At 38.3% G+C, this 576,716-nt stretch overlaps 10 protein-coding genes and 1 long non-coding RNA gene across 24 annotated transcripts; 4 read left to right on the forward strand and 7 right to left on the reverse strand.

Annotated features, from left to right (window-relative positions):
- Positions 1 to 20,904: 20,904 nt before the first annotated feature.
- Positions 20,905 to 31,350, forward strand: shox (shox homeobox). Of its 2 annotated transcripts, none has more exons than XM_030124027.1 (6): positions 20,905 to 21,327; positions 22,916 to 23,124; positions 26,303 to 26,360; positions 26,510 to 26,619; positions 28,786 to 28,998; positions 29,350 to 31,350. In XM_030124027.1, exons 1-6 carry the CDS (start codon positions 21,081 to 21,083, stop codon positions 29,437 to 29,439), a joined length of 927 nt encoding a protein of 308 aa, XP_029979887.1. In that variant the 5' UTR covers positions 20,905 to 21,080; the 3' UTR covers positions 29,440 to 31,350. The 2 variants fall into 2 exon arrangements, with proteins under 2 accessions (XP_029979887.1, XP_029979888.1); XM_030124028.1 differs by having other exon boundaries at positions 26,531 to 26,619.
- Positions 31,351 to 138,314: 106,964 nt separating this feature from the next.
- asmtl (acetylserotonin O-methyltransferase-like) lies at positions 138,315 to 145,923 on the reverse strand. Of its 4 annotated transcripts, XR_003934388.1 has the most exons (16): positions 145,877 to 145,923; positions 145,060 to 145,175; positions 144,500 to 144,631; positions 144,363 to 144,410; positions 144,200 to 144,264; positions 144,036 to 144,100; positions 143,776 to 143,884; positions 143,138 to 143,492; positions 142,822 to 143,055; positions 141,780 to 141,942; positions 141,458 to 141,657; positions 141,218 to 141,350; positions 140,819 to 140,959; positions 140,560 to 140,682; positions 139,804 to 140,166; positions 139,651 to 139,690 (listed from the first exon to the last, which is right to left on the reverse strand). XR_003934388.1 is itself a non-coding variant. In XM_030125462.1 (15 exons), exons 2-15 carry the CDS (start codon positions 145,150 to 145,152, stop codon positions 139,345 to 139,347), a joined length of 2,067 nt encoding a protein of 688 aa, XP_029981322.1. In that variant the 5' UTR covers positions 145,153 to 145,175; positions 145,877 to 145,923; the 3' UTR covers positions 138,315 to 139,344. The 4 variants fall into 4 exon arrangements, 3 of the variants coding, with proteins under 3 accessions (XP_029981322.1, XP_029981323.1, XP_029981321.1); XM_030125462.1 differs by lacking the exons at positions 139,651 to 139,690; positions 139,804 to 140,166 and adding an exon at positions 138,315 to 139,550; XM_030125463.1 differs by having other exon boundaries at positions 139,661 to 140,166; positions 143,156 to 143,492.
- A 262-nt stretch (positions 145,924 to 146,185) lies between these two features.
- Positions 146,186 to 148,927, reverse strand: p2ry8 (P2Y receptor family member 8). The gene is made up of 3 exons (XM_030125006.1): positions 148,701 to 148,927; positions 147,315 to 147,637; positions 146,186 to 147,126 (listed from the first exon to the last, which is right to left on the reverse strand). The coding sequence occupies exons 2-3, from the start codon at positions 147,632 to 147,634 to the stop codon at positions 146,337 to 146,339; spliced, it is 1,110 nt and encodes a 369-aa protein (XP_029980866.1). The 5' UTR covers positions 147,635 to 147,637; positions 148,701 to 148,927; the 3' UTR covers positions 146,186 to 146,336.
- Positions 148,928 to 149,815: 888 nt separating this feature from the next.
- Positions 149,816 to 155,802, reverse strand: upf3a (UPF3A regulator of nonsense mediated mRNA decay). 2 transcript variants are annotated; one of them, XM_030125284.1, is made up of 10 exons: positions 155,630 to 155,802; positions 154,111 to 154,217; positions 153,914 to 154,020; positions 153,581 to 153,679; positions 153,320 to 153,430; positions 153,157 to 153,212; positions 152,492 to 152,650; positions 152,266 to 152,399; positions 151,505 to 151,793; positions 149,816 to 151,173 (listed from the first exon to the last, which is right to left on the reverse strand). In XM_030125284.1, the coding sequence occupies exons 1-10, from the start codon at positions 155,768 to 155,770 to the stop codon at positions 150,997 to 150,999; spliced, it is 1,380 nt and encodes a 459-aa protein (XP_029981144.1). In that variant the 5' UTR covers positions 155,771 to 155,802; the 3' UTR covers positions 149,816 to 150,996. The 2 variants fall into 2 exon arrangements, with proteins under 2 accessions (XP_029981144.1, XP_029981143.1); XM_030125283.1 differs by having other exon boundaries at positions 151,493 to 151,793.
- Positions 155,803 to 157,674: 1,872 nt separating this feature from the next.
- On the reverse strand, positions 157,675 to 165,969 carry cdc16 (cell division cycle 16 homolog (S. cerevisiae)). Its single transcript, XM_030125455.1, has 18 exons — positions 165,772 to 165,969; positions 165,533 to 165,587; positions 165,173 to 165,270; positions 165,019 to 165,057; positions 164,772 to 164,912; positions 163,985 to 164,144; positions 163,779 to 163,873; positions 163,298 to 163,431; positions 163,082 to 163,161; positions 162,903 to 162,952; positions 162,750 to 162,823; positions 162,517 to 162,642; positions 162,110 to 162,262; positions 161,406 to 161,469; positions 161,251 to 161,312; positions 159,561 to 159,696; positions 159,253 to 159,343; positions 157,675 to 158,473 (listed from the first exon to the last, which is right to left on the reverse strand). The coding sequence occupies exons 1-18, from the start codon at positions 165,817 to 165,819 to the stop codon at positions 158,220 to 158,222; spliced, it is 1,860 nt and encodes a 619-aa protein (XP_029981315.1). The 5' UTR covers positions 165,820 to 165,969; the 3' UTR covers positions 157,675 to 158,219.
- A 17,911-nt stretch (positions 165,970 to 183,880) lies between these two features.
- On the forward strand, positions 183,881 to 291,243 carry fgf14 (fibroblast growth factor 14). Of its 2 annotated transcripts, none has more exons than XM_030124682.1 (5): positions 183,881 to 184,759; positions 256,914 to 257,024; positions 258,103 to 258,206; positions 286,389 to 286,587; positions 287,638 to 291,243. In XM_030124682.1, exons 1-5 carry the CDS (start codon positions 184,552 to 184,554, stop codon positions 287,778 to 287,780), a joined length of 765 nt encoding a protein of 254 aa, XP_029980542.1. In that variant the 5' UTR covers positions 183,881 to 184,551; the 3' UTR covers positions 287,781 to 291,243. The 2 variants fall into 2 exon arrangements, with proteins under 2 accessions (XP_029980542.1, XP_029980543.1); XM_030124683.1 differs by lacking the exon at positions 183,881 to 184,759 and adding an exon at positions 248,955 to 250,455.
- On the reverse strand, positions 215,264 to 227,472 carry LOC115412271 (uncharacterized). The gene is made up of 3 exons (XR_003934317.1): positions 227,363 to 227,472; positions 219,666 to 219,670; positions 215,264 to 215,296 (listed from the first exon to the last, which is right to left on the reverse strand). It is a non-coding gene; the product is annotated as an uncharacterized LOC115412271 (long non-coding RNA).
- On the reverse strand, positions 291,052 to 330,646 carry itgbl1 (integrin, beta-like 1). Its single transcript, XM_030124681.1, has 11 exons — positions 330,371 to 330,646; positions 328,159 to 328,361; positions 319,691 to 319,837; positions 318,481 to 318,603; positions 317,268 to 317,408; positions 314,461 to 314,601; positions 313,291 to 313,437; positions 302,973 to 303,089; positions 295,977 to 296,123; positions 293,202 to 293,315; positions 291,052 to 291,853 (listed from the first exon to the last, which is right to left on the reverse strand). The coding sequence occupies exons 1-11, from the start codon at positions 330,460 to 330,462 to the stop codon at positions 291,765 to 291,767; spliced, it is 1,461 nt and encodes a 486-aa protein (XP_029980541.1). The 5' UTR covers positions 330,463 to 330,646; the 3' UTR covers positions 291,052 to 291,764.
- Positions 330,647 to 331,381: 735 nt separating this feature from the next.
- Positions 331,382 to 408,324, forward strand: nalcn (sodium leak channel, non-selective). 8 transcript variants are annotated; one of them, XM_030124652.1, is made up of 46 exons: positions 331,382 to 331,491; positions 335,532 to 335,641; positions 335,845 to 335,906; positions 336,648 to 336,788; positions 336,999 to 337,181; positions 340,607 to 340,690; positions 340,797 to 340,936; positions 341,054 to 341,182; positions 344,649 to 344,800; positions 346,538 to 346,680; positions 346,998 to 347,102; positions 350,185 to 350,271; positions 364,587 to 364,718; positions 365,508 to 365,675; positions 370,283 to 370,474; positions 372,371 to 372,508; positions 373,112 to 373,186; positions 387,255 to 387,391; positions 387,943 to 388,084; positions 388,239 to 388,312; positions 390,116 to 390,217; positions 390,331 to 390,400; positions 390,876 to 390,967; positions 391,108 to 391,230; positions 391,363 to 391,419; positions 391,812 to 391,932; positions 392,025 to 392,156; positions 394,912 to 395,079; positions 397,149 to 397,253; positions 397,523 to 397,629; positions 397,722 to 397,842; positions 397,951 to 398,049; positions 398,206 to 398,299; positions 400,144 to 400,250; positions 400,427 to 400,504; positions 400,598 to 400,717; positions 403,281 to 403,349; positions 403,445 to 403,593; positions 403,724 to 403,817; positions 404,290 to 404,422; positions 405,443 to 405,558; positions 406,086 to 406,243; positions 406,537 to 406,687; positions 406,805 to 406,951; positions 407,083 to 407,200; positions 407,445 to 408,324. In XM_030124652.1, the coding sequence occupies exons 3-46, from the start codon at positions 335,865 to 335,867 to the stop codon at positions 407,585 to 407,587; spliced, it is 5,238 nt and encodes a 1,745-aa protein (XP_029980512.1). In that variant the 5' UTR covers positions 331,382 to 331,491; positions 335,532 to 335,641; positions 335,845 to 335,864; the 3' UTR covers positions 407,588 to 408,324. The 8 variants fall into 8 exon arrangements, with proteins under 8 accessions (XP_029980512.1, XP_029980514.1, XP_029980509.1 ...); XM_030124654.1 differs by having other exon boundaries at positions 335,845 to 336,131; positions 406,802 to 406,951; positions 407,445 to 407,587; XM_030124649.1 differs by having other exon boundaries at positions 406,802 to 406,951; positions 407,445 to 407,587.
- A 28,414-nt stretch (positions 408,325 to 436,738) lies between these two features.
- Positions 436,739 to 446,930, forward strand: tmtc4 (transmembrane O-mannosyltransferase targeting cadherins 4). The gene is made up of 19 exons (XM_030125274.1): positions 436,739 to 436,976; positions 437,076 to 437,189; positions 437,313 to 437,520; positions 437,695 to 437,810; positions 438,346 to 438,562; positions 439,648 to 439,735; positions 439,916 to 440,016; positions 440,298 to 440,390; positions 440,597 to 440,758; positions 441,032 to 441,234; positions 441,554 to 441,728; positions 443,212 to 443,343; positions 444,169 to 444,248; positions 444,354 to 444,461; positions 444,588 to 444,729; positions 444,822 to 444,936; positions 446,152 to 446,264; positions 446,374 to 446,443; positions 446,659 to 446,930. The coding sequence occupies exons 3-19, from the start codon at positions 437,359 to 437,361 to the stop codon at positions 446,805 to 446,807; spliced, it is 2,226 nt and encodes a 741-aa protein (XP_029981134.1). The 5' UTR covers positions 436,739 to 436,976; positions 437,076 to 437,189; positions 437,313 to 437,358; the 3' UTR covers positions 446,808 to 446,930.
- A 122,157-nt stretch (positions 446,931 to 569,087) lies between these two features.
- zic2a (zic family member 2 (odd-paired homolog, Drosophila), a) lies at positions 569,088 to 573,226 on the reverse strand. Its single transcript, XM_030125503.1, has 3 exons — positions 571,593 to 573,226; positions 570,286 to 570,449; positions 569,088 to 570,100 (listed from the first exon to the last, which is right to left on the reverse strand). Exons 1-3 carry the CDS (start codon positions 572,563 to 572,565, stop codon positions 569,906 to 569,908), a joined length of 1,332 nt encoding a protein of 443 aa, XP_029981363.1. The 5' UTR covers positions 572,566 to 573,226; the 3' UTR covers positions 569,088 to 569,905.
- Positions 573,227 to 576,716: the final 3,490 nt, after the last annotated feature.

Here is a 576,716-nt window from a genome sequence, read left to right on the forward strand (position 1 = left end):
CCTGCTGTTATCTGTAAAAACTTATAGAAAAGATAAACCACCAGAAAATGTATTACAGGCACTAGATCAAAATAAATGAGGCTATAAAAACTACTAAAAAAAAAAGAAAGAAAAGAAATTCAAGACAAGTCTATGGTGCCTTTTTTACAGAAAGCACCTAGTGGATATTGGTGGTATTGCATTTTAAGATACTTAAATTAGTGTCACTTCTGTGGCCCTTACCCCTCAGTAGAATATAGTGTTAATTCTTTTCCTTTGCATCTTTTCATCATGCAGGAATACTTTTTTTTTTTTTCAGATTTCTGGATAACACAAGTCAGTAAAGAGCAAAGCTGCTGGGACAAATTGAGCACAACATCATTAAGGATAAGAGGAATTACAGATGATTTAACTCTATGCATATACAGTGAAATAATCAGCATTGTTTTTAATTGGTTCTCTTATTAGATTAGTAACCCCAACCCTTATTTTTTTTCTACTGATAAAAGTGTGAAGCATATTCAATTTTGATTTAACAAAAAAAAACAAAAAACTTATTCTTAATCTTTAAGTTAAATTAATTTTTCATGTTGTAAGAAATCTTGCAAAAATATATGTATATATCTGTTGTGTCAACTGTGATATTCTCTGTTGCCAAAACAGTGACCCCTTTGACAGTTTTTAGGTCAGTTGGTTTATTCATCACGTCTCATATTGTCATCACCATATTGGACAATATTAATATGCATCACACAGATTTTCCTCATATTGTTCAAGTCTAGTATGTACAGTATGTATATGCAGATAGATGCAGATTAGCGACTGCATGCTTTTTCCTCCCACTCGCATCTTTTTGATGGTGGCTGAAGGGTGACATGCTCTCCTCCCCCTCATCTATGTGCATGGAGGACGGAAGTATTCTCCTCCCTTCATCCTAAATATAAAAGAGTAGTACGGCCGAGCACAGGGAAGGTGATAACCCTTTTGTTTAGTCTGAGCTCCATCACAGGCTCTGTCAAGCCCAACAGACAAGCAGACACTACCGTGACAGGCCCACTAATCTGACAGCTCCTCCACATCACAAAGCAAAGAGCAGCCATCACATCAAAGTGGCGAGAGAGAGGCACCAGCGGTGAGAGATTGACGCCACTTCTTTGCTCTGCCATTTTTGCTGGTATCTTCATAGAGCCTCTGACATGCAGCACACCAGGAACCTTCAGAGGAAGTATCCAGGTGGCAAAGGGGGAAGCCTGAGTTGAGGGACTCCCCTCTGACTGAGTGGTGAGTGTAGGTAACCTTCCTACAGGATGAGCCTGTGATACAATGAGAGTACATGACAGGCTGTTTAAACAGATTTGTTTTCATGTGTTTGTCTGCTTTCTGGGGGGCTGTTTTGAAAACAGGCTGGGGGTCATGCTACAACTGACTCATATAAGGCTGATGGGTAATGTCAGCGTCCAGGAGGAGGGACACTTTGAGGATACCATGGTCATTGTCACTGATGAACGCATTTATCTAAGATCAGTCCACTGATGGTCACTTCACTTTAGGACCAGGCCTCAACAGATTCAGGGACCATATCTGTTTGTCAGAATCTTTGATGGCATACATCAGATTTACACTGAATTTCCAAAATATTTTTCTAATATGTCATATGTGCAAACCAAAGACTTGCTAACACTTGTCATATTTGTTAAACCTTATTGCACATTTGAGTTTTTGGGCCTTACCTTTTGGCTGAAATGGTTGCATGTGGCAAATCTATGAGGTGTTTCTGAAAAACTGAATTGAACTGCACATGTGAAATAAAAAGGTTTGAAGTTGCAGCTCATACAAGTGCCTTAATCTTTGGCTTTGGCCTAATTTCAACAAATGTGATAACTGACCACACATCTTAAAATGACTTGATTCATAGAGGGTAGGTTCCACCAGTGGGCGTATTGCAGAACAACTGGCTCTTGAAACAATTTGAGGTGCAATATGTGTCAAAAGGCCTCTAAGGTTTAAGCATTTATATTTTAGGCTTTCAGGCTTACAAAAAAAAAGTTTTAATATAAAGACTTACAATATTGCATGGATGATGATGCAGAGGTACTTTCATTCGGAATTTTGACCCAGTTCTAGCCCAAAATGCTCTTAAGTATTGGGTTACTTTTCTGGTGGTTAAATATTTTGTGCTCAACTTAATTCTGCTAAAAGTAGACTTAAGTGAAACAGTAAACCCAGGCACATTTTATCACAAATGCAAACATAGACTAGAAGAACATAAAGAAAGCTTATACTTCCACCAAGGTGCAATTCTGTTTAGATGTCAGGTATAAACCTATCAATGTTAAATGGAAAAATCTGGCCCTTTTGCGAGACGTGTCCCTTAAGCTATAGTTAATTCTTTCTTGTTCGATGTCCACCAGTTTTCAAGGCAGTAGGTTTTATGTGTCCTGGTGACTGACTGACAGACAGACCGATCATGGAGGAGGTAATAACTGAATGAACATAACTCCCAAATCTTGTTTTTTAACTGACCTGTTTTAAATACACTGCATTTTAAAAACTTTGTTCCTTCATGAATATGTCGATGTCAGAAAAATTGTGACACCCAGTCTTTTACCTCAGTTTAGCAGTAAGAGTTCAGCAGACGTCAGACTACTTCTGGAAGGCGAAGGTCTGATGGATTCAGAAAGTGCTGTAACTCGAGCTTTGCATTCCGCTTCCCAAACCCATCCTCACAATCATCCGCTGCTTCTTATAAGTTTTGATGCAGTTCATGTAGGACTCAGACGTGTCAGCGAGTGGGGTCACACACCAGTTATGTGGGTCACATGTGATCATCCTCATCCAGATGGTTTACCAGATGCGGAGCTGCCAGTCGTCTGACGGAGTCCACACCCAACCTGCATACAAAATCCAGCATTAAAACTGAAGAAGGCATTCATCAAAAAGTACAACTCTCTCTTTTATTAAAACTCTCATTTAGTAAAAGACAGCTTACGTAAACCAAGGAAGCTTCTAAACACCTTGCATGCAGTTTGGCAAAGGCTTCCTGCTAATGTTAAGTAATGCATATGTGGGTTTTGGGGCTGCGATGAGGTAATGGTCTTGTATCACTCTGAAGTGCCCTGAGTCCATCTAATAATGTAAAACAACACTAATTTGAGAGAGCCGCTTCATCTCTGCATGTTAATCAATAAACTCATTACCTCCAGTGCTTAGTGAAGGATTCCCTGATGCCTGCTCACTGATGTAGACAGAAAAAAGAAAGAGAGAGGGAAGGGAGATGGAGATGAGGGGGAGCGGTAGAGGTGGAGAGAGAGGTTGATTATAATTACAGATTTTAGCAGCCTGTGCCTTAGCATAACCTGCTCATTACAGTGAGTGAGTGAGAGTATGTTCATGCATGTGTGTGTGTGTGTGTGTGTATGTGTGTGTGGGCCTCCCAGTTTCAACACAGCCCTATAGCCACAGAGCTCCCCAGCTTCGCCTCTCTGCAGAAACCCAAGAACAGCCGACACAAGTGGCCCATTTAGAATATAAACACACAAAAACCTGTTATTTCAATTGACCTTCGTCACATCAAGCTGTCAATGATCTCAGCTCTGTACTCGTCGTCGTTTTCTCCTTCTTTTTCTCCGAGGCAGGCTGCATGGTAATGAACATTTGGTCCAGAATAGGTGAGAGAGAGAGAAGGAAATGATATGCCAGGGCATTTAGCCTAGCAGTGTTTCTGGTGTAGGTGAGACAGCCAGCAGCATTTATGGAAATGGACAGAGCTGAGGGAGGCACTGTGGCTGCTGCTGTGTTTCCCCCCAAAGTCTCAACAGCAGGGAATTGGAGAGTACTTTGACAGATTTGGTATTCCTTTGTTAAAGGGATCAGCAAACTTTCATTTTTGCACCTGATTTGGGGTTTCTTTTGTCATTAAATGCAGACGATCTCCTCTAGTTGCTTACCTCTAAAATAAAGTCTAAAACTGCAGCAACGATGACAGATTTCAGAGTTTTAATCTTCTGTCACGTTTGTGTCACCGAAAGCGTGTGCCGGCATGTGTGGAGCTGGTGTTTGTTGTATATCGTCAGTGATTGTTGATCATTATGTTTGTCAGTGTATCTAGCAGGCATCCCTGGCCTGCTTCTGGCTTGTGATTATGAGATAAGAGGTGTTTATGATTGACTGAGCCATCCGCTGTCAGTGTACACATCCATTAGCATAACTCTCTAAGCCGTCACTGTGCATCCTCTTACTGTAGAGGGATGTTTTGTGGAGGATTGAAACAAATAATTATGAATAAGAACTCTTTCTGCATTCCATCACAACTCGTGTCATTTCTACCACACGCAGCTGACTTGAGCTCCAGTGTCCAGCTTCATTTTGTGACGGCGTATTTGACATTCAGTCAGTCGGACGTGTGCCTTCACTCTAAATGTTTTCCTCAGGACAGGTAGTGTCATTGAAGTGTAGTTGGCAAAGGCAGTCTGCTGTGAGATTAGGTGATTAGAAAATGTAACGTCACAATCAGTTTTACCTGTAATAGTCAATGTTTTGGAAAAGAGAGGCGTTCATTTCACGCTCTTTGCTTTTTGTTTACTCCTGTCAAAGAGTGAATAAAAGGTAAGGTAAATGGAGGTAATGGAATTTATATCTGCATATCGACTCACTTTGAGGTTTTAATGGTACGCGGTAGTCTCATTCCAAATCCATTAATATTCTGTTTAATATGGCTAAATGCTGCTAACTGTTTTTAACACTAGGAGACAGTCTCTGGGCTGACTCTGTTTGTGCTGCCAGCACATCCATAACATCAGGTCGATGGATACGGAGGCCGTAAATGACTGTGACAGCCAGTTTACAGTCAGTTTAGATGCTTCTGCTTTCCATGAAGCTACATTACGTCTGCGAGCAGCAGGATCCAAATTCACTCAACTGCATAGTCCTGCTCCCTTCTATCTTTTCCAGGGAAATATTGTTTCACTTTATATGTCATCTGGACTTTTACTTTGTACATTATGAGTTTACAAAAATATAATTGTTCATAAAATACAATGCATTGGGCTAGATTTACTGCCTGTCAGTACACTGCAGATGGATTTGCAACATCTGGACCAGTGACAACATTTATACACTTAAACCACAATGAAAGAGAAACTGATGACTGGCTTGGATGGAATTGATGCAGCTGTAAAATGTATCCAAATTATAATTTTATTGACATTTTTATGGTAGGATACACAGTAAATCTACCACACTAGAACAAACAACACAGAATTCAAAACAGTAAGACAATATGCACATTAAAAATACATTTGTTTCACATATTATTATCAGATATTTATTCACAATATTTAGATTTCTATTTCAGCAAATGTGTTAGTGTACGCAAATATCAAATTAAAAAGCATTAAAAGTCATTAAATAGATTTTGTGAAAATTAAAGGCCTTAAATGGCATTAAAAAGCATTAAATTTGATGTCCAGAGGCATTAAAAAATTAATTACACTTGATGGAAAAAAGCATTGTTATTCACGATTTATTTTGATTATATAAACATTTAATAATTTTGATCGGAAGTATAATGTGATGATTGACAGGCAGAAAGCTTTAATTGGCTATTGTTTATGGCCAATGCACAAAGTCACAACACCAGATGCTTGGAATGCAATGTGCTGTGAGCGTGTTCATTCCGTGGCGAAAGAACGGAGGGAATATTAGCAAATGTCGGAACAAGTGTTAAAATCCAAGTTTCAGCAGAAGTGACTGGAGGAGGAACTATTCAGAACCTGGTTAAAGCCTGCTGAAACATTAAACTATATGTAAAACTGTATCTGCAGTTGGACATGGACATTAAATTTGTTCAAAATGGCATTAAAAAGGGCATTAAAAAGCATTAAATTAGATTTGCTGGTACCTGCAGAAACCCTGTTTATGGAGAGGTATTTATACAGCCTATTTTTGGAAAGGCCACGCTACATCTGCAGGAAGCTGGTTCCATGATTTACAGCACAAAGTTTAATGTATTATTTTATCTGTTTTCAGAATTATGCTTGAGTGGGAATAACTAGGAGTTTCCATGTAAATAATATTTACTATTAACCTACCATATTATATAATAAATTTGTTGTAAGTTGACTAAGGTGTAGTTCTCACAGAGCTACATGGCTGTGTTCCTTCTTGGTCTGCTCTTACTTCTTTAAAAACATTAAACTCATCTTGGGCAGCGCTAAATGCACGATGCAGTGACAGCGTTTTTGGAAAATAGAGAACTTGTTTTGGTGGAGCATTTGCATGTGAGGAAGCAAGCCATGATATTAAAATAACTACATTCCCGCAAAAAAAAAAAAAGACATGTGCCTTTGTCAAAACTGTCCATTTTCAGGCTGTAGCTGCAGCTTGGAGGTGGTTGTTCTTTCATATAGTCAGAATGATAACATGATAGTGGATGGGAGGAGGATACCGACTGATATAGACATGCAGTGACAGAGTTACTCCATCAGAAGACTTCCTTTAAAGCCATGCTGGCCCATCAGAAGTCTACAAACAATGTCATAATGAAGAATGGGAATCATATGTGCAGGGATTGTTTCAGTCTATTTCATCTCTGTTCCTTATTGTACAAATCAATTTATGTACAAAGTCATAGTGGGTCAAAAATTCTCTCTCCTCTGTCCACATGTTAACAGTTTCAGTTAGCTAAAACTACATTTACATGTGGACAAAAGGCCGTAAAACAAAAATGAATAGAAAAACTATGTTCCAGCAAAGTTCCCACCGGTAATAGCCCCAGTGTCTTTCAGCGCACAGTCTTAACGTCAGATGAGTTAAGTTCTCACTTCCTGTTTTGCAGAACATTATCACCACAAGACTACCACATTTCATCTGTCACAAACAGAAACCATATGGCAGAATTCAACAAGTAAGGAAAGTGTAACAGGGTGTTTTGTAACAATCATTTACAAAGACCAACTTTTGTTCAAGTGGCACGGAAAATTCTCTGTCCTTGTCCAGGAGTTTTGTTTTTTTGTTTTTTGTTTTTTTTTTGCATCCAAGCCTGGGCCCAGTTCAGTGGTTTCTGGGCAGAGGAAGCTGGCACTGTGGGGACATCTGGACACAAGAGGGGAGCATCCATACAGGCGAACTACAGGGACAGCAGTGCCAGAGAGACAGGCCCCCAGATCTGACGCCAGTGTTATGTTAATTTGATTTGTTAATTCAGTGGCCCTGTTTGAGGGAAATCTGCCACCAACACCTGCCACCGTTTCCAAAGGCAAGGACGCAGATCCGCTGTGACACTGGCTTCATTAAATAAACAAACCAGGTCCCCCATAACAGCATTTGGTGGAAGGCACCATCAATTCTTATACATTTAGATCACAGCAATTAGAAATGACATTGAGGAGCTACATCCCACTGTTTTACAGACGCACAGGGTGAAGGAGGAAGATGCAAGTAAATGTGCGTCTCTGTGTGTTTTGTCTATGACTCTGTCTTTTTTTGCCTTTGCATGTGCCATGTTGTTTGCAAATGTAAGTGTGAGAGGGAGTGTGAATGCACCAAGTGTATTTTCATTCTGTCTCTCAGCTTCTCCACTAGAAAAGATGGTGACTGATGTATTTTTCAGGCATAGTTCCACAATCAAAGAGGCTCTTGTGGCCTTTCTGATGCGTCATGTAAATTTTATAAAGTGTGGAACCGAGGCGAGTCAGAAAGAGCAACTGCAGCTCTGGAAAGCCTAATGTCTGTTTGCCTTTAACTCTGACGGGCTGTCTTTGCTCCTGTCTATCTTACTTCCCCTCCACTTACTCTCTCCTCTGTGGATCAAGGCCGGTCAAGGAGCATCTCACCACAGGGCCCGATGTGAGACAGAATGTGTGAACGTGTGCGGATGTCAGAGCTCAACTGACTCTCTGGCAGAGGGAGTAAGGTGCAAGAGGATATCAGGGCAAAGACCTGGCTACAACCACATAACCTAAAGTGGGATTTGCATAATGGAAGAATGTCCTACTGCATGTGAAATGTGTGTTCTAGTGTGTGTCTGTCTTCGTGTGTTTACATGTTTCATCACAGTTAACAGGCTTGGACAGGGAATGCAGGCCCTCACATATTTTCCTCAGCTGCAGTTCTGGCAGGTCCTCGGCCTACTGTGTGCTTTTCTAATGATTCAATTGGCTCAATGAGCATATGCTCGCCTCTGCATCATAAACTTCAATTAGATGTGTTGTAATGTGATTTGAGTGTGTGAATGGGTGCATGCCCATGTGTGTATGTTTAGACTCAAAAGAGAAAGCTGCAAAACAGTGTTTAGTCATAGAAATATAGACAGTTTGGATGTACTGTAGACTGTTGCCCATAAAGTTGGAGTAATTTTGTTGTCAGACACATTTTTTTTATTCCTATTTGTACACATCAGAAATCACCTTTGACCCGGTGCAATGATTACATGCTGAGTCCAAGTTACACTTTATTTATGAAATAAATCACACTGTCACAATCATTTCCAACTTTATGAGCAGCAGTGTATTTATTTTGATAGTTTAATACAGCAAATGTTACATGTAGCGTTGAGGAGTGACAATTACATATACCACTATTAAATTAGAAAATGTATACGGTTGTAATTAGTTACAGTTACAGAGAAAAAAAATATGCTGAACGTACATTTAGCAATTGGTGATTACATTGAGGTTACATCAGATTATTTTTATAAGTGTAATGTATGTTATGAATACTGACCAAAGTGATCATTTTTGCAAAAACAAACCCTTAAGGAACAACAATCTGTAAAAGAGAAATCAACCTGAATTACATATTTAACAAAAGTATAAGTGGACATATTGTTAGACAAGAACATCTGGAATACTAGAATGATGGAAATATATCAATATTTTCCTCTGAAATCATAAAGGGGCCCTAATATTAGTGTAAAGTGTACTCTAGTGTACTCTGCAATAAGTTTTTGGACTTTTCAGCTTTATTGCACAACAATTTTTGGGAAAAAATAATTCCATATCATAACTGTTTCAGCTCTAATAAACCACCAAAAATAGAAATGCTGGTCAGCCCTGCTTCTTTGAGTACTGTTCTATAACTTTGTGTTAAGGTTATCTGCCCAGTAGTTGATATTTAAGCTGTTTAACAACATCTGTACATTATGTTCAGGTCATATTTTATTAACCGTTTAAGCACCATTATAAATCCTTTAAGCTTTCTGAAATCTTGAAATCAAAATTGAATATAAAAAAAAAAAAAAAAAACTCAGGCGCCTAAAGGGTTGATATGCAGCTTTCAATATGTTCAAACATTTTTTTTTCATACATATCCATGAGCTTGATATGTTGTCTCTTATTTACAAATTGTAAACATCACTTACATTTCATATCTTCTACATTTCTCTTGGTATATGTCTTCGTGCTTTTTGTTGATAGTCATTTACCATTCCCCTGTTTAGAAAATGGTTTTAGTTACAATAAACTGATTAATAGACACAATTTTTGCTCCCATGGGAAAAAACAAAACAAAACTCTAAATAATGAGCTATTCTTGAAAAAGCAAAAAACAACAAAATACGAGCAAAGTACGATATCTGCCAAATATTTGTTCATTTTAAGACATGTTATCCTGCTCCAACTGCGTTAGACAGTGAGGTTTAGAAACCATACCTGGCCCTGTTGGCTTCAGAGAGCCTTTACCTTCCTGTTGAACCAGTTAAACATTTCATGGCTGCACCACCTCATCTTCTCAGGTGCCGTGTCGCCCGCCTGTCTGGGATGTTTACTGCTAAATATTGATAGACATCTGGAGCGCCATGCATCCACCATCAAACTTGAGTGTGTTCGTGGATAGACCCAGCCTCTTGTCTTGGCATGTGTCACACACACATGCAAGCATACATGCAGACAGACACACATGTGCACAAAGACACCTGGTGTGAGACGCTTCACTTTTCTTGCAAATCAGAGACTGTGGCTCCAAAATTATTCTCCTGGAGTTTAGAGAGACTTGCTGCCAAGAAACTGTACTGTGATTAAACTGATAACTGTATCATTGAACAGTCTAGATATTATATTATCTTTATCAGAGCAGGTGGATTAAACCATTGTGTGGCTCCTTTTAAATTTAATTGAGTTGCACATATTATGACTGAGAATTAAACGCACAGACTTTGTTTTGGGAATAGAATTGATTTTGGATCATTTTTCTCTTTTCTTGTAGCAGCTAAACAAAACAGCGTTTCAGTCATGTGCCACTGAAGCTGTATTGTTTGTATTTGTCATTGAAAACAATGGTAGAGAAAAGATCTGATGTTTGAGGAAAAGGCAAATAAACTGTCGAAATGCATCAGCAGGATTGACAGAGTTTCAGCAGTTGTGTTTTCACCACAAGCCTCTTCACGTTAGAGAGAGATACTTGTACAGGGTCAGATTGGAAACATGTGTTGTGTGAGCACCATGGAGAGAATGATCCTCCATCTTATTAGTGAGGAACTCAGAGTACACTACACTGGGGTTTACTAGACACACAAAAGAAGGAGATACAGGAAGAAGAAAAAACAACGCTCTTTTGTCTTTTCTTAATTATTCATGCCCAGGAGGGATGCTCTCTCTCCTTTGTTTTTGTCAGCTGACACATGTACAGGTACGGTGGTGCAGGCGCTGTGTGTGTGTGTGTTTATATATTTGTGTTTGTCTTGTTTTGTAATTGCACAGAATTACCAGTTAAACAGTCTCTCTTTGTCTGTGTGTGTTGCTAGCAGACATAATGCGTCCGTCAGTGTCTGTGCACACGGGCAACACAGAGCCAGTTCAGCCACGTTGGAAGCAGCAGCTTTTCTGCTCAGCCCAAATCAAAGTGAGGAAGGAAGCGCAACAATGAGCCCAGCAGTTTGAGCTGATGGGCTCTTTAAATCCACCACAGACAACAGCAGCTCTGCGACGACCCTGCCCCACGCTCTAATCGCTTCAAATGAAGTCATGAAGGCAACATAGCACAGCCAGCCTGAGTTCTCCTGTTCCGCAAGGTGCAGCAGCACTTGTTTGTGCAGAATGTGTGGCAATTAAAAATAATTGGGAAGCAGGTTTGCCTGCGAATCTTCCAAGAGTGCCAGTTATGATCTAATGAAGCTTCATTAGGCATGCTGAAAGCTGAGAGCGCCGTATGACAACGGCAATTAGCCAGGATCATAGGCAAAAAATAATCATTAAAAAATACCTCGGCCAAGATTAGCTTTTCAGTTAATGACCAATTCATTAGCTAATTGATTTCTTATTAGTTACAGGCAGAGACGACTGTTTGGGGTACTGGTGCTGGTAATTAACGGCATTTACGCCATTAGTCAATCGCCTAATTTTCCAGGAAAACAACTTTGGAGGGGAGCATAGCTGGAGGCTTAGGGCCATTTGCTTTTTGCTCCTCTGCTGTGTTATCTCTTTAATATCGCAAGGGGAATCTTCTTTCAGCTTAGGGGTTGTTAACACGCACTAATACCTACTGATTACCCATCCATGTCATGTGACCATGTGTTTGGTGCCCGAATCCATCTGAGCTGAGATGTACGGATGAGGTGAAAGAAGGGAGGCAAGCAGGGATGAGAAGGGTGATGTAATTAACAGAAAAAATCACTGCAAATTTGTTACATTCCATATTTAATATGACACTTTTTTCAGCATCACATCTGTGGTGCCTGCACCTATAGATTAGATATGTCAATTAAATTGATTGGTAATTTGATTAATTATTGCTCTCAGCCAGAGAGGCTTCTGAGGGTCTTCTTCCTTCCATCAGTCCTGTGTTAAGGCAGACGAGGATGGATGGATGAATAGTGACAGGTGCTCTCTGCCTACAGCAGCTCACTGAGCTATCAACTGGCAGGCTGTAATGACTGTCTAGAGAGGCTGTGAACCACTGTCCACTTTACTAACACATGAAACAACATCGACAAAACATACAATCAAAAATAACAAAAAGGGTTGAATATCAGTTATGGTTATAAAATTTATTGCCCATGACATTCTAGTTGAAGTTTTGTCTTTATTCACTGGTCAGCTGGTCAATCCTGGAAACAGGGATTATATTCACGAAACATATGCCTCGAAAACTCATTTGGAAATCAAATATACGGCATATATATATGACCCTATATCATGAGTTATTTTGCCATATATATGTTAACTATAAGATGACACAATATTACAGCGTACATACATCTTCTGGACATATTTATTACATGTGTAAGCAGATACATTAAACTATTTTATGTGTGATTTCGGTTTCATACAGTTTGCACATATATGTTTTCACTTCATATCTTCATGTGTCTCATACAAGGGAATTGCGTACATGTACATATATTGCATTTGTGCATGGGAATAACATCTGGTTTACTTTATCTCAGCTTCCCTTATATGTGCATCTGGCCTCTCTTAGACCACTCATCTACATCCAGGCCTATAAAGTTGTCTTTCTACACATTTCTCTGTCCCACAGATGTCACGGGAAAACACATACTGACAAGTCCAAAATTTAGCATGCCATTCTTACCTGTGCTTCGTGTCTAAATAATCCATTCATAACTATCTAATCGGGTTTGAGTTCTGTGAAAAGTGGACCCTGGTTGACTCAGTCAGGTTTTTGGCCTCTGTCTCTTTGGAGGGAAAAATGAGAAATTCAAAGGGATGAGATGATAGACATGTCTGATCGAAAAGAGGCTGTGATTTTGCCCATCAAAGCCTGCCTTCAGCCAACAGACACAGCCTGCGGCACATGTCAGATCAGTCTTGCACTGAACATACTTGTGACACAGCAACACACCCACATATAATATATACACTCTCTTTATAGGCCACTGAACTTAATGTAGCAGGTCAACTGCTTTTAGTAGGACCTGGTTTCACTGTTGGGTTCTGCTTGGGGATCAGATTTAGATGTAAACCTGCTGTGGGAAGGCTAAAACTCTGTGCATAGGCTTAAAGTATCAGTCTTATCACGTAACTATAGTATGTTTGTGTTGTTGTACATGAAGCTATACTCTACAACAGTATGCTGCATGGGTTTCTATTAGTGCTGTCAAACGATTACATTTTTTAATCAGATTAATCACAGGGTTGGTGTGCATTAATTTTGGATTAATCACGATTAAATATCATTCATTTTTAATCTATATTAACAAGGGATGCACCGATACCACTTTTTTCCAGACCAAGTGCAAGTATGAATACGAGTACTTACATTTCAGTACTTGCCGATACCGAGTACCCATACGAGTAGTTAATAATCCCATTCCAGTTATTAGTTCCTTTTGTAAATGTGCTTTATTGTCGTTGTCATTAGTCTGACTGGAAAAAAGTACTGCTACTGACATTTAATGTGTTGGAATGAGCGTTTGTCAATTGATCCACCAGGGGGCGCCGCTCTTAATAACCATACTGGACAAATACCACAAAGAAAAGTGAAGTTTTTTGAGAAGAAGAAGAAAGTCAGTAATAACAAACATGGAGACGACAGAGGCAACACAAATGTGATACTAATATTGCAGCGTTTTCACTAGTAAGGTTTAACAGCTTAGTTTCAGCAGGTAGAGAAAAGATAAATGAGCGATAAGTTTCGTTTTCATTTCTGCTGGCAGTGGTCCGCACCGCTCCATACTCCCAGTGGCATTCTCATTCTGGGTACGCATCCGCCAGCACCTGGAAAACGGATGGAATGTACGCAGAGGACGGACAGAATGCTGCGTCCGTATCTGTCTGTGTCTTTAACGTTACTTGCAGTCAGCGTTACTTTTATCACCGTCATTTAGTTTGAAAAATCTCCACACTCTTCACACTCCCCACACATTATTCCACCACCGCGTACCTGCTGCACTGAACTGTGAATGTCAAACGGCCGTAAGTGGTATCGGTGCATTTGTATCGGATTACTTTTACGAGTACGAATACAAGTACACACACTGAGTATCGGAGCCGATGCCCGATACTCATATCGGTATCGGGGCATCCCTAATATTAACACATAAAGACCAAGTGTTACTTTTCCAGGAGTTCCAAAATGAAGTTTTGTCTCTATTTAACTATTCTTAAGCAAATTATCACCACTTATTATAATGTATTATAATATATTTTGCGTTTCTTCAATAAAAATCTGGTATTTTCCCATTTTTAATTCACTGATCTTGTAGATGTTCATAAAAACTCAGACTGAAGTTAATTGTCATAATATCAGTAACAGAGAAAAATGTAGAAAATCTGACTTTTTCAATAAAATGTATCTTTAACTGAACATAAACCAAGTGTTTCTATCCACTGTCATTTGTCATTCTCCATGGGTTTTACTGGTGAATCAATGTTGTAGAAGATGACGGTGTTTCCACGTTCACTACGGAGTCTCTGAATGTCCGAATGGGTCATATCTGATGACCATGAAAAGATGACAAACTGTATTTTACACCAATTACTTACACGGATTGATAGGATTAGTAGATTAGAAATTATTAAGCATTTTATATTGGTAGATTATTTTGGTCAACAGTGGTTTTTTGGGTCTTTATGGGTTAATCACATTTCATTATGTATGAGCAAACCAACCTCCAGAAAGAAGGGAACATATATGCACGTTCCATGTTTATTAAACACCTTCAACAGTTTCAACAAAACAACTGGAAACAACTGGTCCGACTTGGGTTTTTTTGTCCTCATATTTCCATCCAGAGGACCAATGTGCTATTTATGGTCTTCCATCTTTTTGGGTTGGTTCTGCTGCCTGTCACTACCGGATCAACTGCCCATTTGTGCATGTGTGACGGTAACTCTACTTGGACAAACTGGCTGAAATGTGTTGGCAGAGACGTTCAGGGTCATTCTGTGCTGCAAATGGGTTAATTGCTTTAAAACTTTTAATCAGATTAATCATGATGATGGATTAATCTGCGTTAATGCGTAAATTTTGACAGCTCTAGTTTCTATGTGTGTGTGTGTGTGTGTGTGTGTGTGTGTGTGTGTGTGTGTGTGAGTGTGCAGCTGAAAGTCCAGATTTGCCTTGCTGGATGAATTCAGGAACACACACTGACCTCACAGGATACTGAAACCACCCTTTTCTTCATGCATCTTGATTCTCATCTTAATCTTTGGCATCTGGTCTCCATTTACCCTTTCTCCTACCCTACCTTTGTCTTTTCTCCTTCTTCTACGTTTTGCTCACCTTTTTTTATCCCTCAATCTCCTCACATATCCACTCTCTCCCCTTTCTGTCTCGCCTCTCTTTGCCACTTTTCCTCAGTCTGCATCGCTCTTTCACTCCGTTAATTAATTGTAATGAAGTCATCTATCAAGGACTCTTCTTTTCTCAACGCCACAACATAAATCACTCTCTGTAAAAGATGCTATCCCTCTTTCTCCCTCTCTCTTGCTCTCTGCACTACGAACAGAAGACAGTCTCTCTCTAGCTCCAGACTAAGCTTTAATTGTGTGATTGAGAAAGTGTAACATCACTCCATAAAAGCCGGTCTGCCTCAAATGGCCGCTCTCCGGCTGACACCAGAGGGACCCCTTATAGCCTGCTGTGGTGAGACACACACATACACACACAAAGCAAGCGACTTAAAACAGACACTTATTGTAAATGGGCCTCATTGGTCTCTGAAGACGTTGTTAACATGTCTGTGGGATGGTTCCCCTGCCAAGAGGGAACTTGATCCATCTCCACATTTACAAAATTAATTTCCATTACAAGCTGTGACTGACTAACACTGTCCAAATTAGGATTTATTTGCTCCCACAATGCATGCAGCACAATAATAACTTCAAATGGACATCACAGAAGAACTGAAATCACCATCAAACTGATTGTTATTCTGCTTGTGTATTTTTTTTCGTCTTTTCTGCTGGTGGATGAGCAAAGAAAATTAGAAACTTATATAAGTATCATTTTCTCCCTCATCATTTCAAGTCTACTTGTAGTGTCCCCTCCAAAGCTGATGATGCAAACCTGATGTAACAAAACGGCCCAGACACATCTAAATAATGTATAAATGATGCATCTTGTTAGCCTTTACTCACAGGTTCAGTTGTCTTCTCGTGCACCAAATGATCAATGTCCTCCTATTATCCTCATGCGCTCTTTCCAGTTCCATTCCCAATTCTCCCCGCCTCCTCCCAGGTCTTTCATGTTGCCCACTGGGAGCCAAACAAAACATGGTTTTCTACTGCAAGTAAGAAGCTAAAATACCATGTGATCAGTCATGAATTATTTGAACAGTATTGATTTGTATAAATTGTTGCATTTCCCCAGAGATTTTGGCCATAAGTATAACATAATACTCATAAGGATTTGATAAAATACCTTGGTTTCCTTTGCATAAAATAAAAATAAGTAATTTCACGCTAGTAATTAATGACAAGGTTCAACTCACAGAGAAAGAGAGAGAAAAGTGTGTGTTTGATTTTCAAGCATTGTCAGTGGATTACTGTGTTTTCCCTGCAAATCTGCACTGAATTTAAGAGTATAATGTCAATTTCATGCCTTTTTTTCAACTTGAGGCCCCGATGCCCTGTGGGAAGACAGCAGTTAGAGAATACACAGGGAAAAATAACAATCCAAAAAAGAGAACCAACATATTCCCAAAACATTCCAGTTGAGTGCAAGATAATGCTCAGCACATTGTGGTATTTTCATGTTGAATTTTTTTCTTTTCTTTTTTTTTTTTTTTGCCCCGAAAGCCTCATTTAGATGGCAGACAAGGCTTTTGAACACAGAACAGCCTGTAGTCTCCATGGACCGCTGCAGTACTGGAAAAGGACCTAAATGAAGGCACCAGACAATGTAACAACCACTAGATCCCTGCACCCTGCAGACAAGCCAGGGGACTCTGATAAACAAACACACAATCACTGTCATTAACATGACTAGGAGTTAAAATCGTCTTCTTCCTCATAGGACAGGCTCAAACTCTTTTTTTCCAGGGGAAGAATCCAATTTTCTGTTTCTGTACGGGACCACATCTGTACAGTATCTCTGCATTGCTGAATCAAATTCAAGTATACCACTTTATTGCATTTTTGTGCTGCTCTCTGTCCCTATAGTATGAGATGATGATATTTGAAGATAAGCGCTACTGTAAAAGAAGCTTTATGGTCATGGAAATTATATTACAAGCTGGAGCTGCAGTACTTGTTTTATTTTTTTATTTTTTTATTTTTTAAGTCAAATTTTACAACCTTTTTCTGCACTCTTGGGGCCAAGTATAACATTTAGACAATCACATCTGTCATATATTGTGATTTTAAAGAAGCATCTTGCAGAAACATGACCATGGGTGCATGTAGAAACACATTCTCTATATTTATTCCACTATGATTGATGCAGACATGCACTTATAATTAATTTGTTGTTATGCGGTATTTTAAAAAGTTTTAATTTATTGCATATTATTATGTATTTGTATGTCATGCTCTTCGCTGCTCCAACACTTATACTCTTATCTTATCTTATCTTATCTTATCTTATCTTATCTTATCTTATCTTATCTTATCTTATCTTTAGCTCTTCTCACTTACATTCTTAGTTACTTGCAAATGAAACTTGTTGTAATTGAGCAAAAAATCTTGGAAAGCTTCCATAAATTAGGATCTGTGTTTAGGATCATCCATCCCTTTGGACATGAGGGATTAGTCTGGCAGAGAAAACAGGCTGAATCAGTGTCTATTCTGCTATGCTTATACCCTTAAAATCTGGTTTGTAGCAGGACCCAGCTGCAAAACCAGAGGAACTCAGACCTTTAGCTTCAGTGCACTGATGCAGTTCAATACTAATATTTAACACACAGCACATAACTAGTCTGATGTGTGATCAGTGTGGGCAACAGAGTCTTAATTCAGTCAGTTCTTTCCATTGCTGCAGAATGTCTTCCACTTTCTCTCGCTCTCCTCCACACTGTTTCTATCCCCTCCCTCACCCTTTTCACTCACCCCCCTCCTCTTCCTCGCTCTCTGTGCCTCTGCTCTTATTCAACCAGCACAGACTCATTTAAGTCTGCTGATGTCTTGATAATGTTCCAAAGCCTTCACAAGCAGGTAGAAAAGGGATTCCTCAGCACCTAATTAGCAGTAAATGGATGATCAGGGCATAGCTGAGCAGATATGGACAGTAAGTGACTCATTTAGGCTGGAATTTTACTGTACATATATGTTGGGAACCAATTTTGCTTGAAGGAATTATCATGAAATTCTCAAATATCATTTGAGTCAAAAATAAGAATGCATTACTGTTTTTCACAATAGGTCAGCTGAGGTATGGTGGTTATTTATTTTTCATTTTAGTGATTAATAATATTAAATTTTCATTGTTGCAGCTGTAGCTTTTATATTTCTCACATAATTATGGATATAGTGATATTATCTGTGTGGCAAAAATGTAGAACAACACAGCTTTTTGCATCAACACTGATGAATAGGCTACATTTGGAAATTAAAATGAGAAATTAGTCAACATACTATTTTTTTAAAATTAAAAGTGCAGAACGATTTGGAGCTGAAGTGTATCTTATATTAAAAACCAAACAAAAAATAATAAAGTGCAGTGAATATTACCACCACACTAATAATAATAATAATAATAATAATAATAATAATAATAATAATAATAATAATACCTTAAATACTGACATTTAATTCTCATTTAACGGGTTACAGATCTGCATGTGTGGGTGTAATTACTGCACACTGTGTTTCTTGTCAGTCCTGTGGTCAAACACATTGGCGTAAAAAAACAAGAAAAACAAAACAAAACAAAAAACAATACTGACAATAAATAAACAACTAAATAATTAAAGACAACATGCCAGGATTATTTTCCGGGAGCCCCCGTGCAGCAGGGGAGGCGGGGTGTCGTTGTGGTGGGTAATGAACGACAAGTGAAAAAAAAAAAAAAAATATGATTGAGGCCCCTTTAAGAGTTTTTGGCCACTAAACTGTAGCGACACCCGCGTCGGTGCGTTAAGCATCCCTCCTGGATTTCTTCTGATATTCCTCCAAACTGCTGATGATTGGACACCACATGTTTCAAGTCCATGAGATTACAGCAGGCATTGATGAACCTTGAGGAAGAAGGCGCTGAAACATCTACAGTTACGCACCAAATCCCCCCCAAAAATGAATAAAATAGAATATGGTAAAAGCAAAAAAAAAAAAAAAAAAAAAAGTAAAAATGGGATGCCGTGAAGGCTTTCAGTGGTGTGCATATTTAAGATGCGCTCCCTGTGGTGGTGTGTTTTCTTTTATTATTACAAATGAGCATATTTTTTGACACAAGAAATAGTAAATAAGCTTAAAACAAGAGCTGTTAAAGCCAACTTAAAGATATAGTTTCACGTTTATTGTTAAAGTTTAAATTCATTCACATTTTTTGGCTGAAAAGTGAGATTTTTTTTCCCAACACTGTGAATGTGCTTTTATATGCAACACTAATAGGAATTTGTGACTATAAGAAATAGAAAAAAACAGTATCTTTTAAGGATTAAAACTGAATATGTCCTGTTGGAGCTGTGCGTAATTCTTTGAGTTTTTATTTTAGGAGCCCCTGTTGGTGGATTTTTTTTTTTTTTTTTTTTTTTTTTTGTAACACACACGTGCGCTTCTTGTAAACGCCGGTTTATTGTTGAATTATATCGAGGCACACGACTGGGAGCGCAGATTTGCGTCTTAAAGAGGATTTAGGTCTATTAACAACAAAAGGCGCAGTTCATGGCACAAGGGAGAGACCTCGACTTGTGCGTCAGCCGCAGTGATGTGAAGCGGGCTCACTGATAAATGGAGAGACATCAAACCGAGTCATTAGAGAGCTGAGATATGAGACTTTCACAGTGGCGGGCCGCTCAGGGCGCCGCACCCAGGGGATCCCACTCCTCTCCCGGCCTTTTGTGTTTGTGTGCTGGACTGATGAACGACTAAGATAACGTTAAGCCATTATGGGCTCACTTATTCCCATGAAAACCCTGTAAATAGAGGGAACATTTTTTCACAGCTGATATCTAGGCTATTGATTTGTATCTTTTTTTTTTTTTTTTTTTTTTGTAAGCCCAAACCACAAAGGATTCCAAGAATACTCAAAGGGGACCCGAATTTACAGCATCCTAATATTAATTCCAATATTATCCCATAATTAGGCTGTGTATTTGTTGCTGTTAAGTGCTGGCTACTTTCCCTGGTGATTTCCAGTGTGCATTTAGATGCAAAACGTTTACACAGACCAAAAGGAGCAGAAATTAGACTCCAGCGGAAAAGAAACAAGAAATTTAACTGCATTAAAAATGGAAACAAGTGGGAAATTAAAAGGTATGACGCGTCATAATAATAATAATAATAATTTTAAAAATGCAGATATTAACTGAACAAAAATGTGTGATTTGTGGTGTTGCAGTAATAGTAAAAAAACCCCCACATATTTAGATTTGAATTTTCACTTTTAGACTAAAATTTGGAAGCTTCTCCTTTAGTCTAAGTCTAATCAGCTGATCTGTAAACAGTTCTATGTGGCTTATGGTCGGAGTCGTGCGCAGATTAGCTTTCAGATTCATTTGTCTAGTCAACAAACAGCAGAAACAGAAGGGCCAATTCCACAAAGCCAGTATCTCCTAATCGCGTTAATTACATTTTCTCCGAATTAATTAGACATAACAGCCATACAGGCTTCTCGCAGGAGTGAGCCACCGTAGGCATTTTAATGACCCCGTAATTCAATTAACCGCCTCCATCAGCTCCATCATTGATTTGTGAAAGAAGGAGGAAAAAAAAAAAAAAAAGCTGCTGAAAGTTGAATTCTGCAAAGTCGAGCCGGCCTGTAATTGCTCAAGACACAGAGATCGGAGGGAAGAGGGGGTGGGGGGGCTGGGCTGAGGTGGCCGTGTATAAATAGTGTGCTCTCAAATACACAGTCACAACAGCAGGAGTGATCTCACCTCCTCTCCACCCCTTCCATCTTTCGCTGCTGCCAGCTCCAAAAAAGAAGCGTATCCGTGAGCAGACTGGTATAGAGAAGAGAAGAGAGAGAGAGAGAGAGAGAGAGGTATATACTGACAATTCACGGTGGATTTCCCAGACCAGGACCACTACTGAGAGACAGACCCGACCATGGAAGAACTTACGGCATTCGTGTCGAAATCTTTCGATCAGAAAACCAAGGAGAGCAGCAAAGAGAGTATCACGTACAGGGAAGTTTTGGAGAGCGGCTTGACAAGGGCGAGGGAGCTGGGCAGCCCGGAGACAAACCTGCAGGACATAACGGAGAGCAACCACTGCCCGGTGCATCTGTTCAAGGACCATGTCGAGCTGGAAAAAGACAAACTCAAGGACTTTAATGTTTCCAGGGCTACAGAGGGTAAGCTTTTAGATTTATTTATTTGATTATTATAGGTTATAATTAAAAAAAAAAAATAAAAAAATGTCTCGTATTGTGTCGGGGAAAACCTCATAAGTTCCGCTCTCACGCGTCAACAGCGACAGTTTGACCAAAAAAAAATGCGCACAAATCCGCCGATGTGAAGAAAAACATTTACGCACACACGCGTTCGTTTTTATTTTTTTATTTATTACTTTTTTTTTGCAGGTTTGCCAAGTTAATACATTATTCTGTTAATAGAACGATTATTTTGCATACCAGGAGGCGGGCCTGTCGTTTTTAACTATTTGATGAATGTTTCTCGGAAAAAAAAAAAAGAAAAGAAAAAATACTGTTGCATTTCCCCTAAAATTTATATAATACTTTCACTGTGCTTGCATCAGCCTGATCTGATTTAATATTTTCCACAAAACTAAGTCTAATATTTGAAAATGACAGTAGTTTTAGAAGTGTTGATGCTCAGCTGTTGTAAAGTCCACTCAGGAGTTAAAAAAAACAAAACAAAAACGTGTAATGTTAGTTATTACATTTATCCAAATTAAAAATGTGTTTATATTCTTAAAAGCGTCTCATCTATTAACTTTTATGAAAGTACAATAACACACCATGCAGGACAGCCCCCCCCCCCCCCCCCCCCCCCCCCCCTCAGTGCAGTATTTATCCCTCAGTGACAATAAACTAAATTAATCATAGAAATAAAATAATATAATTCAAATATTCTTGTTATATATCACATAACAGGTGGAAAGGTGGACACTGTGTACACTGTCTTTTAGTTTAATTTAATATTGAGAGTGCACTGCTATTTTTCTTAAGGATTTGTTTGTTATCACCTTTATTAAATGCTGGTCACACACATTTTCACGTCAGAAAACTACAAACAGAAAAAATGCGACTGAACAGCCCAGTAATTGTATCAGCTGTCAAGTGTGTTACTAAGAATAATAAAGCAATGACAACACATAATAGCAGAGTATGGGCACATAAAAATAGATGAACCTATAGACTGGCAGCTCTGCAGCCGATCCAACACTGTGGATTGTTAGTAGACTTATTATGGGTGTTTGATGAAAAAGGCACTTTTCTGAAGGAGAATTATTAACCCTCGGCAGTTTTTCTTTACATCCTGAAATAACTTGGACTTATTTTACGGAGGCGAGTAATTACAGGCCTAAATCTTCTCCTTTTAGCCGAGGCTTAATTCTCTGCTCCTTAAATCGCTTAAATGCTCTTATTAGTCGTCCATGCCATGCACTGACTGATTTCCTTTGGTAATGGCGCTGACATTACGCACTGACTTATGGAGGCTGGAAACGCGGCCACAGGCCTCTCTCTGGAAGGAATAGACTCTGTAATATGTGTTGCCAAATTGCCAGGCCCTATAGGCCCCTATCAGGGCCCAGTGTAGACCATAGAGGTCCCGGGAATGCGCATGGGGGTTAGATGTGTGTGTTTGTGTTTGTGTTTGTGTTTGTGTTTGCAGGAAAGACGCGGACATGTGTGTGGGTTTAAGGGACGTGTTTTAAACGTGTCTTGTGTTTTCTTCCAACCGTGGGACGTTTAACAGGGATATACGAGTGTAAGGAGAAAAAGGAGGACGTAAAGTCGGAGGATGAGGACGCACAGGGCAAACTGAAGCAGCGGAGGAGTCGCACGAACTTCACGTTGGAGCAGCTGAACGAACTGGAGCGGCTGTTCGACGAGACGCACTATCCGGACGCGTTCATGAGAGAGGAGCTGAGCCAGAGACTGGGACTGTCCGAGGCCAGGGTGCAGGTGAGTGGGTCCCTGTGTGAACCCGGTGTGTACCCACCTGTCCCACGGGTCGGTGGGCTGCTGCTGCTGCTGCTGCTGCTGTGCGTGGTTTTCTTAGAACTTTCTACTTCAGAGACTACAAGTGGATTTTTTTGTCATTTAGAGACAATATTTTAGATGTTAGGATCCTCAGATGTAGGATGTGCCATTTTCATATGTTTTGTGCGTTTTTGTGGCAACATTACAAATGAAAACATGATTTCATTATTTATAGATAAAATGTCATCAGACTTTCTTCAGTTGTAATTAAATAATTTAACTATTTATACATTTTAAGAACAGTAATAAAAATCGCAAACACACACATACATACATACACTGACATATATATGTTTTTTTTTTCTAAATCATCCATGTTTAATACTTCATCAATTCATCGTGTTTTTTATCTCGCACGTGACAAACTGAAATGCGTAAAACACGTGTCGGACCAAACATGTCAACAACGACTTGCTTTCTCGTTTATTCAATGATAAAGACATCACTTAAAACAGAAAAAACGCTTTTTTTTCCCTCAACATAAACCCTTGTGTGCATTCGAGAAATCCTTATAAACCCCACAGATAAAACATTTATTCTCTGTTGGGAAACTGTGGTATTTTTGTAATGAGCTTGTGGAAATTAAATGCGTGTCTGTGGTGTTTAACATGTGATTTATTATGGCTCCATCTTAATATGCATTTATAAAATCCGTATACTTATTCTATTACGCTTGCTTTTTCTACATATTTGTAATTCTGCAAAAAAAATTACAATTAGTATAATAAAGCTAATAAAATAATGATGATATTTAGAGTGAATATTTACCCAGTTTGCTTAACACGTGCCACTTTTTACGCAACTTCCAAGGAGTTGAATGTAAAATAATGGGGGAAAAAATCCAACATGTTTTATGTGCTTTATGTTTTTTTCTGTCAGTAGTTACAGAAGTGAGCAGTGCTAGTCTTCCGGGGATATAAGAGCCTACAGAACCTGCAGCATTAGGCCTACAGCCTACAATCGGAGCAGCCTTGGGGGGTGAAAAATCCCAACCAATGATTAAAATGAATGAAGAGCCTGAAAGGCTGCTGCAGGGGACGCGCTCTTATGTCAACTCGTATCCCTCCTCATTTTCTTTGTAATATCTGCCATTGGCTTGATGTAGTGTCCCCATAAAAACAGATTAGAAATAACTCAATTCTGTCCCAACTCTGCTGCTGTTCAGCCATCTAATCGGATGAATAAGACCCATCATAGGGGTTTATAAGCCCACCGACTACCATTTTGAGCACAGCACCGTCGGAGCGGGTTGACAGTATAATACAGGATAACACTGCAATTATCGCTAATAAACTTTATAGCGTGTACATTAAAATAATTCATGGCGTAAATAGAGCTGATAAAGGCTTTTCCAGACTGGATGCGTGTGTTTGCTGTGATCCAAAGGGGCTGTCAGCGCACACAGCCTTTGCATTAACTCCTCTTGCATCTAAAAATAAATAAATAAATAAATAAATAAAACCCAGGCTTTTTAGGCACTTTTGGAGGAAAGGGGACATGTTTTCTGCAGATTTACTGAGAGTGAATTGCAGCAGGGGTTTGATGCAGGGCTCTAAAACCTGCGCTCCGAGCAGCTGTCAATGAATCTAATTGAAAGTTATGAGAGCTTGGTGAGGAGCAGGCAGTAATTCAGTTAGGACTAATATCTTTGGGTTTCTGGCGCACTGCTAAATTAAATGTCATTATTCACTGTCTCTAATAAAAAATCAAAAAGGAAATGAGATTAGGGTATTTGTGAAGCGCATCATTGAGTGGCCCTTAATGAAGAAATAACTGTCTGAACCAGTGTAGTTCACTTTGCTTAACATACTGGCACATAATTGGAATTGATCTCGGACTGTCTAATATTAGGCCTGATTTATCTGAAGGATTCCTGTCCATGCAAAAATCACCTGGGATTTTCATAAACAACTTTTTTACGGTCATTTATCGCTGTAGAGCCGATAACTTATCACCTATAGGCCTGCAGTAACGACAATAATAATAATAATAATAATAATAATAATAATAATAATAATAATAATAATAATGTGTTATTGGTATGGAGTAAAGAATTTTAATACTTTACATTATTTTATATTATATTAATGTGCCGGACATATTCTTTTTTTTTTTTTTTTTTTTTTCTTAAATGCATAATATAGGATCGGTGTGTAGGATTTATTCGTGTGTGTCTCAGTAATGGACTGTTTATCGACTGGGTTGTTATTGCAGCCCCATCGACACAATGTTCAACGTCGCTCCCGCAGCTTAAAATGGCTTCACGGCACCTTGAGTCATCATCATCACCATCATCATCATCACCATCATCATCCTCATCATCAATCTGCGCCCTTTGTGGTCCGACCAGTCGCTAATTTCGCATCTGTAAATGATAGTCATTGCGGGGGTCGAAGGGGAGGGGAGATAATGTTATTCAGCGACGCAAATTAGGTTGATGATGATTAACAATAGGCCGTAGCCTGCAGCCTGAAGCTTCAAACACAGACAGCAAATTAGAAGGTGGTTAAGGAGGGTTTTTTTTCCCTTTCAAAAAATTATCTTAACGAAATATCATCACAGTATTTCTATAAGATACCTTTACATGGTCTGTACCAGGTATAGTTAATGCTGAGTTTGTAGTAATTTTGTCACACTTTTTATAATCTCTAAAAACAAGAAATTACTACTTGAGGGTGTTTATTAAATTTGTGGCACCCTGCTGCTATTGTTCCATCTCATTTAGGATGATTTATTACGTGTTTATTTGACCACAAATTAAATTTAATATATTTTTAAAATTTGGTTTTATTATTTTATTTACACCCAATGAAAGTTTCATGTTTTTTTTGCATAATTTATAGTACATTTTTGCCAAAATTGCCTGAGATTTGTTTGTCTGTGGTATTTGTGGATTTTTTTTTAATTGGTTATATCAGAATTGTGTCTATCTATCTATCTATCTATCTATCTATCTATCTATCTATCTATCTATCTATCTATCTATCTATCTATCTATCTATCTATCTACCTACCTATGTGTCTGTCTGTCTGTCTGTAATGTGGGAATTCATTATTTTTAGTATGCCTAGGTCTAAATTACTGTCTTTTCCAATTGTAGGTTTGGTTTCAGAACAGAAGAGCGAAATGTCGAAAACAAGAAAACCAGATGCACAAAGGTAAATGTCCCTTCTCCTGACATTTTCAGTAACCGTATTATATATGTGTTTTTTGGGGTTATTTTAAAATTTGACACTATTTTTAATTGCATGTTGAAAATTGTGACCTCCTCATCTCACATAACAACAACTGTCTGGCTGTCTGACAGACATCTTTCCCTTCTCTCCAGGTGTTATTTTGGGCAGCGGCAGCCACCTCGATGCATGCAGGGTAGCACCCTATGTCAATATGGGTGCCCTCCGGATGCCCTTCCAACAGGTAGGCTGTGTTCTTATATATATATAATTTAAATATATATAATCTGACTAAACTGGAGGAATTTAGAAATGTGCAATCAGTGAGCCTGGTTTGAGTGTGACTCAATATAACAGGGCAGAATTAAATGGAGAAATGTGCTAAATGCAGGCAGTTGCAGAAAAAAGATGATAAGTCAGCATCTGGAGGTAAAGACTAAGGGATGTGTAAAAAAAAAAAAAAAAAAAAAAAAACAGGTCATGTGATGTGTGTGTACAGGTATGTGTCTGGTGTGGTGGAATCACAGTCAAAGTAGGGCTTCTATATTTGTCACATAAATGTATACGCCATGTGCAGCTATTAAATACAAGTGATGAGAGACTATATGTGATGTGTGTTGGTGTGTGAGGGAGCTCAGACCTCAGTGCACCTTTCACCTCCTGGCTTTGTGGAGAGGGTCGGCCAGTACAGGGAGAGGAGAGGTGGACAGACATTTGATCCGCTGCTATCTGCTTTTACGTCCTGGATGCTGTGTTGTCTGCTTGACCCTCGTGGAAAGCAGTGGCCTAATTAAGCCAACAGTGCGGCAGGCGTGAGCACATAAAAGAGATGATGAAAGCGGGGAATGGAGTGGGCTCTGATGAATATTGGCACTGAGCTGCACTGGCAGGGGTGGAGGCTTGAGGCCTGCATACAGAGAGAGAGAGAGACTTGCTGTATGAGGTGGAAACAGGGGCGCTGCCCACAGACACTGCACGAGTGTTATAATGAATATAGCAGCTGGGTGTATAAGGTGCATGACTTGCATCTGATGAGTATGAAAGTTGAAATTGTCTTCGAGCTGTCAAGTTCTCTTATCTTTTTGACCTCTTTAAAACAATGACAACAGAAGGGAACAGATACAAAAAAAAGTCTTTTACTTCTATTGATCAAACCATGAATATGCATGTGTGTGTGTGTGGGTGTGTGTGTGTGTGTGACAAACCTATATGCAACGGGACATAACAGCACACACACCCAAATCCACAGACACACCAATGTCCACCACCTGTTTGGTCAGGGGTAGATCAGTTTCTGTCATGTCCCACTGAACAAAATTACCCCACAAATCAAGTTTCAAGAACTTAATTTAGTTTTCCAGTGGTGCCTTTGCATTTTAATCACATGTAATTGCACTGTACATTTGGAAATGATCAACCCAGCTGCAGTTAGTTACCTGATGGTTTGTAAATTGTATATGTGGCATGGCTCGACGTTTGCAGGAGGTTCTTATTTGGATGCAACTGCAGTGCTCAACAACAGTGATTTGTGGTTCATTGTAATTTTCTCTGTCATTAGGAAACTTAAATATTTTTTAGGGCAATAAAAAAGGAACAAAGTGAATAAATAAATTATATTTAGTCATTGTAAATCATTGACTATATATTGTTCCACTTTGGTTTGAAAAGAGAGTATGAAATACTTTGGTTTTTCCTACTTTTTCTGGTCATGTTTGAAATACATGAGAAATGGCAACAGGCTCAGCTCCTTCTCTCTGAAGTAAGCGGATGCTTAATTTTCACCTACTTCTTATAAAATAATTGCCAAGAATGTGAAAACTGATATTCTATGCTTCTTATGGTTTCTTTTTTCCCTTGACTCAGGAATATGTCTGGATAAATATTTATAACTCCAAATATGTGAATATCTTTTTAGTGCAAAATTGTTTATTTATGCAATTGAATACATAATCAGGATAACAAGACTGCATATTTCCATGGGTATAACGGAGTCCTCAGTCTGAATTAAACAAATCTGTTCTGGGTCTTAGAAGGACTTTGATTCTAGACGATTAAATTGGATGTGGTGTCTGAGAGCAATGTATGATTCATTAAGTTTTAGAATAGCTGACATGAAAAAAGGGCTAAAGCACCAAGTGCAGCCCTTAACTATTTTCTTAGAAAACACACTGTAAGCAACAGCTTTGAGGGGGTAAAATCTGAGAGGGAATTTAATAGTGTCAGACTGTGAAACCTAAATCCTTAACCCTCTTCACAGACACACAGACACACAGACACACACACACACACACACACACACACAGACACACAGACACACACACACACACACACACACACACACACACACACACACACACACACTGATCCGAGGGGCCGCCGATCACTAACTGTGTGCTTGGCTGTTCTGCAGGTTCAAGCTCAACTTCAGTTGGATGGAGTCACCCACTCCCACCCCCACCTGCACCCTCACCTGGCTGCTCATGCTCCTTACCTGATGTTCCCGCCCCCTCCTTTTGGACTACCAATCGCATCACTCGCCGACTCGGCCTCTGCGGCAGCGGCTGTGGCGGCGGCTGCCAAAAGCAACAGCAAGAACTCGAGCATCGCCGACCTGCGACTCAAGGCAAGAAAACACACCGAGGCTCTGGGACTCTGACCCCACCGGGCTGCCCCTCCGCTCGCCTGATGCCCATAATCGCCTCTCACACAAGACTGAGCCTGTGAAAGGGCCGTGACACTCACAGCTAAAACTAAACTAAACAAAAACACTGAGTGAGAATGAAAGAGAGGAACACATACAGAGAGGGGGGAGAGAGAGTGTGTGTGAGAGTGAAAGGGGGAGAACAGTGGAGGAAGAAAATAAAAAGAAGGAGGGAGCGAGAAAATTGTCACAAAACCAGCTGCCAAAACAAACCACTTGTAGAGAACGGTAATTAAATACCAATGAAATCACCTTTTACTTTTTGCCCAACAGGCAGGACTTCTGCGGGGCCAATGGCTCAGTCCACTCCAGGCACAGATCACATCCCAAGGACCGTACAAACACATGTGGATGTCTGTCTGAGGGCCAGGCCGAGCCCGTCAGACCAGAAGACGTTATAACAAAGCAAACTGGCAAACAGGCAGCAGCAGGGCCAAAAGCAGAGGCTCGCTGCCGCCATATTGACAATGCAGAGGGTTGAGCATGGGGAAACAGACCCACACACCACCTCTCCGAGACATTGGAGCAACTCTCACCTTTACACCCCCCGTTCCTCCCCCCCTCCACCCCCCGCCCCGCCCTCACTAGAAAAATGAAGAAAAAAGAAAAGATTAAAAAAGGCCATATTTGTCTCCAACCACTGTGTTCCCTGCTGCTGCCAAGTGCATGAGCTCTAATGGAGGACCGTTCTGGGACTGGCCTCCGTCCACTCCTGACATAACGCTCGACAACTGTTTTTAACACTGCCATTGCTCACAACTCTCCCAAACCAACAAAGTGAAAGGTCTCCATTACGGTTTGATATCGTTCTTCTGTGGACTTGTGCTATAACAAAAGCAACAACTCCTTTTTTTCTTTGCTGCAGAGGGAAAAGACGTTTATTCTGTGTTGCTGGGCATGTGTCAGCGAGACTTCGTTTGCATTTCTCCTCACAGCGTGCTCTCTCTCTGTCTTTTAAACCTTTCTGTTTATTGTGTTGTATCCTGGGTAAAGAAGTGAAGATAGCCTTTGCACTTCAGGTCTTGTATGTGGGTGTTTACAAATGGCACTACAAGCAGATACTACTTTACTAATTAAAAGGGGGTGGGGTTTGATATTGTCATGTGATCAGCAAAAAGGACATTATCTTGGATAAAGGGTATAATTGATTTTTTTTTTTTTTCTAATTCTGAAAATATGAAGAAAGCATCAGTCAAACTGAAATGCAATGGTGTGCAGTTTAAGTGCAATACTGTAAATAGCAAAAAGTAAAACAGCTAGCAGTTAATCCTCAATGATAAAGAGACCCAATGATTATTCTGTTGTTTTTCATGCACTGTTGGAGTGTTGAATTTCTTTGCCAAACACACCGGTTTTTCTACGGCAGTGTATTTTTTTTTGTTGAGTTTAAGAAACAGCTCACAACCAGGTGCCATATTACACATAACCCTCTTATGTATTCAATCAGTTTTGTATGCATCAGGTATACATTTGTCGCTTGTTGAGGAAGACATGAGCACACTTTTGGATGCTGCAAAAATTAGGGATGTGTACTCTTACCGATATTTGTGGAAATCCATTTACAGTTTTGGAAAGTGTTCATAATAAAATCAACAAATCAGCACTGTAATCCAAGCCAAACAGTTGTTTACAATATGAGCTTAATTCTGCATGTTATATGTAACATTTCACTATTAATTTCCAAATAATTCAGAGTGTATCTTACAAATTGCTCCGGGTAGGATGAAACAATTTGGAATTACAAGGTTATTTTTGAGAAACTTTTAACTCTACTGTCAGAGCTGCGCTTAACACGTCGATCTTTTTAAGGTCTACATACCGCTAACAGTGTCCAAACATTTTCTCTGTTAACAGACCTCCATTTAGAATTGTTTATCTATGTCTCCATTTTAAATTAAACATATGGGTGTTTTATTTATTATTTTGTCTGAAAGTTTATGAAAGATGAAATAGTTGAACTACAAGTGTACATTTTTACATGGCTTTGCATTTATTTTTGTATGTTTTTTTAAGTGTTAAATTTAAATTAGGAGGTGTGGCTGTAGTGCATTGTTTGCCTAAAATGTAGCGTGTCCGAGTTTACAAACATTTCAGGGATGGTTGAATTTAACAATACTCCATGGAATTTGTTGTACCCATTAAATTGATTATCATTTCATATGCAAGCATGCCTAAACATGAATCATCGTACAGTTTGTTTTCCCCTTTTGATTCACAAAATATGAATGTACATCTTGTACAAGTAAACTATCAATAAAGTTATAAATATTTGTACTTGAGTTTTAAAATACTTGTACGCTGCACATGAAACTGTTTTTATGGATGAAGCTAGGCTGCTGTGGAAATGCAATCATCTTGCAAAATGCCTCTTCGTGATTTAGCGCAGAACAATGCAGGACAAAAATCCTTGTAAATTACTTGAAAAGGCATCAGTGGTCACATTTTTCAGAAAGTAACAGCAGTCCAGAGCACTTTCCTTAGTGTCTGGGTTATTTATGTCCTCGTGAACATGCACCCCCTCCCCTCTGTCTCACACTGTGTTGTGGCTGCGGCTCTGCAAGTGTCTCAACCTGTGGATCAATATCAATATCAGTCTAGAGTTGACATTCATGCAGACTCCATGTTAGCCAGGCCAGCTCATCACATCAAATCTGAGCCGCACACCAGCAGAGAAAATTGAGCGGCTATAAAATCCAGATGCAGCAGCTCTGCACCATTCCCGAATCTGGAGCCCCTGCATGGTACATCTCTCTGAGTGTTTGTCAAAATGACACAGATAGTATTGGTATGGAAAGTGGGGCTGTAATGTCGTCAAATAGAAGCAAGATGGCTGTAACCGGAGTGGGAAGCCTATAAGTGTGAAGAAAAAAAGACGGCAAGAGAGATATTTGGGGGATGCTGCATATATGACATGTAATCTTCTTTGAGCGTGGAGCTCAAAGACGATCCTCTTTCCATGTTTCAGTGGCAATGATTAACTTTGAGCAGATGACATGAAAAGGTCAATAGTTGCCGTCTAGTCATCAGTCTGCATTTGAAGTGAACCCGCTACTTCCATACACACTTGCGTACATGCACACACACACACACATACATGATCCTTCCACTTGTTCTACCCACACATACTAAATTTTGCACATCTAAAATGGTTGACCTCTTTTTTTTTTAAGTGTATTAGCTTCCTCTGGGAGCTTAAATCCAGATGTGTGTACACAAAGTAATTACACCATGTGGTATAGTGGCCTATTGTCTGAACCCCGTGCAGGAATTAGCCCAAATGGCGTCCTGTTGAGTGCAGTACCCCCTAGAAGGTCGCTGCACGTTTAATTTGTACCTCTTTGCTCATACATCAAGATTGAGTGATATAGTCGCAGACTGATGGCTCCGTATTTACCTAGTGACCCCTCCGGCTGGGGCCTGCTGGGCCAGGTCTGGAAATAACAGCATCCTTTTATGTGTACTAATAATTAGCAAGGCACACACAGCCATCCATCAACAACCAATGAGCCATGACCGCTTTGTCAACATGCTCAAGCACATAAAGCTATTTATGTTGGCCATGAGGAACAAATACACAATAATTTATTAATAGTTAAAGGGAGTGTGTGTTTGTAAGGGCGTATTAAGTGGACGACTGCGGTCAGTGTTAAAGTTACATCTGGGTTTATTGTGTCGTACGTCTGTGTGTTTTGTTTATACAAGAGAATTGGGACATTTCTCCAAGAATTTTTTACGATTGACTTGCACGTTCATTTTACAGTGACATCTTAAGTTTATTTTCTGTTCTTTTTCGGACCGTTGTGTCCATCTGCTTCTAAATCTCAACCTGTCCGGTCCGTACGAGTATGGACTGTACGATATGCGTGTCCCAGGAGTCTGATCCTCGGTGCTACGCTCCACTGGCCTATCAAAGGTCAAGTGCTAAGGGGTCACGTGAAAATAGTTTTTATCACATTTCATTCTCATAATCCTCTTTGAAATGTCACACACAACTATGATCAGACGGAATGTGAGCTGTCGGATTCTCAACATAAAGCTCTGCAGAGGACTGGTAGTGGTGTGAAATGACAGAGCTTATAGGTCTGAGAAGACGGTGAATGTTCAGCGTCTAGTGTCTACAAGGACGCCGAGTCAGAGCTTTTGTCATTACACATCACAGTAACTCGAGTGGCTACTTCCAGCGAAAATAGCCGTCTATTTGGTTTAGATGAGAGTTTTTTTTATTTTTTTTTTGTGAACTAACGTTGTGGTTCTTATATCCCGGGTAAATCCTGTTCCGGCAGTTTCAGTTTTAGCTTGAAGTGAAGCCACCCAGAGAAACCTCAGCTGAAAACAATTGAGCTGAAGTGCTGAAGTCACTACAGTCGGCCGCGGATCAAAGGGCGTCTTCATCCCAGTTTGTTTGGGCTAGACTTTGGTTTGCTTTGTTGGCTAATGCTCATAAATGTATCTGGAGTCATCAACAGTGCAAAACTATATTAAAACTAACATGTTAAGTCTGGGTCAACACTTTGCCGTTTTTTGCAGTGGAGGCGGAAAGCGTCAAGAATTTAAAGTTAGAAAACTGAGTAAAGGAAAAAAAAAAACTGAAGCATTAAGTTCACATTCCACTCAGACGTTTATGTTTCATTCATTAGCTGTTTATTTTCAGTTCAAGCATTTAGCCTGTGTTATTGTAATCCAAGTAAAATATCTAATAAAAACACAATATTTGCTGTGCTGTTGCCATGTAATGTCCCATCACATCAGTTTTTGAGTCATTACTATATATATATCAACCCCATCTGCAAATACTTCAATTAAGTGTAATCATCTTAGTTTAATTCTGACATTATGTCACATTCTTTTGCTCTCTTTTATCACCTCCATCAAACTAATTCATTGCACACACGCATTATTTATTTTAGTGTCTACAGTGACGACAGTAAGTTTAATGACAAATGTAACAAGAAATATGGAGCATGTTCTTTATGTAGTGGCTGTGTTTGATTGGTTTAGAGCAAAGTATTTTGGTTTGAGGCTTTAATCTTCTGGTTAACTCTGGGTTAAAGTGGGGTTTCTCTTGTTGTGGAGTGTCGGTGCAGCTCCATCCAGTGGGCTCAAAGTATTTCTGACCGAAGCATTTCCTTCTCCTCCTTTGCGCCTTTTTCCACCGGAAGGATCCGAGCAGGAGTCGGTGCTGTCACATGGTAGTAAAAGCAAAGATTACGGCCAGTTTAATCGCTGGAAAAATAACCGAGACAAGATCGTGCAACTGATCCAAGTCAGTGACAGATTTGTTCAAGCAGTTTTTGTGCTCCAACAGCACCACATATTTTTAAGACAGAACAAGAAGAAGTAGGGCATTAGCTGACTTTAGATAAATCTATTAAGAACCTGTTTTAGATTCATAATTTTACTTTAATAAAAAAAAAAAAGTTCACAACAATTAAACAGGCATTCCAATAGGAATGGATATTACATGCAAATATAAACAAGTGGAGTTCAGTCATAATATGAATTTTCTTATTTTATTGTGAAGATCCGAGATTCTAAATTTTATTTGCCATTTGTGCATACATATACACATAGGAACTCTTGTGCGGTCATTCAGGGAGTCAGATAAAAGATACCAGAAAAAACACATAATTCTGTAAAAAAAAAAAAAAAGTCTATATCATCAAACATCTACATCTATAAATATATATATATATGTGCATAAAAACCAATAAGCTAGTGCAAATTCACAGTAAATGAGATTAAACTCTAATGCTGCAAACACATCAATGTAGTGAATAAAACAGAATAATCAATAGGCATTAAGGAGAAATCAATAACACAGCTACTGTAAGTATTTCTGTATATATGTAGAACTTTTCATCATACAGAGAATATTATGGCCAAAATTGCAATGTAAGACAAATCTAGTGTGTAGTATATGTTTTTATACGGAGTTATGAAGAGTTTATGTGGATAGATAACGTAAAAAAAGTTGAAGGAATAAATTGGCATTGTAGTTAAAATTATGAAGCTAATCAATATATAAAACTATATTTTAACTAAAGAAATGGACATTTCACTGTGTAAGTCAGGACGGACTAGATTCTCAAAGTGACATCAGAGACATCAGTGTCTTTTTTCCAGACATTTGTTTATGTTCGTTAACATTTCTTTCACCTGCCCACAATTATAGAGAATGTATTAACTCCATCGTCACTTTTCTTTAAAAATAAAAATTCCTCATTTAAAGAAAAACAAAAAATACCCCTGATAAAAATTCATCTTTGTTTGTCTTTTTTCTTCTGTTTTTTTTTTTTTTTTTAAATAGTGTAACATGGTGGGTATGGTACAAATAAACATTCATCAGCAGTTTAATATCATAATTCATCTTGAAATGTCCTCCATTGAAGTGCAGAGTAACAAACACATCACATGGAGCTGTTTTCAAAAATATGTTTCTTAAAATGTCAAATCTCTTTGCTGGAGTCGTCTTCAAAGCTTTTTTTAATTACACAACTTCAAACCACTATTTAGACAACAAATTCACCCTGAGAAAATAATCATTGCATATTAATGTGATCAATAATCTCAACCAAACAGCAGTTTTACTTCCAGCCGGGCTGCCTGTTTATCTGAGCTGTGGTTCACTGTGGAAAACACACTCTTCTCTGCCACACAGAGAACTAGTCGATAGCATTTGGCTTGTGAGCACAAACAGTTTAGGTTATGTTCATATTTACAAAAAAATTAATCTAAATGGGAAAGCAAATATGATTAAGCTAAGAAATTGAAACAGATGTCAACAGTAAATGTTTGTGAGCCATCCCAACAGACCATCAGAGTAAATTCCAAGACTATTAGCTTTAGTTAGCTCAGATTGCCAGCGGTCTCAAATTCACATTCCACATGTTAACGCATGTTCATCCAAATGCACAATGAAGAAGCAGGTGTTCTGCAGTGGTATTTTAATTAATCACAGATAATGCTAAAGATATTAAACAATACCAAACATATTAGAAAAACAATAAAAAATTTACTTCAAATTAACTTTAGACATTTTTATTTGTGGCTTCCTATTACACCCAGTCATTCAGAGTGGTTTACAGGTTTATAATAATCTGGATATGGTTTGGTAAAGGTGACCAAAAATGATTGCTTCTTTTCACCACAATGTATGGAGAAGCTTTTTGTTCTGATGTGGTGCAGCAAAACATCTGTTTGCCAGACAATTAGCTGTGAGATGTCTCCAAAGTCAGGGGAAGAGACTTTGCACCTTGTTAAAATATTTCACTACTGACAGACGGATTCACAGGCTGAAAGCAACTGGCTATTGTTTGACCAAACCAAAACAAGCAATTGAAATGCCTGTCTCATTTATGGGTCATTTTACTTGTAGGCATTTTAACCTGAAAAGACCCAGTACTGCTTTTGTGGTGTCCCATATAAATTTCTCTCCAGATTCCATCTTTTTTAAGTGAATCATCACCATTTATCATAATATTATCCTCTGTATTTGCATTTTTTCAATGAAAATCACATATTTTCCGATAATTAATTTACTGATCATGTAGATGTTCATAAAAGCTTTGATTAAAGTTGAGGGTTATTATATCAGAAAAAGAGAAAACTAAAGAAAAAGTGAGTTTCTCAGCAAATATATCATTGACTGAACATAAAACAAGTGTCTCCATCCACTGTCACTGATCCAACTCCGTGGGTTTTTACTGGTGAATCAATGTTGTAGAAGATGACTGTGTTTCCATGATCACTACAGAGCCTCTGAACGTCCAAATGGGTCATATCTGATGACCATGAAAAGATGACCAACTGTATTTTACACCAATTATTTACATGTATTGATAGGATTAGTGGGTCAGCAGTTATTAAACATTTTATATTAGTAGATGATTTTGGTTGCCGCTGGATATTTGAGTCTTAATGGGTTAATAATGTGTTAACAAATAATGATATAAAAAATGTGGTTTCAGGATGTAGTCATCTCATCTCACTGGCTTCATAGCACATTTAATTTCTTCAAAATGCAGAATCAGATCAGCACTGTCCTCTGCAGCATTGGCTGGAAGGAGATTTTAGAAGAAGGAGCCGTACAGATTTAGGGCAATCAGACAGAGGGTGAATGTTAATGAAAAAGCAAACAGCTCACTGCTGCAATTTGTGCTGGAAACCATGTTTGAGCAATTGCTGCAGCTCTGTACTCTGCTCTGTTCCTCCCACAGACAAGGAACACTTCAGGGAAAATTATCTGTCATTTGTACTCTGAGGGTCAAATGCATTTAGATGCAAATGAAAACCACTTCCGGTTTTGGAGTCTTACTAATGAAATGGAAAAATGCAAATACAGTGTAAAAACCATTTGCACAGTGATCACAACTACCTGATCATGCTGTTTTAGATAAACTCACTTATATATTTGGCTCTAGTTTTTGAAACGGTAACGATTTTTTATTGCCTTCCTGGTGACAAACAATGTGCAGGGTGAGTCTGAAAGATGAAACAATAAAGACCTAAAACAAACAAAAAAAACCTTTGTTTTTTACTGTCATCAGAGGACTTTCAGCAACACTAATCTCAATGTCAAATACACCTATGTATGGGTGAACAGACTATATTTTTGAGTATCAGGTCTAAACCCATGTTTTTCAAGGCCAATAGGTCAGACAAGACTGAGTGAATTCAGCTTTTTTCCTCAAGGAACATTTTGGCTGTAGGAAATGTGATTTACATAAAATATGGTCAGCCTCTGTGTGTGTGCAATGCTGAAAATTGAGTGAAACTTTCAAGACTCATGATTTGAACTGGTATTAAAAGCCTTGTAAATAGGATGTAACCACAGAAATGGGATATAATATTTGAAAATATGTTTTATTAGGGTGTTCTGACATGAAAACGGGAATTGTATTTGGTTTTATGGCTTAGAATTCCTATTTTTAGCTAAAAGAAGGAGCTCTTCATTTTTTTCTGTTTTACAGTGTATGGTATTATGATGTTTTACTCTCAACTACTATGTTTAAGTGTGGATCAGAGTTAATAACCCCTTAACTAATGAACAAACAGACACAGGCTCCAATGAAAGCCTTCTGTATTTGTCCAGGATACCATAAGTTAGTTAGTTTAGTTTAGTTTAGTTTTATTTCAAGCACCTAGAATCATCAGATAACAAAGACCCATTCAACATGGTCAAACAAAATTTTTTCAGCACTTGAAAAGGAGTGGGTAGAAGTATAACTTATAAACTCCCACCCCCTTTTTTTTTTTTTTTTTTTTTTTTTTTTACAAACTAATAATTAAATCAATTCCTTTGCTTTGTTAGCACACTTTTTTTTCCTGTATATTTTTCCAATAACACAAAACATCCATACAAACCATTCACATGCATTTTTTTAGTCGCCTCACACACAATCAGATTTGCATAGTCAACCATTTTTAATATAAACTATAATATTTATATGCACTTCAAATATTTACTACAAATACAATGATTATTAAATGTGATAATATCTCCTAATCATGATACTCTGTTTTAATTCATTACAATAATATCTTATTTGATGCATTCTTCTATATTATAAGTAGATATTCACTTATTCAGATCATGTTCTATATTTTGTTATTATAGTGGATTTATACATCCTTTTGAATGCACAAACTGAAGAAGACATTTTAAAGTTCTGGTCCAGATTATTCCACAGATGTATCCCTCTAACAGAGATTTTTATGTTTGTTCTACACTTAATTTTCTTGAAGATTTCAGTTCCTCTTAAATTATAATTACTTTTCCTGGGCTCAGATATCTCTTGTAAACTATAGGGGAGCATATAGTCGTGGGCTTTATATATTATGATAAGAGCTTTAAGGTTGACAAGATCGTGTAGTTTTAGAGCATTTAATTTTTATAAATAGGGGATTTTTTGGAGCTAAGTACCAAGTGAGGATATAGGGGTGTTCATTTTGGTTATTATCTGCAACTTCACAGCTAGATATCACTAAATGTCACACACTAAACCTTTAAAACTGTGAGTAAGGCCAGAACAAGACTCAGTTGGCAATGTTTTTTACCTTTCTGGCCAATATGCATATATATGACAGAAACTAAATAATATAGTTAGGTCAGTTCCCTGGCAATTATACTGTCAAATGAGGTGAATTCTGTTTCTACAGAGGGTCTGACTGACAGGATCTGATGTATCCCGTCTCAAAATGTTACCACACGATTGACTTTGTTCAGAAAAGTGCTGAAATGGTTAAAATATATTTGTTATTCCTGATAAATTTGGAAAAAAATTAGTTAGTTGGAAAAACCTCCCTGCTTTTGTCACCTCAGTAGATTCATCATGATCAGCAACAAAGTGAGGGCAAGTAATGCAACTGGTACAATAAGCCAACACAATGTGTAGGAAATTAATCAGGCTTGGCCCAGGGCACGCTTTGGATAAATGATCTCATTTGACCAGACGGGTCGGGCTCCTCTCTAATCATATCATAGTACAACGCCATGAATCCTCGTCTTTGTTGTGGTCATTAAGAAATTAAAAAGTGCTATTTCACTGTCAAATCTGAAACAAGGAAAAGCAGCGCTGAATTCTTCATTTAAGACTCGATATCTGCTTCACCATTTGTTCGGGATGCAATTCATATTTTAATGACTATGAATTTTGCATATTTTCCCTTATAATGGAAAACAGATGGAAAGAAAAATGAAGAGAGTCCAAAATGAAGCATTTTATACTGTTAATGATTTTATGGAAATCTCAACACAGAGAAGATAAACTGAGACGTACATTTTGAAAACTGAGAACAGAAAACTTAACATGAAATTTACATAACAAACTAGAAAATCTGTGAAATTGATGATTTTTTTTTGGTTTCACGCAGTGTTGATCTTATACAATTAAGAGTTAAATACTAATGCGCAGTTTCAAAATGTAAAATCAATAAATATTCATGTGGATTTGACAGCGCTTTATGCATATACTGTACAAATCAAATGTTTCAACATGACCTGGCGACCTCATGGATGATGAATGACAGTTTGTACCAAAACCTTTAAGTCTTATCTACTGAGTGTAGGGCATATGGCAATATGAGATAAATATGAATATAAATGGGACAAAATGCATTCAAGAAAACTAAACAAATCCCTCAACGGTCCACTGAGGTCATCTCCAGTCATGTAAAAAAACAAAATGTCATATACACATCTCTGACCTCTGACCCTGCAATGATTTAACTGGTGGAGAGGAATGCCTTTAGGGGACACCCAGACTTTCAGTGTATACTCTCTGCACAATGGGTTACTTATTGTTCCCCCTTAAGGTGAAGAATGGGAGAATATTTCATATGATAAAGGCAAATGGGTCTATAAATTGCCGGAGGGAAAGCTAGATTTCCTGATTGCTACTCATCTCACTGTTTCCCAAATGTTTTATGCTCTTCTGACTGGTAATCAATAGCTACACATGCAGCCTCTCAGCTAGCACTGGTCTTTTATAGTATGCCTAAGGAGTAGTTGTCAGTCAATGGCAGCCTTATAAATAGACTGAGGGTGCATGTGGACAGATAGATGCTTTCCCTGTCAATTGTGCAATGCCACAGTCCAACCAGTCAGCTTTTGTTTTTTGACAGAACGTTACTGTATGGTGCATAGTGTAATATTTTGCTTTCTAAGGCTGAATTAAACGTCTCTGCGAAAAATTCGGACAAACACAGCAACTCGGTAACCACAAAAATGTTGAAATTGCATGCTTCTGCTAAGCCACAAACATGTAATACCATTATATTTTGTTTTTAGATATGTATAATCTCAAACCATGTTCAAGGATCTGCACAGCCATGGCAGATACACAAAACCCACCACAGAGTTCACATCCTACTGTTGTATGTTTTTTTGGTTTTAGCAATACATGATTTGACTTGTTTTAGTATTCTATCATTTACATCATGTGACTGAACCATGATCGGCATGCAAGGCAAAATTAATCACCATGCAATCCTAAAATAACAAACAAAAATCATCCAGTTTATACAATTCACACAACTCATGGATGTTTTCAAAGCATTTTTCTACATCACAGGTGTCAAACATGTGGCCCGGGAGCCAAATCCGGCCTGCCAAAGGGTCCAGGGATGAGGGTGGGATGAATTTGTGAAATGCAAAAATTACACTGAAGATATGAACAATCAGTGGTGTCAAAATCATTTTAATTCAGGTTCCACATGCAGGTGCTTACAGACCAATTAGTTCTCAAGTGAATCAGAGCAGTAAAATATTATCGTAATATCCTGTAAATAATGACAACTGCAAATTTTCTCTTTGTTTTGGTGTAAAAAAGTAAAATTACATGAAAATGTTTACATTAACAAACTATACTTCTACAAAAAAATTTGAATAACTTGAACAAATATGAACAACATGACATGTCTTAAGAGAAGTAAATGCAATTTTACCAACACTCTGTTATTAAATTTTACGTGTATTTGTAGATCCACCATGATCTGTAAGTAATAATGTACACGTGTAAATGATAAACAACTTATTTTTCTTTAGACATTTCAAGTTGTTCCTATTATTCAGATTTTTAAGGAAACTTTGTAGATGTAAACACTATCATCATTTAATTTAACTTTTTTCACTGTTATTATTTTACTGGTCCGGCCCACTTGAGATCATTTTGGGCAGAATGTGGCCCCTGAACAAAAATGAGTTTGACACCCCTGTTCTACATTGATACAAATGCTTTGGGTAGGGTTAGGAAAACAGTATAGCTTGGTGTCAGTAATTTGCTGATGTTTCTGTATTAAACCAATCTCTAGTAAACAATACCATAACCAAGTACTCCCTGTGCCTAAACCTATTCATACAATTTTTTATAATTTTTTTTTAAACTTTATTTTTCTCATTTTACTACAAACATGGTCAAACATACATAAAACAAACAGCAGGATCAGGGAGTCACAACTTATATTGGAAAAATCATAATTGAATACATAAATAAATATGCATTCTCACACAGTGTAAATGTGTGTAAGTTACACCTGCTTAACCCTATAATGCCAAACGTATCTTATTTGATACATGAGTTTTTGAAGCCCTCTACATGATCAGTGTCATATTTTTTTTCTTGAAAAACCTGGTGTACACAATTAGATACATGCAATACACAGATAATCCACCAGGGGGGAGGAATTCGTTCACCAAAGGCCTTTCCAGTGACACTACAAGATTGTCATTAATGAGGAAGGAGGCAGAACTTTGCCAATTTTGAAAAGGAATTACCATTTTGTTAGACATGTTTGTGTTATATTATGCTTTTGTTTGTTCAAAAATAATAATATTTGAGCATTGAGACCTGATGTATCAAATGTGATACAAAATTTAAACTCATACATGGAAATTGATATTTGAAAAACATCTTTTTGGTTGTTCAGAAGGACCAATAAAGGCTCCACTTTCAAAGAACTGGAATTTTCTGTCAACGATTTAATGGTTCAGGCTTTACAGGGTTAAACAGGTTTAAGCAGGTAGCGTTTTTGAAGTTACTGAGCTAAGAAGAGGGTCCACTTTTCCCAATGTCCTTCTCCTCCATCCTTTTGTATCCTCAGATTATAGGTGATCTGCTTCATATGATGTAACTAATCCACAACATTTATAAAGGTGTTCACAGAAGGGATGTGTTTTTGAAGCCAGCATCTTGTGATAGCATTCTTGCCGGCAGCCATAAAAATCTTTAGTAAATAAGAATCATTCTTGTTTAAATCCCCTGGGGGAAGTCCAAGGTATAGTGTGGGGAAGGACATATTAACCTCAAAGCCTAGTGCTTTAGAGATTGTTTTGGACACTTCCTCCTAAAACAGTCTGATAAAGGGACAAGACCAAAATATATGAGCGTGGTCCACCATTATTCTACCGCACCTCCAGCATGGCAGTGGGGTCCCCATTTGTCTAGATTTTTGTTTAGGTGTAATGAAATAACGAGAAATGTTTATCCAGCAAAAGCCTCTCCAAGTTAGTGAGCTTGTGGAGGAGATTTGCATTTCCCATTTTGTGTTCCACATTTCCTCTGTTATATTGATACAATTTTTGGTAAATTAAATAACGCTATAAAAATGAAACAAACTGAAAACCAATAATTCACATTTATATTCCTCCAAAAAGTACCATGATAACTTAAAAACAACATCATTTCATGTAGACATATATAGAAAAGTTGTCATGAAATGTATTTTTGATTCAGAAATATTCCTATTATACTTGGTGGTTTGAAGGAATGCACAACAGCAAGTTTATTCATGGTACGTAAGTTGCATATACAGTAGAAGCTGACTCTGTTAAAAGGAAAATTAATTGTTGTAATACCATAGAACCGCTGCAAAGTGAACATAAACCTATACTTGTCAGCTTTGAAGCTCAATACTCTCTTAGGTGTTCACAGGCGTGTGTGGGCACCCTCCGTTTCACTGCAGAGATGATTACCTACCAGTGAAAGATACATCAGTAAATCCAGCAAGGCTGCTGTTTGCTTTGAAGAGAACAGAGTACCTAATTACCCTTATTTACAGGATGCTTCTGAGTATCTTGCTGTGACAGATTCACTTGCCTAATAAATAAGATGGTTATGATTTTCACTTCTCCAACTACGCCTCATGGATATTGTTCCTACGCTGATTGGACACATGAGAAAATAGATCTTTGAAGTAAAGGGCAGAGCACCCCATCGTAAATTATTATGGATGTTTTAGAGGAATTTATAGAGTGTTATTGACGCCTGCAAACCCACAGGGAAGACACACACTCACGCACATTAACACAATAGTAAAATGAGCACACTATAATCGCCTTGAGAAGAGATGCTAAGTGTTTTGTTTTAGCTCAGCTGAGGTTGGTAGCTGTTTCTATCTCCACACCAAATAAACGTCGCAGGTACATAATGCGGGACAAGCTGATGAAAAAGGATCAGCCCTGTTAAGTTACTGTACTGTCTGTCCCTACAGGCATGCTTATGCTATATTGATGAGCAAATCAACAGGGTTGGATTTGACTAGAGGAGTTTATATTAGATGAAACTGTGAAAGATGAATTCAATTGTGATTTGAATAGCACGTCCCACACTAGGGCAGGAAATTGGCTTGGGCTAAATTGAGTTGCGCTTGTTATGATGAATGCTCAGCAACATATCAGTTTGGATTTATCATCGCAGCTCACGCTTATATAGAAACTCGAAGGAAATACTGTACACAGCAAAGGCTTAGCTGATGTCTAAATTCAGTGTTTGTCCTTGATGTTGCACTGAATTCTTTGACTGAACCTGTGCAGATTGGATGCTAAACTTGATGAACTCTTCCTCCTCTCTGCTGTTATTCTGAGACCCAATTAGACGTACATATCCCACACAATGCTGCGGTTTGAGGCCAGAGTGCGTATGTTTGTCCAAAGGGAAGAGGCGTGGGAGAAACACATAGTGGTTTTACCCGCCAACACGCTGCACTGGGCATGGTGCATATCAATACAAGCAGTAACTAATAACCCTGGCTGCAGGTATGTCTCTAAACATCAGAGGGAGATAAGAGCAAAGGTTGTTTCATCTTTTATAGATCCTGTTTGAAACCAGCAATTGCCTCAAAGAAAGACTGAGCGAAGAAGAGTAAGATGAGGAACCAAAGCCAACATATGTGTGCATTTGCTGCTGTGTTTATGTGTGTTTAAATCATGTATGTGTACATTTTGTGCATATGCTGTGCCCTGGCAGTGTAACTGGGCTGTTTGCAACAATCTTCCCTTGTCTTTGAAATTGTTTATATGGGCCCACATCCCTATGGTCCGATAAGCACGGGCCTATAGAGTTCCCTGCGGAGGTCAGCCTTTCTGAAGCCCCCCTGCCTCATTTGTGATTGCCCTATGCGATAGCACCCAGCAGGCCTGAGAACACAGACCTAATGTTCTGGATGGATGGTGTCATGAAAGAAGACAATTATCAAGCAGCGAGCAAGGTCTCCCAGGGTTATGGTTTTAGTCAGATTATTTATTTTATGTAGTTTTTGAAGCAGGAGCTTTAAAGTTTAACAGCCGTAGGGTTCCTCTGGCATTTTTTTTTGTCTTGGCTGTGTGTATTTCTGCGAGGGAGTATTGCAGGGAATAGTACTTTTGATGATCTAATTGGCTATTATTGGATGTTTTCAGGCAATATCACTGCGCTTTTTTTGTTGTGTTTTAAGGTGTAGCATGAGTGATATTGAATCGACTTCACAAAAGCCCTCTCTACACCCTTCAGCATGTTGGCCAGAGCAGCTGCTGCATACGTACACTAGAGAAATACAGATAGAGTGTTAGAGATAAAAAGAGGGGGGATATGTGGCATAAGCTACTATTTTAATTTCATGATGTGATTTATTTTTCCTAAAATGAATTCTATAGATTTCCACTCACCAGTAAAATCTACAAGTCATTAGAAATAGAAGATAGAATATAGATACTTAGAAAGATGCATTTGTTCTATACGGAGACACAGTAGAAAGACGTAGGTGGGATAATCAGCAAATATGCATAATAGGCTTTGTGTAATTATAGATCAGTTATGGGTAGAAGCACTTTGCTTGTTTTCTTTGGCTTACCAAAATGAGAAGATCAATACGACCCTGTTGTTGTTATGTAAAATATGGATTTAATGTGAAGCAAACAATTTAGCCCGAGATGACTTAGTGAAGAAGTCAATGTTTTTGTCCCCTAATGTTTTTATTCACTAATTTCATCCTTAAGCTCGGGTAAACTTATTGCCTCCTGGCTTTCATTTCATAGTAAAGAAAAATGGTATTGGTCTTCTCATTTAACTCTCCATAAAAAGTAAAATACTATATTTAATATTTTTTCCATGATGATACACTAAATAAGTTTAGTTTATTAGGCAGATGAGTTAAATATCTTGTAATGAATTTTCTTGGGTGAGAGAACTTCAAGTAAGTTTTATAAAAAAAAAAAAAGAAACCAAACCTCTGTTCATGTTAAGACAACCTGCTGTGATAACATGTTGAACATAAGTCTATCTTATAATACACTTTTGTTTGAAATGTCCTTTTTTCTGATAACGAAAAAAGGCTTTAAAACAAAATCTCATCTCTGCAGGGTATCTGCGCCTTGTGTGTTTTTCTCACAGAGAGAAAAAGCCAGTTTCAAGTGTGTTTTTTGTATACGCCTTGTGGCATGCTTCAGGCCATGAGCTAAACTGCTGGGTGCCATAGAGTAGCACAAGCAGAAGGGTGAAGATGCACTAATAGCGGCTGTGTAGCGATCATAATTACACATGCTCAATGCAAAATTCATTGATCATTGAAAATCTGTGAATAAAGATCATTATTAATGTTTCAGAGCGTTGTTTTAATAGTGATTCATACAGTGAGTGCTGCAGAGAATCCAGTTGTGCCACATTACAGCAGCTCCTTATGCATGGCCAATAATGCTACTTCCTGTGCAATCAGACTCACTGCTTTCCCAGCAAGCGGCCCCATGTCTCCTGCAATTATATCTTCCCTCTGTAATCTGTACTTCCACCCAAATGAGACCGGCCTGAGTAATTTGTGTGAAGATTCGCCAAATTAAGAAATATAATGGGCGAGAATCCGGTCTGTTCTCCTGGTTATTGAATACAGCAGTGCCAAAAGCAATGCTCTCTTTGTACCCTATTGTTTCTCATGGATAATCACATTCACCAGCTCCCAATCCTGTGAGCTCAAGCTTTGCCCCAAATGGAAAACAAAGGCGGTCATGACAATCTGTAATATTAATCTGATTGGGTTAACAGTGTCTCAGGGGCTCTTCCAGCCTGACTTCTCGACTACCTGTGGCTGTGTTTTAATCTGATTGTGCTAATAGCATACACAAAATCGAGACCTTGCCACCTTCCCCCACTGTTTCACATAACTTCTAATAGAACATCCTGTATTTCACATGAACACTCACAAATTTGTAAATAATTACTATCACATGGGGGGAAAATAATAGGCGGCCCAAATTCAAATTCACTAGCTCGAGGCGGTGTGGTAATCATGGAGGAGAGCAGGATAGGGAGAATAGGGGATACGGGGGGTAAGGAGAGAGAGGAAGGTCATCACATTGTATAACAACCACACAGGCTGACAGTCTGATAAGAAAAAGAGTTCAGAGTGAATAATGAGCAACTTTGTACATAGTACTTATGACTTTATGCGCGACATCATTTGTCAGTAACAACTGTGTTTTCTTGCTTTAAAACGCCTGTTACCCATAGTTAAAACAAACTTGCTACAATATAATAGATTCATTGTTCATTTATAGACGGCTCCTTACAGATAGCCGGGTATATTTCAGTGTCTACAGGCCTATATTTGTCACTTAAAAGCAAACAACACACACATTCTGGGAAGTTAGTGATGGATTGGATGTGTTATCTGCCTATTAGCACAACAGCCCATTATCAGTGTGCCCAGGTTACTGCGCTAGCTGTAAAGCAATAAAGACAGGCTGATTCTAGCCACCGCTGAGTAGGAGTTCAGTGACTGCATGCGTCCTATCACTTTCAAATGAGCACCACAAATCACTTCAGCAGGATGCCTGCACCAGTAATGTGGCCATCAGCATATGAAAATATGTATGGGAGACCATCCAATTTACTGCTAGCAGATAGAAGGAAGAAACCCACAGTGAGCTGAGTGATTGTTAGATGGTTGGTTGCTGTGCATACATACAGCATGTGTATGTATGACTCTGTATGTGCATGTCTTGTTCTGCAGTTGTTAACAACAGAACATAACATCAGATTGTTTGTCCAGGTAAACAATGTTTTGCAAAATCTCCGGTCAACAGACGACATTTGTTGCATTAATAAGCAAATCAAATTTTCTCTATATATAAGACCACAAGACAACCGAGAAACAGTTCTTTGGTGCCTGTGTTCATCTGTGATTATAGATTTGTTTTTGTGTGCGCATGTGTCTGTGGAAACATGGCTGTCCTCTTGTGATCATCCATGTGTCTGTGTGTGTGTGTGTAGCTCGTATTTTGTACTAACCAGTCCAATCGTCACAAGGGTGTTTTGTGTGCACTTTGTTCTCCACACTGATCCTATCCCTGGCAGAAAATAATTACAGCCTGTTTGTGAGCCGCGGCGACGAAGGAAGGACAGCACAGAAAGCAGCCTCATTTTACTGCTTCAGAGAACGTCACATCGCCCAGGAAGAAAAAGAGAAGAGGGGGTGATGAAGAGAAAGACAATAGCAGGAGAAAGAAGAGACCATTAGATGAGAATGCTAATTACCCCACCTTGTTTTGGATGTCTGTCAAACCACCCTGTTCTCATAATAAACCTAATTCTGTGTGCTTAACACTCACTACACATGTGGCTAGTTTTTTGTTCCAAACAGCTGGAATAATACAGTTTGTCCAAACTAATGAAAACACACACACACAAAAAACCAGGGGCTCATTTTTTGGTAGACAAAACAGCAGAGAAATAGTGATAATAGCTAGCAAAGCATTCACTGATTTCAAGATAAATCAGACAACACAGTGGTGGAGACAATGCTGCCTCTTTTATAAAGATTTATGACACACATGCTCACATACCCACACCCATAGACAGTGTCGACCCCCCTCTCGATCACTCAACACAAGGATTTACATATTGTACACTCAGACATGCATACACACTCATTAGGAGAGGGGGCTTGTGCATGCTATATGCTAGATGATGGTAGACGATACCCACCTTTTTGACAAGAGATCTAAGAGAGATCCCTGTGTAAGAAAAAGCAGCGTTGAAGGCTCCTAATATCTTTGATAGCATCGTTATGGTAATGATCAGGCATAATGTAAAATTCATGAAGTGTACCTAGCATTTGAGGATTGCCAATACTTGTTCTGCCAGCAAGAAGGAGGATGCAGAAAGCATGTTACAGGAGTCGTGCATGCAGATGTTGTTATGCTTTGCCCTAATTGTTTTTCGACAGTTAAGTGCAGCTAAATGACTTTCATGTGTTGGCATGTATACACAGCCAGGGAATTGCTTCTTACCTTTTCTTTCAGCTGTTTGGCAGAGAGCTTGTTGGAACAAAACATTGCTTTCCTAATTATTCCAACCATTAGACCTATTAATTTGCCCAGTCAAACAATCCAGACAGACATTGTATAAAAATACCAACAATAGAAATATTGTGATTTCCCAGTGAACATCTAAGCTCAGCCAAAACAGAAGAAAATGCAAAACAATCACAAGGGGTCTGCAGCGGAAACCTGGTCCATTCTGTCACTTCAAAAAGCCTCTGCATCAACCTGTCCATCATTGACAGTTATGAGTTTGGACTCACTGTGTCTGATAGTTTGTGTGTATGCATGTGTGTGTTTGTGTAAGTGTGTGCCTAAGATCTCTAAGGAGTGTCTTTCAAACAAATTTCCATTGAGCACTCATCAGTAGGAGGTCCAGGTCCATTGGAGATGGCGTAGTCACTCTGAAATCACACAGCTAACCAGGACTGTCAGCCAATCAGGATGTTTTTGATTTTTCTTGAAATCCACGCTCAGTTCAGATTAACCTGGACTCCGGCACAGACATCAGAATGGAGTGTGATTAGATGGCTGTGGATGTTCACATCTGGGGAACAATTAGCCTGAATGCACGGCCAAGCTGGAGTGAACAAAAGTGACAGTATTGTCAAATTTGACAAGGGACTTGAGCTGTTCCAAATTTAGAGCTATTGAAGTTACACTGGGGTGAAATCAGGTCAAAGACATGCATGGGGAGAAAGGGTCATTTTGTCTTGTGAGCCATTATCACCTCACAAGAACATTTAGAAGAAACAGAACAAATGTAAATGTGAAATCTGTAGTCATTTGGATACCAATACACTAAATCCTGAGGGTTAGAATACTACAGAGGAGATTATTCTTTAACCCATAAAGACCAAAATATACACTGTAGACCAAAAGCATCTACTGATATAAATGTTTAGTATTGGCTGATCCACTCATCCAATCAATACATGTAAATAATTGGTGTAAAATGCAGTTTGTCATCTTTTCATGGTCATCACATATGACCCATTTGGCCGTTCAGAGGCGTCGTAGGGAGCGTGGAAACACCGTCATCTTCTACAATATTGATTCAACAGGAAAAACCTATGGAGTTTAATAATGACAGTGGGTGGACACAATGGGTTTATGCTCAGTTAATGATAGATTTTACTAGAAAAACTCACTTTTTCTTCAGTTTTCTCTCTTTTTGTTATGATAACCCTCAAATGTAATCTCAGCATGAGAAAAAAAAATATTTGGGAACTGACAAATATTAGCACTGGGTCTTTATGGGTTAAAATCAAATCCTATCACATCTACACACCTATTTCTTAGCTCTGTAAATCCTTAAACCACTGCACATCAGAAAGGAAGCAACAGACAGTCAATCAGACCAACTTTGCTGTACACAAACTGATGGTTTAAGTACTGTACACTGTCCTAATGAAAGTTGAGCACATGTTTTTATCTACGTCAATGAGAAATGGTTTAACTGTGCCCCTTTTAATAATGAACATTGACCTTGCTTTAACACTACCAGGTGTGTATAGACCAAACACAATGTGAACTTTGTGTAGGTTTCTCCGTGTATATTTTCAGCGCTATGTTTTTACAGTCTGGGTTTATGGATAGCATGTAGCCGGTGTTGGGTGTACTGAAATGTAATAGGCTACAGATTACTAGTTATCCTATTAAAAACATAAGAAGTAACTATTCTAATTACTTCCTCAAATGATTGCAAATTTATTTATTTTTTTTACATTTTATTTTTGATTTTTGTGTACATGTTTTACACTGGGCAGTAAAGCTGAAACATCTTAAGAACATTAATTTAAACCAGGCAGTATAAACTATTTTGTTGTTGCATTAAGTTACTGAATAGATATTGTATGTATAATAATAATGTATATTTTCATTATTGTTAGCAGTGGCAGCTGGTGAAATTATTTTTCAATGGGGTGCAGTATCCAAATCAGTTTTCAGCTGCACTATAACCATATATCACCACTTGGATACATGTCCATGACTCACTGTTTTAAAATATAAATAAAAATAAAAATACACAGTATGTGTTTTCAGTCATGTATTTTTTATTTCTAAATTTCTCTCATCTATCCTTTAAACATGCAGTGACTCTACTGTTAAAGTCAGGCATGTTTCTGACAAGTGCCTTTTCCACTGAGAGCATGGACAATGCATTTGGACCAGCGGTGAAGGTAGTACGGGTGGATCACATGGCATTAAAAAAAATAGAAAATCAACGAAAGGGCTAAAATGTGTCAAAGATAACATTGGTGCCGGGAATCCACCCCCCCACCATATGCATCTGAGCCAGTATGTTAACCACTGAGCTATCAAACTGCTTAGGCACTGCTCAGTAGTATTACTTACTTACCTATTTGCTGATTCCATTTGTGATGAAGGTCTTGATTCTTTTTGGGATGTGACGTTTATTCCTGTGGGTGGGGCTTGGGCACAATTTTCTGTGCCCCGAGTCTCTCCTATCTCTTGTATTACTGCGCACACATAAATTATAACATGGTTAATGGAGAGCCTTGGGCGCAGACTTTTTCATCCCAAATGGGAAACACGTCACTTGACTGTTCACTAAACGGCCTAAAACATTTTTAAATTACACCTGAATGCAGATTATACACAGTACTCATGGGCTGTATCATGTAGCCTATAGCTCGTTTATTTAAATGCTAATGTTTTTGTAAAGTTATTTTAGGTGAGTCTTATCGTCTTCTTCTTCATGTGAGCTAGTGCCCTCTATTGACGAGCTGCCACTGATTGTTACGTGTAATTACTCTCCAACTCTGCATAGAGACACAATACTAGCTGTACTAATGCTAGGATGCAGTAACTCAGACTTCAGTTAAACTCACCTTTAGGGACCAAAAAACACCAGTTTCATATTATGACTATTGGTGTCATGAGTACTAGTGCATAGCAGGTAAAATATCCCACAGAAATCATTTTGTTCCTGGTATATACATCGTTTCAGACAGGTTACTTTTATTTTTTTAATCAAAGCTCTTGAAAGAGATGTTTTTGCAGCAGAAAGTGAGTGAGTGATGCTCGTGAGTTGCCAATAATGATATGACAAGTATGTCTGTCAATTGAATGTTTGATGCAGGCTCAAACTGAATGAGAGGCCACAAGCAGGATAAAGCAAAGACCGTTTGAAGTGTGTTATTTCACGACACGCTGTATTCATTGTTGGGTGTAAGTAAGTAGTGAATTAATGAGAGATGAAAAAGGCAGTATTTTCCTTTAAGCACATCCAAAAATTCCTCAGATTTTGTCAGCAGATCTTTCTCTTAGAGGAAAGCAAACATCACATTTTTATCATACCTAAAGAGCAAAAACCGTTCACTTTACTGCTTGGTACAGATATTAACTCTAATCCAGTAAACCAAGTAAATCATCCCCTCAGTGATATTAATGTTTTCTCATAATAAGAAGCTTAGTGAACTTTTTGTCTTGCTCTGAGATAAAATAGAGAAAGCTCATTAGGACATAACACTGCCCTTGGGGTAGTAATGGAATTACTGCTTGCTCACCAGCCCTGGGCAAACGATTCAGGAGAAGAAATTTGCCAGTGCAAAACAGTCAGTAGTGACCTGAATTTCAATACGAGTTGAATGTAGTGTTTGAACCTAAAACAAACCAGGTTTGTGCAGTGTGTTGTAATACTATCTGGGTTTAAATTCAGATGTCTTAAAGCATTATTGTACCCCGCTCTACATGGTTCGTTCTCACCGTTGCCAGCACCTTGCTCCATGCGCCCCCCCACCCTCCCTCCTCAATATCAGCTTGACCTGGTGGGTCTAACTGTGCCTACTCCCACACCTGTACACCATTTCATCCTCATGGCTGCTACTTTGGAAACATATTGACTGACAGCTGCACTTCAAAGATCTGCTCCCTCTCTCGCTTTCATGGTTATCATCTGTTATGAGAGTTAGACAGAGAAAGGGGGAGAATGACTCTCAGGCAGCCGCTTGTTTTGTGGGGCCAATTTGGATGATTGGCCTTGAAATGCAAGCTGAAACGGGCTTCCCTGTGTTCCTTTAAAGTGACCCATGCCCAGCAGTGTAATGTAAAATTATCCTCGCCGTGTTTGTGTTGTGTCAGATGTGGTGACTGGCAGAAACTGTTAGTAATTGTCTAAGTGCTCCGGTGTGTCAAAGCTGTCCGTCACTCATCCCCACCCCCTCCTCCTTAGTTCTGCTTCTTCAGCTTCTCATAATATTTTCACTGAACTGCAGAGGACAAACTACTTTCAGTGATGGAGTTGTCACTTTGGTGCTTTTGCAAGGAAAAATATTTTACCTTGGGAAGAACACACAACCAACTGACATGTGTTCCTGCTTTTGGGGAGAGAAAAAATGAGAGAGGCATACTTGTTCTTTCTTTTGTTCTTTGATACTTTTACAAATTCAAGACTATGAGCTTTTCTTGTCATAACTCATTGAAGTCGAAGCTAACCTGAATGTGACATTATGAAAATACATTTCTGACTAAATCAGCTTTAAAAGAATGGACATGCGTACATACTCTCTTATGTATGTACTTAAAATGGAAAGTATTGACTGAATGTTGGGATAAGTACAGCATCATGAAAAAGAGTGTGCTATTGAATTTGGGTTATTCACAAGGAAACTGTTTGAAACAGTTTAACATGGCATCAGTTAACACACTCCACAGAGGCTCCAACACATATACACAACACGCAAAAGCTTCGCAGTGTAAAAACATGAAATTCAGGTGTGTATAATTAAAACCATGAAGTGTAAATTGCTGTGGTCATTAAGATTCCTGTTAATCAAAGGTTCATTTAGAAAGACAGGCTGAGTTTATTTAAAGTTGTTATGGAACATGGTGCAGAGGGATATTTTTTTTCTTTTTACACTGCAGCGCCCCCTTCACTGTGCAATCTGGGCCTGGCAACAATTAGCCTGCATTCACACCATCCATGTTGGCAGTGCAGCTAAAACATAAAATATCTCACTGTTACACCTTGAAACATCCAGAATTAGGCTAAAATGACAGAATGCAAACAACATAGCAGTGGAGGTTATGTTTTTTTTAATGTATATTTAAATGTGTTCAAGCAACTTGTGGATACTATGTTTTTTTGTGCTAGTAATCCTCTATGTTCTCAATTTAATGTGATAGATAGCCAATGAAGGAAATATATAAGGTCATGAATTTGACACTGAAAGTAAGGAAGGGGCGGGACTAGATAAGCCTTTGCTTCTTTCTAACCCCTCTCAAACTGTGTTTATGAGTTGATTCATATGTATACTTATGTTAAATTTATTGTATTTTATTACCTTTTCTGTAATTAATGACCATTGATGGGTGCATATGTAAATGACTTCCTGATTTTATTGTTTTGTTTAGTTCTTTTATCTTTTTTCTTTCAAAGTTTGAGACAAATAAAACAAATAAATAAAAATAAAATGGTGAATTGGGATTGAAATATGCAGGTTATTGTTAATCTTATTGTAATTCTATCATCATATCTGTCCCAAAAGTTTCACAAAACTCAGGGCTTTGTGAAAAATACACTCAACTCCTGACTTTAGCTTTGTTGGAACATGTTTATATTTGCGTGCAATTCCCACGTTTTAATCAAACCATCTTGAATGCAATGTGAAACTTTAATTTCTGTTTTTTTTTTAGTTAGTACACAAGTCGATAAAATGGCTAAGAAACAGTACTAAATTCTAAGGAAGGTCATTATAGTCTTTCACAAGGTCAAAAATAGTTAAAAATACAGCCATGAAACTGTAAAAAGACACAAAATCAACAAAATACAGATGACAGCAGACCTTAAATCAGTCAAGATTACTATAATAGCAGGAGGTGAGACAAATCACAAAGGCAACACCTCTAATTCATTTTATTCATTACATGTAAACCTGCAAGAAAAAGCATGTCCTGAATTTTATCATTTAATGTTAAATTATGTGCAACATGATGAATAATTAGTTTTATATTGTCCAGTTTATTGCCTCCAAATGATCTCAGTATTTTTTTTTTTTCATGCTTGTGATTTAATGGGCAGTTTGCTCTGTGTTTTTTAACCAGAACTACCGTGAAGTTACAGCATGTTAGCCTCCCCCCTTTCCTGTCCAAACACACCTTCTCCACCTTCCTCAGGGGAAGAGAAAAATCATTCGTTATTCTAATGGGTGTCAAATATGTTTTCCAAATCTACTAAAAGGTTATCGTTGTTACACGTGGACAAGTGCTTATATCTGAATCAATGTTAACTTTGTTACTAGGGAAATTTACTGCCTTCCCAGTCGACCACGGTGCACAAACTTAATCGGCATGTTTTCACAAAGTGCAGCTCGAGGGTGATTTATATGGCCCAGATGACTGACTGCTCTTTGATAGAGTCGGAGAAAAACACATATCCGAGAGTTGCGATGAAGGCATAAATAACACTCTGTATTTTCATTTGAATGTCTGACACATGAAGATTATGTATTGTTAGTGTTAGAACAGCAGGGGGTGGGGGACTTGAGGGGTAGTGGTGGCAAATGTGGTAATATGAATGAATGACATATGACTCTGCAGACAACCTCTGGTGGTTTACACAGCCAGAAACTTATTTAGCCCACCTCAGACCACATCCTACCCTCTGGTCTTTCCTCACCTGACACTGTGGAGGTCTTGCCCTTTTTACAATGATCGCTGCACGATGAAATAAATTCGCTCCTGGGTAAAAGAAAAAATATTTACAAAGTGGTGAGAGAAGGAAAAAGAGACAGAGAGAGGCAGAGAAAGAACGACAGAGCTACTTCAGTACTGAGGCGTCACTATTTGTCTTGGGCAAGTTAGCTTTATCTAATAAAGTGTCTTTGTATTAAGATGGATACTTCAAACGCTCTTTTGTCTCTATAATCACAGAGGAGGGAGGCAGAACTCACACATTCCTCGCTCAATTTATTATTAATAAGTACATCAGTGGGAGAAAGATATCCTGGGGACCAAAACACCCGCCGAGTGCAACATTCATCAAACGTAAACGAATATCACAATACACAGGATACAGAGGCTCCAATAACAGATAATTGATGAGAAAGGTCTTTGGGTGCACTGGATCATTGTTGATGGTTATCATTATCTAACATCATTTCATAGTTTACACCGAATGATGAACTGTTTGTTGAAGGGAAACATTTTTGCTGCCTTCTGTGTGCAATTAAGTGGTCTGTTTGCGGCAGCGGGGTCATTCTGTGTTCTCATGATTAAACTGTGGTTAGCTGCATAACTACGTCCACTCAGTGCTTGTGTTTTATGAAAAAGACCTTAATCTGTTGCAACCACGGCAATTACCCTTTTGACAGGATAACAAAACACAAACAACATCATCTCACTCAGGGCTTTTTGTTTTATATGTTCCGTGGGATGAGGCTTTACATTTTCCCTGGCAGATGCTGAATAAATGTTGATATTTAATACTTAAAATAAAATGTAAACACTTAAGATTGAAATGATTTATTGAGATGTATGGGTAATGTCCCCACTGTTAAATGTAAGTGATAATTAGGCTCCATTCTGGTGGACTCAGGAACAGGAAAGCACTATTTTGGATGACAGATGGGGCTGCCTCATAAAAGGCCACTCCTCACTCTGCTGCACAACCTGTGCTCCGGTGTTGGGTTTCCATCAGTCGGTATCAGCAGTGACACATGTAGCTATAGGACCCGTGTCTGAGGGCAGGAATTCAATCAATAAAACTCGCCCCTCGACAAGATATACCATGTTACAGCAGAGTCAGTGAGTGAGAGGCAGAGCCATCTGTTCCTTTCTTTACCACGCTCCCATGTCACATGTCAATCTGTGCTACTAATGTCCAATATATTGGGTTATCATTCATACAGTTTAAACCACCTTTGCTGGTTTTATGTAATGAATCTGTAACTCAATTGCCTTTAGTCTGCCATCCCCAGTGTCTGCTCCCGAACCATCTTGCATCTGTCTTCCTCCCCAAAGGGACGAGTATATCGCTGTGGAGCCATTGTCAGTCACTTTGCAGGTGATACAACATTACAACAGCACTTCATTAACAAGCTGCGTATATGGATCATCAAACCAAGTGCAGGATTAATTCACTCCCTTTTATTTCGTTACTTGACATCTCAAAGTCACCTTTTATTTATAATGCCCCCCCTCCTCCTCCTCCCATTTGGGTTTAAGTTCTTTCTGTCAAGTAGGTGCATTAGCAAATTGGTGGCAGGTGGAGGATTAAAGAAAGAAAAGAAGAAAACAAAATCACTTCATATTTGGTGATTTGACCTGTAGGGCCGCTGAGAACACTTGTTCTTGAGGAGCCTCTACATAATCAGCGCTGCTTTTGAGGTGAATACAGTAATCATTTGGTAGACGACGTTCGAGTACCTTAAAATGAACCACCCACATAATGAGAACACTATCCTACATGATTTGTTGAAGTCTAACAAATGAAAAGGTGTTGGGAATGTTGTTGTTTTTTTTGTCCTATTTTTGACAAAAATGACATATATTACATAGTTTGAGTTTACAAGGGAATGTCATTCCTTTTTTATAGGATGTAAGTAGTTTCTTTTTTTCATTTCTAAAGCTGTAACATTCAGAATTAAATGCAAAAAATGAGGAGCACGAGTTCTAATATAAAAGCAGAGAGGCAGATTCTATAATAACACTGCATTTGAGGGATGCTTTCTAATCCATATTTGTCATTAAGCGTGTAGCTGAAAATGAATTTGGGTGGATTTTTATCTGATTTAGTCCAAATAACCTCAATGTGTTAGTTCACTGGGACAATTTATCATGCAGGATCTGATAAGGTTCTCTATTGTTTTAGTGGTCGGCATCATTTTGCTCTCATAAGAATATGAATACTTCCCCATCTGTTTGGTGTTAGCTTTCAAACCACACTTAACTGCAAACCCACAGCCATGTGAGACATCTACTGTTTAATTAAAAAAGAAAGGAAAAAGTCAGAATAAAATTATACCGCTATAAAAGAACGTTGCCAACAATAACATTATCGTTTGACACGCAGCATGTCAAAAAAACCCAGCTTCATATCACAGTAAAGAGAGCCGACCTTTGAAGAATGTCTGTGTATGTGTATGTGTGTGTGCGTGTGTGTGTGTGTGTGTGTGAACTGCTGATTTTAAAGCTTCAAAGATCGCTTTTAGGATACCACAAAAGAATAACCTCTGACACCCAAACAAACAAACATAAGCCACATTTAAATAGCACAAGTTGGAGAAGTCTAAAAGCTCAGTTCTTTGGTGCCTGTGTGTGTGTTCATGTATTGTACGTGTGTGTCATAAAGAGCAGGGACATGTCTATTATGTGCAGTTTGATTAAAGCATGATGGCTGGTGTCCAATCTGCTTTCCAGGGGAGTGCTGTGACAGCCAGCAGCGCGTCTACCTGCTGTCTCCTCTGCGTGTTAGGTGATTTACGGCTGACTCCCTGCGTTTATGTACTACCTTATTTTCATTTCTACCCTGCTGAGTGCCAGGTTCAGAACTCCTGAAGAAATATTATGCTTTGCTGACAAAATACAGTGACAGCCATCTCCCAGCCTTAAAAGAGTGCCAGAGTGTTTAACAGTACGAGAGCCTGGGAGACAAGGCGAGGTTGAAGGCATCTGTAAGCACGCGGCCCATTGAAACAACCATTTGATCTAAACCAGCTCTGATTGGGTGGAATGATGTTTATAGCCAAGTTAGAATCTACTTTCAATTAAAAAAATGACACGAGGGGAAAGGGGAGGTCTGTAAAACAGACGGTAAAATTTATTGAACAACTTTTACTAGGGTCTTGTCTGAGAAACATGTGGCGCACAAATGAAATGTTTGTTACAACAGACGGGTTCGCCTGCAGACGAGCAGGTAACTTGACGCCAGGGACTTTTTCATTAACCCTGAGTTCAAACCCCGCTGCTGTTTCAGGCTTTTGTGGGGAAGCAACAATTTGATGTAAACGTATGAATATAAATACCGGTGTTGTTCAAGCGTCGCCATGTTTCCTATTCATTTCAGCCTGTTTTCTCCTTTATAAGAACTACTCAGAGCTGTAATGAGGTGTTGTAGCGTCCCGAGGCGTTATCATTTGCCACATTATTATTTCAAAAGCTTCAACAACAGCGCTGTCTCTGATGTAATTCTCATGCATATGGAAGGTGTTCCAGTGACTTCATATCTTGGGTTTGAGGAGAAGGCGACCCCTCTCTAAATAAAACGAGTGATCACAAACCTAATGAGGGAAACGAGTGTTTGGAGCAGTCGGGGCCAGGCATCAGATGGACATGCTGTTGTCTGTAATTAGCCTCTAGCTACATAAGCATTGCTTGTTTTTATTTAGATTCCAACTATGAAAACAGCATTAGTTAATATGAATCTTACAAAAAAAAAACTCACCTCCCTCTCTGCATCTGAGACTGACTATAAATAAAGATTGTCATCGTAACCTAATCAAATTATGAGACGTATTTTGGTTAGGCTGTCAGTTGTCTAATGCTCTGTTTCTTTCTCTCTCTCTCTCTCTCTCTCCTTCTCTTTCCCAGCAGACGAGGCGAAGCAAAGTGAATCCCCTGAGGTCCTCTCATCTCTCTTCAGGAGCTGCCGACTCTCTTCTCTTTATGGCACACCCAGAAGGATTAAGCACAAATGGCATTCACATGATTTCAATAAGCTCAGGGAGACAAGAACCAGCCTTTCAGCACATTAGCTTTTTGCTGCGGAGGACACAAAGCAGACACCGAGCAACTGCGGGGGGAAGAAATAAAGAAAAGAACACACGGTTAATAATGATCATAATAATAGACCAGTCTGGCACTGCTCTAATGGAATTCCACCGGCCCAAAATACGGCCCCCTAAGTGCTGATGTCATCAATAACAGCCCTGATTGGTTTAGACGTGAACCTGAGGTGACACTGTCGTAAAAGGTGACCCCCTGTGGCAGAGCCAGAGACGTGGCCTTTCCAAGACTAATGAAAAAAGTAACCTGGACAAAGTCAGCGTGTGTGACAGGTCACTGGGAAGGCTGGAAATAGCCATGTTGTGTATGAAAATATAAACAGCAAAACACTTGAGTTTACAACTACATGCTTATTTAAACCAGGAATAATTGTCAATTTTGTATTCATGATATTCAAATAACTTTATGCGTATAAAAGATATGATAGAGTCAGTTGCAGAGACAAACTTCTAATTCTGCAGCTTTTTGCAATCTGGCAACCTTGCACCTTTTTCAGTTTACAATGACCACAATACCACAATACTATTACTGATGGTCTGTAAAGGAACTATTTCACTATATATTTAGGGATGAACTTGTGAACATGGGGGAGAATTTAGAAGCTAATGATCCAAATATTCTTTTCATGAGTTGGTATAGATCAAAACAAAGCTAAAAGAAGACTAAATGTATCTGTGTAGGTTCTCATTTGCCCAGGTCATCATTCTTCTTGGTAGTTCTTCTTGGTTCAACTGGACTGGTTTAGCTCTTTTGAAAAAAGTTTTGTCTCAAATCGAAGAGACAGAACTGAAGAAGTTTCTTGGATGAGAGACAAAACGTTTTCAAAAGAGCTAAACTAGTCCAGTTGAACTGAGAAGAACTACCAAGAAAAAGATTAAATGTATGGCTTTTATGCGGGCAACTTGTCAAGTGTTGTGTACAAGACTTCATCCAACTACATAAAAAAAAATTTACTTAATGCAAAATAAAATTGCTTTTGTAACCAAAAGCACCTATTGAAATGTTCAATAACTTTGGAACCACTAATACTCTCAACATTTGGAAATTATTCAGGTAAAATGCAGTTTCTCAGCTTCTCAGTGGCATCAGATATGACTAATTTGGTCACTCAGAGGCCCAAATGTGTTCATAGAAACATTATTTTCTCTAACAGTTATTCACCAGTTTGAAAAAATAAGAGTGGTTTGTAGAGGCTTGTTTTTATGTTCAGTTAATGATATATTCTGCCAAAAAAAAATCCCTTTTTCTCCAGTTTTCCCTGTTTTCCCATAGTAACCTTTGAATTTATTCTGAGCTTTCATGAACATCTGCATGGTCAGTAAATTAAATACAGGGAAAAAGTGCAAAATGCAGGGATACATTATAACAAATGCTGATAAAGCATGTAGGAATTGCTAAATGTAGAGAAAAATTAACATGGAAGTTGCAACACAAATAGTTTGAGGTCTTTAAAGATTAATGGCAAAAAAAAATATGATTTTAGATTTGGCTCAGAGATGGACTTCTACCTGTTACATAAATGAACCAAATCACCATTGTCACCTCATTAAAACAATTTTAACTCCTTTTTTTTTGGCCAATACTTGACTTTATTTCTGTCTTTGCTTTTCTACCGCTCTCCTCTTTTCATTTGCATCATTACTTGATGCCCTTTCTTGCTGTGGTGCTCTCCTTGTCTACCTCTTTCCTCTGTTGTGAATGTGACTAATCGTCTAGCTTGGTGAAGGTAGAATGGCATTGGGTCGCCTCCCCCTCTCCCTCCTTCCCTCCCTCCTTCCATCCACACACTCCCTTTTTCTACCCCTCCACACACTCCACTCCTGCACTGTCAGTGATTTTTCATCGCCCTTGTTGGGGCCGTTTTATGCATTGTTTCCCTGATGCAGTGATTGATGTCAGGGGCTGGTAATCTGGGGGAATGAGAGGCTGGATGGTGGCCGCCGAGTCCCCTCTGTCTCTGACACGTGTCGGCTGAGCAGTGGTGCGCCGAGTCGCGCTGGGGCCCCCGTTTGGCCGTGGCCACTGTTGAGGCTGCTCACTTCGCTCACTCAGCCAGCCCTCATTTCCATTTCAATCTCAACCTCATGAATGCAAAAACTCTGGCCGAAAATTAATAACACCACGCAGGGGAAAAGTGGGCGCAAGGGAAAAGGATGGAAAGACAGAGAGAGATGGAGAGGAGAGCAAGAAAGAGAATGCAGAGCTTGGGTCTTTTTCACCCCTTTTGTTCGTCCAAAAGTGCCCCTTATTTTATTCCCCGTTCTTTCACCAGGATCCTCCAATGAATGGCATTACAGACAATGCCATATCCAGAGTGACACAAATTTATTTCGGTTGCAGCACCATAGTGTATTTCCACAGAACCAGGGGCGATTTGTCTGGGGACAATTTGGTTTCCATAAAGGATTTAAATGGTTTCTGTGGAGATAGTGGGGTGAAATTTAATTTGTTTCTCATTTACTACAGCAGGTATGAAAAGGAGAAAAATTGGACGGCTGATGGGCTAAAAATTGGTGCTGTCCCTCTGCTGTATCCCCAAAGGACCAAGGCCCTGCATCATATAGATTGAGTTCGACCCCCCCAGCCCTCCCAACCACAAGCCAAGCCAATGTGCACACACGCACACACACACATCCACGCACACACACCCAGCCTGCCTCCAGCCTAGAGAGAGCTGTAACCTTAAACCAACTTAAACAGTAACCTTTGGGGAGGCTGCCAATCACTCCTAAAACAACGTTTCCATCGATCGGCCTGTCTGCGTGATTTATGGCCTCATTTTACACTAATTGAGAATTAGAGGGCGGATTAGTGGGCCTCAACACTTCGGCCTGATATGCACTCTGAGCAGTGTAATCTGTCACGCCGGGATGTCCGACACTCTCTTACTCACAAAGGAGGAGAGGAGGGAGGGAGCAGAGGAGGAGAGCGAGGGGGGGTCCTTTCTAATTGAATTTCCAGATAACACGGAAATTAATTTGACACCAGTGAAATTTGACTACAGCTCTGGTGCTGTGCTCTCTTGCTCCCCTATTGTTAAATGTGTGCGTTTCTTCTCTTTCCTTCTTTCTCTCACTCCCTCCTTTGCTGCTTTCTGTGTTTCTGCTCTGCCTAGCAAACACTATTGATCCAAATCACTTTGAGTTGAGGGCCGTCTGAAGCATGGAATCCCTAAATCATATTTGTGCTCATATTAGGGCAGTTCATCTGCTGCTATCTTCGGCCAGATAAAGAATATTACCTTTCATTTTGTTTGACTGTGTTTAGATGATCTTTTTTTTTTTCTCCGTTCTTTTTTTTTTTTGTGGGAGGGAATCTCCTTTCCCGAGGCCGGTGAATGCATGCAGGCGAATGCCCAGAGTCAACAGTTGGAATTGAATTAGGGCTCCAGCTCGCCAGGTCCATTGTCTGGGTAATTTGTCGTATAAGTGGCAAAATGAAAGCACTCTCCACGGTTCTCTGAGCACCTGCTGTTGTGTCACTCATCACTGCAGATACAGTGAGAACAGGGCAGAGAGAGCAAGTGTCTCGAATGCTATCAAAGATCACCTGTTAAATTGCTTTACCATAATGAACTCAGATGCCATCGCAGTGCTTTTTGTCACGAATGTATAATGACATCAAAATAATCAACAGCTGTAAAAAGGGATTATGCAAGTTTGATAGAGCCACAGTAATGCATGTGTAGTGTGATTATACACATTTCATCCTTGCAGTTGCTCCACATCATGAATATTATTAACCTGTAATCATGAGATCCAAACATGCAAAGGATTTCTAGCTGGGAACAAAGTGTAGTTAAATCAACAGCATATTTCTCTCAAAAATATAACAATAACTTTATATTGTTCAAGTCAGTTTATTTTGAATGTGCATTCAAAATAAACAAAATAATCATACGTTAGTGCCAAGAAATAAAAACAGATTTCAAGAAAACATGAAAACTTACAACAACTTATAATTATTTGATCCGCATATTCAAAACGGAGTGGGAGGAAGTATAAACTTATTCAATTCCACCCCTTATTCACATATTTGTATATTGTATCCTTATTATTTCTATTGCCGGTGGTCTGGGTGTACACATAAGTGCAAATAAATAAAATTAGCTAACCTTTTTAACTCCTCTGCATGATAGAAACGTTTTCTTTGTTGTTTTCATATTGTGAGGTAGTTAAGTTAGCACCAGGGCTCTTTAGCAGGCTAAAAGATGCATTTATCTGTGTAATGAACTTTGGACGCAAGCTAACTTAATCCCAGTAATGCCTGCGAGAGTCAATTAGTGCAACTAGATTTAGTGTGGTATTTATCTGATAGAGCAGACCCGGCAACTACACACACCAGAATACGCACTCTGTATTGACCATCTTCATCTTATCTTTCGGCTAATGGGACCACAGGGCCCATCATCAGCTTCACCCTAAAAAAAAAAAAAAAAAGGAAAAAAAAAGAAAAAAACTGCGTCAGTTTTTTTTTTTTTTTTTTTTGAAAAGCCTGTGGGGAGTTTTGAAATTGAGTATCTGTTGATTTGCAGCACTAACAAGTCTTTTTAAGAGTTGATTTTCCTCCCTTGATCATTTCAGTTGGAGATCTTATGAGCGTGTTAACCTGTTTTCCCCTCAATCAATGCTTGTAGGATATCATCAGCGTAGCGCACAGGTGACAGCATATTACAAGACCTGTAACAGATACCTCTGGGATCTTCATCTCCCCTATGACAGGGTCTACTATCTAGAGCAGGAGCCTGTATAGAGAATAATAAATGACAGGATGTGATAACTCTAGGTTGTTAGCAGGCACGGTCATGGTCTACATTGCCCTTCTTGTCTCTCCAGGGACGTGTGTGTCTTTGTGCATGACTGAATGTGTGTGTGCTCTCCAGCTGTGCTCTCACACAGACCTGCTTAACTTTTGCAACAGCATCAGTGGTGGCCATTGTCTTGTAGACCCCCTCACACACGGTCGGTTACAAAGGTCTCTATCTGCCGGCTTCCTCATTTCTTATTCAGACCCACAGGGACGGAGGGCGAGGAGGGTGGGGGGAAGAGAGGGGAGAGGAGTGGGAGAGGAGGAGGAACGGGGGGATAACTGAGAGGCTGATGGAGACTAGGTGACAGGTTGGAATGGGCCATCAATAGATCCATCAGGCGGGTAATTTGGAGCTCGCTTAACATACATCAGTGGAGTCGTAGGAGCTGGTATCTGTCTTGTCGTGGAATCACAGTAAATAACAGTTAAAGATGGTGTCAGGTCTGACCTGGCTGACCCCCCACCCCTCACCCCCCTACACAGACACACACACACACACACACACACCAACACTAACACCAACCCACACCACTGCAGTAGTGCCGTGGTGGAGCAAGGCACAGATGGAAAGGGATTAACTACATTTAAATTCACACATGGTTGCATTCATTTTATAGACACATTCAGACATAAAACCCACAGAAATAGCAGTCTGAGCATACTATTTAGCCTGGTACTTAGCATAGCATTTAGGAAAAATTTAAGACAACAGACATCTTAATCACAATCCATCTTTAAAATAAAGTTTTAATATGTACAGTCAGGTCCATAACTATTTGGACAGTGACACAAAATTGTCATTTTGCCTCTGTAGAGCTACCACAGTAGATGTGAAAACGAAGAAAACAAGCAACTATGATGTGATTGAAGTGTCAACTTTCAGCTTTAATCCAAGGAATTTAACAAAAATACTGCATGAACTGCAACCATTAAACAGACAGTTGTCTAATTACTTTTGAGCCTCTGAAAATAAAGAGACTACATCTTAAATGGTTTTAATTTCTGCATGGTTAATACAACATTTTTGTTAAACCTCTTGAATTAAAGCTGAAAGTCTACATCTTTACTACATTATTTCTTGGGGGTGATGTACAGAGGCAAAGTTAAAATTTGTGTCTGTCCAAATTTGTGTTGCAAGTTATGTAAATTGCTATGCTTTGCAAACCTGGACAAAAGGTTGTTAAAGGTTCACTGATGATATTTATTGACATGTGAAGCTGCAGATTGCAACTAACTTAAGTGTAACTGAAAAACACAGCTCTCCCTTGTTTAGAGTGAGTGTGTATTTCATCTGTTCATTCTATTTGAGGAGATATTAACTGTGCACCACACTCAGACAGCAGTGACCCATAATGCTGAATACCACCAACTAAAAACTTGTTTTAAAAAGAAGGGGACGTCCATCCACACCAACTCTAGAAACATGACAGCACATCATGGTGGACTTTATAAACAGCTGCATCTGCACATATAAACAGCTCATTCTAAGGTATTGAAACACATATCTACCTTAAAGGTGCGGGAGACTTTCATGACCAATTTTTCATCAAATCTGTAAAACCTCACTCATAGCCTAAGTATGAATCTGTAAGTCTTTCTGTGATTACTCACCTGAATCTCTTGCATTACGATGAACAATTTCGAAGTGTCATCCACCATAAACAAACCATGTGTTTATAAACAGAGGCAGGAGGTAACTCGGGCATCTTCGAAATTTTGTCGTGACGTGCATTGTGGGAAAGGGAGGTTCGCGCAGTGGCAGCCGCCGCACAACCATATGATATTATATGGATGAAACAAACACAACGCGGAAACGGCTGAAATGCGGAAACACCTGGACAAAATACGCATAGAGGGAAGGGAGCACCTGCCGTTTCCACGTCGTGTCTGTAGCAGCTGCCGCTGCACGATCCTCCTTTTCCCACAGTGCATGTCGCAATGAAATTCCAAAGATACCCGAGTTACCTCCTGGCTCTGTTCGTAAACACATGGTTTGTTTATGGTGGATGACACTTCAAAATTGTTCACTGTAATGCAAGAGATTCAAGTGAGTAATCACAGAAAGACTTACAGATTCGTGATACTCAGGCTATGACTGATGTTTTACAGATTTGATGAAAAATTGGTCATGAAAGTCTCCAGCACCTTTAACCCATAAAGACCCAAACAACCACTGGCAACCAAAATCATCTACTAATGTAAAATGTTTGATAACTTCTGAACCACTAAATCTATTGAAATGTTGAAATAATTGGTGTAAAATGCAGTTTATCATCTTTTCATGGTCATCAGATAGCACCTATTTGGACATTCAGGCTCCGTAGTTACCGTGGAAACACTGTCATCTTCTACAACACTGATTCACCAGTATAGCCCATGAAGTTGGATCAGTGACAGTGGATAGAGACCAGAGGCGATTTCCCATAGACTGCAAGGGAAGCCCGGCTTCCCCTAAAATTACGAAAATTAAATGGTTAAATATGTACGGTTGTGTTGACATTTCATTGACTACAAATGTGTAAGAACATGTTCATCTCACAGACGAGTTTGTTCAGAATCAGCTTTATCACAAATCAACAAACTCGATGTTGTTCACTTCTCATACATTCCCGTTGCGCTGTTTTCTCATTCGATCTCTGCTCAGTGCATTTGCCTGTAGATGCTCAGCATCCATGCACTTCTATGGGACTGAGTGGAACAGTTTTTTTCATTGCCTCAAAACTGGACGGTAATTGGATAAATGCCACAATGTTGTCCCGCCCCGGACGCCCAGCATCTCTGCGGGTGAATGGAGCTGTGGGTGGACCTTGGCCAGGCTGGACACTGGGCTTCTACATGCTGATTGGAGGATCAGTCGAAAGGCTGAATCCCATTTGACTGACAGCTATTTTGAGATCTACTCCTTCACTGACAGAGTTCAGTTTAATACCATCGTGCATTCTGCTGTGAAATTGAGAGAGAAACCACTACGAATTTACTTGTTCATTTCTTGCACTGTAAATACAACACACTCATTGTACTTCCTTGTTTCAATTTAACATAATTTCAACATTTTCTTGTTTATTTGGTACGATAAGGTCACTGACCATTTTGTTAAAAAGGAATGGAGGGCCGAATTTATGTTGAAATAACTTGACTTTTTTTTTTTTAATGCAAACCGACAATGAGCTTCCCCTCTCTGAAAGATGAGCAGCTGCCACTGATAGAGACACTTATTTTTATGCTGAGTTATTGATAGTCACTTTTTCCTTCAGTTTTCTCCATTTCTGATTTAATAAACCTCAAATTTAACCTGAGTTTTTATGACAATCTAGATGATCAGTGAATTAATTATTGGAAAATACCTGATTTTCACTGAAAAAACACAAAATACAGAGGATAATATTGTAATAAATGGTAAAAATCACCTAAGAATGATTAAATAGACAGAAAAATTCATTTGGAAACTGCCTCAGATGTAGCAGTGGGACTTTATGGGGTAATCCAGGTAGACCTTTGACCTTCTATTTTAATAAAGTTTGCATTATAATAACTGGCCATACACAGTCTTTTAAAGGCAACAGTACCGAGACAGAGTCAGTCCTTTTCACTTCAGGAGCTTATATGACAGAAGAGATGTTAAATGTAAGAACAAACCTGCTCATAGGTAAGTTGACAAATAGACTGAAGCATCTTTCATTGACAGACACTCCAAGAAAACAAATGCTGCAGGTGCTTTGAAAACTGTGTAGCTATAGCACCAGAGGGCAGGCAGATGAGCCTCATCCCTGTGGAACATGTGTGTCTCTTCTGTGTCTTTGTGTAACAGTGAGAGTGTGTGTGTGTTCCTTCAGCTGAGCATGTGACTATAAAAGTGAAGCACCTTAGGCTAACTGCTGTTCCTGCCACTCACACACCCAAGTAACCTTTCAAACACACACCGTGGAGTCTTAGGGTGTCATTTCACATTTTGGGGTGATTCTGTGGGATAATACAGTGAACTTCTTTAGAATTTATCTGCACATAGTATCAACGCTATTAAGAATGTTTTAATTGTCAAGTTTAAGGAAAATAATTTTACATGGAATATTACTCTAAAACTCTTCCACAATTTGCAAATGCAGTTTTTCACAGTTTGGTGAATCCCTTCCAGTCTTTATCTCTGAGTGACTCTGCCTCTCTGAGATGCTCTTTTTAGACACAGTGATTGACCTGCTGCCATTTATTATTATTAGCTGCGAAAAGTTGCATGAGTTGTTTCTCTTTAATATAACCAAGTTTTTCCGCCATGTCTTGCCCATTCCCAACATCAAATTATAGTTGCCCTGGCCCCCCCAGAGGGGAGGCAGGGGGTATTGTTTTTGGTTTGGATTGTTTGTTGGTTTGTTAACACTCTGCAGCAAAAGTATTGGTTGAATTCATACCAAATTGGGTTTATAGATTGCCAGTGACCCAGAATAGATCTTCATATATTTTGGGAACATTAGGTCAAAGTTCAATTTTTTTTTTTTTTTTTTTTTTTTTTTAATGAATTTTTAAAATCTTTTTTTTTTTTTTTTTTTTTTTCCCATTTCCTTATAATGGGCAAAATTTCAAATGTCTGTAGCAGCAAAACAGTTTGTTTAATTCATACCAAGTTGTGGTTAATAGATTGCCAGTGACCCAGAACAGATGTCATGACATGTTAGGAAAAGCAAGTCAAAGTTTCCACTTTTTATGAATTTTTAAAATCTTTTTTTTCCCCATTTACTTATAGTGGGCAAAATTTCAAATGTCTGTAGCAGCCAAAGTATTGGCTGAATTCACACCAAATTGAGTTAATAGAATGCCAGTGAGCCAGAATAGAAGTGGTTACATTTTGTGAAAAGTAGGTCAAAGTTCCAATTTTTTATGATTTTTTAAAAATCATCTTATAATGGACGAAATTTCAAATGTATATAAAAACATAAATTTTGTTTCAATTTACTTTAAACTTGGCACATATATAGGGGTAATGGGCTCTATGCACGGCCTCACTACTTCCTGAACTTCAGGTGGGTCCTTTATTTCCTGTCTTTCATTATTGGACACACTGATTAATCCAGGTGTGTCTGCTCCTTCTTGTTGTGACTACTGATTAATTAGACACACCTGGATTAATCAGTGTGTCCAATAATGAAAGACAGGAAATAAAGGACCCACCTGAAGTTCAGGAAGTAGTGAGGCTGTGCATAGAGTCCATTGATATGCTGACATCAGCACACACATAGACATGATGACATCAGCTGGATCAATGCCAAAATAAGCTACACTATGTGTGAGGGGCAGGGTTTGTTGTACCTGGCACCACTTGTTATTTATTTTTTCTTAATGGAGTATAGCACGTTTCATTTATTAACAGTTTCAGCACAATGTAGCATATTGGAATTTACAACGTAACACAAGTCTGTGACATTCACAGTGTCACAGGGTAAGACAAAGGCTAGCAGGTTTTGACCGCTAACAGTTTTAGCAAAAGTCAATGGGATTCACAATGTAGTAATTTTAGCATAAGTTAGCAAGATTTAAAATGTACTAATGCCACTTAGCAGCTATTAAGTTTTGACAGCTATTACTTTTAGCACAAGTCAGTGACATTTACAATTTAGCAGAGCCATGTAGCAGCTAATATTTTTTGATCAGTAACAGTTTATCAGAAGTCAGTGGGACCCACAATGCAGGGTACCTATTTTAGCACAAGTCAGTGAGATTTACAGTGTAGCGGTGTAGTACAGTGGCTAGCATGTTTTCATTGCTAACAGTTATAGCATGAATCAGTTTGATTTACAATATAGTAAAGCAGCAGGTAACATTTTTGACTGTAAACAGTTTATGAGAAATCAATAGAATTCACAATGTAGCTGTTTTAGCACAAGTCATGTTCTGTTGTTTGTTTCTATGTCCACTTTTCAGTGCACTTTATAAATACATACAAACACATTCAAAGCATAGAGTCCATATTCTAATATGTGATGTAGCAAAGATAAAGTATGGTTCAACTAAAATCTTACATAACTCAAAAATATAACTGTGGGAGTCAATGAGACACTTGTAGTTAACATTTTAGTTTTAGTTTCCAGTTTATTTACCAGTCACGCTCAGACTATTTAAAAAAAAAAAAACAAACTGAAAATGAAAGTGAAGTAGAGCAGGTTTTGTGTCTTATGTCACAGTTTGAATCAATGATCAAGGCATATATGATTTTATGTATTTACTTTATTTGTGTGTCACAATTTGAGATGAAAAATACACATTGTACGGCATCACTCCAATCTGAAGTAACTCCAGTCCAAGATTTACCTGAACAGCACATCCTCCTTCACTGTGAAAAATATTATTATTATTATTACTTGCATGAAATACCAAATACCTAATTCTTTCTTTCTTTCTTTCTTTCTTTCTTTTCTTTCTTTCTTTCTTTCTTTCTTTCTTTCTTTTCTTCTTTCTTTCTTTCTTTCTTTCTTTCTTTCTTTCTTTTCTCTCTTTCTTTGACTTGTACTAATATAGGCACAGATGATAACAACATAATTTGTAGACCCAACAGAAATCCAGTGATGTCAACAGACCATGGTGATAGACAAGTCAACTGGATATATTTAACTGTGGCATAATGTCACAAATTTGCCTCAAGGGACGTTACAGTCTGTACAATATTCTGTCCTTCTGCCTTCAGTTTGAGCAGAGAAATGTCCTTCGAAGAAACCAATGCAAAAGGGAAAAATGTAATAAACTTCAAGGGCCACAGAGGACGGATCTTTCTTCCAAGATGGACAGACAGATGATAGATGTTGTTGAAATGTACACATATATTACCTGAACAACACACCTTTGTCATGGTGACCTTGACAAAAAAAGACAATCAAATAAAAACAGAATACATTAATTAATATACCACAGCATTGGGCACATTTTTTTGATCACACAACAAACTATCCCTTTTTAATTCAAAGAAAATGCAACATCTGTAGCAACATGAACTAAAATGTGATCAAATGTACAACTAGGTTAAAAAATAAAATGACTTCAGGTAATTACCATAGACTACAACAATGTATTGAAATCATGATGGAAGTTATTACACGATGGTAGTTATCATTTAATGGCCACACAGGGATTAAAAGAAAGGATAACAAGAGGAGACCAGGAATCCATGTGCAAAGGCTACTAAGATGTGGTGTGTGCTTTGTTCAAGAACATGAAAAAACACACTCGGTAACACAAACCAAAATGGAGCCATGAGCCTGTTTCTCTGTGTTATTGAACTTGTTACAGTCCTCTTGGCCCGGCTTTAATTAAACCCAATTAGTTAGCCGAGGTCGCACGTACACTAATGCTGTTACTCTGATACCATTTGGCCTTTGCTTTTAGCTTTAGGTATATGTAACCACCTTAATCAAGATTGTCAGTTAAAATGAAACTACAGCTTGAGTAATTAAATTTAATTGGATCTTGTCACTTCTTATGCTGACAGTGTTTTGATCCTTGTTGAGTGTTTGCTGCCTGCGTCTGCCTCACACTCAGCTTTATGGCAATGTGTGCCCTCGACCTTGTCAGGGCCAAATGCGCTCAGACCTGGTCAAAGCTGAAAATGCTTTGAACCCTGATCATCAGACATGTGTGAAGAAACAGCCTAATCTTTCAATTAGATCGTCTATATTTCCAGTTAATATTTCCTGGAAATTTTTTTTTCCTTTGTTTTGCAACGGGAAAGTAAATTCATTGTACAAAACACAAAGAAAGCACAAAGAAAACTATTTCATATATTTCTAAGCAGGAATCTTCATCTTCTGTTGGCTGATTCTCTGTGTGATGCACTTTGCATATTGTGTGGTTCAACTAGAAATTTGTAGCTTTTAACAAATCTGTTAGACCATCTTCATAGATCATTGTTACTTTCTTATGTTAATGCTTATACTAATGGAGAAATTTGTCTTTTCATACTCCAAAGCATTGTGTGAAGAATTGCCTTTTTTTTTTTTTTTTTTTTAGCATAGTTGCAGAGATACACTTCTATCTGTATATTTTCTCACATTGATCAAGATCTGATTGTCCACGAAAGGGATAACAATGACTGCTGATGTCTCCATACATTCTGTTTATTGCAGAGATACAGGATGCCAAAGGTGGAATAGCTTTTCTGGAGCGCTGGTTTCATGGCCAGGTATTTGTGTTGTCAGAGGAATGAAAAATCTAAATGGAGTGGTCAGGATGGGCTTGGCAGCATTGGAGTGACCTCTCAACCTCCAGACTTGGGAGAATATGGAGGAATTGAACATGCAGCCATGCTACCTAAGGCGAGAGCGGCAAATCTTTATTCACTGAGAGCTGCTTGCTGCTAAAGCACATTCCCTTTCAATCCATTAGAGCTCACCGTCCCCTTCCCCTTCATCACACAGTGCACCCCTTAATTTGACAATGACAAAGAGCCACTTGCAGATTTTAAATTTCATAATTTTAATCTGTCAAGTCTGACATTTAATTAGTGGCTTCCTAACCTGTGTCTGCCTCGCTCTGTGAAGGGCACCGTTTGTTCTGAGAGCGCTGCGCAATCTCTCAGCGGAGGAGAAGAGAGAGTGGATTAATATATATGTACATTACCAGCTGCTGCAAAGACAATACACAGAGAGCGAGGCCATTAGGGCCTAATACAGACAGATGAGGTTAATAATATTTGGGAAGTGTTGCTCTATTAAGCAGAGCACTGATTAAGCCCTGACTGGGATCCCCCTTCATGAGGGGCTGATTGGGACCCGAGCTGTCTTTTGTTCTCTCGCTCTCAGAAAAAGGAGAGCGCGAAGAGAAGCAGAGGAAGAAAGGACCGGAACAATGTTGGCCGATTTTGTGTTCTGGCTGACAATAAGGGTAGGCTTAATGAGAATCTTTACAGATCTGGATGGGGTTTTATAGGAGTCCAACGCCCACTGATAACTTCATTACAACCACCGAGCAAACAGATGGAGCCATCTTTGTGAATCTTTCAGGTCTCCCTCTGATTGGTTTTAGTTCACACTAGATTTCTTTTCTTAGTCACTACAGATAATGTTGCCAAACTGACCTCATTAATTTATTTCAATCATTATCCATCTTTAAATGTGAAGATTCAATCTCGGGTGAAGTTTGAAATTCTTTCCTCCAAAAAGTAGGTCCTCTGTAACACTGCTTCACACAGACATCACAGGTGGAGCTGCTATTGATTTTAGAATCAATAGAAAGTGAGGGAAGATGGTGTGGAAATGATTTGGAATTGGACTAGCTGGTAAAGTGTCAGGTGCTGCAGATATATCTGTGTTTGTGAAGTGTGTGTTTTAGGGTGCACTCATGTTAATATCTTGTGATCATAATTTTTTTTATTTTAACAACCAAATGTGATTTTTATTGTTTTTTATTCAAGCTCAACTACCATCACAGCTTTTTTTTTTTTTTTCTCAGACCTATGGATCATGTAATTTATATTCTTTCCTAAGCTGCACTTTTCCAACAAATGTGAATCAATAAATACGGCTCAATCCAGGTCCATTGTAGTGTTTTCAAAGACTTTCTAATTACTAGCTATCATCGCTGACTTTTTTATGAATTGTGTCTGGCAACAGGCCCTTCTGTACCTCGCACCACAGAGAGAATACATTGAGACACATGGGAAGGGGGAGTCAGGGGGATGGGGCGGTGAGATGTTCGGATGAGTGAGGACATCTTCCTGGGGCCCACTAGTGGTTGCTTCAGACTCTTCAGTTGCTTCAGCTGAGGGGGAGAAGTAGATGACACGCACGAGGAGAGAAGAAAGATTAAAGACTGACTGGGAAACAGAGACAGAAAGACTAAAGAATAGATCCACATGTTCGCTGTACTTTCCTCAAAGAGCATGTGGACATCATTCCCACCAAAAGAAAGAGGAACAATGGAAAAGACAGACCCACCAGTTTAAAGATAGAGTAAGTGATTCTAATCCAATACATTTTTTTTTTGTCAAATTGAGTGAATATCTCCTCATGGTCCGCCGGTGGGCTGTTCTGTACATCTAGACTCAGCTTTGGCCCTGGAAATAAAATAAAAAGAAACTCAACTGCAAGAATAAAAACATTAGCAATGAAGGGGTTTTTTTTGGTTAAAAGTGGTTTAGTTAAATAAAGGAAAACATTGTTTTTTTTCTTTTATAATAAATCTTTGCAGACTTTGTCTCTAAGCCCCATAATTCTCTAAACCTTACCACACCACTGGCAAAATCTAATCATTAAAACTTTAATAATCAGACTGTTTTTTATTGTAAACCGAGCAGCTGTTTTGATGCAAAACAAAGAAAATTAATGTGTATGAACGTCATATTGCATATGTTTCCTGCTCAATTATTTGGCTAATTAATATTTAATTATTTCATAGAAATGAAACATGAATGTGTGCAACATTGTGTTTATAATAAAATCTACTTGTATTTATAACTTAATTACCCATGAATGTAATTTCTTAGATATACACTGACAACTACAACATAATTCATTCCTTTAAAATATAATAAGTGACATAAGTAATTATAATACGATGACACAGAGCATGTATCTAGAAATGTTGACATGAGACATAGTTTTGGTTCAGAATTATAGCAATCATTATACTTGCTGATGGTTTCATTTATGTGCAGTGCCAAAATTTTATTTTGTAGAAGTAGTTCGAACTGATCCACACAGCAGTATTTAAACCAGACAGTACCAGGGATGCTTGTACTCACTAACAGGAGGATTTTAGGATGTGGAGGTGGAGCTTCTGAAGGGAGGGACGTGTTTGTTCACTCTTTCTCAGGAATTGCTTACTCCACCTTTTACACCTACAAACAGGTGACAAATTTAAGTTAAAAACTAAAATAAAGTGTTTTGTTAAGGTGATGGGCCACTATATGCATCCAGAGCAACTTCAGTATTTGTCAGCCTTGATTCCAGATGTCTATGATCTTTTCTAGAGGGACTGAACATCATTCTTCAAAAAGATTTACCTTTGTTTGGTGTTTTGATGATGACATTAAAGAGCACTGTCCAAAACTTCTTCGATATGGTCACCTAGGTTGACTTGAAGGCCACAACACGTGATTCACAACCTTTTTACTCTCATCAGTGCCGTCATTCTGGCAGAAACCACTCACTCAATCAGGGTTTTCCGTTAATTTGTCACCCATCTGTATGCGGATGCGCATCTGCATGTATTTGTGTGGACTTGTGCACACAGGCCTGCATGCAAATCACCTCCTTGGTCTAATTGGGGGCTGATAATGCTCTCATTTCCTGTGGAGGGGGTCTATAAGTCATCAGGGGCCTGCTGGTTCCCTCTGGGGCTTACAGCACTTGACCAAACCGCAGCCTGTGTGAGTTTGTCTGTTTCCACTGTGACTTTTCAATGGGAAGATTCTAAATTTGGTTTGGTATGCCTTAAGTTGCGCTTTTCATGTGCAATTTCGCATGTGTGTGAAAGTAAGTGCGTCTGTGTGTCTGTTTGTGCTCAACTCAGTCGCCAGCGTCCCTTGACAGTCCTCATAGACAGAATTAGAGAGCGGGTGAGATAATCACATGAATAAAATGCAGCCGGTAGCTCATTTACTAACCCTATTATTCATTAATTAACATTATTAAAACGTCTAATAGACCCCGGCACTCCTCCCAAGCCCCCCTGCCTCTTTTCAACTAGGTCCCTGCTCCTCGGTCCCTCCCGTTTCTCAACATGAAAAGAATAGCACATCAAACGAGGCCTGGTTTCAATGTGTTGGGGATTTGCAGGTGTAGAATCACACTGCGCTGGGGATCTGCTTGTCGGTCGCTCTACTCTTCCACTTCGGCCTCACTGTGACACATGCCGCTAACCCGCGCCATAACAAACCCCTCATTAGGAGTGGGGAAAGAACTGGGCTGTGTGCTCCCTAATTAGGTCCCCATCTGAAACTTTCTGTCTTCCCCTCATCCCTCGTCTCCCGACATCCCTTCATCGTAGAAAAAAAGAATGCTGACATTTATGGAAGCGAGTTTAATCAGTTGTATGTGAAACTGATATAAGGGAAAGTTTTGGTAAAGCTTTGTGTCTTTGATATGTGTATGCAAAGGAAATACATTCCCTTAGCATCTTTTAAGGAAACTGAAAAATGGAGACTTGCACGCTGCTTTGAAAGATTTTGTTATTTTTGATTTTTTTTCCTATGTTATAAAGGCTTATCTACATCCCATCTGCAGCATATTGTTTGTTTTTCATCTTACTTTGCAGCCATTTGCTTTTTTTATGTAGTAAAATACAAAAATTCAACCACGAGATGCACAAATATAGCAGATTAATTCAATTACACTGTGGTGACTAATATTCAACTGAGAGAATAATATCTATCAAAAGTTTTTCATTGTGTTCTGTGAGAAGCAGATATATTAAACATGCATAATATATGTGTAGCAAGATGTGGAAATTTCTGTCCTCGAAATCTAATGATTACCATGCATATTCAAATGTCCAAACAACACACCTTAGTTAACATTAATACCATAATTTAGATACAATCAGTTTAATGTGTCCAGGAAAAGAAGTATTATTCCTCATTTTGTTCTCATTATTTTCATATAAACAGGACACTATTTGTGGAGAAAAGGGGCCGAGCAGACAAATGATAAATATGTAGAAACTCTCCGAGATATTAGTGCAGTTTAAACTACATCCTCTGATTACTTTTCGAGTTTTAAATACTTGATGTTCCAGTTGTACTATGACCTTAAACAAGATTTTATTGGAACACAATATCCATAACATTAAGCGGGTCTTTTATCATTCTGAGAGGGACATTGGCTCCTTGTATCCTTTAGTGGAGTCTTTGCACATTATATTGCATTAATATTTCTATTTGTGGCACCACATTCATATGTAACACAATACACCACATGCATATTGTATAACGTTAAAAACAAATATTTTCTCTTGGGATATTTGATATTATAATACAATTTTTAACTGAATTAATTTCTGAAACCCAGTCACGGGCACACACATATATAAAGTCTATAGAAAGACAAAGAGAGAGGATGGGAATTTGGGTGTTTATCGTAAAATAATCTTTAATAAAGCAGTCTTAAAATTATTGGTCACGTATTGGTATGGAGACAGCTCTCCCTTTCTTAATCTCTCATGCTTTCTTCTCACTCTCTCCCTTTCACACAAGCTGAGTGATGGTTCCTGACAAGTAAATCACAAAAGAGGTGGCGTTCCCCCATGTGGCTGAAGAACCAGCATTCTTCATTCAGTCCTCTTCTCTATCCCGCTCTCTTTCTTCCTTTTTCCCCTCTTCCTTCTCTCCGCTCCTGATTAAATCTGCTGCTCCCTGTAGGATTATTAGGATTGTAATTCAATCTGAATTTCAGGAACTTGTTTGCTTGGTTACCTGTCACAGCATATCAGCTTGTCATATTAGTGGTGATCGTTTTCTCTACCTAATCTGCTTTAAACAATTTCATTGGGTGCTGGTCTATAAATCATTCCGTAATGGGATTGACACGCGCAGGCTTAGCTAGGTAAACAAATCAGCTTTGTTTTATGTTAGGCAGCAATGAACTTGGCTTTATCAACTTCCCATCGATTCACACACACCACAAGGTCAAAATCTCTCTGGCTGCTCATCAGTGGGAGTAGGGGTCAGCACTCAGCAATTAGAATATGTATCAGATAGAAGCAGAGGATCCCATCACATCTTGCTACCGCTGTGTCTTTTTCCAAAGCGTTAATTCATTTCTTATCAAAGTGAAGGCATTTCAAAGTAAAGCTTTGCATTGGAGGGGAAGAAGTCTTTATAGGAATTTGAAAGAGAAAAAAAAATGAGTGTTCAGTTTATTGACGGGGAGTCCCAGAGGCAGCTTAAAAACTCATTAACTTTCACAACTAATTCAAATGTGTTGATTAACATCTGAGGGTTTGAGTTTTTCCATAGATGCCTGAAATTCTTCTGGGCCAGTGTTTGTGGACTTTTCAAACCGACTCTTCATTTCGACCTGCTCAGAAAGTTGATTTCTATATGATTATTCTGGCCACATTACAGGCTCTGATGGTTTGTTTGGCAAACTGATTCAATTATAAGCTGTTCAATATGAAGGAATAGTCTGGCACAGTGATCTATAAAGCTCCCAGTGTCTAACAATATGAGGCTGGGTATTCATGTAGAACAAAAAATAATTAAAATACTAAAATTTCAGTCACCATATTGAATCATACATGCTAAATGGTCCATATCTGTATTTATCACACGTAGTGATTATGAGCCTGTTGGATCAACCCTGGACAAATGGTGGTGTAGGCCTTTCAGTGTTGAGTTCCTTCCAGATACCACTAAAAATACCATTAAAACAGGTACATTTACGGTAGGTTCAATGGAAGCTCACTGCTACAATTGTGTGCTATGTGCTAATGCTAACCTTCTGGACAGAATGATGCATGATTTAGTTGAAATCCAAAGCCACATGCAAACAGCAGTCACTCTAGTCCAGACCTGTTACATACATACATACATTGTGGACTGTGCATTTTAAATGGATTTAATACTCTCAAGAATATAACGTCATTGTCACAGCAACTCAAATGAAAGCCTCTGGTGTTTCTTGTTTTTATTCTGAGTTGTATAAAAGGACTATTTAGGGGATCCGACACAGGCATCACTTAAGTGGATTTATATCTTCTTGCTTTAAGCTCAAAAGTATGCTATTATTTATTATAATAATGGTTATTTTACAAAAAAAAAAGGGAAATATGTTTTATGCGTACTGGTGCAGACGTTTAGGACATTTAAGTGTAAAAAAAAAAAAAGAAAAAGAAAAGAAAATTGTACTCATAGAAATCTTTTGCTAAATATTAAATGAAAGATTTTTCCTATTTCTGTGATCACAAATATGGAACAATAAAATGACAGATTAGAGACCCTCACTGCCTTAGATCCTATCCACCATGCTCACCGATTATACTATGTTGTTAATGCACTAAAAGTAATAGCACTACACAGTGTGTAATATGTTATAAATCAATATACTCCAGGATTTAGATTCATGTCTCTGTCACCAGTTGTTTTAAAGTTACTTGTGATGGAGAGGGTACAATGCTGTCAGTACTATCATTAAACTGTAGAAAAAAAAAGATTCAGAAATGAAAATTAGCTCTCAGTTCTGGACAACTTGATTGTCTTGTGGATCAGCTAAAACTGAACAAACTAATAGATCTTGTCATGTAACGTGTGTGAGACAATGACAGTGATCTAAAAATTCCTTGTGTCTCCCAGTGGTGAAGAATCCTTTAATAAACTCTACAATCTGGATCCAGTTTCTGATCCAGACCTTTCTTTGAGGGGGACTGAGATATGCTTGTTATCTACCTTATTTAAAATGTGTGACCAACTTTGAGTTAGAGAGAGGTACAGCTTTTTCAATAACCCTGGTGGAGGTGAGGGTAAACTGCAAAACTACTGACATCGTTGTGCATCTGCTGTGTTCTGCATTGCATCATGGAGGCTGGATCATGTGTGTTGCTTGATAGATAGATAAATGTACTTTATTTATCCCAAACTGGGAAATTATAGTGTAGCAGCAGCATGACACACATTCTGTAATAATATAATACCACAGCAAACATGAGTAAGAGAAATATAACATAAGAGCAAACACTATACACTATAAATTAGAAGTATAAAAAAATCTGGGTAGAATCTGGAACATGACTGTAATGTGCTGAAAAATAACTGTAATGTGCTGATGATGACATAAACTCAGACTTCATTATATTATAAAACTGTTAAGACTCTTGAAATAACATTTGCAACATTTATATATATATATATTATATGTATATATATATATATATATATATATATATATATATATATATATATATATATTATATATATATATATACACATACTGAATAGGGAGTGGTGAAAATTAACAGAGAATTAAGGAACAATGAAGAAAATGGATGCTAAGTGACATCATGTAAGACTGAATAACAGATGGGCATGAGCACACACAACAACTCCATTGCATATTGACTTATACAACAGTATGTTAAGTAACAAAACTTGTTAAAGCTTAAATGCCGCAGCTTCACACTGCATTGTTGATTTTCCCTCTTGTAAGAACAAGCAGATGAAGCTACAGCAGGAAGATTAAAACAATGGCCAACAGTCAAGACAGAGAATTAAATAATCCCCGATGCACTGATGTCATAGCGCTGCTGTAAACAACGTACATGCAATGATTAACAGAGGTTGCATCAGTAGGACACACTGGTGGTGGTCAACCAAAGGAGCTCCATGAGTTTCACAGAGGGAAAATGAAACAGGGAAAAAAAACCAAACCCCAGCAGGATCAGGATTTCACTATGAAATAACCTCTAAACTTGACTGGGATTTTCAACAATGAATACATACACTTACTAATCTGAGACTGTCCATTAATGAATACTGCCGTGCATAATGTGTCATATACAGAAAGGTTAGATTCATGTGCTAACAGGACATTGTTAATATGAGACTTTGTAAAGCAGACAGACAAAGAGGCTGAGGAAACGCAGCGAGGAACAAATAGCACAGAGCTGACCCGTTCGGCAGCATGTCATGGATCTTTTCACACCAATACATCTCCCTAATGCAGGCAATTTCTGAAGCTTTTCACCCTAAGAGGGGATTTGACCTCTGTGGGCAACACTTTAAGTGAATTCTAATGTTGCCAATAAGGAGGATAAAGTCAGAGAGAAGCTATAAGACACAATATGAATGAATTAATAAAAGCACATGTACAGAGGCACAAATGAGTATGTTAAAAAACAACAAAACAAAGGCAGATTATCAGACACATAGGTGAGTGAATAAAGGGTGTGTAATGCTGTGTGTTCACTGTTTGCTTGTTTTGTTCTTTGCAAAATGGAGCCAGAGGATCCGCAGCAAAGCCCTGGAATATGGGGCATGTTCTAAAAGTACATAAAATAACTACATAGTTTGTCAGTTTGGCTGCTTATGGAAAACTACGTGAGCCTAAATGAATTTCTATCTGCCAAATGCTTGACAAGACATCTGGAAATAAACATGTCAAAATCTTCTCAGTGGTTTTTTGGAAAGCCTTTTGTATTTCGATATTTGCGTGCAGTATTTTGGGGAAAAACTTCCACCACTTGAAAACCCTTTAAATCATAGCTGGCATTTTCAGGATAATCTTTTCAATTACCCACATCTCTGTTTCTGTGTGTGATAGGCTCTTAGCCTTCTGATTTCTCTGCACCTAAAACTGTGTGCTGCTGTTGATAAAAAGAGGTAAACAAGAAGGGGGAGAGACCTCACCAAATCCTCCAGAGGCCTAGAGGGGAAGCCACACAGCCCAAACTCTTTTCACTCTTCAGCTGTGAAACAGCAGCTGCCTTTAAGGTTGTGCTCAGGAGAGACTGACAGCAATTACAGCTTTCTCTTTCTCTCTTTCTTTCTCTCTCTCTCTCTCTCTCTGCGAGGAGAGAGCCACTCGATGGGAAACCACGAGAAAGGAATGAAACCCACCCCTCCTCCTCCTTGTTGCTTTCTGAGAGAGACATTTACCTCCAGCTCTTTGTGAGGCGATGATTGTTTACTTTGAGTGATGTGCTATTATGACAGTTCAACAAATCAATGTTACACAGGTTTGTGGCAAATGGTGGAATTTTAGAGTAATCCCATGTAAATTATTAATCCTTTCAGGGGGAAGTTGCAACACAGAGCCATGCAGCACATCTTTTACACACCCCAACCTGACAGTTGTACTGCTGTGCCAAAACGTTTGACAGCCTGCTCTACTTTAGATTTGTTAAGAAGACATTGGGGCTGAATGTAAGTCAGATTCAAAAGCTGATCTGAGATCATTCCTGTGTCTCTTGCCCATCAACTGTAATGGTTGCTTGGCCGGACTGTGTGGCAATAAAGCACAGAGAAGCACTTTTAGCTGTTAGATGTTTAATTTACACAGTGTGCATCTTGGTGTGCTTCGTGTGGCTTATAGACGCTAAGCCAGATCATTTCCAACTGCATCATATATTATGTGTCTTTACAATCTCACCGAAGATTCCTTTGGCACTTTTATTGGTCGACAAACATTGAGAGGCCATGAAAGCTGATATGAGAAACGTGGTAAGTGAAAAATATAAGAATGACTCACTGACAGCTCATAACCATTTTCAAACTAGAAAATAGATCCACAGTAAACTGCTGAGGTGTATTTGCCTCTATTTTCTCTTCTTTCTCCCTCCTGCCCACCTCATCCTCCTCCTCTCCCCTAGGTGGTCAGTGCAAGGATCACGAGGTGAAGCAGAATCAGAGTGGTACACATATTACTCTCTGTCTGCCTCCATTCTTTTCTCCTGGTGGTTGACAGGACCTGTCTGGCCTAACCAGGGTGGAAAGTGACTCTAATTGTCATCTCCACAGACAAGGTTCTGCAGCCATCCTGGAGACACAGGCAAAATATACTTAGCTACTTTATCATATAGACAGAACCCAACCACCACCAAGAAACCTTATTGACACAGACTTTTATGCAAAGATAGACTTTTTGAATTGGCAGGTCACGGCAGCCATTGCTTAGCATGCATACATAATGAGAATAAAGCTTTTTAGGTCCTGGCTGAGAAACAAGCGCCTGACAGGTAGGGTTTGGAAGTTCAAGAAAATGTATATATTCCCTGCCTCATCTCCTGGCATGGTTATATCTGATTGTGTTAGCTAGGAGAAGAACATTTTACCAAATGTTTAATGCTCGATAGCATTAGTTTGAAGCTAATGCTTAGTCACCTCAGCTGTGGTGTATACAGTCCTTTCCCAGTGGAAGCTTTCACAGCCAAATGTTTGGGTTTATGTAATATAGGAAGACGTTTTGCATGAGGTTTCAAGTTGATTTATTTAGGTTTATTTATTTTTATGGACAATGCAGTTATAGTTCAAGCTGAAGGATAATGTACAGTGAGGCTGTAGTTATTGTTAATTGACCCCTATTGAGGTTTTACATATACAGTTTCATACTTGATCAATACATACACTTGTCATTCATTAAAATACAGTACCCTACAGACATACAATACAATAAAATACACAGAATGAAATAAACAATGCAATTAGCTCAAATGACTACAGCTCTATTTGGCTTTAAGCCAGCGCTTAACCTCTTGTAAAATATTTTATATCAGAAGTTAATTTGATTCCAGTTGGTAATGACTTCCAGAGTTCACAGCCCTCTGTGGAGTAGACTGATCGTCTGAATTTAGATGTACATCGCGCTGTTATACGGTTGCTGCTCACCATGTGCCCAGTTACTCTATTACTGTCTTGTCTTTTGAGGCTCTGGTGCTAAACTGTTGATACAATGAGTGAAGCTCCTAAGATTGAATCCTTTAGGAGTGTGACATAGATGGCATTGGCTGTATAAGGATGCAAGGGTTTCTGATTGTAGATGATGATGCATGATCCCATACTGTCACACAATATGAAAAATGAAGGACATAAAGCACATAAATAACTGTATTGCCTGTGTGGGAATGTAGTGCATGATTAATCTGAAACCATCATGATTGCTCTTTAGCTTCCTTATTAAATTTGAGTTGTGGATGTAAGACTATTCAGAGAAACATGAAATCTTTTATTTTTTATTTTATTCTTTTATTATGGTGAAATTTTCATGTGAACCATCTTTTTCTGATTGTGATGTAAAGACTAAAATATTTGTGCATAAATTAAAAAGACTCTTCTGATTTTAAAATTAACCAAAATATCTTTGTAACCTTTGCTTCAGTTAGCACCAAAATACCTTTAGATTTGTTTTAGTTCCTTTGTTTTGTTTCTCCTGCTACAGATTTCAGCTGTTGCCCCCAAAAGGTGAAACTCTCCTGCTTTTGTACGAGGCACAGGCAACCTTTGAATGCAGCCTGTGAATGCCTGTGGGCCCATAAATGTGCTGTGAGAGGGAAAGGGAAAGTTAAGCTGTCCTATTGAATTGATTGAACATTCATGAAACTAAAGTGTGCCCTCCCTCCCTCCTCCTCATATGTGGAAATGACTTCCAGACATCTCCAACGTCCCGTATGGAACACAGCCGTGAGGATCCCTACCTTACAGTCAGGTGCTGAGCTGTTGCCCTGCAGGCACAATTCAATTGTTAAGTCTCTTATGAGTAGAGCAGGAGGTTTCGTTTTACCCGCTTACAACCTTACACGTGCATGTTTTTTTTTGTTATTGAAATAATTGTACAATTATTTTACAAAGCATCTCATTTTGTAATCATCTTCTTCTCTTAGTTGCATAAATAAGGAATAAATGAGTAAATGCATTCTAAAGTAATGATGAAAAAAGTATTTCACCCCAGAAGGGGTAATAAACAGGTTAATTTATTTGTTTCTCTACTTCAAATCCTCATTATCTGCTAAGCGTTCACTCTCTGTATTGACTGATATGACTTTCATGTGGCCTTCAGGTATCTAATCAAAATGCTTAAAATTACTTTAACTTAACACACAAAAGTGAATTCAAGAAGAGTTTCTCATTTTATGTCAATAACTGTAGACTGTCAGCCTCAATGATGGCAATATTGAATGCAATTTTCCAAGTATTAAGGGACAGTCAAACAATTTCTATAAGAAGAACTAATCAGAAATATGGGAGATATAATCAATAGTGGGCGAAGTTGAGTGATAAGACCAGAATGGTAAGTTATACCGATTCTTCTTTTCCCCATTATGTGGGTATATTTAAGTGTGTGTTTCTACATTCCAGCATGCAGCACATGTGTGCTGTTAAATTAGTGTATGCAGCATGTCATCATCGCACATTATATCAGCAGAGAGCTGCGCGCACAGCATGCAGTCCGCCAACAAACTACATCGTGTCCCTCCATTAAACCATGAGACATGTTCCACCCAAGGTTACAGTCACAACCACAAAACAACAACAGCTCAGACAGCCATGAGACCTAATCATTATTTGGCAGTAGTAGCGCAACCGTGTCAGGGTGAAGCCCCCAACATCCTGCTTCCTAGTCACATTTTAATCATCTGCAATTAGTTTTGTTTTAATAACACTCACAATTAAAGGTCCTCCTGTTTGCATAATTCATGACACAGCAGCGCTGATGTCAGAAATCAAATGCAACAAATTAGAAATAACAAGTTTGAGACAGTGTGATTCAATTAAGATCCGGGGAAACATTGGGCCATGCATAATTGAGGGGCCGGCAAGGCAAGACTCATGTCAGGCCTGTCAGCCCTGCTGCAGCTATTGGATTTGGCCTGTCACACACACTCAAATCAGCTCTGTAAAAATTACAGGTTACATTGATTTCTTGTTTTTATTTGTGAGTGCTTGTGAGTGTGTATGCGTGTGCTAATGTCAGGGTGTGGGAGTGTGGGTACTGTGTGTATTTGTGCCATCCCTGCATATATAAAAATATACACAGTGAGTGTATATACACAGAGAAATATGGACATATTTGATTGTCAGTGTATGAAGTTTGTACGGGTGTGTTGTCAGAACTGGATGAAAATCAGGTGTGTGAACCCACACAGGGCTGAAACTTGCAATCGTATCTGGAGTCCATATTTACAACATGGGTCCTTAAAATGTGGATGGAACTGAGGTTCGGAGAAGACTTGCAAAGCACACAAACACTCATTAGTATGACTGGTATGGTTTTGGTAAGATTGAGAACAACACTTACAAACACTAGCTTATGGACCCATCTGTGTTTAGATACAGTAATAACTATAATATTAAACAAATCCACTAGTTCAGTGATGGTACAGATGACATGTTCTACTGTTTTATTTAAGTGGCACAATGAATGAAGGTTTTAACTCAGACTCAAACAATATATACGAGGACTACTGAGAATATGGCCTTTTGTGTATTTAGTTTTATATCAGCCTGCTGTTACTAAAGTAACGTCATACCACATGGCCCATCAGAACACACAGAGAGCACAAAGTAAAATCTCAGCAGATGTGTATGGATTTTATTTTGGCCAGATTGTCCCCCTCCAGAAACTGAATGTGTTTGTGCAAGAAGAGAGCAAGTGTAGGGTGTGAAATATGCTCTGTGTTATGAAACACTTACTGCGTTTTAATTATCGCACAGTTTTCAGGGATTGTTGAAAGCAGAGGAAATGGAATAACTTCTTTATGAGTTTGAAAACACCCCCTAATGCTTATTTAATTAAACAATCGTAACCACATCTCATAAAGTGCTCAGAGTTAATAAGATTTCCAAAGCAAACCCACATTAACGCTTTTGAAAATCGGCATTCTCAAGATGGTATTTGGCAAGCCGAGGTAGACCTTGGGTAAATTATGCTTATGAGTAAAATTTTATATGTGTACTCGGCAATTTATAAAAGTGCCGTTGATGTCACAGTTTATTTTAGCTTATCAATGTTGCCATCTGAAACGCGAGAAAATCAAAACCACATAAACATGTCTACCAAAAGACTTCCTGTACGAATTTGTTTGTAGATCTGATGATCTTGCTGAATGGCTGTTGATACAAGAAGGAAACATGTGTTAGTAAACTACCACACGTTGCCTTCAGAGTCAGTAATTCTTGACTGAGTAATCACTAATGACTGAGGACCAATAGCTCCCCGAAGCATCATCTAAATCTCTCCAATGACTGGTTAATTGTAGCCAGACATGCTCACCTCCCTGTGGCCTGTGTCCTGGCTGTAACCCTTGCATTTTTCTTTTTCAAATCCAGCCTCTCACTTTTCTTTTTCCTCGCTGTTTTATCAGCCTTTTCTAAATTCAGCCATTCCTGTATCTCTCCCTCTTGCATTCGTTTCCCCTCCACCCAAAACTCTTCTCAGTGCAGCTACAGCGACATATGGGAAACTTTTTCAGGCTGATTGCTCCAATCTGATTAAGGAAAGTTATGTAGCTGCCATTTATCGCTGTTACTGCAAAGTGGTAGGCAGCTATGACGTTAAAGCCCTCAGTGGAGCACCCTTTTCTTTTGCTGCCTGTTCGCAGTACCAACTTATCCATTAGACCCTGTTCAGACTCCTCACATTGTTGTAACCGCCAAGGCTGCGCCATGAATGAAACCCCTGGCAGACAAGCAAATCTCTCCATAATTACATGATTCAAAACAATGCCATGCTCACTTAAAGCTAGAATGGCCTGTGCACAGTTAATTTAGAATACAACAGAAGAAGAAAAGGAGAAGAGTGTAAGAAAAAAGGGGGAAAAACTTTCCTGCGAGAGGCAATTTTACATTACATTAATGCAGTTGGTTTGGGTTCAACAAAAGGGGTTACTTGGCCTGAGGAGTTGAGGAGAGAGGGGAATTAGAGCATTTAGCCATCTCCAGACGCAGGAGAGAAATGAGCCTTGTGGCCTTTGTGTTATCTAATCTCGTTTGCATTTCCTTTCAGCATCATGAAAGAGAAATGTAATAGGGGGCTGATTGTGTTTGTTTGGTGAAATTCTCATTTAGGCTGCTGTGGTTATGTGCCTTAAAGAATAACTCTCTCCCGGTTGTGTTTTTGTGTATGCGCACTCGGCTCGGTTGTGTGCGTACTTTGTGGACTGCTTTGAGATGATGAAAAACGGCAGGCTGAAAAGCAAAGACTACAAGTAAGGCAAAAATAAAGATGAATTTATGCAACATCACCACTTCTTTCTGTGCCGTGTAAACAGATCAGCTCACAGCTTTGAGTGATTGACTAGCAGAAGGAAAGCACAGGCCCGATGACAAAAGAGATAAGAAATGGACATGGAGTGGATTTGACATGATGAGTGCCAATGCCCCCATTGATCAGTAGCACTGACACCCCTCTCGCAACCCCGGAAGCTGGGGTTGGAGTAGGTAGGCAGCTGAAGGTCACAGCTCGCTGTCACAGCACTGTCCAATCACATTACACATCATGCTGTCTGAGAAGCTGCTCGCCGTCCTCACATGATGGACAGATGACAATCATCCCTGCTCTTTTGTTTCACTTAGTCTCCTCATCTCTGGGATACATGTGTGTCTGAGATTCTGTTCCCATTTATATCTTAAAAAAGTGTCAAACTATATTGTTGGCAGAAGTGTCAAGCTATAATATCTTTGGTATCAAAACTTTCACTGACTTAATGATGATGAATGGTTGTATTTTGTTTTCCACCGATGCCAGTTTTTCAGTTTTTGGCCCTGTGCTGGATTCTGATTTATAGCTAGGGGTCAGGCAGAGAAGGTGTTTGTGCTGGTAGCCAATGGGCTCTTTGTGTTTATGATGAGGGGAGAGGATGGAAAGGTGATTTAGGTAGACAGCAGGTCTGCTTCTTTTCAGTGCAAACCTCCAGTAGACAGGCCATTAACAGAGGTGACAGAGAAAAGCAGTGGCAATGGCTTTGATTCTGATTTACACCCATGCTGAAAAACCCAAACAAATTAGAGGAACAAAATAATACACAGCGAGAAATAAATCACATTAATGATTAGGCTTTGAACGACAGTCAGACTTGAAAGCGAGTGGTGGCGGGGGCATCTGGAGGAGAGGATGGCAGATTATGAAATGATATTAGGAGCTGTCTTCAGAAAAAGGCTGAGAACAATCAGGCACCAGCAGTAATGAGGAGAAGGTCTTTGTTCTTTTCTCCACTCAGTAACTAACATGTTGTTATTCAAGTCAACAGCCACTAGAACCTCATTAGCAGGCCAAGCAGCTTACTGCTCATTAGCCGACAAAAGGCTCAAATTCATTGACAAGAAATGCTGTAAATATAGCACAATAAGCTTCTTTTTTTAAAAAAAAAAAATACAAAATAGAAAAAACTAAATTAAAAACAGCCTGGATCATAACAAAAGCACTTCTCTTAACAAGTGTTTTTAATGTCACAAATAAAGAGACTAGAATTCCCCATTTACAGCAAATATTGTGTAAATAAATAATAATATAAAATAATGTTAAAATGACTGTGAGATGATGGAAATGCATTCGACTGACTGACACAGTGGACTGCAGGGCCTTGGTGTAAATATTCATCTTTTAGTTTAATGATATTATGGTTCATATCCAGATGTGTTGTGAAATTATTTATTAACTGAATTATTGCCTGAATTGTTTCACTGTAGTCGATGTGTGTCGGTGTCATTAAACCTAAAATGCTAATCAATAGTGACTGGTGCTAGACAAGACTGAGGACACACAAGAGAACATGAACACGACTGTTGTGAATTTATATGCTGTGGCAAATTTTGGGTCAGGTGATAATGCTTGTCATAAACCTCTGATTTTACTGTTTAACCAAAGTCTCCCCTGCATTTTAAGAAGAAAAACACAGCAATAATAATTTACTGGCAGGATTCAAGCTCTTGCATCCCACATTAAACATAAACTTTTGTCAGTCAGCTTCTTCAGTGTTTTCCTATGTTCCCTCTGTAGCAGAATAGCCAAGTGGAGTTTGGCCTCGCATTCCATTAAACTAATGTCCCTATAAAACACAAATGCAGAGGAGACTAAACATAGGTATAACATAAAGAATAGGACAACATTTAGATATATGTAACATTTGGAGCAGGTTAATCACCTTTATGTTCATCCTAGAGGCCTGGAAAGGGTTTGTATCTCATTCAATGCTATTTCGCAACCCAATGAAAATCATCCAATCACATGAGGACAAGAAAGTGTTATAAATTCCTATTGGCCACAAAGTGCAAAAACTCACTGAGGTGAATTTCTAAACCGCCAATGAGAGCACAGCCTCATGTCATCTGTTCTCCAAAAGATTATAGAACTACATATGAATTTCAATGGCACCTCAAAACCAAAAAACCTACCCACACAGAAATTCACTAAATACAGTTAAAACAACTAAAACAAGTGGTGCCAGGCACAACAAACCCCACCCCTCACATGTATTGTAGTTTATTTTGGCATCGATCCTGCTGATGTCATCATGTCTATGTGTGAGATGATGTCAGCATATCAACTGACTCTATATATGTGTCAAGTTTGAAGTAAACTGAAACAAAATTTATGCTTTTATAGACATTTGAAATTTTAGCCCATTATAAGTAAATGGGAGAAAAAAAAAGATTTAAAAATTTCATAATAAAATTGACCTACTTATGCCAAAATGTAACCACATCTATTCTGTGTCACTGGCAATCTATAAACCCAGTTTGGTATGAATTCAACCAATAGTTTTGCTGCTGCAGACATTTGAAATTTTGCCTATTACAAGGAAATGACGGAAAAAAATATTTTAAAAATTCATACAAAATTTGAATTTTGAACTACTTTTCCCAAAATGTAACCACATTTATTCTGGGTCACTGGCAATCTATAAACCCAATTTGGTGTGAATTCAACCAATAGTTTTGCTGCTACATACATGTGAAATTTACCCCACTATAAGTAAATGGGGGGGAAAAAATTCTAAAAATTCATACAAAATTTGAATTTTGACCTACTTTTCCAAAAAGGTAATCAGATCTAGTCTGGGTCACTGGCAATCCATAAACCCTATTTGATATGAAATCAATAAATAGTTTTGCTGCTAGAATGTTGACAAATAACAAACAAACCAAACCAAAAACAGGAACTCTTGCCTCCCCTTCGGGTAATAAATGTTGATATGAACTATGGCGTGCGGATGAGTTTTATAGATGAGTGTTATATCATAATAATTTTGCTATATCTTTAATGTTGGAGACATTTTTGCTTAAATTAATATGTTAGAACTGCTAGCTTTTTCCAAGCAGTTTGAATTGCCCGTGGGCTCCCTATGGACCAGTCACCACTGAAGCATATGTAGTAAGGTTTTTCACCCAATACAATTATGTTCAATTATTGCATTACTTTAACCCAATGAAATTCATCCAAGTGTAAGAAAGATAACTTTTTCTTACAATGGCTTATACGACTTGCATGTGTAGTCACTAAGCATCTTCTCAGTAGATGCACCAAAATGCCACCAGTCAATGGATTTTTCTCCTTTCAAGAACGCTTATGCATCTATTCATGAGCCATTCCAGTCACACACATGCAAGTTGAGTTTCCATATGTTCTTACTGCCTATTTAATTGCATTTAATTAATTTCCTGGAGACTTACCCGAACACTGAAACCTCAAATTTAATGAATAATGTTAATTTTATTGGACTCTGGAAACAACTTCACATCTCCATAATAAATGGCATTAATACTTAGCTTCTCCTGGCTTTGCCCAAACGTAATTAATTAACATATGCATTATAGATAAAACACTTTATTGTCATTGGCGGTACATGGTCAGGGTTATGGAAAGACATGATGTGCAGAAACTTGAAAACTGAGACACAGTGGATTTATTAATATTTTAGGACAATTACAATGTTTTTCTAACCTTGGCCACTGTTTCTGTTGCTTAAACATAACCATAGTAACTACAAATGGGTCTAGGGATATAAACTCCATCCTGTGGTGTTCAAGTCGTTGTCTTTTGGGCTTTGTACGTGTGCCATCATCCACCCCCAGCCTACCCCCGTTGAAATGGGAAGCAATAAAACAGAAGCACCTCATTCACTTCCCAAAGAACACCCTGGAATATTATCAAACTGTTGACTGAAGTGGTCAGGTCTGTGGAATTACTGTATCAATATTATTTCAAGAGGATTTATTGTTTACAGTCAGTAGATCATGGATATAAAATGTGTTGGTTATTTTAAGTCTTGCTATTTAACTGTACATTTGACCTGCTGATAGATTCTGGTCTGGTCCAAACTCCGTGTGCTGCTACAGTCAATGAACTGGTCCCAGCTGCCCGGCACTGTGGTCCCACCGTGAATTCCAGATGACAGCACTAATAGATGATCCTGTGATGCAATCATCTTTATCCCCGCCGCTGTGTTCAGCAGATGGGCTGTATTTCCCATTCAGACCACTGAGATTGAGAGCTCCTTAATACAGACATGCAAAAGTCATTACACTTCTTACTTATATACTCCTGCTGGAGATCCTCAGTGATTACATAATTCCATTTGATTTAAGGAAAATACCCCCCAAATACTTTCCTACAATCATATTTGACAGTTAGTCTAGAAGGTGAAGCCTTAGATTACAGTTGTCTCCATCACTGGAGCCGCAGTATGAGCATGCTAACTTACAACTTTCTGAAGGAGGGCTGAGGTCAGGGTTCTTTGTCAGTCTGCACTCTAACGACTGTGTTAACAGAATTAACCACAACATCACAGAACAACCCAATAACACAAACCACTAATGAGGCTCTGAAATGTGCCACATACATCATTGTTGTTTGTGATTCTAATCCTTAAAGCTTGTTTTATATCATATTACAAAAGCAGACATGCTGGGTGGGTGTATTTTTAGGGTTTCTGGTCTGAGTTATTTCTAAAATATGGCAATTCTCAATTTCCAGTGTTTGTATAAAAATGTTTGTTATGATGATTCTTATGAGGAGGTGGATATTTTTTTGTTTCCAATATAGATGTACAGGTCAGCACTTTACAGAATATTTGTGGAGAAAACACATCCATTTTTTTTTTTTTAAATTTAGAATTCTGATGTGTATCGTATAGTTATCTTTGTATTTTATTATGTAGTTAAGGAGCTAGAAATTACAAAATTATTCTTTATTCTCCTTGGTTCAAGTCAAATCTAAAGCCTTTTTAGCCCTTTATTGGGCAAGTGACTATTTTTGGTAATTTCCGAACACATTCCAAGACAGTGACAGCAACGGTTACAGTGAGAACAGTGAGTCAACAATCTCAGGTCCAATGTGGTCTACAGCGTCTGTAAGGTCCACCTCTGCATGAACAGTGAGTGTACCTGCTTTGTTAGGTACCATGAAGTAATGGTACTAATGTAAGGAATGATGTTCAAAGGGATAATGTGGATGTGGACAGGGGTCTGGATCAGCACACATGTTGGTCTAATGATACAAAAGGTATGTTCTAATGGGATCAAATACAGGTTCCTGTCATCTTACATGGGCTTTTCTTGTTTTTTTTTTTTTTTTTTTTTTTTTTTTTTTTTTTTTTTTCTTTATATATACTTCTTGTTTTGTTTTATTTTTTTTCACTTACTGGTAAGGAACCAAATATGGTAGCTTCATTGACCTTGATTTTCTGCATAACAAAAAATGTGAAACATTTACTAATGTAAGGAATGATGTTCAAAGGGATAATGTGGATGTTGACAGGTGTCTGGATCAGCACTTACAGTGATGTTCTAATGTTCTAAAGTACATGTTCCTTTAACATTACATGTGGTTTTCTTGGATTTTTATATATGCTTCTTTCTTTCTTTATTGTCCACATATGGACAAGGGACCAAATACGGTAACTTCAGTGATCTTGATTTTCTACATGACAATAAAAATGTTTGAGAAATTTCACAAAAGTAATAAAGTTTTGTTATGTCCTTCAATAACACACTAAGGTTGAAATGTTGAATTTCAGAGTATTTGTATGAGTGCCTTGTAAAGGGTTAAGAAAAGTTTAACAACTGAGTAACAGTGGGCACTAGAAAAGCTAAAAAGACCTCTTTAAATTGAGGGATTGCGTCAGTAATTCACCTTAATACTGATGCCCCCTGTTATAAAATGGAAATAGAAGGAGGAAGTCTACTCTAAACTGCTGTGGAAACATAGCAACAAAGTGAACCCACTGAGACCCACTTCTTCTATAGGGACAGTATAAATGGTTAATTTGTGGTTCTTCAGGTAATTACACATTAATGAAAGCCTAACAATGAACATTATGTCCAATCTCTGCAAGTTAAAGTCCGTGAATCTTTGTAAATAGGATGTTTTAATGGTAAAAGAATGACAAAATTTTCAACAGATATAACTAATTTAAGTATCTAGGATAAAATTCCATACTGGAGTCTATATCCAGGTAGATATTACCTGATGCTCTCCCTTCTGTCTAGTGACTACAGTAGCTCGTGCCTCATCCTGTTCAAGTATCCAGTCTACCCATAGCTTGGCTCCAGTGGAGTCTGCCCTCTCTGGGGAACGAGGTAACAGAATCCGTGGCTTATACAGACATCTTACACAAAGGACAGGCCTGTGCTGGCAGGTGGCCCCGGCAATAGATAAGTGTGTTTTCTGTTTGGAGGGGGAAAAGGCGGGGGTGTGAATATAAGGCTGTTCACTTACAGCGCCTGTTCTTCTTCTGAGGGATGATGTCTCCCGTGGGCGTGACACACAAGGAGGTGGGTCTCAGAGTGAGGCAGTGTACTGTAGACATGCTGATCTGTTTATATCTGTGTTAATGCATAAGCAACTATCAAGACCCCAATGCCCCTCTCCCTTATTCTCTCAAGCTAAAAACAACCCACATCAAAAATAAAAGAACATTTGGACTGTTTGCTAAGTCCCACCCCATTTTTTTAGTATGTGGAATATATGCAAATCACAGGCAGCTTATATTGTGAATGCAGTCCAAGTATAATATATTTATATTTGGACTGTTTTTAAATTGCAAGTATAACATACCAGTTTTAGAAGACTAAATTAACACATGGTAAATTAAAACTAGCCAGAAAGAATGACAAAACCTTTGACCTATGTGAGGCTGTTGAAACATGTTCATAGGTGATTTGAGCAACATGCTTATTATGACCTGTGGTTACATTGGTCCTGTTGTGTATTGACCTTTGAGAAGTTTGTTGTAAGATATTGTCAAGTTTAAGTGACAAGATGGAAAAACACTGGTCTGGTGCCTTTGTTATAAAGGAAATAAACTATTTAAACTCTTTGGTGGGAGGGACTCATGGTAGATTTGAAGGAATGACAAATATTTTTAACGTAAGACTCTAATATACCATTATAACATTAGCGATCATTATTTGTTTCTTGTTTCAAAAAGCAGTTCTTAATAATTGTACTGTGTTTTTGTGTTTTATGATAACAATGACTAACTATAACTTAACTACAACTATAACAACAACTAATTTACATGTATTTAAACTAACACTAAAATCTGGGGTGTACCATATGTAAAAGGTGTACTTATTTGATGTGTTAACTGTTATTTATTGCTACGTCATTGTCACTGTATTTACTGTGAATGATGTATCAATTTTTGATGTCGTTTTAACTGGGACCCCAGAAAGACTAGCAGCCACTATGATGACAGTTAATGGAGATCCCCAATAAACAATAAACAATGATTGTATTATATTATCCCTAGCCACCACTTTTTCCTAACCCTATCCAACTATTTTGATGGCTTAAAGCTTGCACAGACAATGAAATTTAAGAAGTCTTGTGAGATTATTGTGGCCATGCTGTGCAAAATGGATGGAAAAATCAGATATGGCCTATATCCAGAATGTGTGATAAGTCTTAATGAATTTTAAGGTACAGCACCAACCAAAGTACAAAACCAAAATGTCATTGTATTTTATCTGCAACACTCTGGTTGTAAACAATAACGCATTATTATTGATTGCTTAGTTGCTGGTTGTAGCAGTAGTTACACTGGAAGAGGGTCCTCCTAAATTCAGTAACTGCCAGAATTTTGTCCCAGGCAAAACTGGCAGCACAATCCCTCTCACTGCATTTTTTTTTTTTTAGGTATGACTAAAGGTACATTTTGTCATCTTTCATGGGATGACATTTTAACAGCTCTAAATCACACAGTGTATTCCATCTTAAACCGCACTAAACCTTAACCATGGTACAAAACGTAACATTGGTATATTTTCATGTTATCTGTGATATTTTATGTCATTTGCACAACACCCTGAACCCATCATGTTGTGGAGACACCAGCGGGGGAGCTGGCCCATCATCCTGCAAACCTGAAAACACTCTATGTTATTTTAGGAGTCTTTGGTAATTTTACCATTCTGTCTTCTGAGTATTGTCTCCCATGTCTCATTGGCTGAGACAAAAGGTGTGTGTCATATGATCAGTACTATAGCTAACCACCAGGGGGCAATTCAGATGTTTTGGCTTACATTTTTGGGAGATATCATGTCATCCATGTTTATAGAACATATATTTATGTACAGGAAATACTTCAGTCACCTGTTGCATTGTGTCCCGATTCTGATATTTCTTCATTTTTTTTGGCGGAGAGCTTATATTTCTTCTCTAAAACCAAGGGTCGAAGGACAGATGGTGTCATATGTTACACAGATTGCAAAACCATTTGAGGCACATTTGTGATTTGTGAAAAAAACTGACTGAACTTGTCTTATATCTACATTCCCTCAGAGGGGGGTGCAATACTTGACAGCAACCAAGGCATTACTGAACAATCAGCAAGGGGTCAATAAATCACCAGGTTAATTGTAGGTCCCTTCGGTTTCCTCTTTTCCCTTTTTTTTGTCTATTTTCCACTGCCTCCTCCATCTTGCTATTTAAACTCACCCATGTCCCTGTCCAGCCTGGCCCTGACAGCAGAATTTGCTTTTTTGCAAGACACACAAATAACACAGAGGTGCATTTATGGTATTTGTATAATCCGTGAAGTGAAAATTACACACTATTTAGATGAAAGGCAATTAGACAATTACAGCTAATGAGGCCAATCCTTTTCTTTCACCCCAAAGAGCCCACTGACTAATTATCAAATTAAAGAATGCTTCTTTTCTCCCTCTGACCCCTCACTGCTGTAAAGGGAGGGGGGGTTTTGGGAAAGGCAAACATTGGTCGACTCTATGGAGGCCTGAGCTGGAGAACAGGCAGGCAGCATTTAGAAAGTGATGGGTGTATTAATCACTCCTTAAGTTAAGACAGCTTTATGGTCTGCAGGGCAGGCGCACACACACACACATCAGCGTCTGAGCACATACAGACACTCTGCTGCTCGGTACATTCTACATCAGACGGGACTGTACCGAAGGGGCCACCAGTCAAACAGGAAATGTGGTCGTACCCACAGGAAGTGGACCTGTTCAGACGACTAGCAGACCCTGCTGGTGAAACTTCCTACTCTGGGGAGGTCAAAGGTCCCAACAAAATCCACCTGACCCATATGCATACAAAAACGGCACCATACATTCATCAAGTGATCATTAGAAAGCATTAATACCTTATTCTACACAAACATATTCTACTATTGCTGCTACTACAACTATCACTTTTCCTTCAATAAACTCCTACTTACAGATTATTAATGTCATGGAAATTTTAGATGAATCATGATCTTTATATGTCCAGTTTAGCAGTCTATTGTTACATAAGAAAATATAAAACACAATAATAGTAATTTGTACTTTGTTCCCTTTTCTGAAAAGAGGTGTATTGTTCATTTTTAAAAGACTGAAGTTCTTTATTTTGTTATTCATTTTCACTAAGTGAGATTGGCTGTTCCTCTGGTTCTACAATTTCCCTTACTCTGAATCTATAAGCAGTAATTAGGATTTTACTGAGAGAAACTGTTTGTATATGGGGTAGGAGTTGCAGAAAATAGCCACAGAATTGACTATCATTACTGTTAACACATACTTTATGACATATAAACAGTTAATGTGTTGTTATGCAAATAACCAACAAGTTTGTCTGCCTTAATATAAAGTCTTGGGGAAAATCATGTTATTTTTAAGTAAATCCAAAAGTAACAGTTCATAGTGCTGATGACAAACAATTGTGAGTTCCTATGAAATCAGGGTTGATTTTAACTTTTTTCAGACTGCAAGAAACACTCAAACTGATGCTCCCTATGTCTAATCAAATAGCGTCTGTTTTCTCTCTTAGTATTCAGAAAGCTGATAAGGCTCACTGGGAGAAATTATTTCCCAGTGTCCCACTTAACATGTCTGTTGCCAAGTTGTCCAGCTCCTCATGGTACAGAGGGTTTAGCTCCAGAGCCGCTCTCCAAAAATTTTCATGGTCTGTTAATATCATCCCGCAATTAAACCTAACTTAACTCAGACCATGCAGCACCCCTCGGCCCAATCGTTTTCACTCCTTTTCTGGCTTGAACTACAGCTGCACCTACTGGCAACAGAGAGACACATTCATTGCAGCACCAGTTCCCTACTACATACCTGCTGAATTATATCCAAACCCATAAAGACTATTCAACTAAAGAAGGAGCCTGAATGTGGGCTACAGTTAGCATAAATGCATACTGTTATTATCCTTTGTGCATATTAAAACAGGTCTATAAATGCAAATAAAATGGCACCTTTCTGACATGGAAAGTGTCACACAGCTATCAGATTTCTCCCAGTGCAGCTAACAAGCATCAATTTAACTGCAGCTTTTCCTTCATTTCCCACTCTCTTGTGCTTTCTTCATCAAATGTAGCCATGTTTTCCTCTGCCACCCATTTTACACTTTGAAACGGTGTGAAGGTCAGAGTTCAAAGGTTAAAGAGAAGTCCTTTTCACACTCCCACGCCTGCTCTTGCTTCACAGAGCAGCACTACAGGTGCAGGGTGTCTCTGAAACAACTTAACAGCCTCCTGTCTCCACAGAGAGACCTCTGCAAGAAAAAATACACTCCTAATTGTTCCCTGCTCTGTGCCAATGACTGGCCAAAACACTCCTTATTATTGCATCTTTGCACAGTATTTTTCCAGTCATATCGGCTGACAGAGGGGTTGGTGCAAGTTCACAGTCCCTCCTTTATGACAGTAACTCCTCCTGTCACCTGCTTTCATATGGCAGGGGTGTTGGTGTATGGTGAGAGACTCCAGCTGACACCCCTGACATGGCTGGACTTAATGAGGAATGATGGGAGCCTGTCAGTGAAGTGACACATTAAGTAGCTTTGTCATAGATCAGCCGTCGAGTTTTATGCAAAACCAGGCCTTGCGTTTACTTGGAGATGACCTTCCGAAGTTCACTGGAAGTCTTACAGATGCAGAGCTGGGGCGAGTGTAATTTTTCAACTTTGGATGCAGAGATTATTGAGTTTAGCACACACCGAAATGCATTTGTGCATGAAAAGTTGCAAACACACACTCCCTGCCACATACACTCACACCTCCTCTAAAATTCACCCCAGAAAGTTCAACTTCAGGATAAAGCATATGATTTTATGTACTGAGTATTCATTAAAGTTTAGACTGAGAAAGCCAGTACTGCTTTGCACATCCCTCTTGTGAATTAAAATGCGAAGTGAGTTTGTTAAGGTAAACAGAAATGTGATTTGGTTTGCATGAGCAAATGCTTTGGGTAAATGCTCTACGGCCTTGCTGGGGCTGTGTGATTTGGGATAGTAAAAAAAACCTACCACAAAGAGAAAAAAAATAAAAGTGATGAATTTTTCCTCAGTGGATTTTGTATAGATTGTGTATTTACATACAAAAAATAAGCACAATCAAAAACAGCATGAAAAAAGGTAGGCCAGACATATGATAATTTGATACATGGATGTTAAAAAACCCACAATTTCAGATGAAATTCTGTGTTACCAGTGGCTTGAACCACATCTAATAAATCTGCAAATAAATGTGGGAATCAAATGTTGATTTGTCAAATATTAAAGTAACTATTTACTTCTCGCTATGACATATTTATTGCATATTTGTACAGATTAATCAAGTGCAGATGTTAGCCTTTTAAACACAGGTCTCCTCAGTCTCACAGAGTCCCTCAACGTCATAATTCTTAAGAATCACTCCATTTAAACTGGAAATGAGGGGGCTTTATGCTATAACTCTCCAAAAGAGTCATATATCCCCATCAAGACTAACATGAAGTTATTTGCTCATTTGTCTGAATTGCTAGAATAATTTGTGAGAATGTGCTTTTATACTTCCCTTGTGGTCTATAAATCACAAACAACTCTTTGTGGCCCACCAGCACAAGTTGTTCCCTTTTGTTTATCCCACTCCAAGCTTGATTCATAGTGAGACAAATCTTACTTGCAGTATTTGTCATGTAGTCAGTTCGAGTGTATTTTGTGCAGTAAATTTATTTTAGCCTCATTACTCAAAGCTGCTACCCTTTGATTTAGAAATTTGGTGACTTCCATTGTACCTTTTGTCGCGTGATAGTATTTCACATCAGCTGGTCCATGAACTGGTTGAAACCTTTATCCAAGGATGCAAACTGATCTTCAGCACTAAGAGAAGAAATATAAACTATGCAAAGAAAGACACTTTATATGCTATTGGAGTTCCTCTATGCAAAACTGTACTCTACAGAAATATTTATGCACAAGGTAAATTCCAGTCTTCATCTGATATGTGCACATAGCCGCTGCAGAGTGAGGAAGGAATAATTTACAGTGTGATCATGTTATGCTGGTGAGTTATATGCCAACATACCTAGCAAAGAGACAAATGAAAACCCAACAGTATTATGATATAATAGTATCCTATATTACTCGCTTGTGAATGATATATTAAGTAAAAAATACAACACGTCTGCTTTATATTTAAACATGAGAATGAACACACTACGTCTTCATTTATTTTAAGCTTTATAATGCTGTAATGTAAAAATTGGTGCTCTTAAAGTGGATAGTGAAACTGTGAATTTGGCAGCAGTTGTCTGACTTGGTTTAAGTGTAACATCCTAAAATATTTTGTCAGGTGTAGAGATCTAGCATGAGAAAGAGGTTCAAATTCTGCTTGATTTCCAATTCCCAAATAGCATGTGAAGTTAATAATAGTCTGTCCTAGTGTCATTGTGACTCAAGCCTGTATTTGGTTTAAGAAAAATATTCAGAATTTTTCTCTCCCTGAAGCAGACAAGTTTGGATCTATCATCTTTGTGTGTGCAAGACATAGAGAGAGAGAAAACTATTCCAGTTTAGCAACAGGAGTGGGAAAACAATTGTTCCTGACTGATTTTCCCCTAACCCCGTAATGAAGCCCATGTGTCCGACTGGCCTTTCAACAAGCTGCAAATCTGTGCGCGGCCCACTCTCCACTTGATTAAAGCAACAGCCACTCACCTGCTCCTCATTAGCCTGGACCAGGAACAGACCCAGCCAGATAAGTTAGCACCTGTATGTTCCAATTCCACATGCCTTCTACATGTATGTAATATTTGTGTGTATTAAGCTGACAGCCTCATAAATGATGGCATGGATTTAGCTAGGGTGATGCTGCTGCTGTGTGCTGTGAAAGAGATGAAAAGAGATGGATGCATGGAAGCAAAAAAGCCACGGGTGGAGAAATAGCAGGGACATTTCTGTGTTTTGGGTTTGCGGAGATAGATGAGGGACTGGACTTGGAAACACTCATTAGCCATAATCAGGGTCCCTAAAGGAGAGCAGATGGTGGCAGGGAGCAAAAGAAAATAAGGATTGGACCGTAGATATAAATGTATGTGTATAGATGTAAAACATACAAATGGCCCAAAGTGTTATGTTGTAGCCACAGACAATAGTTTGAGGACTATTCAGGTGTGTATGGGTAAACAAAGCATGGTTCATTGTGGATATATGTGGTGGTAAATGTGCTCAGACATTCTGGTCATTACAGAACAACCCTAAAGGGCATTGTGTGGGATGGGATCATCAGAGCAGTGTTGTTTCTGTCTGGTGCCTGCAAACCAGTGACTCCCCTGACCTCTGCCTGCTCTGAATGGAAGCATATTAACACTCCAGGCTCTCAGCAACATTTAACCAATTTGGTAAATTATCTGTGAGGCCACTTTTATAGGGCTTTCTTATTATTCAGAAGGAGGGGAAGTGGAGTGAGAACGATAGAGAGACTTGATGAAGGGATATGGGCATGAAGAGCCTGCTCCCATTTACATACATTACCAGGGCTTCGCCTTTTCCCAGAGTCCGATAGAGGAAGCACCTGTTAGCCTCTCATGGTCTCCCCCCTCCATGCTTTCCCTGTTCTTTCATCCCTCCATCACTGTAGCTTTTTTGCCCCGACCCCCTAGAATAACCCTTCAAGCAGGTGTTCTCCGTCAAACGGCTGATTCCCAATACAGTCAGAGCTGAGCGTGAAACCCAAAGAGAAGGAACTGACCAGGAGGCCAAACCGGGCCCTTGCATGGGAAGGAAGGACTTAAAGACCTGCTGGTGCTTTGAGCCCCTCCAGCAGGGCAACACTGATCCCTGCCTGGTCCAGGTGTTTGATACTATCACTTCTTATTTACCACATGTGGACATATAGTTGTTCCTCGGGCCTCGACTCAAAACAAATTGCCAGAGTGGAGGGTTTGTAAAAGAGATGTCTGTTCTGTCGGCGGAGGGGTTAAAGTTAATTTGATCAGGCATGTGTACTCTGGGCGAGGAGAGGAGAACATCTGCATTCAGTGGCATGGCCCCATTTGTTGCAATTTTGGGTCTCATTTCCATTTGCAAGAGAGATAACTGCTCACATATGGAAGCAATAGATAGAAGAGGTCAATGCAATTTCTTTCACCGGGGGGACGAGGCAGGGAGAAAAACCCTTATGCAGTAATCTCAGTTGGCATAGGAAGAAACAAAAATCTTGTGTTTGGGAAAAAGAATTCCTTTCAGTACAGTGATTCCTTGATTCCTTTACCAGCCAATAACAATCCCACAGCCCTTCCAAACCCACTCCAGTCAGTCCTATTATCACTGATTGGATCTGGTGACATGATAGAGGCCATCCGCATTCAAGCTCTCCCTGGGAGTAGCATCTGAAGTGGCATGATAATATATTGGGAAAAAAGCACATAAATCAGACTTTAATGTGGCAAGAATCAGAAAGTGTAAAACAACCAAATTGCTCCAGTACTGTATTACATCGCCCTAATTAGATGAGTACAGGGATGGCCTGAAGCATAAGTAAAAGCGCCTGCTTAGGGCCCCCAGAGCCACCAGAGACCACGTCATTGGTAATTATACAATCATACACTTTACTGCGGGAGGTACTGTTTATCTACTTTATTTGATTTTAACTGCAGTTGATTTTTGTTCTGCACTTTTACAAGCTGAAAAAAGCAATTGCATACAGTTTTCCATGCACTGTATTCAATATACCACTGAGCTTAGATAGTAAAATGCCAATAAAGACCAGACCACTCTTGTGTTTGCTATCATGACAGATGAGATTAGTATGACCAGCACAGCTATGATTAATAAAGCTGAAAATAGATTTGATAGGTGATTAGTTGTTGTGAAAATGATCAAGTATTGGAAAATTCAGTAATAGAGGACGCTCCTAAATTCAATTCTGGTTGAGTAAACTAAATGTAAAAGATAGTGGTCTTGCTCTCAGTGTGACAATACATTTGATCACATTGCGCCCCTTCTTATTACACTGAACAAAAATATAAACGCACCACTTTTGTTTTTGCTCCCATTTTTCATCAGCTGAACTCAAAGATCTAAAACTTTTTCTATGTACACAAAAGGTCTATTTCTCTCAAATATTGTTCATAAATTTGTCTAAATCTGTGTTAGTGAGCACTTCTCCTTTGTCCTTTGCTGAGATAATCCATCCACCTCACAGGTGTGGCATATCAAGATGCTGATTAGACAGCAGGATTATTGCACAGGTGTGACTTAGGCTGGCCACAATAAAAGGCCACTCTAAAATGTGCAGTTTTACTGTATTGGGTGGTCCAGGGGGGTCAGAAAACCAGTCAGTATTTGGTGTGACCACCATTTTCCTCGCACAGTCTTCTTCATGAATTCTCTGAAACAGCTTTGGAGATGGCTTATGGTAGAGAAATGAACATTCAATTCACAGGCAAAAGCTCTGGTGGAGATTCCTGAAGTCAGCATGCCAGTTGCATATTCCCTCAAAACTTGTGACATCTGTGGTATTGTGCTGTGTGATAAAACTGCACATTTTGGAGTGGCCTTTTATTGTGGCCAGCCTAAGGCACACCTGTGCAAAAATCATGCTGTCTAATCAGCATCTTGATATGCCACACCTGTGAGGTGGATGGATTATCTCAGCAAAGAAGAAGTGTGCACTAACACAAATTTAGACAGATTTGTGAACAATATTTGACAGAAAAAAACCTTGTGTGTACACAGAAAAAGTTTTAGATCTTTGAGTTCAGCTCATGAAAAATGGGAGCAAAAACAAAAGTGGTGCGTTTATATTTTTGTTCAGTGTATATGTGATGATACTTTAGGAGACAGGAGAATTCTATTAATATCATGTTGTGAAAAAATTAAATGTAACCTCTGTCATGTGGATAAAAAAAAAAAAAAGTTGAAGAGCAGTACGTAATGTAACCACAACATAATGATGTGTCTCTTTGCATCAGAAGTCGTGCAGTATTACTCACTCCTAAAACCCCAACATACTCATTCTAGGCATGAACTCCAGACATCATTAAGTTATGAACAATAACTTCAAAAAAATGTTGCAAAATAATCAAAACACGGGGCAATCTAATCTCCATATACTATCTATGGGTGATTCTAATCTTCCCTTTCATACAAGTCAGTCTCAACTCAATACACTCAATCCACGCTGCCCTGAAAATCCCCTAATAAGGCAAGTTAAACCCCGAGCTTACAACTGGTATGAAGTCACCAGAGAGCAATTACGCTTTAGCTTGATAGTTAGGAAAGGACCAGAGGAATGTCTTTTCCCCCATAAAACCAGGACTTCGGAGACTAATCTAATTGAATGCCCTTTTTTCCTGTGTGATTATTTATGATTAGAAAGTGTTAGTGGAATATCTAGAGGAGATATCTGGAAATGAGAAATGTTTGATGCGAATCAGTGTCGTGCCGCTCTCCCTGATTAATTATGTCCGGAACGTCTAATGGCTGCGTCTGCTTGGGAGGGGGCGCCTCGCACAAAGACAAAAGCCCCCAAACTTTATTAGACATCTTTGAAGTCAAATGGTTTTGGAGAACTGAATAATTCTTTGGTGTAAATTTGGAGCCTCGTATTGGGTTCAGACAAACTGATTTATGTCAAAGGACAAAAAAGATAGAAAGAAAGACAAAGAAAACGCTTTACTCGGTAAGGGCTCTGTTTTCTATCAGTAATGCATTGAATATTGTTGGAATCTTTCTTCAAACATCTGCTTTGGGTGTGCAGTGTGTTTGTACCCCTTCATGTGACCGAGCCTCCCGTCTCCTTACCGCTGCCCCCTGAAGCCCTCATTTCCTGTCGGGGCTGGTGGAATTGGATAAAGGACACGGCCAGGGGCCTCCTGGGGTTTGGAGTAGGGCCTGCAAGAGCACAGAGACCCAGTCTGGACACATCTTCATCCATCAAAAATCAAACTGACTAAAAGGCTCATTCAATCCTGCCAGAAGAGAGGAGTAATATCCCTGCAGGTGCTTTTTATTTTTCCTCAATGATGGCTGCAATTGGTACATGGTGTCACTTGAATGGACATTTTTGATATAAAGAGTGGAACAATGGTACTCTTCCACCATGTTCCAGTGGTGTGGGTTAGGTCGGACCTCAGGGTAGGAGTGTGCCCAAGAGCTGACACAGAGACGACTGTGTGTTAGGAGAGAGCTCATTAAGAGGACCCATGTGTGTTTAACAGATACCAAGGGCTCTCTTTCTTCCAATAACAACTCATTAATGAAGGTTTGTGTGTGTAAGGGAATTAGAGCGGCTGTAGTCATGAATCATGAGACACATCAGTCTTGTGTTATTGATCAGATCCCAAACACAACACTGACAGAGATAAACACAGCAGCAATCCAAGCAGCAGGAGGAACAATGGGTGTTTATGTATCTCAATTTATCGGAACGCTTAGATGGCTGATAACCAAATTACCCTGATCGTCAAAGCCATTTAGTAATACCTTTTCAATGAGCTTACCGCTGCCAATGTGTTGATGTGATTGTACATAGTTTCATTCATTCCAAGTACTTTATGTTATCGCCAAGACAACCATTTCAAAACCACAAGTAATAAGATTTGCTGCTTTCTAGACAGTGACTAAATTCTAAGGGGTGAAGACCTCAGCTCTAAAATGAGGCCAGTGTGGAAGTGTCTTAAAGTTATAAAACCATCAACTGCTAGGATTGGCTCCAAAATACTCTCACCTGGATACACACTGAATTTCTCTCTGAAAATACTGTCAATAATTTCTTTAACCCATACAGACCCAAACATCCACCGGTGTCCAAAGTCTTCTAATGATCTAAACTGTTTAATACCTGTTGATCCGCTAATCCTATCAATACATGTAAATAATTGGTGTAAAATGCAGTTTGTCATCTTTTCATGGTCATCATATATGATCCATTTGGACATTCAGAGGCTCCATATGAATGTGGAAACATTGTCATTTTCTACAACATTGATTCACCAGTAAAACCCATGTACTCTGATAAGTGACAGTGGGTGGAGATACTTGTTTTCTGTTCAGTTAATGATATATTTTGTTGAAAGTCACTTTTTCTTCAGTTTCCTCTGTTTCTGACATAATAACCCTCAAATTTAATCTGAGTTTTTATTAACATCTACATGATCTGTACATTTAATATTTCCTTCATTCATTTATTTGTTTCAAGCAGAAGAAAAAAATTAACTTTTATGTGTACAAGGAACTAATAGCAGAGCAAATACATTAATAAATAGAGGTGATCAAAACAATATAGCAATTGCCATGTACACTAGTAATAACACAATAAATTCAATAAGTATTGCTCAAAAAGGAGTGGGTAGAAGAAAACTTATTAAATCCCACCCCCACCTCTCATTTATATTTAACATAACACATTACTTTTTCTTCCTTAATAGTAAAGTTACATCTATAAATATGACAAAATATATGATTTTCACTGAAACAATGCAAAACACTGAAGATAATATCATAATGAATGGTGATATATCACTTCAGAAAGGATACATTTAGACGAAAAAATTATATGGGAACTGCCATAAAAGCAGCATTGGGTCTTTATGGGTTAAGGACCATTGCATTCTCGTGTGTCTTAATTGGAAGCTTTATAAGTGATGTGATGGTCCATCTTTAAATTTTACGTCCATTAAGTCTTTTACCTCTTAGGGCAAATAGAGGGAATTGATATTTACATTTTTTCCTCTAGTTTTCAAGAGACATAGGTTGTGTGTGATAGCTTTGTGTTGTTAGGCAGCTAGAAACTCTACATTTTTTCAAATTTTGGTCCCAAATTAACACATAAAGACACCTCCACATTTCGCTGCATTATTCCCATTAAGTAACCAGGTTAAATAACTATTTTATATATATATATACACACACACATATATATATATATATATATATATATATATATATATATATATATATATATGTGTGTGTGTGTGTGTGTGTGTGTATATATATATATATATATATATGTATATATATATATATATATATATATATATATATATATATATATATATATATATATATATATATATATATATATATAGTCCTTTTCAGTGGACATCTTTTTTAAGTAAAGCTATGAAACTCTTGACAAAAAGGCATTGCTTGGTCTCAGGAGGATATGCTAACTAACCTAGTGACATTAATGCTACAGATCCATAAGACACTTTGCCATAGTGTCATAATGACTCTGATAAACAGGCCATTAAAAAAACAAAAAGTATTAGTTGAGTAAGAACGTTTTGACAGTGTTATGTAGTGTTTTCATGTCATGATCTGTACCATTCCTCTGAAAATAAGATCATATGGAAAATTAAGATCAATTACGATTTAAGATTGTGAGACTGTTCTGCTCTACTGCACTGTCTTCATATTACAAAGGAAAATCAGTTAATTGGGTCTAAATGGAAGTTTTCATTGTGTGCCTTTTGATGATGCATTACAATAGCCATCGTTAAATGAGTGATGACAATGCATGTTTGAATTCCTTAGATAGCAAAGCTGTGTTCTAAGGCTGAATTGCATGCAGCAGATGATAGAGAATTACATCATTACAGCTATAAGAGACTTAACTTGCACTTGTGAGCATGAACCAGTGTCCTGCAGACCACAACCACAACCTTGATGACATAATTGGTTCACTGTTTGATGCTATGATCAGGCTTTTGTTCTTGGATCTCATGTCATATTTAAACAGGGTACAAAAATGCTTCCACTGTCACAGCTTAACAAACAATAAACTGACTTAAAATTGTTAGGTGAAGATGTTGAGTATCAGACGGACAAATTCAACAATGGAACCCAGGAGAAGAGAAAGAGAAGGAGTGGGGAGTAATCACTTATTACTGGTGTGATTTATGGCTTGTTTTCAGGTTAAACATGTTATGTGTACAATGACAACACCCCTGTTTATTGCAAAATACCTGCCTGCTTACAATAAAGAAGTGTTCCATTTTCCCTCTTCAAAGGATGTGGTCCGCTGCAGGGAAGGAAATGCAATTATAGAACAATAATAACATTCAAAATGTAAAAAAGGAGGACAAATGTGGGTTGTGAGGTGGGGTGGGGTGGGGAGTGTTTAATGGGCATTCTGCTTGGTATTCCTGTATGTGAGACTTACATTTCATGCCCAGTCGATTCCAGAGCCTTCCAACTCATCTTGGCATAGCTTCCTCTGTGTTATTACCTATCAAAAGGTTCATAGTTTTTATGAAGTTCTTTACAGAGCATTGGACAAAGGGAAAAACTAGTTTAACAGCTTGCTAAGTCGAAGCACGGCCCCACAAGATTCCACTACTTTTCAGAGAATGTCGGGAAATGGGAAACATATGTGCTTTGATGGCATCGATCCTTTTTATTATTAGTTTGTTTTGAATTAGGCTTGTGATTGCAGGATTCTGGGAGGCTTTCACTCCCCATTAATATGCTGATTTGACATAAGACATTACATTTGGGAAAGCAGGTTTTGCACACCTTGAACAACAAGCAAATAATTATTAATGAATATACCGAAGTAGGTTGATATTATATAGATCCAGAGGAAATGTTCCATTTCTGTAGTACTTTTACAGGTCTGTAGTGATCTACAGCAGAGTGTTCCATCTCAGACACATAAATAAAAATGTCCTACAGTAGCACCTTTGTTCATGAAAAATCAACCAGAGTCTGAGATGTAATTAAAAATTTAAGAGAGTAACTGATAACCTCAGTGTTGGGATGATAACTTTTGATATTTAATAGTGTGAAAACTACCCTGTTTGAATTAACAAACATCCCAAATGAATAGAAGAATAGAAGATACTTTATTCAATTAAGTATGTATTGCGTCTTGTTGATTACTTTATTACTTTCAAAACACGTTTTAAAGTGAGCAATCAACACTAAAAAACAATTGTTAAAAGCTGAGTACATACTATCAAATGAATGGATTCTATTTCGACATTTGGCCAGCTTCTTGTAAATCATATTTCCTTTATAGGTAGCACTCACATTTTAGTGACCTGTGTTGTCTAGGTCACTAAAATGTTACTTAATATACAAAAACACAGGTATAGTGAAATGATGCAAATCAGCAGAATAAATGTTATAGTCTAAATGTAAATGTTTTGTAGAAAAATAATTTGGATGTAACCCTTCTGCAACCACCAACATGTTGATTGGTAACTGTTTAAATACACAAAAATATACATACATACACATTTAATTGCATAACACAGCTACATAAAAGTTATTCCCCAACATGAATAAATTGATAGAACTTATTGAGTGTTTGCAAAAAAAGGTCAACACTTGAAAATTTTAAGTGTCAGGGAGTCACATGAAGAGTCCATTCCCATTTCAAGTGTAGATACTTGATGAAACACTATTCCTTGCTCAATAGCAGGTAGCGATTCAAAGTGGCAGCATGGTCACAAGCAATAAGCCAATTGTGATTGGGCCTCCTCAAGTTGGATTTATTTTAATACACTAATCCTGTAATGGTGAAGCTCTGTCTCCCAGGCTGTGGGGCTCCTTACTCCGAGACTGACAGCAGCGAAGCATGGCCAGCCCTCTGCTTCACCAGAAAACTCACAGAGTCACTAAGCGGTATTTGACTCCCTAAGCTCCTACAGGACTAAGGTTAGGGGCTGATGGGGGTGCAGGGATAGAGGCTGTTGCTGGTAGAAGTGTGTTGATGCCAGAGGAGGGGAACGCTGGTGTGGTAGGAATCTAACAGACGAAACATTCACCCAAAAAGTGCATCGCCTGGACTAATGGGGAAATTATTTATGAACTATTTGCAGTGCACCTGAAAATACCTCCAGTGAAATTATGTTTGGCAACCTGAACTGCTTTGAAGTCAATGGAGTGGCAATAAAAATTAGGCCTTCATTAGAGAGCTGGGCCTTTCAAACTGAATTGGCCCAGTCTCGGCGGGTCAGGGGCATTTAGGCAGCACTCTGCTTCCTTTAGCTCTGGCAGCCACAGACACATGGAAGCAATTTGCCTGATTCTCTGCTGTTTTTATGATTTTCCCCTTTAATTTTTTTTTTCTCACCGCACTGTGCTCCTTTTATGTTGCATTTAGGAAATTAACACTAACCGACAAATTACTTTGTAAATAAAAAAGTAGAGCTTTAGAATGTTGAAACCAGGAGTAGCCCAAGGGCCAGTGTTCTCCCAGCAACAAAGAAATCCTTGATAACTGTTTAGATATGTCATCCCACAGCCTGACTTTATTTTATCAAGTGTATATAATTTTTCAATTGAAATAAGTGTAAGGCATTCATCTCTCTTGTGTGCACTGCTTGTTCTGTGTGTCCACTCAAAAAATGGCACACTTATGAAAAAAAAAAAAAAAAAACACGGGATACAGGGGTCATTTGCAAACTACTTTCTGCTTTGGTAAAGCACAAATCTCATTCACAAAAAAATGAAGGCAGACGACTAAAGTGAAACTGTGTAATCTTCAGAAAACCAGATGCACCAAAGTCCAGGGGATTGTAATCTTCAGAGATGTAAGCTAATTACTTAATCACTTACATTTGTAAATCTTATTATTGTAAAAGAAATTGCTGTAGTGATTAAATTACTGATATTTATCTGCTAATGGCGCTGATTACGAGGTGATGCTAATCTGTCATTCTGAAAGGCTGATATTAACAGCATCAATCTAACAAAACAATAAACACTTAATATGAAAGAGATGTTTTGTGCACTTAGGGACCAGATGGCCTGCTTTACTCAGGAATGTGCAATATTCGGGCCTGGTTGGCTACACCGCTAATGATGGGAACCGCAAACTGTTGACTTATTTAATTGAGTTGTTTTGCCCCATTAACCTGTTGTCTGACACAGCAGACGTGAGTTGGAAAGGAGAGTGTTTTAGCTTTACAGTAAAATGCAAAAAAGTCTTGAATTTTTCCTCCATGTGTACTTATATTGTAATAAAATGATAGGAATCCAAGTACAGTTACAGCATATTAATACTTAACAAGAACATATGAATATAAAGTCTGTAACAGTTGTTTTAAAAAGATCATTTGAGTGTGTCAGAACATATGTATTTAATGTGCTGTGAATACATTACCTCATAACTTACTTTAAGTTGTGTTGTACTGACCGGAGCAATGCTTTTCTCAAACATATTTTTATGCTCGTCCTGAATTTGACATACTTTGTGCACCGTTTGTAGTCACTTTGAAAAATCCCAAACTGTAGTAGTGTGTGACGCTATCCTCCAGTGCTTGTTCTAATGCTACAGAAGCATCCATAAATTATGCATCAGGAGTATGTATATTGACTTTAATAACAGCTATTTCCTACATGCCAGCTTTTGTACCTGCTGAAGAATCACTAGGGTGCTTCCTAACACAAAACACACACACTTGTTCTCTTACTCACATGCTCCTTTTCCTGACTTTCAGCTGGGAGAAATGAAACAAAAAGAGCATAATTAAAATAATAATAGAGTCTCTACTTGTTTGGGGGTTTTGGATATTTTTTCCACATTTGTATTTGCCAGTAGCGGAGGAATTTGGAGGAACTGTCGAAGAGCGTTAGTGTAAATAAGTAAACTGTGCTTTGTTAGATTGTGATACCTAAACGAGTCAGTGTTGACAGGACTTCTCTTGCTACGTCTTTTTCTCTGTTTCCGTCTCTTGTTTACTTCTTAGCGGCATCTCTGACGTGACATTCCATTGAGTGTTCACGCTGAATACTTGATGACATAGACAAAAAAATGTAATGCCACTCATTTATCGGCGAAACAACAAGCTCTAAGCCAGCAACACATACTGAGACAAATTCACTAGCAAATGCTGCTCTGCTCGACTCATCCATATTACCCAGACTTCCACTCTCTTGTCCCTCTGCCCTGACCCCGAATGAGGTTTACTGTGCTGTGCATGTCATTTGTCCATTTCTCCTTCCTGTTTTCAGCTAGTTGGCCTCTAGTGCTTTGTGTCTATGAATGCTAACGTGTCTTACCTTGCCCTGGGCAAGAAAGAAAGAGAGTATACCTGGTGTTTGGCCATTCTGTTCTGGTAGTCTCTCTGGAAACCTCAGACAATAACGTTCATAGACTCTCAAACACAAACTTACAAACACACACACTGACAGTCAGGCTGAGGTCTTGCTGGCACTGGTTGTCAAAACTGAATAACTGTTTGTCCTTTGCTTGTGTGTACTGGCCATGTGGTGCCCTTCTCAGTGAGGAGGAGGCTAAAATGGCTGTTGACATAAGAAGACAGCAAACTCACTGCCCCAACATGGACTCTAGGTCTCTCATGCCATCGAAGCACAATGCACTGCTCAAACAACAATCCACGTAATAGTGTTAGTAGATAGGAGGAGGGGGTCAATCAGCGGCCTGAACTGTGAAAACCACAAAGAAGATGTCATCAAACAAAAATGCTTAGGTGCACATGTTGAAAGATGGATGCTAAACAGAGGGGGCAGGGCACTATTAAAATGACATCAGGGACAACCTCTCAACAGCTGCATGGGAGTGCCGTCTGTTATGGAGGACGGAAAATGGGGGGCAATACAAGGGAACACTGATAGACTAACAGCAACAAGGGGAGGGGAGTCATCACCAGTCTAAGCATGTGCTGATTGAGCCTGGCTCTTTTTAAACGGGAGGCCTTTGGAGACCTGGTAGTTGGCAGAAGGGTCACAAGAGTACCGACAGAAACACAGGGCTTCAAAAAGCTCTCCATGCTTTATCGAGCAACTGCGTGTTATGTGGAATGCGATGCACTGAGACTCACTTAGTCGTGGTGGGACCTGCTCTGATTGAGGTAACAGCTGGGATATGACATCAGCCAGGGTATTGGCCATGTTTTCACTCACTGGAGCAAGTCTGCTCTTAAAAGGTTCCATCAGTACCACTCCGGCAAGTTGCAGAGAGTTGCTTTTCATCTCTTTGGCTGTGCAATCCACCAGCTGGTCAGAGTGCCCCTTGGTAAGAGGGACAGAGACGCCAGAGTGCTGTACTCATAAGTGGTTCATTGTCTTTATATGCACAGAAGTGCACAAGTGAGATGTGAGCACATGCATATATTAAAAAACACATGCACCAACACTCAAAGACATTACTAAAACAAGGAGATACATTTTTCCATGTATGTCTGCTCTTAAGTATGTAACTGAAACCAAATGGCACTTCTCTCTCTTACCTATGACAAAAATGGCTTTCATGTGTGGGAGATGTTCTGGCAACATTTTCCAAACTTTGGTTTGACCTCTGCACAGGTACTTGTGAATGAATTTTCATGAGTGGTGCTGAGCTATGCTGCGCATTGGATTCAGCCTCCAGTCACAGTTTCCAGCAGGGGCCTCTTAAAAATACTAAACTAAACCTCCTCAGAGTGCAAACTGTGATTTAGCACTTGAATGTTTGTAACATAAAAATCCCTTTTCACCCTGTCTTCTGTCCAAGTATCTTTCCACTGTGACACCGAGGGACCAATTGAGACAAAAATCTATTTGCACTTCTCTGTTGTGTGTCTATGTCTTTACAGAGCAGAAAACACACATCGCCGGGAGTGAGTAAATCACCAGGGTGGAAGAAAAGAATGGTGAAAAAATATAACAGGCAAAATACAAGCTACAAAGCAGCTTATCACATTTAGCATGTGCTTATTAGGCCTCGTGCCTCTGTGTCGGCTCTGAGAGATTGAGTTGAGCTATTTGAACTGGTTCAGACTGATGGTGAGTCTGGGGTATTCTGATGAAATGCAGTGACATAGTCAAACTCACAATGAGGCCTACTATTTGAGCTGCACTGTAAAAAACACCTCAGAATGATTCCAGTTGAGATATTTTTGTAGAAGCACCGTGAACATCTGATTGTTATTACAGGAGCTGTTAAACACACTGGATTAATACTCAGATTGAATTACAATTCAAAATCAGTTCTGCTATGATTAACTTATGCGCATTTGTGCTGTTGAGGCTCCATGACAAATTACTGTTAAAAGAGAGGTGTTGATGTACATTGTAGCTCACGTTAGTCCTTTTTTATAAGCCTGTGTTAATTTCAACATATTACAGATAGTTTCTCCTCTCATGCAAAAGGTGAAAGCAATGACATAGCAGCAGCTACAGTGAAGGACCTGGTCCATATCAACTGGCATATTTTCCTCTACATCTGGACTTCTCATTCACATGCAAACCGCATCCAAAGTTAAGATTTTTAGAGAATTTAGGAGACAATGACATCACACCCTGAATCACACATGCATATCCTTGGTTTGTACAATGCATGAAAAACACCCAACAACAATGGCAAATAAAATGGCTATTGGTTTCTTTACATCAGATTAGCCCTAGAATTGTACATTTATATCTTTTTGTTCGTTCGTTTTGTTTTTATATGTACAAAGATATGATGCAAATTAACGATTATATGGACTGACTTTTTTTTTTTTTAATTATTTCAACAGAAGGGAAAAATATGCACCCTACACTAGTGTGGATTAAGCCAACCAAAGACTAGTTTGCTGTCTAAACTCAGAAGCATCAATTGAATCAATGTAAAGTTACAGGCAGCTTGTTGAACACTTAAGCCAATCTGAGAACAGACAGTCATAGCTAGTTATAATTAGGCCTAAAAAATAAAACTAGGCAGCTGTCCATTATCCTTATCAAGTCAAATGTGATACAAATGACGAAAAATGTTTTACCTCTAAGAATTCATTTGGTTTCACACTTGAGAATCATGGTATTAGATGCTGCATCTTTTAAGTGAAACTCTGCAATTTTTTGACTTACCTTTCTATGAGTTGATGCTGTAGGTACTGAGTAGTAATTCTGCCCCATCGGTTTTAAAAAGCTGTGGCATGTTCTCACAACATGCATCCCGTCTTCTGAAACTGAAAGGGAATCAACAGCATTGTGACTGTCTAGGCTAGCTTAAGCTCCCCTTTGTTTCTTTGCCAAAATCAGGCTCATGAAGTAGTCGCATGTTACTCCAGCCTATTCTCACGTCACGGCCCTGTCATTTAGAATAAAGTACTTTGGTCAGAGTTATGTTGAAGACTCATTAAGATATGAGAAAAAAGGAAAGAAAGGCAAAACTAACCTTTACATTAGACTTTCAGTATGCCTATGAAAAGAAAAGTCAGGAATGTTTTAATGTTGGTCCTCCTAAGGTCAGTCATGAGTGTCTGTCTCTTCAGTAACTGATATTAACCAGATGAATGGTTTTATGACACAATATACATTCATAAATAATAGCTCTTTTCTGAAGTCAGTATAGAGAAGGCGGAGTACAGACGTATGAACTCTCACATTTACTCCTTTCGTCTCATCTTTTTCAAACGTTGAAGCTACATTCAATCTGGATTGGAAAAATCCCTAAAATGCCCTGCTTCTTCCCCACTTTGATCTCTGGAAGGTTTGGCAAATTCTGTTTGTGGAAAGCAGCCTTCAGCTCACCCCCCCGCCCCCCACACACACACACACCCCATCCTGTCACCCTCACACCAACAGCCTCAGTCAGCCCCCTGGTTCATTAGTCGACCTTTAGCCACCGAACAACAATTAGGCCTGTCGTTTGCTTGCTAACTTGACTCTGCCAGGCCAACTGTGTAGCGAGGCATTGACCCTAACTAATGATTGGCTAAAGAGAACTGACAGCATGTTACAGCCACAGTTGTAATTGAATACAAGCTCTAACAAGCCTTTGAACAGGAGGAAGAAATATTTCATAAGCTTGATGCAATTTGGTGTGTGTGTGTAATGAAAATAATGAATGTGATTCCCTCACATTTTTAACATGTAATTGATGTTTTTTTTCTTTTTCTTTTTTTGTGTGTCAGATCAGGACAGACATACAGTGAATAATCTGAGGATTTTTGATCCATCTTCCTTTTCAATGTGACAAAATTATTTCCCCGCCATTTTGTAGATGTTTACATTCCAATTTGTTCTGTTTTCAGAATTTATAACAAGACTGATGTTTTTCTCTTTAGACAGCCAATGATTCATTGAGCATCATGTGTCCTTGACAACCAGCTTATTATTTCATGGATAGTTTCCATCACCGGCATACTCCTCCAGAAAACATTAATTGTTTTGATACTTGTTCATCTGGCACCACTGTCCTTTCTTATGCCACTGGGCAATTGCTTATCAACCAAGTGAAAAAATATATGCACTTTTAATGATTTTCCGGCCTGCATTCCCATGTATTCCAGCTCTTTCTAAAATAGATACTAATCAGTACACTCTTAAAGCCAATATTTAGGTTAGCTATACCCTTAATCATTACTCTGTGAATAATTTGTGAATAATTTAGCTATGTCATTTGCAGGGCACAACAAATATTCTTTCTTAAAAAGTTGGAATGGAGTGAGGGGAAAGTTTTCTGGACTTGCTGTGGCCAAAATTGGGACAAGAAGAAAAAATTGAACTTCAAAGGCTAGTACAATATCAGAGTCCAGTAATCAGGACATCGACATTACACAAATGTCACAAAGCGAGCAAATGAAAGGCTAAAATGATGAATTGGAACAAATTACACAGGAAAAACAATCAAATATTAAAAGAGGGCACACCACTTTTCTCCTCTGACATCAAGGGTACACAGCAAGTAATCACACAACTGAAATGTTCATCATTGCCTCCATTTAGTGTAAGAGTAATAAAAGACATGTCAGCGCTGTGAGAGGAATCCCAGCCTGGCCTCTCATTACCCACTGGGGACAGAGAGACTTTTGGGCCTAATAAGGACATGATTTAGGCAAATCAGGTCGTTATGATAATGGGACTGCTGATAATAAGGCACTTTTGCTCATGTTTGTTTTCTTATTTTTGTGGCATATTTAGCCTACATTGGCAAAGAAAAAAAAAAAAGAGCTGCATCTGATTGAGGTTTTTTTCTTTTCTTTTAATTCTCTGAGCTGAGGACCCTTGATGTGAGCTTTGAATTTACCAAGATGGGGTCTGAATTTTTAAACAAGGTCCTCTTTGCAGCTTATTTTATAGGATTATCACAGCTTTTATATGTGGGGGTTAGTCTCTGGCAGTAATAACCTGTAAGAATTAAAGCATTAAAGTAGTTTCATTCATGAAACTTGGAGTTACTCTCTGGAAATGCAATTAGGTTAATACAACATGAGGTGTATTTGTGTATTTCTTCCATAAAGGATATTATAAACAAAGACTAAAGGAGATTGCTCTCCAGTGTGGGTACTACACAAGCTCAACTTCCACTCTCAAGCCCTTTGTTCAATTCTAAATTAGTAACGGGATTACAGTAGATGTATTTAAACATAAGCTTAGTTAGCTGACTCACGTGGAACAGATTTACTGTGCAGTTAAAGGTATGCAGAGTTGATATTTGACATATATTTGGATCTACACTATTTTGCCAAAAGTATTCGCTCACCCATCCAAATAATCAGAATCAGGTGTTTCAATCACTTCCATGGCCACAGGTGTATAAAATCAAGTACCTAAGCATGCAGACTGCTTTTACAAACATTTGTGAAAGAATGGGTCGCTCTCAGGAGCTCAGTGAATTCCAGCGTGGAACTGTGATAGGATGCCACCTGTGCAACAAATCCAGTCGTGAAATTTCCTCGCTCCTAAATATTCCACAGTCAACTGTCAACTGTATTATAAGAAAGTGGAAGTGTTTGGGAATGACAGCAACTCAGCCCCGAAGTGGTAGGCCACGTAAACTGATGGAGCGGGGTCAGCGGATGCTGAGGCACATAGTGCGAAAAGGTCGCCAATTTTCTGCAGAGTCAATCACTACAGACCTCCAGACTTCATGTGGCCTTCAGATTAGCTCAAGAACAGTGCGCAGAGAGCTTCATGGAATGGGTTTCCATGGCCGAGCAGCTGCATCCAAGCCATACATCACCAAGTGCAATGCAAAGCGCCGGATGCAGTGGTGTAAAGCTCGCTGCCACTGGACTCTAGAGCAGTGGAGGTGCGTTCTCTGGAGTGACGAATCGCGCTTCTCCATCTGGCAATCTGATGGACGGGTCTGGGTTTGGTGGTTGCCAGGAGAACAATACTTGTCGGACCGCATTGTGCCAAGTGTAAAGTTTGGTGGAGGGGGGATTATGGTGTGGGGTTGTTTTTCAGGAGTTGGGCTTGGCCCCTTAGTTCCAGTGAAAGGAACTGTGAATGCTTCAGCATACCAAGACATTTTGGACAATTCCATGCTCCCAACTTTGTGGGAACAGTTTGGAGCTGGCCCCTTCCTCTTCCAACATGACTGTGCACCAGTGCACAAAGCAAGGTCCATAAAGACATGGATGACAGAGTCTGGTGTGGATGAACTGGACTGGCCTGCACAGAGTCCTGACCTCAACCCGGTAGAACACCTTTGGGATGAATTAGAGCGGAGACTGAGAGCCAGGCCTTCCGTCCAACATCAGTGTGTGACCTCACAAATGCGCTTCTGGAAGAATGGTCTAAAATTCCCATGAACACACTCCTAAACCTTGTGTACAGACTTCCCAGAAGAGTTGAAGCTGTTGTAGCTGCAAAGGGTGGACCGACATCATATTGAACCCCATAGACTGGGAATGGGATGTCACTTAAATTCATATGCAAGTCAAGACAGGTGAGCAAATACTTTTGGCAATATAGTGTATCTAGAGAGCTGGCAGGCAGATGAAGATGTGGAAATGAGGATTTCTGAATTTTTGCAGGAACCCAACTTGAGAAGAAGCACCATTTGCAACAGAATTTGTAGATAATGATTGAAATTATCACTTTTCCAAAGGCTCCAATAGTGTTCACCTCTTTATCTCTTAATGTTAGCATTAACCCAAAAGTACATGATCAGTTCTATTATACAACTTGTTTTGCCAAATGCTGTGTGTTGGCAGCATGACATGATTAACAGTAAAGTATTCAAAGTATTTAAATTCATATATATACAAGTATATAGGCTATGTAAAGTTGTTCAGCTTTGTATGTGCAAAGTGAATGAATGTTTCGTCGTATTAATATAATGCAAAGATAAACAATTCTAATGTAAATAATGAATGCAATGTGCGAATTAGTTTTCAATATCAGTGGCGGAACATGAAATACTGCCTTTTCTCTGTGGCCCAATCTTTACTTCATTTGTGTTTGGCTGTCCTTTGCCTTTTACATAATTTTCTTCTTGTTACACTTGTTAAGTGTGATATTCACCACCGGACAGAGCAAGAGATTGTCTTTTCCGTGTTGTCATACGTTCAGTAACAATAAATAATTAACAAATGACCTCAAATATGTTTAAAAAAATAAAATAAAATAAAGAGCCTGTTTTGAAAATGTAAAGAGTAAAAGATAAAATGTTGTCTGAGGAATAAATAATGAAAGCACAGATAGTGTACTTACTTCTGCTGAAGTCAAATAGTGGAGATCCTACAAAGATCCTGAAAAGAAAAAGTGGTACATGTGATTTGTATGGGCCTTGCAGTTACTTAACTACAGCAGGTATCTCTATCCTGTTCTTAAGTCTGACATCAAAGTGCCTTCAATCTCATTTTGGAAAATGTATTTATGTAACTCACAGTTATCTATGCAGTTTTACATGGTCAGTTTTCACCTACAGTGGTGCTATTTTAAGTATTTCCAATACTGTTTGAGCTCCTGGTCTATTTACAGCAGTCCAGTACTTCATTTCATGCTAAACTGTGCGTGTTGACATAAATTGTTGCTTTATTTAGCTTCCACTGAACTGGACAGCACAGATGAAGGTCTAACAAAATAAATATGAAGTGTTAAGTTATGAAACACTTCAAAAGCATTATTCTTTATTAAGAAAATGAACAATAATAATCTGGTTTGGCAGATGCACTGGGAGCTAATGTCTGTTTGCTAACATGGTATTGTCATCCATCCATCCATCCATCCATGGGGGTGCTTTTCCCAACTTTTCCTAGCTACCTATGGGCAGAGACAGGGTACCCCATGGACATGTTACCAGTTCATTGCAGGGCTACCCCAAACTTCTTTTTTTCCCCCTTCATTTAAGACTTGTAACTTTACAAATCAGCATTACCTACCCACTCTTTTATTATCACATGTAAAGTAACTGGATGACAAAAAGTTATGTTTAAAGGACTCAAGGACACAGCACTGCAGTAAATTGAACACAGAGGAATGAACAGAATTGGACCCGGAAACAGAAAATGTCATGGTTTAGCAACTGTATAAAAATTGCATTACAGCCAATGGCAAGAGACAAGTTGAGTGAGTGGTGCTAACTTTACAAGTTCATTCATTCTTCAGTTGTACTGTACTCGTAAGGAGACAGACAATTTACCTTTTTTTTTTTTTTTTTTTTTTAACTTGTCTTGTCCAGCATCATAACAGCAGAAAGGTGGTCAGGGCCGCCTTGTTGCACTGAACAAATTTGCTTTGAAAAGGGGAACTTCATTAAACAAAAAAAAAAAAAAAAAAAAAAGAAAAATTTTTTTTTTTTTAAGTTTTACTATTATAGGACTGAGGTACAAGCAGGAAACAGTGATTACCTGTGAACAATGTGCACCTGCCATGCTCTGCTCTGCTGATAACACACACAATAATGGCCCTAACCAGTGGATAGCATAGCAGCTAACTTAGTATGCTAGCGTTAGCATGGACGCTAAACTCCTTAAAAATTCAACATAGCAAACGCAAAACTTAACAGAATTCTTATCGGATGAGTCAGATCTTACAAACGCCAAGTGACAGAAGTTTCGCCTCCTTTAACTCATGAATAATAACTTTCTACAGCAACTGTCCTCCTAATTACCATATTACAGCTGACAAACAACCAAACACCACTAGGTTCAGCAAAACATCTAAAATAAAACCCACTGACACAACATTTGTACTAATATTACCTTATCTTAAAAACTCTATAATTTCTGGTTATAGTATTTAAATCTGAACAGCTGGCCAAGTCAAGCTACCTAACTATATGGCTACACCTAAAAATCCAACATAACAGTTGTTTAACCTGTTTAACCCTGACCATATTTTCAGGGGAAAAATGCCTAAAAAGACATACCCTAAATACATACATACATACTCCTAAAAAGACATACCCAAAGTAAATGAAGAATTACTCCACAATAATAAGGTTCATATGGATGTTCTTGGTGTCTATGGACATTTAGAGACCTCACAGAATCTATTCCCATTGTCTAAAATATTGTATCTATTACTATGCCTGAGTAAACTGTAACAAACTAAAAGAGAAATTAGAATTTTTTTATCCTCGCCTGTTTTTTTCTGGCTGGATTGACGATGATATGCATAAATTAATTGTTCATGTCGGAGATTTTTAATAGTATATATTTCACCCCACAAAGATTAAAAATCATGTTTGAACATTAAAGTTTGCACTAAAATACACTTTTGATGTACTTTTATTAACATTAGGGTCTAAACTTTAAACAAAAGTTGAAAAAACATCCATTGTCCTGATTTATTATGTTTTTATAGTAGATGAATATTAATATAATTTTTTTGGCCCGTGGGCGGGCTGATTAGGCTAAAGAGGATTTATTAAGATACACATTTATACAAACGCTTACACATACCAAAGAAAACAGAATTTACAACATAAATGTCGGCTAATACTGGACATACACTTGATAATTTCAAAGATTACAATATCTTATTAACTTAGCGCTGGAGTTGCTACATCAGCTGTAATAGAAATAAATGTGTTCCGACGCCATTACATTTAATGTTTGAACTATCGGCCCCTCCATAACCCAGACGTAGGTCCATATTTCGTCCATCATGAAGTCTTGCAACTCTGTTACATCAAAGGCTCTGCCTGGTTCTATAAATGGGAAAAAAGTGGGAAAAATGGTCCGGCCTGATCCACAAAATGGCGTGTGAATTTTGGAATGAATTTTAAGTTGTGTTCATTTGGGTTCACTCATCTTTCTTACTGGCTACCTCCGTCTTTAATGTTTGACATGACTCTTAACACAAGTAATAAAACTTACCTCAGTGACATGAAATAGTACATCTTTGACAGTTGCTCTTCCCTCTAATGTACTTTTTCTAAAATAGCTTTACATTGAGGATGTTCCTAAGATAACTTTCCAAAGAACATTTAATTTTAATGATACTCTTCATTCAATTTCCAAACTACTCCTTGTGGGGGTCACAGGGGTGCCAGCGCCCATCCTGGCTACTGATGGGTGATATGGATGTGTCACAGGTTCATTGTTGGATTGATATTCACAGATGAATGTAATTATACTATTTTTCCACAAAATTGGTCAGTAATTCTTACATTACATTCAGTAGTTTTCTGCTGAGCACTGCCTTTATGGGGCATTATCTGGGATGTAGACTCTCTGGTGTTTGCAGAGCATCAGCTCAGACATGAAGAGAGGCACAGAGGGAGACAAAGACAAAATAACAGGGAGACACCGCCGCCACTTTGCCATAGACAAAGGCAGAAGGGAGAGGAGACAGAATTAATTTGACAGTGAATAAGTGACAGTCTTTTTCGTCCTTTGGTGCTTTGCTTTCTTCTCTCCCACCTCATCCCAAGTCACTCTCTAATTGCACGGTGGACATCTCTGAGCACATTGGGGAATTTCACCCACGATCTGGCACAGATTAACAGTCCCACTATGCTTTGTTGCTGCTTTATTTGCATGATAATTAGTTTGTGGCAGTGTGTATTCTAATTTATTTATTATTTCACAAATATAGGTACACAGGGAGAGGGAAAGACTGAGCCAGGGAAAGAGAGGAAAATAGAACAATGTGCATTAATTAAAGTGATTAAAGGATTGACTGAACTTTGCCTTGATGTGTTTATTCAGTTAATAAGCAAAGTGGCAGATGACTGTTTGACTTTTATAAGGATTAATTGTACCGTTTTCGTTAATTTAAGCTCATTCATCTTACACTCATCCTCCTAAGCTTTCATATCAATCTAAACCCATTCCTAAAGAGTCTGCAGTTTTTGACTTAAATTTTAACTCTTAACAAAAAAGTATATATTTGTAGAAATGAACTGATTTACTGACTGTAATACACTACTATGACTGATTAGTATGTTTCCTTCATGTAGCTGTACAGAGTTAGCCAATGATTTTTCACTTCTTTTAATTAAATTCACTTTTTAAATGTTACACTTGAAATATTTAACTAGAAGTGACACTTCAAGTTCCCTAACTGAGTTGAAGACATTACTCTGTTAGGACAATCAGTGTGTTTTCTGAAAAAAGGGACCAAATATATTTTCAAATATAGTGAATTGTGGAGTGAAACATTTATTAAAAAAAAAAAAAAAAAAAAAAATCAATCTAACACAAGACTCATCACTCCCACACTCTGGACTTTCTCCTTTCTTTTAATTCCCCATTTCTCTGTCAGTTGAAACGAGCACTGCAACACTCCCCTCTATCTCTTCTTCATAAGTCTTGCAAAGGGCAATAGATGAGTTTAAGGTGAGTGCTTGAAAAATCAAAACACCTCTTTATTGTCCGCCTCTGTATCTACCTTATTCCCTCTGCATTGTCCAGGGGAACAAAGGGAACCATCTATTTCTCTGATGGAAGCCAATGGTTGGTAAGAGGTTTGATTTGAGTGTTGAGGATGCTATTTGCCTAGAGAAAGCCTGAGGATGAGGGCTGATCGCACTGGCAATAGAATTGGGCTGTCAGCTGGCATCTAGCGATAATTGCTTCCCATGGCAGGACCCCGTCGGCCGGGAGAAGGGGAGCGCAGTGTGGAGAGTCAACGCGGGAATCCATTTTCACCACAGCCCAGTCATAATTGTTTCGCTAGCACGAGAGTACTTGTTGCCAATCTGCGTGAGGGCCAAGCTCTGATTGACACCCATTGACCAGAGAGACCGGGGAAAAGGGAGAGGAAGAGAGGGGGTGGTGGGGGTTTGGAAGGCCTTGAGTATCACCAAGACTGTCACTCAAAGATGAGGATTCAAGAAGGGAAGGAATGATGTGCAAAAGAAGAGAAAGCAGAAGAAATGAGAGACAAAACAAAAAAAAAAAAAAACGATAATCACGATTGCTACAACTAAGTGTAATTATCCTGTTTTCTTATCTGATTGTTTCCTCTTTCATTATTTATCCTTTAAAATCCAACCCTCTCCCTTGTGGATGATCATTTACACAAGTCAATAAAGCAGTAACCCTGAAAACAGGCAGCACAGCCAAATGTAATGATTTTCTCACCACTATACTCTACAGGGGCAAATGTATATTTTATCTCCTTTAAGCTCCAGGAGAACTATTGATTAGTAATTGATAAGATCATCCTTTTAAATAGACATGGATGCCTGTCTGCTTTATCAAAGAGAACACTGATTGTGATTACCATGTGCTCTATATGGCTCAATTTTCTCTTGTAAGTACAACTTAATATCTGAAACTGCTGGGCTCCACGGCTCTTTAAGACAGCTTAGATCCATTTGGTGAAAGCACCCAGGGAACTTATCACTCACCCGTCCAAAGCTAATTCTGCTCGGTGTCAAGCATGGAATTGGATTTAAGGACAGAGAAGTTGCGCAGGTCCGTCGGCTGTCAGCGGGTCCCTGTGCCCCTCTCATGTGTCACTTCACCACTGAGTGAACATGCTAAATACCTAACAGGGTAAAGCGCCATCACAGGCTATGAGAGGCCATGGGCAAATCTCTGATGACACTCTCTATTCCCCATATAGCTCAGCACTTTGGACCAGAATCGCCAAGTATCTCAAAGCAGACGCATTACATTGTATAGGGTATAGGAAGTCATTGAAGATGCTGACCTTGTGACAGTGATGTCCTATTATCTGTCAGGGAGGCAAATAAGAGTAGTGCTCAGTTGTGAATAGCCACCACCTCAACAATCCAATGACCATTGCATTAAAGAACATTTCTGAACTCATGTTTGCTGATGTTTTTTTTATACTCATAAACCAAGCATACCATACAAGTGATTGTTAAAAAAAAATAGACAAGTGTATTCTCAGTTGTGTCAGGTTACTTTGTTTTATTATTCAGAAAACAATGTTTACATCTACTGTATATGGCGACTCGGTAATTGCTGTGGTAACTGTGTTGTTTAGAGACTGGTCAGGGTCAAGGGTGAGAGATTACCCTGATTTTTTTTTTTTTTTTCTGGGAAGAAATGGTTGCCTCAGTTGTCAACCACGGCCTGCTCACTGCTTAGCCTTGAGGCATTCAAATTGACAGGTCTCATTATGTGTGAACTCCCAATATTCCCCTTCGTATTCCTTGGCCTGTCAGTCTACACCTGCCTGTCCATCTCGCTGCTGCATCACCTTAGCACCCACTCACTGACAACCACCTTCTCCTCCTTACTCGCTTTTAGGTTGGGAGCAAGTGGGTAGAGAGGGAGATTGTGTGTGTTTGTAGGTGGGGAGGTGTATGTGTGGGTGTGGGCAGGCTTTACAATAAGGGCCCAGCTATGTGCCGACAATCTGACAGGGGTCCTCTTGTAAACAAACTGAAACAACCAGTGTGATCTAACCTATACCATTGTACTGCAAATTAGATGAAGGCGCGCACAGATGCATGTATACAAGCGCACACACACACCTACATATAAATATACGCAGGTGCATGCACATACAAGCTCACACACACAAGCACAATAATACCTTAGCAGAATCTTAAGTACCTTATGCAAACTGTATGTTTGTTGGGGAGGCACAGGCAGAGCACTGATGAGTGGCTCATTATGGCAACACCAGCACTACACACTGGGTATCGCATAATCAAAGCCTGGGGGTACGTATTAATTATCCTTTTGAATAGTGATGAAATTTTAAAAAGCTTCTCCTTAAGGCTCACATCACGGATAGATGAAACAAAGCGCAGCACAGCTTGCGCGCCCAGGCTCACATGTGTTTTTACATCTGTTCAGGATATTTCAATTTGATGCTCAACAAGCTGAGACCGAGATTAAAGGATAATAATGTGTCATCTTCCACACAAGCATCTCTTCCAGAGCGAGTAATAGCACATCAGCAGGCAAGCAGGCAGGCAGGCAGCTCGGCTTCTGGAGGAAAAGCTAGCTAACAGCCATCATAGGCAAAGTCGATCCAGTCACGCATGTGTCTTCTGCTTGTCTCCAGTCAAGGTTGCTGAGGAACTGTCTCTCTCTTTCCCCTTAGACGTACGAGTTGACTGGGAAAAGGGAATACAGGCATAAAGCAGAGAGGGGAGGGGCGAGAGGGTACATTATATTGAGATTTGCTTGAAAGAAATATTTATGAGCTGATTTTCTTCAAGAAGCATTGTCTTTAATGAACATGTTTAAAGATTGTTTCACCATCTATAATTTATATGGCAGCGCTTTGTCAAGGAAAAGGGGCTAGTTTCATTTTGTACATGTGAATCCCTGATAAGAGCATCCTGAACATCTGCTTTGGCGAAAAGGTGTGAGTGTTTGACACCACTATGTGTGACAGAGGGACTCATGAGTCAACGCACGAATCCATTTTCATCACAGACCAGTCTTGGTTGGTTCATAAGCATGAGAGGACTTGTTGCCAATCTGCGTTGAGGGGCGAGCTCTGATTGACACCCATTGACCAGAGGGAGAGAAAGAGGGGTTTAGAAGGCCTTGAGAATCACCAGGACTGTCATTTCAATGATGAGAACTCAAGAAGAGAGGGAATGATGTGAGAATTGTCAGGGGAAAATGGACCGGCTTCATTTCGTACATGAGAATGCCTGATCATGACGAAAGAGAGCGTCCCGAACACCTGCTCTGCTGGGAAGGTGTGAGTGGCTGACATCGGTATGTATGACAGAGGGACTCATGGGATATGGGATCACTGTGAGCGTGAAGGTATGAGGTTTTTTGCATACTGTGCAAGGAAATGTACATTGGCACTCATTGACCTAATAAATCAGGTGATGGAGGGACACGTTTGTAAGGCCTTGAACAAGAACATGACTGACATAGAGAAGACATGAGGGAAGAAAGGGAAGGATGTCTGGGATAAGATATGATAACTAGTACAAATTGTGACTCAGTTTAAAGTGATACAATAGATGATAGAACTGATCTTTCTGATTCTCTTATTGTTTGTAATCCAGTAAATAAAACAGCAACAAGAAGGAGCATAGGGAAGCCCAATGACTTTTCATTTGACTATGAAGTGTAGTGGTCGAACTCCTGATAAGTCATTTTATTCTTTTCTCTTTGTGCTTTAGAAGGGAAAAAATGTAAAATAATTTTCCTTTTATGTTGAAAAAGACTGATGAAAATTTGCTTTGCTCGTGTTTAAAGGAGCTAGCTAGTAAATGTAATACTGTACAACTGTCAAGAGACAAATTAACAAAATGAAAATTTTGCCTTAAGATATGTAGAATTTTAAGATGATCTGCGATGAAATTAATTGCTTTACAACCTGAGTTGACTTTTCCTGCAAAGTAAACTGGATCTTGTGAGTAGATTGGCCTGTTAGAAGGACAGTTATACCTGTTTACCTGTATGATGTTTGTGATATGCTGATTCATTTATATTGGCAGTCATTTGTTATAGTTACATGATCTTTTATTGTCTGGAGGAGGACTTATCAGAAACACCTTTTAATAAGCAGTGATCTTAAAGAACTGCTTATGATCACTGGAAACATTGTGAGGATGATCATAAAGTGTGCACACACCTGTATGAGCAGGCAGCTAGCTTTGTGAGCCTTTGCGAAACTGAGATTTTCACAGTGAAAAAGAAAATATGAAACTGTTTTTGCAGATGAACAATATCAAAAGTCAAGGAGCCAGACTCAATGACAATGTGCATCAGACCTTCCTTGGTTCAGCACAGCAACGTTTGTCTGGATGTCTCCTTCCATGACCAGAGTGGATGATCTAATCGCCTGCTGCTGCTGCTGTAGATACACCCTCAGTGATGACAGCATGGGTGAGCAGGTGAGGTCACAGCCAATTGTCACTAATACGAGTAAGATCAGGTACAGCAGTAGTAACTGTGTAGAAACTCTAACCTTATTATTTACAAAGCTGCACCTCGAAACTTATCAGTCTCAAACGGAGGTTTGCCTTCAGCATGTGCAGCTGAGCGGAGATTATCACAGTCAAAAAAAAGAAGAGAGGGGAAAACAAGCTATATTGTAGCTGTCAAAATTTCACCCTGTCTGAATTTCTCTTATAAGTGCCTCACTATATGTAAACACAAGCACACGCCTACGCAAAGTTACACATACAAATACACAACCACAAAAAAGTACACGCCTACATGCACACACACACAGCAAATTTTCCAGTCAAGGATGTTGGAAAACCTGTCAGACTCTCACAAAGAAAAGCAAATTTATTTATTTATTTGAGTTCAGAGTAATTATAGGCATTACTGCGGTGCTTGGCTGTGACATCTCTTTATAAAATCAGGTGTCAGAGTGCGCGAAGTAGAGACATGCCAGGGAGGAAATGTGACTCTTTTCCTTCTCTAATCTCTAATCAAATTAAATAGGTGAGCACTTTTCCTGCTCTTGCTCCCGCTCTCTCGTTTCCCCCTCCCATCACATGATAGGATAAGCTTTGCCTGAAACTGCCAAGTGTACATCTAGATACCATGAAAAATTCTGCTTGTCAGCACTTCCATAATTTTTGGTCCTGAGGAATTTTTCAATATGACTGCATGAGTACACATAGCAGCAGCTCAAGGAAAACACCAGAGCCAAGAATCCAATTGAAGGTATTTGTTTCCATTTCCGGCTATTTGGCAAAGATGAGACTAGATAAATATGTTATTCATTCCTGCAGAACACAGTGGCTTCTGAGGAAATATGTTACTCTTGCCTCTTTTCTTTGACTCTAAATAATTGAACAGAGAGAGGAAGGCCTCTGCAGGGTTCATATTGAGTTTTTACTGACTTTCCCCACATCTGTTCTTACTGCCTGTCTTCCTTTACACATGCACACATCCACAAATTCGCACTCTCACAGATCAGATGACAACACAGCTGTCTGAAATTCAAGGCTTTGAGCTTTTGACAAAATAACCGAGATAAAGACGAGCACAGGTACAATATGGTCAGACTCCGCTGGGTTTGCAGATGCTTACACTCCTCCTCCCCCTGTACGAGCACCACCAGGCGCCCCAGGGCCCTGACAGAAAAGATATGACATATTTTTTAAAAAAAACTAGAAGGGGGAATGAAAACAACTTCCCCCATGAAGACAAAAAAAAAGCCTGTGTTTTACATCTCTTTTTACAACGACAGCTTCAGGGACAGTTTATGTGCGAGAGACAAAGATACTTTGACATTGTCAGCTTCTGTCACTGAAGTTACCAATGGTTGCTGGCGAGGAGTCGCTACAGCAAAGCGGCCTTCTTCTCTTGTGTATGTGTTGATCTGTGTCTATGAGAGAGAGTGTGCGATGGCTGGGTCTTTTGTGTGTGACTTGATGTCTAGAGGCCTTTATGATAATGAATGCTAGGTCTTCCCCCACTAAAACATATCAATAAATAAAACATAGGAACCCTTCCATTGTGGTTGATTCACACATGGAGGAGGCACAGGCCTTTTTAGCTCACTGCCACTTTAAGGGAGTGTAGCTTAGCTGTGTTACAAATACACCATCATAAACACTTAAGATGAACAATCCACCTGAGACTGAGAAAGCAGCCCTTTTATCCATGGTGAAGGGAAACTATACATAATTAAGAAAGGAAAGTGTAAAGATGTAATTGGTACGTTGTTGATAATGTTGATTACCATTATTAAGTAGTTTTTAAAGATACATGACTCTGAGCCATATTTAGAGGACCTAACTTATTAATCAGGCAGCTGTTTGCTGAAGCTCTTCAGAGAAATACAGAAGAAGAGGTACAGTAATAACTCAGTGTGGGTGTAGCGAGAGAAAATATTACACTGTTATTTTATGCTAATTTAGTGAGAACTTTTTTGGACCTGGGAAAAAAAAAAAAGTTATTTGCAATGATTAGAAAAAACAATTATGAGGATATAAAAATCACTGCACAGAGACGAATGAAGCTGACAGCAAGAATTAACACAATCAAAACCCATTTTAAATCACTGACTACATGAAACAATATTAAGAAATTACTCCATAAAAATGGTGCACGCAGAAGGCCACACAAGTTCCTCTTTGTCTCCCGCTAATCATAACGAAAGTATCTGTTTCTTTGTGGTTTAGTTCTGACGATGGGGGTCATGTTTTAGGTCTTACACCCAGGTTTTTAAGGTTTGCTTTCAGGTACTTTGTCCCGTCCATGTTTAGCTCACATCTAACCATTATAGGCTGTACTGCTGGTTGAAACAAAGAGTAATAGAACTGAAACACAAGAAAGAATAGATTTTGATAAGCAAGAAAAAAAATGACATTATTTTAGCCATTTTTTACTGGTGAAATATTAGAAAAGGTGAGACAAAATGACCAAAATAGTCACTGAATGATGGACAAATTATTATACATTCAATATGCGTCAGTTTATGAACTTAAACCCTAATCAGATTAATCAGTATCATAAATTTAATAAATGTAAAAACTGAGGATGGCAGCAGTGATACAGTAAGAATATACATATTACCAAACCTGACTACACCTACACAAGTGTTAAAGTATTGACCATATAATGCCTTTTTTTATTGAGTTAAAAATCCTTATTTTTCTGTTGTAATCTCGGGGACTTGATCTTGTTTGCATTTTGCATGTGACTGACACTAAATCCACTGCGTAGAGTATATTTTGTCATCATATCCACACACAGCAGCATTTAGGGGTGTTGAACACTGCTTATTTTGCCTCTTGTCTTTGTGATCATGCCTGTTATCATCATAATACTGCCCCCCATTGGCTAAAACACATATTACAACAACTATGCAAAGGGAAAGTCAGTATTGGCATCTCAATTTGACTAAGAACAGTTTAGACTTGTTAAAGTCAGGTGTGATAAATGCACTGGTGGTGGTGAGAGACTTCATTATGAACGCTATGCAATGGTGTGATAGTTTTCCAAACATTTGTGTCACAAAATCCAATTTGTATCACTCTAATGCGAATTCACAATTACAAGATTTCTACAACATAATTCTGTGGTTTTTGTTAAGCCTAATCTCTCAGTGCATGTTTGCATTTTTGTGACATATTGGCTGAAATTAATGAAGGAAAGAGGTTTATTTTTCTTATATTTTTCTTAAATTTTAAAACTGAAAAACAACAAAATTAAAGCAATACCTCTTTGCTGATTATAAATTTAGTAGTTAACATTTAATAATGAGTATTTTAGTGTGACTTATGTGTTCCTTCTAGCAGTTTATCACCATTATGACCATCAGCTTGGCTAAGCTACTTATAATATATGTATGTATAGTTAGAAAAGAACAGAGTTTGGGGTAATATTTGATCTATTTTATCTTAGGTATAGTCATATTATCTCAAAAGCTGCACTATAGGCACTTACTACAAATCAAATACTAAATATATTTATATTATTTTAATGCACTAGGGTCTATAGAGTCTAAGGAGAGCACTATTTTTCCAATAAGTCCCCATCAGTGTCACAACCCCCCCCTTGGATTTATGTAGCACTCATAGCAGAAGAACTACTGCACTGTGTCATGAGGGTGCTTTGGCAGAACACTAACACAGCAATCGCATTCACAAAGTGATTCACTGGTTCTCTTGAATGAATAGTTCGAATTTGCTTTGAAGCGCACATCTCTGACTTCAGTATTATAACGAAAGAACACAGTTATGTTTTGCACCTATTTGGAAAGGAAAATCACCTGTTTATCATTTATATTGGCATGTGCAGTTCGATAATGTCACATAAATATGCAAACAGCTCCGCCTCCAGTTAGTAGGCATTAGTGGAAACACCTGTGCAGAAGTTCAGAGCCTTAAAAAAAGGCAGTGTTCAATTCCTCAGGAGAAAAAAAGCCTCTTGCAGGAGTCATAGTGAAATGCATAAAATCCTCAAACCTGAACAATTCATTCATGGTGACCCCAACACCAGAGTTTTAACGACCACACATGTACTAAAATATTTGGGTTATGTTCAAGGACAGGTGACATTAGCCTCTTTGCAGCAGTTAATAGTAATATTCATGGAAAATATGGTGCTGATTTAACGGCACATCTTGCATTTAGGCAGAAAAACACTTAAATCATCAATTTCTTCACTCTTTTTATGCCAAGACTTCCTAAAATTCTACATTACTTTTTAAAATGCTCTAAATGCAGCGCAAATGAAAGTCCTTAATGATCTTAATTAGACTTCTCCCTATTTAGCTTTTGTTCTTTTTTATAGCTGCTAATATTTTTCTGCCTTGCGATTCATATTTTAAATTTAATGTCTTGGTTCTGCAAAATCAACAGTGAGATTAAAAGAAATGTGATTACTGGTATACCTTATTGGTCAAAATAGCAAAACTACAAAGGGGGTATTTCATCTTTCAGGGACTATTTACAATATTAAACATAATATAGTCATTTGAAGGATTGTATGGGTGTTGAAACTTTCACACTTCAACAGAACATTATAACTCCCTGTTGCTCACACACTCAAGAAATATTCATACAGTATATGCCAGAAACTAGGTTGCACATTAAGAATGAAATCAGTAAGTCAGTGAGTAAAAATATTCGATTTGAATGAAGTGGGATAAGCAGCAAAACCAGTCATTTGTGATCGTGAAAATAATTACCTGACAGTGTTGATCAGTAACTATAAAGACTCACTGCAGTTCTTTTAATGACTAAGCCAGATCACATGACCTATTAGAAAAATGTGTCTGTCATGAACGACATCATGACAATAAAAATAGATACTGTGAATTGATGATGAAGCGAGAGAGAGTATTGTTGAGTTCCACGTAGCTTTTATAGACTGTGTGTAGCTGTCAGAGAGGCCTGAGTGGAATAATGAGTGGCCTTAAACTCTGAAGGTAGCTGATTCAAGAAACTGGCCGTGTTTAGGATATTGCCTTGATTGAAACCAGATGGTGCAGGGAAAATACACACTTTTCATTTTTCATTACACTCTCATTTGGTAAAAAGGCTTTACATTTAATGCCCCTCTCTTTACAAGACTTAGTGTTAACAGAAAACCAATTTCAGACTACCTTCAATGAACTTCTCAATAGAATCAATATTGCGGTCAGGATTGCAGGTCTAATCTCCACTTTTGTCAACAAAGTTAGACATAAGTGCTGATGAAAAAGGTCCAATAATGCAGGTCAAAGTTCATTCTGATCTTTTACTGAATCAAAATTCTGGACTTTCACAAGGCTCGACCATGGAACTTGCCTTGAATGAAAACCCCAAACCTTCTCTGCACTCTGCAGCCACAGCTCCCCAGGGCCAGGAAGATGGTTTGGCAGGATCACAAGGAACAGGTCAACATGATGAACCAGGAAAGGCAAGGCAGAAGGAAGAGTCAAAGAAACCCGGAGAAGTCTTTGAATCCAGTGGAATTCCTCTCCTCCTCCGCGGCTCCTCTGGGAGGCGTCAGGAGCCTGTGGAGAGAGCGAGGTAAGACGGGGCCTGTCAGGAACAAAGCTCCAAATTCACATGATATGTTTAGCTAAAAGGGTGAAAGAGAAATGAATCAAAGCTTGGCGGGATCAAAGAAACGCAACAATAAAGTCAAGGCGGTTGCCATGGGACCAGCAGGAGATGCATATCATTTATAAGTTGTTCTTGGGCTCTGTCAGATGTGCAGGGAATTGATTGTTATTGTTTGGAGGATGAACTGCTGCTGGAGGGGGTTAAGAGCAAGGGTCATCATCGCACAGTGAGAGGAATATATCTGCTCACTTGTTTTAAACAGCAGCTGCCTGTGATCTGAGTCAGAGGCCACTGCAGAAGCACCTTCAGCTCGCGATAACAGACAACATGACAGACACAAAGATAACTTTGTCAACCCCATAAATATCTTATCGGCACAAACCATTGATAGGCTAAACATTTGTTTTGCATCTTACACTGTCATAGGTTATGATCGTTGTTACTGTTTGAATGTGAAATCAAATAGACTTAAGCTGTTAACTGGAGACTTTCATTTTCATTCATGTGGTGTAATTTTCAAAAGAGGACTGCTGAAGCACAACTGTAGGAGGGACAATGCAATTTTCTGTTTTATATTTTGTAAAAGGTGAAGAAAATAGTCACATATTGATTGTTTTTTGTTTCCAAAATATTCCTCCAATTGTTCAATATCTGTTGGCACCTGCAATGACTGACTGAAATTTCAACTCTTAAATCCTTATTGTGACTGGAAATTAAATTAATTTTCTACTAGTATTAATGGGAACTACACAGAGAATTATTCTCATCACATTTAGCTGATAAAGAAACCTTAAAACCAAATGAAAAAGGTTAAATGTGGCATGTTATTTCAGTAAATTAAAACTTTTAACTGCTATTTATTAACTTAAGAAGCCCAAAACATCTGCAAAATACAAGGGAACACTTAAAAAAAAAAATCATATACACTGTTGTATATAAAGTTGGGATATAACATTTTTTACTTTTTCTCTTGAAATGATTGTGACGATGTAATTTACTCTTGATAAATAAAATACAACTGGGACTCAGTATATATTCAGTACATCTTGTCAAAGGTGATTACTGATGAGTATGAATAGGAATAAAAAGAGTAATGTGACTGAAAACAAAATTATTCCAACTTTATGGGCAACAGTTTGAAGCTTAAATTTCAAACTTTGCCGCAAAGGATAAAATCTGTGACATCAAATACTTTTACTACACTGTCGAGACTTGAGACATATTAAACAACATGTGAAACAAATGATTCCTCTGTTCTGAAATAATTTACTTACGGTTAAATGATTTTATTTATTTATTTTTTAATTCCATATGCATGTGCACCTCTCGGCAAACCAGCCAATTTGATTGACACGACAGCGAGAATGTCATTAAATTTTTGGCATATGCAGGTGCCTGTTAGTATGTGCACACGGGTGTAGTTCATGTATGTGTGTGTGCTGGTGCAGAGATGAGACCCAGTCTGTCTGCTGCTCTCTCAGACTGCACCCATGAGACATCCCAAAATAACAACAAAGAGCCCTCAGTGGGTCGGATGAAAGCCCTGTCACCAACCATTTCAGCACAGAGAGTCTCCTCCCCTACTGTATCTCTGAGTGACACCTCACACATTACATGGAGACAGGATGGGGAGACAGTCTCTCATATCTGACCACAACAAATAATTCCATATGTTAATGAGATTGTTGTAAGCTTTTAAGAAGGCCAAATAGGTTCTGATTCAGAGCTGAACGGTAGCATGTTTTCTATCTCACCACTCATGTTCGCATACCATGTGGGCTGATACAAGAAAAATCTGGGGCATGTATTCATAACATTTAGTCCATTTTGGTTTTCTCTGTCACGCAAATCACGAAAACTTTAAATCCTATCAACCAATATGGAAAGCAGACCTCAGTGTAAAAATCTCAGCTAAATGTTAAACTATAATTTACTGATTTGCTACCACACAAAAAATAAAGCCCCTTCTTTAAACAAAGTCCCCACTAGCAGTTAAATCCACAGTAAAAATCCCTCCATGTTCTATTACTGATGTCAGGCCAAAAAAACTACAAAAAGCAGAGAAGGACTCCATTGTTATTTCTAACTGGTAGAAGCCCTGAGGTTATTTTTCCTCTGCCTTGAAACAAATCAATGAAGCACAACTCACTTTGAACAATTGCACATTTGCTGAAATCAGATGTGGGTTGAGGAGCCAGCCATCATCACGCTTATTCTGTTTGTTGACAGAGGAGGACTTTGATAAACAAGCCTGTTCTTTGAAACAGGTGCCCAACCATGAGTTCAGTTTTGAGAGGCAATTCAGAAACAGACTGATTAGAGAGTGTTTGTTATTCTGCATGCAACTATTTGGATTCTGTGTATCCTTCCCAAAGTCATAGGGAGGCTTTGGTATAAACATTGATATTATTTATTTTTCAACTAAGATAACATAAAAGTATGACATGAATATCTGCAAAATCTCAAGCAGTGAAATTGTCTATCCTCTCCTGTCACTTTGATGGAAACAAACACTGCTTGATAAAATCAGCTTCTCGATGGTGGGTTTCTTTAGCCTATGTTGCCACCATGTGGTTACATAAGAACTTTGCATGAAATTTTACAGAGAACAAGCTGACATCACACTGCGGTCAACATGCTTAAAATCCTCTTAAGGATTCATTAATATTTAACAGGCTGTGATTAAAACATTCCTGTTAAATGTCTTTTCCGCTGTCTCAGCTGAAAACTAGAGAACTGAAGCCATGACCTAACCATGGTGTGTTTTCACTGGCTGTTCTGCAACAGTAAATACAACATACAGACATTGGCTGTCCTACAACACTAAACACAACATGCAGTCAGCTCAGTTCACAAACTCAGCTTATCCTCACTATCAACATATGGAAGTGTTTTTAAATCGCTATCTACTAGCAGCAAATGGTCTTAAATCAGTCATTTTAATATCAAAGCACTTAACACTAGAATGATGATTACTTGCAGGTGGATATCCATGCTGCTTGTCTTGCATTTGAAGAAAATGACTGAGCTCTTATCCGACACGTACAGTACAGCCAGTGTTCAATAGGCAAGATCACATTACAGAAGATTACTTTGGAGTTTGAGCAATTTTCCTAAATTACACTGGCCTTTGGTCTCTGGTAAACTTGATTGACTTGAATGGTTTTCATTAGAAAGCTTTGCAGAGTCTTTTTACTCTTGATGCTCGTACACAAAAGTTGAGGCATTCAAGGGTGAGCGAGTGCAGCTGGGACATTAGAAGTGAACGGATATGCAAATCCTTTCATGGAAATGCTTCACCATGTTTTAAGGGAACACAGACCCTGCTATTTCATTTGTGATGCTCATTTGTGTTTCAAAAGTCTGACATGCTCCTACAGCACAACCATTTGGTGTCACTTAGTTGTCTTTAAAAAGAATGTGATCATTAGTACAATGTGTATGAAGTATTACATTTATTGGATTAGAGAAGACTTTCACAATCACTGTGGTGAGAAAATGTTATATGTATTTTGATACACTCGGTGTATGTTCACAATAACCCAAACCTTTTGTGCTTCATGCTAAGAGTCACATCTGAACTTTAGTGCACCCGCCCTCTGTCTTTCCTCATTCAAAGAACAAAATCTGAGTCATGGAAATCAGTTAGATGTCACAAAGAGCCTGAGATGAGACTGACAAGAAAATAGCCATAAATAACATGACCACCCTCATTACCCTTCAAGAAAAATACTTAGAGAGGGATCCAAAATGGAGAATAATCCGGATACACTTTCAGTGTCACAAAGAATAAGAGCTATTTATTCTGGCTACAGATATTCCCACATTCACATCAGCTGTTTGGCTGCTTTACCCGCTGCCTCAGAGTTGGAATCCATTCAGTATATCTGCAAGGAATTAAAGAGTGGTGTCATGTGAGCATCAAGACACTATCTGTCCAAACTACATGCACAAAGTACCAAACAATCCCTGAGCTGAAACATGTAAACTCTTGTTGTCACAAATGATTACAACAATTCACATCCACTTGTCACTGGAAATAATTAGTCCATTGAACAATAAAGGAAACTATGCGCAACCATTTCTGAAGAGATCTACAGGTTTCTGGTGCCATCTTGAGGAGCTTTAGTAACATAGCAAGAAAATAGAGCACTGCAGCAACAACTGTAAAAAAACAATCAAGAGGTTACATTCCCAGAATATCAAATATCACATCAGTGAAGTAATACAGTAACAAAAAAAAGCGTTCTTTGCTGCTTCACATGGAGCTAGATTTTAAGAAACCATTGTTTGGCTCTTCTTTCCTAAAAAAACCCCCCAAAAAACTATGTATTGAGGTCTAACAGGCAGTTGTTAACCCAGTCATATGTCCCTTGGTTCTTGTCTGTTTTCTCATGTGACTGTCTGTTCATTTTACAGTTCCTCTTATGAAAGGCCTTGCCCTTAGCACTGCTGGCAATATTCTTTCAGTGGTCTAAAGTTCAAGTCATGTCAACCTGAAAAATTACATCTGACAGGAAAATTATGTGATCACTGATATTTGTCTATGTATCAGCAGGATTATGCAAAAACTAAAGCACCAACTGGTATGAAACTAAATGGTATGATGAAGAATGGACCAATTGTTTTTCCCTTTGACGTTGGAGAGTGGTTTATTAATTTATAATTACAAATGAATTAGTAGTAATTACTTTAGAACATGTACATTAAAGTTGTATTACCATCCTGGCAGGCAGTTAAGCCCCTCAGTGGCATCAACAGACAAAAAGGCAGAAAACACAGGTTATAACAGTGTCGATGGTTGGTCTGTGTTCTCTGAGATCCGTTGTGGTCATTACAAAGATCATACTTAACAGTACATAAACTCAAAGGCGCCTAAAGAAAGTCAACCCAGGTCAACATGTGACAGCAGATCTCCATTCCTATACTTCACAATGTATACAGTATTTAGGCTCTTTTGGGTCAAAACAGTAACACAGGACACATGAATAATTTACTTGCTACATTTTAACGGCAAGGAAAGCATCAAGGAAGTTCATGGTGCGAACCACACGAGTGTCCCCAAAGCCATGTTTACTCAGTAAGTCTGCGTACTGGCTCTCTGTCCTCTCCATCCCTTCAGTCTGGGCCAACATGTTAAGACCCTGCAGGGCAGAGTAGGCTGTCTGTCCATCCAACATGGTCTCAGCTAGAAGCACTGCACATCCTACAGCCCAACACAAGAGATTGTCCTGGAGATTAGTGTATACAGTAGGAAACCTATAAAATGATTAATATTTCATCATAAAAAAAAAAAAAAAACTTAAACTTTTTTTGTCAAATTCCTCAAACATATACAGAGGATAACTGCTCTGTTTAATCTGGTGTATTTACTTGTGAAACAGAGCTGTTTTGTTTATTATGTTGGGGAAAAAAATTCTGAAAAATAGTTTAAAAAACAAACAAAAAAAAACATATACACAGGATAAATGTGTGGTTGGTGTTTGAATGAGATTATATTACATTTGGTTTCAAATGATTGCATTATAATGACATCTTTCATCAGAAAATCAGCCCTGATCATGGCCCACTGTATATGACAAGATCTTCATAGAGTTCTTTACAGAGAGCTATGAGTCACTCTTTGACACATAGCATTGCATCCAGGAGGTTGTCTGTGTGTCTGATTTCTGCTGTGATGAAACCATGACTCTTCAAAAGCGTGCTGTATTCTGCTGCACTCCTCTGTTTCCCATCGCTCATGCTGAGGGCCTGGAGCAACCCACGACTGGGGCCACTTCTGTCTTCATTCAGGAGGATCTCACTGAGCAGGACTCCACAGCCTGGCAGCATGGTGTAAGTGTATTACGAGTATGCAGATGGTCATTAAAACAAGAGTGGTGGTAACACTATCCCCTCCATGCATTTTTTTTTTTTTAAATTTAGGTGTAAATCCTTGGCTTGGCTTTGACCTTCAAATATTTTTGTAGTGTGTTAATATTTTACAGAAAAAAACATTTAATTGTCTAAAAAAGATGAGGATTGCATTCTGATAGCAGAACAGTGAAGCTCCACAACAGGCTACAGGTTTCTACTAAAGCCGGTAATTTTATATTAAGTGGTCAAGTTGAACATCATTTACAATATAATACTAAGCCTATATGAATGTATACATTGAAATTATTTTGGCATTTATTGATTATATTCAAAATATCAAGTGAAGAGTAACTTTTTACCTGGTGTGCATGCATCTCCAATTTTCTTCAGCAAGATATGAACTTTCTCATCAGGCCAGTCATGGAGGATTCGTGCCAGTATGTATAGGTCTGCTTTGGGTAATTCATCCTTAAAAAAATCCCCTGTACATGAAGTGAAGTCAAAGCTATAAGTTATTGTCTCAGAACATGTATCACACCATAGACTGCATATAATTAAATTACACTTAAAGCATTTTGTCATCACACATTAGGAGTTAAAACAGATATGTAAACTGACCTGCTACAAATGATACCCTGTTGTCAGTGTGTGATGGATGGAAATGTTCACTCATTTCAACCACCTCTGGCAAGTCAAACACCGTTACAGACATTTCAGGATGGGCTTTGGTTAATTCATAGGCAATGGCACCAGTGCATCCTAAAAACAACAACAACAAAAAAACAATATGAAATGTAAAACATCTTATTGTGTAATGACAGAATCAGACTTGTATATCTGAACTGAACCAAACTGAACTAATATCCCCGATTAAATGTTAAAAAAATGCTTTTAAAAAAGTCTTTCAGAGGCAGTTCACAACATATTTTTATTTCCTTTGTTTTGCTCCCAAGAAGACACCAAATTTCTCTTTTGGGTTTGAACTTTGGGAACCACTGTTCTTTATAATTCTCTTACCTCCTAGGTCACAGGCTGTTTTATAACTGGAAAGGTCAAAGGCCGTTGCTACAGCTTTTCCTGTAACTTTAGCAATGCTGTGCATGGCATTCATGAACCTCAGCTTGACACTTTGATTATTATAGTAGGTATCCTATGAACAGACAAATGACAGAGAGACACAAAAACATTAACAAAACATTTTCATTCATTTTCAACCCAGATACAAAACAAAACTGAGGTTAAAGTGAAGATGATCACCTGAAATAAATCATTTGCTTTTTTGCCAAAAGCCCGCTCATGCTGGTTGGTTCCCTCACGCACAGCACTCTCAAGGTGGGAGAAAAGAGGCCACAATGTTTCATTACAGTGCTGAATGTAGCCGTGCAGGGAGAAAGGAGAATCTGACCAAAGATAACGAGTAGCAAGATCTGTGTTTTTGTAAACTGGCCTCTGGGACGCTGCAGTAAAGACAATAATGAAGTGCAAGGTTTAATTTAAGCTAAGTGTGAAATGCTCTCTTTTTGCAGGATGATGAAGTGATTATCAAGTAAATCATTAACACATCTCAGCAGTAACTAACATTTCTCCTTGCTCTGTAACAATCCCAGAGACACACAGGCTCCGAGCAGACCCTCGGTCCCCTTCACTGCAGCTTTGATCTCCTGAGCCACCTGTGCTGCATCTAGCCCTGGCTTTCTCTGCAGCAGGTCAAACACACCCATCTTGGATGCAGTAAACAGCGCCTGGAGAAGTGTAGGAAAGGTGATGAATACAAAAACAAAGTGAGATATATAGCCTAAAGTTTTTACAGTGGAGTACCCCCTGAAATATTTTTTTAGCCAAGATCGAAGTACCCCAAACTCTTGCTTCAGCATTTCTGATGCTTAAAAAATTAGGCAAAACTTGTTCCTGTGCCAAAGGTGTCTGTTTATATTTTCAAAACTTTGTAAACAAACAACACATATTTAACTGTAATATATATATAAAAAACAACAATTTAAAAAAAAAAAAAAATTTTGTTTGCAAAATATAAACTGCAAAGTGCCCTCTTTCATTGATAAGAAAAATAAATAAATTGGTCATTAATTAATAAATGAACCTTTAATCAACAAAAAATAATTATTTAGCTACTCAAATAAACTTATTTTGAATAATATTAAATAGAAATGTTCTTAAAATCTCACCAAAGCTTAAACAAAATGATTGACAATAAAACTATTTTATGAATGTATTTTTAGTGTTTTACATTTCAGCATTAATTCTCATTATTAATTTTGTATTCAGTACATGATGACTTATTTAATGTATTTTTCCCAAAAAATGTCAAGTACCCCCTGGGCTTCTTCCAAGTACCCCTGGGGGTATGTGGACCCCACTTTTGAACCCCTGACCTAAACCAAATGTAAGCTTAAAAACCTATTAAATATAAGTGCTCTCTGGCACCTTAAGACTAGAGTAGACTATAACACAAATAAATATCACTACAAACATGTTAGTACACTGTCCAAAAAAATAACAAATTGCAGAGATCAATATGCTTCATTGTACCCTACTACATGTTAAGAAAAAGCAATTATGTGGGGCTGTAAAAACGTAGACAAGCAAGGTTTATCAGTAAATACCTTTGATGCTTTGAATCCATCCATCAGTTGAATGATTTGCTGTAAGTCCTCCTTTTTAGGTTCGCTATCCTCATGCTCGGTTACATTGAATTCAATCAACTGCCCTCTGCTGGTCATCGTAGGTAGTGTATGATTTGAGCCCTGTATCTCTCTCTTGTCTGTATGTTTGGACAAGCTGTTGACCAGTGTCCGGGAACTCTCACCCACTTCACTTTCACTGCCTTTCCTTTTCACCTAGGAACAGAGGTTGTTTCATATACATATATATAATGTTAGAAATGTGAAAAACTGTACTTGAAGAGTGATTACAACCAACCTTATGAGCAGGACTGACCGAAGGGCTTTTCTGGTGTGTTTGACTGCCAGGAGGACTGTTAGATCTGGGGCTGGATGAAAGATTGTCTTTTGTAAAGATGATGGGACTGTGGGTGGACTGAGGAGGCAGTTTCGATGAATGCTGACTTTCTATCAAGGTAGTGTGAGAGCTGTTGTGGTGCAGCTCAACAGAAGCACTTTCTTCGTCAGAGGAGAAAGGACAGCGGTTGTAAATAAGGTCCAACTGTTTGCAGAAGTGGTTGAGGGGAAAACCCACAACATTGAGGAAGTCTCCATGGACGAACTCCACCAGCATTCCGCCAAGAGCCTGAATGCCATAGCCACCAGCTTTGTCCCTAAGACACAAAGACAAACACAACCCCATGTACAGATATATTAATAAAAAGCAAGGTTTTATGTGTAATGCTTCCTTTAAAAAATATATACATTAAGAAACAATACATTATTCCTCGCAGCAGAGACATCTATGTCAGTCACAAAGGGGAAGACAAACACAGCTGAATGAAAACTCTTGCATCAAAGTCCAAAAGGCAGTGAGTTCATGAACTTGAAATGTGATAAACTGTTCTCCATTGATCAAATGCATGGTATGACTCCACCAAAAGCATTTATACTCACATGGGTTCACCACTATTGATATACTCCCAGAGCATATCTTCTGAGAGATCAGCAAATTTCACCTTTGTTTCTTCATAGAAGTCAATTAACTGGTAATCAATCTCTTCATCTGAGGGACAGAGATCAGAAATTAAAATTATCCAGTCATTAACGTATACTATTTGACCAGTAGATTTGCGTTTATGTCCATATTATCTGCTTAACTATAACTATATATTTAAGAAAATGCTATGACAGACCTTTGATGTTTGCTTACTTACTTTCTTTCTCATGACAGAGGACAATAGCTACGCCAGTGAAGACACTGTGCTCCTTACCACTCAGCCTAAAAGACAAAATTAAAGATGACAAAAACAAACTATGAGAGAGAATCCATCCTTGTCATTTCATCACTACACAGAAAGAAACAGTTAAAGAGCCTGACCTGGACAACATTCTGTAAGCATCATCCTTGTCCACTGGCTTCTCCAGTATCAAACCGTCTACAGTCTATGGAAAAAAAAACAAAAACAAAAAAACTTTTGAGCTTGACTAAAATAAAAACAGAGCCAATAAGGCAAAATACTGTTATGCCTTCTGTCTCTTACCACAATAGTATCTGCCCCGATTACTATGTCTGGAGTCTTCAGGTGTTTCTAAATCAAAATAAGATGCAATATGTGAATCAATGTCATTCTACAGGAAAACCTTTCTGTTCACTGATATATGAAAATGCTCAGCTCACAAAAGGCATCCGCCTGGCCACCTCCAGTGCCTTCTGTTTGGCTGTCTCAACTGCATACTCCTGAGGGGATTTGAAGAGTCTCTTGTCGAGGGTTTCTTTGAACCATGACGGCACCACCTCAAAGCGTAAGCCCTGATATACAGGAGGGCACAAAGCAACAAATATTTATTTACAGTATATTGGCATAACGCTCTCAATCACCAAATCATTCTTCGGTCATTGCAGGTTTTTTAACTCTACTTATCTAGTGTTATCTCATTTGTCCCAGGCTGAGGGGTCAACTCCCCAAGGTCAGGTGCACATTCAACACATATCTTTTACAATGCTCAATAAAAAAAAACAAAAAAAAAACCCACTTAATTTGTACTCTTATTACTTTTCTGATATGAGTACCTTTAATACCAGAAAATATTACTATACCAAACTCCAAGCTTGATAATGGTCAAAATACTTGTGGGACCTAAAAGCACAATCATGCACAGAAAACACCACCCAATTCCATATTTAGTCAGAGCAAACAATTTGTGATATTGTCTGTTTGTCAACCAGGGAACACATACCGCATTGCGAAGAATCTCCAGTCGTCTAGGAGAAGCACTTGCAAGTACAACCAGTTTACCAGAAAGCTTGGAAATGACAGGGTTTAGCACCATGGTGGCCTCGTTCTTCAACTACCCTGAAAGTCATTCACAATCAATTTTTAACAATGACAAGCAGCTCCCATTAAAAACTATCCAATAACAATTCAGATGATTAGAGCTGCTCAGTGTGTACTTTGGGGTTTGGTCCACATTATGATCATAGAGTTCACACAGATCCATATGTAGGATTACATGCATTGCTTGGTTATTCAATAGACATAACTTTTAAGTATCTATTTATATTAAAAAACTGAAAAAATAATCCTTAGCTGCAGATCTGCATTATCCTCATATCATTATGGGATACAATAATGCATTGACACAGTAACTGTAATACACAGAATACATAAGTGACATTAAGTGTTGGTGTCTTTGAGCAAAAAGCAGCTAACTCAAAGGACGGGGCCTCAGTGGCTGTGTCAATTATAAATAGCTGTTTTAATCACAGTTAATCGCCTAAATGTTTAGCATGTATTTTTAACATTAACATAAAGATGCATAGCTAATAAAATGCTATAGTTTTGTGACTAAGTTTTAGTGTTGGGTGTTTTACCAGTTGTTTAAACGGTCTAAGAGGGTTAGCGGGTTAATAGAATTAAAAACTATGCAGTTTAGGAGTTTGTTTGTATAGTTGTCCATGATTAGGAATAGGTACTTGGTTCTATTTTTCTTAAAACGATTGTCTCAGTATTATTTTCTTTAAGGCACTGGTAGACAGTGCACATTTGTCACTTACCTGCATGGCCCGGAAGAGTGATCGGTTGCACAACCAGAGACTACGACGGTCAGCGTGAGTACGCATACGTGATGACGTCATGTCAAGTATGGCTGAGGATCCACCAATCAGAAGAGGAGTGGGCAAAGGATACGTTTTACATGCATCATCGTCATAATAATAATAATAATAATAATAATAATAATAATAATAATAATAACAACAACAAGAACAATACGAATAAGAATAGTGCTATAAAATCATAAAATCTATTTAGATGATTTATTTACATTATGAATATTTCATTGTTTTGAATACTATACAGCTGATTGAAATATACAAATCCAAATATACAAAAAGACTTTATTAAGTATAATAATTAACCAAAAGCATACAATAAATGTTTTTGCAATATAAATGATGATTTACAAGTTGTCAAACATCCATCTTTACAGTCTCTTCACACCTTCCATGTTGTTTCTCACTCTGTCATTTCATTCACTAAGCTGTGAGCGGTGGTGGGATGTGGCATCAAAGCCACCTTGCTGTGTTGTCTGTCCTGACCTTCGATGGCACAGCGGGTTGAGTACAGACTCTCTCTATGCTCCAGCTTTGAGTCTGCACTACTCAGGCTGCGCAAATTCATTATCTCTCTCAGTTTTTGTCTGAAATCCTTGGAAGCAAAGTAGTAAATGAACGGATCAAGGCAACTGTTCAGACAGCTGAAACAGAGAGACAGTTTGTAGGCCATGTAGAGAGACTTGTCATAGTAGAGTCTCAGCACTGAGTGAGCTAAGAGAAGGATGTTGTTGGGTGCAAAGCAGAGTGTGAAGACCAGGAGAACAATGAAGGCCAGACGTATTGCTCTGTGTTTCTGAGCTGTCTTGGAATCCTTGGCCAGTTTTTTTATGACTCTGACGTAGCAGAATGTTGTGACACAGAAAGGGAAGAAGAAGAGGAAAAACACATTGCTAAAGAGGAAGGCCGCCCAGGCTGCTTGGGATGGAAGCATATTCTTCTTCAGCACGTCAAAGCATGTGGTAATACCAAGTTCAGGAACGTGAAAGGTTAGATCTGTGGTCATCATTGGGTGCAGGACACTCAAGACCAAACCCCACATGAGGAGGCAGCTGATAACGGCAACGAACTTCCTCTCTCTGGTTTCCCTGAACAGCATGGGCCGGACAATGCCCAGGTATCGGTCAATACCAATGGCCATCATGGTCAGGACGGAGCAGTACATATTGGTGTAGAAGACCAGGGTCAGGAAACTGTAAGTGGACACATGGAAGAATGGTGTTTTACTTAGTTACTGTAGAATAAAAGGATGAAGCAGCAATGAAGATAATTAGCCTGACAAATGTCATGACAAAGTAAAATCAATAGGGATCTCAGGGGATTTCTATTGAGAACACCACATACCAAATCTTAAACAGCTCCCTACAATCATAAAAAATACCTGCATGTTCTAGGTCCCAGGGTCCAGTTGTATCCTTGGAGCTGGTAGGCAATCTGGAAGGGCAGCGCAGTGCCGAGAGCCAAGTCGGTGAGGGTGAGGTTGATCATGAAGATGATGGAGGGTGATTTTGGAGAAGTACGGAACAGGAGAAGCCACATAGAAAGGCCATTTCCTATCAGGTTAATGGCAGTGACAACCATGTAGATGACAGAAATGATCATACTTGTATTTACATTCTTAAACAGGGACAGGGTGGCGTCGTCTAGGCCAGTCACATTGTTGCTAGAATTCAACATATCTGGATGGGAACTGCCTCTCATCACCTGTGTGTGGGTTAAAAATATTTATCAGTGAAACTAGTAGTAAAGTATATTAGAAAAAAATAAAGCAGCATGTGTGTGTGGTCACATTTCTTGGAATATTTGTGAATAAGCATTAAAAAAAAAACAAAAAAAAAACATAAACACTAATCAAAAAAAGTACCCAAAAACTGTTTGGCAGGAGACTCTTGCCATTGCGTGCAATCTTTTTGCATTTTGCTCATGCAGAAGTGATTGATCTAAAGGTGTGAAAAAGATACTGTAGCGTGCATTTCAGGCCTCATTGCTCATGTTGTGTTTCCTAGGAGCACATGTTAGGGGTGGAGTTTTTCACACTACAACTGTGGTGAACGGTGCCAACTGTCACTATAAAAAAACACAACTGTGAAATAGCTCTTTGACAAGACTAATCAGTAATTATCAATGATAATATTACACAAGTATTCATTGTAAATCTGAGACAAAACATAACCAAATTTTAATCTTTTAACATTGTAGGTAAAATAAGATATACAAACACTTTCTCTAACATGTGGTGTACATGGTATAAGAGGGGTTTTGACCACAAACCCGACAGAGGGGAAATCATACGCACCACTGAGCCCAACAAAGTTTCACCCAGAGTTTTGCAATGGAAAGTACATTATATTGCATCAGTATTCATGACCATTAAAAAAACAAACAAACAAAAAAACAACAAGCCAATAAACTGGGATTTTTGTGTTATATGAATTTTTTGTTTTATACAATTTTAATAAGTGGTATTGAGATCATTACTGTTATCTCTCTAAGTATGTTACATGCAATTCAAATTATACTAAAACATACTTTAGTAAGTGCTTAATTGTGCTTAATTTATAAGGTATTTGTGAGGCTGTTTCTTTTTTTTTTTTTTTTTTTTTTTTTTTTTACATTCATACATATATATCTAACAAATAAAACTAAATAAAAGGACAAATATAGAAAATAAAATGTAATCTAAAACACTGAAACTGATGTAAGGTCTATGTTTCTGGATCTTGCTGATCATTAGAGAATAATGAATAAAAATAATTTGTTCACTTACGAATATGAACACGGAGGAGGTCAAGACTGAAGTCAGGTAAACATGTGTATCAGTTGCCTGTGGCAGTATTGTACTATCAGTCGTGACGCTGTTGAGGAAATGGGGTTTGAAGATCTTACAATGCCCCAGAAAGAGAGGAAATGGCTCATGTGACAGTTTTCATCCAATGTTTGTGCAGTGGCAACCAGCCGTGGGGTTCACTTCTGAGATGACTCCCAATACTTACACGTGTATGCCTCAGAGTTTCTGCTTATTAATAGTACAGAGAAAGCACATGGGTGTTTTCTAGATGTATTTCTCGCCCACCATGTAGTTTAGGTTTAGGTTAGGTTTGGTTAGGTTCTTTAGGTTTGTAGTTTAGGATTTATTTCCACAGTTTGTAATATTGAAACTGTACCTTTACGTAAGCCAAAAAGATCTTGTACAGAAAACTTTTACAGGAAAGTGATTTGGTGTAACTCTGAAATAGAAGTGATGAGGAATGTATGATACATCAAAGGTAATTACTTCCACTTTTGCTAATTTTCACTCGTGTTTCTGTAGACATGGACCCTGACATGAAGCAGTATCAGGAACTCGTAGGAGAGAGATGTTTAATATATCAGCATGTAAGTCTTATACAGACCATAGGGGTTGTTTTTAAGTGACGTGAAAAAATCAGATTTCAACTCACGGTTCAAAAGATTCACAAGATTGGCTCTGCTTGTGGTGGCTTCCTGTCGATTGTCACAGTTCTGCTTTATCTGTGTGACGGTGTTACACATATTCTGCTTGTGACATTATTCTGATTTGTTGAGGACAGTGAAATTGAAACATTTACATCACCCAGAATAAGTTAAAAAAAATCTGAATCTAAAAAAATTCTAATATAACTCACAGGCTCACCTAGTGTTAGATATCAGTTTGATCTAAGAAATGATCTATGTAACTGCCTGTACTTGAGTAATATGAAGCGTTCAGTATTACTCAAATGAAGCGCATCATGTCTACACCCTTTTGACCTATATACATTTGCCTTCATATATTTGTAACTGTAATTGACTCATATCTTGTCATAAGCTGCCCCACCCCAATAAACATCAAAGAATTATCCAAAGGACTGAAAATGTAATTTCTTATAAGATCAGAAATGCTTTACTTCTTTACAGTGAACAGAACCAAACCAAAATAATACAAGAGGAATGATTGACAAATGTTAGGTCATGTGCAAAAATAATATAAAGCTTGTTAAACAGACTATGTTTGTATATTAATACAACTTTCTTATTATGTTTATTTGACAGAATGACTAGAAAACTATGCAAATGACATAGAAAATTAAGTGTTTTCATTTATAAGCATCAGACTTTGCATTATCACATTTCTGTCCCCAGAAATTCTTCATAAAAATGTTAACAATGTGTTCTTCCTGGCCTGTGGGTGTTATGCTGTATATAATACATAACCAGCTTTTCACACAAAAAAATCTTCTTTGTACAACACCTTAAAATTAGATTACAGATCATATGTCACAAGACACACAATTAGGAAGAAGCAGTAAAGCATGTAATTACACTATTGTCCTCTTAACCAAAAATAACTTTTTCTTATTTGCTCCTTCGAACACACAAAAATACACATGGTTTTTCTCTTTTAGTCCATTCTAAGTCCTATTTACAGAACATTATACATCTTTTTGATAAACACTAGGATTTTTTTTTTTGTTTAAACTTCAGTGGACTAAAAAGGCTTAGGAACAAGGTTGGTTGTAAAGTATAGGATTATTGATTTACACCAGCACACTACTGATGTCACCACTAGCAAGCTGGCACTAATAGGTACACAGTTCTACAACATGTCAAAAAGAAATTACATGGAACTGACTACCAAGAATTCAGAAACAAAATACTGGCATGAAAAATTAAACTTCTGTGCAGCGTATGAAGTACACTGTAAATCTGTGACAAACATATTGGCTAACTAATTGTTTGTGCTGTCATTGCATGATTTTTTCCTGTTGTCAGTATGCTATAAACTTTATTTCAAAGTTTCAATCTAGTTTAACAGTTTGAATAATAAACAGTAACACAAATTTGTATGTGATAACTATGTTCATGCTGTAGCAAAATAAAAGCATTGTGCAACATTCCAGGCTCTGAATTGTATCACTCCTAAAAGTGATGAAACCATTAAAAACTATGCTTTTGAAGTTCCCTCTTCTCTGCTTGGATTTATTACTTTAAAAAAGTAATAACTCAAATAAGTCAACGGAACAGACGAAAAGGAAAACTGCATTTCCTACAAACACCCAAACTGCTCACTGTTCGTCTTTGCTCTTCTCTAACCCTGTTGCCATAGAGACAACCTCATAACAGTGCTCTGTTCCGGGTTCAGGCGAGTGGCCCACAGGGATGCAGTCGTAGCCTTTGCCTGCTGAGTTCATGCGCTTACGGTTTCGTGCCCCTGGCTGGTAGAGCTGCATGGCTGGACGGTCCTGTAGGGAGAGAAGAGAGCAGGGACATGGGAGAGAAAAGTAATACACGCTTTGAAAATACAGTACATGAGCACTGGGCGGGCAGGTAGAGAAACACCATTTCCTGACATCAAAGGTGGTTAATTCACCACACCCAGCTCTCTGTCATGATACTAAGCCTGTCCCAGGAAACCACAAAAACCCCACCCTTTTTCTGATGAATCTGAAAAAACGTTGCATGTTATTAAATCCGTATCTGGTGATGATAACGCCTAACAATACAGATAGTTATAAGTCATGAAAAATCAAACAGCATCTCCCCCTCCCGTCTCATGCTCACCTTCTCGCTCACCTTGTTTCGGAGGCGTTCCTTCCTACTACCCAGGTCTTCCCTGTCCTCTTTTCCCACTTTGTCTCCACTGTCAGGGCAGTAGGAATAGCCATGATGGTGCCCCTCTTTCTTGGCCCGGTCTTGGCAGTAGCCTTTCCCCCATTTTGTCTCATCTTTGCGACGCATAAATTTGTCAAACTCATAATGGTGTCGCTGGCGTTTCCTCTCTTCATCTTTCCCGCGGTGATCCTTATCTCTCTGTCTGCGGCCATGCTGCTCTCTCTGCTCCTTGTCGCTCTCTGGCTGACCTCTAGTGGCCACAATAGAGAGTGCAAGGGATCACAATAATTATTATTAGAAAAACACATCTTTTATTCTGATAATTTCTGTTATGGTTTTACTGTTGAGAGAATGTCGTACATATAACAGATAACATATTCTTGACCTACAGGATGTTAATAGTTAACTCAATACACTAGAGCTTCAACCAATTAATCGACTCAAAGTAATCCAAAAAAATCATTCAATCACAATTCTACTGAATCAAAGCTTTGTTTCCTTCATTTCTCTACTGTTGAACATTGGTTCCACTGTTGTGTTTCACACGGACGCTTATTGTGATGCACAAAGAAGCTTCAATTCAGGAAAACTGCAATAGAATATCTCCCTTCAATCAATTCGAGTCAATTAATTGAATCGGGAATTTTTGCTTTGGCTTCAAGCACCTAGTCGATTAATCGGTTTGAGCTCTACAATACACAGAAGAAATGTATTATCCTTACTTCTCCCTTAGGTCCTTTGACTTCATTTGTCCACCACCTTTCTCCCATTTGCATCTTTCTGTCTCTCCTATGTCACCTTTATCCTTCATTCGATCTGAATCCACATCATCATCTCTGTCACTCTTCTTCAGGAGCTGTTTATAACAAAAGAAGCAACATGTTTCATACCTGCATACTGCACAGTCCAACGAACATAATAAAATTACTTGTAGTTATTAAAGATTACCTTAATTTTGATCTCTTTATCAGATAATTTCTTTTGCTTCTCTGCCTCTTTTCGTTTACGTCTTTCCTCCTCTCGTCGCTTTCTCTTCTCCTCCTCCCTTTGTCGTTTCTTTTCAAGCTCTCTTCTTCTTCTCTCCTCTCTCTTCTCCTCTCTTATTCTCTGTAGGGAAGGATGAGAACCATTACCAAGGGTTTACATATTTTTTTTCTCAATTTCTCAAAGTTAGAACTGAACTGGGGTAACGGGTTTTCAGCTTTGCCGCCCCCTCTGCCTAGAACACACTTCAAGTGGAGCTGAAAATGCCAGAACTCATGTCATTTCAAGCGTTTCACTCTGTCTTACGGACAAGACAGCGAGAGTCAATCGGACAGTGCCTGTGTTTTTGAATTGCTGTGACCTGAACTAAATTTTTGCACTTTATTTACTGCACTTTAAAAAACAGTCTAACGTTTCTGTTATTACAATATTACTGTTTGTTTTAATTTACTGTTATTACCTGTCTGTAAAACCTGTTTTCTTTCATGGCATGCGCTACAGACCTCTTGGCCAGGTTGCCCTTGTAAAAGAGATCTTGATCTCAACGGGACTGTATCTGGTTAAATAAAGGTCTAATAAAAAAAATGTAAAAATTTAAATTTTCTTTTGACCATATTTATCTAGCTTACCTGTTTTTCAATTTTCTTATTTTTGATGTACTCCAACAGTGGGGTTGTCCGTTTGGCTGTAACAAAACACAGGAGTTCACTTATGAAGATCTGACTGTTGTATCATATTTGGCAAATGGAATGTCACAGAGGTAAATAATCTCTAGAATATATGTTGCTTTACCTATGAGCTCTCTGGTCTTGGCCTCTATTTCTCCAAGCAGAGTCTCAGGGTTGGCCATAGACTTCTCCTCATCACAGGAGTAATTCTCCAAGAACCGCTTATATTCTGGGTCTGAAGTACATAGGTAAGAAAAATGTACATGAAATCAACAGTCCCATATCTATAGGTTCAACAGAGGTTTTTGGCAATCTAATAATGCCTTTAATATAAATACAGACTTATTACAATGACTGCAATGTATTGGACTTTATATGTCAGTACCTTCTTCAATGCTCCCAGCTTTGGCATCTTTCTTTTTTAGTTTCTTCTTAGAGATTTTCTGGAAGGGTGCAAACTCTACCACTGCAGGATATTCCTGGCCTGTGTAAATATTGAAATAAAAGGCAGCTCATCAGTCAACGGACTAGCTTTCAAATGGTAACAATGGCAACAAAAGCTGTAATGCCACCTCAGTCCATAAAATTCAGTTTGCAGTTGTAAAACAAACATGCGGTGTTTGCATTTAATCTCAGACAATTGGATACACTTTATATCCACCTTTGTGGCACCACAGTGGGAAGAAAATCACAGTGAACCAACAGAATAAAAAAATACCTTTGTTGTCAATGAAGACATAGCCATCAAATCTGTCCCTAAACAGCAGGATATCTTCAGGGTTCTTAAAGTTAATGTAGGCTCTAGAGAACAGGTGGGGATAAAGACTGTGGAAAGAGAAAACACAGTGGGGGAAGACATTATTTTAATAAAAATAATGTCTCCATGAGGAAATATTAAGATGTTATTATGTTTACCTTTGATCAGCTGGGAAAAACTCAAAATAGTCATAGGATGGAAGTGGACTGAGCTGTTCTTCAAGTTGGTCCTTTGACAGATTAGGTGGAAGCCTTCGAATCACAACCTGTAATTAAATGTATTTTCATTAGTTATTCCTTAGAATCTTTCTCACACATAGCAGTTGGTGCGTATCATAACGTTAAGGTTAGGTCCTAAGTGAAATTAAAAAGGAGTAAATTACCATCACTGGAGAAACAAATTTACCAGACTGCTAATATGTGGCAGAATTTGCACTAGATGTCACAGTGATACAGAGAGAGACGAATTGGTAGACTGATAGCTCACAAATAATTAAGACTTCACTCCAAATTTCCAGACCAAACCTGATGGAAAACTCTGGAATGCGATCAAGAGGAATTTGGCTGGTCATAACCCATCAAACAAAGCTGCGTGTGTGTTTGTATCTGGAGTAGCGTAAAGCAGCTAACAATGATGTGAACAACTGGTGGAGGTTATGTTAAGATGCTAAATCAATTCATCCTAAGTTAAAACATGAGTGTGAGGCTGTTTGTGTTCTTTGTCTTATTTGAGATTAACACTGCATTTTAGTTATTTGACTACATATTTACTATCAATGTTCTATGTCATTTGTCTTTATACCTTTTTGTTGTTTAAACTAATTTGTACAGTTTTTCTTATTATATGCTTTCTTACTTTGATTCTATATAATTTTTTTCTATAGTATGTGACAGCTGAGTATAAACCAGAGAAAAATTATTTGTTTGTGCAGAAAATTGACCAATAAAGCTGATTCTGATGGAATTTAGAGGAGTTGGTGTCGATACTTGGTGAAAAAATGTGTTTTGCTCACACCACACATAAGTATTAATAGTAAAACCATAAGTCTCTTAATATTTTGAGTTGTATGTATCCTACTACACTGAAACTGTGGTAAGTTGGCACAGAATTGCTAGGTTTTACATGGTTGTGAAGATGCAATTGAAGAGTGGCTTCAATACTGGCCGTTTTTGTTAAAATCTGAGTTTTATACAACTCAAGTAAGTATTAAATCAAACATGCAAAGTGACAAATAAGCCATATACATGTTATTTCTTGGGCTCTGTATGCTGTGGATAGACATCCACCAAAGGTAGTAAACAAATTAAAATCATCACGAGCTGCAAACATCATGACACCTTCGCAGCCTTCTAACCTTTTGTTGAAATTACTATTATGGGAGACAGACACGTCGTTTGATACCTTAACACAAGTATATTGAGTGGATTTAGAGAATCTTTCACATCAGCCAGACCTTTATGCACTGGCTCCAAATGACATGTGGGCTAAATGTGTAATGCATGATGACAGGCTGTAGGTGAAGTTTACAGGTTGGAGAAGATGTTTGGATGATGTCGAGTCCAGTGATTCCTCCGCCTGTCGCTGTCCGCAGTGCTGAAACGATCCCACCTCCTCCATGTCTGCTGTCTGCTGCACAGCGTAAACAATGCGCCACTTCGTCAACGCTTGGATACATACCTTTGTAAAAACCTCTTTTTTCTCTTCTTTCTGCTTGATGTTGCCGGATGTGTTTTCCTGCTCTCTCGGGATGTCTCTGAATTGTATCTCGACGACGCTTTTGTCCTTGCCCACGGTCATTTGGTCCTTTTCAGACCTCATTTCTATCCATCTCAGTCCCGTTGGTGTTGTCACCGTGTACTCGCGAGAATACGGTAATATCGCGAGGACAGACAGCAACACTGGGTCTTCACTTTATCCGCGAAATCATATGATTGAACACCACGCAGTTATAGACAAATGTGAATGTGTAACCAAGATTATTAAATAAAAAAAAGACTTTTTTTTTGTTTTCGAGATATTCCTGTAGCCTATAAATTATCATCTCATGTAAATTAAATTACTTGTATGTGTAAAACTAGTAAAAAAAAAAAAAAACCCAAAACCATTAACCCATAACGACCAAAACATTTTTGTGTGGGGTTTCATTCTACATTTAACCATTACCATGTGATTTATCATCATTTTACATTACCCTTTACCTTTTGTCAGTGAAAATCACATATTTTCCCATATTTATTTTACTGACCATGCATGTGTTAATAAAAGCTCAGAGTAAATTCAAAGGTTATTATATCAGAACTGAGTACATTGAAAGAAATATTACTTTTTCAGCAAAATATGTCATTAATTCTACATAAAAACAACGACTGTTATTTGTCAGACTACATTGGTGAACCATTGGTGATGCAGAGGATGTTGGTGTTTCCATAATCACTGACAATGCATCCAGAAAAGACATCACACGCTGCTGAAAAGCTGACAAACTGCATTTTACCTGAATTATTTCACTGTATTAGGGTTAATGGTTCAAAAAGTGATTAAACATTTTAGATCAGTAGGTCTAGATGCATTGAAGTCTTTGAAGGTTAAAAAATGAACACAAAAACCAGCAATCTGTAATTATTTTTAACCAATGACAGGATTTATCTCAACTTTACCAATTCACAACATCATCATATAAAAGCAACATAAAAGACACACCAGAGTATAAATAAAAACGCACGGATCCTCAGTGTTGCGGGTTAATTTGTGTCCAGATCCTCTTTAGTCTGGATTCATTTGAGTATCCCTTCAGTGTCACTGTGCAGATCCGGAGTCGAGTTGCGGGGCTTCATGTCCTGTTGATGTGCCCAGGATGAGCTGCTTGGAGAGCCACAGGATTCAGACTGGGAGGACTGGCTCACGGACCGACCGTGGACGTCTCTGCAGGGAACTGTGGACCAGACAGAACTATCACAAAATGGTCCAAATACTGCATAATAACTGTTATTCAAGCCACACTGCAAACGCACTTGTATTGTTTGTATATTTTAGTGTCAACTCACCACTGAGGAAAGTTGGTCTGCCACTGTTGTTCTCCACACTCAGCCGAGGTGAGGGTCTCTCGGGCGTCGAAACGGAGCTCTTCAGACTGGGCACAAAAGTGGAGCACGTATCCAGATCTCGACACACCTTATCTTGGGTGTAAATCCCAGCTGATTTAGATGGAGTACAGCCCATTTCTCTCCATTTGACACAGTCATCGGAGTTAAAGGGACGATAAGTGCATGTGGTCAGTGATACTAAGATAAAGGATGGAGTGGAGCTGGATGTTTTCATCTGAGGCACGGACACCTCACTCCTCCCCTATACCGGGCTGACATTTGAGTGGATGTTTTGTACCTGTCTCCTATGTTACACATATTGTACATACAGAGATCTGTACATGGCATTATGGATCAGATGGGTGTGATGTTAAGAAACACATCCCTGTGTTTCTATGAATATTAAATTAAAAAAGAGAAATGTTCTGACTCCACACAGGTTGGGCACTGTATTTTGTAAAATCCTCGTTTAATAACACAGCAACATTAAACTAAAATGCATCTTGTGTACCTTGGGCCTACATATATTTTTGACCCTTCATGTGGATACCTACCATTCCTAAAATCAAGAAAATACATTGCTGTTGCCATGTCATGTTGGTTTTACATATGACCCAATTAAACACAAAACACAAGTTGAAGTCTTTAAAGATAAATGCATTATTTATTATAAGAATTACCAAGAACAATTTTCAACAAAACTGCTTGTACTTAGCTGGCTCTTTATTCAAGGTGAAAATCCACAGGGAAAGCAACACAAACGGTTCTGCCACAGGCAGTAATAAGTGACTATAGTCTTTTCGTTGTGATGTGAGGTGTATGGCTGTTGGCTCTGTTCAATCTACTGTCAGAAGACCACATCTTCTTTGAGTCTTCAGGCTCAACCCAGTGTCCAAGTACTCAACCCCTTAACCAAGGCACATGTTAATTCCCCTTTTAAAGTGCATTTTTGCTAATTTATCTGAAGTACAGCAGATACTGTATACAAATTCACGTTTATTGTATTCATAATGTTAACAATGAGAAGTTTTACATCTTTTTACTTTTTGCACGAGAGGGGAATCAAGAATCCTTTGGTGAAGGACAGGTGCCAGAGTTTTGGTTTGAAAGTAGTCCTTGAGCTTGGATATGTGTGCCTATGACAATCTGTTGCTACAACAGTTCCACCTCCTGACATCGTGAGATCACGTGCTGGTGTCTGACAACGTGTCTAACATCACATCGCTTTCATACATATCACACTCAAGAGTTAAAGAGAGTCGCAGAGGCGTCTCCAACATCATCTTGTCTTGACCTGACAGTGGGGTGTCCAGGGATGATATGCTGGTGTCTTCCAGTCTTGGTGTGGCTAGGAGGTCACCAGGTTCTGATGTGTTCAACATCTTCATCAGCGCTGGGGTGTTCAAGTTTCCCCTGACTTTGTCATTAATGTCTGTGCCTTAGTAAAAGCAAATCACATAGAGTTATTCTTAATGTTAGACAACACTAAGCAGAACTGAATATTGTTGAAAAATTGGTGGTTTCTGTAAAGTTGCTACAAAATGTCAATATTAACCCATAAAGACTCAAACTGCCATCAACGACCAAAACCATCTACTGATCTAAACTGTTTAATGCCTGTTGATCCACTAATCGTATAAATATATGTAAATAATTGGTGTAAAACAGTTTGTCATCTTTTCATGGTCATCAGATATGACCCATTTGGATGTTCAGAGGTTCCGTAGAGAACGTGGAAATACCATCATCTTCCACTGCATTGATTCACCAGTAAAACCCATGGATTTGATAAATAACAGCGGATGGAGATACTCGGTTTATATTCAGTTCATGATATATTTTGCTGAAAAAGTCACTATTTCTTCAGTTTTCTCTGTTTTTGATATAATAACCCTCAATTTTAATCTGAGCTTTTATGAACATCTACATGATCAGTACATTAAATATAGGAAAATACCTGATTTATACTGAAAAAAAAAAAAAAAAGCAAAATACAGAGGATAATATTCTAATGAATGGTGATAAGTTAGTTGCTAAAAGTTAAATATAGAGGAAAATATATTTTGAAACTGCCACAAAAGTGCTGGGTCTTTATGGGTTAATATCTCTTTCTAGAAACACTGCCTGCATTGCACTAGGTAAGTAAAATGCTAACAACTGAACTTAAAACACCAATGTAACCAAAATAAGTAAATAAATAGAAATGCTGGAACATACCAACATACGCATCTGTGTCACCAATGTACATTTCAATACAGTGGCCAAGCATTGTCACAGAAAACGTGTCATCCCTTTTTAGTCCAAGTGCCTGCCATAGGGGGAAAAAAAATTAGAAAAACTTACTTAAAAGAGAGCAGTGTTTGCCTAAATGTGAATATAATAGTTTTATTCTTGACATTTTAGTTGAAGTAAACTTTTCTATGATTTCAACATTTCTTACATATAATAACAGGCAATAACCAGTCCTTCAAACCCGATATAATGAAACAAAAGCCTTTCACACTGAGACGGAAAAAGGATCTTACTGTATGGAAATAGTCAATGGCACTCTCAAAGTCACCCATAAGGCTGTGCACATATCCTATGGCAGCGTAGGTGGAGGCATGCTGAGGGATTAACACCAGTGCCTGACGGTGGTACTCCAGGGCCTGGTCATACTTTCTACATAAAACCAGAAACCAGAACATTACAAGTGAAAACGTAAGCAGAGCTGACTAATACCCCTGCCTGAGTGCAAAACACTTTGCCCCTCCTGCTCACTGATACCCTGCCTACCCAGGGATTAACGTTGAGTCTTAACATGAAATCTCTTAAAAGCTTTAACAAAATTTATAAAAAATAAATAAATTGAGAGAAAGGCACATGTAAAAAACGTGTGTGAAATTTGAAAAGACTTGGGTGAACAGGGTCAGAGAAATTGCATGGACAAATTTTATAAATTCAAATCTTCAAATATTTGCAAAAAGAAAAAAAATAATAAATTCAGCCATCAAGCTGTCCACTGCACCTCTCCAAGTGGTAGAGAACATGTGTGTGAGATGTGAAAAGAGTCAGGTGAATACTGCCCAAGAAATTAGATGGAAAAAAATCTCGGAGGGATGGAATTCCTGGTATATCTATATACCATAGATAAAAGTTAGTTGATATCTGTAATTCAATTTAATGACATTAGTGATGTGATTACAAACATGAACCATCAGATGACAGCAATTACCCCTGGACATCACAAAATGAAAAAAGTGATACTTAGGAGTACCAGAGGACTCAAGGGGCCTCGAGTAGTTTGCAAGTTGTTTAATGGAAAAACACTGACCAGTTTAAAAGCTATTGTCTGGAAAATGTGTTTATTTAAGCATCCCCTTGTGGTTCAAGTGTTAGTAAATCGCAAGAAGAGCCACTACCCCACTAAAAGCTAAACTGTAGCAAGTTTGATGAAAAAAATTGTCTGGTTCTTGAGTTATGTTCTGGAAACAAAATGATGACTGACAGACAGATATCACCACCTTCCTACAATAATTACCCAAGTCATTTTTTCACAAAAAGGACTTTTTTGCTTAAATCATCAAACATTACATTTCTGGTTATGCCTTTTGTGTTTCCTGAAAAATCTGAAAAACTCAGTTATTTTAGTAAGGTTGATTATGTTGATTGCTCTACTACACCCCCCCCCCCCCCCCCAAGTATATGCTTGGAGATAAAAATGGCTTGGACTGGAACCTTAAAAGACCAAAACATAGGTATGACGCCACAATAAATGAGGTGATTCATTTTGTATGCATGATGCCCCATATAAAACAAAAATTATACAAACCTTACACAAACCCCTAACCCTAACCTTTCAAAATAGCCACTCTTGCGCCTATTGAGTAGCCAGAATGTAATTAATTCAAGGGTTTTGCATAAATTCACATTTAACACCGACTTTTGTATAGCAACAACAGACTAAAGTGCTTACATCTCTGAAAATAGTTAGCAGCAGGCAGTTAAAGACAGAAGATAAGGAAAATAAACAAATGAGAGGTAAATAAACTCCATGTAATCTTCATTAATCAGCCACCCAAAATAGAACCATGAGCTAAAATTTGCATCTTGCGAAGAAAGCAACATTAAATCAGTATCATTAAAAAGGCACTGTATAATGGCAATAGTCTCTTACGAGATTTAATTATCAAAGTAATAAACTACATATTCAAATCAGTGCTATACAGTACTTACTTCAGTTTTCGACAGACATGACCCAAGTTGTTCAGTAAAGGTTCCCATTTATCCACCGTTACCTTAAGAATAACATAGAAAAGCACAATAAGAAACCATCAGAGGTTCAGAGTTCACACATTAGTACTGTAACAATTAAAGTCATTATCACTTACCTCGTTCCCTATGGCTTTGATTTTTTCCATTGCATCGAGAAACAACCTCTCTGCCGTCTTCCAACTGAAACCATACACAAGGAAAGTCAGATTCTTCTTCATAACAAAAAACAGTTTAAAAAAACAGATTCCCTTACATAAAACAAACATTAAAAAAAAAAAAAAAAAAAAAAAAAAAGATTCCCTGGTCTTAAAATACGGGTGCATTCAAAAAAAAAAAATTTCTGAAGATGGATTTGGCCAAACTTCAAGTCATCTGTCTGAGATATGGGCACATTTCAATTTGCTCTTCAAATGTTGCTGCTGTTGATTTCTTAACCATAAACTAATTTCAGTGACGATTTTTCAGCTTTAGGCCAGTTCATTATCAAAAAGTGCTAAAACTAACACTATTCAACATAAAATGCACCACACGAGACGGAGTGGATCAAAGAGTAACAATTTAACCAAATATATACTTTAGCTAAAAGCAGGAAATTATATTTCTGCCAAACAGATTGTTGTTAATTCAGTCATTTCAGTTCAGTCTACACTTTGGTCATTTATTTAGCTGATAAACAGACAATACTTACACTTCATTAAGTCAGGCTTGTACAAATACTGCAGTAATACGTGCCAGAATAAGTTGCCAATTTAACTGATGCTGTCTTTGTGTAGCTAGAGACCTAATTATGAATGTGTGTGTTTGTTGCTGTATGACTCACTCTCCATTTTGAAAAGCCACCACTGCCACCTCATGTATGACAAATGGGTCCTCTGGAGCAATACTAAGAGCCTGGCTGAAAAAACGCTCTGCTAATTTGGAGTTGTTTGTCAGGCCATACTCGAGGCCTATGTAGAGCATGGGTAAGTGGCACCTGTATGACAGGGAGGGACACAGAGTTAGTGACATGATAATTAAACAAAATACAAGCTGTTTTTCTATGCAAGATATCCAACAAAGTGTCTCATATACTCATATAACTGCGATGGTCGACTGTAACATTCCAGATATCACTTAATTGACAATTCTGAGTTAAAAATGCATGCTTGTGTATTTTTCCTCACAATGATGATGCTTATGGAGGGAGATAGGATTTTAAGTCTCAAACATTTCCAATTATGTACCAACCCTTTCATCAGCTGGGCAGCAGTAAAATAGGCAGCCATAGCTTGGTCATGCTCACTTTCCACTGCAAATGAGTGACCATAGGCAATCCATGCAGGACCATATGTACGCTCCAGGGTAGTGGCTTTGCTATAAGAGACATATACAACAGACCCAAAATGTGAGTCTTATAACTGTCACCAAATATGAACTACCTCTAATGCATAAACAGGATGTACATAATTTTACCTACTTACCTAAGGTATCGCCGGGCATGTTCGTTTTTATGACCAACCATGAGATAATAACATCCAACAGCAAACCACGATACCTGGTGAAGGAGTTTTGTGTGATTACTAAATAGGTGAGCTCATGGACACAGAGAAAAGTAATATACTGTTAATACTTACGGGATTGTTTGGGTATAAGTCGACAAGTTTGTGTGAAAGATAAAACAACTCTGACGGAAAAAAACAAATACACGGCAGCATAAACAAAGTGAACCAACAAATTAATAAAACACATTTACTTAAAGCTTCAGTAAACGACAACAAGCAATCAAACATGATGAGGTCAGTATATATTTTACCATTTGCTTTTCCGAGCTCCACCAGAGTCCCTATGTGGACGGGTAAACAATTGGCATGGAAGGGATCTTTAACCATCACCCTGAAATACAAAAAGTACAACAAAACATTATACGCAATGAGATTCATATTCATGTTCATTTTTGTCTATATGTTAAGAATGTGCATAATGGTTTGACTGTTCAAATAAATGAAAAAAAAAAAAAAAAGACACCTACATCGATGTGAGTTTGTAGCACATCTTGAAATCACAGTTATAGTAATGCCTCTCAGCAAGAGACACCACAACATCCAAATTGTCCTGAAGACCATTGACCATCTCTGGTACCACCAAGTCACTGGGCTTGTTGTACTGCAGTCGAAAGAAGGAAACATTACAGCAATGTCATGAAAATTAAAAATAAATAAATACACACATTTAAAAAAAAAAGAAGAAGGAAGAACAGACAGGGCATTCGTGGACCTGAATTAACTACATATAGATAAACTCTGAAACTGTAAAACTAGCGAGCAGGATATGGTTTTTAGCCCCTTTTCATCTCTAATTTAATAAACTTTGAACAATGCATGAAAAAATAAACTATCTTTGGCTTTGACTATAAATGTAATAACCACTACAAATTTTAATAAGCTAATTCTCTCAACAACTACATAATGAGCAAAAGAAAAATCAAGTAATTCTGTAAACTAAATGCCCACCTTCTTTAATTTATGCTCAAAAAGGAAGTGTAACAGCTCCTCCTCTTCCTCAGTACATTGTTGGCTCAGAGGAAGTGAGTCAAGGAAGTCTTTCTCTGTTGAAAAAAACAAAAATATACTTTTACATTTAAAATATTGCTTTCATGATAACAAACAGCACTTATTTGCAGCATATTAAAAGATCAGTGTGCACAAATCAGCCCTACCTTCCTGTGCAGTCAACATGTGGTGGGCTGTTAAAAGGTCAAAGGCTTCAAAGCAGTACACATCGAGTTTCAAGGCCTCTTTGTAACTGGAGGTGGCCAATGGCCGGTTGTCCATGGCATCATAGATCTTACCCCTCAGGAGGCAGATGGAACTGTTGATCTGAAACATTTCAATGGCAAAAACAAGGGGTAAGTAGTTTAAGTGTCTTATGAATCTCCATATTACTCATATTGTTTAACTCCATAGTATTAAGATAGTTAACATACCACTAACCTATATAAACATTTCAAGCAACTGTGATCATATATGCACATTAAAAAAAAAGACATATGGTATATGATGATAGGCAGCATCTTATCATTTAATGCTATTTTTGGTTGTTTCATTGCGTCACAGACCACACGCTTTCTGCTCTTGATCATTTTGAGGAAGCTTTGCATGCTTTGACACAAAATGGACACAGGATGGAAAATTGCATGAAGGCAATACAAGCACCATTAAAAAGAGTGAATGTGACATGACAGATGTCACAGAGTTTTGGGGCATATAGCATCTAGAGATGTTAATATTTTCTATGTTATTAGACACTTACTTGAAAATTAGCACAAAAAGTCTAAATAAAAGGCGAATCAATAAGGGCAAGTATATTTCACTTGTAAAGAATATGATTAAGATGTATGATATTTCTGTGTGGTCAGTTGATATAAACTACTTATTCACTAAATTTTCTGAAAATGTGCCATGTCATGTTATTTAGTTTCTATTTTAATGACAACCCATGCTTACAGAGGCAGGGGACATGTCCCAGTCCTTGGTTGTCTCCGGTGTCCCGCTGTCCTCCTTTCCACCCTTGTCCAGCAACTTCTTACTTGCTGGCTCCTCTGAATCCAGAATATCCAAGGCCTGCTGGAACTCTTTGGCAGCATACTAAGGAACATTCAGAAAGAAGTACATCTAAGGCATAAGAAAAACATCTGATACATTTTCAATAGGACTTATAAATACTAGTACAGTTTGTTTTCTTTTCACTTACATGGCACCTAGCAGCAAGATACTGACATGCTCCATATAGCTGTGTGAGAAAAGGAAAGAAGAGCTTCAGACTGGAATACATCACAAATGAGCTATTGTTGTTACGATTATTACATAGGATAGAGATGAAGAAATCACAAATAGTCTTGTGTAACCTTGTCAAGTTTTCGTGAACGGAGGGCATGGGAGGCTCTGTGGTACTGTGAGGTCAAGTAAAGGCACTGAGCAAGCCAGTAGATATCCTGGGGATCTTCTGTTAAATGAAAAGAGGTGCTGAGTTACCAAATTTTCCCTGCAGAGGTTTCACTACTGAAAAGATAACGTTATACGTAAAAACTGCTACGACACGTAGCGTTGTGGTTTGTAACAACGACAAGCTGAGCTGCAAAACCGAAAAAGCATTCAAAGAATTTCTTATCACATATCAGTCATTCTCACGTACGTTTGATATGATTTACACCTATATACGCAGGCTATCACAATGGTTAGCCACACAAAACATTAACGTCACTCACCGTGTGAGAGGGATGCGATCTTATCGGCCCAAAACAGGGCGCTTTGATATTGTTGCTGTAAAAACGCACAAAGAACAAACACAAGACACTGTCAGTTTCATAATTGGGCAGTCTGGCTGTCGGCGTCATAGCCTTTAGTTAGCATGGGATTCAAACTACGGCTTATTACCACTTACTGACTGCTCCAAAGATAGCGCTAGCTAGCTACACAGAAATTCAGAAAGAAATCATGTTTTTACCTGATCAATATATTGCCGTACTCGTTTTCGAAGTCTCTCGAGATTCATTTTGAGTTTGTAGAATTGCCACTTTGATTTTCACAAGTGTGTCATTCTTTACAAGAAGTAAAAACAATGTAGATAACTGCACTACAGAGTACGTGCTAGCTTACTAGCTGCGTAAAATCAAATCCGCGGCTTCTTTCTGCATCGGGTGCTGTGTCAAATGGTTCCGGCGGCAAACCAGAGTTTGATGAATAGTTCCGGCTTAATGCGTTTTTTTTTTTTTTTCAGTTACATACAATTATAAAAATGACAACAACTTTACAAATTAAATATTTAAATTATTTATTATATTCATTTTTTGTGAACTCAGAAACATGTATGATATTCATTTGTATTTTTTGTGAATATTACGTCATACACAAATGTATCTTTACCAACATATTACAGTAAAAGGACCTCTGCTATCAGTTATGTATTAAGTGTTACCAGATGTTTTAGTCACCGTTTGGATGCAGTTTGTCTTACAGCTTACATTGTCTTATAACATAGTTCTGCACTGTATAGAAAAACACATGTTTTCTGGACATTAACAATACCTCATCTGTTTAACTTCACTGCTGCACTTTTATTGTCTATTTATTGTCTCCTCAACCCCCTGCTGTTTATTGTTATATTCCATGTTTATAATTATATTCTTTAGTGTTCAGTGTTTATAGGTTATAGCTATATTCTATTCAATTTAAAAAAAAAAAATTTTTTCTACTATGTTCATTTTGCACCGTGGAGCCTTAGAGTCTTGTAACTTCAGTTTTCTGTGTGTGATGCACATATGGCAAAAACTGACAATAAAGCAAACTCTGACTTTTGACATTCAACTTTTTTTCAGTAACTGAGGTCTTCTACTTGTGTTTTAAATAGCTGAGATCCAACAGGAGAGGAAGAAGTTTCCACTGCATCACTTGGTGTGATATTATCTGTGTCAGAAACGCTGGGTTCTGCAGGAGCATCTGATAGGATAGATTCCTCAGGTACATTTGGTTTAGGGTCAGAGTCTGTAGGTATGACTTTGTCTGTGTCTTTTCCTATATCCTTGTTGTTGCTGGTTTCCTTCTTCCTTTCAGTATCCTCACACTCTGCTTTGCATCCTGTTTCATTATGGGTTGTTTTCTTGGTTGTTTTTTCCTGTTTCTGTAAGTGACATATAAAATCAATGTTACTGTGGTACACAATAGACTATATTTTAATAATGTTCACAGTGGTAAACTCATTGTATTCTGATATACTGATATGAAGAAAAGGCACTTCAATAAATAAGGAAAAAAAACCTTTTGCTGATTTGATCTTCCTCGTGGGTAGCGGGAAATACTGTCCATCACCTTTAGAGTTTTTATCCAGTCCTCATGCCAGCTCTTCACATTATAGTGAGGCTTGCACTGGTTCAGACGGTGCAGGATCATTTCATTCTCCTTGGTGATACGAAGCAACTCCAGCTGTCGTTGCTCCTTGCCAAGGCTACCATGTAGAGGATACAATAGGATGCACAAACAGGCAATAGTTTAAAGTGCAGCTCAATTTCTTGGCAGCACAACTGGCACCTTTAGCTTAATATATACTTTCTAACACTGGTAGCAACATTGTGATCCAAAGAAACCTCAGCTGACCTCTTCCTAACATAGAAATTCCTGTTGTCAGTGCCTCCTGTTGTCCTCATGATGTAAATTATTTTCTCCGAAAGTAAAGTATTTTCCCTCTGAATCTTCATTGTCCGTTCTTCCTCAAGCTTAAAGGAATATGGTTAGAAACAGAAACACAGTTTTTACATTTGTGACATATCTAACACTTTATACAAAGAACTCAAAAACATTGTCAAGGCTTTTTACAAGCTCTAAAAATGTAGTTAATAAATGGTGGCCTATTCATTTCATTATATTTAAAAAAGTACAAATTTCTAACAATACACTTTGATCTTGGCACTCAGTGGATAGTGTCTTGTGTTCTAAATAAACCCCAACCTTTTGTTTCTTCAGCTTCAGACTCAAATGTCCATAGGTCTTTGGTGCAGTTGTGTCTATTGTTGATGTGGCTGACTTCACCTTGGAAGAAAAATAAATAGAGCTGCATATTAATCACTGAATATAAATGCTAACCTAAAAAAAAGAGAGAAAAAAACTTGAATTTATTGGTTTAGATGTACATATGTTTATAATATAAGGTAACAGGACAAAGTGGGCATATAATAAATGCTGTAATTCAATATCAAGTCACTGAGATATTTCTTAATTTAATCCAATTTGTGGATTTCCTAAATTTTCTTCAAACCTTTCTTCTGTGCATTTCATATGAAGCTTTGTCCCATTTCTGTTGAAGATATGTGTTTTTTGCAGGAAGTGGGGATTGATATGCGAGGTGGTTCATCCTTGTCTATAGAGAAACAACGAAACAAAACAAAAACATTTGATCCAACCCATTAGAACAGAGACACACACTCATCATTTATAAAATCTAATGATATAACATTTGGCTGAAATGTTGGGGTCCAGTAATAAATGTAGCACTGATAGCCACAAAGTTTTTACACATCAAAAATTTATGTCAGCACCTAGTGCATTAGCAATGTGCTTTAAATAACCAAGTGATATTTTTGATAACAATTGCATGCCTATTTAATGACCTGTCTTTTTCTTCAGGTGTTGGGATTCAACGATAATAATACAAATAAAACGCTGTGCAAACTCACCCAGTCCCCTAGGTTTCTCTGACTCCCCTCACAATCTGTGGCCTAAAGGGTGATCGTTTCCACCACTTTTCGTCTGCCCAGGAGTGTGTCTAAACCGTCCAGGTTGACTGGAGACCGTAGTCTGTTTTCTGCCACCAATACATTGTTGCCATGACAGCAGTTGCAGAGATGAATGAATGGTTTCAAACGATGTGCTTGTTTAGCACGTTCCACACAGAGAAAAGCATACAGGCATAGAGATAGGATAATTAGTGCAGAGACTGGGGAGAGAGCAGCTGTAAAATTAGCTGCTGTGTGAAGAGACCATTTCACACAGTTCAAAGATGAAAATGATGGGGATTACAAACAGATTTCTGAAAGCAAGTTTGAATTAAATCTGGAAGGAAAATTAAGAAAAATCACATCTAATTATGAACACTGACCACTTTACTTAATCTGGCGACCAGGTTTATCATAAATCAATATACTTTAATTGTAGTACCTGAAGGAAAAACAAAAACTTTATAGGGTTTGATTCTTTTTTTTTCTCCACAGTTATTTTTTTTTGCGTTTTTTTACAGCAGTAGTGGAAAAAAAAAAATCTAAACTATAGGAATTGTTGTTTTTATGCATAGGGTTTAACTCTGTTGTCCAAGAGTATCCACTGTTGGCTACTTTATCTGTTTCCCTGCTGCAGACACTCATGACCTTGGTAACAGTTACTTGGTAACTCACAGAAAAGGAAACTTAAGTAACACAATTTCTGTACAAACACAGAGGACACACAAAGAAAATCCGATATCTCAAACAGTATAAGTGATACCTGATGATGAAAAATATATGTTTTGTTTTCATTCATTCATTTATTCGTGGTGGTGGTCGGGGGGCTGGAGCCTATCCCAGCTACCTAAGATGGGGTTCACCCTGGACGAGTCACCAGTTTATCACAGGGTTGGCATATAGAGATGAAGAACCAATTACTCTCACATTCACACCTATGGGTAATTTAGATTAATCAGTTAACCTATCAGTGCATGTCTTTGGATGGTGGGAGGATGCAAACTCCACACAGAAAGGTCCCTGATTGGAAAATGTTTTGTGTTGAAATATAAATTAATTCCCTTAAGTTAAATTAATCACTGGCACCACATAGCATTGCAGGCTTTACTGTTATACTATGTTAAACGGCATTATCTTTTAATGTATTTATTCCTCACACATTTGTTCAATGAATTCTGTTGAGGAGATATGACTTCATGAATGAACATCTATATTACAACACTTCCCCCTGCTGACCAGAGTGGAATATGACGACGTACAACTGGGACCGCCTTCGTTAATAATTCAAGTCTCATGCCAGAATGAATAACCAAAGTGCTCATGAAACTGTAATAGATTGAAGTGTAATAGCTGATTATATCACTATTTTCTTACCATGATAATCTGTAACGTAATGCAGACAGCCATGAGAGTTTTTGTACATATTAAAAAAGGCTGATAAAATAAAACTGATATTACTGTTTAACGCAATACCTGCAAAATGTACTTTAAATACTGAGCTATTATTCTGGAAAATAATTGCATCTGTATATACTTGATGTGCAACTTACAAAATAATACATGGAAGAGATATTTGAAAAATTCTGAGGTTGTAAAGCTGTCTGTTCATGTTGGAGATCTCTGTACATGTGCACTTACAAGCCAATTTATTAACAAAAGGAAGAGTCCTAGAATTATAGGCAATAAAACATTTCCTTTCACATTTATTACTTTGTTGTATAAGATGGGAGAGAACAGACAGATGGAAGATATCAGGGTTAGGAAAAGTGGACTGAAAGTAAGGTTTCTTTTTACATTTACTTATCTTATGCATTAAAGCATGTAAAGTTGCCAAGCAGCAGTTGGACAGTTGAGTATATACTTTTTTTTACCCTGAGTCTCCACAAGCATCAAGGTTCTTGATCACAAATGAATAATTTTACAGATATGCAGTGATTAGTTTGGACCAAGGTCTGTTCAAAACATAAAACCATCCTCTACTGTCATATTCATGCATGAATTTTGCTCAAATCTCCATTCATTATCTGATTATGCAACACTGGAGTCCAGTTTTAGTGTTTTAAGACTAACTTTACTGAATAATGTTAGTGTGAAAGGGGAATTCCTTTTATTCTACACAATGTTGATACCTTTGAGTTAATATTGTTTTCTGAGACTCAAATTAAAATCACTGCAATGATTCACATTTAAATTTTAAAAGCATTAGATTAAATAATCATCCATTTTGCCAGCTTTATAAACTAGTATCACCTTGATTATACACAAGTGATATCTACTCTGCACTAGGGAATATGAGTAAATGTAGCTGATTATGTACAATAGATGCAATTCATAATTTTGTGTTTCATATCTGTTATTAATTTGGAGCAATTTGTAGAGGTTAATTTTCTGTCTATATTTTGATAACGCTGAAATAGCTAAAATTAGCCCCATGATCCAATGTGGTAAAATGAATGAGCCCTGCAAAAGTGAGGGAAATATCTTTGGATTTTAGAAAAGAAGATAAATATTGATGCATTACTGATGATGAAACTTGTTTTCATGACACCGTCTGAATGGCAGGAGATCCCGTCAGTTCTTAGAAGGTCCCATTGGTGCATCTTTGCAGTGGCGCATCTTACAGTGTGCTGTTGTGGGAATATGTGCTATTAAAAGACAGTCTCTCTGGGAGAGAGGAAGTACAGTTAGGTCTGGTATGATGACATCAAATTAAGACAAAGAGTGTGTGTATACGTGTGTGTCTTTGTATCTTTGTATGTACTAGTAATGACTATGAAATGTCTTGTAATAGGTTTGTGCTGTAAGGCTAAAGTGAAATTGATCAATAGGTACAATAAAATCAATAGGTTTTACAGGTTTCTTGTTTTGTTTATTACACTGAACCAGTTAATTCTAACACTATTAGCCACTCTGACAAATGCAGGATTTCCTTCACAGGTCCTATCAGGTTTTAATCTGCACCTGTGACCTGATTCACAGGGAGATCAGAGGGAGGGGTCGGTGCATTTCCCCAAGGTCAGGGTCATAACTTTTATTCTGTGTGGTGGAAAGTGACTAAGGCAACGGGTCCTTTGAGAAGCTTCTCCTCAGTGGTGGCTACAGCACAGGATATCATTATTTGTCTGGTATGGTCCTTCTAATTTTAAGGAGAATAAGAAAAAAATCTGCACACCAGTGTAGCTCCTGTGCAGAGATTAATTCTACATCTAAAATTTCAAGCAGGATAGCTTTTCTTTAGACTCATAGAGAAAACAAATACAGAGAAGCCATTGTAAATACACAAAAAAATCCCTTGGTGTTAACATTATTGATCAAATATCTTATACAAATCTACATAATATACAGAGGACATGGTTTTAGGAAAAAAAAAAAATTCAAAATATGTGTGAGACAAGTCTGGTAAAAATACAGCTTTTATTTTTGTGCTACAAATACATACAAAAGTATAGAAGTATATATAAAGACTGGATTAATATTTAAAAAAGAGGGAAGGAGAAATGACCTAATATTTAGTGGAAAATCGGGTTACAAAGTCATTTTTAATACTAACTGTATGGGGCATTGCTGTTTAAATTAGGTGTTATGAGGGATTCCAGAAAAATAACTCTATTTTAGGTTTATACCAAGTCTTTTAGAGGTAGATTGTATAGTTTGATTGTCTCAAAACATCTTGGACAACCAGTGTAGTGGTACTTTTTGGCCAAAGAACAACAAACTCTCTTCAACATTAAAACAAATTTCCTGAAGTAAAGCAGAAATAAAGCAGAATAAAGTTTTTATTTCAATGAAACATTCATTTCCTTTGCTATTTTGTTTATTTTATTACATGTATTTTGGATATTTTGTGTTGTCATTTGATGATTTATATTAGAGAGGAGTCAAGAGAAAAGGACAGTGAAATAGGGGAATAAAATAGACCCAATAGGAACTGAATAGACCTCTTGTGCTTCTTCTTAGTGTATTTAACCTCTCTATTATGAGCTATAGTTAATTCAGCTAATATCAACACAGTTAATAGACTTAAAAATACCACTCTGTTGTTTATATTTTTCACATCACAGACCTTCACAAATGATGCATGGTGAATGAACCAGTAAGCTTTTGCCAGCAGTTGTCTTCCACCCGTGAAAGCTTTTTCTCCACACTCAGTGATCATTTATCAGATTGATGTTGATGAGTTATTTCAAACACTTTCTTGACCTTTTGAAAATAGAAACAGACATTAGACACATCTTTAGGCACTCTACTCATTTCTTTTAGAGACCTTGAACCTTCTCATGTCTCCCAGAAGTGGCTTTTAAAGTTAGATGATCTCTAAGCACTCGCCTTATGTCCTTTAGATGTTCTGCTGTTATTTTGATAGAGCAGGATGCACATGATCCTTCATGTCAGAAAATGAGGACAAAACACACTTTTTTTTGGTCAATGTTTTATATTTGATAATGATGTAAAAGTGTTATAACCCCTTTATGTTCTTATGTGTGTATAAACTAAACAAATTCCTATACATTTTCCTTGTTAGCCATAGAAAAATGTTGACTCTAACAAAATCTGAAAAGTCCTCTTGCTTGTATATAGAAAGTAGTTTTAAAGTCAACATGATTTTCAGTAAATGGATGGTCGAATAGGTAACGACTCTAAGGCTCTATACTCAGCCTTGCTGTTCCATTAATGCTGCTGAGCTACAGAGGAATGGATGCTTTGAATCGGAAATAGGCTTTATTCCTCTAAAAGTGGCTCTTTTGATGACAGTTTTGCGCACACATGCTGCACTTCCTCTTGAATGCAGGAAGTTTGTCCCATTTTAATACTCAACCCATACAGGCCTATATCCCAGATAGATCTGCGCTATGAAAGGATATGAATAATGAAAGATGCAGTCTTTACAAGTTAAAAAAGACTCACAGTACTGTTACATAACAGTGGAATGAGTTATGAGGTTAAGAAATTAGCCAGAGTGAGGCCTAGTACGGTAACATGCTAGTCTAATTGACTGCAGAAAGCAAACACAAATGCAGATAAATGCTAAGATTTGTCGTCTTACATCTAACCTCAGTTCTGCTCATGACTATAAATGTTCTCCAGTTTCCCTTGGCAACTTCACCTTTTTTGAACATCTCAGCTTCTTGGTTACTGGCAAGGTCCCTCTGCTTGTATCTTGGTTAAAAAAGGCAAACAAACAAACAAAACCAAACAGAAATCCTCCCAATTATCATTAAGCATCTGAACGCTGGTGTATCAAAGTGGTCTGAAAGTCTGTCAGATCTTATTGTTTTAATATGTGCATTTTTTACCCACTCACTTTTTGGGTCTAAGACATCTAGATCAGTAAAATGATGGGATACACCAGAGTCCTGCTTGGGTCCACTTTTCCGAACCCGCCTGTACCCACAAAGCTGAGTACTCCAACCTGACCCACTACCTGCTTTTTTTTCATGTCCAATCCGCACCCACTCGTACCCGCAATCTGACCTGACCCAACACGTGATTAAACACATTGTCTGCACAGTAACTCACATTTAAGGACTTTATTTTTGGCTAAACCACACGCCATTAGCAAATCTCTAATATGTGCTGCTCAATGACGTCTGCGATCGGATGTAAACACAGATGAGGTTCCCTTCACATTAAAAAAACGGCTGTGGATCAACCACGGTGAAATTAGATGATCATCATCATTATGTCCTGCAAATTATTTTCATCCATGAATCTTCTTTTAATTTTTCACTTCCTTGCCCACTACCTACCTGCATTTTGTTTCATTTTAATTTGCTTATTTTTAATTTTACCTCTGCCTGTACCCGCAAAAATTCTTCTTCTTTTTTTTTTACCCATCCCCGCATGTTATCGCGGCTACCCGACCCAGTGCAGGACTCTGGTATACACCTACAGTCAGTAAAATATATATTCATTACCACTTTATTTAAGTTTCTCACTCAAATATTTGATGATGATAATAAATATGCAGAGGCTACCTGGTATATTGTTTTGCCACCAACTTGAAACATTGTAAGCAGTTAATAGTTTGGACTAATTTGACCCCTTGACCCCAAAAGATATGCAAAATGACAACATAGCCAAGCTGAAAATGAGCCAGCTATAGGTGCCAGTGCAGCTACAATTATCTAACCCAATGTTATTATATGTATCGTCTACCTACTTGTGGTATTTTCTCTTTGCGTAAGATTCTGTTCTATCCTTTCTGTAGCACAGACTTCTACTATCTCTACAGGGTTCACAGGATAAATATAGTGTATAGAGCTGAACAGAACTACATGGCTGATCAGTGGCTAAAAAGGGGGTGAAATAGCTGAAATATTGATTATCTTGTTGGCACTGCAGGAAACAATCAATTGCATGACCGCACATGGCTGTACGTTCGGGTAAACTCCAACCTCATGAGCATGACTACGTAACTGTATTGTTAAAGCCATATAGAATAGGGTTATACATCTCATTGCCAACAGACACACACAGGAAAGAAAGAAAGAGCAATGATCCCAAAAAACCAAACAATTGAGATCACAAAAGGCTCAAAATGAGATGTATAGCATGAGAAGTCAATCGCTACAAATAGAAAGAGTTTTCTAAAGAAGCAAAATGCTGATAAGGAAAATCTTTAGCGAACAAGGTACTCCCCAAGAGGTGACTATAAAAGGGCATGATTTGAGGAAGGACCTTTATTTTAGGCTGTATGCATCATTCAGCTATGTGCCCTAATGTGTGAGTACATGCAACTTCCGACTAAACTTTATGTGAGTGTGTGTGTATGGGGGGGCAGACCGTGCCACAGCCAAAAGATGCTTGGCATGTGTGTGACCACTGTAGCATTCATTACTAATGTCTGCTCACTTATTCACTGCAGGCCCCTGCTCATGCTTTGGGTGACTACTCAAAGCAGGCACTTCCTGCCTCACCCAAAGCAAACTGAGAGCATTTATATTTTAACCATGTGCCTTTACGACAGATCCCTCCAAACACAGACAACAAGAGCGTATCAAAGTTACAGATGGTCTTGGATCTCTTGTGGTTTGATAAAGGAAAAATATGACTCATGGAAGTTGCTGGACACAAATTTGACACAAACACTAAAAGAGTCATTAAATCAAAACATGCAATGACACATTAACAGATGGAGTTCAAACATATGCTATAACTTTAATAACGCATAAAAGACACAAACAGCCACTGGCAACCAAGACCATCTACTGAAGTAAACTGTTTAGTACCCGATGATCCACTAATCCTATCAATACATGTAAATAATTGGTGTAAAATGCAGTTTGCCATCTTTCCATGGTCATCAGATATGACCCATTTGGACATTCAGAGGATCTGTAGCGAAATGTGCAAAACACTGTCATCTTCCACAACACTGATTCACCAGTAAAACCCATGAAGTTTGATAAATGACAGTGGATGGAAACACTTGTTTTTATGTTCAGATAATGATAGATTTTCCTGAAAAAGTCATTTTTCTTCAGTTTTCTCTGTTCTGATATGATAACCTTTGAATTTACTTTGAGCGTTTATGAACATCTACATCAGGGGTGTCAAATTCATGTTAGTTCAGGGGCCATATTCATCCTAATATGATCTAAAGTGGGCCAGACCAGTAAAATAATATAAATAATAGGGTAAGAACTTATGAATAAAGTCGGCTCCAAAGTTTTCTCTATGTTTTTGAGTGAAGAAAGTAAGATTCTGTAATGAAAATGTTAACATCTACAAACTGTACTTGAACATAACATGAATGAATATAAACACCCTGAAAATTCTTACGAAAAACAAGGGCAATTTTTACAATTTTGCACCGCAGTTTATCATTTCTACATGTGCATCACAGCTTCCAGATCACAGTGGATCGACAAATAAACAAAACATTTAATAACAGGCAGAATATTATTAAAACTCCACATACTTCTATTAAGACATTTAAGGTTGTTCATGTTTGTTCAGGTTATTTAGTTTTTTTGTAAAAGGCTACTCTGTAAATGTAAACATTTTGGTATAATTTAACTGTTTGTTTGTTTTTACAGTAAAACAAAGAGAAAAATTTGCAGTTTTCATTATTTGTAGGTTATTATGATAGTATTTTACTGGTCTGACCCACTTCAGATTGAATTGACCTAAAATCATTGTAACATCCTTGATTGTTAATATCTGTAATTTTTGCATTTCACAAATTCATCCCACGGGCTGGATTGGACCCTTTGCCGGGCCAGTTTTGGCCCCCGGGCTGCATGCTTGACACCTATGATCTACATGATCAGTAAATTAAATATAGGAAAATACATGATATACACTGAAAAACTCAAAATAAAGAGGATGATATTACAATAAATGGTGATAAAACCCTTAAGAAAGGTTAAATATTAAGAAAAAATCCTTTGGGAACTGCCACAAAAGTAATACTGGGCCTTCATGGGTTAATTAGACTATTTTAAAATTTTCTGTCATGCACAAGTACAAGTATTTGACAGTAAAATATTGTTTGGCATCCAAACTGAAGTTCAAATAGTAAAGTCATACCAAAGTACAGCAAATAATGGAAAGTGAAGAGTATTATAGTTTTAAAAAGTGCTATAAATAAATATACATTTACATAAATATATGTGAAACTTAAGTGTACATACTAGAGGCAAAAAATCATATTTCTGACAAGAGAGATAACAATGAAATGATATCACAAAAAAGTTTAGGCAAGACAGATTTATTTGTTTAGCACAATTCATACACAGGGCAATTCAAACAAAAATGGAAAAGAGACAGGTTAAAAACACACAATTACAATTAAAACATAATCAATAAAACATAAATAATAATCAATTAAAACAACGTAAAAGGGAAGAGTGCAGATAGAACCCTTTCAATTGTTATATGCACAGTTGAAAAGAGCCGTTTCCAGCCTGGACTTAAACATTGTCACAGTAGAGGCCTGTCTCACATCATCAGGGAGACTGTTCCAGAGTTTAGCTGCATAGAACTGGAACACAGCTTCACCGTGTTTAGTCCTGACTCTGGGCACCAGCAGAAGACCAGTCCCTGAGGTTCTCAGGGTCCGAGATGGTTCATATGGGACCAACATGTCACAGATGTACTTTGGTGCTAGACCATGGAGAGACTTATGAACGAGCAGAGCTTTTTTAAAGTCTATTCTCTGAGCCACAGGAAGCCAGTGCAGAGATCTGAGCACAGGACTGATGTGGTTGTACTTACTAGCCACCTGTTCAGCATCTTACATACAGTAAAGTATCCCTGGACAGTGATTGTGTAACAATACTTATACATATACTTACAAAATGTGGGCTGCTTACAGGTCCAGTGTCAGTGCCCTATTTCTTTCCAGTAATGAATATTGGTAGTCACAAAGGATTTTAAACAGGAATTGGTTAATATGTGTGTGGGATTGCTCAATTTGTTCTATTGGTTCTTTGCCCTATTAGTCACAATGTGGGGGCACTGGAGAGGTTTTTGAATTGACGTCTAAACATCACATACTGTGTTGTGCTTTAGCCAAGTATCACTGAGCAGTACCTGATAATAATCAAAGCAGGATGCTAATATGTGCTAAATATATTCACTCTCTGATAAGACTCCTATCTACCTATCAGTGCAAATAAGAAGAAGCAGTTTGAGCCTGCTATGGACAACTTAAAGGAAGGCATGTGCCGGGCAGTGAACCAAGGGAAAGTGGACAGAGGCTGAATGCAGTTTGTTTATAGGCAGGGTTATGTTTGTGTATATGTGAGAGTGTGTTTGTCTAATGAAGTCTTTGGTCATGACTTGGTTTACAGCAGCTGTTCATTTTACTGCGACCATTTGCTCTAAGTGGTGCCAAATACTGCTCCTTCTCTTTCTCTGATTGGTTGACATCTTGGCTGTGGGCATTTTGGATGAAGGGACGCAGATGCTTTTAACACTGGTACTGAACAGGGACACACACACACACACACACACACACACACACACACACACACACACACACACACACACACACACACACACACACACACACACACACACACACAGTCCCAGTCTAGCATTCCCTAAAAGCAAGAGCTAAGACATGGACAAATGCAGTCAACAGGTTTGTAAAATTACACTATAATAAGTTCTGAGGAATCTTAATGCATTTTACATGAATGATACAATGGAACATCTAAACTTTGAGGATCAAGTGTTGGAAGAATTATTATATGAACAGAAGTGAATTGTTTGGAGAAACTTTGTTACACACATTTTAAAGACTTGGTGAATGATATTTAACACCAGGCCCCACACTGCAAAAAATCCAACTTGTATTTTTTTGGCCTAAAACAGTAATTAAAGTTGGTAAAACTTGAAAATATAAATTCTTGACATTTAACGCAATAATGTGAGTTAGCAGAACAAAGCAAGCCAGTTGTGTGCTTCAGAACAATTTGGTGAGTTGTTAATACTTATATCTTTAAGTTGGGGTACAATACAAGGGACAACAAGGGACAGTTCTGCTAACTCTTATTTCTTTGTTTTAAAATGTAGGAAAGCCAACTTTCCGAGTTGGCACTTTTCACTTGAAGTCCCATTGTGACTGTGCTGCCTCGAGCTGGAGTCCACACAGGTAAGTTTTAACCAACCTTTAATTAAATTAAGTTGAAATTATATGGGAATTTTATTCTGAGGCCTGCAATAGCCCCAGTACATGAGGCAGGGTGCGGGGATGTTGCCACATTGCTCTGTGGGTGTTTGACATACTATGTCCTATTCTATGTTCTGTTCTATGTTTTGTGTTATGTGCAGGCTTTCATGAGATTATTGTGTTTATGGGAATTTAGGTGAGTGTGTGGGCATGGCAATAGCTTATCTGACATTTAACTTTCATGTTTGTTTTCTGAAGTGACGCCATGACTGTATGTCGTAGGCAGAACAGTGCCTCTACATGCTCCAACCACTTTCTGTGGTTTGGTGGGCTGTGACTTGTCAAAATAAAAGAGGAATTTGTAAGAGTGTAGACATTACAAGTAACTTCCTGGTCTTAACGCTACAATGCTATTAATTAATGTGGGCCCCCTAGTAACCATGGGGTCCCGTGTAGACCGCTGGGCCCTAAGCAACTGCTTAATTCACTTATAGGACGGGCCTACTCTGAGCAGAAGTAAAAATTAAAAGTTATTACAATGTAAAACAAGTGTTCAGAGAATGCAAACCTCCCCCGAATGGTGTGCATGTGTGGATCAACTATTTCTTTTTAAATTAAACAGTTTCAAGGTTGTTCCATACAGCAGAAAAAGTTGAAGCTTGGTACCAGCCATGTGTTTGTCAAATTATATTAAATTCCAATCAATATTTGTTGAGTTATAATGAAAAATGTGTCATAAATGGGATTTTCAATGTTAAATTGAAATGTCCACAGAGTCCACGTTCCACAGTGGATGTGGACAATTTTGTGCCAGATACAAGATATTGTTATAAGCTACGGGTGTATCAAATTGGAGGCTAATCGGAGTCGTTTGGAAGTTTTTATGAATTTTTGAAAATTGCTCAATGATGAGAAATAGGAAGATTTGAGAATTTGTGACCTTGTTGTGACCTTGAACTTTGGTCTACTTGGCCCAAAATTTAATGGGTTCATCCCAGGGTCTAGGCTTATCTGTGGGTAAAATTTGGTAAAGATGGTTGTAATAGTTTTCCTGTAAAGTTGCTGACAATCAAACAAACAAACAAACACACAAAGCAAAGTGATCACAATACCTCCTGGCGGAAGTAATTATGAGTTAGTACAGTTTACAGGAGAGTTAGCAGAAGTCAGGATTAAATGTTATTACGATGTAAAACTATAACTTAGTACAATTTACAGTTGAGTTGACAAAAATCAGCATTCAGAGTTGAGCAAACTCCAAAGCAAAACTTAAAATAGGTAGTTTAATTGCCCAACTTAAAATTTTATCAAAGTTTGTTGCCTTGAAAGTTTGAGTTCACCCAACTTTTCTTTTTTTTTTTTTGCAGTGCATAGCACAGGTACCATCCACTATGGTGATGGCAAGAAAATACGCCTGGCTTTTTAGTTTATTGGATATTAGCTATCACACTCAAACATAGTAATTAGTAATACACCTTATGCTGGATTAGACTTGCAATGAAACAGATATGACATTAAAAGAAATCCTGTAAACCTGTGCACCCTGACAGGCACTGACATACAGTACACACAATATTGCACAATTCCACTGTGTATTGAGTACACTAAAGAATCTACATGTCTGAAATATGCTTCAAATATCACAGATTTACAAATTAAAATAGGCCCTCAGTTCTGGATGGTCTTCTACATGTGCAATAAATAAATGATCTATTGTTGTGCAGCATCACTTTGATTCTTCAAGAGCAATGGATGCCTTGATTTCCAACAAAGTACAAAAATGTCAAAACATGTTTCTCCCTGGGGTGAAGAGTCCATTAAAAATGTATAATCTACAAAAATAGCAAGTTGCAATATGTTGTGGATTTTGAGTTTCAAGAGCAGATACATGTACGGTAAATATATTCTGTGGTTTGATCCTCCTGAAACCTCACATACTAGATTTTTAATTCAAGGTGCTAGAAACTGACCAATATAAAAGTAAAACATTTACAAATTTGTCTACAGTATTCAATTTAGATATTTAGAATTATCTGTAATCTGCATATTAAAACAAATGTACTCATGGTAACTTTAATTATTATTTTTTAATGTGAATGAATGAAAAAATGTAATACAAATTCACCGTAGGAAAGGAAATATCACTAATTAGGTGCATGTGTTGGTTTCATTTAACCTTATCTAACAGATATGAAGGCCTCATTTTCAACATAATTGTAGGTAATTATTTGAAGATACCAAATCAAAGCTGTCACCCTATCACCATTTTCCACTCATTTCAGCTCATCATGGGTATCTTTCATGTAATCCAAAAAACACAGCAAATGTATGATGATTTAAAAAAAAAAAAACATTTTCAGATATTTTTTTAGTTTGAATTTTTTGACAGATAATTTCAATTAAAAAATACCTGGGTAGATGCCTTTCTCCAAATGTTAACACTCATTTGTGTGATCATCACACTCCCCCATGTGTGAGCCTTTCAAATGTGTACAGTAACCACTGAGCCCATGAGTAAAATTGGAACCAGTCCATTTATCTCTGTGTATCTTAAATCAAGTTATTTTTCCTATCAGGAGAAAACAGGCTGTAAAAAACTCACAAGGGAACCACTTCTTGCCAGCCGCAGCCTAGGCAATCAAAAAGAAGTATTCTAATGATCCCTGACAAAATTGTCAGACGATATCCTCCAGGGTGCAATGATACTTTACATTACAGTAGACGGATCGATAGGCAGGATGACATGAGAGGCCTCTGCAGGGGGAGAAAGTGGAAAGGCTGCGATGCACTGCTCAGAGCACTGCTGATGAGTCCATTTGACCTCACAGGCCACATGTGGAAGCAAGTATATATTGTCCATAATATGCAAATTGCTTCAACTTTATACAGCAACAGTCTGTAGTGATATACTGGATTTACTTTCCTTCAGGTGTTTGTGTATGTGGCTTATAAAGGCAAAAACACAATGAAAGCAAAAATTTAGCAGCAAATGAAATCAAACAAGCACCTTTTTAAGTCAGATAGAAAATAACAGTAACACAGCAACATTGTAATGTCATGTTAAAAAAAAAAAAAAAAGTCAATCAGGAAACATTTAATTTCAAAGTGGCCCACATCCCTGAGGAACCAGTTATCACAGCCAACTGACAAGACCTGGGCGCCACAAAACTAGGTCATTAAAGTGGATTAATGCTGTAATTCAGAGATGAACACACAACACAACCCCACTAATGAACCCCTCCAGTCTCTCATCAAGCTTCCTGTGTTGTGGTTAATATTGTTTACACAAACCTCAGCTTTTTCTCTGTTCTGCTTAGTTGACGTTACATCGGTAAAAGTAGGTTTTAATAAGAACCTAATGCAGAGTTAAACTCGTCAACAGACATAATTATAAAAATGTGGTTATCCCAAGAGGTCCTGTGATGCAAAGTACATATAATATATATATAACAATTAAAACATACTTGCTTGTTTTGGAGATAAGGAGGATTAAATGAGACTGAGACTTTACCTTAAACTCATATCCATCACTTCGCATACGAATTTGACACTCACCCCTGATAAATAAACTCACTAATGTTCTAAATGGTTCATTTATTTCTGCCTAAGCTAAATGGTTGTTTATTTGTATTTCTTTGAACTGCAGCCGAACGAGGACGATTTACTGGCACACAGTATCTCACACCTGTGGGTTGAGTCAACTTCCTGGGGAACTAGTGGGTCCACTTTCAAACACTGGCAGACAAACTGACTTCTGCCACTTGTGCTGGGAGGAATTTGTGCTGACAGATCTCAGATGGTTCAATCCTAGATGTGGACTACGCACAACATGTTCATTAGAGAAACATGCAACAGCAATAACATTACATTTAACTCATACCTACAACACACACACATACACACACACAGTCCTCACTACCCATGCCCTTGTGAGAACAGGCATAATCAGGGGAAAACATGATCTTCTTCTCAGTAAGTCTGTGATGGAAAACTAAAATCCTTAGGGGAAAGTAGACATACAGTGGAAACTGTAGTCATGAGCAACACTAACTAGCCCTTTATCCTTAGGGAGGAAGGAACAAAACAGAGCCACAAAAGGTAAAAATACAGTTGCAAGGTTTTGTCTATAAAATCACATGACTTTGCTGTGATGTGTGACCAACTATCTGTTTTGTGGAATGCTTTGTTTGAGTTATTCAGGTGTCAGAAGCACATTGTTTTGCAGCTGATGTCACATTTAACTAGTTCTGTCTGCTGAAGTAATAGTGATTTGTTGCAGTACCTTATAGGCTACCGAGTACTCTGCAGCCCTGCTTCAGCAGTGCTTAGATGACTTGACAGAAGCAAACGCAAGCATCGTCACCAACCTATAGCAGGTGGTTCTGAGCACCTGTGACTGAACAAGGCTTTAATGCACAATTTCTCGCCTGACATACAAGATGCAAAAGGCGCCACAACTTAATACTTGCGAGAAAAGAATCCGAACCCCGAACAAGTCGAGATTATAAAAAATTAAAAAACGACAGTACTAATAGTGAGGTGCAGAGATATTGAGCTAAAGATGGACTTAACAGAAACTGTCATCTGTGAGAAATAAAGCCAAAACGGCTCGGGACAATAGTCACAGTCGGATCATAAAAAAAATTTCCGAGAGCATCACTGATATGACGGCGCAGAAACCAACCACGTGTTTACGTAATGGAAAGCCAATCTTTCAATGTTAACCCCTCCTCCCCTCCTATTTCTAACTAAGGTCCGACGCTAAAGGAAATTCATGCAAATGTTTTTATACAGGCGCACCGTACTTTTGGAGATGCAAGTGGCGTGGCGCTGAAAAGGCTTGAGGAAAATACCCCACAAAGGGAAGAAACGCACACTCCAGGAATCACGGACACACACCAAGAACCCAAGCCTGGCTTTAACAGAAACGTTGCAGTGTGGGACTATTAGACATGAAAGCTGAGGTTGGTGTTATCTGACCTCGCCAAACAAGCTGGTTTATAGGAGAAAGGAATTGGACTTGATCCGGCAATGTGGTGTTTTGCTGGGGCTATCATTGCAGCAGTCTGTGCATAGGATGCATCCTCCCCTGGCTTTTGATGCTGTGCAGATCCACCCTCCTCTCCTCAGAGTGATGAACTAATAGGCAATGATTTTCTCCTCGGAAATCCACCGTGTTTTACTGTTTTACTGTTAGTTGTGTTTGTTTACTGGCGGCCCGTCTCCTCCCGGTGCGACACATGCAATTTAAAGAGTATATTTTCTATTATCGACTAGTTGAGGAGGCATCCTTTAAACACCAGAAGGAGAAACACACCATAATTACGAAGTGTGACAGGTACTGAAAATTTTGCCACGTGAATGCAAACGCATAGGACTTGGATATACCTATTTTTCTATGATACAATTGGTAGCCTTGTCCTGGAGAACTGATCCAATTGTGTTATTATGCAACCGCAAGGATCTCATCTATATCTGGGTGTTTAAGCCACTGGATTGCTCTTCGCCCAAATCAATGTGGTTTCTTTGGAACATTTTCAGCAAAGGAACGCATATGCTGCAGTGTCTTTGTGGCAAGAGTCTTAAGAAAAACAAGAATCCAAGTGGTAAGCTCATCACTATTATGCCTACTCCTCCGTTTTGCTGTGAACCGGCGTTGTGCGTGCGTGCGCGCGCGTGTATGTGTATGAGCGAGAGAGTGTGTGTGTTCATGTGTATGTGTGTGTTTCTGCGTTATTCATTTGTTTTGTTGTAATGGTGATAGATCTGCAATCATATTTATGCAGCGAGTGGATCATGCAGAGGCGCCGGGAGGGGGGGACAACTTATTCTGTGCTGCTACTATCGGCGAGCCCAGGTTTGGGGACGCGCAGCGCACCAACACACAAAAGCCCCCCCTGCATCACCACGGCGCCATGATCTCCTAACTTTTTAAATAGCACTCACACACACACGGGCTAGATGTTATTTCAGTGGATAAAAAAATCCGTGCACAGTTATGTTGCCCAACGTGATTGCCCTTAACCAGATTATTCCATCCTGGGGGTTACTGCAGCAACATTCCCCCTCTGCAACACCACTTCTCGATTAAATGGGCTACCCGCTATATTTTCTGCAAGCCAGCCGGAGGAGACAGACTATTTTTTCATGTCTATCTCTCGGCTGTTGCGGCTCCATATTCCTCATGCGGTCCTGGGAAAAAAAAATACGGTTTTACAAAAGCATTTTGAGTTAAGGCATCAGAAAGTGAATAGGACATGTATATGAACTGAAGGGCTCCACTGGAAAAGCAACTCTGCCTTCCTCACCACATCGGGCTATTATTCCCAGTAATATTTACACCTCATGTCATAAATGCAACGTTCTGTTAAGCACCACTGAGCACACAATGCTCATTTCAACAGGCTGTTGTAGGTATGAAGGAAAAGCCCCAGGTGGACAGCATGTAGTACGGGCTACTTGTTACCTCATGTTGTGGGTTTGAAGATGATGTGCTCAGCAGCAGTACAGTTCCTCGACACTGCAACTGCAGCATAGTAGATCATCATCATACTGTAGTGGGACTATTTGCCTTGCTGACACTGCAGGAGCAACAACAAAGACATTGTCTACTATCACCTCAGCAAGACAATACATGTTTTTATCGGTATAGTTAGGTTATGTAGGTTAGTGTCTCCTGTTATAAACCTTTTGTGAATAAATCATCTCCAGCTGTATGTCATACTTTTATGTCATGATGAGCTACAGTCAGGACAAAGAGTTTAAACTTACACAAACCGCCTTGAGATTTTAAGATTTCTTTCAGATGTGCTCAATAACAAAAATGACTGCACAATAGACACAAGTTTTTGCAAAGTTGTTAGCAGTCTCAGCAGAATCATCTCTTTTAAGATAAAACTGAATCTTATAGGCCTACTATTTATACCTCATTGCATAACTTCATCACCAATCTTAATTTCGTATTGGTTACTTTTTATAAAATACATAATTGCTGTTCAGTACCGTATCATTTGAAGTTGAGTAATGAATCAGTGTGTAATTTGAAGCCATGCGCATTGATATGTGATTGTAACATTTGCATTGTTAAGCCCTATTGCTCAGTTGTTATAAATTGATTGTGTGGGCACAGAATTGTCAGGAATTGTACTGAAGCAGCATCTAGAGATTTGACTCTACTGAGAAATGGAGTATGCCAAAACAGACTGTGTCAGTGGGGTGCAGTGCTGTTTTAAGTATACGAACCAAAAGTCATCCACCAACACTCCGCACTGTCAAAAATCATGCAGCAGATTGGATTTCAGCAACAGAGGCACCTTAAACAACTTCAGTGGATTGTCGTAGTGGGACAGAAAATCTCTTTGTGGCTCTCGGTCAGCTGAGGCAGGTGTTTCCAGTGTTGTTCTCACCAGGCCTGAGCTCCACAGGCCTAATATACTGTAGTGCTCCAGCTCTTTCACTGTATTTATAGTAACACAACATAACAGGGAGAACACAGAGGGATGCCAACCAGGCTGCATCAATAGGAAGAATCAGTTTTTATTGAAACCTGTCTGCATCCACTTCAACCTAGTATTTAACATTGTTTTTTTTGGTGCAAGCTGCTGACAAGTCATTGTTTAAAGCATCTTGTCATTTTTGCGTCATCCATAACTGTCACTTTGCTTGATAAGGCAGTATTTAACACAAACCACTGAGAGATGTTGTATCCTAATGGAAGTAGAAAATATTGGGTGAAAGTTAGAACGCATATATCCTCGTCATTTTAAAAACAGTACCCATCCACTTTCGGAGTTCCTTAGTAAAGTCTCACTTAGCAGTTGTAGTTGCTGAGCTGTCATCATTTCAGCTGTGTCACTTATTCAAGCGACATTCTTTTTTCATCTAGGGTAGATGATGCTAACGGATGATTGTCTGGTGTAGCTGGCCTTAATGTTCACTCTCGTGTCCCAGCATGTCTTTGAGTGAACATACTTCATTAATTAAATTAGATAATGAAGGAGCTGAGTGGAAGAGATGCAGTACATTTCACCCTGAAGCCTGTGCGGCAGTGATGACTGTGCACGTGACGGCAAAGTTGTAAGCCTTAAACTTTGAGAATGTCATTGAATGATGTAAGCATCTATGATAGTAAACTAATGAGGACATGTGGGTAAATGACACTCGGGAAAGTTATGTCATGACTTGCCATAAGTACTGAAGGCAGACATTTGATGGATACTCCCTGAAGTATATTGGTCTGTGTAGTTTTGAGCTGAATGCTTTAATTGGAGACCGTTAGCGTCCAGTCTAAACTGACTCGTGAAGCTGTGTCTACGTGTGTAAATCCAGCAGCTATTGAAAGCTTTGGTTTATCTTTCCTGAGCCAAAACTTCCAGTGCATAATCCGAAATTAAATGTGCATTTTAATCTCCTGCAAATGTCCTTTTCCTGTGACATTCTCACCTCTGAGGAAGAAGAAGGGATCATATATTCAGTTCTTAGTGAATCCTACGTGATTTCCAAGGGGCAATTTTTTTTTTTTACACAGTTTGATTCATTTGTGCAACATACTCACGCTAGTTTAATTTGTGACAATAAAGAAATGGCTGTATAATTAAAGGGGATGGGTAAGATTCAAACAAGAACTCCTACAATTAGAATAACAGCAGGGTTTGCTAAAAATATCTTTCTCCAACCGCCATGGCATGTTGCTAGGTTTCATACAAAAACATTGCAGTAAGTTTGGAACCGAGCAGAGCTTTTTGCTGGCCCTGGTATACTACAGCTAAGATTAAAAAGCAGGAATTAATGTTAACTTATTTATCCTACAGTGCAGTTTCATCTTCACTATGTAACACAACAGTGACAGCATCCATTTGAGGCTTTTTCCTATGGATGTGTACGTTTTTTGTGGTTATATAGAAAAGGGGATCATGTTGCATGTTGCTTCTGTGCCACAGGTGAGTGAGATATGTCTTTTTTCCTTGTGTGTGAAAGTGACAGATCAGTTTTCACACTGCATTAATGCTTCTTACTCTTGAGAAATACGACCCACAAGATCCTGCGGAGGTTCATAATCGTACATGCTATCGAACATAATCGTGACAATAAGAGTGTATGTTTCCATTCTTAAAAGCCAACATGAACTGATCCGTTTTCCGTCAGCGCATGGGTCAGTATTATCTTGTTTATCAGTTAAAACCGAAGTAAAGCACTGAAAGTAGATGCTTCATATAATATATGCTTTTAACTAATGGTGCAAAGAAGCTACCTTTACTGGAACTGGCATTCAGTAGATTAAGGCATTACAGATATCATGCGCTTTCTGAATAAACTAGTAACCACTTTAAAAGGTCATATCTTTCTTTGAGTCCATCTAATGCATCTTTCATTTCCTGGATAATTTATACAAACAATTTGATCTTAGAAGATTTGCTCACACATTGAGCACAAGATAGCTGACAGTTTTATGTAAATAGATATTTTACAGCACACGAAACGTCTGATATATTCGTTGCAACCTTGTTAAAGGCCAAGAAAATATCCTGCCAGAGAACTGCAGAGTAAATCGAAGATTAGTTGATTGCTTTGTGATTTGAGCCATGGGTACAGTTTGCTACCTGTGGTGCGAAAGGTAACTGTGAGGAACATCATGCGGCAGAATGAGAATGACAATGTGATTACTGTAAATGATGCTGATTTATCAGAAGAGGAATGCTGTGTGAGGCAGAGTTTTTATTTTATCTGACTTTCTATTCACAATATACATAATAATCAGAGTATCCTTGATGCCAAACCTTCAGTAACAAATGATCAAAAGCTTTTTATTCTTTTCCTTTTCACAGTATCTGTCAGCAGCTTTATTTTTGTGGTTGTGGTGAGTTATGTTTGACACAGAGGGCTGAAATTGGCCATTTGTTGAAAAAGTATTGACACGGTGTTATCAGATTTGAAGGAATAATTTAAGGACTTCTGGTTGCAGGACCACATACCGTTTCAGATTGGGTAATAAATTGTGTCTATTGTCAGTTTTATTATCTCTCCTGACTTCAATCATTTGGAGTCATTTAAGGTGAAATTCTTAGTCAGGCTATGATCTGTTGACCAAACTAAGTAAAGCTGAAAAGTGCTTGATAGTATTTCAGCATCACAGGGTAAAAAAATCCATAATTACCTTTCAATATATTGTAATTTTAGGCTGTAGAAGATATATCCCATGGTTTAATATCTCATAAATGTTTTTCAAATAGGTAGGAGGTTCAACATATAGTTGGTGTCTGTAAGTAACAGATCGCTGTTTAGATTCAGTGAGATGCAACTCTTTGGTTCTAGTCTGTGGTTCAACACCGATGCCTGCAAAAGTGCCCTCTCTTTTTCAAAGTGGTGTGAAAACGAATCAGGTCATCTATATTTCTGTATATTTATTGTTTCTGGACAGAGAGGAGAGAGCTGCAGAATTAAGGTGGCTTTGATTTTACTCCTGCAGCTTTAAATGTGACACAGATATAACTCAGATCTGTAACTCAGGTTGATTTATTTCATATGATGGTAAATAAGTTTAGAATGGTGTTAAGGACTGGTTTTTCCAATTCCTCACCTTATTTTATATAATGAACAAAAGGTTACAGTTTTTTGATGAATTCTAAACCATATGTTAACTCTGGGCTAGTGTCTTTTGGAAAAAATGAACAACATTGACTGTATTTTGTCAGGTATAAAAAAAGATGCGAGTTTAAGCTTCTTTTTAGACCCAATGGTATATAAATTCCTTCCAAGGACTTCCTGAATTTCACTGACCTCACTAGTTTATAACTGACGATGTGCGCAATTCTGATAGCTCTATTTTTTCTAGGAACACTGGGAAATTGAGGTGCATCTAAAATAGTCATCACATCAGGATAATATATCCTCAGCATTTCCCCACTTGGTTTCCTGCCCTGTGTCTTATGGAAGCTCCATAAATCATCCTGTAATTTGGCTCAATCCTTGCCTTTAATAGTGGGAGCTGTGTGACACATTCCCCACGTCTCTGAGTGGAGATGTGGCTTTATAGAGAGAAGCAATGGCGTAACACTACCCTAAGCAGGTTCTTTCTAACACATGGCACATCTTACTGCTAACTATTTCAAAGATCCCCGGATCCCTGGAGATGCTGAGCTCCTGTGCTGGGCTGATGCACTGCACTCTGATTCACAATGAAGTGACAAAGTGATGAGCATGATAGAGCAAGAGCAACGAATGCAATGCAAGCAGAGTATAAGATATGTTTTGTTTTTTTGTTTTTTTTGCAATAAACACGTACTTTAAACAGATATGCCGATGGGTTGCCACAAATACAGACCTTATTGTTATCGTCACTGCCAAAAATGTACAGTGAGGTGTCATAAATGACTCTGTGCAACACTGATGTTAACATTGTACAAATGGATGAGCAATTTTAGTAGGTGTATGGAGTGCTTTAGTCTTCAGAGATAGCTTTTATCTCTGAATTTAGGGTATGAACTGATTGCCTTGACAGTCTTGTGTAATGAAATCAACATTGTCAGATAGAGGTATTTAATGGCTCTATGCGCAATGTGCCATCTGTTACTGCAATAATATCAAGACGACAGGTACTATACTTCATTTGTGGTGAAATGGAATCAATAGTTCCATGCATTTTTTTTTTACTATTCTGTCAATGTGAAAGTGATATTAGTATTGACAGTAGCAAAGCATCGATGAAATATCATTCCCAGTTGTCCCCCGTGACCTCTTTTTTTGTGCTCTTACTGCAGTTCTTCTGCATTATAGAGGGAAGCGGTAACAATTTGACTTAAATACTTCCCCTCACCCACAGACATATCCTCTTCAGATTGAAAGCTGACATAATTACAGTGGAGATGTTCTTAAGGAGAGTAGTTAGCTTCCGCTGAAAGAAACCCATGGAGAGGTATAATTTCAGCGTTTTATGTACAGCAGGTATCATTGTATATGAGGGTCTATAAGTGGTCACCAGAGGCACAGCCCGAGCTGTCCTGACAAAGTTCATTGATTGAATATAAATAGATATTTTTGAAAGGAGCTGGAGTTTTCATTCTCATTTCATATCATCGTGCAATTGTTATTTTTTGTTACTTTTTTTTTGTTAAGGATCCCTATTCACTGTCTTGATTTCAGTCCTTACGCTTCACCAACACTAGATCTTCTAATACCCTTATCACTTCATTTACTCTCCTCTTCATTTCTAGATACTGTGTCTAACTTACAGATCCACACTTATGTTTTTTTTATCCTTGTGATAAGCTGTAGTTAAGAGGTTATAAATCTCTGTGTAAGTCACAATAAGTTGCTTTTTATTTTATCGTATCATTTAAAGAACAATACATTTTCCAACTATACATTTTTTTTTATATTTCTGATCTATTATACCAGTAAAAATACATTACAAATGGGATATTTATGAGATAACAATGCCTTACAAGGTCAATAATTCGTTCATTATGGACATTTTTCTGCAGTCATACTTAGATTTATATGTTAATTGTTATGCTCAAATTATGTTTTCCCAATAGTACACACTTTTCATTGAATAATAAGGCAATGCATTGTTGTGGTGTATGTACTTATGGAATAGTTCTTTGTAGCTAAAGCTAATAGTGTGACTTTGAACAGAACAATTTTGGAAGATATCGTCCAATGTCAGTATGAGTGCAACATATATGCTCTATGACCTTAAATTGATTTAATCTTTTCACTTAGTAGTATTATCAACATTTTGTCCAGTTCTCTGGCTAATCACCACAGCCCTTCAATATTATGACAAAGGGGATTTCTTATCTTTTGAGAAAACCTGAACCATAAACACAATCAATGCTTATATCATGCAGTTCTCTCAATTACCAGTAGGTATAGCCAAATGTGTTCTGTAAAGTCACAACAATTCTGACCTTTGGCCCAAATCAAATCATCTTTAAAGGAGTGATATTTTGCTTTTTTTTTTTTTTTTTAAATGGAATTGTGCATTTTAAAACATTTCCCTGTAAATACTATGCTTGGGTCTGAATTCTTTATTAATTCAACTCCACAGGTCCATCTTGAACCCTATTTCTGAGTAATGACATGCGAATGGTCGTTTTGAGCGCTGGCCCTTTAAATACAAATGACCCCAACCCCTCCAGGTTGTTGAAAGTGCTGCTCTGTCCCATTCAGCCACTTGAGTTTGTTAATACAATCAACAACTGAACATTTTAGGTAATCGGCGCAGTTTGGGCATATTTTCAGTATGGACTACAACCACTGCTGCTGACAAACAAATATGGCGTACTTGGAGAAATGTTTGTCGGAAGCCTTGACCTTATATGTGCAAATGTCTTGATGTAACTAGTTGTAAACGTAACAAATTAAGAAGGAATTGAAACGGGTTGTAGAAATCCACTCGATTTTTGCTGGAATGAATATAAAGATAGCTTTGCAGCACCTGGAGGGTTCAAATTCAAACTTTTTAAACTATTATTGTCCCCAAATACACAAATACATGTATCAAAGACTAATAAAAGTTGGTTTAGCAAAATATGACCCCTTTAAGTCCATGCAAATATTTGTGCCAAATTTAACTTTTCACTGTCATATTATATTCATAGAAGTGGATATGAGGTCAATATGATTTTAAATTTAGATCTTTGGATAACAATAACATTTCAGTTCATGCTTGCACCTGAAATTATTTGTGGCAAAAATTTGTGACTCTATCAATCTGTTCCTGACAAATGACACTTTAAACATAATGGAAACCCAACGGAAGAGGACTGAGAAAAAGATGCAGGTTTTCCATTAATGAGGATTAAAAAAGGACACTTATTTACTCGAATGACAAGTATTTAAATACATGTTTAATTTAATCAGAGTTTAAAATCCTTTCACTCTCAGTCTTGTTCTGAATGAATGCCAGTGGATGAAATCATAAACTACTCAGTTCTAAAGACATGATTCACAGCAGACACGCCAAATGAGGACCGTCTGAGAAAATGTTTTGCTTGACAAGGCCTGATGGAAATACAAAATAAAAGATTAGGAAAAAATATTGATGTAAATGAGACTATGAAATGAAATAAGTCCCAGGCAGAACAAACAAGTACTGCCAAAAATGAAGCTGACAAGCACTGAAGTAGTTTATGGACATCAAATAATCACAAAATACAACAAGGTGGCCAGTGGCATATGAGATCAGCACTGATGGGAAGCATCAGTTTCAAATGAAGACAAAATGATTTGTTTTTTGTTTTATTTCATTTGTATTCTAATAGTTCCTGTTGATATTTTTGCTCTCTCTAAATTGTAAAATCCTCTTTCTGAACTGAAGGGTTAGAAGACTGACAGGATGTTGAGTCACTTTGTTTATTATGTCATTAATATTGTCTTAAGGTTGTCTTCTACTAGCTGGAAATGATAAAATGGTATTAGTGCGTTGCTGGTGTTGTACAGTAAGAATGGGCCGTGTTCTCCATGGCATCGGTGACAAGGATATAACGTCTTTAACCTTTAAGCACATTACATCGAACATGCATTGTGTGTGTTTACGTTGAGCCACATAATGTGCTGCTGTAAATTACACAGCCGAAGGTGCACTGTTTAAGAGATGCCGTGTGCTGTTATAGAACAATGAGGAGTCCTGGAGGGAAGCACACGGCGAGGTCAGCTGAATCCACTTCTTTCCCTCGCTGAAAGTACATTTAAATGATTTGATTATGATTGATTGCAGATATGATTTCATGACTCACTGTTGGCCTGTAGCTCATTTATTACAGTTGTCCATCATCTGACTGTGCTCCCTATTGTCTCAGTAAACTGATCAGGATGCTCTCTCTTTCTTTCACTCACTAACTAAGTCTTTTTCAAATGTATATACAGATTTATTTTATTGGCATGACCATAATGAGGTATGATAATAATATATACATAATGAAAGCAAAACAAATAATCTTTCAATTTGACTGAACACAGTGTAAACCATATGTACAGTTGCCAAGTCTGCATAAATCAAAGCTCAATAACCAGGTTCTGTTTATGGTTTCTGTGTTTCTTCAGTTATTCTCATATTCATTACTAGATGTTGAATTGGGTTGTAGATGTCTAGTGCTGTGTAGTACTTCTCCACTCTTTTGGCTGTAATTTGGTTTGTCATGATTGGAGGGCTTTGTAAGGATCAGGGTAGAGGGGACCTTTCAGCACCTTTTGGCTATGCAGAATTTTGAGAAAGCAGAAGCTATAGGGTGACTGACTTTTAATTTGGTCTTTTCCCAAATAAAAGAGGAAATTGGCTTAAGAAAACGCTCTCTAGCATTTGTTGCATTTCTGTGGAAGTTCATAGAAATGCTGCTGTCCGGTTTCAGATGGGTTTCAGTTTCTTTCTGTCTGTGTCATTCTCCTTCAGTCTTGTTCTGCTTTATATTTGTATATTTTCATCATACTCCCCTGTTTTTTTTTAATGATGTGATTCACTTAATGAATATGTAAAATGTCACTTATTTTTTTAGATTTCTCTACGTTCTTCAGTCATCATGGGTGTCTTATTTGCCCATATGTACAGTGTCTTCCTCAGTCTGGCTCTGTCATTCCGTCTGCTCCATTCAGCATTCAGGGGTCTGTTCTGTGCAGTGCTGGAGGTTGTGTGGTGGCTACGGTATACTGTGTAGATTTTTGCTGCAGTGCAGCAGGCAGTATTGTGCTGCCGCTGCCTCTGTCTTTCCACTGCCTCTCTCCCTCTCTCTCTCTCCTTCTGTATGGATTCATTTTTGTGTACATTGTTTGTGAGCAGTGGAACACTTCCAGACAGTTTTGCTGTAAAAAGAAAAAAAAAAAGCACTAGCCCCAGAGCTTCCATCTCATTCATCACTCCTAGCCCAGCACTTTGTTGCCTTCCACTCTTTTTTTCCTCGGTAGTTGCATAGCTTTGTCAACCTTTTTATGATGACCTTTCGCAAGTTCTTATTTTCAAGACTTGTTTTCACCTCGTGCACCTCCCTGTCTTGAAGTACAGTTTTAGGCTCGTTCCCCCTGGGGCTGTTGTCCTTTATTCCGACAACGACTGAGAAGGGGTGAGTGAGGTGATGTGGTGAGCAGTGACTAAGTAACCTGTTTGTTTTGGTGAGTGCTTGGGTCCCTGCGCAGAAACACCAGTTGTTTTCAGTTACAGACACCGGGCTGGAGACAGTGTGTCAGTGACCAGACACATTCAACACCAGACGACAGACTGGAAGCTGAAACACTTCTAACAGAGGACACGCAGTCAATCTCAACATCCTTATTTTGTCTGGGGACTCAGCACACATGGGCCTCATGCACCCACTTTGTCTTAAAATTCTCTTATACAGGATTTTTTCCCTTAATTTCACTTTTCTTTTTGTAACTGGAGAAGAAACAAATTCAGATGCACCAAATATTTTAACCCATAAAGACCCAACACTACTTTTGTGGCAATTCCCAAATATATTTTTCTCTCTATTTAACCTATCTTAAGTGATTTATCACCATTTATTATAATATCATCTTCTGTATTTAGTGTTTTTTGAGTGTAATTTAGGTATTTTCTTTTATTTAATCCACTGATCATGTTGATGTTCATTAAAGCTCAGAGTAAATCCAAAGGTTATTAAATCAGAAACAGAGAAAACTGAATAAAAAGTGACATTTTCAACAAATATATCAATAACTGAGCATAAAACGTGTGTCTATCCATTAGCATTGATCAAACTCTATGGGTTTTACTGGTGAATCAATGTTGTAGAAGATGACTGTATTTTGCACATTCACTACAGAGCCTCTGAACATCCAAATGGGTCATATCTGACCATGAAATGACGACAAACTGTATTTTACACCAATTATTTACATGGATTTTAATTGTCAGTGGCTGTTTGGATCTTTATGGGTTAAACAATTTAAATCCATTGTCATGCAGGTGTACTGAATGATGAATTCCACTTCCATCATAAACTAGAGGCATGTGGGCAATTGTTTGTTATTAGCATAAAAAACACTTCTGAAACACTACAAGTATAAGAGCAGAGCTGTGTTCCGGTTGTTGTTTCAGTTCCCCTCATTGACTTCCCCTCGGTCCTTGGTAATATGTATGACATAAATCATGCAGAATAAACAGAATGGATCTACCCTCATTCACTCTCTGCCCAAGTAATCACAGATCCATCACTCGGTGTAGGTTTAGTGCTATGCTGCTGTCTACAGATAATCACAAATAGCGACCCTTGTAACTGTAAAACAAGCCACACAACATCAACATAGGCAGTAAATGAGTTGATACACATGTTGTAACTTCAGTTTGAGATGCAACATAGACTGGGAAATATGACAAATGAAGCGCACATAGGAAAATGTGCTCCTTTGTAATTACACCTGTGTATTCTCCTTTGTTTCATAGTAATTTGAATAAGTACTGGAACGTTTCTCAGATATGGAGTGCAAATATTGTGACTCATGCCAAATTTGTATCATCATCAGTAGTAGGGAAATAATTGTACTGGAATATATTTGATGGAATGTCTGTACAGGTGTTGCAGGAAACTCACTTAATAGAAAACTGATAATTGGCAAAACATTTGTGATCCAGTAAGTGCCATGTGAGCAGTGGGATTCACAGTAACTGTAATTAAAAGAAAATGATTTGAGATGAAAAGCAAAAAAAAACAAAAAAACTGCACCGCTCAAGCCAAAAGCTCCATGATGGTGACTGGAGGAGGACAGGAGGAGGTGGCGGTTTCACAAGTAGAGTTCAAGAAATAATTGGAGAGGTATCAGTGACAGGTGTCCAGTCAAACGCTCCACTTGACAGCAGAAACACTCCACGGGACACAGGAAGCAGTTTATGCAGCCAGAGATACACGCATGCACCATCAGCTTTAATGGAGATCAGTGGACTGATTCTTTGTCTTTTGCTCACAAACTTTATTATCCAGTCCATATAATTACTTCAAAATATGTACTTAAAATATGTAATGTAATAATTTAAGTATGTATGTAATGTTTTTTGCAATTTTTGTATTCCTTAACCCTATAACACCAAACGTATCATATTTGATCCATGAGTTTTGAAGCCCTCTACATGATCAGTGTGATATTATTTTTCTTGAAAAACCTGATGTGTACAATTAGATACATGCAATACACAGATAATCCACCGGGGGAGAGGAATTTGTTCACCAGACGCCTTTCCAGTGACACTACAAGATTGTCATTAATGAGGAAGGAAGCAGAACTTTGCCAGTTTTGAAAGGGAATTACCAATTTGTTAGACATGTTTGTGTTATATAATGTTTTTGTTTGTCCAAAAATTATAATATTTGAGCATTGAGACCCAATGTACCAAATATGATACAAAGTTGAAACTCATACATGGAAATTGCTATTTGTTAAAAAAACAAAAAAAAAAGTTTTTGGGTTGTTCAGAAGGACCAATAAAAGCTCCAGTTTCAAAGAACTATAATTTTCTGTCAATGATTTAATGGTTTAGGCTTTACAGGGTTAAATGTAAAATGTGTTTTCTTATGATGGACAATCAAGTGGAATGTTTTTTCTTATCTTCTGAAAATGCACTCACTGATTTTTGGGCTACAAAAATTTATGAGAAATTGTGGCTACGAACCAAAAAAAAGAAAAGTGTTGCTATTGCTTCCCACATGAGGCCCATTCTCTGTAGCGTGCCATGCAGTTGTCATTTTACCAACACCATTTAGCCATGACATGACAGCACTTGACATTTTGGGTGGGTTACCTCTAGCCCTCTGAGAAGGTGTCTGTGCAATCAGTGGGATATGGTTATCTGTATGTTGGACGGTTCTGGCGCAGAGATGGTGGCAGGGTCTCTACAAGTGGGTGACAGCTGAGATATAGCATGTATGAGAAAATATGATATGCACGTGCTCTTGTGAATGAGTTAAAAGGTTGTTCTGTGGGGCGTAGAAACCTGTTCAGCTTCACAAAAGAAACTTAGCGTCATTGCATTGATTGTAGTGTTGAAGGTGTTGAGAAATAATGCACAAGATTTTTCAGCTTGACACGGAAACAACAACTTTTGCTAAGGTTGTGGAGAAGCGCGTACGCAAGGCGCTAAATACTCAAGGACAGGATGGTGAGTCCTGGTAGAGAGACTGGCATGTTGATGAATAGGAATCTGGAAATGCATAGAGGTCCACTTGTTTCTGCAAATCTCATGATGGTTCATAATGCTGTATGATTGTTACCTGAATAATCTGTAGCATGTAAAAGAAGCACTAGGAGGTGATGTGAACCTGATGAGCAGGGGGAAAGTCTTATCGATGTAGTCTGCTCCCACACTAATAAAACTAATCACTGCATTGCAGATGATCAAACCTGAAGGTCATACTTTGTAGTTTGTGTGTGCATGTGAACATGTTAACACGTCTGCGAGCGTGTGGTCGACTCGCCAATTATTTTATGTAGCTGCATGGCAAATAGGAGGAGGTGATTTCATTATGTATGCAATGCTTCTAGAGTTTATTTTGTGTTATTTGTCATGCATAAGCTATAAACCTTTATCAAGGCCATGTACATTGATGCACAGTGGATCTACAGTGACATCTTCTCTCTTCTCTTCTCTTCTCTTCTCTTCTCTTCTCTTCTCTTCTCTTCTCTTCTCTTCTCTTCTCTTCTCTTCTCTTCTCTTCTCTTCTCTTCTCTTCTCTTCTCTTCTCTTCTTTTAAAACAGTCATAACAGTAAAAGGGGATAAAGTTACATCTCGGTTTATGTCAGATGTCTTTCAGCTCTGTTCTTCTCATGTTCATACAGAAAACAGATAGATCATATTAAGTATGGTCGCACCTTGACACATTACCTAACATGTGATATAAGAAGTTGTTCTTTGATAACAGCCAATATAACACTCACTTTGACAGCCCTGCTCATGTAGCTGCAGAGTCACGATCCACTGGTTCCAAGGCCACACATCCTGGCTGTTTTTCATGAGCTCTCAATAGAATCATCTCAAAACACATTACACAACCATTTTAACCAATAAAACTCCACAGTATCTTAGAGACAGACAAATAAACGGATGCCACTGGTGACTGTAGAAACTCAACAATGTAGTTTGGCATGTTACAAACACTGGTGCAGCATTGGGGCAAGTTTATTGAACACTTTCTTCGTTAAAAAAAAAGATGATATTGACTTGTTTTTATGACATTTGAGAGATGCAATAGTGTCCCCTGGTTTGGAACAAATGGAAGGGGCCCACTGGGAGTAAGATGGGGACTCTATGACATTATTCAACCGTCTGTTTTTGGTGCATGTGCACAAAGGGTGTTGAAGACATAATCAAATTTATTAGCCGTTTAACACTTCAGTATCGGATGTCTCTTGTTATGAGCTCCAGTTCTTTACACCTACACACCTGTTCCACCGCAATACATGTTTAAGAGCAATGGAGGCGTTAGGGAGGTTATTTACTATATGGAATAATTAAGGTCATATGATTTGGTAATCAGTCCGCTTGGGAGTCACTTGAGTGCTGTGTAAAAGAAACAAACATTTTTTTTTTTTTCCATTGCACAGTTGCAGCAATCAAAAAAACAAATGCTTTATCTGTACAAGTTGACTTAAACAACCTGTGTAAAATATGTTGCTAAAAATAGTTCTGAGATAGAATTATGTGTTCACAATTTTACTTAAATGCAATAAATTCGGCTTGGCGAAGAAGTGGTTTTACGGTTTATTTGTTGATATGAGTTCAAACTATTATATGAGAAATCAGTGTCCTTCTCTGTTCCATCATTATGGGTCTAAAAGGAGCTTTAATGATGATCTCAGAGCCTGTTCTAGCCTCCATACGCTAGACCGGTTTTGCAGTGTGAATGTGGGAGTGATTTTTAACACATTACATAGAGGACAATCAGAGAGAGAAGCCTTAGTCAAGTAGCAAGTGAGGTGAATAGATCAAGATTTGTGAAAGTCTGCGTGCTGAGGATTTCTACCGTCTGACAGTCTTTCAGAGCAGTATATAGCAATATGTTGCACACATTGTCTCTCACTCCTTTTACTCTGTGGCTGTTTTAAAGGGTCATATTAGATATTATTTTTCTGTGTCTCAAGGCTAATGCATGATTCATAACGACTGCGATCAATATGTGACTGATCACCTTTATTGACTTTTATTTTCACTTTCAAGCAATGCTGCAGTAAGGCAGAAAAACATACTGTATTTATCAAAGTTGTATAATTCCGTTTTAAACACTTCCAAAGGAAATTCACACTGTATCATACAAAAGGTAGTATATTAATTACATTACCATTGATTATTTATTTATTTATTTATTTTGCCCTAAGGCCCCCAGTCCGCAATGCCATTGATCTCCACCAATCCAATGCTTAAATTTAAGTGAAACATTATGGTTTGAATGAAGATTTCAATGTATGTGCAGCTGGACGGGAAACTCTAATTCCTTGCTATAGTGTAGTCAGATTTTGTTCTGTTTTTTTTATATAGATATCATTTTTTGCTATTCAAAAAAAAGAAAAATACCAAAAATCTTCAACACAGTATTCTACAGTATCAGTTTAGTGGTAGTTCATAAGAAAAAGAGTCAAAATCTTCCATCCATCTTGATATTTCTCCTCATTCTCACAGTAATTGATGACCGTTTTGCAGTGTGGTTCATTGTCTCCCTAGCACTGAGGAAGAATATAGCATTACTGTGCTGACCTAATTGTCTGACCTCCATATGCTATTCATCTTTGTGAAATAACCCTAAACTCTTTCAAAGGAGATCAATAGGGAAGCAACCCTTCAAGAACTCACAGAAATGAGTACTAAACTATTCAAGATGTACTGATTTGTAAGATATGTTGACATTATATTAAATATTTATTTCATAGATTAATGTCTAATCCTTTGGAATGAGATAAAAACGAACAATGACATCTAAGGGCAAAAAGCAGTCAGTAACTTGTCTCCAATAAGTGTCTATTCGGACAGTTAAATTTAGAAAGCAGAGTGGAAGGGAAGAGATAGGTGGGTAGTTTTCCCAGTGGAGGAAGAGCTTTTTTTGGAGGTAAATGAGTGAAAGAGTGAAGGTGAAGTGTGGCTTTCTCCTCCTGCTGCTGCTACTACTGCTGCTTCTGCTGCTACGAATCACATGACAGATTGACAGGGAGAGGAACGATCAATGAGGAAAAGAGTCAAATTTTATCTTCGCAGCTCAAAGAGGTCACAACCCCTGCTATCGATACAGTTGTGGGCAAACGTCACCCACGTGCTTTTCAAAAACCCTTCATAACAGAGTAGAGAGTCCTTCTAATTCACTAGTAAAAAACAATGATGGATAGACTGAGGAGAGAGGCAGTCGCTTGTGAAAATGTCATAGCATATAAATCATTCTGCAGGTAAATTAAAGTTATCAGAGGATGGTTTCTTTAAGCTGTGAGAAATGACAAATTCTCAAGGTAGTAATTGTTTTGACTGTGGCTTTAATCGTTCATTCAGTTTAATCAATGTCACTCACATCAACTTTGGAAATTTCCTAATCTGGTATGAGTGCAGGTTAGCTATTGGGTTGAATTATAAAATACACTTTCTTTTTTCTAAGAATGCAATGAAAAGACCATGAAGCTGAAGTCTGTGAAAGTGTTTTGCAGATCAGGATGTATTTTCTCTATAAATAATGAAATAACACAGCCATTGAAGTTCTCTTGTCCTGTGGTTGAGACTCACATCAAAGCAAGCAAGTGCCCACAGAGGTTTCACTTTAACCATGTCCTGAAATGAGTTATTAAGTTAATAGTTAATGCTAAGAGAGAGTTAACACTACACTACCATTATGCATGCATAACACAAGCATATACAAGCAAGGACAACTGGGACAACCTAACCTGCATTGGCAATTATATATGAATGGTTGAAATCAAGGAATGAATAAATGAATGCGAATGTGTGTAAAAAGGATGCAATTCTTACAACCATATGATAACATAGTTGTGAAATATGCTTCATTGTCATGATTTCCCTCCCTTTCACTCCCTTCTTTGTATTTAATGCGCTTTATTCTCATTTGTGCTAGTGTGTTTTATTGGCATCCTGTTTTTTTTTTGCCAACCAACTTGCGTGATTGATTGATCTGACGGCTTCATCTATCTCCCCAGGGTATTCACGTTCACTTTTCACTTGTCTTTCAGTTGCTATAAAACTTGGCTGGTTGGCCATAAACACATTTGTTTTATGACCATTTATGTGTAATGTCAGCAACCGCAGGCTCGCTGCAGATGAAGTCAAGTCAACAGACGTTCTGTTGGTTTCATGCATGTGGAAGCTCATTTGAGCGCTACCTTGACATGTTTTCCTATCATTTTAAGCCAACTGTCTAATCCTCTGCAGCGTCCACGGTGGGTTCCTTATCTCACGCTTATCTGTTTGTGGTGCACTTCATTTCCTTTTCCCCCTTCTCTGCTGTATCACTTTTCCCTGCAAGGGCAACACTGGCTCCCCTAGACCTGCTCCAAAACGACCTGTCAGTAAAATCTGATCCTTTTAGACTGAGCAGGTCTGGTCTTTTGCATGCCAAAGTCTAGCTGATGGGGGGCCAAATGTCCTCCTATTGCCCTCTAACTCACCACGGCAGCAAGAAAAGGTCTTCTTCTATCTCCACAGTAACTTTAGATTCTGTTGACATAGACAAAGAAGGTTGCGACAGTAGAAGGATGCATGCTTTTCTTTCTAACCAAATCAGCAGTCTTTTGGGCAGTGTGTGAATATTAGAATTGGGTTATTCTACGATTAAGCAAAACCGAAGTATGTAAAATCAGAGACTTTATAATAAAATGAGCATTGACAGGGAAAGCTGAGCCCCAGGTGCTGATCAAACGTCTTGATCAAAAAATGAGAAGTCATCATGTTAGACCTTGGACAGACTCTTTAAGTCTGAGAAAAATGCTGCACAAGACAAGTATCCTTTGGGTTATTTTACTCCGTCTTTGCTGTATTGCAAGAAAAAATAGATGAAGAATCAGACTTTCTGGTAACGTGAGTAGTGCAAGATGTTGAAATGACCGTGTGCAAGTTTTTTAAGTTTGTGTTGGACAAGAGGCTGCAGTCAGATGCACAACAGTGTCTTTGGTGTCAGTGAACTGCTCCATCATCATGAATATACACTTTACTCTCATTTCTTAGGTTGCTGCAGTGACACTTTCTCCATTGTGGATTTTCCTACATAGAATAATGCATGAAGAATCTTTTTTTCTGGCACATTTCTGTTTGATAAGAGCTGAGCAGTGCCTTTTTCACATGGTATGAGTGGTTTACATTTTATTCAGCGTAATGCACAGTATGGAATTTCTGCCGCTAGGGGTTACTCACACAAAACACTAAGATAAAAAGACGTTTGAAGACATCAGGATGATGATGATAATGATTATTATGCAAAAGTACATTTACATTTACGGACATATTTCATTTATTATCAGAATTGATAAATCCTTCCTGTTTTAAGGTATTTTTTAACCTATATATATTTGTATTCCTTTTTTTTGTTTTATTTTTTGTCTTCTGTTTTTGTTGCGATTTATTTTCTGATGGTTCCTGTGTTTTCCTTATCATGTTTGGCTTGGTTTGTCACATCAAAATTGGTGTCTGCCACATGTAAATATTGTCAGCTTTTCCCTTCTTTATAATAAAAAATTAAAAAAGAAGATCACAGGAGATGTTTCTATCCCTGATGAAAATCCATCTGGCTTGACTTGGGCAGAAGTTATTAGGATTAGGTAGGTGTTACATGTTTATTCAAAATGTTTTATAGCTTTTCATTCTAATTAAATAAATGCAAATAGCATTAGTAACGATATGATGCCATTGACATGCAACCAAATGAAGTGGGTTGTTGCATTGACTATGAATGTTGTAAATTTTTAATGTAATTTAAGTACACATGCCAGCAAAACATATAACATATATTTTTCCCTTTTTCACTTTTAGATATGTTAATGCAGAAATGCTATATGTAATCCATTTAAATAACTGAATCAAATTAAAACAGATAAATGTCCGGTTAATCTCATTATGCTAAAAAAATATCAGTTTTGTTGTGTATATTTTGATTTTCACACACCTGCACATGTTTCGTGCCTTAATCCAGTCAAATTTACTGATTCGCGCTGGTCCTAATTTGATTATCGCATTGATGTGTGATGTTGGCAGCAACATTGATGGTGAGGAAAGGTAAGAGTAACTGACAAGGACACTCAGCGTAGCAGCAAGGTCCTGGTGTCATCTACACCCTGCACCATGCCACTCCTTGCTGCTGAGCTCTTCAGAAAACTGCCTCCTCAGACTCTCTTTATTAATGTGTGTTTTGAGATGATCTTATTAGAGGTACTGGGATATAAATAGACTGAGGAACATTATTTGTTTGGAACTGGAAGTAAAGGAGAAAATGGGTGACAGGGCACTTGAGGGTTAATGGTATTGTGACAAAAACAACAACATAAGCAAAAAAATCCATCAGTGCTGAGCGATGCTGCCAAGTAGAGTCTCTGTAGTATTTTTAATGAGTATGCCAGAAAATGTAATGCGAGCCTAAGACCATATAAAATGTCCTTTTCAGGGTTTTATCATGGATTTACCCTTTAGCGTGAATATGCCAGCAGCTGTCACAGGTATTCTTTACCCAGCTAGTATAAACTGACTGGTACATCGTGTATGTGATGTGACGTCTGAGGCCTGTCTGTTTATCTTCATTATTTCATGTTGTCAGAGGGATCATTACACTTTTATGATTCAGTATATCACAAAGATGGGGGGGGGGGGGGGGTGCATGTGTCCAGGCCTGTTCTTATTGCCCTCTATTACAACATGATATATGGTTCAAGACCACATAATGCTTGAGATATATGTGCTACACATGGTCATAGCTCTGGGTTACATAATAAATGTTCCAGTCTTGGTCAAGGTGTGGCATTAAAGAAGTGCTATGTTTCCAAGCTGTCATCTTCCTGTCATGACTGGCATAGTGTTTAATAGTTTAGTTTGGTCTCAGTGTCAGTGGTGAAATGTTTTTTCATTCAAAGACATGTTGCATTTGTCAGGGAATATGTGTGGTGGCTTGGGTAACATCATGTTGCACTAAAAAAGAAATGTTTCTGCACTACAGTTTTGACTTTTGTTACATGACAAACTCACCAAAATAATGACAAAACATTAATTTGATGTTGTCTTTCCACCCTCAAACATGATTTTTTTCCCCTTAGAAATTCCCTAGTTACTTGATGTCAATAGTGTTGCTAAAGGTAGTGTCTGTTTTTGGAACATGTAACTGATTGTATTATTTTATGCTTATTTTTTTGTGCTACAGACTGTATTTCTCTGTAATACAGTTAATCTTCTCATTGAAGTGTAGTGTTTAGTGTACAGTTAAAGTCAGGGTTCTATTTATTTTACTATTCCTAAGTACATAAGAGTGACAATTAGTTCACACACCAATTCATACAATGAAACAAAGTATTCAAACATTTCATTATTGATTTTAACTTGTAATGAATAAAGCATAAGAGAGAGAAGTATATACAATTTAGTATCACATCAAAACAAGTCTAACAAGTGGTACCGGGCACAACAAACTCCGCCTCTGACACATATTTTGCCTGTTATGAGTAAATGGGAAGATTTTAAAAATTCATAAAAAATTTGAACTTTGACCTACTGTTCCCAAAATGTAATGAGATGTATTCTGGGTCAATCTATAAAGTCAATTTGATATGAATACAACCAATAGTTTTGCCGCTACAGACATGTAAAATTTCACCCACTATAGGTAAATGGGAAAAAAAAGATCTAAATAATTCATAAAAACATTTAACTTTGACCAACTTTTCCTAAAATGTAATGACATCTATTCTGGGTCACTTGCAATCTATTAACCAAATTTGGTATGAATTTACCCAATAGTTTTACTGCTAGAGTGTTAACAAAAAAAACAAAGAAACAAACAAACTGAACCAAAAACAATGCCCCTTGCTTCCCCTTCGGGGGGTGGGGTAATAACTTCATTAAAATACATAATTGTTACTTGGTACAATGGTATAGTTTAAAATGCTTGCCCAATAAAATCACTTTTCCATTATGATCATAGGTAGCCTAAAATAATTTCTTTCTGACAGCTGCTACTGTTAGGATTTTAGCTCTCTGTGTGGTGCAAAAGAGCAGCTGATTTTTGTTGCCGCTGGAACCAAGACTGCTGGACTCATTTATGGCCATTTTAATTTATTACTCATTCACTGAAACAGGAATATACTTTACAAACAGAAAAAAAGAAAGAGCAACGGTAATGTAGATTATACATTATAAGGGAAAGTGACTGTAAAAGTCACATTATATCTGCCTTAAAAGTAGGCTGATAGGGACATCAATTTTCATTTCTTATATGGTTGTAAAATGTTTTTAATCTCTTGGTCCCTTCACAAAATAGGGCTGTAGGTCCCAGGGGCAATAAAAGGCACAGTGGTTGCATTAAGTTTATAGAAGCACCATATGCTCCGCTCAAACATATGTTAAGGGGCAAGTGATGACTTGCCACTTGAATCTGTGCTCTAGATGTTATTTAGAGTTAAATGGCTTTTTGTGCAAAGGCTTTGGTTAAGGCTGGAGAGGCATTAACTATTCAACAGTGTGTAATGTTAAAAAACAATACAGTGAAATATTCATAATGGAATTGTCATGGTTCAGAAATGTGTTATTTATTGATGGAATGCATGTGATGGAAATTTGGAAGTGGTTCTGTGTGGACAAAGGGTCTTATGAAACAGGTGACTTCTGCAGAGAGCTGCTGTGCAACCTATGGAATGTTTTAGCCGGCCTGACCTTTGTTCTTATTCACTCTGTTTGTTCCATGTTCTCCTTACAGCAGCCAGGTCTGACCTACGGTATAAAGGCAGTTCTAGCTTGCAGCCATTTGTTATCAGTGATGGTGCAGTTGTTAGACGATGTTTGTACTATAATCAGCCTGTGGAGACATGACCTCTGTTTATATCTCAGCCCAGACCGAGAGGTTCCGCTTGTTCTCAGATATAGACATGAACAGTGTGGTTGTGTTTGTATGCTATATGGCAGGTATTTTTCCTGTGAGTGTGTGTGTTTTTCATGTTTCGCACCAGCAGTGGCATAGTGCTGTCACAGAAAAGGTTAGCTACAAGTATCTCTGGTGTCATGCTTGTGCACATATGCATCACAGCTACAAAAGAAATGCTGACAAGGAGAAAGTCTCAAACTGTTGGCATTGTCTCAGTGAAACCTGTGAAATAAGTGTGCTGTGTTCTTACAGTATGGTTGTTGTGCCTGCATAGACACCCAGCAGCCAGAATAAAATGGTACATCATATGTTTCTGCAAAACACAGATACATGTAATGTGTTTTTTTTAACGTTTCATATGAGCATTTCCAGATACATGTATTGAATGCATGAATTATAATACATTTAACTCTTGATGACGCAGTTTCATCTGTGTCCCTATGAAACAGTTTATATTTAAAGCTTCAGTGCTTAAAGATTCATCAGTAACCTTTAAGTTTATTTTAATTCAAATGGTCAGACAAGGAAGTAGACTTCTGCACCTCTTGACTCTGAGGCTGTAGAAAGTCTAATCCATGACACAAAATTGTGGCAGAGGGCCAGGTGTCTGTAGGTAAATACAACCACTACACAAGGACAGAGGTCAGCAAGGATGAGGTTGACAGCAATTATTATTTTAATTCAATATTGAGTCAAAATAGTGTTTTTTATGGAAAATTGTGCATGCTTTTCCTGTAGTGTGTGAATTTTTGGTGTCAGTGGGCAAAAATTCCATCTTCCATCTTATAAATACAGGAGTATATCAGGGAACACAAATTCTATCCTTTTATTTGGACACTGTTTTGGGACTGCAGAAAACTTATCCTGTAATGCAGACTTCAGCTGCTCATGGGTATGTTCAGACAGGAAGGGGTTAAATAGTTGATGACAGCTGTAATTATGATAGCTGTTTCTTTTCCATAGAGAGGTGGAATGGTCTCAGTTCATCTGTGTTTATATTTTGTCTGTTCATTTGGCTGACAGTGACGGTAATGCATATATTTTTAAATTCTGGTGTTTTGTCCTCGGATTTCTGGCTCCATTAAATTTCATTATTTCACAACTTCCATGATCAGGCTTTAGCACTGGCAGGAATTGGTTAGGGTTGATGCAGAAAAGGGAGAAATGTGATAAACACTGACTCACAATTTATTTACTAATATTTGAAGCAAACCATTATATTTTTGTAACCCTAACCAAAGCACTGTTTTTTCCGAAACCTAAGACATTTACAGAAGTCCTGACACAAAGCCTCTGGTGCCAAAGCTCTGAATATCACCAATTAAAAACACTGGTTGTTTCAATGACAAATTAAGTTGATGTCATAAGTATCTGGAGTTTGCAGAAACACACAATGGCAAACATTTTTTTTTTTTTTAACAAGTGATTGAGTTGTGTAAACCTGTATGCATGCGTGGAGCTGTGTATTATTTCCCTGTGATGATATTGCTGGGTACAGGACACAGGGTAACCTGAACTCAGCATGTCTTCCCCCTCCTCCCTATCCACACTTGTACACACATTTAGCACATGTTTGTGCATGCATGCAAGCCCATTGCTCTGCTTTTCACCTCTAATTGGAGTGTCAGCATTTCCCACCTGGAGTCAAGTCTAGACTTGTAGGTACTTGAAAAATAATAGAAAGTATAATTGAGTCTGGGTCAGTAATTGTGTGTTCGTGTCTTGGTCAAAACAAAATCTGAACATATGACTTGTTTCTGCATATTTGTTTCACCTTTACTTTCCACATCTACTGTCTGAATGGAACTCTGTTATGTTTCTGGAGGCCATAAGGAACTGCTTTCCACAGCAAGCACTTAAAATAATATTTTTACTACATTCAAAATACATAGGTAACTTTCTTTGTAATACAGCACTCACGGCAGGTCTGTCAGAGAGTGAATGCCTGTGTTTGTGTGTATGTGTGTGTGTGTGTGTGTGTGAGTGTGTGGGTTACAGTTTAATACAGTACAGCAGCTGTTTCTTGCACTCTGTCCTGTTAAATTTATAATGGTTTTAGCCCCCCTCTTCAGAACATCGAACAGGAAACACTTTGCTGCCTTTTGTGGGTCTAAAGGCACAGTAGAGCCTGCTCTTAAGTAACAGTGATGGGCCTATTTTAACTGGAAGCCATATACATGATGCGTTTTGTGGTGTACAAATCATTCCATTATTATAAATGATAACTTCATTGTAAAGAAGTGAGCCACGTGTTCTTTGTTTGTGTGTCAGACACGTGTTTATACTGCTATAATCTCCTGTGCAAAGAAGCTCATCAACCCTCTTTCACATTTTGCAGAGTTGCAGCTTGCAGTGGAAAGCGGCATGCTTGATGTATGGCAAGCCATGTGCTAATTTGTGCAGTTATTGTTGTCTCTGCTAATTCATTCGCATGTCAACCCATTCTATGAAAGTGGCAAATGTTTTGAAAGCTTTAAAACACCAACTGGGAGTCATGCACAGTGTCAACTCACTCAAAACATTTTATTGACAATTTTACTTGTGTGGAAAAATAGCTCAAAACCGCATCCGCATTTTAACTCAAACCAATGAAGTCTGATTAGTTTTCCTGATAGACATATGAAGGGCACACACGTCTGTAATTATATTAATTCCAGAGTGGCACCGATGGGATAATTGTATTTGAATTAATTTAGAGGGTTTTTTTTTTTGTTAAAGAATGGGTTTAACTACTATTTCTACTGAGCTCTCAAGAATAGTTGAACCTTTGAAATATGAATGAGGTATGCAGACTTAGTAATACAGTACTAGAGTTACTGTATATAGAGTTTTTAAGATGTGGTCCTGCTGGGTTTCTCTCCACCTAACTGACTGCATTCACTTTCTATAGGTGGAGCTCAAAATAAAAGCCTGTACAGGTTTAGCACTGTATTTTCCATCAGCATTCTGTCTGTAACATGGACAAAATGATACGTTCGGCCTGCTGAAGTGTGAGCATGTCTCAGAGTCAGACACTCCTGCTTCTTAGTCAGACAAAGAAAGGAGTCATTCTGCCTTTTTCCTCGAGCGAGAGCATCATGCATATAAATTTGATTACTATTACTAATATACCCTTTTATTGCCTTGATAGAGCTAGTGAACACTGTATTTACTCAGTCAATGGTTACAGTGATCAGAGCAGCATAAAATGAGATGTACTGAGCAGGAGTGCTGAAAGGCAGCAGTTGTGACTTTTATCAGTGCACATGCACCTGTTTACATGTGTAAACAGATAACGCTGTCAGAGTTCACAGAGGAGGACTCACATGCTAAGTGAAAAAGCTTTTTAACACTGAGAAAGGAGAGAAGCAAAAGAAAATAGGGGGAGTGATGGGGGTTAGTCTTAATGCTGATTCAGGTCAATGAGGAGGGAAATATTTAACAGCGTAAGGGTCGACAGAGGAATTTTCAGCCTGGCTTATCAATAGAACATATGAAAAAAATGTTCTGGTGAGAAAAGGAAGAAATGCAGGATTTTCAGGTAAATGATGAAGGGGGAGATCAGTGGTGTAGTCCAGGGTATATGCTGGAATATGGAGTATACCTACTTAGGTATTGTTGTCATGTGGTGTCCGGCATCGTCTGTCGTCGTCTGTCGTCGTCTGTCGTCGTCTGTCGTCGTCTGTCGTCGTCTGTTGTCGTCTGTCGTCCGTTACAAAACTTTCAATCGTCTTGTTCTCCGAAACCACAGTTCCGATTGACTTCAAACTTGGTATACAGCTTCTTTATGATGATGTCAATAAAAGTTAGAGAAATGATTTGGATCCAGATCTGATTCTGGATTTGGTGCGACTTTGAAAAATTTCCCCTTTGTAAGAGATAGGAAGTGGATCGATGCAATAACTCAGTAAATAGAAATGATATCAAGTGGAAATTTCTACAGTACAGCCCTGATGGAGAGATGACCAAAACACAATGGCCACATGCTGATCAGGATCTTCTTCTGGATCCGGGAACTTATGGAAAATTTAACATGGGCTCTTATACGGAAAAAAATTTCAATCGTCTTCTTCTCCAAAACTACAGTTCTGATTGACTTCAAACTTGGTATACAGCTTCTGTATGATGATGTCAACACAACGTATTGAAATTATTCGATCTGATTCTGGATTTGGTGTGACTTTGAAAAATGTTCCCATTATAACAGATAGGAAGTGGATTGATACAATAAATCAGTAAGTATCAATGATATCAAGTTGGAATTTGAATTTTTTACAGATCTGATTGGAATATGACCAAAACATGAGCTGTTTCTGTAATATAATAAATACACATAACTGGGTGGTAATAAATACATCTGGATACATTTCCCAAAGCTTTTCATTTGGCCGGTAAGCTACAGGCCATTGGTCCTATTTTTTTTAGTCAGCATTACGTATACCCACTTCTAAATCCCCCTAATGCGCACCATTCAGTAGTATCTGAGCCAAATAGCCCATGTTTCCCCTAGGATGGTGAAGCCATGCCCTGCCCTACTCTGCCTCTAATTGGCTAGTACTTGGTACCTTCACTGATTAGATTGGTTAACTTTAGGCATGAGGACTGATGAGCCAATCAGAGGCAGAGTAAGGTGGGTCATGCCGAGGAAAATATTGTTAATTTAGCCCTGTTCCTGATCAAGTCATGATAATTTTATAACAGTGAGCAAATACTACTGATGGATTTTTGGGTAAACTAAATAGAGTAATCTTATATGTCACTGCTTCTAAAACGGCATTTTTCTGGACTACTTGAAAAAAAAAAAATTAAAAAAGGGCAAAAATTCAGAGTATACCCACTTCTCCAGGGACCACTACACCACTGGGGAAGCTGGAGAGGGAACTTCAGGCAGGGCATTAAGAAAAGGTGAAATATTCAAGCTGACAGAGAACCATAATGAAGTGTGTCAAAATATGTGGAAGGAGAAGATGTATCACTTAAAACACAAAAGACAAATTAATGGACACAAAAAAGGAAAACTAATCATGAAATTAAATACCTACCTACCTACCTACCTACCTACCTACCTACCTACCTACCTATCTATCTATCTATCTATCTATCTATCTATCTATCTATCTATCTATCTATCTATCTATCTATCTATCTATCTATCTATCTATCTATCTATCTATCTATCTATCTATCTATCTATCTATCTATCTATCTATCTATCTAATCAGTAACATCAGAAGATGACTGGGCAGAGTATAAAGTAATGATGAGTGGTACATGCACTGGGACTTGTTGCAGAATGAATAACAGGTGAGTGTGGGCAGTGACCAGGAGGAGGTAGGTGGAGAGAAACTGCAGGTGAGTGGTTTGGTGGTGGAAAATTGATGAGGAAAAACATAAAAACTGGAGCAGAGTGAAAAACAAGGCAGGAAGAAAAACTGAAACCTGGCATTGATGAAAAAACAAAAAATAATGTCAGCCAAATGCATAAGTATCCTTATCTCATACTTGTGTTCGTGCAATTATATCAGTTACTAAAAGTTATGGGCAAAAATGTGTATTATGAGGTTGTAACAACCTTGTCCTTTGACCTTTGACCCCTGAAATATCCTTTTTCATCTGTGGGTCCAGGAGAATATTGGTGCTTAATTTTACTGTATCTCTTTAAGACATTTCCGAGACATTGTGTTTTAAAGGTAATGGGGATCAACCAATGGATAGACCTTATAGAGATGTACTATGGATGCATCTAAAAAAGGGTGGAGGAGGATTCTTGACACAGACATGTAATAAACATCTAATTGTATTATGCGTGTCCGGGCTGAAATTCAGTTTCTTATGTCGTTAACAAATAATTTTAGCTGTTATTCAGGATGTACATGTAATGAAAGCCAAGGCTTAAGGTGTGAGCGGATGTGGCAAGGGTTGGATCTGCAGGTTTTTTTGGCTTCAGAACTAAGAGAAATTATTATGCAATTATTTAAAGATCAGTGTATTTTCTTTGGCATGCCTTTGAAAGCAGCAGTAAACTATTCCAACACATTTCCCTGAACCCGTCATGTTATTTGCAACCTCTTTCATTTTTGTCAATTTATGATTTTGTTTAAGGCGACAAAAAAATATTGTTAATGTTTTTTTGTTTTTTTTTATGGCTCATTTGTCTTAAACTCAAATCAGCTTCCATTCCGTGCCACCCGTCTCAGCAAAACAAGGGGGAGTTTGGCTCAGATGTCTGATTTATGACCACTGACTGTTGGCAACTCGAAAAATGTACTGAGGCTCCCATTAGTCCAAGTTAAATGCATTGGCCAAGATTTCTCCTCATTGCTCTCTCATCTACTACTAACAGAGTTTCCCAAATGCTCCAGAGAAGCAGGGATGGATAAAGAAATTACATGAGAAAGGTTCATGAAGAAGAAATGGAATGTAAAGGATAGAAAGAGACAAGAGTGAGTGAAGGGGAGGGTTCACAATAGGGCTGTACGATATTGGAAAAAACTGACATTGCAATTTTTTTTAACCCTGTGATATATATTGCGATATGAAAAAATACTCGGAAGGATGTAATAGCTGTATGGCGCCAACGCAAATGGTCAAACAAATTAGTTGTGTTACCTCTCGTTGTGGAAGGCTCTGTCGACACAGAACATGTGTTTTAATATCATCCTTCTTGTAGCCAAAATAATTCCAGATAACTGACGTTGCTTTTGTTTTTGGCACCAAGTCTTCATTTTTGGTGATTTTCTCTTGTTCATTGCTCCTTTTTCTATGTTGTTACCAGCAACTCACTCCATGTGCAGGGGCGTGGTCTGCTTCGGCAAACTGATTAAGAAGGATTGTGATTGGTGGATTGCTGTGCACAGTGTGTGTCAGGTACCCAGGCTGAAATTAGATGAGAACACATTGAGTTCATTTGCCTCCTACATTGCAGGACCTGCAATGTGACTACTGCGCACAAGTGCATCGCGATGACAATGCTCAAGCGATATATTGTGCAGCTTTAGTTCATAATACACTCACTGTGGGCTGTAGAGGTTTACATATCCTAAAAACTAATGCTGGTAAATAATAAAAGCCTAACAGTAGGTAGTGCTGCTGTATGTGCACTGCCTCTCTCAAATGTGTGCATATACTTATGTACATTATGTAATTCGTCAATACAATAGAGCAGCATTTTTCTTTCTCTAGTGTACTCCACTGTTATAACATACAAGTACAACAGTGGAGGTGAACACTCACTAGACTAGCTTTTTACCTGTGGATGTATCAGGGCAACAGATACATGAAAAAAGTGCTTATTTTTCCATTATGTGCATGGTTTACGTGTCCTGAGTGTGTGTGTGTGTGTGTGTGTGTGTGTGTGTGTGTGTATACGGCGGTGCAAAGCTGCAAACTTGTTTGTGAGCGTTCGACACTGAAGTTCAGCAGCCATACAGCTTGTCCAAGAGAGCATGTTTCATTTCAGTATTTATGTGAGAGCATGCTCTCTGAGTTATAGTGGCGGGGATATTCTGCCTTCAGATACAAATGGCATCCATCCAGACTGAAGCACTGTAGCTCTGATGAATCTGTTTCAGTGCAGATTCTCCCCACAGCAAAGCCACTACAACACTGTCTACTGGAGCATATTGCATTAATCTCCTCTCTTCTTTCTCTTCTGTGTATATGTGTGCTCTTTTATCCATTGTGCTTGTGCTTGTGTATATTTATACATGGATGGCATGTGAAAATGTAGGCAAGGGGATATTTGTACATGTGTCATGCATGCAGTGTATATAATAATCCACTGCTGAACTTCCATTATATACCAATATGACATGTTAGAAGTATGAAATTTACAACATATATATGCAACATAATATTTCTGCATTAACCCATAAGGACCCAGTGTGACATTTGTTGCAGTCCCACATGAATTTTTCTCTATATTTAGCCATCCTTAAGTGGTTTATCCCCATTTATTTTAATATTATCTTCTGTATTTTGTGATTTTTTTTTCTGTGAAAATCAGTTATTTTCCTGCATACTCATCATGTAGATGTTCATAAAACCCCAAAGTAAAGTTGAGGGTTATTATATCAAGAGCAGAAAAAACGGAAGAAAAAGTGACTTTTTCAGCAAATCTATCACTAACTGAACATAAATAAAACATCTACAACCACTGTTATTGATCCAACTCCATGGGTTTTACTGGTGAATCAATATTGTAAGAGATGACGGTGTTTCTACGGTAACTACGGAACCTCTGAACGTCCAAATGGGTCATGTCTGATGACCATGAAAAGATAACAAACTGTGTTTTACACCAATTTTTTACATGTATTGATAGGATTAATGGATCAACAGGGATTAAACATTTTATATCAGTAGATGATTTTGGTCAATGGTAGATGTTTGGGTTTTTATGGGTTAATATATCTTAAAAACAACATGATGAACATGTTATGAATTTGTTTAACTTTAATTTGTTTATTTAATTAAGTGTCTCCAACAATGTTCAAATTCAGTAAAATCTGTAATTTGTATTTATGGCATCATATCTTCTTTACATGAAACACATATAGCCAAAGAGCTAGAGGTATTCTGACTAAGCCATAGCTGTAATACATCAGTATTTAGGCTGACCGCAATTCCATATTTTTAATTACTTTAATTAGTTGCATGCTATTAACAGCACAGTAATGTGGCTAATTTATTGATATATTTCAATATCGATTTAGCTTGGAGAGTGCCAACAAATGATTTATTCAAACCACCAAGCTAATGTGTATGGCAAGGTTAAAAGCTAACCATTAGATAATTTGACTCATTTAATGTTAAGTTGGCACTGAAAATGATGCTATGAATGTCTCGTCATAATGTGAATATATTTCTATAAATGTATGTGAACTTTGGATACATTTAATTTTCTTTTAAACATTATTTCTGCCTGAATCACATAGGGTATTTTTCATTGTGGCGAAAATAACACCCATAAACCGACAATGATATATGTTTTGTTGTGGTTTTGAATGAGACACCCCTAGCAGGAGCAGTGACAAACACTGAGTTTGGGTTCAACATGAAGATGTGAGCAGTCATGGAGAATGACATGTTTTAGAACACAGGTGTCAAACATGCGGCCCGGGGGCCAAATCTGGCCCGCCAAAGGGTCCAGTCCGGCCCTTGGGATGAATTTCTGAAATGCAAAAATTACACTAAGAAATTAACAATCCTTTTAGTTCAGGTTCCACATTCAGACCAATTCAATGTCAAGTGGGCAGGACCAGTAAAATATGATCATAATAACATATAAATAATGACAACTCCAAATTTTTCTCTTTGTAAATGTAAATATTTTCATGTATTCACACTCAAAGTATAATTTCGCAAAAAAAGTGAATAAACTGAACAAATATGAACAACCTGAAATATGAAAGTAAGTACAATTTTAACAAGATTCTTCTTGTTACTAAATGTTTTTTGTATTTGTAGATCCACAGTGATCTGTAAGTTATAATGTACATGTGGAAATGATAAACTGAGGTAGAATATTGTTAAAATTACACTTATTTTTTCAATTTGTTCATGTTATTCACATCTTTTGAAAGGATAGTTTGTAGATGTAAACCTTTTCATAATGTAAATTTACTCTTTTCGCTCTAAAACATAGAGAAAAGTTTGGAGTTGACATTATTTCTATATTATTATGTTATTATTTTACTAGTTCAGCCCACTTCAGATCAAATTTAGCTAAATGTGGCCCCTGAACTAAAATGAGTTTGACAACCCTGTTTTAGAACAACTTTTAAAGCTGTTCAGCATGGATGGTTGTCCTTCACATTCATGTCAGTATGGGCAGGAGGACTAATTGCAGTGGAAAACATCTTTAATGTATGCTGCGGATGCTTTTAGTTTACCATGAATTACCATAACAATCGTGCTTTTCTCCTTCATCCCACAGCTCCTCAGTCACTTTCACCAACTGTCTTTTCCACACAAACACACTCATACCGCGGCCGTTCCCCTCTCCAGCCCCTCTCTATCTCTCCCCTCTTTGGTGCATATGGAAACTCTAAGAATAGCTCTGTCACCTGATGAGTCTGATAATACCATATTGATGCCAGCCCTACACTGTCCTGCGCTACCCTGTGCTGCAAAGTGAGCGAGTGGCTGACTAGCCGAGTGCCGGTGCATCTGTGTGTGTTTCCCACCAGGAAGCAGGGATCAGTGGGTTGTTGACATCCAGAGTCCTGTTCTGCAGAAGCTTAAGTCACCCAGGGGGACACTGTGTTGCTGATTAGTGCAGCTAGACGCAAGGGGAACAAGGGACACACAACTGTAACCTCCACTTTTCTTCTCTGTCTCTACCTTTAACCCTGTTTTGTCTCAACCTCTACCTCTTTCTGCCGTTTTCCTACTTTCCAATTTTTTCCTACCCGTCTCTGTTTAGTTATGCCTCACTATTCGACAGCTTTCCACTCCTCTTTCTTCTCTCTTAGTCACACGTCAATATCTTTGTGTACACTTAACCTTTCCACGTTTTTCCTGTGCCTCTCACCTCCCTCCACTGATCACACACTGGATCTTCTGTGATGACACATGTGGTTTATTCAGTGGAAAACACTGTGTACTCTGTTTGCATGCTATTTTGCGGGAAAGAAAAAGGGAGGATGGAGAAGCAGAGAGAGAGATGTCATTCTTTGTGGTGATAAGCCCAAAATTTTCAAAAGCGGGTATTTGAGTCATGGTTAATCTTAAGCTTTCCTGGAAGGAAGCGTCTCAGTCCTGGGCTAATATAATAATTCCTTAGGCTGAGTTTTCAGAGAGGAAGAAGCACGATCATACTTTAGTGTGTCACTTACACTGGAAGTGGAGCTTTACACCAAAATAAGAAATACTGTACATCACTGGTGGTGACGCATGTGATGGTGACTTGACAAAAAGTTAGCAATGTAGATGGCATACTTTGGTGTTCGTACATTAAGTATCTCCAGAGCTGTCACGACAAAATCCCACTCCCTGTCTCAGACTACATCCACACAGCAAGACTTACTGCTCCAATTGGATTTACACCCCAGAACTGATTTTATGTTTGACTTTTTACATTATTTTTTAAAGCAGCGTATGACGTTTGTCACCAAATTTTCACCAAATCTGTAAAACCCGAGTGATAGCCTAAGTGTCACGAATCTGTTAGTCTTTCTGTGATTTCGCACCTGAATCACTTCCCTCATGGTGAACAACTTCGAAGTGTACTCCATCACACGCTGTCTGTTTACAAACCAAAACCAAAACCAAACCGTCACTTGGGCCTTTTCAGAATTAAATGCAGCTGCAGCAATAGCAGCAGCAGCAAGAAGTAATGAAGCCATTTCCATATTTGTTGGTGCGGCCATACTACGACTGCGAAGAATTCCCATTCCCACAATGCACTTCGGAACAAAGTTTCCGAAAAGGCTCTAGTGACATATCGGTTTGGTATGTAAACAAATGGACTGCTTGTGAGGGAGTACACTTCGAAGTTGTTCACTGTGAGTTAAGTGATTCAGGTGCGTAATCATGGAAAGACTAGTGGATCTGTGATACTTAGGCTATCACTCGGGTTTTACAGATATGATAAAAAATTGGTGACGAACGTCATATGCTGCTTTAAAGTGCTTTTCGAACTGCATTATAATTGCTGCAGTGTTTGATGAATATTGACAAAATTGCTCTGATTGACTTTAAGCATGTTGTATGTCCAGTGGTCTGAGGGGAAATAAATTATTCTTCCTACTTTTGTGGCTAATCTCAGGTGTTTTCAGACAGGTAGGGAGGTTAAATATGTGATTGACAGCTGTAATTATTGATCACCAATCAGATTAATTAAAATGTGACATGACTACTACATGGCTCGCCCCGCAAGAGCAACATGGAAAGTTCTGCAACTTGAACATTTGTGCCTGACAATTCCACAAGGGCAGTTAAAGGCATCATATCATGTATGGCTATATTTAGTCTTTTGATTTGGACAGAGAGGAGAAAGTTGTAGAATGAAGATGTGTACTTCTTTAACAGTCTGAACATTAACATACCCTGGGATGTATCAAAATACACACCCAATTTCTGTCTCTTGCAGCTTTAATTCACGAACAGAAAACCATTATTAAGACCTTTGCTGACAATAAAAATGGCTTCTGTAGCTCTTGATTTCAAAGCTAGATTTTGGTGATATGACATTGTTTATTGTGTTTTCTCACTAGTCAACATCCTGTGCTGAGGTAACCTGTTAGTGAGCTTGTAAAACACCCTCTAATGGATGAACCATTGAAAATAAACTATGAAACAGCTGTGTGTTGTTTTTAGAAAACATCACTGCTGTTAAAAGTCCTCTTACTTTTGCAGTGGCAGAGCAGTGCAGCAGTCATTGCTTGTGTTTTACCCTGCGGTAGGAACTTGTCATTTGTGTTGTTCCTCTAGATTCCAAATGAAGTGAGTGTTGTCTAATTATGACATAGTGCAGTTAGTGTGTGTCACTCTCCCTAATGGTAAGTGACTGGACATAGAGCACAGACTTTGTCGTACACCCCACATGCTTTATTCATGTCGACTGTACAAGGAAACTGCATTGGGGAAGACAAGCATGTTTTTGTCTAGATCTCATTTTGGGTAAAGGTAGAAAGTGAAATGGAATGGATGTCAGCTGCTTTTTCCTCATCCTTAATAATGCAGCATCTGCTGTTTTTTAAACATTAAAAGAAGAGATGTTCCAAGCTCATTTTTGGTTGGCTTACAGTTGAGGTTAAAAGTTTCCATGCATTTTTTTGAAATGTATTGAAGCTCAACTTTGTGAACATTTCATTTTATTCCCATTGTTAGTTGAGTTAGCTCAGTTTTCACTTTTTAAAATCACATTCTCACAGGGTTAAAAGTTCACAAATGACATAGTTGACTTTAAGTAATCCTCCATGAATAACATTAATTATTATGGCTATATAGGTCTGTTTTTGTGATGAAATACATAAAAGCCAAAATAACATAGGTGGGATAACCAAACACTAAAAATACATAATACCAAAATAAATCCTAAAGTGAGACTTCATCCATTTCTACATCTATATGTACATCTAAACACTTAAGTTGGCAGATAAAAGTGTTTGTTGATAGAAAATGTTTCTATATAACAAAGAGAAAGCTGGTGAAGATTTGACATTTCTCAATCTATTGTTATTTTCGTTGTAGTTTTTTGTTAGCTGAGATTTACAATGTTATGAAACAGCTCCAGCCTTATTAACGGTCTAGTTAAAGTGAGAAATGGAAAGTCCATGAATGGTTTAGTGAATAGTATTCAGCAACATCTCCTGGTGAGTTGCAGATTACATCCGTCTGCCCTCATCCCACCCTCCTCTGCAGTGGCCACCAAATGCATGATATCCCCTTTTTAGAGTCAGTGTTTGTTTTGCTTCCTCTGGCCTTACTATTTACAGTGTAATAACTCTTGATGATGACAATGATGCAGCTTATTGACACTTGCAATAACGTGCAAGTATAAGAAACATGCAACAAGGTGGGACCTGCTCCCTCTGTAGATACAAATCACTCATTATAAAGAAATAGAAACACAATTATTCTTATTTTGAAATGCTTGGACTGTTCTTCATTTCTGTAATAAAATTCTCCTGAATCTTACACACATGACCTTTCATATTAGTGATCATTTCAGGGCTGCAGCAGGGCTACTCTAATGTTATATATTGGATATTGCATGTTTTGTTGACATTTGAGGCTGACCTTTCATCTGAAGTAGTTGCTCCATTTCCATACAGTGATTGCTGTCCCTTAGGGTTTTTTTTAAACGTTTGAAAACTGAACTTTGCACTGAAACACAATTTGCCCCTTTTGTACATGACAGGAGCAGTAGGCTCCACTTCCACAGAAGGAGCACCAGTTCCCATTAAAATGTCTCCCTACAGACGACTGACTCTTACATCCAGCGTTTTTGTCTTGTGTTAGCGTTGTTGCTGACATGTTCACCATTTGTTAACTGTCTCCAATTTTTTTGGCTTCTTTAAGCATCTACTTCAGTTAGCTAACTCATGTGGAATAGATGGCTATATAAATGTATAATATAACAAAATTTGGCTTTTACTTCACCTCGGCAGCAAGCTAACTTCCTCCCATGGGCAGGTAAGATTCAGAGTTTACAGGGAGCTGCTGGGTGATGGTGGGGCTTTAGTTTAGTTTATTTCAGACACAAACATAATACAAAACATAGGGGGAAAAACAATAATAAAGCACAACAAAAATAAAAAAAAATAGAATAATAGAAAAAAAAGAACAACTGTTTTGCCTGAAAGGGAGTAGGAAGAAGGCACTGCTTATCCAGTCCTACCCCCCGATTCCAGTCCTCAGACTGTTAGTGCTTAATCACTTGATATACAACATAAGATTAGGATTATCCTCAAAGATAAAAGAGCACAAATGGGTGTGTTTGCATTAACTGTCTTTTATATTTCCATCTCTGCACAGAAAATATAACATATACAGTATGTACAAATAATGATAACAGACAATGCCGGGCCCGGTTTGGGGGGGGGGGCGGACAGTGAAAATCAAACTAAAGACACTTTACTAATATTGCTGCATTTCCACTACATGGAACGGTTCAACTCGGCTCGGCCCATCTCCCGTTGTTGAGCACCTCATTTCCTTTCCCCTGCCTTCGGAAACTTGTATTTGAGGGGGTACGATGTTTGTTGCCCGCACCGGAACCGGAACCGAGCCAGATGATGGCCTGGTGTTCACTCTGCCGCTAGATTCCCAAGCGCTGCTAAGTAGCGAATCTAATGAATCACATGCTGTGGACAAATGTTTGAGCATATTGGAGGGATTCCACCCTTCTGAAGAAATGGAAGCTTTGACGGTGTTCCAGTGGACCTGGTGTCTTCTGTTTAGACCGTTTCTGCCGCAACACCATGTTGGCTACGTTCTGACCAAAACAATGCAGCGTACATGTGATGTCATCGCGCATGAGCAACAAGGGCGGAATCGATGAACAGAATCTTTAAGTAGACAGGCAAACGATTCCAAGGAATCAAGCTACCGGGATCCGGTTCTCAAAAAGAACCGGTTCTTGATTCCCATCCCTATACACCAGTTTATATCTACATCTGTACGCCAACCCATGTCCACGCCCCCATGTATATATACACACACACACACACCATACAATATAACAACCTGACAATCCAAATAATGTTCGCACCCTTCCTTGAGCCAGACATTGTGGAAAAAAAACATTTCTTTGTATATTTTTTTGTATTTTTTAATGTTTGGACACTGCCTGAGGTCTACCCCCAACCCATTCCAAAGCTTGACCCCACACACCGATACACAAATGTTTTTATATATCATCCACAGTACATGAACGGCAGCAGCGAGCCACAGCGATCAAGTGAGTAGCATGGCAGCAGACATGTAGGCAAGCAACATGGACTGAACAGGGCACTGGCGTCTTAAGTACGATGCTGTAGTTAAATAGGTGTATTAGATTTATGCTGCACTGAGAGGAGTGTGCCACATGAACGTTGCACCAGACTCAAGTGTGGCGGCCTGAACTAGCTCGCCGGCCTTGCTTCATTTATCTAGATCTTTCAAACCTCCCTGCCTTTTACTCCTCTTTACCCCTCACACCTTAGCCTCACTTCTGATGTGTTTTTTGCCTTTACACCTCTGAGCTGGTAAATGTCAGATGCACTAGATTGCTTCCTTCCTTGCTCTGTTAACTCATTAGGCCACTGTACACACTCCTGGATGTGAATCGCTGCAAACAGAGGCTCCTTTTTAAATGACTTAATGCTCTAAATTGTCTTGTTTGTAAGTGATAAATTCACAGATGACTATTAGGTGCAATTTTCTCACCCCGTGAGTCAGTTTTCATCATGTTCCAGGAGGTGAGAAGCTTTTCCAGGGTTATAGACACAACAGTTGCAATCACCTCCCCTAAATACCTCATTCACTGACTGAAAGTGGTGCCCCTGAATATCTCTGACAGACTGAGACTCCACTGTCGATGATTCACTCATGCTGGATTACAAGTGGCTAGGTTCACTGTGTGTTCAGGAAGGCTCTGTCTATCATGCAAAAGCAGTAAATTAACCATTAACCTGTTTTGCCATCATCATGGCCAGCAGAGAACAGATGGTGTTGTCAGAAGATCTTGTAGCAGTGATATATTTTTAATGTACTGTAAGTGCTGCGGCTGAGTAGGGTAAGGAAATGTTGAAGCTGCCACTTATTTGACAGGTAGTCTTCTGATCCTCATGGTACTCGGTTACTTTTTTCATACCCACAGGAAGCAACAGTGGCACAATAGAATGGAAACTTATCTGGACTATAATTGATGCCATTGTTCACTTGACAGTTCCTCTTGTAAATTGTGTTACTCACTCCTCCTCATGTTGTTCATTCTTTCAGTAGCTGGTCAAGCTGGAAGGACTCTACCACACAGTCAAACACAGAGTGTCAATTTGACTCAGAGAGTTGAATTTAACTCTTTCAGATAACATTTGGTCCCACTCAAAATTAGAGTAAAATTTACTTTATGGCCAGTGTCAAGTTTTCAGAGTTAATTCCACTCAATTCAGTGTCAAAATTAACAATGAAATGTGGAAAAATATTAAACACTGGGGTATTTTCACACTGTTAAGAGTGATATGATTATACTTTATAGAGCTATTTTTACTCCAGATTTCGTTATATAATGACACTGTACTGTTTTAATATTTATTTCTCTGCAGTGTTATTTTCTTCATCAGTTTGCACCCTATGCTAATATTGAAACATTGTAGAATTGCAGTAATCCCTATGGTGGGGATCAAGAAGTGCACAAGCTTGCCTTATGGGTTTCAACCACTTTAGGACATGCTCTTCCTTTGTAAGACCAAAGTCTTACAAAGTCTTGCTTGGAACGTAATTGTAGTATCATGGCGACAAGGCATTGTTCTGCCTACAGATTTGACTAATGGTGTCACATTAATGAAAAAATAAACATAAACATAAAATGTTGTAAAACAGACATATTAACCTAAATAAACAGTAACACAAACCCCCCCCTTGAACCCTTGCACATAAAATAGAACACAATGAGTAAAATGTCCAGTACCCACAATGCAATGCGACAGGCTGGCACTAATCATCACTCTGTAGAGTTGAATTTTACACTGCATCTGTGCAGAACTTTACACTGACTTTTAACTCTACTGTTGGAGCTGGTTTACTCTCCATAGAGTTATAAATACTCTATCTAGGTTAAAACAGTTTGACTCTGAAATATTGACACTGCATTTTTTACTGTGTAGATTTTTATTTACTGTCCACACTAGGATTTTATCAAAGCTTCAGAGATATTCTCCAAACATTCAAACATGCCTGAAGTCCATAACAAGGGCCCTGTTCAGACAAAGCATAACATCTATTCTGACATAACAGAGCACAAGTGGCCAGATGTAAGTGTGTCTGTTCCCACCTGGCATGAGAGGGCAATGCCAGATGTGTCTGTGCTGATTGGATGTGACTTCCTGAGTTTATATGCACATAAAGAAGCTCATTTACAGCCTAAAACACCGAGTATATATTCATTTAAACTTGAAAAGGCTGACCTTTACTTGCACATTTCATCAACTGTGCTGCTCAAAGGCTACTGTAGCTTTTAAGATGTAGAATTGCCTGGTACTCTTTGCATGACATGATATGATGTACTGTATCGACATATGATTTAGTGATGATTGAATCTTCAAGTGCTTAACCCATAAAGAGCCAGCACTACTATTATGTCAGTTCCCAAATGAAATTTTCTCTACAGCTAACCTTTCTCAAGAGATTTATACCATTATTTATAATATTATCCTCTGTATTTTGTATTTTATTAGTATAAATCAGGTATTTTCCTATATTTAATGTACTGATCATGAAGATGTTTATTAAAGCTCAGATTAACCATAAAGACCCAAACATCACTGTTGACCAAAATCATCTACTGGTATAAATGTTTAACACCACTAATCCTATCAATTCATGTAAATAATTGGTGTAAAATACAGTTTGTCATCTTTTCATGGTCATCAGATATGACCCATGTGGACATTCAGTGGCTCTGTAGTGAATGTGGAAACAGTCATCTTCTACAACATTGAGTCACCAGTAAAACACATGGAGTTGGATCAGTGACAGTGGATGGACACACTGGATTTATGTTTAGTTAATGATATATTTTACTGAAAAAGTCACTTTTTCTTAAATTTACTCTGTTTTTGGTTAAAAAAAAACAATAAAACCCTCAAATGTAAGCTCAGCATGATGATTAAAGTACATGATCAACAGATTAAATTTTGGAAAATAACCAATTTTCACTGAAAAAATGCGAAATGGAGAGGATAATAGTATGATAAATGGAAATAAATCACATAAGAAAGGTTAACTCAAGAGGAAAAATTAATTTGGGAACTGTCACAAAAGCAACACTGGGTCTTTATGGGTTTAAGTTGAGGGTTATTATATCAAAAGCAGAGAAAACTGAGGAGAAAGTGACTTTTCCAATAAAATATATCATTAACTGAATATAAACCAAGCATTTCCTTCCACTATCATTGGATCAAACTCTATGGGTTTTACTGGTGAATCAATGTTGTAGACGATAACAGTGTTTCCATGGTAACTTTGGAGTCTCTGAACGTCCAAATGGGTCATATCTGATGACCATGAAAAGATGACCAACTGCATTTTACACCAATTATTTACATGCATTGATAGAATTAATGGATCAACAGGTATTAAACAGTTAACATCAGTAGATGCTTTTGGTCGGTGATGGATATTTGGGTTTTATGGGTTAAACATGTTCATCAATTTCTACTGGATCCCAGAAGCTAAGTGTCATATGGGAAGTGTTGTTCTGGTGAGCTCCATGATTGTATCTTATCGCCACAAAGCTGCAGTGATTGATAGTTTTTGGTGTAACTGGGCAAAAATGCCATCATCAGTGATCTTAGAGGACAAAAGAACTCAACCAACTTCTGTGGCCTCTGTGTTTTAGAAATCTGCTACTTTCTACTCCACTCTACAGTAGAAAATCTACACTATGATGCAGACTTTAGCTGATCACAGGTATTTTCATGCAGGTAGTAGGGGTTACATTCATGAGTGACAGCTGTAATTACTGTTGTTAAGTAAGCTGTTAAGTTTCAGTCAGATGTGACTTTACTCTTTGGCTCAACATGGAAATATGGGAGTGACTTGTCACAACATAACAACACAATGTACACAACAGCATCAGGTCGACTGTATTACTATATTTATATTTAACCCACAAAGACCCAGTGCTACTTTTGTGGCACTTCCCAAATTAATTTTTTTCTAAATTTAATCTTAGCCTTGCGATGAACTGGCGAAATGTCCAGGATGTACCCCGCCTTCGCCTGTAAGTAGCTGGGATAGGCTCCAAGCAACCCCTGTGGCCCTAGTGAGGATAAAGCGGGTTCAGATAATGAATGAATGAATGAATGAATGAATGAATGAATTTAATCTTTCTTAACCCTGTAAAGCCTGAACCATTAAATCATTGACATAAAATTCCAGTACTGGAGCCTTTATTGGTCATTCTTAACAACCTAAACATTTTTTTTTCAAATATCAATTTCCATGTATGAGTTTCAATTTTGTATTATATTTGATACATTGGGTCTCAAGGCTCAAATATTATTTTTGAATAAACAAAAATATAATATAACACAAACATGTCTAACAATTTGGTAATTCCTTTTCAAAATTGGCAAACTTCTACCTCCTTCCTCATTAATGACAGTCTTGTAGTATCATTGGAAAAGCCTCTGGTGAATGAACTCCTCCCCCCGGTGGATTATCCTTGTATTGCATGTATCTAATTGTTTACATCAGGTTTTTCAAGAAAAAAATTATCACACTGATCATGTAGAGGGCATCAAAGCTCATGTATCAAATATGATACATTTGGTGTTATAGGGTTAAGGGATTTATCGCCATTTATTATAATATAATCCTTTGTATTTTGTGGGGTTTTTTCCCAGTGAAAATCATGTGTTTTGCTGTATTTACTGATCATGTAGATGTTCATAAAAGCTCAGATTTAAGCTCAGGGTTATTATATCTGAAACAGAGAAAACTGAAGAAGTGAATTTTTCAGCAAAGATATCAAAAACCGAACATAAAACAAACGTCTCCATCCAGTGTTATTGATCCAACTCCATGGGTTTTACTGGTGAATGAATGTTGTAGAAGATGATGGTATTTCCATGTTCACAACAGAGCCTCTGAATAATAATAATAATAATAATGATAATAATGATAATAATAATAATAATAATCTTTATTTTTATAGCACTTTTCATACATTAAGACTGTAGCACAAAGTGCTTTACATATCAGTTTAAAAATCAGTGTCGCCCCCCACCCACACACCCACCCACTCACCCGCAAACACACATACACACACACACACACACACACACACACACACACACACACACACACATGCAAACCCACAAGCTCACACATACTTAAAAAGACTGACTGAGCATGGGTAGACCAGAACAAAAATGTAAAAGTAAAAGAGGAGGCGCTGCCTCAGGGAGCCATCCACACCAGGGGGCAGCCAAATGTCCACATGGGTCATATCTGATGACCATGAAAAGATGACAAACTGCATTTTACACCAATTATTTACATGTATTGATAGAATCAGTGGTTCAGAAATTATTAAGCATTTTATATCTGTAAATGATCATGGTTGCTTGTGGCTGTCTGGGTCTTTATGGGTTAATCTTTTGATTTGGACCAAGAGGAGAGAGCTGCAAAAGAAAGGTGTTTGTTTTTGGATTTCGGTTTTACCCCATGATTTTGGCTCCTGCAGCTTTAAGCATTTGTGATCTATCTTTGTGGTCTTTTGAAAATTTCAGACATTATTAAATCGCTTTAATACGATGCCAGTGGTGCACTACACAGAGCACGTTGGCTGTCCTTTGATACATCCCAGGACACATTAATGTTCAGACCGTGAGAGAAATGTGGACAAATGCATCCCAAACACACCCTTGAATGTGTCCTGAATGATCAGATATGAATGCATCCTGAAATATATGTTCTGAGTGTGTTCAGATGTTGCCTGCAGAGTTGAACACAACAGCTGTTAGCAGATACAACAAGGACAGAGACACCTGTAATTCTGTATCCGTGTTGAAATAACAGCTGGTAATCAAGGCTGACGTCTTTCTTTCATCTGGAAAGGGTCACATGAAAGGAGTGCAACGAATCAGGGAAGGATACGTAATTACTGATAGGCATAATGACTTTTTCCTCCACCTTTTTGTTTGTCCATATTACAACACAGCTACCAAACTGAAACAGGATCAGCAGTGTTTCTTATATATGATGCTTAAATTAGCAGTCACATAGTAAAGGAAAGCCTTATGGGATATAACAAAGCAACAATAGGAGGAGGAATTTTACTTTCAGTGAGCTACTGTATGTCTTAGTCTAGGATGCAGCAGTGAGTCTTTGTCTACCTGTGTGTGGGTGTGCACTTGTACACACATGTGGTGTTACAGTAGCACATCATTGAGTATTTAAAACCCACTTGACATATTCATACCCATCTGTTGTTTAGAGTCAACACAAGGCGGTGCTTTAGAAAGATGGGAGGAGGTGTCAGACCACATCGGGTTTGTACTACACCAAAGGTCCAGACAAAGTCATTTCTGTTTATTTGGGTTTAGACATTTCATCCTGCTTTTAATCTTTAATGCCAACAAGGTGACAGAAACTTTGGAGATGCGTCACAGAACACATCTGAAGTGGATCTAAAGTAGTGTAGATATCCATCAAACTTAACTAAGCTTTGTGCCTGAGTTTAGAAAATTAGATCTTGTTATTTGCTGTTTTCATATCACTCTTAGATATAATAAACATATATGTAAAGAGCACTTTTAAATGTGAAATTAACAAAATTACAGCCCTTATGTAAGTAAAAAACAGGTTTGGGAAAAATACCATGACTCATCCATATTTTGTCCTGGTTTATCTTTTTCCTCTTCTGTTTCTCTGTGTTTCCTCTTTACACACATTGTGCTCTGTATTCTGTGAAGCTGAGTGTGTATGAATGATCGCTGTGTCAGTTTGGAGTGTGTGAATTATGATTTGTGCATATTAGGGTTGAGTATGTGTGATTGTTGAGCAGCACTGAGTGGCATTTGTGTGTGCAGTTGTAAGACCCACTTACAGTATAATAGGACAGTTGGATGAAACTAAACAGGTTGTCCTGGATAGTATGGTCAAAATATGGGTCATGACCGGATCCTTTACAGCTCCCTGCTTCACTTTAACCCTTACAGCTATTTCACTTTTCCTCTGACTCAAGTTTGTGTGCACCATGTGGATTTACAGGTTTGTGGGTAGTGTAAGTGCAGGTCTCCCATGTGTATCTTTTTTGTAATTCAACCTAAAAAAAAACAAAACAACAAGTGGTGCCAGGCACAAAGAACCCTGCCCCTCACACGTATTTCTCCCATTATAAGTAAATGGGAAGATTTTAACCCTTTCATGCACTGTCCACTCCAGTGGACAGTTCTTCTCCAGCTGTTCTCTTGTATATTAATGGGTTTTGTTGTTTTAGTTCCATATCAGCCAACACAATGGACGCTTATGCACCATCCCATACACTGTAATTCAGATCATTACTGTAACTTTACTGTTCTTGATAAACCTGATCTGCAGTAACATGTTTAAGTGTAAATCAATTGTTATTTGTTAGACAAGAAGTTTTTTTTTTTGCATATTATCTCCATGAAGTGAGTAATTACTAGCATTGGAATATGTTAAAATGTGAGAAGACATCAGATTAGCAGCATTAAATTGTTTTTATTTCATTGTTTTCTTATCACTTTCTGATATTGGGTTTTAAACACATGTTTCTTTACTACAAAAATTAAATGCATGGATATTTTTGTAACTCCATAGAAAAAAAAAAAACTCGATCGCATTGTTTTTTTCATGGCTAAACACTGAAGAAAAAAATCTTGACTAAGGTTCTCATAATTTGTGCATGAAAGGGTTAAAAAATCCTAAAAAATGTGAACTTGGACTTACTATTCCCAAAATATAATGACATCTATTCTGGGTCACTGGCAATCTATAAACCCAATTTGGTATGAATTGAACTAATAGTTTTGCTGCTAAAGTGTTAACAAAAAAACAAAAAAACAAAAAAACAAAGAAACAAATAAGTGGTGCCAGGTGCAACAAACCCCACCCCTCACACATATTGTAGGTTATTTTGGCATCGATCCAGCTGATGTCATCATGTCTATGCATGTGGTGATGTCAGCATATCAATAGCCTTTATATGTGTGCTGAGTTTGAAGTGAATAGTGAAAAAGTTTATATACATTTGAAATTTCTCCCATTATAAGTAAATGGAGAAAAAAAAAAGATTTAAAAATTTCATAAAAAATTGAACTTTGACCTACCTTTCCCAATATATAACCACATCTATTCTTGGTCACTGGCAGTCTATAAACCCAATTTGGTATGAATTAAACCAATATTTTTTTCTGCTAGAGAACAAAAACAAACAAACAAACAAACAAACAAACAAACTAACTAACTAAATTAACCGAAAACAATACCGCTTGCCTCCCCTTTGGGGTGGGGTGGGGGGGTGGGAGTGTAACAATAAAAGCTGTTAGGTTGTTCAGTTTGGTCGTTCCTCAGTGGTTTGAAAACATGATATCACAATGTTAGTAGTTATACAATGAAGTGTCTTTAGTTCTCAGATTAATTTGTTCCACTCCAGTGTCACTGAAGTATCCACCGCACCCTCTGAGTGTCCTGTGGGTGTCATAGCTTAATCAGTCCCCATGGCAAACGTATACTGTAGTCAGAATGACTGATGAAGGGCACTGCCGCCATGGCTGACTTTTCCTCTGAACCTATCGATCAGTACAAAGTCACTCTGCCCAATCAGATATCTGGCAAAAGGCTTCTCTACATACTTAAGTGTTTTTTTTCCCCTCAAATAAAGTCCAACTCTGCGTGCCTGATTCCCAAAAATCTTAATTTCTTTTTGCTCTGTCGATCCTAACATCACCTAACATCAGGTGACCAGTAACTCACCTGGCACCTGTTACCTCAGCTGTGTGAGTGTGTATATGCATGAATGAATGAGAAACATTATAAAGCTTTATTTCAGAGGTTTGGTCCATTTATCATTAATATTTGCAGGATCTGCTACCTACCATGATAATGGTGCTGTCCAAGGTGCTGAACTTCACTATCTGGTCCACACCATTTTTTTAGATTAAATAGGTTTTCAGTGTTTATTGTTATTCTTCATTGCTTCTATTACAGAAGTTCACTTGAACTGTATACCATGTGTGAAGAATGTCAACTCGCTAAAAATACTTGCTGGTGCATTATTTATACATTTCTGAGTTTGAGAGTTTAGGTCTACGCTTTTGTCATGTTTTATTTTCATCAAAGATAAGTGAGTTTATTCATTTCGTAGATAGCAGTTAGCTAATAGCATTCATGTATAGAGAAAGAGACCTTCCCTTAAGTCTAGATGTTCACTCAGCATCTCCTGGACCACCATAATCATCATCATCATCATCATCATCAGAATCAGCAGCTCATTTCATTAGAAAATTCTGAAGAGACAGTTAGATAGACAGTTTTCATTGCTGTCATTTCCATATGCACTTTGTTAACTCGCTTTGTTTGGAATATTTTTCTTTCATCCTACAGAATGAAGAGGATGACAAGAGGTTGACAACTGCCAACTTAATTATTACCAGGCATTGTTGAATGCCCGATTCTAATTGGTCAAAGTTGGCATCCTATTGTTTGTTATTCTGTATAGCAAACTGTTGCTATGAAAAAACACACTGTTGCTATGTGTAGTTAAATTTAGCATGTGTTCTCATTCATTTATTCATTCATTCAATGAAATATAATATTTTTTAAACTAGAAGGATGCTTAGAGAACTAAAGCCAATCCTCCGGCTCTTACTGATCCACATTTTTTAAGCAACCCCCCCCAATTATGACCTATGCTTTCCTCCTTTAGCTATTTTGAATTTAACTGACTGTTAGAGTTTTACATTGTAAATAAGCTCTCAAATATTAAAGGCAGTGAAAACATTACCAGCAACTATCTCTTTTTATAGATCTGTTCCAAAATTTGGGGCGTTTGTCCTTGGCTCATGCCCTATCCCTCTACCAACTTTGATATTAATTGGTGCGGTAGTTTTTGTACAATCCTACTGACACATGGAGATAGACAAACAGGGTAATCATTTAGCCTCTTCTGCCTTTTCTCTACAATGTAGCTGGTCTTCACTGCAAAATAAAAGGCATCCTGCATCACACTGTTACAATAATGATTGGCTCGCTTATGCCTTACTTATACTAGATACATAGCAGAGGTGATTGCTTTGAGACAGCAAGTGAAGCTGAACTTCCCCTAACATTTCAGGAAATGAATGGGCAGAATTGCATTGTTGAATTTACAATAAAGATCCAAATTACATTTACATTAAAATTGTGCAAACATGCACTTAATTTTATGGATATGTTGTTCTGGTCAGCTGTTTATCGTTTACTTTCCGATGCAAATTCCCTGATACATTCTTGTGTCAGTAGCCTACTCTGTTGAATTCCCCATTGACGCTGAGCATCAATGAAGTAGTGCCGAGCTGTTTTTTCGCTGCAGGGAAGCATGGTGGTCATTGGCTAAATGCATAAAATCATCCCACCCAAAACCCTCCCATGGACTTTCAGTGTCTCTGGGGGTGAATGGGTCAGTATGCAGGCCAGGACCCTGGACTTTGGACATTGGATTGGATGAACTGTTTCAAAAGAGTAGGTATTGGTCCAAAAGGCTAAACCCCTTTTGACTGACAATGATGTTGAAACGTATCGGCATCGGAGCACGTTGGAGCTCAGTCCCATGCGGATATCAGTGAAACAGAGGTCGTTTGCCAAAGTGCAGTGACAGGATCACGTCATACACCTGTAAGTGCGTGTTGCTGTGGTTTTATAGATGAAGCATAACAGCCTCACTTAAACATTCCTTTTTATTTTTTTTGCTATATTTTATTTTAATTGCTTTGCTATAATGCGACAAGTTTTATGATGGAGCCATAAGATGAGCTTCCCCTGTTTTAAAGACCAGCAGCCACCACAGACAGACAGACAGACAGACAGACAGATAGATAGATAGATAGATAGATAGATAGATAGATAGATAGATAGATAGATAGATAGAACAGAGAGCATCTTCAGATAGTACATCATGAGTAGGAGGAATATAAGCCTCTTGGGAGCTTGCCTACAGGTTAAGTGAGGCTCTTGGAGAAGCTGGAGAGCCTCTTTAGTCATTTAATTACAGGTTAGTACAACGCCTTTGATTAAAGACTCTCCTATTGAATTCAAGGTGGCCTTAAAATGAATAAGCGTCTAAAGTAACAGTATAGTACATCACAAATTAACAGCATGACTTAGTATCTATAGGTATCTACACTACCACTCATATTTTGCTGTTGATGGCACTCTACACCGTTTTGTCAGTACATTTGTTCTCATGGGGAGAACATATGGTATTGGATATAGGATGCTCATAGATCAGAGGACCACTCTTGGCTAAGTGCCTCCTATCAGCCTCTCTTCTCTGTCAAACACGCACATACTCCTTTTCATACATTCACTCTTACTAAGGTTTATTGTGTTTTTTATCCCAAGGTTTCACAGTTAATATTAATTAATAGGTCAAGAATTGAATGGCTCTACAGTCTGTTAGTGTATTTACAAACAACTTCAGTAATATGAGAAGCTATACCTGCTCTGTAACCTGTATCTGTATGCATTGATTTTGAATCATCTTTAACCTTGAGCGAAAGGAATAACAGACATGAATGATGGACAGAAAATACATCATTGCTCCTTTTCATAAGTACTTTTACCGGTGATTTTTTGTTTTGTTTTGTTTTGTTTTGTTTTTGTAGTTATTGAAATTGTTGTCTAACGATTTAAATTTCCAAGTCATTTTTTGCATCTTAATAGTGTCTGTCTTCCTTTTAATTATTTATATGCTCTCAGATTACATCTCAGCTGAGCCAGAAGGGAAACTGTGTCGGACGAATTGATTTTAGTTGAGTTTAAAGGTGAACTTTGCTGTAGCTTAGTTGGGATTATGCCTGAGACAGAAGCACACATAACTACACATGTTACTACACGTATGCTAATCTAAACTATATAGGGAAATCCTACATGTCTACAAGATGTTCAAAGATCTCTTTTGTTCTACTTCTTGAACTTTTCCAACTTTTCCAAGTAAATTCAAGGATACTGGCAGTCCCTTTAAGGCACCGATCTCCATTGTCCACAAACCAGAGTTCAGTATGAAGTACTGTGCTGGACTATTTAGCTATGTGCCTCTCAAAGTAGGCTGTTTGTAATTGAGGGGGGTTTATTATAGAAGGCCAGAGGATATTTTAAAACAGATAGGAGTGTTCTGAAAGCCAAGGCTAGCTGTAACAGCCCTGATTCTGTCTTGGTGATTTACGCCACTGTGTAGTGTAGGTCTTCTAGAGGCTTTTAACACAAAGGACTGGGCCTCTATTGGGGCTGTATACATGATGAATTACCTGGTGGTTATGAGATAACACACGTCAAAGTGTTGCTGTCAAACCTTCACAATCCCTGCACACACAGAAAACAATGCCTCACGCTTTCTTCACCCTAAACAAAGCATAAGTGATGACAGGGAGGGGTGGCGGTATTGAAACACCTAGCTGAATTAAAGGCATCACTGGTGTTTCGATTAAATATACAGAACCGCAGATGCGAGAAATGCTAATTATTCAAGAGTTTTGTTCTGCTTAAACAGGGAACATGCATCAATATTTATCATCGTTATTATGCTTTTATATGTTTGAACTGTTGTCATTTGTTTTTAGCATCAGTTTGATGTTAGCACTTCTCACATGTTTCTCATCTAAGCTTCAGCCTCATGTAAAAGTGTATTTTCAATGTGCATCAGTGACCTTACTTAGCCCAACATATTGGAATGCTGTTTGCCTTGCAGTGCTTTTTTAGATGGAGAGGCATAGGGATGCTGGTGTGTGAGCAGAGAGGGATTCAAGATTCACACTCTTCTCTTATGCCCTAGTCCACTCTCAATGACAGGCTTTTCCCCCTGTCCACCTCCAGACTCATCACCTTGGAGTATGGAGGACCATGAATATTCAACAAAGTGTCCGCTGTTTATACTATGCAGCAAAGATCAATGTGAACACACACCTCTCTCTCTCTGTTACTGTACCAAGAAGTATGTTATACAGCAACGGGCCAGAGCACTTAACTAGTGCTGAAAGTGAAAACTGGTAGTTTACTGAACATTTATATGAAGACTGAAACCTGGAGAATGAGAAAATATCAGCTCAGACTGATTATAGAGCTGTCTCAGAAAAACCTTTCCATCTCTGCTGCAAATGCTAAGGTTCCTCGAACTCAGTGTTTGGCTGTGCTCCCCTTGTACATTACGCTTGTGCTAAAATGCTCACTATGAATAAGCTGAAAATTAAACATTTGGACAGCCCCCGAATGAAACAACTCTCTCTCTCTGGCATGCCAAATAAATATTGAGTTTATGAGTTTGTACTCATTCTCTAATTGGCAGCAAACTTTGACTGTGACACTGTAGAACAAATAATTTAATTTCAATTTGGTATCTGTCCAATCATTTACTTTCAACTCTGGAAATAATAGAGCATTACATATAGGCTGTATATATACAGTATATATATACAGTATATATATACAGTATATATATATATATATATATATATATATATATATATATATATATATATATATATATATATATATGTATATATATATATATATATATATATATATATATATATATATATATATATATATATATATATGTATATATATATATATATATATATATATATATATATATATATATATATATAGGTAAGACTTAGTAATTGCTAAAGAATGGGCTATGCAGCAACATTCAAACCCCTACAAATAAAAATTTTGCATAACAATAATAGATCAAATATACTTTGTGTTCAAAATCTAATTTATTTAACTGATGCTTGATATTTAACTGAACTGATGCTCAATTGTCTCCTCATCCCATTTAACACTGGTGAGATTGCAGTGTATTTAATCAGCTAATGCTGCACTAAAAACGTATCCAGATGAAGTCATGCTAACGCTTGTATTGAGTGTCTGTCTTGCTAAACGGCTGAACTCAGCCACTTGTTCAATCTAGCCCAAAGGGAGAGGGCTCATAATAAAATAGTTTATTGGGAATTCTCTAGCTAGCACATCAAGTGCAGTGGGAGGAAGGAGTGGGCTGTGTGCTGCAGGGGAGGGAGTGGGCAGGCAAACTTAAAGCTGACACTGTATTTGCTGGGGGTCTGTGTGTCCTTTATGGGCAGCATTGTGGTTCCAAACAGTAAAAATGCTGATAAACAACAGTTTCAGATAGAAATCTTTAATGTGAGGCAGGACTATGTGTGAGTGTGTGAATGGGTGACGGTGTGGGTGGGTGAGTGTGTGTGTCCCTGCAACTGTGCATGTTTGCTTGTGTACACATATGCATGTATGTGGGAGTAAGAGGAGGACCAGTGAGTGTGCACGCCAAGTGATTCAGCACTTCGTGGACTAGATTCATGTTTTATGAGTATGGGCTTCCATAAATTACATGTGCCTGGCTTTTCTGCTGCAGCAGCACCGTTCCATTCTCTCCCTTTTCAGTCTCAACATTTTCCTTACTTTGGCCGGTCTGTTTTTTGTTGCATACTAAATGCCATCAAATGCATTCTATCAGGATGGTGTAACATTGTCAAAAAACTCTTACTTTTAATGCTATAGATGTTAGATCCTCTCATGTGTATAAAGTACACTGTGGCCAAGAAATGTGCGAAGTTGACTCAGTATGTTTACCTGTGCACTGTGTGTAGGCTTGTGACAAGTCACTGAACTTACTGGAGTGTACTTCAGGGAGCTTCCTGTGTGTTACTTAGCAACAGTGTGCTTGCACTGCAGAGTCTGTTTTAGTTTTCTTAAGGAACACCATCTCTCCCCATGTCCCTGTGTAAATGTGTGTTTGACTGTGCATGCAAACAGAAAAGGAGACCAAAAGACAGTGTGTGAAAGAGAAGTAGGCTTCTTCTTCCTGTTATGAATCAACAGATGTTTCAAGACAGCTGGTCTCAGAGTTCGACTCAGGGGAGAGGGACCTTACACGTGAATATTGGAAATGCATGAATTACATACAAAATGTGGACAACTTTGAGTTTAGCTTCTTCATGGATGTAGATGTGCATCCTACAGAGGACTTTGGTCATTAGTGAGTCACTCAGTCCATCATAGCTTTCTCATGTTATTCTAACAACTACTGGCTGTAAAGTCTGTCATATGTTCACAGTGCATCCATGTTTTTGTGGCTTTTTCTAATAATTCAACTAAGTAATTCAAAATCTAATGTAAGGGTTTCTCTAAATGTACTGAATACATCCACAGTTCAGAGAATGAAGCATGCTGTTTCATTTTGGACATTCTTTGGTCTTTCTGTGGTGCCACCTTCAGCCTAACATCTCAGCTGCATCTTACACATAGAATGATCCTGTTATCTGTAAACATATGCATTTAAGAACACCACAAGCAGCATTGTTCTTTCACAATAACCAGTGTGTTTGCTTTTAGCCTGTATAGAGACAAGGCTGCAGCCTCTGTTTAAGACAGATGAGTTAAACCAATCTAATTCAGGCCCATCGATAGGAAAGGAGTGCTTTTCCCTGAACAGAAATTGACCAGGTGTCAGGGGGCTGATGGAGAGAGCAACGTTGTGTGTGTGTGTGTGTGTGTGTGTGTGTGTGTGTGTGTGCGTGTGTGTGTGTGTGTGTGTGTGTGTGTGTGTGTGCGTGTGTGTGTGTGTGTGTGTGTGTGTTAGAGAGCTAATGTGCAGCATGTGTGTAACAGCTTTTGTAAGTGGAGTCCTGTAGTTCACAAGCATCTTACTTATCTGGGGAGCTCTCCTTTATTTGAGTATGTGGCTATTTTTAGTGCTGTGTCCAAAGGTCATCTCCTCTGTTGGCTGGAAAAACACTGAAACGATGGTTTAACAGAAAAACATGCGTCCTCTGGGAAAGAGACGCCGCTTTGTCACAGTCACCTACTACATGTGTGACAATGATCTAAAGCGCTGCTGTGATCTTCAAAGATTCCGTGTGTAGCATCATTTCCAGCCGTAACCTGAAGTTAGAATTTTGTCAGTCAGAAACAACATCATCAACATCATTTGCAGTTGTTTCTTCTTTCAAAATCCTGAACATAAACTTCATATCCTGAGGCTCAGGATAAAAACACGTCTCTCCTCTTCGTCCTCCTCCACCTCCTCTGCAAGTAGGCGTGATGGAGGAGGTGAGTGAGCTTCAGTAGTACAGCGAAGGCCAACATCGATGTCCACATTGTAGGATTTGTCCTGCCAATTTTTTAAATCAAGTCCCGCCCCAACATTCTGCTTCATGTGAAGGATTATCAAACCATGAATTACATTTGTGATGTCAAAACTTTAATTTTGCACAATCTTTTAAGTTTTGCAGCCATTTTCTTCTTGTATTTAGCATAGTTTAACACAACCTCCCCCGTGTGGAGCCCAGTCATAAAGACCTGGGTTCTGGCGTCTCACTTACACACCAGCTAATTATAGTCCACTGTAATTACAAATGTGTCATTTCTCATTAGGCCCTAACAGCAGACATGCAAATGAAACACACTATTTGACAGAGGGCTTTTTTATCTTTTCCCTCACTCTTTTATATCTTTCAATTTGACACTGAGTAAAAAACAGCTTAAAGGTACTCATCCCTCAGTTTTAATAAAGCCTACATATCTGTCATTATTATTTCATTATCCTGATTTGCATATATGTTAATAAGGCCCTCAGGGCATAAACAGAAGCTGTAGTGTTCAGGCTTTGCTTCTGAGATTCCTCCATTGTCTTCATTTTCTACTACTTTGGGATTCTGAATCATCGCCCTCATGCATCCGACTACTTTTGTTTCCAACCTGCTTACACATATGACCAATTCTTTTATTTTGGCTTGCAGCATTAATAAATAAAGAAGAAGAAGTAAAGCCTGTGATGGATGTAAATCTCAGATGGTTTTATATGTAATAGAATCATCCACATTTGTGTAATTCTGCTAAACTATGTCACGTTTGGATGTTTTTTGCATGTTTATTTGGTTATTGACTGCAGAGAGTACACAGGAAATAAGTGTAGACATAAACCAAGCTGGGTAATGACAGTGGACATGGGTTAGTTCACGGTCTGTGCTCTTAACCGCTCTAACCGCCTTCTTCCTCTGCTGTTAATAATCAGTGATCTGGTTTGACATAATGTTTTGGAGTGTCAGTGATCGATTGGTAAAGGTTAATGTCTGCTTTTAAATTAAATCAAGACCCATACACCAAAAACACAATGGCATCTGTGGTCAGCCTGCTGTGCTCCCCTGTTCACATTAAAAATGACCAGCTCAGTGAGTGAATGCAAGTGTGTGTGGTGTGATCCTACGGCACTGCACCACTGACTGCTATTGGAAATTGTATGTCCTAAGGCTCTGATCTATATATCATACAGCCCTCTGTGCCCCTATTGCATAACATACGGAAATAAAGTGAAACAAATGCTTTGTTTTTCTGCTGTTTGTTTTTGTTTCCATTAGTCTTTATTTCTGTTTCTTACAAATGCACAGGAAGTGTGAATGCATATATAGCAAAAACAAGCTGGCAGCATAGGATTAATGTGTGTTTACAGCTCACAGAAACCCAAAATCACATTATGGCGAACACTACTGACTCTAATATTAGTTGCTGCCACACACAACCTCATAACCTCGACTTTCTGTAGGTCACAACTCTACACAGGTTGTCACTGCTTTAGTTCTGTGGATACAACCTTTGTGGATTAATTAAATGATACATTCAGTGATAGACTCAGTAAAGTGATTGATAGTTGGACTGTTCACTGTCATTATCAGGCACTTTTGCAGCTGTGATTGAACCTTTTTTGCCTTGTGTGACCACTTGAGGGCATCTTTGTTGTCCTAAGAAAGTTTATTTTTTTCTTTCAAAGGTTTTCAACATAGTACTATGAACTCCCTCAAAGCAGTGGAAGATACAAAAGCGAAATATGGCAGCTCAGTCAGGACAAAGAACCAACATGACAAATACTTTTGTGTCTGGAAATCCACCCAATGTTTAATTCAAAGGATTAATTTCACACTATGCAAACTAAAGTTGATGAGACTCATTTAGTTTAAACTCTACCTTTTGCTAAACTCATCACATAACTTGTACCCTCTTCCTTATAAAAAGAACAGAAAAAAGAATAAGCATAACGCAGAAGCACTGAGGAAAATTGTCTGTGCAAAGCAGTTTGCCACATTGTGATCCTGCAGTAGGTCCTGCTGAGCTCTGCACTGCCCTCTAGTGGAAAAAAGTAAGTAAAGCAGTTTGAGCTTGACCTGGCCAAAATTCTGTCATTCACTTTTCCATTACCATTTAAAGAAAGATGAATTTAAGTGCGGTTTATCCTCTATTGGTGCAGATTGTGTGAAACATTTGTATAATCTGCCTATTAGTAGTACATTACATTAAGTTGTAGTATGTGATGAGTTGAGCTTTGTTATTTAGGTTTTAGTTTAGAGGTATATTATTGTGTTCATTGCATGCTGCAATATTCCTACTATAATTAAATCAATATAAGATTCAAGGTATCTTAGTGAAGCATAATTCTTTTTCTTCTTTTTGTGTTATTTATCTCATGTAATTTATTTATTTATTTAGTGTTGTCACATACACTGCACATATTTCAGGATACATTCATCAACCTCCTTGAAAACAGATGATGTGGTTCATCTGACTCACTGTGACTTTGTATAGGTTGTGTAACTATAACTCCTGACTTTTCAGTGGAAATACAATGTGCTTGTGTGTTTGTAAACCAGATGTGATGGTGCAATCTAAACTAAAACACAGTGTAAATATCAGCAGTTTGTGAAAGGATGATACATAGTGGAAAGAATGACACAACCTTCAGTGCCCACATGCTGTGTTAAATCTTATGTGTATGGTTTTAAACCATGTATCACAGGCAAATGTCAATGACACAACCCAGTTTGCTGTACCTCTGATTAGACTAAGTGGATCCTGTACTTGAAGAGTTTGATGTATTCAGAGCTGTGGTAACATTTGATCTGCGACAGTGTTAATGGGTGTCTGAGTGTGTGGTAATGTCTGCCGGTTAATGACTACTGTCATACTAGAGTATTAACCCTGTCACTTCAAACTAATCACTGCACACATTGTCCCCCTGTCACCTCCATTAACTCACACTCCAACTTAGGCACACATGCACGCACGCACGCACACACACACACACACACAGACACACATACACACACACGCACACACACACACACACACACACACACACACACTATTTCACACACTATTTTCTTCCCCTGAAGTGGCAGAGTGTCATCTGTTTTTCTCACTTTATTTTCAGGACCAAAGGGGTCACAAGGGCCAAAGTGCATCCAAGTTAATGACGATTAGCGTCATAACTTTGGCCATTAAACACATCATTAGTCTTTCATTGTCTCTTGGGGAAAACTTTATTGCTGTTTTCAATCAGTACTTGCTAAGGTCCCTTTCATGCAATGTCTCATTGGAGATCTGTGGTGCATATCATATGAGCACACCTTAATAGACCTCCATGAGGGAAACATTAAAGCCGAAGTGATATGAGGCCGACTTCTCAATCATAATATTTCAAACAACTATAATTATTATGGAATTGAGATTCTTTTATTCAAGACATTTATCATGTAGAATGTTTAGAATTCATTTGTAGCATGATTATATGGTCCTCCTTTCCCAGTACAGTAATTGATGCAAGTGAAGCACCATTAAGCAATACTCTCATATTAGCATAGGCCAGTTTTCATGTGGAAGATGAATTGCTTATGTAAAAAAAAAACCAAAAAACATTAGATTTTACAGTTCCTTGCATCTAGTAGTTGTCATTAAGTCATTTTTTTAAATTCTCTCTGTCCTTTTAATGTATTAGCAATACATTATCATCTTCAAAACTACACTCACATCATTAACTTGCATCAAGAAATCATCTATATGAAAGGAAATGTCAAATAAGGATAAATGAAATACAAAACAATCCAGTAAGAATGAGAAAAAAGAGGTTTATAGGTATACATGAATCTGCAGTTATAGTGTGTATATAATATCTTCTCTTTCCTGAGAGGTTCGCCTAAATCATCCAATTTGTTTAAGGTCTGTTTTGATCATTTAAATGTATTTGTGGGTTTAGTGTAAGTGTGTGTGTGTGTGTGTGTGTGTGTGTGTGTGTGTGTGTTTGTGTGAAAATGTGACAGATTTGCGTGGGAGCTGTCAGATGCATATTTAAAGATGCAGATATTCTCTGCTTTATTACACCTGCATTCATATCAGGTATCATCTTCTGAGTGCATCTTGACAAGAAACCAGACTTAAAAATAGTCTGACCACATAGTGTCCGTGGCTCCTTCATCTACATATATGAAGGGCATTACTTCAAATAGAACCTGGACTGGATTATGCAAAGTTGTGATGCAAGCATATTAAAACCTGGCAAACAAACTAATACCTTTAACATTCATGGTCGCATTTACTGACTTGATATTCTCCGTAACACATCTTTGAATTCACAAAGGCTTGTCTCGATTCGCCTGACCTGATATCACCTTCATTCTGTTAAGCTATTCAGCACTGAACTCCACTCAGATCCTTCATCTGCACCAGAAAATTATGAATATTAATCTACTTAAGCATTCAATGCATTTACAAGCGGAGGTGTACACATTCCTGTCTTTACCCACACATGCATGAATACATTTGCTCTCTTAGAAACAACAATGAAGCATGCACACACAAACACACTCTCACTTGGTGACCGCCTTCACCTCCGGAAGCAGGCTTTGCCAGGAGGGGGTTCAACTAATTGGTATTCTCCCACACTGCCCAGGGCTTCTCCAAGGAACCTCACTCTGCAGTGCTGCTGACAAGGCACATTCCATCACTGCTGCAGACTCAAAATAGGATCAAACGACAGAACAGTGTATGAGTGTGTATGAGACAGAAAGAAAGAGACAAGACAACATGGAAGATGTGTGTAACCAGTATGTTGACTTCTCAGTAAACTGGGATGTTTTGATTGCCTCTGCATGTCTTGTCTTTTGTCTTTTCTTTGTGATCATTTGTCCTCACGTGCCCTAATTTTGCTTCCAAATAATGCACCACCTAACAGTTTCTTGTAATTCAGGCCATAATGTGGTAATTAGCCGAGTAACAGATTACATTTAGAATATAAATTTTGCTGTATTCTGTTACATTTACAGTTTAGATAGGTGGTAATCAGATCTCAGTCATGTTCTTAAAATGACTAGATTACCCGCAGGGAATACTTATACAAATCAACATAATTCACTCTTAAAGGCATCTCTAATTTGCCATAAGCTGCTAATTTAAGAAAAAGCATAAAATCATATCTGCACTGTGGTGGGATATACACATAATGTAGTCCAAATGACACACACAAAAGAAAGGATGGATTCACAACTGGCAATCAAGCTGCATGTTCAGAACAGTACATTTACGCTGATGTTATGTTCTATTGTTGTCATTTCATGCTGTGTGAAAACAAACAACATGAAAACAGTTTTTTTTCTCATTTTACGAAAATTAGTTGCAAAGAAACCCATTGCACTTATGAAATGTGGAATTATAACTGACATATTACTTATTGGTTGTCACTGTAATTTGATGATAGGGAAAATAAGGTCAAGGAACTGTTGAGATATCCTTTTGTTTGACAAAACATTACTTGCATCTCTCCATCAAGTGTTAATATGCATTCAGAGTGACTCCTGAGATCAGTCTACTGTTGGTGGCAGTGTTGTGTAAATGCCACATTCATTCACACTGTTACAAGCATTAATTATGTAAGATAATAGCAAGCATGATGCAACACATCCACTGATCAAAAATGTTAGTTTTAAACCACTAATCCTATTGATAGGTTAAATAACTCAGCTAAAATGCAATTTGTTACCTTTTCAGGAGCATCAGCCATTCAGAGACTCTGTAGTGATTTCCTGCAACCTTGTTTCACCAATAAAACCCATGTAGTTTGACACTTATTTTTACATTCAGTCAAAAAAAGCTTATTTTTCTTCAGTTTTCTTCGCTTTGATATAACAACCTCTGAGTTTACTCTGAATTTGTGTTAACATCTGCATGGTTAAACATAATAAAAGAAAATACCTCATTATCACTGAAAAATGCAAAATGCAGAGGATAATATTATACACAATAGTGATAAATGCAGAGAAATAAGTGCATGATTTGGTCCAGAGGTTCTAATATAATTGAATACAGCAAAAGCATGTATTCTGTAATGTCTAATGAAAACACTCTTACAGTAATTGTGTCAGCACTGGTTAAATATGTCTTTGCTAAAAATAACTCATCTAACTTAGATTGCACCATGCTAACTTAGATTGCATCACAATCACAGTTCAGTCAAGATGTAGTTAAAAACACATGTAATAGCCAGTCATTTTTCACATTCTCTCATATATATTTTGAAGGGTTGGTGGATGTTTTTGTTTTATATATCATTCAGCAACGTAAGTGTTAACTATTTTTAACTGGACTAAGCTATTTGTGTGTTGAGCTCACAATTGGCAGCCACTGTGTTTCATTAATGTCTCTGTTGGAGGGCTCCTCACCTAAGGCTCCATAATCTCATCCTTTGGGAAGGGGCAACACTCCATGACACTCACAACAGAGAGACATATTGCAATGTGGCTGTACATATTCTCTAGTGTGGAATATTTAGCACACCTTGCAGCGATTTTTATGATCCTCCATACATTGAATTATATTATGGCACACTGCATGGCATGATGGACTAACCTTGCAACATGTGTGGAAGTAAATCTCTTAAGGGTTGTTTTCTGACCTTTTCAAATATGTCATTCATAGACAGTGTGACATCTGTGGCAAAATGTTTTCAGATTGCTGCAGGGAAGAGCCAGAGGAGGCCTATACATTAGTATGAGAGAAAAGGAAGAGAAAAATGTCAGCTTTTACTATTTTTGATTTATACATTACACAGGCAACATTTAGCCAAGAAACATTTTAAGAATTCATTTTATAAAGCTTTTGAATTTATTGTGACTTCTGGGTGTTGTTGAATATTTTTGCGTGTGTTTATAAAATAAACAATGTTCAAATTGGAAAAAAAAAAAAGTTCTTTTTCACTCATCCACCATTATGGTTCAATGTTGCCTACAGGCAACGAACCCTAAAAACTTACAAAAAATAAAAATACAGTTTCTTCAGATTATGTTTATTTTGTCTATTTTGAGACATAGAAACACTCCAGACATTTTTTCCCTCACTGGCATCATAATGCATACCATAGAGGGTTAAGAAATAACAGAAAGACATATAAAAATGAATATCAATATATAAGGGAATTTCTACAAATATAAAATATATTTCCAAGTATTTGGTGAGACATTAAATGCTCTCGGTTTATAGAAAATGTTCTTGATTTCATGACCACTGATTGATCGACTTGCTTTTTTTAGTCATTTTAGTCAAAATATATGCTTTAGAATAATACTACTTATAGTAGTATTATTGCTAAGCACTTTCTAACATTAGAAAAAGGTCAACATTCTGCTGTTGTGAACTATAATTACAAGGACATATCTACTGTCAGCCAAACATGTCCAACCTTCTATGTGCTAAAATTTCATAAATCTTCACAGCCACCAGAACCCAGTTGTTTGTGTGCATTGTGTCATAGTTAAATTAACAAAACCCCTCTAGGTTTTTTACTGTTGATAAGACCTTGATTTTCAAACATGTAGACAAGCACACTAATGCAAACCATGTGTACAGTGTAAAATACTCTCAAAAGTTTTTGTCCTAAAGCATAAAGTTGAAAGAATATAAGTGTAGAAAATGATATAAACCCTGGTGCAGATAAATTATTACTCATCTAAAAGTTAGGTTAACTCTGCACTTGATCATCCAGTATAATCTAATATACAAGTTGAGCTGCTGTTATTACAGTAGTCTCAAGTAGGACTGAGTTGCACATCCTGTTTTTCATTTCAGAACAGGTGAAAAAAGAGCAAGACCCTGAAGCAAGGTAATAGAAATAATCAAATGGGTTGTTTGTCCAGGTTCCACGGGGTGACATTTTCTCTGCCTCGGCAGCAGGACATCTAACTAGCAGTAATGCAATTTCCTTCAAGGAGATTGGATTAGAAAGGCTTGACCTGATGAGGCTGTGGCTTTACAAGTCTACATCAGATGCTACTTCACTGAATATTAGCCATCCAGTGCATTTTGGTCACAGTGATATCCTTATAGGTTAGGTGTGCACTGTGTCATGGTTTCTTGTATTTTATGTCACCAGCGTTAATAGTAAATACAGATACGTTTAGAGTGTTTTCTTAGGAGTGATAAGTGGCTAATTTATTTTCAGTGACCTCCTAAGGCAGCATTTAGTGCCCTTTCATTTGTTGCCAGTCTCAGGCAAAATGTCCATATTGGTTAATCTCAATAAATTTCTCTGTGACCCAACTTAAAGAATGCTTAAGTGTTAGAAGTGATTTTAAACAAATTAATGTGTACAGCTCTGGGGCATGTTGTCAGTTCACCGTAACTATGTTAGGTTCTGGAAGAGGCTGTATAAATGGGGCATTTAGTCACAGGAACCGCTCTTGGCATAGAGGGCTTTGGAATGGGACTGCCATGGAAAGTCATACATTCACATGTAGGAGGAAGAAAAATCTAGGTACGTGCTCTGTTGTTTTGCTTCGTAACTTGATTTGTGCATATTACAGGGTTCACATTTTAACACCATACAGCGAATTCAGGTTGTTAGGAAGTGTCTCTCGCTATATTTTTGCTGCTCCTGTATGTGCTCTGCTGAGGCTTGTGGGTAGATAAGTCAATGATCTGTGCTATGTATAGGAAACTGTATCTCTGTCCATGCATTCAGCTCCATACTATGCAACTGATAAAGTAAAAGCATCTGCTCTCCCCACTCAACCTCTATGAAACTCAGAGTGCCTGCTTTTGTTTTTATTTGGCCTTTTAGAAACTTTTATCTTGATTTTAACTCATAATTTCATTCTTTAGTCTTCTTCAATTGATTGTTTAATTTGGATTGCATGTTCTTCAGTGGCAGAATGTAAAAACTAAAGCACAAACTGTGTTTTTCAAGCAACAGCAGATCTTTAGATTAGAAAGGAATGGCATCAGTTCTCTCTGTGAGCAGGTTCTGTCCTCTGAACCGAGATATATACCTTGTGTGTTGCTCTTAAAGTTGTTGTAGATGAGCGGCCATTGTTGGGCTGACAGTGTCCGCTGCTGGTTGGAGCGTTAACTGCAGTGTCTCACACCGGGGAGCAGGAGGCTTGTGAACAGCCACGGGACACTCACTATGGCTCCACATCCACAGCCTTGAATCAGTGGATGGAGACAGAGAAAGGCGCAGAAACACGGCTATACCAAGCGTGATTTCATAAAAACAAGATCTTGAATACATATATGGAATAAATTTATAGTTGATATAATATCCAGTTGCTACAGGCAGTATTTAATCATCCACTGTATAAGGACAACTCTATTATTGACCCTCTTCCTCTGTTATAAGACATTAATATGATTAGACTTTGTGCTGAAATGGAAATCGATAAATGAGAGTGATACTGTATTCATCCGTGCAAGATATCAACAGGTGCATCTGCTTGCGATTCGGAACGCACATAAGCGCCATGCAACGCAACCTCAGCTCCCAAATGTTTAATTACAGCCATAAACAGCAGATGGCTCTCTTGAGTTTTAATTTCCATGCTTGGGATTGAGACTTGGATGATATTCACCCTAAAACAAGAAAATGATTTAACATTTTACGTTGCACCGTCTTATCCTGTGTCACCGACACGAGTAATTAAGCATCTTAACTGAGGAGAAATGTATTTAGGGTGTCGGGGTGTTGAAGTGGATCTCCGGTTTCGCGTGCTGTTAAGTGGTGGGCGTACAAGTAAAGGTGATGATGTTCCTGTTCTGGGATCGGTGTAGGATGTGCTGCTTGTGCGGAAATTAGTAGCGCTGTCCGTGGTCCTGAACCCACAGAGCGCAAATGGAGCGCGCAGCCTGAAGCGCTCTCAGCTGAAATAATGTAAATGTGCTCCTCTATCACACAGCATGAGCAGCTCTGTCCCTTTTTCCCTTATGAGCTGGAGCACAAAGTTACTGTAATCTGTTGGGATATATGTTAAAACTACAGATTTGAGGGAAACAATGAGGTTTAATATGCGGGATTCTTAACCTTCTATAATCTAGTGAATTGTCGTGAGAAAAAAAACAAAACTAAAAAGGACGTGTGGAGTAGATGCTGCCTAGTCTTATTAAACTGAAGCATTGTAGACCACCACATGGAAACACCCAGACCCGGCTGCTCTCTCCGCTGAAAGCAGGGGCTTGGTGGTCGAAAAGGGAGGGAGTGGGGGGAGGGCAGCCTCTCCACTCAGGCGTGTACTAACGACGGGCTAGGACTTGTTGATGGGGAAGGATTTGTTTAAGAGGTACACAGACAGACAGAGGAGACTGACCATTACTGACTATCGCTTTTTTTTCCCTTTTTTTTTTTTTAATTTGAGCGTGGGAAAATAAATTGTGCAGTACTCCAGTAGCAGTTTCGTTCCTTATTCCCATTACGCACAGACCGCCATCTCCCACGCCGTGGGCTCTTCAAGTAAATCCACGGGGTCGATCGCAGGGGGGTCAAGTTTATATATTTGTATGCAGCCTGTCACACAATGCAAACGTCATCTTTACAGGACTCAGATCAGTTTTTTTTTCTTCTCCTGAGCTCCGATCGCGCCAGCCGCATGTTGTGATTGTGATTCTCTCTCTTCTTCTTCATCTTTTTTTTTAACCAGTTGGCGTTTGAATCACAGCGAAGACGTTATATTTTGAGAAGATTATCCGACAGGACGTCAGGTAGTTGTGGTGTCACACAAAAGTGGAATATAAGTTTGCATTAATTGAGTCTACTGCATGAAATTTCAGTTACAATCTACTACAGTTGCGTATTATTATTATTATTATTTTTAATTATTTATATATTTTTTTGTATTTCTAAATGTTTGACTATGAATCGGTGATCGCAGGGTCCGTGTCGCGGATTGTTTTTTGCAAAGTTCGTTTCGCCCGGGCTGCTGTGCCTTCTTCACTGGGGTGGTGATCTTCCCACACCGCATCTGTATTTGCTTGGTTGCTGGCGGCGCACATGCACAAGCGTCCCCACCGCCACCCAAACAACGGCTGCTGACAGAGAATCCTCGTCTGGCAGAAAGAGGAGAAAACGGAGGGTGAAAAGAGAAAAGAGTGGGTGAATGTGCTGTGAGGACACTGCAGCCGGTACTGGACATTTAAGGAAACGGTGCTCCTGAACATGTCAGAGACTATGAACAAAAACATCACTGGACAGGTATGAATAATCCACTACAATTCCGGTCCGCGTGAGTTTGGCATAGATTTTCATCAAGACTGTGGTTACTGATGCATGTATGGAATAAGGCATGAACTGATTTTTATTTTTTCATCATGTCCAAGAATTTTTCGAGTGATGACAGCTGATTTAACACCGCAAATACCATGTAGTGCTCGGACAAAAAACAAAACCAGCCTCTAAAATATATATATTCTTTGACATTTGACATCACTGAACGGACCACTTAGCCGCCACCATGGGACTGTGACCCGGGCTGCGAGCTCCGAGAGGCGGCTGTTTGTGTAGTCTGTGCTCCGTGTGCAGACTGGACCTGAGCAGTTGTGACATTTTGAGCCATGGCTGCTGCTATCGCAAGTGGGCTGATCAGACAGAAGAGACAGGCACGGGAGCAACATTTAGACCGACCCTCGACCAACCGACGGAGAAAGAGCCCCAACAAGAACAAGGGGCTCTGCAATGGGAACCTGGTCGACATCTTCTCCAAAGTGCGCATCTTCGGCCTCAGGAAGCGGCGACTACGGAGACAAGGTCTGGGAACTTTAGTGTCAAGGTGCCTGCTTTGTTGGTGCAGCGATTTCAGTGCAAACATTCAGCCACTGGTTGACAGCTTTAATTATTAGCCCTGTAACAATCCTAATTTAATTGTGTCTTATAATGTTTAAACGAGAGGTAATTGAACGACAGTAACTTCCCACTTATTACATATGCGCGCCATGTTCCATATCCATGCGTAAAAAGTTCAGTTGAGGGGGACAAAGTGTTTGTTTATTACATTGACCTTGTTAGACCTAAGTCTATCTGGTGCAGTTTAAAACAGTCCAGTTCTTCCTCTGGTTTGCACGTAGTCTCAGGTCCCTGACAGGCTCTTGAGTTGTGCATATTGGTTTGGACAGGCTTACCAAACTGTCACCTCAGAGATGGTTGAAAGGGCCCAATCTGTATGAAGCACATGGGTTTTTTCATTTATATAAATGCAAAAAAAAAGGGTCAATATCTCTCGAGGACTGGAGGTTATGCCTTTCAAACACAATCATTTCTCTTATCCTTTCACACACGGGCCAATAGCTTCTTATTGCTTCAGCTATTGCTCCTTCCACTTATGAAAATGTCATGATCCCTTTTGCTGTTATGTTGCAACCTGACATTGTTAAAGAGCTCTGATAGCAATTATATCACTGCTGGAGTCAAATCCAGCTGTGCAGATAATTTTTCTTCAAATACTGAATTAGGATAATTCACTTAGGAAGTAAATAACTCCAATTATTTAACCTTGTTAGTGAATGATGAAATGTGGCTTTGTGCATCAGACCTGTTGCTCTAAAAATGCTCTGACTCCAGGCGATGAAACATCCTTGAACATTTCTATTTATACAAATTTAGCTCCTATTTCTAGCCATATACTGACAAACCACTTTGCTAATATAGCAGTGGGAGTCTTTCATCTTGTTTGTTTCTCAAGAGCCATTTTGATAACTCATAATTTTGATGTCTTCTAACTCCTCTCTGTGCTCATTTTAGAATTAAACAATATGAACAGAAATATCCTTTTTACTAGTGATTACATAGATTAAAATGGCTTTGGTATAACACAACCCATAAAATAATAAATAGAGGACACATCTGGACATGGGTCAGGGGGCATGAGAATAGTAGGGTATAATCGGCTATCCTCCAGGCCTCAATCTGTGTGTCTGCTAAGTTCGTGTGTTACGATTTGTGTCTGTGTTTGTCTGATTGTCTACTCTCTCACCTGTAACTGTTGACTTGTGGCGTACCTATCTTTTAATGGAAATCCTCAGAAGCACCACAGGTGAAAGACGTAGACTTATACGATGCTGTCATTTTATCAGGGACTTATTGTCATGCGGCTCCGATAGGTGACTCTGTGACAGAGAAAACCATGCAAGGGTCTGTAAAAAAACAAGTTTGGTTTTTTTTTTTTCCTCAAGTGTTATATTGCTCAAATAAATCCCAGTCAAAAATGTGGATGTCAAGCCAATTTGTCCTGACAGCTCTTGAAAATAGCCCTAAGATGACTTTACGGCGTCACACCTGCGACGGCCATTTTATTGAGCAATTTAGCGCCTCCTTGAGCATTACAATAATGATTATAATCCACAGTAACAGTGCAGGCAGATGTGCTGGTGACCCCAGTGTCTGGAAGAAAAGAAACACTCCCAGTGAAATGAAAACAGAATGGGGGCAAAAGCTGTTTGGAAATGGTTTTGTCCTAATTTCCAAGGATCCAATCACAAGAAAGGGCAACCAGTCTATTTTCCTTTGCTTTGATATTGTGTTATTTGTGATTAAAAGTCTAATGGGAATACCCTTCATTAAATTTTACCTCACATGAGAATTAGGAAAATCTCCCATCATGTGATTTCAGACTTTACTGTGTTGGTACAAAAAGGATCCGCTTAGAAAGCACTGCACATACTGCTGTTCAGGCTTTTTTGGTCCCTCACTTCACGACCACACCTCCTTTAAACACTTTTATTTCCCCTCTTCATCCATCCCTCTGACTGTTTCACAAGACCACACAGTTTAGTAAGACTAATGGCTTGTTTGGTGTCCTTAATTCAATATGTGACCCCGGAAGGACGCTGTTTTGTGAGGAAATAAATTCAGAAGAACCATGGATATATGTGTTAAATTACACAGGCAGACACCACAGTTGTCTTCATTTCCCTTGTGATAAAGACATTGGGCTTCCTTCCGATAGCTGAGCCTGCAATGAACAGAAAAGCTTCGAAGCGACCAGACTATGTTTATATATTAAAGTCACACTCATATTCCCACCAGGATCTGTCAGGATGAGAAGTGTAGGTGTCTGAAATGTACTTTAACATCAGTATTCCCTTTGGCCTCAAGTATTGATCCTTTGAGGAAGACACTAGATTAGCTATTCTTATGAGTTATATTGACTGGAAGAGACATAAACTTGCTTTTTGCTTTTGAACCTGGGGATTTTGGTCAAATCTGATGTTAAAGATGCAGTAACAATCAAAAATTTATACAGTACTTATTACCCTGGTATTTTGCACTTTCTTTTTGAAATGTTATTATTAAAGGCTATTCATCAAACGAGAGTGACTGTAGATCTTGGTAATTAAAGCAAATTTTCTGAAAATGATGTGCAGTCTGCCATTTTAATTAGAATGCACAGGTGTGGATTGCTGCACGCCTGTGATACTTCAGGGAATATGCAGGGAACATTTTGTGTTTTCACTGTTGCATCAGCTTTAATTTCAAATCATTGACATATTTTGATAGCAGATGCAAAGCCAGTGATCAGACTGATTTTAAGGGATTAGATCTGAGTTGTAAATCCTATTACACTCAACCCAGTAAGTGAGCTAGAGGCACAGCCAGCTGTGGTTTGTCCATAATCTCTGTGCTCTGTCTCTAATTATCTCACTAGATTAGATTCATAGATCATTAGATCATGTTACATAGATCATATCGTCACATTAGCTCACATGACCCATTTGATAGAACAGCCTTTCTGTATCATTACTGTGTATAAAGGAGTACGGTGACAGGACACAGCAGTGCATCATCAGACTTCAGAGTCATGTGCATCAGATGAGTTATTGTTGGTATAGGAGACATTGTATAGGATGTCTATACTGCAGTTTTCCTTGCTTCAGCTTCTTTTCCATGAAAACATAGAGGGGTTTTCCTCCGCAGCCTGGAAAAGCCCTACTCCTATTCCAGAAGCATCCAAAGTGGGTCAGGCAGGGAAGGGCTGACAGAAGTCTGCAACTGCTGCTGCAGCTGTGTCCTTGTGTCTGTGTGTGTCCTACACTTGCTGCTCTGTTTGCTTTCCACAGAAGTGAACATGTGTCTTTGCACACACAAGGATGACATGACACAAAATGAGAAATGGAGGGAATGGGGGGAGCAGCAGGGGAGGAGAAAAAAAATCACAACCTTTCTGTGACAGTTTAATTTATATGCAGAGAGGACTTCTGCTGCAGAATGACACAATTTGAGATCTTATATTTCTGATGGTTGTTATTTTCCAAGGAAATCTCCTGCTGCTGCCAAACCACCACTCTGTTTCCCTAGAAACAAAGAAGTGGCATGTAGAAACATACAGCTCTTCCGTTGTTAATTACTAATAGCAGTGTGATGGGGAATGTCCAACAGCCTTAGAGGTTTGGTACTCTGTTGGTGATATACTCAACAATTGAGACACCATTTGGGTCTGTTTTACAGCCAGACTATTAGACAAAGAAGGGGTAAAAACAAAAAGACAAAGTTAAAGACTTTGTTCATGAGTGCTATACCGCTGAGATGTCCTCAAAGCCGATCTGGATGTTAAAGAGTGGATCCTTTGTTTCAGATAATTCATCATTTGTCTAAGAAGAACGTTGTGTGATTGTAAAACCGCCAGAACTTTCCTTCCTGTGTTGTTCCATTCATTTGTCATTCTCATATCCCATATTTAAGTGGTTTATTAGAACAAAATAAATAGATTTCTCCTGATGTAAACAAATAGTGATGTTACATAATTGTTGTTTTATAAGAAAATATAATGTTACAGATTCTGCTTGACCAGGCTGCAGTTCAGTAATACTGAAGCACAAAAGTAAAGGGGAAATCTGTGCATGTGTGAGATACCTTATACTTGCTGGTTCGCCTCAGGGAACACAGCCAACATCCCATGATTTATAGCATGATGAAGGAGCCAAGTTCACCTACAAACACACACACACACACACACACACACACATACACACACACACACACACACACACACGCACAGGCACATCTCTACAGAAGGGCAGTACTCACAAAGCCAGAAGCCAGTTATGCAGTTTTAATTATTACAGATTGCCCCCCACAGATCTGTCTTTAAAATCAATCTCACTCCTACGCATTGTTTAAATGCTGCTTATCAAAGTCATTAATCGATCACAGGTTAGCCATCTTGCTGTAGTGTATTTGCTCAAGGGAGTTAAGCAGTCCTAAAAAATCCATGTTTGCTCTTTAAGGTTTGTGCTTGAATGTTTCTTTCTGTTCTCACCACGTTATGAAGCGGTATCTTGTAGTTTTCCGGGTAATATCATATGGGTGTGGTCTTGTGGTGAATGTGATGTGTGTGCTTTGTGCTTTTGTGCTTCAAAGCACAAAGACAGATTTTGACAATTTTGGTTTTTAGAGTTTGGCAATTTTTGCATTTCTTGTTCACTGAAAAAATATTTTTAAAAATGTGATTTTTTTTGCAGACCAAACAAGTAAGTTCCCTTAACCTCCTTTTCGTATCTTCAGCCACATTCATGATATTCTGCCATCCTTTGTTGCTGGTAAATAGAAAAAGAATAAATAGTGAAAGATGGAAGGGATAATTTATTTATATATTTATTAATTAGTGATCAATAGGAAGTACATCTTCATTTAATTAATTCATTCATTGTATTAACATTTAATTTCTTCTTTTTTTCTAAGCTGAATATCATTGGGTTTTGTTGAGTGTAGGCATATTTGGTAATATGGAAGACAAAATGATTAATCTTGTGATTCACAAAGTGATCTGCAGATAATAAAAACACTTGCTTGTTGCAGCTGTGATGTGAAGTGAAAGATGTTCTGGTCGGCAAGAGAGCCGGTCAGTAAATGGATGTCGGATGTAGCCTTTACGCATGAGAAAGGTTCCATTTGTTTGCCACTGAGGGAAGTAACCTTTACAGGTTCATCAGATATTAAACATAGCACACAAGAAAGGCTGATGTCTGCCCAGTGACATCTATGTCTTGCTGAATTGTTGCACCAGTTTGGACCAGGCTTATTGTTAACCAAAGAGATCCTGTCACTGTCCTGTCAGGCTGCTCAGTGCTCAGCTGAGGGACTCTGACACTCAAATTCTGCTTTAACCGTCTTTTCGTTGTTCTGGTGTGGTGACAAAGTAGCACTGCTCCCTGCTGTTATAAAGGTATAGCTCAGATAAGCAGGTATTTTCTCCTTTTTTTTCAGGCAGCAGTAAAATGTCTCACAGCTATGTAATGCCATCACCAGACAGAGCCTTTTCAGAAGAGACTGCCTTGAGCTGTACACAGACAGAAAAAAGGCCTGTCCCTGCCCTCAGCAAGACCCTTTGAGTTCTCCTCTGTGGCCATGCTCCCTCACTTTTTTTTCCTCCTTCTCTTTTTCTGTCTCTTTCACTTTCACACATGCATACACACACACAGTCACAAGGAGCATGGTTTAGACTCAGGTGAAGTTGATTGTTCACCTCCCTGGGGCTTTCTTAGAATGAAATCTGGTGTGATGGCTGTCTCTGCGATAAGACAAATGTTGATGGTATACGACCCCAGCGGTTCCACATGCACACACACGTACGCACACCTAGATGTTGTTGCTTTTAGCAGAAGCAATATTTTTCCAGAGACATCTCAGTATATAGCTTTATTAAAATACATCCCTTTCAATTTTAGAGTTCTTACTTTGTACATTTTCACTTTGACTTTTTTCTTCATCGTATTGCACATTTACAAAATGCCGACCAAAATTGAGACGTGACTGGGTGAAGTGCAGCGGTGCTTGCCAATTTAACCGCTGCAGTGATTTATTTGCACAGGATATGTAGCTAATCCCCCTAGAACCGACAGAATACAGAAGCTCTCACATCCCACATGCCAAGGACCCAGAGAGGGTGCTGTCGGGTTCATTATGGGAGTCATGCAACCACAAATTAATTCTGCTGCCTATCATTGGATGGCCTGTCTCTGAGCAGGGCAGGGCTTTTGTGTCCAGAAAGTTGGGATTTGCCTGTAAAATTACAAAGCAGTCACAAGGTCTTGAAAAACAGTTTCATAGCAGCAATAAAACAACATATGACAACATGCATGTTATATTAAAACAGCTGCTGATGAAAGTTTTATCTGCACTTGCCTGCCGCTATTTGTTTACTTCCTTTGGCCAAGTTTGACTAATCCCTGTCCCCGTCTGTTCTTTTTTTTTTCTCTCTTTCTGTTCTGCAGATCCCCAGCTCAAGGGTATAGTAACCAGGTTATATTGCAGGCAGGGATACTACTTGCAAATGAACCCCGATGGCTCTCTTGATGGGACCAAGGATGACAGCAGTAATTCCTGTGAGTACCTTGACAGTGTCTGATTACCTTCTGGACCAAACATTTGATCATTTGATGCTTAGAGAAACATTTTACTGAACTAGTAGAGGGTAGACTGAAGTATAACTCTGATAAGTTCCTTCAAGCTCTAGGCCACAACCTCGCATTATTTTTCAGCCTTTGGAGCCAAAATGTCTTCTTAAAATGACAGTTACCAAATCACACAGACTTCTCTTCCTCTCCGTGAGGGAAAGTGGACCAAAAAACAGTAGGCTTAACAGGGAAGAAAAGGTATTATTAGCCTGTTCTGGCACTGCTCCTCTAGTGCTTCAGGCTAGGTGGTTAATTTGATTCCAGTTCTTGGTGCTAACGCTATCCTGACACTCTACATTGTGTCACATACTCTTGTCAGCATGAAGAGATGTGGCACATGTCAAATCTGATAGGCTGAAAGGTTTCATTCAGACACTGGACAGTACATTTTACGGGATATATCAGATAATTAAAATCTCTGATTCTTCACGTATAATCAGCGGTCACTCTAAATGTTTCTTAATTAAAAATTCTGAGATTGAAGTTACCGAACAGCATTGTCACTGTACTTCTTTCAGCTTTGCTCCAGGCTCCAAACTTGCCAATACCAATTACTTACAGGGTCAATATAGGTCATTATGAAGTGCCTTTAATTCTCAACATACACTCACTTAATGTCATAGCCTGGCAAGTCCTGTTGTTTCTCACCAGTATAAACAGTAGCCATTACCTACCAGGCGCAAGGAGTCATCTACAACAACAGAGGGGCTATTAAATTTGCCACGCACCAGTGGTAGCTCTCGGTGGAGAAGGCTATGCAAGACTAGTCACGTTCACCAGTGATGCTGTGATTCATCTTCAGAGATTACCTAAATGCAGCAGATCGCAATTGTATTATCTGTGCTTGGTGAAGCATTAATGATAGGCAGCTTGCATTTGGATGATGAATTACACCCTCATGCTTTTTTGTCACTGTATTTGATGTGCACCTAATGGTAAGGTTTATTTATGGTGACAAGTTTGATGGTATTTTGTGTGTTTGCATGTTCAAATGTATGTTTTCCAGCTTTGTTCAACCTTATTCCTGTGGGCCTCAGAGTCGTCGCCATTCAGTCCGTGAAGACAGGGTTATACATCGCCATGAACGGGGAGGGCCATCTGTACACATCAGTAAGATGTCTATTCAATTCTATTCTATTCTATTCTATTCTATTCTATTCTATTCTATTTGATCATCTATGTTCAAAACTATTCTCTTCTACTGTGCAAAAACTACACAACACAACATTACACAACACTATAAAACCTGATAGCCCATATACTGTACTTATATTTTTACTGCATATGGGTATTGCACATATACATACACATAGCTCAATGTGTCTACATGTGCCCCACATGCAAAAATTGCAGTTCAGATTTAGATGTAGATATGGATAAATTCATCACAAGAAAGTCACGGTTTCCAATAAGGGGCACTGAACATGTCTCAGATATTTACCACATTTGCGACAGGATAATTGCATTTCAGTGAAGGTTAGTGATTCCATTAAGCAGAAATTCATGCATACACATTTCTGTTCATCAGTTTAAATGCCCCCAGAGTTTTCCATCTCATATGAAAAAAATAATTTATTTCAGGTGACAATATTCAGGAAAACACAGTTTCCTGTGTCATCCAGAGATCTGCTGTCTTGCTATTACAGAGAATATTAGAAAATATCAATCTTTTGGTCTGTTGCCCTGTAAAAGTGAAATAGATCTTACCTTTAGGTGCAGAATGCTATGATGTTTTGGCAGGTGTTTTGCATAATACAGTATGGCCACACCTCATATTCATCTGATGAGTAAAGATTTTTTCAGTATGTTTTCACACATTATTATTTACTGCCTTGCTTCAAACAAAACTAGGCTTCCGCAGGCTAGACAGCTAAGTGGGGGTGATAAGACCTCACCCAGCACAGATAGTGCTTTTCATCTCACTCCTGTGTTGTGTCCCCTCCCAGTCATTCAAATCAATCAGCAAGAAGAACACTGGAAGTAGAGCTCCTCTCCTGGACAGGAGTATCCATCACGATCACTGTCTCTTCTCCCCTCTGCTGTCCTTCTGTTCCTAATCCTCAGGGCACAGAGCTGTACAATGCACCAGTATTCCTGCAGAATTCTGTAATACTTAATCACTGCTTGACTTAAGCCAGAAAATGAAATTCATTTGAGGAGGATTGACCTAGAATCCTGTGGATTTTGTTAAGGAATTGCACAATAGGGATTATGAATTAATATACACTAAGAGTACACTATAATGTCTAACACATAGCAGAACAATTGCAAAATCTGCTGATTGTACACATTTGCAAGAGCATACCTAAAAATTTAAAATGTAGATACATTTGGACTTTCATATCATAACCTTTTAGAAATGTGGACTCTGAAATCATCCTCCTCTGCAAGTGTGTTAGTTTTTTACTGTTTTGTACTAATTTTCTTTTTTATTTTACAGTAAATATAAACCAGGGCTTTTGATCTAGTCCACTACTTACAGAATTTTTTTTACAGATAATTGAGTCACAAATTTTTATTTTAACCCATGTCCAATATAGTATTAACACCTCCAGATTTATTCAGTAGCGGATCTCAACTGACCCCTGGCTTTATTAGTCCAATATTACCCTGCTTTAACCTTTACTTATGTTATAATGTATGATTGGTGCAGAAATAACACACAGTATGGACATAAACTCTAAATCACTAAAAGATATGGAAGTAACTGTTCTCAGTAACTACACTGGATCAAATAATATCACCTATCATTATTGCTCCTTGTTCAATAGCGATCCATCTTGTCTATAGGTTTAGGATATAGCCCTGTGTTTTCCACAGTACAGACTCATGTTATATTACATGATAGTGAAGTGTTGGTGACACCTGTAAGTTGTTCATTAATGCCTGGCATCATAATGTAGGTGTTGACTGCTAGGGCAGTTTGATGGTTGAGAAAGGCTACTAATTGGTATTCTAGGTAATCAATGGTCTGTTTTTGCAGTAGTTCATGTAACTGTGATGACACTAGTCCAGCAGAGTTTATGTTAGATCAGCCTCTAGCCACTGGATGTGTTTTGTACAGGCATAAGTACTCTGAAGTAGGTCTCATTACCGACACTGGAGTGACGTGTTCCTTCAGCACAGTTTGGCCTTCTCCTCTCTTCACTCTGTACCCCTGCTTCTGTGCTAATGGACTTTTTGATCAGACTATACTATTCTAACTATCTAGTCACCCACTCAAAGGTCTCTTTTTGCTTCTTAGTGTGTGAATTACTCTGGTAATGACAGCCTTGTAAGATGTTTCTCATCCACCTCCATCTCCTCCCCCTGCACTTTCTGTCTTCTATCATTCTCTCTAAACAAGGTGCAACCATTCTTCCCATTTGCACAATGTTCCTTTGCAAATTAGGATGTGATGGTTGACCTTTTCTATCCATTAGATGTATTTGATTATAGAGCACTCACATTTTGAGAAATTACTTTGAAGTTTATGGAACATTTTGTTTTGGAGTTTTGGCAAAAAATGAAAATTATGGAGTGAAAAATTGTTGTTTCTCTTCTCTCTCTCTCTCTCTCTCTCTCTCTCTCTCTCTCTCTATATATATATATATATATATATATATATATATATATATATATATATATACACACACACACACACACACACACACACACACACACACACATATACATATACATATATACATATATACACATACATACATACATACATACATACACTAGAATTTACATAGTTTTTTTCAGAGAGTTAAATGCATTACCAAGGCTTTTACTCTAATGACATACTTTGATAATGAGTGACACTCAATTTTTTAACAGATGAGATGAATCAAAGAGAGACTTCTACTCTTTCAGAAAATAGATGGAAAGCCCATTCAAGGCCTCTGGTAGTGCATCATATTCTTTTGTATGAGGCACCCAAGGCGCAGCGTGCGGCTCAAATGGCAGAGATAGCATCAAAGTGACTGTGCAGCCTGGCACAAAGGACACACCATGGAATAAAGGAGAGTTCAATCATCTTACCCCTTTTCAATCTGCTCCTTTTGTATCTGAGCCAATAAACTCCTAGCTAATTTCTCCTCCAGGCCGCTCACAGCAAAAGGCATTTTTTTTCCCAAAATGTAATAAGAAGAGAGGAATTCTCTCAGCTTGTTGTAGAACGCAGCAAAAACACGACTTATGATAGTCTCTAGATAACTGTATTAGAACTTGTTATGCAAAATAGACAAATCAAATGAGATAAAAACATGAAAACCTCAATTATTCTGCAGGGATTTTGATATTAAATCCCTAAACGCAAATCAGGAAGTCTTAGATTGTAAAGTACATATGATGAAATAGTGGTGCTGCAGAATGCAACTCCCCAGTGCTGATTTTGTTGTCGTTTTCTGTCCTGCTAATACGGTCTCCTACATCTCTCAAGTGTAAAGTCTGGGCATTTCATGGTTGGCTGGTTTTCTTTAGAGCTAGTTCCCCATTCACTCACTTCACTGGAGTCTCTCACTGCAGGCTTTCTTTATCAGTAGCCTGCACTTGTTAGTGCTACCTTTCATGATTGTCAAATTGACTTGCCACATCACTTGAGTGGCCCTTTTAGAAATGAAATCCCTGAGAGGGCCAATCTGGAGCACTGCAGTGATTTTAGCTTCACTTGTTGGAGACTGTATCATCAGCAGTATGAAAACAGAAGACAGAGGGCATCTGTTTCCTGTAGTGTCCAATTCAACGATGTATGAAAGCTCCAAGGGACTTGATGCGAGGACTCGCTTAGTTTGCATCAGTATGAAAATGAAAGTGTGTGGAAAGAAGCAGAAAAGAGTATCTTAGGGGCTCAGAAAAGGAGTGAGTCCATGGAGGAGTCCCTCAGGTTTAGGTATTTGATTTGGTATTTTTCTACTGATGTTCAGGTTCTTCCTTCCATCCTTTCAGGCCAATCTTTCTACCAATGCTCTCAAATGTTCTTCCTTACTCATTTGCTTTTATACACCCTTAAAATCAGAATAAAAGACTAAATAAAAAAAAAGAAAAGAAAAATAGGTGCTATGATAATATGAGCCCATAGTGTTTTTCATTGTTAATGGGATAAAATGGAGCCAGGAACTCCATCAAACAAAAGATAATTAATTTCAATTAGCCTTCAATATTGAAAAACATTGATCATATATCAAACCCCTAAATGAGATCCCATGGCTACAAAACCACCAAGAAATTAATAGTATGTATCAACAGACCGTATCACCCACTAAATAAAGAATAAAGCTCACTGTTTACATACCTCTGCATTATGCTATCATCAAGATTTCTTTTTCTAACAAAAAATTACAGTTTTTTTGACAGTCTGTCAAATTAATACTGTTGTCTTTTAGTATTCGCACAGGTGACTTGCATTAGTTTACATTATATATATATATATATATTTTTTAGCTTAACTCTGTTTTCAGGCAAAAAACAAAAAACCAAAAACATAAACCACCTCCTTTTATAGCACAATTTATGTTCTATGCTCTTTTGAATCATGCAAACAATGTTAGAACTCTGACAGTTTAGTGAGAACCATGTATCAAAATTTGGCTAACTTAGCCAACAGAAAGAACACAGCAACATTGTACATTCATAAGGTTCATAATCAAACTCACTCATGTAGAAGAAACGCTGCAATTTTAGCACTAAACTCAATTCGTTTCATTTAGAGATGTATCCACTGGTGAAAACAATAACTAAGCTTCTGTTTTTATCACTTTGACACTTTAATTGACACCTTGGCATTACTTTATACTTACCATGGCAGTGACTCGCTACTCCCTCTAGTGGCCACAGGAATCCAAAGTGAGTATAAATAAATTAAGCCTGTAATTCCATCTCTGTCTATAATCCCATACACTGGTATTTTGGGTGTTATTTAAGAACTCTTTATTCTAAACACTGTAATGATAATTTTAAGTAATTTTTTTTATATTTCAAAGTAAAATTACTACATGCAACTACTTTAAACAGCAAAATTGTGTTGACCAGTTGCTCCTGCTCTTGACAGTGTTGACATTTCATTTAACAACAAATCAAACCACAAAACAAAACAAAAAAAACAAAAACAAAAACAAAAAAAAAACAAAACAGACAACTATTTTTTACATTATATAGTTAATGTCTTCCCTCTACAAAGTGAATAGTCCCAGTCAGGTAGCATTAACTCACTAGCCACAAAGCTGTTTTATCAATAGTTTATGACAGCTCCTTTTTTATTTATTTATTTATTTTTTAAATTGTACTTAAAAGTTGCTTTAGCTCTTTCTTGTGTCACTGTTGTGGTAATTTAGTTGTAAACACAGAAAAGGAGACAAAGTGATGAAATTAATATTGTAGTTTGTAGCTACAGCATAACAAGAAGTTAAAATAAAGATCAACAGAATTGTTACACCTTTTTACAAGACGTCATGGGAATGTAAGCATGTGTGTGTGTGTTTAGGCTACATAATGCACAAGTGCTTAAACAGATGGCTTTGTGTGAATATGTTTTATGGGTGTTGATTAGAACCCTGCTAAGTATGAAAATAACCTCATTCATAGTTTCATGGATGTAATATGTGTTCAGGAGCATGCCAGGTTATAAATAGGGCACCAACATTAACATGTGGATTACATACAGTGTGTTATTCTCACATAAACCATGCTAAACACAGTACCTTTTCATTATTTATCCATTATTGTTCCTCATATAGAAACAGAACACCACATGTACACAGCAGAACAACAAATACAAAGCTCGGTGTAATATTTTAACATTCCACCAAATCTCAGGCACCTATGGTAATTACTCAGATGATTTCCCTTCGAGGAGTGTCAGGCGTAGAAGTCCTCATTATTTCCGAAGCACTGCTCTCTCTTGCCTTTAATGCAGTGTCAAACTCAGGATGGGAGGTGGTCATAAGAGCTGGAGGCAGAGCAGCTACATTCATTAATGAACAACAAGGTTGGAGATAGGTGTCAAAGATGAACTGGTGAACTGTTGGTCAAGGCCAGGAGGAGCTGAGCATTGACAGAGGAATCCTTCAGCTATTTAACATTCTTGCTTTTACTAATGACTTTCTAATGGATGTACATGTGCAAAGTAGAAGAATATTATGGTTTGCCTGGCACTTTCCATTTTTGCAGCATCATGTTTGGTCTCAGGATGGTTTGTTGATAGGGAGGATGAGATGTACTTTCAACTTACACTGCAAGAGTGAGTTCCCTAAAAAGGGCATCCTGTAACTGTGCTAGAAGTTACCTGTGGGAATTATGCTTCTGTGAACAATAAATCATAAACACACAACACAGCTGATTTGTCCTCTCTTTCCAGGTCAACAACTTAAGTTTTATTGAAGCCACATCTCCTGCATCACTCCTTGTTATTCCCCCATTTATTTTGGATTATGGAAGTGCTTCTGTACAGCGTTAGCAACTCTTTTCTTAAAGAACTTGTTTATATGTTGCACATATGCAGTAAGTACAGCAGTGACTGTATGCACTAGAGGGAATATTAAGAAATGTATAATGAATTTTAACTTGCCAGGTGGTTTAGTAGACCATCAGAAGGTAGAGTGCTTTTAGATACAAATGTGTGTTTTTATTCAAGGGCTTGTTGACACTGTCATGTTCTCTCTTTGTGTTGTGACCAACTTGTAACTGAATTTCATAGGTGGAGCATAACCTTGGTGCAGGCAGAGCGCTGAAGTCACTCTCAGCTGATTGTCACATCTGACATTAATGTTTTGGATTGATGACCGTCATCTGCAAATTACTCCTTGAACTGCTCTACTTCACATTTATTGGCCTTTGCCCTTTGATTCTTTGCTGTAGTGATTTGCTTGAGTGATGGCAGCATGCCAGTGCTACACAACGCTTCATTATCTAACAAAAATTATTATTATTTCTGAGATGTTGAGTGTACTCTGTCAAGCATAAATCCTTCATCTGCAGCCCTAAATTTGTTTTCCTACGTCTTCATAAACGTCCCAGGTCTATTGCTTCTTTCCAACTGGGCTGACTTTGTACTGTGGTGGCCATCAGCCAGCTATTGATCTTTAGCTACAGCTTACACTGAATCTGCCTCATCCATCTGAGATAATCCTTACATTTCTATTAAAATGGAGTGGCCCAAAACACACAAACAGTAGTTAGTCAGCATGTTATGGATGCAGTGGCAATAGCTATAAATTATCTACCGCTGACAGATGATGAGAAATCAGGAGACTGGAAAGAATACAAATAGTGCATCGGCTGGTTGGAAGAAGGAGAGTTTGGGGGTAAAGAGGGAGAGGGGACTCTGAGGTGTTTTAGGCAGGGAAAGCCCTGCTATGGTCAATATAATCAGTGTAGCGTGTAGTCATATTGTAGCTGTCCCCCTTGTCTGTTGCACCAACTGTAAAAAGCATTTACCTTTAAATAATGCGGACACTATCCAAACAAACCAATAGCCTTTCATAAATCACATGTGATTATTGTTATTTTTTTATTTATTGTTTTTAACCTTACTGTTTTAGGGAGGTCATATCATAATTAGTTCACTGTGACGTAAAACAAAATGGCACAAAAAGGCATATTGGAAAAATAAAAAGTCCTGTATCAAATAATGCTGCTTATAATAAACAACAGCATATTTTATTGTGTATATTTTGTTGGTGAGTGTGCTTAAGCAGAAGAAAGAAAGAAGAAACAGAAGAAGAGTGGGCACAAGGAACTTGGAATTCAGATTTTCATCTTTGTTCTTTCTGAGATCCACTGAGAGTATCTGAGTATGTAGTTATATATGGCATGATGATTGTCAATTCACTAGGAATACATAATGCAGAGACATCGTCGGCTGTTCGCTGCATAAATAACCCCAGCTCTGGTCTAATTGCTTTCCCTGTGTGTAAATGTCAAGCACATTGCAAATACAAATGGCACACTTGTACTTGTTGCCTCAAGAGCAGTTTAATGTGCAAAAGAGCAGCAGTGAGATAAGAGCTTCTGAAGCAACAAGTAGTCCTCAGGAACTCCAAACAGTCATAGGAATACATATCACTTACAAGTTCACGGCAGATCGTGCACTAAACGGCCCTGTTGCCTCTGTTTTCTGTACTCAGCTGAATCAGATGAGGTTGCTCAAACAAGTGGAAGCCTTGATATCTACTTATGCAGGTATGTCAACCCAGATACCAATAGAGCAGTGGTGGCTGGTCCATAGAGGGCGCTGGACCTTCCTACTTATAAATACTAAGAGGTGGTGGCGGGTTTGAGAAAAATAAATAAATAAATAAATAAATAAATAAATACTTAATTAGAGGTAACACAGTAAACACAACTTTTAATATTAATTATAGCAAAAAAATCATATCAGTTTCTCCAGTACTAATGTAGTCATGTGAACAATTATTTGAGTTGCTTTTAACTATATTTACTTAATTTTCGTGATAATATATACACTCCATTGCATAAGTGGCACCAGCTAAATATGTATGTATGAATGCCCCATAGATATTAAAGGGGAGATAAGAAAACTCTGTTAGAAGTTGTTATAAAGTCAGCACTATCTCACTAGTTTACAACTCTGCACTGACACCTATACAATTTTCATGTCCTCTCAGATTTGTCATTAATAGGACACGTATAATAATAATAATAATAATAATAATAATAATAATAATAATAATAATAATAAAAATAATGCATTTTATTTATAGGTGCCTTTCTTGGCACTCAAGGACACCATACAGTTAACAAGGAGAGTATAAAACAAGCAATAAAACATAGAGTAAAAAGTAAAAGGACGGTTAAAAAATTGGACTGCAATTGTGGTCACAAAGAGAAAGCAGTTCTAAACAGATGGGTTTTGAGTTTGGATTTGAAGAGAGGGAGTGAAGTGATGTTTCTGAGCTTCAGTGGCAAGGAGTTCCAGAGTAAGGCTATCAACAGTTTTTTGTTTTGTTTTGTTTTGCTTTTTTTACTTGATTTTTATTGTATGAATTCTGTACAATAGAAACATAATGGACATTTGGGATACATTGACCATAAAAAAAACCCTTTGTGACTAACAATTGGTTTTAGTTATGTGACGTTGAAATGAAAATTGTCCATTTCTCCCATTTATCATGACACTGCTCTTCTTGAGTCCTCAATCTATGGGTCAAAATCTCCATCTCAAATATTCCATTCACAATTTGCAGCCAGTCGTTAGTTGTATGTGGTTCTAATCGCAGCTATCGACAGTTTTGACAGAAGCTGAAGACAGACAGAAAATGCATATTTCTGTACATGTCATAAAATACCCCACACATGCAGAGAATATACTGATCATAGCTTATAGGTCTAGATTCCAATAGGCTAGGGTTAATATGCATAATTACAGAATATGAACAGTTACAGATTTACAACGATGTGGATGTATAAACCGTTGTATTTATTTCTATAATAATTTTAATAAATTCTAAATATGATTGAGGTAATTAATTGGCATTTCCTAAAAATAACATGTGTTCCGTTGTCAGTGTTTATGTGATGGATATCTGATTTTTAATATGATTAATAAGTGTGCAGCAATTAAATGATAAAGGTTATTTTATTGTTCTAATGAAATTTATCCAAGATGATGTTGATTCACATATATTGAATCATATACTTACACGTGGAAGGTAGTGTTGACTCTGGATTAGTCTTATTCTAATTAGCAATAAGCAATGATGTACAAAAATAAATACTTTACCTTACTTTTGGTGTGGCGCCCAGAGGGTGGCAGGTTTAAGTCTTGTTCGAGCTGTTCTCAGTAGCTTCGATCAGTGTGTGTGTATGTGAGAGAGAGAGAGAGAGAGAGAGAGAGAGAGAGAGGGGAGGGAGGTTCTTTTGCTGCGACAGAAAAGCCCTCAGTGTTCTCCCTGCAGTTTTAATAGCTGTAGTCTGCTCCTTTACTTCACAAGAATCGTTCATTCCTTTTTCATTTCCACCCATGAAATGAAAGTAACATTTTATCAAGCTTCACCCCTGGAGTTGTAAAAATCAATACAGTGAGAGCTCTTACAGAAAGGTTGTAAATCATGAAAATTCATTCTCTTAAATCTGAGCTAAGCCCTTCTCCACTGTGTGTCTATGGTTCTTCACACTGTGAGCCAGTCAACATTAACAGCTACTGCAGGAGCATTAGAACTGCAAGGTCAGTGTGTTTGTGTGTACATTCTGCATTTGTTTAACACTGAATACTAGAGTTACACTCATTAGTGTTATGTATCTTGCAAATCTGTGAAAACTGTACTGCAGAATAACTCTTTCTGTTGTTCATCAGTTCATTTGTGGTAGTTTGCAATTGTTCTGCACTATATATTTCCTCTAAAGTAAATACCAGTCACCTGTATGTGTGTTTGTAGTGTATAATATGCAGATATGGTACTCACTACTCAGCTACATGGAGGCTAGTAGGTCAGCAGGAGTTTTTATGTGATAGATCTAGGGATGGGAATTGATACTACCATCATTGATTCTCCTTATTTGTCCAGTTCTTTATCAGTTCCCCTATTAATTCCTGATCAATTTTCTGTGTGGTAAAAAAAAAAAAAAAACAGGCCTACCAAGGTTGTCTGTGTCTCTTACCCTGAACACAATGTAAAAACAAGCCATGCAATGCACTGTTGAAAATAATAAAATCACATAGCTTCGGTTCTGCTGCCTAATAATTAGTCTGGTCCTCACAATATTATGCAGCTCATAATTATACGATATAAACATAAGCCTACAGGCTGTGGCTGCAGCTACAGTGAGATAACACCTTTATATTATGATATATTATGTATACCGAGTGTATAAGGCCCTCACTGGTGAGAAAAACACATCAGTGGTGATAGAAGGAAGAGATGAGCTCTGAGGATTCTGGTCAATCAGAGAATCTGGAAAAGTTGGCCACTCTTCCACACCCTTCCTCTACAGAGATGTATTATTAGAAAACACAAACAAACAGCACTATTGGCAGATAGAAAAATGTGGCAGAAAATTAATATGATAATAATATAATTTTAATTAATTAATTTATTTTTATTAAACCCGCCACCACCCATCTTCGGAGGACAACTTTATTTTTAATTACAGCTTGTGTTTAAGCAACAATCTCCACCTTCATATTCACATGTTATATATACATATACATAGAGGGAGGACTCACACAGATGACAGTGTACAGGGACAGGACGAGACAAGACAGTGAGACAAAACAGACATAAGACAAGACAGTGGGACAAGCCAGTTAAGTGGTTGCTGTTGAAAACATAAAACATGTGGGGGGCATGACAACAAGTAAGACAAGACAAAAACAGATACTGATTACATATTCATCATTATACAGTGGTATGTGTGTTTCCCTCTTATATATACATCTTTTTAAGTCCTTTCAAACATCCCCTACCATAAACAAAAAAAAGTCTTTTTAAGAACAAAGTCAGATTGGTACTATATAGACACCTGTAAAACAACAACACAACCACTGAAGGATGGTGTTAGAACAAGTGTGTCAAGCATCCCTGAGTAATGTGTTGTCTAGAAAACACAAAAGACACCTGGAGTAACAAGGTTGTAGCAAAAATAGACAGATTTGATTGTAAAATTGAGTTCATACCTTCAATACTTTACATTAAGAACCTCTTTCATGATAGTTTCAGTAAATGTATTACCGACATTAAAAAAAATATTCTGGTGTGTGATCTTTCTCCTTTTCTCTCTTTCATTTTTATCTTTTTCAGTTGAATAAAAATCACATAACCACTTGAACTTTTAACTTTTCTTAGAAGCTATAGTTATGATGAATTGAAATCAGACTAATAGCATATTATTAGAAACTCATTGTTGAAAGTAGGGCTGGCAGGTGTGGGTCTGCAGCATTAAACACTGCCTGTGTGATCACACACTCAGCAGAGCAGCTGCCACACAGGTGAGGCAGGCAGTGTGTTCCATGTGACTTCTTTTTTCAGAAATGTACGTTAGGAGGCATCAGCTGGGTGCAGGACTACTAATTAGCCCTGGCTGAGTGGCCCTAAGTTCGCATTATCCCCAGAGAAACAGCAGGTATTGGCGTCTTTATGCAGCTGCATATCATCATTTGATTGTCTAAGCTCATTGAGTGGGATGTCTGAAATAGTATCGACTGGGAACAAAGATCTGTAGGGGATCCATTTTTGCTGGTCCTGTCTGATGTAGCTTAAACCACTTTGATTTACGCAAACCGCCTGAACCAACATTTGTCATTATGAGGTTTCTGGCAAATTAAAAAGTGGCTTACATCAGCAAAATGTGCCCGTAGCATCACTGTACTAAATCTAACTTGTTTCCCATTAGTAATAAACAATGTGACAATGTGATTTACATAATATTATGATTGTTATAAACAGACTAATGGAGCCGATAGCATCTGATGAGCTGCCTGCATGTGTCTGTCTTCTGAGTTGAGGCTGGAAACATAAAGGAGATTAAGGCTATGTTCCGACAGCAGGTCTTCATGCACAATTCAGATTTTTGGGTGAAATCTGATTTTTTTTGTGTGCTTGTTCATGTTACACATCAAATGCGACTTCTGTCAGTTTTGAATATGAACTGAATGCGATCCTGAAGTGACCCACATGTGCAAAAGAGGTCCTGACATAATATGTGACCACACAGGCACGCACTGTGTTTACGGAAGTCAATATATACACACACACACACACACACACACACATATATATATATATATATATATATATATATATATATATATATATATATATATATATATATATATTTTTTTTTTTTTTTTTTTTTTGTTTTGTTTTTGTTTTGTTTTGTTTTTAATTAAAAAATGCATTTATTATTCAACAATAGAACACACAAAATAAAATATAACAAAATGAATATAACAAGAATAAACAGAACATCAGACATTCCAAGACACAATAATCATAAACTAATAATAGGAATACATAGAGACTACAAGAATAAATAAATTAATTAAACAAACAAAAGACAAATTATAAATAACTTAATAAATTAAAGAGAATAAAGATGAAGATCCAACAATAAGTAAAAATATAGTTAAAAAAGGAGAAAAAAATAACAATGTGAAGTGGCAGACAAATTTACTCTGGTAATTATAGTAATGGAAGTAAATATGTTTTTCCCGCTCCTTCTCTTGGGATACAGAATTGTGATGCTTGTCGCATTTCAGTGACGTAAAGATCAGATAAATGCAACCTGGCTGTTCAGACTGAAGTTGCATTGCAAAATATTAGATACGTATTGGATTTAGGACCTCATATGAAAGCAGCCTGTGTCGGATTTGAAAAAATCCGATTTACGCAGTTCAAACTGTCTTTAACAAATCAGATACAGGTCACATATGGGCAAAAAAATCGGACTTGGGTCACATTTGCCTGCAGTCTGAACATAGCCTGTTTCAGTTTCAGTGGGGACATGAACATGGTGTCTGTATGTATGTATTTCAGTGGGTTGACAAGAGAGCATGGCAACTTTAGTGTCAAAGAAAACTGAAACTGCACAACTGTTGCAATGCATTGAATTTGTACATGACGCAAGAAGATACTCAGAAACGTAAATGAGGCGACATGTAAACTAATTAGGAAAAAAAGTCACGGCAAAGTGATCATGGTGCTATTTTAGTCTCACGTAGCCTGATGTATCTGCACGCTTTATTAGAGCTGTGCAGGCGAAGTTAGTGATGCTGCGCTCCTGCTTCTTCCCATTATTTTCTGTGTATTGGTGGGTGTTGAAGAAGCTTAGAGGCGCATTACCACCACCAACAGGATTGAAGTTCCTCCACTTTCATCTTTACTTCCACTTTATTTTTATTGGTTTATTTAATAGGGGCCAAGCTTATTTATGAACAATGTTGTATAAAAAGTACACCCATGTAAATATGCCAGAATTAGTAAAAATAACTACTTTTCATCTACAGTTCCTAGGCAAGTGACAGAACAAGACATAAAATGGCCAACATTAGTCAGTTTTCCATTGGACATACGCGCAAAACTTTGCCGATATTTACTAAATGTCAAAAAAACAGAAGTGCGTGATGTCGATTTTTTCCACTAAATCACAAATGCGATGATTTTTTTATATATTATCGCGAGATGACATGAGACGTCATTCCATAAACATGGCGACGAACATAAATATTGTGTTGATTTACAGATATATTCATTATTATTATATATTACTCCTCTATCCTGTACAAAATTTAAAAAAGATTTGGTTTCCTGGTGTTTCTTTTAAAACTCTTCTTCTTCGCCTGTTGTAACGTATGTCAACATCCAACATTTTTTTTTTATTTACATGACTCTAGTTGCGGAAAAAGGTCTTTCCATTGCAGTTTTGCATGATATACCAATTGCGCTATGCCTGAAAAACCACCTCTTGCCAGTGCAAAAACTTGTAATCGAAAAACAAGAGTTTTGGCGAAATTGTTGTTTTTCCATTAGATAAATTTTTAATGCGCAAGTTATTATTTGCGCAATTTGAGGGCCAATGGAAAAGTGACTACTGATACAGCACTCACTCACTATAAATTAAAAAAAAAAAAACAACACATAATGATGATGTAGACATTTTCAAAATAAACAAATACACAAATAACAAATAGACATAGGATGATCACAGGGGCATTAGCCTAGTCATTCACCTCTATACTTACATCCAATTCAAAGAGTAAGTGTATGGGTGATGAAATGTATGTATATATAAAAGGGAGTGCATCTCTGGTTTTCTAGAAGCCACTGTTTTAAGTGAGATTTAACTTTGGGCAACTTGGGGATGTCTGCTAAGTGGAAGTCTGACACCTGGTAGTAAAATCTGATGCACTGGTTCAATCTGGTCTGTTTGTTGTGAAGCCAAACACCCCATCAACCAGTCTGAACCTGAGTCTGAATCACACATTGTTACTTGTCTTCTATGCTAACCATGCAGTCCTCTTCATGGACAGCATGTTCGAGTAAGTATGTTGATGTTGTACACAGTAAAAAACGCAGTGTCAATATTTCAGTCAATCTATTTTAACCTAGATAGAGTATTTATAGCTCTATATAGAGAGTAAACCAGCTCTAACAGTAGAATTAAAAGTTAGTGTAAAGTTCTGCACAGATGCAATGTAAAATTCAGCTCTACACGTTATACAGATTAGTGCCAGTCTGCCGCATTGCATTGTGGGTACTGGACATTTTACTCATTGTGTTTTATTTTATGTGCACGGGTTCAAAGAGGGGGGGGGGTTGTGTTAAGGTTTATTTAGGTTAATATGTCTGTTTTACAACATTTATTGGCCTTTTTATGTTTTTTTTTTTTTTTTATTAATGTGACACCATTAGTCAAACCTGTAGGCAGAACAATCCCAAACCTGATTGTCGCTATGTAGCTCTTATTGTATTTCTAGCAGGAAAGACTTTGTTCTGTCAAATGAAAAGCCTGTCTTAGAATGATTGAAACCTATAGAGCAAAGTTTCACCCTTAACAACTCCTACCTGGGGGGTCCCCTGCCAATTCTACAATGTTTCAATATTAGCATAGGATGCAAACTGATGAAGAAAATAACATTAAAAAATATTAAATCACTGTAGAATAATCTTAAAACTAAATTTGGAGTAAAAATAGCTCTATAAAGTGTAATCATATTACTCTTAACAGTGTGAAAAAGCACATTTCATTGTTAATTTTGGCACTGAATTTAGTACAAATAACTCTGAAAATTTTACACTGGCCATAGAGTAAATTGACACTGTTTTTTTTACTGTGTAGCCGTATCTTTACATTTGCTGGAGTTCGACAGATGAAAGAAAACAGAAAAGTGTGACCCAGACCTGTCAACTCATCACTAGAGGTGTGTTACCAGGGTTGGGGGGGGCTGTCAGATAGATTTAGTAAACCTGAAATAATATCAGAGATGATACACTGACAGGTTTTTATCGCAAACATATAGAGGTAATAACAGAAAGTCACCTTAAAAACTGGATATGAGATGATACTGATTGCACTGCACTTAAAAACACCATGAAAGAATCTATTACATATCCCCTGTGGTAAAATATTGCCAACTTGATTCGTGTTTCTCTTTCTCATTTGTTTCTTCTGATATTGGTTCAGAATATATTGGTACTATGCATAAGAGCCTTGGAGGTACAGTGGGCGATAAATGTCTTGTAAATAAAATATGGCAGCCCCACCTCTCACTATTCTCTCAAACTAATTTAATTTCAATGTGTCACGTTAACCTAAGGAAAAAAAACAACAACTCTGTGACTGTGTGATTGACAGGATTTGGCTTGTGGTTGAACAACTGACTGGCAGCCTGGGCAGTTTCAGTGGTTTCTTTCTGGCTGACTGGTTGAGTCACTCCGCCTTCCAGCTGTAGCTGTGCCACATTTTATCGTCAAAGAGAGACAGACTGTCGGGGAATCCTCTACTGTCTTTTCCTCATGTGTATGCAGACACACAAACTGAGTGCTCTGGCTGCTTGTCAACAAGGTTTCAGAGGAAATGGGCAATGTGAAATAGTCCATCTACTCCCTAACTTCACAAGTGTCACAAGAATACAGGGCTCTCAAAACTAAAACCCTCAATCCTAGTATAAATTAAACAAGGCATGACAAATTACAGCTCAGTTAGCGGCATAGACCAGGTTTTTAAGGTCTCCTCTCATCCTCTACCTCAGACATCTGCCTTTAAATAGCCCTCACACATGTTGTAGGAACTGTGTTATATACCTTGGTTAACTTCCTAATGCCAACAATTATGCCTATTCACGTAATATTCTTGCATCCAGAACATGCACTGCACTGCAAATCCTGCCCATGTGTGATAACCTCATTGTGTCCTTTAGTGGTATTCCTAAACTGTGATGTCCTCTGACACTTCAGAGACAGAGACAGCTGTAAGCTGTTCAGCTCAGTCTATCTATGACCTTGGTGTAATAAATCTGGAAATAAGAGTGTGTGGGTGTGGACATCCATAATAATCCTGTTTACACATTAAAATATGTTATTTTGATCATTCAAAGTCATTCGTCTGTGGTGTTTAGCATTAAAGGACCATGCTTGGTGTACTGCGAATATTTTCTCTTGCTTTTTTCTTTAAGATTTTGCAGATTTGATTGACATTTTTATGCTCTATGCCAGTAGTTCTCTCGCTCTTGAATCCACATTTCCCCATGGTGATTAGGACCCACTTTTATAGAATTCAATCCAGGCAAATGTATTTTTCCAACACTGGTAAGCACATTCAGAACACATTGCTTAATAATAAACCGAGTGAATGTTGCAACTGCAGTCTGTTTTTCTTATGGAAACAGTTTCCATTCTAAATGACATCTTAGTTTTTATGTTTCAGATCTGACACACACTGGAGTTTCAGTCCCTTTTAATCGTCAGTGTGAGCCTGTCACCTTTCAATCAAATGTCTGCTTTACTATGGAAACAACAAATCAACTACTATATCAGCGCACAAAGTAACAAACAACTGCATTAATCTATCTGAAGCACAGAACAGCAAAGTAATTAATAAATAAGGAACTGCATATCACACAAATGTCAAGGAGTTCGTTTTATTTTCATTTTCATTATTTCCCATTTTAGAAGTCTAATAGCTATCATCCACTATCAGACCAACTTTTGACCATAACCAATAGTTTGTAAAATATCCAGTGCCTCTCATTTGTGCCTCTAAGGCAGCAACAGTTTGCAATGCTACCTACTGTTAACTTAGAATGGAGTTGGTAAACATCTGTAAATGACCCGCTGGAGGCCCAACACAGACTCAAACACAAACTTCATATAAATACACGTTATATACATACATACATATTGCACGTTCGAGCTTTGGGCTCCAGAATTATTCAGGGTCTCTCTACCTCCAACAGCATGCCTGGCAACATGAAAGCCGTGCCAATTTATGTGCTTGCACTTGTGATAAGAGGTGGTGCTCAGGCACAATTTCATGCCGAAAAGGGTACCAGAACTGCACTGCACCACAGTTATCTGCATAAACACATCCTCTACTGTGCCGTTCCACCCACCCAGTGTAAGTGGTAATATTAGAGCCACAAAATAACCAAAAACACCAGAGGGCAAAAAAGATCCAGGTGCACCTGATGAATATATCGGTGCACCTGTTTTTGCTGTGGCTCTGCTGCTATGAAAATAGAAGCCTTTATCCTTCAGCCAGGCAGGGGATTTATTTGTAGTTGTAATGCTGAAGTGCCTCTAAAGTACAGTGGAGGTCTTCCCTAAAGGAAAAAACAGTATGTAGAGAATTCCAAACCTGAGGATGACTTTAAACAGTGATTTCATAGTTCAGGAGAGCAGGACATCCCTGCCCTGTTAGATGATCCTGGAAGAAGATATGGGTTTATCTTTGAAAGTAGAAGCCATTTTTAACCTTGCACTCCTTTACATAGTATACCTGTGTATGCTGTATATAAAACAGGCATGCATATATTTCACAGAGATGAATGAGATGAGAGAATAACACACTTTCTCTTTTCAGTAGGTACATTAGTGTTGTTAATATAAATACATGAATGATTACCAGAATTAAGAGCCTGTGAGGAAGATGTAGCAAGAAAGAGTTACTCACAAATGAATCTGCAAAGAGAGGGACATGCACTTCCTCTTTAAAAAACTGGGGCACTGTTCCTGAGGGTGTAAACAACACAGAGTCGAGACACAGCCACATAGAGAGAGAAAACAGCTTTTTACCTACATAACACCTCTTGCAGTTTTCTTAATGTATGTACACTCACTCGAACTCTGTTTTACAATAACAACATATTTACAGTATTTCTTTTTGTGTACTATGACCTTTGTGTGAGTGTGTGCAACATGTCTAATATATCCTTGTCAGCTTATTGTAAAGGGCAGACTGCTGCTTGACAAGAGATGACTAGCCAATCTACCAAAAATCTGGCTGCCTTGACACCAATCTGGCACCAATTTACAGATCTGCAGCAACAGAGTGAACACACATGCACTGAGAAGTACTTGAAACCCCGCTGATTTAGGCGTAGGTGGCAGCACTTTGTTGTGTGTTTTACAAAGCAGGCTCTCCTAGATTTTTTTTTTTTTTAATTTAGAATGAGCATAGTCTTTTATCATGCACACTTTATCTTGTTCCTCACTAAATTCATAGGCTTTGTTTCTGTTTGTGTATGATTAGACAAACTGTTATGAGCAGTTTTACAGCCCTGTGTTGGTTTTCTTTTTCATATTATCAAACGGAGGAGACAAGAAATCATGTAAAAGATTGAGAAAGTGGACATTTTTTAAGTTTGAATACATTTGTTTTGGTTTCTTTGACCCAGTTTTCTATTTCTATTTTCCTAGTAGTGTATACTGGGTCAAACATTTTTTAGGAGCTGTATGAACTATAGAATTGTTGCCGATAGCATGCCACAAGTTTGTTTTCCACTGAGAAAAGCAGCACTTCTACACTACATTTCTGAGCCAGGTCTATGTGTATGTGAGCGTGGAGAGTTCCACTGAGCCTGTGTTAAAGGTTCTCTGCCTTCAGGGAAATTTTATTGAACACTTAAGTGCTTCTGGTGGCTAAACACCTTCTAGGTGTCAATGCTTTTTGTCATCCTCTCAGTAGAAAATATACAGTGCAGAGAAGTGAAGCCCACATTTCTTGCTCTCTTGGGTTAGGAGGGAAGTATTGCAACAGCATGTTAATGTGACCGTGCAGTTCATAAATGGTCCGATAGCCATTCTGGCAGTGTAAAAGTACAGTGGTGTCAGGCAGTAAATTGACAGATTGCTTCGTGGGTGTAACAAAGGCTGTTTTTAGTGACATTTGTTCTTAGACAAACAAAGTAATAAAGTGTAAAAACCCTCCTTTTAGATGTAATAATACAAAATGTTATTAACAAACACTTGTTGAAATTTGTTTAAACACTGGAATTTAAACAATCATAGTATATTCAATTTATTTTCAGCTTTTTTGTGAAATCCAACCCAATAGTAATTCATAACAGTTGTTTAAATATTCTTTTATGACAATAAGCACTTTTAATCATTTGTTTTCTTCTATAGCTTACACTCTGAGATATAACATTGAGTGTTGCTGACTATGATAACATACACTTTTACTGTGTACTCATCCAAGGATTTCTGAGGGGAACAAGCGAAGTCAAAAAAAAAACAAAAAACATTTGTGACTTTGTGGCTCAGCCTGGAAGTCGCCTTGATCCTTTTGTTTTTATTTGCACATTTCCAAATCTGCAGTCTTACACAATATTTTTGCAATAACAACAAATCTTTGCTGTTAAACAATAAACTGCTTTCAGTACTAACAACTACAACCCAAATGTGATTTTTTATCATGCATCTTTAAGCAAGTCTTTACTAGACTGCCTTTCTTGTCTTCATCTCAGCATAACTAATACACAACATTTATAGTCATGTCATCTGCAATCAGATTATTTAATGTAAAACTGAGTTAATAAAAATCACTACCTGACCTTTGAAACCATACTCTCGCTCTGTGTACATATTTCGTCCAGCTGTTTACCGTTGACTCTTCTCAGCTGGTTCCTGTCTCTTCCTCCTCCTTTGGGTTTGATAATCAGACAGGTCTGCTGAAGCCCCCATTGTCTGCACACAGTGTCGACGTGACTCTTATACATATGAGAGCGGCTTAGCATTGTGAATGCAGCTCAGCTTTCTGGAGGTTGACCTTTTTCCATGGATTAATAGGTTTTATGCTGGCAGCATTAATAAACAATTTCTTCGTTTTCACAGTGGGGTAGTGAGCAGTTACTCTGCATGATAATGCGTGTCACCCCCTCCCCGTATGGACCTCCTCTCACCTAATTTTAGGCGGTCACCCTCGGCAATCACGATCTGTTTGTGATTTTTATAAAGGATGCTTGTTTCTGAGTGACTCTACCGCTTCTCTTCAATGCCTTTTCAGTCTTTTTCAGGGCTTTTAATTTTAAACTCCCACTCCCTCCATCTGTCTGTATCCATTTGTCTCTTTTTTATCTTTTATCATATCATTGTTGTGTGAAAGGTGTATTCCTCCCCAGATCCGGCCCCTCCCCTCACTCTTGCTCTCTCTCTCTCTCTCTTTTTTTTTTTTTTTTTTTTTGCTGTGACTGCTCATTTCCCTTTTTTCCGTCTCTGTCTCTTTGCTTTGGTGGCGGGGGTTGAATATGTGGGGCTGAACAGTTTTGGTCCTCACGCTGTCTGTGGCCAAGGTCAATTATGGCCTTCCTATTCAGAGCATAGCCAATCACAGACCAGGGATCCACTGATGTGGCGCGCCAGGCAGGGAGACTGAGCATGAAGAAAATCAACCATTTGGTGCCTCAGAAATGAATTTGATTTGCCACTGGTGTGAAGGAGTGTACTGTTTCTGATTCTCTCTCTCATTTTTCCCTGATGGCACTCGATGTAATTCCTAAATTTTCATCACGTTTGGCAAAGGAATGTAAAGATGCTGTCACATGCCTTTTCTCCCTGTGTTTTTTACCTTGTTGATTCACATTAGGACTGTGGAGATAATTTGTGTCTTGTGGGTTTTTGTTGTGTATACATGAATGCGAAGGGAATACCCAGCCCCTCAACAGCACAATATTGTCCTAAAACCCCCCTTTGTTACCATGGAAACCCAAGAGCAAATGTATTTGTCATGGTCTGGGCCTCTATAAGAACAAGGGAAAGGAAATGGGTTGTCACAGTAGGGGGTGGTGGTACAGTACAGTGTAGTGCTGACAGATAAATCGTCATTACAATGTGAACATGTATGCACAAAACACAAAAGCCTGAAATGCAATAAATAAAAAAACAACATTTTTTTAATGCAGTGCACTCATACAGGGCACCCAGAATCAGACCATCTGGCCAATCAGATAAAGATGAAAATGATCTTTCATTGACAATACATTAGTGTTGTTTATTTATAATTGCAAAATGAAAAAAAAAATTAATTGTATATCGCAGATTTCCATCATAATTTAGCTTAGTACTATTTGTGTGTTAGTGGGTGATGATCCTATAGGTACATCACTTTTAACTGACACACCTTTACAGTTTTTGTGTGTCTGTGTTATTTATCAAGTATTCCAGTGGTTATAAGGATGATGGTTTAAAACTGAGACCCTTATATATTATATAAATGTAACAGTAGAGGCTATACCACATATGGATGGTATCTATATCATAATACTGGAAGGTCTCAGAACATGTGTGCGTGTGTGTGTGTGTGTGTATCTGCATAGTTAGGAGAAATTGGGATGTTTTTAACTGGCCAATTTGGTACCTACAGTTGAGGAATAGTCCCATCTATACATTAAATATGTTGGCAAGTTGATGGGACCAATATATTGGGAAATATTAATAATGTTTTTAATACAATAGCCTTACAATCACATTGCTATGCCCATGACGGTTGACGGGAAACACAGTACCACGCTGCATTATCATTATTATTTACTCACTTCAGTCCTTAGATATCATATAGTATTACATATTTTTGGTCTGGATCTGTCTTTCATGGTTTTGTTCTACAGCTCCCATGGGTAATCTCTTTTGGAGTCATTGGGCAAAAATTCTACAATAACCTTTCAGTATTGTTGTCAGAGGAAACATCTGCACCTCACATTGGCTCTATTTTCATGTTTTCGAAAATCTAGCACACAATGGAATATCTTGGCCAATCACAGTTCCTGTCAGAGGGGATACATTAATGGGTGATTTGCATTTGTAATGACCAGTCACTGTGCCTCTACTGGACAGACTCTGTGGCTGGAAATGGACACAACATGACAGCTTCCCTCAAGGCCTATACACACTGGGGTGTGACGAACAAATGACAAGAATGTGAAATATGTGCTCCTAAGTATTTAGCATTAAAACTATTTACAACAGTGTTGATTGGAGTTTGCAATATCTGGAATAAAAATGTGTTCAATAAAAGATTTTGATATATTCACACCAGGCCATTTGGCAAAAATAATAATGGATTCAACATCACTTGGAGCTTCATTTGCAGTTTGTGTGTCTCCATTCATCTATTCCAAGTCCTGTGTTCCTTTGGGTTTGTGTCCAGTGTCCAGACCACGATGTAAAATAATTCATATGACATTTCACATTAACCTCCTCACTACCCTGATGCTGCTTAACACATACCTTTCTCATTTGTGTGTTTTATACTAAACACTCTAGCTAGAAATTAACATGTTTGGATCCATCTTTGTTGTATCACATGTTGTGCATTTCACACAAATGACAGGTTGATGCATTTATTTGTGTCATGAAAGTTCAGAGGAATCAATCTTTTCCCAGAAAAATAAAATGTAATGGCTAATATTTGCATTTTTAGTGAAATTACTCATGACATAAGCAGTGGTTTAGAATTTTGTGAATTAATCCCAAAATAAAAACACCCCAAGTCCTTAAAGGTCTTAACTATGATATGACTTAACTTTTCCATAGTGACATTAAATGGCATCACATTGTCCATTTTTTGTGACTTCTAACCCCTGTAGCTTTAACAGAAATCTAAGGAATATAATGCTTCCAGGTTTGTGACAACAGAACGTCTTTTTCCTATTTCACTACTATAGTGCCCCTGTGTAGAAAACAAGCTCCATACAAATGATTTTCAGTGTAGCAAGGAAGAATTTAACCTTGATCTGTGCAGAGCTCAACCTCACAAAACACCTTTGAGATGCAATGAACTCAAGCCAAGCCATATTAACCCAACCTCATCTTATCTCACAGTTGAATGTAAGCACACATTGTTGAGATACGCTTGTATATGGATACTTTTGCTGATGTAAATCAACATTAGAACTCTAAAAGTAAAAGAAATTACACCCACAGAGGACAATGAGCATAAGAAAGATTTCCTGAACATCTGACTCACTCACTATGATGCCCACAGAAAAGGCGTCTGAGCTCAGCTGCTTTTGTTCAACATCAAGCGGTATTCCACAAACAAACCACTTCCACTTGCGTTCTCTCTGTAAACAGACTTTTTATGTGTGTATGTGAAGGCGTTTGATTAGCCGCAATTATGGCCTTTGCACCAGCGTGCATGATTGCTTAGACTCCAGGCTGTTGTGTAGGTGCTGTATAAGTAATCAGTGTGTGGCTAAACCTGGACCGGCATCAGAATGATCTGTCTAATTACAGCAGCCAACCAACCTGTGGTGCTGCTCACCTGAGGAAGAAAAGGCAGAATTAATTACCTAATTGAGGCAACTCAGGGAACCATGAAGGTAAAACTGTTTGCCTTCTAATCGGCTCAGAAAGAGATGTTGCTTTGGCATGAAAAAAATAATGTTTTTTTTTTTTTTCAGAGAACAGAGGTTATTCGGTTTAACAAATGAAGCAATGAATACATTTGTTCTGTGCTGTTAGATCAACCAGATGAAACCATTTTATTTATAAAAATCCACCTTGAGACAAAGATTTTATAAACTCAGATTCATTTATTTGTATCTCCAGTGTACAGTACAGTATGTAGCTATTATCCTCCTCTGTCAGGTGTCTGTCCATTCAGGCAGGACACTGATCTGTGCCTCTGACAACTCGGACATAATAAGCAGCCATTTCATAAACTGCTGCTCGCTGCTGCTGAGATGCAATAAATCCTGATGCACACGACAAAATGAATAATGACGGGGTCGTGTCTGTGCATCGTACAGGGAATGTTTATTTATTTGACGTAAAACATGCCCAGGCTCCTCGTGCTCAGGGTTTTATCGTGTAAAGCTTTATTTTTATTGCTTAAGCCTGCACTGTTTTGCTATCAGTGAATTGTTCCGCTCAGTCTTCGTGGTCTGCTATGAAAGCGGCGTTAATAGTTTTGATCCTAATCCTTACATTTGCCACCAGAATAGTCTGAAGTTAATTCTCTTGTGTAATGTAATCTCTGGCTAGACAGATCAAAGTCAGAATGTAGGATTTCCCACATTTTCTGGTAACACATCACCACTTTGACCTCTCACGGCTGACAGTTTTGAGTGCTTCTCTCTGTAATTACTTTGTGCAGAAAACATACTTACTACAGAGTTTTCTTTTTCTCTCCTGACAGCCCGGCTGGTGCTGCTGCTATGCATCATACATATCTGCCACCCCACTCAGGAATGCCCACGGGTCGTCAATCAGTGATTGAAGAGACCACTCAAAATATAGCTGGCTGCTTCTGAGGATCATTATGGTCATCCTCAATGTCCCTCTGCTCCTTATAGCTCAGGTCTTTGCTCTGCTGAATGCTGTCTGGAGAATAAGCTCTGACAGGAGTTATTCACTAAAGTGCTAATTACGCTATAATCATGGCTTGTGTCTTGCGTTGAAATCGGAGCATTTAGCCCACAAATGATGCTGTGCACAGCTACAGGGGATTTACACAGAGACTGCATCACCACAGGAACAAAAATTAAGGCCCTGTAAAACACTGAATGTTATTTAGTACTATTATTAGTGCTGTTATTTAGTGTAATTATTTTAAGATAATGTAACCTTGTTTAAGCATTAGAGCTGCAACAACCCATTTGACACACATTTAATAATGTTGCCGTTGTGTAACTGCAAAAGTATGGTTAAAATGAATATTTCTAGAACATCAGAAACAGCAGTATAATTTACACTAACTCATATCTAATGCCCTTTAACTTACCTCCTAACCCTATGGAAAGTGCAAAAACTTCAACTGGGATGATTTAACTGTGATTCACTCTGTCTTTTGCCTATTAAGGATCCTTAAATAGCAAATTACATTGAGATTACATGTTTTTGTGCTAAAACATATTTTGTTGACTGGGTACGTAGGTATATCACTCATTATGCACTCACAGGACTCTTTATGGTGTCTACCTTGCTAGTACCAGATGTACCTAATGGAGTGGCCAGTATGAGCAAGAGAAATCAAGCATCTAACATGTGGATCTGATGCATTTTTTTCTGTCTTTCTAGGATAAATATTGTCACATTTTAGCCTGTTGTGGAACTGGGGATTTTACATATTTAATAAACAAGCTAAGATAAGAAACTACTGTGGGGTGGGGATAGGTGGGGATTACTCCACTGTACAACATCATAATGCCCTCCATCAAGTGTAACATTGAAGTTTCTCACTTGGGTCCACTATGCCTCGGGATATTTTCTGTTCCTACATGGTTATAGTAGAAGAAGAAAACTGTCGCAGTCATATAACCCACATAGTCCAAAAACACAGGAAAATACTACTAGTCAATAAAACTCATCTTTTATGTTTAACGGTATCATCCAAATTAATGAAATAACTCACATCAACCAACAAATTCATATCATCAGACACAACTACAAAGATTTCTGTGCTGTTTGTTAATTTCATATAATTCATCCCACACATTTAGTACAGACTCTACAGAGTATAGGCCTTCCTACACAATCTCCATTTGTAATAAAACAAAACTTCTCCCCATGTATCCCCCAAAAACATCTTAAAGACTCCATGTTATGGTGAGAACTGCTAAAGAGTGGAATATATCAGAATATTCTTATATGTTCTGGTAGTTCTGGGAGCCATATCAGTATGAATTACTCATAACAGATGTGGTGAATCTCTCCATTGTGATGAGTGTACTTTGATTAATATACCTCGATGAATGCCTTTATTTTTAGCTTGGCAGGGCGGACAATGTGGAAACGCTTTTTATTACCCTTCTGGTTGGAGATGAATGGGCAACAGCAGAGAGAGATGTGGTGCCTCGGTGTTCATTCGTCTTTGCCAGATTGAGGTGTAAAAAACGGAGGAGTCACTTGATTAGTTCTATCATTATTCGTACAAAGTTCAGAAGGCAGCGATAGACAAATTGCTGGTAAAACATGTAATATTTAGGAAACTGCAAAGTATGATTTTTTTACCTATTAAATTGAACTTTAGGGAACCAGCCTAGAATGTCTGAGTCGACCTCTAGAATGAAAAAAGAAAAAAAAAACAGAGCTGTAAAGGTGCCAGGGTCACAGCCTAACAATATATACTTTCTGCTGAGAACATGAACTAATTGATGAAACGAACGCTCTTACATCTAATGTCAAGGTTAAGGCCAAGGAGAAAGTGAGAGTTGCATTTCATCAGAACAGGTCATTAGGCTCGGGTTGAATCCGACATGATTACAGCGAGACGGACTCTGCAGTGCTCATCCTTTTCTAGACAGGTGGAAGTATGATGTCTGTTTTACCCACCCATGCACTTTCTGTACCTTCTAATATTATTCTATGCACTGTTAGTATGAGATAAAATTGGTGTTTTTCCGACTGCAAAAGTAAACTACAATTCTTAAATCTGTTTAACGCACAAATATGAACCGTAACTTATTTATCCATGTCCTGTGAAAAATATCCCACACTGTAAGACCGGATAAGTTGAGTTTACTTAAAAAATTTGAGTAAACTGGTTGCCTTAAAAATGTAATCAATGAGTAATGAAAACTTGAGTGTATTAAACTTAAATGCTTGATTTGAATTGAATTGCTATTTTAAGTACAACACACTAAATGCCAAGTTAATTTAACTTAAAATTTGTTGCAATGTCAATTGCTTTGTATAATCATCAGACTTAATATCATCAGTTCATTGTACTCATCTCCAAGTTGATTTAAATTAAAATCTTCTGCAACTTAAATTCCTTTATGAAATTATTCAATTTAATATGTTGTGACATGGATGGAAATTAGTTAGGAAGACAACTCATTGTAATTTGCCAGTACAGAAATTGTTTTTAATTTGGCAAGGTGTAAAGATCCACATTGAAAAATCATTGTGGCTGAACAGGAAAGCCATTGTTCAGCCTATGCCTCGCAGTCATGGTGCAGCTCTACAAAAATACAAAAACAAACACAAAAAGACCAATAAACATTGCCATACACACATTAAGTCAAAATTAACACTAACACCACAACCCCGCTGAACCCCTGCACATAAAAATAACCCATTTTCAACAACATGCCCAATACCCACAATGCAATGCGGAAATAAAAAGGTGTGGTCATGATGAAAACTTAGTGATTTAAATCTATTCAACTTAAACTGTTTTTGTACTTTTGGCTATGTCTACAAATTAGTAGAATATACTTAACATTGTATAGTAATGTAATAAAACTTAAGTGATTTAAGTACATTGTAATTAAAATATTTTAGTAAATACAAAGTCCGGGCTTACAGTGCACATGCATCTCATTTAACTCTCCTGGTTTTTTCTTTGTTGTTGAGACAAAAGTGATCTGTTGTCCTCTAATGTTCTATTTGTCTGGCTTGTGTCTGTCTGCAGGAACTCTTTACAGCGGAGTGCAAGTTCAAAGAGTCTGTCTTTGAGAACTACTATGTGATCTACTCGTCCATGTTGTACAGACAACAGGAGTCGGGGAGGGCTTGGTTCCTAGGGCTTAATAAAGAGGGACAAGCCATGAAAGGAAATCGAGTGAAAAAAACAAAACCAGCTGCTCACTTCCTGCCCAAGCCATTAGAAGGTACGTACCAGATCTAGTAACATTTATCTATTTATTGCAGTAAATATTGTTTGCACTGATTCCTGATATGACAGGTATGTAGAAAGAATTTTCTAAGAATCCTGCATAATATAAACCTAAAAATATACCAGTGTCAGCTTTATTTACAGATGTATTTATGTCATTTTTTAATATTCTGCAACTGCCACTATAATGCCTAAGTAGTTGTGATATGTGCGACTTAAAAAAACACATGAAAAACATTAAAATAAATCAATTTATATTCCAGTCGCTTTGATAATATACCTCAAAGATTTCTGTTTATTTTATTTATTCAGAGGTACAAGGGCTATGATCAGACACATATTATTTTCTCCTCCACACTGTGTTTCACCTTTTATTCCTGGAAGTAGTGTCTGAGCTGTTCCTTCTGCTGTCGTCTTGTAGCAGGGAACAAAACAACTTATAGATACAAAAATAAATCTAGGTATGTTTAGTGTGAATCTGTAAAAAAATGAAAAACAATGAGCACAAATACCTCTGTGACATGACAAGACAGCTGTCCTATACAGTATTGCATGATGATTTCTGGAGTAATAGAAGCGCTACGTCTGACATATTTTTGTATTTCTGTGCCGAGCCACAGTTTTGCTGCTGTAAGCATACAGTGTAGGAGGCAAGTGCAGTATGAGATGTTGATAGTCCAGCAGATGCCACCATCACTCTTGTCAGCCACCAGCCTGATTGCTTCCCATCATTTAAACATAGAATCAAGATGAAGTGTTCTGTCAAGACAATAATACAGCTGTAGTGTAAAGGGTGTTAAGTGGCCGATAATGAGACACTTTTTAACTTTTGCCAAAATGCAAGGAGCGAGTCAAAAAAAGTGGCTTGTAATGTTTACCTTTAGTGCAGATTTTGAGGGATTTTTTTTCCTGTATTAAAATTTTATATGTAGCAACGGTAAATAGTGCACATAAATAACTTTTGACAGCTGAACACAAGAGTGCAGTAAAGAAATTCTTGCTAACAGTGTCTTTCTGTTTTTTCTGCCACTGTCTGCTCCTCCAGTTGCCATGTACAGAGAGCCATCGTTGCATGATGTTGGAGAGACAGTGCCCAAGGCAGCAGTACCTCCCAGTAAAAGCACAAGTGAGCCTGCAGTGATGAACGGCGGTAAACCCGTCAGTAAGCCTGATAAGCCCACCACATAGCCACACCTGACCAGTGCCCAGGGTGTGTGTGTGTGTGTGTGTATGTGGAGAGGGCAAATGAGATGGAGGCAGGGCTTTTCCTGACTGGACTTCAGACCCTCTTTCTTCTGTGAATCGGATCCAGGCGAACCTCACATCCTTTCTTGTCTTGCTCCTCCTCCTCTTTCGTCCTCCCTTTCTCCAGCTGTCTCAACATGGGTGGATGGATTCTGAGGTGGCTGAGTTTCTCCAAAACAGGAGGGAAGAGGACCTTTGATCATGGAATGCCTTTAGATTCCTCTGAAACTGTGACAATTCATATGAATAACACATGTTTTACAGCCACGCTTGTGGTACTTTGCTTGCTGATGGTCCTTCCAAGAAGCCCCCTCTCTCTATAATGCCCTGTTGCAGCAGAGTCTGTGTACCTTCAGATCTATTTTCTATACCACAGTTCACCAGCTATGTTCTGGGATAGAGACTGTATAGCTAGAGTAAATATTTGGACTGTAGTCCTCTATTTTTTACGAGTATGTTCCCTCCCTCTCTTTCTATCTCTAGTCACACACTTTTCTCTTTGTCAAGTAACCTAGAAAAGATAAAAACATTTTGCAGGGGAGTTGTGTGATTTTCTAAGAAACACATTCACTCAGATGTGGCATAAAAAACAAACATATATTTAAAAAAATCCAAATTTTCTTCTTGCCTACAACATGTACACACGGACATACAGACACAAAAAGTTTGTGGGGAAAATCAGAGATGTTGCTTTTTACAGCCGATAAAAACATACTGGGGGCTGGAAGATAGCTCCTGCAATCATAGTTGATGAAGTGCTAATTACCGCCACTGCAATCAATGCAAGGAGCATCCCTACACACATACAAACACACACACACATTTATAAACAGATGTGCGTGTGGGTGGGAGAGCGCTGTAAGGAATGGTGTATACATATCACTATCTAAGTCCCACCAGCGGTTCAGTCCGCCTTCTCTGGTAAATAGAAACCTGAAGTCTATTTTTCTTTAATCTTATTTCAGAGCGTGGGCTCTAGGAATATCTCTAGGCCTTGTAGGCCTCTGTCCCTCACTGGCTGACTTCTTTGGACTATGAGGCAAGGCTTGTGGCTTTGACCCAGATGGTCTATAACTGCAGCACTGGCAGCCATCTCATGGCAGCGTCTACTTAAAGCCAGAAAACAACATGGCTGAAAACCATTAGGCGACATTTATACTGGCTGCATCCCTATTTGGTTCAGCAAATAAAGCATGGGCAAAGTTAATATTGTGTTCTCTCTTCTTGCAGCAGTTATACAAGAGATGGCTTCTATTATAACATTTTCACTGTATAAAACTTAGGGAAAATGACAATTAAAAATCATAACTTTTTAAATGACTAGATATTATTATTATAATTATTATTATTATAATTATGAGAGGATTTGTCTCCTAGCTCAGCATGCAGAGTCCAGTACTGATCATCCTGGCCTATCATGTGCCTGTTTGGACCTTGATTCCCGGCATGCAAAAACAGGTTCCCAGTCCCCACTGGGCCAAAGGTGCCTCACCCACCCGATACATCCATGTAGAGGACACGTAGCATTATCCATTAAAAAACACTCACTCAGATCTCTTCATTCTGAAATGACCAAAGCCTTTTTCATCCCAGAAGAACTGATTCTTTAACAAAGAAAACAAATCTGACTCTCTTTATGATTCAATTCAATGAAGCTTTCACTGTGATAGCATATGTTCTGTTCGAAAGAATCAACTCCTCCCTGTCCTTTTGGTGACACCCAAAGGTCTTGACTGATGTCATTTTGGAGAAGTATGTATACCTTGAATTAATCACATGCATGTATTTTCTATAAGGAACAAGGTATGGGTAAAGTTCTTCACTATTAAGATGAAGAGCACTCAAGTTTAGCGTGGGAGTGGAATGGGCATGTTGTAGGCTATGGCACACTCACAGCTAATCTGAAGGTAATCCTCTGCACTTTCTGTTTGCATTTTCATTATGACTGTTAGCAGTTTATGAAAGCTCTATCTGATCAATCAATTTATAATGTTTGTCTTGCTTTAATAATTTTTCCTAATAGTTTTGTTAGATAAGATTTAGAATATTAAGTAGATTGTTGCTGCTGTATGCTGCTAAAATTGCAACTATATTAAGAAATTGATTTTGTTAATATTATTTACTGAGTTTATCGGGATTACACATGACCATTTCTTATTATGGCACATCAAAGCACATTACTTAGACTTCAATATTTGTCTGTTGACGCTATAACAAAAAATGGTGTACTATACAAAGGAGCTGGAAACACTATAGTTGTGTTTGGGGCTGATGTTCTGTCCTCAGTACAACCAATCATCCTCCACTCTCTCAAACTCTACATGCTGGGCTGGCTGTTCCAGCCCTGCAGTCCAGTAAACTGGCTCCGCCGAGGCTGACTTTATTTTTGTAAATGACTGGTGTGTAAATGTACATCTCTGTTTGGATCTGTGTAGCCACCTGTTTTTATTTGTCTGTCCTCCTCATTTCTCTAGTATACGGGTCGTGTGTGATGTCGTCTCCAGATCCCAACAACTGTCACTTTTGCTTTGTTCGCCTCTGTTCAGATGTGTTACCGGATTAAGTAGTTTCTTTGTTACCCGTGCTTTTGTTTTCAACTTCTTAATTTGTATGTTGTACCATCTGTTGCATGGGGAGAGGATGGCATTGATGAACTGCATGTAGTAGGCTATGTCTATCAAGAACTGTTGGTATGTACCGCTAATTTTACATACATATATGCAACGAGTTTGTCTACACTATACAGTTTGTGTTTGTTGTATACACATATACAACATATTGAATAAAATATTTATATAAAGGTGTACTGTAATGTCAGTAACATACTTAATAATGCAATATAGTGTGCAGTATATTATTGCACCTGTCATTTTGATGGGACAAAGAAAACAGAGGGGTTGGCTAGTTTAAGCATGAAAAAGGCCAAAGTAGAATTTACATTAAATTTTCTTTGTGACTTCTTATCGGTCCTCTTTTCAAGTGGTGACTGAGCTCTTGTGTCAATGCAGCTCTCATCCCCTGATGCCACCTTTTGAAGTGACATGGACATCCAGCATGCCCCAACTGAAATATGTATGCCCTCTCTTTATTTCCTCCACTTAGAATTTAACCTCATCACGACTATGAGTTGAATGAGAAGTGTCCATCTTGTACCTTCAGTACGATATGGGTTTCATGGAAGGTTGTTGTTTAATTTCCGGTGGAGAAGAATAGGCACTATTGAAATGATTTATTTTCAAAAAATATATATACCATTGCAAGTATGCCCATTGGAGTTATGTCATGTTATAACAAATTTGTAACCATGTATGATTAAGGTCTTCGCATTGTTTTCCATGCAAAATGTTGTGTCATGCGGCACATTTAATGTTTTATTATGAAAAAGAAATAAAAACCTCAAACAGTACCTCCGCCTCAAGCTTTCAAGTGAACTTTCATTCCCATTTGGAAACAACAGCACTCAGTACCAGTTAAAAACAGACCCACATTATCCTCCACAGTATTCCACATATTCCAAAAACGTCACCTTAATAATACATGTTCTTTTCTTTCCAACATTTGGATTTGTCATGTACCTGCATCCTATTAGTGTAGCTCTCCGGAGCATGAAAGCATTTCTATTTTACAACAAAGAAATCATATATAATGCTGTGTTGGAAATGTTTACATTGTAATATGTTTTAAAGAGAAAAATGCGTTTGCCTCCACAGTTGTTTCTTTTTCACCTGCAACATTCACGTTTAATAAAAATCATTTGTAACCAGTACAATAAAGGAAGTTAATGATATGCGAAATTAATGTTTAGTTTTGGCCTCTTCTTGTCTCCCTCATCCTCTGGTTTTTCAGTCAGCGGTTGTGGCCTTTGGTCTTGGTCCTGGTCGCTCCAGGCAGCCAGGCCTCTGTTCCTATACCAGTGTTCTGATGTCCTCAGTACTCTGCTCCAACCCAGATTTCACAAGCGTTCCCTGTCCAGCCATCCCAGCACTCACAGTTGCCGCAATTGCACAATCCATTCCCTGTGAGAAGATGTGAGAAGAAAAGCTGTGAATTAAAAGAGCTGTGCCATCATGCCTGACCTTTAACAAGGTTCCTCTTTTCACACCCTGGTTCCCTGGGTGCAGCTCTTTGGTAGAATATGAAGACTGAGGACACTGTTCAGGGCAGAATTTGGTTTTCTACATTTTAAAGAAACCTGTTGTTGAATTAAAAAGGGGAAAAAAATGATAATGCAAGTATTATTTGAAACTTGACATTGTCAGCATTACATTCAAACTCTTGTTTATGTTCAACTGCAAAAATGAAAGTGCAGCTGCAAAGTTTCAGGTAAGACTTTGAGGTGGATACATGGACATAAAGTGTATATGTATAGTGTATATATATCCATCATCAATGATATTCATTTCTTAAAATTAACTGTGTCAATCTAACCCAATTCCCTTTTTGAACTGTAATTTTTCATATTTTACTTGAATAAACAGTATTTCCTTGGGCTCACTTCAAGCAACTCCGACTTCGATTATGTTGTGTGTTGGTTGATTATTTTTACACTTTAAACCTTTGAAGACAGGCAAATTGACCTTTTTGTACCTTTTCAAAAATGGTCCCTGAAATTATCATATTTAGTGCATGAAATTAACCAGCAAGCATTCCTAATACAGTAAATTTTCCACATCACTCATCGATTGTATGTGCAGTGACAATCTATGGCTTTGAAGCGGCTGTGAAATCCTTCATATGAGAAGTAATTTATCGGAAAACTTGCCAGACAAATTCCTTTATTCTTTAATCATACGACAAACATGAAAAAGTAATTTTATCACTTCTACCTGCCAGAGATCAAATGTATCTGGATATTCAGCATCAATGCATAATGGCCTTGATGTAAACTTCTACTACATCATGATAATTTGCATTAATATGGTAATTATATATATATGGTCCAGCCAGTAATATGGTAATCACCAATATTTAACAGGACATACACATCACATACATGTTTCTCCCTCCCTCTTTTCTTCGTTTCTAAGCAATATTTGCATCTCAAACCACTCACCATTGTTTGAATGGCATTAAGGCTGACATTTGGAGTCATGAAGTCATGATGAGAAACACCTCTGAACAGCTGTCCAGATTTTGACAGGCCCAAGGGCAAAAATAATTATCAGCATATACTGAGATTTCCATTATCAGAAGACAGCTCCTGTGGATAAACGGCTACATGAAGGAAAATATGTGCACGTACATTCCATCTTGATTAATTTTTTTGTTGCACATATGAAAAAACAAAAGCTTCTCCCATAAATGCAACGACGTAAGACCTTCAAATATAACAGTTTTTGCGGGAGTGCCTGCCCTACATTATACCTGTGCAGATGAGACCGTCATGTTTGTCACAGTCTCGGTCATCACACTCACAGTACTCTCCAGACACCCACCAGTCTTGAGGAGAGCAGATACACTGACCACAGTGACAAGAACCTGCAACAAACACAGATGTAAAGACACACACACAAACACACAATTGTTAACTCTTTCCCCGCCAGAGCATTTTCCAGTGAGTTGGTAGCCAGCGCCAGCCGTTTTGGTCATTTTCACTAATCTTTGGAGGCTCACTGAAAATGTTGTGTTAGGAGTATGTGAACACTGAATACATCAAAAGAAAGAACAGAACTTCAACTTTTAAACACAAAAAACTATTTTATTCTATCTTTATTCGTTCGTGAGATATAAACATTTGAATATTGGTCATTTTCAGGAAAAAACTGAATTTTGAGCAAAAAGCTGAGAAAATTGCATTTTTTTCAAAGATATTGATTTTCAAGAGAAAACTGATTTCCTATTTACATTTTTGACTCTTTCTTATTTACCAACAGTAACGCTGTCTTCAAAATCACAAAATAAAATAATAATAACAGCAATAATAGTAACAAACAGCTCTAAGATATCCCATCATTCCACAAAATGTTAGGGGAATCCACACCAAACTTTAGACCGAACATCTTGTAAAGCACAAGGTTCCTTCTAAACTTTGCACATTTACATACATCAGTTATAAGTCTAACACATAGTAGTTTAGCTTTTGGATATAAACACCTCAATATTCCTCATTTTCAAGAAAAAAAGAAACAAATGCACTAAATACTGTAGATTTCTGGCCTTTGGCTGCACCAGGTCCTCCTGTTGGACCAGCTGCTGTGTTTGATCTGTAAATAATTCTATGGACATCTAGTTATTTATCTCTGTATGAATATATGTATTTATTTATTTCATACAAAAGCCAAATCCAACAGTGTCTTCCCTGTGTCCTGCTGACATTCTACAGCTGAATATGTTCTGTGTCCTCAGTCTGAATCTGAACTCACTCTAACAGATGCAGACTAGCTTTCCTTTGTCTTGTCCCATGTCTGTATGTCTGTCTTCTCCTTGAATGTCCTCTACAAATGTCTCTTTTCTCTTCCTCCTGTCTGTCATTTTCTCCGTGTTGCTCTGTGCCCCCGCCCCCCCCCCCCCCTGCACCTCCGTGTCGGACCTGAGCCGCTCCTTGTTTCCCGTGTTCCGTGTCCGTCTCCCTCACCTTCTGTTTCTCCGTTCCTGTCTCTAAATGGTTCTTCTGTAGCTCCATCATATATTGAACTGTCAGACTCTGTCTCCATAATCATCTTTAAGGCTTTTGAAACTGTGTGCAGTTCCTGCACAGTCTGCACTTCCTCATTCAGTGACTGCCGCTGGATGCGTTGCCATGGGATACGGAGACTCCAGTGCAAAAACGTTAAACCCGGCCCGTCATTTTTCCGAAAAAGCTGCTTAATTGTTTGTTTTTGGACTAAGGAAAGTAATTCACATGATCCACAACACCTCCAACTACAGTATAACAGTGAAAACACGGATTGACGGAAAATCTCGTCATTGGCGGGGAAGCGTTGGGAAGCAATTGACGGAATATCTCGTCAATGGCGGGGAAAGAGTTAATTAACATCACAAGTTTTGTATCCAAGCTGATTAATATTTCGACAGTGTGTATTTTGTGGGTTTTTTTGTGCATGGTATCTTTGTTGCTTGTTTTTTTTCTCAGTAAATTCTGAAAGTGTATTTTCTGCAAATTGTTTATTTCGAAGGGAAGATTAATAGCATTGGTCAGAGTGTATATGGGGTTCCCTGGGGGAACAACTACTAATATACTTTTGTCACCAGGAAACCAATCCACCCACACTCTAAACTTTCTGTCTTCCCAGTTGGTGTCTATTTTTCTCTCTCTTTCTCTGAGGGGCAGCTTCAGGATAATAAGGTGTTAAGGATTAGTATAAAGGCAGACTGGTAAGAAAGAAACAAATCTACTACTGTCAGCTTAATTTTTTCCCCCCCCGAACCTCACACCCAGAGGTCCAGCAACTATGTTTTCAATCTCCCCAAATTCTATCAATATACAGCGGGTTACAGGAACCCACGATGAGAAGTAGAGGCAGGCCAAGAAAAACAGACGGAGTGAAGACAGAATGTGAAACAGAGGTGAGATAAAGGGAGGAGCTGAGGGAAGATTGTTCTGGTGTCTGAATGTAGTGGAGCGAGGAGAATGAACATGCTCATCTTCATTTTCACACCCAGCTCAGCTCTGCAGGGCCAGACCCACTGCAGTCGGTCTATTTCTGTGGATTCCCTGCTACCCAAAAGAGAAGCAGTCCTGTTGTGTGGTGTCATTTGCCACCTAATGATACATACAATGCAGTAACTATGCGCAGAGTTTCATTATAATTGTCTAGGTATCAACTGACAGGCAGCTAAAACTGCAGCTAATGACAAGTTTAATAGTTGTTTTATCTTCTTGATTCATTAATTTGTTATTCAGTGAGTTTCAGAGAATAGGGAAAATTCCTATCACAACTTTTCCCATGATGATAAGAAAAAACAAACAAACAAAAAAAAATCATTATCAGTAACATTAAAACAGACAGTAGAAAGTACATCCTTACATTTGAGAATAGTAAAAAGATTGACATTTCTTCTTATGCTTTACACCTTTGATCCATTTTTGCTGATTAAAAATGACATTATCAGTCGTCTAAAAATCATTTTTGCACTACAGGAGGCTGTGGTGGCATTTGTGACATGAATTGGTAAATGAAAAGAAAAACCCTTGTTCACCTTTCCCACTGCACACGACTCCATCGGAGGTTTCACATAGCTCCTTGCTCTGGGCGTCGCTCATGTCACAAGACCTGGCGAACTGGCACAGCTTTCCAAACCAGCCCTCCTCGCAGATGCACCGTCCACATGAACAGTAACCGTGACCTGGCGGTGGAGGGCAGAAGGGCCTTCATTTAAAGGAGACAGAATATGGAGCATGAACATGAGAAAAGGGCTCAAGTAGAGGAGTAAATATTATTAAAGCATTCACACAGAAAGTGAAAAAGCCAAGATGAATGCCACTGGAGAGCAAAAAGATAACAAGAAAGTACATAAACACAGAGAGTTGACAGTACAGACACTGAACTTTGACACTAATAGGCAGTACAAGGAGACAGACCCACAGGAAGATGAGAGAGACACAGCAGGCTTATTGTAGTTCCCCTGGGGACATGAAAGGAACTGTCATCGCTGGTCTTGTCCGGTGCTTAATAAATCTCCAGTGCTTGCGAGAGGAGATGAAAAACAAAGAAAAGCAAAGGCTGACAAACACACACAAATATAAAGACATGCACACAAAGAGAGGTGGTTTAATTGGTTAGAAGAGGCTGTTGGGTGCAGGGATGCCTCTGTGGCCGGAAGGTTTAACAAGTACGATGCACACACACATGAATCTTATGCTCTCCTTCATTTTGTATAGGACCGATGGATCACTCAAAACATGCTGACGTTTGATGATGGAGACACAGTAGCATCATTGATTTGCTCCATTATGTTCACATCTGGTTGCAGATGCTAGGTTGAAGAGGTGATAATGAGCAGAGCATTTCTCTGTCATTTTTATCCCAGTAAATCCATACCGACTCTTACGGATTGTATAGATCTAATTAAACAGCTGTTTGACTCACTATTGATTTTTTTTTTTTTCATTCAGTCTGCCCGTCTTATAGTTGCATTTCCAATCCAAGATTCATATTTGAGTGCATTAGACACAATTAGCTCTGTACGAATTATTTAACTGACTCAGTTTATGAAGGAAAATGATACAAGGAATGAACTGTAAATGTATAAATTGTAATTTATTTTATATTGATAAGTAATTGGATGGCCATGGCTCAGGAGGTAGAACAAGTTGTGCAATAATCGAAGGGTTGGCGGTTTGAATCCCACTCTAATCATGTGCCATTGTGTCCTTGGGCAAGACACTTCACCCACCTTGCCTCCAGTGTCACTCACACTAGTGTATGAATGCATATGAATGTTCGGTGGTGGTTGGAGGGGCCGTTTGGCGCGAATTGGCAGCCACACTTCTGTCAGTCTGCCCCAGGGCAGCTGTGGCTACAAATGTAGTTCACCACCATCAGAGTGTGAATGTGAGAGTGAATGAATAATGGATCAATAATGTAAAGCGCTTTGGTTGCCTTGAAAAGCACTATAGAAATCTAATCCATTATTATTATTAATCATGTTGTTTTGAAAACAAATCTTAAGAAATCTGTATTCAAAAATGAAACAATGCTAAATTAATGTAACTGTGTTTTTTTCTGTCTATGTGCTTTGTAAATGTATAAATTATAATACTTTAATGTTGGGAATGGACCCCAGGATGAATCCATATCCTTAAAATTAGTGTGAGGATCCTTAAATAAAGAAATAAAGAAAGAAAATAAAGACACTGACTGAAAGGAACTTGCTTATATTATAATGATGTTAGTTTATTTTGGCCAGTTCCACAATTGCACAGATACATTCATATTTCTAAAAAAAACATTTCAATGCAGATATACTTGGTGACTTTTTCCAATGGAGTAAATGCTGCCTTGGAATGAAGCAAACAAGAGAGGAAGATGTCAGATCTTTACAGAGTATGACCATAAACAAAAAAGCCACATTGCACCTCTATCTGTATCTCTTTCTGTCTTAATCCTTCATTTATCAGTCAGATGTTAACCAGAAGGAGGGGTATTGGGGATTTGTGTGGTGATAATGGTGGCTGATATATTTATAAGTTCGATGTAGAGTCTGTCCCAGCTGCAGCAGAGTGGCAGCTATGGCGGGCCATGCATGGTCGCTTCAATCAGCGAGCCTGGAAAGCAGTTAATTGCTTTGGAAGAACATCTACCTAGGCCTCATTCAATTAGCCTGCACCTGCCTTTCACAGAGCACACGCATGGCACTAAAGCTGTGGTGATGGACTGTGATGGGAAGGTGGGCTGTGGTGAATCTGGTGTTTACCAAGCCCAGATGTCTGTCTGTGTATTAAAGAGTTCATTACCTCAGAAAACGAATGGACCTGAGTGACTGATGTGAGGAAGAAAAGAAAATATAAAGAACAGGAGAAGGACCTCAGCTACTGTCAACCTTAATACGCAAACTGTGTGTGGAATTAACCTGTATGTATCTCTTAAACGACCAAAAAAATAAAATAAAAAATCAGGAATAATATTTACAGTAGAGGAAAGATCTGTCAGGGACGTAAGTATACTTTCACTCAGTTACTATAAGTACAACATTTAAGTAACAAGTGGTGTCAGGCACAACAAACCTCGCCCCTCGCTCGTATTGTAGCTTATTTTGGCATAGATTCAGGTGATGTCATCATGTCTGTACATGTGCTGATGTCAGCATATCAATTGCCTCTATATTTGTGCCAAGTTTGAAGTAAATTGAAACAAAATTGATGTTTTATAGACATTCGAAATTTAGCCCATTGTACGTAAATAGGGAAAAAAAAAGATTTAAGAAATGAATAAAAAATTACAACTTTGATCTACTTCTTCCAAAATGTAATGGCATCTATTTTGGGTCACTGGCAATCTATAAACCCAATCTGGTATGAATTCATCCAATAGTTTTGCTGCTACAGACATTTGAAATTTTGCCAATTATAAGGCTGGCAAAAACATAACCTCCTTGGCGGAGGTAACAAACAAACAAACAAACAAACAAACAAACAAACAAACAAAACAAAACAAAAACAATATCCCTTGACTCCCCTTTGGGGGTAATTATACAAAAGTATTAAAATGACCTCACCAATGGCTGAAACATACAACTCACACATGAATGTAGCAATAGCAGGAATCCAACGACAACATACTTTTCATACTTTAAGCACACTTTGTTGATAACATTTAAATAGTGTAACAAAAGTATGTTTTTGAATGCAGACTATGTAATGGAGCATTTTCACTGTGTGGTATTAGTTTTTATACTAAGTAACTGATCCTAATGCATGTCCTTCCACTGCTTAAAACACCAAAAACATACATCTCACATCAGCCAAACTGTCTTTTCAGTAGATTGCCAAAGCATTGTATTTTCCACTCTTACATCACCACCCCTGCAGCCATTCACTTGTCTAAGATGACACCTCAAATTATGGATGCTGGAAACCTTCCCATCCTTAATGTGCCTCTTTCCCATATGACATGGATCCCATATTAATGCTCTTAATAAGAAGGCACATCTCAAGAACAAGGATCCACAGACATTCCAAAAGGCCCACAGGGTATTTGTTCATCAGAGGCAAGAAAACACTACAAATCCTTTTCCCACGATGCTGTGCTCATGCAAGGAGAACCAAGAGTCTGTATTTTCTGCATTTGCACCTTTGCATCGATGCAGTACTTCCATCATTTCAAGTCCAAATTTTTAACTAACTTTGTGTCTGGAAAAAACCTCTGACAGCCAGGTGTCGACTTACTGACAGGCCAGTCTACACCAGAAGATTGAATTATATGTTCTCACCCTTTCTCCCTTCTCCTGTTTTCAGTAAATACCCTGAAGCACTGACAGCACTATGCCTAAGAGAAAAAAGTTGCTTACCACACCCTTCACATAAGTTACTTACTCAGGACTCTGCATACCTGGCTCACAGCATCTCTCAGCCTCACAAAGCACCCAATACCTTCTACAAGCCTTTAAGTAGACAGATTTAATTGTCTGCCCGACAGCATGTCTTTGTAGGAAGCTTCAAGAAGAATAGTCTCTGGACAAGTGAGGACACAATAACTTCCAGTAATTCATTCACATTAAAACTGCAATCCCCTTTAAAAGAGATATTTACTCCGATGCTGCAATGCACCACAGATTCAACATGAAACAGCCAAGCAAAACACTTTAAACACCCACTCAAAGGGACTACGTTGCACATGCACATCTGTCTCTCGATTGGTGAGAGTGTGAGTACAGTATGTGTGCTGTTAAATGTGACAAGAAATGTCTCAGTGAGACAACAGAAAGAACAGTAAACAGAGTTGTGACAAAGTGTCTGATACACCTACGGAGGAAAAGCGCCTCACTGTTCCAGAGATTTGGGAAAATCTTCAGTGTTTGTTTACTCCTTGGGAGTTGGAAACTACGCATGTGTCATGTTGTCTCACTTTACCAGCACTTCAAGTGCTGCAAAAACAGAAAAGCAGATTTCAGAGCAGTGTGTTTGGTTTGAGGATGGTGTACTGTGAGTTCTTAGCACACAAATTAAACAAGCATAACCAATCTGAAAACATGAAAGTCTTGTAGTCTGCAAGTGTTTCATCAAAAAACGAATGCTTCCAACACAAGCCCTTAAAATGAAAATTATGTTTTACTGAACAGATAACACATTTTGTCTTCTCTCCTAAAATGTCTGGAGGAAAGACTGACATAACTTCACTTTTTAAATGTTTTCTTTTCTCCTGAGGCACAGAGCTGTAATTGCATGTTTCATTCATCTGACCTCCTCTATCCTTTGTGTGTGTCTCAGACAGCAGCTGAAATTGTAATGAAAAATATCAATTTCAATTCAGCCTTTAATGTTTTAGTACGATCTATCCAATACAGTGGTTGTGCCTAAATGGCTCAAATTAAGAGTGCAAACTTCCCAAGATCTCAAATAGAAGCTTCAAAGGCTTGGGTCAATTTCTTTCAAATTCAGCTCAAAGGTTTCGAGGGCTGTGCCTGTGGATATCAAAGAGAGGAGATAGGATCACACTGTATTGATCTTCGTCTGCTCCTGGCATAATTTCAAAGTTGTTGAGTGTGTGAGTCCAGGTTCTACAAAATATGCGTGTTTTTGGAGCGATGTACTAAGAAGTGGAGAGATAAGTAAAGGTAATGGGCAAACCGTGATGATGATGCCAGGGTGAATAGTATAAGGACTGTGCATTATGCTGATTTGAATGGTTAATTTGGTAAATTTATTTATTGATACAAAAAGTCAGTATGTGTCCACTTAAAGTGTATTTAAATTCTCTTAAGTCAATGCATTTTCCCTTGTAGAGAAAGATAGACTGTACATGATATGATTTTGTTCATACTACCACCACTATACTACTATTAGTCATTCCACCATAGCAAAGGAATTTCAAGGAAGTTTTTGGGAACCAAAAAATATTGAGGAAGGAATGCTTCTTAGACTCAAAACCAATGTTTTGTCTGAGGTGCCTTTAGGATTGGGACATATATGTACTCAAGAAACAACAAAGAACTCCAAGGTAAAAGGTCAATAAGACTTTGCGATGAAGGCTTGATCCCAAAATGCACTGAAGAATAGTAGTTTTTAGGTCTAACATGACCATGATGTGACAATAAAGACATGTTTAAATTTTCTAACAGAGTCCCTTGGAGTTATTTGTTATTGCTTAGCATAGGAAAATTATTCTTTTTTGTTGTTGTTTTTATTATAGAAAAATAATTTCATCAAGCATGAAAGAAAAATTCAGTTTGAAGAAAATATCTGTAACTTAATAAGATCCCGCTGAGATTTAACCAGTAATAAGCTACAGCAAGTGGTGCCAGGCAAAACAAACCCCACCCCTTGCATGTACAGTGTTGTAGCGTATTTTGGCATCGATCCCGCTGATGTCATCATGTCTATGCATGTGGTGACGTCAGCATATCAGTTGCTTCTATATATGTCAAGTTGGAAGTAAATTGAAACAAAATGGATGTTTTTATAGACATTTGAAATTTCGCCCATTGTAAGTAAATGGGTGAAAAAAAAAAAAAAGATATTTAGAAATTCATAAAAAATGTGAATTTTGACCTACTTTTTCCAAAATGTAATGACATCTATTCTGGGTCACTGGGAATCTATAAGCCAAATTTGGAATGAATTCAACCAATAGTTTTGCTGCTACAGACATTAAATTTCACCCATTATAGGTAAATGGGGGGGAAAAAAAAGATTTAAAAAAAATTCATAAAAAATGTGAACTTTGACCTACTGTTCCCAAAATGTCATCAGATCTATTCTGGGTCACTGGCAATCAATAAACCAAATGTGGCATGAATTCAACCAATAGTTTTGCTGCTAAAGTGGTAACAAACAAAGAAACAAACCTGACAAAAACAATACCCTCCTACCTCCCCTTTGGGGGGTGGGGATAAGAGTGGTTCTCATTTTATCCCAACTTCTGCATTTGAGAATGTTAAGTATATCCTCAATAACTGGGTTTTCACTCTTCGTAATGAGCACACATTTTCCATTTTTTCCCACATTTAAAGCCCATTATAGTCTGTTAGTGGTTAGATTTTTATTATAGGCAAAATGTGCTTACCTCATTTGCAGACTGTTCTACTTAATGGAAGGTTATATTATATATTAGGTTATATTTAAGAAAGTTAGGCTTCTTTTTTTTTTTTTTTTTTTTTTATACCTAGGCTGGTTTTGCAATAAACAAAATAGGTAACATATGACAAATGGTGAATCCTGTATTTTCATGTAAAAACTCTTGACACATAATGTTTCCATTCGTACACACAGTTCCTCCACGACACCCAGTGGTGCTGCAAAACTTACACAGTAACTCTGTTTTTGTGGAAAATTGGACACCTGAGACAGTGCCTCCCTCTTTTGTTTATTGCATAGCTTGAAATATAAAGCTAGAAGGTACACATTTTTGTGTTTCTTCGATGTAGACTTTTATCTGTATGGTGTTTTCTCTCAATTCCCTCTGCACATCACACATCCCTTTCACAGCTCTTAATGAACACTTAGATTGCTGTATGTGTGTGTATGTGTGCTCTCACCTCCACAGACCTCTCCACTGATGTCCTCACACTGACGGTCGTCACACTCACAGTTTTTACCATGAACACGACTGTCCCCAGGTGGGTGGCAAGTACACTGTCCACACTGGCACTGACCTAAAAAGACATACAAGACAGACGGGCTTCATCAAATCCATGCACTGTTTGTGTTTTAACCCATAAAGACCCAGTGCTTTTTTTGTGTCAATTCCCAAATGATTTGTTTTCTCAACTTTTTTTTTTTTTTTTTTTACTTTTCTTACATAATTTATCACCATTTATTCTAATTTTATGCTCAGTATTTTGCATTCTTCAGTGAAAATCAGGTATTTTCTAATATATATAATTCACTGATCATGTACATGTTCATAAAAGCTCAAACTAAAGTTGAGGGTTGCTGGGTCATTCCATCCTTGGCTCTTTCTTACCCTTGTTGGCATGTGTTTGTCATTGTTTACTGTGTTGGTATGTGTCACTTCCTTTGCTATTGTTGGTATGTGATTATTGTTGAAATATTTCGTATTAAAAGTTATGCAGACTATCAATTAGACAGTTAATATGTGTAATACATCAGTTTTCCTAATCTGTTTAATATCATTATTTACATTATTAGGACTCTAAACAAATGTTACTATAAAATGAAAAATGAATGAGGGTTATCCCATCAAAAACAGAGAAAATGGGAGAAAAAGTGACTTTCTCAGTAAAATATATAATTAACCGAGCATAAAATAAATATAATCTGTTAAAAAAAAAAAAAAATTATCTGTTTTCTATCAATTATTTACATTATTAGGACTCTCAACAGATGTTACTATATCATTAAGGAAACAAAAGTAATGTGTTATGTTGTATAAATGTGAGATGGGGGTGGGATTTAATAAGTTTTCTTCTTCCCACTCCTTCTTGAGCAATTCATATTGAATTAATTTTGTCATTACTAGTGTACATGGCAATCGCTATATTGTCTTGATCACCCTTATTTATTAATGCATTTGCTCTGATATTAGTTCCTTGTATACATAAAAATGTTTTGTTTTTTTCTTCTGCTCAAAACAAATAAATGAATGAAATGAAAAATGAATGCGGGTTATCACATCAAAAACAGAGAAAACAGAAGAAAAAGTGACTTTTTCAGTAAAATATGTCGTTAACTGAGCATAAAATAAGTGTCTCCGTCCACTATCATGATCCAACTCCATGAGTTTTACTGGTGAATCGATGTTGTAGAAGATGACGGTGTCTCCAAGGTAACTATGGAGCCTCTGAACATCCAAATGGGTCATATCTGATGACCATGAAAAGCTGACAAACTGCATTTTACACCAAATATTTACATGTATTGACAGGATTAGTGGATCAATGGTTATTTAACTTTTTATATCAGTAACTGATGTTGGTCGCTAGTGGATGTTTGGGTCTTTCTGGGTTAATGTAGAAGAGTTTTGCTTTTCCTGAAGCATGTCATGTGTTTTTACATTCAACCTGCTTTTCAGAAGAATCATTACCATACCTGTACGCGCTGACTGATTTTAAATATAACCTGCCTGACAACATTTCCTCCAGTCACACAGAGAAATCTTATATGTAAATCAGCCACTTTAATAAACTTTCACATGGGCTACACGTCTGCACATGCACACACCTCAAGATGTTGCTACCCCACTTCAATCACTGAGCTGCCACTGAAGAAGGCCACAGGGGAGAATGTTGAGTGAGCATGCATGTGGATGGTGAGGCTCATTAGAAAAAACATCTATTCTGATCTGTTAGAGGTGTGCGGCATATCTGCACATTGATCATTCAACCAGGCTGCTGAGAATATGCAAATGTACAAATTATGTGAACATATATTGAATTTTGTGACTTAATTTATTTGCTTTTTTTTGGTTTTTTCATCAGTAATAGCTATAAAGAAACACTATGCAGTGAAATGTTCAATTTTACAACACTTACGGCTTCTTCTTTGTTCTACTTTAACCCATAAAGACTCAAACAACCACATGGCAACCAAAATCATCTACCAATATAAAATGTTTAATTACTTCTGATCCATTAATCCTATCAATCCATGTAAATAAATAATGTAAAATGCAGTTTGTCGTCATTTCATGGTCATCAGATATGACCCATTTGGATGTTCAGAGGCTCTGTTGTGAATGTGGAAACACCGTCTTCGTCTACAACATTGATTCACCAGTAAAACCCATGGAGCTGGATCAATGACAGTGGATGGAGACGCTTGGTTTATGTTCAATTAACTCATAAAGACCCAGTGCTACTTTTGTGGCAGTTCCCAAATGAATTTTTCTCTTGATTTAACCTTTTTTAAGCAATTCATCATTATCTTTTACAATATTATGCTCTATAGTTTGCATGTTTCACTGTAAATCAGGTATTTTCCTATATTTAATTTCCTATATTTCATTTAGATGTTCATGAAAACTCAGAGTAAATTCAAAAATTAATATATCAAAACAAAGAAAAACAGAAGAAAAAGTGACTTTTTCAGCAAAAAAATCAATAACTGTATGTAAAAACAAGCATCTCCATCCACTGTCATTGATCCAGCTCCATGGTTTTTACTGGTGAATCAATGTTGTAGAAGATGACGGTGTTTCCACCTTCACTGTGGAATGTCTCTGAACGTCTAAATGTCTATGAAAAGATAAACTGTATTTTACACCAATTATTTACATGTATTGAGAGGATTAGTGGATCAACTGGTATTAAACAGTTGACATCAGTAGATCCTTTTGGTTGTCAGGATGTTTGGGTCTTATAGGTTCATGATCAATTTTGTTTAAAAAGTCCAATTTTCTTCATTTTTCTCTGTTTTTGACATTTTGACAATTAACTTAAATCTGAGCTTTTATGAACATCTACATGATCAGTAAATTAAATATGGAAAAATACCTGATTTTTATTGAAGAAACACAAAATACAGAGGATAATACAGGGGGACACAAAAAAACAGGAACTTTTTAACAATCCAATAAAACCAAGAGTGATGGAAGAAAAATATTTTATTCATAGTAATTGAAACCTTAAAACATGCCATTTAAGAAACAATGATGGAATTTTCATTTTTCTTAAATTACAGGGTGACCCAAAAAAACGGGAATTTTTGAAGTGCGTATTGGCAGACATGAGCAAGTGGCAGCACTGCAAGACAGTGACCTTGAGCAAGTAAACATACCCCCATTTTAGTAACCATTGGCGGCTGTGCGAGAATTGTTCGGTAACCGTGTGATCTCAAGATTCGGTAACGTTCCCTGGCCCCCTAGATCGCCGGATTTGTCCGTTTGTGATTTTTTCTTGTGGGGCTATCTCAAGAGTAAAGTGTACACGACTCGACCAAGAACTGTGGATGAGTTAAAACAGAGAATTCAGGATGAAATTCACAGTATCCCAGCTGAGATGTTGCAGCGGTCAATGAGGAATCTCAACAGCAGATTTCAAGAATGCATTCGTACAGGAGGACGCCATCTACAGGAAGTAATTTTTTAAAAATGAAAATTCCATCATTGTTTCTTAAATGGCATGTTTTAAGGTTTCAATTACTATGAATAAAATATTTTTCTTCCATCACTCTTGGTTTTATTGGATTGTTAAAAAGTTCCCGTTTTTTTGTGTCACCCTGTATTATAATAAATGGTGATAAATCATGTAAGAAAGGTTAAATAGAGAGAAAAATTCATTTGGGAACTGCCACAAAAGTAGCACTGGGTCTTTATGGGTTAAATACATTTTAAGGATATTATGTATGGTATGAAGGCTGGCACACACAGTTGAACATTAAGTGTCCATTTTTACTGATCCTGCAGACAAAAGACACTCAGAAGAGCTATACATACTGTAGGTAAGCTGCCTACCATGAAAAATAATTGCACAAAGGGAATTTCCCAGCTCAGTGAAGACAGATGGTTAAAACACAACACTCTTGAATGCCTCTGTCCTTCTCTTTTTCAGGGCTTTATTGAGCTGGGTATGTCCTTTTTGTTCAATCATTATTCACTTTGAATGTTTTTCCCGTTTATAGGCCTGCAGGGTATGTTTCATGTTCAGTACCAGTAAATAACACCTAAATATATGTACAATGTGAAGGTGCTGCTCATTTGATGACTCATTGGGTGGAATTAGGGTCAATAAATAGTGCAAAACAAGACAGTCACTCACCTGACAGCTTCATTAAATAAGCTGTCCATGTCAGCTCAAAGCTGCTTTTTATGGCCACACACACTCTCACACGTATTCACACAATCTAGCAAATTCGCTTCCTGATTCACATGTACCTTAACACCATCTGCTCTGGGGACTGAGTTACCCAGGCAACCAAGTGATATCATAACATCCTTGTCTTATCAATTATCTCTGTAGTTGTAAAACAGTCCACTTGTGTGTTTGTGTGTGTGTGTGTGTGTGTGTGTGTGTGTGTGTGTGTGTGTGTGTGTGTGTGTGTGTTGATTTTCATCTGACATCCTATCTAAGGTAAACAATACCTTAGTTTGGTGTAGAACAGGCTTGACATGTTGACAAATAGAAAGTATAATTAAGCATCTAATGGTGGCAGAGGTTTAAAGATGAAATCAAATCAACTTTTCTAAAAGTGGATCTTCTTCAGGGTGGAGTTGGATTTTAAACCCTGTTTCATCATGTCCCATTCAAAAAACCTAAACATGCCTTACCCAAACATAGGGGCGGGATCAAAAATAGGTTGTAGAGCTACTTTTATTGGACCGCCAAATGTGAGTAAGAGACTTAACATAGTAAAATTTACATAAAGACAACAAACAGCAAGACATGACATCAAAAACAACATAAGATGTAAAAAGGTAACTTTCAGACACAATGTTTTGATGTGTGAATGAGCCTGTTCTTAGTAAATTTGAATCACAAGAAGACATGAGATAGATTTTTTGATTCTCAGGTTCATTTTCTAGATTCTCAATCACTATCCTAAACATATATTATGTCAAATCAAGTATTATAAGCTTAATTTTAATGGAAATTAGATTTCCACAAGTGAATAATGTAGAACGAGTTTTATTGCACATCAGTTGCAATACCATGAATTCTGTGTGAAGAATAACCTTAAGCAACGGGTTAGCAAACCTGCAGGCAGCAGAGGATGTTTGACAAAATAACACAAAAAAAATTACACACAGGCTATTGTCACAGGCTGTGACAACACCAAGGTTGTGTTAAGTTTTTTCACACAATCACCGTAGGGTCATTGTTACAGTAACAACCACAGACACAGTTTAAAAGACACATTTGGCTTCAGTTTTAACAGGGACATGACACGACTGGATTCCATATTCCATAGGTCCACAGGTTTGTTATTCCACCACATTAACCCTGGCATCCTCACTGTATAATGACACCGTATTTGTGCCTTTCCATGTTCAGAGATTTTACCTGCTCTTATTCACACAACCACCAAAGGTCACCTACATAAACACTGGTTGCTCTGACCTACTTAATAAACAATTGACCAGTGTTTAATGGTGGAGGTAATAACAAATGCAGTCTAATGATGTCCCTCTGTGCTGCCTCATCCTGTGTTCATTCATCCTGCATGAATGAAAACACATCATTAGCATCCAAAGAGCAGCACCTACTGTGTCAACCAATCTTGTCAATATCAGGGTGTAACACATATAATAAAGTGTAAATTACTGTACAAAGAGGCCATAATTGCTTCTCCACTTGTATTCAAGGTGAAACACTGCTTAGCTTGTCAAACAGTTGTGTAGTGACCATTTGCTTGTGGGCAGTGCATGGTGTGTTTTGATATCAGTGGGTTGAAATTACATTTCCAACAGAGCATAGCTGCAGACTAACTCTTTAATTTCTCTATTGTTCTCAGCCTTTTGATCTAATAACACAAGGAGGGGGGAGTGTGAATAGAGAGAACAGTCCTCCTCAGTTCTTCAGCGCTGTCTACAGCTGTGTATTGTTTCATATTTGCTAATCTATGGCCACTTGTCAGTGATCCAATCAAATCTGATTTAATCAAATCCATCTGGAACCCCACCCACACATTCTCTTCACAAATATGTCACATCTTGGAAGCCAAAGACGGTTTTAAATGCCAGTTCACTGAGCTTTTATTAGGAAAAAAACAGGATATCTCAGCTGCTCTGGTGTTTTATGGTAAAGTGCAAAAATGAAATAATTGGGATAATTTATAAATATTACAATTGGGACATAGTATAAAAGGAATGTGCTAATAGCTGCAGTATTAACAATCACATACTACTAAAAGCCAACTTTCATAAGACTCAGAAAGGAATTCTAAGAATCAGCAGAAAGATGTCGAAAGCAGGTGTTTCCTTGAGGAAATACCACAGTATAAAGAATGTGCTATCCACAAGCTTCTTGTCTTCACCTCTCAGGAAAAAAAGCACTGAAGCTGCTGTTTCAAATTTCAAGGCTTTTCCGCTCAAGCTGCCATCTGTACCAGCCGCATTCATCCATGGCTAAGTGATTTTCTACGACTGTCTCCTTCACTTTTTCTCTCCCTCGCTCTTTCTCACGCTCTCATCCTACTTCCTGTCTCCCTTCATTGTGCTTCTAAAGGAATGTCTCTCTGTATCCCTTTCTTTTCATTTACATGTTTTGCCATCCATCAAATACTCCCAATGAACTGTGTTACAATCATGCGTCTACGACCATTGTTGTCTCCATCCAAACACTAACCGAAAGTGGAATCCCGACAAAAAAACACTTCAACGCCTGCCATCATAAACATACATTCATGCAGGTATTTGCAATTGCTCATCCCATTTCTTTGCTCTTTCTTAACACAAGATGACTGCTGAGTTTGATAAGTCAGGAAAAAAAATCTGAAGAACACCATAAGAGACTTAAATACACAAAGACACACTTGGGCATCTTCAGCATGGTAAATAATTTTCTATGTGGGACCATGTTTCCTAGTTTTATGTTTTTTTACAACATTATTCATTTGAGTCGGATCATAATCATTTGTATACAACAACATGAAGATGTTTATTTGTGTCAGCTCTTGTAAATGTACACGTGTAACCACCACTGGAAGAACTGGAGTTCCTGAAAAATAAATGCAATTTTTTTTAAAGAGGAACAATTTATGGATCCTATTAATTGTTCTATTGCACAGGGTAATTTAAAGTTTCATTTTGCAGCAGCAATTGGAGATAATTTAAAGGTACTGCTGGAGGAATTAAAGCTAATTAACTCTCCCAGCACAAGTTAATCTTTGCTATTTCATTATGCGAGGGGGAGCACCATGCCTGTTCAACCCTGTTGTTGTGGAATTGGTTTGAGGCCATCAGAGCCAAAGACTGTTATGGAACAGACACAGTATGTAATGAATAGTTCGTGTATTCAAAGGACACAAATTTGGTTCTATTCACAGAGTGCATTTGGCCAAAGCTGAGGCCTCATACAGTGGTTATTTGAGCTTTATTTGCAATATTACCTTTACAGTTGAAGTGCTGGCCTGTGGTGATTACGCTGGTATTGACAAAACTGATAACACAGCCGTCTCCATGGTAGCAGGCCTGCCCTATGTAGTTTCAGGTGTCTCATCCAGTCAATAGCTTCCCATGTTTTATAGTAAGCAGTATAATAAAGTACAGTAGAAAAACACCTACACATTCTTTTTATTTGGACTACAGCCATGTTTAAAAGGCTTTGAATTCCCAAGTGACTTCCCCCGCAGTCAAATGAAACAGAAAATCAATTCTTAACATTAACCCCTGATAAATCTGTAGAGCCCTGAGTCCAAACAAGTCATTTTCCTTGTAGTAGCACCCACTGTCAACATTATTAAGGTGACTCACTCTCAGACTACTGTAGGCTTTACTGTACCGGGGTGTTAGGATGTAGTCAGGGTTTTTCTGCAACATTTATATCAAAATGTACAAAGTATAGGAAAACTGAACAATGGCCAATGCTGCGCAGTAAAGCTGATTGATTAAGGCTGCTGCATCAGTGTAAAATATCAGTACAAGAGGTACCTCAGAAGACTTCTAGGCTGCAGAGATACAAGATAATTTATCTTATTAACAATGGGCCAGAGACAGTGCACTTTGTCAGTCAAAGGATATCTGTAGTCTGGTTACAGTGACTGTTTTGGATTGTATAGGAGCACAGTACAACAGTGTTTCAGCTCTATTCAATTCTGTCTGTAAACTAGCCTAAACCTGCTTTTTCTGAACTTGGCAACACATTCTGTGCCTTCACTTATATATTGAAATATAATCCTTTCTTCATCTGATTTAGTAAGATCCCCTCTTTTCCCCATTTTTCCTATCCACACCATTAAAAAGCTACTTAGCAATACTTCTTCAGGCATATTTGCTGTATATTTGCTCAGAATATGATTTAACAAAAGCTCCTTTTAACCCAGAGCTACTTTTATGGCAGTTTCCAAATGAATGTTTCTCTCCATTTAACCTTTCTTTAGTGATTTATCGCTATTTGTTATAATATTATCCTCTATATTTAGCTTTTTTTTTTTTTTGTGAAAATCATGTATTTTCCTATATTTCATTTACTGGGGGCAGCTGTGGCCTAGATGGCTGAAGCATCGACTGGAGAGTCGGCTTGTGACAGAAGGGTCACCGGGTCGATTCCCTGGACTGGTGGAGGGTTGTTGGCTGATGTGCCTTTGGGCAAGGCACTTAACCCCTCCCCATTTGCTCCCTGGATGTCTGACATGGCAAGCCCACTGCTCCTAGCATGCAATGTGATGCATGATCTAGTGATAGGTTAAAGGCAGAAGACAAATTTCGGTGTGACAAAATAAAGATTCTATTTTGTTCTGTTCTATTCTATTCTAATGATCATATAAATGTTCATAAAAGCTCAGATTAAAGTTGAGTTATTATATCAAACACAGATAAAACTGGAGAAAAAGTGACTTTTTTGGCAAAATCTGTCATTGATCGAACATAAACCAAGTGTCTCCATCCACTGTCATTAATCAAACTCCATGGGTTTTACTGGTGAATCGATGTTGCAGAAAATGACGGTGTTTCCACGTTCACTACAGAGCCTCTAAACATCCAAATGAGTCATATCTGACGACCATGAAAAGAAGACAAACTGTATTTTACACCAATTATTTACATGTATTGATAGGATTAGAGGATCAACAGGTATTAAACAGTTCACATCAGTAGATGGTTTTGTTCAATAGTGGATGTTTGGATCTTTATGGGTTAAAATAATTCTGTTTATTCCATCACATTGTACATATAGGCAGAGGTATTTCACTACCTGTGGTGATTAATCAAAGCTTTACGTAAGGTAAGAAGTTACTTATGCTTGCAGACAGCTTGTATTTGTGTGTTATTGGAATATTAGTTAATAGTTTGTGTTGTGGTTGTACAGTTTAAGGTCTGGCTAATTTCTACTTCGTCTACTACTGAGGTTGGGATCCTTCTTTCCTGATGAATAAAAGTAATACATACCAATTATTCCTTGCCTTCAGAGTGTTTCACAGTTTACAAAGACACAAACAGTTGTGAGAAATGCCTGTTTTATCTCTATTCACAGACTGTTATTGTAATATGTAGGTTCCTCGTTAAGACACAATAGACAAATACGGTGTGAGGACCAAGCAGCACAACACACAAACATCTTTTTTTTCCCTGTATTGGATTTCTTCCTCCTAAAATATATTGAATTCTAAGTGCATCTAGTGTATTCTCCCACTTTTACCATGCTACCATTAATCATCAAGCTCAAGGGTGCATGACTGGGACAACAATGGAGGCACAACCTTTGTTTTGTTACCATGGGTTTTCAATGTTGCTTCAGTGAGAATCTGATATTAGTGTTAGGCTTAACATTTGGAGGCCTCTGTCCAGAAGAGCCACTAATGAAGCATACAGTGCACTATAATAAATCTAGACACATCGACCCACCACTATTTCTACTGAGAGAGCTGTTCCAACACATGGCTGATGCTGTTGCTCGCTACAGTGCAACTTAATCTCTCTCTCTTTCTCTCTCTCTCACACTTACAATCATGAACATGCACTGTATACTCTATATGTAGAGCAAATATTAAACACAAGAATTTGTGATTATTTTTGCATTATTTGTACAACACAATAATAACAGTCATTGTTGTTAAGATCAGTGTTTTGTTAAAGGTGTTGTAATTTCATTTCTGGGAACCATGCTGTCTTTTACAACCTCTTGAAAGGTGGATTAAGAGATGTAAAAACTGCAAATGGCCCATTTTACAATATGAGGTGAGAATACGGTACAGAGTCTGCTGCGGTAACCATGGCAACAGGAGAGGAAGACCAGGTACCTCGTCCGAAGCAGGGCAAATTGGACGTTCCTCGACACTTCTTCACACTGCTCTCCAGAGACAGGGAGCAGGATAGAGGATGCTCACATTTCTTTCCTGCCCATCCCTCCCTGCAGTCACACCTACCACAATTACACTGGCCATGACCTGGTGAGAGGAAGGAGGAAGAGGGGGAGGAGGAGGAGGAGAGGTGAAACAAAGTTGAAAACACGGTACAAGGAAGTGCACTAAGATGGGGCAACAATACCGTGTAACCAACAATGAGTACTCTCAGAAAGAACAAGGCAGGGTAAAAGTCATTGGAAAAGATGAGGTTAAAGTAATTTGCATTGCATTTAGACAATAAAGAAGTAGATATCAATTGCATATGCTAGGTAGCAACATAATCATAGTACTAGTTTCAATAATAGCAGGCACAATCATTCTTCTTTGAGGTCTTCATTGTCATTATAATTTTTTAAACTAGAAAATCCTTTATTGATTGATTTATTGGTGTTAGCTTAATGGTAGGCAGTTACTCACAAATAATAATCAGTAACATGTATGATGAAGTATATAGTGCTCATTTTGACATTTTAAAACCAGCCTAAGGTTTAGTTTAGCTCATTAGATTCAGTTTATTTGGACATTACATGCAATAAAATGGAAAAACAGAAAAAAAAAAAAAGAAAAAAAAAAAAGGAAAAAAAAAAGGCACACTTTGCAGGAGAGGATGGAAGCAAAAAATGGCTAATTCAAATACCTCCAATTAAAGAAAGTAAGAAATCATCCAAATTGCATTGACTAATCTGCTCCTGGTGGATTCTGTTGGGTTTCTGTAAATTGGCTTGAGAGTCTGGTTTTGACCGGCTCTATATGTAAAGTGTCATGAGATAACTTTTGTAATGATTTGGCCTTATATAAATAAAATTTGATTTTATTTGATTTTGATTTAATCCATCTAAAGGCATCAATATAATATAAGAAGGAAAAAGACAACAAACAATACAATTTACATAGATAGAACAAATTAAAACTTCTTAAAAGTTGGGATACGATGCATGGAAAATGTGTGTGACACTAGAAATGTTCACTAAAAAGAGTCCATTTTGGAAGTTTCTTTAAAGATTAATAATGTATTTGTTGATTAATCTGTAAATGTATCAAACAGTGGGTGATCGGCCGGCTGACCTGAGCAGAAGTCATCTGTGTATCTGTCGTAGGTTGCATGGCAGTTCCTTTCATCGCATTCGCAGGTTTCTCCATGAATATCTCCCCAGTCGCCAGAGGGATCTACATCGTAACAGTTGCACTCCCCACACACACAGGTTCCTTACATTAACAGAAACACACCCACACAGATATTACAGTGATTCACATTTCCATTAATTGTTCTTAATTGCAGTCCAAATACATCAACACCGTAAAATAGCTGGAACAATAACACTAAACAAAATCCTATTCATTGTTTTTTGCAATTGTTTTCTATTAACAGAAGCCAAGAGGAAAGTCATTCTCCCCCAGCTTTCAATTTTTTCATCCCTTATCATTCTATCTGTCTCTCTGTCTCATTCTCTCTCTCTCTTTCTCATTTGTTTTACATCTTAGACAAGGCATCAGCTGAGCAGCAGCCAGTGGAAATCCCATTTTCTCTTATCAGCAGTGACAGAGTACAGGGAACCCCAGGGGAGTCAGGCCAGCTGGCAAGCCCGTGGACTGTGGCTGGCGTGTGTCTGGCCCCTGGCCCTGGTTTAGACTCCCTCACCACCTCATAACCCTGAAGCTGTGGATTTATAGAACCATGCACTTTAATGTCTGCAACAAATGTCACAGCCATCACAGCTTCACCTGTACTAGTTACTGTTCCAGATATTCTATAAACATTTAATAAGAGCCAGAGGGTATTAGAAATCACAGTGTTAATGCTTGGATTTTTCAAAAGCTAAAACCGATGAGTGTTTTGGACTAAATTCCCCTTTGCAGCTAAGTGTGTTGTTTAAGGCATTTCTTCTCTCCACACACTGAGGATTATTGTGTACCCATTGCAGCCATATTATCTCTGTGACATAGTTTTGATCAAGAAATCATACACAGAGATAAGTATTGGGCCCAAAGTGTTATGCATCATTTTGACAGTTTGTTGAAATGAAACATAGATAACCTCAGTCAAATCACTTATTCTTACTCACTTATTCTTTTCAAAGTGAAAGCAGGAGATATAACCCCTGAGACCCAGCAATGCATTTTTTTCCTGTGTAGGGGACAAGAATATTCCAGCTTTATTTATTTAAAAAAACAAAACAAACAAACAAAAAAACGCTGTCCACTACAAAGGACATTCCATAATTTAAAAAAAAAAAAAAAAAAAAATCTATCGAAAACTGTTGTATCATGTTGTTTCCATTCAAGATAATTATGTAATGTAAAAAAGCCAAACATTTTCCTTTCCTGGGTCTCAGGAGGATAAGGGCTACAACCGAGCAAATGTGAAGTTTTACAATCCTTTATATAACATTTAGCCTAAAAATGTTTTGCCATTTAATTATGAATTGCTTTAATTACAAACGTATGCAAAATGGAACATTATTAAGTGAAACAATGATTGAATATGCAGCAGTGTTTATGATACTTGATGAAACTGTCACAATATGAAATAATTTACATTATCTGCATGTTGCATTTTCCCAAGTGCATCACTTGCCTGAAAATAATAAGTTATTCATCAGAGCCACTAAATGGGCACTATTAGATTAGGATTGCCTTTAATATAGATTAATTAAAGATAAACTGAAATAACTTAAGTTCATTTTTCAATATACATGTTATTTTTTGATAGTGATTGTCAGGTTCATGCAATAATGCTATGACATTAGATTTATTTTGGTACAGTTTTGTTTAATGCTAATGTATCAAAGTGGGATTGACAGAAGAATCAATAGGATAGCGTTCATGGAACTGAAAACACTATCAGGAAGGAAAACAACACAAAACACTATTACCCCTATACCCTATTTCATTTAGTTGCAGTCATATTATTTCCCTTGTTCTTTTATCTGGTAACTCTTCAAGACTGCCAAGCTTTTGTTGCTTCCTGATCCACTTGCCCTTTTGTTTTATGCCAAAGCGAGGGACAGTCAGCCACGGCTAACAGTGTGGATGACTGCTCATGCTGCGTCAGCCGTGCACTTAACTGTAAATCGCAGCTCTACAACAGGGCTCTGTCCATGTAGCCTACCTCTTAGCCCTACCACTTAGAAAGCCCTCAGCTAGTCTGTTATAATTAATTTTAAGAGAGCTTTACTGAAATCCCACAGGATCACTTGAGCTACGTTAGTGAAGCTTTTTCTTTGACTGTGTGTCCACCACGCTTTGATGACTTTCAGTGAAATTTACATGAGTTAAAGTCTCTGCAGTCTCTTTTTCTCTGTGTTTCTTTTTTCTCATTGTGTCTCTCCAATTTAATTTCAAAAGTGGATGGTCAAAGTGGCTTTTAGTTAGATAGGTGGGATAACCTTCATGCTGAAATATGAAATAAGCTCATTTCGCCTCTCTCACATCACATATTTCACCTTCTATATTCTAAATCAGTTTTTACTGCTGCTCTTAGTCTAATCAAAAATTAAACAAGAACCAAAACAAAGACAAATGTTTCAACAATTAAAGAAACCATTCATATATTTCCTTTGATTAACTATTTCTGGAAATATTTTTTTCTAAACCAATCATAGTTAATGTAATTGTTCCATTTCCCAAGCAAAACAATCTTAATGAAAATGTCATAATGATGACAAGCACTTTGATAAACCTGCATAAACATTTGCATAGTGTAACATGCATAGGTTACTGATATCTTTCAACTTGTAAGTATGTTGTTGAATTATTATCTCATTTCTTAGTAAGTCGTCGTATGACCATAATACATAATAAAAAAGTAAAAGTGGAATCTCAGACTATCAGGTCTGTACACTGTGTACTGGCTTTAAAGCAGGTAAACAGACCTCTGTTGCTGCAGATTTTGCCATCTGGAGATGTACATCTCCGTTTGCTTTCCCATGGGCTGATGTCACACTGGAATTCACATTTGTCTCCATGCCAACCAGCAACACAGTAGCAGTTTCCACAGTAACACTGGCCATGGCCTGGAAGCGGATCAGAATGAACATTTGTGAGATTATCATTCTCAGTATAAGAGTATTTTATAATTGAATAATTCCAGAGGAGAAGGACATTTTTCATGTCATTATTTCCTTTTTTTATTTTTTATTTTGGTATTTTGTTGGAAGACATAATATCTTGTCCTTCTGTATATGCTGGTTATATATTTAAAACTTGCAAAACAAACTGTAACAGAAATTGTATTTTTAAGAAAGATCTGATATGTAAAGTCATTAATTTGTTTTTCAAATGAAATTATGAATAGCTAATTAATACTGATACTGATAAGCCAGCAGTAGAAAAACCTGTGGGAGATGCAGGAATGAATATAACATTATCAAATGAAGTGGGGACAACAGGTCTAATACATTTAGTTAGCTGTTAACTTCCAATTAACCTTTGTGGAAAAGCGAGACATGAAGTGGATTTGTTTTTTTAATTATGTGAACTTATTTCAAATTGTGAAAAGGGCATCATCCTTTTGCAGTCATGCCATGCAACAGCTTTAAAATATAGTTTGTGTGATTGTGTGAGCTATGTTGACTATTAACTGATATTTAACACAGTATTAGTTATCAAAAATATACGTTGTTTATTTTACCTAAATGTACATTTGAAGATGACTCAGTGTTGTGTTATCAAACTTGCAAATAAAGGAAAAACATTAACGTGCTCATGTATTGATGTTCTATGTGGCAGACAAAAAAAGGTGGTATGTTGTAATTTCTATATAATTATAAGAGATAATACTGCTCCTTTAAGCTTGAAGAACTACAACACGCGATATTCTGTTAGTACTTAAACTGCCACTTTTTAAAATAAAAAAGCAAGTAAAATTAAGAGTGTACACAGCTGCTATCAAGTCCTTTAAGTTATTGTTTGTAAAAATAAGACAGCAAATAAGCTACATTCTATTTACAGGGGACTTCCCCATCTGGCACAGACAATACGATAGGAAACTTAAAGCAGAATGCCAAGAGTGGATCATAGTTAATTAGCTGTATGAGCAAATCTGTTCTGTTTTGGAGAATGGTTGAGATGGGCTGAAGGCCATACCTCCACACACCTCTCCCGTGTCCTCATCCAGACACTCGCTGTCGTCACACTCACAGAAGCGTCCTGTTACCAGGCCCTTGTTGTCCTCATTGTCACACATGCAGCTACCACAGTGGCAAATGCCTAAAAAATGTAGCAAATTTACCCACATTTTGAGGCTTTTTCTTGGAAAACTCATGGTTGTGGTGGTGAGAGTGGGTGTGTGTCATGTGTGATTGACTGAGAGAGATGTTGGTTGCTCTGCAGATGTGTGCTAGAGGTATTGTGCATGACATACTAATGGATCTACAATGGGTAAAAGTGGGAAGGGTCTGTTCGTATTGCATAGCATGCAAGTCCTTGGGCATTTTACACGATACACTATAGAGTAGAACACAAAACATGCAAACATCATACAGAAGACTACATTACATTACATTAGCATGAAAAAATTTGCATTTGTTCTGTAACAGCTTACATATTGTACAGTGCAAGTTTCCAGAGACAAGCACACAATCCCACACAAAAGCATTTAGCTGCAGATTAGCCGCAGGCATCACGGTCTAGTAACGACGTTAAATCCAGGTGGGTGTGGGTCTGTTAGTGTGTAAAACAACCTCAGCCCAGATAACACCTCAGAGCATGCTCTCTACGCTTCAACATGTATCCAAAGAGGAAATATGAACTGGGATTGTGTGCATCATAACTACTCTGAATTGTGACATTGGAGACCATATTAATTAATCACTGAGTGAAACATCAATACTTATACAACAGAGTATAATTAAATCAAGACTCATGTTTTCCCATTGATCCACTGAATTTATGAAAAATATTTCCATACCCATATTTTTATTCCTTTACCTAAGATTTTTAACACTTGATCACCAAGGTAGACATCTGATACTGTAACATTTGTACATGTATGTGACAGAAAATGATGAAAAACAAATATGCATGTATGTGTGAAAGGGCAGTTGTTTATCATAGCAGTATGTGTGAAAGTATATTTTTGAATGGATATGCATTTTCAGGATGCCATTTTTGGAGTGGTAATGTTCATTATTTTGAAACATTTTATTAGAATGTATTTTTTGTTTCATTTTTTGTAATGTAGACTTTATGATAGGAAATTACATCTGCACATTCTAATGTTAGATGATTATGTATGATTTTGTGTATTTTGTTTTTTTGCAACACTGTATAGTGCACCTGTGTGTGGTCCCAGTACCTCTGTTGGAGCACACCACCCCTTGTGGATTTTTGCAGAGCTCTTTGCTTTTTTTGCTGGGTAGGTTACACTCCTCCTGGAACTGGCAAGCATCTCCAAACCAGCCTTCATCACACTCACACGTCCCACAGTCACAGTAGCCACGGTCTGAAGGGGAATGCGACACCACATGTTGGTTAGACTGTTCATACTTATTGCTGGTGCTGGTGAGTGTTATCTTGAATGGATATGGTGGCTTTGTACTGGCAGGTACAGATTTGTTTGCCTCTTGTCTCCTAATTTATTTCCATTGTTTTGAAAACATGGATTTCCCTTGAGAGTGTGAAGTGCACCCAACAGAAAAAAGTAAGCAGTAACACACTTTTAAAAGACTTTCAAGTCTTATTTGCAGTACAAATCTTTTTTGCTTTTTGCTACAGTATTTCAGGATGCTTTAGTAGCTCCCTCATCAGTTACTCAGTGACACTATTTCCTTGTTAACAGTGTTCAGAAGCCTAGCACAGGCTGTTTGTCTTGGCTATTTCTCATCATTCTGATGCTGTGATGAGCAATATGAAAAACAGGACTCATATGATTCAAATGAAGGCTGTTGACAAGTTATTATAAATGTTGCTCCCATTGCATTTAGCGGCAAGGGGCCTTGTATGTCACACTCAATCATTCTCCTGACTCGTTCATCATGTAAATGTGGTGTCCTTTTCAAGGGCTAGCCATCAGTCATTAACAACAGGCAAGTCGCCTGTCTCTCTTCATTATCAATACTTTTCAAAGGACTCTTGGGATTCACGTTCAAAGAAAATTAAGAATACGGATCACACAGTTCAGAAACAGCTGAACCACTAACACTGACAACTACAACAACAATAACAACAACAACAGCAAAAAAAAAAAAAAGCTCCAACCTATTGTTTCAGATCATTGAACATAATCTGTTTTTAAAGACAGACACTTTAAACTGTTGTTTCTTGTTGGCTGTCTAGACAATTTCAGCTATAAATATTACTTTGTTAATAGGACCTGCATTTATGTGGATAACCATTTCAACCAATACAAGAATTAAATTCTAGATTATTGGCTCATGGGCTTGAAATAAGATTATAGAGCAGTATCACTGTGTTCTCTGCCTGCTGTATGCACTGAATGTGTTTCTCTTAGTATTCTTAGCACTCTTAGTATTTTTGTCTCCTGATCAAAATATAAATTGCCGTTCCACTTGCTCTTGTATAGTAATTGGCATTCAAATTCTGTTATATTAAAAGCTGACATTTCTGTTGACCATAGCTACTGTATTTTACTGCTTTGTGGTCATTATTGGATTTTTGGCATGAAAATATTCTGTAATTTGAATAACATTATTTAATATACATGCCTGATGGTGAATATCACTAAACACTAGATTAAATTAAACTCTCTCCACCTTAATCAGAATATTAAAAAATCATCACCACTTACAAGCCCCTATTAATCTTTGCTTGACACTCGCTGTGACAGGTAAAATGGGTCTTTTTTCTGTAAGGTAAAGTTGATGTGTGTGGGCAGGTGCCTGTCTGTCGACTGTTTATCTTTCTCTGAACTTCTTAAGCAGTAATTCTCTGTGGCTTGGGGGTGTCTAGGTCCTTTCTACGCACCACCAGCAAACACACAGAACTGACCAATCAGGTTTCTACCAGTGTTTAGATGCAGTGAAAAGGGACTGAAGGGATGATCCATTTCTGTCAGCATCAGTGGTAGTATTAGCTGGTGATGTAGGTTTATAATGATTAACTATGGGACATGGCAGCAGTGAATCACACTGCAAGCTAATTTCATGTTTTACAGTTAGTTTGACCATTCTTAACTCCTATAGCCCTAGCAGCCGTTTTTGTGGCAATTTCCAAACATTTTTTTCTTTATATTTAGCATTTTATGCTCTATTATCTTCTGAATCTTGCATTTGTCAGTGAAAAGCTAGTACTTTCCTGAATGTACCTTTTAAAGTTCAGAGTAAATTCAAATTATTATTGAGTTACTACCAATTGAGTTTTTATTACAACATATTATATCAAAATGGATCAAATTTAAGAAAAACTGAATTTTTCAAGAAAAGACACCATTTAACTGAGGCTTCACTATGGACCCCCTGAACGTTCAAATAAGACACATCTGATGCCACTGAGCTGGGGAACTGCAGTTTACCTGAATAGTTTTACCGTAATGATAGGGTTAGTGGTTTAAAAGTTATTAGACATTTTAGATCAGTGCATGCTTTCGGTCACTGGCGGCTTTTTAGGTATTTGAGGGTTAATGAATAAATATGAATAGATAGATAGACAGATAGACAGACAGACAGACAGACAGACAGACAGATAGACAGATAGATAGATAGATAGATAGATAGATAGATAGATAGATAGATAGATAGATAGATAGATAGATAGATAGATAGATAGATAGATAGATAGATAGATAGATAGATAGATAGATAGATAGATAGATAGATACTTTATTAATCCTGAGGGAAATTCAAGCAAAATAGATAATGGAAACATAATAACTTAAAAAACCGTCAGTGGACTAGTGGTATGGAAACTAATCTATCTTTATGAGTGAACAACTTTTATATCACTTAAAATTGAGGCACATTTATATAAATCCTGACATTTGAAAGCAATTATAGGCAAACTACAGTAAGAGACATTACATTTTGCAAAGAAAGTTCCTGAGATTTTTGTCCTTTGCTTATTGATGTCCCCTTTCCAATTACATTTCTCCACTTACATTGTGTAGATTATGCTCTCCATAACACGATACTCATTTCAGTAATTATTTCGCCTTGCTTTCCTCTCCCTGTGGTTTGTGGAGCGTGAAACGACAGCACGTCAGCTCGTGTCCTTTGGAAAAGATCTAGGAGACACCTGTCTCAGGTAATAACTTATTCTCTGTTTGTGCAGCCCTCAGAACAAGGAGCTCCTGCTTTCATCCTTCCGGCTTTTAAAATTCCCCATCTAGCCATTCAGTTGTCATCATACCCTTGTAATATCTCTAAGGAAGATTTTAAACTCACTGCGGCTATAATCACAGCAATGTACAAACACTTGTTCCGACAGTAAGATGTCTTCGGAAGCTGTAATTGGACAATCCAAACTGCCTTCGACTAGGGACTTGGACAAACTTAGCTGGCTTTTTCTCCTCAGAGCCCACACTAGAATCATTAGGTGACTCACCAGGCATATTGCCCAGCAAAGCTCAGAATATCTAAGTAAGAGTGCATCAAAATATGTACCAGAAAAAAAAACAAAAAAAGATGAACAATTTAGTGGCTGTAATAGCACTGCATTCTGTTCTGTGTGCCCATTTTCTATTTCCTGTCTCTTCTCCTCAGTAAATAAACAGATGTCATTTATTTAACTAGTAAAGATGGTTAGTGTCAGCCATTAATGAGTGTTCCCCCATGATTAGTTTATCATTTGTCTATAGTGTGTCCATGCTGGAAGTAACAGCATGAGCTTATGTAATACTGACAGAAAGTGCATCTGGAGGTCTTTGATTTGAAACAGCACTGGCCAAACTGACTTCTTATGTGCTGACATAAAACCCCCATGGGTGGGATCTTCTCTGATTCTGGCAGGGGGCACAGAGGCTGGGGGGTGAGCCAAAAAACAGAAGCTTTGAAAACTCATAGCCTGGAGATGGATTAGGAGAGAAAGAGAGTGGCTAAAATGTGTTCGGACGGAACAAAGGATTTTTGCTCTCGTGCTCACACCTCAACTGAGTTTCAACTGAGATAGGGTCAAAAGGACACACACACGATAAAAAGTCTGACAGAATCATAAAGTTAAAGATTGTTGCAGATCATGGATTTTCTTGGCTTGCTGCCTCAATCCATAGTAGCTGGAGGGATGCAGAGGGAGAGGCTGACCCGAGCTTGATTTTGTAGAGAAAAGGTTACAATATGAGGAATGATAGTAAAATAATAAGACCAGTCAAAACATATGATTTACTCGGATCAAATAACCTCAAAGATAATTGCTCATACAGTATAATACTACACGATATTGTTACATAATTACCAACGTGTTGATTAAACAGTGCTTTTCACTGGGACAATGCCTAGCCTGCAGCAGCCTGGGCCACCCTCTGTGTTTCTGATAATGGAAAAAATAACTTGCAGAGCGTACCAGTCAGCAGCATGTCTGATCCCAGCACAGAGCCCCAGAGAGAGGAGGGAAGACAGTGAGCGAGTAAGAGCGAGAGAGACGGTTCACGTGGCTCATCAATGATGGAAAAAAAACAGGGATGGCTGTGAAATGGAGAGTGGAAACATAGCCACGTTGAGCTGCCTCGCTGAAAATATAGGATGTAATGCAGAGATATAAAGGTGAAAATCCCTCAAGTAATACAATTTGACAACAAAGTTATGTTTTGAATAAATTACCAGAGGGTTTGTTTTTGTGTCTCGTATCTGATGGGATAGGGAAATAAATGCAGGAAGAAAAATAAACAAAAACTGTGGTTTTCATGTGATATGAGTGCACAGAGTGATAACTTCAACATGCCAAGCAAAAGCAGCCAATTTCTATGACTTTTATGTTAAATTCTGCAAAAAAAAAAAAAAAAAAGAAAAGAAAAACAAAAAGGAAAGGACGGGACAGGAAATAGATTGAAAACACTGCGTGAAAACCACTATTGAGACATAATATATTCTGTCCTCTCTGGTTTGCAGTATCATGTTTGCATGACCAAAATGCTCCCTTGGGAGTATGGTTTACCACATGCAGATACCGTTCTGCATGCCTGTATCACATGTGCTTCCCTGCGTATCACATGTGCTTGGACTTTATGTGCTTGTTTTGAAACCATAATAACTCTACAAAAAACAAACAGTGGATGGAGATGACCAAAAGATTCTGCACAGTTGGTGAACAGATGTTAGTCCAGGTCAGTATCCCGTAGCTCTTCACCCTACAAAAAACAGTGTTAAAAAATAAAATTTAGAAAAAAAAGGGTATCATCTGTGTGAAAAATTGATAGAGCTCATCCTTGCCCCATGCCCTTTTCTTCTACCAGGTGACAGATAACTAAAAATTCCAATCCAGGCAATTATTCCTATCAGACCTACATTTTAAGGCGCCCCAGATTTTTTATTCGGTTTTACTTGTTGCTCTGGAAAAGATGAAGAATTAGCTTGTGTTGGCCTAGGGTAAGAGAACATCTCAATGCCAGGGAAAGCTAATGCTTTTGGGAAGGAAAAATACAGTTTATCCCTAAGAAGAAAAATCTATTGGATCTTATCAGTGGGCAGTTGTGAGAGTCAGAGATAAGGAAGCCGCAGGGAGAGAAATTGGCTGCCGATCTCAGACAGCAGACCATGCATGCTACATGGGCCATTGAGCAACAGGGGAGGAGGCGTATTCTTCTCAATATGCTCTAAAAAAAAAAAAAAAACCTGCTGGTCCTATGAGTGCATGTGCATAAGATTCTTTGAATGTGTAACTGGTTGTGCATATATGTGGGTGTCTGTATGAAAATGAGCCTGATCAGTGTGTGTATAAGTGCATGTGTAGAGTGTGTGTCTGGGTGTGAAAACGCATCCCTCTCCTGATGCATCAAGGTTCCATTTGCAGTCTCTGTACCAGTGAATGAAACCCCATTATCAGACTGAAGCAGGGCCGTCTTTCTCCAGACTGCTGAACCATAATGAGCTCCTCACAGCAGCCAACTTGTCTACCCAAATAAATCACTCTGTGCTGTACGTGCGTGCACACACACATCCACACATTTCTCTATTAGACCTGTTCTCAATGCACACATGTCTCCATTAATGTCTGATAGCTCATAGCCCAGTGACTACAGAGGACAGCACAAAAAAGATGAGAGTTCTATTTTATTTCCAACAAGACAAAGGGCCCAGTCTTTCCTTCAATGTCAAAGGGTAAACTTTGACCTGATAAATGTATGGAACATCTTGGTAACCTGTTGCATCTTGTCCACTTGTACAGATGCATATGATGGTCTGATTTTTTTATTACCTCTGCCAAGGAACGGTGGAGGTTATGTTTTCATCGCAGTTTGTCCATCTGTCTGTCTGTTTGTTGGTTTGTCTGTTAGCAAGATAACTCAAAAAATTATGGACAGATTCGGATGAAATTTTCAGGAAATGTTGATACTGGCACAAGGAACAAATGATTAAATTTTGGTGGTGATTGGGTGGGGGGGCTGATCTGCCTTGGTGGAGGTCTGCGCTCTCCGAGTGCTTTTCTAGTTAAGTACACACTCACATCTTCAGTTTTCATCAATATTGGAATGTTCTATTCCAGTGTAAGTATTTCACAAACATAAAAATAAAGGTAATTTTCTGAACTGTTAGTGCTGTTGATTCTTTCTAACACAATTATATCACCAAAGGTTGAAAAAATATTAGAGCAACAACAAACATTCCTGGCACAGTGGTGTAGTTTTTAGCACTATTGCCTCCCAGAAAAAAGCTCCAAGGTTTGATTCCAGCACCAGCCGGTGTGGAGTTGACCTCTCTGTGTGGAGTTTGCACATTCTCCTCATGTCTGCTGAAGTTCTCTCTGGATACACTGTCTCTCTCACACCGTCCAAAGACATGCGTCTCAATAGGTCAATAGGTCAATCTAAATGGCTCACACGTGTGAATGATTATTCGTCTGTATATGTCAGTCCTGTGATAACCTGGTGATACTTCCAGGGTGTACCCCACCTTTGCCCATAGATACTGAGGTAGGCTCTGGCACCTCCAAAACCCTCACAAGGACTGAGCAGTTCAGTAAACAGATGGATGGAAAACAAACATTTTTCTGACTTTAAAATGAAATCTGAAAATTATATTAGCCACATTTCCTTTATGGTAATCTAACGCACCTTGTGAGGAGTAAATCATGAAACATGAGTGTGGAGAGTCTGAGACCTTGTAAAATTTCACCACTCAAAATTCAAAGCTTTGCCCCCAACAAAAGCTAACCGTGTATGAACCAAGCAGCTGTGTGTTTGCAGTGAGATTCTTTGAAGTGCTGCCAAGGTGATGAGAACACTCAAAGACAAAATTCTGGGCTGTTTTTATTTAGCAGTAAAAAAAAAAAATCTAACTGAAAAACAGTGAACATCTGTGAGATACATGGTTCATATCACAACACCATAACAAATAGACTGAATATTAAAATCTTAACCAAAAGTATAATATGGAATTTCACTGTTTAGTTGTGTTATCCTCCCAGCTTCTACACAGTAAAAAATACGTCAAAATTTCAGAGTCAAGCTATTTTAACCTAGATAGAGTATTTATAGCTCTATGGAGAGTAAATCAGCTCTAACAGTAGAAATAAAAGTCAGTGTAAAGTTCTGCACAGATGCAGTGTAAAATTCAACTCTACAGAGTGATGATTAGTGCCAGTCTGCTGCATTGTATTGTGGGTACTGGACATTTTACTCACTGTGTTATATTTTATGTGCAAGGGTTTGGGGGGGGGGGCGGGGGGGTTAAGGTTTATTTAGGTTAATGTGTCTGTTTTACAACATTTATTGGTCTTTTTATGTTTATTTTTTATTAATGTGACACCATTAGTCAAACCTGTAGGCAGAATAATGCCTTACCTGATAGTCGCTGTGAAACTGTTTAGTGTTAAAAGAAGAAATATCTTTAATTTGTCAAAATTAAAGTAAACTTGGAATTTTTAAAAGCCCTAGAGCAAACCAACTTCCTTCAAATTGTAAGTGTAACAGTAATGCACTCAATCTATCATTACTAACCCAAGAGCAAAATCAAGAAATTTCTGAAAGACATCTCATGACCCCCACCATGGGAACCCCTGCAATTCTACATTGTTTCGATATTAGCGTAGGGTGCAAACTGATGGAGAAAATAACACAGCAGTGAAATAAATATTAACACACTATAGAGTCATTTTTAAACTAAATTTGGAGTAAAAATAGCTCTATAAGGTGTAATCATGTTATTCTCAACAGTGTGAAAAAACCACAGCGCTAAATATGTTTACACATTTCATTGTTAATTCTGACACTGAATTGAGTAGAATTAACTCTGAAAACCTGACACTGACCATTGAGTAAATTTTGAGTGGAACCAACTGTTATATGAAACAGAGTTAAATTAAACTCTCGAAGAGTTAAATTGACACTCTTTTTTTTTCACTGTGTAGCTCATACTGTTACTGAACATCAGCTGCTAAGTTCATTTGCCAAGTTTCTCTGTTGTAAGTGCACAGTGTGGAGAATCTGGTGCATCACTTACTGACCCACTACCGACAACCATGCCTAAAAACTTGAAAATACTTGAAACCCTCTGCATGGACGGAGCTATTGGGGCACGGTAGATATTTTTAAAAGCCAAAATTGCATCACAAAACATACCAGTAGTGAGAGATTAAAGTTGTTACAATATGTTTGAATCCTCCCCGTAACCGCAAACCATCTGTTTGTGTTATGTGTCAACACAGATTTGTACTTACCATTACAAGTTATCCCATTATGTATAGCACAGACCCAGTCGTGGCATTCGCAACGTGGTCCGTAAAACTTTCCTGGATCTGTGGCCTGGCAGATGCAGACACCGCAGTCACACTGTCCCCTCCCACTGCAGATCTTACCATCAGGTGTCCGGCAGCGGCGAAGGGATGACTCTGTGGACAGTCTACACACACCACCAACCTGGCTGGTAAACAGAAAGAAGGGTCACTGACTATCCAGGTTTTAAAAATACTGTGGTCAAGGGTCAAATGTGGTATTCCACATCTGTGTCCGGCTTTTTTCCAAAGAAAGTGCTTTTACTTAGTGCTGGCAGAAATGCCTGCCACGTGTCTGCCTTTCATTTATAAAGAAAAAACACTGGAAAACACGTATAGAATATTAGTCTTTAGGTGAAGGGTGGGCCCAGTTTTATCTCACTTTCTCTTTAATTCCACTTGCACAATATCATGAAGAAAAAATGTTCAAACCTATAATGATTCTCAAAGAGTGTAGACCTCCACCAAGTCTGAGAACCTACTCTTTTTGTTATTAATCCACAAACAAACCTTTTTAAGTAATTCTACAATGAGCTGTTACTGTTCTAAGTTCACAGGGTCTCCAGTGTTAAACTGAGATAATACTGAAGATAAGGACTGGGCTAACAAATAACAAAACAGCTTTATGCTCACTCCAGCAGTTGTAGCAAAGCTTTGTTTTTACTCCATGGGGTTTCGCAGATAGATTTGTTTTATTTGGATTCTTTCTGACATTCTTTTTTGCCTCCTGTCCCTTTTTGATTCAGACCAGCTGTTCAATGGGGGAGCAGTAGACCTGTTCAAACAATTAATAGATCAAGTGTTTTTACCACTCCCATCTAAATACGATACACGGTTTGTATGTTCTGCGTGTTATATAAGCTCACAATTTACACTTTTGGACCTGACCATGTCCTCCACCGAGCTGCATGCGGAATTTTGAATGCACCCGATTATAAGGATGACATGTATTTCTTTCTCTTGACAACATGACATTAAGATAACTGCAAGTGTGACCTTGTCTGTTCTTTCCGCTATTCCATGCTCCCTTTAGTGCTCCAGCTACAGTTGATATTCATCAGGATTTCAACATCTGCTGGAAGCTTGGAATGCTGCTGTCAGGGGAGTTTGGTCTGTATACTTCCCTCAAGTCAGCCTCAGCAACCTTTGGGCTTTTTCATGCAGTCCAGAAGTTGACAGGGAAGGCAATGATGGAGAGAACTTCTGACCTCAGTGTATTTCCATTTTATACCAAAGCAGCCATCAGCATGCTAACATCTGGATCCACTGGCAAAACAAATTGTAGCTTGTAAATCAGTATTTGAATATGTAATGGAAAAACGTAAAGTGCAACCACCTGACAAATGGGAATTATTGTTTTGTTCGGGTGAATCTGATCTCTCTAATAAATGCTATGAACTGCGTGGTATATGACAGACACAATATAATCACTACATAGGCATGGTGCACCTGTTTGGATAAAAAAAAAGCTGTCTGCAGCTGATTCAAGTTTTAATCATATAATGACATTTGCAGTTCTGCTGACTGGGACTCCACTGTTAAAAGGCCAAGATAAACAATACACACATCTTTACATTCATATTTTAGCCATTTGGAATAACTGATGTCATTCTTTGCATATTATTTGCATTTTTCTTGAAACTGTAAGGACTGTCTGTGTAAAAGGTGAGTAACTTTATAAGAAAGCTTGCACAAGGTTTTGAGTAGAAAACTTCTATGCTGCAAAAAGTTATTCATTCTATGCTTTATGGTTATACTTTGCACCATAATCAGAACTCTAGCCAAAATTTCGGTCAAGGTTTGCACAGACTAAACCTCTGACTATAAACTGCAGTATCATGGTATAGATGTAGATTAAAACAAATTAACATCTTGACTCTGCTCTGTATCCTTAAATGATACAAACACAGTTCGTGTTATTGCCTTTTGCCCCACGACTTGGCATGCAGATTTCTAACACTTGGAAAATAAAGCACCATAAAGAAACTGCACAATAAACTACTACTGCAAACTACATACATATGCAATCTTAAACTTTCCCACACTGTACTCTTTCAGTGTTGCCTTTGTCAGCAAAACTCTGCGCCTCCCTCTTCCTTCTTACTCTCTAGACTAGCCCAGAATAAACAAGAAAAAACAAAGCAGTGTGGAAACTCACCTCACCGATTGCAATAAAGTGTCCTCCACCGCAGAGAGCAGAATCAGAAACAACGGCACTAACATGGACTGTACCAAAACCTCAGTGTGCATGTTTAAATCCCACAGAAACCTGAAGTAAAGTAGCTTGAAGGAATTTCCCAATGTTTCTCTCCTTAAACGGACAGGACAGGAAGAGAGAGTGAGAGGGAAAAGAACAGGAGAGAAGGAGAGAAAGAGCAGCAGGCTGGCCTGAACTGGCTCAGTCCCTTCAGAGGCCAATAGTCCTCTCCATACAAGTGCCTTTGATTAGTCTTGACTCTGCAGACACAGTCCTGGGCAGGAGCTAGAGTGGGGAAAACTGCCAAAAAGAAAAGTTAAGTCACCAGTTTGAGATGTAATTAGAAGCAGACTGTTTTTTTCCTTCATTTCCACCCTATTCTTTTTCCAGATGATTTTTATATGTTGCATGGTTGTTATGTCTTTGCTTTTAATTTGGTTGATAATGAAGTAGAAGCAGACTCGACATCAGACAAACAAGAGAAAGAAGCCTCAAAAGACACACCATTTTCCAGTTTGTTTTATGTGCAGCAGAGTACCTTTGTTTTGCAAGAGATGTTCTCGTCACGACATAGACAAGCATTGCATTCGTTTTGACTCCTATAAATGCACAAAACATTCTGTTTTTTATTCTGTTTATTCAGAACAGCTGCTTTCTTTTCAGATTATTTACACTGGTTGGTGTGCATGTCAGCTCTACTCTACTGGTTTCATGCTACAACTATAGCCAATTTAACAAAGCTATAATAAAGCAAAAAAAAAAAAAAAAAAAAGTCTAAAGAATGACGTTAAAAATATAATTTATTATTGATTGGTTGTGATTAGAATAGAGCGGGCAGTACGTCAGAATTTATTATTACAGTAACCATTAGGTAAATAAAACCTGCTCTGTGATGCAGCAATTTAAGGATCTAGGACTGTTGCCATGGAGACGCGGCGCGCCCCCCTCGCATGCTGGAGGAGCTGTTGATGTGATTGCTACCCGCGCGCTCCCGCACTCTCTCACACGAACCCAATGAAACCGGAAAACAGCTGATGTCATGGACAGGACAAAACACGGCTGAGAAGGGAAATTCTGCTTTCGTAAGTGATTCAACATGTTTCTAAATTGATGCTGTATCCATCGTGTGTTTAACAGGATGTCAAGCTGCCGTGCTTGAAGGTTGCGACTGACGCTCGAGGCTGCTGCTACGCTTGCTTTTGGCTCCTCCAGGAAGTGGACAAATCCTCATCCTCCGGAGTAGGCCTTGATAACATTTTGGAGCATATTCGCTGCTCTGTCACATGACCTTGTTGTCAGATGTCATATTTAGTCTCTAGAGCATCCACACACGCTGACATTTGTAATACACGCGGTATGGTTAGCTTGTTTTTATCCATTGTAGCATCTTAGCTCTCATCCGTTTCCATAGTAACCTTGGCTAGATGTCATTCACTCTTAGCATCTTGGATATAGATGTGATGACTATTTAACACGACACGTATCTACCTAATAGTAGTATCTTGTAATGTAAGGAAGTTTACAAATAGGATTTCATTTCATAACATATTATCTTGAAAGGCCAAAGAGCCTCTGCCATTGTTGGGCCTTTACAATTGTATTTTAACTGCTCCATGTACAATAGGCAAGGTTTTTCTTAATTTGCTGGATGTAGTAGGATTGTGATTAGCCATTATTTTCATAGTTGAGTGTTTTGTTGATTAATCAATCAATTGTGAGGAAAATGAAGAAGATGGACATAGTGTTCCCAAAGTCCAAGATGACTTGTTTGGTCCACAACCCAAACATATTAATAATAATAATAATAATAATAATAATAATAATAATGATAATACATTTTATTTGTATAGCGCTTTTCATATAACTCAAAGACACTTTACATGCAGCAGATAAAAACAGAAACAGACATTAAAAACAGATTAAAAGCAGGTGCAAAAGGCAAGTACACGGATATAAAACAGTTAAACATTAAATGTTAAGATTAAACATTAAAAGCAATCTTAAATAAATGAGTTTTTAAAAGGGATTTAAAGGTGTTGGGGTCGGAGCAGTGTCGGATAGAGAGTGGGAGGGAGTTACAGAGGGTTGGAGCTGCGATGGAGAAAGCTCTGTTCCCCATATTCCATTTACTGTAACACAAGAGGATAGACACCTGAAAATATTTAACATTTTAGATGCTGTTATCATGCAGTTTTGTCTATTATGATACTTGACATGTAACTGATGAATCAGGAATTACTGCAGCTCTAGAACATAGTAGTAATCGATTATCAAAGATACAGTCCAATCTCTGGGTGCTGCCAAGTCACCCCCTTGGGTCTTTGAAGGGAGACCAGAGGCTGATCTGTTTCACCTGTCACCTGAATAGACAACTATTTTGTGAAAACTAGTTCAATCAGACTAACAATGTACGAAACCACCTGATAAGATCTATCATTAACAGAATAATTGTTTTGTAGCACAAGTGACATTTTGAGGTGTTGCAACATGCATGGCCCATTTATGGAAACTCTACAATCCTAACTCTGCAAGAATGGGTCAAATACATCTTTTCTTCATTTGCTCATCAAAGGTAAAAATAACTAAGCCCATCATCACAGCTAAGAAATCCAGTCTGCTGTACCCTAAGACCTAGGCTATCTTCAGACTGCAGGCAAATATGGCCCAAATCTGATTTTTTTGCCCATATGTGACCTGTATTTGATCTGTTAAAGACAGTTTGAACAACACAAATCCAATTTTTTCAAATCCGATCCAGGTCACTTTCATATGTGGTCCTAAATCCGATACGTATCGGATATTTTGCAATGCGACTTTAGTCTGGACAGCCATGTCGCATTTATCTGACCTTTACGTCATTGAAATGTGACGAATGTCACAATTCTGTGTCCCTCAGTGTTTACTCCCGTAAACACAGTGCATGCCTTTGTGGTCACGTCAGGTCTTTTGTGCATGTGGATCACTTCAGGGTCGCGTTCAGTTCATACTCAAAACTGATAGAAGTCACATTTAATGTGTAATATGAACGTGCACACAAAAAAATCAGATTTCACCAAAAAATCCAAATTGTGCATTAAGACCTGCTGTCTGAACATAGCCTTACTGTCATAAACATTAGAAAAACACCAGGTAACTGATGCGATTGGCTCACAGAGATACACATGACTGAAGCTTAAGCGAATTAGCTGCAGGTTTGTTGTCACATTTTTAGCTGCAATTAAACCAACCTGATTGGCATCATTCATTTGTAGTCTAAATGTCTTTGGTAGTATTGTTAAAAAAATGAAATTATAATTCAACACCAAGTGTAAGTACTGTATCGCACAGACTCATCACACAAGTAATAGGACAAAATGTCTTCTAGCTCTGATAGTGAGGTCAAATGCTTTTTGTAGTGCAGTATGAAATAAGTCACACATCATGATAAACACAAGGGGATTTGGGTCTCCTTCACTACTTTGTTTTTGAGAATTCTTTAGTCTCTAACATGGATTGCCCAATCTGTTTTTATCAAATGTCAAGTTAGGTTTGGTCAGTAATCAGGAATACTGATAAGTTATATCTGGAAGCAAGTTAAAGAAACTACAATTTTATAATATGTTAATATTATCTATTGTCAGTTATCACACTGAAATGATGGAATAAATAATTGATAATTCTAAGTGTTATTTTCATATTTCAGGATTTGCTTGAGTCACCTGGTGAGTTCAGACAGGATGAAGCAGCTGCAAAAGAGACATTGGATAACAAAAAATAAATAAAAATGCAGATCATAAAAATGTGAATATCAGATTGCTCATTTTTTCCACCAAATACCAACTAAATATGTCTTTAGTGCCAAGTGAATTTATTAGAAAATGTGTGATGGAAACATGCTGCTGAAATCACCTTGGAAAAACCTTGATCCTTCACATAAACTTAAGCTATGACGGAGACTGATTTGTAAGAATACCTGAATTCCACTCAAACCTACTCAAGGTGAAGCATTAAAGGACAGGGCAGTTGTTCTACCTGTGTCTACTATTTCGCTCTCATACTTACTCTCTTTTGCATAAGGTGACACCACCAAAGTTCAATCTTAAAGAGAAGAACTTCAGTAAAGAAAGTTTTCCGAATCAAACAAATACTAACACTTACAATTAATCTGCCTAGTGATAGTATCCTGCCTGTGAGGAACATGTCCTTTTTCCAAATGGGAAAGTAATTGCAGTCTAAGCCACCTATACACCCACATAATAGCACTTAGACCCTGTAATTTTGTTTTCACTCTTCCTCACATCTCTATCTGCATGTTAAGTGTAGCAATTACACTGGGAAATTGCTTCTAACTACATGGGGTTTATAGGATGGACAGTTTCTTTTCTTGGTAGGAGCATAAAAAGAAACAAGGATGATACAGTTACATTGTTCCATTTGCATATTGTTTTTTCTTGTCATGTGTAGGTATTTGTCTGGCATTTCTTTATATGAATGTCAGGTTTTTACCAGCACTGCTTTACCTGCTGTGATATCAGTTTCTTTAGGACTTAAAAAAAAAAAAATCTGTATTGAAGTTGAATATTGCATTTCATCTTGGAATTATTATATGTTCTGCTTTTTTAATGTTACTGTTGATAGTACTAAAATAAACAGAAACCTGCATTAGCCTAATTCATTGCATTCTTTAGCTTTGTCTTCACAGGGTTTACTGTGATATTTGAGCATTAATAAATATTTTAAAGTTGCTTTGCCTGAAGGACTGGTTCACCTAAATTAAATTTAGGTTAATTATGTTTTTTTTACATTTTTATTTTTTCATTACATAAGCAGGATTTTGAGATTCCTGCTGCCATCATTAAACCAAACTGTTTCCTATTTGAACTTTTTATACCTAATAAATAGTCCCAATAAAATGGTTTGGTTTGATAAAAGCTGCCTCTAATGCTAAGAAACTCAAATAAAACTCTTAGAGATGTAGTCTAATTCTCAAGATCTTAAAAGAAGTAAATATGTTGTATTCCGATGTGATTTAGGTGAACCATGCCTTTTTCACAGTATACATGCTGTATGTCATGGATCAGCACCTCACTCTACTTTCTTTACTGCTCTTATAACTGCTATCATTCACTGACTGCTGCTGCAGGACCTCCAGGCCTTTAGGGCATTCTCCTTTTTGCATCTCTTGTCTCTCTCTGGTTGGTCTCTCCACCCCTCTGTGACCTGGGGATGAATGCACCAATGAGGAGCCTCACAGTGAGTCCCCTGGTCCTCTTCCACCTCATGTTCTTCTTCCACAACACCTCAGTCACTTACTCACTCATAGAGTGTGTCGCATATATGCCTTGATGTCAGATGTGGTGGGCATTCCTGTCTCTATGAGCGTACTGTAGATGTGGATAGTGTACTGTACACCATATAAACCATAATGTTGACTAACTGTTGTGTGTTATTTACAGGGTATGCCTGATCGCATGTTATGTGCAGTGCTGGAGCAATTTCAGCTTTACTTTTCCCTTTGGTATGTGCGCTTTGTCTCCATTCAGAGTGTCATTTCCTCTTCTGTTCTTATGTTGAAACGGCCTGTAAACTTTTCTTTTTCTGCATACACACACAAACACAGATATGGACATGCGTAGGTAACACCAGCTCACACCTTTTCACACTGTACAGTAGGTTGTGCAGCATACTCTACCGGTGCCTCGGTGTTCAGTATGGTGAAGATCATGTTTGATCTTATCAGATGGTAAGTTCCTGGAGCTGTTCCAATGTGAATACACTTGTCCTGTGTTCCATGTGTGCTACGTTGTGTATCACAGTGACCATTCAACAGTGCAACACGTTTCAGTTCAAAGTACACACCTCTGTTCTGGCAATTCAAGTCAGGGTAGTTCATTCTGCAGGATACACATCGCATTATGCTAAGCTTAATGCTACATGAAATCACACCAAGAAGCTGTTATTAATACACAGTTTACTTTATACTGTAATATGAATGAATTTTAAAAAAATGTATTTTATATGTTTCCATATTGGTACACCTCAGCTTTGTACAGTTATTACTATAAGCAGTGTCCTGATATCTGAGCTGGATAAAGTTTGCAGTAAATTGAGGAGTAAATTCATATTTTGACTAGAATCCACACAATTTAACTTGCAAAAAGTGGTGCTGCCACTGCCCAGACTTGGATGTAGCCAGAGTATTCTCCTGTTTTTTTCCTTGAGTTTTAGTCACTGTGTGGTCTGCCTCCCTTTCTGTCAGATCCACTCTCTGTATAGCACAGCAAGCCCCAGCATGCTGAAGAGGAAACAGAGCTCACGGGTCGAGGCCCAGCCCATGACCGATTTTGGGCCGGATGAGACCCTCACAGACAGCGCTGACATCTTCTGGATCAACAAACCAGTGAGTGAACTCATGCATACAGGTCTGGGTCAGTGTAATAGAATAATATCCTGCTCTGGTGGTTCCATTTTATTCTTAAGTCACTTTTGTTTAAGCATATTCCTTCTGACTAACTAAAATTTTGTGTTAAAAGTTCAGCAAAGAATGTACCAAAGTGCTAAAGCTCTCATTAACATTCCTCTCTGTACTTTCCTCATCCTCCTGTTGCAGTGGGTGCACTCTCTTTTGCGGGCCTGTGCCATCATCAGTGTCACCTCTGTGTGCATGAACACCCCCAAGACATTTGAGCATTACCCTCCACTGCAATATGTGACGTTCACACTGGACACACTGCTCATGTTCCTCTACACTGCTGAGATGATTGCCAAGATGCACATTCGAGGAATTATCAAGGTAATTACAGATAGACTTTGAAATGTGAGAGAAATTGAGATCTAGATTAAAAAAATGTTTTTACAGCATGTTCTTGAAAGCAAGAAAATAAAACAATGTGAGAGAAAATGCTGATACATTACTTTCTGTTGTGTTGGTTTATGTTCCATCATTTTATTTGTCTATTAAAAAGTCAACTAACTAACAAATAAAAATTTGCAGGACTGTTATTGGGCATATTGCATTGTAAAATAACATAGGGCGCTGGCTTGGTTTTCACAGTAATCTTCAAAACCACGTCACATAACTCCATCGATGTTTATGTGCCCATAAACAGTCAAAATGTCTGATCATTACAATCAGATCAGATGAGCTCAGCACATTGAGAAGTGCTTTGCCCATGTTTGCTCAGTGACAAAAAACAAAAACTGTGACTCTAACAAGAAGTCACCAAATATAGATGCCTGATTGACTACGTATGGCAAATTATTTTTGCAATAACTAGACAAATACAAGCATCTACTGTACATGGTATGAGCAGTGGATATAAAATGTCTACTCACGCCTGTTAAAATGACATGTTTTTATGATGTAAAAAAATGACACCGGGTTGCAGGTTTGTTCAGTACTGTAGTCAGCGACATCCCTGGTTATACAGTAAGAGGGTGCACACACTTACGCAATCACATTATTCACAAGTATTATTTTATCAAAAAAATAATCAGTTTGTTTTTCTGTTGAATTATTCAGGTTCTAGGGCACATTAAAGGTGTAAAAAATTCTGAAATGATTTGTCAATTTTTTTTTTTTTTACATCAGTTTCATTTTGTTTCATTTCGTCATTTTAGCAGGGATGTGTTGATTTTTTATATCAACTGTAATATATAGTGCATGATATACAATATTCAGGTAGTCGGAACATAATTGCTTATATTATAGATTAATTTAACATACAGAAAGCCTAACATAATGCAGCTGGCATTCTTTAACAATCAGCTAGAGAGATGTAACTGCAAAATGATATCACTTGGGTAACTGTCAAAATCATATCACTAATGCAATTCTTATCTGACCCATTTATGTAATTCCTACCTAACTGGGCTAACTTACATCACTTGTATAATTTTACCTAACTTCAAACCTTTTTATACTGTAGGTTTTACTGTACTCACACAGTTGCAACATACAGAACATTCTACACTATCTGTATCTAATTGCACAGCACGTTCTCTGTTATCAAGGACAGTAGCTGCCATGTCTATCAGAGAACACAAAGCATCTCACGCTGACACACAGGATCACAGACACACATCAAATCACCCCATCAATGTTTTCCTCCATATGAAGGGCCTCTGAACCCATCCTGACCCCTCCCAGAGAACCCTTGATTACCTCATGATGTTTGACCACTTGTCAGCTGACTAGGACTGTAATTTTGCTGTTGTCATTGTCCTATCGTCTTTTGTATATATAGCTTGCTGCTCCATTCTCACTTTCTCTCTCCTATGACTCAGCCTTGTGCTCTCGTTCGGGGGGAGTCCTTCCTGCAGGAAGCAATAAACTCACACAAAAGACCAGTTTTGACTTTTGAGTTCTCTATTGACAGATTTTCCTACCACAGAGACTACATAGGATAACAATGTGTATATATATACATATCTTACAAGTTTGCATATAATATCAGCTGACTTAAAATCCACTCTTACCAGTTTTTGAGTGTAAGTGAAGCATAATCAATACAATAGAAATCCTAAGGTAGATAGCTAATGTTCTATAGAATCATCTAGAAACAGACAGCTGGCAGATGAAAGGCCCATAATTACCGACATAAAGAGTGTGGACAGCTTAATTGGGAAATCAAGGATAACAAGTAGGGAGGAACTGAAGGACACAGAACTAGAGTCACTGATGCGGGGAAGCAGCATAAGAAATGGAACAGTTCTCCTTTCCCTAAATGTTTGTGTTGTTCTGGGAGGCAGATAAAATTCACAATTTTCTATAAAAGGGAAAGGTTTTTATTATTCTCAACTGTATTTGCCAGAGGGATAAAAACCTTTCATTAGCAATAAGCATATCCCTCTGACCCTTACCATTGTATTTTTGAAGAGTTTGATATTTATCCACTAAACTACAATTCATCAGTGGTTCCTTTTGCTATTCTGTTTTTTTTTTTTTTTTTTTTAATATCTTTTTATTTCACAAAAGAAAATCATCCAGATACAGTACAAACTTAGTGATACTGGGTCTTACATTTTGCAATTCTCTTTTGTGCACTCTTCCTACCCCCCACCTCTAAAGGAATAAACCAGCTAAATACACTCAAAAGTAACAGACCTAACATAAAAGTCTAAATATAAATAAATAATTTAAAAAAAGAAGAAAGTAATAATAATAATAATAATAACAATAATAATAATAATAATAATAATAATAATAATAATAATAATAATAATAGGGGTAGCAACATAAGCATAAACATAGTGATGCATACTGTAGCATAGATGATAGCAGTAGTGTAGTAGTAGTAGATAGTAGCAGGGCAGTATTCAGCATGTGGCATACAAATTCAAACTTTCTCTATACCAGAGAGTAAAGGGAACCAAAATTCATTAAAAAGATGGCCACGATTACATTCATCCAAGGTCAGTTTTTCTAAAGGTAAAAAATCATCGTATTTTTGAAGAGTTTGATATTTATCCACTAAACTACAATTCATCAGTGGCTCCTTTGGCTATTCTGTCTGATGTCCATCAATCTTGTACGTTGTTGATTCAAAGTGCTATTATCTGAAACTACTTGACTGCTGTCGGCAATGAACTACATCAAAAAATTAAGCACCTCTTATGGCTCTTCTTTCATTTTATCTTCAAAATTTAACATTGTTTGATGATTCTTGAAATTTTATTTCAAGTCCATATATAATCCACTATTATTGTATTGATGGACACTGACGTTTGAAGTAAGTAGCTGTAAAGTGTTTGCATGAGACAAGTGATCCACATAACGTAGCAAAGTAATTGTATGCTTTTGCTCTTGTCGGTGCATAATCAAACATGGCCCTTATCTGTGGAGTGTTTCTATGGGAAGCTGACCTCTTAAGAGCTACTTACACGTGCTCATTTTCTGTAAGTGGTAGTTAAGTGTACCCATTTTTGCTTTTTTGCCCAATGTCATTTCTGTTTCTTTACACTCCAGGAGCTTTAATATTTTTTTGCCTTATTATCTTGAAAACTTGAACATTGGGGTCATTCTTTCAACACGGGCACAGTGCTTTCCAGTGTTGGCAGATTGACTGTTCTCAATTGGTTTTAAGTAACAGCTTTTTGCAATAATAATAAGAAAAAGATTTGTTTATTGAGTTATGTTAACTTTTCTTATCTGTGTTCTTTCAGTCTTTTTATCTGTCAGTCAGTGTTGATGTTGTCTTTCTGTCTCTTCTTGCTCAGGGGGAAAACTCCTATGTTAAAGACCGCTGGTGTATGTTTGATGGCTTCATGGTGTTTTTCATCTGGGTGTCCCTGGTGCTGCAGGTACATTCCACTATTTGCCTTAATGGTTTTCTGCAATAATTTTCCTACAATTGCTTGTACAGCTTCTTTTGATAAACCATTAATTATCTATTGCTCTTTGTGCAAGGTGTTTGAAATAGCAGAGATTGTGGATCAGATGTCTCCGTGGGGAATGTTAAGAATCCCGAGAGCACTCATTATGATCCGGGCCTTCAGGATTTACTTCCGCTTTGAGCTTCCTCGCTCCCGCATCACCAATATTCTTAAGTAAAATACTATCATAAGCATTTTTCTTATATATACTTTGCTTTGCTTTATTAATAGTTGTTCTTGTAAAAATGTTTCAAACTCTTAGAAGTTTCATTCTTTCATTTCTTTCTCTAGGCGATCTGGAGAACAGATTTGGAGTGTCTCCATCTTCCTGCTGTTTTTTCTCCTGCTCTATGGAATTCTGGGTGTTCAGATGTTTGGAACATTTAACCATCACTGTGTCACGAATGACACAGAGTTCGGGTATGGCATTTTTAATACTGCTCACATTTTTTACCCCTCTGCCAACTTCTGGCCGAAGGGGTATTGTAATCATTTTGTCGTCTGTCTGTCCGTCTGTGTGTCCATTCAATGACGTAATCGCATTATCTGAAGACTGCATTGTGATTTATTTAAATCCAGGTTAAAGACCCACCTGTTCTCAGCTGCATTTGAAATAGAATTTTTATTCTTTTAAGATCAAAGTTTTTATCTGTTTTATCTGCTTATCTGTTTTATCTGATTATCTGTTTTACCTATTTATTACCTCCGCCAAGGAGGTTATGTTTTTGCCAGGGTTTGTTTGTTTGTTTGTTTGTTTGTTTGTCTGTCTGTTTGTTTGTCTGTCCGTTAGTGTGCAACATAACTCAAAAAGTTATGGACAGATTTGGATGAAATTTTCAGGGTTTGTTGTAAATGGGATAAGGAAGAAATGATTAAATTTTGGTGGTGATCAGGGGGGCGGGGGGGGGCACTGATCGTTAGTGTGCAACATAACTCAAAAAGTTATGGACAGATTTGGATGAAATTTTCAGGGTTTGTTGGAAATGGGATAAGGAAGAAATGATTAAATTTTGGTGGTGATCGGGGGGGCGGGGGGGGGGCACTGATCGTTAGTGTGCAACATAACTCAAAAAGTTATGGACAGATTTGGATGAAATTTTCAGGGTTTGTTGGAAATGGGATAAGGAAGAAATGATTAAATTTTGGTGGTATTCGGGGGCGGGGGGGCCCACGGGGGGGCCCACTGATCAGCCTTGGCAGAGGTCTGCGCTCTCCAAGTGCTTCTAGTCTGATTTTGTTTTGTTTGTTTTTCTCATGCCTATACTTTTTATTGCTTCTGCTGTAATGCTTTTAATGTTTTATGTAAAGCACTTGGAATTGTCTTGTTCATGAAATATGCTCTATAAATAAACCTGCCTTGCCTTGCCTGATATCTGCACCAAATTTATACTGTGGATACGTCTTGGCATGGAGCAGAAGCCTATTGAAAACAGGTGACCATGACCTACTTTTTCAAGGTCAAATGGCGATATGTCCTTTCAATGACGTAATTGTATTATCTGAAGAATACCTTGAGATATCCGCATCAAATTTATACAAAGACAATCTAATCTAGGTTATAGGACAGTAAATTGCAACAGAATGGCCAAGGGGCATTAAAAGTGTGTAGTATGTTATGTTTTTCATTGTTACTGATGCTTTACTTGTTTCCAACTGTGCAAGTTCATATATGTTAATGTCTTGGCTCTTTAATGATTGTCTTTCTTGAACCTAAAACCTCTGACAACCTGCACACCTACTTTATAAGGACATATTGTACATTAACATGCATTTAGCCATATACATGTTGGCTGAAGTGAATGAAGAATAAACAGAGTTGACATTAACATTCTTACTTTTTCAGAAACAGGTTTTCTCATCAGTGATTCTGAGTTTTTATGGTTGTGCAGGCTTGGCTATGTTCTTTCAAGTTTGTCAACATTAAGTAGCAGAGGACACGAAGCTTATTTTACAATCTGTCAATGTAACACTCGGTTTGCTTTCCGCTGTGATATGCTGCTTTAATTATGCCCTACAAAACAAATCACCCGTGGGTCAGCTCGATCAGTCAGTGACTGTGGTCTGCTGTGCTAAGACTGACAGATCGTGACAGCAACTCATCTTTTATGACCAACCACCAGCATGACCATTTATTCTATCATGTTAAATCGTCCTTTTTTATGTGGAGCAGCACCACTACACCTACTGCTCTCCAGCATTGCTCGGAGATCCGGTTTGCTTTAACTAAAGTGGAAACTCTTGGTCTTATTGAATGCTTTGTCCTGTAATGCAGTTCATTGGAGGTTTCACATATCAGAGGACAGATTTATACGGCACCATTTGCCAGAAGAGAACCCTTTAATCTGCAGTTATAGTTATGTAAATGCATGGGTACATAAAATTAGAGTGAAAACTGCTATTTAAGATTTCTGAATTTAATTATTAAGCTGAGGATGATGATAATATAACAGAGAACAGAAAATCCATGTGGAGACAGAAGTTGCGGGAAGCGATCGTGATGGTTTAAATCCTAGGCTGCAGCAAGGGATGACACTAATTATAATGATTAACATTTCCTACATTGTCCACCCTCTGTATTACGTTCATTTCTTCACAATAACTACCCAGCCCCTGTGTTCCTCTTCCCTAATGTGTGCCTAAGCACCTGTGGAACATTGCATGTATTGATCATGAGTTGCGCAAGTCATTCTCACATTTATAGCTCTGATTTTCCCCTGCGTCATCATTCCATATGTGGTGTGGCAGATGTCCATCTAATTTGTTCACTGTGCTCCTTCTTCTAATTCCTATATACAGTCTAACTGGGTATTTTGGGAAAAAATCTCACATGGGGCATCTGTTTTTCAGCCAAATGCCCTTGGCACAAAGTTAAATCTTTCCAGCTTTTCACACACAAAAGGATCTCATAGAAAATAAGAAAAAAATAACAAGGAACACATTTTCTGATACAAACAGGAGATGAAAATAGTTGTGCATTTGTGAACAATGTAGGATCTTCTTTTCTGGGTGTCTGAATTTTTTTCAATGCATGACATGAATTATCTTAACATAAATATTTATCCTATTCTGTACAGTACTGGTCTGAGTAGTTTAAAACATATCATTATTATTAGATATATTAATTCATATTGAGTAGTTTTCAGTGTTTTTTAAGACTCTTTAATTTCAGATATGATTGTTGGTTTATTTTCTCATTGGATGAAACCATGAGGATGTTTACGCATTTGCGTCACATATGCAAAGCTTTACAGATTAATTATGGTTTGATCGAGACAATCCACTATTTATAAACACTTTAACATAAACAAATTAATTTGTTTTTTGTTTTCATTTGACTTACAACGGTATGAATTTAGCATCATGGTATTGTTGGATGTTTGATCTCTTGTTCAAGGCTTCTTTTATCTCCGTTTGTCATTAAGAAAAGTGATACAGTAGAATTATTCAGCCCGGTGTAATTAGCTTTATCGAGATTCACCACTATGCCTCTGATTGCCCTTTGTGATAGTGCCATAAATTATCCCTTCTGATCCAGTACCCCTTAATAAACAATTTGGATGAATGTCTAGGCAGCCAATTTGAAGGCATTAATTTTCATTAGCGAAATCAAGCAGCCCCTTGAATAACACCTGTGGCTAAAAGACAGGGAGACGTGAAAAGAAGGATGAGGACAAGTGTGTGTATGTACTTTGCATGTGTGTGTCCACCAGCCAAACACATCTGTGTACATATTACACAGTTTAATCTGATCTTATTTTACCAGCGCACGTGTTCATGTTTGGTCAAGTTGTTGATTTTTTTTTTTCTTTTCTTGTTAGTGATATTAACATCAAGTGCAACATCTCTTGGTGATGTTACTTAAATAAGAATGTTTTCCTTTTTTCAGTAATGTGTCATGGAACAGCTTAGCCATCCCAGACACCCACTGTTCCCCTGATGGTGAAGGTTACCAGTGTCCTACTGGGTTCAAATGCATGGATCTAGAAGAACTTGGCCTCAGTCGACAAGAACTTGGTTATAGTGGCTTCAATGAACTAGGTATAATCTGTGCCCATACACTAATGTAGGCAAACATACTCTATACGAGCAGTGCATTGTACAAAGTAGAGTCACTGAAGTATTATACTTAACAGCAGTTTATACACTTGCACTTTGCATCCCCATGACCCTCTGGTGGATTAAACGGTTCATAAAATGACTGAATAAATTAATCCTATTTTGCTCTCTAATTAGGAAGATATACTTTTTACATTTTATTTATTTTTCACTTTACAGTTTCATTTTGCTTTTGGACAAAATATAAGTTTCCATCTATGATATAATGTCATTGTAAGCTATTGATCTTCTCCGTAGTATCCAAACTATCTACAAATATTAACACACTGTGCTATTTCTACTTTTACTTAAATAAAAACATACTACCTCTGCATAAACATAAGCATTCACAAAAAAAAACATTGCAGTTTAGTTGAACACGATTTATAGAAAATGATATCTTAACTGCATGTGAAAAGTATTCAGCCTGGTTGTGCCCTGACATGCACTGTTATGTGTATATCATGTGTACTGTTTATAATATTCATATAGGTAGAGAAATTTACTAATCATTTCGTCTCTTTGACCGACAAACTGACATAGACCAGTCTCAGTCCTTTAAAGCATGAAACTGACAGAAGAGTGGTGTTTCGTGTTCAATGAAATCATTATCTTTGGCTGGGTGTTAATAGCACTGTGAGTTGATTTGCAGAGAGCACATTAAGCAACCAGCCAAGTGTTATATTTTTCAGTTTGGCCAGCTCACAAAATGCTAATTAGGTCCATTTTACCAGTATTTTTGAAAACAGTGACATCTATTAAAGATAATTTAATCAGATTAGGTTACAATTATGTAATTTGTCCCTTATAGGCAGGAATATGACAAAACTTAGTGGTGTATTTGTTATTCTGTAAAATGTCAAAATGCATCATAGATGAAAAGCAGATGTCAGGGTACTTTGTGGAAGGCTCAGTCTGACAAGGAACCAAAAAAATTCGTGTGAGGCTCACACATGATGCTGTTTGATAATAAGTGATGAGGCCCAATCCCAATTCACCCTTTAGCTCTCCCCCTTACCCCTACCCCTTGGCCCTTGCACTTGGCACTACCCCTTTAAACGGAGCTGCAAGGGTTAGGGGTTGAAACATTCTCCTATGAAATGGGACAACCCTTTGCGGCCTGTTACGTCATCAGCAGTCGTCAGTGCTGCTGTAAACAGTTGCGACAACTTTGTTTCTGAAAGTATTCATTACGCCATCAGCAGCTGTAACCATCTCTGTTGCATGGGCTTTGGTCATCTTTTTGCAGCTGTCAACTATAAACCGCAGAAATGTGATTTATAACACATTGAAATGGCATTAAACGGTTGATCAAATGGTTAAGTTGTTTACAAGGAAAATACGTACATTTGTGTGTGTTTTTTTCAACACACTGCTGCACTTTTTAGCTGCGTTTACCTTCATCTTGCCAATGATTCGAACAGAATTGTGGGAATTTTCTCATACCCCTCCATTTTTAATGTGGTCCTGAAAAATCTCCATTTCGAGGGCCAAACAGCCTTCCCCCTTAGCCCCTCCCCTCCGAGTCATTGACAATCGGGACATCCCTACCCCTTCAAGTGAACTTGCAAAATGGGGGGTACAAAAGGGGGAGGGGCCAAGGGGTGAATTGGGATTCAGCCATAAATGATTTTTGTCTGTTTGTACATTTCTCTGATTGTCACATGTCTGTTTGTTTAGGGACGAGTATCTTCACTGTGTATGAGGCTGCCTCACAGGAGGGTTGGGTCTTCCTCATGTACAGGGCCATCGACAGTTTCCCTCGCTGGCGCTCCTACTTTTACTTCATTACTCTCATTTTCTTCTTGGCATGGCTTGTCAAGGTTAGAGACTCCTGCTACTGCCCTTTAGTATAATATATTTGGCTCTAATGGCACAGCAGCCGGAGAGAGTTGAACACCAAAAGGTTTTGGTTAATTGACATTACATAATCTCCAACTAAAGCCATAATGATTTCTCCCTTGTTAGTAGAAAGTTTTCTGCCTAATGAGAAAATGAATGTCATGTCACAGAAAGTGAAATGAAGCCAAGAAACTGACCTATACTTTATCTTTTACTTTTAATTGTCACAACCTTTCCCTCTCATTGGCTATGTTGATGTATGCATATGTTTCTCTTTCTCTTTCTGTTTCTTTTATAGAATGTCTTTATTGCGGTCATCATCGAGACGTTTGCTGAGATCAGAGTGCAGTTTCAACAGATGTGGGGGTCAAGGAGTAGTACCACCTCTACTGCCACAACACAGGTAAAACTACAAAGAGGACACACACATTGATGAAGTAGTGCCATAGTTGAGTGTGATTGTAATAACTCCATATTTGTCTGAGAATAAAAAATACACGGGAAATAATGTGGTAATTCCATGTGATTACTAAAATAATAAGCATGCAGCATATGTTGAAATTCATCTTCCCTTGTGGTCCAAACAGTCATTTAGATAATAATGGTAAAGGTGTTATTGAAGAAATCATATGTTTAATGCTGTGACTGCTTACGTACCAGAAATACTAGTGTTAATTTCGTATAATAACTATGAATCAGGGTTGCGAAATGCAAAACTAGCTTTTTCTGTATAGTTTCATTGTAATCGTACACTAAAACAAACATCAGGATTAAGAGCTTATCAGAACTTACTACTTATGCAAATGGACCAATCCAAATTCAGAATTGCTTATGTTTTGTGATGTTTTTTTTTGTTGGGTTTTTGTAAGTATAGTTTTGATTTTTTTTTCATATTTGGAACTTGTTTGTTGGAATCTGTTTCATGTTTGCAATTTATTTCATGTTTTGACCACTTTACATTACAGCTCAGTTATAATGTGGTAATAGTTTGTAATACATTGGTAATAATGTTATCATACCATGTAATTACCAAAGTAATAGCTATGAAGCTACGATGAACGGGCGAAATGTCCAGGGTGTACCCTGCCTTCACCCGTAAGTAGCTGGGATAGGCTTCAAGTGACCCCCATGACCCAAGTGAGGATAAAGCGGGTTCAGAAAATGAATGAATGAATGAATAGCTATAATATTCATCATGTTTGCACTGACAGTTTTGATTGACGCTTGCCTTTTCATAATTAGTTTAGTCTAATATTGCTATGAAACTAAATAGGAACACAATCTTTTGATTTTCTGACCTGATTCATGGTTAGTACATAGAAACTACCCCATTTTTTTTTATTATTACAGGTATCTATACATAGTTATTACTTTTGTTACTATGGTATCATTACATGAGTCCTTATGTGCTACTAAACTATTACCCTGCTATTAACATGGTTTCCAAAAAAATTGTCTATCTATGTTGAATAGAACTGTTGGACTTTTCTCAATCTCCACCTGATTCTGTGTTATTGATACTAATCAGCAGTGCGATAGATCCTTTAGCCCAGATGTCAATACTTTCCTTATTATTCACATATAATGGATTCCAGGTCTGTTGGCTGATTGACCCACTACTGAATGGATGCAGTTTGAAAAGAAAAGATGATACTGGCCTGGAGATAAGGCATACTTGAAGTTTTGATTATGTTTGTAGAGCATCTAAATCACCCCGTAAACATTCACATCTTTAACCTTAATGGAGTCAGCTTGACAGGCAGTTAACTGTTTTCATCACTTTTATTGTGGTAGTGTGGTGATGCTTTATTTTATGGGTCTTTAATTTTCCATCTGATTTCATGGAAACTTTCTCAAAAGCTCCATTAAGTTAACTGAGACTGTATGTTGGTACTAATAAAGACAAGGATATTTTTTTTAAAGAAATAATAGATGAGATATATGAAAAATAGTTCAGGAACAGAAATCAATATTCTTCAGGGTTTCTGAGAAAGGCTAACAACAATTCAGAATTTTGTTTCCTCTAATCTATTATACGTAGATAGAATAGTATAAGGTGGACAACATATCTCAGTAATTAATATCTAAATATCACCAAATCATGAGAAGAATTTCAAGGAAACAACGATTTCCCTGAAGCACAATGTTGCTGAATATATCCTCTTATAAAGACATGACTTCAGTCATAAAGAAAACAGGCTGGCACCAGTGCCATGCATAATGTCACGACCTTGAAAACAATTAAGCTTTCTTGCCATTATCAAAATTAATTGTGATCTCGTCGTCATGCCCCAGTATTTATCTAAAAACTAATTAGCTGTGGTGAACACTTAACTGTCAGTCACAGAGACTGACACAATATGTTCCTTCCTTTATGCTCCCCAGGGAGGAAGGATTGTAGATGGTGGCCCAGGGAGACACAATCCACACCTCATTCCACATTCAGGTTTTTGTCTACTGCATTCAGATTATTGAGACTTTTAATAAAGATTAGGCTGTAAAGCCTATGTTGATAAAATGATAATGAATTTCCTATTATTTCTCCAGATTTATGTTATGTGTTAAATTTTGAGGAGTTGAATGGCTATTATGGATTGGATTTTTAGTTGTCTGTTATGATGATATCAGCTCCGAGCATTTGCACCAAGGCTGTGTTTTCTTCGTCATGCACTGAACGTAGTGATAAAACCTTTGAAATGGGCGCAATGGTTTTACTGGGTGATAAAAATGACAGTAATGGCACAGGAACAAGACAGAGATTAGAAGGAAAAAGATTACAAATATATGAAAAGAGTAATTAAATAGCAGTATGAAATTAATCAAAGATCAGTTCTTTGTATTGTGTATGTGATATAGTATATAATAATATATAATAATATATAATATAATAATATATATAGTAGGCATAATGTTCTACAGCATAGACTTTTTTTTTTAACCATTATACCCACGGACAAATCTAATTACCCCTCTTTGTAAATACAATCCTTACTCAACAGACAATGAAAGTTTATAAACACATCCTTTTTACTGCAGTTATATGTATGTGGAGCCCTGTTATGACTACAGTCTTATTCTAGCAATAGCAATGAGTGCTTGTTTAGAATATTAAAAAAAAAAATAGCTATGTGTTGTGGTCACTTTGTAGCTACTTTGTGAACAATGTGTATTTACAATCATTTGCTAAGATGGGGCTTATTACCACATTGTCATACGAATAGCTGCCTGAGGCTTTTGAAATGCTTGCCTGTGTTGTTGGTTTGATTTTTGTGTAATGTCCTACACACTATTTAGTAACTATCATGCTGCTGTTGTGTGGGTGTGGATCTGTATGTTTGTGATGCCTTTAGCATTTTTGTGGCCACAGATGTTTTAAAAAGATACAGCCAAAGGGTAGATGTGTGTTTCATTTTTGTCCAATTCTTTTAATAGTGGGTGTTTTTTTCTGTCTGTGCTGTCTCTCATGTGCTGTCCTTGTGCCACAGATGTTTCATGAAGATGCTGCTGGGGGATGGCAGCTTGTAGCAGTGGACGTCAACAAACCACATGGTCGAGCGCCTGCCTGCCTCCAGGTAAACACTCACCATAATTAATATGCCGTTGATGCTGCTTGTGTAAAGGGTTTCTCTATTTTTCACACTTGTACAATTCATAGACATATGTGTGAAAGGTGACGCCTGATTTTACATGCAGATGAAAGTATAAAAATTAGTCGATTTTTCTTGAAATGCCTCTCTTGATGATGAAATGCTTTGTATTAATGGGGAATCAAACGCTGTCCATTTAACATATGTCACAGATTCTCGCAGTGTCACCTCATTGTTTTCACATTTGTCTGTCTTCAATGGCTGTGTCAAATGAATAAATGATGGCATTTTAAATGAGGATAGGCTCATGTTTGATGTGTAGAGCTGCACTAATGATGTCGCTGCAGTGATAGATGGGTTTTAAATGACGTCGACATGATGGACGCCATTGTTGCCTTGTAGTCGATGTGATCCGGCTGGTTGGGCTTTAAAGATAAGCCGAAATCAGTGGGCACTGCTTACAGCTGGCCCACTGTTAATAGCTGGCTTGGCCCTTGCTGTGAGAGACTGCCAATAGAGCCTATGCCTAGGAGAAGGAAGATAGCTGTCAACAAACTCTCATGGATAAAATACCATTGCAAAGCAGAGCTTAAAGGAAGCACACACAAACAAGGAAAGCAAGGGAAGAAATGAGAGAAAGGAAGCAGCATTGTAAAAAATGCAGCATTCACATTAAAGCAGTATGTCCCCCAGAGTCTCATCATCAGTTGGAAGAAAGATTTAGATAGAGGGATAACCAGAGGGATAAACACGGCTGACTTCCCCCTGAGCCCTGTGCTCCATTACATGCAACACCCAAAGACTGCTTCATCTGCCTCATTTACTCAAAACATTATTATCTTCTGGTGCAAACTTTAAGATAGTTCTGAATGAAAGGGTTAACAGATTGACAACAGAGATACTAGGCCACATTTAGTAACAGTAGCACTGTGTAGACAAACATGCAGTAAAAGTGGAAATCATGAGTGGTGGGAAAAAAATACCTAAAAGTTTGAACCTGATTGACTTTTTTCAGAATTACGACATGACAGTTTACAAATTGTATACTGTATATTTAAGGACATGTTCTGGGTCCCATTTTAATATTTGATATGTCGAGGGAACATATGTCATATTTGACTATTTTGTTTTTCATTTGCCCAATATTAAATAGGCATTTATGATACAGCAGTGTTCTGTTTGTGAAAAAAAGTTTTACACAGTGGGAAAAAAACAAAAGACGGAAATAGAATGATCACTTTATGGTTATTGTTGTTAACATCCATGTAAATCCAGAGTCAAACTCCTTGTATGTGTTCAGAACCTTACCTGATAAAGCTGATACTGATGGAACATAAAGTTGTTTCCATGATGGCAGAAACACACACAAGCCCCACCTTTAATTCAGCAACACAGATGACATATACTTGACACAGTTTCAAGATGGGCATTTGATGTTTGTATTACCCATCGTAATGATCTTAATGAATAGAAAAATGTTTTGTCATAACATTATGATGTTGCGGTGAAGTTTACCTAGGAGATTTAATTTCTTAATGCATCATCAAAATGATGAAATATTGTTTTATATTACACAATTTTGTGTGAAATTATATTCCAAGTGGTATATAAAATTAGCATAGAAATTCTTGAGTTCTAGCTGAAAGTCACTTGAAATGCAATGGTGGCCTTGAACTTTAGCCACCAAAATCTAATCAGCTCATTCTTAAAATGAAGTGAAAATTTATGTCAAATTCCCTCATGGTGTTTCTGAGACATCTTTTTACCCCTTGGTGAAATTCTGGCCAAAGGGGTAATGTTATCATTTGGTCATCTGTCTGTCTGTCCATCTGTCAGTCTGTCCATTCAAATCATTCATAATCACATTATCTGAAGAGTGCATTGAGATATCTGCACTAAATACATACTGTGGATGCATCTTGGCATAGAGCAGAAGCCTATTGAAAAATGTCACCTTAACCTACATTTTCAAGGTCAAGTGTCCTTGTGCCTTGTGCAGATATAACATCTGAGTACTTTAACATACAAATACATTTTACACAAAGACAGTCTAATCTGAATTATTGGGCAGTAACTTTCAACAGAATCTTACACTATATTTGACTGAGGGGGATTAAAAGTGAGCAGCATGTTATGTTTTTGTTTTTTTTTTTGAGAATGGGAATTGACATTCAACACAAAAATGCAATGCCTCCATTAAAAAAGCAGAATAATAGGTGAGGCAATAAGATGTATTTACTGTGCATAGCACTTAGGCATCCATAGATGATGTAGTTTACAGTAATGCACAACTGTCTGCCTATTATTGTGTTTGCATGTTAGACAGGCTGCTGTTACTTTTTCTGCTTTCACTTCTTTTTCACTTCCTCAGGTCTTGTCATACCATATTACAATGGTGTCATTTTTGATTAATAGATGGATATCCGCTCCTCTCACTTTCTAAAGCCTTGCCTAACACCCTGTTTCATTGCTTTTTCACCCATATCAGATGGGAGCATGCTAGCTGAGTAGACAGGTAGAGTGAAGGCAGGCAGTGGATATCCAGCCTGCAGGGCCATCTGCGAGTGCAGGTGAAGTGAAGTGTGAGTTTCTGTTCTGCTCTGACTGCCTCCAGAGTAATTGGCCATCAAATGATTAAAATGTTTCAGGGCTGGCAGGTGGGCGCTATCTATAGACAGACGGCCTGTGTGTCCTCCTGTTTGTCTGCTTCTAGTTCACCCATACTTGTCTGTCTGTCTTTCAAACTTACCTGCATGTGTCTGGGCCTGCCTGTGTGTGCCTCACTGACATCCTGCTGATCTACCTGTTGACATCTGTCTGTTTAAGTCTGCATGTACTGTATGCATGCATGTGTTAGTGTGGGTTTGTTTTGGTCTGGCGGTCTGCAGCAGTTGGAGTTAACACATAATTGATTAACCACCTGCTCTTTTTGGAGGCTGAGAGAAAACAGCAGCTACACCTCCTGAGGGACGCCAAACTAAAATAGCACTCAAGGAAGAGAACATTGCCATTTTCTTCTTCCATGTGGACACTTCAGTGTTGAAAGGTTGTATTTATTATACACTGATAATTCATAATATAATCTTTATTTTTATTAACACAACAGCTGTCATCCTGAGCCATCATTGTTTAATTTTGGCTCTGATTGTTTTGTCGGGCAAGCATTGATTGAACTTCATTTCATTTATGATGATTACCCAATAGTCTCATATGAATCAGTCTTTTGGAAGTCTTTTCGACCATTGGCCAACTATTTCTTTCATCATTTTTCTCCCTTTACTATTTTTTTTACAGTTTTGATCATTACCTTGCTCCATGTAAATGTTACTCTGAAATGAGTTCCCCTAACACCTTCACCTTCACCTGTACTCCTAAAAATGAAATGTGGAGAAAGACTTCATGCTAGATTTTCTTTCCTACCAGTACAAGTTTTTTGAGTGATGCTTCTAAATATCTATATTATTATTTGGGACTTCTGAAACCCTTAACTTAACCTTTAACATCTTCCATGTACAGTAATATGGTCATGAGAAGTTTTACTTTTTGTTTTGTTCATCACATTTAACATTATCGTGAGAAAGTGAGAGTTAAGTGACCACATTAGAGTAAATCTTAACATTGTCTTAAAGATGTACATCATAAAATTATAAAACTTAATTATTCCATTACCTTCTTCACATCTGGTCAGTGTATAGACATTTTTAAACTTCCCTCTTGCTCCCTAGTGTTTCACAGTTTTATTCTTGTGGTAGCAGTATGAATGAGTAGAGGTTAATGAAGCTCCCTGTTCGCTCCCTACAGACCTGGTCTACTAATTAGCCTCTAGTGCTCCACCATACCATAATTACACCATGGATTGAAGCTTTGGTTTTTACAAGCAAAAATAGAGGGTGACATTGTAGACAGGTGTATCCCAGTGGAAAAAAAAATCATTAAGACTTTAAAGAATACATTATTATTATTATTACTATTATTATTATTATTAGTAGTAGTAATAGTAGTAGTTGTAGTTGTAGTTGTAGTCGCATGTTATTAAAACGACTTTAAAACTTGTCCCCTTAGACTATTTCCACCATGCTGAATTATTTCACTGTGCTAAACTCCCATGGGGGCAGTATTGAGTATTGTTAAAGACTTCTAGAAGCTGGATCCATGTCCTGATCCAGACCATCTTAAAGGAGGACTGAGATATGGCAGACAACTACCTGGTGTAAAAATTTCAGGCCAAAATGTGCTGTAGATATTCAGTTACAGATGGACAAACAGACCAACTTGACCGTAGTGACTATCATGGAAAGACAGGAAAGTAGAGTTAAAGATAAACATTACCTACTTTCAGTGATCCAGGAGGATCATGTGATTAATTTAGCATCACCTTCTGATGCTGCCCACTCCCACTGTCTCAGCTCTTCTGAGAGCTAAATGCAGAGTGATGGATGGCCCAGTGGCTCAGTGGGGGGCACTGAGGTTCAATGAAAAGAGCACCTTTGTGACCTCTCCTTCCTAAGTCAGAGGTTATCGATTCTTTGAAACCCCCCTCGTCCCCTGCCACCGATCTTTGCGCTCTCGATACACCTTTTTTTTCTCCAAATCGTTACCTACACGTACACACATGGTTGAGGTTAAGGTCATCTTTCCTGTCTGTAGAGAAGGAGGGCACAGAAAGAAGGGAAATTGGCTGGAAAGAGGACAATGGAAGGGAACAAAGAGGAGTTAGTAAAACTGCATCTAAGAAACCCATACCTGTGTGCTTGAAAAACATCCGTCTAAAGGTGGATAGTGGTTTTGACCAGTCCAAACTCTAATCTCATGTTAGTAAAGTTTGACAAGAATGGTGGTTGTGTAGGGGGTTACACTTCCTCACAAAGGGGGGCAGGTGCCATATAATAATATAATTGTCGTCAGTATTTGGCTATCAGAAGTCATTGAATAATTGCGCTAAATAATAGTATATAATTTATTAAGTTCACTTCAGGGCACCACCATTAAGAAAGAGAAAACAATAGCCAATTAATAGATCCAGTCCCATATAGTTTACTAACTATATATTGGACTTAATAATGAACCTAATAATAATAACTAAAACTATTAATATCTACTGAGAGTTGATGGATTTCTGCAACATCGAGGTTGGAAGCATTTAAAGCACTGATTTACTCCAATAATCTGTTCAAACAAACACATTCTAATCTAATGAATGCTAAGGTCTATACGTGTGTGGAGGTGTAAAGCAGGCACCGAATTGTGGGTTCAAAATGGTAGCTGGGGTTATGTATGTAAAGAAGTAAAATAAAGAGAAACTACAAACAAGATGGTAGATCTAAGATGGCTGTCTGGACAAGAACAAAGGAGTGTTACTCAGAGTTTATGTGGTAAAGGATTCAAACTAGAAGATAGGTTAGTTGTCTGAATACAAAACTTACCCAAACCAAACAAATCACTTCAACACATGCACAGTACATGTTGATTAGAATCTTATGCTTAGTTATACTATGCTATCAATGCCCAAATTAATGATGTATTTGCATTGCTTGTTATATGGTAATTACAGAATCATAATTTTGCAATAAAGTCAAGCAAAATATTACACCCACATCTAACTAACAGGGGCACAAACTTCTCTTCCGCTTAGTCTGTAGCCTGTAGTCACTGGTCCCCAAATAATATAGCCTTTTAATTCTTTAAAGACAAAAACATCAACTTGAGCTCAGACTGCAAGAAATTCAGGCCAGGGAGTCCAAGAGTAATGCTGAACTACTGTATATATCAACCAGAATGACCCTAACATCATTAAAATTAGCTTTAGCTGAGATAGAAAGCAAGGGAATTTTTAAAACATCCAGATTTATAAAGGTTAGGTGTGTATGTAAAAGCAACAGCACAATTTTTCACAAGATTTTCCCGTTAAGTTTTTGTTTCATGATTAAGGCTTTGTAAACAAATGAAGGTATTCTGTTTACTGAAAGACTAGATGGCTTTTAATTTGGAAGAGTGGTAAGAAGTGTTCTTTGTATAAACAATGTAACTTTAATAAACTTTTCAAACAATATTTGAAAACCTAGGTACAGAAATATCATACAGGGATGAAGATCTGTTCACTCACACAATATATAAACAGTTTCAATAAGACTGATGTTATTGGGTTTTAGTGTATTGCAACACATGACCCAACACACAGACATATGTTCAGTCCACAGGGTAATTAGACTGAAAGGAAGAATGTTGTTGAAAGGTAAAAAAGGTTGGACGGTATGTTGATGGGGGCATACAAACCCACTTGCAGGAGGAAAATGAACAAGATATGTCAAGTCCTGAGAGATCAACGCAGGACAGCAGAACTATATCGTTTATTCGGTCTAGACTCTCTCAGCCAGATGCACCGCATAGGCTGAAATGAAAAAATTTCCAAGGTCTATAAGGAAGAGTCACACAGGAAATAGAGGCAGAGGTGGCAAAGCACAGCAGATATTATTAAGAGTAGGAGTGTGCAGACAGGCAGACCATGTTTTATTAAGACCTGTTTTCCAGCTGGATACATGAGTCAGCCCTCACCACTCAGGACCATAATAAGGCAAGGGGCTCCTGCTTTGCTAGATCCTCAACCCAGCAACATTTTACATACCCTCTGCTTCAGTCAAAACCTTTACATTAGAATAATTCTGTTAGTCATAGGTTCATTATGTTGTTAAACTTTCTGACAATAGTTTGCTTATGCTCTATATTTTTACAGAGGGTTGTAGAAGAACCAGTAGTAAGTAGGGATGGGATTCGATTAGATTTTAACGATTCCGATTCCATTATCGATTTTGTTATCGATCCGATTCCTTATCGATTCTCTTATTGATTCTCATTAAGTGAGGGAATAAAAGAGTACAAACGGGTGTGTTTGCATTAACTGTCTTTTATATTTCCATCTCTGCATAGAAAACATAACATATACAGTATGCGCAAATAATAATAACAGATGACACCAGGCCCGGTTCCGGGGGGGAGGGTGTACAGTCAAAATAAAACTTAAGACCCTTTTATAATTCCCCTGTGTCTCCCATTGTTGTACACCTAATTTCCTTTCCCCTACCTTTGAAAACTCTTATTTGAGGGGGCAGGATGTTTGTTGCCTGCACCGGAACTGGGCTAATGTTCGCTCTGCCACTAGATTCACAAGCGTCGCTAAGTAGCGTATCAAATATATGACATTCCTGTAAATGAATCGCATGCTGTGTGGACAAGTGTTTGAGCACATTGGAGGTATTTTACCCTTTTGAAGAAATGGAAGCTTTGCAAGTGTTACAAGTGGCCCTGGTGTCATCTTTTTGGACCATTTCTGCCTAAATGCTATGTTGGCTACATTCTGACCAAAACAATGCAGCGTGCGCGTGACGTCATCACACATGCGCAACAAAGGCGGAATCGATAAGCAGAATCATTAAGCAGGCAGGAAAACGATTCCAAGGAATCGAGCTACTGGGAACTGATTCTTCGAAAGAACCGGTTCTTGATTCCCATCCCTAGTAGTAAGGGAAAGAGCCCTGATACTGTGCTGATTATTATTGTGTTATTTTTTTGTGTTGTCAACAATTGCCAGCGAAGACACTCCAAAGATAAGTCAAGTGCGGCAGTGTGGAATCCCTCAGTTTCTTCTTAATCTCAATAAAAAGGAAAGAGAAAACTGTAGCAGGAGTTTGTGCCAGAACATGGCCCAGTCTGTTGGTGACAATTCCTGTGTGAATACTGCAATATCCTGCCAGCTATGTGCACATGTGCTACACTCGTCTCATGTACCAGAGGAAAGAGCATTTGTCCTCCTTGGCACCCCGAGTGAACAGACGGAGTACGAGGAAGCAGTCATCGGTCTGTCAGTCTACCTCTCTGTTTTGGTTGTGTTACAGTTGCAGGCTGTGGAAATGGTCCAGGTATGATGCATATATCCCTGTCCATCAGATGATCACTACACTTATTGACAGCAGTTGATGTTGAGACACATTTTATGAAAACAGCTCAAACCTGAGTCACTTGTTATGTGAGATTGCAGTTTATGCCACACTGACCAGACAGCCTGTAGAGTGAGATTTTTTTCAGTGCTGGGCAAATTGGCAGTGCATAAATTGAATGATAAAAACCCAAAGTGCAAGAAGCCTGGAAGCTTTATGAAAAGAGAAGTAAGTTTTTCCAGTTATTTTTCCTGTTGTTTTTCCATTGTTATTGTCAGAAAAAAATGTCAAAATACACTATTTCCCCAAATATCTTTTTTTATTTGCCTCTGGGAAGGGTCTTGTTTTATCTACAAAAATATTTGCATAAATAATGTCAGTCATGGGTGCTGTCTTGCAGCCAAATAAATAAGACGACGTGGATTTTTTTACTGTATTTTCTCTTAAACTGTTGTTAGAAATTACGATCCACTTTGATATCAGACAGAATGATACCAGTGCCCTCTGGCTTGTCCTCCATTTGCCTGTGTAGAGGGAGCACCTGGTGTTTCAAAGACCCAGTCAAAGGCAATGCAGCCAAACCAGCATCCATCAAACAAGGGAGAAAGGACACGCAAGCAAAGAAACATCAAACAGCAGGGGAGAACCGTCTTGTTCCACAATTGATGCTGTTAAATTGATTCTGACATCCTAAGGCCATATATGGTGTGCTGTTACAATCGGTAACTTGGACATTGTGGTTTAAGACTTGACATGGAGAGTGGGAGAGTATTATTTAGTGAAGAACATTACACTGTCAGCATTTTAAGGAAAAAAATGGGGGGGGGGGGTTACTTTGTGCCAGATCTGGTTGTATCTCCTCATGACGGAGGTTTTAAATGCACACTGCTCTACAGATTTGTTGATTCCCAAAAGCCGACTAAGGACATGGGCAAATCAGGAACTTCGGGAACTCGAGGAAAACCGGCCATTTCATATGTGCAAGTGTGTACTTTCTGTTCTGGTCCTCTATCTCTCTTGCTCCCTGTCCCCCTCCCACACACACACATATACACACTATTGCACACACACAACTTAATTCAGCCAAAACACCCATGGGGGAGAGCGTCCGGTTGCTGAAAATGTCAAACTGCTTTGTCACGTCCAATCTCAGTCAGAGAGCCTCCGTCAGGAACTGTGTATATGGGGTGGGCATGCGTGTATGTTCTACACCCATCCTCAGGGTTATCAGCTCCACTGACTGGGGATATGAGTTGGACTTAAATGGATGGCATGATTACATATTTGTAAGAGAAAATAATGGTACCATGTTTTTCATTGTAAATTAAATGGCACAGTAAAATATGCCCAGCACAACAAACATTAAAACTGAAAAACAAAGAAATCATAATTATCCCTGTCACTATTATCACCACTAGTTTTCACATCACTACACATGACTTCAGATAAAGCATTCTTTACTGTAAGGAGTTTTCTGTGTTAGTGTATTACTGTGTGGGAGGGTGGATGGCAGTGGTCCCATTTCCTGGTGCGAACTAGATCTTTCTAGCAATTCCTCTTCTTCTTCTGTCTTTAAGTCTTCCTCTTGTTTTTCACTTGTTTGAGTCCTTCCTAGTGCCAATCTCACATGCATGAAGGTTTTTTTTGTAGGATGAGAGAATCTACCCACTCACAAGCTGTTCATTCTGCCACATACATGCAGTTCAGGGCTGTAATCACATCTGTCATATTGTCTCTAAATCGGAAGCCACAGTCAGAGGGTTTGTCTAATTGACTTTTTTTTTAAATTGTGTTTTTTAAGGCAGTGCTTGTACATTATCATGTATCATGATTGTTTCCATCATGCAATGTCTCTGTATAGGTCTTAAGTATGACTGTTTCTACAGGAAATAACATACATTTATTGCCCCTTACATTCTTTTCTCTAGCTGTCTGAATAGACACTGATTCTTCTATCAGAGTGGATGTTTCTCTCATCACCCAATGAAAGGATCCTGATTGCTTTGAATCCCTTGCAGTTGCTGCCCCCCTTTGCTTGTTTCATATCTCTTTATATACTGTACTGTAGCGGCTAGAGGCACCTCCAGTGGAGATAAACAAAATGCTCTGACTATAACTTCTGTTCCCTAAAGTAGAGTAATGAGGTACAACACAGAGTATGGCAAATCATACACCCACATGCTCTGATGGAGGACCCATCTTTTCAAGCCTTAATGCAGATGATCTGTGGTGATATACGTATACATACAGTATATAGTCCTGTCAGTACAGTCATCCCTCAATTTGATATCCCCACTTCACCAAGCCCAGCTGTACAGTGGAGCAACCAGGTGTTGTACCCTTCTCCTCTATAGGGAGCAGAATTCCACACAGTTTGGAACCTTTCAGTCAATTAACACATATAGAATGGGAAATGTACATAAGTACCAGAGCACATATTCTGGCTGAGAAAAGAAAACTGCTGACTTTGGGATGGGGAGCTTTCCTGAAAATTCACTAGAAATCCCAGTGCAAGACTGTATGACAAAACTAGTGACAGCTGGGCTGTTTCTGCTCTGAGGAGCTTCGTACCAGAGCCCAGTCGTCCAGACAGGTCAAAATGCAAACACATTTCTTCAAGAGTGGAGCCATCCTGGCTTTGCTTGAATACATTTTGTCAAGGTACAAGGGGTGAGAGTGACAGGCTAAATTGTAACAGCATGTCCTTCTAAGCTGTGCCCTTGAATGCAGCCCTAGGAACTGCACATGGCCTGGTTATCACTACATGAAACTAAGTGTCTGTGAAATTGATCGCTTTAAACCAGTCCACTGGACTGATCATGTGTAACAGGTCATAGGTCATAGTTGGTAGACTATGCTAGTTCAATGCCTTTTGGACTAGACCTATGAACAGAACACAGAATACCATAGAGTGTATATAAATAGTGGATTAACTCTCTGTGATGTCCCACATTGTTTTTGTAGACCACAGTTTTAAAGCCTAGGGATGCTTGACATAGGTCGTTTTGTTTTTTTGTGGAACTGGAGAAGAGGAAGAGTGGAACTCTTTGAAATACAGATCACATTTTTGGCCTTGTAGCTATAAAGCCCAAAACCAATTTTTTACCAGGTTGTAAACAGGTTTATTTCTTCTGTAAAGTTGGCCATTTTAACATGGGGGTTTATGGGGATTTGGGACTTTTGCAACCAGCCCCCAGTGGCCATTCAAGATACTGCAATTTTTGACGCTCCACATTAGCTTCAATTTCAGCCTCAAAGGTTGCCACTTAAGAAATATGTCCCTTGGGCAGCAATAGATGAAGGGCAGCAGTGTTTCCATGCTGCTAGAACCCCTCTCTCTAAATCCCAGACCTAGGAGGAGTGTTTCTTCCTCCTAGATGCTCAGTATTCCTGGGGGCAAGCAATATGCTGTGGAATCTGACCAACTGTTTCCAGATGGAAAGCCAAACTTGCCGATTTTGCTGCCTTCTTAGGAGGAGGTGGTGTTACTGGAGGTGGGTACTGGCTGGGGACTGAGATAACACTTCCCATCAGTGAATAAGACTGTGCAGACTTTTTGTCTGCTGGTTTCACAGCTCTAGTTCAGCTGCTATCAATGGGCAAAGGTGGGGTACACCCTGGACATGGTGCCAGTTCGTCACAGGGCCAACTTTTACAAAGAACAATTCACACAGACACACCTACAACCAATTTAGATTGACCAATTAAGTTGCATGCTTTTGGATGGTGGGAGGAAGCACCCACAGAAAACCACTGCAAATCCAGGACCTTCCACTTGTGGGTGGCAGTGCTAACCACCATGCTGCCATTAAAATTAACGGAGGTAGACCGATATATAGATTTTTTCAATATCGGCCATCGGTCTTAATTTTTTTTTTTAAAGCAGATATTTGATCAATAGTAAAAATGTTATAAGATATTTGATCAGGCACCTGTGTGGGCAGCACTTGAAGTTCAATAAATGTTAAAAGAGTACTATGTGAATTAGGGATGCAACGGACAACCGTATACCGTTCGGTCCACCCTGCATAGGACAATCCGCTCGTATGGACTGCGTTTTTTTGGTTTTACAATTGATTTTGCATTGGTGCATTATATACTGCTTTACAGGCCACTGAGTGTGTGTGCCTGATCAGGCAGGCAAAAGCCCGCCCTGCAAGTTAATGTCCAATCACTGTTGTGCCTCCACAGCTGTGATTGGGGGGGTTTGGCTTTATAACACATGAAGGTTTAAGTCCACCCACCACGTCTCATCTGTGCAGCAACTGCACACGCAGTATATGGCCACGGCTTGTACCTTGCTCTCTCCTTCTGTCTCTGGACATGCATGTGAGCGTGCAGTGCGAGGAAGCCCCGCCCCTCAGTGAGAGACAGCAGACAGAGAAACGACTTTAGACTCAACACACATCCAAGTCCAGCAAGGGTCCACTTTTCCAAACCCGCACCCGCCCATACCCGCACAACCCAACCTACTACCCGCATTTATTTATGACCCGACCTGTGATTAAACACAGTCTACACAGTAATTCACTTTTAAGTACCCACGGGTACCCAACCCAGTGCAGGACTCTGACACACATACAATGCCGTGACACAATTTGTTCCTACTGAGAAATTCAGTTTTTGCTGACAAGCAAAATAAAAATATAAGTTTGGGAGAAAAAAAACTGTTCTCGCCTTACGCGTAAAACACGTACTGAAACTGAACCGAAACCTTGGCCCAAAAACTGCGGTATGGACCATACCATGGGCTACCTGTACCATTGCACTCCTAATGTGTATGTGTATTGATAATTTAATTTATATTGCTGTATAAAAATCTTAATTATCTGACCATTTCAATTGTATTTTATGGTCAAGGTGCTTTAAAAAAAAAAATCGTCCTTAAATATTGACCTCAAAAATCGGCTGTAAATATTGGCCAATGGCTGACCAAATTTTTTAAAAGTTGGTTGCGGCATCAGCCTTAGAAAAATCCATATTGTTTGACCTCTAAAAAATTTATAATTCTGTCTTTATTCTTGATGTCTGAGGGAGTCAACTACAGGTGTCTCTATGCCACCACCACAGAAAAAGCTATCCCTCTGCCAAGAAAAGAAGAAATTGCGCATTGGGACACAGAGAATATAATCTCTTGTAACCTGTACCTTAATGAGAAGAGAGGCCAGTAGAATACTGGACTGCATCATTTACCCAAGCTCCACCAGACATGCTTGACATGCTTGAAGTGTGGTGATGCAGTTCAGTGCACAGGTTGTGCCTACCTGCACTCTGTAAATTTTCTCCAGCTGAGATACAGGGAACCTGCAGAGCTTGGACAGAAGCATTGTGGGCCTGGCCACATGCTGTTTATGAGACAGGGCCAGATAAGCTGCCCAGGATATGTGAAGGATTAACCAAGCCAGCTTCAGCTCCAACCAGATCCAAATACCGTCCATGACCATCAATAGTGGCTTATACCATTATGATGTTATCTCTGAAATGAAGTCCAGGAACATGGGCAGGCATTTTTTGACACCTGTTTGCTCAATGGAAGGAAAAACCCTGCAATCCATGATGCCTTCTGAGGCAGTTGAGGGGAGAACTGCTCTGTTTCCACCTTCTCAGCAGCACTCTGATACACAGAGAAGAATCTGTTGTTGTGGCCCATGCAGCAGGAGTGGTATACTGGCCAAATCATAAATCCTCTTATCTATCCTCTGATAAACCATGCATGTACAGGCCAATGCCAGCATGGTATGATTGTCAAGGTGAATGGCTAGGTCCACCTACAGTGGGCACTCAGAGGGCCCCAGCTCAACCTCTGAATGGCAAAATGCAGGAGCCCTGGGCTTGGTCAGGGCTCCCCTGTGTCTCAGATGTCTAGTGATGTTTTTGATACAAAGAAAAGCTGCACCCTTGATGACAAATGGAAAGGGTGAATGAAGACTTCTTCTTGGTCTCAGGCTCAATGCCAAAACAAGGTGGCTGTAGCCTGATGAATAAACAAAACTAAATGACACCAGCTAGCATCAAACTTCAGGTATTTGTACTGAGGTGACAAGCATAAGAACTTATAAAAGGACTGTTATGACAGAGATTATAGTGCTGTGAAGACTTGGTTTTGGGTATGCATTATCCTTTTCTTGGTATAAGTTGTCACAGTTTAATACAGTGGTGCATTATATTGCCATCCATCTTGTCTTGTGTGTCTTAATTTGAATATTCAATCAAATTGCAGTGATTATGATGTTACTGCTAGTTCACCTTTGAATGAGATTATGATCATGTTTAATGGGAACATAAGAAACTGGTTCCGGATTTCCATGTATTTCCTCTTTGCCTGTTGTGTGCAATTAACATTGATTGAACACTTCTCTGTTTCCACAGCAACTGATGCGGTCCTCTGTATTTCACATGTTCATCTTGAGTATGGTTGCTGTAGACGTCATTGTTGCTGCTAGCAACTATTATAAAGGCGAGGACCACCGCAGGCACTATGATGAGTTTTACTTTGCAGAGGTAGGATATTTATTTCATTTTTTTCCTCACAGTTTCTCTGATTTATTAATTTATTTTATACTTATTCTGGTTTTAGTATAAGAAGTGAAGTATAAGAGGTGAAATACATACTTGAACATAAGTGAGAAATACAGTACGTGTGTCATTGCCTAAAGCTGAGCTCCCTATGGGGAATATCATTAATGAAAATGAAATGTCCTGTCATTAAAATAGATTTAATCCTCCATTATCTTAATGCCATATCATATTTAACTGTCCATGTGACTCATATGATGCAAATATGTATTTTTAGGATATGTTAACAGTAAGTCATACATCACAGTAAACCTCTTATGACAGTAGTTCAATGGAATAAGAGATTTTGGTCATTTGTTGTTTGGTTGATTGTATTATTAATAAGTGGAAATGCATTTCATAGAAAAACTTGACACTATATTTTGCTTGTCATCAGTATGCAGGTGGCAGAGCAAGACCTGTGTGTGGGTGTGTGTCTGCCCTCATCCCCGTCATACCTCCCTTTTTCTCTCACAGCTGAATGGAAGAGATAAGACACAGTATTATTTTCTCTCAGTCCCTCCATCCATATCATATATCCATCGATCCGCTGATTTGTTACAATCTGTGTGAATGTTGTGAAGGGAGAATTAGAAAAAAATGTATTAGTGAAGTGCTGGTTGTATTCTCACATTCTTTTAGTGTAGCTGGCCACAGTGGTAAAAGAGAAATAGCTACAGAAGTATTCTTTAAATTTACCAAACACTGACTCCTGTTCTGTCTCTTACATTCTAGGTTGCCTTTACTGTGTTATTTGACCTGGAAGCTCTTCTAAAGATCTGGTGTCTAGGCTTCACTGGATATATCAGCTCCTCCTTGCATAAGTTTGAATCATTGCTGGTGATGGGCACCACACTGCATATCTACCCTGACCTTTATCACTCCCAGTTCACCTATTTTCAGGTAAGGATTGACACATATATTTAGATGCATTAATAAATATGACATACAGTCTGAATGTAAAGCTCAAACATACTTAAAAGGCAAAGGATGTAACATTTTTCTAAATCACGCTACATAGACTTTACCATAATTAGTCCCTCCCATATCACTTCTGACCTTCCGTTACCATGCAGTACACATCTTTCTCATCTTTATCGCTCTTATTGTACAGTGTTCTCAAAGGAACAAAACTTCAGGGGAAGCACACACATACACAGAGATCTTTCAGTGATCACCTTTAATGCTGCTTTTCTACTGATGGTAACGGCTCAACATTCCTTAACTCGGCACAGTTTTACGGCATTTCCACTGTGTGAGTGGAGAGACCTATAAGTAGTACACAATGCTATTTTTAGTGTCAGCTTTGTCAAGGTTCTAAGTGGGTCAAAATTCTACTAAACATGACATAAAATCACGTAGATCACAGACTTATTGATCCAGAATTGATGCTCTTTCAATATCTATAGCACTATTTGGACTGGATTAGTTTTACATGGGCATGTGGGGTAATATCACTTTACTACAGGACGTTGGTAATATTAATGGCCAATTTGCACAGGATAAGAAATATCAGTAAAATTACCACAAGTGGGAGGGGTAAATCCATTCACGCACTGCCGACCCCCCCTGTCGTCATGTGCATGACGTTGCTTTCCAATTAGGCTAGAGTGTCTAAAATAGAGCCCGGCTTGGGCTGCATATTTCTGTCCGAACCCAATCCGTGCCCGACATCGTTGTGTCCAAACCCGACCTGAACCCGACAGGCACTTCAATGTTTGTGTCCGAACCTGAACAGTAAAATCCAGTTGTTCCCATGTTTATGTTATAGAATGTCATTAAATTTACTCCTTTACACATTTGTGGTATGTGAACAGTACCTTTGTTAAATGACTACATGTGCAACAAATGCTTTGCATTACCACCACAGAAACAAAACCTAAGACTTGGGGTTCACACACACTTGTCCAACTGCCTAACGGAAAACTGAGTGCTTCTTCAAGAACCTCCATGCTTGAAAATCTGCGAAAAACCACTTGTAACCAAGATATGACAGAATATCTACACATGTATTAACTACTGGTCTATTCACACGGGATTGGTATCACCTGGGGTAATTTTCCCGGACCCTTTTTTAGAAGGTAAAAGTCGCAGTAGTCTTTACTTACATTGTATGGTAATGATTACTGACATAGCACATTCGGACGGGACTAAAATCTCTGGCAATTATTACTTTATGACACGTACCTATGTAAAACTAATCCTGTCTGAATAGGGCTTATGAGTGTGTTCAGACAGACATGGTTCTGGTTCTGGTTCCGTTGTGGAGTGACTTTGGGTGAACCACCCCATGTTAAAAGCGGAAGTAGGAGGATTTTACTCTGTGTTTTTACTTTGTCTTCCTTTACTTCCCACTTGTCTTCACAACCTAGAATATGACACGCCCACTCATGATGCCACAGTTTGCAAGGATAAATTTTTTCTGATGTGAACGCAGTGACAATCAGGTTGGAGACTCAGAACTGGCACAGAGCCCTGTCACTGTGAAAGATTATCAGTGTGTCATCATGTTATAATGTGGGTTAAAGTTGGGAAATCTCTGAACACGCTGAAACAAAGTGTAAAATAGGCTCTATCTTGGTAAATGGGCAACAGGTTTGAAGGCTAAAAACCTAAAGTCTTGCCTAAAAAAAATCATAAAACAATGTTTTATTTTGGAAATCATTACTTACAGTTGTAAGTTTCCTCGCCCGCCGAGTGTCACCTCACTCGTAGCTGCAGTCACACTGAAGAAGACACAAAATATGTTTACACTGCATTGCAATTACAACCAAGGGCGTACTATACTTGCAGTGGAAAGGCAGCATGCCGATACCAAAACCAAGAAACACTGAAGGAAGGAGAGGCGAGTTGAGCTAGTGCTGTCAGTGGATATACGAAATAACAGATCTGTTGGTCACACACAGCAGAATGATAAATATTTGATATGTTTTTTCCTGGGCAATGCACTGATAATAATCATAAAAAGTATTTGTACTCAATCGGTCATATTTGGATGCCTCATAATCAACACTCACATTAAATTTCCTGAAGCAGAAATGTGGGAAAGTTTAGATTTTTTCTATAGGTCAAATACTTAATGATGGTTTTTAATGAAAAAGACAAGAGTTTCCAGTTTTACCATAGTTTCTAATTCTAAGGACAGAAAACTAAATCAACAATATGTTGAGACCCCAAAACAATGCCAAAATGGTATCTTCTTGCATTGCCAAACAACTATTGAGTCTGTTCAAAATTGAACCATGTACCTTAAAGTAGACAGTATTATCAGTCTTACAGGAAAGGGCTTCTTGATGAGTGATATACACATATGCAATACATCCACTGAAACAAACACTATATAAATGTGTTTCATCATAATTGAACTGTAATTAATTCATGTGCCCCTGATATGTTGCGTTATCCAGGCACTTTAGAGGGAGATACTGAACATTTGAGCAGCCAAAAACTTCAAGTTGCAGGTAGCAGTACTGGAAAAAAGTATCTACTTTTTAATGCCACTTTGACTTGAATTATAAGTATCTAACATTACAGTTTTCTTTAGAGCCCTGTTTATTACATGGGGATGTACAGTCATACACACGGGGATGTACAGTCATACACACACACACACACACACACACACACACACACACACACACACAAACACATACATTTGGTAGAATGATTTTTAATCAGCCAGTGGAACCCACCTCGAGACTTCCTTCTTTGTGTGTTCAGAATTATAATGGCTTCAGTGGCAGCATGATTTAGCAATTCAGTCAATTAATTCATCCAAAATAGCAGGGCATTGTATAATTTTCGATCATTTCTACTGGGGATGTGCTGATCCGATTCTAGCTATTGGCATTTGGCTAATATGGGCTTAAAACGCTGGATGGGCTATCTGTGACACTGACAATGTGACACATTATGAAATTCAATTTCATGTTAAGCATTGCTTTGTCTTGCAGAAGGCTGAAGCCTGAGGCATACATTAGCAGCACAGCTGGAGAGCCATTCTCTGAATGTCATTAGTTAGTCATTGGTAGGAGACAAACAGTATCCTTTGGAGAATTGAAGATGGTACCTTCTCCTAATATTAATAATTTGTGAGTGTATATATATATATATATATATATATATATATATATATATATATACACACACATATATATATATATAAAAATTATGTCAGCGCTGATCAACATTCTCCACTTGCACTGTCTTAATATCATTACTTGATATAGTCATGGAAATGTTAGTGTTATAAAATATTCACTGACCACAGTGGTGTGATCACAGCATCCAGCAAATTGCCATTTGATAGTTTCTTTTGTTTGTGGTGATAATTATATAGGTAGCAATGTCCTTCCATTGAAGTGTTAAAGGTTTTCCCCTGTAAGTTGCTTTGGAAAAAAGCGTCTGCCAAATGCGTAAACATAAACATAAACATAAATTACACTGTATGTTGTTCTGTATAAACATGGGTTATGCGTATGTTTTATACTCTAAAGTTACTCTCACTTACATCAGTCTTTAGCAGGTACACCTCTGTATATGATATATAATATATAATATAACTGCTTTCTGTTTTGTAGGCAATGTATGTTTTTCATCTACAAATTGTCAATTTTTTCCGCTTTCTGGCTGTGTTCTAATGTGTTTAAAAAATGGCAGAGACGGAGGCCAATGTTCTGGGGTCATACACAACACGTTTGCACACACTTTATCAGGGCTGCATTTATAGCATTTACAGTCCAAATATTGGTGATGCTTATCTGCAGTATATACTGTCACAATTGATTTCTGTCTATATTATATCAGCCAATGCTCATACTTGTTTGTTTTTCTCAATCACAATTTTTCTGAGGCTGCAGGTAAAAAAAAACGTTTTCCTCTTATAGCCCTTTATCCTCAGTAAAGTAAGCCTCTCATGGTTAGCCCTTAGTCTCAAGGCTTGTATCTGTTGAGAAATGGAGTGTGGTCATCATGGTCTGTCAGGAGCAGGTAATGGCTTCTCTTTCCATCTGTCATCATACTGTTATTACTGTACCTGTATACTTTAGCTTCTCTTTTAGACCAGCATCCCATGTTTGTCTACTTCATTTTCGGATGTATCAGGGGATTGGAAAAAGCCATTTATTTGACTTAGAAGTGGAATCAAAAGAAAAATCCTTGGCCAGGGGCATCACAGTGCAAACCTCGATCAATAGCCGCTCCCTGGATCCATGATCAAACCCTGACCAAGATGCATTACCTTTTGGGGGTTGTTGTCACCACAAACAGTTTATAGTCTAAACTTGTTGACAGAGCAGTGCACCACTGTTCTTACCACTGACTCAAGATCAATGCTGTTCCTGTTAAAATCAATATGTAATCAATGTGCTGCTGCATTTCCTGTTAGAATTATAACTAATATGTTTTTAAAATAACAGTTTTCTTTCCCTTTCTTTGGTGTAAAAATACTGTTCCAAGCTACAGTTTAAACAACAACCTTACAGACACATGGACGTTTTATTTCCTCACAGGTGCTACGTGTGGTGCGTTTAATCAAGATCTCTCCAGCTCTGGAGGACTTTGTGTATAAGATATTTGGTCCCGGCAAAAAACTAGGCAGTCTGGTGGTGTTCACAGCCAGCCTTCTGATCGTCATGTCGGCCATCAGCCTGCAAATGTTTTGCTTTGTGGAGGACTTAGATCGCTTTACCACATTCCCCAGGGTAAGGAACCGCTTATATTCATCAACCCACGACCAGAGCTTATTTCTTGGATAAATTTATGTAGTTTTTACATCGATAATTAATCACAACTTGTAAAGCAGACACAAACAACTGACTTATTGAACTAATTTTTTCATGTCTTTTCATCTGAAGTCTAAAATGGCTCTCTTCCAGCTATAACTTTATAAGCATACGGGGTCCGTTACTTTACTTTATATCTAATATGTGTCCTTTGAATGTAAAAATGCATACCCAAATGAGATTCCACACAGTGATCAAGCATTTTTATTTGTAACTGGTAGATGTCCACTCCTTTACATTCATTGTTATGTTGACTGTTTTGATTTTGTTTTTGTTTAGTTACCTCCGCCAAGGAGGTTATGTTTTTGCCAGGGTTTGTTTGTTTGTTTGTCTGTCTGTCTGTTTGTCTGTCCGTTAGTGTGCAACATAACTCAAAAAGTTATGGACAGATTTTGATGAAATTTTCAGGGTTTGTTGGAAATGGGATAAGGAAGAAATGATTAAATTTTGGTGGTGATCGGGGGTGGGGGGGCCCACGGGGGGGGCGCAGACCACAAAATTTCATCAAAATCTGTCCATAACTTTTTGAGTTATGTTGCACACTAACGGACAGACAAACAGACAGACAAACAAACAAACAAACCCTGGCAAAAACATAACCTCCTTGGCGTGGGGGGGCCCATGGGGGGGGGCCACTGATCCGCCTTGGCGGAGGTCTGCGCTCTCTGAGTGCTTCTAGTTTTATATGCCTCTCCTCCTCTGTTGGAAAGTTGTTTATTTGGACATTTTTAATCCAGCATTCTAATGGGTTTTAGCAAGTATTTTGTTAGAGCCAACCGACCTGCAAAAATTCAGTAGACCAAAACAGTAAACATCCAGAGTTGAGTAAACTGCTCAGTATAAAGTGTGGACATGATATGAAAAGTGTTGAAAATTAATAGAAATTGTATACAAAATTCACTTCATAAAGATTTAGATATATCAACTTAACACTTCCAGTAGTGTACCTCAGACAAGAAATTGGGGGACTGCAGATGTCGATGGTAGTTTGCATGATGGGTCAACAGATGTGGCACTTCCTTTGATTTCTAAGTGCTCATGAGCTTCTTTCTCTCTCATTAGCCACATCTTACCATCTTCACTTTTTTTCTCCCTTCCAACATTTCACTGATCCCAGGCACAGCGGGACATGAAGGGTTGCTCGTAAACAGATGCCACTTGTATGCCATGTTACCCTTCTCTTTTTCCTTTTCCTTTTCCCTCTCCATTTCCATATTACTTGAGCCTCATACATGCCCACATATATCCACACACACACACACACACACACACACACACACACACACACACACACACATGCATGCACACATCATTGTTAATGATGTTTGGCTGTCTCCCCTATGGGCAGACCTGTTGCTGGGTTTATCCTTATCTGCAGTGACTGGGACATGGGAGTAGATGGGAGGGGCTGGAAGGGTGGAGGCTGCTGTCTGAAGGTGAGATGCTAAGAAGGGAGCACAGGCGTGCCATTTGACTCCAGGGGCCACAGTGTCGCAGCTGGCCATCTCCTACACCTTCATCTGACCTCTACTCAGTAGATAAGACGGCAACGAAATACATAAAAATGCCTGCATCTTTGCTTATGTATTAAAATTCGTCCATCTTAAGCCAGAGGAAAAACGGTCAGAATATGTGCATCAGTTGTGTGATATTTGATCTGAAAAAGCATGTTTCAAATGTCAAAGCTGTCTCTGTGTAATTTCCTCCTTGCTCCCGTCTCTGTCCCTCTCTCCACTGCTTCCACTTGTGTGCATAAATGCCCTCTCTAGCCTTTTGCATCTCTCACTTTCTCTTTCGGTGCTCTGCTCCCTGCAGGCATTCATGTCCATGTTCCAGATCCTGACCCAAGAGGGCTGGGTTGATGTCATGGACCAGACTCTGGTGGCTGTAGGTCATATGTGGGCTCCAGTTGTAGCTATTTACTTTATCCTCTACCATCTGTTCGCGACCCTGGTGAGTAACTTTCCTGTGCCGCTCCAAAAGCAAAAGTCAAATAAGTTGAAAAGACCGGTACATTTATTTTGTGAGTGTACTCTTTCTGCAACTTTCTGCATATCAACTTTTTTTTCAATTTGTATTTGGACTTTGGTATATATGCTGCCTTTAGACACAGAGCAAACATGAATGCACAGTGAAGGATATGCTAAGATTGTGGTCTTCTCTTCTGGGGAAAATAAGTGGCAAAATGATACATGAAATGTTTTCTTAATGCATTCAATTAGTGTCCCGCCCCACTAATGTTCTCTCAAGTGGCACATCTAATCACAGTTAATCAGACTTGCAGTATAAGAAGTGCTGACATTTTAGTGTTTGGCTTTCTGATATGGGAAGCCATCAGACAGCACCGACAGTCTCTGGATGACTCACACCTCAGCCCAGACAGACAGGATGTCTTCCAGGACAGAACAAGCAACAAATGCAATTACTAAGCAGAGTTTGTACGTTTAAAAAAAGTGTCATTTTTAGATGTTATTATGCTGATGAAAATGTAATAAACATACTGCAACATGATTCAGACAGCATATGTTCTTATGACTTACTCTTGGTGAATTTCAGATTCTTCTCAGTCTTTTTGTGGCTGTTATCTTGGACAATCTGGAGTTGGATGAAGACTTGAAGAAGCTCAAACAGGTAAGACAAATTAACTACCTAAATGAAGTTAAGTATTTAAAACCAGAATACATATTCTGTTTGCTGGTGTAGGTTTTGTTTCTGTGAACCAATGGTAACCTTATGATGGGCTGATAAAGATAGTTTTTTCATAACTGCATGATTAATACATAAATGTGACCAATCACAAATTGATTTTGCACCATCCAATCAGCAAAGGGGACCATTGCTGAAACCTTAAAGAACTGTTAATTTAGGTGTAGCTAGAATAAAAGTTTGATATTTCAGATGCAAGCTCTCATTGTCATTGAATTGCATCTCCAAACAGAGACCTTTTGTCTGATTTCTTGAAACATTTTCTGTAAAAATGATGACAAAGAGATGAACAAAAGCATTTGCAGCCTGACTAGGGCTGTGTGTATGTAGTCGAGTGTGGGATGTTTCCACTAATACTAATTAAAGGTGGCAGTTGTCAACAACTTATATCATAAAAGTGAACCTGTGTTGTGGCCATGTGGACCAGAATGTACAAACCTTTACTTGTGATGTGATATTGAGTCGTTAAACATTTTCTGCTGGTGTTTGAGTTTCTCCCTGATTGTTTCATTCATTGACTTTGTGGTTTTCTTCCTTCTATTATTTAGAAGAAGTGTGTCTTGTAATTACAGTGAATTATGTGTTTCTTCTGCTGTTATCAAACGGTATTAGTCTCTTTTTATCATGTACTGATATTGTGCACATTTGGATTTTTGTCAGATGGGTTGCTGGTATATTTCAAGTTTTACTGTTGGTAACAAACCTTTTTGATGCTGTTGCTGAATCTAACGATTGCTGGTATTGTTTACACAGAGAGATCCTTCTACTAAAAGCTGACCACTAGAATGTGTCTGTCTGCTGAACCACTGCTACGCAGCTACTTTTTTGTGATATCTCAATGTTGTGTTCCTTCAATGTTCATAACACAATTTTCAATTTCCCTTGTGCAAACTCTGTTTCACTGTGTGGATGCTTAAATTGTCCTTGAAATTGACTAGTTCCTTCAGATTTGATTAACATAGTCTAACTATTCTGTATTAATCACAGTTGCATAGCAGCGTGTGTCTTAGAAATTAAGACTGTTGAGGATATTTCAGCACAGAATATTATGTTATTATTTTGAGTGCCAATATGCACTCAAAATAGTGGCGACAAAAGAGCAAAATGTGAAAGTACACATATGCCCAGTTTGATCATGGCAGGATCTGAAGTGCTCACTGATGTGTTGTGCTCTGAGACATTCTGCATATTATTTGGCGCTATGTTTTATTTAGAAGCGGCGCGCTTTCTGTTGCTGCCATGGAAAGAGTGACAGGGTTGCATTGAATGTCTGCACGGAGGCAGAGCTCCGAGTAATTTTTTCATTCTCACCTTTTCAGGGCTTTTCTCTAGAGGATTGAGTAAGTGGGCAATTAACTTTAAAAAAACAAAACCCTGTTGCGTCTGGTACACACGTACATGTTTGTTTCACTATCGTCGTGAGGACACTCATCATCATATGTTGCGTAGCTCTTTACCTTACCCTTAACCATTACTACTGAATCCTCTCTCCTACCCTGAACTGCATTCTTACTCTAATCATAAGTGTGATCTTCCTAGTGTGCCTTGATATGTTTTCTCATGATGATGCCGGATTCCAGTAGCATTCAAGTGCTTTCAGGTCAAGGTTCCCACTAAGATAGAAGAATAAGAAACAGGCACACATTCTCACACACACACACACACACACACACACACACACACAAACACATCATCGTCATCATCACCATTATCACTGCCCTAAGGGGTAAACACCTTCTTCTATTTGGCTGATATCTACCGGCACAGGATAAACATTTCCCCACTTCCTTCTACCTCTCCCTGGTCCTGCAGACATTGCTCTGTGGGCATGAATGATTTGTTGAATAGAGATGGTCTATCATTCTCCCCCATCACAAAGCCCACCAAGCTGTGAGAGTGTAAATGAACATACAGCAATAACAATCCAGTAGAGCAACTCCTTTTATATATATATATATATATATATATATATATATATATATATATATATATATATATGTACACACACACACACACAGGGTGGGGAAGCAAGATTTACAATGAACATTTAGTTGTTTTTTCTCAGCAGGCACTACGTCAATTGTTTTGAAACCAAACACATATTGATGTCATAATCATACCTAACACTATTATCCATACCTTTTCAGAAACTTTTGCCCATATGAGTAATCAGGAAAGCAAACGTCAAAGAGTGTGTGATTTGCTGAATGCACTCGTCACACCAAAGGAGATTTCAAAAATAGTTGGAGTGTCCATAAAGACTGTTTATAATGTAAAGAAGATAATGACTATTAGCAAAACTACTACGAGAAAGTCTGGAAGATACAATTAAAGAAGAATGGGAGAAGTTGTCACCCGAATATTTGAGGAGCACTTGCGCAAGTTTCAGGAAGCATGTGAAGACAGTTATTGAGAAAGAAGGAGGACACATAGAATAAAAACATTTTCTATTATGTAAATTTTCTTGTGGCAAATAAATTCTCATCACTTTCAATAAACTAATTGGTCATACACTGTCTTTCAATCCCTGCCTCAAAATATTGTAAATTTTGCTTCCCCACCCTGTACATATATATATATATATATATATATATATATATATATATATATATATCTCACATGCAGCATTTGACACATTCATGTTGCCGTCTTCTGCCTCTAGATGCTACTTTAATATTTTACATACATCCCCATGATCTTCCTCTCATTTATGATCACTTCAAACTAAGGGGTTTTATACAAAAAGTGTTTGCTTCATAACCTATGTCATAACCTATTTATGTGTCATGCTCTCAGACTAAATAAATTCCACTTTTAAATGGGCTGCCTAAAGAGGTATTTGCAGTACTCCCTTCCCCCCAAGAGATTCTTACTTCCTCCTTTCACCTCCATTTTCCTCTGCTGTCTACCTTTTCTGTCTCTGGCTTCATTTCATTAAAAAATTCAAGCAAACCTAATTTCACGCAATAAATGCATTATCCTAATCAACACTGAAGTGTAGAGCAGGCACTGGTGCGAGTGTGTATGTGTGCTCCTTCGATCCTCCTGGCTCATTGACGTGGTGGAATTAACCAGTTGTTCATTAGCTGCAAGCCCTGCTTACTTTCACATCTTACATTATTAATGGTGATGTTCTTGTGCATGGATACGGATCTGTTTTTGGGTTTAAATCTGGTGTTAACTGGTATGTGTTCAAAGTGCACACAGTGGGTTGATTCTGTGATTGTATTGCAAGGCTTCTGGACTATTTTATTTGCTCACTGCTTACTATCCCATTTAGATGTTTGAGAAAGTCACAGCAATCTAACAGTGAGCCTTTTGATCAGTGTAACCACCTGCAGGCCACTGTGCTCTTTTTCTAAGCTTTTACTCTCAGATAAAACACTAAATCAAGACAAATGGTCCGTCAGCGTTGACAGATGCAAGTCATTCCCCTAAAAGGCTGGGCTGCAATCAGCATACAAATGATGACAGATGTTTGTAGCTACATGCCTTATTGATGATGTCATTATCAAATCAGAGTCATGGATAGACTGAGTCGTGCTGCTGCTTTACAGAGGCCGACATGGCAACAGTCAAGAAAGACCTAAAGTTAAAATTATGAAAAGCTAAAAGTTTTGTCTGCCACCTCAATCTATACTAATCAGACCTCTTACCCACTGGCCGTACATGTAGGCAAGTAAATAATACTGTTAGGCCCAACCCCAATTCACCCCTTAGCCCTCCCCCTTACCCCTCCTCCTTGGCCCTAGCACTTGGCACTACCCCTGGAAATGGAGCTGTAAGGTGTAGGGGTTGAAACATTTCTCTGTAAAATGGGACAACCCTTCGAGACCTGTTACGTCATCAGCAGTCATTGATGCCGCTATTAACAAATGCGAAAACTTTGTTTCCGAAAGTTTTCTCCATGTTGTCAGCAGCTGTAACCGTCTCTGTTGCATGGGCTTTGGTCATCTTTTTGCGGCTATCAACTATAAACTGCAGAAATGCGATCTATAACACATTGAAACAGCATTAAACAGAAGATCAAATGATTAAGTTGTTTATGAAGAAAATACGTACATTTGTGTGTTTCTTTCTTCACACTGCTGCACTTTTTGGCTGTGTTTACCTCCATCTCACCAATGATTCGAACAGAATTATGGGAAATTTCTCCTACCCCACCATTCGTAGTGTGGTCCTGAAATATCTCCGTTTCGAGGCCTGTACAGGCCCTGCCTTAACCCTCCCCCTCTGTCTAATCAAGAATTGGGACAACACTGCCCCTTCACATGTACACACAAAACGGAGGGGTAGGGCTAAGGGGGATGGCCAAGGGGTGAATTGGGATTCAGCCTTAAACTTACCAACTTTACTCATTTTAAATGTCTTCATTATTAATGTACTGTTTGGCCTGGCAGCCTATGTTTACAGTGCTGTATGTCATGTCAGCATATTTTAGGGATCATCACCATTAGTGCTATTTTCAGCTCTGAGTCATTAGATGACTTTGTAAGTACACGCAGCCAGACGAGCTTTTGCCTCTAAGGTGTGTGTTTTTTTGCATCTATGACTCACAGGTATTTCCTCTTCTATATTTACTAACACTGACAGTGCAGTAATGTACTCAGAGGATGGTTTTAAACAGGATGCTGCTGACCTTTAAGGTTTAAAAGTAAAATTATTTCCCATAATGGGTCAATCAAATATTGGACTGACTAAAAAAACAAAGAAACAAGAAAACAAGAAAAAAAAGGAATTTTGTATTTGATGTCAGCAACAAATCTCCAAAACGTTGGGACAGGTCCATGTTTTTCACTGCAGCATCCCCTCTTCTTTTAACAACAGTCTGTAAACATCTGGCAACCGAAGAGACCAGCTGCTCAACAGTCTTGGGGCTTCTTTGTCGTATTTTTTTCTAGTGAAGCACCAAATGTTCTCAGTTGGTGAACGCTCTGGACTGCAGGCAGGCCAGTTCAGCACCTGGACTCTCCTGCCACAAAGCCATAGTGTTGTAATAGATGCAGTATGTGGTTTAGCACTGTCTCTCTGAAATATGCAATGCTTTCCCTGAAAGAGGCCGTCTAGATGGGAGCGTATGTTGCTCTAAAACTTGTATAGGCTACACTTTGATTAGTGAACCTCTGCCCATCTTCCCTTATGAAAGACTCTCTAAGATGGTCTTTAACTGACCCGTTGCCAGTTCACCTCATTAGTTCCTTCAGCTGTTTTTCTTCTCGCCCCTGTCTCAACTTTTTGGAGATTGGGTGCCAGTATCAGATTCAAAATTAACTCATTCTTTTCTTAAAACGGTTCATTTTCTCCATTTCTCCATTTGGTAAGTTTTATTTATGTTCTTTTGTGAATATCATATGGGTTTGTGAGACTTGCAAATCATTGCATTCTGTTTTTATTTACATTTTACACAGCTTTTTTGGTTATTGGGGTTGTAGTACGCTGTTGCCCATACACTTGGAATAATTTTTCTTTTACCTCTTCTCATGAAATATTTGTGACAATGTGATTTATTCTTGATAAATAAAGTGTAACTGGGACTCAGTATGTAATCATGGCACCTGATCAAAGGTGATAACTGATAAATACTGATAATAACAATGAATTGAGGAATGTGTCTGGAAACAAAATTATTGTAACTTTATGGCCAACAGTGTAGTTTTTAGCTGTGACTTATCAACATAATGTAAAATGTTGTGATAAATGGTTCAGTATCTATCATGCCAAATTGCACCATGCAGGTGAGCTTTATCGCTCAAAGCTTGACTGCACATCTGAATTTTCTTTTCAATGTGACATGAAGGCACACACATAAAGGCATATTTCACACACCTGCACCACACAAGTCCTGTATGCTTGAAGTCTTTCATCACTGAAAGCAAAATACAATGACATCTAAGGGGAGCTGACACGTTTGAATGGCTTTCCAACTGATATTTCTGACATATATGGAGCGGAACAGGAAACTGGCATGTCAGGGCAAGATAAACTGCCACCAACAACTTTCCAAAACATTATTTTGTACACACTACCTTCAAAGCCCAAGTTCAGTTTGACAGAAAAAATATGTCAGTCACTCACTTAATAATGCCACAGTAAATGCCAAAAATTATGCCACCAACAGTTATATTGTACATATCTCTGATCACTTTCCTCAAAAAATACACACATGTTCCCTATTCAACTTCAAATAATACTAAGACCAAATACTATGATTTGCATGAAGGTACTCTTTAAATAGTTTATTCAGCTTCAATTTGTTGTTCCTTTATTTCCAATTAATTTTAACATAGCGACTGTCTGTGTGCTCAGCTGACTGTGAAGAGGAAAGAATTGAAAATGTCCCAGGAAAGAGAATACACACATGGTCTTTGTGTGTTGTGTGTCAAACCCCCCTCTCTAAATAATGATAAATTTCCATACCACATTCATAATACTAAAAGGAGTTAAAAAGATTAAATTAGGTAATTGTGTTTTCTGAACATGGTTTGTAAAGAGCTAGCAATGGACACGAGTCACTTTAATGACGAATAACAATTAAGCCATTCATCAAACAGATGGCAAAAATGATTCATCGCATATACAGCAAATGGTTTCTCATTCCTCATGGCCCACGTGTGTATTTCTTATAGCGAGACTGTCCATGTAATTGGGCTTTTGCCAAATGTTTGTGGAGGCCTTCTCTTCTGGGAGGGTGATCACCATCTACGTATGGTCTATTTTTAGTCAGTCGCTGTATCCGTGATTGAAGCACCTGTAAAATAGGCAATTTTACAGTGACTGCACCTAATCACTCAGCTGTGGGTGGGAAATAACCTTTCTAAGCACACTGAGACCTGCCAGCCGCCAATGAGTGCACACCCATACACACTCATAAGCATGTAAGTGTCTTTGTGAGTCTGCTTATATATGAGCTTAGAGATTTATTATGTCATTTGAACTTACTGTATACACACAATAATATAAAGAGACCAGATAAAGGTTTTGATTTGAATCATTTATATGTGCCATGTGTAGAGAGTCTCCTCCAACTGCATGCCCTTCCTTTGCTTCTAAAGACAGAAACTGGTAATCTGAATTCAATGAATGATGACAGAGGTCTGGGGGTAAACACTTGGGGGTAGGTAGATGAGAAAAATATTTGTCAGTCTGTTAAAAAGGAGCAGGTAAAATACATGACAGGATGAAAAAAAAAGGTAAAAGAAACCATCTCGCTTTCAATCCAGTCTGTTTACATTTTGTATGCATTTGTCTTCTGCACATTGAGCTCTAAGACCTTCCATTGTGTCCTATGACATTTTTTATTTGACCACCAGATTGTGGAAGCACAGAGGAAAAGGTATAGTTGTAAGAAATGAATGCATATTCAGTACTGTAGAGGATATACTCTATTGGTGTTTTTATATGCCTAGAAGGTTTTTGGTTATGTTATACTGTTTTCATGATAAGAAACTACAAGAGACATATTGGAAAAAATATCATTTGGACAAGGACGAAAGATGCACCTAATAAACATTTCCTTTTCCAATTAATATTTTCTTGCAGCCTAATTTCAGCCTGTCACAATCATTACATAATTGTCTTATCAGAATGTTTTGCACTTCCCACAATTATTTTGCAGAGTTAGAAAAATAATTTTCATTCACCTGAAAATAATAAGATGGAACCAACAGAAATGTCCTAATTACTATTTTCACATCATTTTCCACTATGGGGTTTGACTGGCCTCTTCTAATGATCCCCCTTTCGTACTGAATTGTGCAACTTCCTCTTGGTACCAGCAACTTATCAGTGCCTTCTTTGTACATGTCATTAATAGGCTGTGTGTTGTTAGGATTATATTAGCCCTATAGCTTACACATTGATGTGTGCATCCAGTTGCCATTATTGCCTTGTTTTTGATGTTTTTAGACTCCGAATAGCTCCCAGGAAGAGTTTTCTTGGTCTAAACTGGAAGATCATTTTCATGGTTTTATAAGACCATAATAACATACAGATGTGTATATATAATTATGAATTATGAATATAATTATTTGTTCTTTAAATGTTTTTTTTTTAATACCAGTTTGATATATGATGATCTATGACTAGTCTCTTAATTCTTTTTCTCTATATTACCATACCACATATACTTCATATACTTCATGAGTAGGGGTGTGTATTGGCAGGAATCTGGCGATACAATACAAATCACAATACTAGGATCATGATACAATATGTCATGATATATTATGATACTGTTAAAAAAATGTTTTGGTTTTGTTTCTTTTTTTAAATATTATTTCCTGGAAGAATGGAATTACACCAGAAATATGCACAAATACTAAGCACATTTTTATTTGATCACAACAGGATCTAATGCTATATCACAAAATTTCCCTCTGTTAAAACTTAAATTATGTTTTACAGACATTACAGTTTAAGATCCTGCTCAAATGCTCATATTCTGTAAGTTCTTAAGTAACATCATAACATTGTTTTTGTACAGTCCCAACAAAGGAACTACCATTATTTAATAAAAAAGTGTAAAATAGTAATAAATAAAATATAAACAAAAAAGAAAAACAAAAAACTAAAATGAACCTCCATAATATCTGCATTTGAATAAATACCTAAAAATATCGATACAGTACTTTTTAATATCGATACAGTATTGTGAAATGAAATATCGCGATGCATTGCAGAACCGATATTTTCCTACACCCCTATTCATAAGGGAGGGTGCCCCACCAGATATGCATATGACTGTTTGTACTGTGATATATATTTTGGAGTTTCCAAACCTGGTTCAGCAGCCATGATGCTGTAAATTGAGGGCAACAACCTGGCAGATCTGTCAAGAGAGGGAAGTAGTGACAGTGACAGTGTGCAGTTGTTGCACAGATCTCTTTGTAGGTTGAACACAGTATGATTTGTTGTTTAATGTAAGAGATGAAACAGGAATGGATGTAAGAGTTAATGATAAAGATGGAGGTAGAGGGTAAAAAATGGGAGGGAAGGATGAGGATGGAGTTCAAAGAGGAGGAACGCTTGCAGTGGCTTTATATAAGGTTTAGGATGAGTGGTCACTTTTTTTGATGTGACAGGAACATACAGTATTCTGTCTCTGTAGCAACAGTGACAAAATATACCTGACATATGCATAAGCTTACATGTGTAATTACATTGTGTATATATGTATATATGTGTTTGGTAGTTGCTGTCTATTCACTGCTTTATTTTGCATTCAGCCATTTCATATGACACTCACTATTAAATAGATTTTATTACAGCAAATTTAGTTTGATCAAATACAGTGAAAAGTGATTATATTACGGCCTCCACCAAGGATTTCATTATTTATGAATTAAACTAAAAGCTTGTCCTCCATTTGTGTGATTTAATGGACCAAGGACTTATTTGGGGATTTAGTGGAGGAGAAGAAAGGCAGTGAAGATGGGGGGAGAAGACAAGAAAAGAGCATATCCCTTGGAGATTCCAAATACATTGTGTTCTTATCTTTTGAATGTCACCTTCACTTGTCTGTTGGAAGACACTTAAGGGACTGTGCCTGACATGTGCTAAAACTGCATACACAACACATGCAGAAACTTCAACTTTCAAATGTACTTAAATGAGAAAATGTGTCTTTTTCTTCTGCTATGAAAAGGTAATAGTATTTAATGACTATATATTGTGGCAGTTTTTCTGTGGAGAGTTATGGGTTTTCAATTGATTTGTAATAGTTGGTGAGAACTGACAGGGAACATCAGAAAAGATGCATCTAAGGCTAGTCATATGTCGTCACATCAATGCTGCAGTTACAGTTAAAGAACTAAGGAATCCAGAAACAGATGTTGAATACAGGGGTTTGCAGTTGAAGATAGTATAGGCTTGGATATTGAGATAACTTCAAAAGGGGCAACCATAGTTGTTTTGCATGTTGGAGATAGCTATTAAAGGATTATGGCCTGTGAGGCTTTACAGCAGCTCTGTAGCATTCATGGTTCATTAACTAGCTAATGAGAGGAGAGGGTGACCCTGTAGCTCGCTCTCAGCTCCTCTGTCCCTCAGTATTTGAAACTTGACCAGCCCAAGGCCTACCCAACCGGCACTATTAGTGTAGAATGCCAGAAGGTTAGCGTGACTGAGAAGGGGCACACTTCTGTTAAGTTTTATGAAAGCCTTTATACATTTTGTAATTGGCATAGATTATGATATGATGAAGGAACGCAGTTTTATAAACAAATAGACACACATGTACAGAAACAGGTTGTTTAGCTGCTCTGTTTTAGTGTCTTCAACAACTATGCTGACTGATGAATCCCACAGAAAGTAAGGCTGTGTAAATACCAAGCTGTGCACTCTACAAATGCACGTAAACACATTTTCGTACGTACACAGCTGTTGTCTGGCGTTGCTGATGACTGGCAGGCTCTGATGTCTAAATGCTAGAATGCAATTGATTGACTGTATGCATCCTCCCACAGGCACTCGCCTAGTGTGTGGGCAGCAGTTTTGGAGGCGGCTGTTCATCACTCCCCCATTGTTCATTGGATATTCTCACAGATATTCATACGTTAATGTTTGCATGCTTCTGAGGCACTTTCATTAGCCTGATCAGAGAGTTCAAAAGATTTCATAGGGAGAAAATGCGCATTATATGCCTGTCAGACTCAGTACTGGCAGCATGTGCTTTTTTGAATACTCAGGCAACAAAAAACGTGAAGGAAATCACAGATTTTGACATTCAGAATTATTTTCATTGTACAACATGTATGCAGTGATTTCCAAGTTCTATGGCAGGAGTTGCAGCTCTATAATCTTTCGTGTGCTTGTCAAACATTATAATATGTTGCATAGAAGGGTGCTGGTTCCTCTAAATGGGACCAGTATTGTCTCTGTTTAGCTGCAGGTCATTTTGATGGTCATTTTAAAGTTTAAAATACAATAATATAGAATTATATATTATAGATAAGAGCCCAACATTAAGATGCTTTAGTTGTTAATCCAGAAATTGTGGGGTAAAGATGAAATGTCAGTTTGCATGGCCTATATGTAATAATACATATTTATGGAGGTATCAATACTATATGAAATGGTATATAGGGTCATCATGCAGGGTTGGTCCCAGTGCGACCCTGCAAAAGAGAAAACCTTTTCCCAGAGTGGGTTTTCACTCTATATTATATCAGACCCTTTCTTTAGCTCTTTAAGTGAGGCAAATTCAATCCTTTATCTTTTCCCAGTGCTCCCACTGAACTGTGGGTATGACTGAGTTTAGTCTGATGCTAATGGTCAGCATTAGTTTCCTTCCTCTTGGTCAGGTAAGCTGTGGAAATCCCAGACGCAAAGCTCTCCAGCTCAGCCGAGCCTGAAATTGGCTTGAATGGAGAGGAAAGCAGTGGCGGGTCACCTGAATGGATCTCAAGGCAAAACACATTAGTCTCGCTCCATTGTTATACTGCCACACACTAAATCTCATCTGTGCCAAGCGAAGCAGTAGTTTTGATTTATCAACCATTCGCTGTGACACAACACAGAGACATTCTCCCACTGCACACTTGTAAACCGACATACAGGTTGAATCTTCATGTCCACAGGTGGTGGAATTGTGGTATTTTTGTTACATTCACACACTTGAACATAAAAAGGGCTTTGTCACCAGTTTTTCTAACAAGTAAACTACAATAGAGTGCGCTACACAACAATACATACACGTACATAATTTTCTATATCACATATTACATGATGTGACTGCATGTCACCGTTATTGTCATGTACTCTGATATAGACGCAATTCATCTTCCATTAAACAGTAACGTGACGAAAAGTGTCTAATGGTCACTGTTCACTCCAATCTGGCTTATCTATGTGTACATTATTGATCAAATGTATTGACTAGACTCCGGGTCCAATGGTTTGCACATGTAATTAATAGCGATCTGTGGCGACTTTTTGATATACCAGGTGAGCATCTTGCACAGTGTGCTTACAAAGGAAACATTTCCTTACATAGGACTCTCTAGGATAAGGAATTAATTGCCATGAGGTGTAATAGCAAAAATTCAATTTATTGCTTATTTATTTCCACAGTAGGTGGGTCTCTGGATGCAGCAATAAAATAAATTAATACGTAAATTGAAGTGCAGGAAAAAATAGATGCATACACCAGTCTATTAAAGACAAAAGTTTTTAATGGCAGTTTTTTTTGCCTCCTCTTTGATGAAAATAGAAAGGGAGACTGAGGGGAAGAGACAATGAGGAAAATCCGCAAATAAAAATAAGATCTTGTGACTTTGCTTGTCTTGGGGAGATGTGGAATAGACGCTTCCCTTGATAGAAAAGTATTAATTCTCCTAGAGGTGAGGTGGCAAGAGAGAAGAGCACAGAGAGCAGCAGAGGACAGTGGATGGCAGAGAAAAATTTGCTGTAATGGGAAACTGCTGTAGATACAGTAAGAGTGTTGAGCCTTAGCTAAACTGTACATCTCGCTGAGTTGGCCCAATTGATTAGGACCTTTGGGAACAGTCAGGTCCATATTAATTCTGCACTGTGTGTGGGTGTGTGAGTATATGTGTGCATGCTTGTTTGCAAATTTCTGTTGTGTCTGTGTGTTTTGCTTGCAAGGAATTCAACAACCAAATGTGTAGGTACTATTTGAGATGACGGCAGCACTTTCTATAAGTTTGACCCAAAGAGCTGCAGTACTAGAAAAAGGCTTGCAATTTTGCTTCATATTTTTATTTTCCGTCCTATACCACTGCAGAAGAAGTTATGTAAAAACTGTTGTTTCAAGATGTTCCAAGATCCAATCAATGTTTCCTCTTGTAATAATCCTTTAACTTCTGTATCTTACTTATTTCTCCACATATTTCTTAGTATCAGCTGCTCTTGTTTGCTTATTTTTGTCTCATGATCTGTCTCCTTCTGGCTTGTTCTACTCTATGTCTATCTTGGGAGTCAGAATATAGACAGAAAGCCTAGGCAAGCAAATGCTGTAGCATAATTCTGTCTTCACAGTATGCCACTCACCACTCACCCACTCAGGGTAAAAAAGAAGTTCACATATTTTAGTCTGTTAGAAAAAGAAAATGGATAGACAGAATTCCATTCCTTCTTTTGTCAGGTCTCTCTTTTCCCCTGGCTGTTATCCCTCAGAAACGAGAGGCTGTTCCAGTTATTCTGTCAGACAAGCGCAGATAGAAATACCAATACACATGAACAGTGTGAAAGGACGTTTGCATTTGTAGACAGACAACCTGTGTGACTGACAGAGAAACATTCTCCAAGCCCAGTCAATGTGTTTCACAGCGGCTGCCTGCTCTGAATGATAAGCTGCCATTCGCCATTGCTCCAAATGCAGTTCACTTCCACGCCTAATCTGCAATGCATCAGGGGTTATCTCCAGGCACCCAGATAGAGAATACCTGCAAGGGAATTTCAATCAGCCTCCCCCATATGTAATTAAAGGGAAATAATTGGTTTCATTGTCTTTGTCATCTTTTTTTTCACCAGCCTGTGCCACAGTGCTCAGGCCTGCATACATGCACATTATTCTAACTGCCACTACGTTTTCTGTTCTCCATTAACCACTCCAAAGTAATCTGTCTTTTTTTTTCTTTTGTTGCCTTCTCCATTCTTTTCCAAAAGTAAGTGGGTTCTCATCCTAAATATGGTTGTCTAAGACTGTGTTGTGTGTGTTGTAGGTAAGTGTGTTGCTGCCATCATCAGGCAGATCCATGAAACTGCATTCTTTAAGCCTTAGCAACGCATCTCCATTTCTCAGTAATCTCCAATAAAAGCTTTTTTTAAACATCATTTTAACAATAATGTGCAGTTCTCAAAAATCCCAACTTTTCAGTGCCCAAGGCTCAAGCCCTTTCATTTCCCTCTAACTTTTTCAATACCTCTCTCCTTCTTTATCACCATTTGTTTAGTTGACTTTCCCCTTTCAAAGCAATTTCTCTCATATTCCTGTTGTTTTCCTAAAGTTCTTCTCTTTCATTTCCTCTTCTAGCTCAAGCAAAGTGAAGCCAATGCTGACACCAAAGAAAAGCTCCCCCTCCGACTAAGGATCTTTGAGAAGTTCCCCAACAGGCCTCAGATGGTCAAGATCTCCAAGCTGCCTTCTGATTTCACCGTGCCCAGAATCAGGTACACAAGTCAGCTTTTACTGTACATTGTGTTTTGTTTTGTTTTTTTCGCTCATGTGTTATACAGACATGCATTTCACTCTTATTTAAATGACTCAACTTACTGCTGTGAATTAAGATTTCCAGTCAAAATCACAGTGAGTTAATTTCTCTTTGGTGCTAAAATTATATAAAGAATACTCGGGATGTGCTTATCAGCAGTAAAATTCTGCAAAAAAGGCCAAACGTATGTTATGCGGTGTTTGGCAGGAGAGCTGTGTTTGGATGGAGAGCCAATCTGCGTCCAACACATCAGACCTCATAATCAATTTTATCATTTAGTTGCTGATTAGCACGCAGCTGGGTTCTTTGCTTCCCCAGAAATCCCCCTCTGCAGCCCATCTGCTGAGCTACTGCATTACCAGCAGATTCAGCTCTCGTGTTTTGCAGCTGAATATGAGATGGGTCTGCGTTATGATACCATTGTGACTGCTTCCTTTATCTTTAAGCATAGGGATTTCCACAGAAGGACACAATGCATTAAAATTCAACACATTTGTGTGTGTGCTCTAGGGAGAGTTTTATGAAGCAGTTCATTGATCGGCAGCAGCAGGACACCAGTTGTTTGTTCCGGCGTCTCCCCTCTGCTTCATCCTCCTCTTGTGACCACTCCAAACGTTCAGCCATTGAAGACAACAAGTATATCGACCAAAAGGTTTCTAAGATAGTTTTCTTACACTGCCATGATATCAAGTTGATAGCATCATTTCCATGGCTATATATTCAGTAAAAAAATCCAAAGTAGTGGCAAAAAGTTGTGTTTCATTTGCACATTACTTTTCATGAACTCGCTTTTGTGTGTTTCCCAGCTTCGCAGGTCAATATTTAGTATCCGGGCACGTAACCTGCTGGAAAAAGAAACTACTATCAATAAAATCCTACGGTAAGATGCATCCACAACTCCCAAAGTGGTTTTGGTCATTAACTATACCTTCTTCTTATCAAAATGTCTAAAATTAAAAAGTTTGTGTATATAGGACTGTCAAATGATTTTACCTTTGGAAGATACGTTGTAATGTGTGAAGAAATGTTTATCAATTAGTATTTTTTCAATTTGTGTTAATCTTCTGTTTACTTCCAATGTGTGAATGCATCGTAACAGACCTCAAATGAGCAGACAGAAAAGTGTGCAACACCTGCTGCTGTACATTAGCTTAGTCCAGTGTTTTTCAACCTTGGGGTCGCCTGAAATTCTAATAATTGATATTATGAAATAAAATGAATTAAAAATGAAAATCACTAATAAAAACTACTTTTTAATGATTCAATAAATATTTTGTTATAATTAAAACACCACACACTTTTCCTAATAAAAATCAAGTTCAAATAAAATGCAGGATATGATATCTGAGAGGACATATCTTGATTGATCCAATCATTTGACCGCGTGCCTTACTACGCTTCGACCTGCCTGGACACAGTTGCAGTCAGAAAACTGGACCGAACAGAGAATGGAAAGATTTCTTCACCCGCCTGGCACCGCTAAGACATCTCCAAGAGAAAAATGTCTCTGTTTTGAATGTATGGTGTCGCCAGAAATTTATGATGTTAAAATGGGGTCATGAGCCAAAAAAGGTTGGGAACCACTGGCTTAGTCTGCTAATGTCAACAAAGAAGCTTCCAAACTCCCCTTAAACACTTGAACGTAACATTTTGTACCTTTTAAAATTGGCACCATCTTTCAAACCGGTGTGTTTTGGTGTACAATGATATGGTTTCATCATCCACAGCCATGAGAAACACACCCGTCTTTGTGCATGTATTCGATGTAGCTCTGATGTAACAACACATTGGTTTTAATGCCTGTCTCTTTTTCACACACACACATCCAAAGACACACACATACCCACTTCAGACTCATTTACTGTCACAATGAAGTAAATGGATAATTTGCTGTTCAGCATGGCAGAGCTGGCTCTTCATGTAGATTAGCTTGGCGGCACCATGTCCAATCTGGCTCCCTCTCCCCGCCCTCTGCTAGTCTGTCAAGATAGACAGCATATCGGTAGTCGTAACACGTTTTGTCTCGCCGGCCATCTTCCACACAAACACGGCATTAGGCTCGCGGTCACACAGGTATAGGTAAACATAAACACTGTCCAGGTGCTCATGTGTACTCAGGGTTGGAGATTAATATGGTATATTAGTAGTATCTGAAAATGCTGGTGCCTTTATAGTTGTTTACTCTGCTGATGATTCTGCTTTTAGTCCGGATGCAACAAACATACATACAGATGTGAGAATAATGGACTGAAACTGCATCAGAGCTGCATGATTTAGTGTCAACATCATATTGTGAATATTGTGGTCAATACTGTGATTTGTGTGTGAAATTTCAATTTGTATGTTTTACACGACACCCCTCTTTTCTCAGTGTTATCGAATCCAAATTATCACCATATCACAGAGGTTGTGTGTTCTTTTTTCCTCATTTTTGCAATTAGTTCACCCTCATTCCTCTTGCACCTTTAATCTGAAGCCTTTTGTGGCTGTATTATTGAACGGGCTGATATTGCAATTCCAATCAATTGCTTAGTACTAATTGGAACCCGAGATTATAGACTTGATTGCTGCTTTTATTGGTCTTGGCAGTTAGAAAGAAGGATTCGCCAGATCGAGTTGATCTCAAACATATACATTATATTGATTATGACAAGACAAAAAAATGTGTGTTTGTAATTTCCAGGGCTTGTACGAGACAACGTATGCTAAGTGGATCTTTCGAAGGCCAGCCAGCTAAAGAACGTTCCATACTCAGTGTCCAGCATCATATTCGGCAAGAGCGAAGGTTAGTCAACATGGATGCACAAAGGAATGACAGGAAATGCAATCATGCTTATCTAGATACCCCCTGTGTGACAACTTAAGGCCATATTCTCATTCTGTTCTCTGTACATGTAGGTCTTTGCGACATGGTTCTACCAGTCAGAGGATCAGCAGAGGGAAATCACTGGAAACACTCACTCAGGATGTGAGCGTACACACAGCTTGAAAATAAGAGGGATTACATTGGTTTGTTCCTGAAGAACACTCCATGTACAGTCACGGAGAAAAAATTATTAGACCACCCCTTGTTTTTCTCAATTTCTTGTTCATTTTAATGCCTGGTGCAACTAAAGGTACATTTGTTTGGACAAGTATAATAATAACAACAACAATTGTTCATAAGAGTTTAATTCATGATTTGATATCTAGCCATTTTCCATGTTTTCTTGATAATAACCAAAATCACTTCAGTTCTTACATCAATAGTTATGGCATTGTACTGCCAAAAACAGTGCTTTTAGGCATTCCATGTTTTCTTTTCTGTCTGTTTTAGTCACATGATACACACAGGAGTTAGTACTTGACTGCATAACCATAGTTTCTGATGACTTTTGATGGTCTAATAATTTTTTCTGTGATTGTATCTAACTATTATCTAATAATTAAAATATGTTTCCCAGCATTCTAGTACTGTACGCTACCGAAATGCCCAAAGAGAGGACAGCGAGATTAAGATGATTCAAGAGAAGAAGGAACAAGCAGAGATGAAAAGGTATTCCTACACTATCAGTCCGTAGATGTCGAATAAAAAGACCACCAAAGCAAAAAAAAAAAAAAAGATTTATGTGTAGAAAATCAAGCATGATTTAATCCAACATAATGAGTATTTTTTATGATTTTGTGACTGAACAGAAAAGTCCAGGAGGAGGAGTTGAGGGAAAACCATCCGTATTTTGACAAGCCTCTCTTCATCGTGGGTCGGGAGCACCGCTTCAGAAACTTCTGCAGGATGATTGTTCGAGCTCGTTTCAATGCGTAAGATCTGCCTCACAGCTCTTCCTTATGTGGTCTGAAGCAGTTCTGAATGCATCCTCTTGTGGTTCCAAATAATCATGATATGTTTTTTGTGGACGCTTTATTTTATTTACTTATTTACTCCCGACGTAGATCCAAAACTGACCCCATAACTGGAGCAGTGAAGAACACCAAATACCACCAGCTGTAGTAAGTCTGATGAATTATTGATCCTTTCACACTATTGATTTGTTTGTTCTACCGCAGTAGAATTTTGGAGCTTATTACCTGCCTCCCTTCACCAAAACGGTTGTAACGAATGAAAACTGAAATGAAGAGCTCTGAAATAGATTTCACCCGTTATGCAACCTGACAGTAATTCAGCACAGAGTGACAAGCAGGCTTTTCTATAAGATGTTAATGGTTTCAGGGAAATTTGCAGATGTACCACTGTAGAACAGACTTGGCGACACACATATTTATAAATTCTTCATTCTACCTCCCTCATATCCTCCCTTTCTCCATCTTGAATTACTGTCAGTCTGTATATAAATGACTGTTCCATGTCCTGTATGTATGTTTATATGTGTGTTTCCCCACAGTGATCTCCTGGGTTTGGTGACCTATCTAGACTGGGTGATGATTGTAGTTACCATCTGCTCCTGTATCTCCATGATGTTTGAATCACCCTTCACCAGGGTCATGCACGTCCCTACGCTGCAGGTATTAAAAACCAGAAGGATTGATGGTTGCACGCTCAAACAAGCGTCTCCTTGAACAAACAGATGTTGTTAAACTTGTGCTTTCTCTTTCAGATCGGAGAGTATGTGTTTGTGATCTTCATGAGCATCGAACTGAACCTGAAGATCATGGCAGATGGTCTGTTCTTCACCCCCACAGCTGTCATTAGAGACTTTGGAGGAGTCATGGACATTTTCATTTATCTTGTGAGTAATTTGTGCTTTCTAAAGGCTGTAAGGCTGTCATGTAAATGTAGAAACAGAATTAAAATTATATTGAAAAAACCTTCCAGATTAGATCAATCACGTCCCACTTATTTTAAATACATAATGACTTCAAAGGGGTTCTATGTAGTATTGATATCCTAAACTCATAACAGCAGCTGGAAGTACTGTACCAGAACATACTTAAGGCTACCTAAATCACCAAGATTTCAATGCTATACATTCACAGACTGTCACTCACTGAATAAAGTATAAACACATTGAATGTTATTGCTTATATCCAGTAATCCCGTATGTGCGCAGTACACTGGAGGGCAAAAGCACCGCTCCCACTAATAAAACTTAGCTAAGCAACCACTGTCACCATCATTTTAGAAACATCTGCTCAAAAAGTAAAATCAAATAGGTAAGCATGACTAGTTTAGATCAGCTTTGTACTGATGATCGGGAAAGGTACAATGCAAAACTAACTGTATTTAGCGAAAAAAATTTCCAGACCTGTTTCAAATAGTTGACGAACTGTCGGCTCTGAGAACGACATCTGTGTTGAATCCGCTCCATGTCATCAGTGTCATAATCTGAACTCACACTGTTTAAATGATGAGGACTAGGCATCCTTTGTCTTGTACCATGTCTGGTTATCTGTCTTCTCCTTGAATGTCCACTATAAATGTGTCTTAAATCTTCCTCCTGTCTGTGATGGTCTCAGTTTCCACACACTCACCGCCGTCTCTCTCATCTTCGTGATTGGACCCGTGTTCCTCTTTTTCCCCGTGTGTGTCTCCCTCATCTCCTATTTCACCGTTGCAGTCGCTAAAAAGTTCTTCTGAAGTTTCATCATACCTTGAATTGTTGGAGTCTGTGTCCTAATCATCTTTAAGGTTTCTGAAACGGAGCTGGCATTCTCCCATTCAAAGTGAATGGTACTCTATACGTTACTATGGGATAGCGGGGATTGGAGTTGGAAAACTTTACAACCGGTCCTTCATTTATCCGGAAAACCTGCTTTTTGTTTGTTTGTTAATGGCTGTTTTTAAATTTAGTGTGGTCTTTTGATAACTTCATGGCTAAAACCAATGCAAGGCGCTGGAAGAGCAGTGTTTTTGCCCTTCAGTCAGGTGTGGGAAAAAAATCGTGTGCGTGATGTCACTCGTCAATGTGTCTATAAAGCTCATTGTTTACACACATTTGTATTATGCTATCATTAAGTTTCTTTCATCAAATACAAAAATCATTGCTGATGACAGTCGGTCAAAATTACAGTCATAATCTTCACTTGTTGCCTCAGCTGAGGGTTTACATTATAGCTCTGTTAACTCAACTTTTTTTTTTTTTTTAAAAGAAAACAGCCTCAGTAAAACCACATATCATCTCAGTTTTACTGTACAGTTTGTGTTGTCAACAGCTGCACTAAAGATCTGTTTGGAATCATCCAAACAAGGTCAGAACTGTCACAGTTCAGTCTGAACCGTGGGTCAACAAACCGTGAACATAGCATCCTTCATAACATTACATAACTTTATACCTTCATAAGCCTCATAATCAAACTCCTTTCTTTTCATTTAGAGCTGTGTCGGTGCAGTGCTTGTAGTTTTTATCATGGAGTCACCGTCTTTCACTTGAAAGGTTGCTTCTTAATGGTTCTTATCCTTTCTCATCACTTTCTAACACTTTGGCCCAGTGGTGTTAGTTTTCTTCATCATGGGCGACCCACAGAGTGACTCACTACTCCCTCTAGTCTTCACATAAATCTAACAGCCTATCATTGTGAATATATTCAGTTCATATCTCTACAATCCAGTACACTGGCATCTTAGCATAACTGTAACTCTTTATTCTCTACATTGATAAATTTAGGGTATTTTTTTTTTATATTTGAAAGTACAACTACTACATATAGCCCCTTTAAGGAAGTGTTATATGTATTTTTATACATTTTAAATGTTTTCCATGAATTTTCATAAGATAGTTTGCTTGCCAGTCAGTTCTGATTACATTTAAAAATGTGATCTTGACATGATGTCTTTAAATTTGACAAAAATGTTAATGTGGACTCAAAGAAACACTGAATAAATTTTTTGCTGTGATTTTTTAAAAATTTCTGATTATGATGCAAGCATCATACATACATGGGATTTAAGATGCAACTAGTGCGTTGACCTGCGGGGATCCACAGTTTCTAGATGTGGTAGTTTTTATGCTGTTGTGTATTCATGCATGCTGTACTGCGTTTGTCCAGCAGTCACCGCCAAAGCATTCTGGCCATAGTAACATGATTGTAAGGTTATTGTATTCCAGAATCACTAATATCTCCCAAAATATTGGTCCTATCAACTTGCCGTTTTCATTAATCTGTTCCTTGACCAAAAGTACATAAGTATGCCAAACTGCAGCAGTCAGCTCTTTACGGATTTTGTGTGAATCCCGAGATGCACATGCACACAGAGGCCACTTGGCTTTTAAAGTATAGATTGTTGTTGCCTTTTTTTTTTTTTTTATGGCAGTATGTTCACCTCATTGTCTTCATATTCTAAAAAAGCTTTCTGGTGTGTATCTAATTTGCATATAAATTGTGTTTTTTATTGAAAAGAGGAGCAGGTAATTTACAGTACAAAATTAAACTATGATATAAGCATATTTCCACTGTACAATTGTAGTATGAATATCTACTGGTAATTTTTGGTTCAGTTATCCTCTTTAAAATGTCACCCTCCCCCCTGCTGTGCATCTGCTTTAGGTGAGTCTGATCTTTTTATGCTGGCTGCCTCCTGATGTCCCTCCTGAGTCTGGGGCTCAGCTGTTGATGATGCTGCGCTGCCTGCGTCCGCTCAGGATCTTCAAGCTGGTTCCCCAGATGAGGAAGGTGGTGCGGGAGGTTCTCAAAGGATTCAAGGAGATTTTCCTGGTGAGTGTCACAACTAAATTGACTTGTGCAGATCAACTATTTTCAGACAGTGAAGTAATCTGAGCCACATGTACTCATGAATGTGTGATGTGGATATTTTCTGTCAGTTCATGAATAATGACATAAAATGATCACATAGAAAAGACACATACTTAACAAACAAAAGGTGTGTACCCGTATTCAGTCAGCATTTTATTTTTATTTAGCACATTTGTGCCAATTTTCAGTTTGCATAACAAGTGTTTGACTCTGTTGCAGGGACTCGTCTGTGAAATCCTTTTGCAAAGTGCAGCTCTGTTGTTTCCATCAGCCTTTTTATATCGAACCGATTTCAGTGTTTTATGTACGGCTCTTTTTTGTCTTAACTGGTTGGAATCCCCACTCTTGACATTACGTTCCCCTCCATGAAAAATACAGTAGTTGGTGAAACTGTTAACTTAAAATATGAATAAAACATATGACACATATGAACCAAAGCAGTTTGTACATCCTTACTGGATTTTAGTTCTTTAATTTCCACTTTCTTGACTGTTGCTTTAGCCCAGTGTTTTTCAACCTTGGGGTCAGGATTTATAATTGATAAAAATAGAAAAAAAAACAAAACAAAAACATTACTAATAAAAAATATATAGTGAAATGAGAGAGACAATCACAATACATAAAAGACATGACAAACTGAAGCTGAAACTGAAGCACTGTGGTACTGTTTATCTTTCAAATGTTCATTGTGGTCAGTTTCAGATGCTGCAGCTCTTTCATAATTAATAGTTTGAGTTATTGTTTGTTCAGTATTAATTGTCAGCCTTGTAAATCCAAGCTGGACTGACTGTACATATCCTGACCAAGGAAAATAAAATTCTCACTTTGTGCAGTAATCTACACCTGGCTTTTCTGCCTCCATAATAATATACATTATATAGCCTAAATGTCATCTAAAATTAATGTTTATTTGCAACATAGTATAGCTAACTATTACATGATCCAAAAAAAAAAAAAAATTTAGCAAAAAAAATGTGTGTTTTGAATGTCTGGGGTTGCCAGAAATTTATGATGATAAAATTGGGTCATGAGCAAAAAAAGGTTGGGAACCATTGGTTTAACCACTAGATTCTAAGGAGCTTAGTTCATAGTTCAGGCTGGATCAGAAGTCAGAGCCGGTCACAAGTCTCTTTTTTTCCAAGTGTTCATGATTTCAGCCTTTCCCACATCAATTAACGTGCTTCATAACCGAGGCTGCGTTCATTCATCCAGCCGACCCTCTGGCGTGAATACATGCCACTCTGCTCACTGGCCTTTGCATCTGTGAAAAATAAACTCCCCAGCCTCATAAAATAAGCAAAAAAATATGAGATTTTTTGGGCATTTACCTGTATAATATGTACTTTGGGGCTTTGTGATTTGGTGAAAATGTCATATTGCAATTATTGTGGGTAATATTGCAATTTTGATTTAGTTTTCATGCTTGCTATTCAAGGAAAAGGCGAATATTACACATTTTAATTACCTCAATTATACAAACTCAAAATTAGTATAAAGATATAAACGGTTTTAAAATAATACTTTAATTTTTCATGTTTTACACAGTACCTCTCTTTGCTCATCGTGACCAGAATGTCACCAGATTGTGTTTATTTTGTTTTTCTTTCCTGAAATTAGATCACCTTAAAACTGGCAGCCTTTTCTCTATTATATAATTGCACAGACTGATATTGCAATTGCGATTTGACTAATTGTTATACCCTAATATATTTTTATTCATATATTCTTAGTTTTTTCTTTTTTACCTTACTCATATTTTTTGGAATATTTTTATGATCTCATGTAATGTCTGTGTCATGCTGTGACATACAAACCTGTGCCATTCTGTGTAACTGGTTAAATCGGATGCAAGTGTCTCAGCTAAAATTACATTCTCTGCAGTTTACAGTAGTTAAACCCTCTGTCTGATTTGGATTTTCGTAGCTGACTTCTTTAGGTCCACACCAGACATCTTTAGCTTGTTCTGTAATCTCTCAGGCTTGGATTATGCTGAACTGTCTGCCATACACTCATGATTGATTCTCCTGCAGGTTTCCATTCTCCTCCTCACACTAATGCTGGTGTTTGCAAGCTTTGGAGTTCAACTGTTTGCCGGAAAGCTTGCCAAGTGCAACGACCCCCATATCGTTAAACGGGTACAGCAAGAAACCTAATCTTCTCACTAAACCATCCTCTCCCATTCCCATCACTCCCTGCAGAACACTACATGCTGAATAAGTAAAGGGGATTTCCCCAGTAAAATCAATGATTTCCTTTATCCAAGGGTTTCCTCCCTTAATGCGGTTTTATTTCTTTTAACTACAACGCTTATTCTTAGTCTTGTACCAAAATTCATTTTATGCTAAATAGAAAAACCTTTTTCTGTTTGCTGTGATTTGCTCTTCATCTGTGTGTTTGGTTACAGGAGGAGTGTCACGGCATATTTAGAATCAATGTCAGTGTTTCTAAAAACCTCAACCTGAAACTGAGAGAAGGGGAGAAGAAACCAGGTTTCTGGGTCCCTAGAGTCTGGTAGAGCGGCTGCTTCTTCTGTTACTGCTTTGAAGTTTAACATTTTTTTTAACGCAGCCAGAGCCTGATATATTCATTTTGTCTTTCTACAGGGCAAACCCTCGTAATTTTAATTTCGACAATGTTGGAAATGCCATGTTGGCGCTGTTTGAAGTACTGTCACTGAAAGGCTGGGTAGAGGTCCGAGATGTCATCATTCATCGAGTTGGACCGGTACTAAACCTGATTTTAGCTTTTCAGTCCATTTCCTTGTGTTATTCAATACTAAACTGAGGTCATGATTGATGCACAGCTCAATTTACCTCATGTCTGTTTATGCAGATCCATGGCATTTACATCCACGTCTTTGTGTTTCTGGGATGCATGATTGGACTCACTCTGTTTGTAGGGGTTGTTATTGCAAACTTTAATGAAAACAAGGTAACGGTTTTACACATTTGTCTAAATAGTAATTATAAAATAACAAAAACAAAAGTCAATACATTAGAATTTCAAAGTATGTACAATTTATCAGGAAATCAGAGCAGCAGAACACCTTTTTTCCTATGTTTATATCTTTTGATTCACCATCACCAGGGCACTGCTTTGCTGACTGTGGACCAGAGGAGATGGGAGGATCTAAAGAGTCGACTGAAAATAGCCCAACCTCTCCACCTCCCCCCTCGCCCAGGTACACACAAATACTCAAACAAGAACAGCAAATACTGCAGCAATCATTATTTTTTACTTTTTATTAATGTTTATTTAACCAGGGGAAAAAAAGGACTCTATGAGTTTAAAAATCTCTTGCAAGAGTGTCCTGGCCAAACAGCAACAGCAGAAGTCACATAAAATAGAAATTTCAGCCATACATCCACACTAAAAATGTACATAAAACACAGAATAAAACACCATACTAAAAGCATACATATAACACAACACCAATAAAATTATTCTGTGATACAAAGTGCAACACTGTGAAAGTCACATCCCTGATTAATTGTGTGTCTGTGCATTGTTAAGTAGAACCTGAATGATTAAATAGTCCTTGTTTTTGTTGGAGGATTGATTCCTGGAGTGATTCATAATGACAGCCAAATGATGACTAGCAGTGGAGATGAAACACTGAATATTAAGACAGATAACTTGACTCGCAGACACTGAATCATGCTTGTCACAGCCTTTTCCAGAAAATGTATTTACACTCTATCAAATTTCAGTCTGAGCTCTATTGCACTAAATGCATGTTTATAGAAAAGCACTAAACTGAAAGGTTTGTATTGCATTTATGGACATTTAACACACAGTTCATTGCTACATGCTTATTGATCGCATTTAACCACTAGGATTTTATTTTTAAAGTGTTATTGTTCTCTGACTGGAGTCATGAGAATAGTGCAAATGCCTCTAAGGCAGTGTGGGAAATCGCCTGTTAGTACAGTTCAGGGTGAGAACTAACAGAAAATCAATCGTTTCGGTTATAGTCAGCAGTGCCGCTGACACCAGCAGTATCAACTTGACTTTGATCCACATCCAGAAGCCCTCTGCACTGGCACCACTCACTCACTACTGGCAAATCATTACAGCACTTAGCTGGCTCTGACTCCCCTTATCCTTCTGTGGGTATTTTCACAAATTGTCTCTATGGTCAGCAGTCATATGAAGTAATCAGAGGACACACCACTTACGCTATTAAATGTGCTATTTTATCATGTGTTCTATTATATATCAAAACCCTTACTTTGAAGTGAATACAAGGGACAGGTATACCATTGGTTTGTCTTCCACGACACAGTTTTTCTAACATGGATAAATCTTTAATTTAATATTAGAAACAAAGGTTTAAACTGTGGAAACAGCAGGATAAGTCCAAAAATAGTATCACTAGGTAGAATCACCTTATTCCTTTTTTAGTCCTCTTTTAATACAGAGATTTACATCCTTCTTATTGGTGAGATGTACAGTATCTCTGTAAAAATGTACAAAAAATAACCTGTACTATCTGCAAACTGCAAAATTATAGGCAAATTTACACTCCTAGATCTCTGTTTTAACACATGCTTATACCATTGATATCAAATGATCCATGAATGCCACCTGCAGGTTAGTAAAGGATACTACAACAAACTCAAGCATCTGATTTGTAAAAACCACCACCTACTATTTAATCTCCCTGGGTCGATAAGAATTGTTTACCCAACTCTGATTCTTTGAATATAATGAATGATTGATTTGTAAGAAATCAGAAATGGTTTATGGTTGTACATGTTTTCGTGATTCTCTCCCCACATTCTAATCCAGACTCAAAACTCACCTTTTCAGAATAGCCTACCCGCCATAAGTTCTACTCTCCATTTACATCTTCATTTCTATATAGAGTAATTATTATTTAATTTGTTTATTTCTTTGTATTTTATGGATTGTCTGTTTTATCTTGTTGTACAGTGTCCTTGGGTTTCTTGAAAGGCGCTTATAAATAAAATGTATTATTATTATTATTTGTAAATTCCTCTGGTTTCTCCTGCTGTTTGATAGAAAATGGGGGTTTCCGGGCCAAGATGTATGACATTACTCAACATCCCTTCTTCAAAAGGAGCATTGCTGTACTAGTGCTGGCTCAGTCAGTGTTACTCTCAGTCAAGGTAAAGCCTCATGACTTATTTATACATCATGTCATCTGCTTTTCACTACAAATCATTTTTCTGATTTATTTCTAATTATATTCTTAATTTCGTTGTACATATGTATAATGACAATAAAGGCATTCTATATCAACATATTGTCATATTATAAATTGTCTGACTCTGTTCTTCTCTAGTGGGATGTAGATGATGTAGAGGTTACATTTCCCCTTGCCACCATGTCAGTAGTCTTCACGTTAATATTTGTACTAGAGGTAAGTTTGTTGTCCCATCGATGAATCTAGTTCATGATTTTATTTTGAGTCTTTCTTGTGATTTCAGAAGTCTTTTGTCCTGTTCTTATCCAGGTGACCATGAAGCTGATAGCCATGTCTCCAGCAGGATATTGGCAGAGCCGAAGGAATCGCTATGACCTGCTGGTCACATCACTGGGCGTCATTTGGATAGTCCTGCACTTTGCCTTACTGGTCAGAAAAGTTACTTCAAAGGGGTCATATTTTGCTAAACCCATTTTTATTAGTCTTTTATTAGTCATTTATTTGTGTATTTGGGGACCCTGATAGTTCAAAAACTTTGATTTTGAACCCTCCAGGTGCTGCAAAGCTATCTTTATATTAATTTTGGCAAAAATCGACTGGATTTCTACAACCTATTTTAAAAGGTCCCATATTATGCTATTTTTCAGTCACGTCATATAGGTCTCAGAAGCCCAAAAACATAGTATTTAAGTTTGTTCGCCCCAAAATCATCCTTTGTTTGGAGTTTCAGCGGTCGAAAAAGTCCCTCTCACCAGCCCTCCTCAGAACAGGCTGTTTCTGGGCCTGCTTCCGGGTATGCAAATGAACGCATCTGTCCACGCCCACTCCCCCTCCCCTATCTGGGAGAGGACGCGGCTTACGCTAGCGGTACTACGTGCTAATGTTGACTGTGAAGCCCCTCTCTCGTCTACAATACACATGTCTCAGACAGAACGTCTTTCCAAACACTGGCTTTTTTTGCCTTGAGGTGTGATTGAGCCCCGACGGAAAACGGCGGTGTTGTGTCGGGTTCGTGGACCTGACACGGAAAGACGCCTGCCGCCACTAATGCAGGCAGCTGCTAACAAGCTTGATGCTAACTATACTGATGCCAACCACAAAAGGCCCGTGTTCAAAGTAGTTCTGTTGAATGTCTCTTGATATTATCAGCTCTTGCATGTTAACGGGGACGCAAACGTTAGCAGCAGTAACCGAGCCATGTTAGCTGCCATACTAACGTTAGACGTACACATCAACAACCACCAGCTTATCCGTAATGTAGGGTTATGCAGTAAAGATACAAAAAAATGATAAGAACTTACATCTCCCACACTGGTACTTGGGTCACGAAGTGTTGGTACTGCGTCCTTGTTGATTCTGAGTCTTTGTGCTAAGCCGGAGCTGTATGGGCCCATGTTCGAAAAACATTCGTCCGTGAAATGCCGGGCACACACATACAAGCGTTTGGGAATGTTGTTTGGTACATGACCATCACAGATATAATCCAGCCACTTTTTTCGGAGAGGCTCGGAAGTGGGGAGCAAAAATAAACTTTCGTGTTGGTGTGTGCAGCCAACAACACCACAACTTGCGTGTCTCGCCTTCGCCATGTTTGTTGTCCAAGAGGTACTTTGCCAGGGTGGGGCTTACCTTTTCATGCAGGGTGGGGGCACAGTCAGGGGGAGGAGTTAAATCCACTTATGTCGTCATAAGCGGACCCAACTCAAACTCGGCCGTTTGAGCAGGCATTTTCACAAAATGTGGTGTAGCAAGGCAGGGAGGAAACAGACAGTTTTCAAATTCGAACCTCATTATGAGGCTACTGCAACACACACTACTATAAGAAAACTTTCACAAAGTGAGATTTGCATAATATGGGACCTTTAATTCCTGTTTAATTTACTACAGTCTACTCTTGTTAAACCGCCCACCGTTATACCGCCATTTTCGTTCACCGCTGACCAAAACCATTGCACAAAAATCCCCAATGCAGTATTCCATTGGCTACCGCCATTTCCGCCTATCGCCATCCGCCAGCCCAGTTCCATGCACAAACAACACTTATACCATTGATTTCCCGACCGTTATACCGCCAGCGTGATTGCCATCGAGTACACATAAATTTTAACAATGCACTGAAACAAACGCGCCAGACGCTGATCGCGACAAGCTATGAGTAGGTCTACGGAACGGCCACCGTTCATTTATTGCAGAACACTCAGTAGGTCAGGATGTCGGGAAGAGGACGTGGGATTAAGCCAAAGCCTCAAGATGATGGGGTGTCATTTCCCGACACGGTATAATAATGCTTAAAATGTTTCCCCCACTTTAAATGATCCCTTACAACATAACAGAATCAAGATTTATTTAGAAACGCAATTAGAACGGGTTAACGGAGGCAGCATAGACATCATATAGTAAAGACATGCACATTATGGACGCAACCCGTTGTAACGCCATTTTCGCTATACCGCCAATTTGGCCGTGAACGGAAGTTGGCGGTATAACGAGAGTAGACTGAACATCTATAATTAGTTACGTCACAACATTTGCACATATAAGGTCAAGACTTTCGATGAACTTTTCTCATAATTGTTTGTCAGCAGCAGCGGTTGTAGTCCATACTGAAAATATGTCCAAACTTCAAGCTGATTACCTAAAATGTTCAGTTGTTGGTTGAATGGGACAGAGCAGCACAGACAACAACCTGGAGGGGGTGGGGTGTGAAGTGGCTCATGTGCATTTAAAGGGCCAGCGCTCAAAACGACTTTTCTGGTGTCATTACTCAGAAGTAGGGTTGAAGATGGACCTGTGGAGATAAATTAATGAAGAATTCAGACCCAAGCATAGCATTTACAGTTTATGTAGACCACAGGGAAATGTTTTAAAATGCATAATTCCATTTAAAAAAAAAAGCAAAATATGACTCTTAAAATGAAAAGAAGATTCCAAGGAATATAATGAAATCAATGAAAGTATCTTACAGAACTTTCTATTCAACATTCCCTTCCAGAATTCATATACCTACATGATGGGCACCTGTGTGATCGTGTTCAGATTTTTCACTATATGTGGAAAACATGTGAGTATATCCATCAAAATTATATATAATTTGCCAGGAAATAATTGAATAATGTAATAACAGAGTGTAACTGCATGTTTTCTGATGTATTAAAGGTGACACTGAAGATGCTTCTGCTGACTGTGGTAGTCAGCATGTACAAAAGCTTCTTCATCATTGTGGGCATGTTTCTCCTCCTCCTCTGCTATGCATTTGCTGGTGTTGTTCTCTTTGGAACTGTGAAATATGGAGAAAACATCAACCGGTAAGAAAAGAGTCTTCTGTTTATTCACCTGATCCTGATGGTCCACACTGGAGGCTGTATACAGGAGATCCAGGAATTCAATATTTGTACAAAGTTGTCTCATCCTTCCCTGTGTGTTCCCTAATCACAGGCATGCCAACTTCTCCACAGCAGGCAAGGCCATCACTGTTCTCTTCCGTATTGTCACAGGAGAAGATTGGAATAAAATCATGCATGACTGCATGGTAAGATGGGCACATATGGACACAGATAAAGAAACAGACTGCATCTTTCCAAAATGGGAAATACTGTATACTGTTAACATATATTCAGGGTTTGAATGGATGGCTTCATCTCGGTTTCTACTTTTACCTCAATACATTGAAGCCTTAGTGGAACTTTATGCTCCAGTACTCATATTTGCAATTTTCACCCAAATTACTTTTCATCTAAACAGGTGCCCTAATAAAAACTGTTGACATGGCCATCTGTATGATACCAATAGGAGCATGTTGTATTTTAATTTTTGGATTTAATCCTTACTATGATATTTTGCTGTACAATATAATAAATGTCTACATTTCTTAGGACAAAAAAACTTCTATATTTTAACAAAGCCTATTTTTGCATTTATGTGTCACTATTTAAATAGATCTTGTTATAATTCAGGACCTTTCACATTAATACAGATTACCTTTTGGATGTCCCTTTCTCCAGGTGCAGGCCCCATTTTGCACACCAGATAAACACCGTTACTGGGAGACAGACTGTGGAAACTATGCCGGAGCCCTTATCTATTTCTGTTCTTTCTACGTCATTATAGCCTATATCATGCTCAACCTACTTGTAGGTGAGTGTGTGGATATATATTTAAAGTTTTTCTTGAGAGCTGAACTCTAAACACAAGAGTAGGCGGAGTTAGTAGAGCAAGGAGACAAGATTGTAATATTCATGAAACTCTTGTTGACCATGTTCTTGTGCATGGGATGTCAGTGTGGGAAACTGAAAGAGTGTAGTTAAATCTGACACAGAAGCCTCTGTAAGGAGTGTATGTAGATTACAACCTACTTTACTGTTTTACATTCCAGTCTGTGCTGTGAAGAGCTCAATTCTGGTTTTGTCAATTGTTCCATTATTTTTGTCATATTTGTTGGAGTTTCTCTTGTTTCCTAAATCATATTTTCAGAAATATATGCTCAAATTCCCAGAACTCTAAACATTGCTCAACTCACCATCACTTACGATGTTGATGAGAATGTCATGCCAGAGCTGGACAAATCTGTTGCTAAGATTTGGACATTTAGCCTAAAGACAGGATGTGGAGGCAGAATAAATATAATTTATTTCTTTACTTTCGAACTGTTTTTTTTTTTTTTTTTTTTTGTCTAAATGGAAATTTATTTTAAACAATGTTATAGTACTTTATTCTATGCTCCTTCATAGTTTTTTTCATAAATTACATGAAACTTTGACATTTATGTAAACCAGTGCATAGTAATTCACACTTTTAGGAAGTGTAAAATTCATACATTTCAGGAAATATGTATTAGCCGCCAAGAAAAGCTTTGATATGTTGTTTTGATTAGGTTATGGTATACATCCAAGAAATTGAGTTTATTCAGTGTATTAGCTGAGTTTAAAAGACTATGTTTAAAGGGGCTACAAACATGTGAACATACAACAGCAGACAACACAACAACAGACCTTGCATGTTTATTTTGTTTTGTTTTTTTTCTACTTGAGGGCAGTTATTTTTCTCCTTTCACTTGAATCTGTATGATGTAGAGTGTCATGCTTTTTGTGGTTTTGATAGATGTTTTGTTCGCTTCATATTTCCATTTTGGATCTGTATCTCTGTTCACTTCTGTAGCCATCATTGTGGAGAACTTCTCTCTGTTCTATTCCACTGAGGAGGACCAGCTGCTGAGCTATAATGACCTGAGGCACTTCCAAATCATCTGGAACATGGTGGATGACAAACGGGAGGTGAGAAATTAGCAGTGGAAGAGAGAATAAGAGCATAAGAGAGAGGAGATGAGGATCTCATGGCTATGAACGAAGGATAATATAGAAGTGCAGAACAGAAAATAATGAGAATAGCTGAATGGAATGAGGTATGGCATGGAGCAGTAGGAGTAAAAGTAATTAGAACAGTGTGTGCACTGGATTAAAATGTAGACCCCCCTCGTATTTATTAATGATGTTATGCGAATGTAGCCTTTTATTTTCACTTCTTTTAACAAGCCCACGCGTTTATAACATACAGAGCAATTATAGAATCAGATCTTTGTTACCAAGACTCCTTCAAATGGTCTTTGTCTTTCATTTCATATCCAACCAACAGATTAAGCTTAAAAAGACCTAAAAAGTGTACATGTTTTTGTCTTTCATTTGTACTATAAATTGATTTTTATACATACTGCGTCAGTATGAGGATTTCTGATTGAAATGAACTTTTTTAGACCATTGCCATTTCTATGATGACTCTCTGATTTCTATGGTGCTTTCTGCAGGGTGTGATCCCGACATCCAGAGTGAAGTTTCTGCTGCGTCTGCTCAGAGGCAGGCTGGAGGTGGACCTGGACAAAGACAAGTTACTGTTTAAACACATGTGTTATGAGATGGAGCGGCTGCACAGTGGAGGAGATGTAACCTTCCATGATGTGCTCAGGTGACTGTGGAGCAACATGGACAGTATATGCAAATACACGCTGACAATGAATACATTTAAAGGCAGCATGCTGTTTAAAACTGCACTTTAAAGCACCAGTAGAACTGGATGTCCCATTTTGCAGTGAATGTGATAAAAAAGTTAAGTTCTTCTTAGGTTTAGATGACGCATAACTTCAGTTTGTTTTGGTTTGAGTATCTCCTGTAGCAAATTATAGTTAATTCAGTATTGCATGTTTTTCTTTTGTGTGTGGATTTATTTTATTTTATTTTTTATTCTGTTCTATAATACAGCATGCTGTCATATCGTTCAGTGGACATCAGAAAATCTCTCCAGTTAGAGGAGCTATTGGCAAGGGAACAGCTTGAGTACACCATAGAAGAGGAGGTTGCCAAGCAGACAATACGCATGTGGCTCAAGAAATGCTTGAAACGCATTCGTGCGGTGAGTGTCTCAGCAGAAAACACACAAATTCACTATGTGAATGCACTCGTCCTTGCATGAAATCACTATCCACGCATATCACAAACTTACCACATATGTGTGTTGCGCATGCAGAAGCAGCAGCAGTCATGTAGCATCATACACAGCCTGAGAGAGAGCCAACAGCAGGAGCTGAGCCGCTTCCTCAACCCCCCCAGCATTGAAACTACGGTGCCAAGTGAAGACCACAATGCTAACAACCCAGACAACCCCTCGCAGCCTGAGGTAAAGCCCCACAAACCAACACTGCATACACACCAACACATGCTCACAGCTTGATCTGTAGCTATCACATCATATAATCTGCAGGTGTGCACTTGCACTAGTAAAACAAAGGAAATCTTCTCTTTGTTTAGATGAGTGGTCTCCAGCAGCTTCTGAGCCCCACGTTGTCAGACAGAGGTGGTTACAGGCAGGACTCTTCAGACCTGGGGAAACCACAGAGGAAGCTTGGACAGTGGCGTTTACCTGCAGGTCTGCATGACTCTATACTGTCTTTTACAAGTGTGCAGCTGTTTGAGGCTTTTAAATAAAAACAAAACAGTCACGAATAAACAACTATTTGCATCCCAGAAAGTGAAAATAAATTCTTATTTACAGCAAAAGCTTAGCAAATGGGAAAGCGCCTTTTGAAACAAGTAAAAAAAAAACCCATCTGCATCCATTTAAACATGACAATAATCAGACTGTGAATTGTTTCTTCCGTTCTTCTTGTTAGGCCGAACAAGTGTCAAGTCCATTGTGTGTAAGATGAACCCTGTCAACAATGAAGCCTCTTCAGGATCAGAGGTGAAGAAGTGGTGGACTCGACAGCTGACTGTGGAGAGCGATGAGAGCGGTGATGACCTCATCGACATTTAGATATGAGGTGTGGCGCATCCCGCTGTGTTTTATAGAAGAGCTGGGACACTTGCTGACTGTCTCAAATTGTTTCATTTCCTCTTGCTCTCCCCCTGGTTTCAATCTGGTCAGAAAGTATGGTAGGTTATGTTTGCAGGTCAATGATGAGACACTCGTGAGCAGCCATATTGACATGTAATGCATATTGACATGACGATTTCAGATCTCTGGGATTGCTATTCATTTTCATCTTTGGTTTCCACTCATTTGAATCGCTTGAGTTTTTCTATGCAGGCACATACTGTGTAGTGTTCAACCAGGCTATGTGTTGGTTAATGATGACCTGTTGAATTTGTCAAACAAACTACAAAGCTGCTGTTGTATTTGTGTATTTTCTGCTGTTTCATGTGAACATTCAGAACTATTAATTATGTTGATGAAGCCACAATAATTTATCCCGTCCTTAGGTCTGAGGTCCTTATGTTGTCTCTGTTCTCCTGTTTAGTCCATATTTAAAATGTCTGTTCTGGTCTTCAGTATTACTATCATAAATATATTATATCAGTTTTCTGATAGTCACTTTATACTTAAACCTCATGCTCATTTAGTTTTATGACTGTGAATGTAACTAAAATTGAAATTTATCTTATGAAATTATGTGGAGATAAAACATGAAATATTTTATAAATTATTATAAATTCTCAACTTTATTAAATATTCAGTTACTATAATAAAGGCCTACACTGCATAGGCATTTATAAGCAAAACAAGTTGTGTTTTTTTTTTTCAAACTATATTTCATGCTAACATCAAGAACCTGGAAAAACAAAAACATGAACTGTAAAGTAGATGAGAAAAAAGTATGTGTAGAAGACTTTTGGGACGTTCATGTGCCATAAATCAGGTAAGGATGAAGAAAGGCATTTAAGACTAGCAATGGGTTACAGAGCAACTTTGGACACAACACCTAAAACATCCAGTTTTTCTTTTTGTCCTGTTTCTCACTTTGACATGAGTCCACTACAGAATGTTCTACTTATTTATACACAAAACTGAAGGGGTTTAGTAAGTGGTCAGATGCTGTTTACATATCTGCTCTGACCAAATGCTCTGCAACTTCACTCTTCTTTTGATAACACTGCCCTCTTCTGGACACATGCTGCGACATTTTCTCCCTGTATGTTCTAAACTTGCTGGACTCCTCCTCTCCTTAACATACTTTAATAGATTTATTGCTTATCGTGGTGCCCAATAGTCTCTATTTCACAGTGATGGCCAGTGATGATTGCCCTTTCTTGTGCTATGTGCAGCTTGCAGTAGAATTAGATGAGCTCCGTTTCCAGCCATAATCTTGGACGGCGTGAGTCAGTTGTCAGCAGAATGAAATGTAGTTGATCCAGTAGACAGCCACTGTGAATACAGTCTGAACAAACACATAAACAGAAGTGTCTAGTCTCTCATTTTACACCCCGTGTTCCTTGATGATGTATTTCTTTCTAGTTAATTTACCAGACAATAACAGTGGGTTAGATCTGAGCTAATTGACTAATGCACTCACATTCATACTGCCCACTGCAACCAGAGCACTTTCCCTTAACAAGGGCCCTTGTTAGTGACAGAATTAGCCCATTAAAGAGGACAGGGTCTTCATTTGTCCATTCAAAAGCCCAGTATATTTCAGTTTCACAGTGGAGTGTGTATGGGGTTAGCTGGATAATGAACGTAAGGGAAAGCAGAGAGTGTAAAGAATCAGCTGCCTGTGGGATGCCTACTTGCTTTATAGAAATCAAGACTTACTCACACATTCCAGTCTCTCGATGACTGAGTGCTCCCCCCGACATATGGTCCTGTAGGGAAACAGTGTGACATCAGCCTTCTTGCCAATCAACTGTCTTTAATTTCTCTTTTCTTGCTCTTTCTTCTCCTCAACCACTGCCTCTTAAGCTCCACTTAGCTCCGAACAACCTCATCAAAGGGCTTTTTCTCTTTCTTCTCATTTTCTCCCTGCGTGGTAGAACACTTTTTTTTGTCTTTTAATTGCCTCTGCATCACACCGGCTCTTACAGGGCCTGTTGTTTTTACCCTCTCCATTGTAATTTGCCCATCTCTCCCTCGTGCATGTCCACTCTTTATTTAGAGCCTAATTGAAGCACTTTGGTAATTGAGGAGGAAGTTCTAAAGAGCAGGGGGACTGGAAGAGTGCAAGTCAAGATTACCTGTAATTAAAGTACATGATGGCTTTGATGGCTCGGTCCTCTCCTGTTGAGATGTCGCCTCCAAACTCTGAAGGCAGCTTCACTTAGAGCAGGAGATGTAGTTTCTGGCTGTACTCCGTGTTGCAACATCAGTACTCACAGACTGTAAATGCATGTCAGACACACATATAGACATACCGCACACCCGCTATGCAGCTATTGATGGATTTCTACACAACCAATTCCAGTCGAGAATATTTGGAAGCAGATAAAATGTTGAGTTTTCCAAAGTAGAGCAGTAGAGAGGACATGGAGTTCAGTAAGTGCAGTAACATGTGCATCAATAGTGAGTCTGATTAGATGAATATGAGGTGAAGAAGGGTAAATGTTTTTCTCACAGAGCTGCTTGTGGCTATTGTCCCTTTAAGACATTACCAAGAGCATCTGTCTACATCTTTGTGCAATTAAAGGGACACAGATAAAGGTTAAAACAGGGCGAGCCTCATAAGGAGGCAATTGTTCCTCAGGGCCAGTATGGAGTACAGATAATCTAGCACAGAAATGTCTGGGCGTCCACTGAAAATGGACGTAAGTAAGTTAAGTTCACTATTTGGTTGATGAATCCTCTGTTTTGATCATGCCGCCGTTGTCCACTCTCTATTTCGGATTCTTGTGAATGTTTCTCTCCCTTCTACACATTCTTAGCCTCATAAATAAGGTGGTGGCAGTGCAAATTAGCCGACTGTATCTCACGACACAATTCACCCCAGGTCTGGGCCTGATCCTGTTCCTGTGTTTTGAAACAGATGGCTACTACTACAATAAAAAAGTAGCAAATTATTTTAGCAGCAGGTGGTAAAAGCAATTAACAACTGGCATAATGTGTTGATTAAAATCCATTCCAGTCACAATGAAGGAAGAAAAAACACTTATTTTGCACTCTCTCTCAGTTGGCTTACATCCACATCTCAGAAGTATGCTGACCTTGATCTGACTACAGCTGTTCTATCCACTTAATACCAAAATACATTTATTTGACTTTATTGATTTGCTATTAATATGTGTCTTTTGATTTAATGTATTTTTAGAATACAGAATGGGAGCAATTGAGTTCCAACTCAGAGTAATTAATTCAACTAGATTTTCTCTTATCTGTATCGCAGTGTTTTTCAACCTTGGGGCTGGGTCGCCTGGAATTCAAATGGGTTCGCCTGAAATTTCTTGTAATTGATAAAAAAATTTAAATGTACTAATAAAAAATATATGGTGAATTGAGACAATACATAAAGACATGACAAACTCTGAAGCTGAAACTGAAGCACTGTGGCACTGTTTGTCTTTCAAATGTTCATTGTGGTCAGTTTCAGATGCTGCAGCTTTTTCATAATTCATAGTTTGAGTTTTTTTTTTTTTTTCAGTATTAATCCTGACCAAGGAAAATAAAATTCTCACCTTGTGCAGTAATCTACACCTGGCTTTTCTGCTTCCGTTCATAATAATATAAATTATATAGACTAAATGTCATACAAAATTAATGTTTATTTGCAACATAGTATAGCAAACTATTACATGATCAAAAACAAAATAAATTTTAGCAAAAAAAAATATCTCTGTTTTGAATGTCTGGGGTTGCCAGAAATTTATGATGTTAAAATTGGGTCACGAGCCAAAACAGGTTGGGAACCACTGCTATATGGGATGTTTGTATTACAGTATTTTCCATGTTTACCAGGTAAAATATATTGAATTAGACGTCATTTACTTCAGATTTTAGTTTAAAACTGAAAATTGTTATGTTCTGGATAATCTCTCGACCTGATCTGAGACCGTCTGTGTTTTCTGCTTCATTAAAACTAAACTCTCACACTTTTTCCATACAAGTAAAAGCCGGTTTCATGCTTGACAGATGTCTCGTAGACTCAGACTCGGAGTATGACACTACAGTTCCTTTGTAAATGTGATGAATACAGGCAAGTCATTTCAAGGCCTTTACCTAATGTACCCCAACAACAGCAGTCAATTGCCACCCCACTGAACACTGAGCACCAAATGAGAGGCTGTACTTTGTCTTTGAGCCAGAAAATCTCATTTTCACTAAACACCTAATCAGTCCCATTCATCTGGCTATGGTTCCCTAGTTCCTCAGTTCTACACCTGGCTTTGGCGTCTTTAATTACTGGGACACAGGCTTTGTCTGATCTGGAGCCAAGATTGGAATATGAGTGGCAAATCCGGACAGAAATCATACAAGCTCAAACCAATTCAATTACCCACCAATCAAAGTAGAAAGGCCTGTAATTGCAGCAAAAGGTAACAATGAGAGTCCTGCGTTTCAGTCCAAGCATTCATAGTATTATTAGCAAAGAACAATACCTACCTGCAGGGGGTGCTATGCTCAAACTATTAAATCTCACTGCACCGAGCAATCTTACAGATCACTGGGAAAGCTTTTTTAATGAGACTATAGCCCTTGGTGAGACATTACCTTATAATTTCATGTTTTTAACTCTGCCATTATGTCAAATTGTGCATGAATATGGTGTTTTCGAGCAAGGGAGCAGAAAATGGATGTGACATTATGAAGAGGCAAAGTATTCACGCTGCAATGTGAATCACTGTTGAACTAGCAATAACAGAAGTGCAAGTGTAAGATGAGAGATTTATTTCTGCAAGGATTTTATTTGTACAAACTGTAGCCGGAAAATATTACAGCACATTTTTTTTTTAAATTTATTTTTTATCTTCATTGTGTGTGTGTGTGTGTGTGTGTGTGTGTGTGTGTGTGTGTGTGTGTGTGTGTGTGGAGTAGTGAATACCTTTATGAAATGTCAGACTCATTGAGATTAAACTTTTTTTTTTTTTACAGTTTTGTCCTGGCCAAAATATAGCAGCAGCATACTTAACAAGGGTTGTAACTAAACCTACTAACACATAGACTTCATACAAAATTTAAGGCAAGTATTAAATTACATGTGCAAAGAGAGTAGTTTGATTAATTAATTTAAGAAAAAACATCTACAACCAGATGTTTCTGCCTCTGTGGTGTTTAAAATCCACTTAGATGTGTTCAGTGAGATCAGCTCCTCAAGTTTCAGGTCATTTTGTAACTGATTCCAAACAGACATAGAGGTCTTTTTTCTGAGTTTAGTACAGACCTTCACAATGATTGTTAATATAATGTATTGTTCTGTTTTACATTTAAATGCAGGCATTAACGTCTTCAGCATGAAGTTAATACGTTACTAAGAAGATGTTATACCAAAACAGTGCTACACTTGAGTTAGAAATGCATTTTTTTCTTTAACTTTGTACAACTCTGTCTACATCTTTCACCCTGTTGTTCTGTATTTCTCCCCAAATATCATGTCAGGGCATTCTGGGACTTTTGTGTCTGTCAGTAAGTCTTCAAAGCAAGCAAACAAATAGCAAAACAGCAGCATATGCTTCACTAGGTCAGCACTAAACTGGAAGAAATGTGGCTTTCAGCCTCATTCTATTCATTACTGTACATTTACACAAATGAATCAACACGCCTCCTTTTAAATACAATAAGTGTCCACCTATATAATTTTAGTGAGATCAAAGGCTACCTTTAATTTCCGTCATTTGCCCATATTTCCCTTTCATTTTCAGGAAATTGCCAATCGTATGCGTTATACGTGCTTGTCAAATGTTCCCTTTTCTCATTGTGTCACCCAGTCATTTCAAGCCTTCAGACCTGAATACAAGTGCAGAAAAAGAAATGGAAAGGCAGTGACAGGCAGAGAGCTAGAGGAAGCAGATACTGACTGACAGAAACCTCCACTGAATGCAGAAAGGGATAGTTTCAGACAACTCCTGTACAAACTGATAACTTCAACTTCGCCTTTTCTTTAATTTTCTTGTTTGTTTTTTGTTTGGTTGCATTTGACAATTGCCAATCATGATATTGAAACAAAAAGAAATAATACATTTTTCAAATACAGTCTGCTCTGTGTTCACACTCTACTCTCCAGATTCCAAAAATTCCTACTTGTGTAGTGTCTGCACGTGCCCACAGTTCCTTCAACTCACATGTGGATATGAGCACTAAAGAAAATAAACATCAACAACTCAGACAATTTCAAAGTCAAAAACAGTTTCTATCATAGATTCACAATGATCAGTTTTCTTCTTCTTTTTTCTGCTTGACTTGACAAAGTGTATGTGTCTGACTTAAAATAGTAACTGGTATTTTAATTTTTGGTATAACACCTTCTAACCCTAGCAATTAATGTCTTAAGGACTTATCACAAAGTGATTTTGCAAGTAATCAGTTTACATTCATAAAATGAACTAAAAACAGAATGTTATTACATTATATCCGTTTCTATATACACTGTTGCCCATAAAGTTGTAATAATTTTGTTTTCAGACACATTCCTTTTTTTATTCCTATTTATACACATCAGTCATCACCTTTTACCTGGTCGAATCATTACATACTGAGTCCCAGTTACATTTTATATATAAAGATTAAATCACATTGTCACATTCCTTTCATGAGAAGAGTTAAAAATATTTTATTCCAACTTTATGGGAAACAGTATATGCAACCTGCAGTTTAACTTCATAAACTCCTAGTAAAAGCGATGTTAAAGAAAGGGTTGGGTTTTTTTCACAGGAAACAAAAAGAAACATATTTTTTAATGTGGTCAGGTGGTTTGTTGATCTTGACCTAATCCTTGAGGATGAAGTTACAGTACAGTTTCCACTCTGGCACAAATGAGAAACTCCAGCTTCTTCACAGCACATTATTACTGATATGACTCTGTAGGGAGTCTGTCTCTGAGGGCGCTCATGTTCACCCTCACAAATATAGAGTGAAAGTAATAGGATTATCAGAGTGTTGTGCAAGTTTTCCAACTTAGTACATACTGTATATGAATGACTGGACTTATCATAAGGCAGTCGTAAGAGGTAATAGAGGCCAGGGGATCTAGACTCACTGGAGCGCAGACACTATGTTTTATTGTACAAGTCTCTGGGTGGAAGAAGTTCAAGCATTTTGGAGTTCAGGCTGCCTCAATTTGTGCCTCTCGCTCTGTGCTTAAATGCACACAAGTGCAACTTCTTAGCAGGTCCTGAAGGGGCTGACTTTCTAAGAGAGTTGGGAATTTTTGTAATGAAAGACGACAGAGGGGACTGTATGATTCTACTGGCCCAAATTGTTTTTTATCTTTAAATGTTATAACAGAGACTGTCTCTAAATGTACTTGAGACAATGTTTAACCCTATGACGCCAAATGTATCATATTTGATACATGAGTTTTGTAGCCCTCTACAGGATCAGTGTGATTTTTTTTCTTGAAAAACCTGATGTGTACAATTAGATACATGCAATACACAGATAATCCACCAGGGGAGAGGGATTTGTTCACCAGAGGCCTTTCCAGTGACACTACAAGATTGTCATTAATGAGGAAGGTGGCAGACCTTTACCAATTTTGAAAAGGAATAACCAATTTGTTAGATATGTTTGTGTTATATTGTGCTTTTGTTTGTTCAGAAATAAGAATATTTGAGCATTGAGACCCGATGTATAAAATATGATACAAAACTGAAACTCATGCATGGAACAGAAGGACCAATAAAGGCTCCAGTTTCAAAGAACTGGAATTTTCAGTCAATGATTTAGTGGTTCAGGCTTTACAGGGTTAAGTTATTTAGTTATTTTCACAATAGACTTCTTACAGTTCCTGCTGGTAAAAAGGAAACTCTACAAATGGATGAATATAATTCTCACCAACAAATCTGTTCATAATTAAATCAAATGGAGATCGCCCTTGTGTAATTAAGATGTTATAGAGATTCCAGTGCAAATACACCTGAATGTGGATGTTTCGATTGCTGGACGTCCTCTGGCATGAGTCAAGGAGACGAAACAACAGCGACAAAGAAACATCCAAAGAAGAAATGCTGATCAGGTAATGAATCATGTGATATAAAAGGAAGACAGAGGAAGAAGGTGGAAAAAAGCTCATGATTCACAAAGTGGAGACGTCTGTGGTTTTTAATAGAAACTGGGCAGAAAAATCTACACATTCATACTGTCTTTATTCTTTAATTAATTTACCCTTCATATTAGTAACTAAGATAAAATAAGATAAGATGTTCTCAGCAGCATTTAAAATACAGGATTACAGGTTGTAAAAAATATAAAAAATCATATAAAGTATTATTTCAAAAATCTGCACATATACAGATATTACACACCCACAAAGAGAGCTCATGACATTATTATCATTTAGTTCTTTTGTTATCATTTTTTGTCAAGTGCAATCATACAATCAAACAGTCCTTAATCCACAGGCGTAACACATATGTACAGTAGCTTACAAACATGGGCCTTTGTATCTGTGCTATGTCCAAATACGTCTCCACAAAACTGAAACATAGTCAAATGAGGAAGTAAGAAAAAAGGGTGCAAATAATAAAAAAACATGGATAAGTAGCAGTGAACATATGCCATTCACATTGACCTCCAATGACAAAAAGAAACATAAATAAATGACTATTTATGTGAATTCTACCTTATAAATATATTAAAAACTCTTGAAATAAAATGTATCTCTTAAAATTAAATGTATTTAATAGTTAGAAGAAAAAGAAAGCACATGTTCATCCAATAGGCCACACTGAGGCCTGTTTATTAGAGTCACCGCAGGAAAATAATGAATTAAATGATATTATATTAAGACTTTGATACTGTTAATTCAGTGCCAGGCTACATTTTATTGTTTTACTTCATTTTAACTCAGGCAGTACAATTTAAGTTGCTGAATATGGCGGTTCTAAAACTTTTCTTTACAATGTTCTTCTGAGCTCCTATGAGATTTTTTTTTTCCTCAAATGTTTTCAGACCACACCCCCATGGCCCTGATTGTAATAAAGTAGTTCATCTGAGATTTGGGGTTGTTAAACTTTTCATAAATTATACCTTAGTGTTTTTTTTTTATGATCGTTAATTTATGTTTTTGTTATTGTTGCTTATTTAGTAATGAATATTTAATGGATTTAACGCAGACTGCTTGGGAATAAAACATGCAATAGTCCAAGAGGAATACTTTTTTTATAGGCATTGAACATAACTGTTTTTCTTTTATGCTCATTGTAATGTAGCTGATGAATTCCCACGGCTTCTTATTGTTAATAATGAGGCTTTTTTCTATTTTAATAAAAATGCATTTCCAACTACTAGCTGTATCCCTATCAGTATGTTGAAGAACTTTATATTTTTTTCCTCTTTGACCTTTTAAATCCATTTGACATTTATGACAATTGACTTTTTCATTTTTCTGTTGTGTATTGCCCAGTGTTACAGCCCATTTATTGTTGTATTACTGACAGCCATGCTCTAGGAGTTACTCATTTTCTACAGTAGTATTAGCTGAACAGATGAAATTGAAAAATGCCCTTTTGGTTAATTACTTATAGTTCAGAGTACTTATGTGTTAAACGCAAATTAAATTAATAGAAATTATTTAAAGGTCTAGTGTGTTAGATTGAGGGACATTTGCAGAAATAGAACGTAATTTTCATAATCATGTTTTCATTAGTGTATAATCACATTAAAATAAGAATCTTTGTGTTTTTATTACCTCAGAATGAGCTGGTGTTATCTACAGAAGTAAATCGCCTCCTTTAAGTTCATGAGGTTGCACTACTGTGTTTCTAGAGTCGCTCAGAATGGACGTCATCACCTTCTTTTTTCTGTTTTGTCACATATTGCTGTTAAGGTGCGTTACAGCCAGCTGCTATGTTTAACGTAGGCCCATTAAAGTGTCAATGTTTGATACTTTTTTGACATCACTGGTCAAAAAATACCACAATTACCTTTCATCTTATTTTAATTTAAGTAACCTGAGAGGAAACAAGCTCTCTATAACTCCTGTTAAATCTGTTTACAGGGTGTAGAAAATCTGCATTTTTTAATTTTATTGTATTTTATTGTATTTTATTTTATTTCATTTTATTTTATTTTATTTTATTTTATTTAACCAGGAAGTCCCATTAAGATTACGAATCTCTTTTGCAAGGGAGACCTGACCAAGGCAGCAGCCATACAAAGTCCAAACATAAAACACATACATGATACACAATGAACAATAAAACACAATAACAACTATTCAACCATAATGGCATCAAGAAAAACAATGACATTCCTCCTTCACTGCATTCTCTATGATACTTTTAAAATCATGAACAGAAATGAATGTATGTAGTTTTACAGTTTTTAGAAGAATATTTCACAACCATGGTGCATGGTAGGAAAATACTGTTTTTCCAAAGTCTGTCAGAACTCGGGGAACAGTCAAAAGCAACCACTTGGAGGACCGCAGATGGAAACTACTAGAGCCAACAGAAAGAAAATTACTGAGGTATTTTGGGAGGTTACTCAGCAGAGCTTTATAGATGAACATTTTTAAAGAATATGGCTGAACACAGCTGATTTTAGAAGAATAAAATATGTAATTATTAGTTATTATTATGATCCTGTCAGAAATGGCTCTGCTGTACTGTGATATTTTGGCCTCACTTTTATTGTAGTATGAAATAACATCAAATTATCTATTTAGTCTTTTAATTTGGACACAGAGTAGTAACCTGAAACTGATCACTGTTAGATATTACTAAATATTTCTCACCAAAACTCCCATCCTACCAGCATATTTAATATTTATGAACAACTGACTAAGTTCACTAGATATACTGAGTATAACTGAAGTAACACAACAACATCATCTGAAAATACTGACTTATTTACATTTCAAATATTATTAGTTATATAATGTAATGTTAATGTCATGTGAAATAATGAACAGGCCAGTTCTTATATTAAAATTACAGCTGATTTGCATATTACCCTAAATTAAAGTGTGTTTTTCTTGAATATAAATTGCATTTTTTATTATTTAATACAGTCCACATTAGTATGTTAAAGCTTTTTTAACATCATTAGGTGCTAATTTAGTTTTCAAAGACATCAGATGAACATTATTTATCTGATATTTTTATGTTGAAACCATCCAATGTCACTGGTCACTTGGGTCATTTTAATTCACTTGGACATCTTCATTCATGCCCTGGGTTTTTTTAGGGAAAAAAATCATGTGAAAACTTCTAAATTCATGACATTTTGCAAAATCTTAAAGCTCTGCCATAAAAATTTACTTGTGAAATTTTTCTTTTGCAGTTTCCAGTGAATGATTATCAACTTGTATTCATGTAAATAATTCACAACAAATGAATGAAAATGTAGTAATTTACTTGTATGAAGTTATAATATCTGCATTTGTTCAAAATTAAAAGCGTTATGGTGAATAATTCTTCAAAAAAATATGACATGCTTTTCATTGGTTGCAATGTTACATCCATGGTTTAAGGTTTTTGCACGGTTGCATTCAAGCTGTCAATACATGTGATAATTACTGAGTCTTTTTTTCACTACGTTTAGGAAACTAGTTAAGCCGTTGGATGTGTTCCACGTATCTGGACAAAACATCAATCTTGCACAATTAGTGTAATGTATATTATGTGGTAGCTGTACTTTTTTTTTTTTTTGGCATCATTTCTGACACCATCAAGTGTCCAAGTTTTGACCTCTCATTATAAAATAACTGAAATAAACCTACAGATATTCAAATATCACATTTTTATTTGATGTGTATTTTAATCCTGTCAAATAAAGGTTTAAAAAAATAATTCCATTTTCTATTTTTCAATTTGCACAGAATGGAAAATGAATGGCATTTGATTGAACTATGAACAACAGAAAATCTCTCACGTTATATCACTGGTCTACAAGGAAAATGCTTTCAGAATAAAAGTAATGTAATTTTATCACATGAGAGTCACTAATAAAGAAAAATCTAGTTAAAAATGCTGGTTGGCTGAACTTTCCAAGATACAGTCTTGGGTCAAAATGTGAAATTCAAGAATTAACGAGAGAATGGGTTTGACTCAAAAGGAATATTTGTCTCAGAGCTACAAGATCTACTTCAAAACACTGTCTGCACATTAGAATACATTCACTTTACAGGTTCTATTTAGTGGAAGATTTATAAAACTATTATATAAATGTACATAAACCAATATATATGTGTAATAACACTTAATCATATACCTTGAAAACATCAGCAAACTGGCACTTTTGTCATTTATTTTCCAATTAATCTTATTAAAATATGTAACATTTAGCACATTTAATCTCTGAAGCAAATCATTTCTAAAAAATTGTAGATCAGTGTATTCAGGACATGCTGACATGAGAAAAAAATGACCTCTGCAGTGATCCTAGATGCTCCTATTTTGTGTCATTCTTTAAATAAAGCACTGAAAACATGTACCGAATAAATGGTTCTGTCTACTTACACTACGTGGGCAGATTTTGATGCTTTTTACTGGAGCCCCTGGGGATCAGTGTTCTTAAAAATTCAGTAATTAAAGAAATGGGAAATACAATTTATTAAGCCATTAGGAACAAATTGATTAAAAAAGTCATGAAAAAACAGAATGACAGGACAAAGCATCTGTGAAATATCACCAAAAATGCTGTGGTATCTGCACAGACTCCATGCAGTTGGTAGAATAAGTGAGTAAGAATTAATTCATGCCTCTACATATAGAATCTGTTTACAAATACGTTGCCATCTATCGACTTCCATTGTGCCCGTAACATCCTTGGGTTACAATCACATGGATCATCCATCTTATGTAAATAATTCTAGGCAGACTTTGTCTTTTTTGCTCATCTTATAACTAGAGCAGAAACCATAACTTCCCAGCATGACCTCTTTTTGACTTTAGCACAGAAGAGCATGACATCGCTAACATCTATCACTCTGCATGAGTGAAAGTTGCTAACTGTGCCCCTCATTTTCAGCTTGTCGTTGATGCCTAGTTTTTTCTTTCGATATCTGTGACCTCAGAGTCATCCTCTTAAGCTACGATGACATATTGTAGTAGAAAATATCACTGCTTTTCAGTTCAAGATTTATTTGAAACATACTATTTAATGGGACGTTGCATTAGAATGGAGAAATGATTTCCTTCAAGCTGTGTGGGAGATGGAAAAAACGGAACTAGTTTAATGCAGGTACAAGGGTGAAAAGCCACTTTTTGTAATACGCAGTTATATATGATGTTAACAGACAACAGACGACTGGAGGCGAGGAGCTCTTGACTCTGCCCTAAACACTAATGACTCATAAAGCCTCACTGCCACCTCAACTTGACAAATGGCAAATGTCAGCGGCATATTCTCCTGGTAGGCATAATTTTATTAAGTGCAAATATCACTGTGCTCCTTAGGAGACACTCAAAGGTTAGACCAACAGCTGTAGCAGTTTCATGTGTATTAGCTTGGATTTTGCAGTAAGTCAGGCTCCCCTGAGTTGATGGACACAACCAGTCAAGCATGAGGACGGATGCTCTAACTAAATGCAATAAGGGAAGCTCAGGCTAAAATCATGTTTATTTAAACGCCTAGGACAATAACCTAATGGAGGACAGTAAGGTAAGAGGGGAAGGGAGGGGGGTCAGAATAGGGAGGAAAGAAAGGGAAAGAGAGGGAAAATGAGAGACTGGTGGCATATAGTGGGGTAGATTTTTTCCCCATTTATTGGCTGTGGTAATTTGTTGACTCACTCATCCATGCAGAGTCTTTATGTTTAATGCAGGCCTCCAGAGGGGAAAGAAGGGAAGAGAGGGGGTTAGGAAATAGAAAGACAGGCAATAGGGGGTTAGATGGTACCCTGAGAGATTAGCCTCCACCCCTTAGTGTGAGAGACGGAGGTGGATGAATATCAACCCTTAAAGTGGGCCTCAAATGTTAATGGGGATTTCATATTAGCCTGCTAGTCTGCTCAATACACCTGCCAAATAATTGATGGGGATAAAAACAAATTCTCTGACAAAGACTCTGACCTCACAAGCGGTGTGTATGTCTAAAATAATCGTCCGCGCATAGATTTATGATTGTTGCGTCTTTGTGGTATTAAACATTAAATCAACAGGCAGATTCTCCTCAACTCTCAGTTCAATGTCATCCAGCTGTCAAGTTCATGTCTGCACTTTGACAAGTACTGTGGTCTGACACCCATCATCCTCACCCAGCTGTTACTGGCATGACTGCCCTGCCCTGGCCCTCGAAAGGGTCATACCCATGTGGACAAACATTGGTGGCCCACTGCTGGCAATGACTCCCTGTGAGTCCCATTTACAGAAGGGTTACCACTGTCTGTTCTACTTAGTGACCTGGGAATATCAACCTATCTTTAACAACTACTGACGAAGACTGCAGCCTGAAACATATCATATTTTTGGTGTATTTTAGAGTAGAGTCACACTGTGAGGTTTCATGGTAAATAACTGTTAAAATAAGTTTCTAACTGTGTGGCAGACATTCAAAAATACTTCCAAAAGTTTTTTTTTCTTCTTCTTCTTCTTAAAAGTGAAGACAAAGTAACTGTAAAATTCCAGACAAAGGGGTGAATTACCTTCCTTTACCATCAAAAGACCTGTGGAGATACCTGGGCTGAAGCTTTCATACATGAAACCTTCAACGATTTATACAACAAAGGACACAGTTCTGACATTCTCACATCAACCAGGAACTTACCAACTAAAGGAACCTATGAAGAAGAAAATGTCCTGTTGTGCCTGTGAAACCATATCAGCCAGGAACAAGAAATACCAGAATCATTGTGTCTAATACAATATGCCATAAAACAAGACCCACTTTAATTTGTTCACCACATTTTAACAATTTAGTGGAGGAATTTACTGAAACAGTTGTAGCTCCCTCCCAAAAATGTTTATAAAATAATTATCAACTCCTATGTAATTCCCATTAAAGCTGCAGTACCTGATAGTGTTTTAGTACAATTGGGCAAAAAAGAAAAATTACCTTTTGACATTTTCTAATTCAACTGATCTGAAAGGATGTAGAGACTTCTACATATACTTTGCCTGTGTTTTTGGGCTATAGAAAATCTACACCATGACAGCCCTACTGTGAATAATTACATGTGTTGGTGGGTGGGTAGGGCTGAATTTATGATTGACGTCTGAAATTACCAATTGTTGAGCAGCTTCTATCACACTGAAAAAAATCAAAATCTTACCAAGTATATTTTTCTCATTTCTAGTCAAAATATCTTATCACACTTAAAATAAAACATAATCACCTAAAGAGTAACTTTTCAGTGAGATATAAGAACTTATTTTTAGACAACAGATCTTGAAAATCTTATTTCAAGAAATCTTACCGAGATAATTTTCACTTGTCCCATTGGCATATTTTTTTTGGCTTAATTCGAGATTTTTTTTTTGCTTAATTCAAGCAAAAAAAAATCTGCCAATGGAACAAGTGAACAATATCTTAATAAGATTTCTTGAAATAAGATTTTCAAGATCGATTATCTAATCTAAAAATTTGTTCTTATATCTCACTGAAAAGTTACTCTTTAGGTGATTATGTCTTATTTTAAGTGTGATGAGATATTTTGACTAAAAATGAAAGAAAAACACTTGGTAAGATTTTGATTTTTTCCAGTGCAGATGTAACCTGGACATGATTCCATTGCTCTGTTCAGGAAGGCTGAAACAGTGGTCCCACTCATGTCAGATCTGTATTTATTTTTTCATTTGGATTGAAGACAAAGCTGCAAAAAGAAGGTGTGTATTTCATAAATATTGTCTCTTTAGTCTCTTTTCTTTTTCTCCATAATTTCCACTCCCGCTGCTCTTCAAGGACACTCCTGTTCTCTTGCTGTCTAGATAAACTATATCATAAATACATCTTAAAGCCCTGTGATCAGCCAATAATATTTAGTGACCCAAACTGAAACGAAAGGGCTTTTCTTGCACATAAAACAAAATATGTTTATTTAACGTAATCTCAGAGTAAATGTCAGTATTTAACTTCACATGAGTCTGATGATAAAATGATCTTTTGTGCAGATGTTGCACTGATTCAACCTCTTGTAAAATGTGACAACATTAGAAAACCAAGCATGACCTCCAGCTATGAAAATGGATGTTCATCTCTTAGAAGGATCAGTAGACTGTTACAACGGGCTGCTGCCCTAAAATAGCGTATAGTCTCTGAAGTATGATGTACACGATGTGTAAAACATCTGCGCCCCTCTATGAACCTTCCCCCGTGTTAGGTGAATTCTGCCTCTAGAGCAGGAATGTGCATACACACCATGGCTGGGATGTACCTCCATTACCCAGCTGGTGCGTGTTGAATCTCCTTAGGGTGTGTTTGATTCTGCTGTAATGTATATGCATGCACTTGTGCGTTATGAAGCAGTGTGTAGAGTGTGTGCAACAGTGTGTATGTGCGTCTGTCTGTATTCATGTCCCCAGCCACTTCCCAGTATCACTCCTCAGCACTCTCCCTCCACCCGCACTGTCATACGATAATGTGACAAGGTGTCAATCATGCTGGGGCCTGGGGTGCCATGGCGACAAGAGGGTTTTTGGAGGAACACTTTTGTGAGCAACACTAGGGAGAAGGCAACAGCGGGGATGGCAGCACAAAACAAATCAACCTAACCACTGCCAGGTCTCACACATCTCTTCTTTTTTTCTCCGTCCCCCCTCTGGCTATGCAATTCATCCACCCATTCTCCCAGTCTAAATTCTGACCTCTGTAAGAAAAAACGCGGTGGGGGTCACATACAGACAAAATGTTCTGCCATCCCCTAAGAGAGTCATCTCTGGCATCTAGCAAATGATCTAAGTATCAATCCTGTCTGTGTGCCCAGGGGCCCAAATTGTACAGTAAACTAGCTGGGTGCTGCCAGTCCTTCACCCTGAACTGTGATGTGTTATGATGGCTCCGTCACTCTGGGAGGCTGGGCCACCGACACCTGTGGAGGCTTCGGGTAAAGTTGATGGAATCAGACAGGACGTAATCTGTGTGTGTAATGTTTCCAGTTGTATTGCTGACACTAAAAACTGAAAAACTGGTTAACATATCGGCTATAAGTTGTTCAAAATTGATAAAATTGATTGTATAGGCTGTATTATTTTACAACTTTACCTATTATTCTAGACTTAGAGAAACTTTATTGACCCACAAGAGAAATTACTTGGTCACAATAGCTCAGTTGCATACAAAAACACTCTTGAAAAAACACTAGCTAAAAAGCAAAAAAAAAAAAAAAAAAAAAAAAAAAAAGGAAAGTAAGTGTGAAAAGATAAAAGTACTAAATAATTTAACTAGTATACACTAATAAAGCAGAAAAAAATTTGCAAAATATGTACCAATCTACAGGAAATGGAAGTAAATAAACACTATAGGTGTGACAGTGACTAAGGTGCAATAATATGAATTTTACTTTAAAGTGAAGAGGTCTTTTTATATTAATATCAAGCGATGTTCAGTTAGTGGTGGTGATATCTGAGTATATTTCAGACCCTATACTTTTTATTTATCGATGAGGAAAGAAGTTGAATCAGTGCTTCTTCTTGGGGCACCTGTGGCCTAGAAGGCTGGAGAAGCCCCTTGTGACCGGCAGAGAAATTGTTGGTTGATGTGCCGTTGAGCAAGGCACTTAACCCCCTATTTGCTCCCTAGGTGCCTGACATGGCAGCCCACAGCTCCTAGTCTACAATGTGGAGTGTGTTCCTGCATGTTCACCTAGTGATGGGATAAGTGCAGAGGGTCAGTTTTAGTGTGTGTTGCATGTCCACATATATAAAGACAAATAAAGATTAGTCTTTTACAAACTTTTTTTGCACAAGTATTTGTGTTTGATTAAAGAATATGTGTAGAGTTTTGCCACATCATGTATTCTGTGAATCTAAAGTCTAAGCTGTTTGATGGTGAATTCTTATAATAGCAATGTAATTAAGATAAGATAAGATATGCTTTATTGTCCCCGTTGGGAAATTTTTCCTGGACTCCATTCAGCTGCAGTTTACAAGTGGACAGAATAAAGAAGAGCCAACAGAATAAAACAGAGAAACACCAAATAAATAGATTTGCATGTAATATATACATATACACATATTCATAAATAAGTTATTGCGCAGATGTGTATTGCACATACAGGTATGATATTATTGCACCATGTAGCTTATTGCTCTGACAAATTAACCCATAAAGACCCAAACATATACCACTGACCAAAACTATCTACTGATATAAAATGTTTTATACCTGTTCATCCACTAATCCTTTCAATACATGTAAATAATTGGTGTAACATGCAGTTTGGTCATCAAATATGACCCATTTGGATGTTCAAACCCTCCGTAGTGAACATGGAAACAACGTCATCTTCTACAACATTGATTCACCAGTTAAACCCATGGAGTTTGACAAATGACAGAAGTTGTAGATGCTTGTTTTTGTGTTCAGTAATTGATATCCTTGCTGAAAAGCTCTCTTTTTCTTCAGTTTTCTCTGTTTTTGATATAATTCCCTCACCTAAAGTCTGACCTTTTATGAACATCTATATGATCAGTACATTAAATATTGGAAAATACCTGATTTTCAGTGGAAAAATGCAAAATACAGAGGATTTTTTTAAATTTTATAATAAATGGTAATAAATCTATTAAGAAATGTTAATTATAGAGAAAAAATCTTTTGGGAACTGCCATAAAAGTAGCTCTAGGTCTTTAAGGGTTAATCATTACATGTACATACTATTCATTTCCTGGTTTATTTCTGTGTTCTAACAGCATATTGAAATGATTTGATTCAGTTTTTCTTCTGTAAATTACCACCTTTTTTGAAGGAGATAAAAGCACAGCCATACATGTTGTAAATCTTAAACAGATTTTCTCAGACATTCTGTACATGTCAAATAATTCAGCACATCTGCGGTACTGGAGCCTATAACAATAGGGAGCTTTAGCCCCTAACAATACGAGTGTGACATATGTGGCATGTATACAGTGATATGGAACAGAGCACTTAAATAATCCATGTAAGAGTCAGCACAAATATATACGACTATGCCATCACAGCAAAATGTAAATATGAGAAAACAGACGCCTGGCTGCACAGATTCTTGGTGATGACTCCATGATGGATGCCAGTCTCCCGGGTCTTCATCTTGATGTGAAAGTCCTTATCATAGGGGATCACCATTCCCACCTGGTTGTCCTATGGCCTCATGTGGAGAACAAAAGAGGCCTTCACCGCTAGCCATTGAAAATGTGCACACAGTCACATTCAAGCATAGTGGTTGAAAGGTGTTTACACAATGCTGACTCTTTTGTCTTTACCTAGGTTTGAGGAATAACTGAGAATCATAAGATAGGAGCTGGATGAGATGTAACTTTTGATTTATTTTATTTAGTTAATTTGCACATTGTATTACATTATTGCCTGTATAACTACAGGGTGGGGAAGCAAAATTTACAATGAACATTTAGTTGTTTTTTCTCAGCAGGCACTATGTCAATTGTTTTGAAACCAAACATATATTGATGTCATAATCATACCTAACACTATTATCCATACCTTTTTAGAAACTTTTGCCCATATGAGTAATCAGGAAAGCAAACGTCAAAGAGTGTGTGATTTGCTGAATGCACTCGTCACACCAAAGGAGATTTCAAAAATAGTTGGAGTGTCCATAAAGACTGTTTATAATGGAAAGAAGAGAATGACTATGAGCAAAACTATTACGAGAAAGTCTGGAAGATACTATTAAAGAAGAATGGGAGAAGTTGTCACCCGAATATTTGAGGAACACTTGCACAAGTTTCAGGAAGCGTGTGAAGGCAGTTATTGAGAAAGAAGGAGGACACATAGAATAAAAACATTTTCTATTATGTAAATTTTCTTGTGGCAAATAAATTCTCATGACTTTCAATAAACTAATTGGTCATACACTGTCTTTCAATCCCTGCCTCAAAATATTGTAAATTTTGCTTCCCCACCCTGTATTGTTTTGCACTCCCATCCTGGGATTAATAAAGTATTTCTGATTCTGACTTTTATAGTATTTAGTGAACCAATATACTAATGAACTTAACATTTGTGTGTAATAATGCTTCTACTCATCTTTTCATATTTATTTTTAATGGTTATTTAAAAACTTAATAAAAAAGACTTTCAGATATTCTATCTCACCAGTGGTGCCTGTCATGTGACTCATCTGGTATAAATTATTTTCTTATTTCTTTGGGTCCTCGATGAAGGACACATGCAACTGACACCTACAACGTCCACACTTAATATTCAGACCTCCATCTTTGAGAACCTGTTAAATTTGTAGATTCATCAGGTTTTCTGGCCGAAAGGAAACAGTTAAGGGAATAAAAGAAAGTATAATGAACAATTTCCTCTCCAGTCTTTTAAAGGAATGAAGATACATCTGACACATTGGCAGCCTAATGAAGCTGAAAACTTTTCAGACGAAAATAATATTTCACTTACAGTGAGTTGCACATAATCTTTAAGAACAAATAGACTTTGTTTTACTGCAAGATGCTTACTTAGCACTTATGCATCATTATTATAATGTGTCATCTCATCGCTTTTTTCTGTAGGCAATGGATTTTATCAGCCATCTTAGCTCTTTAAGTGATAGTTTCTTTGCTCCTGCCTGCTGTGTTTCCCCTCATTAATGCAAGCTATTTTCCATCACCGTCCTCTGTGAAGGTACTCTCCTCATGCAGGCCACAGCACTCTGACAAGGATGAAATTACTGTTAGCTTTCACACCTAATTAAAGTGTAGATGGTTCACCTTCAATGGAGTTGACTGTATTGATGTCATTCTCTTACAAGACAGGGCTTTGACTGTTAGAAGCTGCACTTATGGTAGCTAGATGGATCCTGTACATGGTGCTTTTGAGGATGTTTCTGAGGTAGTCCTTCAGCTGCATCTGTCAGACAGAGTCCAGCTGTTTTCCACTCAGCTGTAGAGAAGTGCATGCAGAGCCTAATGACTGCTCCCCATCAGCACAACTTGATTTAGTCCATTGATGTCATTTATTATGGTATAAAAGTTGTAATACAAAACTATTAATTTTATTACATGATTTTGGCAAAAATATTTAGCTTCATAATTTTGATGCATTAATTTGATCTGTTGCTTTAGCTCTCATATCACTGCTCTTGTGGCCTTTGATAACATACACTGCAAAAATCAAAATCTTACCGAGTGTATTTTTCTCATTTCTAATCAAAATATCTCATCACACTTAAAATAAGACAAAATCACCTAAAGAGTAACTTTTCAGTGAGATATGAGAACTTATTTTTAGACAATAGATCTTGAAAATTTGTTCCATTGGCAGATTTTTTTTTTTGGCTTGATTCAACATTTATTTTTTTATGATTATTATTATTTTTTTACTTAATTCAAGATTTTTTTTTTTTTTTTTTTTGCTTGAATTCAAGCCACACTTTGTCTGTCCATTTATCTTGTCTTATGTTTGTCCTGTGTCACTGTCCCGTCTTATGTCTGTCCCATCCTACTGTCTTGTCTTATGTCTGCTCGGTCCCACTGTCTTGTCTTATGTTCGTTCTGTCCCACTGTCGTGTGCCAATCTGCCACTTTGTTAAGTCTCGTCCCTGTGCACTTTTGTTTATATGAACCCCTCCCTCTATGTACATATATACTAGCAAGGAATGTAGGTCAATAGGAGCATAATCTTTACTACTGGTTACTGGTCACTTGTTAAGTATAAGCTGTAATAAATAATAAAGTTGTCCCCCGAAGAGGGGGGGTGGTGGCAGGTCAAAAAACAAGAAAAAAAAAAAAAAAAAATCAATAAAATAAAATATATTCAAGCCACAAAATCTGCCAATGGAACAAATGAAAATTATCTTGGTAAGATTTCTAGAAATAAGGTTTTCAAGATCTATTGTCTAAAAATAAGTTCTTATATCTCACTGAAAAGTTACTCTTTAGGTGATTATGTGTTATTTTAAGTGTGATGAGATATTTTGACTAGAAATGAGAAAAATACACTTGGTAAGATTTAGATTTTTTCTAGTGTACATGGTTTTCCTTTTATACATTTATTCAAGTTTGTGAAAAACATTATGCAACACTAGTTGATTCAAAAGAAGAGTTTTAATTCAATACAAGCCTTTTTTGTTTTATACCCAATAATATTTTCTCTGAATTCTCATATGCTGCTGAATGGATAACCATATTCTGCAAGGTTGTATTTAGCCTTTAGTGAGCAAGATATATAAATTAATTTTACTGCCACTAAACGGGAAAGTACTGAACAAAGGGAAAATGAGATTCTCAGAAAAACTCAGAGAGATATGCAAAGGATGAAAATAGGCCCCTTGCTCAAAGTCAGTATCGTGGATGTATCTATGCATAGCTTTTTGTGTAATTCTGTGCATGCATATGTGCGTGTGGGTTTCTGTGATGCATATATAAGTGAGTGACAAAAGGTGAGCAAATTAGCAGTTCTTACATGCAAGTTGGCAGGGGGGCTTTAGAAGAGCCTTGAAAATCAGCAGCTCCTGATGAAGAGCTTGGAAGTGCTTGAAACAGCGTTTGATTTTCCATGAGAAGTCCCCGTGGCTCAGCTCAATCGTGTAGAGATTCAGATTCAGCACCTTTGAGGTGAACATTTCAAAAAGAGATGGTTCAGCTCCACTGCATCAATAGTCACTTACAAGAACTTTGGAGGAGATGAAACAGATATAATGATACAATACTGTCTTTAAGGATAAGTTTGGGGATTTTGATTTTTAGAAACTTTTGATCAGCAAAGGTGAGGCTTGCAGTTTTATCAAAATAATGAGTGAAGAGCGCCTTTTAAATAGGTTCAGACAGGGCGTGTTACAAGCGATGACTCAGTTCCTGGTTTACAGTCAATTATATCTCACTCACCTTTGTTGTAGATGTCTGTTCCACCTCCGTAACCCTGATAAAAATAACCCAGAACATTGAAAGACGGTTCTTGCTTCTAAAGGAGGAAAAAAAAAAGAACCAACCAAGGTTTTAGGAAGCAGAAAATAGATTAGAAGAATAGATTTTATCTTTCTATCTACATTTGAGAAACAATGGCGTTGGTTGTCTTTGTGTGTAATGGTCTGTCCTAGATAAACAATATGTTAATATGCTTTAATGATGCAAGAATTTATCAACCATGATATAATCCATTGAGCTCTACTAAAATAATGTAGTTTTTAATATTGTGTTAATTTTGATCACCCTCTGTCCATGCTTGAGCATAATACATCTCAGACATATCGTGTTTTTCGCAGGCCTGCAAAGATTCTTATAAAGTTTATTTTCACTCTTTTGTGCAAATTTTAATAATTTCTTTCTTCTCATGTCCACTTAATTGAATATGTTAACATTCACTGTAATGTATAATGACTTTAAAAACAAAGGAAAATAAAAATAACTGAATAATTAAAATGCTTTTTATGTGTCTGCGCTGTTTCTTCTGAGTCTTGTCTTACTTTGTCTCGTGGTAAGTTAGGGCCTTAGAAACTCGTGCCTTAGTTTCTAGAAATAAGTTAAATTTAAAACACTGAATTTTATTAACTATAATTTTTGATCTCTGAGCTTTGCATTACCTCGAGAGATTATTGTTTTCCCAACAGCACATATATTTTTGTATCTATTTTTTGCTGTATAACTAAGTTTTACAAATATAAACTTGGGTGTCATTAGCGAACATTTTTAATAAACAAGACTTTGAAGAATATCAATGTATATCACCCACTGTGATCAAACAAAACTGTGCCAACTGTGCCAACTAATGATGAAAAACACATGCAGACAATGTTCGTTCATCTCAAGACCTTGCGTGATGCTTAGCCATTTCTCCACTTTCACGCCATTTGATCCTGACCTTTCATTTCAACTGTGATTCAATGTCAGACTGCGCACAATCAATGTCTGTCACCTTCTGCGTGAGCACAAAAACAGTGGACCCTCCCAGACAAGGTCTCCACTGGCAGCCCTGTCTCCCTGCATTTGGGACACTCAGTCTTCTATTGGTGGTAGTGGGACATCCTGCCTCATTATCTCCACCACCCCACCCCGGTCAACCCACTGGAAGTGATGCTAATAACATGAATTCCAACTGACTGACATGGGTGAAGAACCAGGAGATGAAATCCATACTTCATGCATTTTGCATGGGGTGGTAATTAGCCACTTTTGGGGGTACTAAATGTTTCTGTCGAAGTATCCATATTCCTGGTGAGATGATAAAATTCTGCTGAATGCTTTTGATATTACGATGAGATTAAAATCGGAGCCAGTTCCTAATTATGTGAGCGTTCTGAATCAATTTTAGAATTCGTATAAAAAGAAACGCCTGCGTTGGACATAAGTGAAGATATTTTTGTCCAGTCCTGGTATTCATTCATTTTCTAACCTTGTAGAAGCCCCATGTTTCTGACTGCATGAATACAGTGGGTGATGTTTTGATGCATGGCTATGATTATGGATTCTATCTTGTTAAATAAATGTCTACCTCCCAACCAACCAACCTCAAAACCCATTTCAAAGGTCTGAGAATGTGCCCTTGACAATCTTTCTCCCCCTTTTGTCGCCCTGGGCCTCTAGCTTTGGCCATTAGGGAGATTCCTTGGCTTCCTTAAGCAATGACAGGTGAAATGGAGCACAAAATCCTAAAGCCGGCTATGGGCCTCTCAACAAACTCACTCCTTCTAATTTTTACAGACAACCATCTTTTTATTAACACTTTCAAACCTTGCATATAATATGACAGACAACAGATTAACACAGTTTGATAAATATACGTCCTGCTGTTATTCCAACAAAATGCATTGCTCCTTCTCCTGTTTTCGATATAAGTTAGTGCAAAATAAAATACAATGCACTTGGCAACTAGTATTTGTATGTTCAGAACATTTTTATAATCATGTTGATGTTGGAGTACTAATATTTAACCCTTTCATGCATACTGGTCACTACAGAGGACATCTATTCTACAGTTGTTCTCTTGTATAGTCATGGGTTTTGTTGTATTAACCCTTTCATGCATGAATTATGAGAACCTTAGTCAAGATTTTTTTCCTAAGTGTTTTTATTCCTCTTTAGGCATGAAAAAACGATGCGATTGAAAATTTTTTTAATGAACCTATTTTTTTTTATATAGTTTTAAAAATGTCCACTCATCTGGACACCATGTGTTTAAATTCTGAAGCAAAGAAACATGTATTTAAAACACATTATCAGAAAGTGACAAACTGTGTGAAAACTATGAAATAAAACCCTTTTGAAAGCCACTAATGCCGTTTTCTCACATTTTATTATACTCTAAATACTAGTTGTTACTCAATTTCTGGTGATAATAAAATAAAAAAAAAAAAAAAAAAAAAAACTTTTTGATTAAGAAAACTGTTAATTACAGTCTAATAACAATTAGCAATTAATTTACATTAAAACATATTACTGCAGATCAGGTTTATCAAGAACAGCATTTTTTTTTTCCATTTTATTTATTTTTATACAAGGACAATACACATTAACCTTAAAAAGGAGAGATGTAGTGTGCCAGGTTGTAGCACCAGTGCTGATTTCCACCTGTAGTCCCTGTTCAGGCTGATGTTCTCATTAAAAAAACAGACATTAATAAAAACTACAACATTAAAAAACAGTGAAAAATTCATTTCTATAACTCCATCTATACAAAATATTCATTCACATCCAACCATTCACTCTTATTTGTACCACTGCTGTCTGTCACACACATTAATGATATGAATGTCAGTGTACTATGGGATGGTGCATAAGCGTCCACAGCGTTGGCTGATATGGAACTAAAACAACAAAACCCATGAATATACAAGAGAACAGATGTAAAATAACTGTCCACTGTAGTGACCAGTATGCATGAAAGGGTTAAACATATCAACCAACACAATGGATACTTATGCGTCATCTCATACACTGTAATTCATACCATTACTGTAACTTTCCTCTTCTTGATAAACCTGATCTGCAGTAACATTTGAGTATAAATCAATTGTTAATTGTTATTGGACTGTAATTAAGTTTTGTTTTGGTTTTTTTTGTTTTTTTTTAACAAAAAGCTGGGGTGTTTTTGCATATTATCTGAGTGAGAATAACTGGTATTATAGTATATTATAATGTGAGAAAACATCAGATTAGAAGCATTTAAAAATGTTTTTATTTCATAGTTTTTACACAGTATGTCAATAAATGCATGTTTCTTTGCTTCAAAAAATTAAACACATAGTGTTCAGCTGAGTGGACATTTTTTGGTTAGGTTCTTAAAAAAAAATCAGTCGCATTGTTTGTTTCATGCCTGAAGAGGACTAAAATCACTGAGAGAAAAAAAAATCTTGCTCAAGGTTTTCATAATTCATGCATGAAAGGGTTAAACTAAAAGTCAATGGTAGATTAAGTGTTCAGATCCATTACTGGAGTAAAAGCACCACAGGTAAATGTTGTCAGTAGCTTAGTGATTACATTCCATATCATTCCTAGAATTGATTTTCGAACAAATGCCTCATTCATTACCAGACTTGAATTTATTATATATTCCTGTAATTATACCTTAACTCCTGGTTTACCTACACAGAGAACTGAAATAAAATAAAATAAAATAAAATAAAATAAAATAAAATAAAATAAAATAAAATAAAATGGTTAGAGATGTGTTTTATCATTTAATTCTGGATTTCATCTATATTTTTAGTTTTTATTTTTACGTTCCTGTTCAGTAATCAAGAACTCTAAAGGGTTTTTTTGGTAGTCAATTCTACTTCCTCAAGGTTAATTCTTTTGTAATTTTGCCCTGAATTTGTGTTGGATTCTACACTTTAAAAGTCTGTTTGGAAATAGGTTGCAGAGTGGACATCATTAAATAATCTGTAATTCATTTGGAATTGAAAAACTACAATACTTTAAATCCACTTTTCATATCAAATCCAAAAATGAAAACCTGTTTTCGGGTTGGAAAAAAACCCCCAAAACAAAACAAAGGAAATTACTTGATCTAAATGATTTTGGTTTACAAATGAAAATCAATAAACCAAAACCAAATAAGTCAATTTTGTTTTATACAAATTCTTTTTGTCTCTCATTTAGAGCTGACATAGAGTGAACAGGAAATAGAAGTGAACTACATGGGAAAATAAAAGTTGAGATAATCTAACGCCCTTTCGAAAAGATGTATATTATTAAAACACTAGATTTATATCAGGATGATATACCTGGATGTATGAATTGGTGTACATACATATTGTCTATTTTTGCTGCTGTGGTTTTTGAATTCCAAATAATTAAACAAATTATCTGACGCAACTCGCGCTGATTGTCCAGGTTTCTCTATCTTGAATTATCAGTTCTTCATGTTCTGCCTTTTTAAGCTGGTTCCAGTTGTCTCAAATAGTGTCAGGGTTTTTTTGGGTGTATCGTGCATCTTTTGTTCTGAGAGTTTGTGCATTTTTTTTTTTTTTTTAGTATTGCGGATTAAAAAAGCAAGTCTTCTACTTCCTAACATTATATTTCTTTACTATATCTCTGAAACAAACATTGCACTTTTGACTCTACTACACATTTGATAGCTCTGATACTTTTCAGATGACCAGTTTTCATACCCTTCCTGTTAAGTGGAAAAAAAAAAAAAAAAAAAGTATATATATATATATATATATATATATATATATATATATATATATATATATATATATATATATATATATACAGTATATATCTTCAAATGTGTTAAATATTTGCAAGTAAATTTTACTGATATGGGCTTCTTCAAAGATTACAGAGTGTTTTACAAGACAACACTTTAACAGCATTAGAAACATTATTTGAAGCATAAAATCCATAATAATTGTTCAATGACAGCTGTTAAACACGTCAGTCTGAATAAAATAGGTGATTCTCACTAAATACATACACTGATCATATAAAATATGATGAGTTGCAGTAAATTAAATGATAAAATTATCTAGAGGTATGTTGATAAGTACTAAAATGCAACATGTGGATTAATAAAGCAGTGACATTAATCCAAATTCGTCATCAATATTGATGGGAACCATTTTACTGCACAATGGGAACATTTTTTTGCTGATAATAATTACATATTTTACTTAAGTAAGGTTTTGAATGAACTCAGATTGATAGGTGATCATATTAGTGAAAATCAATTCAACAGAACTGCAATTCCCCATTAAATGCATTAAATTTAACCACATTCAAAGTGCATTGTTCCCTAAAATCAATTTTAAAAAATTACCGCACAATACCAGCGCAGTACAAATGTACCTGCCATCAGGTGAAGGGCATCAGTGAATTATCTGAACTATTGATATTCTTGAAACATTTCTACACAAACACACACCATTATACTCGGTATGCTATCATGATACTTTCAAAAGGATCTGACAATTATTATATTGTTGTTTCTTAGGGTTTAATGTGTTTTGTGGCTTGTGCTGACTGTACTGTTCAGTGTGGTTTTATCTGAAAACTGGTGGCAACAAAATATTAGAAACAGAGCATCAATCACTTCATTCCCTACAATCCAGTGAACTTCTACCCACCAAAATGTACATATACTGCATCAGTTAAATGATTAGAGGCATCAGGTGATAATGCAGTATTAGGTGCAATGTAATGAAGGGTTTAAGGCATTTCTATTGCTTTCAAATACTGCTGTGTCCATAGGAAACATTATATATATATTTTTTAAATTTCTCTAAAAATCCCACTTTTATAGCGCCTCACACAGCACAGTAACTGTCACTATGTGACAATAAGGGATCATACCTCTTTGAACATGCATTTAGTGTACTGTCATAAGGGTAAATAATTAAAATAAAAATAAATGGTTTCTGCAAATCGTCTTCTATGTTCTTCACATACTTATATTTGCGCGTCAACTTTTGAATTAAGCTTGTTGTATTATTGCAACCATTGACCACTTCAGTGGCGCTCCCTCATTGGCTAAAGCCAACCACGTGACAGTGACATTAAACAGGAAGCGACAAGGCACGCCGCACATTTGTTTACAGCTCTGGGTTGTCCGTCTTCGGCTCACCGGCACAGCTTTACAGGACATCTCTCATCACATATCGACAAAATGTGTTAAATAACCCGCGTGTTGTATCGCTATAAGCTACCACTGTGTATCTAAAATGACTTTTCGGTTTAGTAATGGGAGTATGACTGGCTAACACGACATGCTAAATTCACGATTAATTAGCTTGCTGGACACCAAGGTGACGCTGTGTTTCATTTTACATGTTCGTGTAATAATTACTGACACCTCAAATACATGTAATGTCTGTAACAATGATCATCATCGTGTTTGTCTGCAGGGAGGATTACTGGCGCTTTCTGTGAGTTAACATTAACAATAGCTAGTTAGCCAACGGACAACGAAGCTAACATGGGAATCACACAATACACGGTAACCTCTGACAGGCGATAAGGTATAAACTCACACAGCTGCAGCATTTAGACACATAGAAGTCCGTATAACGTGGTTTGGATAGCAACGTAAACATCTGAAATGGTGTGACCTTGTCTGCCTATATGCATATTCCTCCCTTCAGGGACTCAATAGATGATGATACAGAAAAACCAAAGACCCGGTGCAACATGGCCTTGTCTGAAGTTTATTGGGATCGCCAAATACCGCTGCCAAAACTTGCACCAGTCCAGGCAAAGGTCACTGTCGCCCTGGTGGCACTCCTATGCTTTATCAACAGTTATGACGGGGAGTTTGTGTTCGACGATTCTGAGGCAATTGTCAACAACAAGGTAGTGTTTTCTTTTTTTTTTTCTCCTGTTCATTTCAAGCTCTAATGGTTGCAAAGGAATAAATGCCTCACTCACAAAAATGAGTATCTCTTAACATTGCTTCTTCTCCATACCACCCTGCACAGGTGGTGACTTCTGGCATAACTAATTATTTATTTTGTGTTCTTGTTTCAGGATTTGAAACCAACAACACCCCTGAGCAACATTTGGAGGAATGACTTCTGGGGAAGCAACTTAAGTAGCAATTCTAGTCACAAATCATACCGACCACTCACTGTTCTTACATTTAGGTAATAAGTCCTATCTACTGTAAATGCACACCTCAATCTTACACTGTGACATTGAGAAATACTTCTTTATGATTGCTTGCCAGTTTGATAAACTTTTGTTATTACAGTAGTCATTGTGCATGCTGTATTTTTGACTGAAGGTAGCATTAATACATCCCTAAGGCATCACAGATACAAAAAAATAACGTGTGAACTCAGCATCTGTGCTTTAACCTATGGTGGCAGCGTGTGTACAAAGACAAATGTATAAGTTACATCATCTAAACAAAAAAGAAAAAGTGAAGCAGTAAGGTCAGAGATTTAGATGTCCTGAGTGCAGTGAAAAATTCTCTTACCCCTACTTATGTCCTTTTTAATGCTTTATCACATAGAAGTACACTTGGTAAATCTTGCCAACCCTGGCCACACAGCCATAATGACTCTCTTTGAACTTGTCTGGATGCAACATTAGCCCCTCGTACACACTTAGCTGTACTTTCAAGCACTCCTCTAACAACTAGGCTTTAAACATAATGAATCTCTCTTCCTGATACAGGTTGAACTACCTCTTGGCGGGTGGCTTGCACCCTGTTGGCTTCCACATGCTGAATATCATCCTCCATGCTGTCATATCTGCCCTTATGATTGACGTGTTCGCTATACTGATTGGTGGACTGTCCTATGATGAAAAGGGTAGCATACTAAATCATGCTCCCAAGACCTCTCTTCTGGCTGCCCTCTTCTTTGCCGCACATCCGGTGCACACAGAAAGTGTAAGTACTGTTCAAGATCAACATGGGTACAATGAGACACTGATTCATATTTTACACTTTTTTTTGTTGTATGATTCTAAAAGTTACAGTTATATGTTAGAGCAGGTAACACAACAGCTATTATCTTACTGATTATAACAATATATGCAAGTTTGAAATGACACATAAACATTTTACCCAATCGTGAAACTTACATCACCATGTCTAAAAGGAGAGAACTTCAAATTTTTTGCGAATGCATGTTGGATTGTGTGAATCCAAACTGTTTTTCTGTACAAGTACACATTAGAAAACAGCATGTTTTCTCTCTATAACGATGCATTAATTATATCAAACTTGCTAACACTTGCTTTTCTGCTTTGAACTTGAGTTGGTTTGGGAGCAGTTACTTTTGTGAGCCCCTGAGACATTGTGCATATACAGTATTGGGGCAATAAAAAAACTTGAGTTTTCTTAACAACACGGATTCCCTGCAACAAAAACATCATGGCATCTTGACATACCAGACCAGAGGTTTTAATACTAAACATGCAGTGGTTCCATGCTAAGAACAAAAGCCCTGTCTCAGCTGGGAGTACAGGGCTAAGGTGTGTAAGGTAGCATGGCCTGACTATTAGCTGTGTTGGGATACTTATTGACCTGCCAGACTATGTGTGTTTGCTGTAAAGCCTGGCTGGAAGGCAGCAATTCCCCCTCTCCATTCTCTTTAATCATGCAGGGCAAATACTGGGTGAAACCTAGGGGGTGGGAGGCAGGCAGACTGTTGGCTTAGGCCTGCTGTATGTATCAAAGCAGGCAACCCCAGGATGCCAACCATACTGTACCCACACACTGTATAGAACACACACACACACACACACACTCACAGGCCAGCCTGATAATGAGAGATTCTTCTTAACTCTGTTAATAAGCCTCCAGTAATAACTGGATATACCATACAAAACAGAATTTGATATTGGAGATGTGTTAATTAATGAACGGATGCATGTATTAATGCTGTTAATTAATTCATGCTTTATTACTTACTTTTCCTGCTTTATCTAACACATCATTCATTCTCTTGATCTGCTCCCCCTCCAAATAAGGTTGCTGGTATAGTGGGTCGAGCAGACCTTTTGTGTGCCCTGTTCTTCCAGCTCTCTTTTCTCACCTACTGCAAAGCTTTCAACAGAGGTAGGTGTCAAAGTAATACTCTTGTACTCTCTGTGTACACTTAATGCTGGACTGTCCATATGTGCTGATGAATAAGGTTTCGGGATCAAACATCTTGGAGCTGCTTGTTGTTCAGTGTATGTGCTTTAACACCTACATTTAAAGCGTTGTCTGTCTAACTGCTTAACTTTGTGTTTGCAGGGAGTGACAGAGATGACAGGTTTTCTGTCCAGTGGGTTGTGGTCAGCCTCTTGCTGTGTGCTGCAGCAATGCTTTGTAAAGAACAAGGCATCACAGTCTTGGTATGAACATCAGTGAAACATGATCTCAATCCACAAGCTATTTTGTAACACTGCTGATGATTTTACCACACTGTTAGAAATGAGGAAAAAACACTTTTCTGATGGTCCATAAATACTTGTGTGTTCAAGGCTTTGTAAAGACATGCCCGTTTATTGACCTCTTCTTATTTTCATGAATTTTTTACATGTAACGTATTTTAATAGTAAAGATCCATTTTGTTGCTGACCTATATAAATTTTGAATGCCATTTCACGTTCCTTCTCTATGTATTTTTCTTCAGGGTGTGAATGCAGCCTTTGATGTCCTCTTGATCTGTAATGTTAATGTGTATGAACTTAGCCAGAGGCTACTCCTTAGGAAGAATTCTTTCGATGTGAGTTGCAGTTTATATTCCCTCCCCCTCTTTTCTGTCATAAATTATGCACTCCCTTGTATGATTAATGTCGCATCACATTCATTGTCTATGTAAAGCAGTGTGAATTTTGCTACCCTGTACCCTTCTCATGAATCTGTACTTGCAAGTAACTAACCAGCATGAACCTTTATTTGTCAGTGACAAGTGGTAATATTTTTTGACAGGTAAGTGAGATGTTACGAACAGGACTGCCTACACGATTGGCTCTCATGGGTCTTGGAGGACTCTCAATGCTCTATGCACGCTGGAGGATCATGGGAACAGGACCACCAGCCTTCACTGAAGTAGACAACCCTGCCTCTTTTGCTGAAAATATATTTCTTAGAGTGAGTAAGATTTGTTTGTACCTTTGATCAGACACTATAATGATAATATCAGATCATTCTTGTTGCATATGTCAACATAAGTTCTTTATTTGTATTCACTAATCCTGCTTTGTTCCTTTAGTAGATTAAGACTCTAATATTGTTTTTGCTTGTATAAATCTTTGTCATTTTCAAACACAGTGATTGACTTGATTGTGCATCTGAAACGGTTTTCTTCTGTCCACTTTCTCTTTCTTTCATTCTGCACCCCTCCTATTTCTCTTTGATTGGCAGATAGTGAACTATAATTACTACTACTCTCTGAATGCCTGGCTGCTGCTGTGTCCCTGGTGGCTGTGTTTTGATTGGTCCATGGGCTGTGTGCCTCTCATTAAGTCAGCCACTGATTGGAGGATGGTGTGGCTGCTGCTGCTCTGGTGCGTTCTGATAGGCTTGATAAACCAAGCCTTATGTTCACAGGACAGCCAGAGGAGGAGGTAAGTGAGCAAAGCCATCTTAACACTTGCTGCAGATCAGATGAAGTACATGTTGGCCTCCCCAGACTTACACTTGATTATGAAAATTGTTGAAATCATGTCCACTGCAGTGTGACCAGAGCTCTAAGTCTCCATTGGTGCTAGAAAAGTTTTTAAAATTCTCTGTTGGTTTAGAGACAGACTGTGTGTGGTTCACAGGAAATGCTTCTTTGGTTTAGGCAGTTTCTGATTTTTGATCAAGCCTATGTTGGCCTGAGTCTTTTTTCTGTGCAGTGAGGAGTCATGTTAGTGTACGTAATGCTTCTTCTCTCCTTGCCAGGACACTCACATTGGGTCTGGTGCTGTTGGTCGTCCCCTTTCTGCCGGCCTGTAACGTCTTTTTCAGAGTGGGCTTCGTCATTGCAGAGAGAGTGCTTTACCTGTCTTCAGCGGGTTACTGCCTACTGCTAGCCTACTCACTGGGACTATGCTGCTGTCGCTGGACCAAATACAGGGTAGGGTCTTAGTCAGATCTCAGTTCTACAAACACTATCAGTAGTCGCTTTTCCATTGACCCTCAAACTGCGTGAATATAACTTGGGTATAAAAAATTTAACTTGTGGAAAAATGACAATTTTCGCCAAAACTCTCATTTTACGATTAAAAGTTTTTGCGCTGGCAAGAGGTGGTTTTTTGGGCATAGCGCAGATGGTATGTCACGCCAAACTACAATGGAAAGACCTTTTTCTGCAACTAGAGTCACGTGAATAGAAAAAATTTTAAAAAAAGATGTTGACAGACGTTACAACAAGCGAAGAAGAAGAGTTTTAAATGAAACATGGCATGGTATGTGTGGACACACCAGGAAACTAAATCATTTTTAAATTTAATACAGGATAGAAGGGTAATATATAATAACAATGAATATACAGTATCTAAATCAACACGATAGTTATGTTCGTCGGCATGTTTATGTAATGATTTCTCGTGTCATCTCGCAATAATAAAAAAACAAATCATCGCATTTGTGATTTAATGGAAAAACCGACATTACGCACTTCTGTTTTTTCGTGATTTTGTAAATATTGGTAACGTTTTGCGCATATGTCCAATGGAAAATTGACTACTGAATTAAAAGGTACCTATTGTGAATTTTCATTGCTAGGTATTTCAAAAGATTATGTATAACACTTGTGGTTCTGTCTGGTAACCTATGTTATAGCCTGATGTGAAGTATGCTCCTGTACTCACTGCTCCGTCAGTGACAGGATGCCTCCTTCACGGGCTGTTTCAGCACCGGTGGTGACACAGAAACATCATATTATCTGATTACCCGGGCTGGTCACTGACCCCGTGCAGCAGACACAAGTCTAAGATGACACATTATCGGCGAGTGCTGGGTCACGTCCCTAGGACAGTAGTGGAGTGCAAAGCTTACGGCTGCACAAACAACAAGCACGAACACATGCTTTCTACTCAATCTCGCTCACTGACTGCTTCTTGTTTACTCGCACTCAGTCATTTGGAATCAATGATGGTACGTCACCTCTGGGCGGCAGTAGCTGCTCCCCATAGATTCTGCCCTATGCATAATTCACGTAATGAAAAGTTCCACTGTGGTGCATTTATGGTGGGTTTTTTATTTACTTTTTTTTTTTTCACTCTGTTGCTTTTAAGTATTACACAAAGCACAGTTAATGTGGTAAGCATGACCAGTACGTGTACACTTTAAGTATTTATGTAACCATCAGGTCTTGTCCTCATCTGAAAATGACTTTATTCAACCACCTATTTACACTCCTTTGAATAACTCTGTGATGCTGAGTAATAACAGGTCTAAAAGAGGACAAGTGAATCTGCTGTAATCATAGCAGGCGGTTTCTGCGTGTTATCCAGATGCAGTTACAGTCAATAACACAGTGCATTTTTGAGCTTAAGTTTAATAATTTCTTGCAGTACCTGATTGTAAAATTTTGTTTTTTTTCTTCCATGTTCTAGAAGCTGCTCTGTGCGTCTGTGTTGGCGCTGTTGTGTGTTTATATAGCTCGCTGTGCTCTCCGCAGTCACCAATGGCGGTCAGAGCAAAGCCTCTTTACGAGTGCCCTGCCTGTCTGCCCACTCAATGCCAAGGTATAGTTTGTATTTTGTGTGCATTTGTCTGCCTGCTTGTCTCTGCAGTTGTGTCAATAATATATTTGATTAAGCATAGAGATAAATACAAACAGTTAAATCATCCACATATTTGAAGAACCCCCAACAAAGAAGGAATGGATTGGAATTGTTAAAGAAATATACAACATGGAAAAACTAACTTTCTCCTTGAACCTTAATTTGGACAAATTTACTAATTATTGGCTAAAATGGACAACTATCGTAGAAAACAAGACACCCCAATAGGACAACACCTTATTATTCCCCTGAAAAATACACATGTATCTCAACATCTGTGTGTTTCACTATCAACATGTTTAAGTATGCACTCCAGGAAAATGTGCACAAATGTCTATGAAATGGTGGATGCAATCATGTCAGTAGGTGTATGTGTATCTTGGTGGATGTATGTCCTCAAATACGTGTAATAACAAAATGTATGAACCTTCTTAATGAATACACAGTGATGTCACATAGGAACCATTTCGCACACGTGGACATGATCCGATGCAACACGAGAATATATCTGAATGATCTGACATGGATTGAAACAGGACAATACCTAAGCTAACTCAACCCTCTTATCATGATGGAATAATATTGTGACTCATTGACCCACTTTGATACCGTTGTACTGTAAGTTTTGATACTGCCCTATCTGTGCTTGTTGACGCTCTTCTTGTCTTTGCATTTTCATTTTATTGTCTGTTTGTTAAAAAATGTAAAATCTGTCAAAAATAAAGTATTAAAAAAAGTCATGCACATATTTACATCAATAACTCATTCTGTGATCAATTTCTTTAGGTCCATTACAATGTAGGAAAGAACCTGGCTGACAGAGGAAACGCTACAGCTGCTGTCGGATATTACAGGGAAGCAGTGAGGTAGGTCTTGTTGTTACAAGCATTAGCAGTCCAGTCAGACACTAACAGATGGGTTGAAGCAGACCTTACATGTCAGTGTTACCTACAGTTTTCTGCTGTTTTTAGGCTACATCCTACCTACGTCCATGCCATGAACAACCTGGGGAATATCCTAAAGGAAAGGAATGAACTGACCGAAGCAGAGCAGCTACTGTCTAAAGCCGTCTCCATTCAGTACGTCATCAACACTCAAGAGATAAAATACTCATTACAGAAACATTTAATTTCACAGATTCTGCCACTGGATATTGTAAAAAAACAACCACTACTAATACATTTATACTTGTTTAATGCCTCCAGGCCTGATTTTGCTGCAGCTTGGATGAATCTTGGCATAGTTCAGAACAGCCTGCAGAAGTTTGAGGAAGCAGAGAAGAGCTACTGGAATGCAATCCGCTTCCGAAAAAAATATCCTGACTGCTACTATAACCTGGGACGTTTGGTGAGACTGCAGGCCTTCGGGTTTTGTTTAGCAGATGCTTTACTTTAGAAACAAATGAAGGAGTTCTTGACTTTTCTCTATCTTTATAATAGTATGCTGACCAAAACAGACATGTGGATGCCCTGAATGCATGGAGGAATGCAACTGTCCTTAAACCTGACCACAGCCTGGCCTGGAACAACATGGTCATTCTGCTGGACAACACTGGTACCAACCAAGACACACAGACAAATACACTCTCAAACATCACAAAAAAAAACAAGTGTTCATGAAATAAATACTTTATGTGATAATTATGAGGAATATTAATAATGGAAACTATTTGGGGAAAAAAATGTGAATTTGTTATGTCAAAGAACTCTCTGTTCTGGGTGCATTTTGTTCCAGCATTAACAGCCAAGAAACACAGCGTTGTTATTTTGAAAAGGCAGGAAATCTAAATGGCCAACAAGATTAGACCGGAAGAGCAGGAATCAGCAATGCTTGAAATTTATGTATTAAAGCTTTGTGTTCTGAGTTTTGAAGGCACTCTTCCCTGCCGTGTGGAGAATGCTCTGATTTCCAAATGCTCGAGCCGTTTTGTCAGAAGCTGCTCCCGTGGGGGCGGAGTCTCCCAGGAGGGCACTGGAATTGTCCAATCCGGGCCCAGTATGTTTTTGATCAAACGTGGGCAAGCACAGCCAGAACAGCGCCCCCTCAGAGTCCCCCCACCGCATTTGTTCCCCAAATCTGACAGAAATAATTCTACCCCTCTCCCCAGCTCCCCACCAAACAAAAAAGAGAGAAAAGAAGAACAATGGGTGTCATTTTCAAATGGCAAGGAATTGGGAACATTCTTGTCTCTTTGGTGTTGAGCCCCCCTTTTTGTTTTGATCATTACAGAAAACAAAAGGCAGAATCAGTGTCGATTCAGACACACACACACACACAGTCACGTCGGCAAGCTGTGTTTGAAGGGCACAGGCCATGACTCAGGACACCACTGTCATTGTCTCTCTGTCTGACTGACTGACTGTCTGTCTCTCTTTCTTTCTCTCCCTCTGTTTCACCATCTCTGGCCAGACATCAGACGGGTCTGTGACAGAGATCAATAACCCAGTGGGCCTTGTGTTCAACCTTAATTAGGAGACTAAACCGCTCCTCCATGTGTGTAGAGGGAAAAACTCTGCTTTAGACACTGCTGACAAATAAAGCAGAAAGTCAGATTCTCTGTATACCAGCTGTTATTACAGCACAGGATTTGCGTTGTTCCTTGGAGACAACATATGTTTAATATCTTATAATTACGATATGTTAACATTGTCGGTAGAGTTTTTGTTTTCAGCCTTGTAAGCTAGAAGACTTTAAAGATAAATGTGAGGTTGGTTTCTGCTGGTGGTGCACATTTCATTAAAAATGAAATTCTTTCTTGTCTGTTTTGAGGTAACTTGGGTCAAGCAGAGATGATCGGCCGAGAGGCTCTTAGAATCATCCCCAATGACCACACAATCATGTTCTCACTGGCCAATGTCTTGGGGAAATTACAAAAATATAAGGTCAGTCAAAACTATATGTTTTCAGATGATTTAATATCCATATTTTATGTGAGGGCTTAATATTTCTTAATTATTTTAACACATTTCTGCATGTGTTTGCTTTTGGCAGGAGTCGGAGGGCTTCTTCCTTCATGCCCTTAGGATCAACCCTAATTCTGCTAGTTGCCATGGCAATTTAGGTGAGTCTAAGTTTGTAGACACCTTTTGGTTGTACATCCTTTTTTTTCATTTGTGTCTGCAGTATAAGCTCTTTAATGCTAAAAGACTAGTTGAGCGTTTGTGCAGAAACCATATTTGCCACCAACCTCTTTTATATATAATACAAACTAATGAATGGAATTGTAATGGATCCTGCTGCTTCACAGTTTAAAAAAAACTATATTTTTTGTCTCAGCTGTGTTGTATCATCGCTGGGGAAAGTTGGAGCTGGCAAAGAAACATTATGAGCTCTCTCTAAAGTTGGACCCTGAGGCTCCTGGGACCAGAGACAACTATAACATGCTGCGACGTAAACTGGACCAGCTTAAAAGGCAAACACCCTAATGGTGTCTGCTGGGAACCCTACCTTACATAAAACACACTTCTCCATTGCTCCACTTGATGTTGTTTTATGTAACTAATTCTGGCTTTGCACCATTTTAAAATAAAGACTGTGATCTCTCTGTATCAGGCTGAAGCTGAGTTTTTTGAAAGGTAAATAAAAAAACAATGAGGAAAACAAATTGGAGAAGACATGTTAGAAAGTTGTAATTTTGTAGCAAAATTTTAGGTTTTTTCATATGAGGTTTTGTCATGTATCTGGGGCCATATTTCATTTCCTTCATCTGAAATCTGTCTGCGGCAGGTGTGCCGGGTGCCTGTGCTGGTTACACGGTCATCTACACTGCTGTTTTGTTGCCCCATTTAAAGGCCATGTGGATCTGATCCATGCTGAACCCCATCCTCTTTTCATCTCTGACCCTGTGTTGTGTCAGCTGGACAAAGCACCATGCATGTGTGGATCCAATGAATCTGTTGTAAAATTTATTTGGGTTGGCTTTCTCTCAGTAATTCCAAGTGTTTCTGCTCAAAAGCTGCTAAACTTTGGACTCGGTGCTAGTCTGCAGACGGCTGTAGCATCAGAAAAACATCACACTGACTGAGAGGCATCAGCTGGTAGGTGTTGACCACTGCTGGGCTGGTGTGGTTACTGTTTGTTTCTTAATGCCTATTCCTTTGTCTCTGAATAGTATGGCACTTTAAGGTTGAAACCCCCCTTTGCCTTCCCTCTCCTCCTCTGTAGTTAATAGGAGAAAGGTGTTTGTGCTGGAAAGTTTGTCTGAAGTGTCCACGAGGAGACAAGGGGTCAGCTGAGACAGGAAACCCATGACTGTTGCCGTATGAAAACAGCTCTATAGCACAGAGTCTTCAAAGGGGGACGGGATGATCTCCCCAGGGACTACACATGCACGCACACATCCACGTCCACACGCTGCCGTGCTCCTCTTGAAGAATGCTGCAGAGGGAAAAGGCGACCCCAATGTGAAACATCAGTCAACAAGTGTGCACCCCGGGTCAAAGTTCAATGCACTTCTATTTTTTCACCTGCTTCCTACAGCTTGCAGGAAACTTTTGAAGCTCTGGCGGGCTGGTATGGCTTTGCTTTAGGGGCCGCTAAGTTTGTTTACACATACAGTACAATACACCAGTTGATGCTTTGATGCTTGGAAGATGTTACTGATATGCACATTGGGGGGTACCACAGCACACACAACCATCAATGTCCTCTTTTATATGACCTTTTAAATATGCAACTAATATCACATGATGAGATTTCCTTGTTACTCAACTCTATTTTTATTTTTCCAGCTTTGATGTAAAGACTCGGTGGTGGATACAGTATATGTGAACATCAATATACACTCAATGCATTGTTTAGTTGTAGACTGAACCTGTTTCAACAAGAATCGTGTCGAGGTCGGAATGGTGAAAGGACTTCATGCTATGGAGCGAATACAGACAGAATAAGATCAAAAAGGTTTGGATAGTGACATTCAACACTGAAAGCCTTCTCTTCATATTATTTTTCGTCATGCAGTGTAACACGCAGTGCTGCCGATGTTCGGTTGGCTACAAAACCATCAGCTATTCGCTTTATTCACTTATGGATCCTTTCTTTACTTTCTGTGTGATCCTTTAATTCTGTGCCTACAGCTAACTGTCTAGCAGCACAGCTGTGCTGGCACATCGGTGGGGGAGCTCACTTTTATCATAATCATTCTTTGAATACCTTTCATTATCATAAAATATGTGAGTATTAAAGGGATGGATTCACCGGCCCCACCAACATCTTCATTATCCATTCTGACTGACAAAAACCTGCTGTCCTAGGGAGTGACATTAATAAAAGATGGATACTACTGCCTTATGAAGTCCTCTCCTTGTTCTCTCGGTTTTCACTGTACACCTTTTACCTGCTTGGATGCTCCATCACAATGATATAATGAAATCAGCTCCCAGGTGGGGTTCTTTATTGTGTTCTATTAATCACACTGATGAGTTTTGATCATTATAATCAATGGATTTGGGGACATCATGCGTGATTGTTCACAGCCAAAACCACTCAAAAATCTGTAACACTAAATTCAACAAGGCATTTTGTTTTGATTGCCACAAACGTAATGAAAAAAAAAAAAAAAAGAAAATCATTCTTTTGTTGAAGCAGCATATTCAACAGAGAAACAAGAAGCAAGGGAGCACTAATTTGAACCCACTGAGGGTGTTTTAGAACAGCAGGTGTGCTATTTTGCATCTGATAAGCACCAACAGCTACCCCCAACAAAATAAAGAAACACCAGGCTTATCAAAACTGCTACATGGAAATATTCTTAAACATGAAATGAAACAGCAGTGGGAATACCCTGTGATGGTTATCCTAAAAATGACTGCATTAGGCTATCATATTTAATTTTTGGTAAGATTTTGTACACTTAATACCCTGCTTACTTGCATTTTAATATGCTTTGCTCAGTATGGGCCTAAGACAGTGGATGTAATGCCTAGACAAAGCATATTAAAATGTGCAACAACATAATTACCCACTATCTAAGCAGGAATTAGGAGTTACTGTTAATTAGAATGTGCTTACACAGATGAAAATCACTAATGAAAAGCTTGACTGAATATGTTTGCCAATAAGCAACTTGTTGGTTGGTGTGTTCATATAAAATGATGATTTGAGTATTTTTAGCCGAAGTAAACTGTAATGTGTCTGAGGCCTGTATGTTAGCTTATAGTGCACATGGTCATAAACATACTATACATCTGTAAGGGAAGCTGTGACAGAGTTCTCATCAATGTGACAGGATGTGATCAAGGGCATTGGTGTGATGTGTCCGCTGGGCCTCAGTCGAGCCCTCACTGTCCCTCCTCTGTGCCCCCCCCAAACCATAACAATCCTAATGGGCTCTGATGGGCACCTCCATCTTGCCTGTCTAATTGATGTAAATACTGTGCATGTGAACCCTCAGTCCTTCCCACCACCCCGGCCTGCCCCTCCCTTGTTTTCTTATAACAGTACAGGTCAGAGGTTAGGCTGACTGAGTGATCATTAGAATGACAGTCCTTATTAGAGGAGCAGCTTGTCTGACACTCCATACGCATCCCAAAGAGGGATCCACCCTGTCTGCTTCATCTAGATCATATTACATGACACGACCTCAGAACAGATACTACCAGTGCACTACAACACTGTAGGCCACTAGGGCACGGTGGCATTTTCAGAGGGGTCCCCTCGCCTGTCACAGCGCTTCCCTGACACCACTCTGTCCGTCTGGCTTGGATGCACTCTGTCATTTTAAGGAGGGCTACTGTCAGTGGGTATTGGGACCATCGTGTCTACATGCCTTGGCATTTTCATTGGGTTTTTTTTCTGTGACGGAGCATCCAGCCACCCTCTTGAGAGTCTGCAATGTCGCGGCCAATGATTAATAGTTAGAGATGGGCTATGAAAACGTCCACTGTGGCCAGATGCTAGCCAGGGCTTTGCTGAACTGATATAATGGACACTGTCTGCCAATTTGGCTCTCTTACAAAGCCTGGAAGTTCCCCAAGATTGATTCTGTTTCTATGTAGGAGTGCCCTGGGGGCTGGATGTTGAGGATGCATTCTTGTGAAAAATGTTGGGGTGTATTATCTTCAGTTGAGAAGAGTACTATGTATGATTATGGATATAACAAAATGCCAAATACAGTCTACTCACTGACATTTAAATGCAACACTAAAAAAACAAAAACAATGCTGATTTTTTTTTTTTTAATCATTTTTATCATTTAAGTAAAGAAAAGGATCTTTGGATGTGGACAAAAAAAGGGGGGGCTAGGATCATTTACAGCAGGAATCCTCTGAGGCTGTTTTGCAAAACAAAATGAAGCAGCTAGACCCTTATTGAAAAATATAGTGCAGTGAGACGGAAATTTATTAACTGGCACCAGTTAATGTGTGCATTATTCATTTCTGGTGAGCATGAAAAATGATCTAAAGAGGTTTGAAATTGCAGACGCGCAGGCTGACTGCACAGTGGCTGGGCTTGCTGGTTCGTTTCATCCTCTTGCAGGGGTGTTTGGGCTGAGAGGTGGAGGGCTGGAGGGACAGAGGGCTGGAGGATGGAAGATGGAGGGGAGGAGTACGAGCCCCTTTCTGGACAGTAGGGTTTTCCAGTAACAGCTGTGCTTCTCTCACGAGGGGGCGGCAGCAGCACTGGGAGAGAGGCTGCTTGGGACAGATGGACCAGCCCAACACCACCTCCCCTCTCACCTCCCCTCTTACCTCCCATCCCTGCTTCTCTTATTGAAAATATAGCTCTACCACCACTAATATGTATAGCTTAGTGTATGTATACATTATATTTGTGTGTATCAATACTCTTCTCATTGATTTGCCAAGTCTTTAGCGTTTTTACCCTCCATATATTGCAATTTACATCTACAATCAGTTAGTTCGCACCTCGTTTTTCATTTTTCTATCTTGAATGCTCTCTCTTCACTATGAATCCCATCTTTCTTATCCTTCTTTTTCTCTCTGAGTTTCTTCTTCTCCTTCCCCTCACCACTACTACAGTAGGAGGTGTTGGGCAGGAGTCAGTGCCAATGGCATATGGCTTTCCACTGCGCTAAACATTCATACAAAAGACAGGCCCATCAGTCATGGCTGTGGCCGGATGAGGGGAGAGAGCAGGCCTCTGATGAATGGTGTTTAGGACTTACCTGCTGTTAAAACATTACCTCCCAAACACCAGCTCCCTGAAGCACACGCAACATTAAGAACTGTATAATATATGAAATACGGCCCTTGTGTGCAGACATCATGTACGCCAGGTTATAGCAAATAATAAATATGCTTTTTAAACCCCTTGCACCAAACCCCAGGTCAGGCCTTCATAGACCAATTAATGCAGAGCATCTGCTGTATAGTGGGAGCATGCTGAAGAACTTCCGTGCCATTTTAGGCAATTTAATAAGTAGAGCTGCTTCCTGCCTGCTCCAATAGCTCTTACTGCTAGAGTAAGCATGGAATGGGTCTCCTCGATTAGACCAAATTAATCCATTCTTCAGGGATTCTTTTTCTGGTTCTATGGTAAAACCCGAGCGCCTTTGTTCTTCCTTGAGCCCTGGTGTTTTTTCTGCCAAATTTAACAGAAGGCTCGGAGGGTAACAGGGGTCCAACCCAGTATCACCTTCTGGAGCAGAGCAACTAGCAGAGAAAGACAATCAGCCTGAACCCTGCTGTCTCCAGCACAAAGTGAAAAGACTCTAATTGGGCTTTTTTACGCTGCATTTTCCTGCAGGATTGCTGGATCATGAAAAAGCAATTAAACCTCAGAGCTGCAATTCATTCATTCTCATTTTTACCCTTTCATTGGAAAGAGACAAATTTGAAATCACTTATGTGAGTCAAGATTCATGCTTTTTGTGATTTTGTTTCATTTTGGATGTGATGGAGAGCAGCTGTCTGCTCAAATCACATATTTAGACCGGTGAAAATATAGTCTTCGATTGTAAGCATATTCATCAGAAATAAAAACACCCATTTAAACTCAAAGTACATTTTTTTTAAACAGCACAATACCTGATCAAAAAACCCTGACTTCTGAAAACTGTTTAATTCTGAGAGGACTGTAGTTCCCTGTGTTAACATCTAGAGGCAGTGCTGTCCACAAAACCATGACCTCAGGACTGCAGGGAAAAAAACAGAAATATAAAAAACAAAAAAGCATGTATGACCTTAGAAAAAAATGTTTTTGTTGTGTATAAAGGGAAATATGAATATAATGAATTAATAGAATATAATAGAGACTCACAACTTAAACAAAGATTTCACACAATAAAAAGTACAATACAAACAATACTCATTTTTACTTTCTGGTTAGTGTGAGTATGCCCATACTGTAGGTTTCTGTTGTAAGTGTCAGTTATGTTTTAATAAGTATTTTTCCTCAATCATGATCAATAATCTATGGTTAAATTGCCACCAAAAAGACATAGAATTTGTAAGAATTTCATAAATATATCTAAAAGAACTGTCACTCATAACAGTATGTGATATCAAGTTTGCTTTTCATCTAATAACATTACAATCTTGAAAAATATTTTGACAACACATTATCATATTTAATCAAACCAAGAATTTTTCATAATCAAGAAAGTCTTAATTCAGGTTTCACTTGCTGTGTTGTAATTACTAAAGCAAGTAATCATAGGAATGCTACATGTTTTTGCATAAAGCTGAAGAATCAAATCCCATTTATTAAAAGTTTTTTTTTTTTTCCTGTGGAGAAGAAAGATAATAAAAATAGACAGCATCTTGCTGAATTAGTTTCACATGTATATGTAATATTAATAAAACAGGTTTTAACAGCCACAAAAATAATATATCTGCACTGTTTTAAATCTCAGGTATTAAAACAAACATGAGTAAAATGCAAATAAATGTATTATTTCATGAAATGAAATTAAAGTACTGAACAAAATGTTTGTGCTTTGAAATGTAACTTACATTAAATGATTTTTCACACAAATATGTATCTGAGAGCCTGTGAAGTTGTTTGACTGTAAAATCGCCTCTGTAATAATTTATAATTAAAGACACACAAGATGACCACCAGCCATTTGCCCCAATTTCCATCCAAGCATTGTTAACCAAGCGCTTAACTGTCTCATAACTCCAAATGTTCCAGTCCACGGGGTCCATACATTGTAAATTAGGTTTGTTAATGTACTCGACTCTGCTCCCAGACACAGAGAACGACAGTGCCCTGGTCTACTCACACACACACACACGCACACACACCCTAACACACACACACACACACACACACACACACACACACACACACACACACACACATGGTTGGCTTTGTATTCACTTTTGTTTTCCCACCATGCACAAAGTGATCAACTATCACACCCCAGACGGTGAGATGTCAACATGAAATACCTTCATTTGCATCAGCTTTAAAAACTGCCTGACTTCTTGTTATGCCAGCGAACCACCAGTGTCTCCATAAAATTCACTTTAGCCACAGGGGTCCTGAGACCTTGCTAAATACTGCCCCAATACTGCTGTCAACAGTCCGTCAATCACATGACAAATCCTTCTGATTAAACAGAGCTTCACTTGCTCTTTCACAATGGACTGAAATCTGCTGAAGTAGGTCTTGATGTTTCTGTCCCACAGGATTATGTCATTAGGTTGTTTTAACATTTTGTATAGAATGCGCCCATTTAACACAACACAATTTTTAGATCCAACTTTGCAGTGCAGTCATTCAAATGGACTTATTATTACAATTTGTGTTTGTTTTACAATGGCACTGTCTTTAAATTAATTTTACTTAAATAAATCAAAATCTGAAAATGTACAATTTCACACTTTTTTTTCTTATGTTTAAACAACTAAACCAAACAAAACCACTTAAAATGTAGTAAATATAATTTGTTGTTGCATGTAGACATAATAATAATCTTACAATAACTTTAATTAAAATGATTTGTTTCAATTAGAATCACTTTTGCAACATCTATTCACTTTTAAATCAACTGACAGAAACCAGTGTAAAGAGGGCTAAATCATTCTTTAAGGAAGTAATGAGTGGACGCATCATACAAATCAAGCTGCCGCGCTAAGAGCATCTAAGCAGCCTGGAAAAGCCTCAGACAGACAGCTGAATAAAAGGCTGCTCAAAAGACAGGCTGTGGTAAGATAAGAGGCAACATCTAATCTGACTCGGATAGCTGATACAGCCCTGCCACGTCTAAATCCTGGAGGTTTGGTCTGAGGAGGAAGGATTTAACTTAAACCCCTTTCATCGTGCTAAATGTGTTTTTGTAATTAAACCCATACAATTAACACTGACAAGCACAGGTCAAAGAGAGCAGAACTCCTCTGTTCACGCGAACCTCGGCAAGTGAAAAGGGACAGAGACAGAAGACAAGAGACACAGAGACGGAGGGGAAATGTGGAGGGAGAGAGCGCACGCTGCTGCACTATAAGTTAGAAAGATTGCTGGAGTGAGGGAGAAGAAGAAAAGCAGTGAATGAAAAAAAAAAAAAAAGGAGGTGGGGAAAAAAAGTGAGAGAGGCACCTTCATTGAAGCCGTATGAATTTCAGCATTCAGGCTATATAGTGCTCTGCAAGTTAACCTCCAGACCACAGTGTTTATTCTGGGACTGTGTTCCAGATCTGGGGGGATATCTAGTTCCCTGACTTCAAAGACACAGAGCTGTTGGAGCAAAGCTTTTAGCTGCTCCTTAAAGCCTGACATTAAGTGAATTGGAGCAGCTGTGGCAATGTGTGACAATATTTTTACTATAAATACAGCTCCACATGGCTTGGGGTAATGGATTACAAACAGCAGAATTACTGTAATTTTAGTAGGAAACGTATCTGCAATAGGTTACTGAAAAAAAGCTACAAAAACACAAGGGGAAAAAAAAGAGGAAAAAGGATAGTCTGGATAGATGTAAACTACTCAATTTGATCACTAATTGTTTGAAATGTGTAAAAATAAAAATGTTTCATCTAGGAATCTTGGGCAATTATGTAAAGTTATCTGAAAAACTGTGTTTCTGAATTCAGCAATCCACAGGAATTATCACTAGTAACTGAACTTCACTATGGTGACTGTAAAAGAATATTTTCTGACAATTTGGTTTAGTTTAACAAAGCACACATTTAGTTTAATTTTTATATTGATGAGTGAAACGTTGTGTAAGTGCAGTTCAATATAAAGAAAATCTGTTTGTTTTGATTATACATACAGATACAGATTAACTTTATTGACCCCCAAGTGAAAATTCACTTTTCAGCTCAAGAAAAAGCCTTAAAGAAAATCAAACAAAAAACAGAATTAATGAACAAGCAACCATCACTTTATGAATCATCAGACTGATAGGAAATATAATATATATATAAAATATGCGCCACTTTTTTTGTTTTAATTTGTAAATTTTTCATGTTTCATGAGTCTTCATTTATATTTGTATTAACTTATCATAATGAATTATTTTTCCAGTCACGACTATATCTGACACCTTCGAAGGCCAGTCATTTTCTTAACACTAATTTCACTGCATCAGTGAGTTAAAAAAAAAAAAGAAAGAAAAAGGTCAGTGATATATCCTGCTTCTTTCAGCATTCTCCATGTTTAGCATAAAATAAAAGAGTCAGGTAATTATATGTGCAGCTGAAAATACTTCTTTTTTTTAAAGAGCATGCAGTTAAAACAGTGCCCAACCAGCCATGAAATCATAATGGATTTCATTCAGGGGCCACTATGATGGTCCAGTCATTATTGCATAAGCATTTAAAACATGAAATGAATGAAAAAAATCCTTCTGTTGATTTAATTACTGATCTAGATATAATTTCAAGTCCTTGCTTCTATGCTCTATTTTTCATCAGTGCATGTTTTTTTTTTTTTTTTTTTTTTTTTTTTTATTAATGTATAAAACAAAGTTCCTGGACACAAATCATATCTTTTTTTTCTCCTTTAAATCATCACCATTATGTAAAATATTTTGTATATAAATTACTCTAAAGCTCCAAATGCTTTCTTTTCACCTGTATAACAGTGACAGTACTGAGAGAGTTGTTTTCTCTTCTGTCAAACCCCTGAGAAATGGATTGTTCACTGTTTGTATGAGGGCCATCAGGGACCTTCTGCACATCTTCACCTTGCACATACAGCCAGAAGAGCTGTGCTGCTGCCCTGATCTTAGTGGGTTCTTAGCGTGTGACCCATGTCACGGGCCTCACAGTCTGATGGACACAGCTGTCTTGCCTTGGGCAAAAAGGAGCAAAGGGAAATGATACACAGCCAGAAAAGGGGGAAAAAGAGAGTGTGTGTGTATGTTTGTGTGTGTTTGGCGATGGTACTGGTTCTCCTCTGGCACTTTCTGGGGCATGTGCCCACTCAGCGTGGCATCCCGCTTAGTCAGCACCCGCCAACCCAACCAAAAAACTACACAGCGGACAGAGCAACTACACACAAACTATAGTCACACAAATGCTCTTGGACATAGAGAGAAACATCACCTCTCATGCTGCTGACCATCGCACCACAAAAAACGTGCGGAGAGTCACACACTCAAATGATCACTTGGCAGGTGACACCGAGGCACCAAGACACAGATACAACAGTCTGGACAACACACAGCAGTAGAATGAAGCAGACACACAAACATGTTGGATAACATTAAAGATGGTACAAAAATGTAAGACATTGTTGCACTAAATGGAGTAAACACAGATGTCACAAGACTTGAGTCTGAGTAATAAAAATAATAAAAAAAAAATTAAAAATATACACAATGAGCCATTTGAAAGTTAGCACTAAAATCAACACATTTCAAGACTGGCTATGCATGTAAGTTTAGCAGTACAGCTGCATTTTGTGTTGCATCTTCAGGACTTTTAATATGGATTTTATATGTATTAGAATATTTATTTATTATTGGTAAATCAAAAATCTGATCAAACACATAGATTGGTGTTGAATGGAACCTCATCAAAAATACATATTTTTTGCTTTTCAACTACATTTTTTTTAGATCATGACAAAATCATACTACAAGTGAAGTGAAATTGGACACATTTCCCGTCTGTAGCTGTAAGTCTATAGGACCTAATATACTCTTCTTAGTTAAGCTTGAGGGCTGAACCCTTGGTGAGGCCATGTCTGTGGTGGACAGGGCTTCACAGAGTCAAGCAGGGCTGGACAGGGCTGGGGAGGCACAGAGCACATGTTAGGAACAGAGGATAGAGCCACTCTTACTGGAGGAGAGCCACATGTGCTGGGCCGCGGAGAGAGACTTGAACACTGCTCACGCTGTCAACATGCTGACATATACATACGCAAACATTTGTGTGGAAGGTACAGACACACAGACACACACTGGTGCACATACACACTGCAGGGCCAAGCCAATTAACACCCTGCCACAGCACAAATCATATTCGGAGCAGTCGTGGAACAGGAGGGCATATGTGGATAATCATACATGCAAATTAGATGAACAAGAAAGGCATCTAAATTCTGGCAACAACTTGTGACAACATCTCAAAGTAGCGTTGGGTCATCGATCAAAAGCACATATACAAACATAACAACATTAACACAATTTTCATATGTCAGTAGTAACATTTATTGATGAATTCTTGATGTGCAGTGCATTTAAACAAAACACAAGACACTTAGAACCAAACAAGTGCATTATTAGTGTGTGAAACAAAGGAAAGCAACAACACCACATTTTGTAAGTTTTATTTTGGCACAGTCATGCAAGTGAAAATACAGATTTACATTTTATTTTACAATTAGGCTACAAGTATATGATAAATAACACTAAGGATCTCAGGGCAAAATTACACCTTACCCTGAAGTTTGACTCCAAAACCAGAAGATGGCAACATACCTCTGGCTGAGACACTCGCCTGCATCATTGCTCCTTTAGTTATTTATGCATTCACATGTTCATGTAGTACTTATTTATTTATTTATTTTTTCATATACTTTTACTGCAATACAAACATTATGAGTCTTGAAGAAAGGAGCAGGTAAATACGGTGAATTATTCACAAGGTTCCTGACTTGACTACTGGTGGTTAGGCTAGATAAAAGCCAGACACATGAATCTCTGAAGTTGGTTTTGAGTGTACATGCATCTGTTCGTGTCTATGTGTACATTCATACCCCATGGGTAAAGAGAGATGAATTGCTGATGAATGGATGGTGTGGTAGCTGCAGAGCTAAAGCGGGAGTCTCAGCTCTAAAGCACAGTTTTTCTTTTTTTCATGTTTCCTTGCTGGTTTTATTTTATCCTCACTCTGCTCATTTTCCTGCTTTTCACTGTGACATGTCTTACATAAGTAAATGGATTGCAACCACTTCAGGGCTCCAACTTTGTCACCTAATAACATAGGTACTAATGTCCATTCTGACCACTGCAGACTGCCAGCAGTGTGTGAGGAAAGGACACAACAGAGTGAATGGAAAATGAGTCTCTTAGTTACAGTAGCAGGACCCACTATACAACAAGTCCTGATCTACTTAATCCGCTACTCACAGCACTGACTGTCACTTCAAACAGACTGGGGTAAAATGAGTCTATTTACCATGGTAAACAATTTAATATTTGATGTACAGTACAGTGAGCAACCCTCCCCTCTTCTTTTTCTCCCCTCTCCTCTGTTTGTTTTCTTGTGCGTGTCTGTGTGTGTATGGGTGTGTGTATGGGTGTGAGCGTGCGGGTGCAGGCATATTAGTGAGGCTACATGAGGCAACAAGATAATTTCAGTGCATGCACAATCGCACAAGAGATGATGATGCAAACATGCAGGGAACTAAGTAAACATTTAGGATGTGACATAAATACATATATTTTTCATTAGTTTTTTTGTTGTTGTTATTTTCAATTTTATCATAGAGTTTCTAAATGAATAGAGTATAAGTAAAAGAATCACTTAACTTGCTTGTGAGATACACATTTTAAAACAGAAACAGTAATTTTTCATCCAGTTATTGGTGCAATTTAGATTTTATTTTCCTGGGCATTAAAACATCCAGTATTAAGACATCAGCGGCTAACAGCTTTCACTTGGATAATTTCTTAGAAAATCAGCACTCGCCAGGACACTATTTCTTGAGAAAGATCTTCTTTTTTTGTACTTCAACACATTAAAGTCCATAAAAAGAAATATATTCATTATTGCTGTGTTGCAGCAGCTCATCGTGAAAATTGGATATAAAACCAAAACTATTACAAGATGATACTTTCAAAATAAAGAAAAATAATAATAAGATGTGTGACGCAGGTTTTCAAACCTATTTTGGGAACTAAAGCTGAAAAAATACTGGAATATGTCTACAGAACCAAATTGATTAATGCTATAATGACCATTTTTATTTTATCATATATTTTCATGTTGGTAATATTTATTCAGGATGATAAGAATTGTGTAAATGCTTGATGACAAGCGTTGCTCTGAAAACAATATTCTGATCAACATCAAACTGTACAATTGCATTATGTCTCTGTGTTGGGGGGTGTGGGTGCTTGGCAAGATGGCTCATGAGGGCAATGTGGCACGACCAGAAGGAAGGAGCCAGTTGGATGGCTGAAGTGTAAGAGCTGGGAGCAGAACAATTACAGCAGTCACTTACCATCACAGTGTCTGGTTGAGGCAATGGCACAGCAGGACGCCGCAGGGCAAGAATGAAGCTTTCATCCAGCTGGTATCACAAGATCAAGCTGGTCATGCCAGACATGACAAAACAATATGCTGAGCCAAGTAAAAAGGTTTCAGGATGGTTTATTTTTTTTTTTATTTTTATAGTTGAAAATTACAAATTATAGATGTGATCATTTTACCTGTGGTATAGGTAATAGGTTGGTTAGTACTGGCTCAAGGACCCAGTGTCAAAATTGTATAGGCCACAAAATATGTTCAGCACACATCCTTCCTTTCAGTTCAAGTATGTTTGTTAACTTTCACGTGTCAGTTGTGTTTTTTGTCGTTTGGGGAAGTTTAGACATGAAAAAAAGTCAAACACTGCAGATATTTTGTCAGCTTTCAGAATAAAATGAAACATCTTACAGCTAATGAAATACTTTGCGTCCAGATGGGGAATGCGACTGGAATGAAAAAAAAAAAAAAAAACAACACTCTTCTGCATGTGCCAAAATAACTACCCACAGGCATGGGCATTTGTACATGTATAACACACACATGCTTACAGATCTCATACACACACACACACACACACACACACACACGCACACACACACACACAAACACACACAGAGCAGAGGCAGTTGACCGCATCTGCCCCTCGTCCTCAGGTTCAGTGGTGGCTTCTCCTGCAGCCTCACCTCCCCCTGTCAAGTCTGATTCTCCTGGTAGGATCCATCATCTGGTTGGCAGTCTGGGTGCCAGTCAAACGATTCCCAGGGGAATCCTTGGTGATGGGAGCTGGGAGGCACTGGGCTGAAGCCTCTCCAGCCTCGGCAGCAGCTGTGTGGGAGACAGAGAGAGGCGCGGCACAGATGTGGGAGTCTGGAGCCAACAGAAGGTATGGCTGATTTCAACGTCGGCCATGTTTGTTATTCCACCTTTTCCTGGGAGGAAGAAGCAGGCCCTTGATCTGGCTCACAGCTAAACACTTAGCTTTTGTTCCTGAGATGAATAACTGCAAAGAGAACAAGACGCAAGGGAAAATGAGGGAGAAAAGGAAAAAAAGACTTGGGGCCAGAGGAGAAATCCGGTGACCAAGTGCAGAGTGAGGCCAGTTATTCTACACCCCATTAAAGCAGAGCCACTATTACAGAATGTGATACATCTTTGCTCCCATTCCTTGAACCTGGTGGTGAAGTTACCTTCTATATCACAAAGACTGCACAACATGTCAGAACATGTATTATAGCAGTTCTGCCCATGAAGCTTTTTGGTTTGCATGTGATAAAAAGACTTTCTCGTGTCTACTATCAGCACCCTTTACATGAACAGAAAAAGAACTTTGCATTATATTCCACTTTATTATCTTTTTTTTTTTTTTGGTGTTTGAGATATAATTTTTGAATTTTCCTATTACACAGAAACCATGGGAAAAGCCTCAACCCACTATAAACTCTGCTCACTCTCAGTGGACTCGTGATGAATAGTACCAGTCAAAATCATAGCTGATGCTCATAACTAGATTTTCACAGGGAATTTTGCACAACTTCATTTCGTAGTAACACTATCCACCTTGTAAAAATGAACACCTTCTTCTAACAGCACAAGTGAGAAATGGGATAGTTTTCCCACTGAGTTCCCAGATGTAGGATTGCCATTGTATTCACACACCCGATGTTAGCCCAAGACGGCACCCTCAAATACAGCGCTGTCTTGGTTTTGTAGAAAAAACAAGGCTGTGATATGGAAGAGGTGGCAGTGTGAAACTGTCAGTACAAAATGCTTATTTATACTAGAATAACCCTGAAAGCAAAATTTGATTTGAAATTTGACATTCTCCTCTCATGTTGCATCTAAAAAACCATTGTCCTTATAAATATTTGAGTTCCCATCATGTGCCTAATGCTAGAAAATGCTGTGTGTGTGTGTGTGCAGTACAGCGGAGCAGAGTACATCTGCAGTGGTAAGGAAACAGGCTGTTACCATACAGCTTTGACAACTCCATCAGGCCAGTCTCAAGGTAGCTGTCAATCACAACAAATCATCTTATCCCTCAGCGCTGCGAGGACCTCTCTCCACTACTACACACATGACAGGTCCCTACAGCTCTATTTACCCATGCACACCCTGCCAGTGCCAATTGGTTTGTAATTAGAAAACAGAAAAAGAGAAAAGAGACGGGGGTAGGTGGTAAAAGTAAGTCAGTAACAAGTTTGGATACAAAGCAACTGAATGGTGCCTTTACACCAGGGTTGTTGGCATTTCAAGTGTGGGTTGGCACTTTCATGGTGGTATTGCATTGAAAAGCAAAGCATTCTCATTCACTCTCCTATTTAGCAAGTGGTGTGTGTGTCTGTGTGTGTTTGGGGGTGGGATGGGGGTATGGGTGTCACACACAGTACTGATTTGCAAGACTAATTTTCAGCTATTTATAATTAGACTAATGTGGTGACGGCAAAATACAAAGCCGGGCCTACTCCACTTCCATCCCAGAGCATATGAACTAGGGACAAAACACTCTCTATTCCAGGCAGACAGAATGGTGGTGTGACTCTTTCTCATATCCTTTATGATGAGGAAAGATGTTAATTGTGTGCCATTACCTCTAAACTGTTTGCTTGTTGTATTAATCACTGTGCTAATTGATGCAGAAATAAAATTATTGCCACAGGCGAGGAAGGGAGTCAAGGATGGAGGATAAAAGATTATCGTAGTGAACATATGGAGATGGTACCGCTTTGAAAGTCTGCTCTATATGCCCACCAGCACCACATGGGATGATGAGTGGAGTGCCAAAAACAGCACTATCTCATATGTAAGGTTTATGCAGAATGAAACAAAGCATGTCAGTAGGTCTGTCTGCATATTTAGGATAAAGTAATATGTTTCCCTCTATTCTGAAAAGAACATGACTTAAAAAAAAAAGACTTAAATGGTCAAGAAAAAACAATACTCCCCAATTCCATCCTCCAAGCAGTAGAAATTTCACAAAAGAGATTCCACATAGTGTAAACTAAAGCTACATTCTTACACGCATTTTATCTGAGATAGAATGGATTTGCATAACACAACACTTAATAAACATGGAATATAGGTGTAATACGAGACACTGTTGCAACTCAGTTTGATGCTTGGCCTGCAACTTTACTGCCTTGGCTCACGAGCACCACCTTCTCTTTTTTGGGGGGGGGTAAAAAAGCTCCACCTGCTCAGCACCAAATGGCAGGCCTATAAACTTAGTTTTTGCTTTTTGAACATAGTGATGCAAGTTGCAGCTACAAAGCTATTATTAGCTTGAGGAGTATTAAATTAAAAAATAGTGCCAAAAGAGATTAAATATTGGACAGAGAAACCACTAAAATACCTTTAGATGTGTTACTGCTGGTTCTCTAAATATGCCATTTGCTGAAAATTTTCTCATAAAAATGTATCTATCTATAAAAAATAGCTAATACAGCTTAACCCTTTCATGCATGAATTATGAGAACCTTAGTCAAGATGTTTTTTTCCTGATTGTTTTTATTCCTCTTTAGGCATTAAAAAAACAATGCAACTGAATTTTTCTATGAAGCTATTTTTCATGGAGTTGCAAAAATGTCCACTAAGCTGGACACCATGCGTTTCATTTTTAAACCAAAGAAACATGTACATTTACTGGTATTCTGTGTGAAAACTATGAAATAAAACATTCTAATGCTGCTAATCTGATCTTACCTCACATTTTAACATACTCCAATACTGGTCATTACTCACTTCATGGAGATAATATGCAAAAAAAAAAAAAACTTTTTGTTGTCAATTACAGTCTAATAACAATAACAAGCAATTGATTTACACTCAAACATGTTAGATCAGGTTTATCTAGAACAGCAAAGTTACAGTAATGTTATCAATTGCAGTGTAAGGGATGATGCGTAAGCGTCCAAAGTGTTGGCTATTATGAAACTAAAACAACAAAATCCATGAATATACAAGAGAACAGCTGTAGAATAGCTGTCCACTGTAGTGACCACTATGCATGGAAGGGTTAAAATATGTAATAATACAAACAATAATAATATTATCAATTATATGGCACCTTTTAACAGTAAGAGAAAGAAAGGAATGCAGCACTCTAATAATATGCGCAGGGCCTCAGATACTGCCAAATCACGATCATTAGCAGGTTGGTCAAATAGATTAAGTGGATTCCTCTTGTTAATACAACTTGGCCACTTAGGAAAATTATAGGGCTAATTTCATCGCCGCTGCACTTGTTATCCAGACCCAAAGGTAGGGGGATAAAAATGTGCAGGTGTCAGCCAGAGGTACATAAGACTCAATATGTCAGTGTACTGCCTTGTAAAACTCCAGCGTTCGACATAAGATAAACCAAAGTAGCCATTTAAAGAACCATCCCATAAGGAACAAGCAATGAATGAAGAGATTCAGAGAGCGCTTCGGAGGCCCTCACCGGTGGACCAGCCGCTGCCTCTAAACCCGCTGTGTTTTTGTATGCAGATTCCCCTTGTCAGAATTCATTTATTCAAAGGGAGTTATCAGAGAGAGAGAGGGTTTTGAGACAAAAATAGACGCATTCACATTCGTCTTGAGAAACATTTGGAATGCTAATGCCATGAGAACATGCCGTTTATGTGCATGTGTTTGCGTAAGAATCCGATCCAGCATTCCCTTGGCTTGCTGGTCAAGAGGCACAGTTCACACAAACAGGAGAGCACTGATACCGCTTACAGGGTTCAATAGTCTAAATCTGCTCTTAGGGAACACTTTTTATATTGCCAGGAACATTTACCATTGGCCCTCACCGTATGCAGCAGTTTGATCCTGTAGCACAAGACTCTAAAAATCTATATTTTTTTAAAGGGTCATTAGATCATTCTGTTCACAGCCAATGTCCATACAATCACACTTTTGTTTATCAAAATAGATGTCCTTGGTGATGATGACAAAATTGCCTGCCCTAAACCAAGAAACGATAAATCTCCAGCATTTCTCAATAGCTTGAACCGTGGCATTACAATCTTATTCTGTCTCTTTCTGTGTTTTTCTTCCTCTCCCCTGCTTTCTCTGGCTCTGCACAGGTGGTAGAAGCTTCCTGGTAGAGTCTTTCTCATTCCTTTTTGTTCCCCTCCAATTGCCCTGATCGGGAGCTGTTGATGATGATGACAGTGCTGGCTGTCCATTGATTTGCTGTGGCCCCTAGTTGTGAGTTCACAGCAGATGACACTCTTCCTTTGGCTTTAATTAGAGCTGCCCCCATCTTCTCTTCTTTCCTGCCCTGGATGTGGTTCTACATGTGACCACAAAAAGCTCCTACACACAAAACTCCCCACTAGGACATAGTCAACGCTCGCCTACTGCAGCTGGTGCTTAGTGTCTGGACTAGAAACCTGCACGACAAGAAAGAGATTTTATTGTTTGTACTATAAATAAAAAAACAAAACAAAACAAAACACCATATTGTACTGTGAATACACAAGTCTTAGACACAACTGTGTTTGCAGGCACATTGCTTGATTATTATTCTCATCTGCAGGAGTTCATGTCATTAAAAAATGCTATTAAACTGGTGGGATGCCAAGTTTTGTTTTATATCACCCATGATGCATTGTGCTTCCTCCTGCTCTGCCACTCAGCCAGGAGAGATAGGGGCCTCAGAGCACCATCTGTCCCAGGCATGAGCCACTACAAACCTAGGTGGGAGTGGAGTTGAGGAGAGTATGGACAGAGAAAATCCATGGTTGGGGCTGGGACTATTATCTCAGTGGTCATGGGTCCTTGCACATATTTCATGGTTGCTCCCAGGGTGTCTTCTCTCAGCCATTAGCAGACCGTATCATTTAAAGCAGCTGTGGGTCACTTGTGGACCACATAGCACCCTTTCACTGTTGCAAAACAAAGAGAAATAAGAAACAAATGAGATCTGAGGTACCATCACAATACGCAAAACATTCAATTAAATTTGGTACTGCCTTTGCCTGATTTGATTACTTTCATTTCTTTCTCTGAGTGTAGGGCTATTGGCTGCTTCGTAGCCCCTGACGTGGGACACTGTCAAGCCCATATCAGGTGTTTTCAGGCCGCTGTTTGTGGTGAACATGTATAGTTTTTGCTGGTGTCCAAAAAGTAAAAGTTTTTGTGCCTGGTTTAGGCTGCATAATCAAACATTTCTTTTAAGTTTGTCTTTTCTGTGCTGATAAAATGGTTATAATAGCAAAGGAAAATGTCTTTTAACCCATAAAGATGCAGTGCTACAATTGTGACAGTTCCCAAATGAATTTTTCTCTCTTTTTAACCTTTATTAAGTGATTTATTACCATTTATCATAACATTATCCTATGTATTTTTCACTTTTGACTGTAAATCATGTATTTTCATATGTTTAATTTCCTATACTTAATTTAGATGCTCATGAAAACTCAGAGTGAATTTAAAGGTTATGTATCAAAACAGAAAAAGCTGAAGAAAAAGATAATTTTTGAGTAAAATATATGATTAACTAAACATATACCAAGTGTCTCCATCGACTGCCATTGATCCAACTCCATGGGTTTTACTGGTGAATCAATGTTGTAGAAGATGACGGTGTATCCATGTTCACTACAGAGCATCTGAATGTCCAAATGGGTCATATCTGATGAAAATGAAAAGATGACAAACTGCATTTTACAGCAATCATTTACATGCATTGATAGAATTAGTGGATTATCGGGTATTAAACAGTTTACATCAGTAGGTGCTTTTGGTCGACAGTGGCTGTTTGGGTCTTTATGAGTTAATTTGTATTCTAAGCATAGTGAAAGATCTGATTCACAGGAAAAAACTGCTGTAGATGACACTGACTGGATGTAAAGCCTCTTGAAACACAGAAAACATAGAAAACAAAAAGACTCAAAGATTTCGAACCATACAGCCATATAGGAAATGTTCAGATGCTAAAATGCACATGCTTCAGTGCATACTCACAGACGAGCACATAATCAATGCAGTCTTACAGCAGGGCTGACCAGTAGGGGGGCATGACCTGCCAGGTGACCCATGTATGACTCCACTTGTGCCAGTGCATGCCTGTGAGTGTGTGTGTATGTGTCTATCAGAGTGAGAGTCAGCTGTTCATCCATGCGAGCATAGTATATTTAAGTTTACAAGTTTAGTGCCTTAGTGGGTACCAGTACATGACGGAGCAACAACATGTGCACCTGCAGACAAAGCCGACAACATATTTAACTGACAAATTATCAGGAAGTTCATGATGCTAAATAAACACGCCGAAACTGCAGCAGTGCCCATTTTGCTGTATCAAACCATTTTTGGAGGATTACATCTTACAGAGCAGCCTAAGTTTAGCATTACGGACCCCCTCATGACAGTAGCTGAGAACAGGGTGGAAGTCCTGTCATAAAGCCAATCAGGCCAGTCTACATTGGACCTCGTAAATCTCCTGCTTTGTAGGGTTACTGGGAGGTCTGGGAAGTGAAGATTTCCCACTTATTATTCTCAGGAAACCCCTGACAACCTTCCCCTGAACTCAGGTCACGCAAGGTTATGACCTTGGGATGATCATCATTGTTATTTCAGTAACTATGGTAATCAAGTGTCCCTGCTAAGATTCACAACCTCAGATACAGAAAGGGGGTGAATACATAAAGACTTTCAGGCGTATTTGAGCTAGCATTACGTAGTACATCATTTATCTTCTTACCATCCTTTACACTTGAAGAGATACATGATATTTGGGTTTTAGACCTCTGCATGTTTGTGTATGTGGGTGTCTGTGTGTGAAAAAGTGTTATGTTCCTTGGTGATTTCATAGCAAAGCTTCAAAATGCTTTGTGCCAGTGTTCCTGCAGACACCTTAACAGGCATGAGACACATTTCCAGTGGGACACCAACCATCGCTTTCTGTCTCAGCAGAGAGCAGTGCTCCTGTGCCAGCCTGGTGCCATCAGCACATGGATAAGCTTTCTCACAGAACATTGACAGGCTTTCATCGTCTCCTGCAGCCATATCAGGCCCTCAGAGGTTCAGTAGGTCTCACATGTGTTCTTCAAGCCAGCACCATATTTCACTCTGAACAAGAAATTTAGTGACAGGAGATGACTATAATTATATTAACTTAATAAAAACTTGACACAGCAGCTTTCATAAATGTATGTATGCATTTATCATAATAGAGGATCACAGCAGATATCGTACGGTGCTACAGTTTTCAAAATTACAAGAAAAAAGAAATACTAGTGAAATAAAAAAAACCTAAAAGAAACACTCTAAATTCACATGTTATTCAGATGATGACATGTTTTAGCAAAAGGTGCTGCAATAACCACTCTGACTTATTACCATGTTAAAAAGCCTGTGCTGTTTTAAATTTACTGCACCCTTTGAAAAAATAAATCAAGCACACCTTTCACCTCTAGCAGTTAAAAAGTTTCCCCTAAAATATCAAAACGTCTTTTTATGACTTCTGTTCCACTTCTAGTTCTTGTAACAGCCATATAGGCCATGCCAAATGTGCCCAGAAATAAGCTGGGCCTCCCCACTGTCTCTGAGATTGCCCACCCAGGAGTCTGGCACACGCCACAGCGAGCAGGAGGCCCTCTGGATTACAGTAATACACACTATCTCATAATGGAAAGCTGCCGTGCACATTTCCCTCTCTCCGCCCTCATTGTCCACACTACCAACTGCACAATCAGGATATGAGTCTGTGATTGCACCCGTTAGCATGTGCAAGTTTGCCGGTGTGCTGACACCCACCTAGAAATTTTGGACTTGGAACAGCTTTGCGAAGGTAAAAAAAAAAAAAAAAAGAGAGAGAGAGAGAGAGAAAGAGAAATGGCCACTGTATATTGTGAATTGTTTTGTAATGACATTAAAATTAATTGTATTAGACCATTAATGCAAGAAAATGCCACACACACCAGGTACTTAAATTTTATGGAGCATAAGGCACTTTATATGGAAACTGGAAACAGCACTCAAAGACGGGCCAATAACTTGCTCTTCTTCCCAATGCACAGTATTTTTTAAATCACAAACAAAGCATATATTGTTCCCTATGTTTTTTTCATTTTTGTCACTTAGTGCCACTAGTCAGTTTGTTGACTACTACGATGGTAACAAAGTTCAATTAGAATTAGTCAGATGGTGCAAATGCCTGAATATTATTATTATTATTATTTTTTTTTTTTTCATGTATTCTAAGTACTAAATTACAATTCCAACCTCAATCCCTTTTGTGGATCTGCTCCAATATTTACTTGGTTTGTTCCTGGCCATAATCTGTGCAGTAATTTTTGCGTAATCATGCATACAAAGACAGGACAGACAAACAAAGAGTAGAGATCATATAACCTCTTTGGTAGAGGTAAATTTGTTGAACCCTTAGACCTGAATGGCTTGATTAATTTCAGGCAGCAGAGGTTATGGGTCACAAGGAAACAATGGTATCAACATACTTAACCTGGACGACTATCATGGTTAAATAAACAGTTGAGACTGCCCAGTTTGGAACCGCCACACACTAAGCAAACTCCGCCACTTTCCCTCTCACCCTGTAATCACCAGAAGCTGTAATTAATGGGGAGGTTGACCTATAGTTCAGGGTAGTGGAGAGGAAAGCCAGACAAAGTTGAAAACCATTAAGAGGAAAGGCAGGTTTGGAGGAAGAGAGGTGCTTGCAGGACTATGGACTTTGTTAGTCACCCAAGCTTCTCTGGTGCAGGTGGCCAGGGGGAGTAGAGGTGCACTTTGACCAGACCATTTAGACCACCAAGTTACCACAGACTACATGTAATTACACCACAGAGGTCATTTTCCGCACTAGGTGGCTTGCCTACAACCTCTATTGATGAGCACATGCTAATCAAGTTTGGTTCTCTAAACAATGGACCATGTGTGCCTTTGAGAGATGAGGGAGGAGCCAAGGTAACCAGTAGACCACCACAGATCAACATGTACAAGATGTTTCGAAAGGGCTCAAAAGCTCTGAAAGGAGGTAAACATGAGGTGAGACCAGAGGCAGACAGAAGGCTGGGGAAGGGTCCGCTAAAGTTGTAGACTGGCACATCTTCGAACATATATTTATCCAGGAGGTTCCAGAGGATACAGTGACACTTAAGACAAGCCTACAACATATGCTTTCTCACCTGAGGACAAAGAGGATTTGAGGACATTACTAAGCCACAAGTCCCATTAAAATATTATAGTTACTTCACTTCCATGCACTGTAATTATTTTTACTACAATGGTCGACCATATCTTATCGAGACATGCGTGTAAAAGTAAGTACGTAAGCCACACATGAAACTTGGCCCAAGTCTGCAGGGTGAATAAAACCAACAAAACAAACAAACAAAAAAATAAATAAATAAAAGAAGATTACACAGATGTTAGCAGCATAGCTAATCAGTGTGTCATGCAATGTTACTCTTTTTTTTTTTCTTGTTTGTGTGGAGTGGTACAAACTCTGGAAATGTCACGCCATAGACTGGACATAATAGTGGAAAAACCCTCATGACATCACCTATTGGGTTGTGGACTGCCATTTTCAAGGTGACTGATATCTTTAAGGTGGAGGTGGGCAATGGGTGACAGCGTAAAAAGACAGAGTTAATGCTAAAAATAAGCTACTATCCAAATTGAACATGCATACTAAGTAGTTGGATATTGATTGGGATTATGTACAGTTCATGACAGAATCTTATTATGTCAGAGTAACTTCTTAAATGTAACTGTGACAAAGCTTCTTGACAAGGAAAAAGTTTTGTTAAATAAACAAAGTGCTAAAAATTTTGACGTAGCAGTAAAGTTACCTGTCAATGTCCACACAGCAGACAAGGACAGCAATCCACTGTCACTAGTGGCTATGCCCTTAACAGAACTAGTAATATAAAGGGTTGTTACAAAGTGCTAAATTGGCTACATTGTTTTTTTGTACCAGGGTTTAAACAGGCTTATTTCTGCTAAAAGTTGAACATTTAACATAGAGGTCTGTAGCCTCAAGTGGTCCTTTGAGTAGGTTTTGCTGGTTTTGTCACATTGGGCTTGGCTCCGTCTTTCAGTCCTGGAAGCTGCTGTTTGACAAATACCGGCAATGACCTGCCAGACCCAGCTGACATTGGGTGAAGGTGGGGTAAACCTTGGACAGGTTACCAAGGTGACACACACTAGAAGTAAAGGGGAACCATACAAACATGCCCAGAAAGCAGCATGAGCCAAATCATGTGCAATACATTACTAAAGTATTGTATTGTTTGTGGTGGCCATACTTCCATGCAAGCAACATTCATTTAACAATTACAAAAATCTAAATTTGTATGAAATTTATGAACCGGTACATTCACACGCTGAGACCCTTAGTTTCTTTGTGCTTTATACTTCTTATTGACTGACAGGTTGCTCCATGCTGACTCACCTAGAATCCCTGCCAGAACCCAGAATAATGAACCTTTTCCAATCACTGCTTAAAGCAGTTTTACAAGGACATTATTTGTTGAATTGTGCATTGTTGATCTTTCCTATTCACTACTGTGCTGCCCCCCTACACCTCTTTGTCCTACACACGAGCTTGGCTGCTCTCTAGTATGATATATGTATACATTGCTAACAAGCCAATCAACCCTGCCAAACAGAAGCAGTGGAAGCACTGAGAGCCATTAAAGGCCTGGCCCCAGCTACAAAAACAAAACCTATCCACCTGAGACCACAGAGGGACAGGATGCAGGCTACTTATAGCAACCCAAAACCAACCCACAAGAATAGCAGGAAAAACGACTCTGTACAGGAGCTGCACCAAGCCTTTTGAAGTGCGCCACCTCTTAACTATTCTGAAACACCACCCCGGCATCTTTGAAGGCAGGTTATCCTCCATGGCCGTGTGTCCTGTTGTGAACGAATTGTTTCCTCTTTCACTTTGTCTCTATTTTCCTGTAGAAACTGACACTGTTTTATTGTTCTCAAGGGCCAAACTGTTGTCTAGTCAAGCACAAGGGACCAGACCACTTGCTGTTCTCTTGTTGGTAAAGGACAACCAGGCGGGCACTTGCCTGTTAGATGGACAGTATGTTGGTACTTATGACGCAGGAGACACTATTCTACAAAATCTGTACAAGGATGACCCCCTGCTTATTGCAACCATTTCCTCTATTTTCAAGGTCGTGACCTGACAATGCCTTCTTGCCTAAGAATGGACCATTAGAGTGATTAATCAGTCAGTGGTCAGTGATGTCATTGTGCAAACATGGCACTAGAATAGGGGGGACAGTGACATATTTTGTTGATTTTGGAGTGGTGCTAATAGTTCTGCAAGTAAATACAACAGATTTATGGGGTGGTCAGGGTGAGGGAGCATGCATATTTATGCATGTAAATGTATTGGAAATGAATAACCTTATGGCTAAATGTTAACCAATAACTCAGATCTAAATTTTGAATTCTTATAATCCAAAAACATAGTTAAAATATGTCAAGTAAAGCACATTTTGTCAGTAGTTAAAGTTCAACAAATCATGTCATACACCTGTAGAAGGTAATAAAGATGGGGTTGCTTATGGTGGGACAGAATTGTCCCAACAAATCTTTGAAGAACTTGTTCTTCTTATGCTCCTGTTCTCGAAGTCCATTAGAGGCTGCACAGGTACTGATACAACTGGAGATACAATGGCTGTTCTTTTCCTCTGTGTGTGCAGAAAAACAATAGGAATAAGCTTGTTCTTTGTCATTGCATCTACAAAAATAAGAGTAGCTTTTTCACTTCTCACAGTGTGAGTAACAGGTAGGAAAAAAAAATAAATAAATGGAAATAGGTCACAATAAACCAGCTGGCTAAAATCACCACCCTTTCACTGTGCAAAATAATGCTTACTGATGTTATTTAACTAATACAGTCATGGAAAAAAATATTAGACCACCCTTGTTTTCTTCAGGTTCTTGGTCATTTTAATGTCTGGTACAACTAAAGGTACATTTGTTTGGACAAATATAATGATAAAACAACAAAAATAGCTCATAAGAGTTTACTTAAAGAGCTGATATCTAGCCATTTTCCATAGTTTTCTTGATAATAACCAAAATCACTTATGTTCTTACATCAATTGCTATAGCATTGTACTGGCAAAAACGGTGCTTTTAAGCATTCTGTGTTTTCTTTTCTGTCTGTTTTAGTCACATGATACACACAGGAGTTAGAACTTGATTGCATAACCATTGTTTTTGATGAGTTTTGATAGTGTAATAATTTTTTCAGCAACTGCATATGCTCAACAAAAAAAATCCTCCTGATTTTCCTTAAGTAAATTGTAAAACAGGTGGATTTTTCACATAAGATGGACTCAACTCAATATTTAAATTTGTCAAAAAAAAAGTGTCAATATTTTTTTAAAAATTGTTTATATATAGGCCTATATAATTTAGTCAACTATGAATTCTTTTTTTTTTTTTTTTTGCTCAAGGAAAGTAAGTAATCAAGTACAGATGCTGTAAATATTTATTGAGGGAGAAACAGTTTGGCTTTCAGAGCTTCAGGTGAGGGAGTTTAATCTTAACTTGGTTGTAAATTCATTAGAAGAAAAGATGCAAGAGTAATGGGAATTTTGCTAGACCTAAGTAGAGATTTTATTTTGGTGTTTTGGGGTGTTGAGACCCCACCCATACTGAGCCCACACCCTCTGGATTTCACCTATCTTGTCAATAGCATTACAGCCATTATGTGTAATCTGAGTTGGATTACTTGTGCTAGTACATTTTGACACTTCATATCACAGGGTGTAATTCCATTTTCAAATCATTTCTATTGATTTGCATCTGTGGAACAGTATTTCAAATAATGTCATATCACATAGCCCAATCAGGATCACAACCGGCACCAGTGAGAGGCTCAAAATAAATAATGTTGGATGTGCTAGAGTGACCAGCATAAAACACAAAAAATAAGTTCTTTATTAGTTTCTTCAAGTAGGAAAATGATGTGAATGACTGTTTTGCTTCACAGTGTAGTTTCAGATCACTGGTGTAGGTATTGCATGCTCCCTCCCCTCCTTTCACTGTCTTTCTACATTTACATTAGAACATTGCACTATGACCAGGGAAATGGTATTTCCTCCAACGTGCAGTTCAGCACTGATTTTCTTTGTATACAGGCACTGGATCAAAGTACAGCCTGAAAGTTCACTGGAGCTAAAAATATCATATTTAATTCAGGGTAGAGGTTAATACGTCTCACCTCTGGCAGCTCCATTGCTTATATTCAACACAAACAATAATTGGCCTGTTTGATTAGCTTTCCTTGCTCCTTGGCATAGCTGTTGTGTGGATAAATTTTGTGTCTGTACTTGTTGGACTGCAAATTGTCCTTTTATGTAAATTAAGACACTAAACAAGAGAACTTAAACTAATGAAGTATTGCTTGCTGTAATGACAAGAGATGAGAATAATGGATTGTTAGTTCTCTTCATAATGACGCTACATATCCAGGGACATGTAGATAGGCACATTAGAAGTCAAAGACTGTCCTGGAATAATAGGAAGGCTCAGAGATAATGTACTCTCACAAGGGGGCCTCGACATTAGCAACAGCCCAGCAGGACTCGCCTTGCACGTGTGCCAATGACGCATAAAAATCCCTCAATGACAAAGATACAAGAAAGGTAAATCTGTGGGCATATGGCTTTGCCACCTCAATACATTGTACACCATACTGTACACCCTTCTGTAACACAGAGGGATGTTGGGCTGGATAGCGATGTTATGGAGCAGAAAAGGGCAAGAAAGACTCATTATATGAAATCATGTGACTGCTCTTCATGTGACTCGTAAATCAAACACAACAAAAAGTGATCATTACGCACCCCTTTAAAACAATTACTTTCAAGAAAAAAGACTGCTTCCAAAAGTCAAAATTCTTTAATCAGCCCACACTGTGATGAAAGCACAACTCCAGCATGAACCTCACTAAATGAAAACACAAATGAGAAAATAGGAAAAAAGAAGGAAAGTACAGATGACATTAACTTCTGCTCAAACGAGCACAGTAGGAGAGCTTGCAAAGTATTTAGCACCACTCTTTCTGTCTTTTGATGTTGTTTGTAAATTCACAGCATCCACTGCAGTATTTAGTGACTTCAACCTCTATCTTCCCTGATGGCATGAGTGCAGGGTGAGTGTAATAGTGGCCTTCTCCTTCATTAGATATTAATTTATTCATTACATGTTAACTCTGCAAGACCTTGGAAGGAGACGCCAGGTGACTCTTCTTCATTTGGTCCCCACTGCTCTCCACTGGGCCTAGGAAAACCACTGTAATGCCACGCAGTTGGGGAAGTGGAGAGGAAATTATTCAGCTCCATAGAGAGGGACTCTTTGTGGTAAACACACGGTGGGACGCACATGCTGTCAAAATTAAATCTGCAAATCCATAAGAGCTGGGCACTTCCATTTTGATACACAAGCACATGTGGTGTTGTAAACACAATCAAGTAGAATAACCTAACATGTACTTTATTGCTTTATATTTATACATACTATATACAGAGTATTGGGAAGGCTACTTATGGAATGTAATACAGTTAAAAATGTTACAGATAACCTTGTAAAAGTAAAAGCAATAAGTAATGATGCTATTTTAATTACTTCACATAAATGTATTGCAAACTTTTAAATGTTTTAAATAAAAGCCCTGAAACATACATTTATCCTTCAACATTAATTCAACAGTACTCCACAGCGATTACTGTCAAACCTTTCAGTTGTAGTAAAGAATAAGTACTATAGGAATTATTTGTTTAAAGTACAGTGACAAAAAAATCAAGTGTACAGACACAAACAAGATGGTTTGGAAATTAAATTGAACAAAATGAACTACTGTAAAACATTTGCATATTTACTGAATAAGCCATAGAAACAGCTTCTTGCAAGCTGTGCATGCTGTTGCACTGAAATCTCAAGTCATAGTTAAAGATTTTTGTAATTTCATTACATCATTATTTTAATTACTTATTTCAGAACACAATATACATAAACACACAAGCATTCATGCATTTATTTATTTATTTATTTATTTATTTTGTCTTAAACATTACCTAAAGCAGAAGAATCAGGTTTGGTGCCTCCTAAAACTAAATTAAGAGTGATTGGTATATTAAAAAAAATAATAATAATAATACTGTTTTCTCTGGAAAAACTGTATAAAATGAATAATTTCTTGAGATAAAAATACAAAACAAAGAAAAAAGAAAAAAGAGAGAGATTGTAATAGAGTAGTAGTAAAAGAAGTAGAGCAGTAAAAGAGTAGCATAGGGATGGGGATAAAAGGGTGGGGGTTGTGTATTTGGGAGAGATGGTCAAGGGGAGAGGAAGGGGGACTTTGTAACTTCCTTAGACGAGAGTGAAAGAGCTCTCAATCTTCAACCAAGCCGTGGCAGATCAGAGAAAAAGACGCCTGAGAGCATCAATCCCAGCTTCTCTCAGTGGTCCATCAATGGGAGAAAATCCCCAGTGAACAGGCAGCCTGGCTAATCCACAGCTAAATGACACCTCCAGACGCTAATGCCCAGACTGACCACAGAAGCAATCTGCAGCGACTCCTCCACACATGTACCCACTGATGCTTTTCAGTTGAGGCAACTTAAAAGGGACGGGGCCGTCTCTGTCTCTCTGTGTGCCACCTGCTTAGCATCCCCGCGCTGCAAGCTGCTATAGAGAGACATCTCCGGCAGAGGAGAAAGGCCCATTGTGTCCAGACGCCTTTGAGGGCATTGTTCTGCTTCACTGAGGCCAGGCCGACATCTGCACCATTCACACTGAAGGAAGTTGTAATCACTCCCCTACTCTTAGCTCTGTGGCTCCAACTTCATACCAAGGAGGCTTGTGGGAGTGGGTGCATAGGATTTGGAAGGGTGTCTGTTTTTTGTTGAGAGGCATCAGTTTAAATAGAAACTCTTACATACCCCAATACAGGCCCCTTGATCCCGCCCCTCCCTTCCAGCCCCCAACTGACCCAAGTGCACTCAATCCCTGCAATACAAAGCTGGCAGCTGATTTACAGAGTTACCTCTCCATCAAAAGCATTGATTAATTATTTGTCTTTCTGCGGAAGGGCATACAATTTTAAAAGTACCTTTACAAAGCTGGAAAACATCCATTTTCGACACGCACACTGACTCTCTTTTCACCACTATCAATAAAGATGAAAAAACCAAAGTAAAATGTTTGTTTCAATGGTCACCTTAAGGGGAGGTTTTATGTAGTTTTCATTTACATATAATTACACTTAAATGGAAGTCTGAGTGGCGTGGGGTAAGACGCTGGCCATGCAGGCTGCTGAAGAGACCCCCTCTGATACAAGATGACAGGCTGTAGCACTAGCTCCATCTCCGGCTAATTAAACGAATCAATTAGGAGACTATTGTTGTAACTGTGTAACTGATGTTCTGTAGTGGCAAAAATGGTCCCTTGGGGAGGCCTTCCAACCATATTAAAACCCCTATCCTCTACATCTCCATCTGATACCAATATAGACACTTATTTGCGCCTTGCTGTCATGTCATTGGAGGCGGGCACATTATGGAAATTGAAATGGAGGGGTTGAGGGGAGCAGGGCTGAGCTCAGTGTGAAGCGGCGGAGTTCACTTCCCATCACCCTCCAAGGAGAACTCGCTTCAGCAAACTCCAAAGTCCCTCAAAGTTCCCTAATAGCCACACTAGAGCCAGCACACCCAGCTGTGTGCATCCAGTCACTAGGTAAGGGTCGCGCAATTAGCATACTCCTCCCTGCCAGGCAAGTCGCGTTGATGCAGATAAATTATCATATTAGATTTACCCTCCTCAGTTCAACTGATTGGCTACCAAATTGTTTTAGATGGCCGTCATTAATCCTTAGCATAGGCTAAGTGCTTTGGCTTCAGATCTGATTGCATAGAGGCACCTAGGGTCAAATTAACAGAATACTAATGTCTGAACTCTATCTCATTTGCAGTGTCAGGATGCTGCTTCTATTATAGGAAACAGGAAAAAGTCAATTGCCATTCATCTAATCTAAGATTTAGAAACTCTCAAGATGATAATTGGGGTCCAAGGTAAGAGAAGAAAAGCTGCGTCTAAGGGATCTCATCTGCAGTAATTGTTTTCAAATGCATATATAAGAAGCTATCTGCTGAATGGTTATTAAAGAAAGCTAACGCACAGTGTAATTTCAAAGACAGAGTAGAAAAATGCTTTAAATGCTACAGATTCTTTCAGAAGTGGTTATAAAAAAAGACACTAGGGGCACTTTAAAGTTGTGAAAATTCAAACAAATTAGTTCTTCTGCTTAGAAAAAGAAACACATTACACATCCCTGCTTTGATAATGAATCCCCTACCCTTCTGAATATGCTTATATGTGCTGAGAGACTGAATAGAGCAAATCGAAGGACTTGACTACGAGAACAGTGGATCTATGCCACTACTTTGTCTTTGAAAGATGAACCTGTTTTTTTAAGGCCGACATCACTGGCACCACATTAGAGGACTGAGGCCATCTTGACGCCTTGATTCAGTCTTGGCGCTTGTGGCCAAAGTCAGCATTTGGATGCCACTGGGACCATTCTGATGAAGATCAAAAGATTATCCTCATCTTTCTCTCACACAGAGGGCACATTTTTCTTACAGTTGTCCAGACCAGAACAACTGTAAAATATCATATGAAATGAAAAACATTACTTTGCACATACAGTTGATAGGACGTTGATAAAGTACACTGCATCTGAAGATACAACAGAGCAATGGAAACAGGAGCGTCAAATTCCTGAAAAAGCTGATGGGACTCTCAGGGGCAGCACAGACGGTGTATAGCTTAGATTTCACTCATTATATGTCCAACCATAAAGAAAACCACAGCAGGGTGTAAGGTTCAGTCTCACTGACTGTGACTGGCAGGCCTTAAAACCATAATAAAGACAACGTATATAAAAACATCAATTCTTCTTGTTTTATAGACATGTGAGTGTGTATCACAAAGTATAGTAAGTCTCATCTTATCTGCACACAAGTTGAAATGTCCCAGTCTGTTTCTATTTTTTGGAATTTTGCACTGATAGGTTTGTTCTGTTTGTGCTGCAGAATGGAAAACTCCTATTGGCCCACAGTACGTCTTTAAAGGAATCTGCTTTTTATTGGAACTGCTGACTTTTTTTTTACACACTTAGAATAGAGAGCAACTGTAGGATGGTCTATATTATATTTCACTACAGGAAAACCTAAGGTTTAGGTGCCATATTTGTTATGTGTCATGTTGACTTAAGTTCATATTTATTGTCCCTATGGGGAAACATGTTCTCTGGATGTAATCGCATCCCAGTGCCCTAGAGGGCAGCCCATTAGGAGTAATGGGCAGCTATTGTGTTGAGCCTGGGGTCCAGCTCAAGAACTGAGCCATTTATGAGTCAAGGTCAAGACAGGAGAATTAATCTTTTATGGATGTTTCAGACTTTGAGTTGAACAAAAGATTTGCAGTGAAAAGTCACTGCTCTTTTTAGGCCTTTTATGTAATTCTTTTCATGTTCTCTTTACTATAAAATATCTCTTCTTACATCAGAAACTTCAATAAGATGCTAGAAGCTCAAGTTAACAAATCGCTTTTCTTATTGTTTCAACATGCCTTCTGTAGCCACAGCTGCACCAAGGTGGAGAAGGTATATCAGTCATTTTGGATATAAAATCTAATTATTCTTAATGACTCAAGTCATCGTATAACTTATTACATGCATGTCTGGATGTACTGGATCATCAAAGTATACTCTAACACTGAACCAGATCCGCAAAATGATTGTGGGACTTTTGTGGCCTCTAAAAAAATGAGACATGAACATGGTAAGTAGTCCAAAAAGCATCACAGCATCACTGTGTCACCAGTGTCATGGACATAAATTGCCGGATACTTACGCATTCAGTCGAAAATCTGCTCATTTCTGTACAAATAAGGTTTGTTAGAAAAAAACCTCCATTTCTCAAAAGCCTAACATAAAATTACCAAACTCAGTTAAGTTTGTCTAAGTAATGTCTTTTAAGGCAAAGACACACCAATCTGATTTTCGGCAGTAGGACGCCATCGGGCAGTCTGGCAAGGTCGGTGACATGAGTCTGCTTGGTGTGTTCTGTGTGATCGGCTGTTGTTAATGCCGTCGCCAGTCTTTTTGGCCGATTCAACATGTGTAATCGGCTACTACCAGTCATTCAGTCGGACCAATCTGATTGGTGGAGGGATAGCCCTTGACTAAAGAATCAGTGAACGAGCAGTTTACATGTGAATACAGCTATGCCAGGGTACTTCATGCTATTACTGTCTTCTATAATAGGTCTTTCACTGCTCATATTGTATCTGAATGAGTGCCAGTCAGTGTTGCCCATGGACTTCATTCATTACATGAAGTGAACAGTGTTAGCATTGTTAGCATAGTGTGATTTCTCCTTAGTTTTCGTCTGCAACATCTTTGTTCTTCCACAAGAAGAAGTTCGACAGCTGACAACGCCAGTATCTTCTTATTACTAACCATCCGTTCAATGAGTACAAGAACAACCCTTCTTGACTACTCAACACTCTCTGCTGACTACAATGACTGATGACAGCAAGCTCTGTGTTTTAGTCTAGAGAGATGTTTCATCATTATCTGGTTTTACATCTCGCGTAAGCACAGCATGTACGCTCAAAGTTGGTAGTCGATTTGGTGTGTTTTTCACACTTTTTTGACTGTGTTGGGGAGAAGGGAGCCGACTGATCAGTCGGGCTACCTTTTTTGGAGACGATCTGCAGCCGGGTTGGTGTCTCGTCACCCTTACCCACTGATGTTTCTTTAAGTTAATAAGTTTGTTAGGTGGATACTGGATTAATAATTACTGATATCAGTTATAACATGTTCAGTCAGACACCATGTGGGGAGTAAGTGTGCATGTGGTTCATCTTCAATTTACTAAAGTTACTAAAATAAATAACAAAAAATGTCCCAGCAGCGCTGAAATTGGACAACACTCATTTTATAATCTGAAACACAACCTGAGACACTTGAAGACCCAAACAAGAGCTGTACAAGAGCTAATTGCACTCAGGTGCAAAACTTAATCAGTGTGTTTGCACAAGCATATCTTCTTTAGTGCAAAGTTGCTCATTAACAGTCCCTTAAAGCAAACTGGTGGTGCAGTGTCTCAGTGAACATCTGATGCAATTCACAATGTTACTAGCAGGTGCAATTCTTTTTTGGTGGGATTTGGTTGTACATTTTACTACAAAGAAGCACATTAAAGCTTTAGTGCAGAATAGGTTTGAGAGCTGCTGGCAAATATTCCATACTCTACGTTTCCTTCTATAGTGTGATGATGTATACCACTTTTGACTATTGAAGCTTTAAAAATCATTCTACTACAACTGCAAAACATATATTTTTGATATATATATACTTTATATTATGTTTACATATTATATTGTGGGAAACATTCAGTTAAGTGGGAGGTGTGTTTTCTATTTCTACTATAAAAGATGCAAAAGCAATTTGCTAACTGAATGGACTGTAATACAAAGACCAGGAGACCAGGAATGACTGTGCTACATCTCTCAAAATCTCTAAAACACAGTCTTTTTTTTCTCTGCACAGGGTATTGATTCCCAGCTGTGTTGTCATGATACGAGGCTCTACTCATTGCCCTTCAGCTGGACGTTTATAGGTGTGTTTAGGTGTATAGACAAAGCCAGCCCTGTGTTTCCTTCATGTTGCCTCCTGAGTCTCTCTTCCCGCCTCCCTCATACCTGTCATCTGGCAAGGCTAACCTCTGGTAGCTCCCCTCCAAATGCACACACGTACACAGTCACACACACACGTTGTAAATCCCCGCCAAATGCCCGCCCTTCCAGCCCCCGCACACACCAGCCGGTGTCAGCGAATCAGCTGAACCGTCTCCGCCCCGAGAATAACCCCATGACAGACAGCCCTAGTGGCCTCCCCTTGTCAACATGGCCTGCCTGGAAAGCTGACAGCCGGGGCAGAGGGTGGACAGGCTACTGTAGGCAAGAGTTTACACTGGGCTAGGCCGGGAGAGGGTGGGCCATGGGGTGTGGATAGGAGAGGGAATGGCAATATCTGTATATGGAGTGTGTATGTACAGTATGAGTGGGATACAGATGGGGATATATGAGTACAGATCCAGGGTGAAATGAAGGAATGGAGGTGGAGTTTGATGCATGTAAGGATGCTTAAACTGCTACTGCAGAACTGGAATTACCAGAAGAGAAGACAGAGATAATATTAGTTTGAAAAGTTAGTGTATGTTGATTACTTTTAAACAACATCAATACATCAGAAAACAGAGATTATAATTGAAGAGGTCGGCTCCTGTCAAGGTTACTGCAGCATTCATTGCTGGCAGAGTTGACTGGTCAGTCTCTGCAGAGCAAAGATTGAAAGGTTCAGGTTGGCACGAGGCCGGGAGACTGTCATTCTTCTATCCTCTCCACAACAATTCAGGAAAAGAGACACACAAACCTAGCTTCACTTCTGACAAGCCTTCACATGGAGCTTGTATTCATATATTCAAAGCAAAATTCCATGTTGCATGATGTTTCTGTTGTGCTTTGACAGAGAGCTGACATCACATTTATATTTAATAATTTAGCTCAGCTGGAGAATAATTCCACATTGAAAAAAGTGTAGAACATTATAATACCTTTGCTACAAAAATGGGACATGGGTGCAATAAGACAAAAATAAAGAACAATGACTGAATCTTCCCAATTCTCTTTGTCATGTGGAAGATGATTCCCTTTCTAGTTATCAGTCTTTGAACGAAGCACATGCAGTATGTGCACCCCGCACAATAAAACGATTAATTTTAACTGATGATTTGTTAATTGAGTTATCCAAACACAAAATAGAAGAAAAAAAATAATACCATAAAAGCAGGACAAATGAAATTATGACAGCCACAGTTGTACAATAAAGATTAGCAGGGAGCACTCTGGGTTTTGATGCAGTATTGTCTCCAGTTTAACAGGATTACTGCATGTCACACTTTCTGAAGAATGAACGATGAATAACATGCATCTCTAGAGTTATAGAGAATATTGTACTGCACATACATGCAAATTTCTTATTTCATTTGATATAATTCTAACAAGAGAGTTGTAAAGAAATAATGATGAAAGCACAAACAACAATGATCTCTGAGCTCTCTCTTACTGGTGATGCATAGAGGTGCACTTTACATTGAAGCATAACAAAAGCAAATCCTTCTTTCTGATCAGGCCCTTAAGCTACAGCACGTTTTAGTTGATAGATAATAATTGTTGTTTTTGTTGGGAGATTGTTCCAATTTCGAAGAATTGCATTTACAGTGTGCACTTTCCTAATAATAGTGTAAAAAGAAAAAGGGCAGGGCCTGTCACGAGGATTAATAAAAGCATGGAAGAAAGAGGCAATACAAGGCTTGACAATATAGTGCCTCTGATGAAGATCTTTTTGAAAGTACAAAAGAAAAGAGAAGATCAATTATTGTGAGGACTGACATGGTTTTTACCTGACGAATATGGATATGCACGTCCTCGCTAAGCTGTCTGCAAATGTGCGACCTAGGAAACACAAAGATAGATGAGTGGGAGAAATCTGGTGATTCAATGCTTAGTTGAGGCTACCACACATACAAGCACAGACACACACATACACACACATACACACACACACACAAACACTTACTCACACTCATACACACGCACGCACGCACGCACGCACGCACCAACTGTGTAGATAAAAAAGGATCGTCACATGACAGATTCCCAGCAGATTGTACATGCAGAGATCTGAGGTCTTCGCTTCTGTGCCTTTTGACTTGAAGCGCATAAAGAGAGAGTGCACCCTCACAAACATTAGCTGCAGTCTAAATCAAAATTCAGGATCAGGATTATGTGCTCGGTCGGAGATATCTCAATTTTCAAGGTGTGTTACATTTAAGAACTAATTCCATTGGGGTTTGTTTGAAACATCCTTTTTAGTGTATGTTGAAATACATCAGTGCAGTGTAGTACTAATGGAGATAGATAGATAGATAGATAGATAGATAGATAGATAGATAGATAGATAGATAGATAGATAGATAGATAGATAGATAGATAGATAGATAGATAGATACATACATACATACATACATACATACATACATACATACATACATTAGTGGATATCACCATCTATCTATCTATCTATCTATCTATCTATCTATCTATCTATCTATCTATCTATCTATCTGGTGGCATTTACCTGGTTTTATCTACCATGACTGACTGTAAGAGAAATAATAATAATACCATTCTTTTTTTTTATTAGGTTTTTTTTTTTTTTTTTTATCAATATGCCATCAAAAGCTGCATCCCATTGCACTTCCACTGCACTTATGAAGAACTGACGAGAGGGATGAGCATAAGGTTTGGGCAGGCGAGGCAGAGCAGAGAGCAGTGGGACTACACGGCTTAAGCCAAATACATATTTATGAGTAGCATCCACCCACAAGCCTGACTTTTCAAACCTAGCCAAGCTCAGGCAGGCATGCAGGCACACAAGCTGGGCCAGAACAGGGCAGGCTGATTGGGCCAGAATCGGCAGGGGTTTAGGTCTCCACTCAACTTTGTTTACATACTATTGTGTCCTCCCCTTTAATTTTTTGCTCGACTTGAGAACTTTACGAAAGTTTGAGAAATTAATCTCATAGGTGTGGACGGAGACGAAACCTGTATACACTGATGTCAGATGGCTGATCAGTGAGAGGGCTGGAGGATAAATGATGTGTTTCTGGACAGGCTGGTTTCTTTTATCTGAGAATTGAGCTGTTCACTACTTAGTATCTCTCTCTTCTTGTTGATGTTACTGTTTCCTGTGATCTCACAACCTTTTCCTTTTTACACTCATTCTGTGACTACTTAAAATCTTGGAGCCTTCAACAAGCAAAAGGAACTGTGGACTCAGATAGCAGTGACTTGAAACAGCAGTGCAGTAGGTTGGCTATTGACTGGTCCATCCAGTGTGGCTACAACCACCACAGTTTGGTCTCCTTCACCCACTTCTTCAAGGCTGCTTTAATCTCTCCCTGTGCCTCCCAATCCATGTCTTTGATGTGGTGATGCCCTTCCTTCAGTTACTCAATATTTGATCTATCTCACTTCATACAGCTAAATCCAGTTGGAGCAGATCCACATAGAGTGTTCACCCTCTCTATTTGTATTTCTTCCTCTTTTTTCTCTCTCTATCTTGTGTTCAGCAAAATGACCACCTAATCATCTACAGAAAATAGCTTTTTCTTTCTCATGTAACCTAGAGCTGAAGTTAGTGTCAATTGATAGAACAGTCAGTTGTGTCTGTCTGAATACACAACACTGACTCATACAAGCAGTAAATAAACTGACCTCACTTATGGGGAAAAACATGTAAGTCTTTGTAACATAAATGATTATATTTAAGACTTTAAAGTTGGGGATAGTTTAACCCTCAAAGACCAAAACAGCCGCCGGCAACCAAAAGCTTCTACTGATCTAAAATGTTTAATAACTTTTGAACCACTGAACCTATCAATACATGTGAATAATTCAGATAAAACGTGAGGTTCTCAGATTTTCAGCGGCATCAGATGTGTCTTGGACGTCATGGATTTGGACGTTCAGAGGCTCCACAGTGAACATGGAAACAGTCATGTTCTGCAACATTGATTCACCAATAAAACTCATGTAGTTTGAGAAATAACAGTATTTATGAGTAACATTCGCTTCTGTATTCTCCATTTTGATTTAATAACCTATGGGTTTACTCTGAGCTTCTATGAACATCTCAATAATCAGTAAATTATATATAGGAAAATACCAGATTTTCGCTGAAAATGCAAAATGCAGACTATAATATGGTAATAAATGGTGATAAATCACTTAGAAAATGGTAAATATAGAGGTAAAATTAATTTGGAATTTGCCACAAAAATAGTTTTAGGTCAAGGATAGTGCACAAGTTTAAATGCTACGCATGGTTAAGGTTGGTCCTAAGCCCCTTTTACACAGCACTTCTGTTATGGGAATATTTCGCCTTTGTTCCGGAACGACGTCTTTGTAAACAAAATGGTGAGATCATTTGGTCCCACCTTTATCACGGCTTTGTAATGCCTGTGGAGGTAGTAACAGAGCCCTGATAAAGGTGGAATCATGATTCTGAAACGCAATGTAAAAGGAACACCTCTCATTCTCCAACCAAAGTGTAATGTTTTGATGAAGTAATGTGTGTGCCGAGGGGATTTAAAAATGAGCATGGGCCATGCACAGTGAACAAACATATCAACGCGACCAGAAAGATGTGGAACTGGGGAGATGCTGAGATCCACAAGCTGTTGTCACTTCAGGGGGAGGACTCTATCCATGCTAACATTTGTGGAATGGTGAAAGACTCTGGACAGGTTAGCAACACCACTATGCATTACCGCCCCTTTGATTCCAGAAAGCAGGTCCACTGTGTAAAAGTCCAGCCTGTCTCACCTCTGGTAGGGTGAAGACACACCAACCCGACTGCTGATTGTCGCCACAAAAGGTAGTCCGTCTTATAAGTCAGCTCCCGTCTCCCGGACACAGTCAAAAAAGTGTGAAGAACACAACAAATCGACTACTGACGTGAGCATACGTTCTGCGCTTGCACAGATCTTGCTGTCGTCAGTCATTGTTGTCAGCAGAGAGCTTGGAGTAGTCAAGAAGGGTTGTTGTACTCGTTGAATGGATGGCTAGTAATAAGAAGACACTGGCGTTGTCAGCTCTCGGGCTTCCTCTTGTGGAAGAAGAAAGATGTCGCAAGCAAAAACTGAGGAGAAATTGCACTATGCTAACAATGCTAACAGTGCTCACTTCATGGAATGAATAAAGTCCATAGGCAACACTGACTGGTGCTCATTCAGATATAATACAAGCAGTTAATGCCCTATTATAGGAGGCAATAATAGTGTGAAGTACCTTGGCATAGCTGTATTCACATAAACTGCTCATTCACTGATTCACTAGTCAAGGACTTTCCCTCCACCAATCAGATTGGTCCGACTGAATGACGGGTGGTGGCCAATTACACATATTGAATTGGCAGAAAAGACTGGTGACTGCATTAATGACGGCCGATGGCATGGAACACACCAACCAGACTTGTTACCGACCTCGCCAGACTGCCCGACGACGTCCGACCACTGAAAATCGGATTGGTGTGTCTTCGCCTTTACTCCTTTGGCTTGGCTGTGTCAATCGGTCAGTGGTGGAAAAAAAAGGTGGGATCACTGTCTCACCTTTTTTCCCGGGATCTCTGTCTAAAAGTGGCTTTATTCTGCAGGTAACGAATGTAAGTCAGTGTAATGTCCTCTTAACACATGGAAACCGATGTATGTGTGTTAAAGCCTGTGAATGCTCACTCACACACTGCACTACCTTAATAAAAGTCAACCAGCTGCTGTGCTCCCACCCACCATGTTAAGCCAGAGGTGTAAGTATCAACTCTCATCTCCTCCCTGCCTGCACCCACAGATGAGCCTACGAAGAAGTAACAAGATACAGAATTACAGCCTGTTTACTTCAACTAGAGACATAACACATGTTGTGTAGGAAGATAGACTTTATTGTCAACATGAACAAAAAGCTGTGGTTGTCTTTCCATAAACATAACCTCTTTTTTTCAGAACAACAGAATAAACTGAAAGCACATAGACCTATCACTCTGACTGGGGGGGTGTATATAATTGCTGTTCCTCTATGGTGCACGGTGGTGTGTGTCAAAGAATGACAGTGCAGCCCACTCCCAAGTCTTCTTCTCATCAGGATAGCGAGGGGACATTTACCATATGGCCAAACCTTCTGCATCCTTGTCCCTGCATAATCACAAGACCATTACTGTATGCAGGGCAACAATTCAAGTGAAAAGAAGCAATGTCTAAAATTACACATCCCACAGAGATAAAGGTGAGAAAAGCTTCATTTAGAGAATGATGACAAATTAAATTAAAACATGATGCGAATGGTCAAAGCACCCCACAATGAAAATAATGTGAATCGCATACTATTGCCTTCAGTGTTACAACGTTCTCCCCTTCCATCTTAGGAGGGAATATCTTTCTCATGAATAATATTTTCCATCCTCCAGTAGAGTTTAGAGACTTGTAGAAATAATTGTAAAGCACACTGAAGTTGTTCTGGTGGCATGTGATGGTCTTGATGATGGTTCCAGGAATTACAGCTAATGTTTGCCATTAAAAAAATAATGATGGAAAAGAAGGCAATATAGTTTTCATAGAAAAGATTAAAAGTCAACTTGAAAAAGCCCATAAAAAGGATGAAATTTTCATTTTTTTCCCTTTTTACTTTAGTAAATATTCTCCCACTAGAAATATGTACAACTCCATGGATCTCATGACTAGAGAGGTAAGTATGCAAAGCTGAATTTTTTGGTACATTTGCAAAATTGTGAACGAAACCGAACCTACATGGATCAAACATGTACAAGATAACAAAAATGAGCCTTGGTTTGGTGTTGGATTGATGCTCTCTGGTATAAAAAGGCCTTAAGACACTTTATGTTACGTATTCCTTTAATTTGTTACCTGTCTATACTTTATAACACATTGAGTGGATGTTAAAGTTATTTTTTTGCCCAGGCACAAACAGGCAGCCACAAAACCAACAACAAATAATGTCAGATTTGCTCCAGACATGACTCACTGAGGAACTCCGTCTCCTACTTAACAGTAATCAGAGATTCCTTATTACAGAGCAGAGGGTTTGTGTAACACTGAACCCAAACCCTCTAGTATTCTGTCCCACATTAGTTCCACTTAGTTGGGTCCCAATGACCTATTCAATGTAAATGCACAGAGCAATAATGAGTGGCGGACTGTAGCAGCTCTTTAATGGATGCGTTCGCCCAGGGAGAGTGAAATGACAAGGCAGAAAGAGAGAGAGAAAGAGAAATAAAGTGGTTCAAGGCCTTTCAGAATGAGGATGTTTAAGCTGGGTAATGATGGGAAAATAAATGATTTTAAAAGAATAATTAGACCGCTGTAGAAAGAAAACCAGTCATGTTTCAACAGATACACCTTACATCCATGGAATAAAAACAGCATTAAGTTATCATGAGCACTTTAATGATTGGTGCCAGTAAATTAGGATTTCTAAATCCAGATTTCGCTAAAAAGCCATCAAGATGTATTTGTGAAACTGTGATATTTATAGGAAATTTGCAAATGAGTCGCACCTCAAAGCTGTCCTCTGTTTTGATATGAATACACTGTATATGCATCCAAGTCAAATTAATGAGTGAGGTGAACCAATGAGTGCATCACAGACATATTAATGACTTATGTGTTACAATGAGTGTGACAGTCTTTTCTTTTCTTCATCTCAATTTGGCAGGAAGAGGTGTTGAGGGAAATAGGCTTTTGACATAGCACCGTGTCGGCAGCCAGAGAGTGTTAGAAGAACTTGACTCAATCTGTTACGCTTTGGGACCGCCTCCCTTAATACTGCTTTAGCTTAATGGCCCAAAGTGTTTGTGTGTGTCTGCTCTGTGTGGATCTATTTCTGTCGCAGTGTGTTAATGTGCGTGTATCAGTTTGCTGAGCGTGTGTATCAGGATGAGGGTGTACCTGTAGGTCCTTAGGGTGCTGTTTGATGCTCGGTAGCACATGGAGATGCCAAGTTCAACTCACCGGACTAGCTCTTTTTCTCCCTCTCTCTCATCCACCTTTCGTCTCTCCCTGTCAGATTCCCCATGTAGAAGCCAGAAGACAGGACTGTTACCTCTGAGACAGACACCAAGCAGATCTCAGGTTGAGCTCCCTGTTACCATGCGGCAGCCATTGGAAACAGATGGTCTCCAAACAGCCTGTCATGTTTACTGCTGCTGCCATAAAAGACAAGACTCCAAAAACACACTCCCTCAGGAGCCCCACGGGATTGCACAGGGGCCTGCAAACAGCTGCCTGGGGGGGCCCATTGGCCCTGCACACACACGCGTACTCACACCTTGAACTGACTCCTACCTTAAATGCAATTCAAATGCCTCTATTACCCAACGCTAGTCACACACACCATCATACCACTGCTAAAATGACTAGGCACGCTCTCCAAATGTCCTCCGCCAACCCGTCCGGACATGCTACATTTACTGCAATTAAACAAGCATGCCATTTGAATATCTGATGACACCTTGCAACCTGCTCCATGGGCTCTGAATATAATGGTGTCCCTGTGGAGCCCGGGAGAAATTGTCCATGTCACAGTTAATGAAGGGAATTTGCATTGTTATCTCAATTAAGGGCAGTGGAATAATGAAGCTCACTTCTGAATTAGTTAATCGGCAAAAACTTGTACAAATGTGTTTGCATGGCCCATAGGTATGGCCTGTGGCTAATGTATATTCTTCAGGGTTATTGGGGTTACGTCAGACCGGGGGGGGGCAGACGGTAATGAGGCAGGTGCTACTGGACACTTCTCCTCTTCTCCTCGGGAGTCGAGGTGCTACTCTGACCTCCCAACGCCTCATCCTCTGTCTCTCTCCCTGACTCGCTCACACCACGTCTCCCTCACCTCTCTCGATTTCTGCTCTCCCCGGCATCCCATTCTTTCATCCGCATGCCACATCAAATACACAGACCAGAGGCAGACAGCAGATTGGAGCTAAAAACCCAGGTGCTTTGCCCTCGACGGTAATCTGTACATGAACACTAATCCTGGGAGCAGTTTCAGTGGCAACATGGCAAAGATGATGATGATGATGATGATAGACTGTTCATGAAAGAAAACACTGACTCTTTATCATCTTGTTGGGGAAAAAAAATCTCACCATTGGCAAAGATTATGTAAAGTTTGGGCTACCCATTGATCTGCTCTGACAGTTTAAGTGGCAGCTTTGGTGTGGTTTGAAAGGGGTGCATTGTGTGTGAGTGAGGTTTGAGTGGGTGTTTGCAAGGAGTGACTAAAGGCCATCAGTGAAGGCTTGCACAAGTGCTCCTCTGCTCTGGGGGCCTCAAATGCTCAATGAATTATTTATAACAGCCAGGACATGGGTTGATGCCAGGATAGAGGCAAAGACACACACACACACACACACATACACACACAGTTTGCAGCCGCATGCACAGTGTGTCCTCTTAAGGGGGTCAGTGTGCCATACAGCCACAGGGTAAGCAGACAGCTCATAGTCAAAGTGCACTGTGGGACAGTAGGAAGAACAGGACTGGTCAAAGGGGAAATTGAGGGTTTCATTGCTGTTTTCTGCACAATCTACTTACCACTGGAGCTCAAGGGAATAGGAAAAAAAAAAAAAAAAAAAAAAAAAAAATATATATATATATATATATATATATATATATATATATATATATATATATATATATATATATATAGCCACTAAAATAAACCACAACTTGAAGCCTGTTAGATATCACAGCTGTTGGATTGCAGCAGTGGAAGATATCACAGTACATCCCAAATCGATTTAGCTGCCAATTTAGGATAAAATAAATCTTACTTGTTTAACTGCAAGGACATTACGTGCCCCTTAAAGTATTTAGGGGGCATTAGTACAAGTCCACATACCACTGTACTGGAGTTAGATCACTCTATCTTGAGATGACCATGCAAGCATTAAAGGCATTTATATGCATAATGACTGGGATGTGGAGAAAACTTTCATACAGAGACTACTGCTGAATTACAACAGATTAAGATATGCTCAGCAAATTTCTGCGGGGCTAATCCTTCAACTATGAGTCTGTCATAATGGAATATAACTAAAGGGATTTAACTAAACTCATACATAGTCTCGCTAAAGGAGGCTGTGTGCGATACACACACTCACGCTTGCAAAATTATCATAATCAACTCTGAAACTGTAACTATGGGTTTGGGTGAAACATGGAAGATGATGTTAAGGATACAGGATATTTTCAAGCTTCTGGTTTGGCACATAACCAAAATTACAAAATGCTTATCTTTATTTTATCTGAGTGGGGTTAGTTTATCTTACTGGATCTTACAAGAACAAACTACTATCAATGAATAGCTGGTATCTTCATGAATATTAAGAAATTTAAGTGTTTAATTATATTGTAAATATACACTTAATGAATTGTCTTCTTTCACATTCTAGATAAAGACTAAAACAAAAAAAAAGGAACAAATCAAAAAGGAAGGAACACAATGAATCATGGATGTAAATGGAGGGGGGGGGAAGTAAAAGGCAGGCCAAGAGGGAATAACATCATCTGTGGGGTTCAATGAGGGTTAAGTCCAAAACAAAACAAAAGTAAATGTAGATGTCAGTAAAGAAGGCTTTATTAAAAGGTCAAAGGTTCGAGAGGTCACCTAGATGGATTCTCCCCACCTCTGAATTGTCTCCCTCATTCCCTGCAACACTAGAGTCGCATCCGAGCAGCCTCGGTGTTCTGATGCAACATGGCATCTTAAAACAAGCAGTTTACATTAAAAGGTCAGGTGGGGGAGGGCACCTTGGTAAAGCTGTGGCTTAAGACAACGAAGGCATTTGAACAACTGCATTAAAGCACAAACACACAGATGCACAGACACAGACTTTATAGTATTTTTTTTCCACAACCACACACATCATCAGTACTTTAAGTAGAGATATACATAGTGAGCATGCAAACAAACCCTGTTTCAGTTTTTCTCTTTCATAAAGCATAAATGGGACCCAAACACTGGTTAAAATACAGACTCGCCTCCAAAAGGTTAGTGAAATTCAAAAATCAACAAGACCAGAGTTTAAATGCCAAACAGTTTGAGATAAAGACAAAGTAAGATTTTTATCAGTTCTTTCTTTTTTTTTTTTTTTTTGAGGATGAATAAAAAGAGAACAATAAGCTCTGAATGTGGAACACATGAACCCAGAGCAGGTGAAGGTAAAAATATGAAAGAAGTTTAAAGAAGCTAAAATGAACATATTTTAAGAGTCTGTAGTCAAGCTGACCTAGGATGTATTTGTAAGAAAATAACTACGCCTATTACTAATTAACTAAGTTTTAATGAATTTTATAATGAGATGTATAAAATAGATGCAGTTGCAAGGTTGAATATCTGTATGTGCTTTAATTATGTGTGTCTTCAGTGTCATGTGCATCTGTGTGTGTTTGTGAACGTGTTTTAGCGTGATTTGTGTTTTTTGGGTGATAACTGCTACCTCCTCTGACACACAGCCACGGTGAAAGGCTGCTTGATTAATTCAGATCCACTTAATTAGAAAGCTGACGATTTCCCACATGAATACTAATAACATGGAGAAATGCTGTCATTGACTGTTATTGACTGATGGGTTCATTAAGACTGAGCAACATGGTTGTTGAACTGAAACTATCTTGCAAAGATAAGATGAAAACACCTTCACAGCTCGTTTCCACACACAGTATATTAGCCTTATTAACTGAAATGCAAATGTTTCAAATGGTGACATTAACATTGTAATGAAATATAGATATCTGATTGTTCTCATCACCACAGTTTAAGTGCTAAAACTACATGAGTGAAGTCTAGTGTCAGAGGTAAAGGTGTGTGTTTTACATATTTAACTTTGCTGAAGTACCAGTCATGCTGTGTGAGGGTATGTGCTATACTCTGAATATTTCTTTTGATGCAACACATTGTATGTGTATTCTCTTATAGCTCTATATGAACATCAGCAGGATGTTTTGACAAATGCAAATGTGCAAGTGCAACTTTTCTCAATGATGAGGAACAGTGAGATGTTTCCATGGATAATGAGAGTGGAAAAAAAGTTATGTGTTTCAACATCCTGTAAAATCAAAAGTAACATGCAGAGATTCCAAACTGCATGATAACACTGTTATAATAACAAGATAATGTAATTCCTGATGCTTTACTAATACATTTGAACTTTTTCTGTCTATCAGTCTGTCTTTTCTCATTATACCGAAGCCAAGGGACATGTATGCTTAGATTTTCACTGATGTGAAGTAAGATACCACCTTAAAATAGATTGAAAAAAAGACAGAGTGAGAAGAAGATGGACAGGCCAATAGTGAGAGTATGTGAGGAATGTGTTCTGGGCTGTGGATAGATGTGTTGGGAGAGTAGGGGGCCAGAGGGCACTCTTTCCCCCTGTGGAGATCTCTCCAGTAGGGTAGACAGTGATAGTATGGACCCCTGATCTCCCGCCCCACCAACAATCTCTGCACGTCCAACTCCTGCTGATTACCGGCGACTCTCCTAAACAATGCCTTAATTTTCCATGCTCACCCTCTCTGTTTTCCTCTGTCTGTCTCTCTCGCTCGCTCTGTTTCTGTCTCTCTTAGAAGTGCCTGTCCTCTCGGTTTCTTTGCCATGTTTGCGTACACGCACACAGTAGCTGAAACTTCATGACAGCTCTGTCAAGGACTGGCTTCAGTTATTCTTCTTTGCGCATATGCTCCAGACTCCTGCAACTCAAACAGGATTAAACTGATGAAGAGGGTGAATGAGCGACAAGGCTCCTGAAGTCTGTTGCTAGTCAGAATAGATATATTCGGTGGTAGTTCAGCACAATTCATCATTCTAATTTGAATGTGTGTCTGCTTCACTATAGGGGTCCAAATGCATACATACTCCCTAAGTGAATTGGTTACAGGCCTCTTGTCTCCTACACACATCTCACACAAATCAACTTAGACAATATTGAAAAGCCCTCATTATGCGTAACTCAGATATATTGCTTTGGTTTATTAGGAAAAAACACAGAAACCAGAAATATGATCTATTTCTGTGGTGCTCCCTTTGCCATTTTGGTCACTCCCACTCACTACTATAAAATCCATTAAATGTGAACTTTCATTTGCCTTGTACATAAACACACACCTGCGTGAGTACAGGCAGTCACATACACACATCATGAGTAAAAAAAAGGGGTAAAAACTTCAGGGAGGTCAGGTTTGGCATCAGGTTCCTTTATAAGTTTTTATTTGCCAAATTTAGGTCACATATCAGTCTGGAGAGAAAAAAAGTGAAAGAAACTGTTTCCACAAAAAATAATCCTTATCGTTCCCATCAGAGAGAGGTCGTTTGCGTTGTTCGACATTCACAGTGCTTCCCACTACCCTACAGTTGTGCCCCAACCTCCTTTGAAGTCAGCTAGAATTACTTATGACACAATAAGCTGCAACAATGAAGCAACAAAAGAGACTTGAATTTGCAGGGAATTCCTTTTTACCAAACTCCACCCAAACAACATAACAGACGCCTTTTACTCCAGTGAGATACAAGGAGTTGGTCGATCTAAATGTGCTTGCAGGTGGCAGAGTTGCAGCCTTTGAAACATTGTAGTTTGGATTCTGAAAATATATGATAGTGCTTTTAATATGCTCTCCAATGATTAACATCTCGATGTAATCCAGGCTTGGCAGAAGGACTTAAGCAGAGCTTTAACACTGGCTCCATGCCAGACTGGCGCTGTGACTTGTCTTCTCACAGACAGAGGGATGAGCCTGGGACGGGACGGGAGATGCGGGGGCCTGGTTGGACTGGCTGCAGACACAATACTGGCACTGTGTCAACAGACACTGATCAAGAATAATCTTACTCGCTCAAATAGAAGGCACGGACATTCATGTTCTCGATATTTACGGATATACATGTCGCCTTGTAGAACAGAAAATGACAAATGTAAAATAAAAAAGTTCAGTACAAAATGACATAATTTCGCATATTGTGCAACAGATTACAAATACATTTTGAGAATAAAACTTGATTCAGAGAAAAAGTTAAGAGGTAAAAGAAGCAGCCAGAGCCAAGTTCTTCTTCACTGAAACTAGCGCTAGAAATTTCTTGAACGGTCCCTATCACTTTCCAGGTTAATTATTGCTATAATCAAACACACTTATGTATATTTTACCAAGTCTTGTAAAATCCCCGGTTTCTTGTATCTATATTTGAATGGTTTGTTATGAGAAGAGGGAGCCATTTGGACATAAAACACTGTTAATAGTCAGAGCATCATTAAGGGATCTTTCTCATAACTGGCTTCACGGGGGGCAGAGGAATGATCAAGAATAATGTGCGGTGCTTTGTAGCCACCCAGGTCACAGCCTGCATACAAATCCCCAATAAGGAGGAGAGGCAGGGAAGGAGGGAAGGCTGGGGAAGAGGTGGGGGGGTCTCAAACAGTGGGTGGGTTTGAGAGGGGAAGAGAGAGACAGAGGATGAGGATAACCGATCTCAATAAGGCAGGTCATTTTTGTGTAGCAAGTTCAGAGATTCTATGGGTCCTTGTGGGGAAGAGGTAGAGGGAGGTAAAGGGGAGGGAGGCTATTTGGGAGAATTGGAGGAGTGGAGGGGAGAGGTAACAGGGTAGAGTGGGGGAGTCTTGTGCAGGCTGAGGCCCAGAGCTGTATTCAGTGGGGGTAGGCTGCTCCAGCTCCAACACTACTACAAAGCTGGACTCCTAGGGTTCATGAATAAGGCGAGGAAATGATCAGAAAAAAAGGGAAAAGAACCCTGAGAGATGTTTAGACAGATGGCCCACTTAAAACGACGCAAGGACACAGAGAGAGAAAAGTGATTTTAATGAAACTTCAGATTCGGCAAATAATTGATCTTTATTTCCCCCCTTAAAATCCCAGCAGAAAGGTGAGAGTAAATTTGATGTGTTACAAGTGCCTTTCCAACAGACATTAAAAGGTACTGGTTGCTTTAAATCCTTTAGATTGAATTAAATTGACATCATGAGACGGGGCTGGAAGAGAGAGAGAGGGAAGAGAAAAAAGAAAGGCAGGGAATCAAATGGAAGACGTTCAGAAAAGAGCTGTGGTGCCAAAGAAAATAGATAGCAGGGGACTTCTCTCCTCCTCCAGTCATTCTTAAAGAGCCACTGAGAAGCTTTGAGGGAGAACATGCTAGTCAGTATTTTTAGAAATTTCATTTGATGGGATTCTGGCAAACATCTCTGCTCTGGGCCTTAGATGTAATATCAAATGTTACTTGCCGGGGACAAGATGATGTTTTATGAATTTAGTGAGCATGAATTATTAATAGGCAAACTGCTATCAAATATCTAAAATGTGCAACTAATTATATGATGGGGAAGACAAAAAAAAAAAAGCTATTGCCTGTGTGATTCCATCAAATTAATGCTGATTATTTGACCATATCAAACCTTCACACTTGAGTTCTCTCATAAGAGAAAAAAGCCAGAGGAGGTTTCAGAGGTTTTCACTTGTATAAGACGGTTATTGAAGGCTTTGAATAGGGCAGAAAATAATGTATAAGGTGTAGAGCAGAGGCACAGTACATACATGTATACACCACAAAATGGCATAAAGAAAATCACCAAGCCCACAGTTTAGGCAGAAAGGACGGAGAGCCTCCTGGTGGGAGCTTCACCATATTAATGCTGCACAGTGTAGGTACGCTGCAAACCCACTACCTATCCTTTGTAATCATAATCCATTTCCACTGCTATTGTCCTGCATGGAAAAGGCTCACTCCATGGGATCACCAAATGAGTGAGAGAGAAAGAACGAGAAAGAGCAATAACAGTGTAGAAATTGTGAGTGTGTGTGCGTGTGCGTGTGTGTATTGAGGGGGGATCTCACCAGCTGAATGCCTATTAGAAAGTCCCCCTGAAACCAACCTGCCTATCCCACCCACAGTCTCCCCTCGGCCTCACCCAAACCTACTGAGGCCTAATCATACGCTTGGATTTCTCTTAGATGACACAACCATAGCATTGTGGCAGTGACAGTTAACCTCTCCACTTCTACGACATGGAATTAGATTTAGGATGGCGATGAAAACCAAAACAGCTTGATTCTGAGCCTGTGTTCCAGTCTTAACCTAACATTTGAGCTGTGTTTATTAAACCCTCTAACACAACCCTCTGAGGTATGCTTGCGAATGGGTGTCTATGTGTGTGTATGTTTGCCCAAAGGCCCGTCTGCCCTGCTCGGGCGCTCATTACTGAGTGACTGAGCGATAGCTGTTCTGCTTGGGTGACGAAGGGAGCAAAGAGGTACGCCTCAGAAAATAGGTTTTCTGGATTTTGATTAATCACATTTTGTGTTTCTCGGTTAGAGAAATCACATCAAAAGGTAGAGGATGGACTTTAAACACTCATAATATTTGAAGTCACCCACATACTGTATGTGCATAAGTGTGAAAATTTATAGGTAAAATTTGGGAAAGTACAATAAAAAATGGGTTTCAAAATTTGTACTGAATGAAAAATCCTCATCTTTCACAAGAGAAATACACCAGAAATAGAAAAAAAGAAGCAGAGAAAAATGGAAACAGCAGCCTATAAATGCTTCTGACATTCAATTTTGTTTGTACATATAGGGAAGGGATGCTCACTTGGACCCAAACATGTTGACCTTTCTACGAGTCCTGTGATTATGATGGCCTACCATTACCGCAAACACTCCAGGTGAATACACTGCACTAGATACACGTATGTGCAACAGTGGTCTCAACAGCTTCACCAGCATTGATTTTCACTTAAGTCCTACAGGTCCAGCATACACCTCTAACCCCCTGCCATCCACAATATTTACCTAGTTGCCAACAGGGGATACCCTATTGTCAGGGTGCTGTGGTGACAGTTAGGTGTACAGTGTGGCTGAAAGGGCCTCTCCTTTGACATCTGCGCCGGCTCTTTTCAACAAGGCACCGCGGGGGAGCCATGTATGAGATGGCCTCTTCATTTGTTTGTTCCTGCTCTGTTTCCATCCACCTGACCGTCTAACTGCTCTATTTCTCCTGACCTTGCTTTTCTTCAGCTCTTGCCATCTCCTCTCAGTATGTCGGGTTTCTTGTATGTTGGAAGTAATAGCTGTCTTTTGTAATAACTGCAGCTGTGGCAACGACACACTAAACCATCAGAGAATATTAGAGAGGAGGAGGGATGCACAAGAAGGAAAAATAAACTTCATGTATTTCAAGTATAATAAATGGCTGATAAAAAGGACAGATAAAGCACGAATTGTGAAGAAAAGCAATGGTTTCACATTCACAACATATTAGTGTGTGTGTTCTCTGGTACATTGCTCTCACTCATCACTTCAGCATGTGTTTTTTTCTTGTTTATTGATGTGACATGTGGTCCATGACTTTAACTTATCAGGTTTTATTCAAAATATCAACATATTCATTCAGTGAAATCTACTCTATATCACCATGTCTTTATGTGGAAACAGTACTATCTTATAGATAGATTTGCCATTAGGGCTGCATGATATTGGAAAAAACTGACATTGTGAATTTTTGTAGCAATGCAATATATATTGCAATATGAAAAAGTACTCAGGAGGATATAATAGCTGCGTGGCACTGACATAAATGGTCAAACAAATTAGTTGTGTTTCCTCTCATTGTGGCAACAGCTGCAAGACACTGTCGACACAGAACACTATTTCAATATCACCGTTCTTGTAGTCGAAATAATTCCAGATAACTGACATTGCTTTTCTTTTTGCACCAAGTCTTCATTTTCGGTGATCTTCTCTTGTTCATTGGTCATTTTCAATGTTGCTACCAGTGACTCACTCCATGTGCAGGGGTGTGGTCTGCTTCGGTAACCTGATTAAGAACAATTGTGATTGGTGGATCGCTCTGCGCAGTGTGTGTCAGGTACCCAGGATGAAATTAGATGTGAACACTTTGAGTTCATTTGCAGGACCTGTGATGTGACTATTGCACACACGTACATCGCAATGATGATGCTCAAACGATATATTGTGCAGCTCTATTTGCCACTGATGTCAGCTTTTTAGAAAATGTGGAAATTGTTTAAATGTAAAAAAAAAAATTACACTGACATATCAAAGTAAAACAAATATAAAGTTGCTATGTATTGAAATATTCAAGTAGATTCAGGATAATGGAGGCGGCTGGAAGATAGATGGAGATGCAGGGGTTAGAGGAATGCAGAGGTCAAAGGTCAACCTGCAGGAGACAGGTGCACTGACAGAAAATTTTATGTAAAGCTTTAAACTTCCATGTGACATGCACACAATGTATAGCATGACACTATTTTAGATTACTTGTATCTCCCCATAAAAAAAAAAAATAAAAATCATTAACATGAAGCCAGTCCCTTAATTTATCTATTTCTTAAACTGTTTGTTCAAGATGAGCCCAGTCTCTGTGTTGTGTCAGGTAAAATTCAATATTATAGTAACCATCCAATTTTAATATTCATGTATGGCATATTTCCAAGTCCAACGGTGAAGGAGAAACACAGCCTACAGAGCAGATTAAAAGCAAGAGTCAAAGTCCTGGGGTGGAAGGGTGTGGAGAGCAGATTTTAATGCATGGTCAGAAGCAGGCATCATTGATTTCAACACTAAGTGAAGGACAAGGAGTGCAGAGCTCAATTCCAAATCAATGACACAGTCCAAAATGTCTGCCATGGTGAGTGTAAGGCTCCAAAGTGGCACAAATTTTGTCAGACATTTGAAGGAAGCTCCACGCGTACACAGAAAGGAAGAGCCGGTCAGACACTGAACCACATCCTCCAATCCCCAGTGACGTATATATTTGTTTTCTGTCTTATCATTTTGAAAGAATAGGAAAAAAAAAAAAAGCTTTCCTATGAAATTGCATGGCATATGCAAAGGAGCACCACTTATGGGGATCCTATAGAGACCAAAGCAGTGGGTGTGATGGACTAATTAAGTAGGGCTTGTGTACTCAGACATCAATAGGTTCCATCAGACTGCACATAGCTTCTATAATGGCACAATCCTGCCCGATCATAGAGGGAATACTGCTGATTACACACCTGCACATATGCACACATTTAAACAAACACTGCACTAAAAAGACTCAGCATTAAAATCTGTATTTGCACACCGAATATTAGTACATACAAGAATTTAACCTTAAAAAAAAAAAAAAATTATCCACTTTGTCATGCTTTTACTTCATGTACACCTCACATCAAAGTAGCTTTTCCTGCTTGCAATCTTGTTTTAATACATTTAAAGAAATACAGCAAAGGAACATGTAAATCAATTTACTCTGATCTCTTTACTGGTTAAAGCGTTAGAAAAAGAGATGTTGCACAAAGAGGAAGAAAATGGAAACCTCTGACTGTTGTCCAAGTGGAGGTGTGAACAGAAATTAAAATGTTTCATATCGAGCAATCTGAAATGAATTGGGTGAGGCTAGAGGAAAGAAAAGAAAAATCAATGGATCTCTGGCTGTGGTGAAAGGGACGGCATCACGAATGGGATTTGCCAGTGGGGCACAGCAGCTGCCAAATAACCTAGAGCTAAAGAATTACAATAATACTGATGAAGTGTGTGAGGGCTTTTAGAGGCATTGCTGGAAAATTGCTCTGATGGAGGCATAACAATGCTATCTAATTCGACTGCCCTCTCTACTGCTCTGAAAAGGCACAACAACAGATGTAACACTACCTTCTACAACGACTATGGCCAATTGTACAAAAAAGAAGGACGGAGAAGGATGTTTTCTATTATTCTGCTGTGAGATGTATGGATGATATGTTTTTACATCATAATTTGTTTGTATCAATTGCTTCCTCTATTTGTACTTCTGCTGCCTATCATCACCTGTCAAGTCTCAAGAGTCTAGACTACCTGCTTTCCACACCAGTAGTGTTTTATTATGTCAGCTACCTATAAAAAGCAAGACGGAAACCAAGTGCAAGGTAGAAAAAAAAAAAAAAATGTATGAGCAGCTTTTCTACCATTACATTTTTAAGCATGCAGCTGCAAAGACATACAGGAGGGAGAGATAAGATGGGGTGAATAAAAGGATGAGAAGAACAAGCTCCCATCATCTATTTTTATGCTGCATTTAATTTACATTTTCCTTTTGCTGCCGATAAAAGTGGACAGGGAACACAAGGACGGTGACACGAGAGAGCTCCCCAGGTCAGAGGGCAGCAGTTAACCTGTCAGAAGCAGAGTACTGATTAGAATAAATCTACACACTCACTAGAGGTCAACTCCGGCCTCTGCTACCGCCTGACCCGCCACTCTCTCAGGGTGTGTGTATATGACTAACTATGCATATTAGCAGCTATGTGAATGTGTGTCTGTTTGTGTCAGTGCGTGGCCATGTACGTTTCTGTTTTGGCATGCGAATAGATATAAAGAAAAGCATGAATGTGAATTGGTGCAAAATGACACATGTCTCAACCCACTCTGAATCTTTTTCTTTTTTGTTAAATGTGTTTGTCTTTTCCTGTCTATGTGAGTAAGTGTGAAGAAACCATGAATGAAAAGTAACCATGCGATATAAATTATTTTGAATAACACAATATAGATACAGATATAAATATTTTAACCCATAAGGGCCCAGTGTGACTTTTGTGGCAGTTCCCAAATGAATTTTTCCCATTATTTAACCTCTCTTATATGATTTATCACCATTTATTAGAATATTTTTACCTCCGCCAAGGAGGTTATGTTTTTGCCAGGGTTTGTTTGTTTGTCTGTTTGTTTGTTTGTCTGTCCGTTAGTGTGCAACATAACTCAAAAAGTTATGGACAGATTTGGATGAAATTTTCAGGGTTTGTTGGAAATGGGATAAGGAAGAAATGATTAAAATTTGGTGGTGATCGGGGGTGGGGGGGCCCACGGGGGGGGCCACTGATCAGCCTTGGTGGAGGTCTGCGCTCTCCGAGTGCTTCTAGTATCCTCTGAATTTTGCATTTTTTCCAGTGAAAATCATCTAGTTTTCTATGTTTAATTGACTGATCATGAAAATGTTCATGAAAGCTCAGAATAAAGTCAACAGTTATTATATCAAAACAGAAAAAACTGAAGAAAAGGTGACTTTTATTTATTTTATTTTATTTATAGCATTAACTGGACATATAGTAAGTGTGTCCATCCACCATCATTGATCCAACTCCATGGGTTTTACTGGTGAATCAATGTTATAGATGACGGCATTTCCACGTTCACTATGGAGCCTCTGAACGTCCAAATGGGTCATATCTAATGACCATGAAAATTTGATAAACTGCATTTCACACCAATTACTTAGATGTATTGATAGGATTAGTGGATCAACAGTTTAGATCAGTAGATGCTTTTGGTTGATGGTGGATGTTTGGGTCTTTATGGGTTAACTTTTATACCTCATTTTATTTAGATGTTCAGGTACATTTTACAGTCATCATGTCAACATTATTGGAGTTGTATGGTGTTGTACATAACAAGTCACTTTTATTCTATTGTATGTACTGAAGTAAGATTCAAGACTACCTGAATTGATTTTTAGAGAAAAACCATTACTTTTACTCTTTTACACATGGATACATTCACTGCGCTACTTTTATTTATTATTCTACACCTTTATACACATTCCAGTTTATTCCAAATCTATATGTACTATTACAGCCACACCTCTACATGACTCAGTTCTAAGCTCTATTACTTTCATTATAGCAGCAAATATTTCTGAATGAATGATGTGTCCATTCATTTTCAATCTACAAGCATATGTCACTGAAAATACAGTATCTACACTTAAATCTAATACTTAAATATATTTTGTGATCACAGTTCAGATATACAGACTAGGAATACTATCCTGGTAGATTTGTTGTGAATGATCTATGTTGAAGATATCAGACTATGACAAATTCAACAGATAAAAGTACAGGTGAGGATGAGGATGACTATTGGTTATTGAAATAACACATTTACATCAAATAACAGATATGGAGAAAAAAGACTCTAACGTGCAGTGTTCTTTTTTTTTGTTTTTTTAAAGTTACTCATCATGCAAGTCATACTTTAACTGAATACTTTAGTTCAGTGTTGGATACTTTCACTTCTACTTGTGTTTGTAGCAGTAGTTTTACTTGAGTTGAGCTGCTTTATCCCCCTCTGAGGATGTGTATTCGTATTCATGTTTTTATAATAATTCTCTGCTGCCTTGCTTTCTAGTATTTCTTAGAATCAGTAAACATCATATTGTATTAACCTGTATTCTGGCAGTCTCTTTTGAAAGAAAAAAAGCAAGAAAAAAAAATCAAAGAAGACAGGAGCGGTATTACACCAATATCGGTAATAATAGATGTAACATTAACTCTACCGGCAGCAATTTATCTTAAAACATTACTGTCTGTAGAAAATGACAGCTATATAAATGTAAACCGCCGAGCTGTTGTCCACGTCTCTCCTTTAATGTGAGTGGAAGGGTAGGGCCCACTCAGTGTGATGGAAATCTAACGCACATAAACACTAGACTTCATCTCTGGGGCTCAGAGGGCAAGACCCTGCGGCCCTCTTACAGAGGATGAAAGAGCTATCCTTGAATAAAAGAGTGAGGCTGCCAGTGTACACATACACAGCGCACTACCAGATGCATGCACACACACAGAATACCTCATATAAAGAGCTGGAGGCTATCACAGTGTGAGCCACCATGTGGGATGTTTCTGGGCCCACACCTATGGAGGGTGTAAAACCGCTGCTGTACGTGGAGGGTGAAGTGAGGTTACCCAGAGAGACTGTGTACGTACATTCACTGATAAACTGCAGCTCCATAACACGCACTTAATTTGTTGTGCCTAGAATTCAAAGCTTATATTTTTCTATTTTGGTTATTTTTATTATTTTTTTCTGAATAAGAGGTTTTACTTTTGTTAGCATTTAAAATAAAATGAAGCAATGCAATGCATAAGCCACTTAAACCAATGAGTACAACAGTATTCCACTGTATCCAGAATATACAAATGATGAATTCCAGAGAAATTTTTACTTCTTCATGACTGACATGGAGTTCCAAAACAACGACAATAAAAAAAAAACAAAAACTAACATGATATCAGGGAGTGCAGGGATCCAAACAATGAAGCCATCATCAATCATCCCTGCTGGTTTCCTGAAGGAAGCGACATGTGGTGGTGTAGTAGACAAGGCAAACATACACTCGCACAGGTGGCTGTCATAAACACCCTAATGCATCTGTACGGAGCATGGCATGATACTGTTTAACATGTTACTAGATTTTTGTGATCAACTGGTCTTTAATATAATTCAAAGACATCGACAAGATAAATACAACATCAGGGCATTCTCCTTTCTTTTGTTCTGTATTTCTTCTCAACTATATCAGACTGTGAATGTGTTGTATCTTTAAGCCCAGAGGTATAAAATTAATCTCCACAATTCAAAGCATTAAGGCTTGATACTTGGCTGTTGTTGTTTCTACTTTGTAAATAAGTTGCATTACACTGATGTAACATTTGTGTGACCAAAGAACATTTTGAAAATAATCTTCACTTCACTTTTCCTATTCTATATTTTTTCTTTTTCCTTTGTATCACATGAATTTCCACTGTTCCTCTGCTCAGTATGCTCTCAGTATTTAAATACACTCTTAAATATCATGTTATGACCTTGTTACTACTGTGCATCACTGTAGTCTTTTAGGCTAATTCTAACAATAATACGATCTACATGTTAAATTTGACTGGGATTTCATATTTACATTCAAATTTAAAGCATGTGATATCTGGCTTATTTAATAGAGTATAATAAAAGTACTCGGTGCTCAGAATTAACATAACTTACACATAAGGGATAATTTGATCTTTATTCAGTACTTAATTGAATTGTTTTGAACATATTACATAGTAGCAATGAGGAAAAGGTGTGAAAATATTTTGGTTGCATGTTTTCCGAAGGGAAAGAAAGGTCCCATGAGCATATTCATGAGGTCATGTAATCCTGAAATGCACAATTCACTGAAATGGGCATAAAATTCCTCAGTGAGGCAGGTGCCTATGCAGCAGCAGCAGCAGAAACAGAAGCACACAATGCCCACAGGTACTGTATCTCGTATCTCTTTCTTTGTGTGAGTCAGCCGGAGAGATCAGTGGTGTCAGAACTATCAGGCCCCAGCTTCAACAGAAGGGGGGTCAGGTCAGGGGAACTCTTTCTTCCTCTGACCTATTGTTCTTCCTCGGTTTGAAAACACACCGCAGCTCTTTCATCCGCGGCTCTGCACCCAGAGAAACAGGAAGTGTCTGCATCACAGACTTCATCCATCATCTCTAGCCAAAGGACCTGTCACATTTATAGACTTTTGACTCACATTGTTATCCACTTCTAACATGACTGACTCACACCATTACTCATGGAGCTATGAACATTGTCATGTTAATTTTCTCCTATCATGATATTTTCAGGTTCGGTTCAACATAGATATTTCTGCATTTCTTGTTTTCCACCGCTGTTAATTGACTACTATGGTTAGGGAGCAACATGACAAGTGTATGAATCTTATACAGCTTGACTTCTCCTTCCAGAAAATGTCCAGAGCATCCCACTCAGACAGGCTTAACCCTCTTCTTCTTTCCTTCATCCAGCTCCAGGCCAACTCTAATAGCAATCAATGAAGTCCCAGACACAAAAGCTAATTCAATTTCCCTGGACCAGTTTTCTCATCAGGGCTCAAGGTCCTGTCCCCAGCTGATAGGGCCCCACAACATGTCTGGGAGAGTGAGGATTTATCCAGGCCGTCAGCCACCCTTCTGTAATAGACACAGATAACTGGATTGTTCGAGGAGGCGGGAGAGTAGGGTGAGGTGAGAACCAGCTCACCTGCCTGCGTGCCCAAAGTGAGGCCCCTGCACCCAGCCGCGAGATACATCCCCCTTCCCTATCTGTCACCTCTCCCCTTTCCTCCTCCATTAAAAAAAAACTTAATCAAGGCACCTCAACTCCCACTTTGCTGTCTTCAATGAGATTTCAGAGACTTAGGGCAAAAGGAGCAAAAAAAAAAAAAAAGTAGGCGACCAAGGAGGAGGTGGAGGATTGTGGTGCATGTCTGAGGGGGGGCCGAGGGGAGATTAACATCTGTGTGGCTTCGGTTCACTTACCTGGAGTTCCCAAATGATTCCCAGAGAGCAAAATGGTGCATATCCCAAACGGCAAAAAAAGTGAGAGAAGAGAGCATAAGAAGAGAGGCGGCACCCTCCTTAGGCTGTCTGACAGCTGGTGACCCATGGGGGCAGAGGTTTGAGGAGAAGGGATCAAAGATAAACCAAAAAGGGGAGAAAAGCAGTATGTGAACAAATATATGGGGGAAAGATGCAGTCAATGATCTCTTTCTGTCTCCTTCGATCTTTTGACTCCTTTCCGCACCCCCTCTTTTTTCTTGGCCTTTCAGCTCTCCTGGACAGTAACCTGCTGTCCACACCAGTCATAGTAAATAAAACAAGGCTGGAGTGAGGCCTAAGAGCGCAACAATCTCCTACATGCTCTGGGACAACAGAGTAAACAATACAAACATCAGAGACACAACAGCCCTCAGGCTCTGCATTCTAGCTCTCACACAGCCTTTGTGAAGTGTGTGTGTGTGTGTTTGTCTATGTACGTGCACACACACTTTTTTTTTATTATCTTTTGCATGTACATGCACGTTCAAATGTCATGTTCAGCAGTGTGAAAGCAGATATACTTACGTCTCTAGAACCATTTTGGATCCCTGGTGGGAAGACACCTGATGGCAGATGCTGCAGTCTGATGGCAACTGAATTATCCAAACACACCAAACCATTATCTCTAACTAAGTCAATTCGCTCACACACACACACACACACACACACACACACACACACACACACACACACACACACAAACACACAAACGGGTACAAGTCTACATGTGCATGAAAATATATATTGTCACTGGTAAAAAAAAAAAAAAAAAAAAGCAAACGTTACAATCAAGTGTCCAAACGGCTATCAAATAAAAAGAATGGAAAAAAAAATCTACCACAATTCAGCATGCATGGAGCAAACACTTATTCTTTATTCAAGCCTTTTGCAACAAAGGAGAGTGGCACCACAACCAAGAGAAAAACAGATTTCCATTCCTAATGCATCAGACATGGTGGAGAGATGTTGTTTCTGAGGTCTTGAATGTTGTTGAATGTGCCGGCAGTTGTCATCTGTCGGCTGTACAACGAGTTAAAGCCGCCATGGCAGCCCAGTCCAGTCTGCTGTACAATGAGCTGGATGCCAGCCAAAACCGTCTCCCCTCCAAACATCACATATTTTAGACAGCCCTTTCAACTCACACAGGGTGGAGAGAAGGCCAAATTCACAGAAAGAAAAAAAAAAAAACAAAAACAAAAAAAGGAGATAATTCAATTTCTTATGGAATGAGAGAAGAGGCTGGAAGTCTATGGCAAAAAAAAAAAATCTGAAAAATTTAACATCGATATCTGAGCTGAAACAATGAAATAACATTGTCGGTGTGATTAATGAAAATGTCATGTAATTGTTTTCATCATAGCGTTTCATTTTTCTGTGTCCCCTCGCCAAAGCCTGAACCGAAGCAAGAATTCATAAAATATGTAATTTAGTGCTGACCTTTGGCAGAGTTCAGCAGGTCCCCATCTGTGTGTGAGGAGCAGAGAGGAGCAGAGAGAGAGAAGAATGATGACCCCTTTAACAGCTTGCCTGCGACTACCTGCTGATCCAAAAACACTGGCCAGACATGAAGCCCCTGCATAGTCAAAGGATCAAACAGGGCTAGAGAATACTGCTTATTTCAGAGAAACAGAAAGAGGGGGTTTTGGGTGGGGAGTATGTGTATGTGTGGTGGTGGTGGGGGGATCCAGTGGTACGTTTTGTGCTACTTTGGCCACTAGGGAAAGGAGGGGTGGATGAAAAACGGGGGGATGTAAGGGAGATGTAGACAGTGTGGAGGACAAGAAGAGCCACAACTGTGCTCCGAAAAAAAAAACAACACAAGAGAATGATGATGGGCTAATGCCACCATTAGAGCTAACTCGTACCTCGACTGCTGGGGAAAGAAGGAAACTACAAAAACTGTGCTGTTTGAAGCCTAATCCCCTTTAACATTCTTAATTAGGAAACAACAAGCCATAAGCCCCTTTGTTGTGCTGACCCACACATACTAAACGCCTATTGTGAGTGGGTGTGTTAAGATCTGAGAAGGAAAATTCTCTGTGGTCGGCTTTACTACTGGACAAAAACGGACATTTCTTAAAAATTTTTTGGCGTAATTCTGCTTTTTGAATCAGTTTCCTCTTAGGGAAGCAAAGATATATTTGAATTTTGTTGTAATTTTTTTATGACAATTTGATACTTTGGCAGCAGTTGTGTTGTAAATCAATACATAAACAGGAGCTAATTACAGATAAGAGCGGTTAATCTGCAGAATAAAGGGGAAAATACCTGATACAGCACAGACATTTTAAATTTATTCTTGATCTTTATGACTGTAATAATTACTGAAAAGTAAATATAAATAAATCGCTATGTTCATGTTTTCTATTTACTGCTTAAGCATTAATAATCAGTCAACACATACATATGTCATCTCAGTATAGTTCTTTTATCACACACAGGCCACTCCATAGACATAACCCTGTATTTTATGTGCCTTCCCTCTCTCACACACACTCGTACACACAAGTGCACGCAGAAGCGACTGGGGAGCACAGTAGCGGGTGATGTGAAATGTTCACAATGGCTCCAGAGGGATTAATTTCTCCCACTTTATTTGTTTATTACTGCATGGAGAGTAAGTGAGGCGGCGGCAGCACAACAAACAGGATATAGTAGTGAGTGGCTTCCTCCTGTGGTTTCTGATGCCGCATGCTCATCCTTATATTAAGATGATTGAGTCTACCCTAATACATACTGTAAAATATTATTCTACCACAATATGACATATGGGAGGTTAAATTGTGGCAACTGTACACTGCTTGAATTGAAATGTAACTCATGAGTCTATGGCTGTACATGCTGGCACTGAAATTGTCGCTATTCAGACATTAACACAATACATATGTATATATTTGTAAATAGATCAGTAGAGTACACACGTTCTTTTTTATTTTCACGCAGACGTAGCATCTATCAACCAACTTGTCGTCATAGCTAATCCACTCAAATAACACTGGTGCAGGTTTTGTGTACATTGGGTGAATTTTTATGTATCAATTTGTGCCTTTTCTGCACGATTTTTGCTGGAAATGTTTGAATCTTCGTAAAGCACTGGTTCCTGAATGAAAAAAGTCTGACATCATGAATTGGTATAGTATCTAGATTTATTAAGTAATGGTTAAAAACAGCAAAACATCTTCTTTGAATGTATAGGTAATGTATTTCTCTATAAATATGTCACATCAGTTATTAAATTTACTGAAAAACAAGTTTCAATGATTGGCAAAGTCAGATAAAAGTCCTTACATTATCCATGTCTGTTTTTAGTAATGGTAAAGTCTGAATATTCCGAATGATTTCAGTAAACAATACACTATTAAAAAAAACTGATTTCCCAAAATATAAACCCCTGCTTCTTTTATGTTTTTACAAAAATGTATATGTTCTAAATACTGAAGGGATGAATACTCTCATGCATTCCTATCTACATCTATGCACAGTATTGAGAATAAAAATAACCGAACATTTTCTTTAAGTCAGGTCTTTAATAATCCTTGGCTTTAATTCACATATATGTACCCAAATTCTTTTATCTTTCTTTTCTTTCCTTTTGATGTATGCAAAACTCTGCAGATATCACGCTTGAAAACATGTTGAATTGTGCATAAATGCTACTAAAATCAGTAGAATTTAATCTGGGTCCCAGTGTCACCCAGGATGTGCTTGACCTCCTTTTTTTTTATTACATGCAGAGATATTTTTGTACCTTCTTAAGCCATGTTCTTCCCTCCTCACAGCAAGAAGCTCACTCTGGCTATCTCATATAGGACTAATGAAAGGCATACTTACACATGCAGTACACACACAGACACACACAGACACATTATGAACTGGTGTGACAAGCCAAACTACAAAAAAAAAGAAAGAAAGAAATAAGGCAGTACTTCTTAAATTGATTTAAAAAACGACAGCGTGGTTTTGATAAAAGATGAGCATCAAGTAATGAAAAAAATGTAAATTATGCGCCAATGAAATAAAATCAACTCATGCCATTAGCTTTTGCAAGAAAAAAGGCATTCTCTCAAATTAATTTTATTATACCCATTCAGTGTCATGTTTGTCCATGTTTTAATTTCCAGCTAATTTCCAGCTAACTGGCAAAATGATATTCAATTAGTTAATTAAGTATGATCCAGCTGTGTGCCATCTCTCCACACCAGGGGCTGTCTCCCTGTGGGCTGCTGGTTTAAGCTTCTCTGCACTAATTATTACAGTGACATTATCAGCCTGTACCTGGCTTTCCCAGTTACCTTAAGCACTGCACCATCATGCTCTGCCTCACATTAGTTAAAAGACAAAGGACAGTGACTCATGTATAGGAGGAAATGAAAGGCACTTTGAAAAACAAAGACAATTTCAAACTTTTTGTTGCTTATTCAGCTTTGTCTTAAAGTACCATCAGGTTTTAGACACGCTCTTTGGATGGAAGGAAGTTGAGCAGTGCTTAAATTCACAATCATTTATTTTTTACGTATCTGGATTTTTTTTTTTTTTTTACAGCCCAAACACCTTTAGCCAATTTAGAAAAATATTGCAAAGTATATTTAAGACAAAAACAAATAAAAGAGCACGGAGACAATGATTATGTTTGCTATTTTATGGAGATTCAAAGAGATACTATAGATAACCACAAAGACACATCCTGTGAGCTGTAATAATACGTTCTATAAATGAACACATCTTCAAAAACACAAAGAACCACCTACACTGCTTCTCTAAACACAGTAGTGTATTTTAGTGTCTCCTGTGCTGTGGTCCACTGTGACATAAACATACTGTTTATATAGAGAGACATATATATACATATATACAATGATTTTTTTTTTTTCTTCTTCTTCTTCTGATAATAGCTTGTCATCTGTTTGGATAGAAATACCTAATTAAAAACACAGGGACCCCAGACAGTATACATACAGAGTGTCCGGCCCACCCATGTCTACCTGACAACTGACAGCCCAATCTGATTAAAGGCCCACTGGAGGAGGGGCCTCCGCTGGCCATCCACGGCAGGCCAAAAGTGATCACCATGGCGATGGGTAATTACAGCTGTCAACGCATCCACCATCCTGCTGGCACCAGTTTGATTGCGCTCGGTAACAATGATAGACAAGCTTAGCATGCACTCCACCAACCGCCAATCACATCATCCCCTCTCTGCTCTATTTAGCTGACATGCAGCATTCACATGACCACACAACACAGGCCCGTCATGGCATCACAGTCCAGTTTTAATTGTTTCTCTCTCCCTGTTCTTTTCTTCCCAGCCTCAGCCTCCTCCTTCTGTTCCCTCCTCTGTTCTCCTGTCTCCCTCTCCTCTCCCTCTCTCATGCGGACAGCTCAGAAGTGCAAGTGTTATTACATGAAACTCCCGCTGTAGCATTAATTGAAGGGAGATATGGTGGGACAAAATCAACGGGGGGTAGAGCATGTCCATTATCACTCCTGCTTTCAACAGGTCTCACATTTGGAAACTGCAAATTGCAAAAACTTGCAAGGGCAAAATGTTTGACATTATTTGATCTGCAACCATATGGTGTAAGTAGGGAGGGGGGTGAACACAAAAATAGATAAATAAGTAAACAAGTCAAAATGAGATACAGGAAGCACAATGGGAAATGTGGCCAGAGAGAGCAAACAAATCAGGAAAATAATTATCTTTAGGGTGTAATTAATGAGGGGCTTTGCTTGAAAGAGGGTATGTCAAGTGCTCTCCCCCTCGTCCCTTTGCCTAACTTGCTGTGGCCTCTCCTCTGCCATGCCCTTGCCTCCTATCCTATGGCTGACAGTGACAATAGCCATACTGTGGATGCTAAACAGCCTATTGTGAAGTCTGGGGGGGCAGAAGTACAAGTTCACATTGAGAAAAACATAACCTTCCTGCTAGCATTGTGACGGTTGATTTAAGTTAGCCGTATTAATGAAGTCAAGTGTAACTGGACAGGGCTGACTCCGGCATCCATATCCTCTCTTAATTACCTGGCTTTGTCTCTGCATGCTTGTCCTTAATCTGACCTAATGTGGCTAATAACTGAACTTGAAAACAATCAAAATAGCAATTAGCAACAACAGCCTAGAAATGTTGAATTCTCAAATTATTGGGCCAAAATTGTTGGCTGACTTTCACATAGAGCAGACAGTATTAAAATGGTATTAATGATTTCACACATTAATAATGCAAAATAGACAGAAAAGGGCATCAAGAGAAATAAGCTTCTTTCTTATAAATCATACAGTGGAGGATTTTGCAATGAAAGAACATGATCCTTTGTCATTTATAATGAAATTAGACTTTGACAAAAGAATGAATTGAAATATCACTTTAAAAGGTCATGATTGAATATACACTCTTATCTTCTGTTCTCTGAAAAAACATGGCAGCCCTTTGATACACTGACCAAACTATTCTGAAGAACCGAAACCTCTTTTTTTCCATTTTTCCCCCTATTCTAGAACAAATATATCTTCAAGGAGGTCTTATTTAAGCCTGTAAATTTCTTGAAAGTGGATGAAATTAGGATCTGCCTATTCCGGTTACAGTCCCGGCATGGTACTGACAAAAACAGATGAGTGTTTCTCCTGAGGGAGAGGATTGTGGGTATGGAATGAGTTAGCACTGCCTGTTATTGCAGCTGATCATAAAAGGCTATGAGCATGGGAAATCCACTGGAAAAACTGGAAAATGTTTGTTCCAATAAAAAACATGTTAATTCAAAACAGTTAAAGAAAAAAAAGCTTAACCACTGTTGACAGTGTCATAAAAAGGGAACATTAATTTGTCTGTAGTGTGTTAATTTATGTAATGCATTTGTGATGATTTGCTGATAAAAAAAAAGGTGTTTTTCAGATAAAGAACCATAGAATTTTGCTGAAAAAAACCATGAGAAACTATAATGCACATCTTGTTTTATCTGAATCAGAATTTTAATACAATACCACTGCAGCTGAGTGATCCTATTTAAATACACGGTTGCTAATAAAATTGGAATAATTTTGTTTTCAGACACATTCCTCTTTTTATTCCTATTCATACACATCAGTAATCACCTTTAAGCAAGTCCCAGTTAGACTTTATCTATCACGAATAAATCATATTGTTACAATCAAAAGGTAAAATGTAAATATATAGAGAGAGTTTTATTACCTGCTACTATTTTTTTTATATATTGTTTATCTTTGGCACTATCTCTATGCGTGCACATTTTTCTTGCACTTTATTCTGTTCATGACCAGTGAATTTCCTCATTGTAGGATCAATGAAGTCTCATCTAATCTAATGTAAAAATATTTTATTCTAACCTTATGAGTAACAATGTCATATTGAAGTATAGTGTTGCATTTACTCACAATGTGAAAACACATCATTTATTTTATTCGTCTTGCTGTAATCAACCTGCACTCCTGCACATCGAACAAGAGACCAAATCCTTGTGATGACTGACTGAATTCAGACACTGACCTTCGGTGCTGCTTTTCTCTACCAATGGGGCGCAAGCAAGCGGATTAGCAGGAATCCTGAGAGGAAGTTTAAACAAGAGGAAACATTAAGTTTGAAATAAAACACAGGAAACAGGGTTAACTACAACTCCTCCCAGTCAGTGCCAGTGGCAGGGCTATTTTTTGCCCAATTATCCTTGGTTAACGGGATTAATTACTCTAACTTCTCTTTCTTTTTTCCCCTCCAAGCAAACGGGCAATAAATCCTTCTCCATGCTACACAGTCAGGGAAGGCCACTCTAATTAGCATAACAAGTTACAAAATCATTACAGCCTTAAAGTGCTTAAAAAGAAAACAACATCAGAAGCAGCACAGGATGCAGGCTGGGATTTAGGAGGGCTATTTAATTGAATAAAAATGTTTGAGGAGGTGGGAAGAGGGGGTAAACACAACAGAGGTGATGCAAGGGGAGGGCAGGAACACAAACCGAAGGCCTGACTTCCACAGGACTGACCCTGGTATAAACACACACAAGCACACAAAGAACACAGTGTTAATAGATACAAGTGAGAAGGATTCAGCTGTGATAATCTCACAGATGATACCAAAATCAATTTAATGCGGCGATTTAAATGTACGACACGGTTTACTTGACTAAACAACCTGAGAGGTGATGTTGTATAATTTTATTGGTTTTAAGAGACTGTGGTAATATGTGTAAAGCTGTGGTGAAAAGAGTCTACTACAGTTGTGGGACTGTTTGCTCACCATTCACCAACTTGTGCCAAAACTGACGCCGCAGAGTTTGAGGGTAAAAACAGTCGTATTCTAGCCAACCTGTTTAGCATGGTCCCACCCAGTCGTCTGCTTTCACTAACCTGTCCTGACAAGTACCCAGATTAACGTAATCTTATATCAGTGCAGAGGAGCAGAAGAGAGCAGATGGACCCCCTGTGCCCCCCACCCCCCACCCCTTCCACTAACACACACGTATACACACACAGACACAAGCAAGCACTCAAGCAAATGCAAACTGTCTCACTCGCATACACACACTGTTTTATACACACATGCACACATATTACTGACTTATCTGCGGAGTGCTTAGCATGCAAAACCTGGGCCCCAGCCACAGCAATTAATGTTCTCCCAGCAAATTGCCACAGCTTTGGATGATGCTGTTTGGGGAATGTTACCCTGTATCCTCATATGCTGTGCCTCAGCAAACATTGCGGCCCTGCTGGTGTGCCTGAGTGGTCACTTTGACGTGAGGAAAAAATAAAAAATAAATAAATGCTCATCTCAATCCTTTGCAAATGCACAAATAAATAAATTAAATATAGGTTAAATAAACAGTGAAGTAATTGAATAATAGACTCAACAAGAAGCTGTAGGCTGGGGAATTGAATTTGGGATTTCTAACACTTGTCATCTGCCGTGTCGATGTGAGCTTGTCTTTTTACAGTTTCCGTGGTAAATCTCAACAACTTTGCTAAACTGAACAGATGGGCTTGCTAATTAGAAGCGCGCAGGCTGTAAGTTTGTTTATAAAGAGAGAAAGGGTTCCAGACATCTTGACACATTTTATTAACATATCATACCTTAAAGCAATGCTTCTTGATACCCACCAAGCTCTCCTGCTAAATGCACATACACATGCAGAGACAAACACACACACACTTTCACACGCTCACATACACCCTTATACAAACATACCTATGTGCATCAGTGAACACACACACACCGTACACACCAGGGAAACAATAAAAGTCAGTCTTGCGAAACGGAACACCCTGTATGCATGCTCATGAATATGCACAATTAACTGTGTGAATGTGTCTGCATGAGTGCATGTTTTCACAAAAATGCAACAGTATATTTTGCACGGAGAGTGTGTGCGCATTATATAAATATGTGTGTAAGCGTGAATATTGTTTGTTTTTGAGGATTTCATTGTGTACGTCATGTGTATGTGTCTTTGCAGTAGCGTGCTTCTCTCCTCCCTCCTAAATTCACCCCCTGTGGTTTTGTCAACTCTCAATATTGCGTGTCAGGACACCGACACTAGATGATGTCCCAAGCAGACGTGGCCTGTGAGCACCCAGAGATGCCTGTAGTATTCCACAGCAGGATAGCTGGACTTTGGCTCCGTCGGCGCTTTAAGCCTCCTACTGGGTGCTGCTTAGGACATGAGTTGCATCATGGCACCCACCCGCTACGATGATGCAGTGAGATGTACAAAACAGAGGAGGAAGACAGGAAAGAATGATAGGAGAAAGATTAAGTGACAAAGAGAAATATAGATATGGAAAAGCCAATCGACGATGGTCATTGATATAACTGACACAAGGTTAATCAGTTTTTCTCTTTCGGACACACACACACACACACATACACACACAGCCATACCATGGCCTGGTGTTTCGGCAGGCACATATTGCCATGGTGATCCTGGTTAAGAGGCTTACATTCAGCCCATGCTGATTGTTGCTGGGGGACACTCCCATTGCCATGGTGATGGCTACCGGGAGGACACTCACATTGCCATGGTGATGATGGCAGGAGCCAGGAATGCCAACCAATGAGATGATGGATAGATGCCATGAAGGAGGCAAAAAGAAAACGTGACTAGAATGCCAGCTTGTCACGTTAACTATCAAGGAGGCTTTTCATAAATTTTATTTTCACACATGTCCTAGAGGCAAAAGCAGCTTTTCTGCAAATAGACATATTTATGCCTTTATATGGGGCATATGCTAGGATGTACACAACATTAAAACTGCATATTAACAATTTTAGATAGCTGATGGTATAAATTATGAAAAGAGAACACACAAAGATTGAGTTTCAAAGCATGTACAAATGCAAAATACTATGAAGAAAAAAAAAAAAGATTTATTTATATAATGGAATAATCATAATGGAACAAGCAGGAGTGTATTTGTGTCAAAGTTTGCATGTGAAATAATATGCAACCTTTTTCTCTATTCTCTTACAGAGCTCTCAATTTTGTGAGGTAAAACTGTTGATCGCATCAAATGACATTAATAATTTTATCCCTTAACAATATGAAAAAAGGAACACAAAAACACAGACAGAACTTTCAATAAAATCATATAAACAAGTTGATTTTCGAATAAAACAACATAATCCTAGATCACATCATCTTCTAAATAGCAAATGAGCCCAGTTTTTTTTTTTTCTGTACTAACTAGGAAGTCTTGTTTAAACCAGCAAATTTAATGAAAGTAAATGAACTGAGTATCACACTATTCATATTGTTTAAAGATTATTACGCATAACATGGCACATTACAAATTGTATATAATGACATAAATTCTAGATATCAAAAGTATTAAAAAGGTCCTTCAGTGTCAAAACATTTATACATCATAGAAAAACACACATTTGTTAATTAATGGTACAAGGTCGGAGCCTTTGCGAATAATTGTGTGTGAAATATGCTTACCACCTAATTCTCCATTCCATCAGTAATAATCTCAACACACAAGCAGCAAAAGCAAAGGCAATCTAATGATTTAGTTTGAGATAATAGCTCAAGCCATTTTGCCTGCCTCCCAGTAGAGGGAGGTTGGGGCTGGGTTGAAGGCCAGCGGGACAAGGCTCAGAATCCAGGGACTGAAGCTGCCTGAAGGCATGGCCCTGGTCCAAATTTACCCTGTGTAAATGAATACCAAGAGTAGTTGTGTGTGTGCTTGTGTGATGGGGAAAAGGGAGGTTTTGGGAGGGGTGGAGTAGGACTTGGGGTATGCTACATTGCATATACTTTCTGTACATTTCATACCGAATCATACACGTACACAGCCTTGTGGACATCCAGAAATGTGGATTTCCCATAAACCAACAGGGCAGCACCTAAAAGGTCAGACAGCCACAACAGCCCATAGAAACTTTTCCCAGAATTTCATCCAGCTTTACAGCTAATACTTTAAGCCCAATCAAATACAGTTACACACTTACAAATACACAGACATACAAAGATTCCCACATGTTGCTTGTCTTTTTGTGTCATGACAGACCGCAAATATTCTCAGCCAGCAAGACTCAGCACAGAGCTATCACTGACCCTCAGGCAATGGGACTTGAAAAAACCCATACAAGCCGGACAAACTATGCATTTGTCAGCGTGTACACATGATCTATATATATCCATGAGTACAGAGATGCTCTACCTTCTAACACCTTTGATCACCATCGTAGTCTTCATGGTGGCTGTTGAGTGAAGTTAAAAGTTCTATCTGTCTCCATGAGAAAATGGCACACAATAAACTACAAAAACAGTTTTAAAAACATTCAGTAGTGTGTCATGTCTACAAATCTGTCTCTCCATGGGCAGGAGTGCCTGAAGCACAAAGTGCAGACAGACACAATTCACTCTTTGAAGTCTCATATACACTAACCCACACCACCAAATCCACACAAATAAAAACAGATAAACAGATTTATGATAGCAAAAAATGGAGAGCATTATCTGTTCGAAGTGGCTATTGCCACAGTACTGTGGAACTAACTTTCTCATTAGTCTGTTACCACAGAGCCAATCAGTGCCCTCGTTCTATCATGTGTGGACTGGTAACCTGTCACCCTACTGTGGCATTAAGCATCACACAAGCCATGTGCCTATCCAGTTACAGGAAAAGGCTAGGCTACCAGTTACCGGAGGCTATGTTCAGACGACAGCGCTCGTGGTATTTTTCTTTTGCGGATTCTAAAAGTTTCATGTCCATACACATATCATTTCAAGAAATATATGTGTCCAGGTGGAAACAGGAAAACTGGGTTAAAATGGTGCAATACATATGCTACACCTATATGTGGTGCTATACACAAACACAGATAGAACTGCAGGATACACGAAAATCACAGACAAATGCAGAGAACATGTGCATGAGGTTACGTCCGGGGTTTTCTTCTTCTGGTCACATGGTACTAGGGTGTCATTGTTTCCAAAAAGTGGTGTTTTGCCTATCCATATGGTAACGCGAGGGCAGTGTTAGGAGACTTTTCCACTCTGGGACCCATTCTCCAAAAATACCATTTCAGGACACCAACAACACTGGTGTCATGTGGATGAGAGACTGGAACGATATTAAACTCTTGCAGATTGACATAATTTCGTAGTCAAGTGTACGGGGTGTATACGCCATGTATCACCACAGCACTGTGGCAACAAGAGGCCAATGAGTTCATAGAACAGTATCCATGATTGGCTCTGTGGCAGCAAAATGTTGTTACTGCTTATTGTCACAGTACAAATGCTAACATTTGATTGACTCTGTGGCAACAGACAAACCAATATTCCATGCCACAGTACTGTGACAGTAGCCATTGCCTAACTGTTTTTCAATGTATTGTACTTTTAATGCATAGAATTTTGGATCCCGAATGCATATCTTTATAAAGTTCCATCACCTACTGAAACTTTTTATTGTGCATCGTAGGAACCTGGACCCACCAAATATGGCCAAATACTGTAGAAACATTTATGGGACGGAGCAGGATAAATCAGTCAGGACCTAATAAAACCATTCTGAACATCTGATGTAATGATTTTTCACCTTTCTACCCAATCACAATCCAGTCAAACTCAGTAACTTAACAATAAGTGACAAAAATTAGCTCTTAAGATAAAATATCATGTGAGAGCAGCAAACTAAAGGATGTTCTATTCAGGCATGGAATTAACGTAACATGTTCATGTGTCAGTTGGTGCTTCACAATTACAGTCTGATGATGTTAAGATGTGGCATGGAATCATGGGCGTTTTCACCACCTTTGCTTGTCTATCTATTTTAGGCAGAAATCTTAGTTGTTTACCCATGAGGTAATTTATAAAAGTTTTATATGCATTTCATTATTATTATTATTATCATTATTATTATTATTATTATTATCAACTCATGAAACAATGGAGCCCAGTGTGCAAAGAGGTTTTGGTGTGGTTAGGGTAAAATTCCATGGTTGCCTTTCAGCATTATTGAGTTGTGTGGATCATCCTGGCTGTTGGAAATTACAAGCCAGAGAAAATGGATCTTGTGGGGGAATTTTTTGGAATATTTTGGCTATTTATGGGTGTTTTCAGAGACATAGTTGTATTAAATGGGTCAATATATAATTGAGGGATTTTTGAAGTCCAGGGGATATAGCTTGCATACATCTTTATTAAAAGTACGAAAAAAAATGTTTTTTTTGCTCATTATGATCATGTCTTTAAAAATTCCATAATTATTTAATGATGGAAACAATCACTTATTAATAAATGATTAATTAATAATTCATACATGACTAGATATTCTTAAATGTCAACTACTTAACCATCCAAATTTAATAACAACCACCTTCTAATTAGCTAAACAATAATAAAATGATCTTATTGAAAAATTATTTTGATTGTGCTCTTTTTATTAAGTTGAGATAATCATGACATATATTTATTTTTTGGCAATATATCAAATTTTATATGGAAAGTAACAAATTGTATCTGTGTCCGAGAAATCACTTTCATCTAAGTTACCCATTACAAAAACACCTCTGAAGGAAGTGTGTTAATTCCAAATCACATGACCTGCTCCACAAGATGTCATTTCCTCCCGAAGAAAACACTGGCAAGACTCCAAGATATGTTCTTTCTCCTTTCTTAGTTATTTAATATAAAGTTGTGTGTGAGCCAAGTGTGTATTTATTGCACTTTTATGTCAACAGTGTTACTACAATATCTTTACAAATAACTTTTAATTTCAATTTTACTCAATTGTACATATGATATTTAGAAGAATATTTCTGTAAAAATGCCATGTGATGTTATGGTTATGTTGATTTTTGGCCTGAAAACAGTAAAAATGTCAACTATACTCCTCAACTATGTTACCCTGTTGACCCAAATATGTGACTGACAGCATAACTACTGGTGCTTGTTAAAATTACAGCACTTACTTTACTTCATAACTTGTTACTGAAACAAAAACATGGCAGTTCCTGTAACTCACATTTTGGTTTCACTTCCACAATGGACGGTCAACATTTACATATTGGTGCTTTATACTGTTAAGTTTAATTTTTGCCTCCTGTTGCTTTAGCAATAGTATCTGAAGGACACTGTGATGGAAACGGGCCATGGAAGGACTGGGAAGACTGGCTGTGAACTGGAACCTGGGATTTGGATCCATTAGTGAGTGCAGAACAGGACCCTTGGCATTGCAGGGTGCTACTGGGCTGGGCTGTTGGCAGAAGCCCCAGACAGGTGAAGGGTGCAGTGTGTAATAACGCTGACCGGTCTAGCTCTGATGCCGTGTCACATTCATGATAGGTGGCCAAGTCTTGGCAGATGCTGGTGTGTGGAGCAGGTGAGGAAAAGTAGCAGCCAGTGTAGCACATACGTTGTGGCATAGTGGAGGTGGATGGCGATGTGTCAGCCCACTCAAACCAGGATTAATCCAGGATGAGTAAACCCATAGAATATGAATAAAATCTAATCAAACCCAGTAGGAAACAGGAAATGAGGACGTGCTGACTCAGACAGCATTGTAACAACCTGGAAACTAAAGCTCCTTCACCAAAGCAGGGATTCAGTCAGGACAGAGGCCATGGGAGCTGAGAGGAGAAGAATGAAGGTAGGCAGGTAATAAAACAGCTTCCTGGCAGACGAGTGGACAAAACAGTTGTGCTTCATAGCAAGCTGGACGATTTGCATCAGGCAGGCAAAATGACCTGGCAATTAGTAGCAGGAGTGCTGCAGGTGAGGCTGTTTGCAACCAATTGCAGGTGTGTGGCAGGTGTGGCTGAGGAACGATGCCCTGGTCAGACCTGGCATTAAAACCCAACCTGACAAATCCAATCATATGTGGACAGCACGAATACAAGGTCACATTCAAATGCAATTAGCTGTTACCCATTACGAGGTGGTTGTGGACACATATGTCCACATATTCTTAGCAGTTGGAACAGGAATGTGTCCCTGAACAGAGCAAAGAAGTGCCTACATAGCTGACGTGTGTGTGTGTGTGTGTGTGTGTGTGTGTGTGTGTGTGTGTGTGCCAATAAAATTTAAAGGGGTCATATTTTGCTAAACCCACTTTTAATAGTCTTTGGTACATTTATTTGTGTATTTGGACCCTAATAGTTCAGAAAGCTTGAATTTGAACCTTCCAGGTATTGCAAAGCTATCTTTATATTCATTGGGTACGGTTACATGATGTTTTTTAAATCCGATTTATTTTTCCAGAAGAAATTAATTCAGAACTAAAGTATTTTCTCTTCTGTTTACATGGAAATGTCAAACCCGAATAAAGGTTTACATGAGGTAGATAAGTGAGCGAAAGGGTTTGCGCTGCAGTGCTCACGTTGTCTTGTTGTCTGTTAGCTTAGCTTAGCATAGTCACTGCATTTCCATGGTCACACATAGCCAGTTTTTTAAAGGTGATTTGTTGTCTTTTGCAAGCGATTTTGTGAAATCTGACTCTCCCTAATTATTTCTTTAGATCTGCGACTTACTGCACTCATACAATCTTGGGACTGTTGTGTTGATGGAAGTTGGAAATTTTTTTTTGTTGGAAGGGATGCATGCGTTAAATTAGCTTTGCTTCACCGTTTTAGCTTTGCATTAGTTTTTATTTCCCAAGATTTTATTAGTGCAGTAAGTCACATCGCCTCAATTTGTGATCATAATGACCTCACCGGACTAAAGTAATGATTAGGGAAAACTGAATTTCACAAAATCACTCATAAAATACTACGGATCACCTATAAAAGCCTGGCTACGTCTGACCATAGGAATGAAGCGATTATGCTAAACTAGGCTAAGCTAAGCTAACGGAAGGGCTGCGAGAACAAGGCAATCGGTGCACTGCAGTGCAAACTGCTTTGCCCACTTATCGAACTCATAAGTGCATGACAAATGAATTAATAAAAAACAAGTGGTGAACTCTTCCTTCAGGGTTTTCCAGGCTGGTAGATCCCATCAGAATAGCCCACTGGAGCGGCTTGGTAAGACTATACTGCATTGCATATTCTTCCGCCAGCGCAGAATGTGTGCGTCATCGCGACAGGACAAGACAACGAGCATGCACAGAATGGCAGGAATAAAGTCCAGACTGAATAAAGGGTTTACATGTCCGAGGAATAATTTAGTTCAGAATTAAAAGGGGATTAAACCAGTGACTTTATTCGGATTTAAATTTTTTCCGAACTATTCTTTTTCAACTGGAATAAGGTGTTTACATGGTCATCTTAAATAGGATCTAATGTTTATTCAGATTAAACCAGGAATGAAAGTTGTCATATAAACGTACGGATTCTGGCAAAAATCAAGTGGATTTCTACAACCTGTTTCAATTCCTGCTTAATTTGTTACATTTAATATCTAGTTATGTCATGGCATTTGCACATATAAGGTCAAAACGAACATTTCTCCGAGTACGCCATAATTGTTTATCAGCAGCAGCAGTTGTAGTAAAAACTGAAAATATGTCCTAACTTCAAGCCGATTACCTAAAATGTTCAGTTGTTGGTTGTATTAACAAACACAAGTGGCTGAATGGGACAGAAAGCATGGTCAATAACCTGGAGGGGTTGGAATGTGAAGTGGCTCATTTGGATTTAAATGGCCAATGCTCAAAACAACCTTTCTCTTGTCATTAGTCAGAAAGGGGGTTGAAGATGGACCTGTGGAGTTTAATTAATGAAGAATTCAGCCCCAAGCATAGCATTTACAGTTTATGTAGACCACAGGGAAATGTTTTAAAATGCATAATTTCATTTAAAAAAAAAGGCAAAATATCACTCCTTTAAAGTGCCTTGACCTGACAATTAAAAAAAAAAAAAGCCCATAAAGACACATTCCAAGTGCGTCATATTTATAATCTTTAAATATAATCCATATAAAGTAATCACAGTTCACATAATTCAGTATAAATTCAAAGACACTTTTTAAGATGTAGAAGATTCAATCATCATTTACGTATACGTCATGTTGCAGAGTCAATAAAAAAATGGAATGGTCAGCATTATCATATTAATATTTTATGTGTTTAATATTTAATATTCTTCGTCAGCTCATGTAGTGAGTAAAGGAGAAAAAACACTCAAAAGCTGTTGCTGGTAGTGTCCGAGTGAATTAACACAGGAAATTAAATCTGCAGTGAAACATTACAAATCCACTAAAACTGTATATTGTAGACTGTAGTTGAGCTTATTTAAAGCAGGAAAGTGAGATCCAATCACAAGTGTTTGAGCAGAGGCGCATACAGTTGGCCACTTATGTTCAGATACCTATAGACCAGGGGTGTCAAACTCATTTCAGTTCAGGGGCCACATTCTGCCTAATATGATCTAAAGTGGGCCAGACCAGTAAAATAATACAAATAATAGGATAAGAACTTATAAATAATGTCAACTCCAAAGTTTTTTTCTATGTTTTTGAATGAAAAAAAGTCAAATTCCGTAATGAAAACGTTTACATCGACAAACCGTACTTGAACATAACATGAACAAATAAGAACCTGAAAATTCTTAAGAAAAATAAGTGCAATTTTAACAGTATTACACCTTAGTTTATCATTTATACATATGCATCACAACTTACAGATCACAGTGGATCTACAAATACACAAAACACTTAGTAACAGGAAGAATATTGGTAAAATTCCACATACTTCTCTTAAGACATTTCAGGTTATTTACATTTTTTTGTAAAAGGCTAGTCAGTAAATGTAAACATTTTTGTATAATTTTACTTTTTTTACACTACAACAAAGAGAAAAAATTGTAGTTTTCATTATTTATAGGTTATTTTGATAATATTTTACTGGTCTGATCCACTTTAGATTGAAATGATCTAAAATGATTCTAACATCCTTGATTGTTAATATCGTCAGTGTAATTTCTGCATTTCACAAATTCATCCCAGGGGCCAGATTGGACCCTTTGGCGGGCCAAATTTGGCCCCCGGGCCACATGTTTGACACCTGTGCTATAGACTAAAGACCTGGCAATGTGAGCCATGTGAATCATGCAGGCCTTGCCCTCTTTTCAATTCTACTGTGTTGAGTCAGCACCTTAACCCAGGAATTCTGGTAAAATTTAGAACAGTCACATGCCTGTATACTGAAAGGGAAAGAGAGAGAAAGTGACTCTAATGCCAGTTTTGAAAGTCTGTACCAGCACAGCTTGCCTCAATGTTTTTTTGACACACACCATTTCCGATGAAGGTAAAGTAGGTGTTTAACTCTTCAATCTGTGGTCAATTTATCAAGAAAGAGCCTCCTTGAAAATGTACTCCGACATTTAGAAGATTTCCTTTTAGTTTGACCTGCATATGCATTGATATAGTGACAGTTCTGTATTGATCAATGTTTGATTTAATATGATATTTAGTGCCATTTTAGCTTGTTTGGAGCATAAGTTTTGGTGAAATTGAAAATAGTATCCAATCATACCTGGTGGTTCCTGTGTGCACCTGTGTTTTTGTGCCATAAAATGTGTTTTTGTGTCTTTGCATTGACTTTGTATGCAATCACACCATAAAAGAAATTAACTTCGCACATCTTTGATCAGAACACACAGTAATGCTGCCAAATATCACTGCTACTAGCCTATTCAGTGTTTACTGTTTAAATCTGTGAAAGGAAAATGATACCATGAAAAGGTGTGCAAATGGAACAGGCCATTACACTGAGTGAAACTATAGTATTCATTGAATTTGAACAGTGGTGCCACAAATCCATAAATTAATATTTCACTGGCCTGGCCATCATTATATATTTTAACATAGAGGTATTGCATCTTGCACCTGTGTGCTGCACCGTGCAGCAGTTGTGGGATGATGTATTCTATGAGAGTCAGGATTAGAAATCAAATCTTTATCAGAATTTGTACCTTTAGGCAGCTTATACACAGCCTTAGGGGAGGAAGAATGTGAAGATTACATGTTTAAAGACACCCCCCAAACTTGCCCAGCCCCTGAGGAGAGCAATAGAGAGCTGTGTTACCAAAGTCTCAGCAGAGACAATAAACCATGTGAAGTGTGAAACCCCTCGCCAACATGAATTTAAGATTTCAGAAATGCACATCAGTGGGAATGGAAATGGTCATGCAGAAAGAAGAGAATGAAGAGAGAGAAAGAAAGAATGGACAGACTGCTGTTTGACAAATATTGTGAGATGTGGTGGAGGGGTTGTGGTGTTTTCTTTGCTGACATCAACATAAATTTTCCTGGCGCGGCTCTCCTTGCCCAGCATGGGCTCAGCACTGGGAAACTGGAGAGGAAATTCTCCGAGCCGCAAGGGAGTGGAATCAAAGAGCCGAGGCTCCGAGACCTCTGACACACTGAACTCCAAGCTGACCCCCCAACTCTCTCACACACACAGAGTTAGTCCCCTTACATGCACACTTAATAGACACACACAGTACACATCAGCTCACATATGCATAAACTCCAAGATCAACCACACACACGCAGTATGCAAACAAAGCCACATATACATCAGGACCATTTGGGATCCGTCCTAATCAAATTGTCTTGTTGGTGTCTGATCTGTCTAAAAGCGGTGCATCTGTTTCTGTCATCTGATAAACACTGTTTGTCTCTTTGTGGCTCTCAGGGGTGGTAAACACTGCCCTACATCAGAACTGTGAGGCGTTCAGTACTGGACCAAAGGTTCAATGAGCCCTGTCGGAGGAGCCTCATTAAAACGTGACAGACACACACACACTCGCACACAGATCTGTGCATGTCATTCTGAGCACGCATACACACACATGTGTACCAGAGTTAATGATGATGTAATTAGCCCCAATATCCTTGAAATGTTGTTGGATGGCAGGAAGTGAGGATATGCTTCATGTCATCTGTAGTCTTCTGAGTGTGAATGTGAGCACACTATGTTTTCAGAGTTGTTGAAGACTGTACAATGAACATGATGGCCACTCTATTCTATACCACAGTGAGTAGGCTTTCCACCCCAGCACCTCTGAAAAGAAGCACATGCAGAATACTTGCCATAATGAGGAACTCTTCCACGCTGTGGCACAAACACACAAGTCTCACAATTTGAGCAGGTGTGGTAGGCAACTATTGCAAACACTGAAGGCATTTTAAAGAGGTAGACTGCTGTGGGTTTGAGTGTGTGTCAAACTTCATGGGTCCTTGCTTAGGTTTCATGTCTCAATCCAGGGACCATTCAAGATCGGGAACCAGGTGAAAGAGAGTGCAGCTGGCCAGACATGAATGAATGCTCTTCCCCCTGACCCCTGTGTGTGTGGAAGGGTGGCACAAGAACATGCAAATTCATATGTGTATAGACGGAAGGTTCGGGGCATGGGAGGGCATGATAAATGGACAAAGCTACTTTCAAACGTCGCCACAAAAGCATATCATCAGTGTGAGAGGAAGGGTACAGAGGTGATGGGAAAAAAGAGGTTTACAGCACTGCTCAAGCATAGCATCGTGTTCAGAATTCCGTTTGGCTGTATAGGTCAGTCTTCCCAGACACCAGCTGAACAGAAACCAGATTCTTAGGGGGTGAAGATGTTTTAGCACCACTGCACTCTTATACTGGATGAAAATAAATATAAACAACAACTATTTGTGAATCAATGATTTTATTAGTCAAAGTCCACTGTTTTTGACCTTTTCTGACAGAACGGCAAAGGTCTATATATAAATGTGTTTTTTGAGAAGCACCAAGGTCCACAATCAGGGCTCAAAGCAGATGCCGGGGCCCACTGAGGTCTGTCAAAGTGTGCAGGCTGTTTTAATCCACTCTGTTGGAAATCTCCTGTGTAGGCGTGTGCATGTGTCAATGTCTGGAACAGTGGGCATGATAAGCCACAACAAGATAAAAGCCAGCTTGAACAATGATGTCATAGATGTCCACAGATTTTCTGAGAGGTCAGACAGTAGTACCTGAATAAAGCTGAGGGCCTATAACACTTTTCTCCATCCACTTTCTTTCAAAAAGATAAAACTACACAGAAATCAAATGCATCACATCACTATCATACTTGAAGAACCTGATTTTTTAAACCTGATCTCCCTCCCTGTTTTAATCCTTACTTCTCTAAATCAGTAAATACTTGTTCTCACCTTCCATCAAGGAGGAAAGAGGAGGGTGACTGAGGACTCCAAATAATGCAATTAAACACTGACCGCAGGGTTCAGTGCTGCTTATCAATACACCCAGCAGGAGAGCAAAGTCCAGCTCAAACCAGGGCTTCAGCTGCTTACTCTGTGGAGACAGGCATTTTATTAGCCTGCTGCAATAGCCTCTATCTCTATTTTTACCAAACAAAAAGAAAATATAACATGCAAATACACTTTTAAAAAGGAAAAAAGGCATCTATACTCAAATGCTGTCTAGCACATTATCCATCGGTGTTCTCTAGGGGACTTTTTCCCCGCTCAGTAGTGAGGACAGGTGTGCTGTTCAACACGTTTCTCCCCTCTCTGCTCTATTTTGCTGTCAGCACAGCTGACCTCCACAGGAGGCTTGTCTGAAGCAGAGCCAGACTGAGAGCTAGCACACCAGCCCGGGAGCCCACAAAGCACATGAACCAGGCCTGAACCAGGCCTCTGCCGTGCAGTGCAGCTCCTAGCACCACCTACCCCCGCCACCCCTTGGCCATCCCTGACAAATGCTGGGGCTCTCACTTGTTCTCTGGTTTCCCCAACCTGGACACCAGGCACCTAGAGGATAAACCCACTCATACATAATAAACACAGGCCCCAGGGCCTGGTGTGTGATCTCATCATGCATGTGTCCTCTCTAGAAAGAAATGTGATAGACTGCAGTGAGGAAGTGTGTGCTGGGAAAGTGGCATGTGTGGAGAGCTGTAAAGGTGGCAAACAAAGTGGTACACAACAGCAGCATGGATCCACTCCTGCCCAGTATGTGTTACACTACTTATGCTTCTCATTTGCATACTTAAAAATGCACTGTTAAGGTTGTGGTTAGACTGACACAAGGTCTAATCAGGATAAATGAGTGACTTATGACCATGGGGATGCACAGGTGAAAGAAGGAGCTCCAAATATACAAAGAGATATGCAAAAATAAAACGGAATAATTAAGCTAGTGATGCAAGGAGTAGGAATACATTAGGAAGGAAAGTGGAGAAGTCATGAAGAATTATATCTCAGCAGAATCATACCCCGTAGTTGGAATGCACCATGTGGTTATTTAGATCCTCCTCTAGAGTCTTCAAGTCATCATCACCATCTTTGCCATGCTGATCATGTTCCTGTAGAGTACTATGGATGGTTCTTTAGACTTGGGTGGCCTCTGAGATTAAATAAGCAGTCATTCAGCAGCAAATTTCTGCTTTCTGCAGCTTGACAAATGGACTATTGAGACATATGGACATCACACAGACCAGAAAGACCCAAACTAATTGAATGACAGCCCTATCCAAACATATAGGGTGTAAAAAGAAGAACCAAAGATATGTTTCCACATGTGCCTGAAAACACCACTTTCTCTTATAAGTTTTAACTTCAATGTCTACTTTCAACAGTTCAGTTTAGAAATGGTACCAAAACTTGCTGATGATCTAAACGAATCATTGAAAATCCTGCCTCAGATGAAAAATATTAAAGTGAACTAGAGTTAATATAATTTCTGTTCAGAACTAGCCTACTGAAGAGGACGCATAAAGCTTATAATATACTGTATATCAGTCAAAGCAATTAGCCAAACAGGGGCTCACAGAGGTGAGCTTTGATCACAGAACTGTGAAATATTTATGAAGAGAAGTGATACATGAAATGAGCTCTCAGAATGAGAGACTGTGGGGGTCCAGAGGAACTCTCCTCAGAGGGACCTTCAGGATAGCACAACTGCGTGGACACACAGTAGGGTGACTGTGGGCCTCCACATTTAAAATGAAGGGCAGGCAGGAATGGTCAAGCCTAAAATGGCGGCATAGTTCCAGGCAGAGAGTGGAACATAGGGAGTTAATCCACGATTTGGAACAGAAGCGGAGGCAGCCATGGTGCCGGCATTTTGGAGGGACACTGAGCCGTGTTCTCTGCTGACGTGCTCAGTTCCACTTGGTTCCACTCAGACAGAGCCAAAGAGTTTTAACACACTCAAGCATGAGCTAATTAAAAATCCACACTCTGCATCACTGCTGCAGTAATAGATTGATTTACTTATCTTATACATCACCACTGCACACATTGAATTTTTGGATGCAGAGAATCGAGAAAATACACCCCACAATTTTCAGTTTTAATTCACATGCTATTTTGAATAAATGTGGTGTATTTCTAATTTAGATACAGACAATGTCATTATTCTTCTACGCTACCGCCTCTATCATAATCAAAATGATTAATTTTCCTGCCTTTGAAATTACAACTCATCTTGTAGGAGGTGTGGTGTAAATGATACATTTCACCTGTGATAATGTTAACCAGGGTTTCAGATGGCTGTACATGTCTCACTGCTCCTCTGTCTAATTAATTCACCCTGAGAACCTTGAACATGGGAATAGTTTCATCGTCTAGCCCTGGTTACTGTATAATCAAACTGCCCCCTGGAATATTTTCACACTCAAGCATGGTGGGGAACTTGGGATTCTTAATGCTGCCCCCGTTACTTTAGCAAGTGCTAATTTGACAATATTCAAATATAATAGGGGTAAAAGTGTCTCACTCAATCCCCAGACTTTTGATATTTTCAGATTTTGTTTTTTGTTTGTGTGGTTGTCACCTTGATAGTCTTAGTACTTATACACAGGAAATACAAAAGAGTTTTGTTTTTTTTTACTCAGAGGTAGTTATTGCTTTGTTTCCCAGGATGTACATTTGATTTTTCTAAAAACGCTGAGTTGAAAACTACAGTAGTACTGCATACACATTTGAATCTGCCTGACAGTTTCCACACCAAGCCTAAAATTGTTTGATCAAAGGTCCTAGTGGAATGGTTTTTTATATGCATGTGTCAGACCTGTGATGATCACGACACGTCCAGGGTGTACACCGCTTCACCTGTTGGTGGCTGGGATAGGCTCCAGCATCCCCTCAATGCTCCTGAGGACTAAACACTTCAGAAAATGAATGAATGAATGAATGAAACGTTTTGGTGTAACTTTACGGGGGCTGAGTCTTCACTTACATTAAACAGTATTTATGGGCCACAATCAACAAGCATGATAAAAAAAGAATACCAGAGATAACAAATAAATTATGTTTTTGGCTAAATCCATAATGCTATATGTGTAATTTAATCAAATATAAAGCCAAAAGTTTAATTACAATGTGGAGTGAGGTCAGAAAGAGGTTGTCTCCTGTTTAGACTAACACTTCCAAATGTAGTATTTTTTCAAAGTTTTGTCAGTTTCAAGTTTTCTCATACAAATATGTGCCATGATTTACATTATTTTTACACAGGATGTTGCAGCTCTAGAAAGATTACAGGATTTCATCTTATATTCAGTGCAACAGTTGAATGGTAAATATCCAAATGCAGGAGTTTGTCTCGACTCAACATTTTTGGATGGATAATTCCTGCTTTTTTTTTTTTGTTTAGTTTTTTTTTTTTTGCTTCACCTCCTTGTGTTAGCACCCCTACTGTGTTGCCCGATGAGCCCCATTTAAATGATTGAAAGGGTTGTTAGTTTTTGTCCAGAGTTAGTTTGAATGCAGCCTAAGGAGCAAAAGGAAGAACACTAGATTTCACTGTTTTTATCTGTTCGTTTGGCATTTTAGCATGGATTAAAACGTTACGTGTTAAAAAAGTGAATGTGGATGTAAGACATTAGATTTGAAGTGTTTTTGGCATATACAACACTCTCTCCTCTGTGTCTCTGTACTGTTGGGGCACTGGGCCTACACTGGGGCCCCATGGCCGTGACCCTGGCCACACCAGCTCTTCTGTAAGCAAGCCTGCAGCAGAGAAAGCCTGCAGGATTTGTTGAGAAAGTAGAAAGGAGAAACTTGAACATGACCCTCCAAAGAGCTTTATTCCCGGTTCACGCAACATAGTTCACGTGACCTCCTTCCCTTTTGTCCCACTCTTTATTTAACCCTGACTATTTGCTGAGTTTCTGCTAAAAATCCAATTAGGTTAATTTGAAACAGCCCTGGTGAGAGAACTTTATCCTTTTGGCGCAGAGATAACTAACCTAATTAAGACTAGGCCTCTACCTCTGTCCTCTTTGAGCCTGCAAATTAAGAAAAGAAAAAGAAAACTTGTCAAAGATTAGGGTTGAGATTAGATTGCTAAAGCAAACAGTGGAGAGAAGACTTCATTTTAAATGCTCATGAATTCTTTGGTGTTTTTTCAACACCAGCCCAGCACCTTCACGAAATGGAGCAGAGGCATCAGGTAAGTAAATACTATTATTTTTATTAGTGGTAGTAGTAGTAGCAGTAGTGGTAGTATTAGTAGTAATATTAATAATAGTAGTATTATTATTATTATCAAGAGGAGCTCAGATCACCTGTGAAAGTGGGAGGTGATTGATTGTGTTTTTACAGAAAGTCTTTAAAGGTGCTGGAACATGTGAAGCAACGCAGGGTTTTCTTTTTCAACCGACTGAAAGACACACATATACACAAGCACACTCACAGAGTAAACACAAACAACATGCCTGCTGAGTTTAGTTTACTCCTATCAGCTGCTGACCAGCCACGCAGACCACCCCAACTCTTCACTGCCATCAGGACAGGAAAGGAGGAGAAGTTGCGGGGGGGGGGGGGGGGGGGTTCATTGTGGGGGCTGGGGACAGAGGGGGAAGGGTGGAGCTTGGTACAGGGGTTGAGGGGTGTCCTCCACCAAATTAAAACCCAATCAATGTGAATCCCCCCCCCCCCTCCTCCCCTTCCCCATCCCCCTTTCTAGTCTGTCTCACCCCCACCATCCTAAGCTCATATACCCCTACCATTACCCCCCCTTCCCCATTCCGCAACCCCACCCCTCTGACCCACACTCACCCAGCACTGCCATGGAGCAGTGACTTCAGGCATTGGCCCCTATTGCTCCACTCCAGACCGGGAAATTCACCCAGAGTAGAATCGACTCATTAAAACACAGTGGGGATTTACTCCAGAACAAAGGAATGCTGTATGATAATTTAAAGAGCTTTTTAATATTTGTAATCACATGTTGTGATGTGGAGGGATGCTGCGCAGGAAGGTTGAGAGTTTAAACCTCACGACCGATTTGTCTGTTTTCTTCATTCTTCTACAGGACAAAAAGACTGTATGAATAACACATCTAAACCACCTAGTAAACCAAAATATAGAAAACTGCACTTTCTATGCTTTTGAGTGGTAATAAATTAGACTCTGAATAAAGCTAAATATCAATTCCCACACCCGCTGTAAAGTTCACTTTAAATCCACTGTGCTGGTGTTGGGTGCCAAACCAAAGCTCTCCTAATATTTACTAACTGTGCTGTACAATATGCTCCCACAAGCATGCTTCCACACATACTAATACATGAACACACAGACCCACACACCACCTGCTGAAGAAGAGATTGAGAGAGTCCTCCCTGGCTGAAGCCTAACAGTGGGGAACAATTAAACCAAAGACCAGCCTTTGATCACTTGGTCATGTGAACATGACAGGTGACCATATGGCTGATAAAATGTGTATGACAATGGGTGCTTAAAAATCTCTGCTTGTATTGTGCAACAAGAAAAGGAAAAATAGGAAGATGACTGCATTTTAATGACTTCCTTTGCAGTTTTTCCATGCCCTAAGTGTTACCAAGGTTAATTTTTATGTAGTGAAAATATTTTTGTTTTACAATGCTTCTTATCCAATTTAGCAAGAATACGCCTTATGTTTACTGGGGAAACCTCTCCGAGTAGAGTGCACTTGAACAAACACAAAAAGTACACAAATCCGTGCAAACACAAAAAATGCACAAGATCATTAGACTTTTATAGTGAGATGGGAAGACAAGAGCGAAGGGAGGCTGAGAAACAGTCAGCTACCGCAAGCAATCACTTGCAGATGCTGAAGTTGTTGTTACTGAAGTCACAGGGGTGAGAGAATGGAAGGTGAGGTCACATACATATTTGTGGCAGGATGCAGGAGAATAGACCTACTGGGTAATATGACGGGATAGAGAGATGGGTAAAATGTGCACGGTGGACTGGCACATGCAAACACCTGCAAACAAGCACACAAACTCTCCTCTTGCATGCACAGTCACACTTTCAGAGCCCAGAGAATTATACAGGACCCAGAGGCAGTTTCCATCTAGAAGCAGCAGGGGGAGCAGCTCCACTATTGTTCTGACTGGATCTAGGCCCAAGGCACTGGGCTTTGGGAGCCATGTGTTTTGAAGTTGTTTGTGAACCTGTATTCGTGCACGTAAGTATGTGTATGTACGAAGACCCCAGGGACGAAAAGACTGATGGGTACATTATTTTGGTTTTTGCATTAAACTGTCAGTGGCTGTTTGATATGCTGCCTTTCACTGTCCCGCCTCAAATTTCTCTGCTAAATTTTTTTAACACCTGGCATGCAGGGTAAGAGGAGCACAAAGGAGCAGAAACCATAAAACACAGAAAAGGCTTCCTTCTTGCAGTAGTAGAAAAGACTCAGGTTAAATAAACAGACACACAAAGAGGTGGGTGTTTATGAATTGGAGCTAAAAAAAAAAATACATACAACCTTACCAACTGATTGGGATATAAAATTTGTGAACTTTCATCATTACAACAAAAAGACTTCTTGTGGTTCATTTTGAAGTACTTGGTGTCAACGGTTTCTAAAAACTTTTCTTCATCCATACACACATGTGTCCAAAAAGGCCAGTTGAGTCCAACTTCATACATAAATAGATCACATTTAAGCAGGAATTCTTTCAAACAAATCACTGTCTGTTCAAATCTGTCAAATCTGATCTGGGGATTATTCAGATTAAAAGCACAGTGGTCTGTCTTTTTTTTTTTTTTTTTTCTTTTAGCTTTTAATAATGTATGCAGGTTAAAGGAAGTAAAATTCCCTTCTACTCGAATAATTTTTGTTTTGTTTTTTACCATTATGATGGTGAGCTTTCTGCATCGAAATTTCATTCATAATATGCACCAGTTAGTGTATGTTCTGCTTGACAATAAAGTGGCTATTCTATTCTATTCTATTCTATTGGCATTGAAATGGGAATTTTCAAAGCTTACTATTATTAGCAGTATGTGAAAATAAAATATGTAGTTTTGCAATTTTGGCGAAACAAATCTTTAACACATTACACAGAAAAGTGTTAGTACCAAACACTCACAAAAGTATGTGAATGTGAACACTAACATAATGGAAAACTGGACATATTTACAGTTTGAACAACTTTAACCATTGTGGCCATTTCTGTATTGTTAACAGACGGCCTGTGAAAAAATATCTACTGTGTTTGATTACACTAATTCCTGTTTGTGTATGTGTGTATGTCTCACACAACCATCACTGGTTTGTGTGCTTGTAGTCTTTGTCCCTCCTTCACAGTTGTGTGAGGACACTCATGGTTAATGGCTGTTAACACCACAAGTGTTAAAGCGTCCAAATGCAGACAATTAAAGAGCCGCTCTGGCAGAAAGACGGATGACTGCTGTTGGTACAGAGAAGAGAAAGCCTTTATTCAGCAGCTCACACTTTCTTTTCTTATGCAATGTCTCAAGCTGAAAATAGAGTTTAACAGGCCACTTCAACTCAAGGGCCATTGCTCAGCTTACTGAACGAACACACACACGAACATGCGCAGCATTTGTCACCAACATTTTTACTCCAGTTTGCGAGAGGCCCCTGCGATATTTTACGTTCAGAACTTTTATTTTTCAGAATACGACAAAAATGTATCCACGCTGAAGGTGGAGGGCACCAGAGAGAGAAAATGAGAGAAAATTGTTTAAGTGCGAACTACATGGCAGTTGAGCAGATGACTTCACATTGAGTCTGACTGAAACACACATAGTCCCATCAATCTCCTCCTTCATTTTCGCCATTGCTTTCTCCTCCCTGCTGAACAACAGACCTAAGTCATTTGCCATTGACCTAATGTGTGTGTGTGTGAGTGTGTGTCCCTTTGCCTCCAACAGAACCTATCACCTTGACCACTACAGCAACCCCAAGCCAAACTGACCTTGGTTTTTTCCATCAGCTATTAATTCTGAGTCTTTCTGTCCATCTCTTCTTCAAAGACACCATATCTCAACCTTGTCTCCCATGGTTTGTGTTGTATGTGTACACCTGTGTGAGTGTATGTGTGTGTATGTGTGGGTCTGTGTGTGTGGTCTCCCATGGTTAGAGAAGCGTGCATGTGTCAGGTCCAGTGAAGGTGACACCTTATGCCTCGTGCCGAGATAATGAAGGCTTTAACTTTACAACTCAAGCATATCAGATTGCAGCACCGCAGTCCCTCAGACATGCGCCCACAACATGAGTGATCTGAATGGGTCGCCACCCTCCATTTCATGTGCACTGAGCGGTGTGCACTGTAAAATCTGCCAAAAGGCCTCATCATCATAACCATCGCTTATTTCAGAGTGGGCTTCGGGAATCGGGAGTTTAGTGAGACATATCAACAGTGTACACACATGAACACACCCTTCAAGGAGGGCAAGCAAGGGGTGGCATACTGTTTACCAACTGTTACGGCAGCCGGAGGCAAAAAAAAAAAAAAAAGTGTGTGTGTGCAACATATAACCTCAGAACATGTGAGAGTCAAGATGTCAAAACTCATCCACGTACCTTACAACTGAGCTAATATGGTGAAGTTAAAACATCCCTCCTAAATTCCCTCACTGCCTCTCTTCTCCTTTCTCCTCAACTCACCTTTTCCTCCCCCTTTCATTCAGGAAGGGTTCTTTCCATAATAAAAGGAACCTGTGGAACTAATCCTTGCAAATCTCCTGTGCTTTCTGTCCTATACCTCCAGGCAACACAGCACACTGAAATCCTCCATTTGCATGCCTAAACTGCACTAACTGTGAATAAACCCTTTTAGCTGCTAATGTAATAACATCTCCATTTCAGGAAAGGAGCAGGGGGTTAGCCAGCCCTCAGAGATTCAAGCAAACTCAGCCCTCTCCCTCCTCTCGCCTACCCTCTCTCTTTTCCCTCTCATCCCTCCTCTCTGCAGTACAATAGGCCTGGCATACAGATGCATCCACCAGCCCAGCTTATCAGCCACATCTAGTTAAGGTCAGCTTTAGAAATGGAAGTGGAGTCCTGATTACAAGCAGATAAGTAAGAACACACACACACAAGCACTGTTTAACATTACCTTGGCTGGTTTGCGTATCAGGGGATTAAACGAGGTGTCAGATATAATTTGATTTTAGACGTGGCATTTCTTTCTTTTTTCTTTATATTAAACATTAGCCGCAAATTGAAAAAGCAATCACAGAAATGATTTAACTACTGTACTTTGCTAATTAAAGTTGAACTTCTACAATTAACAGTAATGAGTAATTACAGCTCTGTGTTTTAAAGTAAAAATGATATCCTACGAGAACACTTCATAAATGTGATCATTTAAAGCAGCCAGCTTTTCACTATTTCTTTTATTTCTTTTAATGGCAAAGTCAAGACAAATGCAAGAGGAAATGAAAGAGAATGATGGTAACAATGGCCTCTAGCCATGTGTGAGCCAGGATTAACCACCACTGAAATGTCAAAAAAAAAAAAAAAACATTAAACAAAAAAACAAGGTCTCAAAAAACTACTCAACCAGTAAAACACCTGAATTGTATCCTTGCGTTGTGGTTAAACAATTCTCCTGTGTGAGGATGAATTTGGAAGGAGAAACCCATCACAGTATTTCTTCCCATTTTAGAAGGATGTAATTGGCCAGTAACTCTCCCCATTTCTCAGCAACAGTAACCTACAGAGCCCCATCACTGCCTTTCATCTCTAACTGAATTATATTAACACCGCTAAGTAGCACAGAGGCCACAAAACACACCAGCATCACCACACACAGATAAACTCACACAGATGTGCAGAGTTACGCAGCATTATTTTCCTCAGTCATATCAAAATGAGATTCAGAATACATTACAAGCACTCCTTTCTCTGCCTCGGAGCAGGCAGCAAGAGATGCCAAGATATTACTTTAATTGTCCAATTACATGGAATATAGCTGTACTAGACCGCCCTGAACCGAGTACTCCTCCCCAAATTCTGTTTTTTTGGAAAGATCAGTTTGGTTGTTGCAGTGATTTTTTTTTTTCTGTGAATTAGGGCTCGAACAGCAGAGATAACTGAGACATCACTCTCTTTTCCCCCTCTGAGAGCTGGCTTTCACTACCTCACAGAGTTCACATGAATAATATTAACATCAAAGAGAATTTCTTGGAAACCATCTGATCAAGCTGTATCATACATCGCTGTGACATGCTTATAACAACCCTCCCACACTCGCACCCCAACCACACCCCCACACACATACTGTATATACTAGCAGCCACAAAAATACATTGGTATTCTGCAAGTGTAAGGGGGAGATTCCTACTTCAAAGGGACCATTTCCACTACTACTACTACTACTACTACTACTACTACTACGACTACTACATACTGATACGATAAGACATCAATGTTAAAAGCAAGTGTTACTGCCATGCTGCAGTCAGAGTCAAATGCATGCAGTACAGGAAAAAAGGGGTGATATAACCTACATGCTCAAGCATCTATCACACAAATTCTTTGCAGGGAATGTATTCTACTGACCTATTTTTTTTTTCATTCATTGAAACTCTGTATTTTGCTCATTCAGATTCATTTGTAGAGAGATACACAGACTCCTAATCCCCTTATATACTGTATGTATACATTTGGACACTCTATAAAACATGCAGTAATGATGATAGAAAATGATCATGCTTAATATTTGATAACTAAAGAAATAAAAAAAAAGTGGCGTATGAACAAGTGGGATGAGAAAATACTGGGGAAGAACAGCTTGCAGCTCTGCCACTTATCCAACCAAACAACCAACCAACCAACCAACCAAATGCCAAGCTAGCCCCGAAAAAACACACATGAAAAAGATGAACTTATTGAGGTCTCTATTTCCATGGCAACACAGAATAGTTTTGATGATGTTCCTTCCCAGTCGGCAGGCAGGGCTTGGCCGAATCACGGCACAGATTGGTTCTCCGTGGCTTGTTACTAAGGGCGGGTTTAAAACGTGCAAAGAGAGAGGGAGAAAGAGAGAGAGAAAGAGAGAGAGAGAGAGAGTGAGGCGCAGATGGTTGGAAGAATTGCCACTTTGAAGAAAACCCCAACCCACTCTCACAACTGGGTTCTGCAATATTGATTTGAATGGATGGTAGGGAAGAAAACCTAGTGGCCTATGAATAAGTAAGTAATGGATAATATAGGCTAAATCAAAAGCCATTCAAACTGAATAGGATATGCCTTCTCAATGATGCAGAGGTCCAGTGCGTCTTTCTCTCTACATGAGGGCACAATAAACTATGGTGCTGAACAGTACTGTCAAGCTTCCTTGTGTCATGTCTCTTAATGCCCTCCAAATAAAGAGCATAGAACAGAGACAGGGAAAGAAGCACATCTCAATCTCAGTGGCTCAAATTCTCTGCAATATTAAGCATTGTTTCACTGCAGAAATACTGGTAATATATACATTTGCATATGCTGAGTAATGTATCTATGTACATACAAAAATGGAGTAAAAAAAAAAAAGGAAGGAACTATAAAAAACTGCCTATTTATCATACTGGTCACAAGTTATTTTATTGCAGCAGTGACTTTGGGCTATTTTGTTTGCTTTTTAAAATCTTAATTGCACATTTCTTCGCAACACTTGAGAGGCACCAGCTCTTTTAGAATAAACAACACACGATCATCTGGGGTTTTAATTTACCCAGCAGGAGAACTTGTGCTGAATAACATCCAATTGAAAAACGAAACTCCCCGAAACTTCCCCATCTATCGCGGTCTCCTTTTTTTCTTTTCTTTTTTTTTTTTTTTTTTTTTTACTTCACTCCTCTTTTTGTTTCCCTCCGCAGACAGCAGCTCTATGGGCGACTGGGAGCAGCAGAAGAGCTCAGGGCCCTGCCAGGCCTGGGATAGCTGATTCGTGTTCGACATGACGACACTGCTGTTCAGACAGACACGGCTGAAGACGCCGGGTTGATATCATGGCATCATTTACACATGCACAAACTCCCGCACACTGTCCCTCTGTTGTCTCCCCTCCGCTCACCTTTTCAGCTGCCCCTCCCTCTCACTGCGACCCCACAACCCTAAATCCCCCTAGCACACGGCGACATGGCAGACAGGCAGCCACGCAGACAGGTGACCGTAAACAATTAATCAACATGGTGACACCTCTACATCTGCCAGGCCCAGCACGGGGAGGGGAGCTGTCAGCTAGCAAAACAAAGCAGCCCCCAACACACACACAATCGTGTTAGTGAGTGGCTCTCTAGCTCATAAAGAATGTCACTGACTGAATCTACAAGCTTGTAGGTATAAAATATTTACCAACACATTCAAAAGACAGTGACATGAAATGAAGTGAATGATCTCACTACTTGAACGCTGTCAGATGCCATTTGCCAGTTGTGGTGCAGAAGCGAAACGGAATGGCTGAGTTTTGTTATTTATTTTTTTTAATGACTACGTGTCATTTTTCTCAGCGTTAACAAAAGTAGTGTGGTGTTGAAAGTCACATGAGTGTTTGCAAATGATCATGACACCACATTCTAGCACATAAAAACACCTTATATGTATTAAAGTATTAAAAGTGTGAAAACGTTACAAATCAACAAGCATCGTCACACTCCTTTCATTTTTTAGCCTCATTACAACTAAACTAAAATATAAAACTTGGTGACACATCTAACATCCATCTACTTGAAACCAAACTCATATTTGTTTATTTTACCTAACCAAATACTGTTCCTATTTACACCCTTTTGTTTCTTGACAACAGAGGGTTATGTGAAAATTTTTTTTTAAAATGTGTGTTAAAGTGAGGAATAAGTCAGATCTAAATATGGATGAAAACAAAAGTATTATATATGTGGATATGGCCTATCTCACACAATTTGTTCTCCCTTTTGAGGATGTTTTTCATGATGTTCTGCCATTGTCTGAATCCAACCCCCGCATGCCCCGAAATCATCCTGCAGGCCTGAGTGGCATATTCATATGAATGAGTGGAGCTAACAGGTGATGAATGTCAGAACCCTGGTGGCCTATTGTCACCGGGGACAAGGACAATATGAGGGAGAGATTGGGAGGTCAGCGCTGGGCTGTGTGCTGCTAAAGTTTAAGCCATAGCTGACTTATGTCATCCATCAACACAGACACATTAAAATAACACAGCAGGTCTTCAGGCTACCAGGAATTGGCTTGGAGTGTGTCGACATGTGTACAGTGGCTCTTCAGACTGATGCAAGAAAAATATAACACATTAAAATAATTAATTATACGTTAGGCTCATTTTGGTTGTTACTTTGCTGAATGCTTTACTTTTAGTTAGATCTTGTTGACATGATGATGCAGAAGGGTAGAGTGTGCCTGTGCAAAAACACTCCTGGGGATTCTAATAACAATGCTGAAGTCCCGGGGAGCGAGAACTGCTAGAGCTGTCAGGCCTTTTGTTTCAAGGGGCCACTCATTACATTACAATCCCAAAGATAAGGTTCCTTCAGGGGGTACGAAAGGCCATGAAGGAGGAGGTATTGTTCCTCACTCCATGCACACCTTTCTGCTTTTGGAAACCTACAGGAAACACAGCTTTGGGAAAAGAACGGAGTCTAAAAAAAAAAAAAAAAAAAAAAAAAAAAGATAAATGCTTCCTATAAGAAGATGTAGGAAAACGGCACAGCTCACCTTGGTGTGGGGAGGAAGGGAGGAGGGAGGAAGAGGAGAAAAGAAAGGAAAAAAAGCTTAGTTTAGATTAACCTGCCATTTTCATAAAGGAGGTAATCATTATGCTGCCAGTAGGAAACTTGTGGGATGAGAGCTGAAGGCAAAACACAAAGCTCTGATTTGATTTTGTTTGTTCTTTACAGATTGGCTATCAGTTTGAGGAGGAGGTGAAATGTGCAGTGGTGGGGGAGATGTTTACGATGGTTTTGGCTTTTGAGGGGCTTGTTTGGCGTTCGGGTTTGACTGCATCTCACACATCAAATTGAAGTAAAGTGTAACATGTGAATGTTGTGACAAATGAGACACACATGACAGAAAGAGGAGTAGGTGAGAATTGGGAAACGGAGAAAAGGCTTCCCCAGGGAGTGTGTGTGAGTAAATATATATGTGTGTGTCTGTTTGTATGTGTGTAGATATCTAGTACGTATCTGAAAAGATTATAGCTATCAAATATAATAAAGGCAAGTAATTTTAAGAGCTCTGGGGAGGTATTTTTATATTCATCTGCTCCTTAATCGATTTTACAACACATACAGAGCAGGGATGATATTTATACTTGCCTCACATGATCTAACGGAAGCAAAACCTAATCGCAATAATAACAATTTGGTAAATTTTGAGCACAACTAATCCACTTTTTCAAAGCTCTGCTGACAGATTGTAATAGATTTCACCAAATAAACTTGGAAACAAATGTAGAATTCTACTGAAAAATAGTTGTTTTATTTGTGTGTGTGTTTTGAGTGCAACAAATTGTATAAGGTGGAAAAAAGGTAGCAGTTTCAGTAAAACGTATCAATTTAATTACTATAATGGTGAGTTGGATTGACTTGACAAAACCTCTGAATGCAGGGACATTTAATGTAGTTGCAGCTTAGCATCTAAATGTGTTGTCATAAATGTAGTTATTGAGAATCATCGTGTTTGATTAATTAACACAAAGCACATCTCTGACCTTACTCCATTTCTCTGTCATGATTGTTTTTGACTGCAGCATTGGTCTCTGAGATGAATTCATTCATTTAGGCGGCACAGACACATATGGAAATGCAACACTAACTGACAGCAAATCAGTGTTTAAAAGTCAGTAGTCATTAGAGCCGACAAGCGGGTCTGTAATGAAAGAGAGTGAAGAAATTTCTCCGTGATCCCGCTTGCTCAGAAAACCTGACTACACTTTCATCACCTCGCCATTTCTTTCTTTCTTTGATCCTTTCATGTTCCACAAATGCCACCAAGAACATGTTTCAAGCAAAGATTAAAAGCTGACCATGGATTTTTTAGAAATGTTTGTTAGCTGCCTCCATTTGTTTTGCCTATTTTAATAGGGCTTGTTATGTGAGGTCTCTCCTTGCTCAAGTAAAGTGGACCAAAACTGCCCTGGATATTAAAAACCCTACAATTAATGCCAAGCCCAAATAGCCATTTTTTTTTTCTCCATCATTTGTGTTGTTTTCATACATGGCAAGCCTCAAAACACATACTAGGGGTTACATGATTGTTGTTTTGTCACACATATGTATTTCAGACACACACTGAGAATAATTAAACATTTTATCCACCGTATTTAGATGTAATTTCCAAGAGCCTGTTGTCACTGTAGCATTAAATAGCATGAGGAAGAATTCTGAGTCTAAACACTTTGTTTTTAACACCACCACAATGAGCTGTAGAAAGGAACTGTTGATCCAAGCTCTGAAATTCTTGGTGGCTTCTGTGTAGGAGACAAATCCTAAGGGTGTCCCTAGAGGAAAGGGTGGTTTTCCAAAAGCCTTAATACTGCAAAGGCTGTAACTACTTTAATAAAGTGTCGAACATCGACTTTTCTCCGTGTGGCTGCTCTATTCCGTTCAGCTCAGACGACCATTTAAGTTGTCTAATTATCCATACAAAAATAATTGGTCCTCTATGAACAATGACCCTTGTGTTTTGTGCATATGTGTGGGCAAGCACACACGTGAATGCATGTATGTGTGCAAATCAAGTTTTCACCCTGACAATCACAGCTTTAATTAAATTAAAGCAAAGGTGTTAAAGCTGCTGATTGTCATTGTGAACGGGTGAGGAGCACATAATACAATGCATATCAATGCAGCCATGACTGACTACAGTCCCCCAGGTGTCAGCCAAATGAGTGTGAATATTCAGCTTTTTCCCCTCCACTTAACTCTCTTTTCACTCTGATGACATTTTATTAGCCCTCCCTTGGCAGAGCTGGTGGGTAAGCAAACTGCAGAAAACAGCATCCGTGTAGGCCTAGTGTTCAATCTGTCCAAATACAATTTGATGCAAATTCTAATAACCACAACAAAAACCCCTTCAGCCCTTCTACGGTGGCTTGCTCATTTGGGTCTTTCATTTCATGCATTTTTGTGACCATATGGTCCATTAAAAGTAACAAACAGAGTATATTTCATCATTAACAGTGAGTGCTTTTACGGTTGTTTGCTGCAGTAGTTTCTCTGCCTTATATTAAGATATCCATGAAGTCTCTTTGCCTGTTCCAGCCATCTATCATTAGCATGTGTTATTCAAGTCTGGGTAGATCAGCTTTCGCTCCAGATGACCACTCCTCTTTTCTGTCAACCTCCGCTTTCGTCTATGCTGCATATCGATTCAAATAAAAACAAGTTGCCAATCCAAATAAACACCATGTCAAGGAGTCATCCAAGCAGACAGGAATATCTACCCAGCATGATACCATAGGGCAGAAAACCACAGGGGTACTGGTGCTCCTGACCTCACAGGGGGTCCGTAGAGGTTGGTGAGGTGCATGTATGTGTGCGTGGACACAATGCGTACACTCGTGTGTGCATGGGCGCACATATGAGTGGCTAATCATGTGTGGGCTTGTGACTCTATTTAAGACATTTATCTGGTCAATAAGTGCTATCACTGTTATTGCAGTCACTGCACTGTACCATAAGCAATTCTGACAAGGCTCTAATATAGATTTGCTCATGTAAGAAGGACCACTGATCAGGTTCTGCCTGTAACAAAATATGAGAGGAGTCTGCAATGATTTCTCAATTGCTGTGCACTTAAATGATGTTCACTTATCAAAAGCAAGGGCCTTCAAAGAAAAGAATGAAGTAGAATCACATCATAAAAACTAATACAGACATCCATGACCTTTAGAAACAGTAAAGAGAACTGAATATATCTATTTCTATATCTATGTCAATATCTATATCCGTAACTATATCTATATCTACACCTATATCCATATTTATAATCTAAAATCTATCAACATCTATATTTATACCTATATCTATCTATATCTACATCTATATCCATATCTATATCTATATCTATATCTATCTATATCTGTATCTATGTCTAATGCAGGGTGGATTGTGTGTAACAACCGAGTTTTAAGAAAGAAAGAAAAAAAAAAAAAAAAACTGTAGAAAGTTCTTTACTTAGACAATACATTTCATAATATCTAATCGTACCTCAACATGAAGCCATCCTTAAAGGCAACAACTTTAATCCAACCTTCTCATTTAAATAATGTTTGGGGGAAGGACACAAGGAAGCCCCCTTAAGCAACCTAGGGAACTTGTGACCTCCACTTGTGTCCTGATGTGGTCCCCTAGGACCCCATGAAGCAACAGGGCCACAATAATCACTTGGACCCCACTGAGTGCGAGCACAGCCACAGCACACCAGGGTCAGAAGGGAGGACAGGCAGAGCCAGAGGTCCACAGGGCATGTGGAAGTGTGCGGGGGGTTAGTGCCAAGGCACTCATGGTGTTTTTAAGGTCATGCTAATTGCCAGGGCTTCAGTTAGTCTTAGCTTTGCAGAGGTGAAATGCACAGGATGGAGGTGGTAGTACAGGTGTGGACCTTTAATTAAATACCACTGCAAAGGTTAATGTATAGAACGAGGAACTGCAGCCACTGTTAAGTGGAGGACATTTAAACACAGCTAAGAATATGCCCCACACTGTGTGTGTGTGTGTGCTTGTGTGTGTGTGAGACTGTGTACCCCTGTATGAGTCTAAGAGCAAGAGCTGCAATGAAGAAGGTGGCAAAAAGTTCAAAAAGAGCAAAATTCAATTTAATTCATTCATTTGAAGGTGCAAGATGTTAAGGGGCCGATATTGCAGCATAATGAAACTTGACAGCTTCTGGACAGAAATAGAACTTACCTCACTCTTTCAAGTGTTGGTTGTTAAAGATATTATCCAGAGCAGGAGAATTAAAAGACTCTCCATGACACCAACAGCTAATTTCCTCCCCTGTTACGTGTGAACTCTGACATCTGCATGATTTTCACAAAACACAATAGAAGCTACGTATGTGCAGCAGCATTCTCACTCCATGTATATCCTTAAACACTTTGTGTTTGCATGCAAATGCTCATGTGTTTGACTTCTGATAATTAGTACCATCTGCTGTATTAAAGCACCTCTGGAAAGACAGGAAATCTGACATGACTTTCCTTCTAGCAGTACAGATAAATATGACTGCAGATAAGATTGAGAATCTGGTCAAATAAGGGACACAAGATGGATAGGATGTCCAACTGAAAATTACAGTTAATTTACTTATCTTTTTGCACTGTTGGCCATAGAAGTTAGAATAATTTTGTTTTCAAACACAATCCTCTTTCTCTTTTTCTCCCTATTTATACACATCAGTAATCACCTTTGACCTGGTAACTGGAGTCCCACTTAAGACTTTATCTATCAAAAATAAATAATCACATTGTCACAAAGATTTCATAAGAAGAGGTAAAAACTTCAAACTTTATGGGCACAGTTTATTTTTGATAAATCTTTTTTCTCAGATATTAGTCTTCTCAATGTCTGTTAAACAATGTTGTCATTCAAATGTATGATATAAGCATTCAAGAATCAAAAGTCTATTAGAGAAACGCAGCTGTAAAGAAAAAAAAAAAACAACAAAGCTGTCTGACCCCTATTATAATTTTGGCTCAAAATCAACTGCAAAATTAAGGACACTTGCTCACACGCAGACAATACCACACACAGACTTGTTCCTCAGAGTCATCACCGGAAAACTGCAGGCTGGAAAAAGACCTTTGGGACCATTTCCACACAACAAAGATATTCACAAAGCAAACAGCACAGCCCAAATCCACCAATTCAAAGATGTCCTCCTCAGAGATAGAACACTCTTTCATCTCACATCTCAAATTAGACAAAACACACATCCTAATGTCTTCCTACACAATAGCAGCACACTTTTAGGACAACTGTCTGTGTGAAAATTCAAGCGCGCATCGTGCTAGTGGAATGACGTGGATTCTCTGCAGTGCATAAGTCACTGTATGATGAACTGTGATGAGAAGCAAATGATGCCACAGAGAGTGGCAAAGCAGTGGGTTTGGTTACTCCAAACCTACCCAAACATGCTATTAGGCCTTCACTCAAACCACTAATTGGGTATTCATGTGGTGTTTTGTTTGTTTATCACTGTGTTACTGCTGCAAGTCTTGCTTCAACACATCTCATTTTCATCCTCAACATGAAAGCCAGAGACGGTGGAATTTCTACACTGTATTTCAGCCACAGAGCATAATCTCAGTTAACACAAGACGGTCCCAGTTCCCTTTTGCTCTGAATTACCACCCGCAGTGGTTTTGTTGTCCCCCCACATCCCCCCATGTTTTGTCAAATAATTTATTCTGCCTTTAAAATTCACCCATAATATATACCTTTGTATGCAGAGGAGAGAGGAGGAAGACAGCTAATGTGCTTATGAGTATTTTGTAATGAGAATGTGGCAGTAGTCTGCAGTAACCTGCTTCACGTACCACAAATAAGAGCTGGAGTAGGATTCTGACATAGCTGAATGTAGTAAAAGCATGTCAGCGTACATATTTCATCATGCCATTTTTAGCTGTCATATGTGTCTTATGATCTTGATCACGTGTCATTTGGAGTCATCGTTCTTTGGTTTGGGCTCTGAAAACAACACAGGATAACCTATATCACCATGTCCATCTGCCATTCATTATTATGTTCCTCCATTACCCCCCATGTCTTTTGTCCTTTGTTGGTGTTGTAAGGGCATCTGTGGTTGTAACTCTTCCACCTTCTGTTTCACTCTATTGAAGACCTTTTAGCATTTATGCAATGCATCCTTGTCATCCTACTAAAACTGAAACTTACATTTCCCTGTAACCATTTATTTCCCCTCAGTTTCTGCGTTGACATTCCATAGCCACATTGCTGATCCCATTGCTACCACTTCTATCAGTCTATTGCTCCTTCTCTTTCCCCACTGATTGCTTTGCACCACAGCCATATTTCTTGACTGTTTCCAGGGTTTTGAGTTTTGGGTATGTCTAAGCCGCTGCCCGGCAGAGAGCTGAATCTGGCCTCTTTCAGATTCACAGCTTGTGCTCGCCTCTATACTCCTCCTCCTCCACCTCCTTCTACTTCTCCAGCTTCCATGTTGTGGTAGCCACAAGAGAGTTTTGGGAGCATGGCCAATCCCAGCAGTCACTGCCGCCATTTTCGCATCCTCTAAACTTATTGTCCGTCAGACCTTACGAATAAGTGATGAAAAATGGGCCAATTCCACTATTTGAAAAAAAAAAAACAAAATACGGATACCTCTTCCTGACTCATACTTTTAGCTAAAATGGAATCAAACTGGGGGCATAAAGCATGTTTTTCATGAAACAGAGTCAGATTGGTGTTAAAAAGAGCATGTTTTGGTTGCTGTATCTCTTTTACACTGATCAGAACAAGGTAACAAGACAAGTGTTACTGAGTGATCTAGCCTCTACTACAGTGATGTCTCTTTATTCGCAATGCAAAGTACTTCTGAGAGAATGAAAGACAATGCTGCTCTTTGGTCAACATAATAAGGAATTGTAATGTATCATCCACGCTGAAAGTGCATTTAAAATGCATGCAACTACAAGATTTTGGTTCAGAGATGATGTTTTCATTGCCCGTAACACAGTAGTTAGTTGTGGTCAGTGCCCAATGAAACATTGGAAGAATAAACTGACCATTACACAAGTAGCACCTATAGTTACTTAAACATATCTGCAAATCTGGGTGATGGTAAATAAACATGTTTTCTAGTGATTTCTGAGGGTTCCTCAGATAAAAAAAGAACTTAAATTATATTGGAAATCCATTTTGGATGTTAGCACATTTCAACTTGTGATATGTTATTTTTTATTAAAGCAAACTCATCAAAATTGTACTTTGTATATAGTGTAAAATATATACATACTTAACTGTACCTTTGAGAAAAAAAAATTGGAACATTGTTGCTAATTTATTTCTGTTTATTTCAGTCAAAGTTATACTCAGGTTATACTTGAAAAACATATGAAGAAAATATTGTGTGTTTTCCAAGCACGTTAGTATTTATTCCACGCTTAGAAAATTATCTGCAAATTAAGTTATATTTGGTTTGGTAGTCTTGAAACTTTTAAAAAAGATAGGTGACAAGTTTGTATTTGATTTTATTTACTATTGTATTAATATTTTCAGATTAAAGACTTCATTTACCTGGTGTAGAGTGTTCCTCACTTTGTTATGGTATAATTACATTTATTTAGATAACATTACACATGAATATTAGGGCCCGAGCATCGAGAATCAGCATGACGCCCTCTTGTTCACTTCTCTTCTTGGGTAAAGTCAGATTCATTTAACAGAAAGGATTTTGAGGCATCTTACCACATTGTCTTCGTCTTGCAGACAGGCCAGACTTTTCTTTCATTTTACAAGACTTTTCAAAACAGCTTCACCGTAACGAAACACATTCTGTCCTTGTCATACTGTCATAACAGATTTTATTACACAATAGGGGTGCCATCATACCTTATAAGTATGGCAGCAATCAGAGGTGTCAACTAGCAAAGTACAAATGCTTTGTTACCTTACTTAAGTAGAAATTTTGGTTATATACTTTACCGGAGTAATTATTTTTCAGCAAACTTTTTACTTCTACACCTTATATTTTCACGCAGTTCTCTGTACTTTCTACTCCTTACATTTTAAAAATAGCCTCATTACTCTTATTTCATTTCGGCTTCTTTTCATTCTGGGTCGTCATCATTCAGACAGAAAAAAAACTATCCAGATAAATCATGCCATCCGAATGGAGTGAATTTGATTGTGGTTGGATGAGAAGTATAAACATATACTATTCAAACACCCTGTTGGTTTGTGCGCGATCTGTCGTACCTGACTTTCTGCACCATTCCAATACTTATAGGCAACTAGTCATATCTTCAGCTCCATGAAACACAAGTTAATGCTCAGTAGTGCATATATATGGTTCTTAAAAAACATCTGCATTGGACTAAAATGCATTCATTTTCAATGGGCATATATGTGGCTGAAACAGGTAGGTAGGTAGGTAGGTACCCAGATAGCAAAATCATTATGGCTTAAATCTGGCCCAAAACTGGCATGCCATTTGACAAAGTTCTGGGCAGATGTATGGGCCCTAAATGGTTCAAAATAGGTAAGCCAAAATCAAACCAGAAGGAAGCCAAAAGTCACCCAAGACTAATTGCGGACTTCCAAAATATAGCCATAATTGTCCGAGAAAAGCCCCAAATGCCCATAATCCAGCCAAAAAGTAGCCAAAACATGCCATAACATCCCTATACTTGATCCCGCTCTTTGCCCAGTCTTTTGGTTAACCAGACATATGCCATAACTCAGCCATATATTGCTGGTGCCTCCATATCTATTATGGATAACCTTGATCATACCACAGTTAAGCCGAAAGGTTTTCATAATGCCAAAAGAAAGCCAAAAATGCCAAATGTAAGCCATAATACTGCCAAAATATTTGCTATCTGGGTAGGTAGGTAGGTAGGTAGGTAGGTAGGTAGGTAGGTAGGTAGGTAGATAGATAGATAGATAGATAGATAGATAGATAGATAGATAGATAGATAGATAGATAGATAGATAGATAGATAGATAGATAGATACTTTATTCATTCCATAGGGAAATTTACAGGTTCCAGCAGTATCACTGTAGCCTAGCGCATCCCAAAATTTTCATTTTAATTAGGGACACAGATGGATATGGATGGGGTGTATTGTCTGTCCTCTGCGTGCATTCTATATGTAATTCTGTCCGTTTTCCAGGAGCTAGTGGATGCATACCCAGAGCCATATGAAGATCATCACGGTCTTGCGAACTCGGCAAGTACAGTCTTGGTAAGAATGGTCTCAAAGAACGTACTTCCAAAGAACACAAGTCTATCTGTAACACTGGTCTACAAGGAAAATGCTTCCAGATAAAAGTAATGAAATTTCACCACATGAGAGTCACTGATAAAGAAAAATCAAGAAAAAATGCTGGTTGGCTGAACTTTCCAAGATACAGCCTTGGGTCAAAATGTGAAATTCAAGAATTAACAAGAGAATGGGTTTGACTCAAAAGGAATATTTGTCTCAGAGCTACAAGATCTACTTCAAAACACTGTCTGCACATTAGAATACATTCGCTTTACAGGTTCTATTTAGTGGAAGATTTATAAAACTGTTATATAATGTACATAAACCTATATATATATGTGTAATAACACTTAATCATATACCTTGAAAACATCTGCAAACTGGCACTTTTGTCATTTATTTTCCAATTAATCTTATTAAAATACATAACATTTAGCACATTTAATCTCTGAAGCAAATCATTTCTAAAAAAAAAAAAAATTGTAGACCAGTGTAATTGAACGGCTGGTACTTATGAACTTTCCTCCCTGTCTCTGCTGTATTTACACCATCTGCTCCCTAATGCATTTCCCTCAAATCACCACAATGTCACTCGATTTTATTTCAATACATTTGCACTAATATTTACATGTCATTTATACATTTTGTATGTTTTTCAAAACTGTAATACATTTCATCGGTTCAGCCGGGCACAGCCTCCTGAGCCGGCGGGCCGACACGAACTGCATCTTGGGAATTATGTCCCATCCAAGTCTGCACGAGCCACCAACCAGTGCATCCTCGGTTTAAGCTAGCTGACACGAACAACATCCGGGTATTCCATGCGTTCTTGGTTTATGCGAACTTGCAATAGGAAGAGTACTGAGGCCGCGACCGATGATGTTTCACGAGAACGGAAGAACAGAAGAACAGACAAGAACGCGTATGAGAAACAACCATCTTATATATGAGGCTGTGTGCGGACCCAGACTGAACACTACCACCTGGAACCGTGGACAAAGCGGATCTTTTTAAAAACTACAGTGTGAGTTAGTGAAAAACTACTGACATATTCACGACAAATACCCTCCTCAATATCAGTATCCACATTAGTTCTACCTGCTCTGTCGTTTCCATTGTTTGTTGACTTTCTTCTTCTCCAAAAACTTGACTCTTCTTCATATTATTTGTCCATTATGTTTAATTAAGAGCGGCGCCCTCTGGTGGATTGATTGAGAATCGCTCATTCCAACGCATTAAAGGTCAGTAGCAGCACTTTGTTACAGACTAATGACAATAAAGCACATTTTCAAAAGTAACTAAGAACTGGAACAGTATTATTAAGTACTCATATTAGTAGTCGGTATTGGCACATAATCAGTTGTAAGTACTTGTACTTGAAAAAGTGGTATGGGTGCATCCCTAATTTTAATGTAACATTATAGTCATTATGGCTTTTAGAAAAATGTTTTATGGGGAGGTGGGGTAGTTTTTGTCCTAAGCTTTTGTCCTAATGGCATTTTTTTCCTCTTACATTTACTTTTATACTTTAAGTACCTTTGAAACCAGTACTTTTACACTTTTACTTGAGTAAAAAGTTTGAGTTGATACTTAAACTTCTACAGAAGTCTTTTTAAACCCTAGTGTCTATACTTCTACCTGTGAATACTTTTACAACTCTGGTGGCAATATGCTACTAATGAACAGATATCATGGTGAATGTTTTATGGAAACTGTAAGCACATGTAAGCTGCAGGGGCAGAAATCAGGGAAAATTACACTCCCTCCTTCTGCAGCTCTCTCCTCTCTGTCCAAATCAGAAGACCAAATATAGATGGGTGCTTCTCTGAAACTGGGTTCATTTTGGTACCTGACACTTTGCCAGCTTTTTTAGACCCAATAATAAAAGAGAAATTTAGACATATTTTCCCCCAGTATGTACCTAATGATGACCTCAGATAAATGCAAAAAAAAAAAAAAAATTATACTCTTGCTCTGAGTCATCCCAAAATTAATGAATTGTTAATAAAATATCGGGGCCAAAAATAGGACCCAAATTTGGACATGAAAAGCTACCTTGGTGTCAGAGCCTCTGGAAAACATGGCTTGAAATGGTCTTTTATACTGCTATAAATAAAGACACTGTTAAATTTGATGATCCTAATGGTTTTTCTAATCCAGACGTGGGTTTTTCATGTATCAACAGTCTCATTCCAGGTTTTGTGTATAACCCATTGTGTCCTCTTGTGTTACATGCAGAACCTACCCATTTAAACACATAAATTGAGAGTGATTTTGCAACAGTGGTCATTTTTGTGAAACACTCAGCCTTGCATAATTAGTTTGATTCACAAAATGTTCCTGTGAAAGTATAAAGAGATATTTAAAAAAAAAAAAAAAAAAAAAATAGTTCTGTGTAATTTTCGTGTCCTTTTTACTGTGTTACATGCAGATTTTTGTATAAAAAGAATATAAAAATGTGTTTTATCTGTAAAAATAGTTTCTCTTTTATCTCAGTAAATATTTATTTTTAAAATAAACCCAAATTGCTTCCAAACTTACTTCATAACATTTGTCTACATCTTATTAGAATTCTTATCCCCATGTCCTGTTTTTAGGGACCAGTTTCATAAAAGCACCCAGATATAGATGACTTGATGGCATTTGTATGCTGTTTATAAGAGGATGGATCCATATTTCTAAACGTCTGTCAAGAATCACACCCAGGTCACATCTAGTTGATCAGCAATTGGTAATAACAGCTTACAGTGGGATTTTTAACCCTCTGACCTGTCTGAAAAACACCTGTGAGTAAAATCTGCATGGGGTAAGAGCCTGAAAACTGCCAGGAAGCAGGTACAGACATGTTTTGACCTCTCAGAACCTTTGAATTACAATATACTGGTAAGGTAAATGGTAAGGTAATTATGGAGTTTTTGCAAAAAAACAAACCAAAAAAAACCTATCATGCACTGCAGCTTTGACCCTTAGAGACCTAAACATACACCAGTGTCCAAAACTATCTACTGATCTAAAATGTTTAATACCTGTTGATCCACTAATCCTATCAATACATGTAAATAATTACTGTAAAATGCAGTTTGTCATCTTTTCATGGTCATCAGATATGACCTATTTAGACATTCACATCGTTGGATCAATGACAGTGGATGGAAACACTTGGTTTATGCTCAGTTAAGGATACATTTGCAGGAAAAAGTCACTTTTTCTTCAGTTTTCTCTGTTTTGATATAATAGCCTAACCTTTGAATTTACTGTGAGTTAAATTAAACATAGGAAATTAAATATTGGAAAATATATGATTGACAGTGAAAAATGCCAAATATAAAGGATAATGTCATACTAAATGGTGATAAGTCATTTAAGAAGGGTTGAATGGAGAGAAAAAATAATTTGGGAACTACCAGAAAAGCAGCACTGGCTCTTTATGGATTAACATGAAATTTATAATACATTAACCCTCAAAGACCTGACCAGCATCCACAGACCAATAACATCTACTGATCTAAAATGCTTAATAACTTCTGAACCAGTAATCCAATTAATACATTTATATAATTCAGGTAAAATTCAGTTTCTTAACCGTTCAGTGATATCAGCTATGGCCCATTTGGATGTTCAGAGGGTCTATACAGAACTTAGAAACATTGTCATCCTCTAAAACACTGATTCACCAATAAAACCTACATAGTTTGACTAATAAAAGTGGTTGTAGACACTTGTTTTTACATTTAGTTAATGGTTTGTTTGGGTTTTTTTTTGAAACGTCATCTTTGTTTCAGTTTGCTTTTTTTGTTATATAAGCTTTCAATTTACACTGAGCATTCATGAACATCTACATGATCAGTAAATTTACTTTAGGAAAATACCTGATTTTCACCATAATATAATGAATAGTGACAACTCACTTTTATGTAGAGATAAATTTGTTTGGAAATCACCACAAAAAATAGTTTAAGGTCTTTAAAGGTTAAATAATTTTAAAGATAGTGCAGAGTGTTTAACTGTATGTAAAAATATTCAACACACTTAAAGTTACTCCAAAATAGGCACTACTCAAGTTCTTTTTGATTTGTGAATATCTGCAGATGACTAATGGATTCTTGAGTTTCTAGCTTGAATGTTAATTTTCACATTCCTGAAGAACTTTGCAGATTCTTCTCTCACAACTTCCGAGCAGAAAATGAACAGTTTCTCTACTGAAAAGTAAAACATCTCTTGAACTCGCTCATTTTCACTCACTTAGCCAGCCTCCCTCACATCATGCATTCATGGTACTTGCTACCAGGTTGAAAATTACTGTTATGACTTATTACCTGTTTGATTTTTTATTGGAATTTAATTTGGTGTAAGCATGCACACCTGTGAACTGAACTGAACAGCGGGACCACACAGATGTGCAACACATCCTTGAGAGAAAGAGGAGGACTGATCTCACATATGTCACAAAACATGCTAACAAGTTGGGGGAAAAAAATCTTGTCACCAATAAGTGTGAACGCAATGTGCTTTACAGCGTCTAAAAACAACTGGGGGAGGCTTTTAATGGTTGCACACTCGTCTCATCTCCACACTAATCCCAAATGCTGTTACCTTGCAATTAACAGAGTTTGTGCTACAGCAGAGGCCTCGTGTCATTTACTCCACACATGGATCAAGTTAAAGCAACGGCTGCTTTTTCGTGCAATACATATGCAGGTGCAACTAATGTACCAGAAACTGTCTTGGCCATCTTTGCTTCTCCTTACTGCTGTTATTGTTTATACATGCAGATTGAGGAAGCAACATTCAGATGCTGCTCTGCACTGGCACCCTGGGCAGAATGGCATAATTAAATGAATTGACTAAAAGGGATGCAATGAATATCCCAGCACAGTGTCAGGTCAGCTATGCTCACAAATTAAAGCCAGAGGCCAAAGAAGGTAAACATGAATTTATCTGAAGAGGCAAAGCAAAAGAATGCATTAAGGATTTGGTCTATCTTTAATCATTCTAGTGTAGTACCGAGTAACTGATTTATTTCTTATGGAACATAACATGCCGCTCATGCACTTGTTGCAGTAAAATATAATTTTTTTTCACAGACTTATCATATTTAGAGTAAATTCAAGCCCGATTTTATTTATTCAAGTTGAATATGTGCAATTAAAATACTCGTCGTGCATTTTTGCACACATGGGTATAACCTTTACATAAACAAACATAAAGTAAATGACTCCTGTATACCCCCTGTCAGCTGTAGATGCACACAAATACAAACAAATACACCTGAGGAGCATATGGTGCTGAAACCGGAAGCTAATTAAATGACAGACAACAGCACACAGGGGAGGTGGACTGTGGAGCTTCCCACTATAAACTGGGATCAGCATCATACGCTATAGAAGCATTATGGGCCACTTGTTGTCCACTTTCCATTGCATAGAGAGATAAAATTGCTCAAAATGCATGTATTCTTCCTTTCTATTTACTCCCATAAGGGAAAGGTAAAAGTAGAATCGCCTGAATGGAGAGCAGTATTCTAGATAACAATGTAAAGATGGAAGTTTCATTCATTAGGGAGGCTTTATCATAGCAACTATCGCTTCTAAAAGAATCATTCATGCATCCTAATATCTTGATTAAAAAAAAAAAAAAATCTGTTGAGCTGTGGTAGCATGATCTTAATAACTCATAGGAAACATTAACTACATTTTATTGTCATCATTCAATGCTGTGATTATTTTGTTGATAACTGAGATTGCTTCTTTTAAATATACATCCATTTTATTAACCTGTTTCCAATAATAATAACTTCCGGTGAAAATGCCATCTAGTAGCTAATATACTGCATAACCCATCTGACCCACTGGTAAATTCAATAGTGTCTTATTAATGCACTTTATTAAATCAAAAGTGGCAAAGTCAGTGTGAGGGGCTGCGTATTAATATTTTTATTATTATTATTATTGTTTATAAGAATACATCTTAGCTCTTTACCTCCATGTCAGCTTTAACATAACCCCAGTGTAGCATAAAAGGTACAAATAGTGTGGTGTATTACATTCATGGTAGCCCTTTCTGTGAAGATAAAGTGTTTCTCCATCTGTAGCTGAAAACAACAGCAGACTCACATGTTCAAAAACACACCCCATCTACTCCACGACAGTGTAAATTTCCATGTGGGCACAATGTGCATTGTGATGTAAATACCCTTGTGCACAGACATGAATTTAAATGCAGCAGGCAAATTGTCCAATTCTAGGGCTCTTGCAGTTTAGCATAGCTGGTGATTCAGAGAACATCTGCATTAGAAATGCCGTGCAGTGTTCAGGTTAAGAAACACTTGAAGCAATTCTGGATTACTGTCTATTGTTTGACTCAGGCAATTCGCTTCACTCAGCCTGGCCCTTATAGTTCAGTGGGAAGGTGCAGAAATGCGACTTGCTATTGCGTATCTCCATCCTAGACTTGCGAACCCCCATACTGTAAGTGTCCCATTAACAGTTCCTCTAGGAGATGGGCAAGATTGACTTGAAAAAGCTTTCCTTTGTGTTCCTAATGTATGGTGCTATTGTTGGCTTAGCTGGAAGGTACTATAAGACTAAGCCTGACAATCAAAACAATCAAGTATTCACATAAATTTAGGAAGAGGGAGAAAAAAAGTTTTAATAAAGGGAAATGCATTATCCTTGTAGTAATCAAAATCGGAAAATCATTCACAAAGGGCATGAGAAATAATGACACAACGCACATGCACAGGTCTGACTGAAAGGCTGTTTATAATGTTAAAGTGAAGAGGCTGATAACAACTCTATTGTGCATCAGGCATGTCTCTTATTGGTGAGCAGAGCCCCTGCATGTCAAGCTGAGGTGGGGCACTGTCCCTAGAGTCCACTATCACAGCAGGTTAACCTGGCACTGCTTTTCTAAGGACTGATTGCCAGGCACCCCGCAGCTCGAGGTAAACCGACAATTTTCCATCAGCAGGGAACGTAGCTTTATTAGTAAAAAGGGGGGTGGAGGGGTGAGGGGTATTTCACAAAGAGAGAAAAAGTGAAATCAAGTTCACAGAGTAGCTCTACCTGTTTTACGCGAAGCAAAAAGTGTGACCTTAATCTTAAAACTGATAATTAAATCAATGTTTGATGTGAAAATTGAACAGAATTGAACAGAATATTAGATGATCTACTCCAAAGTTTAAGCACACTGTACTTTTCTAAAAAAAAAAAAAAAAAAAAAAAAAAGACTGTAAGGGGAAGACTGTACATAAAGAAATGAGTATCAAGCAGATTTTTTACACTGACTTTCTGACAGGGAGGAAAACATTCACCTGAAAAAAAAAACCCTGTAGCCCATATATCAGAGCTGAGACAGAATCCACCAACAGCAAATCAATATCATCCCCAGGTTGCATGTGAATTTAAAGAGGTAACTCTGCCGAAGATATTACATTTCTAAGCAAAACACAAGTAAATCTACAAACACTGCCCAAGATGCTATCTGGGTAAAAAGCACATCTTAGAGGGCAAACAAGAGGAGCCTTATGGTTTTCAAGGTCTCCATTTGTTTTTCCATGTTCCACTGTCAAGAGCAGAGAGAGAGGGGAGCAGTGCGGAGAATGGTGAGCCGTAGAGGGTTAAAAGGCCATGGCTGGGATTATAGCACAAGTAAGGACCACATACTGGGGCTTGACATGCCTACCAGCTTACAGTGCATTTTTTCTGACAATGCAGGGTCACACATGGTCAGAAAGCATGAAATGTTTTCACAGACATGTTGAAAGACAAGTGATATTCTCTGTGTCGAAGATCCTCCTTCCTAAAGGTTATTTGCTAGGATTATGCTTTCCAAGAACAAAGTCATGTAACAAAGTCGAAATTTAAATAGTGGGAAATGCATTTTTTATTCACTGCATGACCTTAAAGGACAAATACATCACCTATTTTCCTGGACTTTTGCAGCTCGATGCACAACGTACCATCCTAAACGTCAATTATGTTCCATTCACTAGGCACTTACTCGGGGCTTTTTAAACTATTCTGCAAGAAAAGCCATACGTACATAGAGCATTACTTTCCCTTTGCCGTTAATGAGGGGCCACTGTGCATGAGGACACAGGGAGGGCCGGGTGGTAGTTACCGATCAGCATGGGAGCCAGCTAATCCTGTCACTGATGAACTCATCTTTCTGTCTGTCCACTCCACCCTCAGACATGTGCTAACATGCCATAATCGTCATAATTCTACTCTTGCTCTGAGCTCTGCCACCTCAGCCACCTGATGAGGGCCCAGGTCCCAAAGGTATCAGCGTTAAAGCTTTAGTAATTTCTCCTCAGCTTCACACCACCGCGTATATAGCCTCTCCATTAAATATGGTTTATGTGAGTGGGCGTTTGCATGTGCTGGAGACGGGGGTTTAATCTCACTGAAGCTCTCCAAAGTATCATCTACATTGTTGCCTGATGCAGCATAGGAGTGTCTTTTATCAACAGCCAGCAATGACACTTTACAAATATTTTATACTTAAGGGAATATTTCATTCAATACGAGTGCATTTAAACTGCAAACTGTTTTCCCTTTTTGCCTCCCCTCCATTTTTTTCAACCAGCCGTAAAAATATCTGTCATGAATACCACTCTTTTCATGTAATTCCCCATACTCCTGCTTCACTGTAAGTGGCTGTCAACAGTGTGTCTGATTTATTTCTCAAGTGTTGGTGGGACAGGGGCTCCCGCATGGCACTCCTGGACCAAGGGGGGGGGGGGGGGGTTCCAGAGGGCCAGGCGAAGCTTCAGTTCCCCCCGGCTCGGGAGACTCTAGGTGGGAAGTAAACTTAGCTAACACTCCTGAAACAGGGCACCACACACCCATCAACGCCTCCTTTGCAGGTGAGCAAAGAAAAACAGGAGACAGGAGGGGATCAGTCGACATGCAGAGCTTTGAAACAGTTGTGCTTGAGGAGTTTTTGGAGTCATGTTTATATTCATGTTCTGCAAAACAAATATGGATCTTTCAAAAAAATATATGCATAAATTTGACATTGAAAACAGTGAAAGCACACACTGACAAATGTGACACATTTTACAGGTGTGCTATCTTTGCTGACATAAAATATGTGTATGCACATGCAAACAACTGGAACACATTCTGCCATTCATTTTGATATTTGGCCACAGGCTGTCATTTTCTTTCCAGAGATCATCCTGAAGTAGATATTATACCAAATGAATTTTAAAAAAAAAACAGTTACTGAAATGAGCAACTATTGCCTAATACCTATCAAAGCAGAAAAAATGCATATGCAAATATTTTTTTTTATCAAAAACACTTGTGTTTTCAAAATAAGACACAAAATGTTCACTGATTTCACTTTTCACTCTACGTTCACACTGCATGCACAAGTAGCCCAAATCTGACTCTTTTTCCATATGTGGCCCATATCGGAGTTAAAATGACAGTCTGAACATCACAAATCAGACCCAGGCCACTTTCATATATGGGTTACATATATAATGTTTTATAATGCAACTTCAGTTGGAATGGTCATGTTGCATTTCTTCCGACTTTCATTGAAATGCGACAAATGTCACTATTCTGTGACTTCACATCTTCTGTGCATGTGTATCATTTCAGGGCCATAGACTGTTCAAAAATGAGTCTAATGACAGTTGTATTTAACACATTTAACCCATAAAGGCCCAGCACTACTTTTGTGTCAGTTCCCAAATGAAATTTTCTGTATATTTAACCTTTCTTAAGTGATTTGTCACCATTTATTATCATATTATCAACTATATTTTGCATTTTACCAGTATAAATCAAATATTTTCCTGTATTTAATTAACTGATCATGTACATGTTCATAAAAGCTCAGACTGAAGTCAAGGGTTATTTTATCAAAAACAGAGAAAACTACAGAAAAAATGACTTTTTCAGTCAAATATATCATTAACTGAACATAAATCAAGCATTTCCATCCACTGTCATTGATCCAACTCCATGGGTTTTACTGGTGAATCAATGTTGCAGAAGATGATAGTGTTTCCACGTTCACGATGGAGCCTCTGAATGTCCAAATGGGTCATATCTGATGACCATGAAAAGATGACAAACTGCATTTTACACCAATTATTTACATGTATTAATAGGATTAGTGGATCAACAGGTATTAAACAGTTTAGATCAGTAGATGCTTTTAGATGTTTGGGTCTTCATGGGTTAAATTATTACTATTTATTACTATTACTATTTATGAGTCCACATCCTGACAGTGCACCTAAATTTCATTGAACATTTTGTATAATGACAACAAAGTATCTTATCTTAGCGTATAATGTGAACAACCATGCTAAAAAAAAAAAGGATTTCAGCAAAAAATCTGAACTGAGCATTTAGACCCGCAGTGTGAATGCAGCTTTAGTTTATGATTCAGTGCCAAATGGCTTTAATTAAACTGAAAGCAGATGCAGGTGAAGGAATAACAATACTTACAAATAACAAATCTCTTACAGCTGTATTAACGAAAGCCTGTTGTTGTAGTTAAACCTGTTGCGCTCCATCATGATTCAACTAAAACAATTAAACTTTGGTGGGAAACACAGTGGAAAAGACTGCCACAATCTGCAATATTACTGGCAAATGAATCAATACAGCGAAGAAAGAAGAAATATACAAAAACACCCAGAATCTAATAGGATAAGACTGGACTGGGCATTGACATGTCAAGTGCTAACTGACTGCCTGTCAATACACTCACTGACCAGAAAGGTCTCTTACTGTCAAGGGACTGCAAGGTACAAGAGAGAAAAAAAATGGAGGTGAAAGTCAATCAAATTATCTCCTTCCAGTCCACTAACTCAAGAACTGGAGGCAAGCAACCAGAGCCTCTTCAGAGAGACTTGACAATGTCTATGGGGTGCAATCTGAGCGGCACCCTGCGGAGGAAGGCTGGCACTGATAAACCTGGAAGAAACTGACCGACTGCTGCAGAATTCCAATAAAATACGACTTTTCAGGCACATATCAAAAAATGCGATCAATAGCATATCAATCCTGTTGACCTGCGAGCAGATGCTGGTTTTTGATAAAATGTTAAAGTGAAAAAAGAAGTTGAGCGCCGCTGATTTGCATGTGACAAAACCTACACCAGTGTTTTATTTGTTTGTCTCCTCTGGTGAATGGAACCCTCCGGAGAGAATCAGACAGTGAAAATGGTGTTAAGATCAGAGTGATAATGACTTACTGAATAAGAGTCTGCATTGTGGGGACTGCAACTGGTTTGATCCCTGTCCTCTTTCATTTCTGTCTTATTAGATAAACCTGTGGAAGTCAGACAGCCTTTTACCACCGATGTGTTTTAAGACATTAAACAGTCAACACAGTCATGTCACAACACATCAGAAATTAAATCATCTCAAAGTGAGAGGAAATTTACTGAAAATTCTCCTGACTGGGTTCCTTTAGATTGGGCGCATGTCAAGGGTTGTCTTGTGAGATTTGAGGAAAAATATCAATAAACACAATTTGAAAAGAAAAGAAAACATAGCAAGTGACAGATGGTTGGGAAGTGTTTGTGTGTGTGTGTTGAGGAGGGGTATTCAACTCATCCCTGTGTCATGTCATATAAATCTACCTGAATATAAGCAATGACTTTTGTTTTCTGATCACTCATGAATTTAATGTGAGTGACAGCTAAGAGGGCATGAACACAGTGTTCACACCTTAGTTCACTAGCATGAAATGTTTTAACAAAAAAAAAAAGAAAGAAAAAACAGTCCCTCTGAAAGTTTTTAATGTGTCAGACTGAATGTTCAGACATAAAGATCAACCGGGAGATGATTTAAAGTCACTTCAATATTATGTTTTTATATCATTATCAATTTTCACTGTTGACCTCTCTTGTTTTTGTCACTGTCAAAGATAACAAATCAGTTTTCACTATGTCTAAGTGGGTTTAAAAAGAAAAAAAAATCAGAAATATGCTTATTTAACAAGATATCAGTGCTGTCGTTTTAATAAAGATGCTGCCTTAAGTCTTGTAGATGATCAAGTTAGGGTGTTTCATTGTGGTTATGCTTTAACCCGGGAAGGAGCTAATTTGGTCACAAAATAAAGCACTTGAACTCATGCTCAGACAGTTTCCTTTTGTATATAATTTTTCCACTTTAAAAATAAGTTTGCATTATGATCAAAAGTGCCAAATTACATTTTCTGACTGTTATAATCTTTTAGTGGTATTTTTAGATGTTCTGGAAAGGTGATGAGATAGGTTTTTGAGTAAAAAAAACCGACCAGTTTGTAATCCATTTGAATCAAAACACTTGTTAGTCCTGATCCCGGGTCCTGGTTTGCCCTTTTTATGCACGTGACATCTGAGCTATAAGGACTGACATGGCACAGAGAGGAACACATGACAAAGTTTTCCCAGTATGTGCCCTAAAATATGAAATGCAAAGCAGCCAGGAGGAATGTTCCATTTCTTACAGGCATTCCTATAAAACAGAAAACACACCACCCAGTCACCTTTCTATACAGTGTCCCCCAGGGCACAGCTCCGGTCTGTTTGAAGATCAAAGTAGCTGAGGTAAAACAGCATGTTTACAGGTGTTGGGAAATTGAAAATTTCCTTGGCTGTGTGTGTTTAGAGGAAATACATGTACAAAGTGTGGGAGTGGAAGGGGGGAGGAGGAGGGGGTGGGTGGGGGTGGGGGTGGCCTGATAGTTAATTTTCTTCTCAAAACATCTGCACCCTTAAATTTACTCGTCACCTAATGTGGATAAGCTATGTAAAAACTAAGGATACACCCTAAGTGCATGCATTACATAGTAAAAAACAGTGATATTAGCCACAGTGAGCCTCTTTGTTTTGTGTTCTGCTTGCAGATAATTGGTCTTTGTACACCTGCTCCTGTCTTGAAGAGCTTTGGCTGCCGTAGAAAAGAGTTACCTGAAAACACCTCATATTAACAACACATTACCCATTGTGGCAAATAAACAAAATTGGCAAGGTGATGTGCAGGATTCATTTTGAGAACCTCACTGCAAAGGCAACAGCAGGGGAGGATGCTGAGTTTGTGGGGGATTAGTTGGATTCTTACACTTTTTTTTTTTATGGGGAGACCAGAACAATACACACACCTAGTCTTGCTTGGGTATGTCATTTACTCTGTACCTCTCCACTTTGTGTTTCTCTGTGTGCACGAGTGGACCAGTCATGCCAAGCTTTCTGCATGAAAGGGAGAGTGTTTAGCTTTTGAGGCTATTTGTGCTTCTGACTCTGTAGTGTTTGTGTCCAATGGGAGGTGCCTGCGCCAGCTTCCTTAAAGGAGTAGGGGGTTTTGTTTGTTTCTCCTCTGTGCCAGGAGAAGTGACAGCCATTCCGGCTCTTTCACAGAAACACATTCATCTGTGTGAGAAAAGGCGGCCGCTGAACTCAGATGAAAGGCCATGGGGGCTGCGTTGCACAGGAAGGCAGACTGTACATCGACTTCAGTACAAACACAACATAAGCCATGTCACAGACAGACAGAGACAGACAGAGCCAACAAGATGCAGAGAGAGAGATAAGAAAACAAAGGGAAAAGAAAAAAAAAAAGAAAAGAAAGTACTTATTACACTATATTACAGTTAATTTGGTCATATTCTAATTATGCAATCATGTATGATAGACTTATTCTGCTAATGAAGCCACTTTATGATCATTAACATTTTCTTTTAGGTTGCAGAAAAAAATAAGAAGTTGCATTCATTATTATTATTATTATTATTATTATTATTATTATTATTATTATTATTATTATTATTATTATTGTCTCTGTTGATTTATTTGTTTCATGCAAAACTGCCTAATTTATTTATCCTTTATTGGAGCTGGCTTTAATATTAAAATAACCAGTTTTTATGCAAGCAGGCCCCGTTGTATAAAGTCCAACTTGTGTGGCTGCAGAAAAACCCATGCAGGTCGGAGCCGGAACACGTTTATTTCATCAGAATAGTTCACATTCAATCAGAGGATGTGGCGTTTGTTAAAAAAGTTTTCTCTCAAAACATGGTCACCGACAAACTCTTAATAATGTCTCTGCTTTTCCTGCTGAGGAGGCCTGTTGAATGAAGCCACACACGAAAATAGGATTTTCAAAAGTTACGAAATTTCACTAAAACACGTTTGATACTTTATAATAAATATGGTTTATAGTTTATCGTTAGTAAATGACGCAACAATTCTAAGCAGGAAAGACCTCAGGTGTCAGATCCATTTAATATCATTTAACAGACCTGTTTAATATGCAGTTTTATCATTTACTATCAATTAAACACAATCGGAGTATGCAAAATATCATAAAATATTTTATTAATTAAGGTGTTTATTAATAAAGAATCCGGCACCTAAAACTATGGCTTTGCTTAAAAATAAAAAGGAAATGACGATAAGAATCATCCGATTTGTCTGATTAACTATGAACTTTTATTTATTTATTTATTTATTTATTTATTTATTTGCTATATTTATCGTACTTTTTTGGTTTGTTTTATCTCGCCTCACTTTTTTTTTATTTTTTATTCCCATTGTCCAGTCTGACATTTATAAGTCCATAATACTGATGTAAAGTATAGTTCCCAAACGATAAATAAAGTTACATATCTTATAGCACAGGTACGATGAAATAAAAAAAAAAGAAGAAGAAAAAAAAAAGACGAAGAAGAACAACAGGTTAACAATTACTACTAAATGTAAAGGATACAAATACATGTTTTCTACAGATTATGGATTAGGAACCATGCTGGTGTGTGCTGTGTTTTGTTTCCACAAGTCTTAAACTTTAAAATGGGGATGCAAAAAAAAACAACAACAAAAAAAACACGCACACTATAAACACACAATTAAATATAATTGAAAAACGTTTATAAGGTGAAGTGTAAAAGTAGAAATTACACTTTTATAGATGTGTGTCTGCGTGGATGAGAGGGGGTCCGTTATTACCGTAGGGAAAAAAAATAACAGTAATACACGAAATAAATAAATAAATAGATTCAGACGGTGTTATTGTGTCAGTACAGCCTATGATTCACCTGACATGAGTAACAGGTACATTACAGTCAGGATGGAGTTGCAGCTGCAGATGGAGACGTGTGCTGTAGGCCCACGACCACAGACACGCACATTATCACTTGGTCACAGCAGCTTTTAACTGATTTTTGCGCCAGATTCTCATTCAAACATCCACCAAACCCCAAAATAAGACAACACAGAAAAGCTGGTTCAGTTTAAGCATCATTCACAGAAATTACCTATTAGTAAGTTTATCGCTGTTAAAATAATGTTTATCCAAAGTTCCGCTTGAAATTTCTTTCATCTGTTTGAAAGGAATGCTCACAACTAGAAAATAAATAAATAAAACCATGTAAAAAGTTATATAATGTGTATTGGCTTAGAGCAGTAAATGATCAATAAAAAAAAAGATAAACGATTTGTTGTAAAGTTGAATTAATTGAATGCAGATTTTTTTTTCTTCTCAAAAAAAAAAAAAAAAAAAAAAAAAAAAAGAACTATTCAGGAGTTTCCATATCTGGATGAGGTGAATCCGGGTGAAATAACACGTTTCTTCTGTGGATTTCCTTTTAATGAACCCAAAAGATGTAATACACAGAAAAAAAGACGAACACAATCATTTAATATAAGTCAGTAATTCCACAGTGGAGTGTGTGGCCACAAGTTAAACTTTTTTTTTTTTTTTTAAACAAATAAATATGTAGATAAGTAGTTTTGCGCAACATTTCCTTTGCTCAATCCTTTCAGTCGGATATTAATAACAACACACATAACATCCCAAAACTGAGCGCGACAATATTAATACCAGACGCTTAAAACGATCACGACTTCAGATTTTCTTGTCAACTTCTGTTCACAGGTTCACAGGTGACAGACAGCAGTAGGCATTACCTATACGCTGCAGGCCCTGGGAGGCAGGTGGAGGTACTCAGTGGGCTGATACAGTAAAAGCATCCTTACAGACTGTACTGTACAAGGAGCTGGGAAAAGGAAGAAACAAAAAAAAAAAAAAAAAGCTCTTCCTTCTCCATGGATCAATATCAGCTCAGCGGGAGCCGAACAGGAACCGGCATCGACACACTGTGTGGAGCTGACCTTTCCCACTCCCCACAGGTCATGCCTTCCTCCGCCGAAGAGGTCACGGGGGCCATCCACTGAAGGGGCCATTAGGAGAGGGGATTTCACGTCCTAAGTCATCCCAAGATTTTTCCTCATCTACCTCAGTACCAGAGACAAGAACATGTCTAATTTGACCGGTACTGGTTCTTCTTATGACGCACTGGATTCGGCTTCAATTGCGCCAAAAAAAACAAAAGCACGTTTTCTGCAGATTCACATTTGACTTTGGCTGATCCCATTGCCGTTTTAATCAGCATCGCTTACCAGTCTTTTTATTTACTGCATCATTATGTGAGCAGCTGGTATCATAAGACACAACAGTGCCTGCAGTCTTGCAGCTCCAGAACACAGGCAGTGTGCCACTTGCTGCTACAGCGCACAAAACGGCCTGCGGCGCATATGAACCGGCGCTAAGTCACACTAAATGTTTGCAGGATTTTTTAACAACACGTTACCAACTGACTTCCGTTTGTAGAAGCTTTTTAGACGGAGCCACTGATGTTTTTTTTTTTTTTTTTTTTTTTTTTTTTTTTACAATTATATAGTACAATAGTGATGACAGCTTTTCAGACGGAACTAGTGATGCTTAAAATGATCCAAAACATACAAACAATGCAAATGCATCTAAAGCCAACATGTTAGTCACATCGGAAGGTTGTGATAATATCCCACAGCCTCTGATCTGAATGAGCAATTCAAGTGCACAGACAGACATATGTGTCATAGCTTTAGTCACCACAAAACCTCAATAAAGAAAAAAGAAAAAAGCCCGAAGAGTTCCTCAAAACCATCTAAATTAAATCCTTTCATCATAACAGATTAAAACTACAGCAAAAAAGAAGCCCTCATAGACTAGAAGACGAGTCAAGTTCAAGTTCACGGCTGCTCCTGCACCAGCCCCGGTCCCTGAAGGGTCCACGTATGGGGGAGGGGCAGGGTTCAAGGGTTGTGTTTTCAGATTAGAAAAAAAACCTCACAGTAAATGACCTTGAATACTATAAGGTGACAAGATGTATATTAAGGATAGTAGATATTATTTAAGATTTTTATATGAGGGGGGAAATGGCACAGAAGAGCTGAGTGTGCAAAATGAAAGGCTTAGTTTGTTTGGCTTCAATATTAAAAAAGGCCCAAACTCCTTCTTATGGATGCATTTTGTCTCCAATCAAAGTCTGATTGTATGAACACAGTCAGATATCGACTTGCTTATGTTTTCAGTGTGACAACAGCCGCATTATTTACTGATATGAAAGCATGCTTTGCAAACCTCAAGCTAAAACACCATGAAGTTCTTCAGCATAAAGACAAGAACTGAGAGCATCAGTAATGTATGACTAGGTAGTTAGTCTGAGATGAGTCTGAGAGTCCTTCGAACGCCTCAGAAATGCCAGAACACTCAGAACCTGCTCAACATGATGTAACTCACTTAACTGCACCCGCAACCAACAGCAGAAAAAGCAGGAAAAAGCAAAGGAAATATTTAGCACTTGCAACACCTTTTATTATATTTGTATGCAGTAAAATTCTTATCACAATAAGGAAGGGAACACCTCTTAAAACTTTGAACAAAAGCACAACGAAACAACTGCCCATGTTTAGCTCATAATTGTACATATTTATAGTAAAGAAACATTCTTTATAAATACTGTTTTATCTGTAGCAAGTAAATACCATAATTTAATTACAAATGGATAAATATGGCAGTTGATATTTACAAAAGGAAGGGTGTAGTTACAGAAAATCGAACGGCACAACGTTTATTTTCCTCACAATCTTCCAGATAGTATTTCACAATTCAAACTTGCAAAGCACAAAACATCACAAGTTAAGCCCAGCAAACTAAAAATTTACATTCACAAGCATAATATTGTGGTCTGTTTGAGTTAAATGTTAACTTTGGCACTCTTTCCAGTTTATAGATGTTTAGTATAGTACAATCAGTTTGCCTCAGGATCACAATATTCAACATTATGGTACAATTTTATTGTAATATGTGCACTAAAAGTCCAGTTAGAGAAATAGCTACCATTGAAGGAACATCTATACACCAAAGACAGACAAACTATCACAACCAATGGGAAAATGGGCTTTCAGTAAATATTTACAATATGAAATACACCTCGACTATGATACATATTTTCCTCTGTTGGTAATCGTCATCTTCCCTGGCGAATCAAATATAATAAAATAGAAAATAAACAAATGTTTGTGTGCCTCTTGTGTGCACATGTCCCAATCTCCTGCTGGATGGTCCAGTGCTATGAAATGAGTGTGTGTTGGTTCATTTCAGCTGGGTCCTAAACATACCATTCACTGAAATTGGAGGAGAGGCCACTGTGGCTGGTGGTGTTGTGCACAGCTGAGGCTGGAGACAGGGTAGTGTTGCTTTGGGTCTCGGTGGTGGGAGACACCAGGCCTGGAGGTGTGGAGGATTCATAACCAGAGCTGGCTGCTGGTGATGAGTCTGATGCTGGTGGAGATGACTCGTGAACCTGGAGAAAAGAAACACAAATATGATTCCCACATGCTGATAAAAGACAAAAAAATAAAAAATACATGTGGATGGAAATAAAGTCAGAGGAAGCTGCACAGATTCCACATGCTATGTAAATAATACTAAACAGATGCGTAATAGGGCTGAGGCGCGCACGTGGATTAATGGGGGTTCCATATTTACCTTCATGTGTTTTCGTAGGGAGCTGGGATGTGTGTAGGACTTGTCACACATTTTGCAGAGGTATGGTTTGTCCGACGTGTGAACGTGCATGTGTTTCTTTCGGTCGCTGCTGTTTGCAAACCTTCTGTCACAACCTTCAAACTCACACTGGAACGGCTTCTCCCCTGCAGAAAACAAAAAAAGAGAAAGAATTAGAAATGTGACTTTTTCAAACACGGAGACTTTAGATCATGTGAGTAAATAAAATAGTAATAATAAAAAAAAAAAGTTAAGTGCAAAACCTGAAAGCAAGGAACAGTCATGGAAAAATAACGCTTTAAAAACAATACATACGGGTTTTTTTTTGTTATTTTAACACTTTAAAGCTTATAATTAAATAAGAGCTGGAGTTGTTACATGTGGTTTAGTCTAAATAATGCACATGGTGTTTGTGAGGAGGTGGCAGAGGGGACCAAGGCCGTCCTCATAGGCCTACAGAAGGCGGACCATTTGCTGAGAGACAATAAAAATCTAATTAGCACCTGAGCAATTTCATGGCACGACACCATAATGTATTTCCCAAGAAAATAAGTCCAAATGTGAAAGGCTGGTAATGGCCCTGTCTAGCACCTTAGCTCCTATCAAAGGGACGCATGAGAAAACAAAAGGCATTCCTCACGCATAAACAGTACGAGTGGTGCGCCGGGCTAAATCTACATCACAACAGACAGCAAACAAGATCTGCAAACGGACAGCGAAGCAAATGCGGAAAAAAGAAAATGCTCTAAAGCTTAAAGTAATGCATGTGAAGAAATAAAAAATAAAAAATACGAGCCATAAGGCGCAGCACTGAGAACACAGTAATGTGTGTGATTTACTAGTACCCTGCTGATCTACGATGCGTGTATTGTACCCCCACTGTCGCCTTTGACCCAATTTTAAAGTTTACGCACACAATAAAACATCCTTAGAGCTCTTTGGATTGCCTTTAAGAAAATGTTACGCGTAATAAATTGGTCAAATGTCTCCAGCTTGGCCGTACAGTGAATAAATAAATTATTCGTCTTCTAAACTAATTTCCCCACTGTTCTGGTTGTTGTCCTGAACCTGTTTTGACTGCTTCTCCTAAGACTATCTACTTTAGCAGCCGAAAATAGCAGTAGATAATTAGATATAAAATTCAGTGTGCTCCTGACAAGGCTTTTACGCATTTAAAATAAAAAGCACATTTACGCACGGAGAGAAAAAAAAACAAATTTTGCCACAGATATTATTTAGAAAAACTTTTTTTTTTTTTTTTTTTTAAATTTTTACAGTGTTATTATTACCTGTATGTGTTCGCTTGTGTATCTTCAAGTTTTCCGACCGTGCGAAGACCTTTCCACAGCCAGGAAAGGGACATGGAAAAGGTTTTTCCCCGGTGTGCACCCGAATGTGGTTAACCAGTTTGTATTTCGCCTTGAACGGTTTGCTCTCCCGGGAGCACTCTTCCCAGAAGCAGATGTGGTTGGTTTGCTCCGGTCCACCGACATGCTCCACCGAGACGTGTGTGACCAACTCGTGCATGGTGCTAAAAGTTTTGTTGCAACACTTCTTTGGGTTGCTGAGCTGCTCGGGGTCGATCCACTTGCAGATGAGCTCCTGCTTGATGCACTGCTGCCTCATGTAGCGGAAAAAGGCACCGGGGTGATGGTGGGCTGCCATGTTCATCCCCATGTTCATATTCATGGAACCGTACTGGTTGTGGAGCTGTGCGGCCGAGTACGGGTCGGTCCTCGGGCTGGAGACCTGATGGTACTGATCGGAGCGTCCGAAAACTTCTCCGGGTAGTCCAAGCCTCATTTGCCCGTTGAGGACGTTCGGGGATCCGTGGGACCCATGTTGATCGTGGATCCCGGGGAACAGAATGTGGCCTTGTGTGTCTGTGTGGGAGTGATGAAGGGATCCCGCCGTGGGGCCAAAAATAGTATGCTGGCTGCTTGCCGGAGAGGATTCTCCGAAGCCACGACTACGAAAGAGAAAGTCCCTAGTGGAGTTGAAAGGAGAGCTTGCATACGACGTGACATGGGCGGCGTGAGCCCCCAAAGCCGCAGCGGGGTAGCCCGGCGCCTGGGTGGTGAAGGCAGAGCTCTGTCCCGGAGAGAGATCATGGTTCAGCTTAAACGCACCCATGTGTGCGGAGTCTACAAAGCTATTCTGTGCCAAACTCAAGTCTCTTTCCTGCATGTCGCTCGCAGAGTGATGCCTGGCAAATGAGCCCACTCCCAGTCCGGGAAACTGGTGACCAGCATCCAATAACATTATTTCAGGCAGCGATTTCTTTTTGTTTAAATCAGCTCAGGGCTCAGGGATAGACCAAAAACTAAAAAGAAAAAAAAAAAGAAAAATCAAATGCTGATGCTGACACGCAACGGCTCAACTTCCAGCCTTGGAAACACCATATCAGGCGGGAGTCAAAACAGTGGTCCGATCATGGAGAAAAACACTGAGGCTGAATTTACTTTAGCGTGACTCAAAAATCCAAATGTAACAAGAGAAGAGTTTCCTTGTGTCCTTTCCTCTTCACTGCGACAGTTGGTTTCGTTTAAAAAAAAGCATTCAAGGAATTAAATAATTATCTTACTAGGTGTCCTTTGCGTACACAGCGCGAGAGTAGTTGGAGCATCTCAAATATTGCTGTTCCGATTGGGTAGGTATTTATTTCTCTGGCTTTGCCTGTGTTTATCGCGGAGGGTCCTTGTTTCTCCGTGGACTGACTCTACCTCCTCTTCCGCCCCCTTTAACTGGAGCCCGTTCATTCATTCCTCGCAGTCTCATTGGCCACTGAGCCTCATCAATCCCTGGTGCCCCTCCAATAGCAGGGAGCGACTCGGCGACTTAATAGTGCAACGCCATTTTCCACTAATAATTACCGCCTACTTTTAGGGGAAGATTTGGGAGGTATAGACTACAGGAGAAAGGATCACGACCAGAAAGGAGAGTAAATGTTTTTGTTTTTATATTATTTAGACAATAAGTTATATGGATGATAAAAAAAAAATATATATATATAAAAAAAAGATTTGCTGACTTTAGAGACAAAGATAGATTTAGAAGAACACATTTAGTGGTGTGTTATTTTAACTGAACATTATGTAACAACTGTTTTACAGTCACAAAATAATAAATACAAGAATAAACATATGAGAAATCCTACTTTTCCATATTAGATTAGACTGAATATAAATAATTAACAACCGTGTCATTTCTCATGACAATGTAGTAACTCAAAAGGATGAGTGCGCATGTCAGTATAAGGAGGAGTGTAATGTGTATGTTATTTACAGGCATCTCACCATCAACATTAATACATAAGTATAATCAATAGTGCATCTTTAAATTTTTTTGGGAGTATTTTGGAAATATTGAATCAGAGTTATTAAACTACTGAAGCCGCATCAAGTTTCTATGAAGAAAAATGCATGAGGTTTATTAATGTATTTGGAATATAGTAGCAAACTTTATTTCTTATACACTGACTCAGTGGTCACTACTACTGTAGCACATTTCATTGAAAAAGAAGAAACTGAAATTTTTAAAAAAAAGTCAAGGATTTTTTTTGTGACTACTGAAGGAAAACACATCACCAAATGCACTATTAAAATTAAGATAGAGTTAATAGAATTATCAAAAATCAACCTAAAACTCGTGAGCCCTTTAATTCTTCACAGCTGTAAAATCATGTGGCTCCAGATGGAGTCCAGTGGTTTTTTCACTGGTTGTAGAACCACAACTGGGCCTTTAGTGTTGCTCACACTTGGAACCGCCAGTGTTGTTGATGTTTCTTTTAATGGTTCCATATGTTACTGGTTCTGCTTCCTTGGTGGTTCTTAAAATCACCACACCAATTAGGTAACATGTTATGGTGGTGAACTGCGCTTAGATCCATGTTAACCATTGGTAACCTATAGGGTCGCGTTACTTTCATGAACTTTAATAAGAAAATTTATGTAAAAGTCAAAGTGAATCATTATGTACTGGAGTTACAAATATTCACAGTTTTTTTTTTATGCTTTTTTGCTTGAAAAATAATATCTTCAACAAAACAAAATCACTATATGACTACTGTTATTATTCCATTCCAACTATAAAACTTATCTGAGACTCATTCTGGATGTTAACACACAGAAACAAACACAAAACTGCAAAAAAAGAAAGTTTTGCTTCATTTAGCTACCTGCAACTTTCCATTCCAAATATGCACTGAATGTGCTCAAAATGGGGCATAGAGGGAATAAACTGCAGCTGTTCATTCACGTAGAAACCAAAGGAAATTTACTTACATTTTCACCAAATCAAAAATCCCACAAGCACTCCCGTTCCAATACACAACACATTTCTCTGCGTCCCAGCTCTCCGATGCCCCATGCACTATAATGGTGAAGGCGAGGGAAAGGTTTTAAAAAACTTTAGAAATTGTGCGTCTGGGTGAAGCTCGGAGTGGGACAGGCTGAGCGTTGTGCGCCATTCTTCCAAGTCTATTTCAACCCGCACCGCAGGAAACGCAGGAGCTGATCCAAGTTCAAAGTCACGTCTGCCGACCCCTATAAGAAGTTCTTTATTTCTCTGGAAAACCACAAAACCTTCCCCAGATAGGAGAAAAAAGTAAAAGAAAATTAAAGAGAAAAAATCTATCGCACAGAAGCGCATGGACTGTTTTTTTTTTTTTTCTCACTCTCTCTACTGCTTGGAGAAGAAAAGGGGTCTAGCCTATTCAGAATCCCCAAAAGACCATTTCAACAGGTTTTTAGAGCTGAAATCTACACTGAGATGTGGCCTCCAGATGTAAGGAAAATAACAATAAAATAAAACACATAAAAAGGAATATTACTGAGAATTAGGGAAGAACTTTCTTATAGGAGTATTTTTGAAGTCAACATATCTGAACACTGTGTCCTCAGTAATAGGGGCCAAAGGCGTATTTCTCTTCTGTGTTATCTGACAGTATCAATATGTTGACACACTGGAAGGTTACTTGTGCTCATTCCGTGACCTTGTGTTTCATGGATGTTTGACCTATGACCCGTTAAGACCACATATGTTGCCCTCTTGACTCCTTTTGGTAAAATAAGCCTGTTTATGACAAAGCGCCATTGTTTTAAAGAGAGAGAGGGAGAGAGAGAGAGAGAGAGAGAGAGAGAGAGAGAGAGAGAGAGAGAGAGGGAGAGAGAGAGAGAGGTTTAAGACGACCCCTTCTTCCGTTTGAAGCATCGACAGCTTTTGGATATTTGGAAACTGCAAGTCAATAAAAATGACCTCTGTTAAACCCAGTCAACCTGTAAAAAAAAAAAAAAAAAAAAAAAACTCATGATGTGATTACTTTAATTAATTCACCTGATAAATCTTGGGATTCAAATGTTAGTTTTTACGCACTGCAGTTACTGTGACTGTCACAAATAATACACTTCAACGTCGTTAATGTCCTACAATATGTCGTTTTATTTTACGCATATAAAGCCACTGAACAGAACAGACTTAAAGCTATGTTTTTATGGATTACCATGTGCCAGTGTTGGTTTTATTTATTTCACAAAATCCCTGACAGGAGAATTCACACCAAAGTGAAATTTAGATTTATAGGAAAAAACTGCTACACGTAAAAGCAGGTGAAAGATAACCAGCTGCCAATGAGGTGGAAGAGGAGCAGGGCGCACATAATTGTCTCAGTACCATACCACTCAAAGACCACTGAAACAATCTTCACTGTCTGCCTCAGTATAAACCGCCACATAATTATTATTTTTTTTTACCTGTTAATTTTAATAACTTAACACCTCATATGAAAATTTGCAAAGTTTTAAAGTTTTAACACAAAAATTGCCTGCTGATTATCAAGTTTATAAATCAGTTTCAGCAGGGGAGTACGTGCAACAGGCCCATTATATCAACCCTTACAGCTCAAATAGGATGAAAATAAATTATAAAACGTGTTTATGAGGGGGGTAATTGAGGTATTTGTGGAATATTTTTCAGTTTTCTAGCGCCAAACTCATATTCAGGTTATCAGACTTTGTGCAAATTGGTGACAGGATGATTTGCAGTTTAGAAGCCAGTTATTACACGTTGATTAAAAAGTGTCAAAATGGAGACAAATAAATGATCAGAGACATGCATGCACTGTTGGCATCAAGCACTCTGCAAATACTGTGATCCGTCATATGAAGGCAACAACAAGTGCCTGCCCTTTTTAATTAGAACCAAAAGAATAAAAAAGTTCATAAATTATTTTAAGTGATGTACGGAGCAGAAAAATAATGTGGTTGCGCACAGGTTACCATAATGTACCTCTGGACATTTATGAACAACTTATCATCTAAGCCAAAGGTCAATATTCTTATTTTATTATTTATTTATATATGTATTTTTATTTATATATATATATATATATATATATATATATATATATATATATA

This window comes from Sphaeramia orbicularis, chromosome 21, assembly GCF_902148855.1.
Source record: "Sphaeramia orbicularis chromosome 21, fSphaOr1.1, whole genome shotgun sequence".
In the NCBI taxonomy this organism is placed as follows: Eukaryota; Metazoa; Chordata; class Actinopteri; order Kurtiformes; family Apogonidae; genus Sphaeramia; species Sphaeramia orbicularis.

What these genes read in the sequence shown, in the direction of transcription:
- fgf14 (XM_030124682.1), top strand. Translation starts at nt 184,552, where the DNA reads ATGATACAATTGGTAGCCTTGTCCTGGAGAACTGATCCAATTGTGTTA. An exon ending in GGATGACAGCAGTAATTCCT is followed by an intron (nt 257,025 to 258,102) that starts GTGAGTACCTTG and finishes TATGTTTTCCAG; the next exon opens with CTTTGTTCAACCTTATTCCT. An exon ending in AGGGCCATCTGTACACATCA is followed by an intron (nt 258,207 to 286,388) that starts GTAAGATGTCTA and finishes GTCTGTCTGCAG; the next exon opens with GAACTCTTTACAGCGGAGTG.
- itgbl1 (XM_030124681.1), bottom strand. Translation starts at nt 330,462, where the DNA reads ATGCACACTGAGGTTTTGGTACAGTCCATGTTAGTGCCGTTGTTTCTG. An exon ending in TTTGCCCTGCTTCGGACGAG is followed by an intron (nt 303,090 to 313,290) that starts GTACCTGGTCTT and finishes ATGTCTTTTTAG; the next exon opens with GTCAGTGCCAGTGTGGACAG. An exon ending in TGACGGTCTCATCTGCACAG is followed by an intron (nt 291,854 to 293,201) that starts GTATAATGTAGG and finishes ATCTTCTCACAG; the next exon opens with GGAATGGATTGTGCAATTGC.
- cdc16 (XM_030125455.1), bottom strand. Translation starts at nt 165,819, where the DNA reads ATGAATCTCGAGAGACTTCGAAAACGAGTACGGCAATATATTGATCAG. An exon ending in TTGAGCATAAATTAAAGAAG is followed by an intron (nt 163,432 to 163,778) that starts GTGGGCATTTAG and finishes TTTCGACTGCAG; the next exon opens with TACAACAAGCCCAGTGACTT. An exon ending in CCATTGACTATTTCCATACA is followed by an intron (nt 159,344 to 159,560) that starts GTAAGATCCTTT and finishes CCCCTATGGCAG; the next exon opens with GCACTTGGACTAAAAAGGGA.
- nalcn (XM_030124649.1), top strand. Translation starts at nt 335,865, where the DNA reads ATGTGCAGTGCTGGAGCAATTTCAGCTTTACTTTTCCCTTTG. An exon ending in ACAAGTATATCGACCAAAAG is followed by an intron (nt 388,085 to 388,238) that starts GTTTCTAAGATA and finishes TGTGTTTCCCAG; the next exon opens with CTTCGCAGGTCAATATTTAG. An exon ending in CAAACTTTAATGAAAACAAG is followed by an intron (nt 398,050 to 398,205) that starts GTAACGGTTTTA and finishes CACCATCACCAG; the next exon opens with GGCACTGCTTTGCTGACTGT.
- p2ry8 (XM_030125006.1), bottom strand. Translation starts at nt 147,634, where the DNA reads ATGAGAGGCAGTTCCCATCCAGATATGTTGAATTCTAGCAACAATGTG. An exon ending in CTGGGACCTAGAACATGCAG is followed by an intron (nt 147,127 to 147,314) that starts GTATTTTTTATG and finishes GTCCACTTACAG; the next exon opens with TTTCCTGACCCTGGTCTTCT.
- tmtc4 (XM_030125274.1), top strand. Translation starts at nt 437,359, where the DNA reads ATGGCCTTGTCTGAAGTTTATTGGGATCGCCAAATACCGCTGCCAAAA. An exon ending in ACTATAACCTGGGACGTTTG is followed by an intron (nt 444,730 to 444,821) that starts GTGAGACTGCAG and finishes TCTTTATAATAG; the next exon opens with TATGCTGACCAAAACAGACA. An exon ending in GGAAATTACAAAAATATAAG is followed by an intron (nt 446,265 to 446,373) that starts GTCAGTCAAAAC and finishes TGCTTTTGGCAG; the next exon opens with GAGTCGGAGGGCTTCTTCCT.
- zic2a (XM_030125503.1), bottom strand. Translation starts at nt 572,565, where the DNA reads ATGTTATTGGATGCTGGTCACCAGTTTCCCGGACTGGGAGTGGGCTCA. An exon ending in ACACAAGCGAACACATACAG is followed by an intron (nt 570,450 to 571,592) that starts GTAATAATAACA and finishes TGTTTTCTGCAG; the next exon opens with GGGAGAAGCCGTTCCAGTGT. An exon ending in CCCTACGAAAACACATGAAG is followed by an intron (nt 570,101 to 570,285) that starts GTAAATATGGAA and finishes TCTTTTCTCCAG; the next exon opens with GTTCACGAGTCATCTCCACC.
- asmtl (XM_030125462.1), bottom strand. Translation starts at nt 145,152, where the DNA reads ATGGTGCTAAACCCTGTCATTTCCAAGCTTTCTGGTAAACTGGTTGTA. An exon ending in TGGCCAGGCGGATGCCTTTT is followed by an intron (nt 144,411 to 144,499) that starts GTGAGCTGAGCA and finishes ATTTTGATTTAG; the next exon opens with AAACACCTGAAGACTCCAGA. An exon ending in CCTCTGTCATGAGAAAGAAA is followed by an intron (nt 143,885 to 144,035) that starts GTAAGTAAGCAA and finishes TCTGTCCCTCAG; the next exon opens with ATGAAGAGATTGATTACCAG.
- shox (XM_030124027.1), top strand. Translation starts at nt 21,081, where the DNA reads ATGGAAGAACTTACGGCATTCGTGTCGAAATCTTTCGATCAGAAAACC. An exon ending in TGTCCGAGGCCAGGGTGCAG is followed by an intron (nt 23,125 to 26,302) that starts GTGAGTGGGTCC and finishes TTCCAATTGTAG; the next exon opens with GTTTGGTTTCAGAACAGAAG. An exon ending in TCGCCGACCTGCGACTCAAG is followed by an intron (nt 28,999 to 29,349) that starts GCAAGAAAACAC and finishes TTTGCCCAACAG; the next exon opens with GCAGGACTTCTGCGGGGCCA.
- upf3a (XM_030125283.1), bottom strand. Translation starts at nt 155,770, where the DNA reads ATGAGGTCTGAAAAGGACCAAATGACCGTGGGCAAGGACAAAAGCGTC. An exon ending in TTTTTCCCAGCTGATCAAAG is followed by an intron (nt 154,021 to 154,110) that starts GTAAACATAATA and finishes CTCTTTCCACAG; the next exon opens with TCTTTATCCCCACCTGTTCT. An exon ending in TGTCTTCATTGACAACAAAG is followed by an intron (nt 153,680 to 153,913) that starts GTATTTTTTTAT and finishes ATATTTACACAG; the next exon opens with GCCAGGAATATCCTGCAGTG.